At 38.2% G+C, this 576,716-nt stretch overlaps 4 protein-coding genes and 1 long non-coding RNA gene across 5 annotated transcripts; 3 read left to right on the forward strand and 2 right to left on the reverse strand.

Annotated features, from left to right (window-relative positions):
- Window positions 1–134,694: 134,694 nt before the first annotated feature.
- ITGA1 (integrin subunit alpha 1) lies at window positions 134,695–307,193 on the forward strand. Its single transcript, XM_068535329.1, has 29 exons — window positions 134,695–135,425; window positions 192,854–192,971; window positions 204,880–204,992; window positions 207,782–207,870; window positions 207,987–208,098; window positions 208,711–208,838; window positions 223,380–223,528; window positions 227,301–227,451; window positions 235,230–235,395; window positions 238,209–238,282; window positions 238,984–239,128; window positions 251,581–251,723; window positions 255,739–255,882; window positions 257,070–257,327; window positions 259,781–259,911; window positions 263,972–264,138; window positions 265,549–265,685; window positions 267,659–267,769; window positions 269,595–269,804; window positions 272,002–272,082; window positions 282,280–282,356; window positions 284,794–284,883; window positions 286,235–286,337; window positions 289,699–289,812; window positions 291,621–291,725; window positions 291,887–291,991; window positions 293,016–293,108; window positions 295,275–295,391; window positions 300,450–307,193. Exons 1-29 carry the CDS (start codon window positions 135,365–135,367, stop codon window positions 300,492–300,494), a joined length of 3,537 nt encoding a protein of 1,178 aa, XP_068391430.1. The 5' UTR covers window positions 134,695–135,364; the 3' UTR covers window positions 300,495–307,193.
- Window positions 138,079–145,604, reverse strand: LOC137759281 (uncharacterized). Its single transcript, XR_011073068.1, has 4 exons — window positions 145,466–145,604; window positions 144,214–145,177; window positions 143,510–143,557; window positions 138,079–138,430 (listed from the first exon to the last, which is right to left on the reverse strand). It is a non-coding gene; the product is annotated as an uncharacterized lncRNA (long non-coding RNA).
- On the forward strand, window positions 145,150–146,816 carry PELO (pelota mRNA surveillance and ribosome rescue factor). Its single transcript, XM_068535330.1, has 2 exons — window positions 145,150–145,894; window positions 146,184–146,816. Exons 1-2 carry the CDS (start codon window positions 145,169–145,171, stop codon window positions 146,613–146,615), a joined length of 1,158 nt encoding a protein of 385 aa, XP_068391431.1. The 5' UTR covers window positions 145,150–145,168; the 3' UTR covers window positions 146,616–146,816.
- Window positions 307,194–323,551: 16,358 nt separating the features above from the next.
- Window positions 323,552–426,407, forward strand: ITGA2 (integrin subunit alpha 2). The gene is made up of 30 exons (XM_068532712.1): window positions 323,552–323,609; window positions 349,545–349,665; window positions 372,107–372,216; window positions 373,829–373,920; window positions 377,066–377,180; window positions 377,342–377,469; window positions 379,829–379,977; window positions 384,522–384,672; window positions 384,968–385,133; window positions 387,026–387,102; window positions 389,273–389,411; window positions 390,306–390,451; window positions 392,060–392,203; window positions 394,527–394,730; window positions 395,918–396,054; window positions 397,457–397,596; window positions 400,718–400,869; window positions 403,125–403,235; window positions 403,827–403,909; window positions 406,186–406,327; window positions 407,444–407,536; window positions 408,524–408,600; window positions 408,687–408,770; window positions 412,104–412,206; window positions 413,691–413,801; window positions 414,778–414,882; window positions 416,768–416,881; window positions 420,024–420,113; window positions 425,392–425,508; window positions 425,970–426,407. The coding sequence occupies exons 1-30, from the start codon at window positions 323,552–323,554 to the stop codon at window positions 426,048–426,050; spliced, it is 3,540 nt and encodes a 1,179-aa protein (XP_068388813.1). The 3' UTR covers window positions 426,051–426,407.
- A 12,607-nt stretch (window positions 426,408–439,014) lies between these two features.
- On the reverse strand, window positions 439,015–449,746 carry MOCS2 (molybdenum cofactor synthesis 2). Its single transcript, XM_068535331.1, has 7 exons — window positions 449,671–449,746; window positions 448,552–448,673; window positions 447,241–447,385; window positions 444,187–444,314; window positions 443,465–443,615; window positions 442,463–442,586; window positions 439,015–440,569 (listed from the first exon to the last, which is right to left on the reverse strand). The coding sequence occupies exons 3-7, from the start codon at window positions 447,336–447,338 to the stop codon at window positions 440,501–440,503; spliced, it is 570 nt and encodes a 189-aa protein (XP_068391432.1). The 5' UTR covers window positions 447,339–447,385; window positions 448,552–448,673; window positions 449,671–449,746; the 3' UTR covers window positions 439,015–440,500.
- Window positions 449,747–576,716: the final 126,970 nt, after the last annotated feature.

The raw sequence follows: 576,716 nt of genomic DNA on the forward strand, positions 1-576,716 counted from the left end.
TCTGCATTTCCTTGGACTAAGATAGATGCTTTCTCAGATCCCGGGCATCCAGGAAATCCAGCCTCTTTCCGCTGAGACTTTCTTGCTTTTTGCAGACTTTATGGAAGAGAATCCAAGTTGATCCCTTTCTGGCTACCTCTGCAGTGCGGTCCACATCTGCATGGGAAATACTCACGCATCCTTTGACACAACAAACTCTTGGACTGTTCTCAACACTACATCACTGACTGTCCTGGCTCTTCCAACAAAGCAGCTAAGTCAACCCTGCCCTTGCTTTTGGGTTTTTCAAGAAGATAGCATCCTCTCTGCCTCCCAATGGTCCCCAGGAGCCCTCTGAAAGCCCTTCTCACTGCAGTGGGAGTTAGTGTAACTCCACCCTACCCTTTCCCAAAGATGGGTCAGGAGACTCACAGTAGCACAACCACTCTCACCAAAAAAATCTACTTGTCAGTCTCCCTTTCAATCCTCTGTCTGACCCTCTTTTTAAATTTTTCTGATCTTGTAAAGAGGTTAAGAGTGATGGAACAGAGTCTCTCTCTGTTCCTCTTGTAAACTCTGCATATTTGGGCCAGCAGGGGTGGGGAGGAGATCTTGTCTCACAATACTTTGGTTTCTTGACAGCTGTCACACTGTCACCTCAAATGAAACTGAAGCTAGTCCATATTGTGAGTTACCGTAATAGCTTGATTACTCCATATATGGACAAATGGAAAAAAATAAGCAAGAAAATAATGAACTCTGATATCTGTATATAAATTGTTTTTACTCCTGAGCTTTTGTGCTATCTTAGTTTTTTAACACGAAATAAGTCTCCATGGTATTAACACCTCTGTACAGTCCATATAACATTGAATCAATTATTCAGCTCTTTCCTTAGTGATTTGCATTAGAAGGGAAAGGATATTAAGCTTTCTGACATCTAAGCTTTGGGGCTGCCACTGAGGTTATTTTCAATTATGTATCAAGTAACAGCAACAATGCTGGGTTGCCAATTAAATGGCTTTGATTCCCCATTTAGTGTGAATTCAAAGCTCAAATACAGATATAACCAGGCATGATAGAGCTGAAATCCAACAGGGGTCCTGCGAATCATGGGATTTAGTTTAAATAGCTATGTTTTGAACTCTTCCTTCATTCTATTCAGCAGTTAGTGACCATTAAAACCAAGAATCAAAATGTGCTAATACCAGGGAGTACAGGAAAATAAATGGAGATGTCACCAACATTTATTACAGCCTGGAATTATTTACTTATTTGATTAATTGTTTATTTCCTGGCTAGATCACCAAAATGTATATGCAAAGAGGGCAGACACCTTGTCTTTCTTATTTGTCATGTATTTCCAAGTAATTAGAAGAATAATGTCTAGCACAGAGTAGGCATTTGGTAAACATTTCATTTGATTGAAATGGGTTGAAGAATGAATAAATTAATGAAAAATAATTTTTGAGTGAATACTGCAGTTAATTCTAGAATGGAGATTTAATTTTTTATGTTTTCCAGTTAATGACCAACTCTAAATCATCTAGACACTGATTTTTTTTTTTTTACTATAACCATAGAACTTTAATTTTTAATTCATTCCCAGAGCTTAAAAAAATAGATTTTACTGTGAAGAAAAGAGGAAAGAGAAATGAAAGGTAATTAAAACAAATACTTCTTTCACATTAGCTGGAAAACAACATCTAGAGAATAATAATGTCAGAGGTCAGGCACGGTAGCTGTATTAATTACCTAGGGCTACTGTAACAAAATACTACAAATCATCTGGCTTAAAACAACAGATTCTTATTGTCTCACACTTCTGGAGACTAGAAATCCAAAATCGAGGTATTGGCAGGGTTGGTTCCCTCTGGAGGCTCTGAATCTGTTCCATGCCTCTCTCCTAGGTTCTGGTGTGTAAGTAGGTCCTGGTGTTACTTGGCTTGAAGCTACTTAACTCTAATCTCTGCCTGCATCTTCATGTGTCTTTCTTTTCTCTGTGTCTCAAATTTCCTTTCCTTTCTCTTATAAGGACATCAGTCATTAGATTTGGAGCCCACTCTAAATCCAGGATCGTCTTATTCGAGATCCTTAATTTAATAACATCTGCAAAAACCTTATTTCCAAATAAGGTCATAATCATAGTTACCGGGATTTAAGAAGAACATCTCTCTTGGGAAGACACAATTCAATCCTCTACAGTAACTTTCAGGTATTGGCCAATGGAAGCCAATACTAATCCTCTTCAGAACTATAAATCCAGTTAAGTTCACCTTTTTTCCCAGTCTTGGTCTCTGAACCAAGTGCTCTGATTTCTCCACGTATAGGTTCAGGTGCATTCCAAATCCCTGACTAATCGAGGCATGATTTGGTCCTTCCTGTGAGACCGAATCCTGCCTGTGAATGCCTGACACACTGGGACAATGACCACTTGCCTTTCCAGCCCCCGAGTGTCAATTCCTGCCCTCTGGGTGCCATATCACTTCCTTTAGCATCCTGTCTAAATCATGACAGAGGTACACTGAGCTTTGCTCACCTGTAGTTTTCTTCCCTGCTCACCATCCCAGCCTGTGGTTCAACATAGAGGACACATTTCCTATGAGGTATGCAAACCCCATCTGCCCTGTGTTGTCAGGAAAAACCATGACGTCTTGTATATTCAACTGCCCTTAAAGCAACACACTGCTCTGACGTTTCTTCTTCACTGAGCTAAGAAGTTGCCTGAAATTCAACATTAAAGTGTTTGAGCCTCAAATGTGTTCTTAGAGAATATGTCTGCCAGAAGAGAGAGAAGACTGCCGTGAGGAATCAGGGACAACACAAACCTGGGAACTAACTAGTGGGCTCTAGAGGAGGATCTGCCTTTCTCACATGTTTTCCTACACCTGACCCGCCTTCAGTCCAGCCATTATCACTAGTAATTTTTAATGCCTTTTCCCTCAGTTATCTCAATGTGATGGTGAGCATGGAAGAGGGAGAATGTCAGTTTCCCCAAAGTTCAATTAGTATTATTCTACTTCATGTATAATATTGCAGGCCCTCCCTATAGAAATTTTAGGATGATAAATTGATCTAGCACATGTTCTTTGAGGTTTGTGGAAAAAGAGCCTAACAGATGTGAAATTCAGCTGGACGTGGCTAGGCACCATGTTCTTCTGGTTAACACGCCGACCTGGGCAGGGAGACTGGTCACTCTGTTCCGAGTAAGCTACTGAACAGTTTTGTGAGTTCAGACTATTGGAAACTTAGCTTCCTCCATCAATATAAACCAGCACAGAGATTAGATTCCTCTGAACTCTAAAAGGTATAGTTATAATTGTTAGACAGGATTCAACACAACAGAAAGATTCATCACAAAAAGAAAAGAGAATTGACGTAGAGATCTGCTGACTCTACACAGTAGCAGTCATTAGTTACACTTCCCTATATGTTGACACTTGATGCTGGAATGGCCATTCTGTCACCAAACTGAAACTAGAACCTTGTATTCATTAAATTGAGAGCTGAGATCCCAAATGCTGGTAGTCTGTCAGATCTTAAAAATTAATAATTTCAAATCAAATTCCAGCTGTTCTTGAAAAATTAGGAACTCCCCGTTACTGAGCATGCAGTTTCATGAGGCATTAAACCACTGAAGCTGAACGCAGCTCTCCGCATTAGACAGAGCACAGGATTTCTAGTTTGCCACAGTCCTCACCACTCCCTCTTGTTTCCCTGAGGCTGTAGCTGAAAATCAATTGCTATGCCGGTGCTGTTTTTCCCACACTAGGCTTGTTTCAGGCATTTACAATACAAACCTGGCCCCTAGAAATCTGCAAATTTGAACTTTGCAGCTGTGGGGTAGCATCCCCAGAGTCCCCCTAAATGAAGGTATGTCCGTATTGGTCGTCAAGCATTTTCTGTGGAAGGATGGATCCTTTAGAACCTAGACTTCTGGAGGGAGGATAGGCCTTGATTGTAAGCCTCTGCTCACGGCCCTAGATACTGAATTGTGGACTTTCATTCAGCAAGCACTTGGCCCATGTATGGAGCACTTCCTAGGTGCCAGGAACTGTGTGAATCCAGAATTTCTGTGTCAAGATAGTCCATCCATGAAGACTTTGATAGTGCTCTGGAAACAACAGTATGGGGCTGGGTAACAACAGGAATTGAGGCTTACCTTCCTCATACAGCTTCCTCTTCAACCCGAGCCTCTCCCCGTCTTTTGCTCAAGACTGCCACAAGAGTAGAGGGCCTCTATAGCACTTTGGAAATACACTTGGTTGCATATACTTACTTTTGTCTCAAGATTGGATCTCTTCTTCTGTGTTGTAGACGACGAAGTCCATGTCCTTTGGGCAGACTGTGTAACAGGTCACTTAGGCTTTTGCAGACTTTGAAAGATCAGGCAGGATTGATTGGTTTGCAATGCAATACCCCAAGCTGACCAAGGATCAAGTTTCACCCATGAAACAAATAGCAAATCAATTTTTAGATGTTCCTTAGCTAAATCTTGCTCATAGCAGGCTTTTCATATTCTTTCAGCTCCCTCAGTTGCGTTTGAGATTTTTCCATACCAGGGCAGAAGAAAAGTAAAAACAATTCTAAAATCATGACTCAGAATGAACCAGTTCTGCCCCCACATGAGGGGAGGAAGAAGGGAGGGGGCAATGAAGATGCAACATGTTGGGATAACTGGATACAATATAATCAGTTTTTCAAGAATTTACCAAGTTATTATCCAAGGAATGATGTTCCCCTTCCCTTGTGTGAACATTCCCCTTCCCTCGTGGGATGTTTCCCTTCCCTTGTGTGTCTACCATTAGTAGACACTTAAAATGGTGTACATGTTGTATAAGTTATGAAGTGTTTGAGGTGGGAGCAATAGTTAGAACCACAAGACTTTGTTCGCACAGACAAATGATATGATGAAGTAAGACAGTTGTCTAAATGTACCATTTTAATGATTTGTATAGCTTGTTCAACTGATGGAGAGAATATTAGCTTCATAACCTGATAGAAGCATAGGTCAAAAAACTGAGAGTTTTAAAACAGCTGAAATGATCTCTGACTTCATCAATATTCCTTTAACCTTTGCTGGGAAAGCTATATGATTCATCACAATCTAGAGAGTTTCCATTAGAATCAGCCTTTACCTTGAGACCTCAGACTCCTGGAATGTATCTGACTTTCTCTCCTATTTATTCTAAATAAACTTTGCTGATAAGAGAGATTATAAAGAGGATCTCTATTTGCTATTGTAATCAAAATTTCATCTTGGTCTACAAATTCCTAACTCAGCTATCAACTGTTCACAGTAGCCTTCTATTGGTCAAGCTATCATTGTGTTAATCTTAATTACCCCACGTGTCAAACTCCAAATACAAAATATATATTCAGCCTAGGTCTTATTTAAAAAAAACAACAAACAAGCAGTAAACAAATATCAAACTCTAAATCAATGGTGCATGTGCAGAGGTGCTTAGGGGTGAAGTCTGAAACCTACTTTTAAGAACATTAATAAAAAAAAAAAAGATGGATTGATGGATGGCTAGAGGAATGATGGACATATGTGTGATAAAGCAAATATAGCAAAAGCTGAACTGCAGAATCTAGGTAGTGGGGATATGCAATGCACAATTCCTTCAACTTTTCCGTATGTTAAAAAATTATCATAAGAAAATGTGAAAGGAAAAATTCACTTGAGGTATGATATTAAAATATTGAATAACTGGATAATATGGGCACTGACCAACCAGAACAAATGTTGGCAGGAACAGGCCAGTTATCTGCATTGAATCACCCCTATTATTTGTGCTGAAATCTAGGAATTCTGGGGAATACAAGAGATATAATTATAAGATACTAGGCCCTGATCTCTGAGAACTGACACTTTTATGGGGGATAAAGGTGTATACAGTAGCACAGTCAAAAATAAAATTCACACAACATGAGTGCATTAGTCAGGGTTCTCCAGAGAAACAGAACCAATAGGATATATACAGACATATTTATGAGAGGAGATTTTTTTTACAGGAATTGGCTCACGTGGTTATGGAGGCCAGGAAGTCCCACAATCTGTCATCTGAAAGCTGGAGGACCAGGAAAGCTAGTGGTGTAATTCAGTCCGAGTTCAAAGGCCTGAGAATTGAGAAGCTGATGGTGTTAAGTCTGGTTTGAGTCCAAAAGCCAAGAATCAGGAACACTGATGTCCAAGAACAGGGAAAGATGGATGCCCCAGTTCAAGCAAAGAGAGCAAACTCACCCTTCCTCCACATTTTTGTTCTAATCAGGCCCTCAGCCAACTGGATGATGCCCACTCGCACTGGTGAGGGTGGATCTGCCTTACTCAGTCTACGGATTCCATTGCTAATCTCTTCCTGAGACATCCTCACAGACACACCCAGAAATATCTTATCCACTATCTGGGCATCCCGTAAACCAGTCAGGTGACACATCCATCATCATGAGAAAATGAAATTCTTTTGTTTTTAATTAATTTGTCTTTCCTCCTGAGCCCCTAAAATCGGCAGCAGAATAGAAACAACTTTCATCAGGTTTTTAACTTTATTGTCATCTGATTATCTTAATGCTTCCTTTATGATGGTAAAGCTCTTTCTTAGAAAAATAATAAGATAAGTTTTGTCCCAGACTTCTTGGTCTTCTCTCCATCTCTCTGGCTCCTCTCCAAAATTATGCTTGAATGTACGTGCCATTCCACCACCTCACAGTGGAGAGAATGAGCCAGTCTCTCTCTGGGCACTGCATCTCTGGCCCTCTGGTCTCCAAGGCAATGCCGTTATTTTACTGCTGCCTGCTTTATTTGCATTTACAACTGAATCCAACAACTATGACAGCTTAGAAAATCTGCTCTACTTAGGGCTCCAAAGAGTTCCCTGTGCCAGTGGACCCCACACTGGCTTTCAGCTTCCCCTCATACCCTGCGGTGGAGCCTGCAGTGACTACTTGGTTTCACCTATGCACAGTGGAACCAACTGCTGCCCAGGAAAATTCAACTTCAAGGCCTCCTCTCGCCTAAGCAAATGACACTGCCAAGTTGCCTTTACCAAGAGATAATGCACGGGCACCCAGGTAGGTAGAACATCCTGTGCAGAGACCTCCTTCGGGAGGCCCACCCTTTTCCAGCACGTGTCCCCGTCTGCCATCTGCAGCCTCTGAGGATCTGGAAGAGTGAGGAGACCAGGTATTGGAGCCACATGCTTTATTACCTCCCTCAAGCTTTTTTTTTCTCCTAGCAATGAGGGTGTATTAGTTTCCTATCACTGCTGTAACGAATTACCACAAACATAGTGGCTTTAAACAACATCCATTAATTATTTCATAGTTCTATAGATCAGAAGTCTGGGCACAGTGTGGCTTAGTGAAGACTTCCACTTAGAGTCTTACAAGGACTAAATACAGGTATCATCATACTGTGTTCTGTTCTGGAGGCTCTAGGGAAAAACCACCTTCCAAGCTCTTTCAGGTCATTGGTTAAGTGCAGTTCCTGCTGTTGTAGGACTGAGGTCCTGGCTGGCTGTCAGCAGCGATGGTTCTTTGCTTCCACAGGCTGCCTGCATTCCTTCTAACGGGTTCCACGTGACTTCCCTCCAGCAACAGCAGAGGGAGAGTTGCTCTCACACTTCAGATCTCTCCCCTTCTGCTGCATCTCTCTGCCTTCCTCTTCTGCTTCTAGCCAGGGAACAGTTCTCTGCTTTTACAGGCTCGTGTGATGAAACTGAACCACCTGGATAATCCTGGATAATCTCCCGATTTAAGATCTATAACATATTCACATTTCCAGGGATTAGTGTTTGGACATCTTCGGCAGGGGGAGGGTATTCTGCCTACTATGGTGGGGGGTTATTAATGATTTCCTCTTCCTGGATGAACCTCTGTTAGGTAGAACACTTTGATCTAATTACCTAGCCTATTATTGATATATTACATGAAAGCCAAAAAAAATATCGGTACAACAGTTTTGACCTATTGCACATATAAGAAAAATGAGGCTCACAGAATTTAACTGTCTTGCTCTCACAATCTGAATATTCAGTGTCTGTCTGTGATGAGTCACATAAACAATATTCAGACCATTTTTTTTTCCACATTCTTCCTCTTTTGGTATGTGGAGTCATTTTTTCAGTTCTGATAACATCCTGAAGACAGCCCCTAGGAAATAATGATGTCTATTTTTAACGCCATGGTACAAGATCAATCCAGTTAAGCAACATGGGCCTCTGGCAGGCACTGGCTTCTTAGGTTCCCACTTTACCTGTGGTGCTGACGTTCTTGGGGACCTGGAAGATCTCTATCTATGATGAACATAAACATCAAAAAGTAAAGAGAAGAAAGAGAAGTCATTTTAGCCAAGGCAGGAAAGTTTGTCACAAATCCAACTGTTTTCTTCCTGAGTTTCCTCTTACTTTAATAGAGAGGCATGCTATCCACAAGAGGCTGAATTCTAGAGCATGAGTCCTGGTTTACATAATTTATCTCCTAACCTATTTTATAATTTTAGAGGAGTCAGGCAATATACAGAAAAATGTGACCAATTTAGACAATATGGCAAAACATGCCATTTGGTCTCATTTATCATAATAGGACTTTAAAAGGATACTCATGAACCACTTAGAACCCATGAGTTAGCTAAGCAGAACAAGTGGTTTTGAATAAGATCTACCCTTAAATCATTTAGTGCCTTGCTGCATCATGAAAAGCAAATACTGAAAAAAAGAAAAACCTCTGAGAGTCATAACAATCAACTTCTCAGAAAAACAATTTCACCCCTGCTTAAAGGGCTTGCAAGGTCAAGAGGACCACCTTTATTCTAAGTTCCAATCCCTCTGCGATACGTAGGTGCATTTCTCCCCTGGCTCTATGACAGGGGAACGGAACCTGCTTGGCCACCTTCACCCTCCCGTGTAACAGTCTCCAGCTAGTGTGATAACTAACTCTGGGCACTCTGTCCAGCAGAAGAAAGAAGCTGTCCACAGCCAATTTTGAGGCAAGAACACTGAACACAGAGCAAGAGCAAAAGGTTTTGCTTTGGAAAAAAAATGGTCTGAATATTGTTTATGTGACTCATCACAGACAGACACTGAATATTCAGATTGTGAGCAAGAGGGTCAGGTTTGTGCAGTGGGCGGGTCTGCACGTTCGGACACGGTCAAGCCCGATCTAGCCTTCTGCCCACGGGCTTCAAGCCCCTTTCATGGAAGAATACAGTGGAAAGGGAGTCACATCCCCCAACACGCCCCTCACAGTAGATGATGGAACTACAGACTGGGATCTCTTAATGGTTTATGAATCATTGCTCTTCTGTGAACACAGGAGACTGAGACCTATAGTGAAGAGACTGTTTTGAACACCAAACGCAGCCGGCAGAACCTCTCCTAAGAGGCAGAGACTCTACTAATGGAATCTCTCAAAACCACTACAGACACCGCCAGCATCCAACTTCAGGATCCACGTGCTCACATTATGAACCAAGGGTACAGAAGGTATCAGTGGTACATGTGATTTCCACTGAACCACATCATCACAGCTACCATAACATCATTTTTGCTGACCACTGATACAGCTCTTGTCACAATACATCAAAATTATTCATTTAAATCATAATTATAATAAGTTAAACTTTATATATGTTATCTCAGTTAATCCATACAGTAACCTGAAGAAGTAGACACCATGATTGTCCTAGGTTATAGGTGAGGAAACTGAGCAGGGGTGAGGTTAAGCCATTCCCCTCAGATCACACAGTGTCTGCTAATCCAGATCCACCTCCAGAGCCCAGCCCTTGAATTCTGTGCTAATAATACCTGCAGTGGCCTGCTTTTCCTGCCAGGCAGCAAGCTCACTGAGGGCGTAGGCTGCTTACTACACACCTCTGCATCCTCCATGACTGACATATAATAGCTGCTTAGAAAATGATAAATGAATGTCACGTGAATAGTCCCACGTCTTGTCCAACACAGTCCACTGATCCTTCTGGCTAAAACATACTTTCTTTAAGGTCATGGACCAAGACTCATTCGTAGGAAGAACAGACTGAGGAGATGGTAAGTGGAATCTGGTCAAGTGGCCAATAACATTCCTTGAACTGGCTATATTACTGGTTACTTGCCCTTATAAGCTATTGGAGGTCAGGGTGACAAACTCATTTGGCAAAGTTTCCTTGACTCAGTATTGTTTTATTATATATAACATATGAGTTATTAATCAATCTATAATTTACTTACATTTATACTGAACCAGGTAAGACCTACATAATCATTGTCTAACAAGTATTACTGTTTTCTTCATTACTCAATTGGGAGATGAATTTTGGGGGGAAAAAATTCAAATATAGAAGTACACACAGGAAAAGATCAAATCCTCTACATTCTCTGTGTTTTCCTCCCAGAGGTAATGACTATAAACAAGTGACTATGTATCTTGCTTTGCATTTGTATACAACTTTTCTCTCAAATAAATGAGATTACATAAACTGTTGCACTGAAACTAGATTAAGTTCTGTAACAAAGTAAGAAAGAGGATGGAAGTATAACACTATGTCTCAGCAAAGGCTGCTTGTAGAGTAGGTGGGGCTCACACTCCCACCCTCCACTCCCACCTGTTCTGAGGAATTCCCCACTTCTCATAGACTTGGGGGACCTCCAAGCTTTGTGAGTCTCTGTAAGTCTCTATTAGGAAATTAGGAGCAGATTCGTTTGCTAATAAGCTCAAAATCTGGTGCATCCTTCATACTGATCAGTTATTGCTTAAGTAGTGAAAGTGAGAGTAATTTTAATTGAGTCCACACTTTCCGTTTTCAGACCAAGCCTTAAAGACTGGTCTTGCTTGGGATTGCTTGTTGATTTTTATTCAAAATAAATCTTGGACATCTTTCTATTCTTCTTAAAAATTGAGTAATATTCTCAAGTATGACTGTTCCATACCATAATTAGTATTTCCCTTTTGATGAAGGAGATTTAGGCTCTTGCAAGATTTTTGCTATTAGAAACACTACAGTGATACATTTCCTATAAAAGTTGTAGGACTTACTGTAGAAAAAAAGTTCAAAATGTGTATTAAAATACCTTAAAAAGGTAACTGTTATGTATGGATGGTGTGGTTGCATCCCCCCAAAATTCATATGTTGAAACACCTCAAATGAGATGGTGTGTTAGTAGGTGGAGCCTTTGGAGATAATTAGATTTAGATGAGGTTGGAAGGGTGAAGCCCCCACAAGGAATTAGTGTCCTTATTAGAAGAGAAAGACTAGAGCTCTCACGCTTTCTCTGCCATGTGAGAATACAGCAAGAAGGCATTGTCTGCAAACCAGGAAGAGTGACTTTACCGGGAACAGAATGAACTGGCACCTGGATCTTTGCCTTCCCAGTCTCTAGAACTGTGAGAAATAAATTTCTGTTGTTTAAGTCACCTAGTCAACGGGATTTTTGTTTTAGCAACCTGAAATAAGACAGAAATCCCATCTGAAAAATATAATTGCTGATACTATCTTAAAATATTTATTTATTTTGAATCATTTTCCCAAGTATATAAAATATTAGTTTATATGTTTGGCTAATGCTGTATATTTGATTGTGTATCGTGCTTTGTATTACACTTAACATTCTATCATAACATTATCTCAATCTATTATTTATTAAAAACATGATTTTTAAAGGTTGCCCACTGCATCACATGTATGTAACAAAATTTATTTACCCGTTCTTCTATTTTGGCCATTTACACTGTTTCCAATTTTCAGTTATAAACAACGGTCAAATGAATATTGTAGTAAGTCAACCTGTAAGGTAGGTAATGTTATAATGAACATTTTATAGATAGAGACCATGAGCCACAGGAAGGCTAAGAAGCTTGCTTAATAGAACAAGTATATGGAATAGAGAAAAAGAGGAAAGAATGATAACTGTTGTTTCACACTATTTACCCTCTCTGCCTCAATTATTTTACTACCTCACAACAGGATTATTAGGATCAAATGAAAAAATGTTGAAATTACTTTGAAAGAGAATATTATCATGGAGCACTTATAATGTCCAGATGTAATAGGGAATAACAAATCTGACTCCATATTAGATCTGCTTCTTTTACCTTAACCTTTGTTTTCTATTGCTTTCATTACAAGTTAATCACTAAAGGGATGTTGTCTATAGCTTAACGTACACATAAGCCTGTCTCCAACCCCCATGCCTGAATGTAAAACTAATATACCTTTGTTCAGCTCACAGGAAACATCCTGACCCAGCCCACCTGTGAATGGCTGCAGGAAAGGAGAAATTAACACATCCCCTCCTGGATGTGGGCTGAAACCAGATATTTGCAACAACTTATGGCCTTTTTACTTTACCTCCTCACCTTCCCCTTTCTTTGTTCTATAAAAGAAACTAGCATTCAGACCTCAGGAAGATGGTTCTCTAGGACATTAGTCCACCATCTTCTTGGACTCCCAGCTTTTCAAATAAAGTCATTATTCTTTGCTCCAACACCTCATCTCCTGATTTATTGGCCTGTCATGTAGCAAGCAGGATGAGCTTGGACTCAGTAACACAGATATTAAGTTAAAAATGAAGGTGAAGCTCTACTCGGGGAAAAGAGTCAAATATAATGTAACTATTACTTAACAAATTTCCATGCTGTGGGAGTTTACCTGAAGATGACAAAAATGTGTTACTGTGTGAAAATAAATAAATTTGCATTGGCTAGTTAGAAAATTGACTGTTCTTACTCTTATTTTATACTTCCTTGGTAATTCCTTTTTATATGTGAGTTGATTCCCTAGGGGGGAAAAATGTGTGCTAGAGTTCTTATCTGATTTATTAACAGTTTATTTTTAAAGTGGAATTCATATTTGTATAATTGTGAATGACCTTTATGAGTCTTAAATCTTTTTGCATCATTCATGAAAGATAAGTCTAAGGCTGCATATGGTTTTGGTGGCTTAGGTTCAATAAGGTGTTGAACCTCATGAAAGTGTTTCTTGTAAATAAAAAAAAAATCATGGAATTAATATAGAGTTCAATTTATTAACTATTAATACTAGGGGTAATACCAGGTAATACCTTTGGACTGCTACCTAGGGGCACTATTGTCTCGTAAATTCAAAGAAACAGAACAAAAGGGAAAGGGAAGGAGAAAAATATAAGTTGAATAGAAAAAAAAAAAAAATCAGAATGAACAGTAAGGAGGATTAAAGAGGTAGACATGAATAAGACATTGCCAAAAATTTGCAGCAAGTTACACTAAATGTAGCAAGGTTTATATGTTACCTATGTTTTTGAGTAAAGATTTCAAGAAAAATGTAAATTTGGGTTTGGAAATTATAAAGCAGTACACTCAATACAAGCTGTATATTATATCTCTTCAACAAGTAAATCATGATCAATAGAAGATCTTACACATGCTTTATAATCAATATTTCAGCCCCACCTACCATAGCCATGAAAGCTATCTTTTCTCAATTCTAAGGAGAGGATCTTTAGCAGAAAAGTGATTCTGTTTAGAAGTGGTAACTCCACCCATTCCCCCAAATGGTGCTAGAGTCAGTTCTTCTGAGGCTGAATATTCCACCTACCATAACTTGATTCTAACTCCTTATTCCAATTTCCACCCCCTTCCAACCATCATTCTCCTAATCAGAAATATCATAAGAAATCAAAGCATTGCTGATGCCTTCAGAAATCCTGACATATCAAGTGGATTTTCTTCAGTTCCAAGGTATAGAAATCCCTGCTCAAACTAGCTTAAAACTGTAAAAGAAATCATTGTCCCATATTACTGAAGATCCAAAGGAAGTTCTGAATTCAGGAGAGGCTTGATCCAGGAGTTCCAAGGAGGCCACAAAAACTCAGTTCTCTGCACCTTTGCTCTACTATCAACGGTACCCACTTCATCCCTGAACTCTCCAAAGAGGCCTAGCAGTTTCTCTGGGCTCTACTCTGGTGATAGCAAGTTTCCAGAGTTCCAAACCATGCATCCTCACATTATACCAACCATGGGGAGAGAAAAAACATCTACGTTCCGGAAATATCAGTAAACATCTCCTTGTGTCTCATGAACTCTGACTGGGTTGCTGCCAACTTCAGAACTGGCCAGAAGAATGAGATTTGTTGATTGCATTTAGTCACTTAGGACTCAAAGCCATAATTTGGAGTGGAGTGGACACTAGTCAAACACGTGACTGTTATTGGGAAGTATTCAGTATCCCAAACCAAAGTTGAGCTTTTCTTATATAAGGGGGGATTGGATACTAGGCAATAACAGCAACAACACTCCCACAATAGCTGCTGTACATAATGGTTTAGAAGAGGGAAGATAGTAAAGGGAAAAAGGGTAATGATATCATGATAGCACATAAGATCCAGAAGTTGTTCTAAGGTCTGTACAACAGAACAGATCGAGAAAGAGTTAAACCATACAACCTCACACATCAACAAATACAATCTTAGAAAAAGCACCCTAACTTTCACTTACCTGGGTTGCATATACCCATGAAAAATGTGTAATGCCATTTTCCTCATCCTTACTGAAGTTAATCAATTTTGAAAGAGCACTGATTAAAAGTTACAAAAATTGGAAGAAAGATATGATCTTCAGAAAACATTTCAAACATACATTAATATAGCAACAAACCTCCTAAAAAGCAGATAGTGATACATAATGCAGACGTTCTTAGTCCTATGAAACATGAGAGGAAAAAAATTCAGGCCCACTCTAAATGGAACACAAATTTATTGTAGGAGGCAGATTTTATTGCTACTTTGAGAGAGCTGTTATTGTCTAGCATGTCAGCTCTCCCATCTCCCACAACACATCTTTGTCACTGCACCATCACTCAAAATATGAAAAATCATAGACCTCAAAATATTTAGAAATCTGTAGTTTGTTGGCAGTGCATTAGAAGACAACATATTTAATAAGATCAGAAAATCCAACAAAAGTCAGTACTTCTCCAAATCAGAAAGTGGCAATGTTTTCTCTGCAGGTACTGAGAGGTTGGCATCACACCAATCAACCCTTAGGCTCAGGTGCCCCCAAGAGTTGACTTTCGACAATTCCAATCTATTACACTGCTCAGCTTCTTTCCTACCTTAGAAATCCGCCATCTAACCCAAGGGCCTGAAGGGTTCATGATACAAGTGCATAGGACTTAGCCTGTTGCCTCAGAGCACATTGACACAAGAAATTATGGACTAAAAAATATGTGACACTGACTGCAAAAGATATTTCAACTCATTTATTTATTTAATAGACAATTACTGAGTATATTTTTGTGCCAGATATTATGATATGCAATAGAAATATAAACCATGAGTAATAAAGTTTAGTGAAGGATAGTGACAAAACTACCGTGTGATACAGTCTAGATCTGTGATTGAGAATTGAGGCAGGAGCTAGGTTTATGGGATCAGAGAGAAAGAGAAGCCAATCCAGAATGGCCAGGTCTAGGGTCAAGGGAAGGAAGGAATGCAAAGAATGGGGGAGGCTGGAAAAATACATTTTGATGAGCACGAACTTAAGATGAGTACTTCAAGCAGGTGTATTCAAGGGTCTTTGCAGTGTGGGTGGGGGTGAGGGATAAGTTAGGAGTTCGGGATTAACACATCCACACTACTAGATAAAAAAATGGATAACCAACAAGGACCTACTGTATAGCACAGGGAACTCCACTCAGTACTCTGTAATGACCTATATGGGAAAAGAATCTGAAAAAGAATGGATATATGTATATGTAGAACTGAATCACTTTGCTGTACACCTGAAACTAACACAACATTGTAAATCAACTATACTCCAATATAGAATAAAAATTATAATAATTTTTTTTTAAAAAAGAGTCTTTGTAACTAGCTAATGTAAATAGGTATTTCCTAAAAGTGCACTTTCAAACCTTTATGCCAATAATCGGAAACTATTAAGTACTATACCTAGGGCAATCATTTGTCAGCACTGATATATACCTGCTGTTACAACAATATTTATTAATGGCACCCCCTTTCATCCTCAAAAGCATCCTGGTTTAGACGATAACTTGTATAGTTACCTTACTTTAACAAAATATCAGTGGGACCTTTTGTCACTCCACGATTTAAGTAAATTGGCCTAGAAGCCTCTCCCTTCCCTCACACTGTCTTGGCCTTTGGAAGCCCAAATCTCTCCCTGAGATTTTGACAAATTCCCAGGGTCTTACATTAACCCAGACTTCTGGGCTCCCATGACCCTGCATTCTCCCTGTGGGCTGCCCTCACGGCCCCAGGCAGAAAACGCATCCCTACACATTCCACAGGAAAATACACTCCCACAATTAGCATTGAAATTCTTTTTTAGTGACGACAAGTGGAAAACAGAGCAGAGGTGCGCAACACTCATCACCCAGAAAACTAATTTCATCTGTAAAGTATGTATCTGTCTTCTAATGGCAGTGGTTCAGCAGTTTCCGTCTTACCTCTTCTCCCAGGTCGTGTCCAGTCTCACGTTTGTTTTTTTTTAATAAATTTATTTATTTATTTTATTTTTGGCTGCCTTCGGTCTTCGTTGCTGCCCGTGGGCTTTCTTCAGTTGCGGAGAGCAGGAGCTACTCTTCTGGCGGTACGTGGGCTTATTGCGGTGGCTTCTCTTGTTGCAGAGCACGGGCTCTAGGCACGCAGGCTTCAGTAATTGTGGCTCGCGGGCTCTAGAGCGCTGGCTCAGTAGTTGTGGCACATGGGCTTAGTTGCTCCACAGCATGTGGGACCTTCCCAGACCAGGGCTCGAACCCATGTCCCCTGCATTGGCAGGCAGATTCTTTTCTTTTCTTTTCTTTTCTTTTTTTTCCTTCTCTTTTCTAATCTCGGCAGGCAGACTCTTAACCACTGCGCCACCAGACTCACATTTTTCCAAATCCTCTCTCTCCGCATTTTCTTTTCTCCCCCCTTCTTTATCTTCTTCCCTTATCTGAAGGAGTCAATTTAACCATTTCTCCCTTTATCTGATATACCTTCAACATGAGATCTTGGGATCTGCTAACATCTGTTCTAACCCCCTGTGAAGGGACAGAGGCAAGTTCTCTCCTAGTGCCAGTAGAAGCAGAGCTGGGAGTATGGGGGAAAAGGAATGGAGAATTAGAAGTAGTACGTCTTGGGGAAGAGTGGGAGAAGAAAGATCACAGAGATCCAGACAAATATGCAGGTGACTATTCTTATAGGTACTTTAAAAAAATAATTATCCTAAATACACCTAAAAGTCTCCTGCGCTTGATTTTCCTTTTATGGAAATTTATTATTCTGGGGGAAAAATCCATGACTTCTTCTCAAAATACAAACAGTAAGATAAAGTACATAGAAGGGAAATATAGAGGAAGGAGGAAAATTTGGTTAGTACATTTTTTAAAAACGCATTTCACGTGTGCTAGGAACAGGCTGCAAATTTGACTCAGTGCTTCCTAGAAATAAAAGCAAAGACTGAGAGAAAACCAGTAAAAAGATTCTTGATAGCTATAAGAATTAAAAAAAAAAAAAAAAAAAAACCTTAGAAAGAGATGACTTTCTTATTACTAAGACCTGAGAAGAACTTCTCCCATGAGTTTTCGTTAAAAGTGTACTCTGAGATGTAATGAACCTCTTCCTCAGCCATGTCCCCTTAAGAACTTCAAGTTTCCTTCACATGGCTGCTTCTTCTTCCATGCAAGTTAATGGCATATGCCCAATGTAACTGATTAAAAACATTTTTAGAAGAGGCTAAAACTACATGGTAAAAATTTGTAACATGGTAAAGATTTGTAACATTTTGATGGCTTGATATACATTTTTTTAAACCATCTACAGCATTTGAGGGTCTGCCTAGATTTCAGTCAATCCTCCTTGATAATAATTTCTCAAAGCCAAGATTTTGATAGGAATTGAAAAGCAAAGAGTTGAAAATTGTATTCTTTGGTGAGAACTTATAGTGTTGATACTGTGTGCTGCTGATTAAGGGCAAATCCATATTCCTTGACAATCAGCTGAGCAGGTTTCCTATAGCAATTAAACAGCCTAATCAAGACTTGCTGCTGAATAGATGGCTACCCCATCTACACATGAGGTGGGTCAAGAAACTCCTACTGGCAGAGTGAAGGATTCCTCAGAACATAGTTCTGGGTCTGCTCCAACACTTGGACAAATAAGCAATCAACACCCAAGAATTCTTCGCCATAGAGCATGGGCATAATACAGCACCAAGAGAAGTCTTACTTTGAGCAATATAAGTTCCCACTGCAATCCAGTTCTAGTTTGCAGAATGCACTATATGATATTTGATCTGCTAAATAGAATTTGGTGGTCTCAAGCTATTAAATATTGGGTGACATTTCCTGAAAATAGCAATTTAGGTTTTGAATCAGATTATCTTGAACCATTCTCTAAAATAATCATTAGCTGACAGAACTTGCTTTAAGCCATTCATTACTTAGGACAGAAGAATAAGTTCCTATTTTCTCATAATGCGATGAAAGAAAACAAGATGTTCTTCCATAGGCTGAAGAAGAAGTGGGAGAGCCATGCTTGAAACACAGAGAGGTAGTGGCCTAATTCCACTGGAGACAGTGCAAGGCCTGGTTGGGGAAGCACAGAGCCACAACCTGGAGGCCGGGATCTGGGTTCTAGTTGGAGTTCTACTATTTACATGGTGTGACCTGAGTCCATCACTTAACCTCTTTGGATCTTTGTCCTTCTTTTATAATGAGGAAAAGGGAAGGCCCAGAACAGATTATGGTTCTTAAGTATTTAAAGATATAGAATTTCTTCAAATAATAAAAAATTTGTTTCTACATTGTGTGGTATAGGTGATTGCACTGTTGACCTGAAACAAACAGACTGCCAGATATTTCTCCAGCAAAGACGAGTTTATTCAGGATCAGCAGAGAATTGCAATTTGAGGTCTGCAACCATGGCAAGCCACGTGCAAGTCCCTGCACGGCAAGGGAAGGAGAATTCTTTTATAGAGGGGAAAAGGAAATTGAGAGGGCTAGAGTAAACAAAGAGTTCATGGCTCTTCATTGGCTGAGTCCTTGCCAGGAAAGGAGAGGAATCTTTCTTCTTCCTGCTGGGCTCTACTATCATCAAAGGGTGTGAAAGTGTCCCCTCCTGGTTTTCCAACTCTATTTAACTGAGGTTTCTGTTTATCAAATGTTTTTGCAGCATCAATATGCCTTCATCAGAGTGTTAAAGCAATTTTTCTGCTCCAAAATTAATGTCTTCCAATTTAGAATAATATGCATAATATACCTTCATCAAAAGAGGGCAATGAAGAGCTATAGATAAAATATACAGTATCCTTACCTTTATACATGATACTCCAACAAAGGTATATGTTTTTCCTTTTCTTGTATATAGATTCTGTGGAATACAAATATGAGGAAAGCTACAACAATGGAGTTTCTAGGTTCTCAATAGGGGAAAATGTCAATCCAGAGTTTCTTCATTTATATATCCCTATTTTAATGAAAACCATTTTCTTTAATGTTGTCTATGAATAAACTTAATTGTAAAACATCTGCATTGTTTTAGTTCCACACAGATCAATTTATACAAATAGCCTTCACAGAAAACAAAAGTTGAGCTCATTTTTCCACCAAAGTGGACATCTGCTAACCAATAAGGCTATATACGCATGTGGCTTCCACATATTTCACTGGCAAATGTTTCCCTCTGAACCAAAGTGGATCCTTCAAATGCAAAGGAATCCGCCATAGATAAGGAGTCTATTTAAATAATGCAGGAATGAATGTGTGAGTTCCAATTCTTCGTAGTAAGACCGGACACTCCCATGTTAATATTCTTGAACAAAGTACGTCCAATATTCCAATATGCACAATGACAGGAAAAACACAATGATGATGATCATTTACAGATCTTAAATAACTTTAATCTTTTAAGTAGAGTTCCTCTTTCACAACTCTTTGAGTATATTTTCCAGCTAGTTAGCCTTCAATTCATAAAAAAAAGATAATTATTCAAAAAGTCAACCTAAGTCTTAGATTTGATCATATACAATTCAAATCATGCCCAGTATTTCACCAGCCAAAGTGCAAATTTTAAACTATAATTTCCTTCTTGCTTTTATCCTCATAGATAAATATGGAGACTGAAGAGGAAATCCATCACCTAGAGAAGCATCATGACCACACAGAAGAGGATCAAAACTGATTCTGAATTTTTCAGAAGAAAACATAGTTAAATTACAAATTCCCCAAGACATGTAACATTTAGCATCATTAAAACTGATGTGTATTAAACCAATATGTGGTAAAACCACTCTGGTTACAGGTGAACGCTTCTTATATGTCCTACAAGGAAGTAGCTAAGGCAAAATACCCAACTCCTTCAGCAGTGTAATTAGAAAAGAAAAAAGAAAAAACTTAGCTATGAAGGTAAATACTCCCATCTTGTGGCTGCTGTTGAAATAACATGTTTTAAATGAGGATTGTTTGCTGTAGAAAATTTAATTCAAGAAATCATCACAAACATCACTGCTATTTGTTGATCCTTCCTAAGTGCCAGGCACCATATTAGGTACTCTATGTACACCATCTTATTAAATGCTCACAGCAACACAAAATTTGAATGTGCCATTTACATTTTTCAGTAAGTCATGTCATTTTATATTATGAAAGTTACTTTTTGCTACTATAATTTCACTTTTTTATTTAGTTGTTGAGAACAACTGAAATCCTGGCTGGACTCATATTCATTGGTTAGTCATTTTTTCTGACAGAGCTTGGACCTCTTGGTTCTCAGTCTTGTGCTAAAATATCCCATTCCCTCTTGTAGTATATTATGCTCAGTCATATGTGAATGGCTCACATTCCATTCATACAGACCTCAAATTTAAAACTACAGTCATTATGATTGTCAAGTAGTTTTTTTTTAATCAAAATAAAGAATATTAATTTCTTTCTTTTTGGCAACTGAATACACTGTTACAATTGATCTCTTACAGGAAAGGGATTTTACTTTTAATGACCTAATGTTGGATCAGGTCAAAACACTACTTCTGATTGGTCAAAGGCCACCAAAAAACTTCCAGAAGAAAGAACAAGTACTATTAGTCTTCAAGTGCCAATTCACAAGAGAACATGACATGAAATTTCATGCCTAGAAATATATATTATTAACAAACTAATTTTATAAAAAGGAATTCTCAAACCTCCATGCCATGGAGCCCATTTTACGGTATCATCTAATTCTAGCAAAACTGATGAGAGGCAGAGAGAGAAACAAAGAGAGACACAGAAAGAGTTTCAGAGATAGAGACAAAAAGAGATACCCGTTACAGTCACATCTCTTTTCAAAATAAAGTAACATTTTTCTGGAATATTTGTTAAGTTTACTCTAAGGACTTCCTGGCAGATGCAGGAGACAGAAAACACAACATTACTGTACGAAGTTATCCACTTCAGAGACCCTAGTTGTTGGTTACTGGTTTCGAGGCCTCTGCAATTAGATCATGGCAGTGAGCTAAGCTTAAATAAAGATTTCCAGTTTTTAAAAGCTTGCTTAAGCTTGGAAAAGATAAGATTGGCCAGATAAAAGCTATCTTCTTAATCACTGCTGTTTGGTTATTTCCAGCCTGTTAACAATGTGTAAATTCTATTTTATGCCAGGAGTGGGAAACGATTGCTGCCTTACCCCCTGGCTCCACCCCACACTCTTTTATCATAAATTATTGCATCTATGGAAACTGAAGAGAACTTTCTTCCATAAACTTTTATAGGCAAGAAGGATGAAGTTTTCTGGTCTATTTTTATATTATTATTGGGAATATATACCTTTCCTTAGTTTAACTAATTTGAATAAGGTAAAACAAACATTTAAGTTAATTAAGAAACTAGTAGGACTACATGTTCTTACTCAAAAGAAAGCAAGAACTATACAAATGGCACATACTAAGTCTTAGGTGATAAAATTTGGTTTTTGAGTAAGAGTAGTGTTAAGAAAAAGTATACCTGAATCAAAGTTTTAAAATTACTTTAAAAAACTAATCTAAATAAAGTTTAATCTTTTTATATTAAAAAACTTTAAACATTAGGGCAGAGTTTCCAGTTCAGCAAAATATGGTTCCATTCTCCAAATACATGTAATACTATATACTATACCAAAATAAATAACCTGTTTTCATATTTTTTAAATAAGCCCAATTTTTAAAGTGAGCTCTCATTCTTGCATATTCCAAATGTGTAACTGAATCTCCAACTGTTCATACAATATGAACGTAGTTTTATCCCCATGTTATAGCCCCCCAAAGTGCCATCTTATGACTTCTGAAATAAGTTATATCCGGAGACTAGTACTGCAAGTTGAAAGCTTGCCTTAGAAATTGTGTGTATTCTGTCCGGTTGGCCAATAAGCAGAAGATCATGATTGCTGTATAAATTAGCTGCCTACTAGAGGGAGGAGCATATCAGTAACAAAGTACAGATGGTATAATGGTCTTCACAGCCTGAAGGAGCCCCTGAGGTCATGCTTCAACATCTGTATGCATGACTTAGCACTTGAGCTACTGTTAAAATTGAGATACCAAACTGGGATATGTACAGTGACCAAATTAGCGCACCACTGCTTCTTGCTAATGTCAAATTCCACAAGGCTTTCTTTCTCCTGAATTATGTCATTAACTCCTTCCAATAAGAACAGCAATCGAATAAAATGGAAACACAAGCAGATGGTATCAAATCCTAAAGTACCATTTATATAGAGTTCTCTAAAATAATAGGATGTCTATAGGACAGTTTGAAAACAATATGGAGAGTAGTCAGGATTAGACTTAGAAAGGGTATACCCATTAATAAAACCTGTGGATTCTTGCTCGCCTCAGGGGAGAGACAGAATTCCCCTATTTCTCCATTGCCCCTACACTTAGGAAGAAGAACGAAAGTAGCTAAGATATTAACAGCTCTTTTACTCATCCCTCAGGGCGCTTCCTCTGAGAAAAGAACCTTCTTCCCAGTGGAAATATAAACTCTACAACCTAGCCTCTGTAAACTTGAGGTGCTTGGGGCAAGCTGGAGGCAAAGAGAGAAGAGACATCACAGCATACACAGGACAAGAATGGTCTAGATAAAATATGTGGTCACACATATAATCTGATTCGAGGAACACCAAAGTGTCCTCAGAAGGAATATCCTTTCTCTTTGAAGACACTGAATTGCCAGCATTCTAGATTCATTTCTTTCATTTTAAAGCCAGAGAACTTTTTGACTTTCAGGAATTCTTTATTCAACGGCAATTATCCGTGTGCAGGGTAAAATCCCTCTGCAGTTAACATTTAAGTGAGGATTAGTTGACTTTTTGCTGAAAAGCAGTTGAAGGAGAAGATAGCTGCTGGTTACCTACCAGCACAGAAACAGCAAAAGAAGAAAGCATGAGTCTTATAAAAACATACTTTGTCTAGTATCTAACTTTTCCCAGGGCTGATACTCTGCTCAAAATATCTGCTTTTGGTGGCTCCTCTAAGCATAAATAGCTATGAATTGTGCCTCTCAAAATAAATACGAAGGCTGTGGGAACATCTCACAGCCTCTCTAATTCACAGGCATAGGTTGTATTTTGCATTTGGCAAACCTATATTCTGATTTCTATCACTGAGATGTCTACTAATCTGGTTCTCAAGAATATCACATAGGGACTTCCCTGGCGTTGCAGTGGTTAAGACTTTACCTTCTAATGCAGGGGGTGCGGGTTCTATCCCTGGTAGGGGAGCTAAGATCCCACATGCCTTGAGGCCAAAAAACCAAAACATAAAACAGAAGCAATATTGTAACAAATTCAATAAAAACTTAAAAAATGGTCTACATCAAAAAAAATCTCTAAAAAAAAAATCACACGGCTGAGTTGTTTTACTATAAAAGGGAAGTGCATCAAAAAGCAAGGGAGAAGTTACTGACAGGTCTGGATCTCTTGGTTCCTACTGTAAGCTCTTGTTTCCATTTTATCAATATATTTCTTAAATATGCATATTTTCATTCATCAGTAAACCTTTGTTCTCGAGGATTAATATGTAACATCGCCCAGTTGTCTGCATTCTAATTAACTTGTCTGTCTTCTACAAATGTGGGAAGAGACCATTTGAAGTAATAGAAGGAATGTCAAATCTGGAGAAATGCACATGAAAGGAGAAACTAAGCCATCACTGGAGACTCCCTGTCTCCAAGGCCCCAAGTCTTCTAGGTTTGCCCCAGTTTCCAGTGACAACATAGTGCCACTATCCTTAAAACCTTTCCCTCTAGGAAAAACCTGACACTGACTGAGCCAATTTCGAGGAGATAATCTACCAGACCTAACCAGGGCCCCAAAGTGAGAACAACCATTGGTGAAGCAAGTACTTTTTTTTTTTAATATAAATTTATTTACTTATTTATTTTTGGCTGTGTTGGGCCTTCATTGCTGCGTGTGGGCTTTCTCTAGCTGTGGCACGTGGGCTCGGTAGTTGTGGTGCACGGGCTTAGTTGCTCCGCGGCACGTGGGATCTTCCCGGACCAGGGCTCGAACCCGTGTCCCCTGCACTGGCAGGCAGATTCTTAACCACTGGGCCACCAGGGAAGTCCAAGCAAGTACTTTTAATAAAAAGAAGAACAACTGCTCTCATCTGATTGGAGTATAAATTTCTTTTCGTATTAGCACCTCTGTACCAAATTACCTTTAATATCTTACTGTTCTCTTTAGGGAGTAGGTGTCATTGAACAAGTTTCTCTCTTCTCATAAAACTCCTAAATTTGATTTTAACATATCAACTTCCTTCATCTAATCCAAGTAAGAAAAGAAAAAGGGAAAATATATATATATCTCTCTCTCAAACTCCTGAAATTCAGTTGATATTTCTTTCTCTTCCACTTTAGGTTAAAATATTTCCACTCTCTTTCAAACAGACTGAACCAGTTTCTTGCTGTGCCTTTTAGTGGCAGATAAATCCTGGACTGTATTCTTCAGGTTAAGAATGAAGGCCATACACATTAGTGTGCCATGTGTTAAATTTATAGAACTTTTTAAATACGATGCTATTCAGATTAAGGAAAAACGCTGGGCACTTCAAAGTTTGAAGTGTTTTGTAGATTCTTGCCGAAAGATAAACAAGAAAACAAGAAACAGATAGTGAACATTAGACTGAGTTGATAAACATTTCTTCAAATAATGTAAAACATATTTATCAAATTAATTTCACTCTGGCTGTGTGATGCTAAATTTGCAACGTTTTAAATTGTGGGTTCCTAGTTACAAAAGCACCCCACACACACCTTTGGTGCTCACTTTTGTTTACATTTGGCAAATGGTGTCTTCCTGCTTTTAGCAAAGGAAGGCTTAAGGAGGCTTATGACCACCTACACATCAAATAGTAGCTACAGACATCGTCCTTCTTAAACACAAGTTAGATATGTAGATAATAATTATAAAGTTGAACTAAAATGGTCAGAACAAAATGCAGGAGACCAGTTCAATAAACTCTTAGCTATTTGAAAGCTCTCTTGAAGTATTCATGAAATCAGAACTACAGCTGAATTCCCACTTCCTTCACATACAACCGTCTTGGCTATAAAAACTTGGCTTACCTCCAGGAGAGGATATTTAGTGGACCAACCCCAGAAATACATAGTGAACAAGCCCTGAACTTCATTCTCAAGGATTCTTGAAAGCCAGAGAGCATGCAAATGAGACTTCCTAAAACTTAAAATGATTTTAGTTGTTAAAAATGTATATACAAATCCATATAAACATTTAAATTATAATTATATGTACATATAAGCATTATATGGGAGTAATTTCTTATGAAGCTTGATAACAATTAACTCTATGCTTAAAATATGTTAAAACCTTTCATCTTTAACCCCCCTTTTTTTTTAAAGTCTTTATTGAATTTGTTACAATATTGCTTCTGTTTTATGTTTTAGTTTTTTGGCTGCGAGGCATGTGGGATTTTAGCTCCCCAACCAGGGATCGAACCCTCACCCCCTGCATTGGAAGGCAAAGTCTTAACCACTGGACCACCAGGGAATTCCCTCATCTTTAACCCTTTAATCTTCTGTCCTTCAGTTCAATATGCTTTTTAAACATCTCGCAACGTATAGGTGGTTTCTGAAGTAAAAAATCCAAGACCTAATACCTATTCACTTAGGTCCACTTGGCTTTCCACAGGCAAGTGTCCTATAAAAAGGAAAAAAAAAATTAAATCAGATACTGTTAAGAACCAATAAACCAACAAAGTCTCAGGAATAAGATTGTCACCTCTCCTACAGACAGTAAGATTGCCATCATTCAAACCCTGCCCCAAGATGCTTTTAAAAATTAAACCAGGGCTTCCCTGGTGGCTCAGTGGTTAAGAATCCACCTGTCAATGCAGGGGACACGGGTTCGAGCCCTGGTCCGGGAAGATCCCACATGCCACGGAGCAACTAAGCCCGTGCGCCACAACTACTGAGCCTGCATTCTAGAGCCCATGAGCCACAACTACTGAGCCCGAGCACCACAATTACTGAAGCCTGCACACCTAGAGCCCGTGCTCCGCAACAAGAGAAACCACTGCAGTGAGAAGCCCGCACACTGCAACAAAGACACAACACAGCCAAAAAAAAATTTTTTAATAAATAAAATTTAAAAAAATTAAACCAGGAAATTATGTCTGTGGGAATTGCAAACATTTCCATCAATCCCAACAGAAATGCAGAGGTCTGAGAAAATCTGAATAAATGAAAAACTTCAATCAAGCATGAGTTCAAGAAGCTCTGAGCATAGTGGGAGAGAAATTAATTCCAGGAAGGTCAATAGCAAAATCTAAAATCTCTCTATTCTCAACCAAAGAATTCATCCTACCTCAATGTAATGAATTCTAGAACCTACAGTCATCTGGATTCAGCCTTAAGATGAAAAACTACCATGCATCCAGAAAGGTGTTTTTCTCATTAATCTCATAACAGAACATCAAACACAGCAATCTAAAGTGGACCAGCTCCAATCCATCTGCAGCAATCAGACTGTGGGAAAGGTTTCCAATCATACAGTGAAAATCAGAAATGAAAGCTTTATCAAAAAATATAGTCATTTCACAAGAGGAAGGAAGCCTCCCTCCTCCCTCCCCGTCCCTTCCACCCACTACCTCACCCCAAGACTTCAAATAATCCCCAAATCTGGGAAACATTAGTAGAGTTGCTCCAGCTGATCCCTGCCACTGTCTGCAGTAGATGAAGGTAGTCTCTGCGGTAGCAAATGTTAAGGTTTAGTGTAAAGTGTGACGTTCATTTCAGTCACAGAGATACTCCATATGAAATAAAGAGGCCATTGATAGAGAACTGCATAAATGTCTTACAAGCATAGAACAATATCCTGGGTGAGGAAGTGATAAATAATAAGGCATTCCGACCACACCTGCTACTCGTTAAGAGACAGAAGCCTCTTAGACACCATTAATACTTTCAGCATCTGCCAGAGGAAATAGAGGGCTTTCTAAAGGACAAGACGTTTTTAAAAGGTGGTGTTAGGACTGAGCAGATGTGTTTCTATTCGCTGATTACACTATAGTGGGATTTACTGAATAAAGATTTAATAATTAAAGCTGAGGCATAAACAACATAGATCAAACAATTTATCTAAGGAAGTGAGGAGATTCAATTCAACTCAGAAAGACTTGGTTCCAGTACTGACTTTGCAGTTAACACTGTGTAACTTCTTAGAGATAGTTTTCAGATTTTTGGGTTAAGGAGGAAATGAAGACTATAAACAGAAGCCAATCCTCTCTTCACAAGATGAGAAGTAAGCTGCCTTAAGGATCAATCGTAGTGACCTGAAGTGGCCTCTGGCACTTGGGCAAGGCCCACTATCACTGGGGATGAAGGCAGCAGCTTGCAAACAAGTCCTTGCATTTTCTAAGCCCAAACATGGGCGCGACCCCAGGAACGGACTCACAGTGCTTAGGGATGGGGGTACAGGAACAAGCAGAACTACAGACCTCTGGAAACACTGAAAACTGTATTTTTTCTCTTACCTCCTCTCTCTTACTGGACCCAAAATAATGGAAGCTGCACTTGCAAATATCCACAAGGCTGGAGTTCTTCTATCCTTGGACACCTGCACCTAGAGAGTCTGCCTCTAACCCTGGCTTGAGTGTGAAAAGGAAAAGGAGATTTGGTAGACCTGCAGCAAGTTAATTTCTCTATTAGAAAAGCATTTGTTTTGAGTCCTCAGAACCTGAGTTTCTGGGAGAAAATTAGTAGGAGCTATAATTCTTTAGCACCACTAAGGGATAATTTAAACCATGACTGCTAAGCCGCTCCCTGGCCCTGAATCCATTTCTAGCAGCTTTGCAATGTGACTGACTTCTTCCCAGAGTCCACCTGGGCACTGAGGGAAAGTGATTTGATAACTATTGAAATTTTGATTAAGATCAAATGTTCTCTCAGGGGACTTAGCCCTCTCTCAGCCATCTGATTTTTTTTTTTTTTTTTCCTATCTCAATAGCTAAACTTGAAGTCTAACTCTTGAATGTAGCTTTTGCTATTTCAAGTTGCAACCACAAGATAGCAGAATAACTTAATTTGAGCTCCATCCGGTGAGGTAATGGATTCCAAAACTGATAAGAGCAACTCAGGAAACATGAGAAATATGATTATGATGTGGTACAGGACAATATAAAATTAGGTTAAATAAATGTAAAATTTTAAAATAATTTTAAGAATTTAATGTATAAATATATTTAATAATCAATCATAAAGGAATATTATAGAGAAGTTTACAAGTTGCACAATAAACCTAGTACTTAATATAATGATGGCCATTTATATTAGAACCCCACTTTCAAGTCATTACAGATTAAAATGATACATAGGAATATATATAAATCTGTGTGTTTCTAAATGATTCTCAGCCCTTATTATTTTGAATGTGTATCCATAAAATTCATAGATTAATTACAGAAAGAACATAAAAAGGAAAAGAATTTTGTATTAGCTTTTTTTAAACTACTACAGTAATAAAATATCCTCTAAGAATATTTAAATAGACTAAAATGTCTCATCTTAATAGTCATGGATGATTCTTCACAGAGCTAAACTATAAACATGTCTCAAAAATCTTCGCCAGTCTCCAGAGATTTCGCAGAGCTTCCTTCACATCTCTCCCCGAGGGCAGAGCCTGAGAAAACAGATGGGTATTCCTCTGTGGCCCTGAGGCCAGCAGTCTCAGCCTCTGGGAATGGTCAAGGGGAAGAGTTTCAGGGCCAAGTGCCCTTCTCAAAAAACATTCCCCTTCCTTTTCCCCAGAATCCAAAGTAAGACTGTAATTCATCATTGGATATGTTGCCTCTCAACAAATTACTAGATGTCACGCCAGATTCAGTATAAAAGAAGAAAAGGAAAAGATAAACAGATATTGGAGAGTAAGCAAACCAGTTACAGGATATGTTTGTTAGCAGAAGTAGTCAAATACTTTGTAAGATACAGTGGTGCTATATGCTGTAATTATGGAATGAAGTAAAATAAGTATAAATCAAGCAACTTAGCCTTCAGAGAGAAAGTACTAAACTTTAAGTATGCTTGTAAGAATGAATAGTTAGTACCACATTGAGGGCATAAGTATAAAAAATACACAACTCATGGGAAATGATGCAAAATATTTTCTCAGTCTAGGGATTTTTGAAAAGTACTTGTGAGGATAGGTAAATCTCAACACCTAAATTGGAAACAAAGTAGGAACTCAGAAAATCACTGCTGGAAACACTGTACCCATCTTAATTTCTGTCTCTGAAAAGACTTGATTTCCTAAAAATAAAACAAGAAAAGTTTGTGGCTATACAACATCTACACAACAGAATTACAGTCAAGAATAAGATGCCAAAAGATCTTATTCTGTTTCCATTAAAAATGTCCCAAAATTATCACTATTTTTTAATACATTAATCCCCAGATATACACTGACACAGATTGTCTTCAATTTTCAAATCATAATTAGAAAAGATTAGCATTTATTATGCTTACTCTAATAAATATTGCAATAACTGTCTTCCTTCAAAACTCTCCCTTCCTTTCCTATTTAGCCTAGAGCAGGAGAGATGAAATTAGTTTCTTTAAGCATGAATCTTTTTCTTCACAACATAGAAAAAAAATGACAAATCACTGAAAAGACCTGTTAGGCCTGTTTGTCCTTGCATTCTGTCCCAAAGAAGAGTCTGGAAAAATGTTTGTTTTCACCTAAAAGCTGATGAACTTCAAATTATATCTCTATCTCAGACAGCTCTCCTGACACCCATATTTCTGTGTTCAGCTGCCTTATGGACACGTCAGCCTGGATGGTCTAGAAATCCCATAAATTCAGCAAGTCCAAAACTTTAAGGGATGAATGAGTTCATACCCTTTCCTGCCAAAGGATTTCCTCTTTAGAACACCTTTTTTTCATTAATTCCATTACCATCCATCCACCAATCATTTATTGGATTCTTTATCCTCTCTGCCACTGCCTTAATTTAGGACTTTATCTCTCTTGCCTGAAATATTGCAACAAATTTTTGAACCACCTGCTGCCTCCAATACTGAATCCTTCCATTGTCCTACTAAAGAGAAATAGCTGAAAAGCAAATCTAAAAATGTTACCCTCTGCCCCCAATTAAAATTCTTAATGGCTCCCCTCCAGTAGAAAGCTGAAACTTCTCAGGATGACATACAAGGTCCTCCTTGTATGCTTGAAGTTAAGCCTTCATGTCTACATCTTCCTTTTCTACTCCCCTCACTTCTTTATGTATTAATCACCTTGTGTTCTAGACACTCAGAAATGCTTGTAATTTTCCAATAAATGTCATTCCATTTCACACTTCTCGGCCACTGCTCAAACTCTCCATGCTCCTTGGGTACTCTATCATCTTCACACTTTTGGGTAAACTCTTCCTTCAAGTACTTTAACATCCAGATGTCTCATGATATCTTGGCCTGCTAAAATTTCCTTAAGTCACCCACTCATTTGATTACTCCTTCCTTTGTGCCGGACTGTACCTAGAACATAAGAACATAATTCTAATACTATATGCATAACACTTTATTTTAAAATAACTTTCAGAATGTCTTTTCTACTAGACTTTGAAATCCTTATAAGAGAGAAGCGTGTCCTTTCTTACCTTGTGTTCACAAAGCCTTAAAGAGTATTTGGTATGAAAGAAGTAATAAAAATTGAATTAAAAAATAGCTAAGAACTGAATTAAAATTAAGTTCTATGATTTGGAAGTCATCATTCTAGGTATTGTGCGGGTTACAGCTACAAATAAAACAATGTTTTATACTTAAGGAGCTAATGGAAGTCGCAAGATGTGCATATAAATAAAAATATAGCAAGATAGAAAGCAATATTGCTGTGAGAAATTTAAAAAGAAGAGATTTTTTTTTTTAAACAAAAGGACTAGAAAGTTTTGATGGGGAAGAGAAAATGGATGTGAGACTTGAGAGTCATGAAACCAAAATTCAGACTGAAGTGCATGAGATTTAACTGGAATAAATCAGAAACCCTCAAAGTTTTGCAAGCATGAAAATGAATGTTCAGAGCAAGACTTCAAAATGATTAATTTGATAGCAGTATAGAGGATAAATTGAATCAATGAAGGCTAGATTCAGAGCGGTCATTTAGAGAATTATTATAATATTCCAGGGAAACCATTCTGAGAGACTTTAGACTTGAATCTCAGAAATGAAACTGCGGCTGGGAAAGTAAAGAGGTGGGAATAAACTTGGGATATTTGCAAGAAAGGATCAATGAAACTTAGCAAATGATTTCAGGGCCAAATAAAAAAGATACCCAGGAAGAATTAGAAGTTTTAAATCTGAAGGATTTGAAAAGATGGTGGTACCATTAACAGAAACAGGGAATATATTAAGAACAACTCTGAAAAGGAAGATTACTTCTGTTTTTGTCACATACTAGGAGACAGTGACACATCCAAGTAGGGATGTTTAGTACAAAACTGGAAAGTTGTCTAAAAAATCTGAGAAGGATTGTGACTGAAAGTAAAGATTTTGATCTTTCATCTAAAGAAGGTATTTAAAGATACAAGAATGAGTGTTAATGACAAGGGATAAAAATACAGGAAAAGAGGCTTGAGAAAGAAACTTGGGAACAACTTACATACAGGAAACTGGAGGAAGAAAAGAACCCAAAAAGAGAGTAGAAAACAACAAAACAATCATGAGATCACGATCATTGAAACTGAGGAAAAGCAAAGTGTAAATATGAAGAAGTTACTGACCAGATCTAATGACTTAAAGTATTGAAGTTGTGCTGTCCAAGAGGGTGGCCACCAGCTACATGTGCCTATTTAAATTTAAATAAATTTAAATAAAATTTAAATAAAATTTAAAATGTAGTTCCTTAGTTGCATTAGTCACGTTTCAAGTGCTTAACACCACATATGGCAAGTGGCTTCCATAAAAAATAGTGCAGATATAGAATTAATCCATCATGACAGAAAGTTCTTTTAGATGGTGTTAGATTGAAGGATATAAAGAGTGGAAGAAAAGTGAATAAATAAGAGTGGTCTTTCAAGGCATTCAAAGACATTGGTATTACAATTAGATCAGAGTTAATTCCTCCTTATTCCACTTGGTGTGTCCTTCCATAAATTAATCTCTTTATACCCAGTTTCTAGCGCTTACCCCTAGAGTTCTTTTCTAAGTGATTAAATGGTGACACATGGTATTTTACCACAATTCCTTGACCACTGTTAGTCCTAAATAAAGGAGAAATAGCAGCTGCACCAGCAGTACAGTGCAGAGGGATGGAAGTCAGACTGCTGATGATTAAGAAAATAAGTGGTTGCGGCTTCCCTGGTGGCGCAGTGGCTGAGAATCCGCCTGCCAATGCAGGGGACACGGCTTCGAGCCCTGGTCTGGGAAGATCCCACATGCCGCGGAGCAACTAGGCCCGTGAGCCACAATTACTGAGCCTGCGCGTCTGGAGCCTGTGCTCCGCAACAAGAGAGGCCGCAACAGTGAGAGGCCCGCGCAACGCGATGAAGAGTGGCCCCCACTTGTTGCAACTAGAGAAAGCCCTCGCACAGAAACGAAGACCAACACAGCTATAAATAAATAAATTAATTAATTAATAAACCCAAAGTTAAAAAAAAAAAAAGAAAATAGGTGGTCAATATGTGGATGCAGCAGGTCTGGATCAGAGCTTCAGGAGACAGAAAAATAGGAGGGCAGATTATGCAAGTAATAGTTTGGAGAGAAGTTATTTTAAAGTAAGTGCCCTAGAGGATGCATGAGCATAAGGGGATGACAGAATACTTGAAGAGGGAACAGATAGGAACAAAGCTGGAAGGATATGTAAGTATCAATATATACTTTCTAATGGTTGAGAAAATGATTGTGTTTCCTGTCAATGATAATATCACATATCTGTGCAGAGATTGGATAGGGGAATTTTATTGGGGAAGTGTAAGAGCAAATCAAAATAGGAGCAAGAGGTGTTTCCCATTGTCACTGAAATGACCTATTATTAGGTCAGGGATTGGTTTTATTTCTAAAGTCCAAGTCTGACTTCTTTGATAGTTACTGCCTCGAGTCCTAGGTTGAAAAAAGATTCTGAGGCTGTATTTGAATTCATTGGGAAAGAGAGCATGAATGAAGAGCACTTCTACAGGGACACAGAAGTCAACTCTGCACTTGACCCTGCTTCACATGGTTTCAGGTGATTAAATGGTCATAGTCATAAAGAACCACCCTGGGCTTTTCTTCCCCAGAAGGTCTCCTGCTTCTGGGACACATGGACTAGAAGGGCTTAGATTCTGCCCCTGGAGACTGTGCTCTAGGGTCCACATCCATGTAAACAAAAAGCCATGTCCTATTCCTTCCTTCACCAAACACAGGATAAATTCTCCAGGTCCTTCCTCATTCCCCACGCTTCCTGTGCTCCAAGACTTCCAGATGACCTCAACACAAAATTCATCTCCACTTGCTCTCCAAGATCCCCTGAGGCACAACTGGCCCCCACGCCTGGTGAATGTTGACATTCTTTCCGCATACCATTCACAGCCACTTGAACCTCGAAAGGCAGAGAGCAGTTACTTGAACTAGTTAAGGACACAGGTCATAAAAGATGAAGGCTGGGTGATACTGAGACAAACAAAAAGGGTGATACTGAGAACTTAACCTAGGTCCTTTTTTGTTTTGTCTTGTTTCCATGCAGGATTGAAGGTGATGAGGGCTGAACTGTTAGGAGGAAATGCATCACTAAACACGATGACACAAATTGCGAATCTAAAATGGAAGTAGTTTAAAGATTCTTTGTAACAGGCTCCAAACACTATTCATTTTTGTCTGAACTTTGCGTATCGACCAATCATTAGTCAGTGTATCTGACACTGGTGATAAAATAATGAACAAGATGCCACTCCTGACTTCAAGGCAATTAAGGGCTGGCAAATAGTAGGCACACAATTATTTCTGTTGTTTTTAAGTGAGTTGAGAAAGATATTGAGGTTTCTATTTGACTATTTGTAAGGGACATTAATTTCAGTCATTATGTGCTCTTTTGTATATATTGGGCCTAAAAGTTTCCTAGAACAACAGCGAATATGCTTATCATTAAATGTGTCAGAATAACTTAGAGATGTATTTGATTAGACAAATGAACGAATTTTTCAGATTCCCTTCATAATTTTTAATCATAGTCCAATACCATCCATACTTGAAAAAAAAAAGGAGAATATTACTCACACCCTAGTTTTCAATCAATTAAAATCCCAGCAAGGCTGCTTATATCCTACCCCTTCTCACCCTCCCCCAACAAAAAAAACCTAATTTGGGGAGAGAGGCAAATTCCTGGATTAGGTCAAGTTTTGCCAGAAATATAGTAGCCAGACATTACCACATGTTACTTGTTTTGCTTTAATATATTTTTCTTCGTTAAATTGAATCATTTATGACAGGTTTACGGAGAAATCAGAGAAAAATGGAAGCATCACTTTGAATGATCGTGTTCAGTGTGGCGGGGTGAGGAACAACTGTAATAAAGCCTTTTTCCCCTTTACCTGAAGTATGGCTAATCCTTAAGGTTTTATTCTCCATGATCAAAATGACTTTGAAAAATTAAAGAATTGGGGAAGTGAGACAAGGAGTGTTTAAGCTAAAACAGAGACCCCTCAGAAGTGTGTGGAGCCATACCAAAAATATAGGGCAACGTGAAACTGAAAGAAGGCTTGCTCTTCGAGTCTCAGTGCCATCATACAGGAGCTCTGTGGCTATTGGAGCCCCAAAGAGCCTTTCATTTCTCTCTGAGGCAAAACATTTCTATGTAGATACAAGAGCTCTGTAAATCAACCAAGCCCTCCATCAGTGTCTCAACTCTCTCTCTGTTTATATACACTAAGCATATGCTTCCTGTGACCACTTCAAAAGAAATATAACTTTCTTAAATATTATTTAAGTGCAGCTCTATGACTGTGAAAGAGAGAAAGTATAAATGACTGAATCTTTTACTACACGGGTGGAGAAAGAAGGAAGGAGTGATTGAAATGTTACGCTGACCAGTCTAGGAAATGGGTCATAACTTGTGATTAAATGCAGATGTTAACCTGAAAAATCCAGTTAATCACAGATATTCAACATGCCTGGAAGCTATAAAAAAAGCAGAATGTGAACCAATGAATAACCTTTCATTGAAATAGGGTAGTGACACACAATTCACACTGGAAAAAAAAATAATGGACTAAATTTAAATTACTTCAACTTTTCCATCTTGTATAAGTGTTTATGTACAAATGAACAGACCATTACACGGACTAGTAACCAGGGGACACTGGCAAATTGAATAAATCAAAATCAGAGTGGAAAGAGCCATGAATGACAGGTGTGTAAGTAGCACTTGGAAAGGAGCAAGCTGAAAAATATTCCATTTGAGTAAGCATAAACCTCACTAGAAACAGTACAAATGGGTTTTAAAATACAGAATGACTGTTATATCTAAAGATAATGCAATAATTTAGAAAGCAGATCATAATTTGCCGTAAGTGGTGCTTGGAGATCACAACTAAGCATTTCATAGCTAATGCTCCCAGCCTAGCACCGGGCTTGGCACTTAATTGACACTCCATAAATATTGGTTCTGATTTATTGTTAGCAGTGCTCCTCAAAATAAAATACCTGAACGTTATAGTAAGAAGAGGACTTCAAATAGAATTCAAATAAGTAAGTATAATTGCTACTATAATATATACATTCATACATTGGACCAGCAGCCACCACTCTTTGCCATGTCCAGTAACCAATATAACCTTGTTGATAAGCACCTATATTTCACTTTGAGCTACAATGAGTCTCTCATTCATCATTTTCAGCTGCTGATTTATCACTTTCAGCAGCTGGTTCTTCAAAGCTCAGTTGAAAATGCAGTCAAGAGTTTGGGGATCAAAGAGGAGAGCCACAGGTTACAGACTGGCTTTTTTGAAAACAAAACAAAACTATTTCTTACCATATTTGCTCTCCAAAGCAGCTTCCAAGATACATTTTCACAAAATGTGGGGATATGCCATATCTGTTCATCAAATAAACATAGTCCTGAGAGCTGTAATACTGGTCGAATCACATTAGGAAGATTGGAAGAGAATTCCAAATTTGCGAATAGTAGACAAGTGAAATGAAAGAGTTTGGTGTTGAGGAAACCACTGAAACCAAAAACTGTGAATTCCTAGTGCCATTGATCCAATTGTTTACATTTTTTTCTCCACCAGATTAAATAATTATGCAGTATTTTGGATCTATAGGGAGAGTTTCCTTGAAAGACAAAGGGAAAAGGATTTTGATGAAATTGGTTAAAAAAAAATTCAAACTGAACATGCAATCCAGTATAGAAAAAAAGGAAGCAGGCCCATTAGGAGGTTTGTAAATTGGAATAAAATGACAGAGTGGAGGGATAAGAGTCTCAAGGTCAAAGTCATGGCTGTGCAAGTTAGAGCAGGTCAACTCAGAGTCTCTTGCCATGAGACATATTCAGCATGAACTAGTCTACAGTTTCTGTGGCAGAAAGGGAGAGATGGAGAATATGAGAGCTGAGAAGACATCTCAAATCTCATACTTAACAGTCTTTAATAGTAATTAAGGAAGAAACTTCTAATGAATGAGGCTCATAGAGTTTCCATCAAATGTCATTTCTTGCCTTTTCTAGCATATGCAAAATCCCACATTTTCAATGGACCCATGTTTGCAAAGTTAGTAATCATTCTATTTCTACAGGTCGGTTTTCCTTATCACAGGAAAAATGCTCTACAGAACAGAGGCTGAAAAAACTGCAAAACAAATCCCAGCTCTTTTCCTATGTTAAATTGAGAAAATCGGAATATCAAAGAGCAAAGAGTCATTGTCACAACTGGAACTATACTATAACTTTTGAAGTTTTAGTTTCTCGTTCAGTGATACATGCCCACAAACATGGAAATACAAGTAAATTTGTTCAGTTAGAGAAAAGCTATTTTGACATTTTCCTTCCTTTTTACTCCCCCAAGCACACTACTGAAATAAAAATAGAATTAAACCTATCTTCCATGATCCAGTTTAAGTTTAACATATAGTTGGATATATCCAGGGATGAAATAGTGAGAGTATTTAAGGCTAGAGATAGAGTCAGCGATCTCTTATGAATTTACTGAAATCCCATTTCTTATCAGTTGTGGTTTAGCCAAGCAGTTTTGCTTGAAGATCTCCAGTCCATTTGATGAGATGAGTCACTTGGTTTATCACAGCCCTTTTTAAATGGAACATGTTTCCTGGTTCGTCAATACTCTGGTTCTATCACAAGATAGCTCACCATGTTCCTTCACCTTCTGAAATCTTTGTGGGTTTTGATACATATATATATATGTGTATATATATATATACACATATATTTTGGGGGGGGGGGCTGCTCTGCATCACTTGCGGGATCTTAATTCCCCAACCAGGGATTGAACCTGGGCCCCCTGCAGGGGAAACGCTGAGTCCTAACCACTGGACTGCCAGGGAATTCCCTTTGATATTTATTTTTAACCTTGAGATTTCTTTACCTGAAAACAATGACTTTTTTGAAAGAATTGGAGTCCACTTAGATGCATCATGGCAAAAAATAAGAAGATACCAATGAAGCAGCCTACAGATATGAGCCAACAGAAACTGTAAACTCAGCAGCTCTTAGTAAACCACAAATACTTTTCACTCAGGAAAATAAACTTCATTAAAGCCGGGAAAAATTTCATTGCTTGTAACTACAGTGCCTACAAGGGTGCCTAATTCATAATAGGTGTTTGATAAAGATTTATTGACTGGCAAAGTGAATGAATGAATGAGTGAAAATTAATTTAGGATTTATAAATGGATTTAGTTGAAGGATCCTAATGGATATAACATTTAATGTGCTGTACTCAAAAACTGGGTGACTATGCAGGTGCTGATGATTATTTGTGGTTTTGCCCAAGATTACTAACTTAGTAGAAGATACAAAGGGAAACTCAAAATACTCAATGATGTTTCTACTTAAATGTCTTTTTTTAAAAAACTTTTCATTTTAAAATAATTGTAGACACATGCAGTTGTGAGAAAAAATACAGAGAGATTCTGTGGACCTTTACCTAGTATCCTCCAATGGTAACATCTTGTATAACTGTAGCACAATAACACAACCAGGAAAGTTACAATGATACAGTCCATCAACCTTATAAATATAGGCACTTATATAATATGCACTTATAAAATATTGACTGATTTGCACATATATGTGTATTTAGTTCTATGCAATTTGATCACATATGTAACTCATGTGACCCACTTGGATGTCTCTTATTATTTTTTTAATTTATTGGAGTATAACTGCTTTACAATGTTGTTCTAGTTTCTGCCTCACAGCAAAGTGAATCAGCCATATGCATACACACATCCCCTCCCTCTTGGACCTCCGTTTCCCCCCGTCCCACCCAACTAGGCCATCACAGAGCACCGAGCTGAGCTCTTTTACAGCAGGTTCCCACTAGCTATCTATTTTACACATGGGTGTATTTATGTCAAACCTAATCTCCCAATTCATCCCACCCTCCCCTTCCCCCCATGTCCATGCCTATTCTCTACATCTGCCTTTCTATTCCTGCCCTGCAAATAGGTTCATCTGTACCATTTTTCTAGATTCCACATATATGCACTAATATATGATATTTGGTTTTTTTTTTTTCTGACTTACTTCACTCTGTATGATAGACTCTAGGTCCATCCACATCTCTACAAATGACCCAATTTTTTTTTCCAATTTTTTTTATGGCTGAGTAATATTCCATTGTATATATGTACCACATCTTCTTTATCCATTCATCTGTCGATGGACATTTAGGTTGCTTCCATGTCCTGGCTATTGTAAACAGTGCTGCAATGAACATTGGGGTACATGTGTCTTTTTGAATTATTGTTTTCTTTCTTTTTTTGTTTTTCAACATCTTTATTGCAGTATAATTGCTTTACATTGTTGTGTTAGTTGCTGCTGTATAACAAAGTGAATCAGCTATACATATACACATATCCCCATATCCCCTCCCTCTTGTGTCTCCCTCCCACCCTCCCTATCCCACCCCTCTAGGTGGTCACAAAGCGCCGAGCTGATCTCCCTGTGCTATGCGGCTGCTTCCCACTAGCTATCTATTTTACATTTGGTAGTGTATATATGTCAATGCCACTCTCTCACTTCATCTCAGCTTACCCTTCCCCCCACCCCGTGTCCTCAAGTCCATTCTCTACGTCTGCATCTTTATTCCTGTCCTGCCCCTAGGTTCTTCAGAACCATTTTTTTTTTTTAGATTCCATATATATGTGTTAGCATACGGTATTTGTTTTCTCTTTCTGACTTACTTCACTCTGTATGACAGACTCTAGGTCCATCCACCTCACTACAAATAACTCAATTTCGTTTCTTTCTATGGCTGAGTAATATTCCATTGTATATATGTGCCACATCTTCTTTATCCATTCATCTGTTGATGGACACTTAGGTTGCTTCCATGTTCTGGCTATTGTAAATAGAGCTGCTGTGAACATTGTGGTACATGACTCTTTTAGAATTATGGTTTTCTCAGGGTATATACCCAGTAGTGGGATTGCTGAGTCATGTGGTAGTTCTATTTTTAGTTTTTTAACGAACCTCCATACTGTTCTCCATAGTGGCTGTATCAATTTACATTCCCACCAACAGTGCAAGAGGGTTCCCTTTTCTCCACACCCTCTCCAGCATTTATTGTTTGTAGATATTTTGATGATGGCCATTCTGACCAGTGTGAGGTGATACCTCATGGTAGCTTTGATTTGCATTTCTCTAATGATTAGTGATGTTGAGCATCCTTTCATGTGTTTGTTGGCAATCTGTATATCTTCTTTGGAGAAATGTCTGTTTAGGTCTTCTGCCCATTTTTGGATTGGGTTTTTTTTTTTTTTTTTTGATATTGAACTGCATGAGCTGCTTGTATATTTTGGAGATTAATCCTTTATCAGTTGCTTCATTTGTAAATATTTTCTCCCATTCTGAGGGTAGTCTTTTCATCTTGTTTATGGTTTCCTTTGCTGTGCAAAAGCTTTTAAGTTGCATTAGGTCCCATTTGTTTATTTTTGTTTTTATTTCCATTTCTCTAGGAGGTGGGTCAAAAAGGATCTTGCTGTAATTTATGTCATAGAGTGTTCTGCCTATGTTTTCTTCTAAGAGTTTTATAGTGTCTGGCCTTACAAATTATGGTTTTCTAATTCCATTTTATTTCAAGGAATTTCTGCCAGAGAGTAGATGAAGTGGGCTTAAGAAAAAGGGAAATGACTGAAATCAGGGAGGCTACTACAGAATCTGGCTATGTGAGTAAACATAAAAGACAAAGTGTAAATTGAGAAAGATACAAACAAGAAGAAGATGAGATCTTCCTGGAGTTACCTAATAAATTAGTAAGGGACACTTGAAGGAATCAGGTAAATGGCAGAATACGAGAGGGTAAGCACTGGAAATCTGCTTACATGAAAAAGGTAGGACAGATAGGAACAAAATCCAGATGTTGGTCAACATGGGAAAATATCCAGTGAAAGAAGGCTATGCATTTTTTTTCTGTAATATACATGTGTAAATTTTTATTTCTGTTTTTCAAGGTTATCATCTTCCTTGTCTCTAATAGTCCTTACTAATTTCACACCACATTCATTACCTAGTTAGGAAAACCACTGGGCATATTAAAATGTTAAGAATAGCATTTTATAAACTATGCGAGATATGAGTTATGGGTTTTTTTTGTTTTCTTTCACATACACACATCTACAAACTTGGAATGACATCTACTCTTTCAGGTAGAAAATAAACACATCAGGTCAATGTCCTAAAGTTGACAAGTCTTATTAACATCTCTTTCCTTTATTTTCACATGCTTAAGAGGTAATAAGACAACTGCTATCACCCATAAAAAGGCTACAAGAACTGGAAGAGTGGTGTGTTTATAGAAAAACACTCTAAAACATACCTGTTCCCCATACTAAATTTGAAACTAAATAGTAGTGATGCCTCTTGAAATCTAAGCAAAAATAAACATTTATCCTTTTGAGCTATATTTTTCTTTTTCATGAAATTACAGATTTATCTCTAAAGATTTGCCTATATTGTTAATCACTTCAATTAAAGCTCTGAAACCATGCCATTCCTTACAGTTTTTGCAATGTTCAGACATGACTTCCCTTTTAATCTTGCTCACTTGCTGTGTAAGAACTTCTGATATCCTTTCCCAGGAAATCTACTGGATTTCTGCCGACCCACCATCCTCCATGGTAACTGATGTAAAGAATTTATTAACATTTCATCAATTTCTTCATTCTTTTCTTTAACTAATATTCTTTCCCTTTTTAAATAGCTCTATCACATACATACTTCTGATCTCCAACCATATTTATAATTAACTATTCACATTCTTGAGGGATTAGGCATACAGATTCTTTGGAAGCTAGTAAACAGTGCTCTCTTTATATTTCTGAGTTATGAATAAAGAATTCTTATGAAAATAAGATTTGGGACTGAATTCAGAAGAAACTAAGATAGACAAAATGACATTCCAGGAGTGGTCCCAACAAAAAATAGTATATTTGTGTCCTCTTGATAACTTTGGCTCTCCTGACTCTGTACACCAACAGATTGCACCTATGTATGCATAACAATACACACACACACGTATATATATGAAACCTATGTACGTATAACAGCTTTCAACACAAAAGAAAAAGGGAGGAAAGTTGGCACTAAAACAAGATGCCATTCAATTAATATAGGAAAATTTGAAATGAATCATAAACATTCGTTTCAAAAAATATATCAGACAAGTAAATGTCCTTATGATTCAAGACAGCTGAACATAGGATAAAGTGGCTTACAGCAGAGTTATATCAGTACATTAAACACTAAAACAGTACGATTAAACATAGAAGGAAGTGACAAAATTTTATACACCCTTTCCCAACTTTCATTAAACCCATGAAACAAAGATTAGTTAAAACTTTAAATGTTATACACTAGCCTGGAAAAGCAGTGAGAATGCCTGCTGAAACCCAGAGCAGTAAAGAGGGGGAAAGATTTTAACAAAAAGATATCAGAACCCCAGTCTTATTCTCTATGTGAGTTTAAAATCTAATTCACACCAAGCAGAAAATTTATTATAAAAACTGGCCCACAATCAGAGAAACTCATGGGGATCTAATGTAGATAAGTTTAAATCTACCCCTTAGAAATATTTCTATAGACCTGGGTACCAGTACCCATGGAATCAACTGGAGCTGAAGATGTAGCTAACTGTTAAATGCCTGCATTCTAGGCAAACATGGGGGAGCATCAACAAGAAGGAAATTTTTTTTAAGGATTTATTTATTTTTATTTATTTATTTTTTAACATCTTTATTGGAGTATAATTGTTTCACAATGGTGTGTTAGTTTCTGCTGTATAACAAAGTGAATCAGCTATACATATACATATATCCCCACATCTCCTCCCTCTTGTGTCTCCCTCCCACCCTCCCTATCCCACCCCTCTAGGTGGACACAAAGCACCTGAACAAGAGGGAAATTTTGCACCCAAACGACAAAAAGTACTTTTAAAAATCAGAAAGAAGCTTCAACTAAGTAAGTTTAAAATATTCTGGAAAATAAAGGAATATATACAATAAGGTTCCTCCATACTAATAGAAGAATGTGAAAAAAGAGACTATTTGAAAATTACTGAAATGGAATATTTGGAAAGAGAAGTACAGTTGACTCTTGAACAAGATGGATTTGTACTGTGCAATCTGCTTAGATGAGGATTTTTTTCAATGGTATCTGCAGTTATGTGAGTGCACCACATATGCAGAACCCTGGATACAGAAGAACTAGGAATAGAGAGGGTTGATTATAAGTTATATGTGGATTTTCAACTGCTCAGAGGGTCAGCCCCCCCCGTCCCATGTTGTTCAAGTGTCAACTGTATATTTTGTGTGTCAGGACTCCCCAAGACCACTCTCAGGCTCCATGTTTCACTTGGAGGATTCACAGGACTCAGAAAGCTTTTATATTCATAGTTACAGTTTGTTACGGCAAAAGGATACAAATTAGAGGAAAAGGCACTGGAGGTGAAGTCCAGGAGAAACTAGACTCAAGCCTCCATGTGTCCTCTCCCAGCAGAGTCAACACAGATGCACTTAATTATACCAACAATGATGTGTGATGACACACGTGACCTGTTGTCACCCAGGGAAGCTCACCTGAGCCTTGTGTTCAGGGTTTTTATTGGCGGTCAATCACGTAGGCATGCAGCACTACAGTAAGCATGCTACAGGACTTAGCTTATCAGACTCCAGCCCCACAGAGCAAAAACAGAGGTTTACCATAAATCACATTCATTAGCATAAACTATCTGATTAAATTGGTACTGTGTTGGCCTCAGGCACACAAAAATGTTCTTATCAGAAAGAATATTCTGGCCTTTCCCACCTTCTGAGGCGGTCCACTCTGTCTGTGGATTGTGTGTCTCTCTAAATAAATCCACTTCTTAACTAAAAAAAAAAAAAAAAAAAAAAAAGAATATTCCAAGGACTCAAAGAGCTCAACTTCCAGGAGCTGTCCAAGAGCTAGTTCTGAAAACAGGCCTTTCTTGGGAATGTAGAAGCTTTGAGCAACTCACACCTGAAGAGTTAACCCTTGCCTGTACATATTTATAAAATTAAAAGGAAAACAATCAGTGAGTGAGTAGTACACAATAACAGACACAAGGAAAACATAAATGAATAAGTTGAAAGACTGATCCAAGGACATCTCTTAGAATTCAATACAAATTGACAAAGATAAATATAGAGACATGAAGGATGGAATGGGAAGGTCCAGTGGCCCAGTAGGAGGAGTTACTGAAGGAGAAAATAGAATTAGAGAAGGGCTCTCATTGTTCACAGATATGTAGAAGAATGTGATCTCAATTTAAAGGAGCCCACCAAGTTACCAGCAGGATAAGAAGAACAAATACAGACCCACCAAAATGTATCCGCAGAATATCAAATAAAAATCTTTAAACTTACCTAAAAGAAGAGATACATTACCAAAGAAAACAAGATAATTAGACAATATATTTTGTGTCACTGGATGTCAGCTAAGGATAGAATTTTAGAGAAGCAGTTATTTTCCCCTCAATGTATATTGTTCCATTACCTCTGGCATTCACTGTTGGTAGCTCTTAAGAATTTTCCAGTCTGAGAAATGTATTTATCCAATCAGTGGCTCAGTTCATTTATGAAATGAAGATTAAAAATTATAGTGTTTACTTTATAAAATAAAGTCCAGACATTTTCAAATATACATAGATAAGGAGTTTATGATTTGGTAAGCCTTTGCTAAAAGATATACTAAAAGAGGTGATTCAACAAGAAAGAAATGGAAACCACAAAAAAAGAACACAGGAAATAAGACATTCTTAAGCTTGTTGGTAAGTATAAAAATAAGTATTGGCTATAAAATATGTTAATGATGAAATTGAGGGGCAATGTTAAAATAAGTTGGAATTAAAATGCCAGACAACAGTAACATGGGGTAAATCAGAGTTAATTTTTCTAAGATCCTTGCATTACATAGGTATTCTGTAGGAAGGGGGCATAAAGATGTCAAACAACACTAAACATCTTTCTGTTAATATACAAGTTAAAATTTAAGATAAATCATTATTTTAAAAGTCAGGTGAAATGTATACCCTCTGAACCAGAAACCAAGAGAAAAGAGAGAAATTCTGTCAAAATAAAAAAGCAAGAAAGGAGTAAAATCAGAAAATAAAATGGAAGAGAGGAAGAATAATTATACAGTTAAATAAATTATATTGAAAATACAAATTAAGTTGTAATAACTATTCAAATACGGCAGTAATTACAAAGAATGTGAATGAATTAAATCTACCCTCAAAGATAGAATATCAGATTTGACTATAAATAAAATCCAGTTACATTCTGTTTATATGTAAGTTCACATGCCCCAGTTTGCTCAGGACCATGCTGGATTCACCTATTGTCCTAGCTTAATTATTAATAGCATCACTTTTACTCTCTAAAGTTCTGGCTTGGATAGTAAATGACACATTAAAAGCAACAATATACAAGTAAATTGAAAACAAATGGGTGAAAGTATAGACTGAACAAATATTTACCAAAAGAATGTTGGTACAGAAATATCAATAACAAATAAAAAGGAATTTAAGATAAAAGTCATTAATAATGACAGAGGGGCATCTCATGAAACTAAAAGGAACAATCCACCAAGGAGATTAAACAATCATTAACTTGTAAGCCTTCTACATCATCCTAAAATATGTAAAGCAAAAAATGACATAAGTACAAGCAAGATGGAGAGGCTCATAATAATGGTGGGATCTTTTAATACAGTTATCTGAGAAACTAATTGATAAATTAGAAAAAATAGTAAATATGGAAAGAATTTGTACAACAAACTTAATCTTGGCTTCTACAGAAAATACACGTTGTTATCAAGTGACTATGAAACAGTTATAGAAATTACCCATGTACTAGACCATAAAGTCTGTGCTCCTCAATTCTGGGGCTACCTTGAGACTGCTTTTGGCTGCACTAACTAGCTCTGTCCATTCCAAGCCCCACCTGTCTGTGCCAAGAGCTGAAGAAATCAACTCATTGACATACCTATAATCTATTCATGGTTGACGCTCTATTCAACAAGTCCCGAAGAATCAGTATTATATTAATGTTCTCTGCCCAATATGCAATCCATACTCCTAAAAAATGGATTGGAGAGAAAACCACAATAAAAATTATGAAACATTTAAACTGAATGACAATAGAAATAACATTTTGAAATTTGTGTGATGGAACTAATGTGGTAACTAGAATGTTATTTCCTTGAATGCCTTTTTGAAAAAGTAAAACATTAAATAAATAAAAAAGATAGAAAAAGAAAATAGAATAAATAAAATGAGGAGAAAGATAATAATAAAGATGAGAGTAGAAATTAATAATATAAAAAAGCAGCCAAACAAAAAGAAAAATAATGATTATGAAACAATAGCTGGTCTTTGAAAAGACTAATAAAGTACAAAAACATGTAAAAGACTACTCCCGAAATGGAACACACAGACACACCCACATATATACACACACAAATGCATCTTTTACATATTTACTAAGGGGTGTGTGTGTGTGTGTGTGTGTGTGTGTCTGTGTCTGTGTTTGTGTCTGTGTATATGTGTATTAAGGATATTTATCCTTTAAAAGGTGAAGATTTGAAAAACTGTGGTAGATTGGTAGAAAGAAATAATGCACAGATGTTTGAATAAATGGAGTAAATCTGTAAATATCATGAGTAAATCTTCATAACATAATAGAATGGAAAGAGCAAATTGCAGAATGTTATCTAGAGCATGGTATTATTTAAGTAAATATGAAAATCACATGAAACTATTGTTTATGAATGATATATATATATAATAAAGTATAACCACTTGGGTTGACTACACACCTAATTTATGATAATACTTGCCTCTGGAGAAAGAAAGCAAGAAAGAGGAAAAGAAGATTTCAGAGAAAAAAAGAGAGCTTCCACTAATTTGTAGGTTCTGTTTCTGTTGTTTTAAAAATCTGAAGGAATATGACAATCCTTTTTTTTTTCCTTTTAAGTTACGGGTGGTGGCTCAGTTTGTAAGGTATTAATGTCCTTTTCTAGATTCAAATGCTTCTCTATCAGTTCTTCTGGTACAAGGGATATCATCAGAAATCTGGGATCCAGATATATTCTGAGGTCAATGTGGTGATCTAGGGTATCTCCAATATTCCCTACACTAACTTTATGGGTTGTCATGAATCTCCTACAACAGCAATTCTCAATCTCTCTATACCTAATACTCTACCATCTTCTAAACAAATAATTGTATAATATACTATCCTAAAATAAAATCATTAAATAACATAGCACGACTTCATGCAGTTTTTAAAAATCAGTGCAGGGCTTCCCTGGTGGCGCAGTGGTCAAGAACCCATCTGCCAATGCAGGGGACACGGGTTCGAGCCCTGGTCTGGGAAGATCCCACACGCCACGGAGCAACTAAGCCCATGTGCCACAACTACTGAAGCCTGTGCAGCTACAGCCCGTGCTCCACAATAAGAGAAGCCACCGCAGTGAGAAGCTCGCGCACCGCAACGAAGAGTAGCCCCTGCTCGCCACAACTAGAGAAAGCCCGCTTGCAGCAACTAAGACCCAATGCACCCAAAAATAAATAAAATAAAATAAATAAATTTATAAGAGAAAAAATCAATGTATACCTAACTATAAACTGAAGAAGAAATAAAAGTAATTTAAAATAAAACAATATATATTTAAATATGTAAATGTTCAGGCACTATTATATTTGAAATTGTAATAAAATATTCAGTTACTTAAGTCTATCAAGCTATCAAATAGGTGGATACAAAAGGAGACCAATATATGTGTGTTACATAATACAGCCTAACACCATAAACACTGTGATTTTCTAAAATGGTTAACATCTCTTGATAAAGACCTCAGCAAGGTATTGGACAATCTTCCCTCAACTTATACAGCATTGGCATCCTCAGGAAATTAGGTGTATACTATAAACTTTCAGCTCTAAGCTTACATCAGTGGTTCTCAGCATTAATGTGCAACAGAAGGCTCAATAAATCACGGATTTCTTGGTCTCACCCATGAGTTTTTGATTCAGTAGGTCTGGAGAGGAGCCCCAAAATCTGCATTTAAAACAATTTCTCAGATGATGATGGTGCTGTTGGTCTGGAGGCCGAACTTTTAAGAACCACAGTTTAAAAAATTTTAAATGTTCTTTTTACATATATGAATGCCTTACAGAACATTTGAAAGACATGTGTAACCATTTTTAGTTAGGCGTGACTGTCCCATTGTTGCAGGAGGTATAGCATCCCTGGTACCCACGCACTAAATGCCAAGGTAGTTCACCTTCTTGCATGGTAGTTCAGAGTTCCAAGCACAAGCATTCTAAGAGTAGGAATATGGAAGCTATCAATCTTTTACATCCTGAGCCAGAAACTGGCACTTCCATTGTATTCTATTATTCATGGAGTCAAAGACATTGCTCAAGGCCTAAGATCTTGTCACCTCCACCAGTTCCAGGTGCAGAAAAGGTTCCTCAGATACAGTATCCCAGGTACAGCTCCTCAAGTGCCATTCTTCTCTATCTGCCCCTCACACATCCACCATACAATGTTGGGACAGAGATAAGATAACTTCAGCAGATACTACCATTCAAACAGAAGATAATGGGAGGCACACAGCAGATTTTGGTCCACAGAAATTCTGAAATCAATTGGTCATATGCTGCCAGTTTACTAAAGATTGAATTGTGTCCCCCGCCCCCAAATTCATATGTTGAAGCCCTAACCGCCAAAGCAATGAAATTTGGAGATGGGGCCCTTGGGAAATAATTAGGCCATGAGGCAGGAGCCCTCATCATGGGATTAGATGTGATAGAATTTTCTCTCTCTCTCTCTGTGTCATGTGAAGTTACAGCAGGAAGACAGCCATCTGCCAGCCAGGAAGAGGCCTCTCACCAGGAACTCAATCTGCCTGTACCTTAATCTTCGACTTGCCAGGCTCTAGAACTGCTAGAACTGTGAGAAATCTTTGTTGTTTAAGCCACCCAGTTTATGATATTCTGTTACGGTAGCCCAAGGAAAGTAAGACACTGTTCCATGATTAGTGCCCAGCCCTGCCTGCAGATAAAGACTGTCTGCAGCTCTTGCTCCAGTTTTTTGAGTTCTTTATTTCAGTCATCCTTCCTTTTCCATAAAAAAATTAACTTATGTCTGCAGCCAGGTAACCCATGTTTCCAGCTAGGTTTGAGGTCTAAAGACCTCTTTCTATTTTGCATTGTTCTGTTCCTTCAGTCCAAGCTGATGCTATTTCTTTTAAAACATTGTGGGTTTTTTATATATCAGTTTATAATCAACTCCATTCAACAAAAGTCACACCCACATTTCTTTCCAAGACAAGTCTTTTTATACCTATTCCTAAGAAATCACTGTGGGATAATGCACTTAATATTCTCAAACATACTATCGTATAGTTGAGAAGGTCTAAAAAGTATGCCTTTAAAATAAGTAGCAGGTGTATGAGGTCCTGCCTTAAACCTTTCTGAGGCCTTAACAAATGGTCTTATAGCCACTTACATCTTAATTTGATTCTTGCCTTAAAGGAATTTCTTTGATTTTGCTTAGAGAAACTTGGATTAAAAACATCCCATTAGGGGCTTCCCTGGTGGCGCAGTGGTTGAGAATCTGCCTGCCAACGCAGGGGACACGGGTTCGAGTCCTGGTCTGGGAAGATCCCACATGCCGCGGAGCTACTGGGCCCGTGAGCCACAACTACTGAGCCTGCGCGTCTGGAGCCTGTGCTCCGCAACAAGAGAGGCCGCGATAGTGAGAGGCCCGCGCACCGCGATGAAGAGTGGCTCCCGCTTGCCGCAACTAGAGAAAGCCCTCGCGCAGAAACGAAGACCCAACACAGCCAAAAATTAAAAAAACAAAAAAAAAAAAACCCCATTAAAACATGCTTGTTTTAACTCAGCAAATCCTTAATTCTTTATATTTTCTCTAAATTTTGCTCAAAATGTGACCAGTTCTATTTAGCTTAGCTTAGCTTTCTCTTTTTCCTATTTTATCATATGCAGCTAAAATACACAAGTTGATGTTTTTGAGATTCCACTTAAAAACTTTATCTGATACACCAGTTTATTTGATACGTTTTCTATTTTCCACATGAATGCAGGCAACAGCTTCACTAAACTTCCTGCCACTACATAACAACAGACTGTTTCTCTAGCCTCTGGTAACATTTTTTTCATTTCCTTTAAGCCTCATCAACAGTCTCCTAAAGGCCCTTCCAACTTTAACTAATAGCCCCCTTGAGGCCCGTACAGCTTCTACTCACTGCCTCACCCTAGAGGCATGTGATTGAGACAGTCACTACCCCCAAATCTTGCATATAGCCTTAGCCAGGACGGCTAGAATGCTGAGCTTATGTGGGCACCTCTTCTCCATACATTCTGAGTCTTCTCACCTGGTCTCTCATGAAGTTTAGGCAGACTTCTTGTATGCTGGAGGAGGGCTCCACAAGTAAATACTCTTGAGAGAGAAAAAGGCAAAGCCACTAGTCTCCTAAGTCCAGGCCCCAGAGACAGGCACACCTGCTCTTCTGGCAAACACTTACAAAGCCCACCCAGGGGCATCCCTGGCGGTCCGGTGGTTAAGACTCCGCCTTCCAATGCGGGGGGTGTGGGCGATCCCTGGTTGGGGAATTAAGATCCCACATACTGTGGACTGCAGCCAAAAATTTTTAAAAAACAACAAAAAAAAAGCCCACCCAGATTCCAGGGGGAGGAAACAGACCTCACCTTTCAATGGACAGAGTAGCAAAGAATCTGTGTCTATCTTTAATGTACCACACCTCCTATCACTATAACAACCAAAAATGTCCTTTCCTTTTTCAAAAATTCTTCCCAGGGAAGAGGAGCACACTCTGTGAAATTTCTGTTGAGAAGACTTGAATTTTTCAACTTGACTTTAGGAGAACTGCTATTCCCAAGAACCTGAGTTGTAATGTTCAGTTTCAGTGAAGAAGCTGTTTTCTCTGGGGAAGTGATCACATCCACAGAGTTTCTTGATCATACTGGGGACACCTATGTGGGCCAGAAAGGACTTTACAAGACTAGCAAGTGCTCTTTTCCTTGGGATTAACTTTGACTGTTTTCGAGGTGTTGCAAGGCAATCACCAAGTGCCTCTATTTTGGCCAACAAATGCATCCCTGGTTTGTCTCCAGGGAATTCCCAATGTGAGTTTCCTATTTATAAGTGGAGAGTCTAGACTTAGAAATCTTTTTAGATTTCTTCTGGAAGAGGTAGGAACGAGATTCTCTGGGCTGTTACTGGCCTGGTCTGCTACTACAAACTTCCTTATACAGACTATGCTTAAGTCTTTATCACTCTGCTCAGCTGGAGCTGCCTGGACAGTGTTAGGACAGAAGAAAATAATTAAAAGGCTCAGAATTCAGACAAAAAGGTGCTGAGGGCCTAAACTTCTGCGAAGCCACAGCTAATGCCATGGCCCAGGACTGAAGAGGCCATCTATAACCTATGGGTGCAAAAACTCTTCAGAGGAAGGACTCTGTGGTATTCTTCTGTGCAGTCTTTCAAAACTTCTGCTAAAACACAGACTTTCTAAACTACAAAGTGTGACGACAGACATTTGTGTAAAGCCAGAATCTTCAGAACTGAGGGCTCTCCCCAATGCAATAGCATTTATAAATCACCTGTGACTAAACCCTTCCTTCCCTAGCAATGGGCTGGAAGGATTTTCGAAGCCTCTTGCCTTTGTGTAAGTGAATAATTTCTTTCAGCTTGGGGTTTGCACCTCTCCTACTGCTTAGAATTTCTTTACTCTGCTATTTTCAGTGAGCCATGAATAAACACCAAGGTCATCTACAGGGGCTCGGGTCGTGAAGTTAAATGCTGTCGACCTTGCAATTTCCACTCCAGTTACATATAGATGATGCTTGCGAATAGTAAGCACGAAATAAATTTTCTAAGTTGCTTATCAGTCAAGGATTCTATGCTATTTTGTAGATCTATTTCTCCTTTTTTTTTAAACATACTAATTTCACATTAGTGCCCTGGTTAATTTATTTCAAACCATCTCAAACCTATGTAGTCCCTCTGTATTCCTGATTTAGGAAATTGAGACACACAGAAACAACCCAAAGTATTAACATGTTGTCCGTTTTTGTCAGAGCTTTTTTTACATCCAGAAGAATTCAGCTGAATCACACATGTGGTCTACAAAAACAAACATAGGAAATCTATTCCTGATTTTAAATTAGTTAGAAGTGGAGAGAAGTTACTTTTTTCCTTTTATCAAAGAAAAACCTTTGGTTTCCTTTCGTAAACGCTTAATCATGTTCTAAGCAATTCCAAGCATGAATTTATCACTGATGAATACAAACTACAATGGCTAATTTTCTTAGATTTTTTTGGGGGTTTTACAAACTAATCGATAGATTAACTGCATGAAAAGTAGAATGTTAAGCTATTTCTACTTTTTTTGGTAAAAGATCAGATTAATTTTTTAAGCCAAACCCCAATGAGGAATTTTCCAGAAAGTCACAGACTATAATTGTAATTTTGTAACTCATGGGAATTTTATCTGTGCCAATTGGAACTTGGAAGGAAATAGTATACAGTTACTTGTCTCTTTCTGCAGGTCATGTTACAATGCTTCTCAAAGACTAAGCCAATATGCAGTGTGTGTTGTACAGTAACATCTACAGTGAGAGAAAGGGGGAAGAAAAGCTGAGCTGGTCAAATGCAATGTCCTCTTTCATGAGGTCAGCCAATAGGAATTGTAACAGCTAATATCCTAGACAGTGGGAATGCAGTAAAGGATTTTTTCCCTTCTTTCCCAAGAGAAAAAATAAATATCAAGGCAGTCATTTTGAAATCCAGAAAAATCACAGCTGGAAACCCAAAATAAACCATCTTCAACTCTCAGATTCTGACATTTGATCTGTTACCTCTTTGGGAGTCCAGCTAAAGTAGGGAAATTAACTTTACAAGGAGTTTCATCCTGATTTCTATTAGGGGATCCCAATTAGAGGTAACTTGCTACTCGGATTAAGGTTTACGTACACCTTTAAAGTTTAATACCATTTACAACTATTTAATATAAATGATTCCTATCCTTTTACACTCTCTTTCGGCAACCTGACTTTTGTCATCTTCTTCATCAAGTCAGATGAGCCTTTATGAAGTCTAACCTGGATGCTTTCCTGAACCACAGATTTCACTCCCTTACACGCCTTTACATACATGTCAGTCCCCATCCTTCCTACTTTGAAAGGTTCCATCCCAACTCTCATCCTCTTGCCTGATGAAGTGGGGATGGGATGTAGGATTCTTCAAAATCATTGCACAATCAACCAACTTCTCTCCACGAGCTGCATCTACTGCCCTTGCTGCCTTATTTCTATTTGGAAGCAAAAGGACAGCAAAACAAAACAAAACAAAAATGAGGGACCAAAGGATGGATATGTCCAGCCTTTTGTATTACTACTGGCTTCAGAGTAACTGATTGTGCATTTAATCCACATGGATCTTGGCCATATACTGTGTCCAGTGAGGTTGGCCTCAGTGTAAAATAGATAAGGTAAAGACCAAATGGTAAAACCAAATCATGTCCATTGCCCATCTCACACCTTTTCTCAGCAACACCTGAAAATCCTCTTTAGCATATTCCTGTAAATTCTGTTAGATTAACATTTGTTAAAACTCTTCCTCTTCTAAAGTACTGATGAAAGCTTATAGACAACATTACAAACTCATTTTAATAAAATATTCTCTCCATAAAAATAGTACACAATTACATGGCACTTTCCATGTAACATGGCACTGTTCTAATATCTCACATACACAGAGTCATCTAAGCCTCACCAGATCCCTGTGTGGTAGGTATGATTACATCCTCATATTACAGTATAGATGGGGAAACTGAGAGACACACAGGCTAAGTAACTTTCCTGAGGTTTCAGAGGCAGTAAACAGCAAGCAGGCCATAGGTTTGAACTCAGGAAGTCTTGATTCCATGCTCTTAACTATGATGGTATGCTGCCTCTCTGGCCGCCAGAGGTCAGCTTCCCTGAAGGAATCAAGATTGACTGAGGTGCGATGCTTTGCCAAGAGAAGCATAGAAGAGTCTGGGGATTCCCATCGTGTTTATAGCATGGGGTTTCTACACAAAAGAACGCTGGCAACAGATGAGAGATAACAAATATGCCTTGACTCAGAAATTTCCTGATGCAATTCTTCTGAGGCTTGTTTGAAAGAAACATAAAACACTTCTGGGAAAAATATAGATTTAGAGGCATTACAGGGTACCGAGAGTATAGAGGACCAGAGATGTACATATTTCATTTTTTTGCTGCTCATCAGGTTAATTCTCCAAACATTTATTAAGCATCTATTATTCATAAGACCGTAGATTAACAGGGCAATGCAAAGATGAATTCTGTTTGTTTGGAGTCTGGAAAGAATGATCCTTGTTATTAAACTCAACTTGTAGAGCAAATGTTCTTGAACTTTGCCACATATTAAAACCACCTGGGGAGTTCCAATTAAAAATCTCATGAGAAAAATTCCAAAGACCCCAGATCAATAAATTCAGAATCTCTAGGGTGGGACAAAGACATGAAGATCTTTTTAAAGCTCCTCAGTTATTCCATTATGAAGCCAAGGTTGACAATATTAAGAACCACCGCTTTAGGGTATCCTTTGTGTCAGAGCCTACTTGTCCTTAGCAACCACTATGCAAAACAGTATGGAGGTTCCTTATAAAACTAAAAATAGAAAAAGGATCTCTCTTGTCCTTGCATTTTCTTTTTTTTTCTTTTTTTTTCTTCCTGAACAGATAGGTAATAGGCTGTAGTTTCCTTATTGCATTTTATTTAACCCATTTACAGTGCCTTTATCTGGAGCATTCATTTGCTTCTAATTCAACAGTGGCATCAGGAGGTGTGGTGTAGGGTAGGGGTGGCCACTGCTATTTGCTTTCCATTTTGGACTATGGAAGATTCTATGGGCAGTTAGATGGGAAGCAATATAATGTTGTGAAAAGGTCTGAGCTCTAAAGATCTTGGCTCACATCTCAGTTTTTCTATTCCGTGTTATGACCTTGGGTGAGTAGCTTAACTCTTAAGTCTTGGTTTCCCTTTTTGTAAAATAGTGATAATAATGTCTGTTTGTGAGAACTAAACCAAATAACTAATGTAAAGTGACCGGTACAGACTATGTGCTCAATGAACAGCATCTTCTCTGCTATAATTATCTTGCTAATTAAAATGAACTCTGTCCCTTTTAGATGGCTTCTTTGCTAGATTCTTTTATAACTTCCATGCTGTGAGATGAAGCCAAGGGGCTACTCTCCCCCATTCAGACAAATGTCTTTGAAACTGTCCATTTCCTTTAGCAGCAATTTCCCACGCTGGACTGCTAAAGTCACATCTTGGCTTCGCCTTAACAGTTTTTGATTCTTCAGATTCTTTTGTCTCTTTCATTTTTTTCCCATATCCTCAGACTTCCGCTTTAAAAGTGGTCTTTGCTCTCAAGATCTTTCTGTATAGTTCCTCCCTGTTAGCTTTCTCCTCCCTGTGATGAATCCCATTTTATCCCCTCCCCATGCTTTTAGATATATAAAATAGACACTAAAACTCTTTTTATTCCAGCTTTTTACTTCAGCTTTTACTTTTAAGATTAAGGCTATAAAACCCAATGAATATTTCATGTGGAACACTTCTCAGCCTTCATTTGCTGAGGTAGATGTAATAACCAGCAAAAAAGCTGTAATAAAATAAACTCAATAAAGGTCACCAGACAGAACATATTAAGGGACCCAAATTTATGACCGTTTGATGAGTTGAATGTTCTAAAAGAAAATTTCCAAGTTCCCTTTTTATCTCACCTTCTTTAATCTCTTTTCTCAGTTTTCTCTGTTTAGCATCATCCTTTGCAATTAACCCCTACCCGCTTCCTTTTTAAATCCATGAGCACTTTTTATTCCCTATTCTAAGTACTTTGCTTTCACTTTTACCAATTGTGAAACAGACTGAAAGCAATGATCCACTATGTCCGTCTTAGACATCCCTGAATATCACAACACTGGCCCCATTTTATGCTCCGGATCTGCTTTCTTCTCGTTTCTCATCTTTCCCGCAAGTCTAGCCTAATGATAGATGGTTCTGTTCTATGCCTCCTTTCAATACATAGAGCAGAGTCTTCTGTGGAAGATTGACTTAATCCTGGTGCCTTCCTCTTTCCACCAACCCACCCATTGACTAAAGATGACAAACATGGATTTGTGAGGTGCCATGCGTGACAGGCAGCAATGAGCTCATATTCACTACTTTAAAGAAAGGTACATCATCAGCCTGCCTAATGCTAGTTGTTTTATCAATCTTCTCATTTCTAATTTAACAATTTTTTCCTACCTTCTGAACCTCTAAAAGTAGTTTGTCACCTTCCTCTGACCACTTATATCTGTGCCTTTTATCCACTGTTGTTCTGCTAAATTAGCTTTTCATCAAGGCTGTGAGGTAACATCTTCAATTCCATTTGTCATAAATAAAGATTAGAAGGGCTTTCTTTTGTAGATGATTATTTTTAAAGAATCTTTCTGTCTTATCCATACTATCACTTAATAATTCAATATCTTCTGAATTTTGCTGTATGCTTTTTGCCCTTTTTCTCTTTTTTTGGAGACTGAAATATGTATAAATATGACCTAAAAACAGACTTTCTTCAAGGTAATGCCTATTGCTCATTGATAACTGTGGGTCTTTCAAATAGGTACCAGTCCGTCAATGTTCTTTAAGCTTTTAAAGACTGTAAATCTTCCTAGTACAAAATCTGAATTATTTTTGAAACAGTTGCAATAATATTGACAAAATACAATCTCTAAAATCCAGAGATTAATTTACCCAAGGTTACTTGTTCTCTCCAAAAATTTTATAAATTGCACGGTTCCTTATATACCTAAGACTAAATATATTCTCCATATCTATGTGACACCAAAATTATGGGCTACAGAGAGGAACAATAAAAGGTCTCCGAACAAGAAATCCCAATGTATTCAAGGAAAAAAATTCCAGTTGGGAAATCATAGCATCAAATAGTTGAATGTAGAAAAAAAAAAAGCCATCTTCTTAATTTATCCTAAATACTATGTTATCAAGCACAGAGCTAGACACACAATAGAATCTGCAAAAATATGTAGTAAATTGTCAAATTTAGACAATAATATTTTAGCCTAAATGAATATTTATCATCTAATCAGTTAAGTTGTGATATTAATATAAATATAGAATCATAGGATTACTTACAAATAATACTTTTTTAAAAAATGACATTTGAAGTCATCAAGCTCAGTCATTGAAAAACTTAAGTAAACAAAACAAGAGAGCCCTTTCTCCTAAAAAAAATCTTAGGAGATAAGAACAGTTTCTGGCTTGAAAAATGGGTGGAGTCCCACTGTCTAGGCTCATCTCATCCTCCCCATCCCATGAAGACTTGTATGAAAATATCTGATCTAGTTCAATATGTTTATCTATAAGTGAGGACACTAAGGCCTAGGCAGGCTAAATATCTTATCCAAGGACATAGACCTCATTAGCAATACAGCATAAACAGAACTGAAGTCTCCCAATTTCTGGTCTAGAGGGTTCTGTGGTACGTCATGATGTCTCCTCCTCAAAGAAGTCCATTTTGAAAATCATACTATGACCAAAAAAGTTGTAATGGTGGAACATCTTGAGATTCTGCTCAAAATGGTGAAGTGCAGATTTGAAGAAAACAAGCACACAAGGCCCATCACTGTGTCTACATATGTCCTGTGCTTTCTGTACTCTTGCATTTATGTTTTTGAACTTATCATTAACAAATGGGTTGTACAGCAGCTTATAACTGAGAATTCTGATGTTTCACATAGTATATGGGAACCTGTGACTACAGCTATGACAACGAAGATAGAATTATATAAATATTTGTTATGGTCCCATTCAGCTGCGTTTAAATTTAGGCAACTTTTAATGAGTTTGAGTAAGAAATATTTTCAGATATCTTCTATACTGATCACTGCCCTATAGTTATGACTCAGCCAGTGACATAAATCAGCTAATGAACAAACAAATTTCTACAAACTGGATTTATCTTAGGAGTGAGATGTTATCACAAAGCCTCAGGGAAACATTAATGGGACAAATCATGCTTATAAAAGACTATGAAAACTTTTGTATATTCTTTATTCATAATGATTAAAAATAATCTAATTAATGAGGCCCACTGAATTCAGAACCTATGATATTTATAATCAATATGCATTTTCTCAGTCAACTTGAGCCATAATAAAATACCATAGACTGGGTGGTTTAAACAACAGAAATGTGTTTTCTCACAGTTCTGGAGGCTGGAAATCCAACATCAGTATGCCAGCATGATTGGGTTCAGGTGAAAGATTTCTTCCTGACTCTGTAGACACTGCCTTTTCACTGTGTCCTTACGTGGCAGAGAGAGGGAGAGACAGAGAGGGAGAAAACAACTCTCTGGTGTCTCTTCTTAAAAGGATGCTAATCCTATCAGATAAAGGCCCCACCCTTATGACCTCATTTAACCTTAATTCCTTCCATAAAGGTCCTATCTCCAAATACAGTCACATTGTTACGGCCTCAACATATAAATCTGGGGGAGACAAAATTCAGCTTATAGTATGCATAATTCTCATTTAATATAAAACTTGGAATACATACCATAACATGGGCCTTTGATATTTATAGCATATATTATAAAATATTTTCTGTATTACATAATTATATTGAAATCCATAATGTATCTATTAGTGTAGAGGGAAAACTATTTTTCAAACATCATGTGGGAATAAAATATTTAGTACATATGAATATTTAGTACATATGAATTTTCCAGATAAGTAAAAATTACCATTACACCATCTTTAGAAAAATCATTAAGTACCACTGTCAAGAGAAAAAAAAAAAAGGTAAAAATTACCACTATAAGCAATGAATCCCTAATATTATAACAATTTCATGGAATCATCTGCAGCATGTTCACAAGTCTCCCTCTTATAGACAGCATATTTTAAAGACAATTCAAAAATATTTTCTTGACAATGCAAGGTCATCATTTAGAAGATCAAGCTTTATACTCTAACAGTGAACAATACAAGATGTGCAAAACTGTTTCCTTCTACTATAAGAGACCCCAGATTTAACATCTCCATACTCAAAAAAAAACAAAGCCAGAAAAATCACAATCCCAAATATCTCAGATAAAGACCTTCTATTAGGCTGTTCTACACTGTTATTTATTGGATAAACTGGTATATTTAATTGCAAATCTTCCTTTTACATTTAATTCTGAATTAATAGGAGGTCGCCTAAGGGCCTGCAATTTCATCCCTAGGAAAAGAATATGAACTCTGTAAATTTTACGTTTGTTGCTACATGTTCCTTATTTATTTGTGTGTGTGTGTGTGTTTTAGTTTATCTTAAGAATCAAAGTTATTAAAAATCCAGTGATATGTAAAGACTCATTATTTGAAAGAAATCAAGTTGCATTTAATTTAAATATCCTATAATTCAGGCTTTTCACTAAATGTATTTAGAAGTATAAATTTGAATTAACTTAGCATTAAAGAAATGAATGGGAAATATTATACTGGCATGATGACTGTTACTGAAATATAATCATGTAAATACTTTTCAGCTCCATTGGGAGTAGCCTAAGTACTATTTTTAATGTATATACTTCCTTTTCTCATAGACTCTCCATTTTTAAATAATTTAAACTAAATAAAAACAAATGTTTTTGTACAGTCACAAGAATTAAACTCAGCTTTCTCATTACAATAATACCATTTTATATACTTTCAATCTTTATTTCAATTCTACTGAGCTGAATCATAATTTTGCTAACAATTTTTATAGTTATTTTGATAGATTTTTATTACTATTAGTGAAACTAAGCCCTAAATTTTATTTTGTATATACAATTTCATTTCTTTAAGTAACATTCAAGTATATATTAAACATATAGCATGTCCCTGCACATTTTGGTGTTTTAGAACATATTTGTTCTCTTTCAAAATTCAATATGTACAATTCCAGGGAGAAATAAAAGCTACTGGTTATTAATATTAATGAAGAGATCAGTTCTAGATAAGAATTTTTTTTTTAAAGAGAGGTTTTGCAAATACTCTATGTAGAGATTTGACTAAAACTTCTGATTTATTTTTTTCTTAAGATTACACTAGTGCTTCATTAAATGTTACTCTTGTTGAATAGAATTTGGACTTGGTTTTTTCTCTGCCAACCTAAGCATTCCAAGAAAATCACAAAGTAAGCTGTTACATAAACTTCATGGACAGTGATTTAAATAATAAAGTAGTTCTTTTAAAAGTCCTTCATTGTCACAATCACTGGCAAAAACAATGTGGTACAGTAGAAAATTTAAACTTAGACTGAGATGTTTTGTTGCAAAGGAATTTGGGAACATGTATCAAGAAACTAAAGTATTCATATCCTTTGACTTAGTATTTTTCTCTTGGGGACCAATTATTTATTTATTTATTTTTAAACATCTTTATTGGAGAATAATTGCTTTACAATGATGTGCTAGTTTCTGCTTTAAAACAAAGTGAATCAGCTATACATATACATATATCCCCATATCTCCTCCCTCCTGCGTCTCCCTCCCACCCCTCTAGGTGGTCACGAAGCACAGATCTGCTCTCCCCGTGCTATGCAGCTGCTTCCCACTATCTATTTTACATTTGGTAGTGTATATTAGTCCATGCCACTCTTTCACTTCGTCCCAGCTTACCCTTCCCCCTCCCCATGTCCTCAAGTCCATTCTGTACGTCTGCGTCTTTATTCCTGTCCTGCCCCTAGGTTCTTCAGAACCTTTTTTTTTTTTTTTTTTTAGATTCCATATATACGTGTTAGCATACAGTATTTGTTTTTCTCTTTCTGACTTACTGCACTCTGTATGACAGTCTCTAGGTCCATCCACCTCACTACAAATAACTCAATTTCGTTTCTTTTTATGGCTGAGTAATACTCCATTGTATATATGTGCCACTTCTTCTTTATCCATTCATCTGTCGATGGACACTTAGGTTGCTTCCATGTCCTGGCTATTACAAATAGTGCTGCAATGAACATTGTTGTACGTGACTCTTTTTGAATTATGGTCTTCTCAGGGAATATGCCCAGTAGTGGGATTGCTGGGTCGTATGGTAGTTCTATTTTTAGTTTTCTAAGGAACCTCCAGAGTGTTCTCCATAGTGGCTGTATCAATTTACATTCCAACCAACAGTGCAAGAGGGTTCCCTTTTCTCCACACCCTCTCCAGCATTTATTGTTTGTAGATTTTTTTTTATAATGGTTAGCTATTTCTTTTTTTTTTTTTAATTTTTTTATTTATTTAATTTAATTTATTTATTTATGGCTGAGTTGGGTCTTCGTTTCTCTGTGAGGGCTTTCTCTAGTTGCAGCAAGTGGGGGCCACTCTTCATCGCGGTGCGCAGGCCTCTCATTATCGCGGCCTCTCTTGTTGCGGAGCACAGGCTCCAGACGCGCAGGCTCAGTAATTGTGGCTCACGGGCCTAGTTGCTCTGCGGCATGTGGGATCTTCCCAGACCAGGGCTCGAACCCATGTACCCTGCATTGGCAGGCAGATTCTCAACCACTGCGCCACCAGGGAAGCCCTGTAGATTTTTTGATGATGGCCATTCTGACTGGTGTGAGGTGATACCTCATTGTAGTTTTGATTTGCATTTCTCTAATGATTAGTGATGTTGAGCATCCTTTCATGTGTTTGTTGGCAATCTGTATATCTTCTTTGGAGAAATGTCTATTTAGGTCTTCTGCCCATTTTGGGATTGGGTTGTTTGTTTTTTTGATATTGAGCTGCATGAGCTGCTTGTAAATTTTGGAGATTAATCCTTTGTCAATTGCTTCGTTTGCAAATATTTTCTCCCAGTCTGAGGGTTGTCTTTTCATCTTGTTTATGGTTTCCTTTGCTGTGCAAAAGCTTTTAAGTTTCATTAGGTCCCATTTGTTTATTTTTGTTTTTATTTCCATTTCTCTAGGAGGTGGGTCAAAAAGGATCTTGCTGTGATATGTGTCAAAGAGTATTCTGCTTATGTTTTCCTCTAAGAGTTTGATAGTGTCTGGCCTTACATTTAGGTCTTTAATCCATTTTGAGTTTATTTTTGTATATGGTGTTAGGGAGGGTTCTAATTTCATTCTTTTACATGTAGCTGTCCAGTTTTCCCAGCACCACTTATTGAAGAGGCTGTCTTTTCTCCATTGTATATTCTTGCCTCGAAAGGACTACTTTTAATGAGCTCTGGCCCAGCACTGCTATATTATTTGTCACAACTGCAAAACTCAGAAAATTGTGACTTCAGCCTCTACTCGCCACTCTTTGTTTCTGTTCTATTTCTCATCCACATAGATATCTATCTTATATCTGAGTCCAGTTGTGGTGTTTGTGTGCGTGTGTGTGTGTGTTTAACATTTTACCCATCATTGCTATGTTGGAAAGATTTTGAAGCATAAATTCTCAGCACCATGTTAGCCTGAAACCCTCCTTCTTTTTTCAAGCTTCTTGAAAAAGCAGTCCATTTTCAGCATCTCTATTCCTTCCTCACCAATTAAGTCCTTCACTTGTAATCAGGTATCTGCTCCCACAACATCAGTGAAATTGCTCTTGCCAAAGTCACAGAAGACACCCAGTATCTCTCCATATTATCTGTTTAATTGTTGTCAGAAATTTCCCTTGCTTTCCTGCTAGAGTTAACTAACTGCACAGAGACAATTTCCTGTCTTCTAGGCTCTGATAGCTCTGCAAAAATCCCCATAGTTAGCTGACTTCAGCATTTCACTCCTCTCCCCACTCCTCAGTGTTATCCACTGGATGTCCAGGGCCCCCAGACTGCTCTGAGACAAACCACAAAGAACCTCACTCCATGATGTGGTTTTGCCCTTCTCCCTCCTTCCCATCTTTTGTCAAAATAGACTGAATTGTTTTCAAGATTCTCTAGTTTCTCCTTTCTGCTTTTCATGATAATAATCAACAAACCAACTAAACCACCTCCATAATGGGTTAAAAATCTGTCAATGGCTTATCTATCCTGGGTAAGATGTGTGTATTTTAACAATGACTTCTTATAGCCTTAACCTAAAGAAGTAACTCAAATGGAAGTCATTTACTTTAGTCTAAAATTATCATTCTATTATGTCCCTGATTACATGATGACAGGGATTTATGGCGCCAAAGCTGATCAATGGGTCAAACAATTAAAGGTAGGAGGAACCTCCTATATGGCCTCTGCCCAACTATTACAAAGTCCCTCAAGGAGAAAGTGAGGATGGATGTGTGAAGAAAGGGTGTGTCCAGGATTAGGTCCACAACCTGCCTGAGACACTGTGAAGTAAGGGTTTAAAGTGGCCAAACTTCTAAAATTATTACTTAGTTTCCATTTTCCAGGTAAGTTTAGGCAAACATACTAGGGAAGGGAGTTTAAAAAAAAAAAAAAAAAAAGCTCTCTGTGAATTTAGTCACATACAAAAATGTACCCTTAGAAATGAATGTAATATATATTCTCATTTTCATTTTTACTTGTTATTTCTTCATCTGGATGGATGTCAGGGAAGCTGCAATTGCTTCAGAACTTGAGCATACACTGTGATTACATACTCCAGGGTCGACAGCTGAAACACTGAATGGCCCTTTCTAACTCTATCAGCAACACTGTTTCTCCCTTTGCACCTGGAATCCAGGTGCTTGTATTCTCCCGTACTTATTACTTGACATTTGGAATGGGCTGGGGGTTTGAACTATTTTTTTAAACTACTGATCATCAAAAGACTGCATCAATGCTCCGAACATCTTAGGAGGCCTGTTCCCATCTAAACTATTTGATCTTATGTAATTATAGGTTAATGCTCTATTTCAAAAGGCCTCGACAACTACCATTCGAGGCATTCAGAGATGTACATGATTCATCATGCAGCACAGACCGTGTAGTCCTGGAAAAGCAGGGCTAATGACGATAGATGGTGGACTGGAACATGGTTTGAGTGATAATAAGGTGCTGAGTGAAATTAAGTCAGTTGAGGAAAAAACAAACAAATAAACAAAAAACTTCCAGGACCTATTCTGCAGTAAGCTATCATTAAATTAATCATTTCCTTCACTTGAAAATAAAAAATAAATAAATAAATTTTAAAAAATGAAAAGGCATATCAGAACTGAGGGAAATACATGCCATCAGATATGACTTCTTTCTGATTGTCTCTCCTGAATGGGTGTTTGCTTTCATCCAGAGACTGTAAATTAGTTCCTGTCTGTCTTTATAGCTGTGGATTAGGGATAAAGAGTCTCTCTTCCCCACATACGCATCACCAATTATAACTTACATAGGCAAAGAGTCCAGCTATTTTTAAGAATATTTTGGCTGATTTTCTTTTGTAAAATATTAAGGAATGTATCTTAAAATCCACAGAAGCAATTCTGGAAGGCATGCAAATATTTAACTCTGACTTAAAAAGAGTTCTCAGGGATAGGGCCCAACTCGAGATGTCCTGCATAATATGATTAACAGGCGACAAGGCAGTCCTCTGAACTCTTCATTGTTTGGTTCAAAACAGCAAGCTCACCACTTAGCTTTCCAGGAAAAGGCTTTCTAGAGTCAAGTGCCCCTAATATTAGTGATATAAAGCTTTATCTGCAGATGCTTTGGGAAGAATTATAATATGTACCCTTGAGTAGGACTTTCAACTTACAGTAGAAGTTCAGGAGGAAGGAAAGAGTCCCTTGTAAGGAAAAGGATTGGGGGCCTAGGGGTGAAAGAGATTTACTGTATCATTTACTTTGCAAAAGTATCAATATCTTTTGTATAAGTTCACAAATAAAACTACACACACACACACACATACACAAATATTTTTGACATTAATTCAACAGATAGTTCCTCATCACTAAGACCATTCACTTCAACATCTAATTATAGACGCTCATTAGAATTCAGCTCTAGGCACAATATTATCAATATTAAGGCACAAAGAACTGTTAATCCTTTCCAGTCTCAGGAACTGGGACTAATGTTAAAATTTTATCACAGACAAAAATCAGTCAACTTTCAACTCATGCATTAAACAAACCAACCAATACATTTGAACAATTCTTTCCTTGTAATTTTCTTAGACCTGTCACAGCAATGAGATTTGGTTTTGCTTCCTTAGGTATGTGTAGGTGCAGCTAGCTAAATATTTCTTGAGGAAACTACCAATAGCATCCTTTTGCCATAACACGACTTGTTCAATATTCTTATAAAACTCATCAGTACTGCCATATATTTTGAGATAGACTAGCCCTAGAGAAGCTTTAAGTCTCTGTGTACATGAATTTACTAGTTTCCAATAAATTAACACTAAAGTCTAGAGGAGAAGCTCTCAGTGGATCTACATGAAAATCTGAGTATTAATGGCAAAGCCCAAAGTTTACACAAATCTCAAATCATACCTTCAGTGAATGCTCATTACGGAAATTCTACATTTTTCTCACACCTCTGTACTTCTATTTGTCTTTAAGACTGAACATGGAAGCGTTCAAATACCAAAGGCATTACTCTTTAAGGTTATTTGTGGCCTGACCAGGGCAGGAAGTATCACAAACCTCATGAGGATTCCCTCCCTTGCGTTATTTTCAGCATCATGTTTCATGTTTTTAAAGGTCTGCATAGTTCAGAGGGCCTTCTCAAAAGCAAATGAACCTGAAACTTTTTCCAAAGCAAGTCCAAAACATCCCCATAGTTGTATTCTCGAATTTTTGTAAGAGCTAGGAGAAATGTTTCCCAGACAGCTATTTCCTGACCTGTAAACTAGATTCCATAAAAAGCAAGAGGTTCATACATATATGTATATCCCATATCTACAAATAAGCCCAAGAACCCAGTTGGATACAGAGCATACAGTATACTTATCCCTATTGCTATTTGACTAATAGCAAGTTTCTTTGATTCCATTAAAAACACCAAGTCATAAAGTTTCCAGTGAAAGGAGCCTATGGGAGAGTGGAACCAGGTTTCACCACCAGAAATCAGAAAGGCACAACAGCAACTCAGCAAATGGATAATAAGGTGCAGTAATTCTAACCAAGACCACTGCTAGCATCTATCTCCCCCTCCGGAGAGATGTAACTGAAAAGGCACCTCCACCAGAAAAGACACATTGGAAAGAGGATTCCTTTCCTACCGGAAAAGGCATTTGCATCCCAGGGCACATGACATGGGGGGTGGAACACAGGCTGAAGAATTGCCCCCACCTCCCCCCCCATACAGCCTTTGTACCCAAATGCACAACCATAAAGCATGCTCTGCTTTGAATACACAGCCCTGACTACTGTCATAGTTTACAAGGCGCAAAGCCTAGAACAATCAGCAGGTGCTGGATTTAAATATTGCTCTCATTTAAGTCTTCCATTTTAAGTTCATTGGGAGATCAGGAACTCTAAAGGTATTTCCTACTGGTGGGATCTGTATTCTCATTCTTCTGAGGTAGGAAGCAATAGAAAGAAGAGAGTAAAGGAACAGAATAGCACTTGTTTGTATAGCATTAGTTGAGACTACGTGAATTTTGTGGAGCAAACGCCACTTTTTCAGGCATGTTGAATTTCATAAACGATTTACAAGGCTGACAAATGTTCAACACAAAAATCTCTCTTGACAAAAAGGCCTTTGTCAAAAAAAAGGAGACAGAAATATTTTTGTCACATACATTATCGATGACAGAATCACACTGAATTATGTAAGAATTTCACATCGTTGTAGCCCCACCGGAGTTATCATAATGTTTGTTCTGTTCTAATTCAGGTGGTTGATTGGTAGATAGTTAGACAACTATTGAATGTTGAAAGACAAGTAAACAATCATGTCAAACCTCTCCAAAAAACAGGTTGACAGATGACATGGTGTACTACGTTGGAGAATACATTATTTTGTGACCAGAATGCAAATTTAAAAGATTTAAGGCAACTCCTCTCATATGATATTCTTAGTTTGCCCATGGGGTGGACCACTGCCATTCATGTTCAGAGGGGAAGCACTGCCTAACACATTCAGGTTACAAGGCTCACTTGGTTTCAAGAGCACCTAATTTATAAACTCAGTGAACAGAGTTATGTTTACACTTCTAGTTCCATTCTTTACTCAATGTGTCTTTGTTTTGGCCTTACCATATCCTAGGTACTAGAGTTAATGCTGCTAGGTAAAATGTAGAAGAACATTCATTCTCTGTAGAGTTTATTAGTAACTTTGATATGATGTGATATGTGTTACAGGATGCTTTAGTGGCACAAGAAATGAATCCCAGTCTTGCGGAGTTGGGGGAGGTTGCCCAGAGGGTGTGACATCTAAGGAAGATCTGAAGAAGGCATGCACATTGGCCAGACAAGAAGAGGGGAGAATGAGGCATGGTGGGAGGGTTTCAGGAAATTGTAAGCATTTCAATGTGGTTGAAGTATAAAGAGATGAAGCTGACAGGTAAGCACAGCCAGATCATAATGAGGTTGATGTCACATATTTGATGTTTGGACATTATCCTAAGGACAGTTGGAACAACTGACAGGTATTAAAGACAGAGACATGATCTGGTGTGCACTTTGGCAAGATTATTCTTTAAAAGATAGGAAAAAAAATTAACATGGACGCTGGCAGATGAAGAGAAACTTTGTATACCCAAATAGGAGGCAGTTGCATGAAAGCTACTGAACAAAGAGTGTGACTTAGAGTAAGGTGGTGAAAGAGGGGGATGGAGATAAATAGGAGATTTGGGAGATACTTTGGAGGTTAAACGGACGTGAATTGATCATTGACTTTGATATAGTGAGTGGGGCCAGAATTCAAGGATGATGTCATTTTGTGGCTTAGGCAAGTGAGTAGAAGGAGGCACAGATAATGAGTATAATTTTGGACACATTTTGAAGTCACCGTGAGACAGTCTCCTTTGATAGGAGGTTAAATATGGGTTTCCCCCTGCTCCTCTCTGCCCTCAGCCTAAGTCCAGACTGATCCCTCTCCATTTAACATTTGACTCTAACTATTTGGAATAAGTAAGAAGTGGAAAAAGAGAATGGGCTAACGTACATAACTACAATGCATCATATTCAGTTTTTCTCTCACCACCTTTCATGCCTCATCCAGGAGGGTTTAGCTACACAGAACCAGGAGAAGAGGGAGTTATGCACTGGCTCAAGAAAAGCATCTGTTCTAACGGGAGCCCTTTTGTTAAGCAGGGAGAAAATTTATGCAAAGAAATGTTTTTATTATTTATATGTGAACGTGATATTTAATTGTAGGCAGCATATTATACAGCATTCCAGTGGCTGGTTAAGGAGTGCCATTTCAGCCCATATAATTTTAGAAAGTTCTGAGAATTATGTTTCTGGACAGTCCCCCCAAGAAAAAGTTAAATTCTGAGACTTGTGGCTCATTACTAGAGAACTTTCTCTGGACGGGTTGACATTAACCCACAAATGACTTTTTTATAAGGGGGGTGTTTAACCAGTTATGAATTCCCTAACAATAATACCAAGCAGTTCACACTTGTGCACAAGGATAGCATGATGTATTTTTAAAATCCTTCCTCCAAATCAAGAGATACAGTGGCAATGCCTTCCTCATCTTTGCCTGTCCTAGTGCCCTATCAAATAAAGGAAGTGACATTTATTTAGCATGACTTGGTTGTTTCTGAAACTATGGGGCTTATGATAATTAACATTTTGTTTTTAGAGTGTGTGCAGACCATTGGTTTATTGGTCCTGTCTAGAATTTTGTCTTGAACTATCTAGTTATTCCCTAACTTCCGGCAACCTCTGTTTTTCCCACTGGCAGATTATCTGCTAGTAACTCAGCATCATTTTCTCCTCCCGGGTGCCCTCAACTGAATCAGAAGGCTGGAAAACCTGGGAACTATTTCCCAGAATCCCTGCCAGAAGTTTCCACTCTAGACATGAGTCACTCAGGTGAAATTTAGAAGGGAAAAAAAAAGAGGCAAAAGCCTTATTTTTGGTCCTCTGAAGGCTAAGGTAGAAGACTCCCAGACTTCAGTAGACATGAAGTTATAGCAGCCTCTGCATATTTACCTGAAATGCACCTTTCTTAGTGCTGGAAGCAGCTGTGATCATTTGTCAGCCATTCAATTTCCTGACTTCCCCAAAGCAGCAAACCTGAGATCTAGTGGTAAGCTTTCCTCCTGCCTTTCCAAAAGTCTTATAAGCACCTAACTTCTGTCTCGGGTTCTTTAATGTCTGAAAAACATAGAGTGGCTTCTGTTTTCCTGACTGATAAATTTCCCATGGAAAACAATGGAAGAGGCAGTACTGAATGGTAACTAACAGTGTGGGCTTCTTTCTTTTAGCTTTTTCCATCAGAAACTTATTTTGCAGTGAATCAAGTAAAGCTATCTTTATCTACTATATTCCTACATAAAGCCTAAAGCTGGAAATATATCAGACATGGAAAAGGCACTCAGGACTGGTCAAGAGTGGATGAGAATAGCTATTTATATAAGAAAGGGGGGAAATGTCACAAACTAATTTTATTAGCAGTAATGGTGAAGATATTTAGTCTTTCAAAGGCAAAAAGAAACATGACATTTAAGAAAAGTCACTTTTTCTCAAAACATGGACATTTTTGACACAGACATAGATGAACTACTGCCAGTCTCTTCTTTTTTTTTTTAATTTTTTTTAATTAATTAATTTATTTATTTATTTTATTTTTGGTTGTGTTGGGTCTTCGTTTCTGTGTGCGGGCTTTCTCCAGTTGCGGCGAGCGGGGGCCACTCTTCATCGCGGTGCGCTGGCCTCACACTGTCGCGGCCTCTCCCGTTGCGGAGCACAGGCTCCAGACGCGCAGGCTCAGTAGTTGTGGCTCACGGGCTTAGTTGCTCCACGGCATGTGGGATCTTCCCAGACCAGGGCTCGAACCCGTGTCCCCTGCATTGGCAGGCAGATTCTTAACCACTGCGCCACCAGGGAAGCCCCAGTCTATTCTTAAAATGCCAAATTTGCCCAGAGAATTGTTAACTGGACATTTCCGTGTCACTCTAATGAAAGTAACATTCTTCTCTGGAGTGTCAGACTTATGTCTTCATTCAGTGCATGGAAAAACAAAAACGGGAAGTTTCAGAGGAAACAGGGCAGACAAAATGACGATTCTCTGCTCTTTAACTTTACTTTCCATTCTCATATTCCCATTTTAAAAAGCAAAACCTAAGGGAGACTTTTTCTTCCCAAACATTTATCTGCTTTTGCACATTAAGAAAAGAAAAACTGCAAAATATGAAGGCAAATGGCTTACTAAGATAGCTGAGCAAAATCACTTATTAAAAAAGCCCATAGTATGTGGTTTTGGTTAACTCTGTTAATTTCCTCCCTAACCATCATTTTCTACTACTCTTCTTGCACATTCTGTAAAGAAAATTTTTGTTCAGAAGAGAAAACGAATACTAAGAATCAAAGACACCAAGAAGTGAACTTTAATTCTTGCTATTTGGTTATTTTTATTCTACTCTCGAATTACATGAAAGATAATCTAGCATTTAGATTTGCTTGTTTATTTTAAAATAAAAGTTGTAGTTGTTGAACTTTATGTTTGTTTGGGCTAAGAGGCTTGATATCTTTGTGTGTCCATTATTCCTAAAATAGCCATGTGGAAGAATCACATGTACTCAACTTGTAACAGATATTTATTGCCCACCTTCAAGATTCAAGACATGGTTATGGGGATAGCTTCTGGGTTGGATAAAAATATGAATAAGCCATAATTTTTGCCCTCACATTGCTCAGAGTTCGTCAATCTAGGCAATAGATCTTACTGTCCCATGGTTCCTATGCCTTTTCTTCAGCAGCAAGGAGGGAGAGTAAAGCTAAGGGTGGGAAATTTTCTGGCCTAAAGTCACATATATGTAAAGAAAGGGAAGAAAAAAGCACTGGACTCTTCAAAGCTTTAGAGTTTTGTGGGGGAAACCTCTCAGGAGGTAGTTAACTGATGGAGGTAGTTAGCAAAACACCGGATATCCTGTCAGATCTTCCTTGCTGGCAAGGTTCACGACACACCTCACAAGAATGCATATGCTATTTGTTGGAGAGATGCCTGGCGTTTCCTCAGGAGCCACTGACTGGCCTGAAATGTCCACTTCCTCCTGCCACACTGGCCAGAAGCAGGTGGCCTATTCTTCCCACACTTAGTCCAGCTGGAAGCACGTAGCAGCCAAGGGCTTTGGCCTTTAGGACAGATGAACAATTCCAGGACTGCACGCTGCACTTATTTTTATTTTCACATTCTACTTAACCCGTTACTTCCATGCCCATTTAAGCTATGGGGGCTATGGGGTTAAAGTAGCAAATTGTACTGCTCTTTGGTGTTTCTCCAAGAGTCCCAGGAATCTCCATGCAGAGCTGATGGAAAATTCAACTTCACCTGGATCAAAGGAGGAACCCCCTCCCCACCTCTCAAATATTGCCTTTCAATGGGACTTCTCCTACCTCCCAATTTCAAGCTGCTTCCCCAGCGTTTCCTACCCCCTTTCCTACTATGTTTATAGTATTTACTGCTTTCTAACTGACTATAAAATGTCCTTCTTGTATATTAACTGTTTCTCTCCACTGGCATGTAAGTGGCATTTCTGTGTCTATTTTGCTCATTGCTATATCCCCAACCCTAGACTAATGCCTGGCCTATTAAGAGTGCTCTATCAGTATTGCTCAATGACTTATAAGTAATCTTTACTGAACATCATTGTGGACATATAACATATGGCCCATGAACCTGGAAAAGACTAAATAACACTGTGGACCTCTTTCAAGAACAAATTTGCTGGAGGTAGTGGCCTAGTGTAATTAACTGCATGGCCTATAGACTCAGACTATTGAGTTCAAGTTCCAGCTCTACTACTACTTGCCATATTACCTTATCCATACCTGTATTTTCCTTCTGTGAAATGAGGATGACGATGTCATCAGTGCCTCCGCTGTAGGGTTGTAGTGAAGATTAAATGAAATATGCATTGTGTGTATGACAATATTGCTACTTATTTCTGCTTATTTCCACTTAACGCAGTCTGTGTCTGGTCAGGCTATATTTACGATAGCTCCTTTCATTCTGTAGGGCAAATATTTTACTAGGGAATCTGTCAGTTTTCACAGTGAGTGACAACTGCCAGACTGACACTTACATTCTGGGATTAGTGACCAAGCAGGAGGCCTCTTTCATGTTGTCTTTATAACTTCAGAAAATACTATACTCTCTTTCTAGTAACCATTTCTCCTAAGTCACCTCTCCCACCCCAAAAATCTAGAGTTATAGAGTCTCAGGGACAAAAGAAACTTCCTTTAGATTTCATCAAGTCCTCTCTCTCACCAACCACTGTTCTCACTCCCACCCCCAAACTGGATCCCTTCCAAAATCTCCCTGGCAAGGTGGTCATGCAGCCTCTTCTTCATCTCTTGCCTTCTACTGCTTTACAAAAAAGTGCATCTCATATTTGCACACTGTTGTTAGAAAGCCCTTCCTCATGCTGAATTAAATCTAGCCAGTGGCTTAGTTCCAACCTCCAGAGTTACCCAGAGTAAGATGGCTCCACTTTCCATGTCCAGAAACCTAGGTTTCTCTTCCCTGATGACACAGTGATGAAATACTCCTTGTCTTTGTGACCATTCCTCATATGGCAAAGTTTCCAGATCCTTCTTCATCCTGCCCCCCTCCTTTAAATTTTTTTTCACTCCAACAATGACCCATTGAATTATGACGTGCCTCTAAATTGTAAATATATCATGTCCTGGGCCCTGGAATTTGACCATCCAGGATTTGAAAATTCAAGTTCCCTAAAGGCTACAGGGGCTGGTACAGACAATTTTGGAAACTATGTCACACTGTTGACTCAAAGTGAGGTTGTGGTCAAGTAAAATCCCCAAGTCTGTTCTGTGTGAGTTGCTATCAGGTCAGATTTTCTGGCTTCTTTGTAAACTTGGGTCAGTGCTCTGTTTTCTTCAGATGCTCCAGAGATGTGTGGACTCACACGTGATTTTCTCTTAGCAGGCTGTGCACTAAGCTCCAGCTGCAACATCCTTCTTAAGAAGCCCAAGCCACAGGTTTGGTGTCAGGAACAGACAAAGAACTCATTAATATGTTCTAATTATTAATAAGCACTCATGATCAAAAGGTGATTTGAGGAATCCTATCGTACAGAAATATAAAGTTCAAAACTTGTTCTGTCTAGCTATTCTTATGCTTAAATCCATCTATGTACTTCAGGAAGTCAATGACCTTCTTCAAAGGCGTACAAAATTTAGTGCCAATATGCATTCATGAATTTTTCTAAGGAGAGTATCTATAGACTTTATCAGTCTTATATAGGAGCTCATAACCAAAAGAGAGATTAAGAACCTCTGTCAACCCCCTTATTTTAGAAAGGGTGCATTTGAGCCCTGGAGGTGTTAAGAAAATTACCCAAGGTCACATAGCTAATAGGTAATAGAGTCTGAACTATAACCAAGATCCTTCAAATCCCAGCCCAAGCTCCTTCCATTGCCACATGTAATTGCAAGAAAGTGTTACTAAATAAAGGAAAAAAATATGTGTATGTATATTCATATATATGTAAATGAATATGTATATTCAATACATACTTGTCTTACATCTGAAAACATATATGGCTCTATTTTATATTAGTATATTCACATCTCTTATTGAGAAGGCTCTCAGGCATTGCTAAATTGACCGCAGATAAAGCTAAAAACGTGGCAACTGATACAGTTAGGAAATAATGTCTTCTCATGGATGCTATGCAATAGCCTTCTCTGTGCTTTGTAACTCATGCTTTGAACACTGTCAACTTCAAAGTAAAATCTGTACTTCAAAAAATCAAAGGAATTCATACCAAAAGAGTATTTAAAAATAATCAGCTTTGTTTCACTGTGTACATGGTACACAGTGTTGAAAACTATGAGAATAGATGTCACATTGTTTTAAGTCAAGGGTGGGTGCCTTTTCTACTAGGGAGGAGTGCATCACAATCGAGTAGTATTTGCAATTTATTACTTTAACAACTGTTGCTCTCCGAGAGGGTAAATTTTGTGTGTCCTGATTTTATTCTCATGCTGGTTTGAGTTTTTAAGTAATATATTAAGTTCCTTTGAAAACCTCATGTTTCTATTCCGCACTACTGATTCTGACTCCACTCCCCACTACACTTCTGTTCAGAGGAAACTGCCTTTCAACAGTCATCCTGGTTAGCATAAGAAAAGTACTAAATGCAGTTTTTCTGATACCCAGGCAAGTCAATACAAAGCCCTCTTCATTTTATGATTTCTCTAAATTGAATCTGAAATCTGGAATTTTGTGATCGTGCATACAACAGGAGGCTCCTCATAGTACAATTTTATCAGTGGTCAGACAGATGTATGTTCAACATACTGCTGATCACTCCTAGTTGAGAAAAAGTGCAGTGGAGGAGCCTATGTATCGGTGATGAGGTATTATTGGGAGAGAAGCAGCAAGCAGATGAGGACATCTGCATGCAGCAAATAACCCTAAATCATCCCCTTTTAAATGATGGAAATTTGATTGAAATTGGCAAAGTTAAAGGATCTACTCACAAATAAGTCGATCTAATAATCTTCAGGTAAAGTGCTTAATTTCCTAATGAATATGTTTATTCTGACGTTCAATTAAAATACACACACACCAAAATGTCTTGAGCATACATTGGTAGTATTACTTTCACTTATTCTGGACAAAAATGTGTCTTAATCTAACACAGGAATCAAAGTATCTGAGATGTTAGAGAGTCATCTTTTTAAAGCATTTTCTCTGATAAAAGTCCTGTGGCTAATATGTGGAAGCATGTTACATTTGATGCTTAGTTGAACAGGGCTCTTTTGATAATAATATGGTGACTACTTCCAATAAATTGTTGACCTTGTTTTATTTCTCTTCATGAGATATAAGAACAAAGCGAGATGTTTTTTCATAAAGAGTAGTAACCTTAACCCTTCTGGATACTCAACAGCAACTCTCCAGTCCTCCAACTAACATTTTTTGCTCTCAATGACAAGGCCCTGGACCCACTGGACAATTAATTAGTATTTGAGAACATATTTAGAAATGATCAATGTTTCTTCTTTTCCAACATCTTCTCTTGCAAACAGATCCATTAAGTTTTGGGAGATGAACTGGTTGAAATCCAGAGATAAATGTAAAGAACATTAAACTATTACTCCTTTTTCACTTAAGATAGAAAAGTAAAACACAGAATTGAAATATTTTCTCTTCCATTCATGGAATGAGTCAGGATTCTGAGGGTCCCAGACACAACAGTACACTGATGGAGACAAGATGTAGCTGACTGAAAACGCCAAGCATTTCAATCCTATTCAATATCAGTCCTTACAGACACATGTTTCTTCTGTGCGGGGAAGTCTCTTGTCCCTAAGTAAAATCACTGTCAATCGAAGCATTAAACTAGGAGGAAAGAGGCTGGTAATATAATCTGTAGGCATGAGAAGAAAAGGAATAGAATAAAGGTGGAGTCTGTGTAACAATATAAATATACAGCCTGGAACACTTTTAAACTTTAATGTAAGTCAGTGGAGCTTATCATCAACCTGCATAATATGAGTACTCAAATACTGCAAAAGGATAAGTAGAAAGCTTTAAGGTTAGTGCTTATTCAGGGTAGAAGTGTAAGCAAAGTGTCTGTCTTATGTACACATATGTTTGGGGCAGAGGGGTGGCTTATCAGAAGGAAATGGAATGCAAAGGCTAAAGAAAAGAGTACAAGCGTAGGCAACAGCCATTTAAAGAACTGGCTGAGTGTGACGGTTAATTTTATTTGTCCATCTGTCCACACTGTGCCCAAATATTTGGTTAAACATTATTCTAGGTGAAGGTGTTTCTGGGTGAGGTTAGCATCTGAACTGGTAGACTGAGTAAAGAGGTTGTCCTCCCCGAGGTGGGTGGACCCCATCTTTTCCTTTTTGGACCTAAATACAACAAAAAAGGAGTAAGGAAGAATTCGCTCTCTCTCTACCTCACTGTCTTTCAGCTGAGACATCAGTCTTCTCCTGCCCTCGGACTCAGACTTGGACTGGAAATTACACCATCAGCTCTCCTGCCTCTCAGGCCTTCGTACTGGGACTGGAACAATACCATTGGCTCTCCTGGGTCACACCTCCCTCATGGTGTGAACCACCAATTCCTTACAACAAATCTGCACATCTGCATCTGTAACCATATATCCATATATACAAATAGAACTGCTTGTATAAATATATATACATGCATATTGTAGTTGTATATGTATATGTAAATTTTATATATATATATATATATATATATATATATATATATATATATATATATATATATATACACACACACAATGTGTGTATATATGTCTCCTATTGGTTCTGTTTTTCTGGAGAATCCTGACATACATGAGGGGACAAGAAGAAGAGATAAACAGGTGATCCGGGATAGAGGGTCTGAAATACAAGAGATAGGGAACCTATTAGAATAAAAGCTAGTACACAAGAATCAGACCACAGGCTCCCCAGCAAACGGATCAGCTGGTGCACCTAAGCTCACAGGAGTGTAACCCTATTCAAACCCAAATCCACGTGGTCCAGGCCGAGAGAGGTGTTTTCTTTAAAATGCATGGGGAAAATGGGAATTCCAATCTTTATTTTTATCTCTCAAAAACATTTAAAGAGATGCTAGTGCACTGTACATTCACAGCAGTTTCTGTTAAATGTCTGGTCCTCACGTTTCTTTAGCCCCCAGAGACTCTCAGCTGCTTCACATCCTTCCCAGACAAAGTCAATGTATCTTACAATCATCTCTGAACCGCATCTTCACCCATAAAATATTCAGCCAACTTGTTCAACGCGAGGGGTTATTTTTCTTAAGAGAATCTACTGAGTTTTATTTGTCCTTTCTCTCCTCCAGGCCAGTTGTGTATGGGGGAGGGAGGGTGTTACGAATCTCCTAATCCCTATTAATGTCTCCTCGTACTAGTTTTGACCAAGGTTGGAGCGGGGGCTTTAGGAAGCTAGGACCTATTCCTTTTGAGAAACACTCATCAACCAGGGTCCGTTTAGCCATAATGGCTTTAGGCATGCATTGTAGGTGATGAATTAATTTATCTCCAATGCATCTGGAATGGTACCAACTACTTCCGTCCTTAGAAGAGTTGAGAAAAGAGTCACTCAAATCATTTTCTGTACAGCTTAATTCTCTTATGGAACTGCTTGAGAAAGGCCGCTTTAGATAGTAGATGAAGGTTAAAAGCAATAGATTCTCTACAAGATCCATGTCATCAGGAGTTACAACTATCAGATTCTCAGGGTCCTGAGTGCCCAGCACAGTGCACAGCATTCAATGAAGATTTGTTGAACTGAGGAATGAATGATTCAGTACTGGTGGATCTATCCAGATAAATCTAAGCCCTGAAAGTCAGGGTTCTAAAGTAAACTAGAACAGCAGAGAACACCTGACAAGGATTCAGTTGTACTTTAACTGAGCCTAGAAATTTATTAGTGATAACTTGCTTGTATTAAACTACACTGTAGCTACATTGTACTCCATCATTCCCTCTCTCTGTAGAAAGGTTTAGCTATACATCTGGACAGTATGAGCTGGAACATCGTGTACCATATCAGACAAGGGACGCTTCCCAGAGAACAAAACACTTCTCCAAAGCCAGTGGTTTGCTTTTGACATATACTCGTCTTATTTTTAACCTGTACCTCAACACACTGCAGTGGGGGCAAGGTCAGTGCTTGGTCTCATGATATTTATAAACCACTCGCTGCTTGCTGTGTAACCCCCAACCATCAACTTCTTCCAGCAAAATTTCCTGTTGATTCATTTGTCAGATGCAGCTTGATAAGAGCAAGGTGGGAAGTCAGGGTGGGCCTTGTTCTGCTTATCATCTCTGCTAGATAAGGATCTGTCTTCATACAGCAAACAGCATTATGTAAAACAAACCACAATCAAACTGCCAAGAAGCTGCTGTAATCTTTTAACCTTCTGTTTGTTGCAAAGTTCTCTCACCATATTTTTGAGTCAAGGCAATTAATATTTCCTTCCTTCTTCCTTTACTCCTCTTTTCCCGGTAGACTATGGATTCCTGAACCTTCAAGATGCCATGGATCTGCAAGAGGTGGCACACCTGGGTTCTTGATCAGATTCAGCAACATCAGTAATTACAGAAACAGAACATTCAATACAAGAAAGGGCATAAACAATGGGATCCTGGAAGGCAGCCAGTCCCTCAGCCTTGAATCAGTACTTATCACAGCATAACTCTAAGAGCTGGACACAGGTGGAGGACAAAAGGCCCAAGCTGCCCAGCAGGGTCCCCAGGCAGCTGTTATCGTATCAGTTCAAGTAGGGCAATGTGTTCAGACTTTCTGGAAAGTTCCAATTGTGTACGGGGAAAAAAAACATATCAGTCTTTTCAAAAAGTAGAATAGACTACAGCTTAACAAATGAGTCCCAGCTGTTTAAAATTAGACTGCTAAAGGGAATTCCATATAAAAATATTCCCTAGGACTGTAGTGTTTTCACTAAATTAGGACTTGAATGATTCATTCACTGAAGACACTGGCCTCTCCATATTGAAGCCTGAGATACTTAAGAAAGCGTTCCTAAGCATGCTGGTTGTAACCATGCTATCTCCATCACCTAAAGCGCTTACATCACTTACTTTTAAAGTTGTATATTTTTTAAAAACAAACTGCTTAAATCACCACCCAGAAGACACCGACCACACTGTTTGACTCATGGGAAAGCAAAAGAGTGTAAGCTGAAAGAACTCTGCACTAGCCACAGGAAACCTGGGTGATGATCTCTGTTTTACCACTGAGAACCACATGAACTTGGGCAACTGTCTTCACCTCAGTTGTCCAACTGTAATATGGAGATGATGTGAATGTTGATGGAACATCATGGTTGCTTGAAGTCCATTCTAGCTCTCAAATGGATAATTCCATGACTTTCCTGGTATGGATTGTATTTTTAATATATGTCTTTAAGTCAAACATGGGCACATAAAACTTGGCCCCTTAAATTGGCGTGGGTTTTCTCCAGGATGTGCCTTTTACTTCTTTCCAGGCCTTCTTCATGCCTCCTTAATGTGATAAAGATCCTAATGTGACGAGAGACTTTCTGGTTTCTCTTTCCCTGGTCTTAGAGTCTGCTCTTATGGCAATACTGGTCCCTTCAAATGACAAAACCTACCACTCTTATTTCATTCTTTGACATAGCAGTTCAGCTTATGATAATTCAGATTAACTCAGAGGATAATTCAAGCATGTTTAGTATTTTTGTAAGTTCTAATTATTTGTCAGATATTGTACAAAATTATGCAAATATTATTTGTTAAATACTTGTACTTAGATATTCAGTACATAAAATCTCCATAAAATATGTATAATGCACATGGCTCCTCCTGAACAGAGTGACTAAAACATACTTGTTCTACAAAAGATTTCCACGTCAAATGACTTGGGCCTACAAACCTAGACACCTGGGGTGAATCTAGAAACCACAAATAATTTCTTGTTACTCTTTTGCCCCTGTTTACCCTTAAAAAAAAAAAAAAAAAAAAAGCTCTCCCTCATCTAAGGCCATGTTTCTTAAACAGAAATAAACAGAAATGCATATAGGTACACATTGACAAAGGTGGTTCAAGCCAAATAGTAAGTCTGATACATCTCCTAGAACATCTATTTTAAGATTTTTTTAAGTTTATATGATTTTAAAAAATAAAACAGGAGACACAGAATAATTTTTAAATTTCCTATACACTGCTTGAGAATATGCTTCCAAACCCAACTTCCCTACAGATTGAAGATATCCATCTTACTCCTCTGCCACTTAGGGATATTTCAATGGACACTTCAGGTGAATAGTCCTAAGAAGATTTGAAAGTGTCTCTTCTTTGAAATACAAAAAGACCTATGTAATAGAAAATATACCTATCCATTTTCTTCAACTATATAGATAAATTACATTCAAGTTTATGTTTGAGTGTATATTTTGCAGTCCTTGGAGATTTCTTTGCCATCAACCTTTTTGCTGCCTACTCACTTGTGCTGTTTCTCACCCTTTGATACCTTCCCCAATGCACCACCTCAGAGCCTTACAGGGCACCCTGATCCTGGAAAGAGGCTAAATGTTTCTCATCCGATATTTTCCATCTTTGCCAAATCAATCATCCTTATTTTATGGAAAATGCTACCCAAGTTTTGCCCGGCACTATCAGCAACATCAATTAACACTATTTATAAAATGTATGTTTTACTTCAGGTTTAATTTTGTGAAAATGAAATAGGCAAAAATTTCAAACCTTTCTCTAGTTGTAACAATAAAAAAGAAAATGATATATCTCTTGCTCACACAAACACACATACACACTTCCACACACAAAATAATTCAACGGACGGGAGTAAGAAGACAGACATCACACTAGGAATTTAGCCCCTCCCTCACTGTCTACCTTTCATCATAAAAGAACTAGCTTCCTCTAAAATATGTTTTGTTCACAGAATGCTGGAAGAGGTCTGGTTTCCTTTTCACTCATCTGTCTTCCATATCAATAAAGCTTGGGTCACAGACTTTACATGGCCTGTTCTTTGTTTGGAAAACAACTCTAGCACACGAGGTATGGAGAGGAAAGAGGAGACCAGAAAACAGAGCCAGCTTCACTCTGAGTCAGAGACTGAGGAAAGGACTGTGGGAAAAAGAGCTGGCCCCCAGGGCCTTCCAATCCAACCACTCTTCCAAGCCTCTCCTTTATCCCGCAGGAAGGAGGGGGCAGAGCCCTGTTGCCACCAGAGAAGATCAATCAGGATCCCTTTGGGCAGGGACAGCCACATCCCCTGGCCTACTAAAGAGAAAGGATAGATTTCAAAGGGGTAGATATGGCAAGTCATCAACCAATCAATCCACATGTTGCTTTTTTACAGGGAAAATAGCTCAATTTTTTTACTAAAAAAATACCACATTTATCATATAAAACTCAGACAACACATAAAAGCACAAGGAAGAAGGAATGAGAAAACTCATCTGAAACAGACATAAAATTTCCTGAGAATCTACTATGTGCCCAGTATTGTGTATAGTACTGCTAGGAGTAATGAAGACACATAAAATGCTCTCGAGCAGTTTACAATCTGGTGGAACCCTGGTATTTGAAGCAGTCTCAAACAGGATGACAAAAGAGACCACGAGATTTCCATATTTAAGCCCTCAGGGTGTTTGTCCTGTCACAGAGAGTTGGCCAAACGCCAATGAAGAGAGGGCACTCTGGGCAGCTTCTCTTTCTCCTCTGAAGGAGGACAAAGACTTGTAAAGACCATGTTGCGGAGACAGGGCACACCAGGCCCTCCCCCATCTACCTATTTTATTCTAATGACATTGAGAAACACTGAAGTACTGACTCTGAGTTCAGATAATGACCCTGCCACACATAGCAGTGTGACTTTAGACAAATGTGTTAAAAGTGTCTGATTATTTAAAACAAACCTAATAATGTCCACCTCACAGGACTGTTGTAACATGTATTGGCTCATTTAATCCTCATAACAACTCTGTGAGGTAGCTAGTTTATCATCACCATTCTAGGTATGAGGAAACAAAGGCCCAGAAAAATCTGTGTAACTGGCCCAAGGCTACATACATAGTAAGTGGTGGAGCCAGGATTTGAACTCAGGCAGCCAAGCCCCAGAGTACATACTCTGTAGTCTGTAGCAGTAGTTGGTCACTACTGCCTCTGCATTTTACTGAATTTAGTAAAAGTCCAATCATGCCATTCGAATCAGAGTCTGGTGAAGACAGGAGGAGTGAATTTTTAGAGCCTGGGGACATGGCACCAAAGAACAGGCTTAATAAAATTTTAAACAGAGTAATAATAACAGTAACTGATGTGCTTATCAGGTGAAAGGCATTATACCAAGTAATGTGGGGGGCACACCTGTGTGTGTGTGTGTGTGTGTGTGTATGTAAATGATCTCATTTAATCCTCACAATAATTTGTCAGTTATGACTTACATCACTCTACAAATGTGGCAACTGGGGCCATGAGGGTTTCTGCAATTTCCTGAAGTCACAAAGCTAAAACATTACGATGCTCAAGTCAGGGTCGAGGTCTCTGTGACCAGATTCTCAACTCTTGGCATGAATTTGTTGAGTCAAAATGGTATGCAGGTACTGTGAAAATGAAAATAAATACAGAAAAGGGATGAAAAATCATAGATCACCTCCCCTACAGTGTGCAATAGTGACTGATAGTGAAACAGGACACCTGGGTGCTGATTCCAAGTCAGCCATTAATGAACCACATGGCAATGAGCAAATCACTCCGAGCCTGTGCTCTGGGTTTTCCATCTATCAAATGAGCAGGGTGTAATAGGTTTCTGATTCTCAATCCCTTGGTGATTATAAACCACTCTCATGAATTCAATGAACTCTCCCTCCAGAAAAATGCATACATGAACATAGGACATACATGTCTGCATTCAATTCAGCAGTGACATCATGTATTATGTATTAGTTGCTAGGCTTTCCCACTGAAATGTAATATCCATGAGGGCAAGGGACTTAGTCTTTCTCACATGCATATCCCCAGTTACCATGATAGTACCTGGCACATCATAAGCTTCCCCACGCTATCAGTTGAATTAATAAATGGATTAGGGCTACTGGTCTCCTTGAGGTCAGCCCATATTAACCCCAGGTTAAGAAAACTTGGATTAAAGTATATCCAAGGTCCTTTTTCGTTCTGAAAGATCTAAGGTTGATCACATGAAATAGCCAATACTCCACTGCTTCTGACCCAAAAATGGCAATTTCATGTGCATCAAGCTAATACGTTAATTTACAATTTCCCTGACTCACCTGGTAGTGACTCTGTGCATGTGCCCTTTGATACCTGGTGCTAATCTTGTAGTACTAATTGTGTTTATCTGTGACAGCTGTTACTCACCTTGCATTTACCACATGATGAAACCCAGGCAAGCAGATAATTGTGTAGTATTTCCTGCTTCTTGTAAATTGCCCATGAATGCAAGAAGAGCCCATTTCTGTTTAAAGTACAATTCAGTTGTAGTTTCTCCTTAAATTACATAATTTGAAATTTATCAGCACTTATATAATTCCAAATGCTTCCTTAATGAGGTAGCTACTAAATAAGTTAAGACTGGATTTAATATAAATAAGGCAGACTTCTGGAATAATTGTTCAAACAAGAAAACTGTTCAATCAGAAACTAAGCTTTTTAAAATGTGTGCCAAGTATAAACTTCAGGTTGGTTAAAATGTAGTATAGCTATTCCATTCTGTGACTTCCGTATTTGATCATAAAACATTGTGTTTAGCATTTATTCAGCATTCCAGGTAACCTATAACATCCAGTATCCACTATTCAAGCATTGTGCACTGTGAATTTTTAAGTCTGTAGATACTTACTTGTAGAAGGCTTTTGACATGAAACATTTTAAAAAGATTGCTGAAACAAATATTATAGAATACACTTTTATGAGTTAACTTGATGCAGTTTAACTACTGTGACAATGTTTCTGAAATACGCTACGGAATATGTTGCCTAATTTAGTCTTGCCAACTATCTACTAATGGCAATGGCAATTTATTTGGATTTGTGAGAAAAACAAAATGACAATATATGGTAGTTCTGTGTGTACTAAGACCACTCCGGCCTCTTCTTAACCATAAAGATTTAACAAGCGGTGTTTCAATGAAACCTCAACCAGCCTCTAGCTAAGCTGCCTTTTTTCTTCTCTAAAGAATGTTTCCATTAAGATGGGTTGAGGTCCAGTCAGGTAGAATTAAGATTAAAAGAATAAACCAGGGGCTTCCCTGGTGGCGCAGTGGTTTTGAATCCTCCTGCCAATGCAAGGGACACAGGTTCAATCCCTGGCCCGGGAAGATCCCACATGCCATGGAGCAACTAAGCCCGTGCACCACAATTACTGAGCTCGCACTCTAGAGCCCGGGTGCCACAACTACTGAAGCCTGCGCGCCTAGAGCCCGTGCTCTGCAACAAGAGAAGCCACGACAATGAGAAGCCCGCACACCACAACAAAGAGTAGCCCCTGCTCGCTGCAACTAGAGGAAGCCCACACACAGCAACGAAGACCCAACACAGCCAAAAATAAAACACACAAATAAATAAATAAATTTATATATATATAAAAAGAATAAACCAAAGAAATTTCCTGCCAAAAGGGCAAAAGCTAAGAGGAGTCGAGGGCATGGTAATGCCTGCCAAGTACCAAGGGAACAGAAATAATGTGATAGGGATATTATAACGTTTAGCATGTATTCCCCTAAAGCATTCCTACTGTCTGTTATATTCATTAGGAAATCCAAAGTCGGGAAACAACAAGTAAAAGGTTTTTTTGTCTTACGTTAATGGCTGCATTTTTTAAATATTTGACTTGCCCATTGCTAGTTGGAGGTGTCCAAAAAAATGATAGAATTGGATGAAAGAAATGAATATCTGAACCTTAATGTAATCCAAATTCCAGAATGGGGTGTGTGTGTGTGTGTGTGTGTGTGTGTGTGTGTGTGTGTGTATCGGAGGGGGTACTAAACTAAAAGCAACAAACATTGTAGGCAAAAAATTTAAAAATTAAATATATTGATTCTTCAATCGAACTAGTAAGTAGCAAATTTATCACTATTATGAAAAGGTACTAAATAAAAAGGAAACAGAAAAACAACGAGATTGGATCACCTAACCCAGAATTACCAAAAATTGTATCCTCCCTTATCATTCAGTCATAGGGAAGCAAACCTGAATCTATTTTCTAGAAAACGGATCTTATTGGCACACCACGTAACTCTTCATGGCTATCTCTTTCTAAAAACAATATTATCGCCCTATAGACTTAAGCGCTCATGTTCCAGAACTTTTAGAGGGAATTAAATTATCGAGGGGGGAAAGAAGATGTAAATCAGATCTACTTATAAAGTATACTTGTAAAACAAACAAACAAACAAACAAAAAAAAACAGTAGAGAGAAACTTGAAACTATTGGATACAATGAAGTTTGAGAATTCTTTGTTCATTTTAATTTATTAAATCTATATTTACCCCCTTTTATCCCTGATAAGGTAGTTGTCAAACCCAGTAAGGGTAAATGTAAGCATTATGTTCAGAGTGTAAAACTAAGGAAATGCCTTTCATAGTAGTGAGTAGAGTTCAGATTGTAAAATTATTAACTACTTTTATGGGTATGTGTTACCAAGTGTTTTGAAAACCAGTGGCCCAGAACTCCTTTCTAACCTCTATTCCTACTTTTCTCTGAACTCCTTAAGTCATCAAAAATTCTGGAAAAATACAGTAAAATTTATTATTTTCTTTTTGAGCATATCAACATTAAAATAAGTTTAAAAATAAAAAGAAGAAGAAGTAAGAGGAGAAAGAGAAAACTAGGAAAGAAAAGATTTTTTTTTTTCTTCCTGGAAAGGGCCACAAGAACCATGGAAGTTCTGCTTTTGTGAGGTCTTGTGTGAGAAAAGAAAGGGTGAGAAAATCCAGCATTTACAAAATCGGAAGCCAGAGCCAGAGCCCATCTGGGACAGTGATGGCCCTCCTCGTTATCTTATCTTTCAGCCTGAAAGGAAGCAGAAACAAGGCCAGGGTCCCTCCCTAATCAGTACCCAGAAAACCAGATGTAAAGGAGAAAAGACACAATTACCCTGAAGGAAGATTTTTTAAAAGATATTGCACTGAGAGAAAGGTTACTTAACATTAAAAAAAAAAAAAAAAAAAAAAGTCTCAAAGAAAACAAGGGAGAGAAAAGAGGGTACTAAAACATAAAAAGTAATCATCATAAGCAAAAAAGTAAAAATTAAGTATGCTTATTTCTCAGTTGAACAAATGTATAGTGAAATTACAAAGAGGTCCTGAATAAAAGGGGAAAGAAAACACAGAAATAAAAAAAATAAAAACAAAAAGCACATTAAGTCTTTTCCTCACAGTCGGATGGGAAAAGCTATAAAGTGGAAAACTGTAAAGTCTTAAAACAACAAAACAATCTTCCACTTGAAATTGCAAAACTCCATGAGAGAGAGCATCTCAGGTTACACTAGAAGGAGGCCTTCGCTGGTTGCCTGCAATTGTTCCAGGCTCAGATTGCCAGAAGGATTCGCAGGAAAAGGTTGCTCCTTGCCCCCAGATCCTGATAATCAAGGTAAGCAATAACACACCTTTGTATTTGTCCAAAGAATGAGCAAAAGAGCCACTAACAGGAGCTCTCTGATTTACAGTGCATTAGAATCACTTAGGGAGCTGGTTAGGAATTCTGATTCCCATAATTTCTCACCAGGGATCGTTATCTGAGAATGAGACCCAGGGATCCACACTTCTAACTAGCATCTACGGTGATTCCAAAACACATGGCCCTTGAATCTCACCTTGAGAAGCACTGCATTAGACATTGCTATAGGAATCCCTCTGCCCATATGCTGTCTATGTAGGTTGTGTTGGTGAAACATAAGACATCTTGTAGGCTCCCTCATAAAAAGGGACTAGCACAAGTCTAGTTGCTCTCATATTTGGGTATGAGATGAAATTCAAGATATTTTCCAGCAACCTGTAAAATTACGAGCAGGCCTTCTATTAAACCCAGAAATTTTGCTAAATTTATCAGACTACTGTCTTCATAGATACAAAGGCAGGCTGTGTTTGTAAGCCATTTTCAGATTATTTCTTAAGATTCTATAAAAACAACCTAAGTATATATTAAAGTACATTTTAGAGGGGAAATATATGCTACTTGCCCAGGTCACTAGATGGGGTTTTAAGTACAATTACTGACTTAATTTGAATGGAAATTTTTACAAATAGGATTTTAGAAGTTATCTCCAGATAATTAAGATCACAAAGAAAAAAAAATGGACAGTCCTGTATTTCATTTCTTATAATGCTCACTTTTCTAAAGTTTCTTACTGTTCAATGACACCAGACTTGGCTAGTAAAACACCCCTGCATCACAGTGGGTTGCCTACAAGTATTTATATTTGAGAGACTCTCAGTACATTATTGACTGCAAATCAAACCCCCCAGAAAGTCATCTTGCTTTACTGACTTCAAAGGAGCTTCGAATAGAATGTTCCTTTTCAAAAGGGGCCTCAGGAGTTACTTTGCTCCTCCAGCAGAGTTACGTTGTTTTATTTTGCCTCATACTAATCTACCTTTTTAAGGATCAAAAATGACTTTATTATCACTCTTCTATGTTTTTTCAATTGTGGAATCTTACAGGGTTTTTTTGTTTTTGCTGAAGTATAGTTGATGAACAATATTATGTTAGTTTCAGGTGTACAACATAGTGATTCAACATTTAAATACATTAGGAAATGATCACCCCAGTAATTCAAATAACTGTCTTCATACAAATTTATTGATATTACAGTATTATTGACCATATTCCTTATGCTGTATTTTATCAATACATCATTCTTCAGTACTCTATGATCCTTTGAGAACTCAATGATAGATATTTTCTATAAAATAAAATATAAAGCATTAGCAGATTAAAGTCTTTGTCTTTTACGACCACAGTGGCCTATCCAAGCATTTCAGTTTTAGTCTAATAGAAGATGCGTTACTTTTTTTTTATGTGGTCGTTGGAGCCATGAATCACGTTAGTCCCTCTTGTGGGGGACTGAGGCTTCTATTTGTAAGTTAATTCTTAATGCTACACAAAATCACTCTTCTTGTCTTTTTTTCCACGTCAGAGTAACCGCAGCAACTGTTTGGCCTGGATATTCTGAGAGAGTCCTAATATTAAATATTTTTCTCCTATTGTCAGACTCTATATCATAATATCAAGCCACCCATGACAAATTTTTCTTTGGAAAATATAATTACAAATTCAACACATGCCTTTAAAATGACTGACTTAACTTGAGCATCTCAGAAGGACCCTCTGCACCACTTACCCCCTCTCCTACTCTTGATATCTGTTAGGATGGTGACTTGTTGAGGATGGCATTGATCTTAACCCTCAAGGCCTTTGGATGCTTTTGGTCCTGCTTCAGCAGGAGATAGACTTGTGGGGTTGACTGAATTTAGTTTTAAAGCTCTCTTATTTCCTGTGTCTGCTGCTGCTCTCCTGGTAATTTTTCTAACTGCGACCTCATCTTGACCTCTAGTTTTCACTTATTCGCTTATCCTTCTTACTCAGTGACAATCTCCTGTTTTTGATCATCGGTTTCATCTATCCCCAGTACTCTGGCTCTTCTGGTCCAAGCTTTTAGTCTTAAATACCAACTATAGCATCCTTATCTGTGACTCTGCCTAACTCTACCATCTGCTTTCAAATTCTCCTCCCAGGCCTTCTCATGCCCTCTCTTTCCAGCTCGACAATATCTATTCCCTTCCCCATAGCTCCTGTTCTAAACTTTAGTCTCCTCTTCCCTGCCACTTTCCCAGTATTTCCCAGATAAATTTCTGACCATTGAAGCTACTAGTAACAGAAGCAGAGGTCCCGTAAGGAACAAGGGTCCCAGGAGGAATACATGTAAACCTGGGAGGAATACTGACATTGAACTTTGAGAGAAGTTAGAGTTCAACTTCCAAAAAAATGAAGGCTACACACATAGAGTTTTTTCATACACAAACCAGTTTAATTATTTTGATTTATTCTTTAGTAAAAAGAAATATCAAGTTAGTAAAAAAAAGAAAACAGTAAAATTAATTATTCACTGACTTGAGGGGTTTTTAAACCAATGTTTTACAGGCAATTCGATCAGAACAGGCAAACTTGTTTGTACATATAGCCCAGTCTCAAAAATACATAGATAGAATAACCAAGAGTCTAATAGAAGGGCGTTTTGTTTTTTTTTAAATAATTGTTTCTCTATTTTTTTAATATACCTTTATTTATTTATTTTTGGCTGCATTGGGTCTTCGGTGCGGCGTGCGGGCTTTCTCTAGCTGCGGTGAGCGGGGGCTACTCTTCGTTGTGGTGCATGGGCTTCTAATTGCCGTGGCTTCTCTTGTTGCGGAGCACGGGCTCTAGGCTTGCGGGCTCCAGTAGTTGTAGCATGCGGGCTCAGTAGTTGTGGCTCGTGGGCTCTAGAGCGCAGGCTCAGTAGTCGTGGCACACGGGCTTAGTTGCTCCGCAGCATGTGGGATCTTCCCGGACCAGGGCTCGAACCCGTATCCCCTGCATTGGCAGGCAGATTCTCAACCACTGCGCCACCAGGGAAGTCCAAGGGTGTTTTTTAAACTAGCAAATGTTAGGCAAAATTATCAGCCAGCAATAATAATACAGGTACTTTCCAACTTTTCTAATTATAAATGCATTCCTATGTGCATATCCTGCTTATTTTACTACTGTTTCATTCCCTAACAATATCTAGCCTTACCTGCAATTCATGCTAAAAATACTAATGCCAACCCCCATTACTTCACATACCACCATAGTTTTCTACAAGCCGTCTGCCAAAACAAAAAGTGACCATTGAAGTAAGACACATTACCAATGAGATAAACCACTCATAACAATGAGGAAGCAAATTGCACTCAGAACAGATGAAAAGGAATCAACCACCTTGCCTAATTAGCAGTCTGCTGAATATACTGGTTTCATTTGAAACACATGCTTTTGGACTTGAGCTTTCTCTGAAGAGCTAGAACTATTTGGCGGGGGGCAGTTACAATATTAAGGTGGTAGTTGAAGTCATGGGGTTTGGTAATATTTAAAGAGACACACAATATGGGGCATTAAAAGAAGAATCCATGTTGGATTAGTAGGACATACATTTGGAACAGGCAGGGCCTTTAATATTCTTCATGAAATCTGGGCCAACCTTTGAAGTCAAAGGGTCTGTCTCTAGTGCACACACACACACACCAATTACACCAACCACTTGAATTACTTATTCACATAAAAAAGTATGGCAGGTTTCCTCAAGACTGCGAGACTGTTGAGGAAAGGGGCAAAAGTCAAGCCATCATAAATATGGGTGGAGTTAGGAGTAAGCTCTTAAAATCCCCGTGGTGATCATGACTAAAATTTTTGAACAACATAAAAACCAAAAATAAATATTCTCGAATTTTATGGATCTTTTTATGTGCTCTGTTGGTACCACATATACACACACAAGACTATACAACTGTGTTCTTAGCTGTACATAGTTTTTTTTTTAACATCTTTATTGGAGTATAATTGCTTTACGTTGTTGTGTTAGTTGCTGCTGTATAACAAAGTGAATCAGCTATAGGTATCCATATAGCCCCATATCCCCTCCCCCTTGCGTCTCCCTCCTACCCTCCCTATCCCACCCCTCTAGGCCTTAGCCCTTAGTAAAATTGTAATGCGGTTAAAACACATCCCTGGTACTTTAGAAACATGGAACTAAAACTATTTGGAAGTCACTTAATCTAAAATATTAATTTTACAGATGAGGAAACTAAGAATCAGTAAGAGGAAAAAAATATCACATCAACTATACCTCAGTTAAAGAAAAGCACACAATATCTCAAATCTCTCACACAGACAATTGCTTCCTCAATCTCTGTGACATTTTCTTCTTCATGACAGGAAGTAGCTGTCTTTTGGGATTTTCCCCAGGGTGAAGGCCACATCTGCATGTGATTTGCATACGCTCCTCTAGCCTGGAGTGCTGGCTAATTTTAAAGTTCAGACTTGGTTTTCTAATGATAAGATGCCAAAGGTTGACATTTTTCTCACGAACGTAGCAGCATCTGCCATTTATTGAGCATTAAATGTGCCGGGCATTGTGCTAGGCATTTCATTCATATCCCCTCATTTCATCCTTACAAACAGTCTTGTATATTGGATAGTGTTACCCTGTTTTACAAGTGAGGACAATGAAGCTGAGAAAATAAATATTATGCCCTAGATATTTTACTGAGTACATAATAAAATCAAGATTGAAACCCAGGTCCATCTGATTACCAAGCATTTTCTGTGCTTCTTCCATCACTGGAACTCTATTACCAGGGCCCAGGGGAAATAGAGGGGAGACAGAGAGCCAAAGAAAGTCAGAGTAGTCACAAGCACTACTCTAGGAGGAAACACTGTAGGAGCCAGTCTGGCACTGATGCACGGCTGGTTTTCACCGTCAGGAGAACAACAGGCAATGCTGTTCCAGCACTAATAAATATGCGCTTGATGGGAAAGAGTGGGGAGACACTGCAACAAAGACTGTCACGATAATCACCAGGTTCAATTTTACCAGAGTAGACTTCAGAGGCCTCCTCCATCAACCTGATGGGTGGAACAAAATAGCCTGCCACAAAGTTCTGGTGATCTTGGAAAAGAATAAACATCAACTTGGGATATTGCCTTCGTGAAATGATATATCCTGATTTGAGTATTAAATCTAGTCCAGCTTGGGTTTCTGTAACAAACTCTCAAACCCCACAAGATTAGGAAATGTACTCTGTAAGGCGTTAGGGACAGCTGGAGAGAAATATTTGGGGCTTGAGCAAGTTCTTTGATATGGCCTGACTTCCAGGAGCCATGAGAAATAGATTCCACCTTAATAAATACCAGGTGTCAATTTTACACGGACTCTGGAAAGTAATTAAGACTAGGCAGGATCAGATCCAAGGAGTTATTTTAGTTTCAGTAGGAGTTATGAATTTTAGTTTGCCAATATTCAAAAATATACCCTGGAATATGGCCAAGGAAAGAGTGGATGTTTGCCCTTCAGCCTTTCCACTGAAGTTCAAGAATCCAAATCCCTGTGAGAACAGCATGCCAGCTGTCACGCAAGGTTCTGTCACTCCCTGGCTTAAAACCCTTCAATAGTTACCCATGGCATTTAGAATAAAACCCAAACTCTTAAATGCAGATTTTATGACTCTCCCCTATTGCCTCCTCTTTATTTTTAGACATCCACTCATTCTATTGTCCAGTTATAGTCAATTTCTTTCTAAATTCTGTCCCTTCTCCAAGCCTTGGCTCATGCTACTCCCTCTTGCTGGAACATTCCCTGCTGCAATGGTCCCCTCCTCCCACAGTCTCTCTATTACCCACCCAGCCACTGCTGGTTGGCTGAGCCCCACTCATCCTTCACTCCAACATCACTTTCTCCGGGAGCTCTTCACTGACTCCCCACTTTCCTCTGTACTTATCGTAGTTCATTATAATTTCTTATTACATGGTTTCTTTGCCAGCTGGACTGTAAATTCTATGATGGAAAAGACATGTTGCCAACTAGCAAATATTTGTTGAGTGGCCACTCTCTGCTAGACATTGGAGATAGTGTGGTCCACTAGATGTATAAGATCCTATGTCTGCCTCACCCAGTGTTACAACCTAACATGAAGCAGATCCTTTTCCTCTCAGGTAAGATGTATTTATGATATAGGTTGCCTGTAGGAATATCATGGATCTTTTTATTCCCTGCATATATATGAGGCAGGACAACTTCTAGATGATGGAATCTTGCTCTCCTAGAAAATGGAATCAGAGTGACCCAGAGGGTAGCCATTAGAGACTGCCTCCTGCCTGGGCTAAATCAGGAAGTGCCAATGGTGGAATACTTTGGAGGATCTTTGGAACACTGTGTGGCAAGCCCTATTCTAGAAACAAGAAAGATGCTGTCTTTGTCCTCCTAAAGCCAACATGTCTCAAAATACTCTGAGCAAGAATCCTGGTCATCTTGATTAATAATGAAATTATGAGCTAGCACTAACCCATCACAAAGTTACTTTGCTGTATGAGAGCTAATTTATTTACAGAACTCCTGGTATGTGACATGCCAAGCAATCAATAAAATTACAAATAAAGCAGTCTGGGAATATCAACTATAGAAGGCTGCCACTTCCACCCAGAAAGTTTAAATTTTGCTGAAGATTCCCAATTTAGACTCCGTCTCTCTGGTCTTTTAGCACCCAGACTAAAGTAGGCATCTCATTTAATTACTCAAATATATTGATATGTAAATTCAGGCCATCAGTGAGAATGAATTCAGATAATAAGTTAATCCCTCAGCATTCTGGACTTTGAAAGCTCTTTCTCTCCCTAGTATAATTTGTGCTGCTTTATCAATTCAGAAACTATTTCATTTATCATAGATGTACTGAGATGAGGGAAGTTATTAGAATTTAGGTTATTGGCTCTTTAGTTTTCTATTACAGTAAGTGCAATTCATATATGTAAGAATCTTCACCCACTGAGAAGATTATACCATTTTACATTTTTCCCTCAATCTAAGAACCACTTGTAAAATGGAAAAGGTTGGAAGAGAGGGAGAGATAGAAGCTGAAGAAAGAAAATTGTAAATTATTATATCACATGCTTGAGATGAGAATGAATGAGCCTACACTGGGGGTGGCTTGGACAGAGATGCCTCTTGGTCTTGAGTCCACTAGAGAGAAATGAATGATTTATTAAGAGAGGAATTTTGGACTTCTGAATACGCATATTAAATTTATTTTCTTTCCCAAATCTTTTTAAAATTCCAATGTAAGAAAAAAGTATGGATGCTATTAAATAGATATAAGTCTGGTTACTGACTGAGTAAAGCAGAGGAAGTGACAACTTAAGTATCTGCATGGGAGAAGCCCCCCCAAAGTGAGTCATTTCACTCAGCAGAAACCTTGAGGGGCTCTGAGGTAGGGCCACCAAGCATCAGGGCAGGCAAGGCTTTGGGGGAGACACCAGGTTGAAAACAGGGGGATTATTCAAAGTCTACACACTAAACAGAGGTATCTTTCAAACAGGCAATTATTAATCATAGGAGAAGCCAAAAGTTGTCTGAGAAAGAAACTTAGAATAGCAATGGTTATTATTTACATAACCATAACAATGTTGGCATGCCTGTTTAACCAAAATGTGCTGCAGAACTCTAAGGGCAGGCTGATGAGAAGGGATGTTGGAATGTGGTGATGACAAGGGGGTGCTGGGAAGGATGAAATTTTTAACTATGACAACAGGAACTCAATAAATTATATCTAAAATGGATATATCAAGAAATATCAGGAATATTATTTATAAATATGGAAGAAGCAGCAGGGGGAAAAAAGTTCTAAGAGTTGAAAGTTGTTGCCTCTGGAGCACGGGCTAGAGTAGGGTAGGAAAAGGGACAGTTTTCAACAAGAAAACTTAGTTTTCTATGATTTCTTATATTCTCTGCATGTATTACTTGGATAAAAATTTTTTTTAATAAGAGAAGGTCCTTTGCGTTGCTGGGATATTATGATTATTAGCCTGGAAGAAACCTTGATTCCATAATTTTACATACCCAGGATGTTGTGATCTCCTTGGTATGTATACAGGAGATACATAATCATGTCTGAATTGGTGCAGCATTAAAGCCACTATAATTATTTACAGTAAAAAGAAGATAGCACAAAAATTTAGGCCACAAAATGTTATACTGTGATTCTTTTGTAAACCTCAACACAGTGCCCGAGGGTTCTTTCCAAGGACCATTTTGTGTCTTGTGAACTGCTATATTTCCAGTGCCTAGCACAGTGCCTGCTTAACATGGATCCCTTAGAAGTAGCTGTTGAAAAAAATGTACAGAGATTGCAGCAATGGTAGTTAATAAACCACTGTTGAATTAACTGGAGTGGGTGGGAGGGAAGAGAGGAAGGAAGTTCTAAGGAAGACAACTTGCAAAAGGCCAAGTATAATTGGGAGCCACGCCAAATTTTCTCCCATTTCTAAGGAATCAAAACCAGGGTGAAGTCAAGGTCAAACCACTAATAAAGGGAGATGAGTAAAATAAGTTCAAGGTGGTATATTTGTGAATTTCATTTGCTTGGTAAGCACTTTGTGTATGAAGGGGGTGGAGCTTATGAACTGAGAGGGCAATTCCATATCCCATATATGCCATCCAGGTTGATATTTTAAAATATGGAAAAATAGTATTCATCATTCAACTTGGATGGTTAAGAAAATGTGTAAAAGGCTATGTCATACACGACAAGTTCAAAATATAATTCCAATCAAGTTCCAATCAAGTTCAAAATATAATTTTGAAAAAGAAGAGAGGTCGTCTAAGTAGAAAAACAAATTTTATGTTTAAGATCATGTATTAGTTTGCTAGGGTTGCCATAACAAACTGTCACAAATTGGTGGCTTAAACAACAGAAATTTATTGTCCCGGTTTTGGAGGCTTGAAGTCTGAGATCAAGGTCTTGGCAGGGCTGGTTCTTTCTGAGGACAGTGAGAAAGACTCTTCTAGGCCTCTCCCCTGGCTTCTGGTGGTTCCTTGGTTTGTAGATGCATCACCCTAATCTCTGCCTTCATATTCACATGGCAGTCTTTCTATACTCACTATGTGAGTGTCTGTGTCCAAATTTACCCTTTTTATAAGGATACCAGTCATATTAAATTAGGGGCCCACTATACTCCAGTATGACCTGATATTAATTATATCTGCAACAGCCCTATTTCCAAATAAGGTCACATTCTGAGGTACTGGGGTTAGGACTCCAACGTATGAATTTTGGGGGACACAATTCAATCTATAGTTTTTTCTAGTCTAGGTTTTCTAGAATAATAATCTTTTTTTCTCCCTACTACTTTGATTCTAAGTATAGCCTTTGTACATTTCATTATACCTCCCCAAATCTACGTTGCAAAGAGGCAGACTACACAGAAGGGTGGATGGCTGGTTAAACAGATGTATCTGATTGTGACTGTTAGGCCGGAGCCAGCTCAGAAGATGGTATGCATACTTGAGAACCAAAACTAATAGACCAAATGTCTCTTCTTGATGAAAGCTCCCCTAAGATGAAAGAGCAAAAAAGCCTATCTACTCCCTGGGAATTGGGGAGGAAAAAATATCCCTAGAATTAAGCACAAGTTAATATCTCAATATACTATCACTGTAATTTTCAACTTCCATTAAGAAAGTAACATTATTATATTATAATTACATTCACTTCTTTTAATAAAGTAGTAATGATCTTCAGAAAATACCACCACCATGAGAGCATTCCTTGCATGCAATTCTGAAACAAGAGGTTCAATAAATTATCTGAGCAATAGCAGTATTATCATTGAATTTAATTCTCAAGAGTGATTTTGTAAAAGACATACTTGTTGGTTCAAGAAAAAGTTAATTTCAAGTAGTTGATGTTGTCATGAATTATTTATTCATTAACTACTCCAGTCATTTTAATCATAAGTAGAATTCCTTTTCCTATCTGTTGGTTTTTATCTGAAATTTCCTTTTCCTTTCACCATTTCTCTGCTCAGCCCCTCAATGCCTGCACTTCTTCCAACACTACTTCTAGACCCGAAGACTGATTACTCCAATGAATGAATAATTATTACATTCCCAAAACAAGCAGCAGCAGGTTCCAAAGTTGGCCATACGGACAAAGGTAAAGAGGAATTATAGAAATAGAAACTACAAAACATTGTTGAAAGTAATGGAAGAAGATCTAAAAAATGGAAAGACAGCCCGTGTTGAAGACTTTATATTTCTAAGATGGCAGTACTTCCCAAATTGATCTATAAATTCAATAAATCTATATCAAAATTCCAACTGCTTTTCTTGCAGAAACGAGCAAGGTGATCCTAAAATTAATGTGGAAAGGCAAGGTCCAATATGTGACCTTGGATTAGCAGTTTCTTAGACATGACACCAAAAACCCAACAACCAAATGAAAATGGATAAATCAGTCTTCATCAAAATTACAAATTTTTGTGCCTCAAAAGACACTATCAAGAAAGTGAAAAGACAACTCACAGAATGGGAGAAAATAATTGAAAGTAATAATATATGATAAGGGTCTAATATCCAGAATATATAAAGAATTCTCACAACTCAACAGTAAAATGACAAATAACCCAATATAAAAATGGGCAAAAGATTTAAATAGACATTTCTCCAAAGAAGATATACAAGTGACCAATAAGCACAATATGTTCACCATCATTAGTCATTAGGAACTTGCAAATCAAAACTGCAATGAGGGCTTCCCTGGTGGCGCAGTGGTTGAGAATCTGCCTGCCAATGCAGGGGACACGGGTTCGAGCCCTGGTCTGGGAAGATCCCACGTGCCGCAGAGCAGCTGGGCCCGTGAGCCACAACTACTGAGCCTGCGCTTCTGGAGCATGTGCTCCGCAGCAAGAGAGGCCGCGATAGTGAGAGGCCCGCACACCGCGATGAAGAGTGGCCCCTGCTTGCCACAACTAGAGAGAGCCCTCGCACGGAAACGAAGACCCAACACAGCCATAAATAAATAAATAAACAAATACTTAAAAAAAAAAAAAAAAAACCTGCAATGAGATACTACTTTACACCCACTAGGATGGCTATAACCAAAACAGAAAATAACAATAATTAACCTCTTTGGGAGTTTATCAAGATCTTAAGGTGTCCAGGTAAAAACAAAGTCAGAGAATAATAAAGCGTCAGAGAAAACTCTTGGGACATCTTGAGGCCAGACATACCCAGACATGTAAATGTAGGCCATGCAAACTGTTAACCTGTCTGTGGTTGCTACAGGTCCCAGCACTGGATTTTACAGCCAGTGAAGCAGCTGCCTAAAGAAGCATTCAATAGAAGATCGCTAGGAAGGGAGCATGAGTCAAAACCCAGAGTACAACTTCTATCTTTAACCTAGTTTTCGAAAAGTGGCGGTGGGGGAGTTAGACCGTATGGGAACAGTCTTGGCTCTGTATGGACTCTGCTCAGTGTACTTAATTTCAGTGTGAAGAAGTGAATTAATATCAATGGAGAATCCATTCTCTGATCAGTTTTATGTGTTACAATATTTTAAAATATACAGGATCAGAAAATCATAGAAGACTTATTTAACACTTCCTCATCATTCTTGTTTGTTCCAGAAATGTTTGATATAGTTGTTCGGCTATTTTTGCTCTCCTCATTATAATATTTATTTCATCAAATAGATGTTCATTCCTTTCCATTCTCTGAAAGGCACTAGTGTAGTTTGTGCTCTTATGCTCTGACCTTTGAAATAATTCATAATTAGACTAGTGAATGCTTTTCCCTCATTTTCCAACCTCAAAGCTAGCAAGTAACTGCTAGAATAGTCTGTGACCTATAAGAAAGAATGCTAAAAAGCTTATAATTATTAGAGAATGGTACTGTTTTCTGCAAAGCAACTAAACACTGAATGTCTTGTTCTTGAGAGAGTAAATAATAGGAATAAAAAGTGATTTCTCTATAAATTTCCCTGTAATCCATGACTAAAGTTACACTTTAACTCAATCAGAAAATAGTTCCTCATTTTTCATATTTAATATATTCCTACTATCTGCCAGATAATCTGATTAAGACAGAGATACAGAAATGAGTAAGCACCTCACAGTTTAGGGGTGAAGACAGACATATAAACAAATAAAGTTAAAATCATTTTGATAATTTTAACAACAGAATCATGAACACAATATCAGAGAAAGGAGTGTTTAATTCTGTAGAAATGTCAAGGAAATCTCCTCCTCAACGTCAAATTTCCTAATTACAGGCTCAGATAGTACCACAACTTTACCTTTGATAGAAGTTCTATCACGAATGCAATTTTCCATTTATCCAGTGAGCATTTGATTAATCCCTCTCTCCTCCATTAATATGTTAAGTTTTAAATATTTGGGCATGGGGCATGTCTGTTCCTGCCCACTTTAAATTCTCAACACATAGATAATGTGTTGATACTATAAGTTAGTATCTCTTAAATGTTGTTGAATATATGTAGGGAAAGTATTCATAAAGGAATACATTAGGATTCTTTACCTGGCTGTTGGAATTAGATTAGGAGTTTGCCAGGAGAACTAGGCAAAAAGAGAAGGACATTGCAGGCAAGGGGTACAGCACTGTGTGCAAAGAGCTGAAGGCACGTGTGCTTGATGCTGGGGTATAAAATCGGCGATGGGATTTAGAGGAACATGTGATAGAGGGCAAAAGAAGACGGAGTGTGCAGAACATGAGACGTCGTGCTGAGCAATTTTAGCTTTATCTCAGAGACAGGGGTCACTGAAGCATTTTAGGCAAGTGAGAAACATGACTGGACTTTCTTTTAAATCTTAGGAAGACCAATTTTTACAGTTCTATGTTCATTAGGATATTTAGGTTGCAAAGAACAGAAGTTCCCTTGGGTTAGATAGGAGAGTTTATTATAAGAATAAGCAGGAAAGCAAGGGAAATTTCTGACAACAATTAAACAGATAATATGGAGAAATACTGGGTGTCTTCTGTGACTTTGGCAAGAGCAATTTCACTGATGTTGTGGGAGCAGATACCTGATTACAAGTGAAGGACTTAATTGGTGAGGAAGGAATAGAGATGCTGAAAATGGGCTGCTTTTTCAAGAAGCTTGAAAAAAGAAGGAGGCTTTCAGGCTAACATGATGCTGAGAATTTATGCTTCAAAATCTTTCCAACATAGCAATGATGGGTAAAATGTTAAACACACACACACACGCACACAAACACCACAACTGGACTCAGATATAAGATAGATATCTATGTGGATGAGAAATAGAACAGAAACAAAGAGTGGCGAGTAGAGGCTGAAGTCACAATTTTCTGAGTTTTGCAGTTGTGACAAATAATATAGCAGTGCTGGGCCAGAGCTCATTAAAAGTAGTCCTTTCGAGGCAAGAATATACAATGGAGAAAAGACAGCCTCTTCAATAAGTGGTGCTGGGAAAACTGGACAGCTACATGTAAAAGAATGAAATTAGAACCCTCCCTAACACCATATACAAAAATAAACTCAAAATGGATTAAAGACCTAAATGTAAGGCCAGACACTATCAAACTCTTAGAGGAAAACATAAGCAGAATACTCTTTGACACATATCACAGCAAGATCCTTTTTGACCCACCTCCTAGAGAAATGGAAATAAAAACAAAAATAAACAAATGGGACCTAATGAAACTTAAAAGCTTTTGCACAGCAAAGGAAACCATAAACAAGATGAAAAGACAACCCTCAGACTGGGAGAAAATATTTGCAAACGAAGCAATTGACAAAGGATTAATCTCCAAAATTTACAAGCAGCTCATGCAGCTCAATATCAAAAAAACAAACAACCCAATCCCAAAATGGGCAGAAGACCTAAATAGACATTTCTCCAAAGAAGATATACAGATTGCCAACAAACACATGAAAGGATGCTCAACATCACTAATCATTAGAGAAATGCAAATCAAAACTACGATGAGATATCACCTCACACCAGTCAGAATGGCCATCATCAAAATATCTACAAACAGTAAATGCTGGAGAGGGTGTGGAGAAAAGGGAACCCTCTTGCACTGCTGGTGGGAAAGTAAATTGTTACAGCCACTGTGGAGAACAGTATGGAGGTTCCTTAAAAAACTAAAAATAGAACTACCATACCACCCAGCAATCCCACTACTGGGCATATACCCTGAGAAAACCATAATTCAAAAAGAGTCATGTACCACAATGTTCATTGCAGCTCTGTTTACAATAGCCAGGACATGGAAGCAACCTAAGTGTCCATTGACAGATGAATGGATAAAGAAGATGTGGCACATATATACAATGGAATATTACTCAGCCATAAAAAGAAAGGAAATTGAGTTATTTGTAGTGAGGTGGATGGACCTAGAGTCTGTCATACAGAGTGAAGTAAGTCAGAAAAACAAATACCGTATGCTAACACATATATATGGTATCTAAAAACAATGATTCTGAAGAACCTAGGGGCAGGGCAGGAATAAAGATGCAGACATAGAGAATGGACTTGAGGACACGGGGAAGGGGAAGGGTAAGCTGGGACAAAGTGAGAGAGAGGCACTGACATATATACACTACCAAATGTAAAACAGGTAGCTAGTGGGAAGCAGCCGCATAGCACAGGGAGATCAGCTCCGTGCTTTGTGACCACCTAGAGGGGTGGGATAGGGAGGGTGGGAGGGAGACGCAAGAGGGAGGGGATATGGGGATATATGTATATGTATAGCTGATTCACTTTGTTATAAAGCAGAAACTAACACACCATTGTAAAGCAATTATACTGCAATAAAGATGTTTAAAAAAAAAACAAAGAAAAAAACAACAACAACAAAATGTAGTCCTTTCATCATGGGGGAGGACTTGAGTTTCACTTTCTGCTCAGAATCATGGATTTGGTGAACCTCCCCCACTTGCAAAAAGAAGTAGGGGAACTCTAAGATCTATCAGCTTGCTGATTAGAGCTAAGAATATACAGAAATTGTGGGTTCAAGAAGGCATTGGGGGAAAAAAACATTTTCATTCTCTAAAACTGAGTCAAGCTGCCTTCAAGCTTCAACCTAGATTTGTCATACTTCCAACCAGTCCACAGAGGCAGTAACTTCAAACTGTGATTATAAAATCTAGCCCTGTATTGGAGATTCAAAAGGTACAGAGGCAACTACAAAACCTAGACCAAGAGGGATGAGCAGTGTGTGTATACAGGGGCAGGGGAAGGAGTGCATGTATGTGTATGAGAGGTGTGTGTGTGTCTCTGTGTGTATGTGTGTGAGACAAAGACAGAGAGAGAATCAGAGAGACTGAGAGAAAGACAGAGAAATAGAGAGAGACAGAGATAGAGAGAGAAATAAAGTAGCATCAAAAATTCCAAAACATATGAAGAAAATCTAATACTAAAAAACATGATCAATAATAAAAACATGATCTAATACTAAAAAATAAAATCAGTAATCAGTTAGTGGAGCTTTTCCATATGATATTTATTTTATAAGATAGTCTGATAAAGACTTTCTTAAAACATCAAGGATGTGAAAGATACAACTGAAAACAATTTCCATTTAACTAGAATAGAAAAATTGTTGAGCAAAAACAAACACTAACACATCTAGACCAGAGATGATAGATAGATAGATAGATAGATAGATAGATAGATAGATAGATAGACAGTTAGATATGCCAGTTATAAATCTTGGAAATGTAAAATACAGTAATGAATTTGAAAATGCAATAGATGGGATAATCTCGAGACAAACCAACCCAAGAATGAATTAATGAGCTAAAACATAAAACTGACGAATTCCAGCATGAAGAAACAAAACAAATAGAAAAACATAGTTAAGAATCTAGACTGAAAGGCTCCAACATTTACAAAATAGGAGTTCTTAAGAAGAAAAGTGACTAGTGGAGATGCAGTATTTAAAGAAATAATTAATGAGAAGTTTCCAGACATACAGAAGGACTAGGTTCTCAGGTTTAAGGGATTCCAAGAATCAAGAGGATTAAATAAAAATGAATCTACACTTGAAAACATTATAATAATTGACAGAGAGAGAGAGATGATCTTAAAAGCCAGCAGAGAAAAAAGAGTGATTACTTACAGGTAATGACAGTAAATCTAAGAGTAGATTATTTATCAGCATTATAGAGGCCAGAGGAAACGAGGTAAAACCTTTAAGTAGGCAAGGCAAAATAAGTGCCAACCCATAATTTTATGCCCAGCCTAAAAGTCATGCAAGACTCAGAGCAAAATAAAGATATTTTCACATATACAAAGTCTACCCACACACCCACACATGCACACGCTTACACGCACAAAACCCCCTCACACAGCCATGCTCATATACACTCACACCCACTCGCAAACACACTTGTACTAACACTTACACATAATACACACAGTTCTTATTCAAGACATGTTTTAGCTGGCAGACAAATGAATCTGGAGGAAGGGCAAAAAAATATGAAAAACTGATAAAAATATGTTAATCAAATTAATTCACTATTGACTATGAAAAACATTTTAAATGTTTTTTAAAAAGCATAAAATTGAAAACAAATATAATGAGGTGACAGGGGTGGAGGGCTATTTAATGAGTAATTAAAACCTGTGAGAGATCTTATCATGATTGAGAGAGGATAGAAATATTGCATAGCAATAAAGTTTTTAGATAGTTTTACATTTAAATAAGCATCCTTAAATTGTAAGTATAATTACTAAAAGAAAAAAATAGAAATTCAATCATGACCCAGAAGAGATTTAGCTGAGATGGACCGTTATCACCCATCAGCAAGATTTCTCAAGGTGGGTGTGAGGTTTCCTAAGGGCACAGGGGTGGTTGGATTGTCCTCAACAAAACACTGGGTTACCTGCAGGGTGATGAGTAAATGTTTTTGTCAGAAGATAACAACCTTCAAGGGAGAGAATTTCTGTCTTCACCAGTGAATATATCCCTGGAACTTGGCCCTGGAGTGCTGTGATTGATACTGGATTCTTTGCAAAGACTGTTACTATAAGTGCTAGAGTGGAATCTTTTATAGAGGTTTTTCAGGAGATAGGAATTCCCCTCCAGGCCCAAAGTTCACAGCTCCTTGGGATGAGCTCTTGGCTTTTTTTTAAAGCTGTCTGTCAGTGCCCCTGACAGCCTCGGAACACTAGGTCAGGACAGGACCAACATCTGCCACTGCACTAAGAAAAATTGTTCCCTACCATTCACCTGAAAGTCCATTTTCTCAGTGGAGTCAGGCCAAAATGGGTCTTTCTACAGCTTTCCTATCCCCAGACCCTCACATCTCCTGTCCCTTTATTTCCCCTACTGGAGTCTACCCCGTGATTCCAGAGTGACATTCTGTCCCTGCCCATGCTGTGGTAGAGGGTCATACAGAGTGCTACAGAGGAGAGAAGAGCACAGCACGTCCCTAGCCAGGCTCAGGGAACCCCTCCCTGATGGCACTGCTGGATCCAGCTGGTCCCAGGCACTGCCAGGAGACTTAGAACATTTTGACAAATGCATGGGCTCCCTAAGGCACAGGGCCCCTGCTTTCCCAGGTCTAAGGTATGCAATGAGGACCCTGCTACAAGGATAATATTTAGGAATGAATTTGGTCCAAGTTCTGGATTCTGGTTGGGCTAAATGCCTCTAAGGCTCAGGCCTCAGGTTGGACAGGACAGTAGTAGATCTGTTCCTCCTTGAGCCCCAGAAGATAGGAGATGATAAACAAAGCTGAGGGTTCGTTATGAAAAAAGAAAGAGGACACTTCTCCATCAAACTCGTTGTCCTTATTTTGCATTATCAATGGATGTTGATTATTTCAGTATTCATGTCCAAGACTCTACTGAATATAAAATAATTATTACCACCTCAATAGCTGCTATTTGGTTTCAAGAAATTTACTGGAAGATTTAATTAAGTAAGAAGGCTTGACAAGGCAATGTATTTTGAGAAGCTGTAGCATGCTACAAATGGTGACATGAGGGAAAATGCCAATGGTTTTATCCTCAAATGAACTGTAATAACTTCCCTGAAATGCACTCTTTGGAATTTGCAATTGTTATAAAATGGAATTTATAATTAAACGAAGAAACTAACACGGTGTACTGGACTAGAATGGAAGTCTGGAAATTCCAACTTATTTTTAAGTATAAATAAACACAAAGAAGGGAATAGAAGAGAACCAACATTATCCTAAAGTCTGTTGAGAGCTTATTATAGATCAGATAGTATATTAGACAATTATACTTTCAGCATTTAAGTTAGCACTCCCAATGGCATAATGAAGAATGTTCATTAAACAGGTAGGAGATTTCAGTATTAAAGGCACAGCAGCACTGTTTGCCAGTGAATGGATTTATTAAAAGGGGATATGGGGATAAATAACAGCAAGTACTTTCAACAGCCTATGGCCAGACATTGGAAGATGTATCAAGGACACAGCTACTTATTTATAATCAGGCCTCAGGGATTACTATAACTCTTCCAGATACCCTGTCAGCTTGTCCACTTTTGCAGCAGGTTCTATTTGCTCTTCCATTATGATGACTCAGATGCACCTTGCCCGTTTCTAAGTCTCCTTTACTATAATCCAAATAACATTTTGTATGGGTTTTAAATTCAAAATCAAGGAAAAATTGGGGAACATTATAATCTATTAAAAAAGAGATCTGGTATCAAAATCAGAAAATTCCATGTGATCCTGCTTCTATGTATTATTTCTCATAAACCGAGCTTCAGTTTATGCAACTAAAAAATGAGTATATTACTATCTACCATGAAGAGTTGTTATACACATTAGGCAAAACTTTGTTAAATTTTTGCACAGTACTTGGTATAAGGCAAGATCACAATGCATGGTATCACTTATTTTTATTATTATTTTTTGGATCTGGTATTCTTGGCCAAATAACATCTAATTCAAGGGGTGAATGTATATGCCTGGATTATTGGCCAACTTTTGGGCCAGTGTAGGCCTATCAATGGTGACCAGAATAGTAGAGTCCTGGGATACACTACGCTAGCAATGACTATCTAGCTGCACTCCTCCACAAAGTTCTGGAAGGCTTCAGATGTTGTCCTAAAGTGAGTTGGCATGAGCTTGTAGTTTTGCCAGTTCACTGCAGCATCTCCAAAAGGACAACTGGTGGCAGGCTTGGCCAGCTACAGTTATTCCTTTGTAAAGAGTCTCAACAGTATATGTGGTCCCTAGTTAGCATAAAATTCACAATTAAATGTTTTACTGTAAATCTTTCAACACTGTCCTTTCTCTTTTGAAAAGAATTAATTAATGGACTAAGTTCCATGAATGAAAGAATACCCCTTGCCAAGTTTGATATCCTCTCCAAACCGAAAAATCTGAGGTTTGAAGGCTAACTAAAACATGCGGGGTTTTGTTATCATTTACCCATGACCAAAACTAACTTCCTATTTTGGAGGGGATAATTAATATAAACCCTCATTTGAAAATCCCCAAAGAGTTTTCAGATACCGCAAGACTTCTTCAAATCAAAAGCTGGATGAACAAGCATAAATAAACCAAAACATGTGGGATTTGTTTCCTTTAAAATGTACTTTTTTTTTTTTAAGTTCAGGCAAAGACCATTTGAAAAACTCTAAGAGTTGTACCAAGCCAAAGACATGTGAACCTCATGGGACCGTGGTGAGAGGGTCTTGATTTCTAGTGTGCACGTAAGTACACAATATTGTAATCGTACTCATTGTCTTTAAAAGATGCATTAAGGAATTAAGGTAATCAGAAAGCCCTTAGAGACCTAGGGTATGGTCATTAGTACAAGAAATCCCCATATATTTCCAAGTCAGTTAAGAAGGACAATTCACCTAGGGTGAAACCTAGGTCATCTGAATGGTATAATGACCTCCAACTTCTCACTTCCTCTCCTCTGGAATTAGTAATAAGATAGGAGACATTCTCTAGAGCTGTACTCTCCAATAGAACTGTCTGCAATAATGTACATATTCCCCATTCTGTGGTGTTCAATACAGTAGCCACTAGCCACACGTGGCTATTGAGTAATTAAAACATAGCTGAGTCTGAGGAACTGAATTTTTATTTTATTTAATTTTAATTAACTTTAAATTTACATAACTTCATGTCACTAGTGGCTATTATAATGAACAGTGCATCTCTACAGAACAGGAATATACTACTCTTTGAATAAATCTCTATAATAATAATAGTAATTAGTAATAAAAACAATAAATACCTAACATTTGTGAAACACCTAGAGTTTTACCTGTCTATTCCTCACAGAGCCAGTTTCCCACCATCATCCATGCCCTGGGTGTTTGTAGACTTACTCTTGATACGATCCTATCTTAATAGCTAGAAGCAATGACTCAGGTGATAACTATACTAAGCATTTGACTCAGGAGTATAGAGCACACCAGCTGGTAGAAATACTAGTGAATGAGCTCAGTAGACCAGATGGGGAATCCCATTCAAGGAGAGTACAAGGCAGAGATAATTTTATGGACCAAATGGGGATGGTGGGCTCATCCTAGTCAGTAGACTCCTTATGAGATAACAGGCTGTAGGTCATCTGGATGTGGCTCTCAGTCCTTGCTCTAATGATCTTTGTGTCCTCTAAAAGGGAAGGAAGAAAATGAGCAATTGACAATGAACTCCAAGGAGTAAATTATAATCACAGGTTCAACAAGCTGTTGGGATTGGTATAGGAATATTTGCAAGTGAGGAAGTGCTTGCCTTTGGTGATGCGGTGACTTTGGAGTCCTATCTGACTCCTCTCTTTCTCTCACACCACACATCTGATCTCGTCAGCAAATGCCACTGGCTTATCTTTAAAATACATCCAGACTCTAACCACCTCCCATCACCTTCATGTTTGTCTGAGCCACTATCATCTCACAATAAAGGATTATTGCAATTGCCTTCTCACTACTCATTTTGCTTCCACACTCCATTACAGTCTTATCTCAGAAAAGCATACAGAGTGATTCTTTAAAATAAGTCAGATAATGCCACCCTCTACCCAAAATCCTCCATTGGCTTCCATCTCTGTATAAAAGCCAAATCCTCTAAATAACCTGCAAGTCCCTACATGACTTGATCCCATCTTCTACCAATCTCAGCCTCGGTCAATCTACTCCAAACAGACTGGTTTCCTGAACATCCTAGGGATGCTCCTTCCTCAGGGCCCTTCTACTATAATTCTCTTACCTTGGATTCCAACATAGACCTTCTTCCCATCTTTGCTCAAAAGGCATCTTCGCAGTGAAGCCTTGTCTGATTACCCTATCTTAAATTCACCGCCCACAACCCCTATCACACACTTCCCCCTCTGTTCCTGCTTTATTTTTCTCCATAAAACTTATCACAATCTAACATACTATTTTTTTGTGTTTTATTTATTTTATATTTCTCTCCATTAATATAGCTTCATTATGATGGGGATTTTCTTCGGTTTTGTTCATTGCTGTATCCCCAGCGCATAGAGATTTCCTAACCAAGAGTAGCCACTGAAATAAATGAATATAATGAATTAATGAAGCTTTCTGGATGGAGATGTGATTAAACAGAAGTTTGATATAAAGTTTATTGCTGGGGAAAAAAATGTTCATTCATTTAAACTGTTTTACTTGTCCTCAAATGTCTGTTGTTTTTCCATTTCAATTAACAGAAAGTGACCCACAGCTATATTTCTTTTTTAAGAGAATTTCTCTGCAACTACAAGTTCATGGATCTTGCTTGACCACACTTGAAAAAGAGAGATGCATGGAATGTTACAGCTGGAAGGGGCCTTACGGAACCTACTCCAGTGGTCCTAAACTATGTTCCCACAATGGCTAAGCCAAGATTTCCCACTATAAAATTGAATAATGCAGTATTTTTTCTAATTTGCAGAAACAGAAAGTTAATAGAAAAACTTTTCTCAGTTAAATTGTTCCTTTCATAAATTTCTCTTAAGATGTTGGCACTGCAATCACTTAACAACTAACAAGTACAAACAGACATCAAAAATCAATAAGCTAGAAGCAAAGAGATGAAAAGAGAAAAACCCAGAAACATTTATTGCAACAACTTGATTTATCATGTATGCACGGAAGTGGTTGATTACATTTTGCCTCTATTTAACCATATTTTCTACTGGTACAATTTCTCCTAGTTCGTCTGAAAATGAAAGATCACATATACATGGTACTCAACTAAAAATGTATATCTGGAAACAGAATTCCAATTGCAGGTTCTAATGTCAAACAAGTTTCAGAATTTCTGACCTCACTCTGCCCCTTACTTCCACAGATTCAGCAACTTACACCCAAGAGAAATGACTTGTCCAAAGTCACATAGTTAGTGAAAAAAATATATACCTGACAAATACTTTCTGTTTACCTCTTTTTCCCTTATTTCAATTCTCAAGATTTCAATCCACTCTTTAAAAGTTCTTGGACTTCCCTGGTGGTGCAGTGGTTAAGAATCCGCCCGCCAATACAGGGGACACAGTTTCAGTCCGTGGTCTGGGAAGATCCCACACGCTGCGGAGCAACTAAGCCCATGCACCACAACTACTGAGCCTGTGCTCTAGGGCCCACGGTCCGCAACTACTGAGCCCGCATGCTGCAACTGCTGAAGCCTACACGCCCTAGAGCCCACGCACCACAACTACTGAAGCCCGCGCATTCTAGCGCCCGCGGGCTGCAACTGCTGAGCCTGTGTGCTGCAACTACTGAAGCCCGCGTGCCTAGAGCCCATGCTCCGCAACAGGAGAAGCCACCGCAATGAGAAGCCCCACGCACCGCAACGAAGAGTAGCCCCCGCTTGCCCCAGCTAGAGAAAGCCCGAGCGCAGCAAAGAAGACCCAACGCAGCCGAGAAAAAAAAAGTTCTCAACATTTACTTTATTATGTGGGAAATATTTACTCAAAAATCTGTCTATTGAGTAGGGTGGAGGTGTCCTTGCATCTAACTCCCTTTCCATCCTCCAAACAATCCCATTTTTTAATCATTACATAAGCAATAAATTTTTTTTAAAAGATAGAAAGTTACAAAACTACTCAAAAATATAAAAAGAAAGGGAAATTTTTAACTTATCTTCTGCCAGACATAGTCACAAACTAGAGACCTTTGGACTGTTTGCAGCCCCCAAATAGGTATTCCTGGAAGAATTTCCTTTGAAGAATTGGAAGAGAAGAGGAAAAAGTCAACATATAAAAGTTAGATGACTTCTAATTTTTAAACTTTCTAAATTTCTGACTTCTTTTAAAGCACTGGAAGATATCCCTACATGAAGCCCATATTCTTGAGTGGTAACAATTATCAGGATCTATGTAGTTGCTAATCACTTTATATAAGGCCTAGAACCTCCTGTTCACCCCAATTCTCTCCATCTTTTTAACCAACAAGTGTCAGTTCCATTTATTATCTAATTTGACCTGCATTTTTATTTTATTATAGTAAAATATTTCTCTGTCCCCATGTCACCATCAAACTTGGGGGAAAAAAACTGCGATGGTAATGAATCTAAGAAAACAGTAAGAATCACATTTCTTTTGTGGAAATGAAGAAGACTCCTATCTATTTTAATATGCATATGATGTGCATCTCTATGAAAACAACTGAAGATGGATTTTTTCATACTCCATGGCATGGCCTTATTTGAGTTTGTGATTTCTTACAGTCATGATTACTAACTCACATCATAGATAGTAATTAAAAGCCTCTAGCTTCCTGTTTGCTTTTTCTTCTGAAGAATATTTATTACTGAGACTGTTACCCCATAGTAGACGTGTGTGTCATGCCTGTCTCGGAAACTTCCTTGTTCACCACCTCACAAACACACAAACACGCACAAACACCCATAAACTACATGCTCAGTGAAATAGCTCTAAGCTGTCCATTGCAGAAGAGTAGTCATTCTTTGTGACATTCCTGGGCACTTAACTGAACGTCAATGCAACTTAGATTAGCCTGTGAGCCATAAAGTGGCCTGTGTTTTCACTAAGGCAACCAGACTTGCTCCCTTTTGAATTTTTGGTTTTATAAGATTTTCATTTTTATATTTGTAAAATTTTAATTTTTAATTTTATGAGATTGGCCAGATAATAATGAGAACAGAAGAGACAGCCTAGAGAGAAGCAGAGAAGTAAGATGAGACCACGTGGGCCATAAGAAAAGGGATTAGTGATCCTTAAAGCTGCCTCTGTGGCCAAGTGATTGTTCCCTTTCAGAATGTATTAGACTATGTTGTTATAATCAAAAGAGTCTTATTTACTTTTTTTACATCTTAGGGACATCTCAGTAACTGTCTTGTGCTGAACGGCTCCTACCTGGATCGGTGGCCCCTTAGTCCATATGTTTTTCTATTGTAAGTCATGTGACCAGAAATCCCCAAGAGTGGGCTGCATGACTCTTTTATTGATAACCTTGGTAAAATATAACCCAATAAATGGGCAAACATGCCAAAGTAATCCAAACATAGTTTCACCAATTTATTAAATATATATATATATTTAATTGACCAACTGCTACTAACTGATCAATTTTGATCAAGTAAAGAGAATGCAGTGTCAGCATATAAAGAAAGCCTAAAGAACTTTTTTTCAGGGCTCATCCTAATTTTTAATCTAGGTTAACAACATCAATAGTGACTTTCAGATATATTTTGGTAGGTTCTGCTAGGTGTTTGCCCAGTTTGGTCACAGAGCTGAATATTTCATTAGTTTTAAGATTTATATACACATCTCCAGAATACTAGGGTTCATATGTTAACTTGTTGAGAAAAGTTTACTTACAGCTTCATTAGTTTCTTTGGATATTGAGGCACGCAGGTATACCAGATTTGTGATTATCTAGAAAAATCTTGAAGTTTATCTTCCAAGGATTTCTGCCAAAACTTAAAGTGTGTTTCATATTTCTTGTAACTTGAGAATTTCCTCTGAAATTGGACCTTCATTTACACCAAAATATTTGTAAATATGGGCAATCTATGACTCTTTCCAGGCTCAGGGCAGATCAGAAAAAGGAAATGAATCTCCAATTACTCAACTCACAAGTCTGGTTTGAATCTGAATATTTCACTTCTTTAAAGAAAGAAGAGCTATCCTTATCTAGTTTGACTTTTCCTTATGATTAAGTTCAATCTGTGGTGCTATCTCCTAATATCTGTAAGGAAACACCATACCATGATCCCTGAGGGGTCTGACAAGTTGGTTCTTACAGATCTCCTTAACTCCAAACATTCCTTGATAGCAACTTGTAGTTCAAATTCTCTCCAACATCCTTTCACCTCCTATCCAGCTGGCAGCACAAAAATAAGCAAATTGTCCATATTTTGCTTGTAATTTCTGCATACACTGGTAAGGTATGGTCATGAGTATATAAACAATTTATAATGTTGATAATTTTCTTTGTCATGTCATGAAATGAACCCAACTTGGTAAGCTCACAGCAATACTTGCCTGATGAATTTGGACACTAGTTACACTAACATTCTTTTGGAACGTGAATAAACTGTTGAAAGCTTTCCTGGTCCTTTTCATCATAGTGCTCCATCCAAAGGAAGTAAAAACAATTTTCCAAAGTTCGTTCAAACCTCTCAGCTTTTTTCTGGCAAATATTTATTTCATTATCCTATTCTTAAAATATTGCTAAAAATTTCAAGACAGTCTGCACTGGGAGTCAGATGGCCACAGTTGATCTGCCTGAGAATATTTCTTTCCAACCTATTATTTATTTCTCCCAAGCTTTTGTGGAACAGTTTCTTGCAGGCTGCCAATCTTATGTGCCACAATATAATGTCACCCACCTACCTCACACAAAATAGAAGCAACAGACAAAAGTGATACCTCATATGCAAATAATTTCCTATAACCTACACAAACCAGTTCCTAGAATTCTAGGCAACATAAACAAACATTAATACAACTTTGCCCACAATCTCTATTTGACTCATGACTGAAGTGACAGTTGACAGAAACACTATTTTAAAATCAGCTCAGCTGGTATGTTGCTCTGTGTGATCTAGGAGTTCTAAGCTCTTTCTTTGTATTTTCTCTGGGTCATGGGTAGGACATGGGTCCTATCCACACTGTATTATGATGTGGAAATTTATCTCCTATGTTGGATCCTTACTTAATCTCTACTTTTTTTTCCTGTCTCTAGCTTAAATAATAATGTTTAATTCTCATTTCATGAGTTTCTTTACTTTATCTTCTGGTCTTTACTATTCTTGGGTTCTCCTAACCACTGGGCTCAACTCAAGGGGCATAGTTTTTAATTCCTATAATCCATGGTCACTTCTAGAGACTCTATGGAGAAGATGACATTGGAAATGGACCTTAAGGATGGTTAAGATTCTAATGAGCAAAGATGGAGTGAATGGAGGTTGACTTTTCTGTTTTCAAGATCCCCCAAATCTGCAGGGCTCCTGGGCTGCCAGGAAATGACCTTATTTATCACCTATAAAGTTTACCTTGTAAACCATAGAACAGATATCTGACCAGTTTCCTGGTAGGGCTTTGTAGGCATTGGTTCTACATATGAAGTACAATCCTTATTCATTAATGATGGACTTATTGTATGTGATTAAATGAGACTATGCACTCCAGAAAATACAAGCAATTTGGTTGTATAGTATTTGTTCAATTATATCATGAAAAAAGGAGGACAATTATTATACCTATACAAATAACTACATTGTTATTAATATGGCAAAAAAAGAGGGAGCAAAAGAAAGAAAAGAGTAAGAGGGTTTATTTCTGAATTCTGAGGGTCAGTGAGAACAAGAAAGCATTTAAAGAATGTTCTACTAAATTAATGATTAAAGATTAAGAATAAAGAAAAAGGATGTTAAACTTAGGTCGTATCTTTCTTCATTATTTACAGATGGGCTTCTCAGGTCTCAGCTTTTATGTGTCAGCTTAGAGGTTTAAGCTTCTGAGAAACTTTCACTGACCTGGACTGGGTAAGTGTCCATCACATGTGCTTTTATTGCACTGTTTACCCCTGATTAGGTCCATTAAAATATTGTTTCTAATAACAAAAATTGGAAGTTACTTAAGTGACCAACAGAAGAGGACATGGTAAATCTATGTAATAAAATGTAATAATTAAAAATGATGATGTCAGTGTATAATCAATGGCATAAAAATATGTTCATAATAAAAAACAGATTACATGGTGAAATTAGATAATGGAAAGATAGATTACAAGAATATAGTATGCATAGTATGATGACATTTTAATAAATATCCATGTATTCATATATGTATCAAAAAAGTTTTAAAGCCTCTAAATGTTAGTAACAAGTTGTCACTTGATAGCAAGACTATGTATTATTTTATTTTTATTTATTGTCTAATTTGTATTTGTATAGATTTCTTTTTCATGAGGGGAACAATAAGGATTATTAAAGTAAACATTTCCTGAGCAAATAATTGGTGATTTAAAAAACAAAACATGGGGCTTCCCTGGTGGCGCAGTGGTTGGGAATCTGCCTGCTAATGCAGGGGACGCGGGTTCGCGCCCTGGTCTGGGAAGATCCCACATGCCACGGAGCAAGTAGGCCCGTGAGCCACAACTACTGAGCCTGCGCGTCTGGAGCCTGTGCTCCGCAACAAAAGAGGCCACAATAGTGAGAGGCCCGCGCACCGCGATGAAGAGTAGCCCCCGCTTGCCGCAACTACAGGAAGCCCCAGCACAGAAACGAAGACCCAACATAGTAATCAATCAATCAATAAATAAATCTTAAAAAAAAAACAAAAAAAACAAAAAAAACATGATTTATTCAACAAAAGCACACAAAGATGCTTTACTATCCATCACTCTAGCTGTAGCACAGAGTTCTAAAATGGATTATTACAAGATTTATTTTTTTATGCCTAAGATAATGAAATGTCTTTCCCTTCCCCCTTTCTTCTGGAGTAGGCTAGAATAAAGGTAATCCTCATAAACAGACATTTTAAATTGAACCCACAGGTTCTCAAATTATTAATGAACTCTGCACTCCATTTCTGAAGGCCAGATATTTTTTTTCTGGACACTTCACATTAGTGTTCTGGATTCTGTCTGGAGGTGCTAAACTCAACTTCACTTGACTGATTTTTCTGTAACTTCAGTTTATGTACCACAAACAAGAAATTAGAAACCAGTTGGCTCATAGATTTTCTTACTTGAGTCTTAGGCATTCCGTTTAATGACCAAATTTGTTTATGCGATTTTATTTTCTCCAATTTTAAAGAGCCACTTAGACACAACTCTGAGATGGAAAGTGTATCCTGACAAGCCTTGGGGATCCACATTGAGATTTATCCAAAGGATAAAGAAGCCACAATTTGGAAGAGAAACTGGTATTTTCATACCAGTACACTAACATTCTCCCAAAAAAATCAGTTGTAAAGGAAAAGACTCAGGATGTATACAACTAGATTGTTACCCATTCTTGTGGTTTAAAGAATATTTAACTCTTAGATACATATACCTATTATGATCTTTTAAAGTTACTTTCTATAATGTAGAATATAGTGCCAAATTCTGAAAAAAATGATGCTACTAACTGTGGATGAAAGTGACTTGAATTTTTTAGCAGTTCCCTCCTATGCCTACAAATAGCCCTTGCTACTTGGCCAAACTATCCTCTTGTTAATCCTTTGCATCCACGCACCCAGTGAGTAGAGAGATGAGAAATAAAAGGGAATTGCTGTTTAATTTTCTTGTTTGTCTCATTTTCTTCTTCCTACAACTTCAATGTATTCATGCCATGGTTCACTCTTACTTTACATTCACCTCTGCAATAACTCACCTGCAATGCAACTTAACTCCTGGATTTATTTTTCCAATGTCACTTTTGTTACATATCTACACACAGTCATCAGTCTTCTTGGCCAAAGATGTACACATTTAAGTTAAAGTGTATTTTTGTCTTTTCATATAAACTTAGGTTTACACTATGCGAACTTCACAAGGTTGGCTTCTTGTCCTTCAAAAGACACATCAAATTTCATTTCCTCAGACAGGTTTTTTCTGACTACCCAAATGAAAGTAGTCACCACCCACTCTATTATAATTATCTGTGTAATATTTATTCCTATGTGACATATTTGCTCATTTATTCATTTACTGTTTATTGTTTATCTCCGCCCAACAAATGATATGCTTCATGAGGGCAGGGACCATGTCTACCCTATCTTCTACTTGAGAATGGCTTGGGATCTAGTAGGTGCTCAGTGAGTTCTGAAGATTAAATGAATGAATGAATTAATTAATTAATTAATTAATATGTGTACAAACCCTCCTACCTGAGAGCAGCAGTGACTTAACTAGCAGAATAGTCCTCAATGAATATAGCACATAAAGATAAATAATCTTAAATCTGTACCCAATCTTGCCCCACAATTATAGACTCAGTCAAGGACAACAAGAAAATAGGTAAGATTAATCACTCATATTAACTTATGATCCAAACAGCAAAACTCCATTGCAACATAGAATACAGTAGATAAAATCATGAACAGCATATAAAATCTTGGTTCTGAAAATAAAATTCAATGAAATAACAATACAATGTGACTTGAGGAAGCTATTAGGTTAAAATCTATTATTGCACTCCCACTGTCATCAACATCCTAAAGAAGTTCCTCTGTTAAATGGCAGCTCATTCTAGCAAAAATTATGTTAGGAGGCAATGATTAAGTGAGACAGGATCATGGTCTTAATTCCAAACCACAGAAAGTGATTAAATATGCACCTAAATTATGAATGCAGATTTCTAAGCATAAAACTATCCTTGGCATGTATGAAATATTTATCTCTATGTTTGAATAGTTTCATAACAAAACCTTAAATTGTTTTTTATTTGACATCAATACATTCTATCTAGTTAAGGTCATTTGATTTCCTGTAAATGCAGCTCTATAGAGTAATCCAAATAATAAGCAATGCATTCAGTGACTGCCAGTTATATAGTGTCACACTGCATTTCAACAAAAACCATTACATCCTGTGTGACAGGAAAATGGGTGGAGAACCTTGTATATCAAACTTCCAGAAGCCCTTGTTTACAAGGCTGATTTTTTGTGTTGGCTGTCCGAAACTTTTTCAGCAGGTCATGGCTTTTCTCTAGGGAAGTTATCTTTATAAAACACATTGATAATTCTTTCCTTTTGTATATAACAAAATACCTAAACACACACACAAACACACACACACACACACACACACACATACCCCAGCATGAAAGACTCTTATTCAATTAAAGGTTCTGAACTAGAGAAAAAATTGATACTAAATGATAAATATTTTTATAGCAGCTTATAATACTTGCCATAGAGTAGGCATTCCGTTGGGTGTTTATGAAACCACTGAATCAGAAAGTAAAGCACAAGCTTCCCATATACTCTGCTGTTTAAGTTCTGAAGACTTCTTGTAGGTTCTTGAATAACAAATATCTTTTTAACAGAAGAGGCAGATCCTACTGATAACCATAGTTAAAGGATATATATATATATATATATATATATATATATATATATATATATATATATATATATATTTAAACAAAGAAGTCCTTCTGCGCTCAGCTGCTCTGTGACCCTCTGACCTGTTCTGTGTTACTCCCCTGGTAGTTCAGCTCTTTATCAACTTCATCCAAATGAAATGAAAGCACTAATTTGTCTTCTCCTTGCCCTCTAGATTTTTCACAATTGCAATAAAAGCTCCAGATTCCTACTCCTGAATGTGAACATTTCATAACCCCTCTTGTTCAGATACTTAGAAAACATACTCATTGTTCCTTACTTGTGTTCTCACAGCAGGTTGTGGGACCTTTAGGCAGCACTGATCTCCATCTACTTCCTTGATTTGTCTGCTAAACAACCAGACCTCCCCTTAACATGCCCCTCCCCTTACTCTATATGTCCCTGTCCCTATTCCTACTCCAGAACTTAAAAGAGGGCCTCATAGTATCTGTTGATAAATGAACCAAAACAATTTGAATTTAAAGACAAGAGGGTTTCAGATATTTTGTGATCCTCCCCTATATAAATCTTGACAGACAAGATAATTTTGGGTACACTGAGCCATCAAGTACACCAAAATCTCAAGGGCAGCTCATTAAACAGCAGAACAATCTAATATCCTTATATCCTCTATTTGTAAGTTTCAAATTTTCTTTTTAAACATTCTCTTATTGTATTTTCTTCAACTTTAACACTATTTTTTGACATAAGAGGAAAACTGTGGAAGGACATTCTGCAGTAATAGCAGTCATAGTGCTGGTCATAATTTTCTCCATATTTTGAAAGTATTTAATTCCTAGAAGAACTGGATCTCATTGAATTAATGGTGTCATTCAGTAGAATGTAGCAGTTGATTCCCATGCATTGGCTACAGTTTTCTCCCTGACATCCTAGAGAGGTGAATTTAAGCAATCTTCAAAACATGAGAAAATAAGATTCATTAATAATGTTCAATAATATTTAATTATCTTCATATTAGTCCATGTTTATATGATACCAAACAGATGCATTTTTAAGGGCAATTTCAGTGCCTTTTGGCAGGTTTTCTTTCCTAAAATAAGAACCAGAGCTGCATGCAAATGTAACACAGGACACTTAATTCAAAGATATTTTTTCACCATACTGAGGAGTGTATATGGTCTGAACCTCCAGTGTTAATTAAGGTTGAATATTAAATTTGGGTTCAAAAGATTTTCACTAGGGGCGGGGCTTCCCTGGTGGCACAGTGGTTGAGAATCTGCCTGCCAATGCAGGGGACACGGGTTCGAGCCCTGGTCTGGGAGGATCCCACGTGCCGCGGAGCAACTGGGCCCGTGAGCCATAACTACTGAGCCTGCGCGTCTGGAGCCTGTGCCCCACAGCAAGAGGCCGCGATAGTGAGAGGCCCGCGCACCGTGATGAAGAGCGGCCCCCGCTTGCCGCAGCTAGAGAAAGCCCTCGCACGGAAACGAAGACCCAACACAGTCATAAATAAATAAATTAATTAATTAATTTAAAAAAAAAAAAGATTTTTACTTATAGAAACATAAAGTTTCAGAATTTTGGACAAGGGCCCTTCTAGGCTGGTAAATTATTTGTCTGACTGGAATATGCCTGCCAGCCCTTTGAGCACAACCAGAGTCCCTGGGCACCTCTGAGAAGCTACTATCAGCCTCAAGGTTTGGACCAATATGATAATCAAAGTCCTGATCTAATTGAAGTCAGCTGAGAGGGCTGTAGACTCCCAGAGCACATCAATACCAAGCTCTGTACAAGAACCCCCAGGATTCTCCTCCAAGATTATTGCCCAACTTTGATTCATCCTCATAATTAATTCAGGACATGGAAAGCCTAAAATCAGACGGACTTGTTAGAAAACACTCACAACCCTCAATCACCATCACCAATAATGTGGAGTCTAGGGGTTGAGAGCAGGGACAGAGAGAGGTCTTGTCTGCTTAAGTCAGGTGGTCCCACTGGTAATGCAGCATCCTCACCTTTTGGGAAGGAATGCTCACTTATGTAAGTACACAGTCAAAGCAGTGAGAGGTCTATTCACCTGGCAAGTTAGTAAGCCAGACAAAGAAAATGAAGCATTGGAGATGGAGGCTGGTTATTTTCCATTTGCTCCCCCTGTTCCCCAGATACATTTTCTGCCCTTTTCCACTCTGCTCTGTGTTCCAGGGAGACTAACCCCTATAGATGGCATCACCCAGGTCCCCTTGCCCTCTGAGGGTTAGGCCAACAGGAGCCTTTGGCAGGATACTGGAGAGCAGAAGAAGGGAGAAGGCAGATGTTTCCTGGTGCCCTCCCTGGTTCCTTCTCACCCTAGGCTCTATCTCCATCTTCACCCCACCCCACTGGCTGCCTCCTTCTATTGGACACCACCCCTTTCCAAGACTCCAGCTCTCACTGGTAATGCCATCTCCTTCATTTGTACCTGGAGGCCTAGGGGTGGGAATAAATTGTGATCAGACATGCCTTGCTGGTTTCCTCAGCCCTAACCACATATCTCTGCAAACTGCCCCTTTATTGATTTCTATTTGAGCTCCTAGCTAGTTGTAGCTTCTATTATCTGCTGGGTGATGGCTGACAGAGATAAATACATTCATATGTACATACAAACATACATATGTACACACACACACGTACGTTTATGTGTGTGACCAGAAAGACCTCATTCCTCGTGAGTGAGGGATCTTTGATTTCTACAGAAAGAACCAAAAATTTCAGAAAAATTCCCTTGAAGGAGGTGAGACAGGGAAGGAAGGGATAGAAAAGGAGATAGAGGCAATTTCTTCTTTGTCTTAGTACACTTTTTTTTTAGTTCTTGATGTTTGATGTGTGTTTAAATAATAAACAGATTCCCCTTCAAATAAGGTAGACGTTTTCTCATCAAAGGAATTCTAATTCTCAAATCCTTCATTTAGATTAAGATCTAAACTAAATTTCTTAATGCAGCAAATTAATATCAAAGGGCAAACCTCAATAAATTTTCTTCCAAGTCAAAAGTTTGTAACCTGCCCCAAATATAAGATTATTTAAAAGCTGTGCATCTATTTAGGTAGAACATGTGTTCTGGTGCTTCAACCACCTGTGTTACCCAAAAGGTAGAATAATATGTATTGCACACATACAGGCATCAATTTTTGACAGCATCATAAAATTAAAGAAACAACCTGGGCAAGTATTTAAGAAATGTTCATATTTTAAAAAATCACTGAGTTCTTTGTTGAAACTCTTATTTATTGCTATTGGAAACCATATAATGTCAAGGTTTATTTCCTATCTGAATATATTCTAAGGCTTGCTTTATTTTATAAAAGCTTTCAAGAAAAATAATCAGTTCCCACATTACCAGTGAGAACTGAAAAATATCATCACTGCTGCTCTTGTCATTTCTTGAGGTTTTCAAATGCCACTTTTCATTCCAAAAGCTTATAATCTGATGTGCACAATGAACAGGAAACAGATGTGTCCTAGAGATTTACTCTAAATTTTGTGTGTATTTACTACAAACAGACAAAAATTAAAATACCAACTTAAAGTATATTTTCTTTAAAAATTCTCTTTAAAATGTTCCCAGATTGTGAGTACACAGAATTAAAAATAAAACAAAACAAAACAGAGTTAGTTTTCAGTCTTGGCACGTCCATTTATTGTGTGGCTCCAAATTTCTGAAAACTAAAGTAAATTAGAGTTATCTAGTCAGCCTTCCTAATGGGAAAATTGTGAAATTCAAGTAGAAGACTAAATGGGAAAAAATGTAATAATAAATGGACAATTCTCAATAATTATAAAACCATACAAGTAATAATTATTAAGATTTCCTTCTGTGAATGTTTATGAAGTGTCATAACTCCTCTTAAATTTCAAAAGAAACTAAATCTTTGCAAACAATGATGAAAGACAGTTACCACTTAGAAGTCTGTGAAGCTGAAATGTAAAGGCAATAAAGGAGCAAAAGTATAAAATACTGCAAAGAGCCACATATATCAATAAGTAGGTAAGCATTCTTAACCTCAGCGTGTGTTTCTGCAGAGACCAGTGTCATATTTGGATGATGTGCTAGGATGTGTGGGTTTGCATGTGCGTGCATGTGTGATTGCACACATGCTTATGGTTATACATGTGTTTTATATGTTAGGACACAATCATTCTCACTTAATTTACTCATTATTAGTTTTTGACTGGAGAACAGTCGTCTTCCTTTTTTTTTTTAAACTGTAAGAAAATCTTGAGATTCCCCTAGATATAGTCATTTCGAGTGTCTCTCTTTTATTTTGTCAACTTTGAATACCATTTAATTGCTTTATAAATAAGGGTTGAAAAAATTATTAAAATAAGCAACTGGAGTTAATTACAGACTACAGTTGCTTATTTGTCGGAATTTTATTTCCAGTATTTCTTCCTGTTTTCAATTTTAGGACATCTGACTTCATTAAGATAGTTATAAGCACAGATTCAATGACAAGGCTGAGAGCAAATGGAGAGCATTTCCCTGTAATGCCTGCTTTGCCTATGGTTTCATGTTGATATCTAGAGCATTTTCTCACTGAATATGCTCTATACCTTTTGTTTTCTACTTCATGCAAGTGCCTTAAAATTTTGTGATCAACAGAAATATTCTGGGTGAATTTTATATTGCCTACCACTTTGTTCTAATGAGTAGACACTGTTGAATCAGTGCCTCAACCAAATAGGAAACAATCATTATCATTTAAACGAGCAAACAGTATTTATTTTGAAGAAGTCTGGTGGTTTTTCTGTTTTGTAATCATTGCCAGTATAGTACTTCACGTTGTTCTCTAGAACTCTTACATGCATCAAGTTGAGTACTGAAAAAGAACATAATATTTTTCACTTGTTCTTGCATCTATATGTATAGCAGCCAAATTGCTACAGAATATTTTGGACTACAATTTATAATCAAGCTTTTCTGCTATAAAATCTCTACACATTACCAAAAAGCGTAATAGACAGCAACTGTGAATCACTGATTATTCCTGATATGCCAGTGTAGATACCTGGCCTAATCAATTTTATCAAAAAGTAAAAAGAATCCATTTTTCATTAATCCTCCTACTGTGCACGTAGACTAGGCCTCTGGGTATCTCCTCACTCACTGTGGTTTATTAGCAGGGTATTATTTTTTAATAGCTTTATTGAGATAACATAGAATTAACCCTTTTAAAGCATACAATTCCAGTGGTTTCTAGTATATTCACAGAGTTGTGTAACCATCCTCACTATCTAATTTTAGAACATTTTTGTCAGCCTAAAAAAAGAATTCCCTTACTTATTAGCAGTCATTCCTGATTCTTTTCTCCCTCCAGCCCCTGGAAACCACTTTCTTTCTTTACGGATTTGTCTATTCTGGACATTTCATATAAATGGAATCACACAATATGTGGCATTTTGTGTCTGGCTTCTTTCACTTAGCATGTTTTCAAGGTTCACTCATGCTGAAGCATTTATTAGTACTTTATTCCTTTTTATGGCTGAGCAATATCATAATATTTATCCACATTTTATTTATCCATTAATCAACGCATGGACATTTGGGTTGTTACCACTGTTTGGTTATTCTGAATAATGTTACTATGAACATTTGTGTATAAGTTTTTGTGTGGATATATCTTTTCAATTCTCTTGGGTATTCTTAAACTGGCTGCACCACTTTGCAATCTATTGAGAGAGTTAATTTTTCCACATTCTTTTTTTTTTTTAATTTATTTATTTAGTTATTTATTTTTGGCGGTTTTGGGTCTTCGTTTCTGTGCGAGGGCTTTCTCTAGTTGCGGCGAGCAGGGGCCACTCTTCATCGCGGTGCGCCGGCCTCTCACTATCGCGGCCTCTCTTGTTGCGGAGGACAGGCTCCCGACGCGCAGGCTCAGTAGTTGTGGCTCACGGGCCCAGTTGCTCCGCGGCATGTGGGATCTTCCCAGACTAGGGCTCGAACCCGTGTCCCCTGCATTGGCAGGCAGACTCTCAACCACTGTGCCACCAGGGAAGCCCAATTTTTCCACATTCTTGCCAACACTTGTTATTGTCATAGCCATCTTAGTGGGTGTGAAGTACTATCTCACTGTGGTTTTGATTTGAATTTCCCAATAACTAATGATGCTTAGCATCTTTTCATGTGCTTATTGGTTATGTTTATCTCTTCTTTATACCAATGTGTATTTATAGCCTTTGTCCATTTTTAAATTGGGTTATTTGTGGTTTTTTTTAATTGTTGAGTTGTAAGAATTCTTTACGTATTCTGGGTACTAGACTCTTATCAGATTTATGATTTTCAAATATTTTCTCCCATCATGTAGGTTGTCTTTTTACATTCTTGATGGTGTCATTTGAAGCACTAAAGTTTTATGTTTTAATAAAGTCCAACTTATCTATTTTTTCTTTTATTACTTATGCTATTGGTGTTGTATCTAAGAAACCTTTGCCTAATTCAAGGTCATGAAGATTTGCTACTATATTTCTAAGAAGTGTTTTGTAGTTTTAGCTCTTACATTTAGGTTTCTGACACATTTTGAGTTAATTTTTGTGTATGGTGTAAGGAAACTTCCTTCATTCCCCCATGACTGTCTCCTGTTTCGTTAAATAGATATTTTTATAATATACCATGGTAATTCCCTTGTTATTTCTCTTACATATTTTTTAGTTATTTTCTTCATGTTATACGGGGATTACAATCAACATCTTAACTTAAAACAATCTAGTTGGGATTAATTTCAATAGTATACAAAAACTTTGCTCCAATATAGCTCCATTCCCTCTCTTCTTTTGTACTACAATTGTTATACAAATTACATCTTATTAATTGTAAGCTCATCAACACAGTTTTTATAATTATTGTTCTACTTTTAAATATGATAAAAGAAACGAAACAAAATGCATTTGTATTCTCTTTCACAGTTACAAATGTAATTACCTTTACTGGTGTTCTTTATTTCTTCAGGTGAATTTGAGTTACTGTCTAGTGTCTTCATGTAAAATGAAGGACTCCTTTAGTGTTTCTTGTAGGGCAGGTCTGCTAGCAATAACTCATCTCAGTATTTCTGTATTAGGGAATATCTAAATTTCTCTATCTTTTTTGAAGGATAGTTTTGCTGGACATGGTTAATAGCCTTTTTCTTGCAGAAATTTGAAAATGTCATCCTACTCTATTCTGGCCTTCATGATTTCTGAAAAGAAGTAAGTAATCTTATTAAGAATCCCTTGTATATGATGAATACAGTAAGTCCCCTACATATGAACCTTCAAGTTGTGAACTTTCAAAGATGTAAACGTGCATTTGCATGTCCAATCACGTAAGTTAGTTCAGGTGTCTGGCGTACATTGTCACGTGAGTGCATCCTCTACAAGTGGTTGTGTACTTTACTGTACAGTACTGTATAGAGTACAGTAATACAGTATCTTTATTTCAAGCCCAGGATGTCCAGAAGCAAGCATAAAAGCTGTGGTGATGTAGTTGGTACTACTTAAGAAGCACCAGGCAATAATGATGGAAACAAAAGTGAAAATAATTGAGAGAGTGGAGCGAGGCAAAAAGATGGTAGACATCGCTCTTCCTTATAACAGGAATCGTGCAACCGTTGGCACGACTCTAAAGAACAAGGACAAGATCATGGAACATGTGAAGCCTGCTATGCGGATGCTGTTGACAATAACATCAAAGAAGCGTGGAAAAGTGATGGAGGAGATGGAGAAACTTCTCAGTGTGTGGATGCAGGATCAGCATCAGCGTTGAGTTCCGCTCAGCTTAACGCTGATTCAAGAGAAAGCTAAAAGCCTTTATGAAGATGTGAAGAAGAAACACAGCAAAGAATCAGAGGACTCATCTTTTAATGCCAGCCATGGCTGGTTTCACCGGTTCAAGGCCAGAACCCTGAACCTTCACGATGAAAAAGTTAGTGGTGAGGCAGCGAGTGCAGATACACTGTCGGCCTGGGAATTTCCTGAAACACTTTGAGAAATTATTGATGAAGGCGTGTATTTACCCGAGCAGTTTTTAATGTGGATGAGACAGGACTGTACTAGAAGAGGATGCCAGACTGAAGTTACATCAGTAAGGAGGAAAAGTTGATGCCAGGCTATAAAGCAGCAAAGGATAGGCTAACTCTGTTGTTTGGTGGCAATGCTTCCAGCGATATGAAGCTGAAGCCTCTCTTAGTTTATCATTCAGAGAACCCAAGAGCCCTTAAAAACACAGCCAAGGGCTCTCTTCCTGTGTGTGGAAGATTAACCCCAAAGCCTGGGTTACATGGGCCATTTTCCAGGACTGGTTTTTCCACCACTTTATCCAGGAGATAGAGAAATATTGCTTGGAAAAGGACGTCCCATTCAACATTCTTCTGCTGCTCGACAATGCTCTGGGCCACCCCCCATTCATGGACGACTTTCATCCCAACGTCAAAGCAGTGCATCTGCCACTGAATACTATGTCACTCATCCAACCTATATACCAGGGAGTTATAGGGACTTTCAAGAAATGTTATTTATGTCACACTTTTCGTCAGGCAGTAAAGGCGAGTGATGACTCAGGAACCTTGTGACAATTCTGAAAGGACTATTACACCTACAAGGACATAAAAAACATTGACTTTGCTTGGCATGAGGTTACGGCCGTCACCATTAATGGGTTTGGAAGAACATTTGCCTGCAGTTTGTTCATGATTTTTGTGGATTTGAGGAGGTGGATGAGGAGTCCAAAGAGGTCTTCAGCAACTTAGTGACCCTCAGTGAGAAGCTGGAGCTAGATCTGCAAAAGGATGACTTCATTGAACTCCTTGCTGTACAACACAAGGAGCTTATTAATGAAGACCTGATGGAATTGGAAGCCCAGAGAAAGGACAAAGAGAGACAAGAGGAAGAAGAAGTAACTGAAGAACCAAAGAGATTCACAACACAGGAAATGGCAAGGGGATTTTCTTTATTTGAGGAGGCACTGCTAGTTTTTGAGGCACAGGACCTGAACGTAGAACAGTACACAAAGGTTACAGCAGCCATTCAGAATGCAATCCAATGCTACCGTGTCATCTATGACAAGAAAAAAAGAGCTACTACCCAGATATCACTGGATTGTTTTTTCAAGAGGGTAGATAGAATTGAATCCAGCAAGAAATCAGAATCTGGGCCATTAATGTCAGGTGTGAGTGAAATTGCAGCTTGCTCTCCATCTCCTATTGCTGATGATCCTTCAGCTCTGCCGTCTCCCACCTCCTCTCCCTCCTCCAGTCAGTAACTCTTCTTGTCTGTTCAGTTGATGCCAACCCCTGTATGTCAGCTGTTGTACTGTACTACTGTACTTTTCAAGGTACTGTACTGTAAGATTAAAAGTGTTTTCTTTATCTTTTGTGTTTATTATATATTATGTTTGAAAAGTATTATAAACCTATTACAGTACAGTACTATGTAGCCAATTGTGTTAGTTGGGTACCTTGGCTAACTTTGTTAGACTTACGAACACACTCTCAGAATGGAACTCATTCGTATGTAGGGGACTTACTGTACTTTTATCTTACTGCTTTCTTTATTCTCTCTTTTTCTTTGGCATTGAACAGTTTGACTATGATGAATCAAGGTGTAGATCTCTTTGGATTTTTTCCTAGTTTGACTCATCAAGCTTTTTGAATATGAATATTAATATTTTTCACCAAATGTTGAAAGTTTTCAGGCATTATTTCTTCAAATATGCTCTCTGGCCTCTCTTCTTGCTCTCCTCCTTCTGGGACTTCCATCATGAGTATGTTGGAACACTTGATGGTGTCCCACAGGTCTCTGAGGCTCTATTTATTTTTCTTTATATTTGTTGTTATTGTTCTGTTCCTCAGACTGGATAATCTCTTTAAGTTCACTGATTCTTTCTTCCACCAGTTCAAATCTGCTATTGAGCCCTTTTACTGAATGTTTTATTTCAGCTATTATATTTTTCAATTTCATAATTCCTAATGTTTAATAATACCTATCCTTTATTGATCCTCTATATTTAATGAGACATCATTCTCATACTTTCATTTAATTCTTTAGACACGGTTTCTTTGATTCTTTGAATACATTTTATAGCTGATTTAAAGGTTTTTTTCTAGTAAGTCCAACATTTAGGATTCCTAAGGGATGGTTTCTATTGTTGCTTTTTTCCTGTGTTTATGTGTCATTTTTGGTTGAAACTGGATATTTAAAATATTATAATATGGCGGTTCTGCAAACTACCTCACTTTCTAGGGTCTGTTGTTATTGTTGCTACTGCTGCTGTTGCTGCTACTGCTGCTGTATTTGCTGAGTGATTTTCCTAGACTAATTCTGTAAAGTCTTTGTTTTTTATGGCTACTGAAGTCTCTGGTTGGTTAGCTTAATAGTCACTTAATGATTAAATACAGATTTCTGTTTAATACCTTGAAACATCAAGTCTCCCAGCCTTTGCTGAAGGGCTCTCTCTGCATGTTAGGGTGCATCTTCAACGCTCCACTGGGCAGTTTACAATTCTGCCTTAGCCTTTACTTCCTGACTGCAGAGATTCAAGGTCAGCCCGAGGTGAGAGATGAGAGTCTTCTCAGGTGTTTCTGGAGCATACAAGTAGACCTGCACAAGCACATGTCCTATATTCTCAGAAATACGTAGAACTTTTTCAAAGTTCTCTATGAACATCTTATTCTCTAGTTTTTTCTTTTGTATTTTCATCAGCCTCTGTTAGCCCTGATTGGTATTGCTGCTTTAAGCCACCGTTGTGTGAAACAATGGCTAATGATTTTTTTTTTTAACAAATGCCTTTGGAATAGGTTTACTTTCACAGAGCTAGCTCTGAATCAAGGCAAATAAAGACAAATCTTGAGAATGGAACTTTTCAGGAAATTGCCATTCAGGTCAAGTAGTAATGATTCTCTTGGGTTAGGGATTTTGGGGAGGTCCAAACCTGTTCTGCCACATACAGTGGCTGCTAGACTGCCAATTTTCAGTTACTCTAGTTGTGAGGCCATTTGCTTTCAGGATACCACAGAGCTGGGAGGAAGGGGATGGAAATAGGGAAAATTAACATGCCACAGAGTTTGCCAGTTTTTTAAGGTTGTTTTTCCTAATTAAAAAAAAAAAAAAAAATTGAAACTCTTTGTTTAATTCCAGAGTGCGGAATAAGTTGATTTTGACAATTTTTGCCCAAGTTCTCATGGCCTTTATGGAGGAGCAGAATTTTTGAGATACTTACTCTATAATTCCAGAAATACTTCTCCCTTCTTGTTTGTTTTAATATTGCACAAGCATGCCTATTACTATAGTTCACACAAAATGAGTTTTTCATTAAGACATTTTCATGAAATAAAAATACCATTTTTACTCAGAAGAGTTAACTTTGATCACCACAAAGTAGAAAATTCTGATTCACTTTCCGTAACTTCTAGTGTTATAAAATACAACAATCTCAAAACTAAGTATTATGGAGATGATAAGGAAAATCTAAATATTGTTACTCTAGGTAGATTGAATTTATATCAAAAGATCTTATTCTATTTGTATTTGTATGTTTTTGGCAGGGTGGTTATTGTAAAAATGAGTTATAAGATCGTAAGAGATTAACATTCTTTGTAGTCGTTCTAGGCCCTGTTCCGCCACCTCAGGATCCACCAATTTCTCTGCATTCTTATATCCTTTACAACTCTTTTTTCATCCAAGGAGTTCAACAACTTTCTGTAGATCTTATGAAAGGAAAACTCATTCTTTTCGTCATATATTCTTCCTTTTTTTTTTTTCTCAGCAAGCATTAAATTTAAAAAAATTTAAAAAGTCATTCCCAGGAAAAAATAAAAGAGAAGAAAACATTGAATTACTTCTCTGTATATTAGGGGTTTGAGAGAGAAATTTAGTCTCATAAAAATAGTTTCCTCATTTCAGTGACTATGGAATTCTTCCCTGCAATATACACATATAATTGTTTAATTAACCTTATCATTTCTTTTCTAACCTTACTAATACACTTAATATTACAATTACTTGTCCTATTACTTTTTATGGCTCAGACACATTTAGCCATAAGTCCATAGTAGGTACTTTAAACTCTTCTCTTGTGCATTTGTAGCACACTTGGACCAAAATGAAAGAAAAATCAGGGCAGATCCTGGTATTTATGGCCTTAGTTTTGAATTTTCTAAGCCTTCTGGTTCCAACCTTGCTCCACAATGCTTCTGTCTTCATTGCCTACTCAGACTTGGCTGTTCCTTCTTGCTTTACCCTGGCAACTTTAGTGGCTTTTAACTCAAAATCTCTGGCTCCATCCTCTTGGCTGCCCACAGTTTCCTTTCCTGGAGGGGGATCAACTAGTCATGGCTATCTTTCATGAAAAGCCCCACACCTCCTCTTTCAGGGCAGGGCCTTTAAAAGCAGTCCTCACCCCACAGAACAAAGACTTGGATGATTAGCAGTTCATGGCTGCCTTCATTCCATTGATCTACTTTGGGACCAAAAAGATTAAAATGGCCAATATTGGCAGTATATCTTTACTAATATTTAAATACCTATTATATGGTGTCCGACTGGAGTATTTAAAATTTCTTTTAGGCATCATGATAAGTGGCTTCATTTTCATCTTCTTCAAACTTTAAAAGAACCACCGAATATTATTCTTCTAGGCTATCCATGTTGTTTTGTCAGACAAATGTCCAGTCTTCCACCTTTATCCTAGTAGCGCACGTAATTGTATTTATTGATAATAAATAACAATAAATTTCCTTAAGGAAGGCACTGCATAAAAATTTAGGGGATAAAAGTTTCACAGTGTGCTTCATGGCTTTAATATATTTCATCTCCTCTAATATATTTCAAAATTTGATCAAATGAAGCCACTTCAGGAAACAAATAAGAGAAGAAAATAAAAATAGAGTAAAAAACATGTTTGAATATGTCACTCAGAACTATGAAAATATTCTATGCTTATAAGAATTCCAAATTCCTTGGCATCCTTCCAAGATTCTTGCACATTTGGTCACAACTTCACTTGCCTTTTCTAACTTCTATTCCATTCTATTCATCCATTTCATGCTGCCTGTGTCTAGAACGCCCATTACCCTTCTTCCATCTATGAAACCTTTGCCCACTTCCTGCAAGGCTAAATTCCAGTGCTACCATCTCTTTGAAATTCTGTCTTTTTCTTCCTGTTGACTTTACCCTCTATTCTAGGGTTCATCAGATGCAATTAGAAATATCTTTCTATGCATATATTTAGGTAGCTTGTGAATTTTCTTGAGGGTAGGGCCACACAATTCAACATCTCTGAATCTGCAGGACCCAGAAGACTTCCTGCTGCACAGAAATAGTTCCATAAATGTTGGAATGAATGAATTACATGAGGGCAGATGTTTGCAGGCAATAAAAATGACTAACTGACTGTCTTGATATAGATTATAGTCTAGTAAAGCAGATGAAAAATAGCCACATAATTTGTAAAATAATTTATTTATTATTTCAGAGCCAAATAATAGACACTCTTTCTCTTGATGTATTTATTTTTATACATACATATCTAGTGACCCAGTCCTATTATAAGAAATACCGATCTTCCCGGTTTGATTACTAACTAATCATTTACTTGCTATAATCCTGGGATTTTAGAGTCCATCTATGATTTAACTTTTTAGAAATTGGCTAAAGGAAAATATTTAAATCAAGTTGCTCAAATAATTCTAGAATTGCCTAATATCTTAAAATATAATTAACTCACATTTCAAATTAAGGGATCCAGCAACACAGCTAAAATGTTACTGCTCCTGAGTACTGGTTATTCTGAGTCAGAGAGTGCCACAAAGTGAATATTCTTGAATATTCTTGCCAGGGCACCACCCTGGCGCTCCCTCCCGCACTGTAGTCTTACTGTCTCAGTCATGTTGAAGTCTGCCAAGAAGTTTTAGAGAAGTTTACTACAGTGTTAAGATCTGTCCCTCACCAGGATTCTGAAGTCAGACTTTTTTCATAAGTACCCATTGCCCAAACGTCTCTGGACCAGGTTTCTGGCACAGACTTGTCCAGGAAATAGAGCGGGAGGAAGACCTATTTTATATTTTAAGTGAAAAAACATTCACACAAGAACATTACACAATAACAACAAAAAAGATTGGTTGGTGATGAAGTTCAAGCCCCACATCATTGTCGTCATACATACGACTTTATTTGGGCCAGAGAAGAAGCAATCATGGGTTCTTAAGTTGAAGTAGCAACAACTAATGTGGTAATTTCACAAGACTGCTTAATTTAACAGGCTTAAAATGAAACACATCAATGTTAGAATTGAGAACAAAACTGCTTATTTTCTGTTCCTACCTACAAGTGAAAGAAATTAATGGACAGCAGATTTTCAGTAGAAAAACAACTGTTCTACCCATTTTTGCCTCTGCAGAACATAGCCCTGGAGTCCGATACATAGCAGGAACTCAAAAATTATTGAACTAGATTGAGCTGCCCATATGGGTTAGCACCGTGAGTTAGTATCACTGTCTTGGAGTGCATTACCCTGAATACATACATAGTAAATTTTAAAATCTGAATCATCATGAAATCTTTGTAAAAACAGAAGCAGCTCTAGACAATACCACCTACCCCAGAATCCTCAGAGTCAGAGGGAGAATGAAAGCACACTTTGAGGATACCTTAAAATGTATTTGAGACCTCACATTTAACTTTTCAAAACACATCATTTTGTATTTTTCTTATAAAAATATGTTATTTTAACATACAATAGTTTAAGAATTACTTATTATTGAGTAAAAGTGACACCATCCTCCTACCCAGATGGGGATATCTTATTTATGCTGTGGCCTTGAGAATCCATGATTGTACTACCAAAGAACCCTGGCTTACACCAGAAGCAGAACTCTAGACTCTCTTTTATTCGCAACCCCTTAATGAAATTTTTCTTCTCTTGTTAAAAAAATAATAAGAATAATCTTTTGACAGCCAGCTAATTTGAAAAGCAAATCCTTGCTAATGTCATAAGAGGTTCTGATGTCTTAACGTATACCCATTTTATAGGGGTATCTTCAAGATAATTTCCTAATCCAAAGTAAATATTCTAAAGGTGAGGATTCTAGAAACAATAATAGGAATTGATGGAAATGTTTTTAGCCAACCACTAAAGTTCCCTTTCTGATGCCCATCCAGTTACATCACTTCCTATAGAGCCCACCACACAGAGGCCCCACCCTATGTTTCCACTGTCAATCTAATACTAATTCTCCTACTACTGGGAAGAATGATTCATTTCTACTAAGCATTTACTGTACTTTAATCTAGGCACTGTGCTAAATGCTTTGTAGGCTTCTCTCATTTAATCTTCACAACAATCTTCAGAGAAAGGCAATATTTTCATCCTCATTTTCCTTCTGAGAAAACTGAGGCTTAGAGACACTAGATAATTCTTCCCGAATCACACAGCTACCACATGGTGGTTCCAGGACTTGAATCCATGCAGTCTAACTCCAGAACCTACCATAATCTTTCTCATTATATTAGATTAGCTCCAAGGAGAATACTTTGGAATGAAGTATCTGTTTCTCTTTTTGAGATTATTGGTCAGTAACCCCAATTACTTTTGCCTCATTTCATAGACTCTACTTTCCAAATTCTTAATCAGTTCAGCCTCTAACCTCTCTGTACTTTTTTCACCCATATTTCCAAACTCTAAAAGAGATCTGATCAGATTAGGTCTCACTTAAAATAGAAAAGTATACAGTATAAAGTCTAGAGCTTAGCATTAGCCATCAAGTGACCTCATTTAATTACTAGTTTGTGACCACAGCTTTTATCTTCTCTAAGTCTCAGTTCACTCAATGGCATGTCTTTCTGTTAGTCAGGATAAAACTGGTTAAGAAAATAGGTTTCCTGACACTGATTTGTGTTTAGATTTATTGAAATTCAGAAAATGAACACTTATTCTAAATTTACTTCTCCAGCAATACTTTCCTACATCTGCATTGATTTGACATGAAGAAGATCAATAAATATAGCCATAAGATTCATAACACATATGAAAATTAACTTCAACCATAGCACTGGTTATCACCATTAGTTTGTAAACCTTAGAGGAGATTTTTAAAATATTTAAATTCAAAGTATTTATTAACCCTCCCAAAGAAAGGTAAAGTTCCCAGTAACTACAGCCTTGATTATAAGTATGTTTTAATCCTACTTTACTTCAATAAGATATAATTTTACAATTTCTCTTTTCATTTTTTATAATTCAATATATTGCAATTTTCTATAATTCCATATACATACATGCATGTGTATATATGTGTACATATATGTATATGCACACATAGACACACACACATACACACATATATATACACTATTATCTGTCTTTGAAAACTCTGAGCAATTTGGAGAAATATTTTTAGGAAAATATTATGATTTTTTAATGTCTAAGCATAAGTCAATTAATCAGAATTTACTGATTATTGTGCAAAGCCCTTTGGGTCATACTGAGAAGCATAAGACATAAGTGAAACTACAGACAGAGAGGTGGGATATACACCGGAAAGGCATTCTGTGGCAGAGCTTTCCCAGAAAGGGGAGCAGCAGGAAGCAGGTTGATAATATCAAGTTAATGAAGATGGGAGAGACTGGAAAGCCATACTGGGGTAGTGAGAGCACTGAATGCAGGCACAGGAGCCCAAGTAAAGCCAAGTGGGACTGAACAGTGGCCCAACACAAGGCAATTTTTCTAGAGACTTATTTCTGCAATTTTGAAGATAGGACTAAGAAATGAAAATATGAGAGCTGGAAACAGGGGGAAACAGGGTTTTTAATATACTTACTAAGTAGTGAATCACTTCAAATTCATAAATTAGAAGAACAATTCTTTGGCGGATAGGTCCTTTTCTGAGATTTGATGGCCTTCAACCTTTCACCTCTGCCCACCCTACTTCTGATCTTCATTAAACTTTCAAAATTTTGTCTTCTCCAACTTTTAGTCCCTGCAATCTTCTACTTGGCAATCTATTCAATCATCCTTGTGGTTTTTCTCTCTGCCCTTCCCTTGGATTCTCTGTACTGTGTCACCTGTACTGTGTTCCAGGCAATGAGTCCTCCTTTGGGTGGCACTCTTGTCCTGCCTAGCCCTAGACCTGCTAGACAGAAACTTTCAGTTAGTAATTAGTTGAATTGAATTGAATTGAATCGAATGGAGCTGCATAGAATTGAGTCCCTCCACCACCTGTAAACACAAATCCACTCATCCACTCTTTCCCCTTCTTTGAAATTCTCAAAACCACTAAAACACAGCTGATTTAAAAATAGCAAGTATTCGGTGAAGCTAACATGTAGATGTGGCTCTTGACTCAAAGGATGTACAGCTCACCAGACAAGGGAAGCATTGCAAACTCCTAAGTGGCCTGGGTCTCCCAGGGAGGGGGGTCCAAGCCCCAGCGTTCTGACGGGCCAACTTACCTTCCCAATTCTCAGTTCCCTAGAGTAGTGGGAGCGAGGAAGGAGGGAGTAACATGCAACCGACTTAACGCACTCTTACTTATAAAAGTCTGTAGCAACAAGAAATAAAACAGTGCCCTAAATTCTTTATTAGATTCAACTTCCAGTGTACAAACATCCTAATTCAGATTAAACAAAATTGCCCACACACATTCCATTTCTAACGAGACTGTTTTCCTCCCTTCCTTCCCCTCCCGCTTCCCTCTTGCATTTCTTTCTTTCGTGTTTTCCCCCAGTCTTGGTTCTCCTTTCCCCCAGCTTATCACAGTCTTCCCAAAGAAAAGCCTCCCTGTGACCACGAATCGCCATAAAGGAAGGAAACCCTCCGTAAGTGAAAGCCAAGCCCTCAGCGGGGCGTGTCGGGGTGGACGCCCCCACCCACTTTTAGTGTGAGAAGGCTGGACAGCGAAGTTCAAGTGTCCACAGGAGAGGCACGGAGGTTACCAGATCTGCTCTCTTGCATAGATCCCTTCTGCGCAATCGGACCCCAGGAAAGCAGCCTCCCCTTAAGGGCCTAGGAGCCCGGCACTTTGAAAGTGCCCTCCGTGCCCAGACCCGGGGAGAAGTGAGGGGTGCGAAGGCGGAGCCACTGGGCTGGAGCCACCCTCCCGAAGGTCCGGCCCTCGGCTGCGTCCCTACTACCTTAGGGAGTTGGCGCGGGGAGCGGAATCACCCTCGCAATGAAAGGCAGATGTCCCTTTAAGGTTTGCTTCGCAGCTCGTGGACTTTAGCCTAAACAAGGACCCGCGAAGCTGGCTTTATTTGTCCATGTCTCGGACAGAGCCTGGGAGGCTGCCAGTGGGATTTCAGAGCCCGAGAGTGCGAACGGCGGGGAGATGTGGCAATCCCTCTGGGATGCGAAAAGCGTGAAGCGAACTTAGAGGGGCTGGTCGAAAACACAGGAAATCGCTGTGCTGCTCCCAGGCGCCAGTGCCAACGGGGCTAGCGACTGAGACCCACGGCGGCGGGCGGAGTGGCCCAGAGCAACGCGGCTCCAGCGCGTGGTTTCGCCGAGTCCTTCCCTCCGATCCAGCGCGTCCCAGGGCGCTGCGGCCGCTCCAACTATGGCCCCCCGGCGCCGCGCCAGCCCAGGGGTCGCTGTCGCCTGCTGCTGGCTCCTCACCGGTGAGTGACCCTGCTTATCTCTGAGCATCTCCTGCGCTCGAGACTCGAGACTAGGGGCTTAAAGTGGGGAGGGAGGCATGCAGAGCTTCGGCCCGGAGGGGAGAACGGAGCGCGGATCCACTTTCCGGCGCTCCAGGTAGTCTGGGCAGGTTGGAGTACAGAAAGCAGTTTCTGCGTTTGGGTTTTGTTATGAATTACTTTTGATGTCGTTTCAAAACCTTCCACCCCAATGTTAGGCGGGAGCGGAGCTGAAAACTTTACAAGGTGGAACTGACTTTTCAAATTAAAGTTGTTTTGACAATATACGTGGTATTTTAGGACTTTGCTAATAGCTTCTACCTTCCTTTTCTTTTCTTTTCTTTTTTTTTTTTTTTTTGAGGGCGGTAACTATCGGGCACCTGATTTATATGCAAAGTTCCTACCCTCAGGTTGCTCAAGAGTGGGTATTATTCATTTTCTTGCTGTCAAGTACTCAAGATATTTTCTGCTACAAAACGAGGAAAGGGAAGAATGCAAGGTAAAGTTGCCTCTTGTCTCGAAATGATGTTTCTGTGTTAACACCCAGGAGAAGGAACCTATTGAAATTGAGGAAGGAATAGTGAACATTTACTTTGTAAATATCACACAGCTGACTAAATTTTTAAATGCAAAATATAGTATTGTTACTTGTGCATAAATAGATATCTTTCAGGAGAGACTTAAACACAGTGGAGATGCAAAGTTACGTTCAATTTAGAAAACAGGTTGAATCGTAGCATTTTCTAAGATTTTCCAAATGATTAACCCGTGGTCAGATCTTTTTTACCAGTTACTGACTGAGAGGGAAAAGTTGCAAGGGTGAAAGAAAGAGAAAGCAGATAGGGTGAAGCTTTGTGTGAAAAGGGCCAATAATCCAAACAGTGGCAACTTCTGAACCACTTTACAGTGAATGGTTGACCTTATCAGCCACTGTCACTACCCTTTACATGTGTCTGACCTATGACTCCTCTCCAGCTCAAATTTTTTGGAGGTTGTTTGCATTTTTTTCTTGTTGTTGTGCAAAATATGAATGGTTTACTAACTACTCAAGTTGTACTTTTTTCATTTTACTAAATAAGCAGTCACTAATGCAGAAATGATCAAACGAGGTCTGCATATCCTCTAAAAAGACAAGAATGAAACTTGAAAAAACAGAAGCAAATTATAATTTCTTATACATATATATATATATATTTTAAATTCAACTACTTTATTTCCCCATGCCTAAAACAGCCACAAGTTGTATACTGTGGGTTTTCTGCAATTGTTGGGGGTAATAAACCTTGCTAAATCCAAGAAGGAACTTAAAGGAAAATAATGCATACACGTTTCTAAATTACATTTAATTCTCTTTTGTGTGTGTATATATGTATTATATCTATAGCTATACACATATATTATTCAATCATATTGAAATTTAGAGTTTAAAGTTATTATCTCAGAATCAACAGGTTCCTTATATGTGCTATATTTATGCCCATTTCACAACACAATAAGGATCTGAAATTTGACTTCTTCCTTTCCTTTGTTGGTTACCCTGTCAGTCATCATGTTGTCAGCTTCCTAACAAACTTCTCATCAATTCATAGAGTCCACAGCTAATCTGGGGTCTTATCACCATACCCACCCTTGCACAGTACTGCAGAACTCATCATCTTGTCTTCATTCTGAACTTAACCTCTAATTCATCTTCCTAATACATAATTTTCATCATTCCTTAGTCTTTAGTCAAAAACCTTTGGTGGTTCTTTGTTGTCTTTCAGATAAAATCCAAAATTCTCAACTGACCTTTCAGGGTCTGCCCTAATCCAGCACCCTCTGTCTCCTACTTTGCCTCTATCAGTTTCCTATTGCTGTTGTAACAAATTGCCACAGATTTACGGGCTTAAAACAAGACAAATTTACTATCTTACAGTTATGTGGGTCAGAAGCCTCACTAGGCTAAAATCAAGATGCACGCAGGACTGCATTTCTTCTGGAGGCTCTAGGGGAGAGCCCATTTCCATGCCTTTTCCAGATTCTAGAGGCAACCTGCATTCCTTGGCATGCAGCTCCACCTTTCATCTTCAAAGCCAGCAAAGTAGCATCTTCAAATCTTTTCCTGTGACTCTGCTTCATCATCACATCTCCTTCTCTGACTCTGACCTTATTTCCTTCCTCCTATTAAAATCCTAATTACTTTGGGCTCACCTGAATAATCCAGGATAATCTCCCCATATCAAGATTCTTAATATAATCATATCTGCCAAATCCCTTTTGCCATATAAGGTAATATATTTGCAGGTCCAGGGATTAGGAAATGAAGATATTTGAGAGACCACTGTTCTGCCTACCAAAGCCTCTGAACATAAACTGCCCATGATAGCCAGTCCCATTTCCTTATTTCCCCCTAATCCTCATGCTCATCTTACTACTGCGCACGGAATCTTGTTTTCTGCATCTAGAAGAGCACTCCACCCTTCTTTCTTACCACCCCCTGCCATCTAAACAAACTCTCCCCAGTCTTCAAAGCTGGGTTTACATCCCAACAACCACCTACCCAATAAACCGTCCCAGTAAACTTCCCATTATATTTAGAACTGCCTTGTATTAGCATTTCCCAACATTTAAAAATGATTCATCAAGAAAGATGCCCTTCTCTAAGTCCAAACAAAGTCTTTATTGTTATTTTTTTAAGCTTTTTTAAAAAAATTAACTTATTTTATTTATTTTTGGTTGTGTTGGGTCTTTGTTGCTGTGTACGGGCTTTCTCGAGTTGCGGCGAGCTGGGGCTACTCTTCGCTGCGGTGCACAGGCTTCTCATTGCGGTGGCTTCTCTTGTCGCAGAGCACGGGCTTTAGGTGTGTGGGCTTCAGTAGCTGTGGCTCGTGGGCTCAGTAGTTGTGGCTCACAGGCTCTAGAGCGCAGGCTCAGTAGTTGTGGTGCACGGGCTTAGTTGCTCCACAGCATGTGGGATCCTCCCGGACCAGGGCTCGAACCCATGTTCCCTGCATTGGCAGGTGGATTATTAACCACTGCGCCACCAGGGAAGCCCTTTATTGTTATTTTATATATGTCAAAGTCCCAGCAAAAAAACTAGTGGCATATATAAAGGATTTAACTGAAGAAAATTAAATCAAGGGACTGCTGGCAGAAGCATATAAAGGAACTGACAAAAGATGGCTGGAGCACGTAGAATGAGCAATAGTAGAAAGAAAGTACCTGAAGCAACATGAGAAGAAAAGCCATTGCCGTTCCTAGGCCTGAGAAGGCAGCAGTGTCAGCTTGACTGTGAACTGTGGCTATGGGAGGGGGACCACTGGACAGGAGCTGTGGCCATAAGAAGAAGAATACAGCTAGTGCCAAAGTTGAAGCATAGCAGGGAGAAAGCAGGGGATGAATACCCCTGCTTTTCCTTCTACCCCCTAATGCCTTGCCCGGCCATCCCAATGGCCATGTCCAAATGGCAGAATTCAAACTCCCAGGGGACAAGGGTCAAGACAAACAATAACAGAGAAAAACTAGCACAACTTATTGCTGAAAGGCACATATTTTCTGAGAATGTATTAGATAAGAGGCCCTGTGCCAAGAACTTTGCACATATTACATTTTAATCTCAAAAAAGGGAAAATTCTGGAACTATTATCCATATTTTAGAGATGAACAAACCAAAATACTAAGAGCCTAATTTGACCAAAGTCTCCCAATTAATAAACCGCAAAGCTTGTACTCAATTCAGATCTCTCATGCTCTGAAATAATATACCAGGCTGTCTAAATGTAAGTCCATTTCTCTCTTGCTCAGCCCTCTAAATGTTAAATCCAAGCATAATTGTCTAAAAGACTTTGATAAGGATCTAATTAATGGTGAAGTGAGTCTGTTATTTCCATGACTTTTAGGTATATAGTGAAATTAGATGATGTCTCTCCCTACATTAATTGTAACTCAGATAAGACTACTATCTCTGGTTATTAAGAATACAAATATAGAATTATCCCTAATTGAGTTATATATCTTTCCTCCCTAGAAACATTTTAGTTAGCCTGAAAGCAGGAGTCTTCTTTTGTGACATTTTTCACAGGCAAGATTTCCTATTCCAAAAGAAGTGAGCTAATGGCTGGATATGGAAGGAAGTCAGCCACTTACCCATAACAAAGAAATGACCTCCAATGACACACAATGGAAGACAGCGAAAATATTTAAGTCATTATGATGTCTGTAAAGGCAGCAATAAATTCATAGGACTTTTGTTTGTTTGTTTAATAAATAGGCAGTGACAGTAGCAATAAAATATATATGCCAAACTAGTTTGCCTATTTTTCTTCTCTGCTGTCATGATGCTATTTTGATGCATGAGCTCTTGGACCACAACTTATAACTGTGGATCTTACTTCCTTAGATGGATGTTCCTCTACCTGTGTTCCAGCACCTCAACCCAACAAACTTCCCACTAGATGTAAAACTTGCTGAATTTTAATATGCCCCTTAAGTATTTTATAAAATAAAGGAGCTCATGTTTTAAATATATTCAGAAAACTAGGCATCAAAATGCTATTTTTTACCTACACTGCTCTTCTGTGGTATGAAATACAAAATAGTGTATCTGAATTCATGTTAGGAAATTGAGATGAAAGATATTTGGAACTGTTGTCACAATGCTAGTCAGAATACGCTGCCTATTCAGAGTGGTCTGTGACTGGAGAATTGTATTCGCTCTCAAAGCAAGTACAGTAGAGTATCAACAGATGTAAATGAGCTGAATATATTCTCATCCTCATGATTATTGAGCTTCTTTCAGCTCCTCTGTTGTGCCAGCTCCTCTGAAGTCTCCAGGCATTTGCATAAGCAGTTACACTGCTACTGATCCTCAAGTCCCCATATGAATGTGATTTCCAAGAACCCACTGGAGTAGACTGGACCCCCTCCCCCAGAGATTTGTATGCCCTTAGCACTTTTGCTTCTATAATACACCACATATTAAAATTAAACATCTAATTGTCTGTTTTCCCAGCTCGCTGTATGCTCTGTGAGGATAGGGTCTTTGTTTATTATCTCTACCATCTTAGAAAAATAGTCACTTGAAAATTTGTTATTGAACAAGTCACAAAAGACTAGACTACAGACAAACTCATAATAATAACTTAAGGGGTCAGGTTGTCTCTTTTAATTATATCCCCACCTACCTATTTCCATCTACCCATATTTATATCTAACTGAATGGAAGACACCATCAATTGAATGATGCACCGTTATTTTATGCACTATTAAGAAAGAAAAGTACTGCCAATCCAATTATAATTGCTAAATGGTTAGATGCCTCCAAGTTTCAAGAGATGTTGAAATGTGGGAAAATATACATCTGAAAATTATAATAAATAACATGCAGTATACCTACATGCAATTTTCTATCACATTTCTTTGTACTTTTAAAACATGCATCATAAGATTTCAGACACACTCCTTCTAGGTACAAAGATGTGAACATTGTCCCCCTTCTCAGTTCTCTTCCAGAGCCAAATCTGTATCTAATTCAGGGGATAATTGCTCCTCTGGCACCAGCAACCTCACCAGATTCCAAGAGCAGAGCTTCCTCTGAATACTCTCCCTTTAAAAAGGAAGCTTCAGGAGGAGAAAGGTGACAATAAAGTAATAAAAAAATGTTTCAGGTCATAGGATCAATAATGCTAGTTTTGGCAAGCTCTAACATCTCTAATATTCTATCATATTGGTGGTTAGAGCTAGGGTCATGTATGTTTGAAGGGACCTAATTTTGATCTAACGTCTTCTATAACTTAAAAGGAAGATGAAAAAGTCAACTAAATCTTAAAAGGAGATTACAGTATAAGTACTGGTTAGTATTAAGAATTCATTTTATGTGCAAAAGCATTAATATTGTTTTATCCAAATGTAGAGCTCTATAAACAAATTAAATGAGAAATCTGATTTGAAAAATCATTATAATTCAAATATTAAAAGGAGTGAAGACATATGCTCTTTTCTATGAACTATCTGAGATCTGCTGAAATAAATGTAAATTCTTAAATTTAAATAGGACACTCAAATCAATCACATTAGAACCTCAGATGATTAAGATGAATGGTCTGCATATTTTATTATAAATCCTATACTATTAATACAAATTACAATGTACTTTCAAAATTTTCTTATTAACTATATACTTTTAGTTTGCCAAGTATTACAGTTTGAAAATGCATGGGTATGACCAGTTCCTAAAATTACATATTTTATTGCAATATTTTTAATAAAATGATCCTGTACTGTATAGAGATTCATACAAACAGGAACACCCACACACACACACTTTTGTTGATAAAATTATTTATTTGGTAGGAGCTTTGTATTGTTCTGTGATGATTGCAAGTAAGTATTTTTAATCACAGGAACTTAGATAGTAAGTGAGTACAGCAAGTTCCTTATAAAAAAAAAAAAAAACTTTCCCTTTTCCCTTTCACCATTTTGCCTGAATTAGCTGAATAATCCTCCCTGTTGACCACTAACTTTGCCTGTGGAGGTCACATAGGCATCTTTGTACAATCTAAGGTTAGCACATTCTCTCTAAATAAACTATTGCTATTATCACTAGATATTTATAATCAGAGTGCTGGCTAAACCAAGTATAATAAAACTAACTGTCATTTCCAAACCAAGTATAATTTTCCAAACCAAGTATAATAAAACTGTCATCATACATTATTTTTGAACATTTTAAGACCTTTTCCTCGTTAAGATGTGTTTAAAAATTAATCATTTTCTTATCTATGCGTGGATTATCTCAAAAAACTGAAATAGGTTTACAGAAACTTACTTTAAGAGTAATCTTCTTTTTAAATTGTTAGTAACATTATAAAACAGAATGTGACTTCTTAATTTTAAGATATCAGTGATAGACAAATCAAAAACTCTGAATTAAAGGAGAAATAAAGTTTGTAAAGCCATGTCTTGGAAGCCTTGAATGCCAGGGAATTTGGATTTTAATTAATAGGGAATGAGAACCCCAAATAACTCAAAAGTGTAACGACTGATCTAGAAAGACTAAGTTATAACACAAAGTCTAGGAGAAAAACACCTGATCATTCAACAACAAGCTCAAGTTACTAAAAAGAAAATTCTGTTACAGACGTTTCAAATTAAATAATAATTCTGTGAAAAGTTTTGTAGTATGTTCAATCACTGAAGCACATTTATACTTAAAAAGACAGCCCAAAGCAGTGTGCCTCATAATTAAAACAAACAAACAAACAAACAAAAGAACCACAGAATCAACAGTCTATGGGGGTCTCCCATAGATTTTCAATGTAGAAATATGTGTGTATTTTTCTAAAGTAGAATATTAGATCTTTCTCAAGAATTACAACGGTGACCTAGGCTGAGCAAAAGGAATATTACGTTGAAAAGAATATAAGGACTGTTTTAAAGTACTAAAAGAGCAAGGAAGGGACCTTCCTTTCAAATGCCCTAGGTTGGTTCCTAAGCTGTGAGTCTTTGTTTAACTGGCAAAGGTGAGAGTTAAGGGGAAATGCCAGTGGGTAATAGCACATAATCTTTGGGGTTGCAGAGATGATTTCAAGCATCCATAAATGTAGAATTGTGTCAGTGGAAAGAGAGAGTGTGGAATTAAGCAGGCCTGGATTTGAATGCTGGTTATGTGATCTTGAATACATTTCTTAACTTCTCTGTAATTCATTTTCTTCACCTATGTATGAGGATAACAAATATTTACCTTACAGGCAAGGCCTAGAAAAAGCATAGGAAAGTACCTGGTGAATATTCAGTAAGTGATAGCTCTTCCGTAAAAACCTAACATTTATCAAGGTCCCTGTGTGCCTCTCACTGTGATTCTGTGGTTTTCGATCCTTGGCAGATTTTTCAAGAGGGGGATGATTATACTTAGGTGATCAAGGAGTATCTCAAAGCATCTCCTCCTTTCCCTCTCTCCCTCTCTCTCCCTCTCTCTCTCACACACACACACACACACACACATTCACTCTACCAGTTAAGAATTATTCTAGCTTAACAAGCACCTTTTAAAAAGATACATGTCCTTTGGAGACACAAGCCATACTCACACTTCAGTGTGATCAGTTCCTTGCTCAGTGAAAAGCTGCTGGGTTCTCCTGGAAGTAGAAGAAGGCAGTCTGAGTTAGGAACTTTGGGAGGGCACTCAGTATGATAGGAAGGTGGGGAAGGAAGGAGGTACAGAAAGAGAAGGAGGGAGAAGAGAGGCCACAAAATATTGGTTCTAATTTGCACTAGAGCTTTGGAGGGGACCTATGTATCCCCTGACAATCTCTGAGGAAGTTAATTGAGATCTGAGTATCAAGACGTGTGCCAACATCAGATTGCTCCCTTTCATCCCTGTCTCACCAGTTCAGGATGGTAAGCTTCCCTTTAAATGCCATACGCAATAACATAGGAAGGCGAATGGGGAAGATTTGTGCCCTCTTCTCTCCAACCCATCTTAACTCTCAAGAAAACTTTGGTAGGCTTTTTCTATTCACTGGTCCTTTTAAGAGGCAATCCCCACTTCCCAAACTCCCCCGCCTCTCCTTCCCCACCCAAAATGTTAAGTGACGTAAGGTTTTTCTTACCAATGAATTCTGTAGCTATTCAATCAAGGTCGGTCATAGTAAACAGTCCTTCCCCACTTCCCCAATCCTCAGCTCTCAGCTCAGCTTTGACAGTGAAGATCCCGTCCTAAACTACTGAGACCCAATTCCCCCCCATAAACATTTCACAGGCTACTGAGCTGCGGAAAGCTGAGTCTGCCAACCTTGGATTCTGGGATTCTCAGGACATCAGATCAAGCAACTGAGAGGTCCATCCAGGGGTAAATTCCACAGATGGTTTCTTCTTTCTCTGGGATCAATGTTCTAACATCTGGGTTAATCAGATCATGCAGACTTGGTTAATTAAGCGCGGAAAACAGCTGGGCACGTTACTCAAGGCCCAGACGCACCATGACCAGTCGTTCTTAAGAAACAGCTTCTGGACAGACCAGCTCCAAAAAGCGTGTGGCGTCTGAGTGCGGATAAGGCAGGAACAAAGCGGGCCGTAGTTTGGACCTTGGGGCCAAGTCTGCACTTTTCAGAGTTCCTTTTACTTTTCCGTAAGTTTTGAAATTGCATTTACCCGGAGGGAGAAGGTGTAGCGTGGCAACCGCACACAGCTGACAAATATATATATATTTGCACTCACAAACTCCCCAGATTCTTCACAAACAGGGGTGGAAGAGAAAACTTAGGACGTCCAAGTTCAGCATTAATACGAAGGAGTCGCCACCAAACATTCCGTACACCTTCCTTGGGTGGTTTATTCTCCGAGAAACACCTCCCGGCTTAGTGCGCCTGCGCACGCGCAAGCTGCGGCCCCGCCTCCCCTTTGGGGACGTAAAACGTGCGCCGGGAGGCAGGACGTGGGTTGCGCATGCGCCCTCACTGCATCGGCCTCGGTCTGTACTGCCGCAGGAAACGCTGAGGAGGTGTTCGCCGGTATCTCTTGCGCCGGTTCGACGCGGCGCGCCCCGAGACCACGGAAAGGAAGGGCTAGAGTAAGTGTTCCCCCCGGCCGCTAGAGTCATATAGAAAGTGTTTCCTTCCCGCCAGGCAAGTGCCTGTAGGAACCGGACCCCGCCCCCTTCCCGGCCTAAACTTTCCCCTCCTTACCCCTTTCCTTGTGGGGATCCCCCTCGGTTCCTCTTGTTCTGGCAGTGAGCCCCTGCCAAGATCATGAAGCTCCTGAGGAAGGACATTGAGAAAGACAATGCGGGCCAGGTGACCCTGGTTCCCGAGGAACCTGAGGACATGTGGCACACCTACAATCTAGTGCAGGTGGGCGACAGCTTGCGCGCCTCCACCATCCGCAAGGTACAGACGGAGTCCTCCACGGGCAGCGTAGGGAGCAACCGGGTCCGCACTACCCTCACTCTCTGCGTGGAGGCCATCGACTTCGACTCTCAAGCCTGCCAGCTGCGGGTCAAGGGGACCAACATCCAGGAGAATGAGTATGTCAAGATGGGGGCTTACCACACCATCGAGCTGGAGCCCAATCGCCAGTTCACCCTGGCCAAGAAGCAGTGGGACAGTGTGGTTCTGGAGCGCATCGAGCAAGCCTGTGACCCAGCCTGGAGCGCCGATGTAGCGGCTGTGGTGATGCAGGAAGGCCTCGCCCATATCTGCTTAGTCACTCCCAGCATGACTCTCACTCGGGCCAAGGTGGAAGTGAACATCCCTAGGAAACGGAAAGGCAACTGCTCCCAGCACGACCGGGCCTTGGAGCGGTTCTATGAACAGGTGGTCCAGGCCATCCAGCGCCACATACACTTTGATGTTGTAAAGTGCGTCCTGGTGGCCAGCCCAGGATTTGTGAGGGAGCAGTTCTGCGACTACATGTTTCAACAAGCAGTGAAGACAGACAACAAACTGCTCCTGGAAAACCGGTCCAAATTCCTTCAGGTAAAACAGTCTTACCCAGGGATAATTAAGAATGGGCAGAGGGGTTTGTGTAAACGACTCCTAAAGTTTTAGAACTAGGAAAAGTACAAGAGGAGGAAGGTTTAACTTGACTGGGATTGTTAAGTGAGATCATGAAATGAAAAGAGACTAGCAAATTGATATAGTAAACTTGGCTTAAATTCTTAAACATATAAAGCCTTACCAGTGCTTTTGGCTTGAGGTCATTGTGGGCTGTTTAATGGGTACTCTATGAGATTCTTTTGTCTGACTTTTATAATTGTGATTCTAGGTACATGCCTCCTCTGGACACAAGTATTCTCTGAAAGAGGCCCTTTGTGACCCTACAGTAGCTAGCCGCCTTTCAGACACTAAAGCCGCTGGGGAAGTAAAAGCCTTGGATGACTTCTATAAAATGTTACAACATGAACCTGACCGAGCTTTTTATGGACTCAAGCAGGTGGAGAAGGCCAATGAGGCCATGGCAGTTGACACGTTGCTCATCAGCGATGAGCTCTTCAGGCACCAGGATGTAGCCACACGGAGCCGGTACGTGCGGCTGGTGGACAGTGTGAAGGAGAACGCAGGCTCTGTTAGGATCTTCTCCAGTCTTCATGTGTCTGGGGAGCAGCTCAGCCAGTTGACTGGGATAGCTGCCATTCTCCGCTTCCCTGTCCCTGAACTCTCTGACCAAGAGGATGAGTCCAGTTCTGAAGAAGATTAATGATTGGAACTAATAATCGAGACAACCTGTGTCTCACTCCTTCACTGTTACATTTTCTCAGCATCCTTGTGACAGAAAGCTGCAAAAATGGCACTTTGTGATTCTTACAGGGGTTTCTCATGTATTTGGTCACACTAGGTGATTTGTGGTTGGCAGGACATGTATTCAAATTGAACAATAAAAGGAAATAATCTCCATGTATTACCATCTTTATTAATTGGGATAATTTTATTTCATAATTATGAGTTATTTGCAGTACTTAGAAACATTTTGTGTATTAAAAACGAATGCCTGTATATTCTTTGGAATAGACTGTAAAATCCCATACTGCATGCTTTGAGGTAGTTTTCCTTAGGAAAAGCTTTTTAATATCTCATCTTCAGTTTACATTGTTTATTTTAATTCGGCATAGTGTTCTTACACTGGTTTTCTTAATGATCCTTTTCTCCCCATTTCCCCCACATTCCATTTTTTTTTAATTTTTAAATTTATTTGCTATTTTAAATGATAGCTAAATAATTAGAAGACTTTTCTTGAGGACAACTTTAAAATGTGTTTTTCTTAAGAGACTTGTTAAACTAATCATGTTAAAAGTAATAAGGTGGGGGTTTTTTTGCTTTAGAACTAATCATAATTGCTTCAGAGGAGCACTTAATTAGTTATCTTTAGGTCATAGAGCTTTGGTCTGCTAAGGATTCTCAGGATAATCTATTTAAGGTGCCTTTATTTTTAAAATGAGGCTGAGGTATGTGATTTGCTTATGGGCTATTAGTGGCAAACCTAGAAGTAGTCCCCAATCTGGACTTGAGTTCTTTGCACTGCTACACTATTTATGTATTTATTTTTTGGCTTATCATAGTTAAATACTTAATGCTACCTTGAATTTGTGTTTGCTTTTACATTCTTAATGGACTTTCTCTACGCCCTGTTTTAGGGGTGAGAAAGCCTGTTCAGAAAGTTTAAGTCACATCATTAGTATGTGGCAGTTGATTTGTACTCCAGCTCTTTACCATACTTAGGGAATTTCGGCAAATAGCTGAGAGTTTAAAATATTTTCATTATTTTTTCCAAGAGTTAGGGAGGGGGCCTTGAAATGTAATTGCATCTTGACCTTTTACACATCTCAACTTAGCAAAGTAATTAGGAAAGGCTTTATGAAGAAAGAGTGATAATTCAGTCTGTAACTCCAGGATCAGTGGTGCCTGCTTCAAATAAGGACACTAAGTAAACTTTTGCTTGTCCTGTCTGTGTCTGGGCCTTTCTCTTGGTGTAAGTGCCAGGTTTGGGGATTATTTTTTATAAACTTCCTAACTAATCTGAACCTTTTTATCTGTAGTTAGGGGTAGACACATCCATATACTTTAAAACCACATTTTTATATGTCTGCTGTACTTCCTAATCAAAATAATTCAGATTGTCATTTCATTATAATTCATGAATATTTAAGATATCATTAAAAATATGTTATTAATAATTTGGTAGGAGTGTAGATATGAAGTCACTAAAATTCTTAATGTTAGAGCCTGATTGATAATGCATCATATTCTCAGGAAGAATTTGGAGATTTAGGGCCTCGTGCTCATAATCTATGCAGAACTGGTTATTCCTAGCTGTTATCCTTGGTAATAAAAACCAGGGGAAATAAAAGCTTATGGTAAGTCTAACCAATACATTTTAGGACATAAGTTCTCAAATTTAGCTGCCTCTTAGCTTCACCTTGGGAGCTTTAAAAACTCTATACCCAGACTGGACCCCAGACTAAATAACCTTGCACCCCTAGAAATGCTGGGGTGTTTTTTAAAAATTATTATTAAAGCTCCCAGGTGATTCCAATAGGCATCAAGGCTGAGACCCTTGATTCAGGCCTTGCTCTTCAAAAGTGTGGTCCATGGACCAGCAGCATCGCCTGAGAGCTTGTTAGAAACTGGAGTCCAGGGCTCTACACTAAACCTATTGAATTGCAATCTGTATCTTAACATCTCCAGCTGATTGCTGTGTATAATCAAAGCTGATAAACATAAGCAATAGCTTATTCTCCCTGTGCTAGTTAATCTCTGCCTAGGGTTGCCAGCCATAGAGAAAAAGATTGGAGTTTTAAGATCTTTTAAGAGCTAAACTGCCAATATTCAATTACATTATCTATATAAACTGTCAATATTCAATTAAATTATCTATAAAACTCTAAATGAAAGCCTGTTTATATGTCTATAACATTTAAAATATCTTTAAGAATTTGTATTTTTAAAAAGTTACATATTATACCAATACCATTATCAAGAGTATAAATCTTCCTAGATGCATAGGTGTAAATATCAAAATAGTGATAGGAGCATGTAAAATACAAAATTAATTCAAATAATTATTTTTTACTATTCTATAGAAAACAAAATGAACCATAGGTCTCTGGAAATCATGCAGTAGTTTAATTCCAATTGCTATTCATTAATAAGGAATGACGATGGTAACAAATGGAAACACTGTCAGTAACATACCTCTCAAATTAATGCAGTGTTGTACTGTAAGTTTCCATTTACCATAAGGTGCTTGTTGTAAACAAAGATTGCTACCCTCACTAGGCTCAATAAATGAGAAGTTTGCAATTTGTTTCATTTTGTTCCAGATATGAATACATATAAAATTACGTTTTGCTATTCCTGGTCTATTATATGTTAAATATTTTGCTAATTTTACGTCTGGACTGTTGATGCTGGATTTCACTTTCATTACTCCCTTATATACAAGTTGGATTCCCCCCCACCCCCAGGTGCCACTAGAGTAGCTTTGTAAAGCTAATTTTCTTTTATCTCTAGTTACTTTCAATCATTAACTTTAGTTTCCTTCTTTAATCCCTGTAACCGGATCTCAAACTCACAGTATCTTTAACAGAAGTGACTCATAATTTTTGCAGTTCATATATTCTGGAACTGAAATTCTCTGTGTTGCTAAAAAAAAGTACACGGATGAAATGGTGTATATGTGAATTCCCCAAAGTAGAAGCTGTTTGTTGGGAAGGTACTATTTTGCTTTTAAATCAGATGGTTTTCCAAGTAAATAAAACTGGCAGTTGGTATTCAGTATCGGGATATGTTGAATTACATGTTGAAAAGGGTTTTCTAAGGTGTTTCTTAGAGTTTGAGGAGAGAGAAATTCTTTCGCCTGTGGCCAGAGCTTAGATATGAGGCATCCATATTTATATTACACCAGTCATCAAGGGCAGTACATTTAATTTTATCTGTTCATTTTTTTAGTACCTGTTTGAACCAAGTACTGAGCTGGGTTTAGGAAAGAAACATGTAAACAAATCACTGGATAAAAGTAACTTGTAGAAAGTATGAGAGGGCGCAATGTTGCAAGGGGTCGCTTTTAGAAGGAACTTTATAGAGCAAGAGCCAGTAGATGTACTTAAAATGATAAACCTGGAGAAGTTATCAGGAAGAAGAGGAGGGCAGGGCAAGTGTGCTAATCACATTAGACCCTCCATGCCACAATAAAGAGTAGGTTCGACCATTATGAGAAACCACTGAAAAGTTTAAACAGGAGAACGGCATGATAAACTTTGCATTTCGCAAATATCACTGTTTGGCAGCATCAAGGATGCATTGGAGGAGGCAAGGTTGGAGGCAAGGAGACAGATTAAGAGAACACTTATTAGAAAAATTTAAGAGGAAAATGATGACGGTCTAAACAAAGGCAGTAAGAATGAAAAGTCAAGAGGAGGTATTAGGAGATAGGCTCAGAGGGACGTGAGGTTTGTTCAGAGTTATGGAAGGAGTAGAGTCTAGGGGTAAATCTCAGATTTTTTTTCTTGACTGGTGGGAGACATGAGGGCATAATTCAGACACAAGAAAAACAGGAAGAGAAGCTGACTTGCAAGGAAGAACAATAAGTTCAGTTTGGAATCTTTGGTTTGAAGTGCCTGTGGGACATCTATAATGCTTTTCCACCAGACTGTTATATGCTTACTTACTCCCTTCAGGTTTTTGCTCAAAATATCACCTTCTCCATGAAGTCTTCCTAAACCAGCCTTTTTAAAAAATGTACCTTCTCCAAGATTCCCTTATCCTTCCTTGTCTTATTTTTCTCTGTAACGCTTAATTTCACTTAGTTGTTTTGCTTATCATCTATCTAGAATGTAAGCTCCAGGAAGGCAGAGATTATTGTCTATTAGGTCATTGCTATATCCCCAATGCTAAGAACAAACCCTGGTACAGAGTAGATGCGCCAAAAAAAAAAAAAAAAAAGACTAAATGAATGACCGAATGAATCAATCTCCGGAAGAAAGTCCCTTAGGCAATTGTGCATACAGTTCTGAAGTTCAGGAAAAAGCATTTGGCCGGGGATAATAATACAAGAAATGTTCAGCATATAAGCAGACCTGAAATCATGGAGAAAAAAAAAATGACCTAGGAAGTATTAGTAAAACTAGAAATAAAAGAGGGCCAGGCATCAAAGCATAGGGAAACAGCAATATTTAATCTCTTTAAATGCTGCTGCATTCTCTATATTATCACAAAGCACAGGTGTTTATAGATTTCAACACTTAATATAGTCAGATAATTATTTTTCCCCTACATATCTCTATAGTGTACTAGAGATATACAAGTAGAATAGCTAAAGTATTGATTTCATAAAAAGCTCAATTTTTAAAAGTTCTTAAGATAAAAATTTCTAAGTCGGGGGGCAAAAACCAAATTACTTTTGTTTATGTTTTTTAAGTGGATCTTAACATACATGTACATTTACTAATTTAGTGTATGAAAAGTTAGTTTTAAAAAAAGATATATTAGGGGGTGATGATTTAATTTATTAAAAGATTTTTCTCAGGATCCCCATAGTACAGGGATTATTAGCAAGCTCTGTTTCATTCAGGTCGAAGGGTTACTGCTATACGGCCCTTAGCCCTCATGTCTCCTACCCTAATGTGCATCTTTGATTCCCTCACCACTTCCTCTTTTACTCCCTGTGGGACCACAAGTGTCAGAGTTGTGACATAAACTTAGCAAAGTTATACCTGTTCTAAAAATTGATTTTGACCAGCCCATAATTTTGTTGATACACATTTTTCAGCAAATGAGTTCCCAGTTAGTGAAGAACAACTAAAATGGGGATGTAAAAGCAATTATAAAAAGAATAAACAATTTCAGATAAAGTTTTTAAAGCCCTAAATAAAAGTTTTCTTCATATTGATGTTAGCGTATTTAAACTTTGTGCTGTGATTCAGTTTACATATTTTAGAAGATTTAGTAGTTTAGAAAAGTGCTATTCAAGATTTTCATAATGCATTGTGTGTATTGCTGATGAATTCTCAATTTAGAAGTTTAGTGCAAAAGTGTTACAGAAAAGCCAAAATGGTTTCTAACGGAGTTGTGATGCAAGTATAATACTTCTGTGTATCAAGGATGCCTTACTTAGAAAAGATTCAAAGTCAGCATTGCAGCTAATTAAGATGTTGGAGAATAAAACCTCTAGTAATGGCCTAGAACAACTTGAGGAGTTACTTAACATCATCAAGTAGCAGGTAAACTTCACTAGAAATAAAAAAGAAATTGGCTAAGTTCAGGAAGGAGATAGTTAAATTAGAAAGACTATGAAAAAGCATTGGCAAAAGATATTTGTTAAGCTGAAGTGGAAATGATAAAATCCCATTCATCATGTTTCTTTACATGGCAAGAATTCTGCCTTTTTGGGAAGTGTTTGATACAGCATCACCATCTCTATTCTCATCCATATTTTAGAGTGTTCTTTGTAGATTTCCAAGTATACTAATTGAAAGATAGCCCATTTATTTTTCAGTATTTAACTTCTCTATCTTAAGAAACATGTTAGTGTATTCTGTTGTGGTAAAGAACACCGGGAAGGAAACTGGGATATTGTGAATTTATTCATTTAAATTTAGGAGAAGCTAATGTGTTTTCTCAAGGAAAATCCACTTTTGCGTGCAGCACTTTAGTTGTATGCAAGTCTGCTGACACTATCATTTTTGCTTTTGACAGTGAATATTTTAATTCTATAACATTTGACATCAATATGGGAACGTCTTATATTTCTAGATGCCAGTTGCTAAAGATTGTGACATTTATGACAAATTGTAGGGATTTGGATTACCGGTCTTCTTTTAAGTTCCCTTTCCTTCATCCCTTAACATTGCCCACATTCTTTAGAATGCCTGTTTTTCTATAACGTAGGAGACCTAGAGGACTTAGAGCTTATTTCAACTTAGGCTGCCACATTTGGTTCCAAAACACCCAGTACTGAGGCAGGGCAGTATCTGCCAGACAGCAAATACCAGAGAACAGTGTCTTTGCAGCCACACTGCCTGGCCATGCACAGAGTTGGCACCACTGTCCCAACTCCAGGAATGGACAGCCTGTTAAAATAAAAGGAACCACGTGCTTATTAAAGACCAGACCTGTGGGAAGTGCTTTAAAAGGAAATATTTAATTCTTTGAAGAGTCCTATGAGAAAGGTTTCATCAGTACTATTTTCAGGTAAGAAAACAAAAGAGGTTAAATAATTTGTCCAAAGTCACATCGCTGGTGGCTGTGATAAGGTACCCAATCACGCAACTCCCTAAAAATATAAGAATGCCAGTCCATTCCTCAATTTTCTGTTTGGAGTAGGTCAAATGCACCTAGAAATAGAAAAATTGTTTGGTAACATTAAATTTTATGTAATCGGCCAAAGTTTGTGGCAGTCATTTTGTATGTTTTTTTATTTACCTACCACTGTTATTTTTCATCTCTCATGAAAAATCAGGAACTCAATCATATGGCATTCTAGTCTGAAATATAGTTGAGGATTAGAAAGTGTACAGAGACTGTTGTAAGTCTATATATTAAACCAAGCCCCTCAAGCCTTTACTCAGCATGTTACTATTTCACATTTAGTTTTAGCAAGCTTGTTTTTAAAAAAAGTTTTAAGCCTACTGTCTTAATTCATGCATTATTCTAACATAGTAGCACCTTAAGTGGCAGAAACTATGCTACTTCGGTATGCAAAGATGAATTAAGATATGTGTCCGTGGTTTTAATCAGCAAATTAGATATCAAGGAGAGATGACCACAAATGGCCAAGCTGACAGGGAGGTGACTGCAGTGAGAAATGACAGCTCAGGTGGATCCTGAATCACCATCGGAAGAAAAAAGTCTAAGGCTTAGAGGCTTTCACTGGGGCCTGAGGACATTACTGTGTTATAATAGCTGGTGCTCATATTGAGGAAAGGATTGAATTACATTCAGTGCATTACATTCAGAAGTCAAGGAAATGTATTGTCTTTCAAAATTACTTTTCTCCAAAAATCATTAAAAGATAGTCGAACTTAAAGAAATCTTTAGCTATCTGCCATACCTAGAATGACAGTTCCAGATAGCCAGAGTTTTACCATACCTTAATAGTCTTAATAAAAAAACTTAAATAGTTGTTGAAAAATGAATACTTGTTAAAGAAAAACATCCCAATAGATTTTAGCTGTAAAATTTATTCAGAGGTAGGAGGTCCTCTGAGTTCAAGTCTAAGTTCCAGAAGTTTTATGTCTGGAATTTTTCGTCAAGTCCTAGTGTAAACATCAACTAGAAATTTTTGTTTGACACCAATGTGAAAAATTGCTCTGTGGATATAAAACATTTTAATCTTGTGTTTCAGCTCATTGATCCCGTGACCATAATTTAGAGTTTTGTCTTCCTCTCCAAGTATATTGTTGACAATGGTAGAAGTCACTTTTTTTTTTTTTTTTTTGTTGAGGTGGAGGAGAGGAAGATAGAAAATGCATTGTAGTACACGGCTCTGAATCATTTAGAATCATAAAAGGTTAATGCTGTATGGAAACTTTTATGTCATCTGACCTACTCACTTCATGATACGGGTGTCAACTGAGGCCCAGAGAGTGTTGGTAACTTGCTCAAAGTCGCTCAAACAAGAGTTTTTCATAGAGTCCACATTCCTGTGTGATCCATCCTATTCCAATTTCTTAACGCATTTTCTTGTCACCAGTGCACATTGGGAGGCAGTTGGGGTAAGTGAACAAAGACCAATATGGGATTCTAAAAATGCCCTAAACCCTCCTTTATCAAATAATTCTTCATCTTGGGGCAAGACAGTTTCTCTCTCAGAAGCATCACTGAGACTCAAACCCAGCTTTGAAGTCCATTTGTCCATTCTTTGAACAACTATTTGTCTTCTGCTAGAGAAAGACTCTGCCTCCTGCCTTTCTTCTTCTGAGAATCATTTCGTTCTTCTGACAACCACTTACTAAATACTATGTGCCAGGCACTCTGCCAGCCCCCAGAGATATGAGGTGAATAGAGAAGGTCACAGTCCCTTCCTTCAAGGGAAACCCAGTCTAGGATGGGGAAAGACAGAAAGAAAACAAGCAACCATAGCACTGCAATAGGTACAGGAATAAGAACAATGTGGGAAGCTGAGAGCTCAAAGGGTGCTCTTAGCTCAGCCTGGCTTCACTGAGGAGGTGCTATCAGAGCTTAAATTGGTAAATTCCAGAAGCTCACACTGATCTTGCATTAGTTTCTAGAGAAATGAGGCAAAGGAGACTGAAAGCATTCCTCTCAAATTTACTTGGTAAAATTTTTTTCTTCTAAATATTGGTCCCTGTAATCCCTAAGCTCTCTCTAAGCTCTGCAGTGAAGAGTCAACAAACCTGAGAAGAGACATCATGGAGAAAGGAGGTTATGTTGCTTCCTACTCTCAGAAAGAAGTGAAAAAGGCATCAGTGGAATCAGAAATACAAACAGGAGACCATGACTGAAAAGAAGAGAAAGATGCCAGAACCATTGTATTTTCCATATTTTTGTTATCTCCTGTTTCTCTCTGGTGACTTAACAGCAAACCAATTAAACCAGAAAAGAGAGCTTGTTGCTCAGTAAGCGGGGGAGCAGGACATCATGTCCTCTCCACAGCCATTCTTGGAAAAGAGGATGTCCAGGGTAGAGCGGGTGGTGGTGGCCTCCTCGGGGAAAGGGAAGCAGGCTTCTGGGCCTGCTGTCAAGCGGGAAGTGCCAGAGAGCTGACTTGGGCCTGGGGAAAGCCCAGAGGCTGACCAGCAGGAAGACCTGGGGTCTTTCCTATCTCTCTATTCACCATTTTATCCTTGGTATAAAATTCAGGAAAATAACCTTCATAAACAATAACAACTTCTCTCCTAAGTAGTACATTTTACTAAATGGCCAACATGGATTGGGTGTGGTGGAAGGAAAGGAAATTTTCTGAAGAAGGGAGAGAAGAACACAGTCTATTTTATGAGGAGGAATGAACTCTGGGAATAGTGCTCTGACCCTGTGTGTCTCAATGGTATTCTCAGCCTGGGTGAAAGGAAGTGGAAGAATGTGTGGAATGTGGGGAAGTGGGAAGAGCCGAGACACAATTAGTTCTCTTCCTCATTAAATGTAGGAATATATTTTTAAGAAAATGGGTCTGTTACCACTATAGTAAATTTGGGCCTAACTCCTTGCCTAGAACTTAACAGAGCTTAATAAGTGTTAGAATTTTTCCTGCCTTTCTGGGAATCATTTTCACCCTTATCTCTAGCTCTTCTACTCTCTCTGGGTCACAGTAAAATATAGTGGGAAATGGTGTGAGTAGACAGGAAATGTGGAGAAAGACCCGGCCTTTTTAATAATGGTTTGCTGTAGATTTTAAAGCTCTTAGATTTGCGTTTGATGCATGGGTTCCCATATGTCCTTCTAAATGAATTAGAAACTTTAATTGTCAGAGTCAAGAAAGTAATACAGCCAGATTTTATACTTGAGACTATAAAAAGGATGTTGCACACCAAAAATTACAGTGTAATTTACATGCTGTTTGCTACAGTTACAAAAAAGACTGTATATAAGCATTTGCAAAAGCATCGCCTTTCTGAGTAACTATGAATCACAGAAGAAGTCATCTATGCCATTCTCAGAGGACTCTGGCTGTGGTAGGGCAGACATGAGAACTGGCCTGTGAATCAGATCAGGATGTGCCCAGGCCCTTCCAGTTGGTTGTGTGACTTGAAATCATTTCATCCTTTTGAACCTCCATTTCTTCATCAGTAGATTGAGGAAAGATGGGTGACACTTGATTTCCTAGGCACCCTTGCAGATCCCTGATTCTACTTGGTGCAGTAACAATAATTGTTTGTTATCTTTAAAAGTGGTATCTCTCCAGCAAAATAAATCTTCAGTGACTCTCAGGTTAAAAAGAATCTATTTTGCACCATATTCCAAAAGCTGCCAAATTTGGGGTTTGGCTGCCTGCTAAAGAGAGCAGCCTGCTAGAAGGAGCAAATTCCAGAGCTGAGGGTCATTTTTTTACAATGCTTTGCCAATACTCCCATATTTTCAAAGTTGTTGGGGGCCTTTAAACTTGAGCATCAGGAGAGAAACAGTTGTTTAAAACACTTTGTCAATAGGTACACAAAAATTTTCAACTGTACAAATATTTTTGAATAGTTTGCCACATTCCAATGACATGCCAAGTTGCACAGTCCTGCCACTTTCCTCCTTGTTATTTTTCCTCCCCTATCAACTTTGCTTGCTGTCCCAAAGAACTAGGTAATGAGAAAACACAGGTCTTTATTTTTACCGGAATGTTCTTTCAGTTTGTTCTCAAACCAGGCAGCTAGGGGGTTTTAAAATCACATGGTGACTGGGCCCACCCCAGGCAATTAAGTCAGAATATTTGGGAAAAGGAATCCAAGCATCTGTACATTTAAAAAAAGCTCCCCAGGTTTTTCTTTCTTTTTTTTTTAACTTTTTATTTTTTATTTTTTTAACATCTTTATTGGAGTATAATTGCTTTACAATGGTGTGTTAGTTTCTGCTTTATAACAAAGTGAATCAGCTCTGCATATACATATATCCCCATATCTCCTCCCTCTTGCATCTCCCTACCACCCTCCCTATCCCACCCCTCTCGGTGGTCACAGAGCACCGAGCTGATCTCTCTGTGCTATGCGGCTGCTTCCCACTAGCTATCTATTTTACATTTGGTAGTGCGTGTATGCCCATGCCACTCTCTTACTTCGTCCCAGCTTACCCTTCCCCCTCCTCATGTCCTCAAGTCCATTCTCTACGTCTGTGTCTTTATTCCTATCCTGCCCCTAGGTTCTTCAGAACCTTTTTTTTTTTAGATTCCATATATATGTGTTAGTGTACGGTATTTGTTTTTCTCTTTCTGACTTACTTCACTCTCTATGACAGACTCTAGGTCCATCCACCTCACTACAAATAACTCAATTTCGTTTCTTTTTATGGCTGAGTAATATTCCATTGTATATATGCACCGCATCTTCTTTATCCATTCATCTGTCGATGGACACTTAGGTTGCTTCCATGTCCTGGCTATTGTAAATAGAGCTGCAGTGAACATTGTGGTACATGACTCTTTTTGAATTATGGTTTTCTCAGGGTATATGCCCAGTAGTGGGATTGCTGGGTCATATGGTAGTTCTATTTTTAGTTTTTTAAGGAACCTCCATACTGTTCTCCATAGTGGCTGTATCAATTTACATTCCCACCAACAGTGCAGGAGGGTTCCCTTTTCTCCACACCCTCTCCAGCATTTATTGTTTGTAGATTTTTTGATGATGTCCATTCTGTCCGGTGTGAGATGATATCTCATTGCAGTTTTGATTTGCGTTTCTCTAATGATTAATGATGTTGAGCATCCTTTCATGTGTCTGTTGGCAATCTGTATACCTTCTTTGGAGAAATGTCTATTTAGGTCTTCTGCCCATTTTTGGATTGGGTTGTTTGTTTTTTTGATATTGAGCTGCATGAGCTGCTTGTAAATTTTGGAGATTAATCCTTTGTCAGTTGTTTCATCTGCAAATATTTTCTCCCATTCTGAGGGTTGTCTTTTCGTCTTGTTTATGTTTTCCTTTGCTGTGCAAAAGCTTTTAAGTTTCATTAGGTCTCACTTGTTTGTTTTTGTTAACGCTCCCCAGGTGTTTCTTATCTGACACCAGGTTAAACCTTGGCCCTTCATCACCTACTAGGCCAGTTGGCCCTAAAGTGTTCTGTGGCCACAAAACCAGTCAGGGTCTGGCTACGAAAAACAGATGGAGCATAGAAAAAATTGTGAAATTGTAGATTAATTATCCCCACTACTGAAAAGGCAACTTTAAAAAGTTGATGAGGGGAGTGTATTTCTTTAGCTTTAATGCCTCATTGCAAGATTTGACTATACCTTATGTATTTTGCCTTGCTATAATAAATTCACAATTAGGATTGATAGTGACTATAATAAATTCACAATTAGGACTGATAGTGAATATTTATTGATGTACATATATTGCTCAATATAGTGAAGGGGATTACAAAAAAGTAGCTCCTTGAAGGATGGAGCTTATAAATCTTGGGATGCAAGAATTATGTAAGATGGAACAAGACGGCAAAATCATATATTTTACAGAGAGTGAAAGCTAAAATTGTTGGCAACAGGAAGATAACACAGTTGAGTGGAATCACCTAAGAAGGTGGTATTTGAGTCTGGGGCACCTGAATGTCTTCTTTCACTCAATCAGCAGGCAGCAGTGGTAAGAACATTGGCTCTTAGCTGGAAAATCTTAGCTCTACTACAGATGGGCTCTGTGACCTTGGGCAAGTCATGTTACCTTTATGATCCTCAAATTTAGATTTATGAGCTTTAATCTGTAAAATGGAAAAAAAAATGATAAAACTTTCCTCATAGAGTTGCAAAGAATAAATAATATGATTTAAGCAAAATACCTGGGAATTAATAAGAGCTCTATTTAACTGAGTTTTATTCCTCCTTCCTGTTGCATCTGTTTGCCATACATACCACTTGGGCACCAGATCAGCCATGGAGGTGTGAGGCAAAAGAAATGCCTGAAGTTTCTTCCTATCATAAATCCCTACCATCTGCCAAGGATGGTGTTATAACCAGAAAAAGTAGACCCACTCCGTCCAGTTACCCTCAGCAAGAGACGGGCTAGCCGATCGTTTTCAGTCTTTATCATATTTTTATTTCCTTATATTAGGATACATACTGCATGTCTCACCTCATTGCACAGAGGATGGAGGTGAAAACTGTACTTTTGTAAGTGATAACAAGCCAGTAAGGAAGAGGAACATAGAAAAGCATATTTCATTCTCTACCTCTGCATCTTTATTTAGAAATTAATTAATTAAAAAAGAAAAGCACATTTCACTTCATGCCAGGAACAGTAACCCCTTCAAGGACACCACTGTGTGCACACAGAGAACCATAACTACCCACCTAGGAGGTCCTGGCTCTGTGTACTGAACCACAGAAGCTCATGTGGCCCCATGGTGCTGAGGTTGGATTTATATCAGCCATAACCCACCATTACACTTCCAATCAAACAAAATTAATATTAATTCTTAGGTTGAACAATAGGTGCTGTCTTTTCTTCCATTTAGTCACCTTAATTCCTGTGGTACCTGTTAATGATTATTTGAATATCATTCTTCCACTGCTCAACTTTCCTTGTCTGGGTGTTTCAGCCATATGTAAGTCATAAAAAAATCACAATTCTCTTACTACTTCTGAGTCAGTTGCAAACAACAGAAAGCAACTCTGGTAATGGAAGCAACAAAAAAATATTTTAGGAGAAGTTGAGGAGGCCTCATATAGGAAGAGAAAGAGGAAGGCATAGTCAAATCTCTGCTGCAGAAATATCTGTGTAGGACAATGCAGCTGATGGAATCACCACCCCCAGACAACCACCACCAATCCACTGGACTTAAAACTCAACCAGAGATTCTGAGAGTAATATTTAATGTGCAGGAACATCAGGTTGGCCATCCAGAGGTCACATGTTCACCTTCCCTGGACCAGGAGGCAGGATGAAGGACTGTTCTGTACTCCTTTACTCCTCTGTATCCTGAAATTCCACCCCTTTCCCCAGCTAGGAAGAGTGTGGATGCTGGAGACCTAAAATAAAAGAAAATACCCACGATTTTAGAACAGTAGGAATAAGAGAACTAACATTTACCCAATCCCACACAAGGCAGACTCTATACCGTGTTAGAGGCACAGGCCTGCAGCCAGATTGGCGTTGTTCAGACCCCAGCTCAGCCATCTGCTGGAAGAAGCAAGGGTGATGCTGAGCCTGGAACCCATGTCCGCCCGACTCTAGGGCCTGGTGTCCCATCACTAGTTCATCCAGTCCGGTAGGTTTTAACTCTTACATTCTTCATCCGAGCAGAGATGCTAATTAGCTAGGAAAACCTTACCCTGAATCCCTTTCAGGCTTCATATCTGCTTGGGAAAAAAAAAAAAAAAAAATTACCTAACCATATAAAATAGTTGAATAATTGGCACATTTTTTTTCTTTTATGTGACTACTTCCCTTAAATCTTGACTTCAGTCTTGCTCTTGGGCTCCTGATATTCCGATGGATGTCTGATTCACCAGCAAGAACTTAAGAACCCGTCCTACTGATAGATTTAAAATGGTGGCTTATTTAAATAGGCAAAGTCAGTCAGCGGATCACTAAATTTTTAGACTGGGCAATTCTCAGTAGGAGATTCAGTGTTAGTCCCGAAGCACAGTGGAAGTTCAGGAGACTCAGGTAGCCCCTGGCTTCTACAGTCACAAGTCTTGAGGTCACCTCAGGCCACTTACATTTCTTATCACTGCTTTTCCCCAGCTGACATTTGGCTCTGGAAGACAATGGAAGCCAGGAAAGAGGAAGATGATATTGTACCTCCCCACTCCCAACACACACTTGTCCTTAGCCTCAGCATTGTTTTCCAATCCAGCTGTCAGACTTCACGCATGGAAGAGGAGGAACTAGCAAACATATCCAGATTTCCTCTTGGGCACCAAATGCTAAGCAGGGTAGGCCACAAAAATTTTAAAGAACAAAACCCACCAGCATTTTTACTCTCCTACAGTTAAGCCTCAATTTAGAGGTGAGCCAAAGTTAAAAATATAAAACATATAGCAAGTGCTTCTCTTCCATCTTCCTAAGGTTGTCAGATTTAGGGGCTGGGGGGAATAGTGAACACGAGAGACCTATTCTAAATGATTATTCATTGCTTACCTGAAATTCAAATTTAACTGGCTGTCTAGCAGCCCTACACCCCCATGTTCATGGCTTTGGCACCACTGGCCATGATTGGCTTTGGTTGGAGTGATCTTTGCTTGGATGGAAGTTGGGAGGAGGACTAATGAGTGTATTCCTGCCCAAGATTGGTCTTGGCTCTAGTTTTAGAGCCTTTGTTGGAAGAATGGAGAAGGGCTGATCTCTTCTGTGTGAAAAACACTGACCTAAGCCTTTCAACAATAGCATTAGATGTAAATAAATGTCTACTTAGCAGTCACCTTTTCCAGATGATCCTAATATCCTAAAATAAAAAAGTTATTACCTTTCTCAATCCAGTCATCTGAGACTGTTACTCCAGAGAGCTGCCTAATTGCAAGATGTCTTTACAGTAGTAGTAGTTAACGTTTATGATGCAATTTGATAGTGTGAGGTTATCTTACAAAATTAAATTGGTAATTACAAGTAGGCTTATACTCTTGATAAATTAAGGAAGATTAATTTTAAATGTATCGCCAAACATAAATTAAGTCACAAAAACTCCATAAAGGTAGGAACAACATACAACAGGGAGACACTATTAGGTGGTACTTAACAGAAAGGCTCTGGAGTTAGACCTCCTGAATTCAGTATCTCTAGTAAGGACTATTTCAGTGACTGACTTCGGTGTCCTCACTGGTAAACTAAGTGCCAACCTAATAGGGTTTTTTTGAACATTAAGTGAGGTTTTTGGCGTCTTTTATAATGATTGGTCCAGAGTAAATGTTCAACACATTTTACCTGCTTTAGATGGTATATTGAAAAATTTTCTCCTTGGGACTCAAAAAATATCCATGAACGCTGAGCACATTTTCAGTTCTGAAAGGAAACCAATGTGCCAGCAAAAATAGAAACAGATATCCTTGTTTTCAAATAAAGACAATTTCTTTATGGGAAAGATGAACATTAATGATACCTTACGGACAGTTGAACATAGCTACTCATAGTCAGGAGCTTAAACCATCAAGTTAGTGTTTATTTCTATTAACCTAAAATAATTTTTCTTGAGTCATGGCATAAACTTTTCATGTTTCCCACCCCCCGCCACCATAAACACACTAGAAACTATCATTCTTAGGCAGGGATAGGGAAGCTGGGGGGTATTGAAGGGACTGTTTTGTGAATTAGATAGTCAATTAAGAAAGGGCTCGCTCACAGACTGAAAGAGAGTTGAGGAGGCCTACCATCAGCTGCCCAGGCCAGCTCTCAGAGACCAGAGTCCTGGTTACAGAGGAAGGACCCTGAGGCCATGTCCAAGAGGAGCAGTCCTCAGAGCCTCGTCTTGCATATCTCCTCCTAGGGTCTTGGAGGCTGAACCCTCCCAGAGAGATGGCAAAGCTCTTTTTTCCAATACTCTGCATTTTTGGAAAGTGGTATGTTTACTCCCTCCCAGGCCTTTTCACTTTTATTCTGAATCACAGGAAAAATCATAATAGTAAAATCTGTCCGTATTATGACTGGTTACAGCAGATGGGGATTTTCTTCGAAGTTTTCAAGGAGTGTCACCTAGCAGCTGGGTTCCTTTGCCTGGATAGAATTGGCTCCCTAAAAGCAAAAAGAGATGGAAGCACTTGGGGTGATAAAATTCTGTCAGTTTGGAATCAGTCTAGAACAGTTTAAAACCTCTCAAATCCAACGCATTCTAAAGCTTTAAATGCTATCCACTAAGAAATCATATCTGAGGAATTTTTTCCGTTAAACATTTAGTCTGGTTCAGACATAATAAGATATTAATCTTTTCAAAACTTGTTTTCCCTTATTTGGCTTTCTTACTTTTTCTAAAAAGTAAGAGTTTAATGTACTAGAAGTGCTGAATACAAGGGGTGGAGTAGAAAGTACCCTGGGCTTGGTTTCAGGAGAACTAGGTCCAAACCTGGATTCCATAACTAAGTGATTTTATGACCTTGGGCATCACTAAGCCATTGTGAGCCTCATCTATAAAGTGGGGATAATGCCACCTGGAAATGTGGGGAACACTAAATTATGGAACTTTTATGTAAGCACTCAGCTCACATAGTAGGTGCTCAGTAAATTTAAATCTGTGGCCATAGGGGGATCTTATCACAAGCATCGTTAGAGCTTCTTCTTTAATTAAGTGTGAAATGAATGTAATTTTAAAGCTTTTATGTCCTGATCAAATAGAGATTATGATCTTCTTCTCGAAGAAACTAAAATAGTTTGAGAAGACAGACATCATTCTAGGGTAATAATAGAAATGCAGAAATGGACAATTGTGCTCTAATGCATCAAAGATTGAAAACAATGCAAAGTCAGAATAACATTTGTTTCGTCTGCCAGAATCTTACCCTATTTCTTACCTTCGATTTGTTTAAGTATAGGAGATTAGGATGGTACAGACTTTTGAAGATCTAAACTATTTGTAAATATGTATCTTTGCATATGCAAATTATAATATACATATTTTAAAAGGTTGTTCCAACTTTATTTGTAGCAGAGATCAGCAAACTTTTTTCTGTGAGATGATGTATATTTTTTAGTCTTTGCAGGCCTCAAAGACTCCTTAGTGATTACTTAACTCCCACAGTCTCCTTAGTGATTACTTAACTCTGCCATTGTAGTGCAAAAGCGGCCATAGACAATAGTAAACTAAAGGACATGGCTGTGTTACAATAAAACTTTATTTACAAAAACTGGTGTTGGGTGACATTTGCCCCATAGGACAGTTTGCTGACCTTTGGCCTAGAGCATGATATAGAGTCTACTTACAAATTAGGCATAAGTAAGATAATTTATCCAAGGAGAAAATGTGTATGACTATATATTCATAAGTTATTAATTCAGCACTTATATAAAAATTAACCTTATTATATACATTTATTTCTTTAGCATCATGGCTTGCTGAGTTTAAAAAAATAGTGTGGTTATCTAATATATTCAGTTGAGATGCTGGTATGTAAATCACGTTGGAATCAGCTTGCATTTCACCAGTACATTTTTTTTTAACATATTTATTGAAGTATAATTACTTTACAATGTTGTGTTAGTTTCTGCTGTATAACAAAGTGAATCCGCTATACATACACATATATCCCCATATCCCCTCCCTCTTGTGTCTCCCTCCCACCCCTCTAGGTGGTCACAAAGCACCGAGCTGATCTTCCTGTGCTATGTGGCTGCTTCCCATTAGCTGTTTATTTTACATTTAGTAGTGTATATATGTCCATGCCACTCTCTCACTTCATACCAGCTTACCCTTCCCCCTCCCCGTTTCCTCAAGTCCATTCTCTACGTCTGCGTCTTTATTCCTATCCTGCCCCTAGGTTCTTCAGAACCTTTTTTTTTTTTTTTTAGATTCCATATATATGTGTTAGCATACGGTATTTGTTTTTCTCTTTCTGACTTACTTCACTCTCTGTGACAGACTCTAGGTCCATCTACCTCACTACAAATAACTCAATTTCATTTCTTTTTATGGCTGAGTAATATTCCATTGTATATATGTGCCACATCTTCTTTATCCATTCATCTGTCGATGGACACTTAGGTTGCTTCCATGACCTGACTATTGTGAATAGTGCTGCAATGAACATTGTGCTACGTGACTCTTTTTGAATTACGGTTTTCTCAGGGTATATGCCCGGTAGTGGGATTGCTGGGTCGTATGGTAGTTCTATTTTCAGTTTTTTTAAGGAACCTCCCTACTGTTCTCCATAGTGGCTGTATCAATTTACATTCCCACGAACAGTGCAAGAGGGTTCCCTTTTCTCCACACCCTCTCCAGCATTTATTGTTTGTAGATTTTTTGATAAAGGTCATTCTGACTGGTGTGAGGTGATACCTCATTGTAGTTTTGATTTGCATTTCTCTAATGATTAGTGATGTTGAGCATCCTTTCATATGTTTGTTGGCAATCTGTATATCTTCTTTGGAGAAATGTCTATTTAGGTCTTCTGCCCATTTTTGGATTGGGTTGTTTGTTTTTTTGATATTGAGCTGCATGAGCTGCTTGTATATTTTGGAGATTAATCCTTTGTCAGTTGCTTCATTTGCAAATGTTTTTTCCCATTCTGAGGGTTGTCTTTTCATCTTGTTTATGGTTTCCTTTGCTGTGCAAAAGCTTTTGTTTCATTAGGTCCCATTTGTTTATTTTTGTTTTTATTTCCATTTCTCTAGGAGGTGTTCAAAAAGGATCTTGCTGTGATTTATGTCATAGAGTGTTCTGCCTATGTTTTCGTCTAGAGTTTTATAGTGTCTGGCCTTACATTTAGGTCTTTAATCCATTTTGAGTTTATTTTTGTGTATGCTGTTAGAGAGTGTTCTAACTTCATTCTTTTACATGTAGCTGTCCAGTTTTCCCAGCACCACTTATTGAAGAGGCTGTCTTTTCTCCACTGTATATTCTTGCCTCCTTTCTCAAAGATAAGGTGACCATATGTGCATGGGTTTATCTCTGCGCTTTCTATCCTATTCCATTGATCTATATTTCTGTTTTTGTGCCAGTACCATACTGTCTTTATTACTGTAGCTCTGTAGCATAGTCTGAAGTCAGGGAGCCTGATTCCTCCAGCTCCGTTTTTCTTTCTCAAGATTGCTTTGGCTATTCAGGATCTTTTGTGTTTCCATACAAATTGTGAAATTTTTTTGTTCTAGTTCTGTGAAAAATGCCCTTGGTAGTTTGAAAGGGATTGCACTGAATCTGTAGATTGCTTTGGGTAGTATAGTCATTTTCACAATGTTGATTCTTCCAATCCAAGAACATGGTATATCTCTCCATCTGTTTGTGTCATCTTTACTTTCTTTCATCAGTCAGTGTCTTATAGTTTTCTACATACAGGTCTTTTGTCTCCTTAGATAGGTTTATTCCTACGTATTTGATTCTTTTTGTTACAGTGGTAAATGGGAGTGTTTCCTTAATTTCTCTTACAGATTTTTCATCATTAGTGTATAGGAATGCAAGAGATTTCTGTGCATTAATTTTGTATCCTGCTACTTTACCAAATTCATTGATTAGCTCTAGTAGTTTTCTGGTAGCATCTTTAGGATTCTCTATGTATAGTATCATGTCATCTGCAAACAGTGACAGTTTTACTTCTTCTTTTCTCATTTGGATTCCTTTTCTTTCTTTTTCTTCTCTGATTGCTGTGGCTAAAACTTCCAGTACTGTGTTGAATAATAGTGGTGAGAGTGGACAACCTTGTCTTGTTCCTGATCTTAGTGGAAATGGTTTCAGTTTTTCACCATTGAGAATGAGGTTGGCTATGGGTTTTGTCATATATGGCCTTTCTTATGTTGAGGAAAGTTCCCTCTATGCCTGCTTTCTGGAGGGTTTTTATCATAAATGGGTGTTGAATTTTGTCGAAAGCTTTTTCTGCATCTATTGAGATGATCATATGGTTTTTCTTCTTCAATTTGGTAATATGGTGTATCACATTGTTTGATTTGCGTATATTGAAGAATCCTTGCATTCCTGGGATAAACCCCACTTGATCATGGTGTATGATCCTTTTAATGTGCTGTTTCACCAGTACTTTTTGAAGTACTGACCTGGAGCCATGCCTACTTGCACAATAGGCTTTACTGTTTCCCTGTGGTAGACAAATTTCAAAATTGGACTCAAACACATTACACAAATGTCCAGTACAGGATTTCCTTCTGCTGCACAAGAATATTTTGTGAATTTCCTGGGAAGTACATTCAAGGATAGCCTACCTGAGTGTAACTGAGCCATTGTGTTGTAAGGAATTTCCTGCAGGGATTAAACTGGTTAGCTTAGACCTCAGTTTTTTATATAACTATTTCCCTCATTCATCTTTAACAGTGCCTTTTAAGAATGTTTTTCTATGATTCCTTTCTCCAGGAAGAGATTGAAAGTAATGAAATACCTAGACCATCAGAGAACTTTGAGAATTAGAGAAGGCTAGAGCATATGCCCCTTTTGGCCAGAATAATGAGAAGCCAACTCAATCCTCAGTGCCTTAATAAATCATCCAACATTAACATGCACATCAGAAAGGCAGCCAGTCTCTCACCATTTCGAGTCTAATTCTAATTTTATAAATTATAATTCTATTGTATTTTGAGAGTATCTAGGAATCAGAAGTTTTATGCGAGAATAATAACAAGGTAAATATGGTTAGCTGTCAGAAGACCCCAAGATATCGGTGTCTTAACACTGACTTTATTTCTTTCACATTTCTCAGTCCAGTGTGGGTGGGGTGACCCCGCTCCATCTTGTACTGTGCCGTTGGGAACACATGCCTCTAAGATGACAGCAGAAGGGAAGAGAAAGGTGTTGGTAGGAAATGGCATACCTGCTCTTAACTGCCTTGGCTGGAGGTGACACATTCTCACTTCTGCTTATCATTCATTGACCGGAACCAGCCCATATGGCTCCCACCTCACTGCAAGGAGCACTGGGAAATATGGAGAAGCACATGGATGTTTGGTCATAATTGGTGAGGCCTGCCACAGAACAACACTTAAAGCACTTGGTTCTTGTGCTGAGTCGAAAAAGCAATCAGATAAGGACTAATAAGAAACTTATTATCTCAGTTTGTATTTAGTTGGTTTTGACAAAGATACAAGCTGATAGGATGTTTGCTGCATTCTCTGATTATTTTCCTATTTTAAAATAGTCTGCTGTGTTTACAGTTCTCTACCCCTTAACTTAGTGGACAGATAAAGCTCTTGTCTAATTATGTAATCCTTAATATCTGTGTCATTAAACTGATACTTGTCATATATTTCTTTGTAGTGATAGCCTACTTTCTAAGTGTGTGTGTGTGTGTGTGTGTGTGTGTGTGTGTGTATGTATCTTATTTCTCCAGTTGTAATCACTACAGGAAGACTATCAATGTGTACTCAATAAATGTTGGTTGATTAATAGGTAAAGACAATTTTATATACACCAGGGAATATGGAAACTTATATTTGGTAAACTTTGGTACCACCAACAGCATGAAGATTAAGGGTGACTGCCTTTAGTTTGCATTTCTAGACTGCTTAGGGATTTTAGTTTCTCAAAGTATGTCCAGTGAACTAAACTGGGAGGTCTGTTGTGGAGTCCAGGAACCTACACTAGTAAAAATAAATATGTTTTTAGGCTGCTTTTTCCCCTAGTCTGAGTGAAAGTGGTCCTTTTGAAATCCATAGAAAAGACTAGAGTATTCTATTCGGGTGCATGTTGCTGTAAACACATTACCTCATACATAATTGGTAAATGGGGCAATGATGTCACTCTAACCCTCTAGTGCAGTTTTCCCCAACACCTTAATGTTTATGCCACCAAGTACCAGCACCTGAATGCCAATTACATTAAGAGCTGGACACAGCACACATGGACTAACACAGTATGTACACAGTGCCCATTCTCCTTGCATTCGTCCTCTTGGCTTAGTATTTCCATGTACATGATTTCTTGGAAGAATTTATTACCTGGTTGGCCCCAACTCAGTTCATTTTCCCCTTGTTGCCATAACTTTGCAGCCTCAACATTTTCTTGCTCCCCTCCATGAAAGACCCATATTTTGTGTAGCATTTATTTGTTAGGAATTTAACATGCCTTTAGTATTTTTAGTATTTTTTTGTGTGTTGTTATTGGTGTTGTTGTGCTTTGGCCAAAAAAATTGTGTAGGTTTTGAGTAGGCTGCCCCAAACCTATTTTTACTGTAAGCTCTATTATTTTCACATTTGACTTTGTAGAAGACATGAGGTCGCTTGTAGGAATAACTGTATTACATTATAGTGAACAGACCTATATTCTTACAACTTCAACTGCATATATTTTATGGAATAAAGAATGTCAGTAACAAAATTGGCACTGCGCCCATTTGAGACGTCGCCATGTGGAGACAGGTTTCTGATCTTTTATCCTTTACGTGTTATAGTGCTTTAGAATTCCCAAATGGTGTTCACGTGCAGAATCTTACTTCAGTCTCAGAACAATACCACAGAATCACTATGAACATTAATACTTGAAGTCTTGGAAATTGTGGCTCAGAGGAGAGAAATAGTCTGCCTAAGGTAGATTGGTGACAAAGTTCTGGTTATAATTAGATATTCTACTCAAATAACTATATTTTTAAAAATTTTATTCTATTTATTTTTTGTACAGCAGGTTCTAATTAGTTACCTATTTAATGCGTATTAGTGTATACCTGTGAATCCCAACCTCCCAGTTCATCCCACCACCCCCACCCCCCACTGCTTTCCCCACTTGTCTCTATTTCTGCCCTGCAAACAGGTTCATCTGTACTATTTTTCTAGGTTCCACATATATGCATTAATATACGATATTTGTTTTTCTCTTTCTGACTTACTTCACTCTGTATGACAGTCTCTACGTCCATCCACGTCTCTGCAAATGACCCAATTTCGTTCCTTTTTATGGCTGAGTAATATTCCACTGTATATATGTACCACTTCTTCTTTATCCGTTCGTCTGTTGATGGGCATCTAGGTTGCTTCCGTGACCTGACTATTGTAAATAGTGTTGCAGTGAACATTGGGGTGCATGTGTCCTTTTGAATTATGGTTTTCTCTAGGTATATGCCCAGTAGTGGGATTGCTGGGTCATATGGTAATTCTATTTTTAGTTTTTTAAGGACCCTCCATACTGTTCTCCATAGTGGCTGTATCAATTTACATTCCCACCAACAGTGCAAGAGGTTTCCCTTTTCTCCACACCCTCTCCAGCATTTGTTGTTTGTAGATTTTCTGATGATGCCTATTCTAACTGGTATGAGGTGATACCTCATTGTAGTTTTGATTTGCATTTCTCTAATAATTAGTGATGTTGAGCAGCTTTTCATGTGCCTCTTGGCCATCTGTATGTCTTCTTTGGAGAAATGTCTGTTTAGGTCTTCTGCCCATTTTTGATTGGGTTGTTTGTTTTTTTAATATTGAGCTGCATGAGCTGTTTATATATTTTGGAGATTAATCCTTTGTCCATTGATTTGTTTGCAAATATTTTCTCCCATTTGGAGGGTTGTCTTTTCATCTTGCTTATAGTTTCCTTTTCAGTGCAAAAGCTTTTGAGTTTCATTAGGTCCCATTTGTTTATTTTTGTTTTTATTTCCATTACTCTAGGAGGTGGATCAAAAAAGACCTTGCTGGGATTAATGTCAAAGAGTGTTCTGCCTATGTTTTCCTCTAAGACTTTTATAGCGTCTGGCCTTACATTTAGGTCTTTAATCCATTTTGAGTTTATTTTTGTGTATGCTGTTAGGGAGTGTTCTAATTTCATTCTTCTACATGTAGCTGTCCAGTTTTCCGAGCACCACTTATTGAAGAAACTGTCTTTTCTCCATTGTATATCCTTGCCTCCTTTGTCATAGATTAGTTGACCGTAAGTGCGTGGGTTTATCTCTGGGCTTTCTATCCTATTCCATTGATCTATATTTCTGTTTTTGTGCCAGTACCATCTTGTCTTGATTACTGTAGCTTTGTAGTATAATCTGAAGTCAGGGAGTCTGATTCCTCCAGCTCCCTTTTTTTCCCTCACGATTGCTTTAGCTATTCGGGGTCTTTTGTGTCTCCATACAAATTTTAATATTTTTTTGTTCTAGTTCTGTAAAAAATGCCATTGGTAATTGGATAGGGATTGCATTGAATCTGTAGATTGCTTTGGGTAGTATAGTCATTTTCACAGTATTGATTCTTCCAATCCAAGAACATGGTATATCTGTCCGTTTGTGTCATCTTTGATTTCTTTCATCAGTGTCTTATAGTTTTTTGAGTACAGGTCTTTTACCTCCTTAGGTAGGTTTATTCCTAGGTATTTTATTCTTTTTGTTGCAATGGTGAATGGGATTGTTTCCTTAAGTTCTCTTTCTGACCTTTTGTTGTTAGTGTATAGGAATGCAAGAGATTTCTGTGCATTAATTTTTTCAAATAACCATATTTTGAGCATCTATTTTATGCAAGGCACTGGAGATACAGAGATAAATAAGATGAAACTCAGCTCTCCTCCAGCCCACTTCTTCCACTGATGTGGGGACTCTTCACCTTGGGCTGGGTGGGCCCCAGAGAATTGACTCAATCCCAGAGAGGCAACAGCATTATTAGTTTCTTAGAAGAGCTGGCAACTGAGTACGCTGGCTGCTTTGTGCAAGGCTGTGGGACACTTGGGTGTCTTCTGGCCAAGGGGCCTCAGCCTGTTGCCAACTGGAAGTCTGTCACGTGACTCTGCTTCCTCACCAGTCCCTATTCTAGCCTCTACCCGTGACTTTGATTTACCCAGTGGAAACACAGCTGCAAGACTGCAGAAGTCCTATTGCCTCTAATCTTTCTGCTTTGTATGAGCTGTAATTTCATCCATGGATGCATAGTGAAGATGGCTCATCATTGCTTCATGTGCTTCCTCGTCTGGGACAGTAGACAGGGAACTCAAATAAGAGCAAGGAAATTGTTTTCTCCTCCCAGTCGCATCAGTAAACTAGCCGTGGTATCTTAAGCAAGGTATTTCAACTGCTTGGGCCTCAGTGTCCTCATCATTTAAGGACACTCTCTATTTAGATAGTCTAAATAAGGCTTTTCCCAGATGTTGCCTTCTGAGATTCCTCAAGGGCACACTCGGGTTTACTCAGTGTGTGCTCAGAGGAGGGCTCCAAGGAGCCAGGTCCACAGAGCTTTATGGAGAGTGAGGTCTTGATGGTGCCCTGACTTTCCTGAGATCGTTCTGTATCTTAGAGAAGCCTCAGAGCTAGTTACAAACTGAACAATCACAATGGCAGCACCTTATGTGTATGGAGTATTTAAGCATTTTAAATGATCACGTATTTTTTAAAAACATTTAAAAAACCCATTATAGAAAGTACAGAACTGTTTAAGATACAGAGACATTAATAAAGAAGATAAATACGTTTGAGGGCAATTCAAATTATTTTTAATGAATAAAATATTGGAGAAAATCATTTTCAAAATTAATGAGAAAGATGCTACAATATTCATATTACTATCAAGTTCATTACTTGATTACAGATATTTAAATCCTAAATGAGCATTTAAATGTATGTACTTAGAGTGAGTGATATTTAAGCCCGTCTTATTCTCTCTGACACCCCAATCTTTTTCTGCTTTAGGAAAATGGAGGTCACCTAATTCCTGAGATCTCTTCTAATTGTAGTTTTGATTCCATGATCCTACTTAGGCAGAACCGACAACGTGTTAAATGTTTATTTACTTTGTCAATGCTTAGCCTGTGGTTGGGCATTTAAATATCCCAATGGAGACTGAGAAAGCAGAGCAGAGAATGGTGAAATACAGGCAAAGGAAGAGAAATAATTGGAAACCAAAAGAAAACAAGGAGAAAGAATTGAATGGTGCTTTTACCATATCTTTTAAATTTTTCCCACGTGCTTCAAAAATAGAATAGGTTTTTGTATGCTTGTGGTAGTCTTACAAATAAATTAAACATATCATCGGCACTTGCCAATTTATTTCACAAGTATACAAAATCTGGTTAACATGTTCTACACTCCCCAGATAGATGGTATGTCAGATGTTTGAAAAGTTATAGCTTGAAGTAAATGTACCCTACCTTAAGAGTGCTGTATTTGTTTTATATTCTCATACTTAATGATCTGTGACCTAATTTCTTTCAGCCCTGACCATGCTTTGTTCTATGGGTTTTTTAAGAAAGAAGAAAAATATATATGCACAATTATAGACCACTTATCAAAGGAATTAAATATGGAAATACATTTGAATATGTACATGGATCATCCATATTTTAATATCTATCCTTATTTGTGTTTCCTTTTGTCTCCCATTAAAGATAAAATAGCTTGGAAGGTTGTTTTCTCTTAATGGGCTGATAAGTAACCAAGTAAAACATATTGTACTTTTACCCAGTGCTCCTGGCAGGAAGCCCAATTTGCAGAATTCCCAATTACGCAATCCTATATAGCCACCAAAGAGAAGGTTTTTTTTTATTTTTTAAATAGGAAAAACAAGGACCTACGATTCTTTAAAAAGCAAACTGCGTAAAGGGTACATGGGACCCACTCTATGTATTATTTGGCACAAATGCATGTGAATCTACAGTTACCTCAAAATATAAAATTTAATTTAAAAAAGACATATCCTTGGGAATGCCCCGGTGGTCCAGTGGTTAGGACTCCGCACTTCCACTGCAAGGGGGCATAGGTTTGATCCCTGACCAGGGAACTAAGATCCTGCAAGCCGCAAGGTGCAGCCAAAAAAATTAAAAAGACATATTGTTGTATGATTATATTGGTGTGGACAAAAAATATTGCCTGCCGTATCTGTAAACAAAGGATGTTGCGGCCATCAGGCCATCAGCCACTGTAGCTGCCCCCGACTGTGCACCCTGAGGGGATCCAGGACGGAAACAAAACAGGATGCTGGCCCTAGATAGTTAAAGTGCGTATCAAAGGAAAGGTTTCAGTGAGCCCAGACTCTTGCATCTTCCCATATAAAGAAAAGCACTAAATTCATTAACTTGAGAGGTCTGGTTTTCTTTAATGAACAGTAATCTTTTGATGTTCAGACTACCTGGTTTTCGCTGCGAAAACTCCTGTATATCCTCCCTCACCTCTTCAGAGGAGTCCCTCACTCAGAGCTATCCGAGAGGCTGTGTCCCGGGCTGAAGTCCTCAGGAAGTCTGCCAAATAAAATATAATTCTCAACCTTTAGGTCGTGTATTTTGTTTCAGTCGACAGTGGCTAATTGAGCTGCTTTGATTTTTTTTATTTGTGGTAAACTATACATAAAATAAAATTTACCGTTTAACCATTTTAAAGTTACAATCCAATGGCATTAAGTACATTTACGATGTTGTGCAACCATAACCACTATCTAGTCCCAGAACTTTCCCACCACCCCAGAGAGAAACTCCATATTCATGATGCAATCACTCCCATACCTCCCTCCCCTCAGGCCCTGAAAACCGCAAATCTGCTGTTGCTATGACTATGCCAATTCTTTATATTTCGTATACATGGAATCATACAGTATGTGGCCTTTTGTATCAGACTTCTTTCGTTTTGCATGTTTCCAAGGTTTATTCATGATGTAGCGTGTATCATGTTTTCCTTTTTACAGCTGAATAATATTCCATTGTATGGATATATTATTTTTTGTTTAGCAGCTCATCAGTTGATGTAGTATTTGGGTTGTTTCCACCTTTTGGCTGTCATGAATAGTGTTGCTCTGAACAGTTGTGTACAAGCTTTGTGTGAACATATGTTTTCAATTCTTTGGGTATTAAACCTGGGGTTGGAATTATTAGGTCATATGGTAGCTCTACGTTTAACCTTTTAGAACCACCAAATTGTTTTCCTTATCAGTTATACCATTTTACATTCCCTTCAGCAATGTATGAGGGTTCCAATTACTCCAAATGCTTGCCAAAACTTATTTTCTGGTTTGTTTTAATGATCATCCTATTGGGTGAGAAGTGGTGTCTCATTGTGGTTTTGATTTACTTTTCCCTACTAATTAATGACGTTGAGCATTTTGTCATGTGCATATTGGCAATTTGTGTAGCTTATTTGGACAAATGTCTTTTAAAGTCCTTTGCCGATTTTCTAATTGGGTTGTTTGCCTCTTTGTTATTGAGATGCTTCTTATTTTAAAAGGAACTGGAGACTTCAGTTGTGGTGGAAATGTTCTTTTACTAGACTTGGGTGGTAGTTACATGGATGAATTCACTTTGTGATCATTTAAGCCCTTGTGTACATTTGTCAAAAATGAGGATATGTGCCATTTTCTGAATGTATTAGCTTCCTAGGGCTGCTGTAACAAATTCCCTAAACAACAGAATGTATTGTCTCATAGTTCTGGAGGCTCAAAATCCAAAATTAAGATGGTGGCAGAGCAATTCTCCCTCTGAAGACTCTAGGGGAGAATTCTTCCTTGCGTTTTCTAGTTTCTGGTGGCTCCTGGAATTCCTTGGCATTCCATGGCTTTTAGGCACACCTCTCCAGTCTTTACCTCTGTCTTCACATGGTCTTCTCTTTGTTTCTGGTTCTAAGTGTCTCACATCTCCCTCTCCTTTCTCTTATAAGGATAACAGTCATTAAATTTTGGACCCACTCTAAATATGGGATGATCTCATCTGAAGATCCTGAATTACATCTGCAGAGGTCCCATTTCCAAATAAAGTCACATTCACAGATACCAAGGGTTGGGACTTGGACACATTTGGGGGGAGGCACAATTCAACCCACTACACTGAATATATGTCATGCTTCAACTTTTTAAAAACAGGATTTTAAGAAAAAATATGGTAAACAATTTTAGAAAAATGTGGTAATCTGAGTTTCTGAATCAACAGATCTGTAGGTTTAGTGAAACAGGGAAATTTGTAGAAACTTACCACCTTATGAAGGAAAACTTCTTAATCAGTTTTTTAAAATGTTTTTACTAAATATGATGCCAAAAATAACGTTTTCAAATAAAGTTTTCAAAGGACATTGATGTGTTTTTTTTTTCCTTTTTTTAAAGAGAAGCTCATGAGAACAGTAACATATGCACATATAGAGAGAATATCTTTTAAGATACTAAAGATTTTGGGGGTTTTTATATTGTCAAATGCAGTACTCTATTAAAATGTCCAGAAAGAATATTTTTGTGTTCACCCTGTTACCCATAATGAACTCTTTTTTTTTTCTTTTGTCCTTTATAATGGACAATAATGTTGAGATTTGGGCCTTTTGACCATTGTGATCCTCAACTTTAGTCTGGTTTACAATTGGATAAGATTCAGGTTATAAAAGGAATATTATACCTGCCACTTAACCCCAGCACCATTGTATTTTAGTATGACATGTAGGTGGACATGACCGGCTTTGTCAGGGTCTCATTTCATGCCCAGTTAAATAAGTACATAAATGAAGTAATCCTTTCTTCTCAAGAATGAAATTTGATCCAATATATTAAAAGTTATTTGAGTTCCTAAATATAAAAAGCTGATAGAGTATAGTAGTTCTGTGAAAGGCTGTTTTAGTATGAGAACATACATACAAATTTAAGAATTCAGACAATGGCCTTATTCAGAAGACTGAAAGCTTAGAAGACCATTTTCTGGACCCCAGTGCATATTTGCAGTCTTTTTTTTTTCTTGGGTAGTGTTATCTGTTAAGAAATAAATGACAAGGCTTTAATTCACCACATTTGCAAATTGTCTATAAATAATAGACAATTGTCTATAAAATATGTCTTCAAAGAGAAATTTTGGAAACTTTCATATGTAGAATTGCCTGAAGATTTTGAATAAGTCCTATTTATTTCACCAAAGAATATGTCATAAAACAAAACAAAAACAAAAACAAAACTTGTCTTTACTTTATTTGACTGGTATTTTTTTAACTAACCTAACAGTCATTTTTAAGTTGATTGGAGTTCATCCAGAAAATCACTACTTGCTGGTAAAAGGTTAAAACTTAAATATTAAAAATTGGATTTCTTTTTCACAAAGCTCTTCTTATACTTTTAGAGTATTAAAAGGCAAGTATTTTATAGAAAGTGTCAACACAAATTACTGATCTTTCATCATAATATGGAACAGTAGTTGCACTCAAGAGATGAAGGAAAAATATGCTTCAGGGTTTGGCTGTGAAATAACCGACATACAACAGCATCACTCACCCCTGTAGTTTTTCACTCTAGATGCCAGGCAGGGGTGTCAGTTTGTGTATCATTCATCTCTGCCATCCTAATAAGACCAGCCTGACACAAAGCTGCAATTATTCGGTGGTGACATCACCACCATCCTGCCCTTTCGCTTGTATTTAAATAAATTGTTCTTATGTTGCATAATGGAATATTTCAACTTTAAATCTGACCTAGCAATGAAAGTCAGCGTGAGCTCTATGTCATGGTTTCATCCTGCTTTATTTTCACCTTCTGGCAATGCTTCTAACACAGACATAACATCCTGAAAGCAATTTCCAACTTGAAATGTAGAGTCCTCTTAGTAAATTTTTATATTTAATCACCTGTCTAAAAGAGGTGTTATACTTTTTCATAATATGTAGACGATCACCCCAATTAAATCCCAGTATATATCTATTACCAACTCTCTTTTAGATAGCACAGACCTTTTTAATGATTAGTTACGAAAGAAAAATAACTAAGATTGTTAGGATTTATAAAATTGGCATTAAAATTACAATAGTCACAATTACAGTAATCACTTATGGCCCTTGAGTTTTTCTCTTCTTTTTTTTAACTTCATAGATGAGTTATTTGATTATGCCTTATGTCTCACAGGTGACTAAAGGTCTTTGGAGGCAGGGTTAATGTTTATTTTCCCTTTAATCACTCATAGCTCTTCCCCATTACCTTGAACATGGTGGACCTTTATTAATGTTTGCTGAATGAATATCACATATTCATAATGTAGTCACATATATAGATTTATTTACATACTTGTGATCTACATATAGAGCAGGCTCAATAACTTTTCTCTCTTACTCTTAGTCTTTTTTAAAATTTTTAATAGCTTTAGGAGGGGTCTAGGGAAGTAAAGGAAATATTGATTGAATCAAGTCATTATAGCCTTTCTTAGCTACCCAGCCTCCTTCTTCTTCCCCATCCCTCCCCAAGTCACAGAGCAACAATAAAGCTGACAGGGGAACCACTTATTGAACTAGACGATCTCTCAGCTCCCTTCCATATTTTAGAACTCTCTCCCTCCCTCATCTCGACTTCACTCCCTCACACTATGAACCTGCTTCCTGGCAGAAATCAAGATCATGGCTGTTCCTGAGCCCCCTGTCCCATGATCGTCTCCAACAGAACTGGAGCCCACATAGGGTGCCAACCTGAGATCAGAGAGCTGAGTACTGTGATTGGCCCCCTTGGAATTGATCAACAGTGGCCAGGAGGGTGGGACACTAGATGGCTCTTTTTAGATCTGATGCTCATTCTTGAACCAGTCAGTTGTGGCCTGGGAGGTGGGATCACTTATAAACATGGCAGCACCTTCTGGAACCCCTGGTTGGAGTAAGATAGATGCCAAAAGTAGGTCGTTGCTGGCCTCTGATGAAATGGAAAGACCAAATTAGACAATAGCTAAGCATCTCATACCTTCCAATTACAAAGTTCTATGGTTTATCACTATAGCAGTCAAATATTAAGAAGGTATAATTAATTCCCTGCAGGTTCTCCTAAATTCAATAGTTTGACCTAGGATCAGTCAAATGGATTTCTTTTGCAGGAATTACAATATATAACCACATATTACCTACACTATGTTAAAATAGAGAATAAAAATTATCACTAGAAATCTGGAAGCAGATTAAATCCTGATAAATATTTTAGGTATTGAGAAAACTCTTTTTATTCTAACAGAAATATCTGTGTGTGTGTGTGTGTGTGTGTATATATAAATATATACACAGACATTTTTTTTTCTGGTGCCATTGCTTAAAAGAGTTTAGTTTTGTTTGGTTGTTTTTTCTTAAAAATTTTTATTTAGTTTTGGTAAGTTGTCAAAAGTTTTAAAATTAGAGTGTTTGTGTAGTATCACTAGACAGAAAAGGAAGACTTTGAAAAGACAGTCAAATGACCTTTCGCTGGGATAAACTACTACATAGCACCCTCAGGAACCTGACTGCTACCTCATAAAAGGGTGCATCCAGTCTAATACCACTTGATTATCCATACATTTTTATAAGATGCACTCTTTCTATAAATCTATAAGTCTTTTAAAAAAACTCTTTATAACACTATAGAATAATTATGGGCTCCATAATATGGCAATATATTTTCTGGAAAAATGTTTCCTGGTAAATGTGCATATCCCAGACATTTTACCTTTCTCTTAAATTATTTCATCTAACTTTACTACTCTGATCTTGGCCAGAGTTAAGAGTTTTCTGAAAGCTTACTCAATACACACTAATACTTCTTTTTCTGGGTTATTGTTGTAGGTATTGAAGTTTCTTTTTTATGTGATCATGAAGTTATGGTTTAGAATAAGGTTATTCTGTTGCAAAAATTTATTTTAAGAGTAATATTTTTAAAGTAAGTTGAAGTTGTTATGATAAATGTATATATAAATTAAAATATAACTTTAATCTGTTATTTGGCCATTGACTTAGTTTAGCTGAATTGTACCAATGAAGACCAAAAAAAGAAAAAAAAGGAAAAAACAACAATGGCTAGGCAAGGTAGCATAAAATTGCACATTTACATGAGATGATAATTAGACTCAACAAGAAACATTTTGTAAAGGATATTATTTATATTATATATTCATTCAGCCAACAAGTTTTATGGAACAGTTATTAGGTACCAATGAATTCGTTATTAGGTTTCCCTGTAACTAGCAGAACTGTGACTTTAAGTAATTTAAGTAACACAGAACAATGCAGAATAACATATAACATAAAAATGTCCATATGAGGGTAGTTCAGTGCTAGTGTGGGTGGCTCTACTATCATTATAATCTAGTTCTTCTATCACATAAGCTAGTTCTTCTATCACATCATTTCCATTCAAGTTCACATCATAGTCTCACATGACACTTGGAGCTTGTATTAGTCTGCTCAGGTTGCCATGACAGAATACCACAGATTGGGTGGCTTAAACAACAGAAGTTTATTTTCTCATAGCTCTGGAGACTAGAATTCCAAGATCAGGGTGCCCTCAGGGTTGGTTTCTGGTGACACCTCTCTTCCTGGCTTGTAGATAGCTGCCTTCTCACTGTGTCCTCACATGGCCTTTCCTCAGTGCGTGTGTGGAGAGAGAACGTCTGGTGTCTCTTCCTCTTCTTATCAGGACATCAGTCCTATTGGATCAGGGCCTCACCCTTATGACCTCATTTAACCTTAATCACCTCCTTAAAGTCCCTATCTCCAAATAGAGTCACACTGGGGTTAGGGCTTCAACAGATGAATTGGGAGGTGCACAATTCAGTCCATAACAGAGCTCTACCTGTTATGTAGGAATTTATAATTGAGGAAAGGAGATAGGAGAAGGACAAAAGAAGGAGGAAGCGGAAGGGTAAAAAAGGGCAAATCTTGTAGATGAGTCAGTTCTACTTAAGGAGCCCCCTGGATGTCTCCTGCAACACTTCCACTCACTGTTCATTGGTCAGTATTTAGTCACAGAACTACACACAGCTACAAGTTGTCTTTTAGCCATGTGGACTGCTACCCTGAGTAAAGTAAAGATTTTATTACTAAGAAAAAGGAAGAAATGGCTATTAGGATTCAACAAGCCATCTTTGTCATGTCTAGAAATCGTGCTAGGCATTGAGGATGAGAATATGAGTTCCTAACTTCAAGTAGTTTATGGTTCAACAGGGAAATAGAGCATGTAAACTAGTTACCTGAAATATAAAGTAATATGTCCTTTGGGATAAATGTGTAAATGTTCTATGGGAACATAGAGAAAGAATGAGTATCGGCGGGGGCGGTGACCTTGAGGTAGACTTTGAAAGATGGATGGAAGTTCATCAGGCTAAGAAGTGATTTAGACGAGAATACAAGATGTTTCAGGGAACTGCAAATATTAAAGGGTAGCCATAACTTGAAGTTCTTAGATAGACATGGTAATGAGATTGGAAAGGTGGAATGAAGCCTCATTTTAATGGGTCTAAAATGCTATGTAGGAAGTGGGACAGCATTTATCGGGCTCTGGAGAGCCAACCAAGAATTAGACAGTATTATAACCAGATATGTGTTTTTAACAATACACTTCTGGCAACAGAAAGGGAGATAAGTTGATGAATTTTTAGACAGGCATGTGTACATGTGTGTTTTATTACAAGAAACCCTTCCAAGGAAATGTGGTATTAGATTCCATTGATGTCACAGGACACAGTCTTTGTTGTCATTATTGATTCAGTTGAACTTCTGCCTCTTTAAAGATCCAAGTAATAACTTAAGATCAGAAAGTGGCAAGAATACATGGAGTGGTGAGAAATGATGAGGTCAGCAAGCTTTTTAACGTTGCAGTACTTGAGGAAAACTATCAAATACGCATTCACATTCATCTGCCATTAATCTTGTTATATCCTGTTTAAATTTGCTGATAATTGGAAAACTCCTTGGCACTTTTCCCTTCCATCTTTATATGTTTACATTTTCATAAGTAGATATTCAATCCGCCTCTAGCATGCCAGACAGTTCTAAATTGAGTGATAACCTGTTTCTTTTACATCTTCCCTGATTGCCTAGTGTTTGTGAAATATAGATGGCCAGTGGAAAGTCAGTAAGTGTTATTTGACTTACTTCCATATTTCTTAGTTAACCTTCTCCCAGAGAGAGTAAGGAATTATGAGTTCTGGAGCAGTAGATGTCTCTCTTTCTTAATGTAACTCTCAGTTCCGTGGTGAGAATTATCTGCAGTTCTCTGAAGAGGCAATAATCCATCCATATACATAGCACAGCCCTAGGATAGGAAATAAGAAACTAGACTGTGAACAACTACTGAGAAAACTGTGGAAAGAAACTAGTGAAAATTCTAGTAGTCAATACCTTTTCAGGCTAATATATTTGTTTAAGCAGTGAATGTTGGTTAATCATAGTGTTAATTCCATTTCCCAGATCTTTGGCTTTTTTGCCCTTGCAAGTTGACCCTCAGTGATGTTCACCAGAGTGCAAGCATGAGATGGCAGCTTCCTTAGCAAACCTTTGGCCATATCTCCACCACACTGTTGTTCACCTTGCCTGCCTCTGAAGTTATCCTTTTTCCCCCCTTATCCTAAGCATGACTCCTATATCTTCTTCTGCTGACCCTCACCCCTACTCTGAATGTAAGTCATGAGAATGTAGAAAGCAGGAAATGAGTAAAGATAATTAAACCCATCCATTCAAGTTCTTTTGTTTTGTGCCTCCTTGCAGCTCCAAGAAACAAAAATGGCTTTGTGTTTGTTCTAATATCTTTGTTTAAAATTATGAAAATAGAAAAAAGTTAATGAAATTTAAAAGAATTAGAGCAGTTGTATCTGTCAAAACATCTTCAAACATACAATGATAATTATACAGAGGAAATTCATAAGCTTTTTTAAATTATGAAATAGTGCAAGCAAACAAGAAAATTAAAGGAATAACATAACAAATACAAATGTACCCAATACCCAGCATTGTGAAATCTAAACATTTTCCCCAGTATTGTTTATTTTTCATAAGAAATAAAACACCATTGGGTTTTTTGAGAAAGCTCAATAATGAGCAAATCTCTATCACTTGAGGTCGGAACCAATTGGGAAATGAGAAAGAATCAGAATGGAACACAGCTGATAAATGAAATCCTCTCTATTGACCCCTAGATGAAGCTGACTTATCAGCACCAGCTCAGAGCCTGACCCTGGAGGAGTAGAACAGAGTACTTTTTGGTTTTTTGTTATGTTTTGTTTTGTTTTTTGTTCTTCTGTAGGCAGGCTCACTTCTAAGAGAAACCCAGACAGTTTCTCCTTCCAAACTCACCAATCAGTTACGTGTGAAATGTGGGGCAGGTACAGAAATAGACAAAAAATGTTACAGCTTGTGAAGCTCCCTCCACGTAGAAGGAAACATCAGGAACGGGAAGTAAGCATTTTCCTCTAAAACGTAAAGTTAAAGCCACATTTTTATCTCCTTTTGGATCCTATTCTCTTCCTTACCTTTCCTTCAGTCCAGAAGTAACCTCTACGTGAATTTTAAGATTCTTATGTATAACAAGTACTTAGTCACAAGAATTTTGGTCTGCTTCCATTTAAGGAAAATATTGGCTGCCAATTCTTAGGAATATTGACTATAACATCCGTATTTACTTCCATTTCAAGATACCCTAGTAGTCTCATGGAAAGAATGTAAAAGATGATGCTACTAGATAGGAATAGAGTTTGGATCCAAGGATGTTACTGCTCAACTAATGTTCTGAGTGCTGAAAGATCATCGTGGTCTTAGCAACAATATAGCTAAGAAAACAAAGTTTAGAGCTATCCCAAAACAGAAAAGAAAGCATCAAAAAGTTATCTCTTTCCCCTGAAAAGAAAACAAGCATTCTGCTGACCCTTACCTTCTACAATACTTCAACATTCCAGGCTACTGAGATTTTTCTTCATCTCTTATAAACAAGCCCCAGTGTCCTTTAAAATATTTTCGGATTTATTTTCCAAATTTTTCTGGGTGAATAACAAGTTATATTTGTTTAGTTTACATTATTTCCTCTTGATAAACTAGACAACTTTTAAATGGAACAGAGGTACCAAAAAGCTTCTGAATGAAAAGGATGTTTGGTAGTGAATGATATAATGGAAAATTGCTATAATAAGTAACTAAGAAGGGAAAAAATTATACAGAATAATTTTAGTTTAAGTGGTGGTATATTACTAGGGGCAGAGCTGAGCTGTCCGGAAAAATTAGCCTATTAAATGGAAGAGGAGAATCAATAATGGCATCTCTTAGTATCTGGAATTTGAAATTGCCAGTTAAAGCTACTAGGTAACTCTAGGATGAGCAATTATTTTCTTACAGATTTTGGGTTTAGTTGCAGTATACTGTTGGAGTTTGCACAGTATTTCATTTTGTTGGTTACCTTCATGAAGCCCTTAATTTATTAATATTAATAATTGACCACTTGTGTGTCAAACCAGAAAGTATTTAGATAATTGTATTCCAAAAAAGGAATATTACAAATATTCTTATATATATATATGTGTGTGTATATATATATATATATATATATATATATATATATATACTTTGCCTCCTGCTTCTGAGCAATATAACAAAGTTTTTAAAAAATGAGACATTAAGGCAAGCTAAGTCTAGTAACCCTTTGTGACACACAGCAAAATAAAATATAGGTAGACTTCATTTTATGTGTTGTGTTCTTAAGCCTTGCATAAAAATCACATTTTTAAAAGTCTAGGCATGCTCCCTCTTTGAAAGAACATTATAGCTGACTCACCATGCCAATAATTACTTTCCAATCTAAATAATCACAACCTAATTTAATTGATTTTTTTCACATGTTGGAATTTCACTAAGCAAAGAATGTCTGTTAGATTTTATAGGTGATACCATAATGCAGTATAAACAATCATATTTTTTAAAAAGCACTAAACTTTCACTCTTTAAATTTCAACAGTCTAAATAAATGTTTCAAGTAAGACATATATTTGAAGATTTTATGATTATTCTTTTACGTTTATTTCTAATTTATTTTTTGTTACACACAAGTGTGTTTTCAATTTGAAAATTTTAGTTCCAAACTCCAATTGTACAATTAAGAAAAAGAGAATGGTTTTTCACTCTTTTTGTATTACTTGTACATTAAATAACTGGACAATCCTTTTTTCACATTTTTGACATGCCATTGGCTCAATCTCAGAGTCCAGTCTTAGCCAGCTACCATATGCATTCTGTCCATCGATGCCTTAGAAGAAGGAACCTGAATAAAAAGTTGTACTTTTATTGACAGATTCTTTTCAGTGAATTTTATAACTCACATATAATTTCTTCTCAGTGAAACTTATGAGCCAGTAACACGTTGCTAGTCTTAAGGTTTTTTTTGCTAGTATGTACAACAGATAGTTTCATGGGTCAGGAAATCAAAGAAGTAGTATATGCAGTTATATGAATGATTTTCAATTTCCTAATTTTCATTGGAGCTATTAAACATATAAACAATCAAATAAGTAAAAAAAAGAAGTGGCATAAACTCATTGTCCCCAGAGAAGCAATGGAAGTATCTGATAGTAACCATGCTTCACAGACTTGGACGTGTATATGGCCTTCAATAGCCAACACTGAAGCCATCCAGAAAAATTGTCCCATTAAATGATATAGGAGAATCAATATGGAATCTCTTAGTGCCTGGAATTGGATATTGACAGTTAAAGCTACTAGGTAAATTGAAAATAATTTATTTTATATTATATACTACCTCTTTGCACTTCTGGCCCTGAAAAGTACTTGTTGTGCCTACTAACAAAAATAACCTTAAAACTGGCAATGTCTTACGGTCTCACTGAGAAGAAATTATTTATTAATTAATAAAGTTCATTGAAAAGTTTTCATTAACAAAAACACAACATTCCCTCAGATTCTTACACATCTAAAGACTTCATATGTCATATATCTGGGTAAACACTTAAATAGGGTGCAACCCTACTCTGTTTTGAATTGCAATACGCCTTTCCATGTGCAGCTCTCCATGCTGTGTAGTCACAGAAAGTAATGAGTTCAGCTCTCAGGACACCAGGGCAGCTGGAGAACAGAGTTCTGTGCTCATGTTGCTTGCACAAACATACAAGCTGTGTTTCCCACAGTGGGATCCAGGGACCCCTAAGGTTCTGCATCTTTTTTATCCTGTAAAACACAGAGCCAGAAGATGATGGTTATAGGGTGGAGGCACTGGGTTCTGAGACTGTTTAAGAATTTCAGGAGAAGGCACAGTCTGAGAGGAGCCGGCAAAGCAGGCAATTATTTGTGGTGGGAAGATATGGGAAAAAAACAGATGTCTGTAGATACTACAAAAATTGATAAGGATTTTTAACAAAGGGTGTTTGGGAAACACTCCATTGGAGTTTAATATTCTGGGCAGCACTTATGGAAGGAGACAAGTTCTTACAGCCAGAATGACCTTTATACTAAAAACTTCATTTCTCTGTTTATTCCATCCTGTTCCATTTAACAAACTTGTATTACACACCTACTGTGTGCCAAGAATTAGACCTCCTTGCCTCTTTCCTACCAGTCATATACAGATATGCACATATACACACACTCACTTTGAAGTTCAAATACCATTTGTAGTAACTGGAGGCCCACAGGACATTAGTACTGAAAGTCAAAACAATTCCCTCACTACAGCAAGCCGAAGTTAAAAAGCAGCTTCCCAGGATGAAACCTGGAAAATGCTTGATCATCGAGGTATTTATTTGGATTGGCTTTTCTGGGCTTGCTGATGGAGGTTGATATCTTGCTGACATATTACATCATTTCTGTTGAAAGGACTTTGAATGGTGAGATTGAGCCAGATTTTCTTCTTACATAACTGTATAGGGAAGCTCCGCTTGTTTGAAGGAGACAGTGAGTTAGCTATGGTGTTTTTTCCAGAAAATATAGGTTTTCTGTATTTGAGATTATGACGTCATTTCCAAACATTTGTGTCGATTCTATACTCTGTGCTCAAGGCTTTAATATTGTCTTATTTTCATTCTATTTTTACTTCCTGTGTCTTCACCACTGGAGTTCTTTGGCTCCTCCTTCTCAAGATTGCAATGCTATAAAAGTAATCATCTCAGATTTCAACTAGAATTGTATAGTGCTATCACTTTTGTGGACAGATTCACTTATACTCTTGATCAAATTTTATCTTTTAAGGCAACATGTACACAAAATTGAGTTCCAACTCACTTAAACTAATTAAGATTTCAGATCCACAGTACGAATACTTTAAAGATGTTTTGTTATATATTTCAAGGTGAGGAAGGGCCTTCCATCTTTCACCAACTTTTATCATTAAAATGTTTTTCTTCCAACTCCTGGAGTGCCTCAAAGTTGAATATATTTTATTTGAATTTAAGGAGGAAAAAAATTAAATTTGGAGTAATGTAAAATACCTAATGTATCACAGAATTAGTTATAGTGAGTGTATATGATTTGGGGAGTTTATATCCATTCGAGCAGGGGTGGATGAACTCTCTTCATCTGAAGGCTTTGGTACAACAAGAGATAAGGATGTACCAGTGCTCAGGTTTGGGGAGTACAGAGGAGTCTTGCGCCCTGCAACACAAAGCTTGCATTCCTAGGTGTGCTCCCTCATTCTCAGGTGGCTGAAGACGGTGACTCAGTGTGGCCTAAATGTATGAGAAGAGTCACTGCAGGCTCATCCTGTTCTTAGAATAGACTTAAAATGTTTGAAGTCAGTTGGAGGGGAGTAGGTTGTCATTGGAGTGAGAGAAGCCTCAACTTGCTGTTGGCTCAGAGCCTGGGTGACATCAGCAATATGCATCACCACTTGGGGGACTGAGATGAGAATCCAAGGGATCTAACTGAGAGGACAGGATCACCTGCCCTCCTCCTCAGCTAGCCCTTCCACTTGGAAGGCCTGACACCCTCATCTTAGATTTTCTTTACAAATGTCATTGCAGCTAGGTTTAGAAACAGGAAATTTGCTACTGAAATGAGTCAATGAACCCACTGTCCTGCCCGCAATAATAGAACACATCTGTATCACTTTTCAATATACAATCTGGTCATCAGAATGGAGGGAAATCCACTTCTAAAAGAAAACTCAAATGCCAGATGGTAAACTGACTCTTTGGAGTCTACCTATGAAAGCAGTTAACTCACTTATTGAGCATTCTTTATTGCTACATGAATAATTTGTATATCTCACAGCAGCCAATACCTGGAAGATATTTATAAGCTTCTTTTAAATATGATAAACTGGGGTTCACTTGCCATTTTTTTTCTCAGCTAGGCTATAAGATCTGTGAAAACAGGAACACCATCTTTTTATGTCTGTATCTCCAGGGCCCAACATGTATCCAACCCAAAATAACGACTTGATTAAAATTTGTGGAGTAGTTTAATAAATATGAATAATTGAATAAATAATATAAGTGAAAGTGTTAGGTTTAAGCCCAGGCTCATATGTCTCTAAAGATCACCATCTTTCTACACTGTCAAGGAATTTGTTCTAAAAACCATTAATTAACTATAATAACACAATTACTATGATTTCCGACCTCATTAGTGTATCATCGTTTCACTCTTTATATTAAAAATAATAAAATAATGTTAATTGCATGATTTCTATTATTTCTAGATTGGATAAACATGTGTAGGAAGTTGTTGAAAGAAAGCAATAGCATTTTAACATACATTCCTAGTCACCAATTATTTGATACCCTCTTGCCTTGGGCTTGGAGTTTAAAATATTCAGAATTCCATTGGCTATTAAATACTCCAGTCTGGATATTACCAGGTCAAAATTTCTGGACTACCCTATGAAAGACAGACTTTTTTCATTAAGAAGCAAACAATCAAACAGGCTTCAATGACTTTTTTTGGAACTCAGAGGATGTGTGAAGGAGGGGGACCTTCCTTCCACATGAAAGTCAATACCCACTAGAGATGCCCAGACTTTTCCCTCTTCATTCAGCTTTTCCTGCCAATCTTACACTCAAATGCTTCAAAGCTACAAGATGATTCAGAGCTCTCATGGGCCATTTGAGGGTTTTGTTGAGCTGGGTTGTTATTTTCTTATTTTTATTAATCTTACTAACTTAATAGCACTCTGGTCATAGCGAGTCTATGATTTGACCTCAGAAGACCAATGTTGATGTCTTATCTCTGCCACTAGCACAGCCTGACCTTGGACAAATCACTTAACCCCTCTGAGCTCCAGTTTCCAGCACACAAAAAGAGAGTAAGGACTGCTATCCTCCTAGCCTCTGCAGTTTACTGACTAGCTCAATACCTTTGTTTATATGAAAATATTTGTAAGCAGAAAACATTGCACAACAGTAGGTTACTTCTCCGCCTCCCTCTCTCTTTCTCTCATTTAGTTGTCTTACACATCATATTCCATCCTAGAGTAAAGAAATTGCACAAAATGATCTCTTTCACAAGAGCTATCCTTCAATACCAACGACCTCATCATCCTCTTCAGCTTTTAGCCCTTAGATATATAACTCATATAACCATATTTGAAGGGGAGCAAGGCTTTCCACTTCTTTTCTACCTAAACATGTGTGTTTTAGCTGAAGTCCCAGTACAGCTTTATCTAGCTGGGTAGCCATGACTTATCTCCTTATGACAACCTTCCCCTCACTCCCAGCATCCTCCCAGCCATGGCCACTGTGGAAGAGCCTCCTCCCCAAATTACTTCTCAGAAGATGGAATTACATGGACTCATAGTAGCCTCTCTTCTAAACTCATCCCCATGTCACCTTCTACTAACTCTTCCCAGTTTTAGTGCTAAGGTATACAAATTGGATTAATGTAAATGATTTGGGAGTCCTGAAGAAATGTAGGCAAATTTCTCTATCATCTTAAGCCTCCTTCTCCTATTCTGTCCAATGGTAATAATAATGGTATTTGATTGTAGGCTTGTTAGCAAATTAAATGAGATGGAGCATGTGAGATGTAACACATAGTAAGTATACTATATAGCTGTTAATATTATTAAAGGAAAAACTCTCTCTTTTGCTGGTACATGTGAAATCAGGATTTAATTTTGACATCTGATTATTGTCTATGTTTCCCATCATTTTCACCCTATGTTGCCCCCTAAAGCCACCTCGGTCTGTTTGCTCTTTTTTTTAACTTTGATTAAGAACAAGTATGACAAAAAAAAGAATAAGTATGATTTTGCTTTACTTCCGGTACATAAAGTTCCAAGACAACTTAATATAGCAACATGAACATTGAACTAAAAGTTATGAGAAGCTGCTTTTACTGTTTATGTACTCCTTTAAATCAAAAGAACAAGATGTAAACCATTTTTTTTTAATGTCACCTCCTGTGCTTCAGGCTCCTTGGTGCCTTAGAAAACATGAAAGAGGCTGATTTACAATCACTTTGGGCAAATTGCCTGTGGAATTCTGAGGACAGGAAATGAAAAAAAGTGCAGCACACACCCCCGGACATTCCACACAACATGTAGAATAAACAAACAGGCCCCAAAAAGGAAACCAAAAGCTCTTGGTCTTATGTTGAGGAGCACCATGAATGCCCTTTGAGAAAGCATATATTAAAGATGATGAAGTTCTGGGAAAACCCTTCAGGAGTGGTGAAGTTGACCCTGATTAAAGAAAATCCTTTTCCCCTTATGTCTAAAGTATGGTGAGTAGTTTTAATTTAGGTAAATTCTGTTACCTGCATCAACATTATGAGAGAGGAGTACCATATTACAGACCTGTACTTCTCAGACCTTAACAGGAGTCTGGTTTTCTGGGGAACTTGTTGCAATGTAGATACTGATTCAGGAAATCTGGGGAAGGCCTGAGATTCTGGATCCCTCACAAGCTCCCAGGTGATGCAGTTGCTGCTGGTCTGCAGGCCACAGTTGGTTTTCAGGCACCTTCTTCAACAAAATCATTGGTGGTGGTTTCCTGCTCTTTATCTATAATACAGTGGTTTTCAACTCTGGGTGATTTTAGCCCTAGGGTAAATTGGCAGTGTCTGGAGACATTTTTGATCTTCACAACTCAGGGGGGCTGCTAACATCACATGGCTAGGGCCACAGATGTTGTCAAACACCCTACAGTGCAAAGGGTAGCCCCTCGTAACAAAGAATTTCCTGACCCAAAATGTCAGTAGTGCCAAAGTTGAGAAATCCTGCTGTAGAAGTACTGTTCTGTGTACCTCTCATATCAAAAATAATCTGTTGAAAGTGTTCCAAAAAAACTGTGAGGAAAGAGTAGGAACATGTACTATTTAGTTTGGAGTAGAGAGTGAACAGTGTTTAAAACTGTCTTCAATATATGAAAGGCCATTATGCAGAAGATGGTAACCAGCTGTTCTCCATCATCCTTGAAGAATGAACAGGAAATGTACATAAATGGACTTGTGCTACCCATCCATTCTTTTTCTGCATCTTCCACGCCAGCCAGGCAAATCTCTCTATGATCTTGCAACCATATTTGTACCGTTCTGTATCTTATTACTTGCAGAGACCCTCCCAAATCCTTGGGACATATTTTCCTCTCACTGCCAAGTTGTATCTCTCCCTCTCCTTAAAAATCTAACTTAAAATTTCCATCTCCATAAAGTCTTCTTTAACTAAGATGAAATAGTTTCCAGTTCGCTTCTACCACTGGCCCACTTTCTCCTTCAATGTATTATCTTTCATTCTATGAATATGTTATTGCCCATCTATGTACAAGGAGCTGTGCTAGATTTTGAGAAAGGATAAGCAAGATGAGTAAGAGAGTCCCTGCCTTTAAGAATTTTCCGATCTAGGGGAAAAAAAATCTCACACAGGTAACTACAACATAGATAGTATTTAATAATTATTTCTCTGAGGGATTTTTTTTAAAAAATAAAAGAAGAGGGCTTAGTAGTTAAAAGATTATTTCCAGGTGGGGAGATCAAAGGAAGACTTTATAAGTAGGTATACAGAAGTATCTTCTTATGAAAAATAATTTTCTCTAAGTTATGTACAATTTTGTGCATCAAATAAGCATTTAATATTGTTACCAAAATTTGAAGGTTATTAATTAGAGCATGGAATGAATTGAAGTCTGAATTTAGACTGTACTTATGGCAGAGTTTACAGTGAATAAGGAAAGAAATTTTTTCTGTTTACATGTAGCTGTATATCATGGTTTTAACAGAGGAGAGTGAATTTAATCACCTCTGAATATACCTTATGATGCTGTGTGATTTTATAAGGGCGTACTCTTTGGGAAGAATTTTTAGTTACATCCAGGAGGGGAATACTTTGGAACTTCACAAGTACACTTTAAAAACCAGTACCAGAGATGGAATTTGGCACCATCCAGAACCCTTTCAGGAGAGAGTCTCACCTATAAAAGATTTCCATTACCTGAACTACAAAGAAGTTGAAGAGATTTAACCCTCATTGAATATGTAGTGTGTGCCAGACATTGAGTAAATTCTTTAGATATATCATCTAATTTAATCTCAACAGATTAGCCTCTCAACCTGTGAGGCCATCACCACCAACACTAGAAGGAGATGTCAGTATTAAGTATAAGTTTTCACCCACTGCTTGATTCAGAGAGGGAAGCAGAGCAAATCTCGAGCCTGCATAAGCCAGCTCTGGGTGGAAACAGTCAGCTTGCCTTCCTTTTCGTAGCAACAAGGAGAAAGCTACCTCTCTCGAGGCTTAAATGGTGATGCTTGTATCCTCTGTAGTTAAAACAGGAAAATGAAGCTGTTTACGTTTCATAGTGGCCATGGTTTGCTGTAGGGATCACTACTGGAAAATTATCTGTGACTGCATTAGTCATGTGTGAGCATGAGTTTCTGCCAGCTCCTTCCCACACATTCTGAAATCTTTAGTTCTGGGAAGGGTACAGATACTGAATTACTATGGGATTTTGTTTGAATGTTAATACTTATGTTCTTTAAAGTCATTATGTTGATTTCCAGTCAGTAATACAGTTAACATTGCAGACCTTTATTGTCGTTCCCATTCTTTGAGCGTCATTGCTCTTTTTAATAAACGCTCAGCTTTGAATGGTAACCTCAAGAATGCCTTCATAATTCAAAACATAGTGGAATCTTAGTTAACTCTACGTAACTGGACTTTGTTTTCCCTCTTAAAGTTCTAGGCTTCTGCATATCATTCAATGTTGATGTGAAAAACTCATTGACTTTCAGCGGCCCAGTGGAGGACATGTTTGGATATACTGTTCAACAATATGAAAATGAAGAAGGAAAATGGTAAGTTAATGGGTTTTGTTGTTGTTGTTTAGTTTTCTTACAAGGTAATGGAAAATATTATTTGGTTACAGTTCGTTTTATGAATGAGACTTAGAATGAATCGTTTATGGTAGGAAATGCAGTCTGATCATTTGGTAATGGAAACTGACAAAGTGAAAAAGGAAAAATTCCTTGGCAATATTAAAAGACATGGTTAATGATTCTGTTGAAACCTGGGTTGACCTCAAGGAAACTCCTTATCCAAAATAGTCATTGTTTTGTAATTATGTTATTCTGGCAAGAGTTCTTTAATTGTTCTCATTTTAGCATGGCTGAAATTCAGCAGGAGGTATTGGTAGGCAGATGAGATCACTTCCATAATATAATATTGGGCTTATATTTTTGGTGCTTTACTGACCTACTGAGTTTGGTCTATTACTTATAATGAACCTTACTGAATTTCTTTTATACACTTTAAAACCCTTTAATATTGGTTAAGTTCAATTTAGTATGTTTTTTTAAATCACATTTAACTTTTGAAAATTATACAAAATTATTGGAGTTCTTTTGCTTTATATTTAACATAATTTTTAGTGAGTCTTTTTTTTTTAAATTGGACCTTGTAGAAAAAGAGAACAGGAGTTAAACTTTGCTTCAGTTTAGTAACAAACTAAACAAGCCCATTTTTCTAGTAACTACAGTAATACAAACAAAAATGGATCTATATCTGTTTGGAAAACAGTGAGCTATCTCTCTACTATATTTCACAGATGAAAAGATGTGACTTTTCGATATTTCATTTTATCTTCTAGACTTGCTTAATTTGACAATAATCCTCTAAATAGTATCAAAGTAAGAATTTGAGCTCTCACATTTTTCAAGTACAGATATTGTATCCTGGTATAAACTAAAATTTGTGGAGGTGCTTCACTCTTCTTCTCTCCCGATAAATATCTCAGATAAGACATCTAATAATAGAATATGAGTTTTTATATCCTCTGTCCTTCAATCCTATACTCTCACTTTACCACCCACCTCCTTTTTTAAGGTTAAACAGATAAAGTCATCCCTCTAGACACCAATTTTATTCTTTTAGGCATTATGTCTGCAATTCAGGGAGTTCTACCTCTGGGAGAATAATGTGAGTGGGCCAACTGGTCAAGCTTCTCTTCGTGCATAAGCTAGAATAAACTGAAACTCAGTGCATGTTTTTCTTAAAAAGCTTAACTTTTACGTAAAACACATGTTACACTGAATTTTTCACTTATTACTAATAGTTACATAAATTTTAAAGAGGAATAGCAAAACTTAAAGTCTTAAACCACCTACTTAAAATGAACTGTCTTTTTAAAGAATAGTCAAATAACAGTCAGCCCTTCCTATTCACGGGTTTCGCATTCGCTAATTAAACCAACTATGGTACCAGAGTTGCGGTGGGCGGACTGTACCAGGCCGTTTTATATAAGGGACTTGAGCACATGCGAAGTTTTGTAGCCACTGGGGTCCTGGAACCAATCCCCCACGGATGCCTAGGGATGACTGTATTGTTAGCAGATTTTACGAAAGTCTGGTTTTCATCCTCTGATAATGAGGAAAGCCTGTAAGTTTCCTCCCTCATCCAGTCCTGTCTGTCTGATTTTAGGGCAGTCTGCTATCAGAAGCCCTGAGTTATCTGAATCTTAATAGAGTAAGAATCTTAATAATCTTAATAGAGTAAGAAGGCATTCATGTTTCCTCTTGGAACTTTAGTGCACCCATATGATCTCTTCAATTCAAGAAGGAGGAAGTGATGCTTGATTCTTAAGCTGAATCTTGAAAGATGACTTACCTTTCAATAACAGAAGAGATGTCACTCCAAGCTGGGAAGCTACATAAACAAGGGCATAGACCTGAGAATAAGTGAGAGTGTTGGTAAGCAAACAGGTCTGACGTTGGGATGATAGAGGGGAAAGACCTTAAAAGCCAGACAAAGGAGCTTGTACCTAAGTAGAGGGTACTGAGACGCCATTATAGGTTGTTTTATGAAACTTAGTTTAGGAAATTATGTATAGATTGGATTGGAGAAAGGAGTGCCTGAAATCGGGGAAATCCATAGGCAAGCAAGAACAGCAATCTGCTTAAACAATGAGGCCTGGACAAGGAGGGTGAACTGCAATGAAAGAATAGTGTACCCAAGATAAATGTTGGTGAATAATTAAGTCTTAGTGGATGTCTGGGAATGGCAAATGAAGGTGTAGGAGGTGTCAAACATATTCCAAAATGTCTACACTGGATTACCGGGAAGTGGGTAGTCATTCAGAGACAAATGTACAGGAAAGGAAAATCAGTTTTATCAGGAAGTTGATGAGTATGGTTTTAAACAGCTTGAGTTCAAGGTAATGTCTAGGTACTTGGAAACTTCAAAATGGAAAACAGAAAGAGGGAGAAGTTCGTGTATTAGGGGAAATGTTTAGAAAGCAAGAACTGGTTTTGGTTCCCGCCTGCAACCCTGTGCATTGCCCAGCATCTGGCACAGGACCTTAAGCATAATATGTACTCAATAATGCACTCAACTCAGTTGGCTGAACAACTGAATCTAGTTTAACTTCCTGTCCTTGTTGATGAAAAAACAAAACACATAAAAAAGTAAGGTTAAAAGTGACTCTCTCATGACTATTATCAAAACAAACAAAGTGGTGGCAAGTATGTGGAGAAAAGGGAACATTTGTACACGTTAGTGGGACAGTAAATTGGTGCAGCCACTATGGAGAACAATATAGAGGTTCCTCAAAAAAATTGAAAATAGAGCTACCCAGTTCTGGGTAAATATCCAAAGGAATTGAAATCAAGATCTCAAAGAGATATCTGCATTATTCACATGTTCATTGCAGCATTATTCACAATAACCAAGACTTGAAAGCAATCTAAATGTCCATTGTCAGATGAATAGATTTTAAAAATATGTTATATACATACAGTAGAATATTATTCTGCCTTAAAAGAAGAGGAAAAATTTTCCATTTGAGACAACATGGATGAACCTGGGGGACGTCTTGCTAAGTGAGATTAGCCTGGTGCAGGACAAATACCACATGACTCCAGTTATATGAGGAACCTAAAATAGTCAGACTCGTAAAAGCAGAGCATAGAATGGTGGTTACCAGGGGTTCAGAGGAGGGGAAAACAAGGAAACATTAGTCAAAGGGTACAAAGTTTCAGTTAAACAAGATGAATAAATCCTAGAGGTTTACTATACAGTACAGTGCCTATAGTTAGCAACACTGTGTTGTACACTTAAAATTTGTTAAGAAGGTAGCTCTTAAGTTGTGTTCTTATCACAAAATAACCACTACTAAAGAAAGCAGGAGGAAACTTTTGGAGGTGATGGATATGTTTATGGCATAGATTGTGATGATGGTTTTAAGGATGTATACTTCTCTCCAAACTCATCAAGTTGTATACATTAAATCGGTACAGCTTTGTGTATGTCTTTCATGCTTCAATAAAGTGTTTGTTGTTTTTTTTTTAAAGTGACTCCCCTAGGGAAATATAACTACTTGGGAACAGAGCAGAAAATAGGACTCAAGTCTCTCCACTCCAGTCTAGGACTGTTGTCCTTAGTAGAACTATATTAAAAAGTAAATGTTGATAATAACTGTATCTGGCGTATAATACTTTACATTTTAATATGTGTGTGAGAGTTTGTGAGCATTTGAATGTATATATGGATATCAGATACTTTGATTCCATTCTGACATTCCATAGTGACAATGATTTTATGGAAAAGGTGTGAAAAATCAGGGAAACAAAAACAGTGTGGCCAATTGAATTTAAAAGTAAGTAAATACAAAAATCTAAATGTCCAAATCTTTAAGGATGGCATGGCAGCAACGTACCATTCTAAAGAGATCCAGGCACTGGTCATGCAAAATAGATTTTAGTAATATGTTTGGATATTCTGTAAGTGTTTATAAAATCAGGATGCAGACTTACTTTAGGAAATGGACTATGAAATAATTGACATATTTGGGAGAGCATGAATTTTGTTATTTAATTTTCTCCAGAGGTGGGCATCTGCGTAAATCATATTTACAGGTCATGTTTGGAAGCTCAGCAACCTCACATTTTTAAAAAAAATCATCCTGACCCGTCTTACATCTTGCTGAAGTATGCGTAAAGGAGTACTTGTTGACCCATAACAAGTGCAGTCTGTGTATTTGAAAAGCATTAGTTTAAATCTTTGGAAAGAATAAACAGTTAACAGAAAAGGCGGCCTATGCCCCGTTTATGTTTCAGAAGTTTCCTGTGGAGTATAACCTACTTTATATCTTTGGCTCAGAAGCCACATGTTTTTTCAGTAGCAGAACCATTATACCTCTGATTAAATTCAGCTGTTGTTCATTATGATTAGCATGAGCTGGAGCATCCAAGTCACTGCAATGTGGTTCAGAAGAATCACAAAGAATACAATTGGTTTAATAATTTTGCTTTGAAGAGAAGAAACTCAAATGTGCTCAGCATTGCGCAGCCTTCCAGAGTTAGTGGTAATCACCAGTATAGCAGGGCTCTGCCAGATGGGAAAAAAATGAGATGCTGGTGTGGGACTTTCCACTCTTTGTTGTTCTTTGCTTCCTTCCTTCCAGCATGTGCACCCACCCCTCTGAGTGCTATCTAAGCATCCATTCTTAGGGGCTTCGGTGACTTCAGTGGGCCTGTCTTTTCAAAATAGATTCTCATGATGCAAATACTTCCCTAGCCAATCCTCAACCCAATATATATCAAAATGTACTGGCTTCATGCCTTTACCCTAGAGGACCCTGCTTTGTGCCAGGTAAGGTTTACTAGTGGGCTCAAGTGACTGATGCCCTGTTTCCAACGTATGTGTGTTTTAAATAAAGCCTATTCAAGCTTGGGGTGAAAGGACTTTTTAAAAGTTTTATCAAATTTTCTCTCACAGATTTTAATATGAAGTTTATTTTAAATTGCTTACAGTATCTTTTGAAGTTGAAATTTCCTCTTTGCCAAACGTCAGTTCTTTGGTTCATCTTATTTCTAGCCCTCTACCTTTCATGACTGAAAAGCACAGCAGCTCATGGGGCCACTGTATAACTTCATTCTCTAAGACGACCAAACACTTACTCTGTTGGTTTTTGGTTTTTGTTTTTTAATGCCTGGCAGGAGGTACTTGGCACTCTGATACAGACTTTGGCTTGGAGATCAGGAAAGAGTTAAGTGAAAAGAAATAATGTAAATATGAGACAACAATCTCCAGGAAACTATCTTTTACAGAAGAAAAAAATATAAATATGAAACAGAGCAGTCAGAGGCCAGCTACCCTTCAAAAAAATATAATAGCAGTCATATTGACAAAAATAACTATTATGAATAGGAAGCATTTCTCAGTTTATTAAATTTTATTATATTTGGAGCTTTTTCATGGAGAAGAAGTGTTTCTCTCACTTTGATGGTCTTTGAGTTCATCAGGTGTTTCTCTAGTGATCAGTAATGAGACCCAGAACATTCTTTAATCCTCAATCTGCATATAAATCATTGCAATAATATCATATAAAAAGCAGAAATTTAATATAAATAAAGTTTAATGAGTTAAAGCAAACATGCATTAAAGTTTAAGGTAACAATATCCATCGTTCATGAAACAGTGTGCTTTGGGTCTTCACCTTGACCCTGTGTGTTTGAGTGAATATGACTGTTATCGTCCTCGTTTTCTAGACAGGAAACTGGGACTCAGAGAATGAATTGCCAAAGGTTTAACACAGCGAGTGTGACAGGGCCAGGATGTGGAACCCCAGCCTTAACGCCATCAGCCAGTTTGCTCCTATAACAGCAAGGATTCTCTGCAACCTTGACCTGTGGAAATGCCTGCTGTGTCACCCAAAGGCATATATGGCATTCTGCTTAAGCAAAATATCCAGCCTCTAAAGTGAAAAAAAAAAAAGACTTCACAATTAGGACCTCTTAGCTGGTCACATGAATGACCAGGTATTCCTTATTCAGATTCTTAGAGCATTTGATGCAGTCATAATTTATTCATTCAATAAATATTTATCGAATGCTGATTTTTATATCTGGCTCTGTTATAGTCACTCAGGATATATGAGTGAATGAATAGGTGAAAATTCCTGCTATTGTGGAGCTTATATTCTATTGGGGATGGACAAACAAAAAACAAATAATAAACTTAATAAACAGGTAGGTTATATGTCAGAATGTAATAAGTGCTGTGAGAAAAAATAGAGCAAGATAGTGGGGCTTGAGAATACTGAAGATTCCTAAAATTCCATAAACTCTGTGCTGATATTTTTCTAGGATCTTGTCATTTTTATGCAGCTTGGGAAAAGTGAGGCTTTCTTAGGATTAAGGGGTGGGATATATTCCAGAGTTGCATGTTTGGTGTCAGAAATACACAAATTTGTTTTATATCCTATGTCCTGTGTCCTGCTTACCCATTCTTTATCACTGATCCCAACTCTCAAACTCTCTGTCTCAGTCCTAGCCTACTACACTCTACCATTTTCTGAGTTCTCACACCCCAGGCTTTACTTATCCAGAATATACAATAGGCCATGGCTCCAGTTGCTATATCAGGTTATTTCCAATTATCATCATACGCTAGAGGTTTCTACTGCCCTAGAGTTCAAATATAAATTCCAGAACCTTTCCTTCAAAGTCTACTGCTTGCCAGTCTCAACCTTCCTGCTCCAGGTTATACAGAAGCTTTATGCTGTGCTCCAGTCACCCATACTTCCTCATTACCTTCCATTTTCAGGCCTCATGCTCCTGTTTCCACATTTTTGCCTGGGCTATCTGTGATCTCTCTTCTCTCCTGCCTTATAACCTAATAACTTTATTATTAACATGCTGTTCAGAACTCACTTTTTTATAGATTGTTCTAGATTTTCCCCAGTTAATGGTTCATGTTTTCCAGCTAATTAGTACTCCTCCTTACACTTATAATTTGTTCTATTCAGATGATGGAATCTTAGAATTGGAAGGGTCTTTGGAGGCCTGTCTTATATCTATAGAAGAAACGCCTTCCAAAACATCCCTGATGAACTGTTACCTACTTCATCTTAACCTGATGGGTTGCATGACTGGCCTATGTATGCCTTGTCCGTTTAAATTTTTATTACTCTCCATAAGCCCACCACACTACTACCTCTACCCCTAAATCTCACTAGATGACTATAGCTACTATTTTCCAAAGAAGGAAGGAATGGAGGGAGGGAGGGAGGGAGGGAGGAAGGGGCTACTAGATCAAAACTTTACCCTCGCTTCCTGTTTGAGCTATCTGTTGCTGTGTAGCAAATCACCCCAAAACTTATTGGATTAAAACAACAATAATTGATTGTTTCTCAGGATTTTAAGGATTGAATAGGTGTTCCCCTGCTGCCTGGGGAACCCATGAATGCTCATTTATGCAGGTGCAGTCATCAGGTACCTCAGTTAGGGCTGGAGGGTCCACGATGGTTTAACTCCCGTGTCTGAAGTTCGTGCTACCTCCTCAAACATTGCTTCTCTTCCGTGTGACCTCTCATCCTCCATTAGGTGAGACTGTGCCTCTTCACAGCATGGTGGTCTCAGATTTCCAAAAAAAGGTCAAATGTAACGTGCAATGCTTTTTAAGGCCTAGCATCCGAAGTCACAGTGTCATATCTGCTGCATTCTATTTATCAAGCAAATCTCAGTTTCAACAGGAGGAAAAATAGATTCTGCCTCAATGAAGGAGAAAGAGGGACAATGTCACATCACAAAGGTGCATAAACCTCCAAACCATACACCACACTTACAAACCTCTGGATACCATTATTTTACCATATCCAGGTTTCCTCCATAATAAATTTAAACTTGCCTCAAACCCTGAATGGTTTGCTTGAAAAAAAGAAGCCCAAGTTTATTAATATGGCCCATCTTCCTCATTTTTAGCCAGGTTACTTAAAATGAAGTCTGCTCGACACTCACGGCTCCCATTCTTGATATTCTTTCCTTCTTTGGCTTCTGTGACATCACTGTTTTCTGATTCTCTCTTTCCCTTTCTGATCACTCCTACCAATTTTCTTCCTCCACTCATTAAAATCTTGTGTTATTTTCCCCTAGATGTCAGCCTTCAGATGTCTTCTTGCTCTGTCTTCTCTTGAGTTGGTAGCATTTACTCTTAGGGCCTCAACCATGCACATGGCATGCTCATATATGTTCCATGTGGTTTCTGAGATGTTCCCCAGCAAGACTGAGCCTAGATGCCTACAGAAGTAACACTTATCAGTGCACTCTTTATTGGCCCTTCTTCCTTCCCTCTATCATTTCCCCCACCTCCACATTTGTGCCTACTTGGAATTGCCTCCTCAAAATCTATATATAGCAGTCTGCTTTTTGGGGAACCCAAACTAATACAGCTTATATTATAAATATTTCTAGAATTGGTTATCCCCTTCCTCTCTACTTCCGTAATTCAGATCCTCCTTTCTTATCTGGATTACTTTAGGAGCTCTTGCCTTCACTCTCTGAGTCTAATTTGCCCCGTTTTGCAATTTATTCATGACACTACAAGTAAAAAATCTTTATAAATCAGGGCTGATCATGTCACATCCCTCTTTATTTTTTTTTAAGATTTATTTATTATTTATTTATTTTATTTTTGGCTGCGTCGGGTCTTTGTTGTGGCACGCGGCATCTTCTTTGAGGCATGCGGGATTTTTCATTGCAGCCCACGGGCTCTCCGTTGTGGTGCGTGGGCTTCTCTCTAGTTGTGGTGTGTGGGTTTCCTCTTCTCTGGTTGTGGCATGCAGGCTCCAGGGCGCGTGGGCTCTGTAGTTTGCGGCATGTGGGCTCCAGTTAGGTGCACAAGCTCAGTAGTTGCAGTGCGTGGGCTTAGTTGCCTGGCGGCATGTAGGATCTTAGTTCCCCGACCAGGGATCGAACCTGTGTCCCCTGCATTGGAAGGTGGATTCTTTACCACTGGACCACCAGGAAGTCCCACATCCCTCTTTAAAGGCTTCAGTAGTTCCCAACTCTCCCCTGCATACAATAAATCCAAAGTTCTTAAAGTGCACTGTAAGAACATATGTGATCTGGACCCTATTTACCTTGCCAGACTCAAGTTCCACTCCAGCTACACTGAGTTACTTGAACTTACCGAAAGAGCCGTGTGCATCCCTTCTTGCTTCTAAGACTTTGCTGAAACTGCACCAAGTTCAGACCTATTCAATATGGTAGTAGTACATTTATATTTTTGCTTCTCCCCTAAGTTTTAAGCAACCTTAAAAAATTGTGTTTTATCCATTTTATATTCCCAGGGTCTGGCATTAATGCTGAGCATGCAGGATTTTCTTAATAAACATTAATCAATCTGTCCAGTCTCAACTTAAATACTTTCATGACATATCCACTACTTTTCTCCAAACTGTTTTAACTATAAACCTAGTTTAATCAATCACATTACAAAAGGTTTTGAAAAATTGGGAAATAGAACTTAAAGCCTAACCGTAATTTCCTTAATAGAATTTGTTTTCTGGTGTACTCCCTTTTAATCTATGTTTTACATAGATAGAGTTGTCCATCATCTGAAAATATGTATATAATAATAAAAAGAACCAACACGTAGATAGCACATGTTATAAGCCAAATACTGTACTAAGCATTCTATATACATTAGCTCATTTAATGTTCATGGTGATCGTGTCAGGTAGCTACTCTTATTATTTCCATTTTACAGATGAAGGAACTAAAGCACAGAGGATTACTGGCTTGTCCTAAACCATACAGCTAAGTAAAGGGTAAAACCATGATTTGAACTCATGAAGTCTGGCACCAAAGTTCATGCTATATTTTATGGAGAGGATTAAATTACTTAGGACATGGAAAACACTTAGAACAGTGTTCTGCGCATGGTATAAATTCAATAAATGCTGGCTGTTTTTATCATTGCTATTATAATAAGTACATTGAATATAATTTGGTATCTTTCACTTCAAATTGTCATAGGTTTTCAATAAATTAGGTAGGTTTTTACTTTAAATTAGGTCATAAATAATTTTTTATCCTACCATGCAGTCTTATTAACGATTGCTTTTTTATGACTGCACAATATTCTATGGAATGAACCTACAATAATTAATTAGTCTGGCTGTTGATCACACTTCTTTTAAACTTTCATGATTATATATACCACTATAAGCATTATATCTTTATGCATTAAGCTTGTTTCCTTTAATTTAGGTCATTTTTTTAGGATAGATTCCCAGAAGTAAGAATTATGTGTTAAGGGGTTTGAACATTTTTATGGTTATTTATGTATATCAGAAATGGCTTTGCAAAGGCATTATATCACAACTATGTTTTAGGGAGTCTGTTCAACAGCTCAGTATTTGCAATTGTTGTAAAACTTATTTCCATAATACTAGCTTTGTCCAAAGGACTTACACAAAATAAATCCCATCCCTTTTCAATATGACAAACTTTCAAATTTTGAAAATTTTAAGAAGGCATGCCCAATCCACCTGCACTCCTTCACAACCTTTCAACTCTCCTTCAGACATTTTTTTCTCCATGCTAAACGTCCTCAACTTTCCCTCAAGCATCTCTGGTCTGACAAAATTACCAGGATCTTAACTATCTGAGTCATAGTCTCCTAAATACATTCCATTGTGCCTATGTCCCTCTTAATTTGGAGATTCCAGACATGGCCCGACAGTGCAGAGCACAGAGGGGCTATCACTTTCCTTGACCAGGGCATCTATTTCTAGCAATGATGCCTAAGGTCACATTACCATTTTTGGCACTAAAATACACTGTTGGCTCATGTTTTCTTGCTGTCGACTAAATCCTCCATGACTTTTTCACACGAACTTCTATTAAGTCAGGTTTCCCACATTCTGTACTGATGTAGATAATAGTACACAGTTAAGTGAAGTTATTTACATAGGTTCTTATTAAACTTTACTAGTTCAAGTTTCTCGTTCCAGAGTGTTGACACTTCTGAACGCCCAAATAAGTATTTTGATTTACTTGATGAGTACCTTTATGCTTTCTGTGTCTTCACTTAAGTCATTAACAAAGATATAGGCTAAGTCAATCCCAAGTGCAGTCTTATGGTACATAGCTAGAGTCCTTTGGTTGCTAGTAATCAGTGTCTTTGTTTTTTTTCTTTGTTTTTTTTTTAAATTTTATTTATTTTTTTATACAGCAGGTGCCTATTATTTATCCATTTTATACTTATTAGTAACCAGTGTCTTTGGATATAGCTGTTTAGCCAGCAATGAATCAGCAGCTGTGGATCCCAACAAGTACCTTAACATTCAACCACATTCACCCATCCTATTCCTGAAGATATCATAGGAAACCTTGTTAAATGGCTTGCTAGGACTAAAATAAATCATGATTATATTTTTTCCATTAATTATTATTAGAGTGATTTCATACTTCTGTCTAAAAAAACAATAAGTGATTTTGAACCTGAGTCTCATAACTATCCTTATTTTAAGTGCTTACAAACTAGCATATACTAATATTAAATCTTATGATATAATGTTTATATTTCCTGACCTCTCTATAACATTATCAATTCCTCGTGGGAAAAAGTCATTTATACTTCCATGTGTGTTTTGTAAATTAACACAGCAGCAGGCTTAACCAATAATTATGATTTCAGCCCCCAAATTAAAAAAAAAATATGTTAAAGTAACATATAATACAAGAAAATAAAATATTCTCAAGTCTCTCTCCTATATATTTTACTGTTTTTTAATTTAAATCAATCTGCAATTTGAAGAAGACGCTCTGCTTATTTTAGATAACATTAAGTTATTAACTGAGGATGGCTATCTAATTATGTCTACGGGAACTACTGTCAGTCGTCTTAGAACTAGTCATACAGTAACAAAAATAAAATGTTTCTCATTATTCAAAAATGTTAATTGAGTTATTTAATTTCCAGGGTGCTTATTGGTTCTCCTTTAGTTGGACAACCCAAGAACAGAACTGGAGATGTCTATAAGTGTCCAGTTGGGAGAGGTGAATCATTACCTTGCATAAAGTTGGATCTTCCAGGTATGTAAAGTCAAAATGTTAAAGCCTGATCCTAATTTATGCCCAGCATTCTCACTGAAAGTGAATTTCAACCAACTCAGGAAAAGATTAGAAGGAATCTATAAACATTCTTCCATTTTTATTATTCAGATTACATAAAATGGCATTCTGATGCCTTCTGCCCTTCATTTGCTCTAGAAATTCATCATAGAATGTCATCACAGATATAGAAGGTCTTACTAGTTTTGTAACTTGTAACCACCTCCATTGTTCAGAATCCTTTGTAAAACCAGTGGTAACATAAAAAGAACTCTTCTAAATAAACCTATCCATCACATTTCCTCCACAAAATTTAACTTAGTGTTTGTTTTTTTAAAGAAAATAACACGAGAAATAGAAATTTAATTTTTAAAGAGAGAATTGCAAAAGGTAAATTTATATTGAAATGTATGTATTTGATAGAAGTATCAGCATAGTTAGAACATGACTAGAAAATTCCTACAAGAACTATCCAGGAACTGGAAACCTGTCAGTGTTCTGTGCAATATTAAGTACCATGGAAATTACTCATCCTCTTCAGGTTTATTTAAGATATTGTATTTTTCAGTTCTCCTTTTTTTCAATTTCCTACTTGTTTATTATGAGCATTTTTTCCTTTACATTCAAGAGCATAGCTACTTTAATATGTCTTGCCTGATAATTCCAACATCTGGAATATCTCAACATTGCTTTCCATTTATTACCTTTCTCTTGAGGTTAGGTCACATTTTCCTGTTTCTTCTTATGTTTAGTAATTTTTTATTGTATCCTGGATTAAACTTTTGAGTTTTAAGTGTGGAGATTCTAGATCTGTTATGTGCCTTTGAAAAGTCTTTACTTTTAGTTTTAGCAGGCAATTTACTTGGCTGAACTCAGTTTCCAAACAACAGTGGGAAGCAGTTAAAATCTCTATTCAATTCTTCTAATTTTTTAGCTGGGCTGTGTGAAGTTTACCCTGCACATGTACAGTTCAGGTCATTCAGATGTTTGGAAAGAATATCTGTATATATTCCAACTCTCCTTTTGTGGCTCTACTTTCCAAGATACCCCCTCTTCACTTGGCACTGCTGTCATTGCCCCATTCTCTGTCCTCTGTTTCTTCTAGACAGGAAGACTGTGAGGTCTATCTGAGGTTTAGCCACTGACTCAGGCCTTCCCTTAGGGGAAAACAAACAAACACAAAAACAGGAAACTCATCCGGTGCTAATCTCTTCTTACAAGTATAGACTCTCTTCCAGTTTCTGCCTGCTCTTGGTTGCTTTCCAGTGCCTTCAGACGGTTGTTTCATACATTTTTTTTTCTTTTTCCTAGAGTTTATAGTTGTTATTTGCAGAAGAGTTGTTCTGATAAGAGCAACTCCTCCATTACTGGAAACTGGAATAGAGTTTTAACATTAGAGTGAGGATGTTGGCTACACCAAGAACAGTACGGAAGTTTCTGCTGTAGTCCCTAATGTCCCAGGAATGCTCATCCTGGGTCAACGGTAGTATAAAAAATTCTAATCTAGATTATTCAAGACCAGTTCCAGATGCTTTCAAAGCAAACCAGACTGGATTCTGGGACAAAGACCAATGCTCAGATTAGGAGGTCATTGTGACCTTTCAGGAATCTCTGCTTCCATTCCATTAAATCTACATGTAATCTGAAGGTAAGAAAAAATTCTAGGCATGAACAGTGAGACAAACCTTTCTTTTCTTTTCTTTCTTTATATATATTACAGGAATTGTTTTTTTTTAAAATTTATTTTGTAATTTAAACAAGCTGCCAGATTTTTTTTATGAAAGACATCTTCATATTCCAGATTGATTTTTTTTTTAATTAATTAATTTATTTATTTATGGCTGTGTTGGGTCTTTGTTTCTATGTGAGGGCTTTCTCTAGTTGTGGCAAGCGGGGGCCACTCTTCATTGCGGCGCGCGGGCCTCTCACTATCACGGCCTCTCTTGTTGCGGAGCATAGGCTCCAGACGCGCAGGCTCAGTAGTTGTGGCTCACGGGCCCAGTCGCTCCGTGGCATGTGGTATCTTCCCAGACCAGGGCTCGAACGCGTGTCCCCTGCATTGGCAGGCAGATTCTCAACCACTGCGCCACCCGGGAAGCCCGACAAATCTTTCTTGAACTTGAGTTTTGCCACTTTCAATTATTTTAGCGCTCTGCTAAGCAGGGTTTAGAAGCTTTTGCGTTTCCTGTCCAATCTTTTTTTTCTTCTTCTTCTTTTTTATTGTGAGTGAGTGGAACTTCTTTTTGCCAGGTTGGCATGCTTTAGGGCTCAACATTCTTACTTGTTCTGTCAAATGTAGTCCCTTCATTGTGTCTTTACCCAAACTTCCTGACCACTGCTCTAATCTTGCCCCAGTTTTCTTTGTAACCCTCCTGATGTCCCTGTGATGGTGAAACTAATGGTCAAAATCTTGTGTCTGAGTTTTCTTTTCTGGCCGTCTACCCATTTTCCTTCTTCTTGCCAGAAATCATGTTTCATCATTGGTCATATGTAACATGTAGATGTAACATGTTGGATGACTGTATAAGTTTACTCTGCATCTACAATATTATGAGACTAAATATTTTATTTATTTTAATTAGCAAAAATATGTGAAAAGCTATCCCATGTTCTCATTGCCCTGATAGTTGTGCATTCTTTTACAGTTCAGCAAAAGTATGTGAGACAGTGATCCAGACAAAGTTTCTGAGACAAAAGCCAGAATGTTTTAATGAGAAGACACTTAATTTTACTTTGTTTTCCACCGTCATAAAAGTTTCTTCTATTTTTAGTTAATACATCAATTCCCAATGTCACAGAAGTAAAGGAGAATATGACATTTGGATCAACTTTAGTCACCAACCCAAATGGAGGGTTTCTGGTAAGAAAAGGAAGAGTAAAGATAGTTAATGAACCAAGAATTATATTATAAATCTTAATAAAATCTGTTATATAATTTTTAATCTTATGACTTTAATTTTTTAAATTTTTTAAAAGGCATGCGGGCCCTTATATGCCTATAGATGTGGACATTTGCATTACACAACGGGAATCTGTTCTGATGTCAGCCCCACATTTCAAGTCGTGAACTCCATTGCCCCTGTACAAGGTACAGATTTTATGCAATGTTTGTGCAGTGTTTGAAAAGAGTAAGCAATGAATGAGACATATATATACACAGGAGCATACCAAAAAGCTTGAAGTATTTTCTCAGCTACCAGCATTACCAATTTAGGTAAATGTTTGCTTTGCCAATATATAACCAAACCTCACTGCTATTTTGGAATTGATATTAGTGTAAATAACCTTTACAGAGTCATGTCTAAACATCAGAGCTAAAGCTGTCACATTGTTTTTATTTAAAGGGTGAGTTTCTTTGAGAAAAGTAACCTCATTTGAAATATACACAGAATGAGAACTGTATAGAGAATTCATATTGAGAACATTTCCAAAGATAACTCATACAGTGTTAACTAAAATTAAGTAGGTATGGGTTTTACTTGATGTGAATCCCAAACCAATTGTTACTGAATGCAATGAGTATTTCTTATCACTCTTCTTCTGATTTAAAAAACTCTTTTTTTCTGATTTTAAAAGTAATGTGTCCACTTTGTAGGATATCAGTTCATCTTTTAAAATGAGTTCCTCTTAGCTGTGAAAACATTTCATATACCTCTGAAGATAGACACCAAATTTGCACGATTGAATCTTTTTCTTGCAGAATGCAGCACTCAGCTGGACATAGTCATAGTGCTGGATGGTTCCAACAGTATTTACCCCTGGGAAAGTGTTACAGCTTTTTTAAATGACCTTCTTGAAAGAATGGATATTGGTCCTAAACAGACACAGGTATGACTTCATGTTTTGATTTCTGTTGTCCTAAAGATACAAAGGCATGGAGTTTTAATGACGAATTATTCTGAAAATAAATTAATCAATAAAGCTAAAATTTAGGATGAGCTTTGTATTCCATACCCCTGTTCTTATTCCTGCACATTACTGGCAGGCTGTTTATTTTCTAAGCAGAAAGTATTATGAAAGCTGCATTTTCAATGCTCTGAGAAAATATCCCCTATAGATATCTATAAAATCATAATTTAATTCTTAATTATAAAATAAGCATAGCCACCTTTGGTAATATCAGAGCAGGGTTTCAGAATTTGTAGAAACTATTCTGATATGCCATCATAGTGTCTTTTCTCCTGTTGTACAGATAAATTAGGGATTGGCCACAGGATACTGCTGTAAGTCTATTTTCCCCCATATTTAATAATTTCTTTTCTTAAGTAAAAAGCAAATGCTCCAGGCTTTAGCTGCAGTAAGTTGAATAATTGGGTGTTTTTCTCCCCGTGAGTCTCTGTTTCTAAACACATCCCCCTTTATTGCCACTAAATAAAGTGGAACTTCTCACATGGCTCTTCCACTTTAGACAGTGAGTTTGGGTTTAATCAGTCTAATGTTCATTAATGTTATATGGTCACATGGCTTAAAATATGGATAAGACGCAACGGATAATAGGAAAATTAAATGTCAAAGTGAGGACAGTGCCTTGAGGGTAGGAATTAACACTAGAATCAGAGTCAAAAATGGCTGTTGCAAAGTGTGGGGACCTCAGGAGAGCACAGGAGACAGCTGGGCTGCACACGCAGTCCAGTGTTCTTTACTTTTTCTCTGAGAGCTCTACTCTTGGAAAGATTTCTGGGGCACTGAAAAAGTTGTATGACCGCATTAATATTTGTCACACCTGCATTAAAATTGGGATATAAATAGACACACACATCTATATACACATATATGTATGTGTGTGTATACCTATGTATACACACACATACATATATGTACATTCTTGCATATATATATATACATACATGTATCTGTGTATATATATTTTATATTTTTGTATCTGTGTGTATACATATTTTTATCCTTTTATATTTATTTTAAATATATAACATAATTTTATTTTAGAATATATATTTATATAATGCATATTTAAAACATATATTATATATTTTATGATATATACATATCATACATTTTCCCAAAAGGATGGTAGTTGAAAATTGCAAATTAGAACTCAAACTTCAAAGTGAAATGTCATATGGCTGTATTCCAAGGTTGAATGGATCTCTTTAGAGAGCCAGGTGAGGGGTAATGTGTATATCCCAGTGGACAATAGGGAACTTCTTGAAATCAGAGTAAAATTATTATAGGAAGATGTACTTTTCTTATAATCATATCACAAAATGTAATTTTCCCTCGATGCAAGCTTCTTATCTGCAGTTATCTTCCCAAGTGGATTGCTGGAAGTTTGGAGAAGATATTCTCTTTCTTCTTGCTACAGGGCATCAGGTGGCCTGCATCCTTTAGAAGACCACTCAGAATGGTGACCTGCTTCTCCTTTTCGTACAATACATGTTCCACATGGACCCCTTTTTTTCCCTTCTGAGAACTTCTCTCCCTTCTTCCTTTCCTCTCTTCCCTTATCCTTTCTCTCCTTGGTCAATAAGATTTCATAGAGCCATAAAGTTATAGCTGGAAGGGGTCTTAGAGGTCATTTAGCCCCAAATCTCAATTGATGGAGGGGACCTGAGAAGCTAAGTGACTTGTGCAGGGTCTCTTGCTTGTTGATGGCAGATTTGAACACGCAGCTCTCCAACTGCAGTGCAGCCGTCTTTCCTTTCTGAGACCTCTACTTCTAGAGAAGTTTCAGAGCAGGTGGCCTCTGATGTCCCTAGACAGTGGTCTCTAGTCCTTTGTCCCTGTGCCTCCTTGGCCAGCCCCCTGGTTGGAAGCAGGCCAGGACTCTTGGTGCTCCGTTGCCTGCACTGACATACCTAGATTCAAACTCCTGATCACAGGTCTCCCCTCTCTCAACACGTTCCCCACAATGAGTTTTCCTCCCTTCCACCTGTTTTATCCACCCCATTTTACCTTCTTATCCAATCCTTTCTTTCCAAAGCTAATGACAGTCTTGGAAAATTTTAAAATCTGTATTCTTTTTTTAGTCATCTGAATATTTGATTTTACTTTTAAAGTTATCTATTACACTATAAAAATTAATGTGTTTGTAGCTATTTGTGGAAATTAGTGCAGCTGTGACATGTTTGAAGTTTCTCCACAGCTTCAGGAAGCAAACCTACAAGGCTGTTTTAGAGGAATAATCACTGCTTCAGTGGAGATCTATGCCCGTGGCTCAGTTTTGTAAAGAAATAGCTAACAATCAATTGCTTATATACTCAACCCATTCTCTGCAGTTTTGATGTTTCCATCTATGAGAACTAGAATTAATTTTACATTTCAATAGTGAGAGTCCCAATAGAGGAGCTATTCTGTCCAGCACCAGTGGAATTCCAGCCTTCCAGAGTGGGCTTCGTGGAGTTTTATGTCTTTCTGGGAGGAAACAGTGGCTCTATTCAGAGGAATGGGGACGATCCCTGGGGTCTAGATGCTGCCAGTGAATGGAAGGGACACAAACTTACTCTGAGAAGAGTCAGGCCACATTTCCTTGGTTCCATGACCCCATTCCTCAAAGAGGAAGATTTCAGAATGCAACCCTGTGCGCTGAGTCATTTGGTGCATCTGCAGAGGAGCTGCTTAAATTGCTGAGTTTTTATGTCACATTTTGCTTGTGTCATTCATTATGAAGCTTAGCCAGACTCATTCATTCATTTATTCACTTGTTTTTCCTGAGGATTTACTATGTACCAGGCTCTGTGTGAGGGCTTGGATAATTGTGGAGAGTAAGACAGATGCGGCCACTGCTTTCATGGAGCCTCTGTAAAAAGCAGTGTTTCTCCAGATATGGCTCGTGGAATTCCTGCTTCTGAATCCCAGAGGTACTTGGACTGTACCCCAGACTTTAAGAATCAGAATCTCTGAGGGTGGGGCTACAGAGCCTGCATTTTAAGTAAGCAACCCACATGATTTTTAAATAGGTTAAATTTGAGAAACAGTGGATTAAATGCATTATTAAACTGATGTGTGTGGTGTGTGTGTGTGTCTGTGCTTGCTGCACCCTCCAGATTACAGGGACCTCAAGACTGAAGCCTTTATATCTCTTTTTATCGTTGTCAGTGGCCAGCCTAGTGCTTTGCTGTGACATAGTGGCCCTTTAATGAGCGCCTGTTGAATAAATGTGTGTATCGTAATGAATGTATTTTTGTATTTTTCTCTGATAGGTGAACATTTAATGAGACTTTTTCTATAAGTGGCATTTTAGTATTCTTTAAGTATATTATTTATATGTTAGGCTTTAGTGTTTATACTTTAGTAATTTCAAATCTTTTTCTATGTTGGTTTAAGTTGTATTAATGACTAGTTTCATAAGTAACTCTCTAAACAAAAGGGATTGAGAAGGACATTTACTAAGCCATCACTTTTGCCAAACTGTATTTAATAGTGTTTTAAGTACAACACATTTAAATACCCTTTAAATTTGACCTTCCTTCAGTGGAGTCAGGCAACAAACTCATTCACAGAAATTCGGAAAGATACTTTCACTTCAAAGAAATGCGTACTAAAATGTATGCTTTTCTTTCATGTGGTCTTATAGTAATTCTCTCGAAAAACATAGACAATTTGTTTTAACAATCATTTTCTTTCCTGATTTATTGATAACATAGTTTAAATAAGGTTTTTTTTTGTCTTTTGTTTTTGTTTGTTTTCAATTGAAGCACCCAATCCTGCCCTAAGATTGGCAGAATTAACTTCTGGAATTTTTCCTTCCCCTACTTAAATATAAAAATGAATTTCAAGAGATACTGCCCAGAAGAAGATGCAAAGATGGAAAGTTACGAGCTAGATACAGGACTCTTTAAACTCCTCACCCATATCAAGGATATAAAGGCATTAAGAATGAAGTTGACAGATTTGTGAAGTGGATTTCTCTGTAGAAAGAGCCTAGTGAGAAAGGCTTCAGTGAGATCATACAGTGAGCTTGGTGTGTGTCTATGAAAGTTGGGACATGCAATTGATGAGTGTCTGACTCCTGCCTGAAATATCTAAAGGGCAAGATAGCTGTCTGGCTGCTGACGGGTGAGCTAAGGCAGTGGGATTGGCCTCACACCCAGAGTTGTCGGTACAAAGAATGTGTTTCCCATGGATCATTATGGAATCATGTTAGCTCCTGTCCACAGAATCTCCTGGAAGTAAGTGGAGGCCTCTGCACAGAACAGCCGAAGCTTTCCCTGATTCCTAGGGACCACAGTAGTGAGATGCATTCACTCAGGCAAGGATGCAGGTGAAGGGAGATCTCCAAAGAGCCCACCAGAAAGATAACACCTGTTGGCACCTACTCTATCTTAGGACAGCACCAGTCAAGTAAGAATTTCTGTACCCTGTATTTATCTTCCCTCCCTCCATCGGTGGAGATGTCAGATATTAGAGTTAGCAATCTGAGAGAAGAGGAGCAGAGAAACAAAGAAAGAGCCAGTCACGCCCCTTCCTCAACTACAGCCTTCTCAGCTCCCATAAGCCTTAGTAGGGGGAGGAGAGAAGATTTAACTATAAGTCAACTTTGATATTTTGTCTTATTGATTTTGTTTTAGTTTAGGTTGAACCGTATGAAATTGTTGCTATTTGATCCTTTTTTGACCTACAAATACAGCACTTTCATGTGGTACAACCTAAATTAAAATATAGCGCTTTTTTTAAACAGACATTTTAAAACTAAAAATAATAAAAGTCATAAGACATTTATCTTTCCATCCAGTGAGAGTAGAAGAATTTCACCCTAAATAAGTTTTAAAGGGATCATGGGCCAAAAAAAGAATTTACATTCTAATTATACCTCATGAGTTCTTGTTTGTTATATCGATATTAATTACAATTATTCACTTGATACAAAAGGTAAAGATCAAATATTATGGCCTACTCTCTGCAGTCATAGATTTTTCATTTAGTAACTGCAATTATTGGAAAGGAGTCTCAAAGATATGGAATGTTTCTGGAAGTAATTTTCACCTCCACAGAAAAAAAAAAGGAAGGAAGGAAGGAAGGAAAATAAATTTTAAAACTTTCATTAAAGTTTCCATATGACAATTAGTATACATTAGAAAAATGCAATGCAAGTGACAAAAACATTCACCCTAAATAGTTACTCAGAGTTTCTCCCATGTTTCTGTGTGGTCCCATTAACACTTTTTGCAAACATAGTCAAGGAACTTTTGCAAACCAGTTTTTTACCCAAGACAGAGTAAAGGCTGTAAAATTGTTTTGTAAAAAACCACCTATAAAAACAAACCTGAAACATTCTGAGCTTGCCATAAAAGATATGATGGTATAAACATTATGGAGGTCTTATTGATCCTCAATACCTAAACATAACATTGCTTTTAATAATAAATGAGAATGATATAAATATGCCATATACAAGTGCATTACCCTAAATAAAAGCAGTAAATTGTGAGGCTTGATGTAAAAGTGAAATATACTAATGGAACAATGTCTAGACTGTTCCTATCAAGAGTATAGCATAATATTAAACCAGGCAAAATGAAAGAGGGAAATTAATTAAATTTTAGGAATATTATTTATCTTTCTTTTTACTACACATTTTATGGCCATTTCCCGAGGAGCCTCAACTATGAGGGCTGATTCACTGTTGTGAGGTCTGCGAAGAAACCTGTCTGAGCCGTGCAGCCATGTCCTCGTCAGTCAGGCTGTCGTTTCCGAAAGTGGTGCTGGGAAGGAGGTGAACCTCCCTGCTCACTAGCGTCCTGGTCTCCGTTGTCCTCTACCTCCATTCGTCACTCATCTGAGTTATTTTACCCATGTAAAGTCTGGATCATGGAATTTCCCTGAATAAAAATCTCCTGTCCTTGCCTGTGGAATAATACCCAAGCTCTCCAGTGATTTATAAGACGTTCGTCACCTAGTGGCTTGTCATTCCACTGTCTCCTGCCTCTTTCCCTTCTTGCCCTGTAGCCACTCCTACCCTGGCCTTCCCTGAACACGTTGCTCTATGCTCACGTGATTCTCTCTGCCCGGAAAGCCCTTCTCCACCCCAGGCCCCATGTGCGAGGTAAACTTCTGAGACTCAGTTCAAATGTCACTTTCTCTGTCCTTTTCTGTGGTTATTCCCCCCACCCTTCCCAAGAAAAATCCCTTCCCCTCCATATTCCCACAGCATTTACACACCCTTCATCCACTGCTCGCTCACTCAGTGGCATCGCTTTTTGTTTCGTGAGTGCGTCTCTCCTGGTGGAATGTGAATTCCACAACGACATCATTGTGCCTTAATCCTTTTACTTATGGAATACAGCAGAGTTTCCTGCATTGCCTAGCACGTAGGAGGCAAGTCATTTATGTTGGAAAAATGTAATTTCTGGAATTTTTAATTTCTCCTTGTGTTAAAAATCATTATTGTACTGACCACCATCTCTCACTCTGCTTCATGAAGTCATTGAGCTAGAAGGGACTTGTTTGTGGGGGACACCCCAGACTCCCCTTTACATTGTGTTTCAGGCTTTTCTTTGGAGGTGTTCAACACATCTAGCCCCATTCACCTCTGGTCCTGATTTTTCCCATAGTCTTCCCCATTTTAACATCTTCTAGCCTTACATTTTTGAGCATGGGTCAATTTCATTGCAGCATCTTCCATCAAGCAAGAGACCAGCTAAAGACATCCTTTTCTTAGGACCTACATTTTTTTAAAAAATAAATTTATTTATTTTATTTATTTATTTTTGGCTGAATTGGGTCTCCGTTGCTGCGCAGTGGCTTTCTCTAATTGTGGTGAGCAGGGGCTACTTTTCATTGCGGTGCGCGGGCTTCTCATTGAGGTGGCTTCTCTTGTTGCAGAGCACGGGCTCTAGGCACACGGACTTCAGTGGTTGTGGCACGCGGGCTTAGTTGCTCCGCGGCATGTGGGATCTTCCCGGACCAGGGTTCAAACCCATGTCCCCTGCATTGGCAGGTGGATTCTTAACCACTGCGCCACCGGGGAAGCCCAGGACCAACATCTTTAATTTACCGACTTTATTTGTGTTTCTGAGGAGTCATTTCATCTACCTGTGAACCAGTCCTGTTCTTCCCTCTCCATAGTGACAAAGGTTAAGCCAGGTTTCAGCTAACACAGCCTTGAATGGTTTGTATTGGCAGTTAATTTGGATTGCAGCCTGTATTACCACCACATCCATACTCTCACTTAATTGCAGTAGAAGCATGTTGTAGGGCAGGGCTTTTGCACCTTACCTTGGGGAAAGGAAACATAAAATGACCAGACGCAAAGTCTGAGCTCTTATCAGATTAAGCAATTGTGCATCCTACAGAAACACAGAAAGCTTTACTGGGCTTCCCTGTCATTACACCCCTAAAGAAGCTATTGCTTGGATAATGTTAATTGTTGAATGAAAACCCAGAAACTTAGCTCATTTTGGGCATTAAAATTTAGGCGCTGGTGTTATAACTCTAACTTAAGAATACAAGGTAATCGTATAATTCTAAATGAGGAAATAATTCCATTCCTTCATGATTCTTTGACTCACTATACTTAATAGCTATTTTAAACACTTCTCTTTTTTTAAAACTCCCTTGTCATTCTGTTGTGACTTTAAGTTTTATGAGAAAAAATTAGTGATTTTTGTGATTTCTAACAGCATCATTCCTTCCATATTCCTCACACTCACTTTCCTCCTTGTTCTTTTCTAACCCCAAAAGAGAAAAGGCCGTTTGGATAATTAATTCATTTTAATTTAGCAGATATTTATGAAGTATCTTATTGGTCAAGTATTATGCTAGACGTGATAGCAATATAAATAACAAACTCTAATACTTTGTCCCTAATCCTGAAAAATCTTCCAACTTAGAAATGAAGTAAAGTCTTGTATTTGGATAATTGCAATGCATGACAGTGTGACATAAATATAACAAGGGTGAATAAAGCAGAAAAATTCATTGATCTTTACGAGTAGATAACTCAATATTAGAATAAAGCAATGTTTTCCAAGCTATGTTGTTTGAGGTGTTGAATGTGTTCCTTACAAAAAAATATTCTCTTAAATAAAAATAAAATAGATCAGGTCTTCCAATTCGTGATTCACAATGCATGTTTTCATATTAAAGATTCCGGGAGCACTTTCAAAAGAATCCACTTATGAGTCAGAGTAGAGCAATTCAGGAGTGAGAGAAAGCCTTGCTCTTTTGCTCCATTTGAAATGTGTGGCATTTTTTTTACTTAACATAAATAGCAGAGGGAGGCAGACAGAGACAGAGAAACTGTTATACTTTGTATTAACAATTGCTTTCCAAGATTATTTGATCATGGACTCTTTTTAAAAAATCATACCTAGCAGCTAAGAGAGTTAGTATTCCCTGGAAAAGGGGTAAGGGAATATTAGTTTGGGGCTTATCTGAAACATGATTGCAAATTTTATGTTTAAGTGGAAAGTTCTAAGTGTTACAAACCTCTTGTTCACGTAACAGAATCCTCAGCCAGTTGTGTGCCTGGTTTATGCTATAATGTGAATCACTTCTTACTTCTCTTTGGACTTAGATTGTAATTACAACTGCTTAATCAGGAAGTTCAAACTGCATCTCCCCAGGAGCTAAATGTGTCCCTTACAGTTGTCTCTGAAAAGTAACTTTTCTTTCTACTGTGGTCTATCCCCCCTTTATAAGAATCTACTGTTACTATCTTCATCTACCCTTTTACTGATGCCATAAGCTGCTCTACCCATTCTCCCTTAAAGAAAGCCCACATTTAACCCAGTTTCTCCTTTTAGCTGCCATCTCTGCCTACTTTCTTGCATTTAGCAAAAATGACTAGAATCTTTCCATCTTTACTACTCCTCACCAGCTCTCTACTTAACTCCACCTTCTGGGTCTTGTACCATTCCAATGCATTTGGCCCCTTCAAGTCAAATATGATGATTATTGATTGTTTATCTTTCCGCAAATTCTGGAATGATTTAAATGTCTTTACTGATCATCCTTGACAGATTTTCCAGGCTCAAGCCTGCTTTGCTTCCTCCCATTCTACTATCATACTCTGCTGTCTGTTCTTACCTGCTCATTCAGAAAGCTGGATCCTCCTTCCTCCATGAGGGCCTTACAAGTGAGACAATAAATGTGCTTGCGATTCTCTCTCCTCCTGTTTCCTCACCAGGTGTGTTCATCACTTTTTATCTCATTATTTAATTCTCATACTTATTTGACTCGGTTGTAGATGCATGTATACCCATTATGCTAGTACAAATCTGTTTCACCTGCCTTAAATTATAAACTAAGCTGGGACTGAAACTATTTCTACTGAAGTGGGTCTCACCAGTACTCAGCAAAGCATTACATATGTTTTGTGATTTGAGCAGTCTCCTGTGATGAAAATTAGTAAATGGCACCCTTTTCTGGGGAAGACACAGCTGACCTTATTCTATCTGGTTCCTAAGGAAATAAGAACCCCTGTGTCAGCCGGAGACCTACACTGAATGTCATTTTCCTGAGATGTGAGTTCCCACTGCCCACTCTTCTAATTTCCCACACTTCTTTATATCTCTCTATTTCTGTTTATCATTATTTCCCTACTATCTCAGTTTTCTACTTGCCTATGTGAAATGTTATAGTCATCTAGTAAGAATGTATGAGAGTCAACTGTGAGCAAAGCAAAACAGTGGTACAGGATAAGAGAATACCAAAAGCTATGATGCAGTCCATGCTCTTTACCCCTGTTTGCCCCTTCCGAGCTTATAATGGAGTTGGGAGATAAAGCAGGCGTACAAAAGTTGAGAAGAATGCAGGGCTCACAGGAGCAGCACAGACAAGTTTGCTTCACAGTTTGAAGAAGGGGAAGATCAATATGGACTCTTGGCAACGAGGTGGACAAAGCTGCAGAGAAAGTGAACCTTGAATTGAATCTTACCGAATGGGTAGACTTAGCTTAGTTGGAGGGAAAAGGAAGGGCATTTGGTCTGGATAGAGTTCATCCTGAGGAGTCCTAAAGATGAGGATGAATAAAGAAGGTAGGGCCAGACTGTTGAGTGGCTGAAAGTCAGGAGGAAAAAACTGAATTTTAACCTATAGGCCTAGTATTTCAAGAAGCAGCTTGAAGCTTTATCTATTCTCTATTTTAATTACAAGTACAATTCTCTTTTAAAGTATATTTCAAAATCCTTGATGTAGGCAATGAAGAGTTATTGGAGCTTTTGAACAAGGAAGACACATGATAAAAGCAGAATTTAAAGACAGTAAATCTACTATTAATATGTAGAAAGATTTGAGGAAGTGGAAATGGAGGGAGGGAGATCAGCAGTGGAAAGACCCGTGACTGCCGTGGTCCAGGTTCAAGGCAATGATGTCTGGCCTGGGCTGAAGAAGGAATGCAGAAACATAGATAATAGCTGCCTTAGATCCAGTTCCCCAGAAGCAGACTCTGAGAGGAGGAGTCCAGTGATAGCAATTCATGAAGGGAGTGCTTCCAAAAGAAAATAGGAAGGGATTTGGGGGAACAAAACAGAGCAGCCACAGAGGACAAGCAAGCACGTGAGTTCAGGTGAAGTCAAGGCCTCAGCCTGATCTGGAAGGGGCTCCAAGTTAAGTCGATGGGCTGGTCTTGCATTTTCCTGCACTCAGGCATTACCTATGGATCAGGGCAAGGGGTGAAGAGGGAGAAAACTCCCAGGCACTTCTGACTCTTTGAACCTTTGGGGCAAAGCAGCTCTAGCAGTCCAAGGACAATCATCTGAGGAAAGTCTCAGGTGGAGCTGTTAGAAGCAAAGTGTACAGAAAGGGTAAGGGAACAGGCAGTTATAAGTTCTCTTATATCCTAACGTTTACAAAAAATAAACTTATAAAAGTGAGATATATGTTAAGTAGTAAGAGAGATAGATGATAGATGATAGATAGATAGAAGATATAAAGCACTGATCTCTGACATACCAAGGTGTTACATCTTCTGCTATTCCTGGTGTGAAGATAATTTTTCCAGATAATCCAATTCATAGTAATCAGTTCATAGTATGTTCTATAAGATATGGAAAGTGCGTTGTAAATGTAAAATGTTACATCACAAAGCAGCCTTATTTAGTTGGCATGACTTCCATCTCTTCTCATGTGAACTCCTCCCCATGTATAAATGAGATGCTATTTTTTTCCTGAGGAGTTAATAGCTTATCACTAGAATTTGATCGAAGGGAACAGTACACTCATTAGTAAAAAGTAGTAGGATTGTTGGGCAGTGCTATGTGCAACCACATTTGAGATTCATGAGCAAGACTTCAAAGTGAGACCAGTCTACAAGGTATGTGATTTTTGTCTAACAAAATTCAGTGTCATAGGATCACACACAGAGAAGGAGATATTTGGACTTAACCGGAGTTGGAAGTTAGCCAAGTTAGTTAATGGAGGGAAAAAAAGGTTAAAGTAGTTAAATGTTTACAAGTAAATGATTATGGTGATGGATCATGGAATCTAGGCTGGGTACCAAAAAAAAAAAGATAAGATCTGTGAATTAATTAGAGGTCTTAATGTGGTCAAGGAATTGATGAATTGGATATACTAGGTAAATGAGCCGAAGTTAATGATCAGAGAGAAGAACACTTGACATTGAGATTGAGGTGCTGCAATTTTTCCAGATGACAAGGTGAAGGCTAAGACCTTAGAAGTGGATGACATAGGCAAACTAGAGGAAAATATTAGTTATGCCAAGGAAGTCAAAGAAATGAGAGACTAGGGTGTTCAGTAGATTCATCCAGGTAGTAAAATGTCCAAGAATAATGACAGGAGTGACAGTTTTCAAAGTTCTTTAGTCTCCTGCTTAGTCAAATCTAAACAAAGAGAAATAAAAACAAAACCAACTCTGTAAGACACCCTGAATGGATGAGCAATTAACTTCCACAGCAGCATTTATTCACCTTGGTACCATAAATTAGGTATAATGATTATCTAAGTAACAAAATCATTTTACTTTTATTTACCCTGAGCATTTACATACACAAAGACAATGTCAAACCTACATGGTTTCCCTTGATAATTTTTCAGTGTCTCCCTGGATTACTAATTAAAAGCTGTTAGGGTCATTGGGAAAAGAATTTTAAATCTATTCAGAAAGTAATAGATAACTGTACATAACATTTAATTGTCAAGGAAATAACCTGAATTGGAGTCATGGGAGACTAATAATTGTCTTTTTCCAATTATAATAGCACATAGTCTTGGAACAGATGGTGACAGATATTAGGTGAAATATACAGTCAAAGAGCAAACCTAACCTGGACGTGGATTGAGCAGATTTTGTGTTTATTCAGCTTATGGTGTACCTTCTCTTATACTCGCATATGTTCTCTGATTATTTCTTATTTATCTTATACCTGACTCAGCAATTCTAAGGAAGGATTCGTATATTCCATTTCTTTTTAAAAAATGTGATCTATTTACTTGTTTGTTTGTCTGTTTTATTGTATTTTCTAATGTATCTCAGTTGGCTAGCTAGCTACCAGAACTCATTGAGTAGCCATGAAGTGGCAGCAGCATTTAGCAAAAGCTGAGGTGATTAGAAAATGGGGGGAAGTCAGCTATATGCCAATTTTTAAAAAAAGAAAAAATTTTTAATTTAAAAATAAAAGAGGAGACTTAAGTGGGAACATAATTCTATGTGCTGTAACAAGTGAGTTTACACCTATAAAGTTTTAACACAAGCACCTAAAAAGCAAAATATGACTAGAAAAAAAAAAAAAGAAAATGAGGGGATTTGGGCGAGGTAAGTTTTTACTGAGACAAAATAGAGAGATGAAGGATACACATCCTAGACTAGGCCTCCTTCTGCCCCTTCATTATGGAAAGTGAGTTTTTTTTAACTCAGCTTCTTCATTTATAAAATGTGATACTAATTTCTGTTACTATAATTTGAATAAGTTAGGAAAGAAAGCTAAAAAAAGCAGTAAAAAATATAGGATAGTATTAAGGCATGGTGGCATAATTGCTCCAGGTTGTCTAGTATACTCCAGAAGGTAGCGCAGAGACGATAAAGATTATGTTTAATTGGGAGTTCTCTTATTTGTTTCTGCAAGTGCCAGGGTATGCTTTTGGTTTCCAAAAGAACCAAGCTGTAGAAATGTATCTATAAATCAGACAAATAATTAAGCCTAAAGATTTCTGACAACAGTGACATCAAGGGAAGTACAAGGTAGATGCTGATCATTTATGCCATTTGGAAATAGGATCAGACTTGGAAATAAGACTGGCTGAACAATGGGCAAACTAGAAAACTGCCTGGAAAGAAAGCAGCCCTTTCTCAAGTTACTTCCCCTACCTAAGAAATGAAGTCCCCAGAACTCCTACATTAAAAAGACATTCCTTTAGGTAAAGAATTCTCTGAGTCCCTAATTTTGGGGTAGGAAGGTTAAACAAAAAGTAACTTCAGGCACAATTCTTGATATAGATTAGCTTATTGTTCACATAAACCTTCAAAGGAGGGTGTAGAAAAAGGATAAGGAAAATGGGCAAGGGGTGGGGGAGGGTATGGAGCAAGGGAAATCGAAGCAGTGGCACTTAACCTTCTAAGTCATTTTACTTCATGATGGCTCTGCTGTTAGCTGCCTGCATTATCCAACCTGTAGGAAAGAAAGAATGAAAGGAGAATGGAAGTAAGAGAGGGAAGACAGAGAACAAGAAAAGAGAGGGAAGGGCTGATTTAGGAGATGTGGTGCTACAGCTGAGCTACGTAAAGCAGGAAGCACATGTGTGTCTTTGCCAGATACATCCCCTGCTTATTCTTCCAACTTCATCTTGCCCCACTCTCCCCTCCTAGCTTGGTCCAGACTCACTGACTTTCTTTCTGTTCTTAGAGCCCCTACCTCTTTCCCATCTCAGCTTCTCCACTTGCACAGTTCCCTTTGTGTGGACCCCATCCTCCCTCTCAGCCACCATCTGAACAGGTCTCCACCCTTCTAGCACATGTCTTTTAAGTCTCAAATATCACTTCTGAAAGGCCTTCCCTGAGCCTTCACTTTAAATTAGGCTCCTAGGTTATACTTGCCAATAATAGCTTTTCTGTTACAGCCCTTTTCACAGTTTACGATTGAACCTGTATTTAAATAACTCTTGTGTTTAATCTCTCTCTCCCTCTAGTTTAGAAGCTCCATGAAGGCAGAGGCCATGTCAGTTTCATGTTCTACCCCCTCCCCAAGCTTACCAGAGTCATTCAGTAAACACTGTTGAAGAGATAAGCCAGTCCTTTGAGAGGTTTAATAACAACACTTTCATTTGTGTTCTTTGGCATCCACAAATGGCAATGATCATTACTGTCAAAGTAGAAAGATTTGTATACTGATAGAGTTTTAAACTCATCTGAAGGACTAAAATGTATTATTACATCTGATGCATATGTTTAAACGCAAAAAAATTGAAACAGGGAAGTCTGCTAGATGGATAACTCACAGTGGCTTGGTATTTCAGGTTGGAATTGTACAATATGGAGAAAATGTAACCCATGAGTTCAACCTCAATAAGTACTCATCAACGGAAGAGGTGCTTGTTGCAGCAAATAAAATAGTCCAGAGAGGTGGCCGCCAGACGATGACAGCCCTTGGAATAGACACAGCAAGGTATATGGATAAAAAAATAAGTCAAAGTAAAAGACTGTGCAAAAATAACTGCTTACGATCTAGCCCTTTGGAGTATTAATTGAACAGTTGCCTTAGCAATATTTAAAGCCATCTTGTTGAAAAGAGATTCAACTGATTAACTAATAGTTATAGGATCAAATTTTTCTGTATTACAATCTCATCACTCTTCTTATCTTTCCTCTTATTCCAAGGCTTTGACTGATGGAGAATCAGTCCAAAAAATCACTGTAGTTTACAGCATCACATTCTTGGGTACTAAGACATAATATTAGATAATATCTTTTCCTTTTATTCTTTGTTTTCAGCTTCTAGGAATCTCAATCTAAAAAAATGGATTAATATCAGTCTGCTTCTACTCAATATATATCTATACCCTAATATGTCTATAATTTTACAGCATTTTACAGATTTAAATTTTACGGATTTAGGGTTATTGAAGCTCTCAAATAAGAGTTTTTAAGAGGGCAAATTAAATGTTGTCTTATTTGAAATCATTTTCAGTGAAAAGATTGAAAAGAAGTGGAGGGACTTCCCTGGTGGTCCAACGGTTGGGACTTTGTCTTCCAATGCAGGGGGTGTGGGTTCCCACATGCCTCACGGCCAAAAAAGAACCAAAGCATAAAACAGAAGCAGTATTGTAGCAGGTTCAATGAAGACTTTATAAATGGTCCACATCAAAAAAAAAATCTTAAAAAAAAAAAAAGAAAAGAAGTGGAAAGCATTTCATGATTTGTGCTCTCTCTCTTTCTTCTTTACTTTCTCCAAATTCCCTCTAATTCACATCCCTCCCTTCCTCCCTTCTGCAGTTTCCTTCAGGGAGCACACATAACCCACGCTGTGGTTGAATTTCATTCTATAAGAACCTATAGAACTGTCCTTTTCTTACAATGTTCAGCTCCTCTTCTCTGTATTTTTTCTGATCTCACTCAGCTCTTGTCTTTTGCTGTTTCTCCCCTTAATCATCATGAAAGCTTCTGAACAAAAACTAAACACCAAAATCACAGGAAATCTAATGGTCAGTTTGACTAATGTTAAGGATCCTTCTCTTAAGTGCCTTCAACTTCTGGACACTCAGCTGATTCTAAAGAGTTGATTACCCATGCCCTCACTTCACCTGCCTGCTAAGATCAGTGTTTTAAGGGGGCTGAAACAGTTAATATGGATACTCCAAAGAATGGGTTGGATTTTCAAAAATTTAAAATTTCATGTGCAGCTTTAGACTCATAAATGTTAGAAAAGCATGTGGTTCTAGTTATATGGGGCCCATGAGAAAAATAACCACAAACAGATGGGGTAATTTTACATTTACCTGCCCGTAGATCACCAATTTGCATGCACAAAAGTGCACACATTTAGGTGTGCTGAGTGTGCACTCTTAAATAATTGACTAAATGTGACCGCACATTCAAAGTAAATCAAAGTGTTCTTTGAAAGCTCTGAGCCTGTAGGGAACTTTGTTTTCCAAAGGCAACCGCTTAAGATGAATATTCATCTTTGAAAACTAACTGAAGAAATATTCTGGCTGCTTTTGCTCCTGCATAAATACCACTCTAAATACCATGTCCCTATATGGTTTTTGCCTATGTGTTTCACAGAGGGTCTAGCTGTAGGACACAGAGTTTATTGAGTTTTGTATATAAATAAGACTCCATAATGATATTACTAAGTACTCTTCTTATATCAGTTTTTCATGTTTAAGTTTATTTTTAATTGCTCTTGATTCCTTTCAGGCAGGACCAGTTGCAAATAATATTTCTAAATTTTTAGAATCCTTTACCTCCATTTTCAGTGTCTCCCAGTTCAAAATATTTTTGTGTCCCCTTATCCCTATCCCAAATTTTCTTTCTTTTCATTGCTTCACATGTTTTATCATAAGGCCTGGATTCTCCTGTCCCAAAGAAAGGGATTCTCCTGGGATATGTTAATGTTTAAAAACATGCAGGGAAGTCAATGCTTATTTTAAAGAAAGAATACTGGATGGTGGTAATTGGGGGTCAAGGGCAATTTGCTGAAGATATTTGAAACAGAAAGGGTATACTCAAGAGCTCTGCCATAGAAAGCCAGCCCTGGTTTCAGAGCTACCAGATTTTCTTTAAGGAAGGTCGTTTAATTGTCTCCTTCAGCTGATGTTCATTTAGTTATGACCTTGATCTTCAAGAGAATTAGGAAGTTTTGGTGATCCTCTAAGGAATTAGAACTGTAAAAAGGATTAAATCTTATCATATCCATGTCCAAACTTCATTTAAAGACTAGCCTTTAACATCTATTTTTCACCTTTGTCTGTACATAGAAAGAACTCAGAGAACCTGTTTGTGTAGTGTAGAGGGCAGAGACACACATTTTGCCAGTGATCAATATATTTTTTTAAATAGCTTCTTTTTCTCTTGAAAATTTTAGGAAAAGTTGAAAATGTAAAAAACAGTACAACAAAATCCTATGTACACATCAAACAGAATCAACAGTTGTTAACATCTTGTCATATTTGCTGTTAGTCCTTTTAAAGGAAAAATAAACACAGATAAAATCTCTTTGCTCACATCACAAGGATTCTCTCTCCCTGCTCACAAAATACCCACTACTGTGCATTTACTATATATCTACAGTAGAGCTAATGTGTACTGTGGCAAACTGTTGGAAGGTGAAGGACAGGTGTTTCTTTGGTATATCTCAACGGCAGCTGTTTGTCCTTATGACCAAAGTAAAATATTTAAAATGACTATTCAGCACAATGATTGCTGCATTTTACACCAATATCTAAAAAATATTATATGAAATCCATTCATTGTTTCAGTCCTAAGTAAAATGTACTCTTCTTTTCCAAGGCTCCAGAGGGGAAAGTAGTTGAGTAAAAGAAAGTAATGGAGGGAAAGTGTGCCTGAGTGAGTGTGTGTGTGTGTGTGTGTGTGTGTGTGTGTGTATGTAGAAGGTACAAAACAAACAGAAGTTGTCAGTTTCCCATATCTTCCATCTCCTTCCATAAATGCTTGTTGAATTAAATCAAAATTCCTTTCTTTGAAGTTAGGTTATAGCATTTTTCCTTTCTCTCCATGCCACCTCCTCCCACCTCACCCCCAGCAGCTTGTGTCCTAAAACCTAGTTCAGACTTTCATAGATATGCCAAACCCTCCTTGCCCCCCAGAACCCTACTCTGTCACTGACTCAGACCACTGCCATCTGCAGTCTTTAATTCCTATGTCTGAATTTTTACCCCATATCCAAGCGCACTCTCAAGCACTCACAGCCATACAAATACTGTTTTCTCCCATGCCCCCTCCATAGCTTACAGGATGTCCAAGCTGTTCTGTGAATGTCAGAGTAGGTGGGGGAAGTGAGGACTTAAGCAAAAGCTCTGCCAAAAGCAGAAGGAAAGAGGCCTGTCAAGCAAGAGAAAGAGTGTTTACAGAAAAAGGAGTGACTGGGAAAGTATTTAAAATCTGACCTTCTCTAAATCTGCTGTATGCTTGTCACACTCTCCCTTTGAAGTTTCCAAAGAATGAAAGACTGCTGCCTTTTGTTAATGGGGTCTATGGTGATTGGCAAAATGGTAACCTCTCCATCATCTGGAATAAGTCTTAAACTATTACAAACAATGAGCATCATGCCTCCCAGCTTGAACAGTGGGCAACAATGTTGATCTTGGAGGGAAAGCACTGGGCTACCTGGAGTTGGCAGTGTTTTCATTTTGTTTATCACTTTGCCTAACCTTGGGCTGGTGTTTTATTTGCTGCTCTTTTGTCTGTGATTATTTCAGGAAAGAGGCTTTCACTGAAGCCCGGGGTGCCCGAAGAGGGGTTAAAAAAGTCATGGTAATTGTGACTGATGGAGAGTCCCATGACAACCACCAACTGAATAAGGTCATCCAGGACTGTGAGGAGGAAAGCATTCAGCGGTTTTCCATAGCTGTAAGTACAGGGCTAGAGATGACTTTCAGGCTGCGGTGTGAAGACAAAAGCTGTGTGCATATCATGGTTATGTTATGAGAGTTACACAAACAAGGTCGAAAAACAGAAACTTCTCCATTTGGAAGTAAACTCTAGGGGGGCAGGATTGGGTCTTGCCCCTTCTGTGTCTTCAGCACCCGACACAGTGCCAGGCAAATGGAGACTCAGCAAACAATCACTACAAGAAAGGAAGGAAGAAAATAAGGAAAGATAAAAGGAGGAAGAAGGGAGAAAATACATAAGAAGAAGGAAGGAAGGGTGAGAGAAAGAAAGGGACAGAAATAGGGAGGGGAAAAGAGGAAGGGGAAGGGGGAAAAGATGGAGGGATGGAGGGAGGAAAGCTATATGCCTTCAGCCTAGGGGGAGGGGAGTTTCTTAAAGTGATTTTTAAAAATAAGTCAGAGAACAAAAGATTTCAGAACTCTAAAAGTTCAACCAAAATTGTTTTTCAACAAAATCCCTTTCATTTATAGTAACAACAGATAGTACCCACAATTGTTTTTCAGCATTTAATCAGTGATATTTCCTTTTTCCCTTTCAAAAGTGTGATCAGTGAAAGACACTCCACCCAATAGTATGTAGGGAAGAAAAAGAGATTCGTCCCTGATAAAGTCCCAGAACACACAATTGATTCACTTCTTCCCTGGGGCAAGGTGACTGTACTTCTTATTTTATAACCAAGATAACTAGGTTGTAAACATTCGCAACATTTTCTTTCTCATTTGGGGTACAAGATGTAAAAAAAAAAAAAAAATTAAAACATCTCATTATTTCTCTTTCCCTTTGTTGTTACTTCAGTAAGTTATCTTTTGCCAACTGTTATTCAATCGATTATTACCTCTCCTGTTACTATAGCTATTTTGATCTTTTCGGTGGTTGAGAATAATTCCATATGGCTCAGCCTTCACTCAGAGATACTGTCCACAATTAAAGTCTATGCTCGGTGTCTTTAGTATGCAAAGCCAGCGCATGCCCAGTTTGTCCCACACAACCGGGTACCAGAGGTGCCATCATTTGCTCACCTTCTTCCCAGAGGATATAGTCTAGCATTCCAGGTACCATAGATGCAGGCCATGAGCTGAATTAACCATCAGCAGCATTAACAACGTTCGGGAAACTTCAGTGGAAAGAAAGTATCTATCAATGGATTGCTTCTTAATTTTAAGTGAATCTTATATCACTTTTGCATTGTATCTGGCTACATAATCAGTATTTCTTGCCCTTAAATCTCTGTTTCCCTTTGTTGTATCCCTGGTTGATAATTCATACTTTGCCTCTTATCTGGTCAAAAAGAGGTCTCATGATTGCATTAATCTTCCTGGAGAACCATAAACTCATGAGTTCCTTTCCCATTTTAATCAGTGAATTAGCATCAAATTGATCTTTGAAATGGTATAAAAAAAAGTGTAGGAAACTTTCACTTTAGCAATAATTATTTATTTTCCTAATTCATATTTTTTCCTCAGTGAACCTTATATTTTTTTTAGTTTGTGCCAAACTAGGAAATAAGACATTTATTTTACTTTCTCTCTTTGTTTATTCACACAGAAAGGTTTCAGACATTTCTCCACATCTATTCATGATGCATGAGAGCAAATGTTCATGGGGGTCTGGCCCTATTATTTCCTGGACTGTTCTGCCTACTCCATCTTTTTTTTCCCCCACCATTTGATCCTGAACACCAGAGAAATATGTTTTGGGGGGAGACAACACTCAAAAAAGATTGATTACTGAAAGTATAAGCACTCTGTGATAAAACTGCACACATTTCCTGTGAAACATTCAGATTTGGTGAGGGCTGAGCTGGTTTGAGGACCCTATGACATGGTCTCTATTCTGTCACTTGAGGATATTAGACATTGCTAGCAGGAGACCGTTTTATATTCAGATTCTAATCTTAGATGATAATGGCGGGGGATTATAATGGCTGTGAAAGTGTATCACCTACAGCATTCAAATGAAAATAAGCAACTTAGAAAGTATCTTAGAATTTCATTCATTTGCACACAAAAGACACTGTGCTACATGTAAATGAGCCTTACACTTTACATTTGACATATTTGCCTCAAGGGAGTTTCAATTCTGAATGTCTATTCCAGGTAAATATTAGCAGAACACCAAATGCCTGGGCTTGACGTATTTGTATTAAGCGAAACGGAAGTAATTTTTAAGTATTATTTTGTATCTCTTTTGATTCATGGAAAATAATGTTTTTACCAGCTACCAGACCCTTGGGTGAAGGATCAAAATACATTTCTCCCTGTTTTCATTTTTATTCTGTGATGCAAAATAGTTCAAACTGGATGCAAGTCATAGTAATTCCAGGGAATTCTTTTCTCTTATAGTTTCTTCTAAATATATGCTCCCATATTACATTTATACATTTTACTTTTATTAAGTGTGTCACTTGGACATCTTCCCCATTGAACATTACTCATTTGTCTCTGTCCTGTGACCTAGAGCACTAAATATCTGACAACGTTTACATCACAGTTAAGAACCTAAATTACGCGTAGTCCAGGAGTCTTTACAATTTTTGTGTATTTTCAACTACATCAACTTGTAAGTGAAATGGAAGTTAACATGTCAAATCAATAGTGAAGCTAGAATATGGTTAACAGGAACCAAGGAGGAAAAATAGTGACTTTTCAGCCCAGGATGTCATATATATAACTTACAAAATAAATTAGGTAAATCAATGGGGACTCAGAAGGCTTCACACCATACAGAATTTGTATAAATCTAAAAGAAATCCATGCATAGCAAAACTGCTGGCAAAAGAGGCGTCTGCCAGTGTGTCCAGAGGAGAAGACCAAGCAGAGAGTGAGGTGTTGAGCAAGGCCCCAGTGATCCTAAAACCCACACCGTGGATGGAATGGAGACTCCAGAGCTCAGAGTCTTAGTCTAGGGCATGTACATCCAGCTATGGTGAGATACCCAACTATACGAAGAGCATCTTAATTGTTTTTAAATAAGAGAGAGGATTTGTTCAATGTAATAAGAGCAAGTGGTCCTTGGGTTTTCCCTCTCTATTTGGACAATTCTCTACTACCATTCCATTAATTCTCTTACCCCTCAAGCAGCTAAAGTGGGAAAAGCACTAGTGGCCTCTGTTCAAATATAAACCACTTCTGATGTTCGGCATTTGCTTTTCAGCCAGATAAACAAGAGCTAAGTTTTTGTGTTCTGAATCGATTTGTAAGCTGCTGGTATAGATCTTCCTACATAAATCTGGACGTAGTAGTTGAGAGTAATTTCAAAAATCAAAAAAGCTCCCCAAACAGTGTGCCAATTGTCTTAGAGCCACCTCTAGTTTTCCTAAATCGTGCACTTTCTTCAAAGCAGCTCAAAGTTAGTCACATACAGTGAGGCATTTTGCCTCTAAGAACGTTTTACAGATGTAGGAGCTACGAAACTGACAAGGGCACTGGAGTGACTCCGCTGTGGTCCTGGAGCTTAGGAGGGGGTTCAGATGCTGCAGTACTTCCTCTGGGCTCCTCCAACAAGGGGAAGGAGCCAGGAATAAATCCCCCACCCCCTTCTCACTAGGAAGGAAAATTTAAGAACCAATGCACTTGCTGCTTGACTACTTGGCGCCCAGCTCCTTTTGTCACATTAACATTTAGCGTACATTACAGCGATTCAGTTGTTGATCTTAAACCATTATGTGTTATGATACAAATAAACAAGTATGTTGTAGGTCATAAACAACAACACTGAAAACAATAATTTTAGTTATTGTCTTTCTGCAAGTGAAAATCTGTACCCATCTTAATAAAAATGTCAGTTTTTAAATCTACCATTCTAAATCTAACATTAAAAAATACGTGTAGAAGCTGAGAGCAGGCGGCCGAGGGGAGGTGGGGGGACCCATGTGCTCAGAGGAAGGGGGACAGGGCTGGGCGGCCAGAAGACCCAGAGGACCAGCACTGACGCCTCTGCCTGCGCCCACCTGCCCACGTGTCCAAGATCCAGCCAGCCCTCCATGCAGAACTGTGTTTGGGGACTCTTTCAGTTCTTCTTTGCCAACAGGACTTTGAAAGCACCATAGAGGTCTCTGTTGTTAATGATGCCAGACAAATCTATGACTATTATTTAAAAATGGAAAGTAGAGCTAGAAAAGTCTAGTATCTTTGTGGTCATTGGAGGTCATGATTCTTCTCCCCAAGAAGTCAGATATTCTAAAAAATCAAGCAATAGCACAGAGTTCACGGTCTTACCTTTGCTTTTTGGATTCCAGGAGCACAGAATTGAATTAATCATGATCCTTGGTTCAGGAGAGTTTCTTATCATTGTTGAAGCATGGCCCACTTTGTTTGTTTCTGTGTTTATCATCGTACCTGCATACTTATCGTAATAGCATTATAAGCATCCATGGATGTACTACCCAAAATGAGAGCTAGCTTGGTCCTCTGACAACTTACATCTGACCACATTCACCACCTGCCTTCCTCCACCTGGTAACCATCAGCCCAAATCCTATATTCATCATGTCTTGTTCTCCTTTTCTAAATAGTCCTTTGGTAGCTGTACATATCTGAAAAAATTAATTTTAAAAGGTTTACTTGTTTTTAACTTTATAAAAAGGGTTTCATGCTGTATACAATATTTCAAAACTTTTAAAACTTACTATTATATTGTAAAGATTCATCCATATTGTTGCATAGCATTATAGTTTATTCAATTTTTCAAAATTGATGAAACACAAACAGTGCAAAATTTCGGTGTGAACACTGTGCACAAAGTGAACAATCTGATGAGTTTTGACACTTGTATACATCCACATAACTGACACCGTAATTAAGGTATAGAACATTTCCATAAAACACAGAAATTTCCCTTGTACTTTCTTTCACTTTTAATATTCACCTTCCATAGCAACCACTGATGTAACTTATACCATCATAGCTTAAGTTGCCTATTCTATTTTATATAAATGAAATCATCCAGTATGTATTCTTTTGTGTTTAGCTTGTCACTCAACATAATGATTATACATGATATTTTCTGTATTGGTGATTCATTCTCTTATTATCATTATTATCTATTGTATGAATATACCACAATTTGTTCTATACTGATTATGGACATTTGGGTTGTTTCCAGTTTGTGTTGTTATAAATAATGGCGCTATAAGTGCCGATTAAAAAAAATGTAAAAACCCAGGTAATAATCTTCAGGTAACACTTGCAATGAGGTAGAGGCTAAATTTTTCTGTCTTATTACAAAAGTAATGTTTTCATTGTAAAAAAAAACTTATAAAATACATTAAAGCAAAAATAAGAAGGAAACACAATCTAATAGAGATGAAAAATAGTAAATTATGGTACAAATTCTTCCAAATTTTTTCTTAAAAATTCTTCCCATTTTTTCTTAATGTCCATAATGCCATTTTCTTAATACCATTTTTATACAATTAAAACAATAGAAATGTCCTATCTACACATTGGGTTGGGTTTTTTAATTTTTTGCATTTTTAATTTATATATTATTTTTATTATTTATTTATTTATTTAACTTCTTTTTGGCTGTGTTGTGTCTTCATTGCTGCACGTGGGCTTTCTTTAGTTGCGGTGAGCGGGGGCTACTCTTCATTGCAGTGCGCGGGCTTCTCATTGCACTGGCTTCTCTTGTTGCGGAGCATGGGCTCTAGGCACGCAGGCTTCAGTAGTTGTGGCTCGCGGGCTCTAGAGCGCAGGCTCAGTAGTTGTGGCACTCAAGCTTAGTTTCTCTGCGGCATGTGAGATCTTCCCAGACCAGGGCTCGAACCCGTGTCCCCTGAATTGACAGGTGGATTCTTAACGACTGTGCCACCAGGGAAGCCCTACATATTATTTTTAAAAGATTTTTTCATTTACTTTAACTTGAACATTTTCATATTTATATATATTTCTAAATATTAAGAAATATTTACATTAACAACTAAATTTTTCAGAAGAAAAAATGCAACATAAAAAAAAATTAGTTGGACTTCATCAAAATTAAAAACTTCTACTCTTCAAATGATCCTGTAACAAAAGGAAAAGCCAATATATAGACTGGGAGAAAATATTTACAAAACACATAAAGGATTTGTATCCAGAATATTGGGCTGGCCAAAAAGTTCGTTCAGTTAGTGACTACATCGTTCAGTAAAATTTTTGGTGAAAATGAAAAATTTGTCTTTTATTTTTACTTAAAACTGAACAAACTTTATGGCCAACCCAATATACACAAAATCTCACAACTAAATAACAAGAAAACAAACAATCCATTTTCTTAAAAATTGGCAAAAGATCTGAACAGACACCACACGAAAAAGAAATACTATGGCAAATAAGCAGGTCTCAATACCATTAGTCATTAGGGAAATGTAAATTAAATGAGATACCACTACACACCAATAGAATTGCTAAAACTGAAAGAAAGAAAAAAACTGATAATACCAAGTGCTGTCAAGGATGCAAAGCAACTGGGTCTCTCACACATCGCTGGTCGGAAAGGTAAAATGGCAAAATGGAACAGTTATTCTGATAAACATTTTGGCAGTTTCTTATTAAGTTAAACATACGCTTACTATAGAACCCAGCACTCTCATTCCTAGGTCTTTACTCAAGAAAAAATAAAACATAAACCTAAGTGCAAAAACTTACAGCAGCTTTATTCATAATCACTTGAAACTGAAAACAACCCAAATGTCCTCAACAAACGAATTGTGCTTCTATATAATAGAGTCCTACTCAACAATAAAAAAGACTGAATTTCTGATACATGTGACAGCACGGATAACTCTTGAAGGCATTATGCAAAGTGAAAGAAGCCAGACACAAAAGACGACATGCTATTTGATTCCTTAAATTTAACGTTCTAGAAAAAGCAAAGCTATAAAGACAGAAAGTAGATCAGTGTTTGCAAGGAGTTAGAGGGAAGAAGAGACTGACTACAAAGGGGCAAGAGGGAACTCTTTGGGGTCATGGAAATAGTCTAATCTCGATGTGTTAGTAACACAACTGTGTAGGTTTGTCAAAATTCATAGAATTGTACATCTAAAGAGGGTGAATTTTATTGTATATAGATTATATCTCAATAAACCTTACTTTAAAAAATTTAAAACTGAATGTTTGAGAAAACCCGCTAGAAAATCTAAATAATTATGGTTAACTATAGTAGATAATTCCTGCCTCTCTCTCTTCTCTATTTAAAAGAATGCCCCTGTCTTGAGCATTTTGTTTCAGACAGGAATGTCCCAATTGTTTATTTTCTAAATTGCCAAGTTAGATTACTACTTAGTCCAACATCTGTTTAAAAAATATACGTGTCTGACTTCCCCTTGGTAAGAGTTTCAGGAAGTACTGCCTATTTGAGATCAAGCAATTCACTGGCTAATTGCTTTTGCCAGCAAATGGTGATGTCACTGACTGGAATAATATCAGAAACACTCAGAAACTGTAACGTTACTTTTGAACTATCAGACTTTAAAGATACAGCTGTTGATAAACAGGGACACAGGAATGCCAGAGAAGAAACTTTTGCAAACATACAAGATGCCCTTTATATTTTCCTACAGCAATTATAGAATATAACAGTTAATATTAGAGAATCCACAGATTCTGAAAATTACCCTTCTAAGAATGTGGAAGTACATAAAAATTTCATTATGCCACAGTACTATACACTCTCTTGCTTATTGACAAAATGCTTGAGATTCTTGTTTAACATATAGAATTTAAAAGATATTCTTGCTGTTTTTGTCGTCTTAGATTCTTGGCAGCTATAATCGAGGAAATTTAAGCACTGAAAAATTTGTGGAGGAAATAAAATCAATTGCAAGTGAACCCACTGAAAAGCATTTCTTCAATGTCTCTGATGAATTGGCACTAGTCACTATTGTTGAAGCTCTGGGAGAAAGAATCTTTGCCCTGGAAGGTATGACTCGTTCTCATAAGCCTGAATATTCTCTCTACAATTCAAACTCAATGTAATTGGTTTTGGTATTTATTTCTACCACGTGGCTAATGCATTTTTACTGTGTACAATAGCCACCATGGAACAATGTCCTTTTATATAAATCTGTCATTGAGATGGCTATTTCATATAGCACTGTGTCTTCTGGCAGCTCTCTTTGTAAGGGCCCAGCAGTACTGATGTGAGGGCCAGATGAAGACAATGGTCAATGTAGACACGCAAGAACAAAAATGTGCCCATGTGTTTTATTCCTTTTCTGTGACACAGGTTTAGAAAATGGAGACACTAACTCAAGTTTTGTTTTGGTTTTTGTCTTTGTTTTTCATTTTGGGCTTCTGTGGGACAGTTCCTGTATAATAACTTCTTTGTTCATTCATTTTCTCCTAGTTTGCTCCTTGTCCATTTTAAAGGTCTACATGGAACTCTGCCTCAAGACCCATGGCAGTGAAACATTGGTTCACTATATTTGTCTGAGTCATGTTGCTTCTTTGTAAATGTTTTCCTTGATTTTTCAACGGCAGCTGGCCATTGGGGATAATGAGTCGTGGCGTTCCCTCCTCTGCCTTAGGTAGACAATGTCAAGGAACAATGTACTTTGGAACTAGATCTTCCCTGATGAAAAAAGAAGTCTTCAGAATTGTTATGCCAGGCAAACGGAAAAAGCCTCTTCCTTCACCTTCTCTGATAATCTGGAGACTCAGAGAACATGCCTTTTTTTCTCAACCTAGGATGAGAAACCACGAGACAGTTCTGCTCTTCTGCTCTGTCAGAATCCTGTTGACTCTGTCCTTGTGAGGACGGGACACACTGAGGACAGTTGTTTTTCATCTTAAACATAGAAATGTACAAACACCTTCTCAGTCTCCCCTTGGTGTCCATACATTTGTTGCTTACATCTGTGTCTCTATTTCATTTCTAAATCTCATCTTAAGTAAGCAAGTATATATAACCTAAGACTTGTAGAAATGAATCCTGTAACAGCTATCAGGTGGAGGAGGGATCAATTTGCCTTAAATGACATTTTCAGATTCTTTCTAACCTAACTACACCATGAGTTAAAGGTTATACATTGAAGCGCCTACATACCCAAGAAATGTCTCCATATTTAAAAACAGAATCATTTTATGAGGAACTCCACAGATTAAAAATGTCTCCCATATCGTCATTGCTGCACTTTCAGGGCTAACCAAAAGCAGTGTTTTTACTAGCCTATTTCTGACTGTTTTCACAATAAGATCCAAAAGGGCTTCACTTCCTTGTTACTTTGGAAATCTCCATTTCCTATCAACATTTATCTTTAGATGACAACTAGCAGCAATTGTGAAAACCATGCTTGCCGAAGGACAGTGCCACCTAGTGAGGAGAGAGTACCAGCTATTTGCCCATAAAATCAGGAAACTAATGTCTCCCTTTCCATCCAGCACTGGGAAAAATGCTGAACTTCCTAACCAGAAGCTGCACAGTGGTCAGAGTAGTTATCGCAACACCCATGAACAAGTCCAGGGAGGAGCCGACATTAAGAAGTTCTGGCATGTACAGTGTGCTTTGCCAGGATGCCAGTTCAGCAGGCAGAGTTTCACAGAGCTTCCTTCTCTCTGTTCTCAGCTGTTCTCTCTGTTCTCAGAACAGCGGCAGGGGAAGGTGCTGGAACTATGTAGGTCTCCACTACTGCATTCTTATAACTGATCTTGCAGAGATAAATGAGAAAGCACCTTACAGCATTGTGGACCTAAAATAAAGCTTCAAATTAAATTTAAAGTGCATCTCAGTCATTTAAATTAGAGGGCAATTTGTATTGAGATTAAAATGATATAGTTGAATTCTTGATTGATTTCCCCATTTAATCTAGTCCTATAAAAAGGCAATTACTGATGTATTTGTTAACAAATTTATGCAGGTAAATAACTAGTAAATAAGTTTGGTTTCACAAATTTGATTGTTCTCATGCCTCAGTGGAAGAGTAGTTTGACTTTTAAAAAATTTTGTGCTATTTTTAACTTATCAGCAAGGCCAAATAAATCAGTAACTCCCTCCTGAAAGCAAATTAATCAACATTCCCTTAATCCCCTTAGGAGGCTGTGGCTTTGGCTTGGTGAATATTCTGAGAGCAGCACACTCCCATAGAATGCTCTGGATTATTTCTGTGTTTCAGTAAAGAGCTTCAAAATGGGCACAGGATCTTTAAAAAAAAAAAGTGTGATTGAGCGGCATGTGGCCTGGAGCCCTCCTGATCTGTGAGTGACACCCACTGCCAGAAATTAGAGCAAAAACCAACCCAGAATCCCTAAACCCTTTATCACACAATGGAATTCTGAGATGATACAGGGCAGGAAATGCAGATGAGGCTGGTAGAATCAAGAAACCTCTTTAAATATGTGAATCAAATGTTATTATCCCTGTGACATATCAGGTACGTTTAGCCTAATCTCAGGAGGATTCCCAGGGCATGAGGGTGAGACGCAGAGCTTTCAGCCACATTGATCCAAAGCTCCGTAGGATCTGTAAGAGCGCTTGAGTATAAGAACAGAAGGATGAATTCAACTCCACCAGCCAGGGTGGGGAAACTAACAGTCAGGAATGTGAGACACAGCCCTTCTGCTAACCCTCTCCGTCCTCCACCCAGCCCTACCTAGGAATTTTGAGTTGAGAAATGTGTGCCTGAAAATGCCCTAAAGATGCTAGAAGTTCTGGTTGGTCAAACCACAGACTGTACTAGGTCTCTCTCTTCTGCAAATCAGCAGTGTGCTAAAGGCAATTCTTCTCCTCTGTTACAGCTACAGCTGACCAGTCGGCAGCTTCTTTTGAGATGGAAATGTCTCAGACTGGCTTCAGTGCTCATTACTCACAGGTACATTGACCACTTGGTAGAAATTTTTTTTTTTTTTCTGAGGTTTCCTTTCCCAAAGCCAACACCCAGACATCAGCATTACAGGTGCAACTTGCAGCTCATGGCATGAGCAGTTATTCAGACCATGTTGTTTCTAATCCAAATAGGAAACAGCATTTCACAGACTCCTTATTAGGAAAGCATGTTATCGTACACAGCTCACTACATTGTACTAATAATTGTGAATCAGACAGTTTGAGGTCTGCCTTCTATAATTATACATCTAGCTAAATAAAATATTTAACATATTTGCTAAAGGTATGGAATGTATCTTTTTCTTGGTGTCAAGGTATTCAAGGGTCTTGCTAGAATTCCATGTTCAAGACCCAGGTTTCTTAGCAGCCATAAAGCAGAAAGGCAAGATCAGAAAATATATCCTTTGTAGTTGATGGAAGAAATGGTACCGTGGTCCCTGCACAAGAATATTGACATTTCAGTGTGTAATTGTATTGTATGACCTAGGGAAATTTACTTATTCTGCCTCAGTTTCTTCTGTAAAAGAAGTGGTAATAATGGCATCTAGCCCAATGGATTATTGTGCCAATTTTATGATTTAATATATGTAAAGCACTTTGAACAGTACTTAACATATTGTTAATGCTCTTGCTATTTGCTCTTACTATTTTTGTTAAATATCATTGTTTTCTCTATTTGGATATAAGGACTGGGTCATGCTTGGAGCAGTCGGAGCCTATGATTGGAATGGAACAGTCGTCATGCAGAAGGCTAATCAAATCATAATTCCCCAAAACACGACCTTTAATGTTGAGTCTACCAAAAAGAATGAACCTCTTGCTTCTTATTTAGGTAAAGTTTGTATGTAATTGAGAGAAAGTTGTTTTTTTTTTTAATTTTTGTGTTTTTTATTTTTAGTATTATTTGCTTATATTTATATAAGCAAATTTTATATATAAAATTTAAATATATAAGCGTAAATATATAAGCATAAATATATACACTTAAATATATAAGCGTATTTTGTAAGAGAGATCACGTCTAAGAGTTAGATATTTTAGATGTTAGAGACCCATGATGGCCTCTGAGTAGCCTTAGCAAAAATAACAGAACGTGGAGGAGCCTTTCTCAGAAGGGCTGCCTACACAGGAAATGATTTGGGCTGAAACGCACATTTTTTGAGGTCTCTCTGTGTCTGGTATTCGTGTTAATGTCAAGAAGTGCTTCAGACCCAGTGGACAGGAAACAAAGGTAGAAAAAGAGGACTTGACTTGGCCTATCCTGCAGATCAGACTCCCATATTCTCTTAAATATCCTCTATCATTAGTTTCTCTCTATGGGTCCTAATTTTGGAAAGTAAACTTTTAACTTGTTTTGTCATATGACTTCTTTAATACCTCTGTTCACAATCAGATACATATTGAAGTGAAACCCAGTAATGTAACGATTTTCCAAAGACTTGCCTAGAACGAGGAGGTGTGTGCCTGGTGTCACTTTATTCTGAATCTGTGTCAGGCTGGGAGCTGCCTGGGGGATGCCTGGGGACTCTTCTGTCACTGGTCAGGCTCAGTAAACACTTGGGAGGGACTAGGATGGAAAGGACCCTCAGGGTATGGTTTTTCAGCTCTCTCTCTTCACTCTACAAATATTTTAGGAGCATCTCTCTTGCCCCAGGCATTGTTCTTGGTGCTGGGGATACAGTGGTAAAGAAAACAAATACGTGCTGTGTTCATATTTTAGCATGTTAGCAGTCCTGTCTGGGATCTTTATGTCCTGGAAGTCTTTTTCTCTCTCTATCCCAGTTTCTTTCTATTTTATAGGAAGGTGGCAGGTCTTTTACTGGCACAGCCATACATCTTATTCAAGGGCACGTATTAAAGCTGTAGAGGCAACAGGATTTAAGAAGAATAAAGAGTCTAAGCAGTTTTGATAATTAAAAATATAGTGGTAAGCAGCAGGTATAATGGGAGCGCTAAACCCCCATAAGACATGTTAAACTGCACTAATGGAAGTCTAGTCTATTTCTCATAAAAGTCCTATTTCATTCTGCCCTAGTCGGACGGAGAGCAGCTAAAGTATTCTAAGCATTGTCCTAAGCATCACACATTACAAAAGAAAATGCCAAACTAGAATTGCCAGTAAAAAACTATCTGAAGGATACAGATCTAAAAACAATCCCCATCTACCCATCCCTCTCCCCACCAAACCTGAAAAAATTGGTGGTTAGAAAACAAAGTATACACTGCATGTCTTTTAAATATTTGGAGGATTGTGATATAAAATCAAGGGGTTGGCATTAAAATTCATATTGAGTTTTAGCACTAAAAGAGATCTTAGAAAGCGAATGGTACACATCTGATTTGCCAAATTAAGAAATTGAGGAGTAGAAATATTATGTCGCAGCTAACTGTGGCAAATCTGAAAGTAGAATCTAGGTTTTTTGATTCTTATTCCAGTGTTTGTTTCACCATACTAAAATGCCTGATTCTGGGTTGATCAAGAAAGCACTTATAAATAATGAGTACCTGCAGTGTGCCAAACATTCAGTTATAAATTGAGGATAACAAGATAAATAAGGGATATTATCCCTGCATTGACAAAGCTTACCTTTCTGGATAAGAGACAATAACAGAACCAACCAAATCCTGTCAGTATGATATGAGCTGTGACATAGGATACCTAAAAAAGAGGACAGGAGGTTAGGTTAGATAATTTCCTTTTTAATTTTTATTTTATTTTTATATACGGCAGGTTCTTATTCATTATCCATTTTATACATATTAGTGTATATATGTCAGTCCCAATATCCCAATTCATCACACCACCGCCCTCCCCCCGCCAGCCACTTTTCTCCCTTGGTGTCCATACATTTGTTCTCTACATCTGTGTCTCCATTTCAGCCCTGCAAACCGGTTCATCTGTACCATTTTTCTAGGTTCCACGTATATGCGTTAATATACGATATTTGTTTTTCTCTTTCTGCCTTACTTCACTCTATATGACTGTCTCTAGATCCATCCATATCTCTACAAATGACCAAATTTCGTTCCTTTTTATAGCTCAGTAGTATTCCATTGTATATATGTGCCACATCTTCTTTATCCATTCATCTGTGGATGGACACTTAGGCTGCTTCCATGACCTGGCTATTGTAAATAGAGCTGCAATGAACATTGTGGTACATGACTCTTTTTGAATTATGGTTTTCTCAGGGTATATGCCAAGTAGTGGAATTGCTGGATCATATGGTAATTCTGTTTTTAGTTTTTTAAGGAACTTCCATACTGTTCTCCATAGTGGCTATATCAATTTACATTCCCACCAACAGTGCAAGAGGGTTCCCTTTTCTCCACACCCTCTCCAGCATTTGTTGTTTCTAGATTTTCTGATGATGCCCATTCTAACGGGTGTGAGGTGATACCTCACTGCAGTTTTGATTTGCATTTCTCTAATAATTAGTGATGTTGAGCAGCTTTTCATGTACTTCTTGGCCATCTGTATGTCTTCTTTGGAGAAATGTCTATTTAGGTCTTCTGCCCATTTTTGGATTGTGTTGTTTGTTTTTTTAATATTGAGCTGCATGAGCTGTTTATATATTTTGGAGATTAATCCTTTGTCCGTTGATTCGTTTGCACATATTTTCTCCCATTCTGAGGGTTGTCTTTGCATCTTGATTGTAGTTTCCTTTGCTGTGCAAAAGCTTTTAAGTTTCATTAGGTCCCATTTGTTTATTTATGTTTTTATTTCCATTTGTCTAGGAGGTGGGTCAAAAAACATCTTGCTGTGATTTATGTCAAAGAGTGTTCTTCCTATGTTTCCTCTAAGACTTTTATAGTGTCCAGTCTTACATTTAGGCCTCTAATCCATTTTGAGTTTATTTTTGTGTATGGTGTTAGGGAGTGTTCTAATTTCATTCTTTTACATGTAGCTGTCCAGTTTTCCCAGCACAACTTATTGAAGACAATGTCTTTTCTCCATTGTATATCCTTGCCTCCTTTGTCATAGATTAGTTGACCATAGGTGCGTGGGTTTATCTCTGGGCTTTCTATCCTGTTCCATTGATCTATATTTCTGTTTTTGTGCCAGTACCATACTGTCTTGATTACCGTAGCTTTGTGGTATAGTCTGAAGTCAGGGAGTCTGATTCCTCCAGCTCTGTTTTTTTCCCTCAAGACTGCTTTGCCTATTCGGGGTCTTTTGTATCTCCATACAAATTTTAAGGTTTTTTGTTCTAGTTCTGTAAAAAATGCCATTGGTAATTTGATAGGGATTGCATTGAATCTGTAGATTGCTTTGGGTAGTATAGTCATTTTCACAATATTAATTCTTCCAATCCAAGAACATGGTATATCTCTCCATCTGTTGGTATCTTTAATTTCTTTCATCAGTGTCTTATAGTTTTCTGCCTACAGGTCTTTTGTCTCCATAGGTAGGTTTATTCCTAGGTATTTTATTCTTTTTGTTGCAATGGCAAATGGGAGTGTTTCCATAATTTCTCTTTCAGATTTTTCATCATTAGTATATAGGAATACAAGAGATTTCTGTGCATTAATTTTGTATCCTGCAACTTTACCAAATTCATTGATTAGCTCTAGTAGTTTTCTGGTGGCATTTTTAGGATTCTCTATGTATAGTATCACATCATCTGCAGACAGTGACAGTTTTACTTCTTCTTTTCCAATTTGTATTCCTTTTATTTCTTCTTCTTCTCTGATTGCCATGGCTAGGACTTCCAAAACTATGTCGAATAATAGTGGTGAGAGTGGACATCCTTGTCTCATTCCTGATCTTAGAGGAAATGCTTTCAGCGTTTCACCATTGAGAATGATGTTTGCTGTGGGTTTGTCATATATGGCCTTTATTATGTTGAGGTAGGTTCCCTCTATGCCCACTTTCTGGAGAGTTTTTATCATAAATGGATGTTGAATTTTGTCAAAAGCTTTTTCTGCATCTATTGAGATGATCATATGGTTTCTCTTCTTCAATTTGTTAGTGTGGTGTATCACATTGATTGATTTGCGTATATTGAAGAATCCTTGCATCCCTGGGATAAATCCGACTTGATCATGGTGCATGATCCTTTTAATGTGTTGTTGGATTCTGTTTGCTAGTATCTGGTTGAGGATTTTTGCATCTATATTCATCAGTGATATTGGCCTGTAATTTTCTTTTTTTGTAGTATCTTTGTCTGGTTTTGGTATCAGGGTGATGGTGGCCTAATAGAAAGAGTTTGGGAGTGTTCCTTCCTCTGCAATTTTTTGGAAGAGTTTGAGAAGGATGGGTGTTAGCTCTTCTCTAAATGTTTGGTAGAATTCACCTGTGAAGGCTTCTCGTCCTGGACTTTTGTTTGTTGGAAGATTTTTAATCACAGTTTCAGTTTCATTCCTTGTGAACTGTCTGTTCATATTTTCTATTTCTTTCTGGTTCAGTCTTGGAGGGTTATACCTTTCTAAGAATTTGTCCATTTCTTCCAGGTTGTCCATTTTATTGGCATAGAGTTGCTTGTAGTAGTCTCTTAGGATGCTTTATTTCTGTGGTGTCTGTTGTAACTTCTTCTTTTTCATTTCTAATTTCATTGATTTGAGTCCTCTCCCTCTTTTTCTTGATGAGTCTGGCTAATGGTTTATCAATTTTGTTTATCTTCTCAAAGAACCAGCTTTTAGTTTTATTTATCTTTGCTATTGTTTTCTTTTTTTCTATTTCATTTATTTCTGCTCTGATCTTTATGATTTCTTTCCTTCTGCTAACTTTGGGTTTTGTTTTTTCTTCTTTCTCTAGTTCCTTTAGGTGTAAGGTTAGATTATTTATTTGAGATTTTTCTTGTTTCTTGAGGTAGGATTGTATTGCTATAAACTTCCCTCTTAGAACTGCTTTTGCTCCATCTCATAGGTTTTGGATTGTCGTGTTTTCATTGACATTTGTCTCTAGGTATTTTCTGATTTCCTCTTTGATTTCTTCAGTGATCTCTTGGTTATTTAGTAACGTATTGTTTAGCCTCCATGTGTTTGTGTTTTTTACATATTTTTCCCTGTAATTGATTTCTAATCTCATAGCGTTGTGGTCAGAAAAGATGCTTGATATGATTTCAATTTTCTTAAATTTACTGAGGCTTAATTTGTGACCCAAGATATGATCTACCCTGGAGAATGTTCTGTGCACACTTGAGAAGAAAGTGTGATCTGCTGTTTTTGGATGGAATGTCCTATAAATATCAATTAAATCTATCTGGTCTATTGTGTTATTTAAAGCTTGTGTTTCCTTATTAATTTTCTGCTTGGATGATCTGTCCATTGGTGTAAGTGAGATGTTAAAGTCCCCCACTATTATTGTGTTACTGTCGATTTCCTCTTTTATAGCTGTTAGCAGTTGCCTTATGTATTGAGGTGCTCCTATGTTGGGTGCATATGTATTTATAATTGTTATATCTTCTTCTTGAATTGATCCCTTGATCATTATGTAGTGTCCTTCCTTGTCTCTTGTAACATTCTTTATTTTAAAGTCTATATTATCTGATATGAGTATTGCTACTCCAGCTTTCTTTTGATTTCCATTTGTAAGGAATATCTTTTTCCATCTCCTCACTTTCAATCTGTATGTGTCCCTAGGTCTGATGTAGGCCTCTTGTAGACAGCATATATATGGGTCTTGTTTTTGTATCCATTCAGTGAGCCTGTGTCTTTTGGTTGGAGCATTTAATCCATTCACATTGAAGGTAATTATCGATATGTATGTTCCTATTACCATTTTCTTAATTGTTATGGGTTTGTTTTTGTAGGTCCTTTTCTTCTCTTGTGTTTCCCACTTAGAGAAGTTCCTTTAGAGCTGGTTTGGTGGTGCTGAATTCTCTTAGGTTTTGCTTGTCTGCAAAGCTTTTGATTTCTCCATCGAATCTGAATGAGATCCTTGCCGGCTAGAGTAATCTTGGTTGTAGGTTCTTCCCTTTCATCACTTTAAGTATATCATGCCACTCCCTTCTGGCTTGTAGAGTTTCTGCTGAGAAATCAGCTGTTAACCTTATGGGAGTTCCCTTGTATGTTAATTGTCATTTTTCCCTTGTTGCCTTCAATAATTTTTCTTTGTCTTTAATTTTTGCCAATTTGATTACTATGTGTCTCGGCATGTTTCTCCTTAGGTTTATCCTTCCTGGGACTCTGCGCTTCCTGGACTTGGGTGGCTATTTCCTTTCCCATGTTAGGGAAGTTCTCAACTATATTCTCTTGAAATATTTTCTTGGGTCCTTTCTCTCTCTCTTCTCCTTCTGAGACCCCTATGATGCGAATGTTGTTGCATCTAATGTTGTCCCAGAAGTCTCTTAGGCTGTCTTCATTTCTTTTCATTATTTTTTCTTTATTCTGTTCTGCAGCAGTGAATTCCACTATTCTGTCTTCCAGGTCACTTACCCGTTCTTCTGCCTCAGTTATTCTGCTATTGATTCCTTCTAGTGTAGTTTTCATTTCAGTTATTGTATTGTTGATCTCTGTTTGTTTGTTCTTTAATTCTTCTAGGTCTTTGTTAAACATTTCTTGCATCTTCTCGATCTTTGCCTCCATTCTTTTTCCGAGGTCCTGGATCATCTTCACTATCATTGTTCTGAATTCTTTTTCTGGAAGGTTGTCTATCTCCACTTCATTTAGTTGTTTTTCTGGGGTTTTATCTTGTTCCTTCATCTGGTACATAGCCCTCTGCCTTTTCATCTTGTCTATTTTTCTGTGAATGTGGTTTTTGTTCCACAGGCTGCAGGATTGTAGTTCTTCTTGCTTCTGCTGTCTGCCCTCTGGTGTATGAGGCTAAGAGGCTTGTGCAAGTTTCCTGATGGGAGGGACTGGTGGTGGGTAGAGCTGACTGTTGCACTAGTGGGCAGAGCTCAGTAAATCTTTAATCCGCTTGACTGCTGATGGATGAGGCTGGGTTCCCTCCCTGTTGGTTGTTTGGCCTGAAGTGACCCAACACTGGAGCCTACCCGGGCTCTTTGGTGGGGCTAATGGCAGACTCTGGGAGGGCTCACACCAAGGAGTACTTCCCAGAACTTCTGCTGCCAGTGTCCTTGTGCTCATGGTGAGACACAGCCACCTCCCGCCTCTGCAGGAGACCCTCCAACACTAGTAGGTAGGTCTGGTTCAGTCTCCTATGGGGTTACTGCTCCTTCCTCTGGGTCCCGATGCGCACACTACTTTGTGTGTGCCCTCCAAGTGTAGAGTCTCTGTTTTCCCCAGTCCTGTCAAAGTCCTGCAGTCAAATCCCACTAGCCTTCAAAGTCTGATTCTCTAGGAATTCCTCCTCCCATTGCTGGACCCCCAGGTTGGGAAGCCTGACATGGAGCTCAGAGCCTTCACTCCAGTAGGTGGACTTCTGTGGTATAAGTGCTCTCCAGTTTGTGAATCACCCACCCAGCAGTTATGGGATTTGATTTTATTGTGATTGCACCCCTCCCACCATCTCATTGTGGCTTCTCCTTTGTCTTTGGATGTGGGGTATCTTTTTTGGTGAGTTCCAGTGTCTTCCTGTCGATGATTGTTCAGCAGTTAGATGTGATTCCGGTGTTCTTGTAAGAGGGAGTTAGAGCATGTCCTTCTACTCCACCATCTTGAACCAATCTCAGGTTAGATAATTTCTAAAGGTTCTTCATGTTCTAAGATTCTATGAGACTGTTCTATGTGAAATACCTAGAAATCAAGAACCAGTTTAACCTGAGGTTTCTTTCCATCCTAGATAGAAGAATCTGAGAACATTTGCCCTCATATGTAACAGTGGCATATAAAGTAATATAACTTTTTAGGAAAGTCGTTTGACGATGTGTATCCAGAGCCATAAAAATGTTTACACCACCTTGACCTCGAAATTCCATTTCTGAGTATCTAACCTAAAGAAAAAATCCAATAATTTAAGAATGCCAAGGGAACAATTGTTTTCATAGTATTTTATTGAGGTAAATGGCACATCCTTAATGTTCAAAAATATGGGAATAGTTAAGTAAATGGTAAATAGTAAATCCACTTAATGCAACATCATGCACCCATAAAAATAAAAATTATAAAGCTGCTGATCCCATCATACTTGAAGTGACTTGAAGTGGTTATGGCACTGGGTATACAGTCAGACAGTACAGAGATACTCTTGGGTTGTAGAATCTTGAGTTTGTTTTCTGACTCTGCCCCTGGTTATGGCTTTAGACAAATTGCCTCATTCCTCAAAGCCTCAATTTGCTTATTTATTTAAAAATATATATAAAATTTGGGTTTTTATGAAAATGAGATTAAATAATACCTGTAAGGTGCTTAGTGTTGTGCTTGACAGACAGCTGACCCTCAGTAGGTATTGTCTATTGTTGTATATTATGTAATATTATATAGAAAACATTCCTCTTATTATTAGTATTATGATAGGCAGAACAGCGCCCTAAAGATGTCCATGTCCTAATCCCCAGATCCAGATCTTATATGGCAAAAGGGACATTGCAGATGTGATTAAGTTAAAGATCTTGACATGAGGAGATTATCCTGAGATACCTGGCTGGGCCCAATCTCATCACATGGGTTTTTAAAATCAGAGAAGCTTTCCTGGATGTGGACAGGGGATGATAGAACTATAGAAAAGTGGTCAGAGATATGCAATATTGGCTTTTAAGATGGAGAAGGGGGGCCACAGCTAAGGAATGTGGGTGGTCTCTAGAAGCCACAGTGGGCAAGGAAATGGATTCTCCTCTACAGCATCCAGAAGGAACCCAGCCCTGCCAACACCGTGATTTTAGCCCAGGGAGACCTAGGTCTGATTTCTAACTTTAAAAGATAATATATTTGTGATGTGTTACCATCAAGTTTATGGTAATTTGTTACAACAGCAATAGAAAACTAATATAGGTATATTATATACCTACTAAGAGTAGCTGACATTAATACTACTACTAATTAGTATTGAATAGTTACAACCTTAAAGACATTGTCCACAAAGACACTGAAGTCCACAAAGATGTGAGTGACATTGTCACTTCTCTAAGGAAGTTCACACACTTTAACACGATATTTAATAATATATTAAATAATAATGTTATTTTATAAATAACACTACAGTAATTTTGGTATTCTGAGTGATTGTCATTGAATTCCTTAAAAACAAATAACCCTAAAGAACCCTAAATCTATTATTCTCAAAAACCTTGGGTTAATGATTTGCTTAGAGCAGACTTAGAGAATTCAAGACTGAAAGATACTGCTGTAAGCAAAAAAAATTAAGAGAACCTTCATTTCTGACCACAGTATTTATAATACATGACTCCTGTCTGCCCAGAAAAGGAAATTTGGGGGTATGTTGTCTACAGTGTGCTCAGATGATGTGTTTTTTTGGTTTGTTTCAGAAATCCTTTCATTATCTTAGGCACAGGTTGGTGCTTTAGACATTTTGCCAACATAAAGTCTATTATATGTAAGATTTCTTTCAAAATAGAAAAGCACTCAGAAAGAGGTCAGGGGAGAAAAATAGCTTTTTTTCCCCCAAATATTATTCTAAATCTAAAATTAAGCTTTCAAAATGTTTCCTTGTATGGGTTACACATTAAGAAGAGTTTGAATGTGTTCTCCCAATCCATGTGGATTGAAAGTTGTTAGACTATGGAAATTCTTACTGAAGAAGAAAAGTGAGAGGTAGACAGTTTATTAAAAAATCCCATAGTAACCAATAATAATCAGAAAGAAGCAGGAACTGAAGCTGTGCAACCTCCCTCAGGATGGAATCATCCACCTGTCTTTCTGTAGCCCAGTAATTGCCTTTTGCCGACATGCACTCAGCAAGTAGGTTTGCTGGTGAGAATACAGTCGAGATCCTGTTCCCTACCTCCCCCACCCACAGTTTGCTGATTTCTAATCACGCTAGACTGATTCACGAGGAAAAGTAAAGATGTGGGGCAAACGTGCGACATCAAGTCAGATCCTACCTGTTTCCCATTACCTCACCAGATGCTAGCACTTTCCCCAAGAAGTGAATCGTGAGAGCTGGCAGGATTTACTCTTTATAAATCTACACACAGAACTATGCCATCAATTTTCCTTTCTCTTCAATGGTGTGCCTTTCCTTTTCAGAAAGTGACATTAAGCTTTTAAATCTTTCTAATGATTATCCTTCTATTGCGACTAGACTTTACTGGGCCCTTGTTCTCACTTTCTCTTTATTGTCTTTAGATGCCTGAGCTTCAACCAGGGCTGCCTGGCTGGTTGTTACTGTCCCCGTGAAGAGTTCAGCTAAAGGCTTAGTAATCAATTGCGCGTCATCAAAGTCAGCTAGATAATCGCACAACTCCAAGCCTCAAACATAATTTTCAACTTATTTTTTAAAGGTTCTTTTATCAGTTTGCATTCATAGCTCTGAAAATTGCAACAACAACAACAACAAATCACTGTGTCCCAGCACTCTCACCCCACTCTCTTCTTAATATTTCTAGTAGAGCTGCATGAAATAACACAACCTTTCTTTTGCACATTCTTCTTTTATATTTTATTTATGTATAAACATGACCCTGAAGTTTTTATTTTTTAAGCAATATTGTGGTTAGTAACCTAAAAATATAACACATTACACGTTAGAAAAAGAATATTTTACAGTCTATTATGTATAGTAAATTTTTTAAAAAGCTCTAAGGTGAAGAAATGAAAATGTGAGAAAAATATTCATGAAGGGGAATATGGCTGAGGTATTGTGTTCCTTTAGGACTTGTAAGAATAGACATATTTCAGTACAAAACTTCTGTTCCTCTTTTAAAGTTTTGGAAGAAAGTGGAACTATTATATTATGGTAAAATACTTGGTAAGTAAGTTATCAATATAATCTTTTTCTCAGTAAAAAATGCTATTCTGTGGCATTTGGAAAAATAATCTGCCTTCTACTCCAATGATGGACAGTTCTGGTTATTAGAACATTTCTTCCTTCTGTAGAGTTGACATCTCCACGTGGTAATTTTTATCTATTGATTTAGCTCTGTTCTCTAGAGATACAAAGAATAAATCTAATTCTTCACTCAAAAATTAATAATAATCTGCTTTAAAGACACAGTTTAAAATTTTAAAGGTCATGAAGGCCCAATTAAAAAGAGGAATAATTGTGAAAAACTGTTCAAGCTCACTTTTAATCAAACAAATGAAAATTTAAATCACAACAAGGTGATATTGTTTAACATTTATTAGAACATCCACAATTTTAAATAATAGTAATGTACCTAATATTTGTAAGAATTTGGTTAAACTACTTTCTCCAGTGGCTGTTCATGGAATGAATTAGCACAAATATTCTGGAAACAATTCGTCAGACATTATAAGAACCATTAAAAATTTGCTCCAGTAATCTATTCCTTGAAATTTGTCATCAAAAAAATCCAAAAGAAAGAAGAAGATTAAATACTCAAAGATGTCTTTGCAGGCTTAAGTGTAATGCCAAAAAATTAAAAACCACCTAAATTCCACCATTCCAACAGGGAATGGTCCTATGGTATAAACGCAAGGCATTTATACCTTAACTGAGAAAGAAGCTTCAACCATTTAAAATTACAATTAAAAACCTAGGCAGCAATACAGAAAAGGTTTACATTTACTATGATTACAACTGTATAAAATTATCAATTTCTTTTTTTTTAAATTAATTTATTTATTTTTGGGTGTGTTGGGTCTTCATTTCTGGGCGAGGGCTTTCTCTAGTTGTGGCAAGCGGGGGCCACTCTTCATCGCGGTGCGCGGGCCTCTCACTATCGCGGCCTCTCTCGTTGCGGAGCACAGGCTCCAGACGCGCAGGCTCAGTAATCGTGGCTCACGGGCCTAGTTGCTCCGCGGCATGTGGGATCTTCCCAGACCAGGGCTCGAACCCGTGTCCCCTGCATTGGCAGGCAGATTCTCAACCACTGCGCCACCAGCGAAGCCCAAATTATCAATTTCTATAGCACAGACACATGCATCCAAATGAAATACGATTGATTTACTTCAAAGGGGTAAATTGAGATTGCGAGAGTTTTGTGTGTGTGTGTGTGTGTATGTTTTCTTTTTCTGTCAATGTTATATCATTTGTGCTTTTAAACAATGAAAAACTGAGGTTTGGGGAAAAATACCTTTTCAGAATGAAGCAGTTGTGGTAGATAATCAGGGAGCACACTAAAAGCTTCTACCTAAACAAACTTACCTGCATTAAAGTATATATATTTATTTTCAAAAAAAGAGAAGTCCATATAAACATATAACAATGATTCTCCCAACCGTTTAAAATGGATCTTAATTTATTCCATGCAAACTCCAAGGGGCCAGTGAGTATATCCAGCATCTCTCTTTCGTCAGGTTACACAGTAAACTCCGCCACTGTTTCTGGAGATGTGCTCTACATTGCCGGACAGCCACGGTACAATCATACAGGCCAGGTGGTCATCTACAGGATGGAGGATGGAGACATCAGGATTCTCCAGACACTCCATGGAGAACAGGTAAACTTCAAAATCGTTGTTTTAAATTAATCCATTCACACTCTATCTATGTAGATTGAACTGTCTGCTGTCCTAAACTTTTTAAAAAACAGTACCCCCATATTCAACATGCACTGTGAACAGGGCCCCATGTTAAGTTCCTCGGAGGAATGTAAAGTGTCTGTGTCTTTAGCATCAGTAATATTTCAGCTGGATGGAGGTAGGTGTAGGATGTGTAGATAATGATGTAGATACAGATGTACAAACATATACACAAGCAAAGAAATCTAAAACATTAATAAGCATGAAAGTGCCAGGGCCACAGACAGTAAATTCAGAACATAGAAAGATTCTTTTAAGCTAGGATGGTACAGAAAGTCTTAATAAGAGATAAAATGTGGGCTAGTCTAGAAGAAAGACAGAATGTAGATAGGTAGAAGGCACAGTGAAAGAGCCAGTGGGGCCCAACTGTGTGAGGTTTTGAATGGTAGACTAAGGAATCTGGATTTTCCCCTGGAGGTGATGGGAAATAATTTGTAATGTGTAAAGTCAGAGAATTCTCATTAGATAATATTGAATATTAAAAGTAGTTTAAGAAATTATATATGCAATATACTAACATAAGTATATATAAATCTTTCCTAAACTGAAAGAAACATCTATGCTATTGTTGGTTATTGTTAAATGGTGATAATTTGGGTAATTTTTATTCCTTTCTTCATAGTTTTCTGCATTTTCCAGGTATTCTAGAATGAGATGTTATTCTACATTCCTCATAGGATGGGGGCGTTCTTGGGCTTCACTAAATATTCCAACTCACTAGACTACCCACCCCACACACACACTCACACAAACTACTCAGAAGGGCAGGGCAGCACCAGCCTCCCTCCCCTGTAGGAGCTCTGGAAGCAGCCCAGCTCAACAGCACAGCTGAGGTGCCAAGAGACAGACACTTAAAGCAGGTGCAGGAGCTGCCCTGGCTTTAAAGCCCTACAGGAGCCAACATCTTTTATAACAGCACCATAGACATAGCTTCCCCGGGTCCTGCTAAAGGCAAGCAGTTAGAAGAGTGACTGCAATCTAGGAAGCCCAAAATATGTTATCTCCATCGGGTGTTTGTAGTTCCACCCAGCCTAAATGCAATGTTCCAATCAGAGGTTTTTTTCACCACACTCAATGTTGCTAAGTGTTACAGATGAATATGATGATCATATTTCCAGGGGGACAGAGTTAGAATAATCCAAAGGTCAGATTCTCTTTTACCAGCTGAGAGGGTGTTATTAGCCCTTTGACAACATTTATAATCAGAAAATGCATAAACAATAAAAAACAAGGCTTTTGTTGGAGCTGAAGGATGAGGCGAGAAGAACCTGAAATGATAGATCAACAATAAAAATAGAAAAGGAAGGGATGTGGCAGACATAAATAAGGAAGAATTGACAAGATTGTAAAAGAAACCATTTGGATGACATCTTAGCCCCATTATCACCCTATTGATTGTCTCTAAGACAGGAAGTGTAAAATTTTGTGAAAAAGATTGCTTATGAATGCTTGAGGAGAGTATCACGAATAATGTAAATCATGAGTGATTTGAGTTTCAAGCCTGGGAGTTTGGGAGAAAGATGGCACCATGATTAGAATGTCAGCAACTCATAAAAACAAAAATAAACAAATGGGACCTAATTAAACTTAAAAGCTTTTGCAAAGCAAAGGAAACTACAATCAAGATGAAAAGACAACCCTCAGAATGGGAGAAAATATGTGCAAACGAATCAACGGACAAAGGATTAATCTCCAAAATATATAAACAGCTCATGCACCTCAATATTAAAGAAACAAACAACACAATCCAAAAATGGGCAGAAGACCTAAATAAACATTTCTCCAAAGAAGACATACAAATGGCCAAGAAGTACATGAAAAGCTGCTCAACATCACTAATTATTAGAGAAATGCAAATCAAAACTACAATGAGGTATCACCTCACACCAGTTAGAATGGGCATCATCAGAAAATCTAGAAACAACAAATGCTGGAGAGGGTGTGGAGAAAAGGGAACCCTCTTGCACTGTTGGTGGGAATGTAAATTGATACAGCCACTATGGAGAACAGTATGGAGGTTCCTTAAAAAACTAAAAATAGAATTACCATATGACCCAGCAATCCCACTACTGGGCATGTACGCAGAGAAAATCATAATTCAAAAAGACACATGCACCCCAATGTTCATTGCAGCACTATTTATAATAGCCAGGTCATGGAAGCAACCTAAATGCCCATCGACAGACGAATGGATAAAGAAGATGTGGTATATATATATACAGTGGAATATTACTCAGCCATAAAAAGGAACAAAATTGGGTCATTTGTAGAGACATGGATGGATATAGAGACTGTCATACAGAGTGAAGTAAGTCAGAAAGAGAAAAACAAATATTGTATATTATTATATTATTGTATATTAACACATATACGTGGAACCTAGAAAAATGGTACAGATGAACCGGTTTGCCAGGCAGAAATAGAGACACAGATGTAGAGAACAAAAGTACGGACACTAAGGAGGGAAAGTGGCGGGGGGCGGGGTGGGGAGGATGAATTGGGAGATTGGGATTGACATGTATACACTAATATGTATAAAATAGATAACTAATAAGAACCTGCTGTATAAAAACTAAATGAAGTAAAATTCAAAAATTCAAAAAAAATAAAAAGAATGTCAGCAACTCAAGCAGTTTAGATATTTTTTAAATGGTATTCGGTTTTAGACATGTTTTCTGTAACAGTGAGCACAGATCTAAATGGTTGCAGGTGGCAGGGAGGTAAGCAAATAAAAAAGCTGCTGGACAGAAGACAATAGGAAGTGGGAGCCATGGGCTGGGCAGCTTGTGAACCATCTACGGGCTTAGCCCCTGCTCAGCTTCAGACGGCTATTGCCATGTGGGAATGAAGACCCAATATTGCCAGATCTTACAACATTTTATTAAACATTTGTAATTAATTCAACCTAAAAGCAAAGACCTTTTAAACCTTTCATAAGCCTGTGAGAAAAGGACATTCAAAAAATCAATGTCTAGCAGCTGTCTAGCAATGTGTAGAAATGTAGAACTGGGAGTCTTGAGAAGGAGGATGGAGTGAAATTTGCCATTTGAGGTAGTGGGAATTGGTAGGGAAGGATTGGTCATCTAAGGGAAGGGAATAGTTACAGGTCTGAACTCAGGGGAGGCCAAAATCTAGGGGATGGAAGGGGAGAAAGGAGCCAGCAAAATGGGAAGAAAGAATGGTCTGTGATACAGTGGCAGAATCAGAAGAGCAAAAGTAAAGTCATGGAAGACGACAGGAAATTTCAAGGAGAAAATTATACAGCACATCGAATATCAAACACAGGTCAACATTTGGGAAAGTTATTGCACTTGGATAATGAAGCACAAGTACCCTGGATTTCCCTAAAATTCATCCCTGTCATTAAAGAGAAAATACAGTCCTGCTAGAGGATGGTCCCCCAGCAATCCTTTTATATTTCTCTATCTCTCATAGCTGCTGGGACAAGACTTAGCGATTTTGTTGAGTAGACAGTCTTCTAAGACTCTAAGGTGAAATATGTTGCCCCAGTGTTCCAAGATAATTCAGTTCCTCATGGTGTATTTAAACATATACTGAAGCCATTCAGGAATGCCTTCTATTGTTTATTTCATTTATTTCCTTAAAAAATCGTTGTATTATTACTGATCTTTTCTGATTTGTGGAGAAGAGAGGTTAGGGTGAAAGACAAAGGAAATCCTTTCTCTTATTCTCAAGCTACAGAATCTATGACAGCTGCTCATCCCCCAGGAGGGACCTAATATTCATTAGCTTCATGCAAGAGCCAATAAAGAGGTCTCAGGTAGCATTGGTTTCTATATTTCGTTTCCTTTGTCATCTGACTCCCAAATACTCTTCTCAATTTTTGTAAGTAAGAGAAATGCAAGTTTTTAGTTTCCTTGAGAATTTCTGATGTTCATCAGACTGTTTTGTTCTGTTTTGTCTTGTGTCCTAGATCGGTTCCTACTTTGGAAGTGTTTTAACGACAATTGACATTGATAAAGATTCTAATACTGACATTCTTCTAGTCGGGGCTCCCATGTTCATGGGAACAGAGAAGGAGGAACAAGGAAAAGTGTACATCTATGCTCTGAATCAGGTAATGGTAACTGTAACCTGATAACTTTGGTAGAAATCTGGGAGAATCTTTCTTTCTTAAAATTTCAATTAATAATGTTGGTCTAATCTTTCACTCGCTTCAGCAAAAGGAGCAAAGGAGCTTTCAGGGCCATTCTACCTCACTAAATCCTCAGTCTGTAAACGAACATTTAGAATTCTGATAAAGTAGTTCAAACCATTAGATATTTTCTGCTTGTAAATGTGAACTTTTTTAAGAGTATATAGAATAAAGATAAATAAATCTCACTAAATTGCTAAATTCACAGGGCAACCATTCATGAGCTCTGGTCTAGAGGTGGGTCACATTAACAGTTCAAGCTCTATGTGTGTGTGAGTGTGTGTGTGCGCGTGTGTGTGTGCGTGTGTGTGCGTGTGTGTGTGTGTGTGTAAATGGGGGAAGGGAGAGAGACTGTGGAGAAGCGGTGAATTTTAAGGCAGTGGCACCAAAGACTTTGAGCAAACTGCTATGGTCTTTGGAATACTTCACTCTGCTACAGTGAGATTTTGTTTTTCTGATCCTAACTTTAGACATCATTTGCTAAGCAAAATAATTCTTGATTTCTTCATTAGAAGCATTTTTTGCTGTTTACAGCAAAGTTGGGATGTATCTATTTAGCTTGTTAAATTATTAGAGTCTTTCCCATATTAATTATTTGAAATCATAAATTACATCTCTTTCTTCCTATCATCTTTTTGATTCCTCCTGTCAACATTTTTTGGTCCTGTGCTGTTTTTCCCTTTTTTCCCAAGAAAATGTGTTCCTGTTCATCATTGGTAGCACTTTCCGTCCTTTATAGGGGAGAACAGAGAGAAACTTTTCCAAAAAGCACAATAATGGGTGAAGAAAGGATAGTGACACGAATTGAGGATTTTAAAATTCAGCTCTTCAGCTTTAAAAAGCTGCTGTGAGTTATGTACTCACTTGATTACATTAAAAGGAGAATCCATTAAAATCCTCAATACATCATCTTTCCCACACTTCTACAATCTGTTCTTTGAAATCTCTAACTTTGCTCTCAGATAGACACACTTTTTAAGAAATTTTACAAACTTTACCATTGAGGTACAAATGGTTTTTAGTAGCGCTGATTTAGTACGCACTTAGAAACTTCGCTCTGCTGTAGTAATGACAGAAATCCATAAGTATCCTGTTTATCTTTCTTCCAGACAAGGTTTGAATATCAAATGAGCCTGGAACCCATGAAGCAGACTTGCTGTTCATCTCTGAAGCACAATTCATGCACAAAGGAAAACAAAAATGAACCATGTGGGGCTCGTTTTGGAACAGCTATTTCTGCTGTGAAAGACCTCAATCTTGATGGATTTAATGACATCGTGATAGGAGCACCCCTGGAAGATGATCATGGGGGAGCCGTGTACATTTATCATGGAAGTGGCAAGACTATAAGGGAAGAGTATGCACAAGTAAGAAGTTAAACCTACAGATTCTTTTATTTAATGATAATTTAGTGTAGCAGGAGTGGATGTTACTGCAATACAACAGTGGTGTGTTGTCATACAATCAGCAGTATATGGGTTTTTTAGTTTTATTATTCATTGAGATAACATTGGTTTATTATATTACACATATATTTCTGATTCTGTGATTCTTGCCCTTAAGTGATAAGTGGGTTCAATACCAGGTGTCATCTGTCTTGCTTCATGAGTTATTTAATTTTTTTCTTCTGTCTCTTGGGAAACTAGATTTCTAATTCTAAGTTTTCTTTATAGAAGAATTACTTGTAATTTTATTCTTTTATCTAGTTTTTTTTTTTTCTGTTGTTATTTGCCTTGTCTCCATGACCTGATCTTTTGAAATGGTAAAAAAAGCAAAACAAAAGAACACTTTTTAACAATGCTATGTAACATCTACAGTGTGCCTGATCCTAAACAGAGGGTACCACTTTCTGAGTAAGAGAACAATAATTACATGATTTAGCCAATAAAGGAGATGAACTTGTTTTTATATTCAATACCCATGTTTTTATAATAAAATCATGTTAAGTTTATATTTATGAATTAAATTGGTATATTCTCATCAAATATATTTGGGCTTCTGAAGGTTTATAATTTTCTCCCAAGTAATCCCTCTTGGAAAAAAAAATCTGAATAATTAAACTTAACCTGCAGGGGATTTCTTTTGTTTTTGTTTTAAATTTATTGTCAGTTAATGGCTCTAATACATAAATGTAATTTTTTCCTACATGAGAAAGATGTCCATTTACAGAAGTGTTTCATGCATTATAAAAGTAAAAGAGTTTAAAGGAATTCTTCTAATGTAGTTGTCTGTTTTTAAGTAACCATAGTTAATTAGGCATTGAACAACTACTTGTAAATAAAATAGAATTCACTACTTTTCTAGCTTATATAACATGAAAAGAAAATCAGAACATCAATTATTTCTCTTTACAGTTGACTGTTCTTCGGTTCTGTAGTCAACAGAATTCTCAAAATATATTCATGTCTTGCGAAGTTGTGCTTTATTTTTCATAAAGTCATAATGACCTTAATAGTGAAACAACAAAATAAAGGGCATATTTCCATAATGACACTCCTATCCATTTAATAAGTGATTTGCTTCTGTTAAAAATCTTCATGGTATTTTGTAACTGGAAATAGGCTGTATTAACTATTGGGGCATGATGGAACCAGGAACTGAAGGAAGGAGTTTCTTTCTTGTGTTCTACCCCTTTATTCATTCAGTTTCAATCCCTCACATTTAATGGAGTGGCATTTGCAGTAGAAAAAAGAAAGATTTTTAAGTCATTAGTAAGTAGACTAGATTGCTATAAGCAATTAATTTTGTAAAATGGTGGTAAATCAAGGTGCAGCTTTAAGCAACAGAAACAATAAAGAATATTAGAGTTGAGTTTGTTTAATTATTGGCAAAATGCTTTCCCAAGGATAGGTGAGGATGTGCTCATTCATTTCTATGGTAACTAGAGGTGCTGCTTGTGTATGGAATGATCCAGAATCAGACTGAATCAAGTCCTCCAGAAACAGTGGGGCCGATAACTCCTGATTTTTTTGCTGAAAAAATAAGGAAATAATTTCCACTGAGCCACAAACATTTAAGCATGAAAAATGTTTCCGTCTGGTTGGCCTTATTTTGCTTCTTATTTTATGATATTTAAGTGGAAAAACAGGAGGATAAGGAGATCCCGAGTTTAGGGAGTGTCTGTCAGTCGGGTCTCCCTGCCATCAGGTTCTATTAAAATTTTATCAGCTTGAACCCAAGCTAAGTCAGGAAGTACAGATGTCAAACATATTATGTATGGTAATGTGCACAGATCAGTCTTCGAGAACTCCATATTCATTGTGCCTTCCCAACATTGTGGATACATATGAACAAAATTGAGTCTATAATGCTTTTGACTTTCAGAACCACTTTTGACAGACAGCAAAGGCTGCATATTGACAAATGTATTTGATAGCATGTATTATTTAGACCCAGCCTCAAAGTTCAGTGAACCCCAAACTGACCCTAGGATAATTTTGTACTCCCCCTCTTGCTTGTATGATGTGTTTACAGCACCTTTAAATATCTTTGTGTAATGGAATTGAACAGGAGCTAGAAAGTAGAGCCAGTTACTCATAATGTTTTCCTTGAGGATTGGACAAGATGACGTTATATAATATTTTCCCTTCTCTCTGGTGTCAGTAACCCTGAAATGATTTTGTCTGCACTATAAAAAGAATATCCTTTGGGAATATCTGAGTAATTCCTCTTGTCTCCACATGAGGGGCCTCTTGGGCAGGTTTCCAAAAGATCTCTAATTTTAATTTTTTGTTAACCAATCCAAGTTCTCAGATTTATTTGAAACTGTTTTTGAAGAGACTCTTCTGACATTAAAAACTCTCTGCTGGGATTTTCACAGCGTATTCCATCAGGGGGAGATGGCGAGACACTGAAATTTTTTGGCCAGTCTATCCACGGAGAAATGGATTTAAATGGTGACGGTCTGACTGATGTCACTATTGGGGGCCTTGGTGGTGCTGCCCTCTTCTGGTATGTATTTGAATAACATCCAATTAAAATGATAATATTTTCCAAATAGTTCCAGAGCTCAGAGTATGATTAGAATTTATATATCAAATGTCTGTTTCTTTTTGTGCTCCATTGTTCAGATAAAAATTATGCAGTTTGGGAATCTGAGAAGTTGATAAATCTTAAAAATAGAGAAACCATATTAAAGGAACAAATAGAATCAACTCTTAATTGTGGTATCTATTATGTAATTGTCACCAAGATAAGTATTCTGCTTGGAGGGAAGCATAGGGGAAAAGTGAGCCTCATACAGGATGTATATAAACAAGAAACTTTCCCTAAATTTAAGTTACTTACAAGCTTTTAGCTCTTCATTCATTTACCTAACACATAGAACTAGACATTTGTGGACCATTGTCTGATTATGTTTACATTGTTGGTCAAGCATAGAAGCATCTACAGTAATATCTTTTCTCAGCCTTTAAAATGCCTGCATCCCCAAATTAATTTCAGTTAACTGTAAAATCCTCATCAATCGTCAGATATATTCATTAATACCATTTTATTAATTAATTAACTTATTAATAAAATAATTTATTAATTAATAGCATTAATAACTAGCTTTAACTAGTTAATAAGACACGATTTCAAAAGGGTTCTATTTGAAAAAAATGTGACTAAAAAATGTCAATAACAACGAGAAATTTGTGTGATAATTTTGAAAAATGTTGCAAACTTTGTTAAGACATATAAAGGAAGGATTTAATAAATAAAAAAATATTTATGCCATGTGCCTCAATGGAAAGTCCACATGTTGATTCTTTCAAATTAATCATTAGTTTAGTGCAATTCAGATAGTCTTTTGCCAAACTTTATATAGAAAGATAGTAAAGAAAATTGTGAAAGAGGTGAAGATAGAGACTGGAAAATATGACTTTGTCATAATTTAAGATAATCCTTAAGAACTAATGGTCAAATAAAAGTTGTACACTAAACTATACAGAGTAACCATTATGTTTTTTTAAAAAGAATTTTAACTGTACAGTAGAGGGAAAGGAAAACTGCAAGGTGATGTCTAGGAGGGGAGAATGCTGGGCAACGATGGCTGTGACTTTCGGGGGAGCCCACCCAAAACCAAGGCTCCAGACCAGAAGTCACCAGTTCCGGGAACGAAGACAACATTTAGTTTTTGTTCGAACTGTTAATACTGGATTAATTCATTAGGATAATCTTTACCCAGAAATATTTATTGTATTCACCCTTGTACATTAAAAAATATACATACATTTTAAGGACGATTTTTATTCTCCAGTTTTGTCTCAAGGGCTTCTTACAAAGCCCTGAAAACTTGTTTCTGGCCTCTCCTGCCCACAGTCAAGGCTTTATCATCGAAGGGCCAGAATGACAGACTTGGGTCCCTGTCGTCGCCCAGCAAAATGGACTAAACCAGTATACTGCAACGTGAAGACCAAGATTTTCAATTCTGAAGGAGGGATTGAGAGTGGATATGGATGGCAGGTGATAAACATAGGCCCACCCAGCAGTCAGGGACATCCAGGAGCAGATGGGAGAACCCCATCCTGTGGGTAGACTGAGCCACAGATGCTGTAAAGATCTGCGTGGGGTAGAGAGGAGATGTGGGTTGGGGAGTGGTCAAGGCAGCCTCATGCCCAGAGGATCCAAACTTCCAAGCAGGAAACTAGACACGCTCATTCACTCATTCGTTGCTGGTGAAACAGTAAACTGGTTAAAACCCATTAGCAGGCATTTGTCACTGAAGTGTTAAAAAGCCTTAAAATGTTCATACTTTTTAATTTTACCTCCTAATAATTTTTTAAAGATATAATCTATGGTTAAAGATGTATGGTCTTTAGAGTAATCACAGTGCTGTAGGTTATGGATATTTTTTTAAAGAAGGTAAGATAAATATCCAGTAAGAGAGGTTTGAGTAACTAGATTATGGTTCATGCATATGTTGGGATCGTATACTGCCACTAACAATAATGTTCTCAGAAAAATAGAAATACTGGAAGGTTGTTTATTATATTATGTTTTTAAAGTACTTATGCTTGTATAGGTATATGGGCCAGTGTGTGTGTGTGTGTGTGTGTGTGTGTGTGTGTATACTTATGCATGTATGTGTGTGTATGCGTCTCTCTCTATACAGACATACATATATATGTATATGAATGGTGATTATTGTTGAATGATAGAATTACAACTGATTTGTATTTTCTTTGTTTCCTTTACTATATTTTCATATTTTCTATGTGTAAATTGTTTTAAAAGAAAAATAACTATAATTTTTCTTTTAAAACGCAGAAGCATAAGCAGGGACCTATGTGTTCACAAGATACCTAGCTCTAAAGAGCCAGTCTGGTTACAAGGCAGAAACCAGATAACGGTGTTCAACAATTATGCTGGCTTTATTCTAAGGCATTAGCGTCAAGCTCCATATACTCTGCCTAATTTTGTATTACTCTGCTCTCACTTCAGATTACTGGAAATCACTGGGCTTTGGAATTAAAAAGACTGGGTTTAAAATCCCAGTTTTGCCCTCTGAACAGCTTTTGACCTTGGATAAAATATACTTGATCTCTCAGAGCCTCAGTTATCTCACATATAAAAGATAATAACATGTCTTGTTATGAAAGTTAATTTAAAATTTAAATGAATAATAAATAGCATGTGGGGCTTCCCTGGTGGCGCAGTGGTTGAGAATCTGCCTGCCAATGCAGGGGACACGGGTTCGAGCCCTGGTCTGGGAAGATCCCACGTGCCGCGGAGCAACTAGGCCCGTGGGCCACAGCTACTGAGCCTGCGCGTCTGGAGCCTGTGCTCCGCAACAAGAGAGGCCGCGATAGTGAGAGGCCCGCGCACCACGATGAAGGGTGGCCCCCGCTTGCCGCAGCTAGAGAAAGCCCTCGCACAGAAACGAAGACCCAACACAGCCAAAAATAAAACAAAATAATAAAATAAAATAAATTAATTATTTTAAATACATAAATAAATAAATAGCATGTGTGCCTAGCACAGCGCTTCAAATGCTATTCTGCTTCTCCTTCTCAGAAACAGGGACAAGGCTGAACCTACAAGAAGAACAGACAAGTATTATAGTGCAGAAACGATGTCCACAGGCCTCTGGACTCTTTCCAGATTGGGAACAAACTCAAAAGTGCCAAAAATATGGTTTTGGTTCTGAGGTTGCACCTGGTTGCTTGGTTTTATCTCTTTTCTATCATGGGCAATATGGGTCTTTGGCTTATAAATTGTAGGGGATGAAAAATAATTTTGCCTTTACCCTTCTGAGTTCTTGGCTGAGACAACTGTAGTAAAAGAAGACAAATAAGAAAAAAAAAAAAAAACCCAGAAGTTTATTAACACGTATACCTCATGTATACATGGGAGATCCCAGGGAAAAATGAATAGCTTCCCCAGGTAGCTTAGCATTCACACTTAAAAATCATCTTAATAGGGTAAGGGGAGGGGGCTGTAGGCCTCAGGGGAGAGTAAATGATTTTTTTAGGAAAGATGAATAGGCCCTTAGGAGAATAGATGGGAGGTAAGACGGTTTGCAACAGTTTGTCTGGATGTGGTGTCCACTGCAACCTCCTGTCTTGTAATGAGTCAATTTTCCCTGGTTGATGAAACTCCTGGGTAGAGATTTATGACAACTGAGTTTCTTTTGGAGGGTCTGTCTTTAAGCAGGTAAGTAGAGTTCAGAGAAAGCCTCTCCCTGCATTTTTTGTGTTTTAAGTGCCTGCAGCTCAAAATCAATATACCAAAGCGGCATATTTGGGGGTGGCCTGTCCTAAACTCCTATAGCCATATTTTAGGGTCGCATATTCTGCTACCCTTCCGAAACCAAAGCCTAACATGGTTCCAGAATAACCTGGGTGGCTTCAGAACATCAATTACAATTTCTTCTATATCAAAGATTCAAGAGAGAAAGGAGTACTGAGAGCCCATACTGTATACAAAGAAGAATCCTCTTGGATGCACTCACTTTGCACTCCCAAAATGATGGCATGCATTAAATGTAAAAATGTGTGAGTCATCACCATGGCTTATGTGTTTGCAGGTCCCGAGATGTGGCTGTAGTTAAAGTGACCATGAATTTTGAACCCAATAAAGTGAATATTCAAAAGAAAAACTGCCGCATGGAGGGAAAGGAAACAGTATGCATAAATGCCACAGTGTGTTTTGATGTGAAATTGAAGTCCAAAGAAGACAGGGTTTACGAAGCTGGTAAGTGTCATATATACAGAAGCACTTTGGGGCAGGAGGACAATGTATTTGCTCCCACATGATGAAATCCAGTCAGATATTTTTTTTATTTCCCTCGATGATAGGAATCTGCACATCACATTTGCCCCTGCAAACATGTTGAACCTTGAAAAAAATTCTATTGCAGAAGGAATAGGTTATGGAATCCAGTAAATTCTGGAGCAGAAACTACATGCTTATATTTGGTGGCCTTCCACAGCTGGATTCCATATTTCCCCTCTGGCTCTCCTATTGACTCTGAACAGTCAAGTGCTAAAGAGAGAGAGAAAGACAGAGACACCAGTTGAGAGGCAGAGTTGGAAACTGGGCTCTCTCCAGTAAGACTGGTACTGCAGAGGACCTGACTGCCCAGCCACCCTACCTTCCTGAGATTCCTTTGCTCCAGTCAAGAGGTGACCCTGGTTTTTGAGTGTCAGACAGATTCCATGTGTGTTCTCAGGCACATCACGTCAGTCTGGGTATCCCCCTTTTTCCTGCACTCTACAATTTCTAAAGCGGTTTTTAATGATATTGAAACATGTTGGAGTCAAAACTATGAAGGCCATTGGCTGCCTAAGAGTAAGTTACTCTGCAAACCAAATACAAATAGAATGAGAAAACCCCCTAATCCTTAAAATCTATTTTTCTAAATTTGTTCTACATGTGCATATTTATGATCTGCAGTGGACCTCTGACTGGAAGATAAATGAGGTATAGGAATGTAAAATAACGATTAACATTTTCATATGCAACATTATTTGTCTTATTTTTATATAGTAATTAAGCAATCAAGTAAGAAAGATTGTTGCCTTCATAGAAAGCAAAAGGTTTAACTTGTTTTGCTCATTGTGGTATGCTTATTTTGTTAAACTTATTTATTAAGCTTATATTATTATATCCTTTGAACATAGTCTAAAATGACATTTTTTATAAAATAGGTTAAAATGTCACTAATGTATTTTTTTCTCTATTGAAATACAACATAACGAATATTCTAATCAGGGCTCCAACATTTCTACACTAAAAAAAAAAAAATTTAAGTGAAAACCCAGTAAACATAGGCATGGACAAGAAATTAGGTGGTATGTAGGGGTGTGTGTGTGTGTGTGTGTGTGTGTGTGTAAGTAAACATACATATACATTTTAAAATAAGTGTAATTAAACATTAAAAGCCTTGTGAACTCAGAAAGCAGTTCTGTAGAGTTCCTCAAGGTTATCTTCATGACTGCAAATACATTGTATTACAGTAGTGTGGATGTGCTGAATAACAGAGAACTTTTGTCGACTGATTTCCCAAGAGATTTTTCTGTAATGTTAATTTAATGAACTGGATCATATGAAAATTACCTGAAATGAACATGTCTGTCAATTATTCTTTTTTCATTTTCATAGATATGCAGTACCGTATCACACTAGATTCTCTAAGACAGATATCACGGAGTTTTTTCTCTGGAACTCAAGAGAGGAAGATTCAAAGAAACATCACAGTTCGAGAATCAGAATGCACTAAGCATTCCTTCTACATGTTGGCAAGTAAATCATATATAATAGCTGCCTTGTTCCAAATCAAAAATAAAATATAGATGTCTTATTTCAAGTCAGTCAATCTTACTTTTATTTCAAAGTGCAAATCATGAATTAAACTTTGTTCACTTTTGTCAGAAAATCACAGGTCTGATTTTCTAATTTCCAAATACATTTCATAAAACTATCTTTCATCTTCCCTGTGTATGCTATCAAATATCCATATATTATGGAACAGTAAAAGGCACAGTACACCAGTTGATAGAGACCTTGTATTTCATTCATTCATTTCATTCATTAATTCATTCATTCATTCTTTCAACTTGAAAGCATCGTTGAACTTTTGTGGGCCTTGTCCATCAGAAGTGCTTAAATGCCCTGAGGGGAAACTGTTGGTCCATATGCATTCCAGGGTCTGTTCTTATCCACTGAACTATGTGTTTCACCCTTTGACTTTAGATTAAAGGAAAAAGATCCGGTATTTTCTATCATCTGTAGACTTTGTGCTACCTGTTCCTGTTTTGGTGGATGAGGGAGCCTTGGAAAGCAAATGATTAACCTCTAGAGATGGCTGATAAGCCAGTTTGAACCATTTTAAATGTATTTTACTGGTTCACTGTATATGTGGGACAGGAGTTTCTTAAACATTTTCTTAAAATGTACATGAAACTAAAGAAGAAGAAAAGCAGAATGGATGTACTGAGAAAACACTGATTTTGTTAACGGAGATTGAGACTTAGAGACTTGAACATGATCTTGGAATTTTAAATGAAATAGGCCTATTTGCCCCACCTCTGACTTATTTCTATATTCTTGATGTATTCATCTTCCATATTTTGAAAATATTGTAGTCAGGGGCAGGAAAGTGACAGAAGACATGTATGCTGGTGTGCCATGTTTACTCTTCCTCAGTGATTTTCAAGTCAATGTTCCCCATGACATATGTCAAAATAAGCTTATTTGGTCAACATTGAAGTCAATTTATGATTAGAAAAATAAAAATGGAGGGTTTTTTAAATTTGTTTCATCAGAATTGAACATTTAGGGGTTAGAACTTGGATAAGATTTGAAAAGTCATGAAACCAGATTTGGCAGTGCCTCCAACCTGCTAAAAAAATCACTGTAGTATATGTTTCTCCAAAAATTTAGTATCTAGCTATATCTAGGCACTGGGATTAAAAGGAATGCACTAGTTTCAAAATTTCCAAAATTCTTCTGGATTTTAATGGATATTTTAACATTTGTTCTGGAGTCAGCCAGAATGGAATTTGTATCCCAGCTTCCTCACTTTCTGAGTAATTTTGACAAAGTGGTTTAGTCTCTTAGAGGCTCAGTTTTCTATCTGTAAAATAAAGACTGTAATTAGTATGCATCTTGGAGGATTGTTGAAATAATTCTCAATAATGTATATAAATCTCATAATTCTGGACATGTCATGAATGATGGCTGCCACTGATGATAGTATAAACAATGTTGATCACATCCATGTTATTTTCATATCATTTCACATATAAAATTCTTACAACTCAAGGTATATATTATATTAATGAAATGCAACTCAATTTAAAGAAGGGTTGCTCTCTTGAAGTTGAAAGACTTTCCTATAAGTATTACACAGTGATTTTTAGCTCGAGGTCTCAAGAGAAAGCATATTATTATGTAAGTAGCTTTGAGGGGTACATCCTGACATGGCCAAGTACGACCTATCCATCATTCCAGCAGGCCTATCTGAGAAGCTGGACGTGAGTCAACTGGTCGCAATAGGAAGCCTCTGCGTTTGTTCTAGCAGCGTCCCTTGTTAAGGCAGAAGAGCGGTCTCTCTCCAGTGAAGCAAAAGCCTGATCAGGTCATATGTCAGATCAGGTACACAAGAATGTCCAGTGAGCCTGGCCCACAGGGCAGAAGAAGGAAGCCATGACAAAGTCAGAACATCCAATAAATATGATGCCGATAACATATTTTATATTTTTACCTCTAGGACAAGCATGACTTTCGGGACTCTGTGAGAATAACTTTGGATTTTAATCTTACCGATCCAGAAAATGGGCCCGTTCTTGATGATTCTCTACCAAATTCAGTACATGAATATGTAAGTCAGATTTTTTTAAATTCAGAATACCTATTTGTGGATATATTGGGGGAAAAAAACTGAAACACATAAACAGATGTACACACAGAAGCCTAAATCAATTATATTATTAAAAAACAAAAAGAATTAGACTCTTCTAGACTTTTCCCAATTCTTCTAACTTCCTACTGTTGGAGTTTAAGGGAACTTATAAATGACACCTATTTTTATCACTCCTAATTTAGGACCAATCGAAAGAAAGACATGGGTTGGCCAATTGGAACTCCCCTTTATTACTAATGAACACTGGGTTGCAGGGCATGGTTTGGGTATAATGGGTGTCCTCCTACGGAGCCAGGCGTAGACCACAGGTAACCAAATAGGTCATCAGCAGTGCTCAGCAACCTCAGGCCAGCAATCTCAGGCCTTCCTGGGGCCCACCTTGTAAAACTTGCAGAATGGAAATGTAGATATATGCTTCCCATGGGCTCACCACCGGCCCAAGAGCAGAAGAGACAGGAAGGGACTGAGCTGTGTTCACCTAGTTTTTGCTTCCAAATTCAGAGTCTACTGTCCCACCCCTGAGAAAGAGTGAGTGAGTGGGTAAAAGGATGGGATCACAAGTGTGGCACCAATGGAGGGATCACTAGTGGTGGAGAATTAGCTTTCCCCTGCACCTATCTTCTGTTTTCCCTTCTCCCTTCCAAATATATTTATTGAGTGTCTTATATGTACCAGACAACAGAGCTTACAGTCTAACCTAGGAAATAGGTATTAGGTAGTAATTAAAGCACATGCTCTGGAGAACTTCCAGAGCTCAACGGGAACTTCTGCTAGACTGAAGTGTTAAGGGGTGCTCCCTGGAACTTATGACATTGCATTTGAGACCTAAAGCCTAGGAAGTGGAAGAGCAGTGGTCCAAGCAGAGGGATATGTGCAAAGGTTCTGAGGCATAAAAGGAACTAAACTAAAATCACTAGCACGGCTGAGGCTGAAGAGCAAGGGCGGAAGGTCATGTGGAATGAGGCAGGAGGCATGGGCAGGAGCCAGATCACCAGGACTTTGTGCCACTGCACAGGTTTTAAATGTTTTTGAGGAGACATGGAATGCCATTGATGGTTTTACTTGTTTCACTGATAGCTCTGGATTTTTTTTTTTTTTTAAAGATTACTTCAGCTGCGCAGTGGAGAATGATTGGAGGGAATCAAGAGTGGGTGTGGGAAACCAGTCAGGAAGCTGTTACTTTAGTCTAGGGAGGAAATAAGATGGGTTGGACTAGGAGTGGTGGTGGAAATGGAGAGGCAAGGAGAGCTGTGGGAAATATTTAGAACAGCCATAGATGGATGGATTGGTGATGGATTGGATAAGGGGAAGGGCTTAATGAAGAAGAGGAGTCAAGGCAAGCTCCCAGTTATGTGGCTTGCTCATTTTCTACCCTCTCGACTGAGGCTATTATGATCCTAAGTATTTGATTCTTTTAAATAGAAAGTCTCATAATCAGAGGTGAGTGTTACAGTGTTCTCTCATAACTTTGGATCGTAGAGTACTTGACTTATTTCTTTGAAACTGTTTTACTCTGGCAGACGAAAGCCACTGAAAAACATCTGTGAAAACTGTGCATTCCTTAAAGGAATGGAAGAATTTATAACCAAAAGTAAAGGTTATGATTTTCCCCTATCAATTACAGGAACAACTGTAAAAATTCCTTATGATTTCTGCAGTGAAATCTATTCTCTGTATGATTTTCTTCTTTTGGCAGTATGTCATTTCTTTTATGCAAGTTCATAGGTAATTTTCAATAATGCCTAGCTAAAGTTTGAAAAATGTTTTTCTGTGAATATTTCAGATTCCCTTTGCCAAAGATTGTGGAAACAAGGAAAAATGTATCTCGGACCTCGTCCTGGATGTCTCCACCACAGAAAAGGGCCAGCTTATTGTCAGGTCCCACAATGATAAGTTCAATGTTAGCCTCACAGTCAAAAATAAAGAGGACAGTGCCTATAACACCAGAACCATAGTGAATTATTCTCCAAATCTAATTTTTTCAGGAATTGAGGTAAACTTTTAGTTTTACATTTATTTATTCTTGTAATACTCACACGTTGAACCTACTTTTCATACTACTGAGGTAAATTTTTATTACATTGATTTTAGAATAGAAAGCATTTTGTACAAAATTAGTACTCACTGATCGTGAAAGGACCAAGATTTTTTTAAAAGCTTTTTTTGGATATATTTCTTTAGAGCTCTACGACTCTTCTTGGATTCAGTATGAGGAAAGGATCTCTGATATACCAAAACTTTATGCTTCACAGAAGCCTTATACCACTGAAATTGAGACTGAGTCAAGAAAAAAAATAAACATAACACTCAAAGTCAAAACAGTTTAACAGAAGGGCAGAGAAGGAGTAATAACACGTGTTGAACAATAAAAAAATTTACATGCAAAAAAATCGATACCATTCCCTACTTTTTCTATGCACAATCCTTACACTGGCAAGAGAGTTGTATTAAATGATTATGTCTCATTGTCATGACAGAAGGTTGTTTTGGTTTTTGTTTTGTTTTGTTTTTTTTGGCCATGCCACACAGCTTGCAGGATCTTACTTCCCTGACCAGTGATCGAACCCAGGCCCCTGGCAGAGGAAGTGCCGGGTCCTAACCACTGGACCACCAGGGAATTCCCCAGATGTTTTTTATTATTTTGGCAATAACATACAGCTGCATAAGATGCTCTATCAGGATTAATTAATACTTCCAAATTTGAACTTTGCTTTTAAATCTGATCTCTGAATGAATTCCCCTGAATTAAAATTCAGTATATATGAGTTAGTAATATATATAATTCATATTAAAAGCAAATACACTTATTATAAACAATATTAAACACTTTAATTGTCTAGTTTCTATAAATTCAGATTTTCACTGACATTTCTCTCCATTTATTAGGATATCACTTAGGGACATGATACTAAGATAGGCTTTAAAAATGTCCTATATTACTACCACCTATTTTATTTTATAATAATAAACATTTATTACTGATATGTACTATTCTAAGTTCTTTATAGTTTTTTTATTTTATTGAAGTATTGTTGATTTACAATATTGTGTTAATTTCTTCTGTACAGCAAAGTGACTCAGTTATACACATATATATACATATTCTTTTTCATATTCTTTTCCATTATAGTTTCTCACAGGATATTGAATACCCTGTGCTATACAGTTGGACCTTGTTTATCCATCCTATAGTACCACCTATTTTAGATTCAGGAAAGAATGTTAATTAAAAATCCAAATGTGCAAATTGATACTGGGAAAATATTACCACTGAATTCTTCTCAGAAAAGAGGACTATATTAAATATCATTGTATCTTCTTCAAATGACTTCATGGCCTTGGCAGAGAGGCAGAGCTATGAAATCAACAAGGCCTCTCTTCTCCTTCTATTAATAACAACAATAGTAATAATAATAATGGCAGTCTTTTCTTGAGTCATATTATGTGTCAGAAACTGTTCTACAAGTTCTACTTATTCATAGTTATTTAACTCTCATTAATTCCTTTGTACGTAGGTATTATTATACTACAGAGATTCTAAGATAAACCCCTTTTTTCACAATTTAACATTTCTGTAATTGCATCTTACAATTGCTATGTTAATTTAACAGGCAGCGTTATTGTTTCCTTCTTATTGGTATGTAAAATACTGGTGAGTCTCATACGCAAGGTCATTTTCAATTTGATGAGATAGAGTTCGACTAACCCCACTTGACAGAAAATCAGGCCCAGAGAAGTGAGGAGTCCCGACATGGATAAAGCTAACAGTGGTAGAGTCAGAGTTTAAATCCTGGTGTTTCCAGGTCAGAACTCAAGCTCTTACCCACTCCTCCAGTGACGACCATTCACTGTGGGCTTCCATGTGTCAGTCCAGTATGTGTGGGTTATTTTGTGCAGCCACCTATTCACCCTGTGAGGTAGATGCTGTTAGTACTCCCATTTTTCAGTGGAAGATCTAGACAGGCTGGTGTGATGCTCTTCATCCTACAGCCATCCTTAACCGAAGTGATGTTTTCACATTTCGATGGGCTGTGGGACAAGTGATCCCAGAATGCTGTGACTCTCACAACCATACTGAGAAACAAATCCTAGCAAAGCAGTCTAAGGCTCAGCTGGGAAAATTCTAGACCATCAAGCTCAAGTATTTCACCTGCGTGTCTGCTCTAATTCTGTTTACTTTCTCTTCCTAGGCTATCCAAAAAGACAGTTGTGAATCCAATCGTAATATCACATGTAAAGTTGGATATCCTTTCCTAAGAAGAGGAGAAATGGTAAGCAGATTATAGAAAATACATGTGGCAATTGGATATGAAAAATAACCTGCTCAAAGCCAAATATATAAATCCTTCTAGTGGTAGTTTAGGATGACATAGATGAACAAGATTGAATTCAAAATTGTGAGATCTTGAAATCAAAAGGCAATTGTGGCATGGGTCAAACTCAAACACCAGGACAAAATTAAGAATTTTTACTCTACAGCTTATATGATAAATGGAGCTCGGAAATTCTGGTATTAGTGTCACCGATGTAGTAGGCTTTTCTACTGTAGGAAAAAGAATCTTTCAAACCAGTTGGTTTAGAACTTTGTATAGAAACTCTACTTCCATTTCTCTTTTTTTAAAATAATAACCTCACTGAGATATAATTCACATACCACAAAATTCACTCATTTAAAGTTCAGTGGGTTTTAGTATATTCACCAAATTGTGAATTGTGTACCATCACCACAATGGATCCTAGAACATTTTCACACCCCGCAAAGATACCCTGTATGCATCACTAGTTACTGCTGTTTTTTTCCTCGATAACCCCTCCATCAATCCCAGGCAACCACTAATCTACTTTCTTTCTCTATGGATTTGCCTATTCTGACATTTCATATAAATGGAATTATACGATATGTGGTCTTTTGTGACGGGCTGACTGGCTTCTTTCACTTAGCATAATGTTTTCAGGGTTCATCTATTTATCAGTAATTCTTTTTTTTTAATTTCCAAACAATATTCCATTGTATGAATATATCAAATTTTATTTATTCATTTATCAATTGATGGACATTTGGGTTGTTTCCACTTTTTTGCTGCTATAAATAATATTTCTATGGACATTTGTGTATAGGTTTGGTATGGGCACATGTTTTCAATTCTCTTGGATATAAACCTAGGGGTGGAATTGCTGAGTTATATGGCAACTCATGTAACATTTTGGGGAACTGCAAAACTGTTTTCCAAAGTGGCTGTACCATTTTACATTCCTGCCGACAATGTATGAGGATTCCAATTTCTCCACAATGTTGCTACCTGTCTTTTTATTATAGCCATCCTGGTGGGTGTGAAGTAGTATCTCATTGATGTTTTGATTTGCATTTCCCTAATGGCTAATGAAGTTACATCTTTTCATGTGCTTATTGGCCACGTGTATTTTTTTTTTTTTTGAGTAATGTCTATTCAGATCCTTTACCTATTTTTTAATTGGGATATCTTTTTGATTATTCGGTTGTAAGAGATCTTTGTATAATCTACATGCAAGTCTCTTATCAGAAATGATTTGTAAATATTTTCTTCCATTCTGTAAGTTGTCTTTTCATTTTCTTGATGGTGTTCTTTGGAGCACAAAAGTGTTTACTTTGATGAAGTCCAATTTATTTATTTATTCTTTTGTCATTCATACTTTTGGTATCATATATAGGAAGACTTTGCCTAATCCAAAGTCACAGTTACTCCTGTTTTTTCCAAGAGCTTTACAGTTTTAGCCCTTATATTTAGATCTATGATCCATTTTGATGGACTTTTGTGTATGGTGTAATTAAAGAGTCCAACTTCATTCTTTGTGGATATTCCCACACCATTTATTGAAAAGACTATTCATTCCCCCATTGAATTGTCTTGGCACTCTTGTTGAAAATCAGTGGACCATAAACGCATGGGTTTATTTCTTGTATCTTTGTTGTATTTCATTGATCTATATGTCTATCTTCATGACAGTACGACGTTGTTTTGATTACCATAGCTTTGTTGTAAGTTTTGAAATCAGGAATTGTAAGTCTTCTAACTATGCTTTCGTTTTCAAAATTGTTTGGCTATTCCACATCCCTTGCATTTCCATTTGTATTTTAGAATCAGCTTGTCAGTTTCTGCAGAAAAAAAAAAAAGCCAGCTGGGAGTTTGATGGGTATTACATTGAATCTGTAGATCTATTTGGGGAGTGTTACCATCTTTTTTTTTTTTTTTTTTATGTGATGTTGAGCATCTTTTCATGTGCCTCTTGGCCATCTGTATGTCTTCCTTGGTGAAATGTCTATTTAGGTCTTCCGTCCATTTTTTAATTGGATTGTTTGTTTTTTTGATATTGAGCTCCATGAGCTGTTTGTATTTTTTGGAGATTAATCTTTTGTCTGTTGTCTCATTTGCAAATATTTTCTCCCATTCTGAGGGTTGCCTTTTTGTCTTGTTTATGGTTTCCTTTGCTGTGCAAAAACTTTTAAGTTTAATTAAGTCCCATTTGTTTATTTTTGTTTTTATTTCTGTTACTCTAGAAGGTGGGTCAAAAAAGATCTTGCTGTGGTTTATGTCAAAGAGTGTTTTACCTATGTTTTCCTCTAAAAGTTTTATACTGTCTGGTCTTATATTTAAGTCTTTAATCCATTTGGAGTTTATTTTTCTGTATGGTGTTAGGTAGTGTTCTAATTTCATTTTTTTACATGTAGCTGTCCAGTTTTCCCAGCACCACTTATTGAAGAGGCTGTCTTTTCTCCATTGTATGTTCTTGCCTCCTTTGTCGTAAATTAGGTGCCCAAATGTGCATGGGTTTATCTCTGGGCTTTCTATCCTGTACCATTTACCTATATTTCTGTTTTTGTGCCAGTACCATACTGTCTTGATTACTGTAGCTTTGTGGTATAGTTTGAAGTTGGGGAGCCTGATTCCTCCAACTCTGTTTTTCTTTCTCAAGATTGCTTTGGCTACTTGGGGTCTTCCATGTTTCCATATGAATTATAAGATTTTTTGTTCTAATTCTGTGATGAATGCCATTGGTAGTTTGATAGGGATTGCATTGAATCTGTAGATTGCTTTGGGTAGTATAATCATTTTCACAATATTGATTCTTCCGATCCAAGATCACGGTATATTTCTTCATCTGTTTATGTCATCTTTGATTTCTTTCATCAGTGTCTTATAGTTTTCTGAGTAGAGGTCTTTTGCCTCCTTAGGCAGCTTTATTCCTAGGTATTTTATTCTTTTTGTTGCAATGGTAAATGGGAGTATTTCCTTAATTTCTCTTTCTGATTTTTCATTGTTGGTGTATAGGAATGTCAGATATTTCTGTGCATTAATTTTGGATCCTGCAACCTTACCAAATTCATTGATTAGCTCTAGTAGTTTTCTGGTGGCATCTTTAGGATTTTCTATGTATAGTATCATGTCATCGGCAAATAGTGACAGTTTTACTTCTTCTTTTCCAACTTGTATTCCTTTTATTTCTTTTTCTTCTCTGTTTGCCGTGGCTAGGACTTCCAAAACTATGTTGAATAATAGTGGTGAGAGTGGACATCCTTGGCATGTTCCTGATCTTAGAGGAAATGCTTTCAGTTTTTCACCATTGAGAATGATGTTTTCTGTGGGTTTGTCATATATGGCCTTTATCATGTTGAGGTAGGTTCCCTCTATGCCCACTTTCTGTAGAGTTTTTATCATAAATGGGTGTTGAATTTTGTCAAAATCTTTCTCTGCATCTATTGAGATGATCATATGGTTTTTATTCTTCAATTTGTTAACATGGTGTATCACATTGATTGATTTGTGTATATTGAAGAATCCTTGCATCCCTGGGATAAATCCCACTTGATCATGGTGTATGATCCTTTTAAGTGCTGTTGGGTCCTGTTTGCTAGTATTTTGTTCAAGATTTTTGCATCTATGTTCATCAGTGATATTGGTCTATAATTTTCTTTTTTTTTTAATAATTATCTTTTTTTGGTTTTGGTATCAGGGTGATGGTGGCTTTGTAGAATGAATTTGGGAGTGTTTCTCCCTCTGCAATTTTTTGGAAGAGTTTGAGAAAGATCAGTGTTAGCCCTTCTCTAAATGTTTGATAGAATTCACCTGTGAAGCCGTCTGGTCCTGGGCTTTTGTTTGTTGGAAGATTTTTAATTACAGTTTCAATTTCATCCCTTGTGATAAGTCTGTTTATATTTTCTAATTCTTCCTGGTTCAGTCTTGGAAAATTGTAACTTTTCAAGAATTCGTCCATTTCTTCGTGGTGGTCCATTTTGTTGGCATATAGTTGTTTGTAGTAGTCTCTTATAATCCTTTTTATTTCTGCAGTGTCAGTTGTGATTTCTCCTTTTTCATTTCTAATTTTATTGATTTGCATCCTCTCCCTTTTTTTCTTGATAAGTCTGGCTAAGGGTTTATCAATTTTGTTTATCTTCTCAAAGAACCAGCTTTTAGTTTTATTGATCTTTGCTATTGTTTTCTTCATTTCTATTTCATTTATTTCTGCTCTGATCTTTATGATTTCTTTCCTTCTACTGACTTTGGGTTTTCTTTGTTCTTCTTTCTCTAGTTGTTTTAAGTGTAGGGTTAGATTGTTTATTTGAGTTTTTTTTTGTTTCTTGAGGTGAGATTGAATTGCTATAAACTCCCTCTTAGAACTGCTTTGGCTGTGTCGCATAGGTTTTGGGTTGTCGTGTTTTCATTGTCATTTGTTTCTATGTATTTTTTTATTTCTTCTTTGATTTCTTCAGTGACCTCTTGGTTATTTAGAGGCACACTGTTTAGCCTCCATGTATTTGTGTTTTTTACAGTTTTTTTCCTGTAATTGATTTCCAATCTCATAGCGTTGTGGTCAGAAAAGATGCTTGATATGATTTCAATTTTCTTAAATTTTCCGAGGCTTGATTTGTGACCCAAGATGTGGTCTATCCTGGAGAATATTCCATGTGCACTTGAGAAGAAAGTGTATTCTGCCACTTTTGGGTGGAATGTTCTATAAATATCAATTAGATCTATCTGGTCTACTGTGTCATTTAAAGCTTGTGTTTCCTTATTTATTTTCTGTTTGGATGATCTGTCCATTGGTGTAAGTGGGGTGTTAAAGTCCCCTACTATTATTGTGTTACTGTCAATTTCTCCTTTCATGGTTGTTAGCATTTGCCTTATGTATTGAGGTGCTCCTATGTTGGGTGCATAAACATTTACAATTGTTATATCCTTTTCTTGGATTGATCCTTTGATCATTATGTAGTGTCCCTCCTTATCTCTTGTAACAGTCTTTATTTTAAAGTCTATTTTATCTGGTATGAGTATCTCTACTCCAGCTTTCTTTTGATTTCCATTTGCATGAAATATCTTTTTCCATCCTTTCACTTTCAATCTGTAAGTTTCCCTAGGTCTGAAGTGGGTCTCTTGTAGACAGCATATATATGGGTCTGGTTTCTGTATCCATTCAGCCAGTCTGTGTGTTTTGGTTGAGGCATTTAATCCATTTACATTCAAGGTTATTATTGATATATATGTTCCTATTACCATTTTCTTAATTGTTTTGGGTTTGTCTTTGTGGGTCTTTTTCTTCACTTGTGTTTCCCACTTAGAGAAGTTTCTTTAGCATTTGTTGTAAAGCCGGTTTGGTGGTGCTGAATTCTCTTAGCTTTGTTTGTCTGAAAAGCTTTTGACTTCTCCATCGAAACTGAATGAGGTCCTTGCTGGGTAGAGTAATCTTGGTTGTAGGTTTTTCTCTTTCATCACTTTAAGTATATCCTGCCACTCCCTTCTGGCCTGCAGAGTTTCCACTGAAAAATCAGCTGATAACCTTATGGGGATTCCTTTGTACATTATTTTTTGTTTTTCCCTTGCTGCTTTTAACATTTTTTCTTTGAATTTAATTTTTGTTAGTTTGATTAATATGTATCTTGGTGTGTTTTTCCTAGGATTTATCCTGTATGGGATTCTCTGTGCTTCCTGGACTTGGGTGACTATTTCCTTTCCCACGTTAGGGAAGTTTTAAACTATAAGCTCTTCAAATATTTTCTCAGACCCTTTCTTTTTCTCTTCTTCTTCTGGGACCCCTAAAATTCGAATGTTGGTGTGTTTAGTGTTGTCCCAGAGGTCTCTAAGATTGTCTTCAATTCTTTTCATTCTTTTTTCTTTACTCTGCTCCTCAGCAGTTATTTCCACCATTTTGTCTTCCAGCTCACTTATTCATTCTTCTGCCTCTGTTATTCTGTTATTGATTCCTTCTAGTGTATTTTTCATTTCAGTTATTGTGTTGTTCATCTCTGCTTGTTCTTTAGTTCTTCTAGATCTTTGTTAAACATTTCTTGTATTTTCTCAATCCGTGCTTCCATTCTATTTCTGAGATTCTAGATCATCTTTACTATCATTACTCTGAATTATTTTTCAGGTGGATTGCCTATTTCCTCTTCATTTATTTGGTCTTGTAGGTTTTTACCTTGCTCCTTCATCTGCGACATATTTTTTTGCCATCTCTTTTTTTTTTTTTAGTGGGATTGTGTTCCTGTTTTACTGGTTGTTTGGCCTGAGGCTTCCAACACTGGAATTTGTAAGCTATTGGATAGAGATGGGTCTTGGTGTTGAGATGAGGAACTCTGTGAGACCTCACTCCAATGAATATTCCCTGGGGTTTGAGGTTCTCTGTTAGTCCAGTGGTTCGGACTCGGAGCTCCCACCGCAGGAGCTTCCGCCTGACCCCAGGCTCCCGAATCAAAATCCCGCAAGCCGCATGGGGTGGCAAAAAAAAAAAAAAACAGAGAGAACAATAACAAAATAAAAAGTAAAATTAGACTAGGAAAGTAACAGGTATGTTAGAAAGAATGTAAAAATAAAAATATAGATGAATCAACAACTGGAAGGTACATCAGTACCACAATAGTAAACAAGAGGAGGAGGGAAAAGACAAAAAAAAAGAGCTGGGGGGGAAGGCCTTGGCTGTGGAAAGCAGGGCCTAAGCAGGGGCGAGGTTTGGGCGGTGGGCGGGGCCAATTCTCAGGACCCACAGGGCTGGAAAAGGCCCTGGGGGCTGTGGGAGGTGGGGCTTAGGCTCAAGGAACAGAAGGGGCCCAGGTGTGCCCCCCCAGCCATGGTCTCAGAGGGCAGGGACCTCACCTGGGAGCCCAGTAGGCTTCCCGGGCCCCTACCATCTTAAAAATATTAAGTCTTCTGACCCATGAGCATGGGATGTCTTTCCATTTATTTAGATCTCCTTTAATTACCTTCAAAACTGTTTTGTAGTTTTCAGAATACAAGTTTGCATCTCCTTTGTTAAATATATTTCTAAATATTTTATTCCTTTTGATGCTGTTTTAATGGAAATCTTCTTTTAATTCATTTTCAGATTGTTTATTGCTAATGCATAGAGATACAATTTTTTTTTTCATACTGATCTTTTACCCTGCAATCTTGCTGGAATTATTTATTAGTTCTAATAGTTTTTTTAGAGGATTCCTTAGGATATTCTATATATAAGATCATGCCATCTGCAAATAGAGGCATCCTTTCCAATCCAATGCCTTCTATTCCTTTTTCTTACCTAATTGCCCTGCCTAGAACCATACTAATTGAATAGAAGAGAGAAGAGTTCTTTCATCTCTTTTTAAAGAAATATTTATGGGCTTCCCTGGTGGCACAGTGGTTGAGAATCCACCTGCTAGTGCAGGGGACATGGGTTCCATCCCTGGTCTGGGAAGATCCCACATGCCGAGGAGCAAATAAGCCTGTGCGCCACAACTACTGAGCCTATACTCTAGAGCCTGTGAGCCACAGCTACTGAACCCACGTGCCACAGCTACTGAACCCGCGTGCCGCAACTACTAAAGCCCGCGCACCTAGAGCCCGTGCTCCGCAACAAGAGAAGCCACCACAATGAGAAGCCCACGCACTGCAATGAAGAGTAGCCCCCGCTTGCCGCAACTAGAGAGAGCCCATGCACAGCAACGAAGACCCAACACAGCCAAAAATAAATTAATTAAATAAATAAATTTAAAAATAAAATAAAAAATAAAGAAATATTTGTTTCCATGAACAGCAGAGAATAATTATCTCATTTAATGATAAACATGGTATTTGCATGTATTTTCAGTGAAGGTTGCTTTTCAATATGAATATTTGCTCCTTATTCACTATTGAGTTAAGGAGGGAAATCTTTAATTAATCAAAATGATTAAAATAAGAAGGTATTTTATTTACTTGACATAGACTTAAACAAAAAAAGAGAAATACTATCCCAATATTTATTTCAACTTTCTTAGATTATAATATTTTTATAAGACTTCAAAATAGATCCCTGACATCTTTAACACACATCCTAAAAAGTTGACAAACATTGGTTTGGACATCTGGAAATGGCAGGTGTCTATCTATAGTGAAATCCTTAATGACAAATTATCTATAATGAAATCTTTTAGCTCTTCTTTTTGCAAATGAGAATTCAAAACGGCCTTTCCCCTTAACACATGTGGCATGGTTACTAGTGATTTAGGATACCAACCACAAATCATAATAATTATCATTAAATTCAATAAATATTTTCTATGTCCATTTTAGCTTATAGAACTAACTAGATGTACCAATTTACTTTCGGAACCCCATCATAAAGTCTGTTTCTTGACTATCTCAAATGAAATATACTGTGAATTTGCATTCCTTCCGTATAAATCTATAAAATACACATCACTTCTGAAAAAAAAAACACTCCTAATTCCTCTAATTTGACATGGAAATAAGGAATGTCAACTCATGTCTACTCCTTCCTTTGACCACTTCAATTAACCTTGGAATTATCTCTATTTCCTAAAGAATAATGATATACCCTCTGTTATATCCCAATCATTGGAGACATTAATTGAAATCTTAATAATTTCTTTTTTTTTTAAATTTATTTATTTATTTTATTTATGGCTGTGTTGAGTCTTCGTTTCTGTGCGAGGGCTTTCTCTAGTTGTGGCAAGCGGGGGCCACTCTTCATTGCGGTGCGCGGGCCTTTCACTATCGCGGCCTCTCTTGTTGCGGAGCACAGGCTCCAGACGCGCAGGCTCAGTAATTGTGGCTCACGGGCCCAGTTGCTCCGCGGCATGTGGGATCTTCCCAGACCAGGGCTCGAACCCGTGTCCCCTGCATTGGCAGGCAGATTCTCAACCACCGCGCCACCAGGGAAGCCCCTTAATAATTTCTTAACCATCTCTTCCTTTCTTTAGCAATTCTTTGGTGCTTAGGGCAAAAGCTTTACTCAGAGTGTTTCATTGTCATCAGTAGAGAGATGGAAAGATAACGTGCAAGTAATTTTTACATGGGCTTTACACTTAGAATATATTTTTAGATTTGCAGTGTAAGCATTTCAGAATCAGGTCAATATGCATAGGCAGCTTCTTCAGCCCCGCTTCTCTGTTAGTCTCTTCCTTCCATCTGAAGACTCATCGGGAATGCCAAGACAAATGCCCAGGCCAGTCAGAGGGCTAAGGACAGTCAGGGAAAAAGGAGCTCACTGAGAGACTCTGGCAATTTGACCCACCCAATAAAGCTTCTACTGGAATTGTGATTACTATTTCAAAGCAAGAAGAAAACTATAGAGCTTCAGATTCTTAGAAGAACTGTTTTTCTAAAAACTAACTCAGAAAAATATGTGGGAGAAGAAAATTCCACACATTAGAGTGTACGACCATGCAAATGTCAAGATCCCTGAATTCTAGTCACCCCTTCTATAAATGGTGCCTAAATTGAATAAAAGAGCTTTAAGTATCAAATCTTGTCCAGTCACAAAGATAAAATTTTAGGTAGCGTTTATTAATTGTACATTTTGAACTATCAATTTTGCTGGCCCAAATTCCAAAATACCTCAGTTAGCACATTATTGGGTTTGTAAGCGTTATTATGAGGCCTCTTGGACTAGAATTCTGCTGATGACATATTTCTTCAACGAGTAATCTAGTTTTTGTTCTGCCTGTTGGTGTTTATAAAGAGCCATGAATTACATAATTCATGTGCTCAGGCATAGTTTCTCAAAAGTAAGTTACTCCCTGTATTTGAGTGTCAGTAAAACAAAAACACTTAGCAGCTTTTCTTGGATATTGTTTTAATTCTGCAATTTATAAACAAAACTCACTGCTTTTTTAAGTTATGATTCTTATAGTTTACTTTAAATAGCCAAGCCTTTTATTTTGTTTTATATTGTTTTTGCTATTCCTTAAAGGTCCACAACTTTTTTATACTATCAAATCAATGGAATTCAGTATGTGTTCCCCTATTTTATAATGGATAGATATAGATGGTTGCTGGTACTTGAAGTTTCCATTTTAAAGAGGCTTTAATTATGACCATTTCATAATAACATTGTTTATGATTGTGATCTGGTAGACAATGGTAATATGATAAAATATCATTTATATAATTTAATGTTTTAATCAAAGCAAACATTCTACTTCTTTATCTGTTACTAAAGATATTTTTATTTTATAGGTAACATTCAAAATATTATTTCAGTTTAACTCATCTTATCTCATGGAAAATGTGATCATTCATTTAAGTACAACAAGGTTGGTTCCTATGTGTGCATGAGTGTATGTGTATGCATGCATATAATTTCTTTCATGTATTTAAAATATTTTGTTTTATAGACTGACTAGAACTTCTTACAGCTTTTATGGGATCAGTAGAAGGCAGTGAACCCCTTTGCTTCACAAAAACATCCTTATGAATAATCAGCAAAATAAAGAAATTTTCATTTAATAGACATAATACACCTAACTGGATTAAATCATTGATTCTATGAGCTATAAAACATGTTGTAATCACACGTCACTTATATCTGCCAAGTTGCATTTAAATCTGTTTAAAATTTTACAGGCTTTTCTGATTTAAAAACTTTTACTGACTGCCCATCAAGGTCACCTGAATCATTAGAGGGACTTAAAGTTTTATGATACCCTTTTGTAGTTTAATAAATTTTATTCAAATCAGTCAAAGCTTCTGAAATGGCATAGAATACACAAACTAAAAATAACAAAAGTCTAATAAGGAAATTGAAATAGTGCTTACCTTTCTTCTAAGTATAACTATCCACTGGACCATAAGCAACTTGAGATAAACTTTTATCATTTGTTATTTTATTCCCCAGTAAAAAAAAAAATCTAATAATCACTAAATAAATGTAGAGTGAGAATGAATGAATTAGTGAGTGGTGAATAAGTGAGAAAATGAATTAACAGATTAGTTACTTCTGTATGCTCAATTCAGTTCAATTCAACAAATATTTATTTGAGATCTATTATGGACAAAATATTGAATTTGTCACGTAGGGAATATAAAATTAAATAAGGGCATGAACCTCTTCATGGGGTGAATATTACAGTAGGGGACTGAGACTAGTATTTGAATTATTATAATACAGGATAGAACAAGGAAAATTCATTAGAGAAATATAAGCCACGTGTCAGAGACTTCGTGGAGGGTGAAATTACATCTGCTTGGCAATGAGAATCCAAGAAAGCTTTATCAAGGAGGTTATAATTGAGAAGGACCTTAAAGGGTGGGTAGCAATTCAGAGAGGTTGGTCGGTAGTTAGATGGAACATTTCAGGCAAAATTTACAGCTTGAGCAAAAACTCAAAGGTAGACCACTAGATCTATTTGGGGGAATATTGGCTGATCCGTTTTAGTGCAAATATAGAGAATACATAAAGGAGTAATGGAAGATAAACACGGAGTGTACATCTTACCATGTTACAGTAAGTGTACATCTTACCATGTTACAGTAAGTATTGAATTTCAAAATGAGGCATCTTTTCTTAGTTGAACAGGCCACGAGGATCCAGAGAAGTTTTTGAGGGGTGAAGTCATAAATACAGAGCTGTTTCTTTGGAATATTAACTTAGCTGCAGTGTGGAACGGGACCGTTCACAGCAAAAGCCCAATCACACATACATCTATAACCCAGGGCAGGGAGCTGCCTTCACTGCCCCATCACGCATACCAAGCCACTAATACACTTGGGAATCAGCAGAGCCATTAATGGGTACTCTTTGCCCATTCTGTGAGACAAAGTGCTAGGTGCTTAGTCACTTGGTAGAGAGGTGTGTGTGATAATAATAATGAAATCTAATATTTATTGAGTATTTCCTATGTCCTAGGCACAATGTTAAGTATTTTACACTTGGTACTCACCATTTATTACTATTTAATGGTAAACCCCCCATTTTATAGATGAAGAAACCAAGGCACAGAGAGATTAAATAACTTTCCCGAAGTGTGTCTATGTCCAAGAGCAATCTCATGCACTCTGGCCCCAGAGCCAGTGTTGGTTACTATTATATTATTTGGACGTACTCTTCTTTAAGACAGAAGAGTATGAGATACGTGTGTGTATATGTACGTATAAAATATATGCATGCATTTACATAATATATAATTGAAACGATAACTAAAATCAGGGGAATAAGTAAGTGCTCAACAAATAATACAATCATCAAGTACAAGGTATAGAAAGACTATTAAACACAAAAATTTTCAGATTTACTCTCAGCTGTGTGATCCTAGGCATGTCTCTTCACAAGGGCCTCATCTGTGATAAATAAGAATCACCTGTGTGATTTTTATTAAAAAACACAAATTCATGAGTCCTAACTCGGACCTACTAAATCCGTATTTTTCTAGGAGAGAAGCCCCAAAATCTGTGTATTTAACCATTGACCCAAGGATACTTATCATTATTCTCATAGAAGTTTGAGAAACCTCATACTAAATCAGTGTGGTTTTCAACCCTCGCTGCACTTCAGAATCACCTCGACAACTTTTAACAATACCTATCTCTGATCTCCCTCTCCACACTGAATTTTTTTTAAAAAAATCAAGGATCCCACACATGTGCATGTGCTTTATTTAGTTGCCAAAATAAGCTTCTCATTCAAATGCTTAGAAAGGTCTGTAAATAGTCAATGGTTTAATGATTTGTCCAACTGTGCTGTATGTTTTCTAGTGACAGTGAAGAGCCACCTGAAGCCCTTTTTGATAATGAAGTAAACGTTTCTATCCCTGTAAAATATGAAGTTGGACTACAGTTTTACAGGTAGGAGAACACCGCACTTTCATGTTGATGCTTCCTATAGCCCAGTGGATCTCAGCTTGTGGTCCCTGGCCAAGGGCATCAGAATCACCTGGGAGCTTGTTAGGCAGATTCTCTGCGCCACCCCAGACCTACTGAATCAGAAATTCTGGGGAGGAGGGGGGGGGTCAGAAATCTGTGTTAAACACTCCAGGTGATTCTGGTGCACTCTAAAAATTGAGAATCAGCATCCCAAATAATCTAAAGTGTGAGGTGCTAATGATACCGGATTGCATTAGCAGTCCCGTCTTAACTCCTAAATGCAAGGTGAAGACTCAGAAATCCTTCACAAAAGGCGATGTTCTTAGAGGTCAGCAACATATTTCTTGGCTCTTGTTTTCATTGTATGGGATCTGATTAGCCTGCCCATTCTGGACATTCAAGATTAAACTATTGCTCATTGACAAGAGCTACTTATTTCTCCCATTATTCATAAACCATCCTTTTTCCTAAGAACTTCTGATCTATCCAAACACCACTCATGTTGGCAAATTTGTGTACGCAGGACTCTAGGCTTTTGCTGCATAAATGTGCACAATGCACAAAAAGCACAAGAATCTGTGGCAAGTTTAGTCTAAGAGTCTTGTCATATTATTAATTTATTTTCTATGGCACTTGCCTTTTACTGATAACAGACAACAAAAATGAAAGGATTGTATGATATACATGTAGATTTTGCTTCCATTTCTTAGCCTTTAATTCTATTGGCTGTTTTCTATTTTTCTGCTTCCATTTCTCTTGGTACATTGACTTTTCCCAAGAATTTTTCATTTATTTAAACTAATAAATATTTCTTATTTGTCTTCTCTAAACTGAAGTACTGCTTTTAAATATGTTTATATTACATTTCATTCTACCAAGTTCATCCAAAGAACATGGAGAAGTTGTATGAAAAAGACTGAACTTTTAAATTTAGCAGTAAATATAGAACTTTAAATTGTGAAAAGGTAACACATTTTTTAAATCTATTTAAATTCAGCACTATTAAAAATACCAAGTTTTAGCCTGATTATTCACTAAATGTATATGATATTAGCAAATTACTGAAAACTTTTCACTTGGTAACAATGAAACTTTTACTTTAAAAACTGTACATATTTTAGCATCAGTAACTATGGAATTAAATTATAATCTTTCTCACCCTCCTCAAAGATTTAACTTTAGATTTCAGGGTAAAAGAATTTGCCTTTGATTTGAAATCTCTATAAGTACTTTTTGTGGGATTACCCGGTATAAAGAAAGAAAAAGAGTGAGGTCAAGTAAAAATTAAACTTTGTTGTGTTTTACTTTTCTTTTTCCAATTAATTCTTTTAAGCTCTGCAAGTGAATACCATATTTCAATTGCGGCCAACGAGACAGTCCCTGAAGTTATTAGTTCTACTGAGGACATTGGAAATGAAATTAATATCTTCTACTTGGTAAGAAATTACCTCTAAATTAGTGTTGTAAAAGAGTTATTTGTAAGTTTATAAGTTAAATAATAAAAGTATTAACAGACACATACAGACATGTTTGTTCAACAGTTAATCTCTATGTTCCAGCATATTTTTCTTTATAATTTCACTAATTTAAAATAATTTTATTTAAATTGATGATAATTATACTTTTAAGCTAAAGACTCAAGTCCCTAATTTCCTTATGACACAATTAATTATAATAAATTCCTAGAAAAAATAGGGAACCAAGTAGACACTACCTATAAACATGTAGACTTTATTTGCATTTTTTAGTATAACTGAGAAAAGCACTTTTTAAAAAATATCATGACTATTTCAGAAATTGATTATTTCAAATTGTCTTGGTAATAATTTCCCTACCCAACAAATAAATTTGTATCTTATTCTGCTCCTTGCTACCTTTCATATGTATTATACCATAACTTAGTGGTGTTCCTACTATTGCCTCCTTAAATGATATTTTCTATTACAACCTCTATTTTTATTTTTGAACTCTTCATAACAGACTTTTCCTAACCATTGTAATAAGTAATTATGGAGCTGAGCCAGGCTGTCATTTTAGGTACTGCCTACTTAAAGACACAGACTCAAGTTAATATTATGCAAGTAAAAGAGCATCCGATTCAAATAATGGATTTAAAACTGTATTCAGAAGTATGAAATAATGCAGCATTATTAGAGATGAAGATGGTCTCAATCTCTTTGGGAATTGGCAACGATGAAAAAAGGGAATTCTCTTACAAAGTGGAAATAAATGAATACTATCAAGAACATTTCATTGTTTTTATTTGTGCCCTTTGCTGAAATACCTATGACAACTTATACCCAGGAAGTTAGTATGAATGCCAATCACTCTACTACTGGGGTAAATTTTTGAAATGTAGGCTACCCAGTTTTTCAAGTCCCATTTGCTTTTCCTGGATTAGAGAATTCAGCAAACAACAAGGAAGAAAGGAAGGAAAGAAAAAAAGGAAGGAAAGAAGAAAGGGAGGAAGGGAGGGAAAGACTTTGAATGTTGTAGATCTTCATGAATTGTCACTTTTTAGGGTCCAGACTTGAAACAGGTACTCTCAAACTATTATAAATAATATTGATATAAAAAATATTGTTAAGAATATCCCTGAGCATAAATCTTTTGTATCTCTGATTATTTTGCCAGGGTAAAATCTAAAATTGGAGTAATGGAAATAAAAAAAAAAAAAAAGAACATTTTTTAGGTGAGACCCAGTAACTAACTCTACTGCTAGAAATTTCCCATAGGAAATTATTGGTGGTACAAACAGATTTATACCCGGAGATACTCTTTTTTTTAAAAAATTATTTATTTATTTATTTATTTATTTATTTATTTATTTATTTATGGCTGTGTTGGGTCTTCGTTTCTGTGCGAGGGCTTTGTCTAGTTGTGGCAAGTGGGGGCCACTCTTCATCACGGTGCGTGGGCCTCTCACTATCGCGGCCTCTCTTGTTGCAAAGCACAGGCTCCAGACGCGCAGGCTCAGTAGTTGTGGCTCACGGGCCCAGTAGCTCCGCGGCATGTGGAATCTTCCCAGACCAGGGCTCGAACCCGTGTCCCCTGCATTGGCAGGCAGATTCTCAACCACTGCGCCACCAGGGAAGCACCCCCGGAGATACTCTTAACAATGTTATTTATATTAGTTTAAAAATTAAAACCTGGGCATGGGGAGACAGCTATTATAATGGTTGAGGGGGCACATTTTGGAGTTGAAAAAGAAAAACCTAACTCTGCTCTTTACCAGTTCAGTGACCTTGGAAGTCTTTATTCTCATTCTAACCTTATTTCCTCATAGATAAAACAGGGGTAATAGAATCTACCTCATAGGGCTGTTAACAGGATTAAAGGGAATAATGCAAGTGAGAAAATTAGCACAGTGTCTGGAACAGTCAACAATAAATATTGATGTTGTGGTTGTCATTAAGCAGCTAATAAACATCATATTCTCAAAGAATCTCTAAATTTATGGGAAGATGCCATGACATAATAAATTTTACAAATGGGACACCAAATTTCATATTTTATATGATACAAATTTTATAAGATACATAATACGCAAATATAAAAGGTAATTTGTGCCCTAAAATGTTACCAATATAGAATTGTAGGAAACTTACTGTTTTCAATATTTTCCAATGTATCTATAATGAACATTGTTTTTAATCAGAAAGAATAAGTGTGCATTACAGAATACCCAATTTCTGACTAAATATCGAAAAACAATTGGAATTAGACTGGGAGGCCATGCCAGGCAAGCCCAGGGCATATTACAATAAGATAAGAGTCAGGGAGCATGGTTAAGAGACCAGGCACAGGTGGTCAGGAATCTCCAGAATTCCAGGATTAAGGGATGCATTTAATCTTCAGCAACCACAGAAAACAGCTCCAGATCTGAATAGCTCTCAGTCTAGAAGGCTCAGGTAGGGAGGTCAGTTGGACTTCCTGGCATCTGTCTCTGTAGATTAAGGTGCACCCTGCTGGCCTAAGAATTCAGTGCAGAAAGACCAAGGAGAAGGCTGAGGGCCTGGAGAAGAGGGGGTGGAGATTGCACCTGGTTGGCCCAGTTCAATGCACCTCTCCTAAGCAGGCGAGGACTTCTGGACAGTGAGTCCAGCTTCCTGCTGAACTTCATCCCGCCCAGACTTCCTCCCCTATGCACTTCATCGCCATTGGTGGCAGGATGTGATGTGAAGTGATAATTTTAGGTTACTGGATAAAAGAGATAGGGATTGAAATGAGAGTCAGTCTGACTCTCATCGGACTGGATTACCAACAGCCAGAGACACAACAACCCTAGCTGGGGACAGGACTGTGAAGGGAAGCAGATGGCTGTCTGGTTTGCCTGTACCGTAGTGGCAGATACCGTCTAGCTGGGGATGAGAAGTGACTTTGTGGGCTCAGAGAATTATAGCAAGCTGGCTTGAGGCAAACAAAAATATGCTCACCTGTTCTGAGTGAATCAGGTAAGTGTTCTCCCTCTTTTCCACCTCCAAAAAGACTGGTGTGTTGGAAAGTACAATGAGCATGGTAAATTGACACAAAAAAAATTAACTCATTTTGGGAAGATGAAGGACCAATATATGATTTTAGCCGATGCATATGACCACTGACCATGAAACATCTTTATTTTTTGCTTGTTTAATTATGCCAATTCTCTGTACAGTGCCATAAACCCTCTGCATTCATTTTGGCATTCAAAATATTTCATACCTTAATTCATCAATTAAGAACCAAAATCCTATGTAAGACAGAAAAACTGCTGTTGAAAGAGGAAGAAAGGATTACATTTCTTTTTTTCCCCTGTAGATTAGAAAAAGTGGGCATTTTCCAATGCCAGAACTCAAGCTGTCAATTTCATTCCCCAACATGACATCAGATGGTTTTCCTGTACTGTACTCAAATGGGTGGTCATCTTCTGAGGTAAGTCATGTGTGCCTCGGAGTTATGTCATTATGTTATCTTCTTCAATTTGTATCTAAAGCCTTTTATTCTCTGTGATAAATAGATTTTATCAAAGTAACATGGAGAGGCATTTAGAAAATTACACTACTACTACTACTAGTAATAATAATAATGACTTCCAGTAGTTATTTAGTAGAGGCATTAGTTCCTTACCGCTGCTGTGGTAACAAATTACCCAAAACAGCGTGGCTGAAAACAACAGAAATTTATTCTCTCACAGTTCTGAAGGCCAGAGTCTAAAATTAAGGTGTCAACAATGTTGGTTCCCTCTGGAGGCTCTGAGGGACCCTTCGTTCCATGCCTGTCTCCTAATGTCTGGTGGCTTGTGGCAGCATAACTCCAATCTCTGTCTTCACAGGGCCATCTTCCCTGTGTTTCAGTGTCTTCTCCTTTTCTGTCTCTTAAAGCACACTCTTCAGTGGATATAGAGCCTGCCCTAACTTTAGAAGGATCTCATCTGGAAATTCTTAATTTAGTTACATCTGCAAAGGGCCCTATTTTCCAATAAGGTAATATTCACGGGTTTCAGGTATTAGGACTTGGGCATATCTTTTGGGGCTCACTATTCAATCCACTAGAGCAGATTTTAGATAACTAATTGTTGACTTATGCCTGAAGAGTTTGTTGCACCTTTAATTTGCTTGAAGTGATCAAACCACCCTATAAAAAGACTTCTTCACTGCTCCTAAGCACACACAGCTGCACCCAAAACAGTACAATACAGTTACTCATCCCAAGAATTAGCAATATCATGCCCCCTTTGTACCTACAGCATTGAATGAGTCGATACGGCAGTTTATTTTTATGGTTTAGGTATCTAAAACATAGAAAATCACAATAAGTATTGAATTAATGCGTGCATTATTTCAGCATTTGACAGTCTCTTCTTTGCAGAGATTTTAAGTTAAGGTATTCTCAGAAATCAAGAAATAGCAACAGAAGTGGTTGACTTGTAATATTTAAATGTTTTCCTAAAGGCAAGGAAAACATAAACCTCTAGCATTTACCTCTAATCCAAAAAAGCAGGTTTGTGGGAACCTAGAAAGAATAAAATTAGACTTGTCCTACTACTTATGAACCTTCATCCTTATTACCTTTTATCAAGGATGTAGAGAGTCCTAGGGAAGCAGAAGGTTTATTAGATTAAGTTTAGAAAAACCATCCAAATATCAGCTAACTTATAAACATGGCATTTTAACATCTATAGGGCCGCTTTCTTACATCTCCCTGCCACACACACTGTGTCTTACCCTGGTGTATAGGGACTCCAAAAATATTATTGGATGAATACATAAATACAGACAAAAGCCCCTCTCTGGATTTTTTGGTTTGTTTATTTTATAAACCATTATATGAGCCAACATATTGACTAACAGATGCTAACCTTTTTGTTTCCTCAGTAGAGTTAAATTTTTTTCTCTCTCTATTTTATGGGACTCTACAAACTAATGTTTGATGAAAACAAATTAATGAATGTATTACTTATGTAATAGTGAGTTCTACTAGCATCCTTCCTTTTCCATAACAACCTCACTACTATCTATTACAATTGAAAATGGCATGGTAACAATAATTATTATCGGGGGGGGGGGGTGTATGTATATGGCTGGTGCAGAATAGCTTCTTCCATATTGCACACTTACGAAGGTGGATCTTTAAGGTATGGCAATGGCTGTCATTCACAGATTCTTCACATTATTGCACCAAGTCATTTTTCCCTCTGACATCAGACGTTGTCTAATAAAAGACATATTTTTATTTCTTAGAATGTCAACTGCAGACCCAGTAGCCTCCAGGATCCTTTTGGTATCAACTCTGGGAAGAAAATGATAATATCCAAATCTGAAGATATCAAACGAGGCACCATTCTGGTAAATTCAAATTACCAAGACAAGTACTAATTTTACCTCATGCTTTCCAAGTGAATAAATTCAATATCAACCTAAAAATAACTATGTTTTAGAATATTTTAATATACTATCTTTTATCAAAAGGCAAGAATACTAATTTATACTTCTGGGCATTTAAACAGGACTGCAGTGCATGTAAATTTGCCACCATCACGTGTAATCTGATTCCTTCTGACATGAGCCAAGTGAATGTTTCACTTATCTTATGGAAACCAACTTTTATAAAAGTAAGTGATTGTATAGTTCTCTGCAATAATTGAATAATATAAACAAATATTTGTTCAACACTTAATAAAAGCAAAGCAGAGTGCTTCTCTAGAAGGAACACAAGACTGGAAGTCTGGAAAAATGTGGTCCAAGCCCAACTCTACTAAACCAGCTATTTGGGTGTCATTTTCCTTGTCTGTTAGTAACTAAGTTATCTCCAAGGTCCCCTTTCATGTATATACTTCTTTTTAGTCTCTCTTGTTCTTTCCTTTACACTTCAAGAGATAAACACCTATACAATAGCAAAGTTTGCACTTATCTTAATACTTTAGAACTCAGTTAAGAGACAAAGAATTATAGAGAGACAATCCTTGACAGCATTAACAAAGAGTAGAGCTAACATATATTATAGACTCATTGTATTAGATCAGACTGTCTATCTAGCTATCTGTCTATCTATCTATATATCTATCTATCTATCTATTTTGGAGGACATTTTTAACCCCTAATAAAGTCAAATCCATCTGACAACTAGCTCTTTAAAACTTAATCCATTGTATTTTATATTATTTGTTTCTCTATTAGAAGTGTTTTGTTAATTATATGAAATTTCCATTTTTAGATTTAATCATATTAAGCTGCTATTTTCGTAAGTCACAAACTGTTATATATTGGTAATTTCATGCTTAATCCTAAACAAGCTCCTATGTAAACCTCATTACCAGAGAGTAGCTATTCCATATCCAGCTACATGAAAGGAGGGCAGGGTTTGGAGTTTGTTTTGCGAAGGATAAATCTGAATAGAAACTGTGTTATTCAGAAAAATTCCCCATTCTATAACAAGGATCTAAGTGAGAATTTGAGTGCAGAGAGGAATGGTGGATACACAGGCATCATTTCATACCATCAGTTCCATCTGGATGTTAAACCAGTGTTTCAGTGTCTCAGAAAAATTTTAGTTTGAAAAATTGCACGAAAACATGACTAGTTCTCAATGTGATTAGCTCAATATATTGAAGGTAGTAAATCCTGTTTGCTTTTCAGGCACATTTTTCCACCTTAAATCTTACTGTAAGGGCAGAACTTCAGAGTGGAAATACATCACTAGTTTTAAGTGCTGGCAATCAAAAAAGAGAGGTAAGTGCGACTCCAAGTTTTGAAAACATTATACATTTCACTCTGTTTGTAACATGTGTTTTATATTTACTTATAGTCCCTAAAGCAGTGACTAGCACTGCTCTCAATAAGTGACAGACACTTTCTGCTTCAAATTACACTTGATTAGCTTCAAGTGTGATTTCAATCTCATTCTTCTTTGTAAGAAACTGGGAAAAACCATGATATTTACAATTAACATGCCGTGTTTAACTTGATTACTTATAATTATCACAGTAAATTGATGTTTTTACTCTCACCTTGATAACAAATGATGCATTAGTAATTTTCCTCCTTAAAAACCAAAATTATAAAATGTAGTTGACATCTAAAGAACAGACTAGAAAAAACAATTTCTTTACAGAAAGTGTCTTTATACTGTATAGGAATACATGTAAAATTTTAAAAGTTTTCTTCATTTAGTCATTGGGAAATTTGAAACAAAAATGAAGTACTATTCCCCAATACAAATTCACGCTGGAGTCCTGGGTAAAAATAAAATGGTGTGCGTTTTTTTCTCGTCCTGTTATACAGTAAGGCCAGAATACCTGTTATAGATGTGAGCATTTCAGCATAATTCCCCCTTTTATCATGAGAGTTTAAATATTTCATGTGGATATCATGAGTCATAAAATTCTATTTGGAAGCTGCCTAACACTGATGTTTTAATTTTTTTATTTCAAATTAGTACCTATTTTAAATAATTCCAGTGACCTCTGATATTTACCTTTAAAGAATAGATACATAGAATATCTGGATATAATGTTTACTTACTTTATAAAGAGCACTTAGCCCAATAAATGAAAAGTTGTTCCACATGTAGAGAAGCTAAAATTTCGCCAGTAAGCATCAAAAAATATGAGTATATATTATATTGGAAAAGAGTATATTTGATTCCTAAATATGCGTTGTTAAAATATTACAGTTAGCTTTATTTCCCCTAAATGTTAGTTTAAAATTCCACATGGAGCTCTTTGTTTTACATTTTATCCTAAAGAAAAATTATACTTAAATTGTTAAAGTCACTAAAAATGATCATTTTGTAGTTCTATGATCTTGGGGAAGTCACTGATCCCATCCAGACTTCCCTTTCTGCACCTCTAAGTTCAAGGAAATGTTTTAGATGTGTTTAAAGTCTATCTTCAAAGGTCTGATTCTCTGTACATCTATACTCCTGCCAGCTCTATCTTCCGGATGCATGAGCAGTGACCTACCCGGAGCCATTTGAGGGGTTTGGATCAATATCCACTGTATGCAAATATCTCCCCTGTTAGTTTCTTTTTTTTTTTAACCCCTACTCTTCCCCTCTAGGTTAAGGAATTGAGATGTTCCCCATTAAACAGAGATGCAGAACCCTGAGCTATTATTGGTCATTGATAGCCACCCTGAATTAGTTTTTTTTCTCAGAAACCTAAGGGATGGGATGCAGGGCAGACAAGTTTCATTGAGGTCTGGGTGCCACACTGAGAGAGCTTGAGTAGCTGGAACTCTAAAAGCTGTCTCCTTCAAGATTTACTTCAGTTAAGACCTAATTTGAAGATGCTAAGAGTATGTCAACTGGAATAGACAGTGTGGTGTAATTAAAAAACACACTGGGGCGATGTATGCACGAATCCATCTATCTGTACATTTGAGACTTGTGCATCTCACTATATGAAAATTATACCTCAATTTGTAGACAAAAAATAAAGCACATTAGAATTAGAATTAAAGTTACAGTTAGAATTAGAAGACGTACTCAGGTTTATATGTCAATAACCTGTGACAACGTTCCAGCCCAAACTTATGCTATTGTGATGATGCAGTGAAGACTACTAATAAATCTTTAAAGCATATAATACTGTTGGTTCTCCCTGAGTAAATTCACCTCTACCATTGAGAATTCTGATTCATAGATAGTTTACTCTTTACGTATAAATTTCTGAAGGATAAAATTATAAAATTGTTTTGGTAATAATGAATATGACATGGTTAGAGATTTAGAATAGATGCAGGGCATTTTAAAATATGAACTCATTGTTTTCTCTGTATGTAGTAATGAGATTAAGTACACTGTTTGGTAGAAAATTATAGCCTGAAAGGACTCAGTGTACTGGGAGTTCTAATAGGTGTTTATCAACGTTAACGATCTTGTTTAATAACTTTCAGCTTGCTATTCAAATATCCAAAGATGGGCTACCAGGCCGAGTGCCGTTATGGGTTATCCTGTTGAGTGCTTTTGCTGGATTATTGCTATTAATGCTGCTCATATTAGCACTGTGGAAGGTAAGAACCAAAGTTCCTTTGACTTTTCTACTTCAATTGTCAACAGCATATTGGTGAAACAAACTGTGATTTATCCATGCTGTGAAATATAGTATCACACAGCAATCGAAATGATAACCAAGACAAAATTAAAAAGAAAAATGTATATCTCATACATTGTGCACAGCTTGATCCCATTTTTGTACAAGCAAAAAAACAGACATATCCAAAAATTATGGAAGATCTCTCTAGAGGTTAGGATTATAGGGGATCTTCATTTGTCTATAACACTGGAAATTTTAAATTAAGTATGCATTACTTTTATAAACAGAGAAGAATGAAAACTCTCTTTTATAGAAGAAAAAAAGAATGAATTCCTATGTCAATTTAAGAATATATAGCAACAAAATTATGGTTAAGATAAGCCCTATCCTAATCACGTATCTCTATGTATCTTAAAAAGTAAATGCTTCTTTACTATATAAAAATACCACATTTTATGCAATAGTTGCATGCCTGAGTGAGAAATGAGAGATTTATTCAATTAGTCGATGAAACGGAAATCTTATAGTTGCATAGATTCCTGTTTCAAATCCTCCTGTAAAACTGAGTAACCATCTATTTTCTGTCGGGTCAATCTCTATATTTACATAGATGTTTTGCTTAAACTGAGATATGCAAAATTTTTCAAACACTTAGCTGTATCTTTTTTCAAATTAAGCAGAACAGAAATGATAGCTTTTAGGATAAATTTAATAGAGCATAAAATCTCATAAAAAGTTGAATTTAATATTTTTCTAGTTAAATATCAAATTGGCATTTATTCTACCATATATCACCCTATATTTTACTTATTGTTTTGTTTAAAAGCTAAACTGTGTTAAAACTACAGATTGTGGTTACCTATTCATTTTTCTGATGCCTGAGCAACAGAATTATCTTTTAATCAAATAGTTTAAATAGCAAATTTCTCTCCCACCAAATTACCAACTGTTCCTATCCTTTCTGACTAACGTTAGTTATAATGACTTAACTTCCTCTTTGGGGGGGTTACTCTCAGAGAAGATGAACAAAGCCATGTACATCAGGAGCATTTATTTCAGTAAGTAGAATCCATTGTTTTTCTCCAGCAAAGTCTCCAGGACAGAATTCTCCACCACCTCAAACCTCCAGCTCTTCCTCCTACTTTACAGGGTGTCCGTGCTCTGTCTGTAATACCTGGCTTTGCCACACTGTGGTACCCAAGGCCCGGCTTAGTGGTGTCAAGGTTGTGCTTGAAATGTAGAATTTGGTTTCTTTGTTCATATGCACCTGTAATAGGAGATTTTACTGTTGATTTCTTTCAGTACGGTCTTCTAAGCACAGCACTTGCTCCTATAGTTTTAGGACACCACTGCCAAGAGAAGAGGAAAGCTAGAGCTGACTATTTGGATAGAATCTCTAGTTGTATACCTCTTTTTAAAACTAACAAATAAGTTTCAGCCACCTGTTTTTTGGTCATCAGTCTGAAAAAGCATAAGTATAAAAACAAACACATTCTTCCATCCAGGAGATGTTTCGATGACACATTCTGATTGCTTCTTAGATCTTCTTTTTAAGCCCAAAGAAAGATCATTTAACAGCCTTGGCCTGTCCTGACCAGTAGGTATAGTTAGTCAGCAGACACATCAGTGGGAGCTCCAGCAATGAGAACAGTGATTCCACAGTAGAAGGGAAGGGAACTAGCACTTACTGAGTGTTTACTACATACCAGGAACTGTTTTAAGCTTTTCCACTTAGATACTAACATCAGCCCTGTGAGGAAGACACTCTTATGGACCTCATTTTGTAAACGAGGAAGCTGAGGCATAGAAACGTTAAATATGTTTCCCAAGGCCACATGGTTTGTCAGTTTCAAAGTAAAGATCTGAATCTGGGCATTTCACTTTTGTGTCAACACTATGAGCCCCCTCGCTCTATGTTCTCTCTTGCTTCTATTCACTCTGTTTTCCTTACAACCTTTTCAACTGAGTATTTTAACTACATTTTACCCTTGGGGACACTGAAGCAAACAGAGAGTAACTCTCCCAAGAGTTACCAGCTAGTAAGGGACTGGGTTCAAGCAATGCTCTATCTGCAAAGCCCACCCCTTATCCAATATGTCCCACCGCTGCAGGCTATGAGGCAAGGCTCTTCACTCTGGAGCTCCAGGAATTGGGTTTTTTTTAAGAGGGTCATAAACTCTCTGAAATGTATAAAAATATTTGGTACTGGAGTGAGAACCCCCGGTTGGATTCACACTTTCAGCAGCTCCGTTATACTGAAAAGATTAACTGGCCCTCCTCCTGCTCGAACCTCCCTGAAGAATTTGGTCTGCCGTAGGCTCAGAAGAGCTACTCTCATCCCCAGGCATCTTTTTAGACTAACTAGATATGCAGCAGAAACCTCAGGACTATCCTTTCTTCCTTCTTCTTCCAAATCCCACCAGTCTGGAAGTTCATCAAAATTCTCAGTCTGAGACTTTGTGCAGGGAACAGGCCAAAGATTCCTCCTAGAGGTGGAATTCCATTTCAAAAGGCACAGTCTTTATAGCTTTACCTTTGTAGCATGCATAGCAGAGATTGAAGCTTGACAGAATCTTAGTAGGTGCTTAATATACTTGATGTTGAAGGGAGAAGGCTTGTAGAGGACACAGGTTTAAATAGGTTGGGAAACATGTCCTGAAATACGGTACCACACACTAAAGGAGATGCCCAGTCAAGTCAATATGACCAATAGGGTAGAATGAGACTCGGTCCTCAGAGGATCCCCGAGAAATCAGATCGTTACTCTCTTAACTTGATCTCATACTGATGTCTGATCCACCCTTGATGATTTACTTACTAATCCCAAAGCTTTGTTCCTCATCCAACATGCATATCCTTAGGGAATGTGGATGGGGAATAGCACTGCCATCTAGTCTTTTATATGTTAATATAAATGTTTCATTCAACATTTATTCTATATTAAAGTCATTGAGCGTGTATTTCTGCCAAGGACTGTTTAATCAGACCTTTGCCACAGGGTTTTGAACTAGGGAGACACAAATAAGATCATTAAGTAAATACAAAAAGAAAAAGAAGGAAAGCAAAAGCTACCAAGAAGGTCTGGGTGCTCAAAACACACTTAACTTGTCACAAATGTTGACTAGTATTGGCCCTGTTCAGTTTGAAGCTATAAACTGTATTTTCCTAATCTCCACTCTAATCACCCAACTTCCACTGAAAACCCAATGTTAATAGAATCAGTTGGGTGGAAAAGTTTAGATAACAGAAATTAAGCTTTAAAATAAAGCATTTAACATGTGAAAGCAAAGGAAGGTTGAAAAGAAGCAAAAAGACTTGAGAAAGAAAAAGAAAAGATCAGGAACTGGGTGAGGCAGGAAAGAGAAAAGTCATGATTCACCACTTGCTTTTGTAAAAGCCTTGTCTGATTTATTTTCAGAACATGCAGGTACAAGTTAAAGGGCTTAATGGTTTGTGAATCCAGAACTTTTATAGTTGGCTCAAAGGAAAAGGCCTGATACATGCAAGAGAACTGGCATTCTAAGGGAGACACATTTATTGTTTCTTCATGTTCATTTGTTCTGTTGTCACCTTTTCTGTGACGTCTACCACCAACTAGATTCTGGCATGGAGAAAGACATAAACCCCTGAGTAAAATTCCTCTAATTTAAAACTGCATATGTTTGAGCATTTATGCCCTCGAAGCTCTCAATTGTTCAATAATTATTTTTTTAATATATAATTCCCTTGCATAATTTACCATAACTTCATGATTAAAATGACATGAAAGTACCACACTTTCAAAGAGTTAACTCACTGTCTTTGCTTGAACTATTATAATCCACTCTCAAATTAAAAAAAAAAACAAAACACAAATTTAAAAAAAGAACACTTCTCCAGGACCCTTTTTTAAATTTCTTTTTTTTAAATATCCATTTTAGATTAGAATATTGCAAAGGTACCTTCTAGCTCCTATCCTTATTATTATTATTATTATTATTTTAAACATAGGTGTAGAGGATCCTGCCCTAGACTGCACCTTTGCTCCGGGAAGGTTTTTTTTTTTTTTTAATTTATTTATTTTTGGCTGTGTTGTGTCTTCGTTTCTGTGCAAGGGCTTTCTCTAGTTGCGGCAAGCGGGGGCCACTCTTCATCGCGGTGCGCGGGCCTCTCACTGTCGCGGCCTTTCTCGTTGCGGAGCACAGGCTCCAGACGCGCAGGCTCAGTAGTTGTGGCTCACGGGCCCGGTTGCTCCGCGGCATGTGGGGTCTTCCCAGACCAGGGCTCGAACGCGTGTCCCCTGCATTGGCAGGCAGATTCTCAACCACTGCGCCGCCAGGGAAGCCCTCCTATCCTTATTTTTATTAAACTCTTTAATTGGAAATAATAAAGCACTTGTAATTTTTATGATGCCCCATATCACAAAGCATAATGAAAAGGGACCCACATTCACCACTACGTGAAATTTTTCATATGTTCAATGACTTCATTTTCATATCCAAATGATACAGGGTGTTTTCAAGAGACTCTTTATGTCAAGCCTATATAGACAGATGTGCTAACACATTTAAAGTTAATCCAGACAACTCAGAAATCCTCCCCAGCCCCTTAGCCATAGTGTACCTACGAGATTCACCATCAGCAATAATTACCTCAATTTATGACCATCAGTTACTTGATGGAAATTTCTCTGCCACATCCCTGAAAAAGAAAGGTGATGGCAAAGTAGAGACAGTGCCAGCTAACTGCAGTTTGTATGTCTCCCAAAATATTTTTCCAATACCCTTTAAGTTATTTTGCTACATATACTAGTTTTTACTAGGAGACGTGATATATTTAATTTACAAAAAAGTTAAAAATGAAATAACAATTTGATAAATGTCATTTCTTGACATTCAGTATTACTTAATAGATCAATGAAAAAAATACCTCTTGATTATATTATTTGTATGCCCACACTTGCTAACATTTTACTAAACTAAATTTTATCTGAGATTAGTATTTATTACCTAAATTCAAATAACTAATTGTATTATGTTTGGTATTTTCTCAACAGATTGGATTCTTCAAAAGACCACTAAAGAAGAAAATGGAGAAATGAAATATTTTAGAAGAGAAGAAATAATTATTCAATGATCTATCCTCAGGTTTGCCTCAAATATGTGACAAGAAATTTATAAATACAATTAAAGACATAGTCACATAACTCTGTGTAATCCATCAGGGATTAATCACTTAGAAAATGACAGATCAAGCAAGATCCAAAAACAATACATTAAAGATTTATTTTATAAGATGTTGAAAAATATTTTTAAATAATTACTCATTTTTGTTGAGTAAGCAAAATTACAAAGTGTTTTGAAGATGAAAAATAACCTGTACAAATATGTTTATATATTAAATCACCATTCAAAGTATTTAAGGAACACATAAAAAGATTTTTATGATCATTGAAACATTTACTTTCAAACTAATATAAATTAAGCTTTTTCCATTGATTCCTGATGGATAGCCACATCTAGCATGATGGTCAATATTTGTAAATGCCAAGAAAGGAATTTTACCTGAAAAAGATCACTTCCCCCCATTTAAATGAGAAAAATTTCCCAGGTGGAGTCTATATACAATATGGACTGAAAATAGAATTAAATCACAGAGACTATATTCAGCATCTTTGTGTTGGGTTCTATACTTGGAAAGTTTTCTTTCCAAAGTGTTTGGAAAATAGTGCAATTGAGCTGAAATTCTATCTAGGATAGAAAATCAAGATAGACTTGTTTAAAAGCAAGTGCACTGAATGGATTAATTTAAGCTTTTACAGAACACGCCTAATTTTGGTATTGAACTCTAAAACTCAAAACTCTTTTATACTGAAAAAGCACAGCAGTTTTATGTGGCATAACAGTGATTTGTCATGAAAAGTCACGTTGTGTGTGAGATATGCTAAAATGGTTTCTGAATGGAACTGACAATGTAGATGGATGCCGCAGAAGTGCTGGTCATCTTTTGAACGTGAGGGGGTCCCAGGATGTAACCCAAAGTAGGAATTGTCTCAACTCCTTGGTACACGGTTCATTCAAACCCTCAAGCTGTGAGAGTATGTTTATTTTTAATATTTTTAAAGATATTTAATTTTCCAAATGTGGCTCTTCTTTTTATGAAAAAGCAGTATTCCATTTCAGTATTGCATTTTACCAACAAGCCACTGCTTTTTGAGTGTGGCATATCAATGTTTAAATAGATCTCCGGAAACGTATTTTAAAGAATTTCAAGTTTGAAACCTCGCACCAACAGAAAGACATCACACCTTCGTATGAGCTTCTTTGTTCTTGAAGTAATCACCGTGGTGCATCGGACTCTACTGTAGCATAAGCACCTAGGTTGCTCCATTTCTTAGGGGAAAAAACAATGAATGAATGTACATGTGAACTACTGCTGTAAAATTTTCTGATACTTCTGCAACAACTCCATCTCTCTACCCGATTGACCATCACAAGATCAGAACCTGTACTTAATCTGGAAAGTCCTGGGCTCTACTTTTCTCAAAAAGCAGCAAATCAATGGAGAAATTAAATGCCATACATTTAATTTTTAAAAACTAATTTCCAGGGGATTATCTGTGGACTCAGAGGCAGCCTACCTCGTGGCTCTCTACATCTACATCTGAGATCCTGATGGTCAAAGACATGCACCTGGGGAGTGCTGAGGTCCTCAGTAGCTAGAAGAAAGGCTAAGTTTTTCCAGAGATTTGGTATCCTCTTCCTGGCCTGTAATTGCTCAGAAGCGTCCAGTTTTAGAATTTTCTTCATTCCTGCTATCTATCTCCAGGTTCCGAAATCATTCTTTCCACCTGTCCTTTCTTTGCCCAACAAAACTCAGGTCTCTCATATTCAGTCACCATGGTACACAACTCCAGTGCACAACCTGCTCTGATCCAAGCTCAGCACATTCTTAGAAATAAATCTAATAGATAAAATTTTTAAAAATTCACACTTGTCCTCTGACTCCTAGGCAAAGTATTTACTGAACCAGGAGTATGCACATTTCAACTAAACATGTTGTTAACCTAAAGGGGAAAAATAGAAAAGATGGCGTTTTTAACATTTTAGAAAAGAGAGGAAGAGCTGTTTGGCCAAATCAAAGAGCTACTTATAAGCTCAGCACAGTTTTTAACATAATTCATTCCTGGTTTCTAAGTAGAATATTAAATGAGCCAGATACCCTATTTCCTTAACATTGTGATCTGTTGAGGTTTATGTATGTATGTGTCTGTGCATCTGTGCGTGTGTGTGTATAAACACACATGCACACACGCACGCATGCATGCATGGACACAAATTGGGGAAAAAAATACCTCAACACCAAATAACAGAGTTTACAAGAAATAAACACACAAAAGCTACACCACAAGAAAAGTTTGATTCATCCACTTTGCATATAGTTTTCACTTTCATTAATATTTAACTTTAGCATACATTTATGCAACTATCTAAAAATCATAAATGTAGAATTATTATTTTGACTAAATTAATAAGTCAAGAGATGTCCTAAGTTACCTTTGTACAGATGTCCTAAAACAGAGACAATGATTAAGAAATATACTAAACTCTATTATTTTATTTTAAAACATTTAATAAGAAAAGTGATATTTAAGACAATTTATGAGCTTATTCATTAAATTAAATTGCAAAATAGTTTCTTTTTTTAACTTTGGTATTTTTTTAAATTAATTATTTCTTCCACTGTGGACTGAACTATGTATGAAGTCCCTTTCCATACCAAGCCTACAATGGTATATTGGTAAATTATTGAACAACTGGCTCTCCAGGAGGAAAAAAATCCCTGATTTGTGTCATTTACCAGTTTTCATGGTCTAACTAGTTTTGTCACGGCCATTTTCAAGCTACCAACATAGCCCTAACCAGCTTGCAGAATTCCTGAAAATGTATTTGTCGGTTCTCATGAACCAGTATGAGCTAGCTTCAGTGCACCATTGAGATAGATTAGATGACAATGATAGATAGAAGATAGATGACAGATGATAGATAGATAGATATAGATGATAGATGGATAGATATAGATGATAGATAGATAGATATAGATGATAGATAAATAGAAATGTAACATGTATATATATATACACACACAAACATGCACAATACAATCATATTTCAAATTATTCTGAAAACGTTGATCTCAAACCCAGCAAAGTGCTACATAGTTTCCAATTCTTCAATTTCAATTTCTAAAATTATAGTCTTCCTTTAATGTTAATAAAATGATATGAACTTGCAGGAAAAGGAGTTAAAAGCAATATATATGTATATATAAAGGGTAACACAGTGAAAATCAGAACTACACAACCACAAAGAAGCTGTTTCACTTTCTCTCGGAATCCAGAGCCCTGCAGCCATACTGTGAAAGGTCATCCTTTGTAAATATTTGTAATTTCTATGACCCTATGACCCAGTTTGAATTTCAGTGATCCAATTTGTTCAATTATTTTCTCCGAGCACTAGATTCATGGGCAATTTAATCTCTGAATATTTTTTATGCCATAACTGTGCTTGAAATGAGGCTTGTGGGAGGACATATTTTACAAAATTTGATGTTTACTCAACCACAATAATTTATAATTTTACCTCTTATAAAACCAATATCTAGGCTCAATTAGAAAACAAATATTTGCACCAAAGCAAAAGGTGGTTGCATAGTGCTTGAGTAAACCTGGGTGGAAGGAGAAGCTGAGAGAAGGGCTGGCATGTTCTCTCCAGGCGGCCCCCCAAAGGGCCACGGCTTGCACTGTGTGAGAGCTGCCCACCGCGTCTATGCACTGCGCTTTCCTACAGGATATCCTCTCTGTCAAACATGTTGTAATCTGCTCAGTGTGAATTAACTGTCTTGCTCTGCACAACAGTGAGAAAACTAAGAAAGACCCAGGCTCAGAGCATGGTCCGTGTGCCCAGTACAGTCACAGTATTGTTCAAATAAAGAGGCTTCTGGCAAATCAGCCTTTTAAAAATAATAGTATCCTATGTATCCTTCATTGATTTTCAACACTTCTCAAGTCTCCCTCCGTTAGATTAGTCTTCTCACCCAAGGGAGATTTTCAAGAAGACTACTAGAGAAAAATCTGTTTAAAACGTGTGCTCTGTTTGCTATGAATACCAGCTTCTGTGATTTGATCATTTACACAGGATGTCAGTCCTCCGTTCAGTGGCAATCTAAAGGGTTGGTATGGTAAATGTAATAGGGACAAAATGAAAGGCTTGAAGAGGTGAAACAGCTTGAAGAAATTTACAAACTGTTATTGGGACGCTATCAGCAGCTATGCCAGTGGGGAGCTGGCAGGATTTAGCCCTTTGGTGGGTCCCCATCAGCACTCCCCTAATCCCCATCCTCACCCATGGAAATTATAATCTAAAAAATGAAAAGAAGAGCTTTAAAATCCTGGAAATGATGCTACTTTCTAACTAAAATTTCCAATTTAACTGTAAACAGCAGGCATTTTAATGCAAACACAACTTCCAGGTGAATCCACTAGACAGCCCTTCCAATCAGACTGCTGTCTCTAAATACCTCCTACCCAGAAGTTCTGAAACCGCCACTGGAAGTGAACTTTGCAGTGCATTACTAAAGGCTAAAGGCTGCCGTTTCAATGGGAGCACTGTTGTCAACATCTTAAGTAGAACAATAAAAAGAGAGTTAAAATCTAACATTGTAATCTGGTGAACGAGTATTTTTGATCCTCATATTAAAATTTAACCTTGAATTTAGCAATTCCAAGTAACAGCCTTTAACCATCAACCTTGAGGAAAAGTAAAGAAGCATGTGCCAGCTCTTCAGCCCCAGGTGCATTGTCCCCTACAACATGTGGTGCCCAGGAGGTCCAGTTCTTAACTGATGAGAATGGATCCTCTGCTGCTATAAATGGCCTGAGCTCCCAAATCCACTACATCCCAGGATCAGCTCTCCCACATCAGACACACACGTAAGCACGTGCTGGAATTTTACCATAGTGAAAAATATACAAGGATAAGTTCTCATTTCTAATGTTGGACTCCTTGCTTTGAGATCAGCTTTTTTTTTTTTTTTTTCCCTTTTAAAATATATTAAAGGCTTTCTCCCATAGCTAATGAGTTCAGAACTTTACACAAGACTTCCTTACATTTTCCTCCCATCACAGGCTAGAGAATTTCAATACCATGAAGACTGGGCAGTAGGACCCAGGGCCCATTTGCAGGATCTCTCTGCTTTCTGCCTCCCAGTTGGCTGCTTCTCTTCTCAACTGTACAGTGGGGATGTTTGGTTTTAATTTGGGTCTTCTTGGCAAGGCCATTCTAAGCCTGGTACTCCTTGCAGGGCCTTGAGATCTAGATGTTCTTTACTGGTGAGTTGAGGCTTGGAAATCCTTTAATTATCTGACACACCATGGAAATCACGGCAATATACTAGGCAGATACCAGTGACACTCATAACTGTGATTATGTTTGATCTTACCATATTTGAAGTCACATCTTGATGAAAAAAGACTAAGTCTGGAATTTCAGGAGCTTTCCTGCAAGAGACTGAGACTCAGTGTTTAACCTTTTATTTCAGTTTGATCTATGCATAGAGATTGGGGACAAAACTTTCAAAAGAAATCTTCCAAATGACAGAATGAAAGGCAGGATTCAACAGTCTCCTACAGACAGTCCCTGTCTCCAGTCCTGTTTTTCAAGAAGTGGAAAGAGGGCTTCCCTGGTGGCGCAGTGGTTGAGAATCTGCCTGCCAATGCAGGGGACACGGGTTCGATCCCTGGTCTGGGAGGATCCCACATGCCGCGGAGCTGCTGGGCCCGTGGGCCACAACTGCTGAGCCTGCACGTCTGGAGCCTGTGCCCCGCAACGGGAGAGGCCGCGATGGTGAGAGGCCCGCGCATCGCGGTGAAGAGTGGCCCCCGCTTGCCGCAACTGGAGAAAGCCTTCACGCAGAAACTGGGACCCAACACAGCCAAAAATAAAAAAATAATAAATAAATAATAAATAAATTTTTTAAAAAAAGCGGAAAGAGGATTAGATGGGGAAAAGTGAGTATCATAATTGTTTCTTTCTGCTACAGAGTAGCCAAGCGGAAGGAAGTCACCACACGTCACACTAATTGTGGCTTTCTGAGAGATCTTAGCATCATAGGTCCAATGACAGGTGACAGTCTTCCTGCCATGCCCCCGAGGCATCTTGCATTTTGAGAGACAGAAAAAAAAAATGTGGGGAGAGGGAGAGGGAGGGGATGAAGCTATTCGTCTTTTATGTACACACCATTACTCCTCAAAAATACTGTAAGCTTCCTTAGCCCACATCATACCTGGCTACAATACTAACACATGTATTTCACACAAGTAAATTGTTGATTAAATAAGAGTAAAAGTATATTCTTAACCTGTCTATTAACTAGGGCTAATTTCCTGAAGTTTAACGTGCTTTGGCTCAAGTAAAAGCAATCATTTGAAGTAACAACAGCTCAGATCTTCTTCGTTCCAGAAGCATTTCACACAGTACATCCCGATACTTAGTGTTTGAGAGACACCACTGCCTTTATTCAGGTTACAAGAGCCCCCCTGTGCGTTCCTTATCAGGAGCACCAGCCTGAAAGGAGATTGGTGTACTGTGTGTTACTACTATTAGGTTGTAAAATTGTTAACAGACAGTGTAAAAAATTGTGTGCATTTTATTAAAAAGTAAAACACAGCATATAATAACTACTGCCCTGAAGCGTGAATCATACTCACTCCAATAAACTTATCTGCATGGTCTAACATAAAGTATATTCATTGCTTTTTTTTTTTTAATTTACCTCAGAATAAACTCATTAAAATGAATAGTTTAAGGGTGTGTGCATTTCTACAAGACTTTTATTGGACCAACTCGTTAGAAGAAAATATTTTGATTGCATTCAAGAACAAAGAAGCACGAACTTTGTTGATTCTAGTAATCTATTAAGTGCCTAATTTCAACCCATTTAAAAAAAGAAATTGGTTATCAGATTACAGTGATTTAAGTTGATATAATTAGAAATAGCTGAGAGAGTAAAAGAGTGTTTTGAATGTCCTATGTATGGTGCATCCTGTATACTGATTTGAGGTCAGAGGTTTGGTATTTTTGTATAATTCTGTCTTATCTTGTGCATCCGCTGTGTATTTTACGTCAAGGTAAATGAGCATCCTGTGTTATGTGTTAAATTTAAAAAGATGACTCTTTCAAAGAAGAATGTGACTGCTGTGATTTTAAATACACAAATTTTATCCAAGATTAATATTTCTTCCAATGCACCAACTTTTTTTTTTTTTTTTTAGCTCCTTGGTAGGTTTTCACTTTGATGCTCTAAAGGGAAAAAACAGAAAGCAAATTAAGTCTGTCTGTGGTGTTTCCTGTATACAATATAGCAATGTGATTAGTCTTTTGCAAACTTGAGACAAAAACCACAGAATCCATTATTACTACATATCTTCTTCTAATGAGATGTTTTATTAATAAATTGTCTGCAATACAATAATAGATTGGACCACATAGTATAAAACAAAAAAATACTAAGAAGTAAAAAAAAAAAACTTATTTTCTCTATTCAGCTTATAGTTTAAAGAAATAAAATTATTTCATATATAAAGGCTAGAAGAAAATGCAGGAAGAAGTTTGAGTAGTAATAACACGTTCATCTTGGTTTTTTAATATTTATTTATTTATTTAATTATTTTTGGCTGCGTCAGGTCTTAGTTGAGGCATGTGGGCTTCACTCTAGTTGTGGCGTGGGCTCCAGAGTGTGTGGGCTCTGTAGTTGTGGCACACAGATTCTCTAGTTGTGGCATGTGGGCTCAGTAGTCGCAGCACGCAGGCTTAGTTGCCCCGCAGCATGTGGGATCTTAGTTTCCCGACCAGGTATCAAACCCGCATCTCCTGCATTGGAAGGCGGATTCTTAACCGCTGGACCACCAGGGAAGTCCCGACATGTTCATCTTGTAAAAGGTTTTATCCTCAAACTATGCAGTATGGTGAGTGAGGGAGGTATTTTTATGGAAGAGAAAGACTGAGTTTTGAAGAGGTTATTTGTAAGGTCCTGTACCAAATTTGTGTCAGTACGTGGCCCCAGTGTGCTGTCTCTTCTCTCTTACTGTGAGGTAAGTAGTTCTTCTCCCACTTCACCTTTTGCCCAGGAGGAAAATGCAGTGCAGGTACTAGAAGGAATCTGGATATATTCTCTGTAAAATAAATGACATATATAGAAGTTTATTCCTTATAAGTCTGGAGCATAGACACAACATTTGCTTTTCTTTCCCTTTGTGATGTCTGATTATAAAATTAATGTGATAATCATAAGCAGATTTCAGAAACAATGTTCACCAAATACAAGTGAACATTAAAAGGGATGGAGGTGATTTCTGTTTTCTTCTTTAGAATAGCTATATTATTTGAATTATTTTTAAATAAATATCAATTTTTAGGTCAGAAAAAATCATTTAGGGTTAAAGGGAATATATTCACATTGTAAAAAGTTTGGAATTCAGAAAAATGATTGTAAAACAGTCATTACACCAGCACCAGAAATTACTAACATTAAGTTGTCTTGTTTCTGAGCAAACATGTTTATTTTTTCCATATTTCTATTTTGATATACTTGAAATCACAGAGAATATGGTTCCCTGTACTTTAAAAAATTTTAACATTACATTTCTTTTTTTTTTTTTTTTAATTTATTTATTTATTTATTTATTTATGGCTGTGTTGGGTCTTCGTTTCTGTGAGAGGGCTTTCTCCAGTTGTGGCGAGCAGGGGCCACTCTTCATCGCGGTGCACGGGCCTCTCACTATCGTGGCCTCTCTTGTTGCGGAGCACGGGCTCCAGACGCGCAGGCTCAGTAATTGTGGCTCACGGGCCCAGCTGCTCCGCGGCATGTGGGATCTTCCCAGACCAGGGCTCGAACCCGTGTCCCCTGTATTGGCAGGCAGACTCTCAACCACTGCGCCACCAGGGAAGCCCAACATTACATTTCTTAATTTTTTTTCACATTAAAAGGGTGATAGCCATCAAATTCTTTCCTTCATTCTGGAGTTGACAACAGGGAGGAAAATTACTCCCACATTCTCTCAAGTTAATAACTATTATACACATATACACATGCCATACTAGAATTCTCCATAGTCCAAGTGTCAAATAATTACTTCTTTAACTACTTCTTCAAGCAGCAGTGGGGCAGGGTAGAGAGCAAGGAGTAGATAGGGAAAGACGGGAAAGGTAATCTCACTAAGAATAATAGCAAATGTGGCCCCATTTATCATGCAAAACCAACTGGGTTATTTTTTAAACAATCCTAGAAAAAGAAAGAATTTTTGCCAAAAACAAGGCCTGGCATCAGTATCTTACAAGCTTAACAAAAAGAAGTCAGTGAAGGGGGAACAGAGGCACAAATGAGCTAGGAGACAGATAGAAAACAAATAGTAATATGGCAAATGTAACTCTGAACATATCAATAATTACATTAAAGGTAAATGGTCTGAACACTCAAAAGTCAGAGATTGTCAGATTGATCAAAGAATAAGGTCCATCTGCGTGTCCTCTAAAAGAGACAGATTCAAAGGCACAAATAAATTGAAAGGAAAATTATGGGGAAAAGATATACCATGCAAACAGTAACCATAAAAAAGCTGGGGGTGGCTATCTTAATATCAAATAAAATGAACTTCAAGATGAGTGCAATTCCAGACTTGGGAAGATTCTATCCTTATGAGGGAGAAGGAGACCCCTGGAATTCCTCTAAGTATATAGAAATCCTAGATTTACACTTGAGGTGACTTTGTTGTCTTGCAGGTTTTCAAGGACTCATTGGTGCCTGAAATTAAACCTCTGTGTGGATTAGAGCCGAATCATGGATTCATCTCACTCTGAGACTTGAGTCTTAAAAGTGTGCAGCATTCCTGACCTGCACAGAGTTTAGTTACAATGATCCAATTCCTTCCTGATTTCAGAAATAATAGGGCAAGCACCCAGGCTGCCAGGCACTTCACAGATGAATGCTGTTTGGTCATGTGCCAGAGTTCTAGTTAGTACTTGACTGGCAAGTACTGGCTTGAATTAATAAAAGCAGCATTGAAACATCTGCAGGTTTGGTCTTTAGCTGCCATTTCACCCAGATATTTTTGTTGTTGTTGTTGTTGTTGTAGTATCTTTCAACTGAGTATGTGCGGCATGAATTCATTGAGATGTCAGAATCTCAAATGGCATTCCAAAGGCAAGAGTGGAAAAGCCCCAACCTGGAAAATAAAGAATAGCATCCAGAATTGACCATTAGATGGTAATTAGTGGAGCTGGAAATTAGCCATGCCAAAGACTCTAACCGTCCTTGATGAAAGGCCCAGGGCTTTTTAGTTTTACATGCTGAGTCTCTCATTTTCTATTTTCATCCTTTACTCTCAGACTTTTCTATTCTATTTGCACCCAAGTACCATCTGTTATTCCTTTTCACACACTTTTCAAACCTTTCTTTCACTCCTGCCCATTCTGCGTACCTCACCATTATAAGGTGGGTAATTGTGCAAAGATTCCAATTAGTGTATTGTTTGACAGCACCTCAGTTTTCTACCATCTAAGATGGACCACATCCTCATGAATGAAGACTGTATATTTAAATGGAGTCATTTGTATTCTGCAAGAGGTTTACAGTTGGGACTTGCAATCAGGTAGTTTTATTTTGTTTTGTTTCCTAATAATTTTTTTATCGAAGTATTGTTGATTTACAATATTATATTAGTTTCAAGAGCATAGTGATTCAGTATTTTTACAGATTATACTTATTAGAGCATAGTGATTCAGTATTTTTACAGATTATACTTCATTATAGGTTATTACAAGGTAATGGCTATAATTCCCTGTGATATACAATATACCCTTGTTGCTTATCTATTTTATACATAGTAGTTTGTATCTCTAAATCCCATACCCTTAATTTGCCCCTCCTCTCTTCCCTCTCCCTATTGGTAACCAGTAGTTTGTTTTCTATATTTGTGAGTCTGTTTCTGTTTTACATATACATTCATTTGTATTATCTTTTAGATTTCACATATAAATTATACAGTATTTGTCTTTCTCTGTCTGACTTATTACACTAAGCATAATATTCTTGACGTCTATCCACTTTGCTGCAAATGGCAGAATTTCTTCCTCTTCTTCTTCTTTTTTTTTATTTTTGATGTGATATATATCACATCTTCCTTATCCATTCTTCTGTTGATGGGCATTTGGGTTGGCTATTGTAAATAGTGCTGCTATGAACACTGACGTCCATATATCTTTTCAAATTAGTGTTTTCATTTTGCCCAGATGTATACCCACGAGTGGAATTGCAGGATGTGAAGCAGGTAGTTTTGCATGAAGCTGATGAGGCTTGGTGAAGTATCCCATTTTACTAAGAGGAAAGGGGAAAAAGGGAGGACACTAACATTTATTGCCTATATCTCACATGCCAGGCATTGGGCTAAGGAATTTGTCAACATTATGCTTTTTAATTCTGTCAGTAATACTAAGTGGAGATTGACAGCAAAGGGCCATGAGAGAAATTCTTTAGCGCGAAGGAAGAGTTCCCCATTGTGTTTGTGGTGATAGTTACATGACTGTATAAATTTGTCCTAACTTTTCAAATTGCACACTTAAAATTAGTACATTTTATTTTAAGGACATTATGTCACAACAAAGGTAAGAAAAATAAGGAGAAAAGATTTTTAAATGGAAATTATAAATATCTAGACTGATGGAAAATCAGCAACTCATATGATGAAGCTGGGTGACAGAAGCAGAGAGCGTTCTTGGGAACAGCAACAACAAAAATACTGAAAAGGAAAAGACCCACCATGCATATAATATTTAGAGAGATGGAAAGGTAGAGATGAAAGTAGAAGCAATAATCAAGGAAATAACAGAAGGAAATTTCCCTGAACTGAAAAAAATTTAGAATTTTCAGATGAAAGAGGCTCACCAAGTTCCAGTCAAGATTGTTTTAAAAAGGCACAACCTTAAATATGATCTGAAGAGAAATTCTTATAAGGTTCTCAAGAGATGAAGACATTAGGTACAAATAACCCATCTCCAGCTCTTTCTGGAATTCCCCAAAAGGCTATCTCATGCTCAAGAATACAGCTTCTTTGTTATCAAGGGGCATCTGCCATTTTCTTCCTCTAGTTCTTGCTCCTGGCATGTCCTGCCGCTGGCATCCTCAGTACAAAGGTGCTGTGTTGTCTTTACTTCTGAAATGAGGATGAAGGGTGGGAGGGAGGCTCCAGAGGGAGGGGATATGGGGATATATGTATACGTATAGCTGATTCACTTTGTTGTACAGCAGAAACTAACACAACATTGTAAAGCAGTTATACTCCAATAAAGATAGTTTTTAAAAAACACATAAAAAAAGAAAAGAAAATATAAGTCTATAGAAAAGGAGATTGCAGGGGTGTGTGGGGGTTAAATTCTAGGCTCCAGAAATGACATCTGGGGAAGGAGCTGTGGTGGACGTGGACTTTAGGATGCAATTTAAGGAAACTAAATGCCAATATTAATGCCACAATGTCTAGGAAAGGAAAAAAGAGAGACTAATTATTCATATTTAATCACATCTTTAAAAGGTATTTTCAATCTAGGCCCATATGGCTTCCTTGACTAGAAACTGATGAAACAGAACGGATATTTCTCTTACATATTTATTTGTACTGACCAGGCTGAAATGCTCAGATTCTAAATGCTGGAAAAACGACCTAATACATGTATGTGATTCTTTTCCCTATAATGCAGTTTTGAAGAGTGTAAGCTGGGATTTTGTATCTCAAAGTGTAATTTGGTCCTGCAATATAGTGGAAGGAGAATGGATTTTGGAGTCTGGGGGACTTGGGTCCACATCTCCGTTCTGCTGTTTACTAGCTGTGCATTCTTGGGCCCTGTTTCCTGACCTTGGCCCTCTAAGAATAAGCTTCTTCACTCACACAGTGGACATCATAACAATAGCTCATAAAGTTGTTATGAGAAGCCAAAAGAAAATAAACTTAAAATAATAATACATGTGGCATGTCGTACATTCTCAGCACATGGTAGACAGTCAGATAATTATCTCACTGCCCTCTTCTTAGTGAGATATATAGATTTTAAATTTCTGTAATAACTTAGGACAACAAGAAAATTGTTTTTCCTTTATATTCCAAGTAACTTATTTAAACTATTTCAAATGTAATTCACACTGTAGTTGACATTAACAAATATTTTTTTAGTCAAAAATAGACACATTTGCTTTTTGCCACAGTTTATAGAACATACATCTATAATTTTAAGCATATAGAAATGGCAACAGTTAGTTTTGCTTTTGGTTCAAATTAAACTGTGTGTCAATGGATAGAAAGTGATTCAGCAACCGGTTGATCTAATCTTTTCTAATCAGCACTGATGCTTGTCACCGACCTTCCCCTCCATCCATATGTTCATCTCCGCAGCCTACAACTCAAAGAGAAATGCAGGAAGTTCTGTTGCTTTGCTGCAATTACCGAGAGCCAGTAAGAGGAGCATATAAGGAAACCCTACTTTGGGGGCTGGGGGTGGAAATAGACTATAAACAAAAACAAAAGGCAACTTACATGCAACAGTGCATACAGGCGTACATCAGAGATACTGCTGGCTCAGTTCCAGACCACCACAATAAAGCAATAATGCAAGAAAGCAAGTCACACAAATTTTTTGGTTTCCCAGTACATACACAAGGCATGTTTCCACTCTACTATAGTTTATTAAGTGTGTAATGCAATTATGTCTCAAAACCCCTCATGTACATACCTTAATTAAAAAATACTTTATTGCTAAATAATGCTACCCATCATCTGAGCCTTCAGCAAGTCATAGGAGTAACATCAAAGATCACTGATCACAGATCACAACAAACATAATAATAAGGAAAAGTGTGAAATATTGTGGGAATTACCAAGATGTGACACAGAGGCATGAAGTGAGCAAACGCTGTTGGAAAAATAGCGTCGATAGACTCACTCGGCACAGGGTTGCCACAACCTTCAATTTGTGAAAAACGCAAACCTGTGAAGTGCAGTGAAGAGAAACGTGATGAAATGAGATCTGCCTGTAATATACCAAGCATTTGTGTGTAACCCTTGGGTTCTCAGGCATGAGAGCAGTTATAGAGGCATACAGTAAATGGATTGGAGTTTTACAATAAGATTTCTCTGAATCAAGTCCTGTTTAGAGATGTGTAGGACCCCCAGACCTAAATCTTTCCTCTGATCTTCTGTGGGTCACTAGAATGTAGATCTCACAGATATCAATCAGCAGCAAGACTGTCCTCTTTTTCCTTTGCTCCTCTTACTACCAAGATGGTCCAGACTGCATAGTATGGTGCCCAGGTCATAGTTGGCTTCTTCTGCTTTTGATATTGATCATTTGGATATGCTTGGTGGTGTTAGGGGGGAGGAGGGTGCTTTTCCCCTCTACCCTCTTAGGGTTCACAGCCTGGGCCCCTGTGAATTTGACTATCAAAAGATAGAATAACAAGAAAAAAAAAAAGCCGAAGTTTATTAACATGTGCATGGAGCATATATATGGGAAACTCAGTGATGAGTAATTCAAAGGTGTTGGTTTGCAAACTGGTCCCTTGCCATTTAGGAAGGCAAGGAGAGACCAAAGGAAGAGGCAGGCCACTTCAGATTGGTAGGTGGCACTTTTAAAAAGCAAGGGAACTTCCATTCAAGGCTTGTCTTGGGGCCCCTGCAAGATGAGTAGAAATCCACACTCACCTGCCAGAATCATAAAAGTTTATATAGAGGCCTTAAAGAGGTTCAGTCACATACACAGTCCAGTTGGTCTCAACAGCACATTAGTCTCTCAAGGCTGCATCCCTGAAGGGGCTCCTAGTGTGGGATAAGTGGGTGGAACACACATTCCAAGGACAGGGGATGAGGTGGGGAGCCTCCAGTTGCCTGTCCAGCTTGAGGGTCAACCACTGGTCACATCTGCTAGATGACCTTCTCCAACAGGAGGGGTGGTTAGAACTTGGGGTTTATATAGCATCTTAACAAAGCACAATAATTTTGTAGAGAAATGACAAGACAAAGGAAAAGTAGTTTAGGCTTTTATGGGTTGCAAACCGTGGAAAGGTAAATGTACAGGGAAACGAAAGAAAAGGGCTAGTTAATAAGCCTTGTCATATAGGTTTCTCTGGTGCCCTCTTTTGGTTGGAAAGTCTAGAGCTGTCTCTGGTGATTAAGAATTGTCCTGCACTTCCTGGTAGAGAGGAGAAAGCAGAGTCTTTCTTGAGTCTGTTTATTCTCAATTGCTTTGGGCTCAAAATAACCTTTACGTCAAAGTGGCATGCTCTGTGGTGGCACACTCTGAACCACTTCTGTGGCTTCTAATTTGTAGTCAGTCCCTCCTCTTGGTTCATAATCCAGTCTGTGTTTGCTGAAATGAGGAAGCTATCTACCACGCCACTTGTGGTATAACTTAGCCAAAATATAGCACTATCTTTTACTCTATTCCTAGTATGATACTACCGTTTACCATTCTCTCTGTAATCCTTTTAATATGTTCCCCCCACCCCCTGCTCTGGGATTTAGAGCTGACACCTTGCTTTACTCAAATTAATATCTGCCCCTGAAAAACCCCTTGTTTCTTGGATTAATATTTCACACCTGATTTATGCCCTGGGGATAGTTCCTCCCCTGGATGTGTGGGTCTGTAAGATTAGCCCTCCAGACTCTGGATCCTCCAGTTAGCTTGCCTCCTGTGAGTACATCCTCCTTGCCCTCCAACCCCACACACAAACATGCACACATATGGGAGCACACACTCACACGCATACACACACACTCCTACACAAGAGTGTTGGTACTTTAAAATTTTTTTTAATATTATTTAAAAGTTTATTCAAAATATAAATATGTAATGCCAAGACTCATCAAATCATATAACTTAAGTATGTACAGTTCATATGTCAATTCTACCTCAATGCAATTATTAAAGAAAAAACAAATATAATTACTATTATAATTTTCTGCTTAAAAAAATATATATACATATATATAAGTATATGGCAGGGGTTTGTGCTCGGGTTGGAGCTGAGATTTAGTCATATGTGTCATGTGGAATTAGGTAGTTGGGGAAGGAGAAGGCGGAGAATGGAAAAGAACAGAAGCCAAGATTCAAGGAAGTATGATGGAAAAAATGCTGAGCCAGACTCAGAAACAAAGCCAAGGGTCAGGAGGAAATAGTGTTTCTGGATATAATGTGGTAATTTGTCTGAATGCTTTGAAACTCAGCCTCCCAGTATGCAGATATGCACCCTGGGGGAGGGGGAAGGAAGTATGGTCACAGGTAAATCTCACTGGCTCTGGGTATCACACTGGAGCAAAAGAAAGCCTTTTGGGGAATCCCTCTAAGAAAATGTCAGATTGAGAGGAGGTTGCAGCCTCCTCATTTTTAGGCAGATTCATAAGCCAATGTGGCAGCATGAAGTCTGAAGATATCACAAGAGCGAAAGACAAATACGGACAATCTAAAATGTGTAGGTATATTGATAAGTGCAGAGAACTGAGAAACATAGAAGTATTTTACTTTTGCTTATTTGTTTTGTTTGTTTTTTAGTTGAAATGTCTCTTACTTTTGGACATTATGCAACTCAACCAGCACCTGGACACCCATGGTGAGTCAAACTCAGTGGATCCTGAATGTCACTCAGACTTGTCATGGATTTACTGGGTGACATTTGAGGAGTCACTGGTTACTTCATTTCAAAATTTTCAGGACTTAGATAGAATTTCACATTCATTACCTTTTTCAGGTCTAGGGAGAGGAATATCAAACTGTTAGGGAATTCATTTCAATTTAGTAACTATTTTTAGGAACTTATTTGCTAGATCTCTTGTGATATAAACATATATTTAAGAGATCTAGCATTTAAGTGAGAAGGAGTATACACATGTAACTAAATTCAAGTCACACCATAATACATACAAAAGACAGATTTTTTTTTTAACTATGGGAGATGGGAGCCAAGAAAGAATAATTCATTATGAATAAAGGGGATGGAAAGGCTGGGCAGCTAATACACAATTCTATTGGAGCCTTGAAGTAGAATTTTAAGAAATGCAGAAAAGGGAGAAAACTATTCCAGGCAGAAAAAATAGCTAAGGAATTAGCAAAGAAGGGAGAGGTCAGCCAGTGAATGGGTGAATTTGCCCTAAGTGTAGGGAGGAACCATGAGATATGGCAGAGGCAGGTTGGGGTTCAAGTGGGAGCTTAAACGCTAAGGTACTTGAACTTTTTCTGGTAGACGTCCAAAGATTTTCAGCAGACCAATCCTGCATTTTAAAAAGAAAACTGTGATGATGGTATAAAAAGTGGTTTGGAAACAGGGATGGAGAAAGCACAGAGAGATGATTTAAGAGACTGTCTCGTGGTACAAGATCAAAAGGGCTTTAAAGAGAGTAGCAATGGAACAGAAGGTAGGAGATGACATCGATAACCAGGGTAGAGGGTAAAGAGAGAACTGATACAGTGCGGTGGCCGGGGGGCCTGGTGGTAGCTCTGAGGACAAAAAGCAGAGGTTTCTGGTTTAAGTGAATGTATACATGGAAGTGAGATAAGCAGAGAAGAGCCTGATATGAAGATAAAAAGAGATCAGAAGGGAATACCGGGAAAAACTCATCTGAACCTCCTCCCCCAAAACTCCTGCCTAGAGCTGAAAGAAGGAATAGAGTTCTTAGCCGTTCTCAGAATGTGGTCCCTGGAAGTCTAAAGACCCTTTTAAGTGATCAGTAGGTCAAAACTACTTTTATAATAATACTGAGACATTAGTCGCATTTTTCACTGTTTTCATGTTTGCCCTGATGGTGCAATGTGATGGTGCCCTGATCTTGCATTGCAAGAACAATGATTAGTAAGAGTACTCATTGCATTCTTCAACACTGAGCGCCAGCAGAGAGAGAGAAAGAGGGCGAGAGGGAAAAGAGAGAGTGGGGAAGGTAGAGGGAGGGAGGGAGGAAGAGGAAGACAGAGAAGGGAAGGGGAGGAGGGAGGAGAGAAGAAGGAAGGAAGGAGGGAAGGAAGGAAGGAAGAATGGAAGGAGAAGGAAGGAAGGAAGGAAGGAACGGAGGGAGGGAGGGAGGGAGGGAAGGAAGGCAGGCTAGTTTTACTTGAGAATGTCCTTGACAAACCCATAAAAATTATTACTTTTATTAAATCTTGACTCTTGAGTACATGTCTTATATTTTGCATGAGGAAATCCAGGTAGTACATACAAAGCACCTCTGCTGCACACTGAAGTTGAACGGTTGTCTCAGGAATGAACATGGAACACCAGTTTCACCTGAAAGAACAACTGATAGACAAACTATGATTATCCAGACTTGAGTATTTCACAGACATTTCTCAAAAATGAACAAAGTGGGCCTTTCATTTCAAGTGAAACAACCGATAGTCTATTTTGCCAATGATAAAATTCAAGCTTTCAAATGAAAATTAGAAGTTTGGAAAATGTGTATCTGCCAGCATGAGCTTGACAGCTTTCCGATATGTAATGACTTTTCTGATGAGATAGGTGGCGATATGATTTTTTTGATATCGTATAATGAAATGTATCAACAAAGAGCTGCATCACTCCATGAACTAGTGTTTTCCGAATGAACAATGCAAGCACAATGGGACAAAATCTTGCATGAGATCTAGTCAAAATACTCAACGGACCAATGAAGTTTAATGCACCAGGTGCTGGAGGAGGTCACCGAGAGGATAACGGTGAGCTGGACCACGGCAATTTCACAGGCTTTCCCCGCCCCCAGTACACTCTACCCACTGTTCCCACAGCAGGAGTCACTCCAAGCCTTGAGAGATTAATGTTACTGAGACCATCTGAACTGTACATGTGACTGAATGCTATTAAGGCCTCTATGTAAACTCATCATCTTGCAGGAGGGCACAGAGATCCACTCATCTTACCCAAGTCAAGCCTATTATGCAAGTTCCCTTGCTTATTAAAACTGCCGCCTACCAATCTGTAGTGGCCTGCCTCTTTCTGGGGTCTCACCTTGCCCTCCGTGTGCTGACTGTACGTGCATGCCCAGCTGAAGGATCAATGGTCCTATCCAGTCTTAACCAGCTCAGCTTGAACTAGATGCAGCTGACTCCACGCGGAGTCCTTCTAAATTTAGCATGTGTTCCTTATACAAGAAAGTCTTCCAAGATCCTCCAGGTCTGAGTCAGATGGCCCCCTTTGTGACCCTAAGCTACTCTCTGCCTGTATCTATTGGAAGTTATCCTGTGGCTGGTGGTTTATTCCCCCATCTCCCCCCACTAGATTATACTCTGTGAAGGGCCAATTTCGAATTTCACCCAGGGTACTTCCCAGGTTGTCAAACCAGCACTAGGGTAGGAAAAGTTCATTGATATGGCTTCCGGTTTCACACTGCAACTGTTACCAAACCAGGTGCATCTTGTCCGACCCGTGGCAAGCCAAAAGGCTGAGGCACAGAGGTTTGCAGCACAGTGAGGGTTTATTTGCAAGGCAGCCAAGTGAGGAGATGGGAGAACAAATCGCAAGTCCACATCCCTGAAGGCAAGGGGCTGGGGCTATTTATGGGATCATGAATAAAGAAGCAGGGTGGTCTGAAGCATGGGGAGTTGGGGAGCATGGGGAAATGCGATTGGAAAAAGGTGCGGTAATCGTTGTTCTGCACAAGCATAAAGAAGCTACAGGCCTCTGCACCTTCCAAAGGTCACCCAGGACACTTGCCCAGTTGAAGGACCAGTGGTCCTATCCAGTCTCAACCAGCTCAGCTCAGACTGGACACAGCAGATGCTAAGTTTCTAGAAAACAACTCACTGGGGCAAACATCTTATGGTTTAGGCTACGTGCAGCTTGGAGGGCATGCAAGTCTTAAAAAGACTTTGCTGAGTGAAGGCAGGTGAAATGGATTTAACCCCCAGTTTCACAACTAGTCTTTTAAAAACACCACTTGTTGAATTATGGTGCAATATCAGAGGAATAGGCACAAGTATGTTCTATTTTTCCAGCTATAAATCTGTGCGATGACAGATTAATTCATACAATTTCACCAAAACTACGTATCTACAATGGATTGACTGCAGAAGCAGTTAAGAGAATCCAAGTGTTTATTTTTTAAGCCAGATATTAAAAAGTTTGGCAAAAATGTAAAACAATGTCCTTTTCTCGTGAATTCTTTTATTTTGGGAAATAGAGTTATTTTTCATAAAATGTATTATTTATGTTAACATGCAATAGTTTTATTGTTATTTTAAGATGAATTAACACATAAATATTGAAAAATTTATCCATTTCAATTTCTTCCGTGGTAAACATTGATAGAAACAATTCACATATACAAAAGTTCTTTGGGATCCTCAATATTTTTTTCCAGCTCTATTGAGGGCTAATTGACAGTTAAAATATGTACATATTTAAAATGGACAAATTAAGTTTTGATACACATATACATTGTGAAATGATAACCGCAACCAAGCTCATTAACATATTCATCACCTCATAATATTTACTTTTCCTGTGTGTGTGGTAAGAACACTTAAGATCTATTCTCTTAGCAAATTTCAAGCATATGAGACAGTATTATTAACTATAGGCACCATGAGGTACGTTAGATCTCCAGGACTTGGTCATGTTCTAACTGAAAGTTTGTACCATTTGACCAACATCACCCCAAATTCCCCACACCCTAGCTCCTGGTAACCACCATTCTGCTCTCTGTACAATAAGTTGACTTTTTTAGATTTCACATGTGAGATCATACAGTATTTGTCTTTATCTGGCTCATTTCACTTAGCATAATGTCTTTTGGATTCATCTATGTCACTGCAAAGGGCAGAATTTCCTTCCTTTTTATGGCTGAATAATATTCCATCATATATATAATCACATTTTTTTTTAATTTTTTTTTTTTAGCTGTGTTGGGTCTTCACAGCATGTGGGATCTTCCCGGACCAGGGCTCAAACCCATGTCCCCTGCATTGGCAGGCAGACTCCCAATCACTGAGCCATCAGGGAAGCCCCCACATTTTTTATATTCATTCATCCGAGGGATCCTGAGACCAAAGAGCTTGAGAAGCCCTCCCTTAATCTTATTTCCAGCTCAGAATATGGTGTCCAGAAAAATTACACCTAGGCAGGATATTTCCTAGGAAGTTTAAGGCAGAAGTTCTCAAACTGTTCTGTGTCAGGAACCCTTTACACTCTTTAAAAAAAAAGTTAATGCGGGGCAGGAGTTGGCTCTTTGTTTCTTGAAATTTGAAATTGTTGCCTGCTCTGGAAAAATATAGCTCCTGATTTATCCTGTACCTCATGCCAGGATGTTAATTTGTCTGGTTCTGAGCACAAAAGCAAAGAAGGGTGCATTTTCCTCTCCAGCGCTCTGAGACAAAGCACAGATTCCTGTCTCACACGAAGGGAACTCTCCTGCCTCCCAAACAAGGGTCTGTTCCAAACACTTACTCACATTTCAGTGAGTCAGAAGGAAACAGACAGATATTCATCTCCCTGAAACCTGGCTGACTTCCTGCAAGAAGTCTGTGAGGAGAGCCACGATTGGGTGTCAGGGTTAGCGAGCGGCCACCTACAAATTCTCAGGTGCTATGCGGAGTCTTAGTAAGCAGGTGAGTACCATCGACAGCGCAGAAAAAAAATGCCTTCAAGTGTCTATCAGGATTAGCAAGTAGTAAGTGACATAAGAAAACAGGAAACAACCAGGGGCCATAGATTTTGGTTTCAAATGTATTGAGTTTATAGTCATGATTTATAAGCAGTAGCATCTGATGAATACCAATTTAATACTTTAACAATTCGAGACTCCAGCCCTAGCTATGGTAAAGGGGAGCATTTGATTTTTACCAGTTAAGTCCTTCCCATCTTGAACCACTTTGCTTCCTAGTGGCAGTATGCCATTATGCCAGTATCCCATTCTCCTCATAGTACCTGCTCCATAAAGATTTGGAATGGTGATAATAACAATGATTAGACCAGCAAATCCTTAAGTTTAGTTTATTAAAACTTTTGATTACTTCATAGAAGTCACCGGAAGGATTCTGGTTTCAACAATGTGCTGGGAATTTGTGGGTGAACTTTCGGAGGAAAAATCAGATTTAGAGAAAAGTGAATATTCTGTTTCTTAGGTTGGGAAGTAAAAATCTCAGAAGTGGTTATGGAATGTTCTCTTTCCAGATCTGAGCCTGAAATAATGGAAGAAAATGCTCACGATGTAATGTAGACAAACAGAAAGAATCACGAGTTCATACGGGGGTTCTCACTCTTTTCTGTGTCTTGAAGTAAATCGCTTAAAGTTGGCAATCAAATCAGCTCCTTATTTGGAGAGGAAGGTATGAGGATTTATAACACACACACACACACACACACACACACACACAAACACACACACACGGCGCTCTTGCAGCAGCTCTTGCTTAAATATCACTTCGGGATAATCATAACTTGTGGGCAGATCTTCTTTCCTGTCGAGTTAGTTTCTAACCTGGTCCTTCTGCGCTTATTTTTGTCCGTTTTTCCACCCACTTGGGAAAGGCAGAGAAGGCATGCACCGCGCAGCCCCTGAGAACTGTGGCTGAGGCTCACGGCTCCCCCCGGCCCTCCCACCCCTGCCGGGAGCCGGGAGCCGGAAGGCCTGCACGACGGCCGGGGCCGCTCGGGGACCACGGGTCTCCCGCGGGCCGGCGTCAGGCTGTCAGGGGTGGGGTAGTGACCGGCTAGCTTTCGCCCGTCTGATGCGCCCGGCAGGAAAAGCCCCCAGGGGCGAGGTTCCCACCCCCCGCCACTTCCTGGATCCCCGGGCTGGGAGGGCATGCGGGGGTGGAGGTGAGGCCTGCGGGGGTGTGGAGGGGCCCAGGTGCAGCTCGCCGGGCGGCGGGGCGGGGCTGGGGCGGGGCCGGGGCAGGTCGGGTGTTTGCTGAGGCGAAGGGGCGGGCCTTGGCGCCCCGGGAGCTGCCCGGCAACTTTTCCCGGCTCACACCCGGGAGCGGGAGAGAAGACCTCGGGACGGCTCCTGGGGAGTCTCCGGGTCCTTGGGTCCCCGTGCAAACCCAGAGCAGCTCCAGTGCCCGGGGCGGCGGGCTCAGGATGCGGCCAGGACGGACAGGCGGCACACTGCTGCGGCTGGTGTTAGTGCTCAATCAAGGTAAGCCACGGGTTCGCTCCGCGTGGGTTGCAGGAGGAACTTGCGTGGGTCCCGGGGGCAAAAGCGAGGAGTTCTGCGCCAGCGAGGCGCAGGTGGCGCGCGTCTCTTCTCTGATTCCACGTGGACCCAGGCGCCTAGCCATCCCAGCAGGATGGAGAGGGACTCCCCATTCCCGCTCTCCCTCGCCTGGTGTCCCCATAAGGCACGGCTCACCCTGTCTGTAAAGCACCCTTCAAAGTCAACTCGATGCGCGCTTCGCTCTTAGGCACACACGCACGCGCACACATGCATGGGGGAGTAAAGATTAGTGGAGCGCCTGGAGATCCAGAATCCTGCTGCCGGGCTCGGACAGGTGCCCCTCCAGAGCCGGACCCGGAGGTTCTGTGCGTCCCGGGAATCCGGTCCTGTGAGACAGCCTGCCCCTCAGGGCGATGCCTGGTGGCTTTGCAGGAGCCTGGGAGCCCAATATGCTTATTTTTCAACCCCAGGGTGTGAATAATGTCCCTGTTTCTTCAGGACGCAGCACTGATGTTTCTTCCCTTAGGGGACGTAGGAAAACCAAGCGCCTCTTCAATACTTGGCAGAGGGGAATTCTTCACGCCCTTCTGCCTGCTTCTTACTGTTGTAACGTCGTCTGTTCGACGGATGTAAACTTAGGTCAGGAAGAGTTCTTTTCCGCTTTCTGGATCTTAGGCGCCGCCGCAACGAGAGATTTACCCGCAGCTGCAGCTCCAACGGCAGGGCGTTGAGAGCCGGGCCCACCCGTCGCCTGACTCCTTTTGCACTAAGTGGGGAGATGAGGCTGGGGGTACCCAGCTGCGGCGCAACCACAGTCCCTCAAGAGTACTTTCTCCAGGGGACTTCCCTGGCGGTCCAGTGGTGAAGAATCCGCGCTTGCAGTGGAGGGAGCGCGGGTTCGATCCCTAGTCGAGGAGTTAAGATCCCGCGTGCCGCCAGGTGTGGCAAAAAAAAAAAAAAAAAAAAAAGGCTACTTTCTCCAGACCATTATCCAGAGCCTCATGTGTGCTTACTTCAAGAACTTTAGTTTACTTTTGGGGTGGGGTGGGGTGGGGTGGGGTGGGGTGGGGTGGGGTGGGGGGAGTCGCATTTGTATATCATAGTTTGAATAGCTATCAAAGCAAAACAAACAAAAAAGTGGTCTCTGATTTTCAGGTGTTTTTACAAAGAGGGTAAATCTTTCTTAAACTGCCCTCCTTTGAGGCATTTAACCAGTTGTTATCATGAAAGAATTCTAATGCAGAAGACCCTGTAGCATTTTCTCCAGGTTAGAGAAAGAGAAATAACACGACCCCAGCGGAGAATAGGCATCATTAGTTTTCCTGTCTAACCCTGGGTCTGGTGCTTCACAGATATTCTCTCCTGGGACCCCAAGAGTGTTTTGAGGGGCCATCAACCCTAACTTAGGGGTTTCAGAGAAAGTTGGATGCACCTTGAGAATCAGCTCCTGGACACCACCACCTTCCCAAGAGCTAATGGACATTTCAGTGCAAGCCTTTCATCTCTCTTTAATTACCCATTATTAACAGAAGCTATGGAAATATAACATCGTTTTCTTATCTTTGAAGTGTTGAGGCTTGTTCTTTAAAAAGCAGTGAGAAATACTTCAGAGGAATGTAGTGCCGCAAGGCATGAAGTCAGGTACAGAGACTTCACCTGGAGTTGGTTAACAAGCTCAACTCGCTGCAAGCCAGCAGAGGTGATTTAAAATGACATCTGTCCGAATAGTTTGTATATTTCCTCCTTCCTCCTGCTCCAGGTGTTTACATACTCATGGAACAGGTTTTCTCTTAATTCAGGGTAATCATAATAAAACTTTGTCATCTGTTATCTGAACCCAAGTTCCCAGGGAAACAGCATCAGTTTTTGATACCATGAACATCCAAGATTAAAATGAATAATTGAAAGCTCTCGGTTTGTGACAGCTGCAGTGTTTTATGGCATGACCCTATCTGTATAAAATTTTGAGTACTCGTCATTACTGTACAGACACACATGTAGTTGCTTATAAGTTATATCCATGTATATTTGTGTAATATAAATACCAAAAATTAAAACGTAAAAGGCGCATATGTGTATGCGTTTATACATCTAGCACACACCAACCACTGTAGAAACTTAAAACCATCAAATCTCACTTTAACACGTAGATTCAAATTCGCTTTCTATAAACATTCTCACAGGTATTTAAGAAAAAGCAGTGCTCATAGTTTGGTTTCATATTTATCACTTTTCATTGATCATTCCTTGGTTTAAGTGCTTGCAATCCTTGAAATGGTAGCCGGCAGGTTGAGGATGAAAGAGAAAGACCATAAGAGGCCTGGATAATCCATAAACTAAGTAATAGGTCCATAGGGAAAAGGGAAATGTGATTTTAAAATGCACGACGTCACTTACACTGTCTAGTGTGTTGCTTGGCTAAGGATAATCCTTCCCTAGCCTCATCTCTTGCTCTCTCTGGTACCCTGCCCGAATCACCCCCTATTTTCAGATCCCTAATTTCCCCTCAGGCGGTAAATATTCTAATTTCCCTCTTAGTAAGCAAGTCCTCCTTTAGTATGTAATTTGGCAGCTCTTTCCTCCTGAAGCACCCTCCACCCCTGGCTTCTGTTCTCCCTGTTTGTCTCCTATTTTCCTGGCTGTTCTTTCTTAGTCTCCTTCCCAGGCTCGGCTGTTTGGCCCAGTCCTTGCTGGTGTTTGCAGAGTTCCATGCTGGATCCTCCTCTTCATTTTACCAGTTCTCTCTGGGCCTGCGCCCCGCTCAAGTCAGCATCTCCAGCCAGACTTCCCTCCTGAGTTCCAGATCAGTGTTTCCATCTGTTAGCAGATATCTCCACCTAGATGCCCTATATGCACTGCACGTCCAACTCCACACGTCCCCAACTGAAGCAGATATCTGTCCTCTGAAATTTTTTCCTGCATTGTCTATTATTGTTTAATGGCAGCATTATCCTGCAAACGTGGAAACCAGGGATCTCTTGCCTGGTCTGCAACCTCACAAACTGTCTCTAAGTTCTGTCTGCTCTCCCCAACTCATGTGCCTTCTTCTACTGCCCAGTTCAGGCCCTCACTTTTTTGTGTCTGGACTCCCACTGTCTTTAAGCTGGTTCTCCTGTGTTTGTCTCTTATCCCTCCGGTCCATTCTCTGCTTTGTCACCGATGTCATCTTTCTAAACACTTATCTGTGTCCAATCACCCCTTTGCATCAAATGTTTGGTGGCTTCCCATCTCACGTAGTGCACAGTCCAAATTCTGTGGCACGTCAGAAAAAGTCCTTCGCCGTCTGGCCGCAGCCTGCCTGTTCAGCTTCTTCTCTAAGACACTCCCCCTGTGCACACCTACACACAAGCATACACACTGCACATATGCACACTCACAGTACACACACCCCAGAGCCATGTATACGCACCTATACACACCCTTCTGTGTTCTGACTGCACCTGATCATACCATATTTGGTGTTAGAATATTTTCCAGACTATTTTCTTGGCTTTCACTGCCTTGACGCTATTTCCCTTTTTTTTTTCTCATCCCTTTGCAACTCACCGTTGTCCTATGTTAAAAGAGACAACCCCAAGTAAAATTATAAAGTAGGGAAGTTTTTATAACAAAAAGGGAAGTGTGAAGTAATCTCTCATTTCTGGGACCCACCCTCAACGACCTCTCTCATCTCAGCCCCAGCCCCTCAACCACCTTAGACCACCAGCTGATATGGTAACTCCCCTCCCCCATGGCTCTCCAGCTACACCGGCCCAACCTCGACTAAGCTTTGCTTTCCTAAATACTGGTTCACAAGCCACTGTTTTGATTCACATTCATGGATTGGGGCTCTGGATTCAGTATTTAAAAACAATTACTCATACGTTTCTGATGTTCAGCCAGGTTTGGAAGTAATTGCTTAAATATTAGCACTGCACTTTCTCTTTCCTAACAAATTAAAATTCCAGAATTGCCTGTACCACCTTGTTTTGTGATGACCACCAAGTCAGGTGTATTTCACCACCAAGAGTCAGAGAATGCATCAGTTCAAGTGAATTCCCTCTAAAGTATGTGATGACTGCTCCTGTCTTAGTGTGCTGAAAGCCTTGGATGTATAAAAAGGGAAAAGCCTGTTAATGCAGAGAGATGAGCTTCTAATGGTGGAATTTTAGACATTCAGCAAAATAAAGGCCATTCAGTCTGTGTGTTGAAAATAAAAGAATTTCAGGAAGAATAGGAAAGATATTTGGGACCGAAAGTGTCATCTTGACATCATGTAAATGTTACCACTAAAATCACTATCAGCCCTGCTTAACTTGGGACATTACAGAAAGATCCGGCACAGCATAAGAGAAAGAACTATGGAAAGCTGTTACTCCAATCAACAAGTCAAAGATGTGGAGGGTGTGTGTATGCGTGTGTGCTTTTGTATCGTATGGTAACTAATGATTTACCTGGAGGAACACACAGAATAATGACTCTTTTTTTTAACATCTTCATTGGAGTATAATTGCTTTACAATGATGTGTTAGTTTCTGCTTTATAACAAAGTGAATCAGTTATACATATACATAAGTTCCCATATCTCTTCCCTCTTGCATCTCCCTCCCTCCCACCCTCCCTATCCCACCCGTCTAGGTGGTCACAAAGCACCGAGCTGATCTCCCTGTGCTATGCAGCTGCTTCCCACTAGCTATCTATTTTACATTTGGTAGTGTATATATGTCCATGCCACTCTCTCACTTTGTCACATCTTACCCTTCCCCCTCCCCATATCCTCAAGTCCATTCTCTAGTAGGTCTGTGTCTTTATTCCCGTCTTGCCACTAGGTTCTTCATGACCTTTTTTTTTTTCCCCTTAGATTCCATATATATGTGTTAGCATACGGTATTTGTTTTTCTCTTTCTGACTTACAGAATAATGACTCTTAAAGAGAAGAACCTTGATACCACAAATCCCGAGACAACAGTAGGTCCTCTGTGTGAAAGTGACCCCTATGATTCTCCCTTCTGATGATACACAGGTGCTTTGTTGCTCTGGATGCAGTGAATTCCATAAAGCTAGGTTTTGATCATATCTTTATGCAACACTTGCTTTGTGTAAGGCAACGTGCTGGATCCAGTGTGGAACCACTGGAAACTTGAAATGTGGTCCAGAGAGGTTGCAGTCTATTTGGAAACAAGTCCACGCATGGGGGAAAGACATTGTCTCAGTCCCTGGGGGGTGCCTAACCAATTTCATACCCTGCCATCCACCTTTCTGACAGAAGCCCAAGTACTGGGTTAACCCCTCCTCTGCTCCTCTGCACAGCTAGGAGATCCAGGGAAAGTTGAAGGGTACTTGGACTGAGCCAGTGCTGGCGGTCCCAGATCTCTCGCCAGTGTATGATTTGGACATGGACATATAATGGAATTTTGACCAATGAGATATGGATGGAGTGAGATCCGCTCAGGGACTTTGGGGAAAGAATTTTTCATTCCTAAGGGAGATGCTAGTTAATAAACATACTGTCAGGTCTAGATGTAAATCTTGGAACAGCTATAGCCATCTTGCAACCATGATGTCAGGACGAGCTTGGAGATAAAGCCAGTACACTGGCCTAGTGGAAAGAGAGAAAGAAGAGGGTCCCTGATATTGTCTTTTATTGATAGTTACTGAAATTTCGAGCCGTCATACCTCCTGGTGTCTTAAAAAGTTTCTGTGTAATTTAAAACTTGCTATGTTGTTCTTGTTATGTTGTTGTGTTGTCTATGCCTATAACATAAAGATGTAATGTAAGTTTCTATAACATAATAGGTGTCATATGGTCTCATGCAGTTAATTGCTGAATGAATGATACAGAACTAGATGTTGAGTTCAGAGGATGGAGAAATATCACGGTGACACGTTTAAGTATCAAGCCTCTAGAGAGGCCATCCTGGGGGCAGGAAATAATTGTTACCATTCAGATCTACTGTGAAGGGCCTTAGAGATCAAAGTTCAGTTCTTTGTAAATGACTGTAAGTGGTAATACGGTAACGTAATCACTAATGGGCCCCAAGTCTCCTAGTTCCTGGGGCCAGATGTTTTAGATACTTAAATAGGAAAGGAGAAGGCCATTATGCCCGGAACACATTACTCAAGGTATTCACAGAAAGTGAGAGCTGGGAGGCGAGTGGGTGCCCAACCATGAAAGGCCTTGTAAACCCTGGAAAGGAGCATGGAGTTTATCTGGAAGACAGTGGGAAGGCTCTGAAGGTTGTTAAGGGACAGTGACACGCTCAGATTGGCCCCTTGACAGATCACTCTGGCAGCAGGGGGGATGGTGGAGTGAATGGAAGCCGGACTGAAGGCACCAAGACCACTTAGGAAAGAACTGGGTCTACGTTCGGTGTTAGAGATGGCGGTGGTTCAACTATACTCCAATATAAGATAAAATTAAAAAAAAAAAAAAAAGAAATGGCAGTGGTAAAAACCCAGATAGTGGCAGTAGGGAAAGATAGCTGGGGACAGATGTGAAAGGTATTAAGGAAGAATGGACAGGATTTGGTGATTGATTTATGAGGGTGGCAGGGAGAGAGGGAGAAGGTTAAGACTGAGACCTGGGTTTCTGATGTAAACAACTCGGGGGGTGCCATTCACCAAGACAGGAGCGCTGAAGGACAGCAAGGTTAGAGGAAAAAGAGAGCAGTTCAGCTTGACAGGTTGAGTTTGAGACATCCACGTGAGTACGTGTAGCTACTAGATGGTTATGTGTAGCGGTGTTAGGAACAGGAGCGAGAGCAACGTGGGGATAGAGATTTAGGAGTCGTGGGCATCTGGAGAGGGATTGAAGACATGATGTTGATGAGTCAGACGAAGAGAGACTAGAAGATGACTTTGGCGACAACCTGAGGAGCTACTTTAGAAGGTCAGGTGAGGAAGCGGAGCTGCCAAGGGAGACAGAAGGCGCAGCTGGAGGAGGAGAGAGAGGACTGCGCAGACTGGGGCACCGCAGAAGTGTTTCGAGAAGGAAGAGTCGGTCCGCAGGATCAACGTCTTCACAGAAGTCAGGCAGGTCTGACCCCCTGGGTGAGGGCAGTCTCTGCCGAGGGGAAAAAACAGAACCAGAGTGGGGTCAGCTGAGGAGTCAATGGAAGGTGAGGGATGGGGACAGTGTCAGGAACTTTGGCAGGAAGAGAGGAGCGAGGAGCTAGAGGGACGAGGTGGGAGGGGCTGCTTAAAAACAGACAAGCAAACATTGGAGAAACTTGCATAAACATTATCGTTGTGTTTACTTCTGTCACAGTACTGCACGGTACACTTGTAAGTTTTGAAATTTACATTGAGGCATCCGTAGGTGGCAGGAGTCCGTGACACGAGAGAAGCGAAGAGGAGAAAAGGGGCACGCATGTCCGTGGAAAGGCTGCTGTCAGGGAGAAAGAAGAGGGAGGGGGGAAACTGGATGACCCGCAAGGGCAGCAGCTCCGGACAGGTTAGAAACCACAGGTGATCACGTGAAGGAAGTCGGAGCAGGTTCTGGGCTATGAAATGGAGAGGATATTAATTGATGAGAGAAAGGTGAAGCCGACCAAGGCACACAGAGAGAAAACTCAAAACAATCTTTTCAGAAATCATAGTTCCATATAGCACAGAGAATTAGTGTTGTCTTTGAAAGGTTCTGGTCATAAAATATTAAAGCCTTTTATTCTGCATAACAGTGGTTTTTGTTCAAGGCGTTTTAAACATTTCTATTTAATATAAATTAGAAAAGAAATGAATGTCTACTCTTAATTTTGTTAAAGTTAAAATTAGTTCAAGGTACTATTCAAGTGTTTTATCCAGTCTATGCCTGCTGACTCTTGTACACGTAAATTACATTTACTAACCAGTATAAACTCGAACTGCATATTTTCGTAATGTTTTCAGGTCCATTGAATATTGGGACTGTTCATAATTTTCAAATACATTTTTCCTCCTTGGAGAGAATTGTCTGTTCTGTTGACCAAACAGTTCATAGAAACTGGGCAACTTTGTCAATGAAGATTCCTGCATTATTATTGCATGTTCTGAAAGGGTAACTGCAATTCTTCCTTTTATTAATTTAAAGGGACTAGAGCAGTTTTTACTGCAGAAACCGTACATAACTCCTGATCATTGAAAGGCTTTCTGTATAAAAATGAGGTTAATGTTTAAATGAGCAAAGGGGAAAAAAAAGAGTGATGGACACTGTATTGTCAGTGTAAGAGATTATTTCATTGTGTTCTGAAGAGCGTGTACAAAGCTATTGTGCCCCTGCATGCCTTGAACATTGGCAGTTGTCATTCTCCTGATTCATTCGAAGGTGGCCTTTGTTTGTCTTTGTGTAGGCCTGATCTCATTTCCATGGATACCATGTAGAAATGCAGACTGAATGCAAGCTGGTTCCTGGCCAGTTCAGTAAGATAACTCTATTCCAAATTGTTTACCAGTTTCCTTCAGGTCCTTTAACCAAATAGTTTCTTGGACGCTTGTTAGAATATGGACAATGAACCTTCTGAATTGTATAACCTTTTTGTAACCATATTCTGAATACTAGTGCATAAAATAGATATTTCAGAGAAATTGACTTAGTTTTCTGTGTACTTATTGTTTGGGGGGGAGGGGAGGGAGGACATAGCCTTGGTAATTGGGATACTTTTATGTGATCTTTATTTTCCTTTCAGTATAAAAATGTAATAGCCCAGATAAAAAAATCTTAATGCAAAATGGAAAGATGGTTAAATAATTTATGTGAATGTCATAGTGTCTTAGTTCTTTCAGGCTGCTATAACAAAATACCACAGACTGGATGGCTTATAAACAACAGAAGTTTATTTCTCACAGTTCTGGAGGCTGGGGAGTCTTAAGATCAAGGTGCCAGCGTGGTCGCATTGTGGTGAGAGCCCTCTTCCTGGTTCATAGCTGGTGCCTTTTTGCTATGTCCTCATATGGTGGAAGGGGCTAGGGGTCTCTCTGGAGCCTGTTTTATGAGGCATTAATCCAATTCATGAGGGCAAAGCCTAAGCACCTCCCAAAGGCTCCCACCTCCTAATACCATCATCTTTGGGGGTTAGAATTTCAACATATGAAGTTTGACGGAACACAAACATTCAGACCATAGTATGTAGTAATTAAGAAGTCCCTTTTATTATTACAGTATTTAATTTTTGCCCCCAAGGAATCAGACTTTAACATATTAGTATCATTTTTGTTTTTTTGGCTACGGTTCCAGTGAAATATGACCTTAGCCCTTTATAACAGTATAGTCCCTTAGTCTCTTACCTTAATCTGTGTTCTCTCTTTTTAAAATACAATTTAGCCCCCAACCCGTATTCTATACATCCTTTAAGTAAGTCTCAATTTCACTGAGGCTCATGCACCCCAGGAAGCCTTCCCAACCCCTAATCCAATTTAGTTGTCCTCCTCACGTGGACCCTTTCATAGCAGTTGTCACATTCTACCTCAATGATATGTTTACTTGGCTCTAAATCCTATAGATCGCAAACTCTGAGAAGACGGGGGCCATGTCTTCTTCACTTGTGCCAAGTTGAGTTTTGTTGAATGAATGAAACATGTATGACAGCTATCGTAACACGGGTTAAAGGCACACTTTCCGAATGAATGCCAAGCCGAAAACCTTCTAGCTCTTTCCAACTCGTATATGCCAAAACGCTTCTATTTGCAGGTTTATCCAAATTTGCTAAAATATTCCTTTAGTTGATCAATTGTTTGTTTGTTTTTTTACTTCCTTGAGAGAGTTTGTTTGCTTTTGGAATATTTCTCCTTTGTCTTGAAATGTCTAACTAGGATAGCGCTATTGACAAGTAACAAGATGAATAAAAGCATTAGGACAGTGCAGACATCTTTTTTTCCTTAAAAAACCCCTTCTTGTTCCCCTCTTCTGTCCTCATAAAGCAGCACCATAATTTATCTTCAGCTTGACTCTCTCTCCCACTGAATACATTTTTAAGATCACCTTTCATCCTATTTATCATTGTATTCTCAGGACCCAGCATATAGTAAGCACCCAGAAAATGGTTGGTAAAAAATTTTTAAAATAAAAATAGAATTTTGATAATATGAGGTAAATATGTCCATCAAAGTACTAAACTTGATTAATACTTTCAGTTGACAGCTTTTCTTTATAAAGCAGAATATTTCAATATCCTTATAGAAAATGACATATATTAACATATTCTCCTTAACAGAAAAAATATTTATATTTCTTCCTTTTGATGTTCGTAAGTGTGAATGTAAATTTTCATAGATATACTTGCCATTTATATGAAAATGACTCATTTACTTTTTTCGCTTGGTATCTTTTGTATATACTTTTCCCTGTGGCCCTCATATTTATAACTTTACATTAATACATCCTGCCATGTCATGGTTAACAATTGTCCCATTGTTGTATATTTAGGTTGTTTCCTGTGGGTTTTTTTTCCCCCTACTGCAAGTAATGTGGCTATAAATATCATTGTGCAAGAAGCTTTTTCTTTCTTTTTTCCTTTTGGGCAATTTCCAAAAGCAACTTTACTGGATCAAAGATTATCTGTATTTTTAGCTCCTGTCACATACTGAACACTGTGGTCATCAGTAATGTGTGATTTTTACCAATTTTACCAACATTAGATTTTAATTTACTTTTTGTAGGTTTTTTTTTTTTTTTTTTAAATAAATTTATTTATTTATTTATTTTAGCTGTGTTGGGTCTTCATTTCTGTGCGAGGGCTTTCTCTAGTTGCGGCAAGCGGGGGTCACTCTTCATCGCGGTGCGCGGGCCTCTCACTATCGCGGCCTCTCTTGTTGCGGAGCACAGGCTCCAGACGCGCAGGCTCAGTAGTTGTGGCTCACGGGCCCAGTTGCTCCCCGGCATGTGGGATCTTCCCAGACCAGGGCTCGAACCCGTGTCCCCTGCATTGGCAGGCAGATTCTCAACCACTGCGCCACCAGGGAAGCCCATGTAGGTTTTTTTTTTTTAACTTCTTATAGGTTGATGAGTGTAACCTGGTGCTTCATATTTATTTTAATTCTCATGCTTTATATTCATCAGAGTTCATTTCTAAGTTACAATTTTAAAATGCCTATCTTTTGAAAAATATATGTAGAGTAGGATATTCTAGAATTTAGGCCTAGAAGAAACCTCAAGAGACCATCTAGTAAATGCCTCATTTTTACAGTAACCAGCTTTTGAAATGACTAAAGCCCAGGTCCATCATTTCAAGATAGCCTTCAGAATTTCCTCTGAAAATCTCTTTGACAGACTTCTCCTTGTCAGCTATTTCCCACAGATTGATTACAATCCATTTTCATTTGAGGAGTGGCAGTCCTCTGGTTAAGATTTCCATACTTCCGTGGGTCAGAACCTTTTAGGGGGAAAGAGAAGACATTCTGTTTGCCAGAGCACTTGACTTTGAGTCTCCAAATCTGGAGATTGTTCTGGTTAACTATTGCCATGTAACCAATCACCCTAAAACTTAGTGGCTTAAAATGATGACCATCATTTGTTATCTCTCATGGTTTCTTGCATAGGACTTTGACAAGAGCTTGGCTGGGCAGTCCTGGCTTGAGATCTCTCATGTAGTTACCTTCAGAGGGTAGGCAGCTCTCTCTCTTCACGTAGTCCCATCAAGGGGTTTCTTCAGCATGGCACGCTCTGGGTGGCCTGATTTCTTGCAAGGTGACTCAGGGATTTAAAGACAAGTGTCCCCCTCAAAACTGGCAGAAACTGCGTGGTCTTTTCTAACCTTGACTCAAAAATCATACAACTACATCTATTCATCAAAGAAATTACCAAGCCATACCTAGATTCTAGGGGAGGAGACTTACTCAGCGTCTTGATGAGAAGAATGTCAAGTAAGTCCCAGACATGTTTTAAAACCACCAGAGTGACTTAGTCAACTTAATGGTGTTTACAAGACTGTTGCTTGTTTATATCATAGTTGTTCAACTTCGACATTATTGACATTTGGGGACTAGATAATTCTTTTGGAGGATGGAGCAGTTGCAGTGGCACGAGGGGCTGTTCTTTGCACTTTAGGATGATGAGTGACTTCACTGGCCTCCACCCACTAAATGCCAGTAGACACTCCCCTTCCCCGCAACAGTGTGACAATGAAAAATTTGTCCAGACATTACCAAAAGCCCCCTGAGGGACAAAGTTGCTCCCAGTTGAGAAGCACTACATTAAACAAACATGTATTCATGTTCATGGCATCATGAAAGGAACTCTAGCTCTGAAGAGTAAATTTTAATTTTAATGCCATTTTTCTGGCTGACTTTGGATAAGTCACAGGCAAACTCTTCCCCACCTTGCTGGGTCATTGGGATGATCAAATGGAATTATGAATGGAAAAGTATTTTGTGCACTGTAAAAGCATATATAATGTTACTTTTCAAAATTCATATCCTTGGTATTCATCCATTTTTATCATTCATTTTTTTTTTTTTTTTTTTTTTTTATGGCTGTGTTGGGTCTTCGTTTCTGTGCGAGGGCTTTCTCCAGTTGCGGCGAGCGGGGGCCACTCTTCATCGCGGTGCGCGGGCCTCTCACTATCGCGGCCTCTCTTGTTGCGGAGCCCAGGCTCCAGACGCGCAGGCTCAGTAATTGTGGCTCACGGGCCCAGCTGCTCCGCGGCATGTGGGATCCTCCCAGACCAGGGCTCGAACCTATGCCCCCTGCATTGGCAGGCAGATTCTCAACCACTGCGCCACCAGGGAAGCCCCCATCATTCGTTATTTTAAGGGACCTCAGTGGAGTGTCTATCATAGGGTAGTAGAGTGTCAGACACGGGAAGAATTGGAGGATTCAAGGCAGTCCCTCCAGGAGCTCTGCTTTCCATGTCTAATGTTACCTGTGGAGGAGAATCTAGATCCTTACTGAATGTAAAACTTAACACTCAAAACAAAGACTTTTAAGGAAAAGTTGCATTTTTCTTTCTTAATGAAAGCAGGAGAATGTTACGCTGCTACATTCCAAACGCAGTTTTATGCTTTTGGCTTTTGCACTACTTTTATTTTTTCTTTTAAGCACTATAGCTATAAGCCAGACACCCTAGAGCTTAAATCTGTATATACAGTCAATGTGTGGTTCTTTTCAAAGGGCCTACAATTTCTAAGTTTAGTTGCTTTATTCTTTTTTGAGAGGAGGGGGGACAGGCTTTCTAAATTATTTCTGCAGTATTGTCCTTTCAGCATGAAGACAATGCTGTTGAGAATGATTTCCTGTAATTTTGTACATGTTCAAAGGATCTAATGTGACCTATGACCATTTTCTGTTGTACATATTCTAGGTAATGATTAGCTACACTTGAGAGTTTGAAGTCTGTTTTCTTTTTTTTTTCCTAATATACTGTTATTTATTTATTTATTTATTTTTGGCTGCGTTGGGTCTTCGTTGCTGTGCGCGGGGGCTTCTCATTGCAGTGACTTCTCCTGTTGCGGAGCACGGGCTCCAGTAGTTGTGGCATGTGGGCTCAGTAGTTGTGGCTTGCGGGCTCTAGAGCGCAGGCTCAGTAGTTGTGGCTCACGGGCTTAGTTGCTCCACGGCATGTGGGATCTTCCCAGACCAGGGCTCGAACCCGCGTCCCCTGCATTGGCAGGTGGATCCTCAACCACTGTGCCACCAGGGAAGTCCCATGAAGTCTGTTTTCGTAGTTTCAAAGTCAGGGTCTGAGTAACCCCATTTCCTGTGTTTGTGGTTTCCTGGAGGGTCCATGGACTGATAATGTTTTCTTGGCTCTCATGGTGAGTGTGTCTCAGCAAAATGTAGACACGCTGTCCTCCTATCCATTGCACAGCAGTTCTCAGAAACTTAAATGGAAACTTATTCAGGATATGTTTTTTTATGTGAGAGGTGAAAGTAGGATCACAAATTAACATGCCTTTTACAATTTCTCAAAAAGTATGCTATTATCAGTAATATATAATGATATTAGTAGTAAAAAAAAAAAAAGACAAAAACAAGCTGTCTTTACTGAGTGCTCATCATTTGCTGGACACTGGGTTAGAGTTTTATATATACTGTCTGATCACAATAAGGTAGGCTCATAGATTAGGTCTATTTCACGGGTGAAAAAGCAGCGGCTTATATAGGATGAGGAGCTTGTCCAAGGTCACAGAGCTATTCCAACCTCAGAGGCCAAGCTTTTAGGCTCTACGAGGTACTGTTGGTCTTGCCCAGTATGTGGATTTTTCAGTTAAAAAAAAAAAAAAACCTTGTACTTCCAGCACTGGCATAATTCTGCCACTACATCACCCCAAAATATAAGGTTCTCCTAAAACTAGATAAAAAGCAAAGTTAAATGTTCTCTAAAATTCTAAATAGAAAATAAAATGTGTGTATATTTGTATATACATAAGTATGTACACATTTATTAATCTTTTAATCTACCTCTATATGTATCTTCTCAGTAACCTGCATTCAAGCATCTTCCTTTGAATCAGTCCAGAACTTATATTTATTGATAAACCTGGTCTTTACTGATCTCCCATTATATGTATAACTTATTATTATGTGGAAAGGCGAAACAATCAGTAGTCCATCTGTTAATTCAATTGATTATTGATCTACAATCATGTAGATACTCTGAGTACGGGGGAATATAGCAGTAAACAAAACAGATAAAGTCCCTACTTTTCGGGACAAAGGCAGATTTACCATAAAACGAGGGAAGCTTAAGCTTCAGGCACCCTCACTCTGCAGGCCTCTTCCCATGTATTCACACGCCTGATATTTTTATTAAATATGTAAGAGTTCAGATCATTGTCTCTTGTATACCCTAACGTAACATATTTCAACAAAGACATCAACAACAAACTGGTTGATAAATGTCATCAGTTCAAAAGGTTTCTGGATTAATCCCTTTAAAAGAAAATTTGAGGTACCTTAAAATATTATAGCTCCTGTATGATGCTGGAAAACAGTCCTAAACATTTACATGACATTACAAATAAGGTGTTATGAAAATGAAAGAAACTTCCCTTAACTGTAAATAATAATAATTTTAAACATTCAATTTACCATGTCAAAAAAATTACTTTTTAGAGAGTATGATTTTATAAAGTTATCAAGTAAAGAGGTGATCAAAAGATGTAGAGCCAAGGCAAAATGTATTACAGAGGTATGTCAGGCAATCAGTAAAAGGTATGTTTTTTTAAAAATATATTTTTCAGCTTTTAAAACTATTTATTTGCTAGGATTACTTTTCTCATTCTAAACAAAAAGTTAATTTTATACCTGAATTTGTTTCACAATTTTATAATTTTTTCCTTAAAGAGACATTCTGTCCCAAATTGTAGAAATGTCAATCCCTACAAAACTTAACTCTTCTAATACAGATTCTAACGAGGGTGGAAGACAAATTAAAAAGATAAATACATAACATAAGAGGTAGCAATGCACAGTAAGGGGGACAGAGAATGCTGGGCAGGGAGTGGGAAGCAGGAAGATATTTTTTTGCTTGGTGTTATATCTATCGCTATATAACAAATTACCACACATGGGGTAACTTAAAATAATATACATTTATTATCTTACAGTTTCTGTGGGTCAGGAATTTGGGCATGGCTTCACTGAGGTCCTCTGCTTCAGGATCTCTCATAAGGCTGCAACAAGGTGTTGGCCAGGGCAGGGGTCTCATCTGAATTCTTAACTGAGGAAGGATCCACTTCTGCTCATTTTAATTGTTGGCAGAATTAATTTTCTCCAGGGCTATTAGACTGAGGGCCTCAGTTCCCCACTGGTTCTCAGTGGAAGGCTGCCTTCAGTTCCTTGCCCTGTGGGCCTCTTTGCTTCATCAAAGCCAACAAGAGAAGGCATCTACTAGCAAGATGGAAGTTACAATCTTATGTAATATAATTACAGAAGTGATACTCTGTGATATTTGATTCTGCATTTTGAATCTTCATTTCCATTGGTTTGAAGTCACAGATCCTGCCCTCAAGGGGAGACGATCACCCAAAGGCATGAATAGCAGGAGAGGGGGATCACTGGGAGCCCCCTGACCACCACAGGTAGTGAGGATTGGCAGCTCTGATGGGTTGATGTTTAATGTAGAAACAGAACACTCTGGGAAGAGTGTTCCATGCAGAAGAAACAAATGCAAAAGGCCTAAGGTCAGAGTGAGTTTAAGGAAGAGCCAAGTGAGTGAGCTAAAAAGTTAGGATAGGAGGTGAGGTCAGACAGGGTGGGGAGGCAATGAGTATGCAACTATCAAGAGACAAAACGTACACAAGAGAACAGTAAGTAACATTTCGAGGTAGTACATCACAATAAGAGATATAGATGGTGAATTATAAGATGGGTGCATACAGGCTAAAATGATGGGGGAAGACCCAAACCAAAAGTTTATAGAGAAGTGGCCTGTGAACAGAGATATAACAGAAGAAATACTCCCTCAGTTACATCTATTGTTTCCATACATGGCCTCGAGATGTGTCAGGCATATCTTGTTAATGAGCAAGCTATTCAACAGGCGCTGACTTGCTAAATGCACAAAAATGCTATTCTGAGAGAGAGAGAGGGAGAGGAAGAGAGAGGAGTTTCTCCTTTCACATAAAAGGAATTTAGGGAGATACTGTTCAAATAGAAAGTGAATTGATGAGCTGGTATTCCAGTACTTTACCCCATCCTCTCGGCCATTGGGAGCCAGTGAGTCTGCCAGATGGCAACTCATCCTCCAACATCCACATGAAAAAAAGAGAATATATTGAGTTGTTAGGAAGCACTGTCATAATAAATGGACTTCAGAAGCAATTGCTATAGACTTTTGAAGATGTTCATTGCCTGCAAGACCAAAAATTGTGAAAGGGCATCAAAATCACCCAACAGTGTGTGCAATACTCTAATACTTGATGTAGTTATTGTCACAAAATAACGACTTGTATTTTTTTCATACAAAATGTGAACCTTAAATGATATAACTTGAATTAATATATATCTCTCCTGCATTTATATATGCACATCTGTATATTGACAGGCTTATCTTTGAAACGCAGCGTAGTAAATTGAAAATTTCTGATATAATCCAATTTCCCCCATCTTAGTCTGCTGGAGCTGTCGTAACAAGACACTGCTGAATGGGTGGCTTTAACAACAGAAATGTATTTTCTCACGGTTCTGGAGATAGTAGTCCAAGATCAAGAGGCCATTAAGGTTGGTTTCTGGTGATGCCTCTCTTCCTGGCCTGTAGACTGCTGCCTTCTGGCTGTGTCTTCATGTGCCCTTTCCTCTGTATGTACATGCAGAGAGAGAGATCTGGTGTTCTTCCTCTTCTTATATGAACACCAGTCCTATCAGATTAGGTTCCCACCTTTATGACCTCTTTTAGCCTAATTACCTCCTTAAAGGTCCTATCTTCATATATAGTCACATTAGAAATTAGTGTTTCAACATGGAAATTTGGGGAAGATGTAATTAATCCGTAACACCCCTTTAGGTTTAACTACATAGTAATGCGTTTATTTCTGCATGAAAGTGATGCACATATTTCCTTAATATGAATGCAGAGTAAATGTCAAATAAATGATACATGCACACATCATTAAAAAAAAAGTGGCCATAAATTACGAAGCAGAACAAATTATGAAATTATTACCCAGATATTAGCTGTAATCTCTTTGCTTCTTAAAATTGAAATATAATTCTTTTGAATCCCTATTCCACCCTTACAGGAAAATATAGTGCTCTCCCAAGATTTCTCTGAACCCCCAGGAGTTATCCATTTTCATTGTCATTCAGCCCTCAATATCCAGACTGAGGAGTTTTTGTTCTCCACTCTGACAAGTCTGATATTTGATTTTACGCTATGTAAAAGCTAATACATTAGCTCTTTACAGTTTCATGGATGCTGACAGATGACATGAGGTTCCTGAGTCAGAGACCAAGGACTTTATTACTCATAGCATGACAGGTAGCACGAGCATGTTTACATCAGTTTCCCTGTGCTTCCCCCAAAGTATCATGAGGGCAACGGCAAGGGCTCCAAATGGAAGCCTGCACACATTGAGTAGGTTGCATTATGAGAGAGGAAAACTGAGTTTGGTGACCTGATGTTTTACAGCAAGAATTCAGCAAACCCATTCTTTGTCCTGGAGAGTGAGATTACCTTACCCTCAAGGTTTCTTGCTGCAAACACAGCCCTGAAAAAATGGCCCAGGTAAACATCGGGCAGGATCTAACTCTACTGGCATACCCATCATATCGAATTGTATGGTGGTCCCCAAAAGATATTTCTATATCTCAGTCCTCAAAATCTGTGAATATTACCTTATTTAGATAGAGGGGCTTTGAAGATCGCCTCGTGGAAACTGTTGGGAGAAACATGAATGTTGAAGCCACTTTCAGTGAGGGCTCAGAAGGAAATGAGGAACACGTTGTTGGAAACTGAAGGAACGGTGACCCCTGTTATATAGTGGCAGAAAGTTTGGCCTAACTGTGTCCTACTGTTGTGTGGGAAGCTTTCAAGCAATTAACTTAGATATTGAGCTGAGGAGATTTCCAAGCAAATGTTGAAGGTGCAGGCTGCTTTTTTCCTTGCTGAATGTAGTAAAGTGCAAGAGGAAAGAGGTAAATTGAGGAAGGAAGCATTAAACAAAAAAAGAACAGTACTTAATGATTTGAGAAATTCTTAGTCTATCCAGATTCAAAAAAAAAAAAAAGAGCAAATATTAGGAGACTCATTGTTAGGAAAGTGTGCTCTGAAGAGAAGGCCAAGGGTGTGTCTGGAAAACATTTTGCTGAATGGATTAGGCGTGTGCTTCCTGGATCCTCTCAACCATCTCAGCAGAGGCCAGGAAGAGAGAGAGAGTTATCCAGGAAAGATCTGTGGAGAGCTCTCTTGTCAAATGGCACAGATCCCCATGACATACACAGGAGACCTACAAGGTTTTTAGGAATGTTGTCTCAGCAGAAATGCTGCTCTTGGACTGAAGGGGACAAAGAAGCAGAGGCCAATAGAGCTGTTGCAGGCCCAGAGGACAGAGCCTTGAGCAACAGAGGATTATTTTCAGGCCTGAAAACCTAACGGAATTTGACCTGCTATGTTAAACTTTCTTGGTACCAGTGACTCCTTTATTCCTTCTAATCTCTCCCTTTTAAATGGAAATGTCTCTCACGTGCCTGTCACACCATCCTTTTTTAGAATCAGAGAAATTATTTTCCAGGTTCACAGACCCCCAGATGGGGAGAAATTTGCCCCAAGACAGATCATACCTGGAGCTTCACCCATCCCTGATTTAGGTGAGAGTGTTTCTCCTGGACTCTTAAGCACAGTTCTTCTGGGAACCTTTGCTGCCCCTAAGAGAGCTCCCCCGCGTCTTGGTGATAACTGGACCTTCCTGCTGCCCCTGCCTCTGCCGATACCTCTGCAGCTTCTGAGGACCTGTCCCCACCAGCCATGGGATAGAGATTTGCTCCACATCCTTAAAACAGTGGCACCCTGTGCTTGCACTTTCATAGAGATCCAGACCTTAGAGTTCGTAATTATGAGTAATTTGGATTTTATTTTATTTTTTATTGAGATATAATTGACATATAATATTATATTAGCTTCAAGTGTACAGCACAATTAACTTATAAAATTTTTATTGGAGTATATTTGACTTAATGTCATGTTAGTTTCTGGTGTACAGCAAAGTGAATCAGTTATGTATATACATGTATCGCCATCCTTTTTCAGATTCTTTTCCCATGTAGGTTATTACAGAATACTGAGTAGAGTTCCCTGTGCTAATCAGTGGGTCCCTATTAGTTATCTATTTTACATATAGTAATGTGTATATGTCAATCCCAATCTTCTAATTTATCACTTCCCCCACATTTCCCCTCTGGTAACCATATGTTTGATTTCGAGATCTGTGAGTCAGTTTCTGTTTCATAAATAAGTTTATTTGTATCATTTTTTATTAGATTCCACATGTAAGTGATATGATATGATATCTGTCTTTCTGTCTGACATTATTTAGTATGATAATCTCTGGGTTCATCCATGTTGCTGCAAATGGCATTATTTTGTTCTTTTTTATGGCTGAGTAATATTCCATTCTATATATGTACCACATCTTTTTTATCCATTCCTCTGTTGATGGACATTTAGATTGTTTACATGTCTTTCCTATTGTAAATAGTGCTGCAGTGAACATCAGGGTGCATGTATCTTTTCAAATTATGATTTTCTCTGGATATATGCCCAGTTGTGGGATTGCTGGATCATATGGTAATTTTATATTTAGTTTGGTTTTTATTTTTGTTTTTTTATGCCTGTGTTGGTTCTTTGTTGCTATGTGCGGGCTTTCTCTAGTTGCAGCAAGGGGGGGCTACTCTTCGTTGCGGTGCACGGGCTACTCATTGTGGTGGCTTCTCTCATTGTGGAGCACGAGCTCTAGGCACACGGGCTTCAGTAGTTGTGGCACACAGGCTCAGTAGTTGTGGCTTGCGGGCTCTAGAGCACAGGCTCAGTAGTTGTAGCACACGGGCTTAGCTGCTCCATGGCATGTGGGATCTTCCCGGACCAGGGCTCGAACCCATGTCCCCTGCATTGGCAGGCGGATTCTTAACCACTGCGCCACCAGGGAAGCCCTATATTTGGTTTTCTAAGGAACCTCCATACTGTTCTCCATAGTGGTTGTATCAATTTACATTCCCAGCAACAGTGTAGGAGGGTTCCCTTTTCTTCACACCCTCTCCAGCATTTATTGCTTGTAGATTTTTTTGATGATGGCCATTCTGATTTGTGTGAGGTGATACCTCGTTGTAGTTTTGATTTGCATTTCTCTAATAATTAGTGATGTTGAGCAGCTTTTCCTGTGCTTCTTGGCCATCTGTATGTCTTCTTTGGAGAAATGTCTATTTAGATCTTCTGCCCATTTTTGATTGGGTTGTTTATTTTCAACACAATGATTTGATACATGTATATATTGCAAAATGATCGCCACAGTAAGTCTAGTTAACATCTATTACCACACATAATTACAAATTTTTTTCTTGTGATGAGAGCTTTTAAGATCTATTCTCTTAGCAACATTCAAACATACAATACAGTATTATTAACTATAGTCACCATGCTGTACCTTACATCCCCCTGACTTATTTTATAACTAAAAGAGTTCTTATATTTTTGTTTACTCCTTAACAGAGACATTTCCTCCCGAAAATGCCAGCATACATCTGCAGGAATGGGCCAGAATGCAATAAGAGAGTCCTAGTTAAAAATACTCCTCTTTTCCCAATTCTACCTCTTGCTTTTGGCCTGAATTCTCTTCTCTTAACATGAATTTTTTCCCCCTTTAACTCTCTGGATCTTTTTGCAAATGAACCCCTTCCATGAGAAGCCAGCCCCACCTGCCCTTCAATGTATGTAGATATGCTTAAGTTTTGCATTAGCCACACAGATTAGACTTTCCTACCATCTTCTACTACAAATATGTGTCATTGAGCTCCGACAACGATATCATAGAAATCAAGATACTTCCTGACAAAATTTTGTGTTGAATATAGAATGATATATTTTGTTTAATACATTTATTTCTGCCCTTGTTTTCCGAAGATTTTGTTCCTTTCTGAGCTTCACTACATTTTGAGAACAAAACTGGGTTAACTATATCTCATTACCAAACATATATTTATTTCTCTTTTGAATTATCTTATAACTTAAAATCAGGTTCCAGAATAAAGTGGGAGAATGAACTCCATATTTGCTTAAACTAATTCTTAATTATTAAAGTTTCCCAGAAATCTGTTTCAGAGATGAGCAGGAACTCTTAGGGCAGGAGGTGCTATAAAATTTTTAAATGAGTGGAAGAAAAAAGAAGTTTGCATTAATCAATGTGTGCTTAACTATCTGGTTTGCCTGTGGATATAAAAATGACAACAAGCCAGGTTATAATCAAGGATGAAACACGACACCCTTTTAATTGCAGACAGAGAGGAAATTAGTTAACCCTCCAGGACATACATTGCTTATTTTTGCAGTAAGGTTTTGTGAGATTCACTGAATACTTGGGCTCGGTTACTATCAACAAATATACAGCAAGGTCACCTTGGATAAGTACTTTGCTGCACTATTACTGCATTCACAGGCATCCGCATGAGGACAGGAGGGAAGAGTTACACTCTGACATGATCCTGACAGGGCAAGGCTGAAGTCACCTTGAAACTCACTGCAGCTAATATAGACCTGGAATGTATAAATTAGTAATCTATGACTTGCTGGGCCAGTTTCTCACCGTCCCCATACTCTGCTCTTTCACTTCTCCATAATGCTGAGCAGGATGTTCCTTGGGCCTGGAATGACCTTGACCTTCCTCTTTATGCAGTGAATTCCAGCTCATCCTCCAAGGTCCATGGATTGCCACCTCTTCTATGAAGCCTTCAAACTCAGATGTACCCTCTTCTCAACTTTTGGATCAGGGTTCTTTTAGCTTTCTGAAATTTAATACTTATCCCATGATGATATAATTGTTCGTTATTTTATTCCAATTACAAGAAAGGAAACTCAAAGACAGCAGAGATCTTGTCTGTTTTGTTCATTGCTGTATCTCCAGGACCTAGGAAAATGCCTCACACAAAGGAGTTGGATAAATATTTTTTGAATGATTCATTTCTTAGTGTGTGGGCATGTTTGGGGGGTAAGGAAACACAGTGAACCAAATAGGGTTGTTATTTTCCATATGATTAAGTTAATTTATGAGAACAGACATAGGAACACATTACTATGACCAGTGGGATTGTAAAAAGGAAATAGACATTGAATTAGACAGAATACTTACATTAAATTTATAGAAGCTAATTAGCTATCATAGGCAAAGTGTGAAATGGTGACATAGTGAGTTTTAAATATATATTTGAGAAAAATAAGTATAGTGAACTGAGATTGTCCAGATTTATCAAAAGTGGCAGGCTCTTGAGGGAAGGATTGAAGTACAGGAAAGAAGAGATTTAGTATCAATGGAATGAAGGAATGGTGATGGAGAAGGACATGTTTTGTGAGAAAAATGAGCAGACCATTTATGAATGGAAATTCTGGACAATAAGTTTGAGAAGATGAGCCAGACCAAGACTCAGATATCAACTACCAATTGTGTGACACTGAGCAAGAAAGACATCTAATCTCCATGAGTTGCAGTTTCCATATTTATACATTGGTAATAATAGCTAGGTTTTGCTGTTTCACAAGGTTGGTGGGGATCAAATGAATCAAGATGATTCTGACATAGACGGACAAACATAAGCATTAAGAAATAGGCTACAAATTGGAATACACATTATGGTTTAAATATTGGAAAAAATACTGGAAGGAAATTAACTGCACTTGCATGAGAATGATATGATTATGAGTGATCTTTCTCCCCCTAATTTTGTCTATATTCCAAATCATCATCAAAGAACACATATTCATTAAAAATTCATTTCATTCAACAAATATTACCCTAGGTGCTGGGAAAATATGAGTGAATAAAAGAAATAAGATCTGAGCTCTCAAGTCGCTTAGATTTTAGTAGGCAGAGAGACACAAAACAATGCAGATACATAAGATCACTTCAGATGACAAGCGCTGCGATACTGGGGTAATGATGGAGAAGGATGTTGCTGGTAGAGGAGTGAGGGGAGGTCTCTACAAGAACAGCAGAGACTTGAGCAAAGACTTAAATGGTGAATAGGTGGCAGGACACAAATACCGAGTGGGGAAGAGGGCTGTAGGCAGTGGGTCAAGCCACTGCAAAGGCCATAAGCAGAATGAACTGGATGTGTTCAAGGGACAGAAGGAGAGCCAGTGTGGCTGGAACACAGTGAGCAAGGACAGTGGTGGAAAGTGAAAGTCACCAGATACACAAGGGCCAGATCATGAAGGGCTTTTGAAACTGTGGTAAGGAAATTGGATTTTATTCTCAGACATTGGGGTATTTTAAGCAGAGAGATGAAATGATATGATTTACATTTTTAACTAATAGTTTATATATGTATGTATATACATAGTATATACATATAAGTATGTATACACACATTTGTGCATATATATAATAAAATTTAACTGCTACGTGATAAAATGGACTCCATCGTGATTTCATGTCATGCCATGATCTGCCAAGGTCTAATTAATAGGGGAAAAAATGAGGTCATTATATATATGACCATATGTGGTCTTTCGAGCAAAAGATATTTTAAAAGAGGAGACAGTTTGATATCACCTCCCCAAGCTTTTACTAGTTTGTTAGATAATTGGTAACGTATTTAAATAGGATTTATTGAGTTCTGCACTATGGGGTAAAGTTAAACTGTTGATTGGAAACACCAACATTCTGAATGTCAGTTCTGGTTCTCTGCTTACTTTGCTACATTATTTTCGTTTGCATTTTATTTCCTGAAAAGTATAAAGAAGCAGCGGTGCATATCAAAAATAGATATTAAGGAGAAAATTTGCAAATGTGAAGCTGTGTAGATTTTGCTACAGAGTATTTGAAAATTATGATTTGTCCTTCTCTTCCTGGCAGCACATTTATTTCTAAAAAATAATAGTGAGCTGAGCACTCTTGAGTGAACAAATCCGCGGTAGAATGATTTTGGCAGGTAAAGAGGCACGTCAACTACTTTAAGTCCCCAAAGCTTCATCACTGACCTCATTATTCCTTTGGAGCACATTTCAGAATCTGTCCCCAGAAGTACACGGGCATAATGGAAGAGCCAGCCCTTTTCCTCCATCCTTTCAATGCCTGAAACAATAGATTTATGAAATCCTGTGCACTTTCAATGTGGCCCAGAAAGTGGGTTATTCCTTTGTGAAAACACATATTAATGGAACTTTGATGTCAGTTTTGAAAAGTCCACTCTGCCTTCAGTGTCTGCTAAGGTAACTACTGATCTCAAACAGCTTGAAGCCTGTTCCCATCTCCATAGAGAACATTAATATCCACACAACCTTCTTTCTCTAGAATGTAGGATGACCAGCATTAACGCTATCAGTGTCAGAGGGGGAGACTTCATCAACCTTACTCTTTCCCCTCTTTCCCTTTCCATCACAAACAAGGTTTTTTAAAAAGGTCTATCCAGGCTTTATCCTATCAAGGCTTTATCCTATCAAGGCCTTTGTTGTTTTTGAAAATGAATATCATTTCTCGAACACTCAGAAAGAAGCATCAAAAAACAAAACCACTTTTGCAGTTCCTGCTGGAATAAAAGATATGACCCCTTTCCCTTACATTTTCATTCTCAGAAATGATCCTTTCTGAAAAACATGATACAATTTTCAAGCAGCTGTGATTTTTTTTTTTTTACCTCCGTTGATGTAGTCAGCAATGCTTTTTCAACAGACATTTCATATAGAGTTCATGTCAAGATCTTCAGGGAGATTCAGAAGAAATAGAAGATAACCTTCCAACCCTGCCCTTGGGTGGTTTAGAGTCTTGTATTAGGAAGGACAAATAGAACTGAAGTTACTTAATCCCTAGAGGTAATATGTTGTTTAAGAGTTCAAGCTCTTCAGTCAGACAGCCCCATGTTCAAATCCTGCCCTTCCCTTATCACTTTCTACCTGTGAGACACACTTATCTCCAGGAACCTCAGAAATTTCTGCAAAACAAATATAATATTAGCAATCAGGGAATTCCCTGGCTGTCCAGTGCTTAGGACTCCACGCTTCCGTTGCAGCAGACACAGGTTTGATCCCAGGTTGGGGAACTGAGATCCTGCAAGCCGTGCTGTGTGGCCAAAAAAAAAACCATCATATTTTAGGATTGCTATGAAGATGAATGAAATAATGAATCATAGAAGTAAAGTACTTAACAGGGTGTCAGGGCCCCAAATTAGTACTTAAAAATCAGTAGCCACTATTTCTTGGTAAACATTGATAAAGAGAATAATTGTTACTTCAAACACTTTATTTTTAAGTGGCCTTTGATAATTATATTACAAACTTATATTCACAAATTGTAAATATGGACTACATTTTTATTTTTCCTTCGTAGGCATTTTAAACTGCTGTGTGGCGTACAATGTTGGTCTCCCGGAAGCAAAGATATTTTCCGGTCCTTCAAGTGAACAGTTTGGCTATGCAGTGCAGCAGTTCATAAATCCAGAAGGCAACTGGTAAGAATAGTCTCTTCTTTATGACTTCAGTAAAAACACTAAATAAATTTAATATTTGACTACAATTGCTTGTTCAAATTGGTGCATGTATATGTAATTAACGGGTAGTCCTCAAATATCCTTAAATGAAGGATTTTTCTTTGGGAGTCGGTAACTCTCCGATTGATAATTAATGGGATGGCATAAAGGTACTTTTTTAAAACCTAGATAGAAAATTTTCTATAAATATTCCATAATAAATTCATAATACCAGATTTTGACCATTTGATGTTAGATAGATAGATAGATAGATAGATAGATAGATAGATAGATAGATAGATAGGTAGATAGATAGATTTGTCTTCCTTTCTTACTCTGTAAACTGGTACCCATTAGGCTTTGTAAGTGCTCAGCTGGCTAGTGCTGCCCCTGGACCATTTCTAGGTGGTAGAATTGTTCCCTAAATTTTCTCCTTCAGCAAAGCTTTGTCTACTGGCTTCATTCTAAGTCAGCGTTCCCTACTCCAGGTGACAAAGGCTCCTCGCAAGCATTCATGCTCCCTTTTGCAGCAGAAGGCTCCAGACAGATCCCAGCTCATCTAGAGCTCTTTCCAATGAATAAATGGGCTGTTGTTGGCTTATCCAATAAGGGCTATAATTTATACCTGTCAACTAAAAAAATTATTCACAACCTAAAAGTTGAGAGTTATGTTTTATCCGGTGGGAAATTTTAGGACTTCAAGCCCTGGAGGCCGCGCATCTCAAGTAACCCTGAGAGAACTGCTCCCAGGAGGCGAGGGGGGAGCCAGGATATATAAGAGTTTTGCAACAAAGGGCAGGTAGTCTGAACGTCAAAAGATTACTGTTAATTAAAGAAAACCAGATATGTCAAGTTAAATAATTTAGCGCTTTTCTATGTATGGGAAGATGCAAGAATCTGAACTCACTGAAATCATTCCTTTGATGTGCACCTCAGCTATCTGGGGTCAGTATCCTGTGTTTTCATACCCTGAGTTTCCTCAGGGCTCACCGAAGGGAGTGGCTGCATTCTGTTGGCTGCTAGACGGCAGGTATTCTTCCCTTCCTGTGCCCTCAGGGCTCACCAGCTCACCATGGGCAGTGTCTGCAGTGCTGATGACTGTGGCATCCTTTGTTTACTGATACGGACAGTATTCCATCTGTCATACCCTTTTTCCTGTGTGACCTTATGTCTGGTGCTCTAAAAAATGGAATTCAAAGAAACACTCAGAATCCAAATTATCCACATTTAGAAGCGTGCCTGTCTGTATGATGGGGAAACAAAATGAAATGATCACTCATACGGGTAGCGTGTCACAGAAGGCATCCTGGAGGAGGTGAATCATGAGGTGGGTCTTAAGAGTGGAGATGAACAGGTGGGAGAATGTTGTTAACTCATTCCTGCTTCAGAGCTTCGGTGCACACGCTTTTCTCCTGGAAGGGACAGTCTTGCCAAGACTTTGGCTGTGATTTCTCAGTTTTGCTCAAATGCCTCCTGCTCAGAGAGACCTTTCAGAGCCAGCCTGTCTGAATTAGCACCTCACAACACCTCCCAGTCCCTCTCTAGCCTTTTGTGTTGGTTTATTTTCTAAATAGCAGTTATTGCTATCTGAAATTATCTTTTTATGTTTCTATGCTCATTATGCATCTTCTGCTCTGTCTCCGAGGATAAGGACATTGCTTTGTGCACTGGTACGTGCTCAGAACCCAGAGTGGCACCTGGCGTCGAGTAGAGGGGTCACTAATTACTTGTTGAATTACTGAATGAAAGTCCTAGTCCCCACTGATTCACCCGAGGTAGTCTACCAAGTGACCTCTAGCAGACAGACTTACGTAGGCGCTGAACAAGACCTTCAGACGCACTCTGATGGTCCACTTCATAAGTGTGGCCTTGCTGAGGACAACCTGGCATTAAACTTGAGGTTATTCTTTTTAAGTAACAGCTTTTCTGGGACAGAGAAAGAGGCACCATTAGCAATAGATGCTGTTAGGGATGATAAGCCTGTCGAGGACTGTAGGCAACTCAAGCACTGGCCGCACTGCAGGTTGGAAGTCAAGACCGAAAGGGACCAAGTTGACAGGAACCTAGCAGGCAGAGTCCTGGCAAAGTGAGCCACATCTCCTTTCTCTTTCCAGGACTCCCTCTAAGCATACAAAGCATTGCTAAAAGACAAATATGTTAACAGTTTATGGTGAGATTCTGGTGCTGATAGGGTTATGTCAAGACCGGGGGACACCAGGCATTTCTAAATCCTGCCTTGACCTTCTCATGACATCCTGGAAAGATACATAAACACAAGACAATGGTTAGTGGCCACCAAGGTAGCACTCTACTATTGGCTGGGCTGGTGCTTTTAGCTCCAGTATAGAGCTTTCTGGTTAGATGTAGTATGAGGCTTATTGAGGCCTTCCTTCCCTCAAGCCTATGTATAACCACCAGCGGGTATGTGCATGCCCCACCCCCAGGAAGAAGAGAAGGGAGCGTCTTACCTGAGGGCTACAGCCTGTGAAGGTGTAAAGCAGGAAGGAAAGAGAAGAGAAGTTGGCCCGGCATGCCAGCCTGGGTCCCTCACTGATCTGGCCTTGTAACATCCAAGTCATGGACATGATTTTCTAATGCACCACAGGCTGGATGCTATGTGAGGTGCAGGAAGTACAAAATACAGACCTTGACTTCAAGGCGCGTGGAGTCGAGTCAGTGAGGAAGATGGACGTGCAGAGCAGACAGTCGTGAATAGTGCCAGAGGCGTAAGTGCCAACCCCATAGTTAACAGCATTTGTGTTCCTTTAGTGTCACTTGCTATATTAACTTACTATTAAAAGCTCATTTTCTGAAAATGAAGCTAAATTTTCTGAAAATTTAGCTTTCTAAAGAAGCTAAATTCTTTAACTTGGCATATCTGGTTTTCTTTAATTAACAGTAATCTTTTGACGTTCAGACTACCTGCCCTTTGTTGCAAAACTCTTATACATCCTGGCTCCCCCCTCGCCTCCTGGGAGCAGTTCTCTCAGGGTTACTTGAGATGCGCGGCCTCCAGGGCTTGAAGTCCTAAAATTTCCCACTGGATAAAACATAACTCTCAACTTTTAGGTTGTGAATAATTTTTTTAGTTGACAGGTATAAATTATAGCCCTTATTGGATAAGCCAACAACAGCCCATTTATTCATTGGAAAGAGCTCTAGATGAGCTGGGATCTGTCTGGAGCCTTCTGCTGCAAAAGGGAACATGAATGCTTGCGAGGAGCCTTTGTCATCTGGAGTAGGGAACGCTGACTTAGAATGAAGCCAGTAGACAGAAACCAAGGCCTGGGGCACTAAAGGGACAGGGTTCCATCCTGACCTCTCTCACTAGCTGTCCCTGCCAAGGTGCCTTGCTCAGAGGGCACGGATGAGCAAGATCCAGGTGAGTGGGCTTTCCTGCCCCAGTGCTGGGGTGGCCGTGGGTAGGACCAGCAGCGTTCACAGCCCTCCGGCTCAAGGAACATAATACGAAACTTGGAATCCAGAATTGCCTGTTTGCTTTGACAATTGGCACTGTGCCCTTCCCCACTCCTAATTTATGACAATTGCACAGACATTATGGGAGTAGCAGATGTGGGAAAGACTGTTTAAGCATTAACTTTTCTTCTGATACTAATCAAGTTAACTTCGGGCACAGAAAGTGATATTACTGTGAATTTCTTTAATAAACTGTGAATTTTTTCCCTTTAGACTTTATATATGTAATACACACTCACACACACATCCCTTTATTTTTTTTTACTCCCTACTGCCTGTTGTGAAGCTGCTGTCTTGGCAGTGTTTTCCTCTGCTCACTTGGACTTTCTTTACAATCTGTCTTGTGGAGCCCTGACTCTATCTTTCAGCCCTTTCCTGCCTTCTGACTACTCACTTAGAGCTCTAGTCTGAGTTTTCTTAAATCACACTCCACTATTTTTAAAGTACAACTTTAGCTGTTCCATATGTCCCATTTTTCTAAGAATTTATAGGCATATTTTGCACTGGGATCTACAAGATTTTAACAAAATAATCTTGACTCCTTTGCTAGTTTTATTTATTATACTTTTATTACACTGTGGACTTTTATTCTAAAAACAGTAGTAATACAGCTTTGCAAATTCTTGAAACTTTCTCATGGTCTCACATGAGCTGGATGACTTTGAAAGCAAGATTACCTCACAAACAGAGTACCAGAGCATTCTACCTGTACGGAAATCTGTGGTCTCTTCTCCCCTGAGTGAGACCCACAAAGGGTCATCCCACTTTGGAGCCCTCACTTTATACACAGGATGTTCGAATGTAGGTGATGCAATCCTTATCACAAACAATTACACAAAGGATTGTGATATGTTTAAACTCACTTCCTGGAAGCTTGTGGTGATATGCACTCTTTCTGTTTGTCTCATCTGAGGGCCTGTCCCAAGAACCGTCTGAGCTCATTATATGACTCAAAAACCTTAGGACACTGCAATCACTTGTGTGACGAGGACTGTCTGGGAATTGAGGGTATTTCCAGTTGTAGAAATGTATTTTCTTGTTCTAGTGAGGACCAGTGCATGCTTGTTCTTTAAGAGGAGAAATATAATGAACAAGTGCCATAGCCAAAAAAAAAAAAAACCTTCCATCTTTATATAGTATAGCTTTTACTTTTTATAAATTTATTTATTTATTTATTTGTTTGTTTGTTTATTTATTTATTTTATTTTGGCTGCATTGGGTCTTCATTGCTGCACATGGGCTTCCTCTAGATGCATCGAGCGGGGGCTACTCTTTGTTGAGGTACGTGGGCTTCTCATTGTGGTGACTTCTCTTGTTGCGGAGCACCAGCTCTAGGTGCATGGGCTCAGTGGTTGTGGCTCGTGGGCTCAGTAGTTGTGGCTCCTGGGCTCTAGAGCGCAGGCTCAGTAGTTGTGGCTCACGGGCTTAGTTGCTCCGTGACATGTGGGATCTTCCTGGACCAGGGCTCGAACCCATGTCCCCTGCATTGGCAGGTGGATTCTTAACCACTGAGCCACCAGGGAAGTCCCCGTTTTTACTTTTTAATTAGGAAAAATTGTAGTAAAGCATTATGTGTGTTACAAATATAACAGATTGTACAAAATATCTCTTGTAGAGAATTTTAGATAAATAATGAAGAAGTAACATTCAATTCTGCAACAGACATCAAAGATTATGTCATATAGTACATTGGTAATACCAATACTGGTAAATTCTTTGCCAAACACATAATACTCATGATGACTCTTTAAGAGCTTTGTCAAATAATTACCTATTTTACAAATGAGAGGAGAGGAGCGAGACTTAGAAAGCTTTATTAGTTTGCCTAAGTTTACAGAGCTAAGAAGTAATAAGCGTAGGGTAGGTTAATGCAAACAGAGGTAAGGTGTTCCAAGTGGACATATTTTTATAAGTAACCAAGGAAGAAAGTGGCAGAATGTAATTGGCATTTATAAATAATATTTAAATATAATTTTCATATAAACTTTATAAAGTAAGATAAACTTCATTTAGCATTTTGAATTAAAAATTGTTACAGAAAAGGGTTGCCTGGGATGACAGTTCCCATTTGTCTTTTCATTCTCTCATAGACAGGGATTTGTCATATAAGTCAAGAGCCAGAACAGAAGGGTTTTACCCTCAGCTTCCCCACCACTAGCTGGGTGACTTTGGGAAAGTCACACCAACCTCTCTAGAGCACAAAGAAAATGCCATCCTGACCAAACCAGAAGTTTTTAGCACCTTGTGAGAGAATAAGAGTAAAACACTTCAAAAACTAAACTACTGTGCACATATGAGGTACTCTCATTAGCTCCTTGTAAAAATATACAGGAGGAAAATCAGGATTTTAAATAACGAGTTCCTCCCCAGCTCCCTCCACTGCCTCATCCTCAGCCATTTCTCATCTGTCACGCATTAGCTTTGGTCCATTTCTTCTTTTTCTTGGCCAAGGATGCTATTCTGATCCCTTTTCCAAAATAATCATGTCTTCATCTTTCATTATACAACCTTTAAATATTAGCCAATATCCTCCTTTATGTCTCTTTCCAAAGGTAAAATTCTCTTGACATTAAGGTTTTCCTGGTAGTGCCATTTAACATGCTTACTTTGCTTATTCACAAGGTTTGCTTTTATTTTAAATCCATGACATATGTATTCCTTTTTGTTCTTCCATTACATTTTAGTTATTTTCACCAACTTCTAACTTAGTCATATTTTTGATTCTGCAAAGGCATTAGAAGTCTGACGGTAATATATTCTTGCACTTTTAAGTTTAAAAAACTTACTGTTAACATTTTTATAACTAATTATTATGCTTGCTATTGTCATGTACTTAAACCAACACTGTTAATATAGGTATACAAAGTGGCGTGTTTCCTATCAACAATGACTTTCGCTTGGCTGGCAGTAGGGGCAGGGTAAGTAGGGAACCAAGTACCTTTTAGACCCCCATGGACCACTCTAGTGTTGATTCACCTACCTTTGTCACACCATAGTCGTTAATTTTTTTCCACTAAGTTAAAGTTATCTTTATGGCTAAATTTTTTAAATGGTTTGCATTATAGTAGAAAGGGCACTTGAAATGTTCCCTGCTCTGGACACAGATTTGTATGTGTGCCCACAAACATAGGGACACACATACATGCCCATCTTTTGTGACTTGCATGTGGAATATATCTGCTGCTCCGGAGTATCTGGAGACCTTCAGTGATCTGTGAGAATCCTCTGTGCCTCACCAGCTAGTCTTATCATTTTAAGCTTTCCTCTGTGTTAATGCCTGAATGTCTGTTTTTAGAATGAGTTCATTCACGATGGTGCTGGGACTCACGCACACACACACACCTTCCCGGTGGCTACTTGTCTGAAACTTTTCCATCCATCAACTCTGTCTGAAGAAGGATCTGGTAAATGCTAAGTGGCACAGGTGGAACCTATTTGTTAATTTGCTTAGGGCCCAGGTGACAGGACAACAGTGAGTAGCTCTCCTGGAAGAGTTCTAAGTCAGCTTAATACGACAGAAAGAATTGGAGGTTTGGAGTGAAAGGGCGTAGGTGCAGATCTAGACTTTGCTGCCAATCAGACAGAGTCAGTTTCCTTATATGAAAACAGGAGTAGTTATAATAACTGATCTCACAGAGTATTTATAAGGATCAAAGAAGATCCTTATAATAAAATAAAGGATAAAATGTGCTTTATAAAATGTAAAGTAGTTTACAAATATGGTTGCTTTTCCAGTTCTTAGCATTGATAGCCATCTGCCAAAGCACCTATTTAAAAGGTACTGTCTCATGGGCTTTGATTTATAAAAATGTGTGACCTTAAAAGCATTCCTTTCCTCCCCGCCGGGGCACAAGAATTGGAATTTATACCATCACAAGGCTTTAAATTGACTATTTTGGCTTTTGAGTTTAACTTCAGGAAAACTGCATGTTGGATGAGTCAGCGTAACAGGATCAGTTTTTATTGATTCAATTGCTTCCAGTGCAAAAGCTAATTTCCAGGATTTTTGTGAGACAGAACAGTAGGCTTAAGATGTTCTAGCAATAATGAAGTCGGTGGACTTTGCATTTGGGGGACTGAAAGACCCTGAGGGTGTAGCCATCCCACTATTTGAGGAAGTGATCTGGCAGCCACAGAAGCCTGAGGCAGCATAATGAGGCCAGGAGACTAAAATCGCCCTTCAACATATGCCAAAGAGTTTAGCTATTAAATTTGTAATCGCAGTGTTTCCCAGCCAAGAGCTAAAAATGAACTCTCTTACCCGTCTTCTCCCTTCCTAGAGATGTGGAGTCTTACAGGTGAATTCTTCCCATCACCAGCTCCTTTTATGTTCCAAGCAGGTAGCCATATGGAACTCACCGGACTCCTTGTGTTGTCAATGGCCTGGAACTAAACAATATAAGGAACAGTATTTATATTTATAAGCTGTAGGCTTTGAAATTTGTCATCTTCATGTGGGTATTATATATAGTAAGCTTCTAATGCCAAACAAAATACCGCATGGAGGACATCTCCAACTGAAAACACCTGCTGCTGAACTCCTGAGATTCCCTTACCTCAGAATCTTGCTCTACTGACCGTATCCCCCTTATCTGATGATGGCCACTCAGTTGCTTTTAGTTCTAGCTGAAAACCTTGGGGTCATCCTTTGGTTTTTTTTTTATTATTATTATTCAAAAACTAACCTCTCAAGAAATCCTGCTGGCCCTACCTTCAAAACATATCTAAAATAAGGATACTTGTCACCACCGTCCCTTCTGCCAGCCCCGTAGGAGCCTGGCATCACCTCTTGCCTGTATTATCCCAGGTGCCTTCTAAGCACTTCACCTGTTCAGCCTTTACCCCCATGCAATCATTCTCAACAGAGAAGCCTTCAAAATCCTTCTAAAATATGTCAGATCATACCACTGCTGTGCTCAAAACACTCCAATGACTTTCTTTCTCATATTTCACTCAGAGGGAAAGCTGAGTCCTTATGATTTCATACAAGGCTCTACATGATCTGGGCCCATTACCAACATGACCTCATCTCCTACAATTTCCCCCTTGTGCATTCTGGTCCAGCCACAGGGCTTTTGCACTTGCTGTTCCCATAGCCAGGACTACCCTTCCACCAGAGTCTTACGGTTTTACTCCTTTCCCTCCATCTACTCTTTACTTAAATGTCACCTCCGTGAGGGCTTCCCTGGCCCTGCTAATAAAGATTATAACACCCTCCACCTCACGCTCCTAACTTTATCCTCCTCACTTGTCCCACAAAGCACTGATCACTATCACCGTATGTTTTAGTTACTTATTACACTTATTGTCTGTCTTTTTCCACTAGAATGTAGCCTCTGCGAGGCCATAAATTTTTGACTTACTCTCTAATATCTCCCCAGCGCCTAGAATTGAGTCTGGCACACAGTTGGCCTGGCCACCAGGTACAGCGTCACAGGTTGTATAATGCACAAGGCCAGGGCACACCATGCATGTGGGAATGGTACCCGCTAGAGCTGTGCAACATGTCAGCCCCCTAAGATCTTAAGAAACATTTATTGAATCAAATAAAACATGCTTTGCCCTAGTGTCAATATTTTTAAGCGCACCTCTGTCCATAATCTCTGGAAAAGTCTCTAGTATCGAAGGAACGCTTGGAGAGTTTAGAAAATCACAGACCAAAGGAAGATATTTATAACAGCCCCTGGATTGTGGGTTTAAAACTACCTACACCACCATAAATACTGTTTACTAACTAAACAAAGTATTTTGAATTCCACTGGAGGTGGGCAGATTGGCTATGTTTTGGAACTCTATATAATCACTATTTTCCCACAAGATAATTGAACAGTAAGTGTTATTTTAAGTAGTCTTGGAAGAATTCCCAGTTTCACTGTAGGAAAAGAGGAGTTTATATCTTGGGATTTTGTTTTGTTTTGAGAATCAGCACACACGACTGTTCACGCAGCTCTTTGTCTGGTTGTGATTAAATTCAATCCGTAACTTCAAAGAGGCTTTGCCACATTTCAGCAGGGTTTACCTACCAACGTATCATATTCCCCACCTTTATAACATTCTCTCCTGGCATGTTTCTTCCTGCTACAGCTGATTACATAAAATTTTATAGATAAATATATCTGCCTCCCTCATCTTTCTGTCTGATTAATTTGAGAATGTCACAGTTCCCTCGGAGTAACCATGGGTGATGTCATAGCCTTTCCTTGTGAGGGTGAGTTGTCAGGAACAAGGATTTCACTAGGTGCAAGGGAGGAGGAGAATCTACTGGAAACACTGCCAATAAAGGAGGTGAGCCATGGTTTTACAAACATTCTCTGTAGTCACTAGTATGACCTGTGACTTCCTACTTACTAATGTGGTTCACAGTATTTAAAGAATGAATCATACACAATGAGGGCATCCTTGCTGTTCTTCAGCAGTCACCAAAATGGTCTGGTTTGCCACTGTCTTCCATTGTTTTGTGTTAAGAGTTCAATATGGCATAATGCTGCCAGAGATTTATGTGTTCTGTGCGAGAATCTCAGGTCCTTTCACAAATGTCTTGTTAAGGGGCGCACAGCTGCACAGATGCTTGCCTTCTCTTCTTCCTGTCTGATGAATGGGGTGGGGGGCGGGTAACTATCACCGCGGTGGTGGAGATGTCATCATCTCCCTGAGCCTCGAGGTTATCAAATCATGAATTCTGGGAGGAGACAGGAGGAGGTGGGAGGAGAGTGTCCAGGGAATGCTTAGTCGATAGGAAACAGCAAGTGGCCCTTTGAGCTTTCTGACAGAGAAAACAGGTAGCTGGTGATGGCAGCTTTACTGCTGGAGGCTCTGAGGAACAAAATAGTTAAATTTTAGGTGAGAAACACTAAACTTTTGTTTCTCAGTGTGTTTCTCTGGAATATGCTGAGGGTGGATGGGAAAGGTGCACAGTAGAAGCCACGCAAATGACCACACTTGGGACCATCTGAACATACGCTGTTCTTCCCTGTCTGTAAACAGTACACCCCCCATCTCAGTAGGTGTGGCCTGACCCTCAGGTTCCAGTTCCTACTCCTTGATGATTCTGGAGCCCAGCCCATCTGTTCAGACAGTTTTCCCAACCTGGGCCCTTTGCCAGGCCTTCTTGCCACTAATAGGAAAGAGAATAAATAGCCTAAGGGTCAAGAGCTTGGGCGTCAGAATCAGTTATGCTTGGCTCTCACGACCTAGGTGAATATGAATAAGTTGCTCATCTCCCTGTGTCTTAGCAATTCCATATGGAAAATGGAGATAACATAATCTCAGACTCGTTCTGCACAGGAGTTTAATAATGTTCGGAAAGCCTCTCATTCGGTACCAGCTGTTGTAAGATTTGCTGTAATTAATATCAATTCCCAGCATGTAAAGGGGCAAAGCCACACTTCCTATTATAGTTTCTTGCTATCAGGTGCTATGTTGTTCCCTACAGACTCCTCAGTCAGCTTTTGTTTAAAAAAATAAAGACACAAGTTAGACGCATCATGGATATGTGGAGACTGAATCAGGCACAGCAGACAGAACAGTAACCGTATAATGCTTTCCTCTCAACTTGGTGGAGTTTTTTCACCTCTTCTTGTTTGTCTGTTTTTTCTTCAATTTGGACAAAAAGAAATGCTCCTTAATAAAAACAGAACTAAAAATTTTCTACTCAACTTTTCCTCAAGGAAGAGAATTCTCTTAGGTAGTAATGTAGAATCAACACAACATTGTAAATCAACTATACGCCAATAAAAATTTTTAAAAAATAATGTAGAATCATCCATTCATTTGTTTGTTCACTTGTGTTTTCATTCATTTGTTCAACACCTAGTCACTCAGTGCTATAGTCTCAATTCCTGGTCCCCATGGACTTTTCCTCTCTAGGGGGGATTTAGTCAGGAGGCAAGCACTTCCAGGGTAACGTGATGAAAACTGGGACAGGGAAAGCTCAGAGGCTATGAAAGTCTTCAGGAAATCCACCTTGCTCAAATGTGGAAGAACCAGGTGACTTCCTGGAGGAAGTGGTTGTCTAATGGGAGACATAACTAATGAGCAGAATTTCCCAGGCAGGGAACAGCATGTGTGAAGGTTTAGAAGCAAGAAGAACTCAGCTCCTCCACCAGATCAGAGTCTAATGACTAAAATACAGAATTTCAGGAATGTACCAGGAGAAAACAGGGCTGGAAAAGTAAGCAAGGGCCAGATTATCTCTTTCTTTCTTTATTAAAGAAATTTTTATTGACGTGTAGTTAATTTATAATGTTAGTTTCAGGTGTACAGCAAAGTGATTAAATATATATATGTGTGTGTGTGTGTGTGTGTGTATATATATATATATATATATATATATGTATACTCTTTTTCAGTCTCTTTCTTTCTTTCTTAAATTTTAAGATGTATCCTGCACACAAAGATCAGAGGTAATACTGTGTAGTTCCACTATGGAATGAAGACCAGAGATTTGTACAAATGGAGAAAAATCGAGCTGCTGGAAGATAGTTTTTACAATACAGAGTCTTCATAAGTTTCCTAACTTCCTCTGAGTTGTCATGAATTTGAAGAACATCAGATATGTTCAAGCATGCACTTCGAATCCTGCTCTATGATTCTCTCCCTCCATTAAAGTGAATATTGGGACTTACTAATAGCCAATATGTCAATTCCTATTTCTATTTGTATTTCAGGTATACAGATAGTGGTTCACAATTTTTAAAGGTTATGTTCCATTTATAGTTATTATAAAATATTGACTATATTCCCTGTGTTGTACTATATATCCTTATAGCTTATTTATTTATACATAGTAATTTGTGCCTCTTAATCCTCTACCGCTATATTGCCCCTCCTCCCTTCCCTCTCTGCACTGGTAACCACTAGTTTGTTCTCTGTATCTGTGAGTCTGTTTCTTTTTTGTTCTATTCACAAGTGTGTTTTATTTTTTAGAGTCCACATAGAAGTGATATCATACAGTATTTGTCTTTCTCTGTCTCACTTATTTCACTAAGCATAATACCCTCCAAGTTCATTCATGTTGTTGCAAATGGCAAAATTTCATTCATTTTTTATGGCTAAATAGTATTCCAGTGTGTGTGTGTGTGTGTGTGTGTGTGTGTGTGTGTGTGTGTACCACATCTTCTTTATCCATTCATCTGTTGATGGACACTTAGGTTGCTTTCATATCTTGGAAATTGTAAAAAATGCTGCTTTGAACATTGGGGTACACATATCTTTTCAAATTAGTGGGTTTTTTTGTTTTTGTTTTTTTCCCCAGATAAATACCCAGAAGTAGAATTGCTGGGTCATATGGTAGTTCTATTTTTAGTTTTTTAAGAAACCTCCATACTGTTTTCCATCATGGCTGCACCAATTTACATTCCCACCAAGAGTGTACGAGGGTTCTCTTTTCTCCACATCCTCACCAACATTTGTTATTTGTGGTCTTTTTGATGATAGCGATTCTGACAGGTATGAAGTGCTATTTCATTGTGGTTTTAATTTGCATTTCTCTGATGATTGATGATGTTAAGGATCTTTCCATGTGCCTATTGGCCATCTGTATGTCTTCTTCGGAAAAATGTTTCTTCAGGTCTTCTGCCCTTTTTTTTCTTTTAAAACATCTTTATTGGAGTATAATTGCTTTACAGTGGTGTGTTAGGTGCTGCTGTATAACAAAGTGAATCAGCTATACATATACATATATCCTCATATCCCCTCCCTCTTGCGTCTCCCTACCACCCTCCCTATCCCACCCCTCTAGGTGGTCACAAAGCACCGAGCTGATCTCCCTGTGCTATGTGGATGCTTCCCACTAGCTATCTATTTTACATTTGGTAGTGTATATATGTCCATGCCACTCTCTCACTTCATCCCAGCTTACCTTTCCCCCTCCCCATGTCCTCAAGTCCATTCTCTATGTCTGCATCTTTATTCCTGTCCTGCCCCTAGGTTCTTCAGAACCTTTTTTTTTTTTTTTTTTTTAGATTCCATAAATATGTGTTAGCTTACAGTATTTGTTTTTCTCTTTCTGACTTACTTCACTCTGTATGACAGACTCCAGGTCCAACCACCTCACTACAAATAACTCAATTATTTCGTTTCTTTTTATAGCTGAGTAATATTCCATTGTATATATGTGCCACACCTTCTTTATGCATTCATCTGTCAGTGGAAACGTAGGTGGTTTCCATGACCTGGCTATTGTAAATAGTGCTGCAGTGAACATTGTGGTACATGACTCTTTGTGAATTATGCTTTTCTCCGGATATATGCCCAGTAGTGGGATTGCTGGGTCATATTGGTAATTCTATTTTTAGTTTTTTAAGGAACCTCCATAGTGTTCTCCATAGTGGCTGTATCAATTTACATTCCTCCAACAGTGCAAGAGGGTTCCCTTTTCTCCACACCCTCTCCAGCATTTATTGTTTGTAGATTTTTTTGATGATGGCCATTCTGACTGGTGTGAGGTGATACCTCATTGTAGTTTTGATTTACATTTCTCTAATGATTAGTGATGTTGAGCATCATTTCATGTATTTGTTGGCAATCTGTATATCTTCTTTGGAGAAATGTCTATTTAGCTCTTCTGCCCATTTTTGGACTGGGTTGTTTGATGTTGAACTTCCAGAGCTGCTTGTATATTTTGGAGATTAATGCTTTGTCAGTTGCTTCGTTTGCAAATATTTTCTCCCATTCTGAGGGTTGTCTTTTGGTCTTGTTTATGGTTTCCTTTGCTGTGCAAAAGCTTGTAAGTTTCATTAGGTCCCATTTGTTTATTTTTGTTTTTATTTCCATTTCTCCAGGAGGTGGGTCAAAAAGGATCTTGATGTGATTTATGTCATACAGTGTTCTGCCTACGTTTTCCTCTAAGAGTTTTATAGTGTCTTACATTTAGGTCTCTAATCCATTTTGAGTTTATTTTTGTGTATGGTGTTAGGGAGTATTCTAATTTCATTCTATAACATGTAGCTGTCCTGTTTTCCCAACACCACTTATTGAAGAGGCTTTCTTTTCTCCATTGTATATCCTTGCCTCCTTTGTCAAAGATAAGGTGACCATACGTGCATGGGTTTATCTCTGGTCTTTCTATCCTGTTCCATTGATCTACATTTCTGTTTTTGTGCCAGTACCATACTGTCTTGATTACTGTAGCTTTGTATTATAGTCTGAAGTCTGGGAGCCTGATTCCTTGAGCTCCGTTTTTCTTTCTCAAGATTGCTTTGGCTATTCGGGATCTTTTGTGTTTCCATGCAAATTGTGCAATGTTTTGTTCTAGTTCTGTGAAAAATGCCGTTGGTAGTTTGATAGGGATTGCACTGAATCCTATAGTATAGTCATTTTCACAATATTGATTCTTCCAATCCAAGAATATGGTATATCTCTCCATCTGTATCGTCTTTAGTTTCTTTCATCAGTGTCTTATAGTCTTCTGCATACAGGTCTACCTAGGTAGGTTTATTCCTAGGTATTTTATTCTTTTTGTTGCAGTGGTAAATGGGAGTGTTTCCTTAATTTCTCTTTCAGATTTTTCATCATTAGTGTGTAGGAATGCAAGAGATTTCTGTACATTAATTTTGTATCCTGCTACTTTACCAAATTCATTGATTAGCTCTAGGAGTTTTCTGGTAACATCTTTAGAATTCTCTGTATAGTATCATGTCATCTGCAAAGAGTGACAGTTTTACTTCTTCTTTTCCGATTTGGATTCCTTTAATTTCTTTTTCTTCCCTGATTACCGTTGCTAGGACTTCCAAAACTATGTTGAATAGTAGTGGTGAGAGTGGGCAACCTTATCTTGTTCCTGGTCTTAGTGGAAATGGTTTCAGTTTTTCACCACTGAGAACGATGTTGGCTGTGGGTTTGTCATATGTGGCCTTTATTATGTTGAGGTAAGTTCCCTCTATGCCTACTTTCTGGTGGGTTTTCATCATAAATGGGTGTTGAATTTTGTCAAAAGCTTTTTCTGCATCTATTGATATGATCATATGGTGTTTATTCTTCACTTTGTTAATATGGTGTATCACATTGATTGATTTGCATATATTGAAGAATTCTTGCATTCCTGGGATAAACCCCACTTGATCATGGTGTATGATCCTTATAATGTGCTGTTGGATTCTGTTTGCTAGTATTTTGTTGAGGATTTTTGCATCTGTGTTCATCAGTGCTATGGGCCTGTAGTTGTCTTTTTTTTGTGACATCTTTGTCTGGTTTTCGTATCAGGATGATGGTGGCCTCGTAGAATGAGTTTGGGAGTGCTCCTCGCTCTGCTCTATTTTGGAAGAGTTTGAGAAGGATAGGTGTTAGCTCTTCTCTAAATGTTTGATAAAATTGGCCTGTGAAGCCATCTGTTCCTGGGCTTTTGTTTGCTGGAAGATTTTTTCATAGTTTCAATTTCAGTGCTTGTGATTGGTCTGTTTATATTTTCTCTTTCTTCCTGGCTCAGTCTCGGAAGGTTGTGCTTTTCTAAGTATTTGTCCATTTCTTCCAGGTTGTCCATTTTATTGGCATATAGTTGCTTGTAGTAATCTCTCATGATCCTTTGTATTTCTGCAGTGTCAGTTGTTACTTCTCCTTATTCATTTCTAATTCTGTTGATTTGAGTCTTTTCCCTTTTTTTCTTGATGAGTCTGGCTAATGGTTTATCAATTTTGTTTATCTTCTCAAAGAACCAGCTTTTAGTTTTATTGATCTTTGCTATCATTTCCTTCATTTAGTTTTCATTTATTTCTGATGTGATCTTTATGACTTCTTTCCTTGTGCTAACTTTGGGTTTTTTTTGTTCTTCTTTCTCTAATTGTTTTAGGTGTAAGTTTAGGTTGTTTATTTGAGATTTTTTTGTTCCTTGAGGTAGGATTGTATTGCTATATACATCCCTCTTAGAACTGCTTTTGCTGCATCCCATAGATTTTGGGTCATCGTGTTTTCATTGTCATTTGTTTCTAGATATTTTTTGATTTCCTCAGTGACCTCTTGGTTATTTAGTAATGTATGGTTTAGCCACAATGTGTTTGTATTTTTACAGTTTTTTTCCTGTAATTGATATCTAGTCTTATGGCGTTGTGGTCAGAAAAGATACTTAATATGTTTTCAATTTTCTTAAATTTACCAATGCTTGATTTGTGACCCAAGATATGGTCTATCCTGGAGAATGTTCCATGAGCATTTGAGAAGTAAGTGTATTCTGTTGTTTTTGGATGGAATGTCCTATAAATATCAATTAATTCCATCTTGTTTAATGTGTCATTTAAAGCTTGTGTTTCCTTATTTATTTTCATCTTGGATGATCTGTCCATTGGTGAAAGTGGGGTGTTAAAGTCCCCTAATATTATTGTGTTACTGTCGATTTCCCCTTTTATGGCTGTTAGCATTTGCTTTATGTATTGAGGTGCTCCTATGTTGGGTGCATATATATTTACAATTGTTATATCTTCTTCCTGGATTGATCCCTTGATCATTATGTAGTTTCCTTCTTTGTTTCTCATAATAGTCTTTATTTTAAAGTCTATTTTGTCTGATATGAGAATTGCTACTCCAGCTTTCTTTTGATTTCCATTTGCATGGAATATCTTTTTCCATCCCCTCACTTTCAGTCTGTATGTGTCCCTAGGTCTGAAGTGGGTCTCTTGTAGACAGCATATATACGGGTCTTGTTTTTGTGTCCATTCAGCCAGTCTGTGTCTTTTGGGTGGAGCATTTGAAACATTTACATTTAAGGTAATTATCGATATGTATGTTTCTATTACCATTTTCTTAATTGTTTTGGGTTTGTTTTTATAGGTCTTTTCCTTCTCTTGTGTTTCCTGCCTAGAGAAGTTCCTTTAGCATTTGTTGTAAAGCTGGTTTGATGGTGCTGAATTCTCTTAGCTTTTGCTTGTCTGTAAAAGTTTTAATTTCTCCATCAAATCTGAATGAGATCCTTGCCAGGTAGAGTAATCTTGGTTGTAAGTTTTTCCCTTTCATCACTTTAAATATGTCCTGCCACTCCCTTCTGGCTTGCAGAGTTTCTGCTGAAAGATCAGCTGTTAACCTTTTGGGAATTCCCTTGTATGTTAATTTTTGCTTTTCCCTTGCTGTTTTTAATATTTTTTCTTTGTATTTAATTTTTGATAGTTTGATTAATATGTGTCTTGGCGTGTTTCTCCTTGGATTTATCCTGTATGGGGCTCTGCACTTCCTGGACTTGAGTGACTATTTCCTTTCCCATATTAGGGAACTTTTCAACTATAATCTCTTCAAATATTTTCTCAGTCCTTTTCTTTTTCAATTCATCTTCTGGGACCCCTATAATTTGAACGTTGGTGCATTTAATGTTGTCCCAGTTGTCTCTGAGACTGTCCTAAATTCTTTTCATTCTTTTTCTTTATTCTGCTCTGCAGTAGTTATTTCCACAATTTTATCATCCAGGTCACTTATCCAGTCTTCTGCCTCAGTTATTCTGCTATTGATTCCTTCTAGAGAATTTATAATTTCATTTATATTGTTGTTCATCATTTTTTGTTTGCTCTTTAGTTCTTCTAGGTCCCTGTTAAAACGTTTCTTGTATTTTCTCCATTCTATTTCCAAGATTTTGGATCATCTTTACTATCATTACTCTGAATTCTTTTTCAGGTAGACTGCATATTTCCTCTTCATTTGTTTGGTCTGGTGGGTTTTTACCTTGCTCCTTCATCTGCTATGTATTTCTCTGTCTTCTCAGTTTGCTTTACTTACTGTGTTTGGGGTCTCCTTTTAACCGGCTACAGGTTCATAGTTCCCATTGTTTTTGGTGTCTGCCCCCAGTAGGTAAGTTTGGTTCAGTGGGCTGTGTAGGCTTCCTGGTAGCGGGGCCTGGTGCCTGTGTTCTGATGGGTGAGTCTGGATCTTGTCTTTCTGGTGGGCAGGACCACGTCCAGTGGTGTGTTTTGGGGTGTCTGTGACCTTATTATGATTTTAGGCAACCTCTCTGCTAATGGGTGGTGTTGTGTTCCTGTCTTGCTAGTTGTTTAGCATGGGGTGTCCAGCACTGGAGCTTACTGATTGTTGAGTGGAGCTGGGTCTTAGCATTGAGATGGAGCTCTCTGGGAGAGCTCTCACCGATTGATGTTATGAGGGTCCAGTAGGTCTCTGGTGGACCAATGTCCTGAACTTGGCTCTCCCACCTCAGAGGCTCAGGCCTGACACCTGGCTGGAGCACCAAGACCCTGTCAGCCACATGGCTCAGAAGAAAAGGGAGAAAAGAAATTAAAAAGAAAGAAAGAAAAAATAAAAATAAAGTTATTAAAATAAAAAATAAAAAAATTATTAAAATAAATAAATAAAAAGTTTAAAAAAAAAAAAAGAGAGCAACCAAACCAACAAACAAATCCACCAATGATAACAAGCACTAAAAACTATACTAAAAAAACCCAGAAAGAACCCTAGGACAGATGGTAAAAGCAAACCTATGCAGACAAAATCACACAAGGAAGCATACACATACAGAATCACAAAAAGAGAAAAAGAAAAATATATATACATATATATGTAAAAAGAGGAAGAGAGCAAACAAATCAATAAACAAATCTCTCAATGATAATAAGCTCTAAATACTAAACTAAGATAAACATAAAAGTAGAAACAAATTAGACACAGAAAGCAAACCCCAAGTCTACAGTTGCCCCCAAAGTCCACCGCCTCAGTTTGGGGATGATTCGTTGTCTATTCAGGTATTCCACAGATGCAGGTACATCAAGTTGATTGTGGAGATTTAATCTGCTGCTTCTGAGGCTTCATGGAGAGATCTCCCTTTCTCTTCTTTGTTCGCACAGCTCCTGGGGTTCAGCTTTGGATTTGCCCCTGCCTCTGCAGGTAGGTCGCCCTTTGGCATCTGTTCTTCACCCAGACAGGAGGGTGTTAAAGGAGCGATGATTCCAGGGCTCTGGCTCACTCAGGCTGGGGGAAGGGAGGGGTACGGTAGTTATACTGGAATGCGGGGTGAGCCTGCGGTGGCAGAGGCCGGCGTGACGTTGCAGCAGCCTGAGGCGCACCGTGCATTCTCCCTGGGAAGTTGTCCCTGGATCACGGGACCCTGGCAATCGAGGGCTGCACAGGCTCCCAGGACGGGAGGTGTGGATAGTGACCCGTGCTTGCACATAGGCTTCTTGGTGGCTGCAGCAGCAGTGTTAGTGTTTCATGCCCGTCTCTGGTGTCCACGCTGATAGCCGCGGCTCATGCCTGTCTCTGGAGCTCGTTTAGGCGGTGCTCTGAATCCCCTCTCCTTGCGCACTCCGAAACAGTGGTCTCTTGCCTCTTAGGCAAGTCCAGACTTTTTCCCAGACTCCCTCCCAGCTAGCTGTGGTGCACTAGCCCCCTTCAGGCTGTGTTCATGCAGCCACCCCCAGTCCTGTCCCTGGGATCTGACCTCTGAAGCCCGAGCCTCAGCTCCCAGCCCCCACCCGACTCAGAGGTTGAGCAGACAAGCCTCTCAGGTTGGTGAGTGCTGGTCGGCACTGATCCTCTGTGTGGGAATCTCTCTGCTTTGCCCTCTGCACCCCTGTTGCTGCACTCTCCTCCATGACTCCGAAGCTTTCCCCCTGCCCACCCTCCATCCCCACTAGTGAAGGGGCTCCCTAGTGTGTGGAAACCTTTCCTCCTTCACAGCTCCCTCCCAGAGGTGCAGTTTGTCCCTACTCTTTTGTCTCTGTTTTTTCTTTTTTCTTTTGCCCTACCCAGGTACGTGGGAAGTTTCTTGCCTTTTGGGAAGTCTGAGGTCTTCTGCAAGCATTCAGTAGGTGTTCTGTAGGAGTTGTTCCACATGTAGGTGTATTTTTGTTGTATTTATGGGGAGGAAGGTGATCTCCACGTCTTACTCCTCCGCCATCTTGAAGTTCCTCCCTCCCCCTTTTTTTTTTTGATTGTTTTTTTTTCTTTGATGTTGAGTTGTATGAGCTGTTTATATACTGTGTATATTAACCCCTTATCAGTCTTACAATTTGCAAATATTTTCTCCCATTCAGTAGGTTGTCTTTTTGTTTTGTCGATGATTTCTATAGGCAATATTTTAACAGGTAAATTAGGTAAAGTATCTACTCAGAAGACAAAAAATTTCAACTCTAACCTTAATCAAAGTTAGCTGTTTTAAAGTATTCTAGGAACTTCCCTGGTGGTCCAGTGGTAAAGAATCTGCATTCCAATGCAGGGGACGCACGTTCAGTCCCTGGTTGGGGAACTAAGATCCCATATGCAGCCGGGCAACTAAGCCCTTGCGCCACAACTACTGAGCTTGTTTACCTCAACAAGAGAGCCTGTGTGCCGCAAACCACAGAGCCCATGCACTCTGGAGCCTGCACACCACAACTAGAGAGAGAAAACCCGCACGACACAACTAGAGAGAAGCCCGCGCACTGCAATGAAGAGCCCATGCGCTGTAATGAAAGATCCTGCATGCCTCAGCAAAGATCTCGTGTGCCAGAACTAAGAACTGACACAGCCAAAAAAATAAAGAAAATAAATAAACAAAACGAATATTCAAAAAATAAAGTATTCTAGAATGCTCTACAAAATATTAGTTTGAAAATAATTGTATAAGATGAATAAGGGGAGAAGACTATTACTGAATCATTAACTCTCTTTCAAAATAATTTGTATTTTCCTCTTTCCATGATTGTTCGTGATGTTCCCTCTGTTAAAAATGCTGACTACCAGCCTCATCCTTTGATGTCCATTTTTGCTTCCTTAGACCATTTTACTTTTTTTCAGGAAGGGGAACTTATTCATATCTTTCCACTCATTTGTATGATTATTATTATACTTGTTACGTATTTTAAACAGTTTTACTAAGTTAGTAGACAGAAATGTACCTTTGACTTTTTTATCCACTGTAGCACTTAATTGGGCACATGTTGTTTAATCAATAATGTTAAAATATTTAGACAGAAGCCTCATGAAATAATTTAAGTTTCATAGATCAATAATCTAATCCTTCCCAACTTTGACAAGGAAAAAATGTTGAGTCAAACATGCTTCCTTAGTCACTGGATGCTGCTGAGTAATTAACCTACAGGAGTTTCTAAAGATCAGGCTGTTACATGGACTCTTTCTGTCCATTCTTCTGTGGCCAGAAATGTCGAGTGAGTGGTTCTACAGGGAAATGCATAGTCTCTTACTGGAAAAACTCTGTAGGAAGTGAACTAACCAAAGGAAGATGTTAGCACCCATCTCTGACCTCAGTGTTCTGTATTTCGGCTATAAACATGATACACATAAGGAGAGCCCCACAGTACACTCGCTCTGTATTTTTGCTGAGGATTCCCTTATATAGACAATAAGCATAAAGCCACTTAGATAGCTCATCTGCTCCCTAAATAACATATGAAAGTGCTTAGGGCATAGAAAGCACTAGACAAATGTTAGTTTTCACTTTAGCTTTTAATATCATTTCATTCTTTAGAGCTATGCTGACCAAAGAGCCACTGGCCACCCATGGCTACTGAACACTTGAAATATTACTTGTCCACATTGATATGTGCTCAAAATATACACACTGAATTCCAAACACTTAGTATGGAAAAAAGGATGTCAAATAGCTCATTAATAATTTTAATACTGATTGCACGCTAGTGTGGACATATTGAGTTAAATAAAATATATTATTTAAGTTAATTTCACCTGTTGCTTTTTTGTTTTATTAATGTGGCCACTAGAAAACTTAAAATTACATATGTGCCCACATTTGTGGCTTGCATTATATTTCTGTTGGACAGAACTTCTTTGGAGAGACCTCCCAGGTGTGTGGCAAGACAGCTGTACTGTAGATGCTCATCAAGGATCTTGATCAGCTAAAAGGAAAAGAAGGAGAACAAATTATAGCTGAGCAAATAGAAACTGTTCACTTATTAAAAATTGAAATTAAATTTGTTTTTTTTTTACTGTTTTGTGGTCAGCTTTATCTTTAAGAAACTATAGCTAACATTTTATGTCTAATGGGAAATAAAATCCCTATTTCTAGGTTACTGGTTGGTTCACCATGGAGTGGCTTTCCTGAGAACCGAATGGGAGATGTGTATAAATGTCCTGTTGATCTATCCACCACTACATGTGAAAAACTGAATTTGCAAAGTAAGTTATAATTAGCAATGTGATTTTTTTACACGTAACAAAATCTCATTTGTTATATACCCAGTTGAAAAATAACAACAAAACCAATCATAGTTTTGTCTTTAAGGAATATAGATAGCTTTTGTTGCCTTTATCTCTGTAGTCATATGGGGCCCAACTGTATTCAAATTTCCAACACAGTTTAATGACCTGATTAAGTAAGATGGATGCATGGGAAACGTGCTGCCTCCTGGGCCATCTACCCCCAGACTGCGGACCAGTTTCCACCGACATGTAGGATTATTTTGCTGGTTACTTATAGAAATCTGAGACTATCCATACTTCTCTCCCTCCTCAAAACAAACCATTAAGTATAGAAACATCAGTACTAGGGCTGATTTTGGGGGTGCTGAGGAACACTCTGTATTTCTGGTCATGTCTAAATGATTTCATTCTACTAAAAAAAATTCACAATTTGGAATTCTTTGTAATTGTTTGGAATTGCTGTTTTAATTATCCACAAAAGTAGACCTCCGTTTCCAGAAGTTAAGTAGTGAAGGAGAATTGGGAAAATAGTTTGATAAGGTAGCAGGGTTAAGAGACAATTTTTCTAATAAAAAAGAGATGATCCTATTTGTAGGGAGAGTGGAAGGAGGCAATAAAAAGGGAGTGACTACTGGTCAAGAATAAAGTTAACTGGATGGAATTAATGCCTCTGGTACCTGGGAAAATGAGTCTTAGGAAGAATGCTCTCTTCTCTGAAACACAAAGGAAAGAGAGAAGTCAGAATTCTAGAAGGACCTTTAGGTAAAGATGAGAGAAGTTGAGATTATCCTTCAAGTGTGATTATCTTCTTTGCAGTAGAGATTGATGGGATCTGGGTTGAGTTTGGAGGCTTGAGAAGAAGGGTGAAGTTTTAAAACAGGTATCCTGGGAAATGGGGGATAAACTATATAATAAAACTTTTGAATACTCACCCCTAATATATATTTTTTTATTATTTTAGAAATGTTATGCATATGTATATATACATATGAGCAGATGACTTAGCATAATTTATGTGTATACACATATACATAAACAGCGTAATTTTATGTATATGTATACCTGTATGTGTATATATATGTATACACCTTGGCAGAGATTAGAGGATATGAGAAAATAATGATATTATTGAGAAGAATTTCAATGTTCAGTAGCTCAAGAATGGATACAGCAGATGATGCCCTATTTGAGTGGGAGAGAGAAGGTTGGAGAGATTTATCTATTATTCTACATGCTAGTGTCATGATTTCCTTTTAAAGTTCATTCACTATTGCTTTGAGCCAGATTCTACCATACGGCATTCTTCGATAACACTTTAAGGATATTTTTTTCCGATCCAGAATAAAGCTTTAGCTGGAGCCACCATGACCTTTGCAGACTCCACCCCCTAGGATCACATTCTGCGGATGTGATCACATATTTAAATGAGCTGCCAGATCACTGAAGGCATCTCATTTGCATACACCTCATTATATAACACGAGCACTAAATTCAATGCTTCATGTAAACCTGAGTGTACATTGAAAAAGAAATGGCTTTAAATAAATGATGATTTAACCACTCTTAAAAATCTTCTCCCCTTTGAAAGCTTCCACGAGCATTTCCAATGTTACTGAGATGAAAACCAACATGAGCCTTGGCTTGACACTGACAAGGAATGTGGGAACAGGAGGATTTCTTGTGAGTGTTTACTTTTCAAATCCTTATTCCTTTCAAGAAAGTATGAAGTCAGTGTCTTCTCACCATCCCTCCTAGCAAACCAAATCTTGAGGTTTAAATGTTTGAGCTTGATTTTGGATAAGACATGCTAGATGGAGAGCCAACATGAAAGGACAATGTGTTGATATGTAGACGTCTTAAGATATTTAGTAAAACCATTGCCGCAGAATGTTCTGGAAAAAGGGAACAGAAGGAACACCGATTCTTTACCCTTAGAAAATGTGCTTTGTATTTGTTGATAACAGCAGAATTCTAGCTCTCATTTCTCCTTCCTGTAGGAACATTCAGGATAGGTACTGCAAATTCAGAAAGTAGGTTTCAAAGCTACAAAGTACTTTTGTTTCTAATCATTTCTGATAATCATTGACCAATCTGATATTATTTAAGGCATGGCTTGATCTCATCTTATTTCATGTTAATGTGTACTCTCATTTAGTTTCTAGAAAGCTGTGAAAACACCACCACAAATCAGTAAAACAGAATGCCTTATTTAACAAGAGGTCTGGGGACAATTAATTGGTGAATAACTTGCATATCCAAATATACTTCTGAGTGAATTAAAAAGTTAATATAAAAAACCAGAAGAAAATGGAAGTTTTCTGAAACAGAGAATAATTTCTGAGCTTGGGACTAACAAAAAAATAACATAGAAAATTGTTGAAAAGATGTGACTGTAAAAAAATGAAAACCATCACACACCAAAAAAAAAAAAAAAAAAGAGTTTAAAGGCAAACAAAAACCCAGTCTCATTTGACACTTCTGCCACTCCATGTAGGTGTAACCTAGTTGTATAGCCCTGTTAAAATAGTCTTAGAAAGCTTACTTTAACTTTACATTAGTTATGACATGCTACATTGATATGCTAACTTAAAAGCCTGGGTGTATAACCAGATTACTCTAAAAATGTAATCAATTTGGAACAATATCATTCTATTTTTACTGAGAGATATTAGAGAGACCTTGGTACCACTAACTGAATTAAGTGTTGCTTATAATATGTGTTAGATCAATGCATAAATGAATATTGCAGTGAATCTTCCTGGTTTATGATCTTCTGAAGTCTTTACCATAAGGTTGCTTTTGTCTTTTTTGTTTGTTTTTTTTTTCAAGTTGAATAAATTAAGAAAGAAAAACATATTGAGATACAGGGATTACAGAATGTGTTTCAAAGTTTTTAGTCTGTAACTTCAGGTTTTAATCTGTAACTTCAGATTTTTAATCTGTAACTTTATAGATTTTTATATGAAAAATAAAACATTTTGTAAATCTTATTTATAAAATAAAATTGCAAGAGAATTTGAGAGATTAACAGTCAATGTAGCGAGTAGAAAGAAGGAGGGAGGGAGGGAAAGAGGGAAAAAAAAAAAAAGGAAAAAGAAAAAAGCCAAAGTCTTCTTTCCATACCTAAAAGGTCAAAATCTTAAGATACTCTTAAGAATTCTGTGGAAAAGACTGACAATCATCACATTTTTTTTTTGTTTGAAACTTCTTAAGTTCCGGGCTTAAAGCAGGAATGTTGTTCTGGCATTAACAATTGGCATATTCTAATTTCAACTCCTTAATGCTGTTTTCCATTGCTTTTAAAACAAAAAAATCTTTTTTAATACTTCATGAGTTAGTATTTTCAAGGGTGATTAAGGTAAACCACCTTGGGGGTGGGGATATAGGAATCAGTAGTTGGTATCTTATTCGGTATACTAACCCAAGGCATCAATAGTGATGTCCCCCTAACTAATTGGCAAAATGAACCAGTTTTATAAGGGAAAAACTATGCCTTGTTCATTGAGCATGAAATATGACCACAGCTGCTTCTCCTTTGAGCTACCAACAATTAAAGTGGGTCAAATAAGTTCCCTTTCATTCTTCCAATCACTTTTTGCAAGTCCACACTTTTCAGTTAAGTTTTAATAATTGGTCCACAGCTTTACATAAGGTTAAACTATGTAGTTTTTTTTTAAGATCATCACTAGACTTCTCTTCCCCATTTTTTCTCCTTTCACATCTAACGATTTGAATATTATTGAATCTAATGTTTCCCACGTGATTTAATCATGATTTATTCAGGAGTTCTTGGCATTCAAGGGCTGCTGAAAGGGAGAGCTTTGGGGTCAGGTCAGTGGAGATATTAATAGTTGGAGTATGATGTGCTCAAGAAGACAAACGCCAGCTTTGATAACTGAAGGTTCTAGGGGCCAGAAGTATGGGGTTCTGAAGTCCTCAAAGAAATACTTTGTTAACTACAAAGTTAAAAACTGGCAGTTCATGAACCTCCTGTGTGTTTGTGTAGCATGTAGAGTGTTTCAGGTTTTTGTTAACTATAAATTTTCACACAAAATTCTCTCTTTGACTCTCCTTGAGTATTTGGGAGGTCTGGCCACACAGGGCCTGTTTCACACCAGCCCGCGGGCAGGAGCCACAGTGGTCTGCCCTGCACAGAAAGCGTGGGCTCTTCATTCACCATGGTGTCTACACCTGGCTGGAGCTGTCTTCCAGGCTGCCTGCCTGGCCCATGGGGACATGAGGACTTATGGTTTCCGCTGAATAGTATAAATGGAAGGGACAGGAGGAGACCTATGTTCAAGGAATAACAATGATAATGATGCTGGCTAACAATTATATATCCCTTGCTATTTACCCAGCACTGTTCTAAGTGTTTTATAGCTATAGACTCATTCCGTCTTCACAGCAGCCTTAAGTTAGGAGGTCTGATCATCTTCATTTTACAGATGAAGCAGCTGAGACCCAGGTATCTGAGAGACAGAAAATGAACTTTGCACGCATTTTTCTCCTGGGTGTTCTCTGGAAGGACAGCACCCCTCTTGTCGAGCTTGGTGGGTGACCTGATGGGCTCCTCCCTACACTGAAAGTCCCAGTGCCCCGGTCCCCAAGACGCCTGCCACCGGGCACAGCACATCTGCCACCCTCTCCCCCCCTTCTGTGGGCTCCAGTGCACTTTCTCTCAAAGGCACTGTTGACTCGTTAGTTCCAAGAGTTGACGATTCCTAGAGTCTTATAAGAGAATAGAAATAGTCCTGAGTTTCACAAATGGCGAGGTGGAGGGTTAACATTTTCCATGTGTTTTGTCACTGTTTTCATTTCTTTTAAGACCTGTGGTCCCCTGTGGGCACAGCAGTGTGGAAGTCAGTTTTACACAACCGGGTTATGCTCTGATGTCAGTCCCAATTTTCAGCTCCTGACCAGCTTTTCACCTGCAGTTCAGAGTAAGTTATGACTGTGCAGAGGGTCTGAGCAACGCCTTACATTAAAGGAGGGGAAAAACTGTATCAACAAGTGCCATCCTTTTTTACTTTGTCTCACTTGTGTGTGGATGTGATTTTGCCTTACCTATGGATATGTGTTTCTTTCATCGTTTCCTGTGTAGCCTGCCCTTCCCTCATAGATGTTGTGGTTGTATGTGATGAATCAAACAGTATTTATCCCTGGGATGCAGTAAAGAACTTTTTGGAAAAATTTGTGCAAGGCCTGGATATAGGCCCCACAAAGACACAGGTATGGACATCCATTATATATACATTAACCCACGGCTTTCGTTCTGAGAAAATATTATTAGAGATGAGGTCTTTATCTTTGCATTTGTCAAATCCCCATATTAAAGGCATTTAATGGTAATCTTGAAAGTTAATTGAAATTTGTGCTACACTGAGTTATTCTATCTCTGACTTCCCCTAATGCTAGTCTTTAAGCTTGGGTTTCTATTCCTGATTCAGGCATCAGATATGTGTATAGCATCTTAATCCTCTTTAGTTGCTTATTTTTTCCTCCACTAACTCATGAACTAATCAATACATTTAGAAATCCAATATGTATTTTTTTACACACGCTTGGACTAATGATGACTTTCTTTCACTTACTCTTTACTGGTGAAAAAATTATCTTTGAATTTTTGTAAGTAAGTTCATAGACAGCATAATTCTACCATTTATTATTTTATAGTCTTTTGTCATATTCTAGTCTAGCCTTCCATTTTTCACGTAGAACAAGTCTTTTCAATACTTTTGTATAACTTTTTATGTTTTAAAGAGTCTTTAATTTGGTTTTCTGTCTTCCTGAGGTAGGCAAGCAAAACTCAGGAGCAGAAACGTCATGCTTTTATAATGCTGAATAGCATTTTTAAAGTTTCGGGTTTTTTTTTTTTTTCTTTCTTTCTTGTTGAATCTGCTATTTCGTGGGCCATCCTGGTTGTAGCAGCACATTGATCCAATATCAACAGGAATCAATTCACAGAGTTACTAGTTCCTGGGTTGCATCTGATGCTCCAGGGCCCAACAATTGTTGGACCACTTTTCTAAAATGCTTTCCAGTTATCTATATTGAAATTTGCTTTTCTGCTTCCCTATACAGTATTATAAAATATTGTTATATATTTTCCCCATTGACATTGCTTTTCAATACCAAGAGGACATTAGTGTCTGTCAAAACTTTGGAGGTTTCACTGAGGGCTTTCACCAGAAAATAAAATAAAATTTCTGTTAAATAAGACTAGGTATAGTACTGGTTTCTGGAGAGCATCACTGTTAAGGCCCCTCATAAGAGAAGTTTTCATCTGTATCTGCTTATTTTCTCTGTTTCTGAGTGGGTTTCCCCCATAATGTGACTTATTGTATTTAATAGTCTCTTGTGTGGAATTCCTGGCCTTCCTCTTCTATCTTCCAATCCCAATGCATCTTCTTCGTCTCTAGAGGTGGTTTTACTCAGTATCTTCTCATCCGTTCTAAATGTGACCTTTCTATAAGCCCTACTATACCACATTTCTTTAAATCTTCTCTTCCACCTTTATCTCTTGCACACAGAAGTTACGGGGCTGTGTCAGGGGGTCACCATTCTCTTCCTATCACCTGAGATTTTGAAATCCTTAGAGTTATTTTTGATCCTTTCCTCTCTCTCAAATCTTACATCCTATCCTAAAGAGGAGGGTTCAGTAATATATTTTTTGTCATTTTTCCAGTGCCTAGTTAACTGCCTTCCTAGAGAAAGTAGCTGATTGAACTCAGAAATCCAGGCCTTGCCCTTCCCACCTTCCTTACACACTGACCTCTATTTCAGAGACCCTTTTACCACTGATCCCTCATCACCATTCCTATTCTGGAAGCCCCAAATCCTAGGCACAGAGGGTGATCTCAGTGCTGAGAACAAGGACATTAACAGAAGTGTCTGACCTCCTTGATCTGAAGGATTAGGGTATGTGTCCAAACATCTTGGTCAGAAGTTGTTCTGCCTCTCGGCCCTCTCGAATAAGACTCTCTCCAATGGCATTTTCCCTGAAGACCAGAAACTTCCTGCCCTAAATGCACATATAGCAGCTTTCTTTCTAACGTCTGTGATTAGAGGAAATCCAGCACAACAAAAACATTCATGTTGACCACATTGATTAGCACATCACTTTTCCTTGTATTCAACTATAGTTCTTTGTTTATTATATAGTTATCCTCACTTGACGAGATGTTCTGTTCCATCCATGACTGCTTATAATTGTTTACATGTTTATATCCATTGGTAACTAGAAAATCTATTTATATCATTTGAATCTTCCTGTTATGAACTTAATTCTCCTATTCATCCATATGGCAGTGCTTAAAAATCTACAACTATTACTCTTGAGAACCCAGTGGTCCACAAATGGCACATTATCTTGCTTGTCAGTAAGTACGGCTGCTCTGCACTGATGGCCTCTGACCAGGAAGTTATTCCACTGGAAGAAAAATAACTATTCTTAAGAAAAAAGTTGGAAATGATTCCCTTAAGCTATCAGCCCATGTCTAAATGTACTTTCGATTTTTATTATATTGGTTAAATAGGAATGATTTATAACTTAATGACAAACCTGTAATAAACTTCTTTTCTCTTGAAGGTGGGGTTAATTCAATATGCCAATTATCCAAGAGTTGTGTTTAACCTGAACACTTTTAAAACCAAAGATGAAATGATTAAAGCAACATCCCAGACATCCCAGTATGGTGGAGACCTCACAAATACATTCAAAGCAATTCAATACGCAAGGTAAGTTATGATGCTAATAGGCCAATATTTTGATAAAATAGAAGTGCTCATAAGTAATAAAAAGGAAAGACAAAGAAAAATAAATATGTGGTACCTACACTTAAATCAGAACTAGTAGAGAAGAAAAGTCTGAACATTCTGTTACTTGACTACTTTGAGAAGGGAGTAGGGAATGAAATTTTTAAATCTTTGATCTCTAGAACTTTTATAAGATATTACATAATTTTTTAAGATTTTACATGAAGTAAGTACAGTGAAATTAAAAGACCTTAGTTTAAGTTGGCAATGGAGCAATCTGCATTTATTTGTTAATATTTATCAAGGCCACAGACAACTTGAGCTAGTGGAGCACTTCATGCAAATTTAGAAGGGCCATAGACTCCTAAGTGTTAATGACCTAGAAGTCTGAATTGAATTGAAGGGCTCATTCTACTTATAACAGGCTGGGGCAGTGTGAATTTCACAGCTATATAACATTCTCCTAATTCTTTGCTCAGTGTCTCTTATTTTCTCAGCACTGTTGACCTTCATCTTCACTCTGCTTTAATCAGATACCTTTACAAAAAATGCTAAATATTCTCCTAGTGTTAAAAAAGAAATGAGAACTGTAGGTTCACCTTCCCTTAAACCTACTTCCTGCCCTTTTTCATCGAGTTGTGAGTTCCTTCCTTCCACTGCCATAACTCCTTGGAAGAAGTGTCTATACTCCCTTCTCCACATCCTTGAAACATATGGCTCTGCCATCAGGTAAACATGGTCCTGCCTCAAGCCTCATCCTCTTTAGCTTCCCTGAACATTTGACAATAATGAGCACGCACTGCTATTTCTACTCCAGTTGCCATGACACCACACACTTCTAGAAAACCTGCCAACTTTTTGTCAACAAGTTTGCATCTTCACTGGCTCCTTTCCCTATTTTTTCTTCACCAAACAGAGCCCACTCTTTTATACCCCTGTTCTCTTAGGCTTTGTATCCATTGTATACACATGAGCCATCAGCCCTGCCTGGGTTACCCCATTGCTTTGTCATTAGCCCTGACCTCTCTCCTACAATTCACACAGGCATCCAGCTGATGCTGAAAATCCTTATTTGGAGTGTTGGCTCACTAATCAAATTCAGTACATTCTAAACTGGCCTTACTCTTTTCCCTACCCCTCCTCATGACTCTGCCATTTTGATTCATGTGTCCACCTTTTCCCCTAGTCATTCAGACTAAACACTTGATGGTTCACTTTATTCTTTCTGCTCCTCCTTAGGTCACATATCTGGTCAGTCACCACATCCTGTCCTTTCTTTTTCTGAATTTCCTATTTTATCTGTCCCTTCTTTTTTCAGTATATTATGTGTTCTAGTTGCTGCTTCTGTCAACTGCCCACTCTCCCTATATATCTCAAAAGTAGATGCCCTACAAGAGAAGATATGATTGGTTTGGTTAATCTTTTTTGTCCCGATTAAGATGTCTTTTGGAGCCAAGCCATCTCAGAGGCTGCTGGCCAATTGCCATTATGCGAAGTACCCTTCCTGTTCCAGTAAAGTAGACTTAGGGGAAGACTAAGATGACATAGAAAAATGGCCTCGTAGGAGTTAGAAACAGCAGAGGGCCTGTGTTTTTCCCAGGGAATGTGGGTGTGGCATTTTTCCCTGGGAAGAGCCCGGGGGCCTGGCAAGCTTCCTTCGCAAGGAGAATGGCCACTCTCTGTTAAAATGGGACTCATATGGCTTTCATGATCTTTTCAAAATTTGGTTTTTCTCCCCAGCGTCCCTGTCTCACCACAGTTTCCCAAGCTAACAGGATTCTTTCCATTGTTAGGAGAGTCACCTAACTTCTCACACCTTCTGGAATTTAATTACTTCTATTTCTTTCTCTTTTTCTTCTTCTTCCTCCTCCTCCTCCTTCTTCATCGGTTTCTTTACAACACCAAATAGAATTCCGATACTCTTTTAGTAAATATTGCCATTTTCCATTGATCTTATCTGAGTGCCTACACTTACAATTTACTGTTCCAAGCCCTGCAGGCAATCAAAACTAAATGAGGCATGGTTTCTACCCACAGCAAGCTTATAATCCTACATGAGCTCTACTGTATGTCATAAAGAGTATAATTCACTCAAAAATTATTTGATGTGAGTAGGAGAATTCAACTTTGGCTGAGAAATATGAAATATTTTTCCATATTTCTATATTCTGCTATATAGAATACAAAAAAAGCTTTAGGAAATAAAATGATAGTCTCAGTTTTACATATGTTGAATTTAAAGAGCTCCTTACACTTTCAGGTGAAAATATTCAATGCATTGAATACAAAAACTTGAAGATAGGAGGGATGAATGGAAGCAAATATAGACTTTGAATTGTCATCATGTAGGTGGTGGTGGTGAACCTATATGATGACACCAGAAATCATGTGCAACAAGAGAATCCAACAGACAGAAAAAAAGTTGTTGGACAACTTGTTAACCATCTAGAAACAAAATAAAGCTGAATCCCTGCCTCACTCCTTGAATCAAAATAAATTTCAGCTGGACCACCAATTTAAATCTAAGAAAATGAAACCATTAAAAGACTATGAGAAAACTTGGGTGATGAAAGAGAAAAGTCTTAGAGATAAGTCCTTTTAAAATACCATGTCAAATATAAAAGATACACACGCAAAAGTTAATGGATTTGATTATATCAAAATATAAAATTTCTGTACAGAATTAATATCACTAAAATTCAAAAAGTGATTAATGAACTGACAATTATTTACAGTATATATGACAAAGGATAATTTTCTTTATTAACAAAAGTCTTACTTGCCAGGGAAGTGATGAAAAACAAAGAAAAATGGGCAAAGATAAAGAAAAATCAAGAGTTCACGAAGGAAGAAATATCAATGGCTAATAAACATATTAAAAATACTCATCATCCTTCATAGTGAACAAGTACATATTAAAATAACAATTATATATTATTTCTCACTTATAAGAGTATCCCAGATTAAAAAGTTAATAATGCTCATTGTTATGGAAAGGAGGTGGAGAAAATTGCATTCTTGTACACTGATGGCAGTATAAATTGGTGGAATTTTTTTTATAAATTTATTTATTTATTTGTTTGTTTTTTACTTTTGGCTGCATTGGGTCTTCATTGCTGCGTGGGGGCTTTCTCTAGTTGCAGTGAGCAGGGGCTACCCTTTGTTGCGGTGCGCAGGCTTCTCATTGTTGTGGCTTCTCTTGTTGTAGAGCACGGGCTCTAGGCACATGGGCTTCAGTAGTTGTGGCATGCAGGCTCAGTAGTTGTGGCTCGCAGGCTCTAGAGCGCAGGCTTAGTGGTTGTGGCACATGGGCTTAGTTGCTCCGCGGCATGTGGGATCTTCCCAGACCAGGGATCGAACCCGTGTCCCCTGCATTGGCAGGCGGATTCTTAACCACTGCACCACCAGGGAAGCCCTAAATTGGTGGAATTTTTGAAGAGCAATTTAGTATTTTATTTATCAAAATTTGAAATGTGTAAATACTTTGTCTAAGTAATTTCTCTGCTAAGATTTTACCTACTGACACATTTGAAAAAGTATGCCAAGATAGATACACAAGGACATTCATTATAGCATTATTTGTAAAACTCAAAACAGCCTAAATGCATAATAATGGGAATTGGTTAAATAAACTATGGTTCCTCAAAATAATGAAATATTATGTAGCCATTAAAAAAGGAGAAGTCTAAACTAGTGGTTACCAGTGGTGGGGGAGGGGCAACATAAGGGTGGAGGACTGGGAGGCACAAACTACTGGGTGTAAGATGGGCTCAAGGATGCACAACGCGGGGAATAGAGCCAATATTTTGTAATAACTGTAAATGGAAATTAACCTTTAAAAATTGTATAGAAATAAAATCAGAAAATCAAAATCAAACACAAAAAGGAGAGTTCTATATGTGCTGATATGGAAAGGTCTCTATCAAAATGAAAAACAACTGCATAGAATAGGTTCCCATTTTTATAGAAGTCTAAGGAGTAACTTTTGCATATATTTCTCTAGATGAAACATTTTCTAGAAGGAAACATAAGCTGATAATAGTGATTACCTTTGGAATAGTGGCTTGGTGTGAAATTTTTGTTTTACACCTTTCCGAATGCTTTGGATTTCTTTTACCACGTATATTTATTACTTTTTAAAAAACAATTTACTGTTGAAAAAAATAAATGCAGATCCAATGAGTAATATTTATGACAGGAATGAATATCTTTACCCTGTTGATTAGTTTTAATGCGTTTAATCTTATTAGCAGAAGGTAATTCTAAGGATTCCTGATGTAAATACACACACACCCACACACCATGGAAACCATGGAAGTTATTTTTAATGCCAAGCAAGATTTATATTTTTATATGTTTCTCTACAAGCTACGAATAGAATGTAGTTCAGAAGTCACCAGCACTGATAGAGAAATTCTAAATCACAATAGATTATGCTCAAGTCAGTTTCATATTTATATTTCTAACCAGAGGTCCACGTGTTTAGTTTATTTTTTGATAGTGAGTTTTTATTTTATCTGCCACAGAGATTCTGCTTATTCAGCAGCTGCTGGTGGACGACCAGGTGCTACCAAAGTCATGGTGGTTGTAACTGATGGTGAATCCCATGATGGTTCAATGTTGAAAGCCGTAATTGATCAATGTAACAATGACAATATACTGAGGTTTGGCATAGCAGTAAGTGGCTTTTCTTTTTACTTGTCTTTCAGTTGATGGGTAAATATTCCTTTATAACATCACTTCTGAAGACTGCACTTTCTTATTGGCTGTTCATAGCTTAATATAAAAGAATATTTTTACTCTATCTCTGCTTCTTGCTGATTTGCAGTCCTGTCAACAAAGAGGATATGGAAGTGTTACTTGATTTACTTCTCCAGAGGGCCTATTGTGTTCAGAAATAGCCTAGAAAATACTAATAGGAAAATTGAAGTACAACACTAATGGCCTTCTCCCCTCTTCCTCTATTTTCAAGGTTCTTGGGTACTTAAACAGAAATGCCCTTGATACTAAAAATTTAATAAAAGAAATTAAAGCAATTGCCAGTATTCCAACAGAAAGATACTTTTTCAATGTTTCTGATGAAGCAGCTCTACTAGAAAAGGCTGGGACATTAGGAGAACAAATTTTCAGCATTGAAGGTAAAAGAACTCCTTCTTTCCAGAATTTTCTTTCAAATTTTTTTCAAGAAAACAAACTTATGTTTACCAGGTTGTAAGGGGGGAAGGGATAAACTGGGAGATTGGGATTGACATATACACACTACTGTATATAAAATAGATAACTAATAAGGACTTACTGTATAGCACAGGGAACTCTACTCAATACTCTGTAATGGCCTATATGGGAAAAGAATCTAAAAAAGAGTGGATATATGTATTTGTATAACTGACTCACTTTGCTTTATACCTGAAACTAACACAACATTGTAAATCAACTATACTCCAATAAAAATTAAAAATAAAATAAAATGTTCTTCAGAAACTTAAAAAAAAAAAGAATTCTTTATTACCACATACTTGTTCTATTAATGTTAACTTATATACCTTATGTAAAGAGAACTCCTAAATAGCATCAGTAAGAAAAATAGACAAAGAATGATGAATAAGTAGTTTATAAAAGATAAAATACAAATGGCCAATAAACATAAGAAAATATTCCCAATTTTAGTAATTATTTTAAAATATAAATGAAATCAATGTTACTTTGTGTCTAAAAGATAACAAAGATTAGTAATGTTTAATCTTGGAGAGATTATGGGGAAGCAAAAAAGCTCATACACTATAAGATTATAAACTGTATAACCTTTTGGGGTGGCAACTTAGTAATATCTATTATAATCATAAATAGTTTTACCTTTCCATACTGTAAACAGTTTTTGTAATCATAAAAAATTTTACCTTTTTACACTGTTACATAATTTCTGAAATTCTTGAATTTGTTTGCAACAAACACGTATACTTTTAAAATTAGAAAAATACAGTGAAGATTTTTAATAGTTCAAATTTTGAGGAAACATTTTACTTACCACATCTACAATAATTTACTTCTATGGCCTTGGAAGGTCTAGTCTCTATAGAAATATCATGTGTTCAAGAGCTCATTATAAGGAGGACTAGAACAAAATTCCCAGTTGGTAAAAAGTCCCACATGACCCAAATCCTGGTTCCTGATGGTTAACCCAAATAACTCTCATATTTTATTGAGCACCTACTATGATCAAGTACTGCTTCAGAAGCTGGATCCAAGGGGATTGTGTAAATTAAGTATTAATCCCTATAGTCAGATCTTTATCTCCTGATTATCCACTGGAAGGGTCTATCTAAAAACTTTTATTCTTCTCTACATTAATGTGGCAGTCCAGAAATTTAGCTTCCTTTTTGCAAAGATTAGTGAAATGTAACCGCTTTGGCCACATGTATGGAAAATGAGTTCTAATTGAGTCTTATGGTGCTAGTGTCAGAGGCAAGCACATATGTAGAACTTGGACCAACTTCCCAATTGGTAAAATTCCTACTCAGTCTTGAATCCTAGTTCCTGAAGCCTAATCCAAATATCTCTCAGCACAGTCTTCACTACAGAGCAATTGCCTGGCTCCTCCAACTGCATCTGAGATATATGTGCATTTATTACTACAAATATTTAAAAGCTAAAAATTCAGTTAGGTTCTTAGCAAGTAATGATAATTTTTTTTAAAAAAGATAATCATGTCAGTTTTCATCTTACCTCATCCCCTATGCTGAGTATGCCAATAAATATATTAATGTATGATCAAGATTAATGCCAACTTCAAACACTACCTCAGAAGCACTGTGGATTTCTACATCTGTTAGAACACTTTCTTAGATACTCCTCCCTCTTAGAATCTGACAGCTCTATATTTTTGAGTAGACATCAGAACACTTTGTGTGTGTGTGTGTGTGTGTGTGTTTGTGTGTGTGTGTGTTTGTGTGTGTGTGTGCACGTGCACATGTGTTTGAAAATTTTATTTAAGACTGATAACAGTGATATGATTTCTGAAACTGTTTCCTAGGTACTGTTCAAGGAGGAGACAACTTCCAAATGGAAATGTCACAAGTGGGATTCAGCGCAGATTACTCTCCTCAAAATGTGTGTATATCAGATAACATTTGCCTTAATACTTCCGGGTGCAGTAACCCCATACTAAAGTGGGAAAAACAGCCATCTAGTTAGTGATCAACAGTTTTTTTATGGGAAAAAAATGATAATATACAAGAAAGCTTTTGAGTGCTCCAGGGAACAGGCACTATATTAATTCAAGGTATTATCACTGCAGGAATTTTCTTTATATCAATTAACTACCGGAAAAATTTGTTAAAAACACACACTCTTTTCATCACTGTCGTCGAATTCTGAGTTGCCGGCGTATCTTTTTTCTAAGAGCAGAGACAGAAAAAAATAGTTGAAAAAGTAAGGAGTTAGGAAAAGAGTGAGATGGGACATCTTCTTAGCTTAGGGAAGTCCATTCTTTCTTAGAAACATCCATCTCACAGTCCTCTGATTCTAATTCTACTCAGGATATGAGTTCAGTAGTAATAATAGTAAAAGAGGCAAAGAGACAGGTGACACTGGGAAATGCTCAGGGAACAGTATGAACTCAGGGGATTTGATTGGCAGAATAAAGGACCAGGATCACCTTATTTCTCTCTATAGTAAAAGGTGCTAACCTTTTCTGGATCAACAGTTGTTACAGATGAAAGTTATGGGTCTTTCCCTCAGAAAAAATCTAAGTGAACCCACACAGAGAGAATTTTTCACACAATTTCCTGAGGTTTTATACACTCCCTGAAGCCCCTTCCTGCACCCAGATTCAGAGTCCTGGATTTATAACAATCATTCACATAATTTCATGGTCTCTTATCCTCAAAATGGGACACATTATTTCCCTGTTTGCTATTTTTTTAATGGCTTTGTATTTTTCATTCCAAAATCATATCTTGATAAACCATAATGGAAAAGAAAATGAAAAAGAACTTTGCTGTACAGTAGAAATTAATTCAACATTGTAAATACTTCGATAAAATAAGTTTAAAAAAATTAACAAAAAAAAACCCCAAATCGTATCTTTGATGTTTTCTAAGATCTAAGATCAAAAACTTAAAAATAAGAAGTCCCATCCTGACCAACCCTACCTTCTGCGATGACTTGTACCTTTGAATATTCAGATTGGGTTTTGAGTCAATCCCGAGTGGCCTGTCCTCTTTGGCCCTTCCCCACTGGTGCTGACCAATGGCAGTCTTTCTTCTCATATCGAGTGTCACAGCTTCAGGTTCCTTTTGTAGCTGTGCCGTATTCAAATAGATGGGATAGGATAGAGAGGATTAGAGGCACATTTGAGAAGGAGTAAAGAAGAAAGAGAAAGAAGTTGAAGACAGACCAGGTCAGAAGAGGGCCGGCACGACAGGTCCGGGCTAGCAGCGCCCACCTCTCCTCCTCTGGCAGCAGCACTTCCTGCTTCTGGAGCATGCGTCATATCCTGAGCTCTTCTTAGGAATGTGTGAGGCTGGAGGCTCACTTCTGACTCCTTTCTAAAGGCTCACAACTGTTTGTCATTTGCAAACATGTGCCTTTGCATGGAAATTTGAAGATGGCTATGTGCCCCTCCTGTGCTGTGGTACAGATTTATCTTTAAAATGTGTTGTACTAAACAGAGCCCAAGGTAACATAGCCCGTGGGAAGGCTCTTTTTCCGGCACAAAATATATCAAAACAATTCAGAGATACATCAACACACAGCCTGTTAAAAAAAAAACAAAATTCAGCTGAGTGAATTTGAAGATCTAAGCAGCTTTATTTAATGATTCATGAATCAGGCAGCATCCCATCTAACAAACAGAAAGGAGCTCCAAGGAGCTGTAGAAAATGGAAGGCTTTTACAGGCAGAAGGGGAAACAGTTGTATTGGGTCAGGCAAGGTCACCTTCCTGTAGGGGACAGAAGGGCTCTATCAGGTGGATTACCTCACCAGTGCTGACCAGGAAATTCCAAACTGACCAGTTAAGATCACATTCCTGGGAGGGGGGCGTTTGAAACTGCAATTAGGTTCGGTATTAAGTCTGGGTTTGGTGACGTGGACTTGGCACAAGTGTTTCCATTTTTGGCCTGTTGTCTCTTTTCTTTTTAGCAATTCGTATACATTTTACTTCATCACACTTAGTTTTTTTTCTTTAAATTTAGACCATTTGTTTCAGTGTTTGGCACACACTACACTCTTATGCTTTACAGGTGATGTTAATGCTTTTCATTTTTCAATTATTTTAGGATATTCTGATGCTGGGTGCAGTAGGAGCTTATGACTGGAGTGGGACTGTTGTCCAGCAGACACCTCATGGACATTTGATCTTTCCTAAACAAGCCTTTGACCAAATTCTGCAAGACAGAAATCACAGTTCATATTTAGGTAAGGCCTAGCAGCATTTGGCTCAGCAAATTTAAATCCCATCCTTTAAACTAGCGTCTTGTTGGATCTCAGGGTCAGTTCAGCAAAGTGCTTGAGCTATCCTCTAATTGTTATATTTGTTGCACATATTTCTGTTGCCTCTTTGCCAGTCAGGCCTTAGCCCGTAACTACTTAATGAAATGCCGTATATTTGGCTCATTAATCTCTTCTGGCTGTTCCAGCAGTTGTTATTCCTGGGGCATGATTGTGTTTCTCCAAAATAGAAATAGTTCCTAAACGTCAATACCGTAAGTGGTGGTCTTATATCAATTTGGAGTTCCTAGTCTTTTTGTTCGTGAAATAAGCAGCCACCAATTTCAAGCACCTACTATGGGACAGCTCCTGAGCTGGCTCTTCTATCTACGTAACATTTAATCCCTCCAACTACCCTTTGAAGGAAATATCATTATCCTCATTTTACCTTTGAAAGCCAAAGAGGTTAATTACTTGCCTAAAGATAAAAAACTTACTAAAAGTGGCAAGTCCAAAATTTGAACCTGGGACTGTCTGACTCCAAAGCTTATGTTCTTTCCACTGTGCAAATTTCCACCTTTTAAATTCATTTAGTTATTCATTCAAGAAATATTGGTTGAGTGTCAGATTCATGAGTGGCTGATGGGGACAACCCAGAATCTAGGGCCAGCTTCATAGGGAGATGCCCCACCTCCACTGGGCAGTGCTGGTGGCCAAGGGGCAGAAGCAGTTTATCTTAGAAAAAGGAGGATGTGTACTCAGGAGCTCTAGCGACTGTGCGTCACACTAACGAAGGGGACCTCTGATCACCTCCGCTAAATTCACAAGCCCATCTGGCCAAGATATTCAGTAGTACCTACTCTGTAACCCCTTCTCTCCTAGGTTACTCTGTGGCTTCAATTTCTACTGGAAAAAGTGTCCACTTTGTTGCTGGAGCTCCTCGGGCAAATTATACCGGCCAGATAGTGCTGTACAGTGTTAATGAGAGCGGCAATATCACAGTTATTCAGTCTCACAGAGGTGACCAGGTAAATTCCATTGTTTAAGAAGATGAAATTAATTTCAGGGACAACAGGACAGATGGGGAGTTAGTAGAAATGGAAACTAACATTTATTGAGTGCCTCTCCTGGAGCTGGCTCTGTAATCTGTGTTTACTTGAATATTCCTTAAATCTTCACAACAGGACTGAGATCTACCATCCCCTTTTGACAGGTTACTGAGGGTTTAACTACCTTTCTAAGGCCACATAGCTTTCATGGGGTGAAGCTGTCATTAAAGCCCAGTGATGCCAGGCACCTAACCAGTGCTTTGTAGGCAAGCCCCTACGAGGAGCCAAGGATCTGGAGGAGAAATAAGGAGAAGAAGGGAGCAGGATAGCATTATAAAGACTGAGCTACTACATCTGGGCTTGTCAAGGTGTCCTGTGGCTTTGACATTTCTAAAAGTAAAACAACTCCCTTCTCTGCCACTTTCTTCTGATGCGTGACGGTTTGGTAGTCAGAACCTGTGACGCCCCCCAGTCATGGCCCACGAGAGCAAAGGCCAGCTGATAGATTCCTATTTCCTTGCGAAGTAGTTTTGACTCATGGACTTTGCACATATTTGAAATGAGCATCACTGAACTCTAACAGCCAACAGAAAATTTTCTTCCTTAAACCAGAGAAACCGACTATCCACAGATTTCCCTTCTCTGGGATTAAATCTGATCCACTGTCTCTATGGACTTTCCAGGAGTAAGAAGATCTGAGTCTTTGACTTCCTTGACCACAAACCAGCTATGGTCACATACTTTTCCCTCCTCTTTAATATTTTAAAGAAGGGTGCTTTTATTCTGAGAAAAGTAATGCAAGTGTTATGGAAGGAATCATTTCTTATTCATTTCTGAATCCTCAAGAGGCATTCACGTAGGCATACGTTGAACCTTGGTTGAATGGAATGATGATCATTCAGATTCCCAGCCTCTCATTTCCTTTTATCAGCAACTAGTTCTCCAGCGCAATCTATCTGGGAACGACTCTACTGTCCCAGATCATGCCATGGACACTTACATCACTCGTGCTTTCCCACTCCACTCCACCTAGCAAATTCCTTGCCGTCTTCTAAGATGTAATTCAAATAATACTTAATCTTTCTAAGCCTTTCTGACTCCTGGGCACTCTGATCACACAGCATTTGTTACTTGCCTCTATTATAATATATTTTACCACGGAAGCACAATTATTTGTTCTGCCTCCCTCTTCCCCTCCTGCCTTTCTGTACAACATCTCACAAAGTTTCTAAGTGTTTCTTAAATGTGGTCTTTTACCCACCAGCATCAGAAGCACCTGGAGTGCTTACTTAAAATACTGTTTTCTTGATCACCCCATGGACATGGTATCAGAATCTCTGGAAATGGGTCTCAGGAATCTGTATTTTACAGATACTTTTTTGGTGATTTTTGTGCACCCTAAGGTCTAAGAACCAAATGTTAGATTGTGATACAGCCGGAGAGGAGGGGCTATGTTATCCATCTTTAGGTACCTAGCACCTTACAGGCAACGAATGCTCAATTTTTGCTTGTTGAATGAGTAAATAGAAGTTCAGCATAATACTAGGAGTATAGGAATCCTAAGGTTGATATGCTTTATTACTCCAGATTGGCTCCTATTTTGGTAGTGTGCTGTGTGCAGTCGATGTGGACAAAGACACCATTACAGATGTGCTCTTGGTAGGTGCGCCAATGTACATGAATGACCTAAAGAAAGAGGAAGGAAGAGTCTACCTGTTTACTATCACAAAGGTAAAAAAAAAAAAAAATTATTAAACTGACTTCGTTTGATTTGCTTTAGTATTGGTAAATAAAAGTTAATCTGCATTTTTGCAGAATTAAGAAAATTTATTATTGAATGGTAATTTTCATATAGAGTATGGTTTATTTATTTATAAATTTATTTATTTATTTTTGGCTGTGTTGGTTGCTGCTCACGGGTTTTCTTTAGTTGCGGCGAGTGGGGGCTACTCTTCGTTGCGGTGCACGGGCTTCTCATTGCGGTGCCTTCTCTTGTTGCGGAGTACGGGCTCTAGGTGCGTGGGCTTCAGTAGTTGCAGCATGTGGGCTCAGTAGTTGTGGCTCACGGGCTCTAGAGCACAGGCTCAGTAGTTCTGGCGCACGGGCTTGGTTGCTCCGAGGCATGTGGGATCTTCCCGGACCAGGGCTTGAACGCGTGTCCCCTGCATTGGCAGGCGGATTCTTAATCGCTGAGCCACCAGGGAAGTCCTAGAGTATGGTTTATATTTCATCATTTTGAGGATGTCACCATTAAGTTATAGTTTTAAAAATCACATTGACAGGCATAACTTAGAGCTTAACGTATAGTGCCCTGCCGTTTTCCACGAGGTCTTTAAATACATATTCTCTTTACAAATAAAGTCATTATAAATGCACATTGCTTTTTGAAATACACACACACACACACACACACACGCACAAACATCTGTGTATTTCTCAAGTATCTCATTCAATGATTCTTCTTTGCTATAAAGGTATAACAATAACAGGGCAAAACTACCTTGTTAATATTTTACAGTGGTAAGTACAAATTTTACCAGGCACTTTAGAAACCTCCATATATTCCTGGATGCTTTCTACAGTAGTTTGTCAGGAAATTCCATTGCTTAGTGTAACATTTAGGTATATATCCAAGTCTTGGAAATTCCAGTTCTTGCACATAAAATTAAGCATACTCTAACATGGAAAAGCCCAGTTTTTCCAACTTGCAGACTGAAGTCTCTCAATCCATGCACATAAGTATAGAGAACTTAGTGAAACCTGAAAGAAAACCAAAATTAAAGGCACAGGTTGACATAGAAAATTAGATGACCAGATACAGAAAGGATGGAAAAAGAGAAGCTAATATTAATATAGTAAATATTATATTTATCTGTTGTGATATTTTGTCCTACCTTATTTATTTAAATTAATGTAAGAGTTAGCCCTTTATCAGAAGCAGTTAAAACAATTTTAAAGCATATAAAGAACGTGCAATTGAGTATTTAATAAGGGAAGAGCGTATCTACTAGTTCGGAAATTTAACAGATCCCCGGTTTCTTAAATGTTTCTTGCTAGTCAGTCTGAATTATCATTAATTGTTGAAGATGAGAAGATCTTCCAGTATTTTACCAGACTCAGCAACAAATTGATTTCCATAAGGTTATTATAGAGGAGAAGGAATCAACACTGACCCAGTTTCATGGGTGAGAAGCATTGCTTTCTTATGAAGTCATGAAATATTTCCATTCTTGATTTCAAAATCTGAAGAAGAAAAAAAAAACACACGACTGTGTCTTTCACAAGAAAATGTCTTTTCTTTGGCAGAATTATTCAGTGTTTCTTATAATGGGATATTAACAATCTCATTTTTCACTTTCTGTGCCATTACAATTATGCCACTGTTGTTCAGTAGTTTTTAACTAAAGGACTAAATTAAGATATTGTGTTTTATTTTGTCTCTACCTTAATTTTATTGAAGAGATTAGTAGATTTTTACCAGAAAATTTTTAAATCAAAAAATTTGGAAACAGATGAGGGAGGATTCTAATATTCTGAAAGGGGGGGAAAAAAGACAAAGAAATGGACATTTTTATGTAGGTTGTGCAGCCACAGTAAAGAGAATTGCTTCCTTTCACCTTGGTTTATGAGCAGATTGATTGCCTATGACCTTACTTGCTAAAAAAATTTTTTGTAAGTCTCATCATAAATAGAGAATTTTGAATTCTAGGTTTAAAATCCTATCCATTTTTAACAGTTTGCAAATTGGTTTGGGCATCATTTGCTGTGAATTTTAATTATAAAAATTGTAAGTTTTTCTCTTTTTTTAATTGAAGTATAGTTGATTTACAATGTCATGTTAGTTTCAGTTCAGCACAGTGATTCAGTTATACATATACAAACAGATATAGATATATTCTTTTTCAGATGCTTTTCCCTTTTAGGTTATTACAAAATATTGAGTATAATTCCCTATGCCATATAGTAGGTCCTTGTTGGTTATCTATTTTATATATAGTATTGTGTATATGTTAACGTAAGGTTTGCTTTAATTGTCCCTTTTCCCCTTTGCAAGGGCGTTTTGAATTGGCACCAATTTCTGGAAGGCCCCGAGGGTGTTGAAAATGCTCGGTTTGGTTCAGCGATTGCAGCTCTTTCAGACATCAATATGGATGGCTTTAATGATGTGATCGTTGGTTCACCTTTGGAAAATCAGAACTCTGGAGCTGTGTACATCTACAATGGTCATGAGGGCACCATTCGCCTGAGGTATTCCCAGGTAATCCAGTTTCGTGGTGATTATTTACATGTGAGTATCCTTCCTTTAGAGCTAGAGAGTATCATGCGGACCATCCAATCCACCCCTCTTGTTTTATAACTTCATTCACTCATTCATCAGATGCTTGGTGAACCTCTACTGTGTGTCAAGCGCTGATAAGTCTCTGGGAATGCTGTAAAGTACCGGACAGACAAAACTGTGCTCTTTGTGGATCTTCCATTCTTGTGGAGGAGACAGGGGAAAAATGAAATAAATAAGATAAAATAATCCAGATAATAATAAATAATAAGGAATTTAAAAAAACTAAAATAGGGAATAAATTTTCAGGGCTGAGAGATATCAGGTATTTGAGTGGGTGACCAAGAAAGCCTCACTGAGAAGGCAACTTTTGAATAAAGACCTGAAGGAAGTGAGCTAGGAGAAGAATCAGGACCCAAACTTGCATCAACTCCTTCCCAGTCCACTGATCTTTCACTGCTTTGTTATTTTATGTGAGAGATTCATGCTGTTTCTTTGATGAAAATGTGGCTGCAAGAATGATAATCAGATGAGATAAGATGTGACTGAAAAATCAATGGAATTCTGTGGAGAATAAAACAACCTGGGAAACGGCCATATAAAGAACATACCAAATACCATATGCTAACACATATATATGGAATCTAAAAAAAATGGTTCTGAAGAACCTAGGGGCAGGACAGGAATAAAGACACAGACGTAGAGAATGGACTTGAGGACACAGGGAGGGGGAAGGGTAAGCTGGGACGAAGTGAGAGAGTGGCATGGACATATAAACACTACCAAAAGTAAAATAGCTAGCTAGTGGGAAGCAGCCGCATAGCACAGGGAGATCAGCTCGGTGCTTTGTGACCACCTAGAGGGGTGGGGTAGGGAGGGTGGGAGGGAGACGCAAGAGGGAGGAGATATGGGGATATATGTATATGTATAGCTGATTCACTTTGTTATAAAGCACAAACTAACACACCATTGTAAAGCAATTATACTCCAATAAAGATGTTAAAAATAAGTAAATAAACAAATTTAAAAAGTATGATTATTAATTCTTGTAATAAATAATTCTAAAGTATTTTTTAAAAAAAAAGAACATACCAGGGCAATGTAGATGCTGCCTTTTTTCTGTTTCAGTTGTCATGCAGTATAATTTCATCTCAAACTTGCTCTTTTAGAAAATCTTGGGGTCTGATGGAGCCTTCAGGAGCCACCTCCAGTACTTTGGGAGATCCCTGGATGGCTATGGAGATTTAAATGGGGATTCCATCACTGATGTGTCTGTTGGTGCCTTTGGCCAGGTCATTCTGCTCTGGTGAGTCAGTGAGAGCCAGACACAAACTAGCTAACGAACAAATGGGCTGCTAGCTAAGTAGAGCAGATTGCTGTGCCAGTATTACTGAAATGTCACATGCGTTATATAAGACTCTACGACATTTATATGTCATAGTTTGCATAGAGGAAGTAATATGTTTTTCCTGGTGGGAGGAAAAAAATATTTGCTTAACATTAGAATCAAGTTTCTCTTCTCTATATAGTGAGCAGAAAAAGTACATTGAAAAGACAAAGCTCTTGAAATGGTATTCAGGATATTTCTGATTATTATCTTCCAAATAGCCTTACCTCAGCTTGCAGAAAAGAATTCTCATGAGAATGCTCTAAAAATACTGAACACTGAGACCACACAAGTAAAGTGCAACTTCTTATGTGGTTAAAAGGTATCTTTTACAATTATTGGTCATAAACAAGAAGCCATTATTTAGGTTTAGCTGACCTCTCGTTGACCTCAGGAGGAGTTGAAGAGCAGGGGGGAACAATAAGGGATTCAAGAGCCACGTGAGTCAAGGACAAAAATAAATATATTGGGCTGGTGAAGGACTGAAATCAAAAAGAAATAGAGAATTTGATCAAGAGTCCCCAAGAAAATATAGTTCAGTTATCCATTCATGTCTGCTGAAAAGTGTGCTTTTTTAAATGTCCAAATACATCAAGAACAGAAAATAAAATTACCTATTGAGTAAATTACATTGAGTTCAATGAAGCTATTTACAGTGTCTCACTTGTGCTTTTAAAGGCTGAAGTGCATTGTTTTTAGTGCAGCATTGGTTTTTTTTTGGCTGCGCTGTGCGCGGCATGTGGGATCTTAGTTCCCCAACCAGGGATCAAACCCGTGCCCCCTGCAGTGAAGGTGCGGAGTCTTAACCACCGGACCACCAGGGAAGTCCCTTAGTGCATCATTTTAATGAAACCTTCATATGGAAAAAATAAAACTCAAGGATAATATTTAAGACTTTGAAAAAAAGAAAATATATTTACTGAATAAAATCAGTTAAAATCAGTTAAAAGTAGCATTAAAATAATACAAGGTATGATTACACATAATTATAAGGCTGATTTGTAAACAGTTTTGTAAGAAATCATACCTTTCAGTGAACATCACCCTGTAGCCACCTTGGTTGGCCTCATGCTTGGTAGGCTATATACTTACTATATTATGACATTCTCTTTTAAGATAGTCCATGGTAGCCAAGCTTTTTTCTTTGAAGGTGAATTTGATTCTTCTAAAAAGTCAAGACACATGGAGTCAAATCAATTTATTGAGGGGATCAGTTAAGCTAGGTTAATGCCGTTTTGTGGTCGCATTCCTATAGGGTGCTAAGACTGGTTTTTCTGGGTAACTTCCTGAGAATAATTTTTTTAACATTTATGTCTTTCAGGTCACAGAGTATTGCTGATGTATCTGTAGTTGCTTCATTCACACCAGAAAAAATCACTTTGCTCAACAAGAATGCTGAGATAAACCTTAAACTCTGTTTCAGTGCCAAGTTTAGACCTGCTAAGCAAAACAATCAAGTGGGTGAGTAAACCTGAAATAATCTATACAACAGATAGGTTTGCATATAGAGTTTTAGTCCTGAACGTAACCCATACTTTGGATTTGGAAACCAAAAGAAGTAAGGGTCTTGCAGACATTTGAATTGCCACATATTTGAGGTGCCTGAGAATGGTTAATTCGGTGTGGAAGGTTTGTTTAGACCTTCATCCGTCATCTCTGGAACGTAACATTCTGCTGCTGAAGGTCATATTTTCAATGACATAATCATAGGCTCTCCCAATCTGTCCTTTAAGTCTCTCTTACCCACACCTTCCTAACTGAAAACCATGGGCACGCGCAGATTACACTGAACTCAAGCCCGTATTAAATGAGTACACTGTAGGTTGGCTTTGCCATGATCTCGATAGTGTGTGTTCAGTACAAGGATCAAATGTTCCTATTCTTAAAAATTTAATAAGCATGAAATAATGAGAAAGTATAAAACAATATATAATTTGTGCCCAGTGTTTCACATTTTCTAAATAATCCAAAGAAGTGAGTGAAAGTCTGAGGCATGTCCTATCAGCAGGAGAGAGTAGGGAAGTCTGTGAGCAGATGTCAGCAGAAGCTGTTGTCGTCTCTCCCTGGATGGGTCCAGTCATCTTCCAGGGCCTGGGTGAGGTCCCACAAGCTCTCTGAAGTCTTTCTAACCACGCGGCCCACCTCCATCTCTCCTGCTCCAATTGTCTCAGTTCCCTCAATATGTAGCCGTTGATTTAGCACTTGATCCAACACTACCTTCTTTCATTTGCTGCTGTTTCATGGGTCCTAATCCCCCTTCATCAGATTTTGGCTCTAAAATTTAGAAACCTGTAGTTCCTACAGCTATTTCATTAGGTGGTGAACAAATAAACTAGCTTAAAGGGTAAAAACATAGAGGCAGGTTATTTGTCACGATTCATACCAAGAAATAAGTAGCTTACGAACACAAAAAGTTCGATTCACATCTTGGCACGCTTTCCATATTTCCTGCTTTTCATATTCATCTGGCATTTTTCCTTTCAGGTGTTCAAACACTGACCCAACTCTGAGTAGCACATCTCACAGACCTGCCTTGTAGCACGTCCATCTCAGTAGCCGCGATAGTTGAGTCGAAAACCATGACTGTATAAACATGAAGTGGCTAGATGGAACGTAGAGCATGGTGATTTTCATTAACAATACTGTATTGTATATTTGAAAGTTGCTGAGTTTAAAAGTTCTCGCCACACACACAAAAATTGTAACTTTGTGAAGTGATGCGTATGTTAACTCACTTTATTGTGGTAATTATTTTGCAATATATAAAATCGCTATGTTGTATACCTTAAACTTACACAATGTTCTATGTCAATGATATTTCAATGAATCTGGGGGAATAAAACATTAAATATAAAAGATTAATTTGGAAAATCTGTTAGTTGGCAGAAATGACTGGTAGGTCACCTCTCCTGGCCCTGAAGCATGGATTTGTCTCATGTATCTTCCAATTTTTGACTGTACTTCACCTCTTCTGTTGCCACACACTCAAAAAGGGCGTTCTGCTTTGAGAATTTCATTCCCTTCCACTCACTGTCTAGGGTCTCCTGCTATTGGTCATCTTTCCCTTTGAATCCTTCTTAATGCCTTAGGTCTACACAGTCATGATCATTTGTCACTTAATTACCTGGCAATAATAGTATGTAAGACAGGAATCCCATCTCCATGACTTTGAAAAGTGAATTTATAAAGCATATGGCTTCTATTATTTATTGCATCAGGTGCACACTCCAGTTTAAAGTTAATAACATAAAAAGGATTATTATATTGCCTATGTGACTATGTATCATTTTTACCAAACTGTTGGAAAAAAATAAAACAGTATAATTACCACACCTACTAACTTTGTCCTAGCTACAATCACTTCCCCAGCATAACTTTTCCTTTGTTTTATTTTCACCATTTATTTTTAGTTCTTGATTCCTTTGTATTTTATCTTTGTTAACCTCATTAAGTCATCGGAGCAAGAAAAATTATACATCACTTCTAATAGATATTTGAAAGGTAGCACATAGAATGCTTTTGGAAGTATATTCAACCTTTAAAATATTGGAAGTAATAAGACAGAGTAGTCCCAAATAAGGCAGTTGATGCTATTAATAGTATGAGATCTTCTCTCTCAGTTTTGGACATGTAGCCAGCAGACTTTATTGAAGGTTCTGATAGTTTGGACATTGGCTACTGACATCAATTTTTATCACATTTGTTTCTCATTTCCATTTCCCTAGGTTAGTATTATATAATACTAGTTAGTATTATACTTCCCTAGGTTAGTATATAAAACAGTATCTCTGTTTTATAGATGAGGAAATGGAGGTTCAAAGAGGTTAAGCAAATTGCCTAAAGCTCGTAAATGGGTGGGATTAGGATTCAAAGCATCTGTCTGATTCAAAACTTGTTACTGCAGTGTTACATGCCTTTCCCCAAGTAAGCATCTAGAATATGCCAGGCACTATACATGTCCCCTTAGAGTATCTAACTTAATCCCCAAATAACAGTGAATCCTCAAAACTGCATAGAAACAGCAGGAACATGGGATCTGATTTCAAAATTACCCAAACTTTATTTCTGACCATGCCCTAGCTGTATGAACTGAGGTGAATTATTTTGAAAAATAGGATAATATTCTGCTCATAATCTGAAAAATAGGATAATAATATCCACATTCCAGGTTTATTGTAAAACTTGTATAACATATAAGAATGTGTTCAATTGTAGGCACTCAACAATTCCTTTCCTTTTCATGTCACCACGTTATGGACAATGAAACCGATATTTGAGGAAGTAATTTGACCAACTTCATTCAGTAGATTTCCTGGTGGCGAATCTACTTTTCCTTCCACTGCATCAAGCCATGTTTCTTTGAATCACATTTCTTTGCATCCACAGTCACGTACTGACACATCATACCAGAGCTAGAATTACAAATATCATAGGCCATCCATGGTTCACAGTCCCTCAATAGAAAGACTGGTTTTTGTTCTCTTGAAGTCAAAGACTTTACCCAATAAGACACGATAAAACAGGGATGCTTTTTCCTTAAAAGTTTATTTGTAATAACATTTCTTTTTGACTTTTATTATAGCCATTGTATATAACATCACAATTGATGCAGACCAATATTCATCCAGAGTAACCTCCAGGGGATTATTTAAAGAAAATAATGAAAGGTGCTTGCAGAAGACCATGATAGTAAATCAAGCGCAGAGTTGCTCTGAGTACATCATCCACATACAGGTGAGGCCTCAGTGTCATCCCTTTCATCTCACTTCTTCATAAAGACTAATGAATGGCGAAAGCCTAAAATGGAAGCTTATGAGTTAGATAAATCCTTGTTCTTCTAGTTAATGCTTTTCTCATCTATGAACAGGAGTGTATTTCCTTTATACTAGTATATATGGTCACATTCTATTATTGTGTAAGTTAGTTGCATTAAATTTTATTTGGGATTGCAAGTAAAAGGGCTGAAAATAAGATTCTTAAAGAAATCAAGGACAGTGCTTTCTTAAATGTTTAACAGGAAGAACTTTTAGTTGACCATAAATTTTATTTTGACATTTTCATATGAGAAATTTTATTTATTTTTAAACGACTGAAAAGGACAATTCTAATTGTCCTTTCCATTATTGGATTAAATTGATATAGGTGAAGGATGGTAGATTATCAGGTAAAAATTATTGGCTATAATCTTATGCCATAATTACTACAGTTCACATGGATTTTGAAACTCTCCCAAGTAGGAAAAGTGCTTCTCAGGAGAAAACTAAAAGAAAATCTATTTTATAAATTACATGAATATTTCCCCCTAGAAACCATGTAATGGTATTTGAAAGTGTAATTTACTCAGGAAACTATTTTTAAAAGAGTTGTTTAAGAACTTTCCTAGAATGTGGTTCTCAGAGTTTAAGATGCATAAGAATTGCCAAGGAAACTTTTATAAAATGGATATTCTGGAACCCCACCACCAGAAATTTGGGTTTGAAGGTCCAAGGAATGCGCAGGTCTAAGGGGCATGCCCAAATACTTCTGATGGAGATGGATGGTACAGAGATAACATCTCAAGAAATGCTAAGTATAAGAGTTGGAAAAACAAAGTTAATGGTCAGATGAACTAAAATCAGTTGAGTTATTTATATTCAAGTTGAAGGTTTCTTCTTTGTGAAGGCCTGGACTTTTTTGTTGTTAATGTGCCAATTATACAGCTTCTTTAAAGGAATAAAAGCCAGATTCCATTCTCTCTTACCCTTGTGCTAAGTGGTGGATCAAATTAAATGTGTAATCCATTGTGGGGGAATGAAGACAGCCAGGCTGTGGTGTATGTATGTATGTGTGTATATAGATATATCTCCTGTTCTCTGACATGTATACTTGTGAAGTTTTTACGAGGTGTGTGTTATTGTGGTCAGCTAAGACCACAGGTGTTCCAGGTAACACACCACATTTGCTATCAATACCAAAGTCCATCCTATGTGCCAACCCTGCAGCCAGCCGAGGACACATTTCCTTGTAGTCAGGAAGCCATTGTAGTGGTCAGGCCCCTCCAAAAGGGCTCAAGATAGGAGTAAGTCCTGCCTGTGAATGAACTAAGAGATACTAAAGATATCACTACCAGGAAAATGCAGATTTCATTTTTAGTGCTTACCATTGTACAGACATTGTTCTTTCTTGAAGAAGAATGCTAGATGGCATTTGCAACCCTGTTTTGGCATTATTTTCATTTTTCAATAGACAGGAAACCTCAAAAACCGGAAGCGGCCCAGGCCTCCTGGAACACTGCAAATCCACTCCACTGTTTTTACGAAAGACAAAGAGGAAATGTCGTACTTGTAGCTGGACAGTGTTGGTTTTAATGTCTGGAGAGTGATATGTGCATCACCTTCTATGTGCAAAGAGCAGTTCAGCCACTAACAGTCAGCTAGGCCAGAAGTTGGGGAGCTTGGTTTGAAGTGTGGGAAACACTTTTATCTGGTTTTGTAGACTAAAGTTAGGTTCTAAGGAAGGGAGTCCTCTTGTCCATTCCTGACAGCCAACCCTGGGCACTTTCCCTTGTAGGTCCTAATATTCTCTTCCAGAGATTTGGTCAGGACACCTAAGGACTCCACAAGTCTTGGCAATAGGAATTGGAAGAACATGGCCAACAGCCCCAGAGCTTGGTACTGACAGAGGGGTCTTCTGAGCATTTAAAACTGGACAGCTCATCTAAATATTGATAATTACTTGTGTATAAATAATGAGATTACTGATGAGCTTAACTAAGAATTACTGCTTCAAATTTTTACTGAGCCCAGGTTTTTAAGTCTCTTAGAAGCAGAGAGGCTAAGAGCAGACTTAGGACAGAAGTGAAGAAGCAAGAGCCTTGAAAATTCAAAACAGAGCTATTCTGCATGATTGAGAGTAGACTGTGTCCTTAATCATGAACACATTTGTGGTTGTTTTCTTGTTTTGAAGCTGCCGTGCCCTAATCAACTGACTCTGTGCATGTGTGTGTTTAGGAGCCCTCTGATGTTGTCAGCTCTCTGGACCTGTGTGTGAACATCAGTCTGGAAAACCCTGGCACTAACCCTGCCCTCGAAGCCTACTCTGAGACAGTCAAGGTCTTCAGTGTAAGTGTGGTTTGCCCTTCTTGGAATTCAGACTAGCTGCCAAAGTTTCACAGTCACTGCCTTAGTGTTTGAAGGATACTTAGGACATAGCCTTTAAGTTGTTAATTTTCTAATTGAAATACAGTTACTTATATGTAAAGTTTACCAGCATGTAATTTCCATGAAGGCAGGGATTTTTGTTTTCCTTGTTCCCTGCTCTATTCCCAGCACCTTGAGCAGTGTTTGGCCCACCACAGGTGCTCAATAAATGTTTGTTGAAGAAATAAATAACAATAAAGTGAACACCTTGTGCTCACCACCCACTTAAAAAAAATAAAATGGTACCAATACCTCTGAAATTCTCTGTATCACTCCCCACCCCATCATACCCACTTTTATCTTGTTCCCCCAAAGCAAATCATCATCTTGAATTTTGCATTTATCAATGCTTTTCTTTCTGATGTTGCTAAACATGTATATATTCCTAAAACATTGTTTAGTTTTGCATGGTTTTGAACTTTATGTAAATGGAGTAATACTATATGTGTTCTTCCACAATTTGCTTTCTTAACTCAAGAGCAAATTTCTGGGATTATTTTTCCTTTTTTGTAGATCCCTTTCTATAAAGATTGTGGTGATGATGGAGTCTGCATCTCTGATCTAGTTCTAGATGTTCAACAGCTGCCAGCAGCTCAGTAAGTTTTGCTTGAAAGTTCAGTGAAAACTGTAGAAATAAAAGACACATTAGATTACTTCATTTGGGTGAATGTTTATGGAGATTTTTTTCTATAAAAGAAACATCTATAACTCTTAAAAACCTTTAAAATCTAAATTTCAAAGTATCTAGGAATAAACTTAACCAAGGAGGTGAAAGACCTATACTCTGAAAACTATAAAACATTGATGAAGGAATCTGAAAATGATCCAAAGAAATGGAAAGATATCCTGTGCTCTTGGATTGGAAGAATTAATTTTGTTAAAATGTCCATACTGCCCAGAGCAAACTACAGATTTAATGCAATCTCTATCAAAATGTCCATGACATTTTTCACAGAACTAGAACAAATAATTCTAAAATTTATATGGAACCACAGAAGACCCCAAATTGTCAAAGCAATCTTCAGAAAAAAGAACAAAGTTAGAAGTGTCTTCAGACTATGCTACCAAGCTACAGTAATTAAAAGAGCATGGTACTGGCACAAAAACAGATATATAGATCATTGGAACATAATAGAGAGTCCTGAAATAAACCCATGTATTTATGATCAATTAGTCTATGACACAGGCAAGAATATACAATGGAGAAAAGACAATCCAATCCCTTCAATAAGTGGTGCTGAGAAGGCTGGACAGCTACATGTAAAAGAATAAAATTAGAACATTTTCTCACATCATATACAAAAATAAACACAAAATGGAGTAAGGACCTGAAACCATAAAACTCCTAGAAGAGTACATAGGCAGAACACTCTTTGACATAAATTGTAGCAGTATTTTTTCTGTCCCTGTCTCCTAAGACAAAAGAAATAAAAGCAAAAATAAATAAATGGGATCTAATTAAACTTAAGGGCTTATGCACAGCAAAGGAAACCATTGACAAAACAAAAAGACAACCCACTGAATGGGAGAAAATATTTGTAAATGATATGACCAATAAGGGGTTAATATCCAAAATATATAAACAACTCATACAACTCAAAAAACCAAACAACCCTATTAAAAAATGGGTAGAAGACCTGAATAGACCTTTTTCCAAGGAAGACATACATATGGCCAACAAGCATATAAAAACATGCTCAACATCGCTAATTATCAGAGAAATGCAAATCAAAACCACAATGAGATGTCACCTCATACCTAGCAGGATGGCTATCATCAAAAAGAACACAACGAATGTTAGTGAGGATGTGGAGAAAAGGGAACGCTTGTACACTGTTGGTGGGAATGTAAATTGGTGCAGCCACTATGGAAAGCAGTATGGAGGTTTCTCGAAAAACTAAATATAGAACTACCATATGATCTAGCAATTCCACTTCTGGATATGAACCCAAAGAAAACAAAAACACTAATTCAAAAAGATAGATGCACCCCAATGTTCATAGCAGCATTATATACAATAGCCAAGATACAGAAGTAACCTAAGCGTCCATCAACAGATGAATGGATAAAGAAGATGTGACACACACACATATATATGTACATACACACACATTTATACATACAATGGAATATTACTCAGCCATAAAAAGGATAAAATTCTGCCATTTGCAATAAACATAGATGGACCTAGAGCATACTATGCTTCATGAAATAAGTCAGAGAAAGACAAATACTTTGTTATCACTTATATAGAGAATCTAAAAAATAAAACAAACATATATAGCAAGACAGAAACAGACTCACAGTTAAAAATAATAAACTAGTGGTTACCAGTGGGCAGAGGGAAGGAGGAAGGGGAAAGACAGAGGTAGGGGATTAAGCGATACAAACTACCATGTATAAAATAGATAGGTAATAAGCATATATTGTACAGCACAGCAAAATATAGCCATTATTTTGTAATAACTTTAAATGGAGTATAATCTCTGAAAAGATTGAATCACTATGTTGTACACCTGAAACTAATCTTGTAAATCAACTATATGTCAATAAAAAAATAAAAACATAAATTTCAACTTCTCTCATCCATATAGAAGTAAAACACCAAGAAACATAAAACCGCTTGTATTTGGATCGTGCTTTTTTCTGCAATGTAATTAAAAGCAACAAAAAAGAAAATCCAGTAGCATTTAGTCTTTCATTGTCAATATTATTTTACTATGAAGATAATTTATTATTAAGCAATTTTCTGTCTTCTAAATAGTAAATCTAAAGAGTTTTTTTTAATGAGTAAAGTATTTGAATACTAGCTTTTTAAAAAAAAAAAAACTGTAATGACTTTTTTTCTTTTTCTCCTTTTTACTTCTAACAGACAACAGCCCTTCATTGTCAGCAACCAAAACAAAAGGTTAACATTTTCAGTAACACTGAAAAACAAAAAGGAAAGTGCATACAACAGTGGGATTGTTGTTGATTTTTCAGAAAATCTGTTTTTTGCTTCCTGGTCCATGCCGGTATGTGAAGGCACCCTGTGTTAACTGCTGATCTGTTTCCTACTTGTTGTCAATTACCGTCTCCCTTATACGCAAATCTCCATGTCCTCTGTGTTTTCTGAAGAAACACCTTAACCCTGAGCATGATCAATCCTGACTTGTGGCTCCCAACTAGTTAAACCACTTGAGAACACAGCCTGGCTGTGTATCTAGACCAATTCTGCTTCACAGCTTGGGTCAGTTTTCCTTTGCCCTGACACTTGGCAGTAGTAGCCAGACTCTACAATAAACTCTCCTCAAGCCATCTGTGTGATGAGGCTTCCTCGGTGCCGCACAGATGCTGGGAGCTGCACTTGCTCTGAGAAATTAGAGTCCCACAGCTCAGCCCGAGCTTAGTAACCACAGGTCTTGCTGCTGCCAAGATGCTGCATTCCAATGAGGTCAGTTAATCATGTTGACTTGATCGCTATACCAGGAACACACTTGCCCATGAATGTCCCCCTGGTCCCTCCTCTGCCACCAAGCAGTGAAAAGGAGAGAAGGAAAAAGCTGAGATTTTCCAAATTCACTATTTGATGAAAGGATTAAAAAATGGTTTCATCCAGTTTAAAGTCAATGTGAACTTAATAGATTTAGTGTTCTAAACCTATTCTGACTTCAGTGTTTAAATTTCTTGTGCCAAATGACAACTGCTTATTTTAAAGAGAAAAAAACCTGAGGAAAACTATAATGATTCTTTAAATTATTTAAGGTATAAACAAAAACTATATTTTATTTGTCTTTCTCTTGAAACTACAACTTTGAAATATACTGAGAGAAAAGTATGTATTAAAGACAGCATTTCTAAATAGTGGATTGAAGTTATTTTGTGCTTCTGAAATATAAGAAATATGATTTATTTCTGGGTAAAATTCCAGTATTTGACCTCTCCTTTGTCTTGTTGGGTGTCCTGCTTAGCAATAAAAAAAGAGTATGTTAGCCACTTGGACAACTCATACAAGACTTTCAAGTCTTGGTGTGAACCAACTTTACTGCTAGAATTTCCAGGTGGTTTATACATCCTTCAGCACGTATGTGCGTGTGCATGCACACATACACACATTGCATACTAATCATTGTTTCCTTGGTCTCATTCAGGTTGATGGGACAGAAGTGACATGCCAGATTGCTTCATCTCAGAAGTCTGTTACCTGCAATGTGGGCTACCCTGCTTTAAAAAGGGAACAGCAGGTACACCTTGCATTTAATCCTTAAATCCATGCTGGCTCCTCCTTGCCATTGGTGTTAACCAATGAACCATCTTTATTAGGTATCGTCATTTGATAGGCACCACAAAATAACTGCCTGCATGTGTTTTAAAAAAATTTTTTTTTTATACAGCAGGTTCTTATTAGTTACCTATTTTATACACATCAGTATATATATGTCAATCCCAATCTCCCAATTCATCCCACCACCACCACCACCGCCCCGCCACTTTCCCCCCTTGGTGTCCATACGTTTGTTCTCTACATCTGTGTCTCAATTTCTGCCCTGCAAACCGGTTCATCTGTACCATTTTTCTAGGTTCCACATATATGCGTTAATATACGATATTTGTTTTTCTTTCTGACTTACTTCACTCTGTATGACAGTCTCTGTGTCCATCCACATCTCTACAAATGACCCAATTTCGTTCCTTTTTATGGCTGAGTAATATTCCATTGTATATATGTACCACATCTTCTTTATCCATTTGACTATCAACGTTGCCTGCATATTTAGAGGAAGTTTTTAAATATCTGCATGTTTTCTTTAAGTTATTAATAAAAGTGGGATTTTCCCCTGTGCAGTTCATTCCCAAAGGCACATACAAACAGTATAGAAAGTTCTTTATTTCTGAACACATTGACCAACACTGGTCAAAGTGCTTTACAGAGTCATGGATATCATTTTCAACCCCTCGTAAGCAAATTTTACATCAGCACAAAGCCTTCAAATTCAGATAAGTGTAAGTGCCTGTGATGTGCTGTATGTATATGTCAGGTGAATTCAGTTCTATTCTGAAGGCAAGGCAAGGTGGACAAATACATAGATATTCTACAAATTATAAAGCTTAAGGTTTATAAAATTCAGAATCAAATGGGAGTGAGTTTACTTTTATGGGACACTTTTTTTTTCATGTTGGTCCCGGAGCACAAAGTGTCATAGATTGATGAATTTTCATTTTGTGTATAGGTGACTTTCACTATTAACTTCGACTTCAATCTTCAAAACCTTCAGAATCAGGCCTCTGTCAGTTTCCAAGCCTTAAGGTAAAACATGATGAAGTCATGAATTAATGATGGGTGGCTTTTCTAATATTTCTCTTTCAGTAATTTCCTCATGTTCCTTTCAATAGTGAAAGCTACGAGGAAAACAAGGCAGATAATTCAGTCAACTTCAAACTCTCTCTGCTGTATGATGCCGAAATTCACGTAACAAGGTAGGTGAAACAGTGGGCAGCCTGTGACCATGGACATCACTCCGGCTCATAACATATTTGGTTCATGACTGAACAAGTCCTCTATATGCTCATTCTTAACTGGGGAATTTGAATTAAAATATTTCCTCCTTGTCAACTAAAACAGAAGTCCAGGGACAAACTGGTCCCTAGGGGAATCTTGAGGGACTCTTTAGGTTTATTGACTAAGGGCAACACCAGAAAGACAAAGGAATAATCCTCTGTCACACGCCAAGGGAAACTCCCCCGCAGGCCCTCGGACGGGCTATCAAAGCAGAACTCGCAGGGCCCCGAGGAGTTGCCGCCACTTCCTTCTCCACGCCTGTGTCCTACTATCCACATGAGATCTCAAGCAATGTCCCCACTCCTGGACGCTGAAGCCCCAAACACAAATACTGAATCTAGTTACAGAAAATTAGTTTCTGGGTAGAAAATTCCTGACATAGCAGATTAGGGGTTTCTTCCAACCAGGAGAAAATGAGGCATTTTTCAAAAGAGGTCATCCAGAAGGACATGAGTTATTCCATTTTCTTGCCCGCCCAAAGCAAGTAAACCTGAGAGCACCAGGCAAAATGGTACTAGTTGATACCAGTTATCTTGAATTGTTCAGAGAGACATGTGTCTTGAGAGGTGAATAACATGTAGACCCCACAGGGGCTAATAGGATCACCTTCAAGAAGGGAAGTGGGTTCATGGGCACAGACACATTGGGGCACAGCTATGCAGGTACACAGGCTGCAGGTGACACCCATTTCCAAGCCTGGGAACCAGAGTTCTCTACCTGCTGAAACACTAAGGCAGCCTTCGCAGCACAGATCAGTGACCCCTGGAAAACACGCAGCAGTGTATCCCCAAGGAGCCACGCTTCAAAGCGTCCAGTGACTGCAGATTTCTCTAACATCGCTCCAGCCCCTAAAGCATGGAATATGTAGATCATCCAACAGATCCCTGAGCAAAAACAAAAAGGAAAATATGTCATTATGTCTAGAGCTAGAGACACATGAGCAAAGATGAAAAGAATGCTTCCTTATCGAGTGAGTTGCAAACAGCAAAAGCAGAAACAGAGTATAGCCCAAGTCATCCATCCCTGAAAAATTATTCAGTAACTGCAGATTTCAAAGGGCCCTCAGCTGCTAAAATAAGTAACTGAAAACAGATGCAGCCCAAGAGATTGACAGCACCACATTACCTGATTTTTTTTCTTCCTACCTTTAATGCTTCTTTCTCATCCTGAATGCTTTTTGTTAATAGAGCCTTTTTCTAATTCCATTCTCCCACCATGGCCAATTTTTTAAGATATTTTAAGATGAAATAAATACAATACTGAAGTGGGACTTCACTTTTACTAACATCTTAGCTATGTATTTTTTGTGATGGTAAATTGGATTCTCAGACATTCTCATATTCTTTTAAGTATATCATGCAGTTAAAAAAAATATGGAGAATTATGAAGAATAAAGCTAAAGTGGCTCCTAATCCTACCTCTCAGATAATTTCTCTTAATGTCTCTTCTAAAAAAAGATATTAAATGTACATGGATAGAAAATCCAAACATTACAGAAACATACACAACAGAAAGTGAAATCATCCCTCCGCATCTCCTCTGGTCATTTTGTAGATGACTAACTTGACTGTTTTCAGAATACCTTCCAGATACAGGGTTTATTTACCTACCAGGATATATGCATCACACACACACACACACACACACACACTTTACTTTTTTTGAAAAAAAGTCCTACCCAATTATTGAGTATATCCCTTAGGAATCACTTTGATACTGTATAAGTGTGTAATTATTTTGTGCAAATATGATGGATGGAAATAGATGACAGTAGAATTACTTCTAAAACAAGATCCGCCTGAGTACAGCTAACTGCTAATATAAATATATTGATCAATAGTTAAGTAACTGAAGGAACACTTAAGTAACATGGAAAAATACTGGATCTCTTTAAAATGCAAAAACAGAGCATATTAATCAATTTAAAAACTGGCCATACTTAGGGGCTCGCACAAAGATCTTCTGGAAGGCAAAGGGAATAATTCATGGACATACAGCCAGACTTTCTGTTTTATCTTCTTTTATTGTAATTAATTTTTATTGGGGTCAGGCTTTCTGTTTCAAATCCTAGTCAGTTTTCCCATTTTCCATGTAAGGCTGACAAATCATTGTTTCCTCTCATAGACATAACCTTGACAAATACTACATCTATTTTAAGTCCCTATGGCATATTTTCCTTTTGAGAATTTGGGAAAAAATTCTAAGGCATAAAAAAAGAAAAAGGCAAGATTTTCAGTAAAGAAACCAAAAAACTCTTATCTCAGAAAATATCCAATTTTTTTTTTTTTTTTTCAGAAATAGAATCAACATCCTGTAGTTAGGATAAATTGTCTGTTGGGAATAAATATTGCTTCTCAGACTCCCATCCCTGCTATCTACCCTCCACCCCTCAATGAAGCTACCCTAGTTGAAATCCATCCTCAGATTCCCAGAAATGAGTGAAGAGAGGGAATGGTATTCAGTTACCTTCCAGTCTGAGTGGTCCTGTGGGGTTCCCTCTGGCCTGGTCATCACTTCACTTGCAAACCCTACTCAGCAGCCCCAAGCACAGAAGTCCAATTAGGCCAGTGCCTCTAGGCCTAGTCTAGTAAAACTCCTGGGTCAGCCACCTTAGAGATGGTCTGTATGGTCAGTGGTGGAAACAGACTGACCAACCCCAATTCAGACCAAAGCGTCAGAGCTGGTTTGGAACTAGGGAAGAATAGGGAGAAGGAATAATAAATAAAATGTACACCCCGTTTCACAGGCATCCAGTGATGAGTAGTGCAGGAGCTAATGCCCGATATCTTATCATGGTATTTCAGCCATCATACCAAGTGGAGAATCCTCTGCCTTATAAATCCATTCACCCAATCAATAAGGACCAAGTGGCCACTGTATTAACACACCTGTCAATATATCTTGACACACCTGTCAAGATATAATATCTTGAGAAGAGTTTCACTACAAATTCTTAAGTAATACATTTGTATTTATTTTAGAAACTTTACAACTGATACACATATAAGACAAAGAATCTCAGCAGAATGATCATTAAGGGATATGTTTTGAAAGGAACTTGTTTTAGCCTTAGAAATGTATACTGGATCATAAGTCCATAATAAGCATTTGTTTTCATTCAATGTTTTGTACCTAAATGTAAACTCTTTCACTTGTAAAATAAGCTAGAAGATATTTAGATAAAAGAAATATTAAACTTCAAGAACAACAGCATAACTAAAATATTCGGCTTTGCAAACATCACCCAACAGATCTACCAACATAAATTTTTATGAAGTCTCCTCGGATGGGAATATTCCTTCTATTGTGAACAATTTTGAAGATATTGGTCCAAAATTCGTCTTCTCCATTAAGGTTGGTAAGCCTGACATAAGAATGGAAAATCAAGAGAAAGGGGGAAAAAAATGAGGGCAGGAGGAGAAGAAGAGAGTAAAAAGAAGTTGAAATACACCAGTGGTTCTCAAACTTGAGCACGCATTAGAATCACCTGGAGTCTTGTTAAAACACATGTCACTGGGCTCCATCTCCAGTGTTTCTGATTCAGAAGGTCTGGGGTGGACCTAACAATGTGCAGTTCTAACAAGTTCCCAGGTGATGCTGGTGCTTCTGGGCCGGGTGCCATACTTTGAGAACTACTAAGGTAGACCATTGATAAGTAAACAGGTGGGCCTTGTACATAGCTATGTGTCCTGGGTAAGGGATAATCAATGTATTTTGAAAGCAAATGTTGCACATTAATCAACAGAGCAGTAATATAATGATACTGCTATGGACAAAAGTCTCTGAAATATAATCAGTATGCCAATTTATCCTTGGAAACCACTTCTATTTGAGAAGCTCACCATTTGTATACAAATATTTATTTTGTACAGTCATGCTAAGTAGTGTATAAAAATATTTTAAAATCAGTTTCTATTGGCTATTACTTAGTAATTATTAAAGTTTGTTTTCAGTTATATAAAGAGAAATGAATTTATGAGAGAATGATATTTTATAATAACATTGCATAAACTTTGGAAAATAAAAAGGGAAGAATCCATCCACCGCCCTTAATCATTACCATCTTATTTTTGTACATTTCCTATAAGTCTTCCACATGGTTGCAACTCTATAATTCAGTGATTTAAAAAGTCCTTAAAGGAGTCTTGATTTGTGATCCAGATACTGGAATATATAAAAGGTACATGGTATTTGGCAACTACTTTTTTAATAAAACATTTAGTCAGTTAGTAGTAAATATTATAAAATAATATTCAAAGAGCATGTAGTAAGTATCAGCCTTTGTATGAAGTGCTTTATGTATGTTAACCCATTTAATTCCCAGATCAGTTATGAGATTGATAGGATTATTATTCCTACGAGTGTTCTTTAAAATGTTTAACAACCAGTAGGGCATGAGCCCTGGACAATTAGGACAGACTTTCCACCAGCGAGAACAGAGGCTGTATCTGTGCATACCTACTGATTTGCCCATTATCTTTATTTTACAAATGAGAAAACTGAAGCATAAAGAGGTCAAGTACCTTGCCCAAGCCACACTGCTAGTCAGGGGCAGAGTGGGACTCTATGCCCTAGCAGACCAAACCCACAGATGGTATGTGTTTTTAATCACCTCCTAAGTCACAAATTATTTACCAGTTAAAATTGTAGATGTTGAGATTCTTCCAAGAGGTAAAACACAGCGAGCCAAAGAGTGACCATGAAGTAATGACTCACTTTCATATGGACTCACTCTTACCACTTAATAGTTGCCCCTCATCAACACTGAGGTTATTGATCACGTTCCTTCCAACATGTGTATGATGTAGCGGCAATCAGAACGTTTTCTTACTACATAGGTAACAACAGGAAGTGTTCCTGTCAGCATGGCATCTGTAATCATCCATATCCCTCAATACACCAAAGGCAAGAACCCGCTGATGTACCTGACTGGGGTGCACACGGACCAGGTAAGTGCAGCCAAATTGCCTATAAAAACGTGTACCTTCCATACGGAAATGTTCCATGAGGTGGGGGTGATCATGTCTGCATCATATAGACAAGAAATTGAAAAGATAACCCCTATGCACCCTGAGTGCCAGGTAACTAGCAGTTAATTTCATATTAGAAGCAGGATATCGTTATAAGAAATGTCTGAGTCTAGGGATGTACAGATGGCAGAAGTTATTAAAACCTCCTTCTGACCAGCTGAAGATCTGACTTTGTCAGAGCCCTGTTTATAGAGAAGTTAGTTGGCTGGGAAGTGAGAGGTTGAACCCATAGTGGGAGAGTAGTTGGTCTACACAGCTGCAGTCAGTAGCTGGTCTTCAAGCTGCCAGCCTGGATTTTCAACTGGTAGTTGTCAACCTTGGTTGCTCATTTAATCACCTGGGTCGCTTTTTAAATGTGTGATGCCCAGACCTACCCCAGGCAATTAAATCAGAATCTCCAGGGCTAAGGCTCTAGCACCAGTGTTTTTCTTTAAAAGCCCTCTGGGTATTTCTCTAAAAGCCCCCCGGCTACAGAGGTGCTGTAGCCAAACCCCTGACAGTGGCTCAGCCATAGTCTAGCACTTAGCTAATGCTACAGCAGTGTTACTTCCGTGCTGTTTATAGGTGACTACAGGAAAGCAAAATCCTAAACTGTTCCACAGAAAAGAACCCTGAATTAAATAAATCACTCACAGACGATTGTTATTACAAATTTGTGTCATCACATGTGGGCTGCAAGAACCAGCGCCATGCCATCGACTCACATCAGGAGGATTTGAATACTTCAGGGTTTGCATTAGTGATGAACAGAAGTGTGGCCAGGTCAGCACAGTGAAGAGAATCCGGGGAGCCCCTCCCCTGCCCCAACATGTGACAATAGGATTTCCTAACAAGTCGAAAATAACATCATAAACCATCTTGCTTCCTAAGACTGATTTGATGTCCTTCTTTGTAGGCTGGTGACATCAGTTGCAAAGCCGAAATAAATCCACTGAAAATAGGACAAACATCATCTTCTGTATCTTTCAAGAGTGAAAATTTCCGTCATGTAAAAGAATTGGTGAGGACAGGTTAATGGGGTGAAAACTTCCTTTAGTGATTCATTGTTTGTTTTACCTGGAAATTGAGGCACTTCTTTTTTCCTGCCACCTCAGGTGGTAGAACTTTCCTATTTTGCCTTTGATGATCTGTGTGAATCAAGAAAATACACGCTGAAATCTAGGTTATTGGAATTATTATTTATGCCATTATTATAAAATACATGTTCCAAATTTCATGATATTAAAAGGACTCCATGTCAAACTGTGTCGTGCACATTGGAAACGTTGCAAAGAGCTGAGCGGGAGCTGGGCGTGTTTGGGAGGTGAAGCCCCCTCACCTCCTCCACATAATCACTGATGTCTTCTATTGAGCTGTTAAATTTGACTCTCTGACCACCCTTCTCTGTTTTCAATATTTTGTCATCTCCTGCTCGAGAGTTATGCCACTTTTTTGGGAAAGACACTTGTGTAGCATCTAGCATGGTGCTTGGCACATATGAAGTATTCAAATAAGCAAACATTTAGTAAACAGTAAAAGCTAAACCAACCTCAGTTCTCCCCTATGAACAACATTGAAATTCTCCTGTTTTTCTTTTATTGCAATTATTTTATTTCACGAAGGATGGGAAAATAGGAGAATGAACAGTTTCTTATTTAAGTAACTATAGTGTAATTACAGTGTAAATGTGGTCTAAATCTGAACAGAGGTATGTAAAAATGCTCAGGAGAAACTCATCTCAGGGTATGAGATGAGTTATACCTCTCAGCATTTTCCTTATTTTTGTGAAAACGTTTTGATTTTGTAAAAAAGGCAACTTCTGTGAACAATATAGAGGAGACATAACACGAAAAACAAAGAAGAAACTAAAGTTCTCCAGAAATCTAACAGCTGACCACTTAACATTTAATGAACATTCTTCTTTACCTCTAATCATTAACCTACATATAAGCACATGTACACTGTTACATAAATGAACCAAGCTACCTTTTTTCATTGGCCGGTATGTCACAGATCTTTTAATAGGCTTTATTTTTAGAGCAATTTTAGGTTCACAGCAAAATTGAGTCTAAATTACAGAAATTTCCCATATACTTCTTGCCCCACTTACCCACAGCCTCCTACACTATGAACCCGCCGCCCCCCGCCCCCCGCCCAGAGTGGTACATTTGTTTCAATTGATGAACCTACACTGACACATCATAATTACCCAAAGTCCATGGTTTACACTAGGTTACCCTTGATGTACGTTCTATCGGTTTGGACGAACGTATAATGACATGGATCCACAGTTACGGTGTGCAGAATGGTTCACCGCCCAGAAACTCCTCTGCGCTCCACCTATTCATCCCTCCTTCCCCCCTAACCCTTGGCAGCCACCGATTCTTTTACTGACAACTTTTTTAAAATTCAAGGAGTGCATCTGTATCATGAGGTTACTGACTGAATTGTACTACATTTTGTGTATGTATATTCAATAATTAACTAGTGCACTGTTGATAAACACGGATTGTTTAGTCTTTTGGGTTTTTTAAAATTTTTATTTTACACTGGAGTATAGTTGATTAACAGTCTTGTGCGGGCTGTTGTTTCTCTTTAACTCTGAGAAACAGTAGTTCAGTAAACAGGCCTGCTGTACTCTTCTGCACACACTTATGATTATCTCCTGAGGCCTTCCGCACAGATGGGAAGCGGCAGGGGCAAAGGACATGCACTTTTTACATTTTGAAGCAAAGTGCTAAAAATCTCCAGAAGAAGGGTTGTAACTAGTAATAGTTCATGAGATTGCTGATTTCCTTAGATCCTTCCCAGTACTGGGTTTTACCTGTCTTTGTAAAATTTGGGTGTTTATTTTTTAAAGCCCGTACTAACTCTCTCTTCTTTTACCCTTGACTCCAACCTGAAAGAACTGCAGAACCGCTTCGTGTAGTAACGTCACCTGCTGGCTGAAAGACCTTCAGGTGAAAGGAGAATACTTCCTTAATGTGTCTACCAGAATTTGGAACGGGACTTTTGCAGTAGTAAGTATCAGCTTTGTTTATTCGGCTCATTGATAGCAATGAAACATAAGCCTTCACTGTCAATAAGGTCGCGCCCTCTGACAAAATTAGCATTCTGACTGACGTCAGCCGTGCCCAGTGACCCAGAGCAATCTTACCTTGGAAGGCAGTATGCTTCCATCCCTTTCCAAAGCTTGCCCAACCTGGCTGGGCCTCAGAATCACCTGGGCTGCTTGTAAAGCATCTGCTTCATAGATTCCATGCCAACCTACGACAGCAGAATCTCTGGAAATGGTGTCAGGAGCCCCTCGGCTGCCTGGGGTGCGGTGGGCCACCTGCTCTGTCTTCCTCCTCCTCCTCTTGACTTTTCTGACTTCTGGTCTCCTCCACCACACCCAAATCAAAGTGCCTCAATTCCTTGTGCTCCCAGGTGACTGTTGATTGATCTCAAACTACCTGGTAGATGAATCTAACCTACGAATCCATCGTCCTATATTAGAGCCAGGTGTAACCACTCTGCTCTCCTGTTTTTAATCCCTTCTCTGGTGGAAGCCCCGGTGTGCTTACAGTTTTTTTTAAGTCATTTCAATCTCACAACGAGTTTGAGGAATGTGCCAGAATGATGTCAGAGTGTTTTTCCAGTTGGCAGGTGTGACTTGGCAGTAGTGATATCTGCTTTCAGCAGAGATTTCGGTAGCCAGAATTTCAATCTGGCACGAAGTGTAAGGATGGACAGAGCTCCTTACATCTGACTACATAAGCGGCGAGCTGTTCATTTTACTAACACTGGCTCTGATTGAGGCGGCAAAATAGAAATTAGTTTGAAACCTCCAGGGGGCCTTGTGGCTCTCAGTGAATTTTTTTTAAACGAATAAATCAGTCTTCAAGGTGCTCACCAACCATACCCTATTCCCTATTTTCTAACCACTTCATGATCTCTCCAACAAACCCCTCCCTGCTGTGGAGTTTTATGTCACATCAGAGAACTTGGCTCCCTCCGAACTTGGCCCCGGAACCAAAATATAAGCAATATTCTTCGATAAAGACATAATAGAAAGAGGAATTGTGAAAGGCAGGTGAAAAACTAGAGAAGTGGAGGAGTGATGAGTTGGGTTGTCTCCTTGTTTGCCTTTATTTGGTTTTCTTGTTAGTTGCATTTGCTTTCAAGCCTTCAGGATGCCTCTAAATCCTGTAAGATGCAAAGCAGGCAGTTATACCATCATCCCAGCTGCTGCAGTTTGGTGCTCAGTTTTACCCATTGGATCTTGGCTCCTTGGATTTGAGGAACAAATGTTTTCATAGTAACCTTTGCCAGCTGGGAAGGAAAACGGACTGTTGCAAATCAAAAGGCAATCACCCCGGCTCTGTAAAAAGCATTTGGTTTTTCTTGAGTTCGTTTAAAGCTACATCATTTTAACTGTAAGACTTTTTATAGTACCTTCCCCAAGGTTTTCAGAAGCAGCAGTTTCATTTCTGGAAGCAAAATTCTGAAGAAGTGTATTATTTATGCTTTTTCAACATGGTTATGATAGTTAAGCTGAAAAACACCCCTGAGAGTTACTGCATATCAAGTCCTACACATCTTCCTCCTTCATGAAAGGTCAAATGTTTATCCCCACCTTGTTTTGAACCATTTCAACAGTGGATGTTCTCAGACCATCTAGGAGATCCAGTCTGAAATATGAATCCTACTTCCTGTATTAGAGCCCATGAATATACTAACTTTTGCCCTTTTTCTGAGGCAGTGCAAGTCAACTTAACATTTCAAGTAATTTCATCACAAATTGATTGCTCAGGTTGCCAAATCAGTGGCACTGTTGGTTGCTGTTTGTAAGAAAAAGGCTTGTTGAATGCTAGCAGGTGTGTGACTTCACTCTCCTGGGTGTGCATGGTACGCCTACCACTACTTGTTAACCCTGCAGGATACTATGTACCCATGCAAAGGGCCAGACTTAGGAGGGCAGATATATCAGTGTTGTAAGGAAATTCTTTCATCTTTAGTCTGCAGGAACTATTAAATAAGAACATTCACTTAACTGTTACTCCTTTTTAAATTTACACCATTATCAATACTCCTAATGTTCCCCAAATAATGTATGTTTGAGAGACCAGTGATCAGGGTTAACTTCTACTGCAATCTTCCATCTTGAGAAAATTAAGGCTAATCAGAGACTGAGCCAGTGGAAAGGAAATAAATTGCTCACTTTTTGGATATGCATTCTCTCTTTCTGGCTCCCAGATATAGTTTAGCAAATTACCTCATGGAGTATATTGAATCATGTGCCCTAGTAACCACAAAAACTAAATCCCAGTAGCCAGATCATGTGAAGGCAGTTCTCAAATCTGGGCATTGTATTACATCTTGAAATAAGCGTCAGTCCCGATACTTGATTATATACACATCAGTAATATACACATCAGTAATATATCCATTGAAAAATAGATTATTTTTCTGTAACTAGATTCAGGAAGGCATGTAAAGTTATTTCATTTTTGGAGGTTACTAATAACATCAGCATAAAATGTATGCCCCTCCTATATGCCTGCCCCAAATCCAGTTATTTTTTATAAAAATGCTTAGATTAGGAAATCTGAAATTATTACTCATGTTATATAGCACTGACACAAGGTTTAGGATGTCTGCCACTGACATGCATGGTCTTTAAACAGTATTATTTTACACATGTGTACCCAGAAGAGAAATTCTCTTCCTTTTGAATCTGATTTCACATTCTGTTTTGTGATTTATTCAGGTAAATATTTAAAAATACCAAGTTTTCAATGTTCTCTCATGTCACAAACTTCATTGTTTTTAAAAACCTAAACTATGATATTTCCCAATTAAAAACTTCATTTCTAAACCCTTGTTTTTCACCCCTGTTTACAAGTTAGAGTTACCAGGAGAGAAGCTTTAACCAGCTGGTATCTAGACCCCACCCCCCAGAGACTTAATTTGCTATGGCAGGGTCCAGTCACCCGCAGGGTTTAAGTTCCCACATGGGGTCCCAGCATATCGGCGATTTAAGCACACACAGATGCTTGTCTTCAGAGTTGGCATTTGCACTTGTCACTTTCCACAAGGAAATAAATAAGGAGCATGCTGAGTTGTATACATTAACTTCTGCTAGGATAAAATATACTCTTTATTCTTCTTATGTTCCAGTCGACTTTTCAGACAGTACAGCTGACAGCAGCGGCAGAAATCGACACCTATAACCCTCAGATATATGTGATCGAAGAAAACACCGTCACGGTGAGTGCTTCGCATCCCTCCCTGTGGGCGCTGCAGTCTCTGACAGGCATTCCATTTCTGACCATTTACAATAGTCACTTTCGCATCTACATGTATATAGAAGTATCTTACTGAAACTCTGAAAGTCTAATGTTTATCATGCTGAGCTTTTGATAAGGGTGTTTGCTACTCCAAAAAGCCCCTTGGTGTACTTGCCCTCCCCCTCGTCCCCACGCTGGCAAAGCTGGATCTTCTAGAAGTGATGATCTGACAGGAGGCACAAGGGAAGGGGCCCCATCGTGCTGTGGCTCCCTCCTCCCTGCGCCAGGCCTCAACCAGCACCATGGCTCCTCCTTTCTGCTCACGCTTACACAAAGCAGTTTACATCCTAGGCCATGAAATCTAAGTCATGCTCCTTTGAATCATACATAGTATTTTAGAGTATTTTTGAAAGAGAAGTGCTGAAGTATGCTTAATAAATAAGGCATTTACTAGAGGGCTTTTTCTTTCTTTTTAGCAGTACTCCTTAAAACTAGACACTGACACTGTGTGAAACATCCATTCATTAGATCTTCAGTCTAGAAAACTATAAATGCTTCTCTTGATTTTAAAAAAAAAAGGGTTTGGCAAAGAAATGTACGTTCACAGAAGACAAAGGCTCACTGTTCCAAGCGCTGGCACGGGACAACTTTCCTTCGCGCTGGAACTCTGGTTAGAATATGCCATATTTAGATATAGCAGGATTTCCATGCTCAGCTAATCTGCTGGCAGAGCCCTGGTCATCTTCCTCCCAACGCTTTTGTTAGGAATTGGAAGCCAGTTCAAGACTCTGCCCCGAGGCCAGCCTGGCAGCTGGCCCCAGTCCACTAGAGTCCACTGCTGCAGTCTATGGACTTGGCCAAAAAGCCAATGGCCTTGTGAACTCTGGACCTCTCTCAATGCCTGAGAGTGGAGCCCACAGCCCTGCTGTCCCACTATTGTCCCAGCAAAAATGATTCCACACAGAGGATGGTGCTCTGCTTCTGGTTTAAGACTATCAGTGAAGGCCCGCACCCTCTCTTCAGAGGCTGGGGTGTGGAAAGTCAGAAACGGAGGCAAAGGAAACGTGGGCTTCAAATTCAAAGTGCTATGAACTAAGCCTCGGGAGGGGGGAAGTACTATAGATATTTTAAAAGTTCATTTCAGAAAAATGTAGTATTCAGACAATACCTGGACCTCTGCTGAAATCTGGGTTTTTTTTTAGAAAGCAGTATTAAATAAATGCATTAATTAAAAATTCAAATTAACAATTTCAATGAACCTTTTGGGAGATTTTTCTTTTCATGGTTTTCTCTGAGCAATACTGATAAATAATAGAGGCCAACTATTACTTGTGTCTATAAAAATATTTTTTGAATCCAAATAACTATTTTAAATAAATTTTAAAATTATATTTTGGAATCCAAATAATAAATTGACCTATCCCTATAGGTAGACAAGTGATTCTTTTTTTTTTTTTTTTTTTTTTTTTTTATCCTTTTAATGTGTTGTTGGATTCTGTTTGCTAATATTTTGTTGAGGATTTTTGCATCTATATTCATCAGTGATATTAGTCTGTAATTTTCTTTTTTTGTAGTGTCTTTGTCTGGTTTTGGTATCAGGGTGATGGTGGCCTCACAGAATGAGTTTGGGAGTATTCCTTCCTCTGCAATTTTTTGGAAGAGTTTGAGAAGGATGGGTGTTAGCTCTTCTCTAAATGTTTGATAGAATTCACCTGTGAAGCCATCTGGTCCTGGACTTTTGTTTGTTGGAAGATTTTTAATCACAGTTTCAATTTCATTACTTGTGATTGGTCTGTTCATATTTTCTATTTCTTCCTGATTCAGTCTTGGAAGGTTATACCTTTCTAAGAATTTGTCCATTTCTTCCAGGTTGTCCATTTTATTGGCATAGAGTTGCTTGTAGTAGTCTCTTAGGATGCTTTGTATTTCTGCGGTGTCTGTTGTAACTTCTCCTTTTTCATTTCTAATTTTCTTGATTTGAGTCCTCTCCCTCTTTTTCTTGATGAGTCTGGCTAAAGTTCTATCCATTTTGTTTATCTTCTCCAAGAACCAGCTTTTAGTTTTATTGATCTTTGCTATGGTTTTCTTTGTTTCTATTTCATTTATTTCTGCTCTGACCTTTATGATTTCTTTCCTTCTGCTAACTTTGGGTTTTGTTTGTTCTTCTTTCTCTAGTTTCTTTAGGTGTAAGGTTAGATTGTTTACTTGAGATTTTTCTTGTTTCTTGAGGTAGGCTTGTATAGCTATAAACTTCCCTCTTAGATCCGCTTTTGCTGCATCCCATAGGTTTTGGATCGTCGTGTTTTCATTGTCATTTGTCTCTAGGTATTTTTTTATTTCCTCTTTGATTTCTTCAGTGATCTCTTGGTTATTTAGTAACGTATTGTTTAGCCTCCATGTGTTTGTCTTTTTTACGTTTTTTTCCCTGTAATTCATTTCTAATCTCATCGCGTTGTGGTCAGAAAAGATGCTTGATATGATTTCAATTTTCTTAAATTTACTGAGGCTTGATTTGTGACCCAAGATGTGATCTATCCTGGAGAATGTTCCGTGTGCACTTGAGAAGAACGTGTAGTCTGCTGTTTTTGGATGGAATGTCCTATAAATATCAATTAAATCTATCTGGTCTATTGTGTCATTTAAAGCTTCTGTTTCCTTATTTATTTTCATTTTGGATGATCTGTCCATTGGTGTAAGTGAAGTGTTAAAGTCCCCCACTATTATTGTGTTACTGTCGATTTCCTCTTTTATAGCTGCTAGCAGTTGCCTTATGTATTGAGGTGCTCCTATGTTGGGTGCATATATATTTATAATTGTTATATCTTCTTCTTGGATTGATCCCTGGATCATTATGTAGTGTCCTTCCTTGTCTCTTGTAACATTCTTTATTTTAAAGTCTATTTTATCTGATATGAGTATAGCTATTCCAGCTTTCTTTTGATTTCCATTTGCATGGAATATCTTTTTCCATCCCCTCACTTTCAGTCTGTATGTGTCCCTAGGTCTAAAGTGGGTCTCTTGTAGACAGCATATATATGGGTCTTGTTTTTGTATCCATTCAGCCAGTCTATGTCTTTTGGTTGGGGCATTTAATCCATTCACGTTTAAGGTAATTATCGATATGTATGTTCCTATGACCATTTTCTTAATTGTTTTGGGTTTGTTTTTGTAGGTCCTTTTCTTCTCTTGTGTTTCCCACTCAGAGAAGTTCCTTTAGCATTTGTTGTAGAGCTGGTTTGGTGGTGCTGAATTCTCTTAGCTTTTGCTTGTCTGTAAAGCTTTTGATTTCTCCATCAAATCTAAATGAGATCCTTGCCGGGTAGAGTAATCTTGGTTGTAGGTTCTTCCCTTTCATCACTTTAAGTATATCATGCCACTCCCTTCTGGCTTGCAGAGTTTCTGCTGAGAAATCAGCTGTTAACCTTATGGGAGTTCCCTTGTATGTTATTTGTCGTTTTTCCCTTGCTGCTTTCAATAATTTTTCTTTGTCTTTAATTTTTGCGACTTTGATTACTATGTGTCTCGGCGTGTTTCTCCTTGGGTTTATTCTGTATGGGACTCTCTGCGCTTCCTGGACTTGGGTGGCTATTTCCTTTCCCATGTTAGCGAAGTTTTCGACTATAATCTCTTCAAATATTTTCTCTGGTCCTTTCTCTCTCTCTTCTCTTTCTGGGACCCCTATAATGCGAATGTTGTTGCGTTTAATGTTGTCCCAGAGGTCTCTTAGGCTGTCTTCATTTCTTTTCATTCTTTTATCTTTAGTCTGTTCCGCAGCAGTGAATTCCACCATTCTGTCTTCCAGGTCACTTATCCGTTCTTCTGCCTCAGTTATTCTGCTATTGATTCCTTCTAGTGTAGTTTTCATTTCAGTTATTGTATTGGTCATCTCTGTTTGTTTGTTCTTTAATTCTTCTAGGCCTTTGTTAATCATTTCTTGCATCTTCTCAATCTTTGCCTCCATTCTTATTCCGAGGTCCTGGATCATCTTCACTATCATTATTCTGAATTCTTTTTCTGGAAGGTTGCCTATCTCCACTTCATTTAGTTGTTTTTCTGGGGTTTTTTCTTGTTCCTTCATCTGGTACATAGCCCTCTGCCTTTTCATCTTCTCTATCTTTCTGTAACTTTGGTTTTTGGTCCACAGGCTGCAGGATTGTAGTTTTTCTTGCTTCTGTTGTCTGCCCTTTGGTGGTTGAGGCTATCTAAGAGGCTTGATGGGAGGCTCTCGACAAGTGATTCTTAAATTTATTTGAATTCCAGGCCCACTTAAAAAGCCGATACAAAAATCATGTACTCATAGTTCCCTAAAGATACATGGAGCCTGGATTAGGAAGTTCTAGAATAGAGAGAAGTAGGGACATGACTGCCACTAAACAGTGAACTACATGAATCGAGTTATTTTATTCCTAAATTTCTAAAGCCTTAGTTTAGCTCTTAAAAATCCAAATGGGAAGAAATATAGTCACCAAAAGGCCAGACTCAAGTTTAGCCCAACTCATAAATTCTGTGGTGAAAAGGAGCTTATCTGCCACTGTAATTCAGTGTTAAGTCAAGTAAATAAATTAGGTTTTCTCCCCTCATTTGGCTCCAAAATTAACTCTTTGAAAATGGTTGTGATTCTTTCCCCAATTAAAAAAAAAGAATATACAGTTTTACTGTTAGAACTCTTACGGCAGCCATGCTATTACAAAGCCACAAAGACTGACAGGAAGTAGACGTTAAGAATCATGTGTAACCTCAAGGGCAATTTATCACTGAAAAGGTCAACTTGAGCCCTGAGATATTACTTCTACTTGTTAACAATCCATATCAAATAAATCAACATTTTAGGAGCCCAATTCAAAGTTGTTGTTGTTGTTATTGTTTGATCACAAGGGATTTGGGTTGTTAATTTTTTGACTCTCCTCCCCAAGACTGGGTTCCAAATGCTTTCACTTGATGATGAGACTGGATGCCAGAAACTAAAGTTCCAAATTTTGTAAGTGATTAAAGCATCTGAGACTGTCAGAGATGACATATCCACTAAATACTGATGCAGTTAAAGGAAGGAAATGGGAAGACTTGCATGCCTTGCCTGTATCTGCAGGAGCATTTTCTCTCGAGATTGTACTGTACAATATTTAACTGAGGAATGTGATCGTGAGGAAGTCACATCCCCTTTCCAGACCATCACTTATAAAATTAGAGGATTTGACTCGACCATCTCACTTTTTTTCAGTGCTAAAATTAACGCAATGGTTTTGTATATACACTTACAGATTCCCATTACCATAATGAAACCCCACGAGAAAGCTGAAGTACCAACCGGAGTTATAGTAGGAAGTGCAATCGCTGGAATCCTTTTGTTATTAGCTCTGGTTGCAATTTTATGGAAGGTAAGAAATGTTTCATATTTAAAAATACAGGGGTCCTGAAGACCTCTGTCTTGAATTTCCTAATCACATGAGCAACCCTAAGTTTTGTATGGTACCTCCTCGTCTATCATAAGAAAAAAGGAAATGCAAGTTTATTTGCAAATTCTCACTCATGTTTTTGAAAACAATCAGTAAGGATTTTATCTCCTTGGTCTTGGTCCCTTTTCTCCAACCCTCCTTTCATCCAGACCCTGAATGTTTTGTTCAGCTGCAAGTAAGTAGACCCTGAAAAATTTAACTTTATGCAATTCATTTCAACTCTGGGTATTAATCTCCTCACTGAAGGGCTGATGCCAGGTCAATCACTCTGCACACTGACCTGTCCAGAGCCCCACGATTCCCAGAGGTGCAAGGAGAGGGGAGTCTGGGTCCCATACAAAATAAGCCAGAAGCGGTAATGTTTTTACATCATCATCTTACAGCTTGGATTCTTCAAAAGAAAATATGAAAAAATGGCCAAAAATCCAGATGAAATTGATGAGACCACAGAACTCAACAGCTGAATCACCCAGCAGTTCCCACTGCAGTGGGAAGGGGAAGCATCACAGCCAGGGTTTACTATTTGCAGGAGCGGATTTCTTAAAAATCCCAGTGCAACTTAATAATGTAATAGCTAAACTAGAACTGCAGGTCAGTTTGGAAAGAAACTGTGAGGGATTTGGGAGGGCAGGAGTATAAAGGGTAAAAGACTATTTTATGTTGGGGGGAAAGTGATCTTTACGTTGGCTGGTCCACAGTTTACAGGAAATGCTTCCAAACAGGAGAACTCTTAAAGAAAAAGATAACCTTTCTCAGAATTTTTTTGGGGGAAAAACCCAATCATTTAAAATATGATTGTTTTTAAACAACGAAAGTGGAAGTACTCGGTATAGGTATATAATTAGCTTGGATATATTGATGCTGATGGGCAGAAAAAACAACACAGGTCTTCAACTTAACGCTGCTCATCCAAAGTTGCCACAGAGGATATTGTCAGTGATAATTTTGTTTATACACTAGGTAAAATTTGCTGTTGTCAGCCCACAGCCGCTTCCTTAGAGTCCCTTTCTTGCGATGATGTACTTATCAAAACATGCTTGCTGACTGGTAGAGCCTCCTGCAGAGGAAATCTCCATTTCACTGGGGGAGGGTTAGGGGCCGAAACGATTTAGTGGCCAAAGCACAAACTTTTGTTTAAAATCTGTAACATCATTTATGGTAAAATCTTGTCTGCTGGAGGCCCCGCCTGGAAGAAGGAGGAAATTTTTCTCCTTTAGGATGCATAACTGGCTGACCTGACTGGCTGACTGGCTGGCTGGCAGGGGGACCTTGTGAATTTTTGAAAGATGAGTAACTTCTTTGGCATCCTTCCTCCTTCCAAAATGAACCTCTCCCACCTCCTGGTGCCCCCATATTCTCCATGCCTGCTGCTGCCCGCCTTCCTCTCCAGGAGTCCAGAGTTTTCCACCCTCCTGTAACCCCCTGTCCAAATCTCCCATTCCCAGGGCAGCTGCTCTTCTCCAGGTGTGAGAAGGAAGTCATCTGTTTCACTTCCACACTTGTGTGAATTACTGTATAATCCCCTTAACTTCAGGGAGCTATTTTCATTTATTGCTAAATATGCAAGAAAAGCCCAAGTGGATTTCTAATTGTTGAGATTTCAGGCAGGGTAAACAAGGTAAAGTATAAACATCTCAGGAATTTTCAAGAAGTTACAAGGAGACATTAGAAACCACCCAATCAGCATGTGCACCTGCTGTGCTTGTCTGTTTCTGGAGGACTTACTTACACTTCCAGAAGAAGGACTTTCACCTGGGAGTTTGCTCACCAGGTAGAGTCTCACGCCCCAATTCCTGAGAGTCTTATTTAGTCGTCAGATCGGGATGAAGCCTGGTGACCTGTATTTTACAAGCATCCCGGTCCTTATGATGTAAATGGGCCACTGTGAGGACCACCACCCATTTCTCCTCCTGCACCTTCTTTTCTCTACTTCTGCGCCCACCTATCCTCTAGGAGGGACCGGGAGAAAAGGGGCAGAGCTGAAGGCCGTGGGGACTATTTTATGTCAGAAAGTACATACCCAAAGTTTCAGATAGACAAGTCACTTAGCCTCTGTAAACTTCAGTGTCCTTGTTATAAAATGGGGAGACTGGGGCGGAGTTCAGCAGCGACGCTTTTAACTTTAAAAACCTATCATCTATCTGGGTTTCTTACGACACAAATAGACAGACAATCCTCCAAGAATCTGACACTGAAAAGAATTCGGAGGAAAACAGATATTTGCCCATGTGTGCCTGTGACGGCAGTGCGGGGCTGTCTGCACAGTTACAGAATTTATTTTGCATCTGACAAAACGGGGGAAAAAAAAACAATTAGAAATAAAACATCAGAGGTTTACAGCAAAAACAGCATGGTATTCTCTAGTTACATGTGCTAGAGCCCAATTCTTTTAACAGCTGGATTCAAACACTGTTTCATTCCAAGAAAAATTGTTTTAAAAAAAGAGTGGAGGGGAAACTGGTCATTACGTTGATAAAGACTATTTAATAAACTGGGTAACTGCTGTATATATTTACTAGTTTTCTGATGTAATATACTGAGAACAATGGAAGTCATCCTTTTATTTTACTCTGCCGCCCCTTCCTTAGATGATAAAACACTAATCTGAGGTCACATACTCACAGTGAGCTTGCGAGCTCTGGCAAGCCTTGCCTTGGATGTGCCGCCCTGACGGCACTGTGTCCATGAAGGAGTTGGATTACTATAAACTAAAAAATTAGCCATTTGTCTCTGCACCATTTATCACACTGGGGCAGGGTTTCTCAGCCTGGGCACTGCTGACATTTGGAGCCAGGTAATTCTTTCTTGCGGGGGGCCTGACCTGTGCATTGTGGGATGTTTAGCAGCAGCCCTGGCCTCTGGCTATGGCCTCTACCTACGAATACCAGACGCTCCCTCTCCCCCTCATCGTGGTGATCAAAAAATGTCTCCAGACGTTGGCTAACGCCTCCTGGAAGGCAAAAATCACCCCGACTGAGAACCAACCACTGCACTAAGCAAGTGGCCTAAATATACAACTTCTGTTACCAGATCACAGATTTGAGGCAGAGGCTCTAGTGAGGAGTATTTCTCAAGCACTTTTAAGCAAAGGCTGAGTATTCATCCAAGAAATTAAAAAAGTATTTGAGAAAAAAAGCTCTGTATTCCTATTCAGCCATACTTTTATTTTAAAAGTAAGTAGAATATGGGGCTTAAAAAGATGTCATCTTCAAAGTTTCCATTTCATAAATGGTGTATAGACAATATGTATAGAATGTGATAAGAATTGAGTTGCTTCATGCCTTGTGTGCTTCATGCCACACAAGCCTTACAAAATAGTAAAGTAAAACAGTCTGTGAAAAAATTGCATTGAGATTTGAATTTGTGCATTGTCCATTTTAGCAGCAAAATGAGAACCGGACAGATTCCTAGCTGGCTGTGCTATTTTTATAAAATAGTAAAAGTTATTAACTGTGAAAAGAAAACTAAAACCAATTTATCATAATCACACAAGTGATTATACTACAAGTTATAGAAGGTATAATTTTATAATGTATCTATTCTGATATACAGCTATAACATAATATGACAGTCCCATAAATTAAGCCATCATTAAGCAGAAAGCATTAAACAGGATTCCTCAAACTGAGCTCCCTGGTCCATCATTAATACAATTTGCACACAGAAAATAATTATATACACAGCTCTTAGGACTATGCCCTCATTAACGCATACTCATTTCAATCAATTGGAAAGACTAGACCTCTAGAGGTAAAAGGTATACATGGCGGTAAAGTTTGAAACAAAAATGTTAACTATTTCTTTGAACCTTAAAGAATGAAAATGTAGCCATTATGTAAATATAAAAAGCTGGTTTCATTCGTAACTGATTTAGTTTGGCAGATAAAGTCAAAATGTAAATGTATATATTGCACAACTATGTTAAATTGTATATTTTTTTAAAGACAAATTGTCTAGGATAGTTTCCTTCACACATAATGTATAAATCTTTGTTAAGTCTATTTGCTTTTTTGATAAACTGGTTTTTGTCTTTTTTTCTCTCCACCAAAAATATAAAAATGAATATGCATGTTTGTATATGAAGTTTCACAATTCGTTTGATTTTTGAGAAGCAAAAGATCAAATTGGAGCAGTAATCAACATAAACTAGTTAAGAGCTTTTCTCCTATTAAAGTATGAGAATCAAACAAACAGAAAAGTATTATTTAATTGTAAACCCCTCTTTAAATACCACATTACTGAATACAATTAAAATCATTTTGAAAATAAAGCTATTTACTTTGGAATTTGAATTTTACGACTTAACGTATTTCACTGTATTTATCTCATGCACTCACTGTGCTTCAGAACACATTCAAGACTCAGCAGAAGAAGAGTGAGGACGTACCTAACCTCTTACGTTAGTAGCAGTGGCCACAAGGATGCCTTTGCAGGAACCTTAAACTGCCTTCATAGCTTAGAGACTAGGTGTAAAGCCTTGCTCCGCACAATGTGGTCGACGGGTAGGCAGCGCCGCATCACCTGGAGGCTGTTACAAAATGCAGATCTCAGGTGCCACACAGAACTGAATTCCAACTGGAAGTTTAACAAGATCACCAGATGATTCATATTATGTTAAAGCTTGAGAAGCACTACTCTAAAGCACAACTTACCTCTAGATATAAATATGTGCTTGACTTAGAAAAATAATCGGTCAAACCGCTGCAGCCTATATGAGTAGTCATCTGCATAGTGTTTTTAAAAATTTTAATAGTAAGCAAGAGGGTTTACATCTTAAGGATTAAATATGCTGAAATGAACGTGCTGAAATTATAAAACAAGATACATATCAGGCTCATAGACTGGCCCTCATTCTATAGCTGGCGCATCAATGCAAAGGTTGCTGGGTGTGTGTTGCCTTTCACACCTATGCACAAACATCTCCAGTTCCTACCAGGTGAACCTCCACGTGCCTTCCTCAATTAGGCCCATCTCAATTCTGGTGAAGCACATCATAAGGGCAGCTGATTGCAGAACCACTACCAGTAAGCGTATCTGGTATGCTTCGTACATTAAAATACAACTTTGGAGAAAAAGAACATTCATTTTTCTTTGGATTGTCACAGAGTAGGTTAAAGACCTGTATCAAATCTACCATTCTGTCCCAAATCGGAAAAGCTTTATACTTATGTATTTTTAAAAAGTAATTCCTTTTATTCATTCTATATCACCTTTTAAAAACTACATAGAACATTTTTTAAAAATTCCTCATCCTACCATAACCCTTTAATATTTTAAACTAAGATACCAATTAAAGATTGGAAATAATCTTATTCAAAAAGAGGGACTGATTTTCATCTTAGGACCACTCCAACCTAACTAAAAGAAAAAGGCTACTAACTAAACTGAACTTCTTGATTCTGTGCAAAATAAAAAGTAAAAAGCTAACTCAAGTTGTTCTTACTATAGCCCTAGCTCTACTGCCCTCTGCTGGGTGAGCTACCTAACTACACCACACAAATCGTTACTGCCTTAAGAGAGGCCTTTACTACAACTAGGCGCTCAGGAACTATGTAGGAGAGACATTGCAGAATGGGAGTGAGGAAGAGAGTGCAGAAGAAAAGCTGCACGTATCCACTCATTCATCTAGCCAGATACTTTTACGCATCTGTAAGCACTAGAACTACACATCGTGTCACGTGTGTTTAATTTGGGGGCACAATACTTAACACCAACAGAACTTCTGAGCACTCTTGAGTGCATGTTATGGTTAGACACTGTGGTGACAGAGACAAAAAATTCCTGGCCTCAGGAAGCTGACAGTCTAGTGATGGAGATAAACGAACAGATGCAGTACATGAGGTAGTGGTTAAGTGCCACTGCAAGATATTAAGTAGAGCAAGGGAAGGGAACAGGAATCCAGTTTTAAATAGGGTAGTCAGAGAAGGCTCTCTGAGGAGGTGACATTTAATTAGGGAGGAAGTGAGGAAATAAAGTGAGGAAGCAAACTATAAGAATTCCTGGAGGAAGGGCATTCTAGACAAAGAGACCGGCAAGGACTCTTAGGGAGAATAAGCCTGCCACAAAGCACCATAGCAAAGCAGGGAGCCTGGTGCAAGAGAGGAGGTGAGAGGGGCAGGCAGGAGCCCGATCATGTAGGCTGTAGGTCATGATGAGAACGCTGAAGTTCCAGGATGTGATTACCTATCAGAAGGTTCAAGTAGGATGACGAAGTGACCTAAGTGGGAGAAGGAAGGGGGACTGTCACCAGGCCACAGCAACAGTCCAGGAGAAATGGAGTCGTGGCTTGGATGACAAATGTAGCAGCAGAAAAAAGAAATGAGTGGATTCAAAAGATATCCAGGAGTTGTTTTCTAAGATTCAAACTTCTGGCTCCTTAATCACTATTTCTCAAAACATGCTGAAAATACAGTGGCTCAACATCATATCTAAAGGACAAAAATACCCACAAAATCACAAAACACTTCATTTGTTGACCATCCGCTATTACTTTCATTCAAAGATAAAATTCTTTAAATTTTGCTACCTGTTAAAATACTTGAAACGAGTAATCTGAGTTTCCTACTTCTTGGGTGAATTTACATAGGCTGTCATACAAAGCCACAGTTCCAAAGCAACTTTAAACATTACAATCCACTTAAAGGCCGATTTTTTTAGGTTACTCTTCTAATTAGTTAAGCAACTAAGTTACGGGTATAGAAAGGCTGTATCAGAGTGATGCTAGCCCCTTATTACCTCACCACCAATTAACACTGCCACACCTAAGAAACTGGGGATCAAAGACCCTATTTAAATCCAGTGCAATGCACTAAAAACTGTCAGGGATGTTCCATCCCAATTTTAGCATGCCCCAGATTAACCCCTTAACCTCTGTATTGGAGACTTAAAAGCATAATAGTCTGTGTTCCTGACTTAGAACAAAACCTACTCAAAATTAAGACATGATTCTTTAATAAAACATGCTTAGAGAATACTTTATGTTCTTTAAATATTTAATTACCATCAATAAAGATCCTCTAAAGAAATATTTGAGTAGAAAAATCCTGAAATCCACATATACCTCATACGGACATATATGACATAATAAACAACATATGAACAATATGGGTGCAAAATCCCGGGAATATCTGGCGGCCCAGTAATCTCATGATACTGTGCTTTCACACAGAATGTAACTGACTCTTGTCCAACTACCAGCCCCTGTTCTCAAATAGGAGCAGGACAAAGTCTGGTGGGAGGGAGGCAGGCAATGAATTCACAGAGGGTAAGGTTGAGACCAGACAGGCAACCCCATCTCGGTAAGGGAACAGTTGGTGGAGGATTTGTCAGCCTTCCCAGGATTCTTCTGGTCCAATCTCTGAATAGGTGAAGGAATAAACACCAAATAAGCAGGAGATTCCTAATGTCCATATGGCTGTTCCATAGGTCCCAGCCAAAGACAGGATACAGGATATTCCCCATGGTATCTAATATTGGCAGACAAAGACCACTGGTGGGTGCCTGGCACAGAACAGGCATTCAGTATTTGTCGAATAAATGAATTCCTCAGGTAAAAAATGCTTCGCTAGATGTAACTAGTGATATTACTGAAAAAAAAATCTTTGGGTATGAAAGGATAAGTCTTTGTTCCCAAAATGCATAATGAAAATTTTATGATGATGTCAACTGCCCCAAATTATGCCAATATATTATTACTTTAAAAACTATATGGAGGTCAGATCAAGATGCCAAAGTAGGAGGACATGGAGCTCACCTCCCCTGACAAACATATCAAAATACATCTACACGTGGAACAATTCACACAGAAAACCAACCGGAAACTTGGCAAAAGAACTCCTATACAACTGAAATGGCAAGAGAGATTTCCACATAACTGGGTAGGATGGAAAAGAGGCATCAAGTTGGGACCTCCGCCCCTGGAAGGGATCTGAAAGGAAGAGAAGGTCCGCACAGGTGAACCCTCCTCCTGGGGTGTGAGCAGGCCGAGCCACAGACGGGGCATCCCAGTCCCGGGGTCCTACGCCGAGGAGACAAGCCTGGTTGGTTGCTGGGAAAACTGCTGGGGCAGACAGAGGGGCTGGAGAAGCCTAAACTCTGTTCTTGAGGAGTGCACGCGTGCCGGCTTGCCAACGATCAGGGTGGAGAGGGCCTTGCACTGCTGGCTGCCACCTCGCTGCACTCCCCAATCCAAGCAGGGTGAACACCCTGGGCCCTGCCCACTCCACATCACATCTCGGCACAAGAGCTCAGCCAGCCGGACCCTGGGAAAAGACTCATTCTTGCTATGCAGAGACAGTCCGGGGGGCCAGGGGTGATCCAGGTGGGGCAGCAACGGCCACTGTAAACACACGCACAGGCAGTGCCACTGGAACAGGCTGCGGTCAGTCTCCCGGCCAAGCAAGCACCCTGGCCCCACCCACTCCACAGCCTGGCACTGGATCCGGGGCAGACAGGTCCTGGGAAGACTGCCACAGAGGCAGCCCAGACCTCTGGTGGCAGAACAGCCACCTCAATTCCTGCAGCCACACGCCCCAACCTCCAGCCCCAGCTTAGCAAACGCTCCGGCCCCAGCCACTCCAAGCCACAGCCCTGCACTAGATCTGGGACAAACACAATAGGGGAAGAGACAGGACCTTGGGCTGTGTGTGAGCAGAGCCATAGACACCTACGCAGGCACCACCTCGGTCCTCTGTGAGCTCACGGGCCTCACTTGCTTCAGCACTCCCCTCCTTTGGGGCAGAGCACACACTCAAGGGGAAGGGAGCCTGATTGAGCCTGACCCTCAGAGCTTCTATTCCAGCAACTGGGGATCAGACTCCACCCTTATCAGTGTGGTGACAGCCACAGGGCAGAGAGGAAGTCCTGCCTCACACCCTGCACAGGCTTTAGATCCTCCAACGCCAAACACAACCCCTATCAATGTGATAGTGGCCAGCACACTCTGAGGGAAGACGTGGCTGGCATCCATATCAAAACCAGCCCCTGCACCCAAGACTTTGGACACACACAGTCTACATAGGGATGCTCCCACATAAAAACACCCCTTCAAGACCAAAATAGATAACTTTCTCCTAAGTTCATAGAGACAGAGAAAGTTAAGTAAAATGAAAAGGCAGAGGAACTAGCACCAATTAAAAGAGTAAGAGGAATTCCCTGAAAGAATAACGACACAGAGTTCATCAGTCTACCACACCATGAGTCTAAAAAGTTGGTAATAAAAATACTAACTGAATTAAGAAAGATTATCGCTATAAATGCAGATACATTAAGAAGGAACTAGAAACCCTAAAGATGAACCAATCAAAAAAAGATAATTCAACTTCGCAGATAAACAATCCAGAAGCAATGAATAGCCAACTAAATGGCACAGGAGAACGAATAAGTGATGTGGAAGAGATGGAATAATGGAAATCACCCAATCAGAACAGTAGACAGAATGAAAAATTTAAAAACATGAAAGCAACATGAGATCTATGGGATAATATAAAACAGGCCAACCTACACATAACAGGGGTTCCAGAAGGAGAAAAAAGAGAGAAGGGGATCGAAAATGTAATTAAAGAAATTATGGCTGAAAACTTCCCAAACCTGAAGAAGGAAACAGATATCCAGGTACAGGAAGCACGGAGGCTCCCAAACAAGATGAACCCAAAGAGACCCACACCAAGACATGTCATAGTTAAAATGGCAAAGGTTAAAGAGAGGATTCTAAAGGTAATGAGAGAAAAACAGAGTCAGTTACGAGGGAACCCCCCTAAGGTTATAAGCTGATTTCTCTGCAGAAACTTTGCAGGCCAGAAGGGAGTGGCATGATATATGCAAATTCCTGAAAGGGTAAAACCTGCAACCTATGATACTCTACCCAGCAAGACTATCACTTAGGATAGAGAGAGCGACAGAATTTCTCAGACAAGCAAAAACTAAAAAAATTCAGCAATACTAAACCTACACTATAAGAAATACTGAAGGGTCTTCTCTAAATGGAAAAAAAGAATCTATAGGAAAGGGAAAATCCCAATAGGAAAGGCAAATATAAAGTAAGGATTGAAGATCACTTAAATAAATCAGTACATAGATTGAAAAACAAACAGAAAATGTAAAAGCGATTATAACTACAATAAGCAGTAAAAGAACAAGCATGAGGATGTAAAATAGTACACCAAAATCACAAAATGTGGAGGAGGGGAGTAAAAAATGTAGATCTTTTAGAATGTGTTTGGACTTGAATAACTTAGTTTAAAGCAAGTAGATATAGTTATGGATCAACATACATGAACCCCATGGTAACCACAAATCAAAAACATACAACAGATTCACAAAAAAACAAAAAGAAAGGAATTCAAGCATACTACAAAAGAAACTCACCAAACCACAAAATGAAAAACAATAAACAAAGTAGAACTGGAAAACAAGGAATAAAATGGCAATAAGTACATACCTATCAATAATTATCTTAAATGTCAATGGACTAAATGCTCTAATCAAAAGACACAGAGTGGCTATTGTATAAAAAACGAGAACCTGCAATATGCTGCCTACAAGAGACTCACTTCAGGGCAAAAGACATACCAGACTGAAAGTGAAAGGATGGAAAGAGATATTTCATACAAAAGTAAATGACAAGAAGCCGGGGGTAGCAATACTCATATCAGACAAAATAGACTTTAAAACAAAGGCCAGGGGCTTCCCTGGTGGTGCAGTGGTTGGGAATATGCCTGCCAATGCAGGGGACATGGGTTCAAGCCCTGGTCCGGGAAGATCCCACATGCCGCAGAGCAACTAAGCCCGTGTGCCACAACTACTAAGCCTGCGCTCTAGAGCCTGCAAGCCACAACCACTGAAGCCCACGTGCCTAGAGCCTGTGCTCTGCAACAAGAGAAGCCACTGCAATGAGAAGCCTGCCCGCTGCAACTAGAGAAAGCCCACCCACAGCAACAAAGATCCAACGCAGCCAAAAATAAATAAAATAAATAAATTAAAACAAACAAGCAAAGGCCATAGGAAAGACAAAGGAGGGTGTTATATAATAATAAAGGGATCAATACAAGAAAAGGATATTACACTTGTAAACATATACACACCCAATACAGGAGCACCTAAATATATAAAGCAAATACTAACAGACATAAAGGGAGCAATTGACAGGAACACAGTAACAGTAGGAGACTTTAGCACCCTGCTGACATCAAAGGACTGATCATCCAGACAGAAAATAAATAAGGCAACAGAGGTTCTAAATGACACAAATGACCTGCTGGACTTAACTGCTATGTATAGGACACTACAACCAAAAAAAAGCAGAAAGCACATTCTTTTAAAGCATGCATGGAATGTTCTCTAGGCTGGACCACATACCAGGACACAAAACAGCCTCAAAAAATTTAAGGCGGTAGAAATTACATCAAGCATGTTTTATGAACATAATGGTATAAAACTAGAAATCAGCTACAGAAAGAAAACGAGAAAAACACAAAGATATGGAGACTAAACAACATGCTTTTAAAAAAACCAGTGAGTCAATGACAAAATCAAAGAAGAAATAAGCAAATACTTGTAGACAAATGACAATGAAATCAACCTTACAAGATTTATGGGATGCAGTAAAAGCAGTTCTAAGAGGGAAGTTCATAGTGATACAAGCCTTCCTCAAGAAACAAGGAGGGCTTCCCTGGTGGCACAGTGGTTGAGAATCTGCCTGCCAATGCAGGGGACACGGGTTCGAGCCCTGGTCTGGGAAGATCCCACATGCCACGGAGCAACTAGGCCCGTGAGCCACAACTACTGAGCCTGCGCGTCTGGAGCCTGTGCTCCGCAACAAAAGAGGCTGCGATAGTGAGAGGCCCGCACACGGCAATGAAGAGTGGTCCCCACTTGCCGCAACTAGAGAAAGCCCTCACACAGAAATGAAGACCCAACACAGCCAAAAATAAAAAATATAAAAAAATAAATTCATTAAAATAAGATTTAAAAAAAAAAAAAGAGAAACAAGGAAAATCTCAAATAAAAACTTATCACCTAAAAGAATTAAAAGAAAAACAAACAAAGCTCAAAGTCAACATAAGGAAGGAAATAATAAAGATCAGAGAGGGAATAAATAAAATAGAGATCAAAAAACAATAGAAAAGATCAATAAAACCAAGAGCTGGTTTATTTTAAAAGATAAACGAAAGTGACAAACCTCTAGGCAGGCTCACCAGGAAGAAATGAGAGAGGACTCAAATAAACAAAATAAGAAATGAGAGAGGAGAATTAACAACTGATACCACAGAAATACAAAAAAAAAAAAAAAAAAAAAACATTCAAAGCAATCTACAGATTTAGTGCGATCCCTATCAAAATACCCATAACATTTTTCACAGAATTAGAACAAAAAAATCCTAAAATTTATAAGGAACCACAAAAGACCCAGAACTGCTAAAGCAATCCTGAGAAAAAAGAACAAAGCTGGAGGCATAACCCTTCCACCAGACTTCAGACTATACTACAAAGCTACCATAACCAAAGCAGCATGGTACTGGCGCAAATACACACACATAGATCAATGGAACAAAACAGAGAGTGCAGAAATAGACCCACACACCTATGGTCAGTTAATCCACAACAAAGGAGGCAAGAATGTACAATAGAGAAAAGACAATCTCTTCAACAAGTGGTGTTGCAAAAGCTGGACAGCTATATGTAAAACAATTAAATTAGAATATTCCCTCACACCATATACAAAAATAAACTCAAAATGGTTTAAAGACCTAAATATACAACATGACACCATAAAACTCCTAAAAGAGAACATAGGCAAAATATTTTTTGACATAAATCTCAGCAATTACTTTCTTAGGTCAGTCTCCCAAGGCAAAAGAAATAAAAATAAAAATAAACAAATGGGACCTAACGAAAGTTAAAAGCTCTTGCACAACAAAGGAAACCATCAACAAAATGAAAACCTACGGAATGGGAGAAAATACTTGCAATGATGCAACTGACAAGGGGTTAATATCAAAAATATATTTATAAACAGCTCATATAATATCGAAAAAACAAATGACCCAATCAGAAATTGGGCAGAAGACCCAAATAGACATTTTTCCAAAGAAGACATACAGATGACTAACAAGCACATGAAACACCACTAATTATTAAAGAAATGCAAATCAAAAACACAATGAGGTATCACCTCACTGAGTTATCACAGTCAGAATGGCTATCATCGAACAGTCTACAAATAATAAATACTGGAGAGGATGTGGAGAAAAAGGAACGTTTGAACACTGTTGGTGGTAATGTAAACTGGTGCAGCCACTATGGAAAACAGTATGGAGGTTCCTTAAAAAACTAAAAATAGAACTGCCACATGAATGAGCAATTCCACTCCTGGGTATATATCCAGAAAACATGAAAACTCTAATTCGAAAAGATACACGCACCACAATGTTCACAGCAGCACTCTTTATTACATAATAGCCAAGACAGGGAAGCAACCCAACAGATGACTGGCTTAAGAAGATGTGACATATACACACATACACATACAATGGAATATTACTCACCACACACACAAAACAAAATCACCATTTGCAGCAACATGGATGGATTTATGGAATCTTATGCTTAGTGAAATAAGTCAGACAGAGAAAGACAAATGCTATATGATATCACTTATATGTGGAATCTAAAGAAATAACACAAATGAATCTATATACAAAACAGAAACACTCACAGACATAGAGAACAAACTTACGTTTACCAAAGGGGAGAGGACGAAGGGGAAGGACAAATTACGAGTATGGGATTAACAGATACAAACTACTATACATAAAACAGATAAGCAACAAGGATTTACTGTACAGCATAGGGAATTATACCAACATCTTGTAATAACCTATAATGGAATATAATATGCAAAACCCCCCAAATCACTATGCTGTACACCTAAAACTAACAAAATATTATAAGTCAATAATACTTCAATTTAAAAAAAAAAAGAACTATATGGAACTTATATACTAAGATCTACCAAGATGGTATATAGGTCGACCAAGCAAAAACTGGACCATTATTTAGTATAAAGATTTTGCAGAAAACGTTATTAATGATAATGTTGCTTAAGCTAAAAAAAACTATCTGAAAATACTTTACCAAATAATCATATAACTTTCCTTTTTAATTGGTTGTGGGTACAATTTTATAACTAACATTATAACACAAAGCACCCTTGTTGCTAGTTTGCCTTGTTTTACAACAATTTTATGCTAATTTATATATTGATACAATACTAAATAACTAATAAAATATAATAAGTATTACGGTAAGATTATTGATTCTGAAACACTAGAAAGCTTCATATGATGAAATATCTTAGGTATTATCACTGAATTTTTAAAAACAGGAAAATATTGCTTTTAAACTTTTAAAATCACGTTTATTTAGCTTATTTTGAAAATACATAAATTCTAAAAATATATCATACCAAGAGTAACTGATAAGGACTTTTTACACCTTCCAGTTCCACCTACATTCCCAAAACACATCCCTGACACCAATGATATCACTGGGCATAGAGGTAGGGGGTTGGGGGCAGCCTCTGAGACAGTCACTGAGGAGGGCCCACACCTCAATGTGAGTCAAGTTACAGTTAGAGCTTAGTCATAGAATAATATGTCTACCACAGGCATCTTTCCTTACATTTAAATTATTCTTCCATTTTTTCCCTAAAGCCTTTCTTTCCTCTATCTCTAGTTCCCAAATAAGCCCTCATCCTAAACACTCATTTATTTTGCTTTTTTTTCTCTCTTGTTCCTCTGGTGTAACGTAAGAGTTTATGTTCAGTAAACTATCTCCTGGAGAAGAAAAATCAAAACATGATCAAAGATAAGAATTTACCAAGTTTAAATTTTAAGACTCTAAAAACCTAAGTGGTTTAATCATCGGTTGCCCAAAAGCATTCTTTGTTTCTTTTCCAAGATGATGATGATTCTTCATACATTTCCTAAAAAGCAGAACCATAATAAGAATTTAAAGGAGAGCATTTTAATAAATGCAAATATATCTGAATAAATCAGGCAAATGAATATCACAACTATTTATATCTGCTCCTCTTTTAACAATCCAATGGCCATTTGCATAAGGCAATGAGAGCAAACAAACGAATAAACATGCTCCCTACACTCAAGGACTCAGTCGAGTAGGAGAAACGACAGACAAGAAGCCTTAACAAGACAAGGGGCAAACACAGAAAGGAATAAACAATTAATTCCACTTGGGATCATGACAGGAGACACCCTGGGCAAGGTTATGTAGGGAAGATGGAAGGTCTTTAAACATTTTTTTCTTTCCAGACACACCTACTACTTCCACGTTTCTAAATACGCGTTTCCAAAGGCCGAAGGGATGTTTCCCTTAGCTTTGAAATTAAGAGACCACCACAAAGGTTCCTAAACAGGTCTGAGCTGCGTGGTGGTGGCAACCACTCTGTAAGTGCGTGCCCAACCCACCTGCCCATTCCTTGCCTGTATCACAGATGATCTCAAAGCACGGGCTGAAACCAGAACCAGACTAGAATTCAGGTAATTTTTGGACAGAAGGGGAATAAGAATATATCACTTTCTCTTCTCACTCTCTAGTCAGATTCTATTTCTGCAGGGGTAGAAATCCAAATTCAATTATCCTCTGAACACCTGTACACCCTCCCACCCTCTACAGACAGAGAAGTAAATAGAAAGCCCAGCCAGTTCTCGAAGCATCACAATGAGAGTATACCCCCAACTCCTACCCACTCCCTTATTTGGGGGGCCTACCATCTCATCTACTTTGTCAGCTGGCTGTCCATTCTTAGCTCCAAGGCAAAGAATCTCTTCCAGCCAGGCTCACAATTCATTCTGGAATACTTTTCCTACCTTGCTCTCTCCAGGGTCTCATGGTCTATCAAAATTGTGGCAGCCTTGTTCACAGCAAAGCAACCAGATATCTGAGCTTCACTAAGACAGATTCCTTTCACATATCCTATCCTCTAATCCCTAAGTATCCCCTTATAACAATGGGTTTCAGTTTTTATCCAGAAAATATGGTCACTAAATTTCACAGGTGCTGGTTCAGAGTCCAATTTGCTCATCTCACCACTGGTCCTTCACCCTGGCCTTCTGCTCTACTGGGCAGTGGATCCATTCCTCAGCTTTGCTATCAGCCACAATGCTGTGGGCAATTTGAGGCTCTTAAGTGCAATTACACATTTCTGAGAATACAGAGTGATCCCACTGTTGAGGTTACTACACCAGGGGAGAAACCAGGGAGCTGGGCCTTTTCATATCTTCAGAATGCTCTCTTTAAGCAGGGACTTGTTTGCTTTTATTGATGGGTTTGATGTATGGACAGACAACAAGCTAGAATTTCCTAGTTAGGTTTTTAAATCCACTTACTATGCATTTTCTCCAAGGAGGCAATATCCCACTTTTCTTTTCCTAAAATGAAGGAGTTCTAGGAGAAGGCTCTTTTGCCTTGAGAAGTCTCCATTTTAGCCACTGACTAAATAGCCATGCATTATTCCTGTTCTCCAAAGGAAAGACCCTCTAACTCAAGGGAATTCTAGTATAAGGGATAATACTTCATATATGAGCCACTGGAACATTCTAGACTAGGAATTCTAACTGTTACCACTTGTTGAGGTCTTCTCCAGGCCATGCATTCTTTGGGGCACATATTTTTCATGCTTAATAAACCTTGGAAAGGAGATTATTACATAAACACCCCATTTCCTAGAAAAAGAAAACAAGATTCTATAAAGTCAGGGAAGTACATACTCTGCATGTACTCTTCTTCCTTGTTCTTTAAAAATTCCTGAGAAAAATCATGTCCAAAGACAAAATTAGATATTTTCCTAACTTACCTTTTTCCATATGGGCACCTTGGCTTTTAAAGTATCAATGGCATAGCTCACAGCTTCGAGGGATGCAGTCCTATGGGCTGAGGACACAGCAATGATAATGCTTGCTTCTGACACTGGAACTAAGCTTTAACAAAATGAAGAAAAAAATTCATCATCTCCTCTGAAGCTACATGTTAAAAAATCTACTAGACATGTGAAAAAAAAAAATTCCAGTGAAGCATTCCTAGAACTAAATATCCAGTTCTGTTTTACCTAAACATCCCATTTAGTTAGAAAACAGTAATTCATCCCAGTTGCATTTAGCAGGAGATGCCAAGCTTGTGACTAATCTGTTAGCATGTATCCACTAAATTTACTGAATGGGCAACAAGATGAAAAGTACCTCACTGATTCAACAAATATCTGATCAAACAAACAAGGCACAGTGCCAGGTAATGCCTAGAAATACAAACTAATCGCATGATGAATATAAGGTAGAATTTAAAGTATTAAATAGTAATGAATAGTAAATAACAGAATTGATAACATTAATAAAATTATAGTTACCAATAACAAAGTAATAACTAATAGATGATAGATTTAGTCCCATTGCTGGGTTCTTTTCAAAGCCTGGAACTCCACTCTTCTTGGTGATACAAAGCAGCAAACTAATCTAATGACCTTAAAAGGCTTTTACATCAAAAAAATCTCAGACTGTCATATAAACAGGGTACAGACTACAAAACAGTTCTGAAAAGGTCTCATGGCCTTTAGCACATATCAGCACAGACTGTTGGGCACAGGGCCAAAGAATCTTGCACATTTGGACTTTGTTACAGCATCAGCCATTCTCCAAATGTTACAATGTAACAAGCAGCCTTAAAGCCACTGTCTGCCAGAATGATAAACAAACCTCCCTTTCAGGGTAACACAGGATGCCAATGAAAGATTCCAGAATCAGAATTAGTACAAAGGCGGAAAACGACTACACTTAAACTTTTAAACTGATAAAGGAAATCATACCCAAGCCGATGGAACACTGCTATGTGTTTGACTGGCCATTTCTGCCTAATGTCACTACAAATTTTTCTGACTTCATTTTCTGCCATTGGTAGATATGCTTCATACTCTAAGCTAATGACTTTTTTCCCTTCGAAGTTATTCCTTGTAGTTCCTAAAATAAAAAAAAAAATAAAAACAATACAAAATAAGCTTTCTCCCTACAGTAGAAATAGCACACTAATAGAATAAAAAAGGATTATTTTTGCATAGACGAGTAGCATACCAATTTGTCTAAAAATTACTTTGAAATTTTCTAAACACAAAAACTTGATTAGAAAATCAAGATAATCATCACAAAGATGAGGAAATAAAATGACACTGATAAGCCAGGTTTACTGAAAACATTCAGATGACAAACCAGTATATATTCCCTTTGTAACAATTAGAATTTGACACTTAAAAGGAAAATATTATGTTCCCAGGATTATCAGAATTCTCTCTGCTAATAATGACTTTTAGTCTACTTTTCTTTTTTTTTTTTTTTTTTGCCTTTAACATAGGTTAATTTGAAGATTATTAAAACAAAACAAGAATTTAAAAAATTTCTACTGACCACCATGGGTAATCCTGGCTAACTGCTCCATATCTTAAAATCCTCTTACTATTAACACTGAACATGAGAAACACTTGCTAATTTCTACTGTCTTGTATAGTCAATAGATGCTATGAAAATTACAACTCACCTACAAATAGGGATATTGCACCACAGAGTGGAGAAATCACCAGCTGTGAGACTTCATCTACTGAAAGTTGCTCAGATGTGAATTTTATTATATCTTCCGATTTCTCTTCAACTTCATTTATATCTTCCCTGGAAATAAAATATTACCAAACCTTAACATTGGTACTAGAGTAAAAACACCCAGCTTATAGGCTATGTTTCAATTTATATATTTTTTTCTACATTAGATGTGTTAGGAGGCATGATTTGATCCGAATGATAAAAATAAGCAAGTGTAAAATTTTAGCAAAACTCAGTAATTTTACAAATATCCCTAACGAATCAAGCATGATATAAAAAGGAACTTACCATTAACATGATCACTTAAAATGTAATCTATTTCATTTGCCAACGTATTCCAAACTCTCTCCTGCGTCCACACACACATCACCTCTAACCACTGGATTACCAAGCACCACACCCAGAACTGCCTTTTTCTCTACCCAAAAAGGAGGGCAAGCAGAATGATGACTCCACAGGAACTGGGTTCATTTCATAATCAGGCACAACCTCAGTTAAGTAACTGAGGAAATAAAGGAATTGACTGCACGCCTATTCACCAGATGCTGTAAAAGTCCTTCGCCATGCATTTCTCATTTCATTCATCAAGCGTTTATTTCGTACTCACTAAGGGTCAGAGACTAAGCCCACACACTGGATACAGACCAGGGAACAAAAGACCTGGCTCCAGCACTCAGGGCACTTATGCTAGTGGAGGAACAAAGCAATAAGTAGGAATTACAAATAGGGATAACTAATGGAAACAAGCAGCGTTCTGAGAGAGAGCATGGGGGCTGGGGAAGGTGTGTTTAAGATAAGAGGACCATGCTACTGAAAAAAAACCATTCAGATGCTACTGGATTCCAAGATGCTTCAACCTCCTGTACATGTCACCTGAGCTTCTTCCACTTCATCTTGCAATACGATATAGGTAACCCAAACATCGTCTATGAACTTCAGACCACACTGAGTTCCCACAACTTGATTCTATAATAACATAGATTCTAAAACTGCATGTTACAAATCCTGTCAAACACACTCAAATCATACACAATGCTGCTGAGTATCTTCCTAGTCTTCCCAAAGAACAGCTCTAACCATCACACACAAACACACACCTATGGCAGCCCACTGTTTGCTGAATAAATTACAAACTCAAAAAAAAAAATAGCATTTTTCTATATCATGGTGGTGATATGGTGACCACAGTTTCCAAATAAAACTGAGATACATATCTAACAGAGAATTCTATTATTTCCAAATAATAGGACTAAGAAAATCCAATCTCTATCAACATGCCAGGCAATTGGCTTTACAATATTTATTCTTCACTTTTGGGACACTACCCTCCAGAAAAGTGGGGAAGAAATGGGTGAAAAAAATAAATAAGCATCCTTGGCTTGTTCTTTTCTTTAATAAAACCAAAGTTTTGCCATCCAATATGATATTTACTTGATTTTGGAGAAAAACACTATCAAATTAAGAAAGTTTTCTTTCATTCCTAACTTATAAGAGTTTTCAGTTAGGAATGATTATTAATTTCGACATTATTTCTCAGTTGACAAATTAAGCCTCATTCTGTCTGCCTCTCCAGACTATACTAAGAAGTGTTCTTCAGTATGGAGGAGCTTTAAAAAACTAAAAATAGAACTACCATACAACCCAGCAATCCCACTACTGGGCATATACCCTTAGAAAACCATAATTCAAAAAGAGTCATGTACCACAATGTTCATTGCAGCTCTATTTACAATAGTCAGGACATGGAAGCAACCTAAGTGTCCACTGACAGATGAATGGATAAAGAAGATGTGGCACATATACACAATGGAATATTACTCAGCCATAAAAATAACGAAATTGAGTTATTTGTAGTGAGGTGGATGGACCTAGAGTCTGTCTGTCATACAGAGTGAAGTAAGTCAGAAAGAGAAAAACAAATACCGTATGCTAACACATACATATGGAATCTAAAAAAAAATGGTTCTGAAGAACCTAAGGGCAGGGCAGGAATAAAGACGGAGACATAGAGAATGGACTTGAGGATACGGGGAGGGGGAAGGGTAAGCTGGGACAAAGTGAGAGAGTGGCATGGACATAAATACACTACCAAATGTAAAACAGATAGCTAGTGGGAAGCAGCCGCATAGCACAGGGAGATCAGCTCGGTGCTTTGTGACCACCTAGAGGGGTGGGGTAGGGAGGGTGGGAGGGAGATGCAAGAGGGAGGAGATATGGGGATATATGTATACGTAGAGCTGATTCACTTTGTTATAAAGCAGAAACTAACCCACCATTGTAAAGCAATTATACTCCAATAAAGATGTTAAAAAAATAAATAATAAAAATAATAATGGGTTAAATTTTAAAAAAAACCAAATGTGCTTACACATTATCCTACTCAGACATGGCTTACTTTATTTGGAAAGATGGAAAGATGACATGGGTCCTAGAGCCACTAGCAATATAACTATAATAATAAAGCTGTTTTTATACCTGGAAAGTGGTAAGCGTTTTTCAGGAAGAGTGATCTTTTTACTTTCCAGCTATGCAATTTTTCTACATTTCTCTGTGCCCAGGAGAGCTATTATCCAGTATTAATAAGCATATTGGTGGAAAAGTACACAGAGAGTCCAATAATAATCTGAGTTCAAATGTTGGCTCTGCCACTTATTAGCTCTGTGATCTTAGACAAGTTTTTTAACTTCTCCCTCCTGCAAAATAGGGAGTATTAAAACTCCAGTGTCTAGCGCTGTGCCTGACACAAAATCTTAATAAACCATGTTAAATCAATAGAATGAACAAATCAAGATGACATTAAACTGCTTACAACACAACTGATGCAGAGATGATAGGTATTGAGAAGTCCATCTGCACCAATGAAGAGTTGCTGCTTTACCAAGAGTTGGTGCAGACAGCCTTACAAAGAGTATACAGTTAAAGGAAACCGTATATAAGTTATTATCTGTATGATCCTTCTCCACAAGACTGGCTAAGAAAAACCTATCTCACATACCCAGGTGGCTCAAAAGCACTATCCTCCACTAATGGGGGGGATAATGGCAATTTCGTCTCCTGATTGAAGCAGGAGGAGCTGATCTCCAAGCTCGACATATTCTTGACGAACAGCAAATATCACCTGATTTCTGACGTCGGCCAATCTGAAGGGAAGAAAGTATAATTAGATGTATCAATGCTGTTAGACCCCAAATCTCCCCAGCTGCAATCAAAATTACATAAATATTACTTTATGAAGCATCATCTGCAAAATCGCTAATTAAACTCATATTTTGCAGAGAAAGGATATATCCACTGAAGAACATACGTATTCACCACAAAGAATGCAGTAAACTGCTAACAACTCTTTTACTGGATGTTGGGTGTCTTGGGGAATTAAAGAAACAAACAAAAAAACACTAGACTGGAGACAACATTCAGACCAGGTCAAAAAAAAAAAAAGGACAATTTCCTATCAGTACATGCCCTTCCCAGGAGCTTTCCATCTAAGCATACAAGTATACTAAGTATACCCTGAAAGGTTCCAAAACACCAGGTGCCTCTCAGCGGGTATAACGTTAAAGGTAAAGTAGGAAGAGGCCCCACTACGTTTCATTGATTATCAGGGCATTTTAAGAACTTAAAAAGATATGAAATCAAGAAGGAATAATTTTCTTTTTGAACATACATTGTGGGCTGTCTTTTACACAGCACTAAGACTTCCAAGTTAAACATTCACACAATTTAAGTGACACTACTAACATACCTGGAACACGTTCAAACAGGCCACTTTTATATTTTGTTCCAAAAAAGACTCATTGAGGTACGAACAACAGCAGTAAAATGATACATTTTCAAGAACCAGAAAAAAAATCAAATATTGTAAAAACTCAAATTCAGCAGCAGTTAATGGTTATCTTTCATTTTTCTTTCAATCTTAGAAATTTCTATTTTGAGTTCTCTAAAGAAGGGCAGGACATAAAAGTTTAAAGCACAGATTTTTAACAGAATATGTAACAATTTCATTTAACGTTACAAAAATGCAGAATCTACATTTTCAGTATTTTGTAGATTATAAAAGCAAATATAATCATGTCCCTTTGGGAGTATCACAGCTCACTGTGTTTTTTAAGTAAAATATCTTTAACCTTTATTAAGGAATTTTGCATTTTTAAATACTAGAACTTAAGTTTTCAGAAAAAATACAACTAATGATCCTTTTGACATTAAACATGGAAATCTAAATTAACTTTTTACTTTTATCATTTACTCACACATTTTTAAATATTAAAAAGTGTTAATCATATACATTCTGCAAATTTTTAACTACCCAGGATGGCGCGTTTCTATCTCATTCCACAGCTGCAATGCTTTTATTTCTTGTGGCACAGAAATGGTCTCTGAGCGAATTCCTGTTATTTCAGCACTTTCTGCAAAATACAACACTTCCACCTGAAAAGAAAGAAAATGTTTTTAACAATAACAACCCATGGTCCTTTTCTGACTGTCCACGCTGGGTTTTGTTGTTCAAATGTATTAATTTAATCAAAGACACTTTTTATAAATTAGAAAAAATTAAAAGTGCCCATAAAAATTTCAGCATACCTACAAGTTCAAATTTTGAAAAATTTTTATGTTTTAAGTACAAGTCAGACTAATTTCCAGATGCTTTTTAGTTTTATAAATGTTATGTGTGCCACAACTAAAATCCTAACAATATCTTCTTAGAAACCATGAGGTTGGCCTTTAACTGACATAAAATTATAGCACCTTTTATACTTAAGCAGTGAACAAATGTGTGAGTCAAGAGACGAATTACACAAATAAATGACCAAATAAGTTAAAGACACATCTTTCACGGTTGTCATATGACCTTTGATTCCAGTCTACATTACATTGAACCCAGCTGTCCAGGAGTAAGTTATGCAACATACAAACCCTGATATTTACAAAAGCAGATGGGTCTGAAATACAGGATAAACTGCTATTTCCTAGGACAAACCTATGCAGACAGCCTGGTATCTAAGCGATCCGACCAAGTAAAATAACCCACCTGTGACTGAGAGCAAATCATTCTCTACGAAATAATCAGAGGCCTGCAAATATCAAGGGTTCGCAAATGCACAGATGGAGCACATTTCATCAAAGAATTCTTAGTTAAGGACATTTCTTTTAAAGTTGAAAACTTGTCTTCTTAGAAACGAACAATCTGAGAAGCAAGGGCAAATATCGCGGGTGCCTTTAGAAACCAGCTGGTCTTCCAGGCCATCACCTGCAGAACAACAGTTCGCGGAATGGACTTGACTTTCGCTGGGGAGACCAGAGCAAAGCCTCCGAAGTCGGAGGGCCCACCGCGGCGGTGGCGGTCGCCGGGGTCTGGCCGAGCAGGACCGGGTCTGTGGAGGGAAAGGGAGAACAGACACATCCCGGAGGGTTTCCCCATTCTTACCTGGCACCGCGGCACCATCCCGCCAGGGAACCCTAACCGGGTATCCTGGCGCGGAAGCCGAGGCGTCTGGTCGACGCAGCGCGCAGGCGCAACCTGCCGGCCCCCTCCGCCCACATCGAGCATGCGCAGAGCTACCTCCTCCCCGCTGTTCTCCCCGCTTCGTTGGTGCAGCAGGCGCCTGCAAATTGGTGTTCACTCGCGGATGGGTCGCGGTGGTGGGCGAGAGCTGTAGGTGTAGCTAAATGGGGAAAGGGCTGGCCACGTCTGTCTTTAGCCTCAGCTGAGAGGCTGAAGTGTGGGAGAGCTAACCCCGGACTCTCCTGGACATCTGCCACCTCCGTTATAGAAGCTCGACCGTTTCCGCCGCTTAACTGCAGGGTTCTCTTTAACACTTTTTATTTACCCAACCTTCTGCTTTATGATTACTGTTCCCTAAAGACTTAAAGCATTCAACGTATCTGAGCACTCGAACTGTATCACATTTACACTTTTCCTGTTTGCTGCCTGCTTAGTAATTTGTCCACACGCCATCTAAAACAGCGGTCCCCAACCTTTCTGGGACCAGTTTTGTGGAAGACAATTTTTCCATGGGGGGGGGGGGGCGGTGGTTTCAGGATGATTCAAGTGCATTGCATTCATTGTGCACTTTATTTCTATTATTATTACATTGTAATGTATAATGAAATAATTATACAACTCACCATAATGCAGAATCAGTGGGAGTCCTGAGCTTGTTTTCCTGCAACTAGATGGTCCCATCTGGGGGCGATGGGAGACAGTGACACCCCAAGTGTGTTGCTAATGTCCAGTCTCCTCCGTGATCTCGTTTTGGTTGCTGTCACTGCAGAAAACCCTGCTTCACAAAGACAGGATGTTGGAAATGCAAGCAGGCTTTTCAGTGCTTTTGTGGCAATCTCAGGATATTCCGCCTTGACTTTAATCCAGAACGTATGGAGATTTGAAGTTGTCTCAAACATAATTTTAAGGGCACCGTCATTTGCGATCTCAAGCAGCTGATCCTCTTCTAGCACGGACAAAGTTGATTCACCTGGCTTATTCACAAATGGGTCTCAGATCCATTCCTTCCCAGTTCAGGGGTCTTTTGTGGTTGGGAAGTAATGCTCAAACTCTTTTGAAAGCTGAGAAAAGTGATCATGCACCAGCTAGAAGAAAGAAGGCCCTGGTTCAGTCTCCCAAAATCTCTGCTAATGTTTGAAACATGCCAAAAATCCCAATGTTCACCTTTCTCCCCCATAATTCCAGTTTGGCTTTGAATGCAGCCACTTTATCTGCTGACTTGAACACAGCTGTTGTTCTCCCCTGAAGTGACAGGTTGAGTTTGTTGAGCAGGTTGAATGTGTCACACAAGTAAGCAAGTTTTGCGACCCATCTGTGTCACTGAAATGTGCCGCCAGGGGTGACTGTTTTTCTAAAAGAAATCTCTGGAGCAGCTCTCATAACTCAAAAACTCTGGCCAGTGATCTACCTTTGGAAAGCCATCTCACTTCTGTGTATAGAAGAAGACGTGTGCTCTGCGTCCATCTCCTCACAGAGCTGCACGAACAGACCTGAGTTAAGGGCATGTACTTTAATGTGGTTGATAATTTTAATCACATCCTGCAAAACGTTGTTAAGTTCAGGTGACATTTTCCAGCTAGCCAGCATTTCTCTATGGATGACACAGTGCATAGACTCACATTCAGAAGTGACCTCTTTGACCCGAGTAGTGAAACCAGAAGGCCATGAAGTCATGGCAGCAGCTCCATCCATGTATATACTGACACAAAATGACCAATTCAGTTTTCCTGATAAGTAATCATTCAAAGACTTGAATAGTTCTGCAGCTGTGGTGTTGGTTGGCAACAAAAGTGCACATAACATATCCTCACGCACATCCTCCTGAAAAATATATCACACAAAAACAAGCATTGTTGCCTTGTTGTCAACATCAGTAGACTTGTCAACCTGGATCGTGTACCATGGTGACTCATTAATCCTCTAACAATTGTGCCTCAATAACCCCTGCTATTTCATCAATTCGTCTAGTTATGGTGCTAGCCGAAAGAGGAACACCTGCCACCTTTTGAACTGCAGCCTCTCCTAAAAGTTCATGACAAATGTCTTTAGCAGCAGGAAGGAACCACACTTCACCAACAGTAAAGGGCTTCTTAGCTTTAGCAAGCGGTTAGCTGCTAAGAATGATGCTCTCAATGTGACACATTTGATGAAGTGGTGGCCTTCAATAACTGCTTCTGCTCTTCGTGTTGACGTTATTTTCTTTTGAAAAACTCCAAAGGCTTGTCTTTTAATGCAGGGTGCTTGGTCTCCATGTGGTGAAGCAGCTTTGAAGGTTTCACGGCTTTCTTGGATAGCCGGTCTCCACATATTATACAAAGCTGGCTTGGAGAATGTGAATCACCTGTTGCAATGAACCTGTAATTTAAGTAGGACTTGGTATTTTCTTTTAAATGCAGCTTTCTTTTTGTTGTCAGTCTTAGAGTCTTCTGCTGTCTCATCATTGCATCTTTCCCCCTTTTCAAAGAAGCTCTCCAGTGATGTTTGTTTTTTACACATTTTGGGTAGGGTTAGCTTGTGGGCTTACCAAAACTGTGACTGAGACAAGTGTGCAGTGCGGGAAAGAGGTGCAGATGGAAGTGGTAAATAAAATAATGGGTGGGCCAAGCGCAGGCTAAAATAAGTGTCGGATTCTGACTTAAAGCCTGCCACCAGATGCAGCTTAATTGTCATCACTTGCCACTCACTGATAGGGTTTTGATACGAGTCTGCAAGCAATTGATTTATTATGGTCTCTGTGCGGTCAAACCTCTCTGCTGATGATAATCTGTATTTGCAGCCACTCCCCAGCGCTAGCATCACCGCCTCAGCTCCACCTCAGATCACCAGGCATTAGATTCTCATAAGGAGCGTGCAACCTAGATCCCTCACATGCGCAGTTCACAGTAGGGTTCACACTCCTATGAGAATCTAATGCCGCCACTGATCTGACAGGAGGCGGAGCTCAGGCAGTAATGCGAGTGATGGGGAGCAGCTGTAAATACAGATGAAGCTTTGCTCGCTCAGCTTGCCCGCTGCTCACCTCCTGCTGTGCGGCCCGGTTCCTAACAGGCCACGGACCAGTACCGGCCCATGGTCCAGGGGTTGGGGACTTCCGATCTAAAATCTCCAACATTTTACCAACATAAACTCTTTTAAATTGCATAGTTATGTGGGTATAAACTAGGCGGCCCTCCCCTTGGAGCTCACAGTCCTGGATGTGAGACAGTCATAAACCAGTGATGCTAGATCAGTGCACCAAATGTAATACTAGGGGTACATGTTACATTCCATAGGGGTGGAAGGGGAGAGTGGCCGGTCACCTGAGGAGTGTGCTCTGGAAGTCCTCACGGAGGAGAGAGATGCTTGAGCTAAATGTGTTGGAAAGAGCGGCAGCAAACAGCAGGGTGGAGGGTAGGGATGAGGGAATTTTACTAGCCTGTGCCAAGCCAGATATTAAAGCAGCATAATGAGGTCACAGAAGGGCAAAAAGTTGGCAAGGTGGGCATGCCCCCTGCAAGGAAGTAGTGGGAAATGAGGCTGGAGATATCAAGTAGGAGCCCACGGCAGAAGAAATTGACAAGGACTAACACCAATGTATATTCTGGCAAAGTTGCTAAACATCAAGGATAAAGAATTTTATTCCCATCCAGATAGAAAAACAGGGGAACGATGACAACGAACGTAGACTTGTCTGAAACATGTGATGCCAGAAGATGGTGGTGTGCAATATCTTAAAAAGGCTGAGAGCAAAAGCATGACCCAAATTATTACATACAGCCAAGCTGGTGTTGACAAAGGGCAAACTAACACTCCTAAACCCACAAAAACTCAAAAATACAATAACCAAGAGCTCTTTTTAAAAAATCTACTTCAGCAAAAATCCAGTCTATCAAGAGGGTAATCAAATTTTAAAACTCAGTGATAAGGAAGTTAATGGTAAAACAAACAAACAAACAAAAAAACTGGAGGTGAGATTTTAATCCCTTTAAATATAAAACAAAAACAATTGTGGGATTATGGTTATGGAATAAAATGTGACATCACAATATTAAAAAAATAATAATAGAAACTGCCCCAAATTGGAACATGTAGTTAACAAAACATTGGTTCAAGCCTCTTAATAGTTCTCACAGTCTTGTTAAGTTTAGAAGGGTATTTTAGGGGTGACTATGTCTTGTGAGTAAATAATCTGATGATTATTAATTCCTTCAGTTTCACTTCAGTTATTTTGTTGTAAATAAAATAAACTAAAAGTAAAAATAAAAGTGAAATTAGAGTAAAATTTAAAAAGAAGAATAGTATATGGTATAATTGCATTACATTTTTATTATATATATATAACCTTAACGCCCAAAGAAAAGGGATGGAATAACATTCACCAAATAACAACAGTTACTGTATCTGGGCAGTAGAATTGTGGATAATATAAAAAATTCTTTTGCTTCTTCTTGTAAATTTCTGTGTTGCTTGATTTTTTAAATATATTGAGGCCACCATTACCCTGACACCAAAACCAGACAAAGATGTCACAAAAAAAGAAAACTACAGGCCAACATCACTGATGAACATAGATGCAAAAATCCTCAACAAAATACTAGCAAACAGAATCCAACAGCACATTAAAAGGATCAAATACCATGATCAAGTGGGGTTTAACCCAGGAATGCAAGGACTCTTCAATATACGCAAATCAATCAATGTGATATACCATATTAACAAATTGAAGGATAAAAAACATACTATAATCTCAATAGATGCAGAAAAAGCTTTCAACAAAATTCAACACCGATTTATGACAAAAACTCTCCAAAAAGTAGGCATAGAGGGAACCTACCTCGACATAAAAAAGGCCATTATATGACAAACCCAAAGCCAACATTGTTCCCAATGGTGAAAAACTGAAACCATTTCCACTAAGATCAGGAATGAGACAAGGTTGCCCACTCTCACCACTACTATTCAACATAGTTTTGGAAGTTTTAGCCACAGCAATCAGAGAAGAAAAAGAAATTAAAGGAATCCAAATCGGAAATGAAGAAGTAAAACTGTCACTCTTTGCAGATGACATGATACTATACATAGAGAATCCTAAAGATGTTACCAGAAAACTACTAGAGCTAACCAATGAATCTGGTAAAGTAGCAGGATACAAAATTAATGCACAGAAATCTCTTGCATTCCTATATACTAATGATGAAAAATCTGAAAGAGAAATTACGGAAACACTCCCATTTACCATTACAACAAAAAGAATAAAATACCTAGGAATAAACCTACCTAAGGAGATAAAAGACCTGTATGCAGAAAACTATAAAACACTGATGAAAGAAATTAAAGACGATACAAACAGATGGAGAGATGTACCATGTCCTTGGATTGGAAGAATCAACATTGTGAAAATGACTATACTACCTAAAGCAATCTACAGATTCAATGCAATCCCTATCAAACTACCAATGGCATTTTTCACAGAACTAGAACAAAAAAATTCTCAATTTGTATGGAAACACAAAAGGCCTGGAATAGCCAAAGCAATCTTGAGAAAGAAAAATGGAGCTGGAGGAATCAGGCTCCCTGACTTCAGACTATACTACAAAGCTACAGTAATCAAGACAGTACAGTACTGGCACAAAAACAGAAATATATATCAATGGAACAGGATAGAAAGCCCAGAGATAAACCCACACACATATGGTCACCTTATCTTTGATAAAGGAGGCAAGAATATACAGTGGAGAAAAGACAGCCTCTTCAATAAGTGGTGCTGGGAAAACTGGACAGCTACATGTAAAAGAATGAAATTAGAACACTCCCTAACACCATACACAAAAATAAACTCAAAATGGGTTAGAGACCTAAAAGTAAGGCCAGACGCTATAAAACTCTTAGAGGAAAACATAGGCAGAACACTCTTTGACATAAATCACAGCAAGATCCTTTTTGACCCACCTCCTAGACAAATGGAAATAAAAACATAAATAAACAAACGGGACCTAATGAAACTTCAAAGCTTTTGCACAGCAAAGGAAACAATAAACAAGACAAAAAGACAACCCTCAGAATGGGAGAAAATATTTGCAAATGAAGCAACTGACAAAGGATTAATCTCCAAAATATACATGCAGCTCAATATCAAAAAAACAAACAACCCAATTCAAAAATGGGCAGAAGACCTAAATAGACATTTCTACAAAGAAGATATACAGATTGCCAACAAACGCAGGAAAGGATGCTCAACATCACTAATCATTAGAGAAATGCAAATCAAAACTACAATGAGGTATCACCTCACACCAGTCAGAATGGCCATCATCAAGAAATCTACAAACAATAAATGCTGGAGAGGGTGTGGAGAAAAGGGAACCCTCTTGCACCGTTGGTGGGAATCTAAATTGATACAGCCACTATGGAGAACACTATGGAGGTTCCTTAAAAAACTAAAAACAGAACTACTATACGACCCAGCAATCCCACTACTGGGCATATACCCTGAGAAAACCATAATTCAAAGAGTCATGTACCACAATGTTCATTGCAGCTCTATTTACAATAGCCAGGACATGGAAATAACCTAAGTGTCCATTGAAAGATGAATGGATAAAGAAGGTGTGGCACATATATGCAATGGAATATTACTCAGCCATAAAAAGAAATGAAATTGAGTTATTTGTAATGAGGTGGATGGACCTAGAGTCTGTCATACAGAGTGAAGTCAGAAAGAGAAAACCAAATACCGTATGCTAACAAATATATATGGAATCTAAAAGAAAAAACAAAATGGTTCTGACGAACCTAGGGGCAGGACAGAAATAAAGATGCAGACATGGAGGATGGAGTTGAGGACACGGGGAGGGGGAAGGGTAAGCTGGGACGAAGTGAGAGAGTGGCATGGACATATATACACTACCAAATGTAAAATAGATAGCTAGTGGGAAGCATCCGCATAGCAGAGGGAGATCCGCTCAGTGCTTTGTGACCACCTAGAGGGGTGGGATAGGGAGGGTGGAAGGGAGACACAAGAGGGTGGGGATACGGGCATATATGTTTACGTATAGCTGACTCACTTTGTTATACAGCAGAAACTAACACAACATTTTAAAGCAATTATACTCCAATAAAGATGTTTAAAAAAAAAGTAATATATTTATTCTATAAATATTTATTGAGTGTTTATTGTTATTTAAGCACTGGGGATACATCTGTGAACTATAAACATTAAGGTCCTTGCATCACGGAGCTTACTTTCTAGTTAGGAAGACAGACTATATGTAAGAAAACAAATAAGGGTAGTTTATGATGAGTGATATGAAGGAAATGAGGAAGGGAGGAGCAGGGTGCACATTCGTTAGGATCAGGAGTGAATGAACACTGAGCTGAGCTGAGACCTGAAGGAGCAGAGGAGCCAGCCTGTGCAGTGCTGGGGGAAGAGCATTCTGGACAGAGGCAACCTGGCTTCGGGGTAGGAAAAGACTCAGCACATTTGAAGAACAGAAGAGAGGCTAGTGTGTCTGAAATATAAGGGAGAGAGCCTGGTGGGATGATTTTTAAGAGATTAAAGGGAATCTGAACATATAGATCCTGGGAGGTCCTGAAAGCCAGTTTGGATTTTATTCCACTTTCATTAGCAAGACACACACACACACACACACACACACACACACACACACACACTTTTTCAGATATGACTGCATCTGCTTGGAGCCATTTTTGAGGAACCTGAGCTCAAACAGTTCTGAAAAGGAAGCCAACAAGGCCTCATCCCTGGACACTGCACTTACGCAAGATAATAAATTCCTTATTTTGCTCAAATATTTTCTGTCATCATTTTCAGCTATTAAATGGTATCTAGTCCCAGGTACCTTGTCATATGTTTGGGCCCATTATCGGGAACTCTCCATGAAATGCTACTTAGCTTCAGTGACTTTGAGCAAGTTGAAGCCTGTATGCTATATTAAAAAATAGAGGAAATAGATTTTCAAATCTCAGTCCACATTTACCTTTTTATTAAGCGTAGCAGAATTTATGGAAAGTGAAAATATCTCTGTATGAGGAAGTTTGAACTGTGTGGTTGGAGATCTGTAGACATTTGACTCATATCTTTAAGATATTTTTGGTGGTATTTGAATTTCTCATTAAAAATAGATGATGCAGTAGTTATTGTGTAAATTATTAGTTCAACATAAACCCATCTGGAATTGCTCATTTTAACAAATCACGCAGTATTTCAAGCTCCTTTCTATATATCTGGCTTGTAAAGACAGATTGTAGCATCTACTAACAGCCTAGCAGAGAGCCTTGCACGTTGTAGGTGTACAAAAAAATTGTTGATTAGGCTTTGTGATTGGATAGAATTATTTACAAAATATCACATTCTACTCGTGTAATTTTATTCATTGGTCACAAACATAAAACCCAGCATAAACTATATGTATTTGTTAGTTTTATTGAAGGAAATGAAAATCAAAAGAAACACTCCCCCTTGTGGTTAATTATTCCAATTGCAAATCCTTCACCTTACAAGCGGAAAGAATTTAGATACAAAAGAGCTTTTTGCAAATATCTTCTTTACCGACCATATTCTAAAACCAATATAGAATCTCCCAGTTTCAGATGGTAGAGGAAAACCAGATCTCAAAGTTTCATTACTGTAAAATCTAAGACATACACAACAAATTGGTTAAAAAACAGAGAAAAATGCCCCCAACAAAGGTTGATAACCAATGAAAAGCAAAGCTCTCTTAAGGAGTGCAGTATGGGCTCTAGGAAAGCTCCTAGAACTCACTTTCTGGAGTCATTAAGAGAGGGGGCTGAGGGAAACAAAAACCTGAAAAACATTACCAAAGGGGATTTGGTGAAGCAGAAACCTATAGAATTGGAAGACCCACACCCTCAGAAATAAAAAAGAGATCTGAGGCAGTTGCAGGTGCAGGGAGAGGCTGAGCCCAGAGTCCTTGGTGGACAGGCCAGGAAAAGTCCTCCTCGTCCTAAAGTTGCTCAAGAAGGGAGCCAATTCACTTTTCACACACCTGTCAGCAGTATGAGAGTAGAAATGACTGACACCTGAATACCGGGCAAGAGCAGAAGTGGGGCTGCGTTTCCTTAAAAGTAACAAAAGTTCCAGAGGCCCCAATCCAGCTAGAGGTTGAGGATGATCTGAAGCCCAAGTTTACCCCTAGATGTAAAGAGGACACCCCTGGCATTATGAAGTAAACCCGGCCGAAGACCTTTAATAAAGCCCCAGAAGAGAGAACAGAGCCTGTTCTGGCCAATGAAGGCTGCAGGCAGGCCTAGCTGAGAAAAATCTCTTCCAACCCTAACTGACACCCCACCCCATGCCCTCAGGCTACACATAATTTTTCCTTCTCTGTACCTCAGGGGTTGACAAACTTTTTCTGTAAAGAGCCAGATAGGAAATATTTAGACATCCCAACCATATGATCTCCATCACAGCTGCTCAACTCTGCTGTCGTGCCATGAAAGCAGCCGGTGATAATATGTAAGTGAATGAGTAGGGCTTTGTTTCAATAAAATGATTTGTAAAAACTGGAGATGGGCCACTTTGTCCCTCAGGCCATATCTGCTGATCCTTGCAGGGTCACTTATAAAGTAAGGAAAAAAGAATCGAGTGAAAGAGAATTCAGCCACATCAGACAGCTCTCTACAGGCACTGGATAGAAAGGGCTAAGGTCCTTGAGGAAAGGAAAGCACATGTGGTGAGCCTCACTTTCATTCCAGCTTTCTCTTTGAGGGTGTTTTCCAAACCCTGGCACAAGGAAATAGAGCTCAAGAAGACAGCAGGCAGATCGAAAGTAAAACACTAACTAGAAGACTGGTGTGACTATATTCACATAGAACAAAATATAAAGCAAGAAGTGTAAGAGCTGAAGGATAATACATCCTAATAAAAAGGTCAATTCAAGAAGAAGGTACAACAGCCCTAAATTAGTATATATCATATAACATGATTTCAAAATACATAAAACAAATATTGACAGAATTAAAGCAAAGGTAGATAAATCCACAGTCATAGTTGAGGATATTAACCCACGTCTATGAACACAAGTCTATCAACTGATAGACAAACAAGCAGACAAAAATCAGTAAGCATATAGAAGATTTGGATACAAGTTAATCAACTTGATCTCATTAACATATAGAACACTATATCCAACCTAATTCTAGGTTGATAGTTTTTTTTTCTTTAGGTACTTTAAAGACATTTCTCTACAGCGTCTTGTTTTTATTTTTGCTTCTTACTTTACCTTTCTTCCTCTTTACCTAATGTTTTGGGGGGTTTTTTTTGCCTCTGTCTGCTTTTTAGTTTTCTCTGCTTTAGTGTCCTGAGAACTGTTGTTTCATATGTTTTGTCCTGTTTTTTAGCTGTTTCAATTGGAAGGATAAATCTTGCCCATGTTTATCTTAACCAGAAGAAGAGGGTTTTTCCATAGCATTTTGGAATAAAAGCCAGAGAGGTATCAATACATTCCAGTTTGTTTCTTGGGGCATGAGAGTCTGGCTGCCTGGAGTTCTGTGCATACAGAGGGTGTGGTGGCTGGGAATTCAGGGGTCAACTTTCTAAGTATATATTTTAATTTAAAACTCTAGTTTTTCTCTATGTTCTCATTCCCACACACCATTTTCTCCAGCTGCAGGTTTCTGACGCCTAATCTAAACCTCCTCAGCTGTATCTTTCTCATTTTTCTTTACATTTGCATGCACTCAGCCTGCCATATTGACAAGACCTTGCCTTTATATTTTTAATGCTGGTCAATTCTTTTAGCACTCTATTTATTTTTACTCAGGGAATCAATCAAATTATTTAACAGAGTTCTAAAAAAAGCAAAGCAATCTAATGCTTCGTTAACATTATCCAAGTCCAGACTTCATCACGTTTCACTTAGCTTCAGGAGTCCATTTAATCATTTTACATATCTTATGCACTTTTATACACATTTTATGCACATTTGAATTACATGCATTTGAAGTCATCCAACTAAAAGACAGCAATAAAGTTTCACTCTGTAAAATATTTGAAATAACAATAATGTAAATGAAAATAAATTAATGAAAATCAATTAATTCAATTACCAAAATGAATTAATTAAAATCAGTCCAAGATTGCTACTCTTAGAATTGGCTCTGAGTGCGTGCAATTTTTGCTTTTGCCACATGATGGCATCACTTTAGCTAATAATTACAAATATCATTCTCCAAAAGAATTTTGTCTTAAATTATGCATCTTCTGAATGCTACTATCTTCGTAAATAATCCTTTTGTATATATAAACTGTGATCGCCCAGTTTGTAGGCCTGACCAATCCAACAGTTTGACTTTGAACTATGGAATAGTCAGGGCTAATCTATCAAGGTTCTCCACAGATCCTTCAGTGTGGGGACATGAAGCTGTTGTTTCCTAAAAGTCTTTGCTGTCAAGTTTAGAGATGTCTTTATGAAAAGCCCAGTGAGTTATACAGATTACAGTGCCCTGCTCTTATCGATATATAATTAAGTCAGATAAGAGTGCTTACTGTGTGAATCCAAATGCTGAGAGATTAAAATGTGTCCCAATCAATACTCAAAGATAAAATATTAGGGAAGATGGAGATAGTCCCCTGATTCATAAGGTAAGCTTATCAGGGATAATCAATGAACACAATTTAATTATATACAGGAAACACTTTAGTGTGCTTTCTCCATGCTTATGGGGCCTTAAACATCAAGGACCCTTTCTGGCTATGGCTCCACCTTTTGTATTGTTTCTGTCCCTTAATGAGAATACCTAGCATTTTTTGAGAGCCTTCTACATACCATGCTCTGTGCTTCACATTTTCTTATGCCATTTAATTCTTACTGCAACCCTGTGAGGTAAGCATAATAATTCTTATATCAATAGATAAAGGCAGGTCAGACATTTATCTGGGGTCATTCATCTAGTAAATAACAGAACCAGGGTTTGAATCCGGCTCCTTTGTGCTCCCAAACCCACACATTACCTTCGCTCAGGATGCTTAACGTTTCCCTTGAATATGTGACCCTACACCTTCTACCATTTCCCTGTCTTAACTGGCATCCACCAGTTATTATGCTTGACAATTTTCTGCTAAAGATAACTTATATATTCTACAATTATTTACGACTGTTTAAAAATAATGGTGAAAGGGCATCATATGTCTATTATGCTCCAGTGCCCTGATTAATGTGCACTTTGAATGGTCCTGTGGAGGTTCCGAGAGTTTACTTGATAGAGTAATTCCAGAGGGACATATAGACCTGCAATGAGTGGGTTCAAATCTGCAGGTTAGTTCATTCAGCAGGGCTGGACATCACATGACACAGAGGAGCTTTAGAATCTCAGAGTTGGAAGGGATGACGAAGATCACCGAGTCCAAATAACTGACCTTGAATGCACTCTGCCGTGCGCCTACCAAGCACTTGGCCACCCGCTCCTTGAATACCAGAGAATTCTGTAGCCCAAGAATTACTTTCAGTCTTGGACCAGTGTGACTGTTCTTCTTTATATTCTGACATATAGCAGGGATAGCCAGTTGCTAAGGAGATGGAGGTGGCCATGGCGGCTAAAGCTGGTAGAGGATTTCCCACTTGATCGAAACTGGTTCAGGTGCTGGGTCAAAACCTATCTCTGGAGGAGGGCCATCAAGAGAAGTTTTGGCAGGGCAGATGCTGGAGAGAAGTTTAAAGCTTGTGAAAAGTAGTTTTATTTTAATGTACCTATCTGGTTCAACTTTTTGAAGTGAAATATAAATGTACATAAACCAGGTCTGATTAAGGTTCTTAGAACAGCTGAATCAGATGACAGATCAAAATCTACTTAAGAAAAAAACAGTCATAATGTAAATCTGCAAAGACCATCATTATGCTACATATTAAAATCTCCTCCTGGACTTCGTGTATAAAGAAAACTATATGATTAAGTTGAAGTCATCAAAAGTGCCTGGAAAAAACACATCTATGACAGGTATGCCTTAATAACTGTGTCGATTTTCCTTTCTAACTAAATACCTAAAATAATAATAGCTAAAATAATCATTTCCACAAGAGGGCGCCAATAGCTATCTTAATCTCAACAAACTGGAGCTCAGTTTTGGAATACAAAATGGGCTGTCACATTTTATATTTACGTAGTCACACCATATATTTCAACATAATTCGCATATTTTACTTGGGAAATTACCTCCACTGTTGCTGTCTCTCAAAAAAATAACATTTTACTTTTCAGAAAGGTGCAGTTCCTAGTTGATATTAAAAAAATGTTCTCTCACGTTTAATTCCAGTATTGTTTAATTATTTAAGATAAATACAAAATGCATTTTACAATTGAATTCATGTTATTAATATTTTTACAATTTCCTTAAAATATGAAATTTGGGCAAGATTGCTTTGCTTTAAATGACAAAACAAAAATGCCTCAATTTTCCCCATTGGACAAATCTAAGAGAAGGTCTGGGCAATGTCTAGGGGTGTTGCTAAATTCATAGGTGACTCAAAATTTGGCAGATTCTCCAAAGCGCCCTATGTTGCTCTTTGGAAATGATTAATGAATCTCTGGCAGTTACTCCTAGCATAAGCTTCCTAGTTCACTCACACACAGACACACACACACACACACGCACACACTCACACCGATGCTTAAGACATTCCATATACTTAGTTTGCCCCCACCCTCCATCTTTCACATTGAGTCACCAACTTGCTGCATGCAAAGAATAACAGGAAAATTGACAGGAAAATCCGCTTACCCCCTGGGACAACAGTGTCAAATTGGTCCCTTCTAGGAAATGCAAGGAGAATCTTCATAATTTAGTATGTTTTCCATAGTGTTGGTCTCTGTCCACAAAGGAGGAAGTTCTTAGCAATAAAAATAGTATTTATTGAGCACCTAACTGTGTCAGGCATTACAGAATAATAATCACACCAGGCACAATTTATTTTATCCTCTTAACAACCCAATGACTTAGGTATTATTAACACTCCCATTTTACAGCTGGGAAAACTGAGAAACTGAGTCTCAGAGAATTTAAGTACTTGGTCACGTTCCCTTGCTCTGGTAGAGCCAGGATTTGGATCCAGTTCTATCCTATTCCAAGGTCCTAAACTTTAAACCATTATTCTTCATACCCCTCTGAAATGTTTGAACAAGGATAGATCTGGGAAATCTATGACCTCCTTTGATGGATGTCGTAGGATGTGGGAGAGATGGAGGAAAGTCATTTCCAAACTTCAAGTGGAACTCAGAGTGGCATCAGCCACCTCCAAACACTGTTACTGGGTCAGGAATGGGCACGTGACCTAAGTCACATTCCAGGATTTTTGTTTGAGCACCTGGGAAAGTGAATTCTCCTCTGCTGGCGTCTGATGAGGTGAGCCTTGAGTGAGCCTCCAGAAAGACCCCAAGACTCCTCCACCTACCATTTCTCACCCAGAGAAAACGCAGTGGAGCTGGGGAACCTAAGGACACCACGTGAACCAGGAATCAATACGATCTGAAGTTAAGTGACACAATATACTTCCTCACTGGCAGAGCCGTCTTGGGTTGAGCTTTCTGTCTCTCATACCTAGATGTGCTCGAGCTGATTCAACCAGCTGAAATACAACAGTGCAGCAGATACTGAGCAGACTTTCCCAAGCTTGGCACCAAGAACAGAAAACACCACATGTGAAATCATGAAGTGCCTGCATTCTGAAGAGAGTGGCCAACAATGGACCAGACAGTTCCCTCAGGGCTTACAAAGAGTCCGCAGAACTGACCCACCCACACGTGACTGTCCCCGGTCCTCCAGTCTGGAGGGCAGAGGACTGGGCAGAGGAAAGGGTGAGAGTCAATGGATTCCTTGTCCTCAGGGAAACTGTAGGGTTTAAATGAAAGATGATTCTTCCCCTTCCCCAGGGAGAAGGGGAGGGTACTCCTGTCACCAAGACAAGTGAGAGTGAGGCTGCAAGAGAACTGCTCAGACGGGGGCCTGCATGACTCACACTCTCAGCAGAATGGATGGATGCCCTGGTCAGATGTCTGCCTAGGCAGTGAACTGGCTGATTTGTCCCTGTGCCTATCTGGGTGGGGGACCTAAAGAGAGACAGCAGAAGGGAGAGAAGGGGCGGTCTCCTCTTCCACTGTTTGGTGGCAAAGACGAGCGAGTTGACTGTGGGTCAGGTGGGTACCACAGAAAGTAGCCAAGTTTTAGGCATCTTGCTCTGCCCACAGTGGTGGCCTCCTGGCAAGGGGAGTCCAGTAATGAGAAGCTGTGGGGTGTTGGCACCAGAAAATGGGAGGTGGAAGAAGTGGAGTGAGAGCTGGATCTCCTGGTCAGGGAACTGTGGAGTGGACAGGTCCTACAGGACCCTCTGAAGGACTCATCCATGGACCACACAAGAAAGATTGCAAGGAAGGGATGGGATTTAAATCAAATTTGAGATTGATATTTTAAAATAAATGAGTTTTAATGACTCGAAGTGACTGGAAATTTATGTGATCTATCCCAGATGGTATTAAGTGACCAGAAATGGAGAATGAATGAGGCATAGTTCAAGGCAGTGACTGGAAGAAATAAACCCTTTATAAATTTCCACTCCACAGAGTTGAGACTGCTCAGAAACTCTAATGGGATATTGGAGAATTCCTCCCTCACCATACAGACATCTGAAAATGGACCAAGAGGCAACAGAAACTTTGGCGTTAGGTCAGAAGTGGCCATGCCAAATGTGGCACCAATATCTCTGTCCACGGTTGCACTGCACTGTTGGTCTTCCTATAAATCCTATTTCAGAAGACTTTGCTAAACAGATTTGGGGTGGGGAAGGCTAGGCCAAGGGGAAGGTTAAGGTGTATATCCAGTGGCTACCCAGGTTGCATTAAACTGGATAACTAATCTATTTAGACTCATTTTGAGAAGCCATAAGAAATCAGCTGCTCTTTCCTATGTGAAAGTTGTCTCATTTTCAATATGTTGGGAGGTGTTGTTGCTTTTGTATAATTTTAAAAGATTACTCTCATCCTTAAAAATTCTGCGTGGGCAATGGGAACCTCTAGAATAATTTTAAAGGTTAGTGGGATATGGGAGAATGAGAGCACTGTCCAAGGTTTTGCACTCAGATATCTAGAGGAACCACCAAGCAGGGGACGTGGCAGTGAAAGGGGCTGGGAGGGGCGCGGTGCTCATGCCTCATCCTATGACGCAGCTGCTGCTGAACTGCAATGTGGTGTTGCCAGGTGAGTGTGCCGTACCCAGTTTGGCCCAGTCTAACAATTTTTCAAGAGAAATGAAAAATTCAGGTTATTATATAAATCTCATCATTTTTAAGTATTGGCAATTATTCAAAAAATTTTAAACAGAGCTGTATGGGCCAAACGAAACATATCTATGAGCTGATATGGCTGGTGGGCTGCTAGCAACCTAGGCCATAGGTTACGTGAGAAGGTGGTCGGAACTGAAAAAGGAACGAAGGCTCAGGGCCTATCAATCATTATTGCTCCTAAAATGAGTTCTGGACCAGAGGCATCTCTCAGACTGGAAATAGGAATTTTGTAGGAGGTCTGAGGGGTACAGGAAGCAGGACAAATTCTGCTAATGCTAAGAATGAGGCACTAGTGCCCCTAGGACAATGTCACTTGCTGCAAATCAGCTACTGACTAATTTCAGGCACCACTCAGAACAGGTGAGGAGACTGAGATCCAGCTAAAGCTAGAACCTGCTTTGGTAACATATAATTGAATGGGCTGCAGATAAGACCAAGAAGATTTTTTTTTACATGGACCAAGGGATGTAAGAGAATCTCTTAAAGATAGAGGTATCAGAGACACCCTGGATGGTACAAATGAACTTATTTACAAAACAGAAATAGAGTCGCAGATGTAGAAAACAAACTTATGGTTACCAGGGGGGAAAGGGGAGAGGGATAAATTGGGAGACAGGGATTGACATACACACACCAGTAATATATGAAATAGATAACTAATAAGGACCTACTGTATAGCACAGGGAACTCTACTCAATACTCTGTAATGGCCTATTTGGGGAAAGAATCTAAAAAAAGAGTGGATATATGTATATGTATAACTGATTCACTTTTCTGTATAGCAGAAACTAACACAACATTGTAAATCAACTATACTCCAATAAAAATTTTAAAAAAACCAAAAAACACATTACCCAGAAAAAGAGGGAGAGAGAGAGACACCTTGGAAGAGGAGAAATATACAAATGCAAAGTTCCTGCAAAAACATCTGAAGCACAGAGGAAGAATCTTTGAAAGCCCAAAGGCCAGATGTCTTCCTCCCCCAGGAGAGTGTCCCAGAAGCTGAGTGTGGTGTAGGTGGATAGGGGATATGTACAGCAGTGAAATCAGAGCAGGTTATGAACTGTTCTGAGAAAATGCTATGCCCAGACGCTGGTCGTGAGGTGAGCATCTTGGTTAAACATCTAACCCAGGCAAGGCTGGATTCATAAATTTCTAAGACAAAAGCTCATCTAGCATTTGAATTATTGTAATAGCCTCCTAACTGGTCTCCCTACTTATGAACTTGGCCCTCTACAGTCTGTTCTCAACATAGCAAGCCGAAGTGATTTTTTAAGACTTAAATCTGATCTCACTCTTCGAAAAAATCTTCCATTGCTTCCCAGTCACTTGGAATAAATGCCAGAACACTCAAAATGGACAACAAGGCCTTGATCTGGCCTCAGCTCTCTCTTATCTAATGTCATTTCCTCCAGCCCCACACACCTTGCCCGTTCTGCTCCAGCCACGCTGACCCCCAGTCATTCCCTGAACACACCAACACACTCAGGACCTTTGCACGTCCTGTTTCCTCTGCCCGAAGGGCTCTTCTCCCAGATATCTAAACTGTGCACCCCCTCACTTCCTGCTCAGCGTACACTCTCAGAGCAGCCTTCACTGACCACCCAAGGCAAAACAGCAGCCCTCCCACCTAGCATTCTCTTTCCCCACATATCTGCTTATTTTTCTTGTATCACTTATCACTACCTGGTATATTGTCTTTCATTTATTTGTTTATAATCATCTCTTCCCACTAGAATGCAAACTCCATTAGGATTTTGTCCACTGATGTAACCTCAGAGTCCAGAACACTGCCTGGCACATAGTAGGTGCTTGATAAGAAGTCATTGCATGAAGAAGTGAATGAGTGAATGAACAAAGCAGGGAAACTTCCAATAACATCTGACAAGATTGACAGTCATAGACGAGGAAATGACTTAATTTTGAAAGAAATTTGGAACCTTTGGGCTGTTTCCAAAATTTTAAAAAACATGATTACCCTTGTCTATTCCTCCACTGTGATGACTAATGTTAGTGACACGAAGTTGAAAGAATGGGTGGTTCCTTTCTGGAAAGAAGGAGGGCTGACTCCTTGAAAACTGTTGAGAGATCTGAAAGGAGCAGATAGAGTTCCAGGCTTGCATGAAGAAATTGGCTCTGAAAGGACCCATATGTGGGTTTACAACTCAGAGGACATTATGTCTAAAAACTGTTAGTGAGATTGCGCCAGAATCTGTAATCAGGACCTGTGACTTTTCTGGATTTCTTAACTTTAAAAAAAAAGTCCATGATTTAGATATATTTCTTCAGAATGCTGGCTGTCATCAAGACCTAGTAGTGACAGCGGTCTTTAGGGAGTGCTAGTGGGCTTTCCTTATTTGCTAAGCATTCTTTCATCTGTAATACATATTTATAAAACATGATGGGGAGAGAGAGGCAAATATTTGAAATATTTTCTCCCAAAGCTTTTTTTGTCTTCTCTCTCTCTCTCTTTAAGGCCATAGATATGTCTGTCTGTACATATGTGTAAGTATATTTATTTCCCCTCATGGAATTGTTTATCCTCATCCACACTTTGCTTCTAGAAGTGGGTGGGAAGGGGCTATGCACAGGATGAGTAACTTAGTTCATTACCCAATATTAGGCATTTAACATCACATTAATCAAATGGCCTCAACTAGAAAAGACCAAGGGACAAAAATGACTCTCATGTTGCTATAATAAACGTCTATATTTGATATGGGAAAGGCCTTATCAATTTTAAGATTTATATTTGCTTAATGTTTTGAATTTTAACTTTATTTAGTTTCAAAAGTTTTTCAAGCTGCAGTGTAGAAAACAGCTTTGTTTTTAGAATAATTTCTTTTAATTCAAGTTTAATAAACTCAAGATGGGGAAATCAAAAACAATAAAATGTGTTTTTCTAAGCAAGCATATTAGGTTATAACATGAAGAAAACATGTGAATAAAACCTCAAAGAGTATAATTTTTTATTAGAATATTTTGTGGGCCCAGTATTCCTTGTAGTATATATAGAATTATGTGCCCAATTCTCATTACATGTAACAAAAACAATGTACGAAAGCACAACCACTCAACAGTCAAAATGGGCCTTGAGACACAAGAGTTGCTTCATTCCTTGCAATTGACAAAAACCTCATTAGGTTGTCCTGAAATTGATGGAACTTTTCATGGCCTCTTCACAGTGAGCGAATATTCTACTCTTTGACTCTATCTATGGAGTCCTCTCTATGTCACCACTTCTGAATTTCTGTTGCTCCCAACCTACTTTACATTGTAGACACCTAGAATCCATTTCCTTTATTCACTGATCTACTCATTTAGAAAAATAAATAAATAAATAAACACCTAAGTTCAACCCATTCCCACAGAGAAATAATGACATATAAGTCAAATTTTAGTCAAGGATTACAATTTAGAACATAAATAATTATATTCTGGGGCTTGGTGTGATCTTTGTTATACAGAGCCAAGTTTCAGAGGAATTCAAGAAGGAAGTTATCACCTCCAGGAAGAGCAGGAAAGTTTTCATGGAGGAGGTGACATGTAAGCTGGATATCCAAGACAATACAGCAAGACTAGAGACAAAGAAAGGAGGGCAGTGTTGGTAGAAGAATCCAAAAAAGTGAATTCCACGTGGAAGAAATAACATGAGCTAAGTCACTGAAGCACGAAAGGCCAGAGAGTGTTCTAGAAATGGGAACAGTGAAGATTCTTCTGAAACATGGTGACCAAGTAACCAAGAAAACACAGATGTGTATGGAAGGACAACTTCAAATCAGATAGTGTAAGTGTTTGAATGCAAAGCTGAATTAGGAATAATGTCATCTGCAAGAAACAGAAAGTCTGGTTAAAACATAAAGACAATTTATTGTTTTCTTAACAATAAATCCAGAAGTAGGCAGCCTCAGGGTTGTGTCAGCAGTTCAACAGAGTTCTCACAGACCACAGTCTTTCTACCACTCTGCCATCTGCAGGGACTTTTTATCCTTATATCTGTCTCCTCATGGCGACAAAATGGATGCATAATCTATATGCATTATAACTATATTCAATACAGGAAGCAGGGAGAAAGAACAGCAACAACCACATATGTTCTTTTTATCAGAAAAGCAAAGTCTTTCCAAGAATCTCTGGTAGTCATATCTCATTGTCTAAAAATGAGTCAATGGCCACTTGCAAGGGAAACAGAGGCAGAGTAAAAAAAGTATCTGCTTTCCAGCTTTTGTAGTGGGGTGGCAAAGAAGAAAAGTGTTGGGAATGGCTGTTGTCTTAGCAAGCCAACCTGCCCAAGCAAGGAAGGATTCCGTGGGTCTTACTGGCAATAGACAGTCATTAAAGATTTCAGAAGAAAAACAACACACAGGCTTTAATATGATGGATCTGGTGGTGGTACGAAGAATGGATAGAAAGCTGAGAGACTAGGCAAAAAGAAAAATTCAGAGCACACCCCATTTTAAACATGTTGAATTTGAGGTCTTTTTGTACACACATACATACGCGCACACATATGTACCTGTATATCCATTCCCAAGTAGAACAGTTTGATGATGGGAGTGGATTTGTGTCAGTTTGTGTCTCCTGCCTTTGACTGGGTTTGCAATCACACTTTGCCCACCACACTGTGCTGTAGGTGGGCATCACTGGACCAAAGTTACAGATGCTTACCTGCTTGTCTGCAGGCATCTCCACTTGAATATCCCACCAACCATATCCAATTTATTATTTCCAACAATGAATTTAAATGGCCACTATGACTAAAATAATTCGTGGCCAAAGGCATATTTTTGTATTGTGTTGTAGCATTTTATATTATTAGAAAGAATACGAAGTCTGTTTGTATTATTTTAGAGAAACATGAAATAGACACAAATGACTCTAAGGCTAAATTTGAATTGGAATAAACTGTATTCATTCGTTGTGCTATCCACAATTATAATGTGTTTATAATTCAAAGATAATATTTCGATTATGTACAGTGCAAAAAGTTCAACATGCTGTTTATACTTAAATGACATAGGAAATTTACCATTCGTTGTATTAAAAAAATAGACAATTATGAAGAGTCTCTCAAAATTTGCATATTACCTTCTGAATCTGGTTGGCAAGCAAATTTTGAGGCAATAAAATTTATAATTTCTTTACCACGACTATGCCAGGTATTAGAATGGCTGATGGAAGCAAGATGTCTTCCCCATCACATCACTTATTCTTTATGTGATTATGCTGTATAATTTGTATAAGCTGCTTCAAATTGGTTTTAGATTGAAATGGAGATAATTAAGTAAATATATAAGAACAAGGTATGCTAGAAGAATGGTTACGGGATCAGAAGCCTGGTTTTCATAAAAAAGGATGATGGAATCTGATGCCTAAAATGTAATCTGTTGAACCTCGGCACTACGACAGCACTTGTCCTGCTCCCTGCGTGTCAGTATAGCAGAGTGGTGAGCAGAAAGGCTATGGAATCAGAAGGGCTGGGTTTGAACTCTGGACCCATTACATTATGGCTGTGTGACTCTGGAAAAGTTAGTTAACTTTTCTGTGACCTAATTTCCTCATCCATAAAGAAAATGATTACTGTGAGGATGCAATGAGATTATCCACATGGAGCCCGAGGAACAGTGCCTGGAGCAGGGTGCTGCTGCTGCTGCTACTACTACACGACTACCACAACTACCACGACCACTACTACTAAGATACTACTGCTACTAACATGGCGCTGCTACTACTACACGACTACCACAACTACCACGACCACTACTACTAAGATACTACTGCTACTAACATGGCGCTGCTACTACTACACGACTACCACAACTACCACGACCACTACTACTAAGATACTACTGCTACTAACATGGCGCTGCTACTACTACACGACTACCACAACTACCACGACCACTACTACTAAGATACTACTGCTACTAACATGGCGCTGCTACTACTACACGACTACCACAACTACCACTATCACTACTGCTGCTACCACACTACGACCCCAAAACCACCACCACCACCAGCACTGCTACTACCACTGTCACTACACTGCTACTGCTATTACATTACTATTATTAACACCACCACTACTGCTACTATTACTACACCACCACCACTACTACTATTGCTACTACTGCTGCTCCTGCTGCTGCTGCTACTACTACCACCACTACAACCACTGTTATATTACTACCACCACCACCACTGCAACTACTACCACCACTGCCACTCCTGTGACAGCCGAGGTGAAAACATTTCTTGATAGAAAAAATAACAAGAGAATAAATACCAAGACAATCCCGAAGCTTTTTTAAAAAAAAAATCCTCAGATGATCTGGCTGGCAATGACCTCAGGTGACCCGTCAGCAGCATCCAGCATAGTCCTTTCCTACTCCTCAAATCACTGTCTTCTCTTGGCTTCCAGGACACTGCACTCTTTTGGTCTGTTTTTTCCCCCATATCACTGGCTATTCCTTCTCAGCCTCCATTATTGGTTCTTCTTCTTCTTCCTGAGCTCCTAATACACTACAGTATTAGTATTAGTATTTGTATTAGTTCTGGGGCTCAATAATTGGTTCTTTCCTTTTATCTGTAGTCATTCCTGAAGATATATTGTTCAGTCCCATGGTTTTAAATATCAGCTATTTGCTGAGGACTCTGGCCCAAACCTCTCTCTCATATGTTAGCCCTTTAAAAAAATTTTTTTTTAATTGAAGTATAGTTAATTCACAATGTTGTTAGTTTCCTATGTACAGCAAAGTGATTCAGTTATACATATATAGATTCTTTTCCATATTCTTTTCCATTATAGTTTATTACAAATATTGAATATAGTTCCCTATGCTATACAGTAGGACCTTGATGTTTATATATTTTATATATAGTAGTTTGTATCTGCTAATCCCAAACTCCTAATTTATCCCTCCCCGCCTCCTTTCCCCTTTGGTAACCATAAGTTTGTTTTCTATGCCTGTGTGTCTGTTTCTGTTTTGTAAATAAGTTCATTTGTATCATATTTTAGATTCCACATATAAGTGATACCATATGATATTTGTCTTTGTCTGTCTTACTTCTCGTAGTATGTATGATATCTCTAGGTCCATCCATGTTGCTGCAAATGGCATTATTTCATTCTTTTATATGGCTGAGTAGTATTCCATTGTGTGTGTGTGTATAGGTATATATATACGTGTATATATATATATATATATATATATATATATATACGTGTATATATATATATATATATATATATATATACACACGTATATATATAAATATAAATACTACATCTTCTTTATCTATTCACCTGTCAATGGACATTTAGGTCGCTTCCATGTCTTGGCTATTGTAAATAGTGCTGCTATGAACATTGGGGTGCACGTATCTTTTCAAATTAAGAGTTTTCTCCAGATATATGCCCAGGAGTGGGATTGCTGGAGCAAATGGCAACTCTATTTTTAGTTTTTTAAGGAACTTCCATACTGTTCTCCATGGTGGCTGCACCACTTTACATTCCTACCAACAGTATAGGAGGGTTCCCTTTTCTCTCCAGCATTTATTATTTGTAGACTTTTGGATGATGGCCATTCTGACTGGTGTGAGGTGGTACTTCATGGTAGTTTTCATTTGCATTTCTCTAACAATTAGCGATGTTGAGCATCTTTTCATGTGCTTATTGGCCATCTGTATGTCTTCTTTGGAGAAAAGTCTATTTAGGTCTTCTGCCCATTTTTTGATTGGGTTGTTTGGTTTTTTATTATTAAGTTGTGTGAGCTATCAAACATTAGTCTTGATTTCAAACTGCTTATTTCACATTTCAACTTTGATGTCTAACAGACATTTGAAATAATATGACTCAAATGAAATTCCTGATCTCCTCTCAAGAAATCTGCTCCACACACAATCTTCCCTATTTCTGTGTATGGCAACTCCATCATTCTAGTCATTCAAGCCAAAAACCTTAGGCTGATCCTTGACTCTTCTCCTTTCCTCTTCTCCACCCTATACCTGTTCATCAAGAAATCCTGTTGCCCCAACATTGAAAGTAGATGTGGGCTCTGACCAAGTCACACCACCTCCATGCTACTACCTTGGTCCAAGCAACAATCATCTCTCACCTGGACATCCAAAATAGCCCCTATGGCAGATTGTTTGCCAAAAGGCAGCAATTATTTCCCTCACTATATCATACTCCTTCATAATCTGTCTTTGTAGCTTTTCCTATCAAGATGTGTAATCTGCTCCTTCTAATCCTTCAATCTGTGAACACCCCATGACTTGCTTCAACTAATATAATATATCCCAAGTGATGGTATGTCAGTTTTGAGCCTAGACCCCAAAAGCCCTTGAACACTTCTGCTCCTTCTCTTGAAATCCTGCTGCCATCATGTGAATAAGCACATGGCCCAGTCACCCTCATTGTCCAAGCCAATAGCGAGGCAGCTCCCTGAAGCACAGCCACTTAGCTGACCTGTAGCTGACTGCAGACAAGACTAGGAGACTGCCCATTTGAGCCCTGTCTAATTTGCCAATCCAAGGAATTGTGAGCTAAATAATGGTTCTTGTTTTCAGCAACTAAAAAATAGGATGGTTTGTTACTCAGCAATAGCTGATGGATACACTTTCCTAACACATGTCCCTGCTACTACCCTTGGGCTCTAAAGTCTATTCTCAGTAGAGCAGACAGAAATAACTTTTTTAAAAACATAAATTAGAATCTCGGGGTTTCCCTGGTGGCGCAGTGGTTAAGAATCTGCCTGCCAGTGCAGGGGACACGGGTTCGATCCCTGGTCCAGGAAGATCCCACATGCCACGGAGCAACTAAGCCTGTGCACCATAACTACTGAGCCTGCACTCTAGAGCCCATGAGCCACAACTACTGAGCCCGTGTTCCACAACTACTGAAGCCCGCGTGCCTACAGCCCATGCTCTGCAACAAGAGAAGCCACCGCAATGAGAAGCCCGTGCACTGCAATGAAGAGTAGCCCCCGCTCGCCGCAACTAAAGAAAGCCTGCGCGCAGCAACGAAGACCCAACATAGCCAAAAAAAAAAAAGAAAAAAGAAAAAAAAATCAGAATCACATCTCGCTTTGGCTCAACACTCTACAATGAGCCTGTAAGGCTCTACTTCATCTGGCTTCCTGTTACCATGCTGCTCACATCCTACTACTCAACCCTTTGTGCTCTCCATTCCAGCTACACCAGCTTCCTTGCTGTTTCTTGAACACACCATACACACTCCTGCATTAGGATCTTTACTCCAGTTGGTTGTTCTGTCTGAAATGCTATTTCTCCAGAGAGCCACTTGGCTAACCCTCCCAGTATCTTCCAATATTCTCTCAAATCTCATCTTCTCAATGAGGCCTCCTCTATTTAATAAAACAGTCTTCTTCCCATTCCCAACATTCCCAGTCCCCCTTATCCTACTCTACTTTCCCCACCTTTCCTTTCACACTTACTATCTTCTAATATAGCATATAATTTACATCTATCTATCTATATATAAGGAGTGAGATAGAGAGGAAGATTTATTTTAAGAAATTTGTTCATGTGAGGTAGGGACTAGCAAATTTGAATTCTGCAGGGTAGGTTGGAGACCCAGGGAAAATTTGATGTTGCAGCTCAAATCCAAAGGCAGTCTGGAGACAAAAATGCCTTCTTCCTCAGTCTTTTCCTCTTAAGGCCTTCATTTATTGGATGGGGCCACCCAAATTACAGAGGGTAATCTGCTTTACTCAAAGTTTGTCAATCTCATCTTAAAAATACCTTCACAGCAATGTCCGGACTGGTGTTTGGCCAAATATCTGGATGCCATGACCTAGCCAAAGTAACATAAAATTAACCATCACACTCTTTTTACTGAAATATAGCCTCCTTGAGGAAAGAAATCTTTATTTTGTTCACTAATATATCTCAAGTGCCTACAACTAGGCCTAGCATAAAGTTGGTGCACATGTTAGATGACTCAATGAATGAATGTCTGAGTCTTGAAAAGTAAAGCCCAACAGGAATATTGTGAGAGTCACTGAAGCTTCGTGGGGTTAGTCCAGAAAGCTCCCCAAAGGATGTGTGTTTTACGCATAGTTTTGAAAGGAGACTGGGATGTAATTTGGCAGAAGGAGGAGTGAAGAAACTCCAGGAAATCAGAGTGATGTGTATGCTGGCTCCAAGTAGGAAGAAAGCAAACAAAGTGTGCCTCTAAGATAACCACATCTTATGTAAAGAAGAGGGACATTTTTCAATTATCCCTGAAAAACTAAACACTTCCTTATTATCTCTTGAAGTTCCAGAGCATCATTTGTCTGTCTATAATAATCAAAAATTGTGGTCTCTCGAACATTTGAACTTTTTCCAAGTGAAATAGAGCATTTATACAAAGCAGATGCACGCAACATAACCTTCGATCGTGATTTTCCTGTAGCCACATTAAGATCACTACAAATAGGAGAAGCCATGCCTTAGGTCAAACCAGCACTTAAAAGTAAAGTACAATTTGATGACAGTATTACAGGTACCAGCCAAACCTGGGCAGTTTTCTGTAGAGACTAACAGAATTCCTGGTGCAGAACTGCTGCCAAATTCACTCAGGTGCAAAAGTCTCCTAACATCTGATACCAGTGAGGGCATGGGAAAGTCCCAGGCACCTAGTATTTCTACTAAATACCAGAAACTACAGATTGGCTGGAGAAGGTGTTCTTAAAAATAATTTTTTTCTCCTTGTGGTGAATTTAATTGATATCACAAAAATAAATTCTGGTGATCTCTGTCCATTTATGACCCTCTCTACCTACCTATCCACCCATCTTTCTCTATTAACTCTACCATGTTCGATGGTTTGCACACTAAATCCATCCATGGGCATCCAAATTCTAATATAAATGCAAGTCACCCTTCTGCTCTTTGAGTCAAGGTCAGAATGGGCTGCCTGCTGGAATCAGAGTACAGAGAGCCTGCTAATCAATGGCACATCAATTCAAACTGCCCTTCAGACTTGAGTGGTTGCAAATCTCTCTGTGACCACAGTTTAGAAAGTGGTCTTTATTTTGTTTGTTTTTGAGAGACTGCAGAGGCCTTAACCTTCTCATGGGATAAACTTCCAGAATTGTATATAACCTTTGAGAATAAAAATCTCCAAAAGTCAGGCTGTCCAGGGAAGGCAATGGCCATCTCCGAATATTTGTTGTTTTCTTTCGATAGTAGCACACAATACTGGAGCAGATTATAAGACTACAACACATCTTTTTTAAATAAGATATATATAGCCATTCATTCAGCCTTTCTTTCATCCATTCACGAGATGCTTTAATTTAAATTATTTATAGATTTTTCTTTAAAAATTTAAACATTAACCCATAAGCATATACTTAAACATTAATTCCCAACTTAGGTAGTTACACTTTGCATGGAAGGGAGCAACTCAGGACATACTGATTTCCATATGATACTCAAATGGATGTAAAACATATTTTACAGAGTTGATTAGTATCATCTACCAGTGATTAGCAACTATTTTATTGCTAATTGTGGGGAGCAACAATAAGTGTGCTAGAGCAAGCAGATACCTAAGGGGCTATCTGGAGATTTTTCTATAACTCAGTAAAGATGTCAGCATATAGCAGTAATGTATGCAGAGTGTTAGTTACCTACTGGTAGCAGCGCATAATCCAAGTTTATTCCAGAAACCCTAGAAACCCAAGATATATTTTCTGATCCTCTGGATAGTCTAAGCTTTTAAAATAAATTCCTGTCTGACTTCTGCAATTCATCTCCATCTTTAGAGCACATGACATTGTTGATCACATATCACCAGAGTCAGAAAAATGATTCCCAGGGACAAAAAAAGTAAAAGAAATCACATTTAAATTATCCATCTTAAAAAGAAGGGGGAAATGGTGAGTATTTTATTGGCACTTACAATAAGTTTTCTGTGTTTTTTCTTTTCATCTTGCTTGATATCAGATATCAACTCTGGTAATTCTCTTGCTGGAAATTTGTTTTGTATAACAGAAGAATATCACCATCAATCCTTTAGAAATAATTTACAGGCCCACAAACTCTTATAGTGTAATTTGTAGCTCGGACGCCTCCCCACCCAACACCCTTCTGAAATACAGCAACCACTTTCACAGACTTTAGGAGTTCACTGTGACAGGGTTTAATTTCTTTCCAAGTTAACTTGTGTTTGGATTAGTTTATGTTTTCATCTAAAGTCAGGTTCATGCTGGGTATTTCTTTTCCTTATTGGGCAGTTTTAGCAGGCTAAAAAATTTTTTTATAGTCAGGGTAGCTTGAATATCAGTGGGAGTAGTGATATTTCTGAAAGGCTTTACGCCATTAGTGAAATGATATTCCAGAAAGAATCCATGCTTCCTGCCCTAGGCCTACACTAAGTGGTTGAAGAAGAAAGAACATTTATGATACTACCAAAAACATCTTAATATAATTTGCCCTGAATTTGGCCTTTTCTCTGAAAAGCAGAAAATATATAAAGCTAGATTCTAAACTCATCTACCCCATAAAAATACATATAACTTGACTCTCCTAGTGGAAAATCAGAGGCAATGAACTAACTATGCTCCACAGTTGATCAGAGGATGCTAAAGTTTCAACGGTCCTTATATATTGTTTGCTTTATTCTCTTCATTTTTCATTTTTTTAAAACTGAAACTGGAGGGGTGATATAACTTGTCCAAAGTCAACAGCAAGTGAGTTGCAGAACTAGGGCTTCAGAGGATAGTTATGATGATCAATCTCTTAATCCATCACTATTTATTATTTACTATGTACCCTGCACTGTCACAGATAATAGAGCTTTAAATATATATAATGTAGTATTGTATTTTAATTTCCATTTTAACTAGAGCATTCAAATTGTGCAAGTGAAAAAATAATACAAGAATAAGGTAAAACCAAAGTCTTTGAAGTGCCCTTTTTATTTCCTCAAAATATAAATAAGATCTGCCAACAAATGAAAAAATAAAAGGAATACAGGCAGAAGGCAACCACTAACACCCACAAACTTGTAGATAGATAAAAGCACAACCTATGGATAAAAACAGCCCATGTGCTTTCAGGGCACCTGCCTCTTTTGTCCCCTGATAAAAGAGAAGAAATAATATCTATTACTGTATAAGGGTACGGTGATGACAGTTGCTGGCCCAGGAAAATATTTACAAAGTGACAGATTTTTAAATGTAGAAATGTTTTTCATTCAACATGTTATTGATATTAAAAGACTCAAAAGTGTCATCTACTAATCCATAAAGAGTACTGATTTTTGAACTTGAATCATTCCATCTGGCCTTGACTCTAAACTATCCTACTTCATTTGGGAGACACTCAGCACAGTTCTTTTCTACACAAGTCCCTCATTGTACACTCCACATGTCAGGCCATCTCAGCAGGAATGAATTCAACAAATGTTTGTGACTTACCACATCAAGAACTGCTGGGTACTGCTGGAGAAACAAAGATGGCTAGAACAGTCTCTGGCCCCAAGGATTGGACAATGTAGTTTGGAGAGATGAAGAAGTATATAAACACTTAGCTAACTCTGGTTCATGGCACCTGAAATACTTTCTAGAACAAGATGAGTTATAAATTATTTTTAACTCCATAAGTCAATTTAATTTCATATCTTTAACTCTATAAGTTAAATATAATTTAAAATAAAATAAAAGCATAAATAACATACCATGAGGTTGTCTAAACAATGCTAAACAGACATCACAGCCTTTGTTTTCTGACCCTATGTCTGTCTTCTACATCATTGTATTGTCACCCAAGTCCTAAATGAACCTAGAAAATAACATTCTACGGAATAAGAACCACATTAAGAAGATGACATTTTCATATAATAAATCTTACTTAAAGAAAGATAATCTTGAAAAATTAAATACCAATGCAGAGATTTCAATTTGTGGTTGGGGGAGTTGGATCTCTGGAGGGGGTAATGTAAGATAGTCAGGCTTTGAAGCCAGACCCAAGTTCAAGCCCAACTCTCTTCCTATTATATGTGTGATTTGAGCAAATCTCTTAATATATTAACTTTCCAGAGGTTTAGTTTCCTTATCTATAAAATCCGGATAAGACCCCTTCAGATGTTGCTGTAAAAGGAAGTATATATTAGGTATTCAATAAATGGAACCTATTCCATTCAATTTACTTCCATAAAACTCTCAAAACAGGGGACTTCCTGGTGGCACAGTGATTAAGACTCTGCACTCCCAATGCAGGGGGCACGGGTTCCACCCCTGGTCAGGGAACTAGATCCCACATGCATGCCACAACTAAGAGTTTACATGCCACAACTAGGGAGCCAACTAAGAGTTCGCATGCCAAAACTAAGGAGCCCACGAGCCACAACTAAGGAGCCTGCCTGCCTCAACTAAGACCCGGCTCAACCAAATAAATAAACAAGTAAATATTTTTTTAAAAACTCTCAAAACAATACCAAGTGGCAAAAAGGTTCCTGTGTAGAAAGAAAAAACTGCATATATATATATATATATATATATATATATATGTATTTATATATATATATATACATATATATGCATATATATACTGTGATATATCACATTTCCTTTATTCATTCATCTGTAGATGGACACTTAGCTTGTTTCCATGTCTTGGCTATGATAAATAATGCTGCGATCAACATGGAAGTACAGATATCTCTTGGAGATACTGACAATTTCCTTTAAATATATACCCAGAAGTAGGATTGCTAGATCGTATGGTAATTCTATTTTTAATTTTTTTAGGAACCTCCATACTGTTTTCCATAATGGCTGCAAACCATATATACCATAATGGCTGTATCAATTTATGTTCCCACCAACAGTGTGTAAGAGTTCCTTTTCCACCACATCCTCACCAACACTTGTTATCTTTTGATTTTTTGATAATAGCCATCCTAATAGGTGTGAGGTGATATCTCATTGTGGTTTTGATTTTCATTTCCCTGATGATTAGTGATGTTGAGCATCTTTACATATATCTTGTTTGCCGTTTGTATATCTTCTTTGGAGAAAAGTTTATTCAGGTATTTTGCCCATTTTTAAATAAGGTTGTGTGGATGTTTTCGATTTTTGGTTTTGGTTTTGGTTTTTGGGTTTGGGTTATTTTTTTTTTGCTATTGTGCTGTATGAGTGACTTATACATGTTGCATATTAACCCCTTATCAGATATGTGGTTTGCAAATATTTTCTACCAATAAAAAGGTTGCCTTTTTATTTTGTTGATGGTTTCCTTCCATTATTGTTGTTATTATTATTATTATTATTATTATTATTATTATTATTATTATTAAATGGCTCCCCACCCCTCTTTTTTATCCTACCACCTGGATTTATCTTCTTCTTTCTCTTCCTTTTCCCTTCTTCCTATGGACCTTCCAATAACACATACTCATGAACATTTCCATGAACATTTTCCCAGTTAATCAGCTGGGATTAAAAAGTTTTCTGACCTTGGTGAAATCTCAAGACTCTTCTTTCTAAGTCCACAATAAATACCCTTGAACATTATGTTAATCAGTTATTGGAGCAGGATTATCATTTATTAGGATTTATTTCTGATCCCCTTTGGCCTCTGGTTACTGTTCCTGGGTCAGAAGAGGCCGACCCATCCCTCAGCTAGCCCTGCAGCTTTGCTGAGAGTACTCCTAATGAGACAGAAGGCATTATGACAATTTCATAGACTGTACTTTTTGGCTTCCTTTAGTCATAGTTTTTCCCTTTTTTTAAAGGAAAGGAAAATAAAATAGGAAAAAAAAATTTGAAATAAAGTCCTGTTGAATATAATTCCCCAGGATCCATAAGATATTCAAAAGTGATTTGTACCCCAGTGCTCGTATTTCAGAACTAGAAAGAGATGAGCTCATTTCCTGTTCTCTCACATAGCATGTGCTACAACACTTTGGCACACATGTCCCTGATTCACTTGAAGCGAGAAGCATTTGTCTTTAATTTGTCTCTAAGCTGGCTTTTCATGACACTTTAATGTCATCCTTGTGTTTTTATATGTATTAATATTTATAAATACTGGGTTGGACAAAAAGTTCTTTCGGGATTTTCTGTAAGATGTTACGGAAAAACCCGGATGAACTTTTTGGCCAGCCCAATACAGAGGCTTATTTATGAGGCCCTTTGTTTTCCTATTAGCTGGAAGAGAGGATCTGAGTAATTTGGGAAGGAGAGGTTTGTTTAGCTGGAATAAGAAGGTAAATGGTCAAAGATGAAATTGTTTAATTCTTTCTTGCCGAGTAACTGCAGAATTACAGATGTCTCTTGAATACAATAAATTAATTTCAGTCATGCTTGCTTATTTGTAACATGTTGCCAAAGTAAAGACATAATCCAAAAACTAATGATTTGAGAATCCATTGGGTATTCTTTTGGACTCAGTTCCATTAATTTTCACGTGAACACGTAGCCAAACTCTTCTACAGTACAATATGTAGCCCCCTGAGTGACTGATTAGGCAGCTAATACATATCAAGGCACAGTTAAACTCACATCTTCAAGCTAAGGCAGAGTTCAGCTACTTAACTCAAGTCATCTTTTAATATAATTAAGTTTACTGGGCTCCAGTTATGTGGAACCAGAAACTAGAAAAGTTGGGTTATTCAATGGAAATAACAACTGGTTATAATCTACAGACAAAAGTAATAAAAGTATTCAAGGGAACAAACTGTTTGTTAAAAAGAATCAGATGCTGTGTTATTGACATTTTTAGAAGTATAACAAACTGTTTCATAATTTGCCAAATAATATCCACCTACGTAAGTTAAGAGAAGTACCACTGGTTAGTTTGGGGGAATATGATTAGGGAAAGGGTTGAAAGTAATATGCACTTGGTAACAGGAGATTTTCTCTTCATCACACTACCTTTTATATGGTTATCTATCCTGATACATAGGAGGGGACACCACCATTTTCTATGTGTGGAATGTGGGGAATCATTAATTAGTAAATTAAAAAAAAATTTTTGGAGTACGGTTTCCTGCCCTGTAAATTGTGTCAAGAAGGTCATTCCTGTTATAGAACTGAAAGAATAAACTTGTGACAACTCATTTGCCCCTTGCCAATTCCTATAACGATAATAGCTATAATTACTTTATACAGTGAAGTTTTCTTGCCCCTATAGAAATTTTTTATTATGCCCACACACAGCACCCTCAGTCCACCCCTCTCCCATTTACTTAGGCTAGACAGTCAAAGTAACAGGTTTGTAAATTGCCCTCTTACTGACAAAATGATATACATGTATGCTTTCAATCAATAAGAACAAAATTCTTACTCACAAAGAAGGAAGTTCCTTTGCATTACCAAGTGAATAAAGAAACTGTTGACACCTAAGTGTAAGACCAGAAACCACAAAACTCCTAGAGGAAAACACAGGCAGAACACTTTTGACATAAATCATAGCAATTTTTTTTGGATCTGTCTCCTAAAGCAAGGGAAATAAAGCAAAATTAAACAAATGGGGCCTAATTAAACTTAAAAGCTTTTGCGCAGCAAAAGAAACCATTTATAAAATGAAAAGACAACCTACTGAATGGGAGAAAATATTTGCAACTGATATGACCAATAAGGGGTTAATATCCAAAATATATAAACAGCTCATACAACTCAACATCAAACAAACAAACAACCTGATTAAAAAGTGGGCAGGGCCCTGAACCAAGATGGCAGAGTAGAAGGACGTGCTCTCACTCCCTCTTGCAAGAACATCAGAATCACAACTAGCTGCTGGACAATCATCGACAGGAAGACACTGGAACTCACAAAAAAAGATACCCCACATCCAAAGACAAAGGAGAAGCCACAATGAGACAGTAGGAGGGGTGCGATCACAGTAAAATCAAATCCCATAACTGCTGGGTGGGTGACTCACAGACTGGAGAACACTTATACCACAGAAGTCCACCTATTGGAGTGAAGGTTCTGAAACCCACGTCAGGCTTCTGAACCTCGGGGTCCGGCAACGGGAGGAGGAATTCCTAGAGAATCAGACTTTGAAGGCTAGCGGGATTTGATTACAAGACTTCGACAGGACTGGGGGAAACAGAGACTCCACACTTGGAGGGCACACACAAAGTAGTGTGCACATCAGGACCTAAGGGAAGGAGCAGTGACCCCAGGGGAGATTGAACCAGACCTACCTGCTAGTGTTGGAGGGTCTCCTGCAGAGGCAGGGGGTGGCTGTGGCTCACTGTGAGGACAAGGACACTGGCAGCAGAGGTTCTGGGAAGTACTCCTTGGCATGAGTCCTCCCAGAGTCTGTCATTAGCCCCACCAAAGAGCCCAGGTAGGCTCCAGTGTTGTGTTGCCTCAGGCCAAACAACCAACAGGGAGGGAACCCAGCCCCACCCATCAGCAGTCAAGCGGATTAAAGTTTTACTGAGCTCTGCCCACCAGAGTAACAGCCATCTCTACCTACCACCAGTCCCACCCATCAGGAAACTTTCACAAGCCTCTTAGATAGCCTCATCCACCAGAGGGCAGAGAGCAGAAGCAAGAAGAACTACAATCCTGCAGCCTGTGGAACAAAAACCACATTCACAGAAAGATAGACAAGATGAAAAGGCAGAGGGCTATGTACCAGATGAAGGAACAAGATAAAACCCCAGAAAAACAAATAAATGAAGTGGAGATAGGCAACCTTGCAGAAAAAGAATTCAGAACAATGATAGTGAAGATGATCCAGGACCTCGGAAAAAGAATGGAGGCAAAGATCGAGAAGATGCAAGAAATGTTTAACAAAGACCTAGAAGAATTGAAGAACAAACAAACAGAGATCAACAATACAATAACTGAAATGAAAACTACACTAGAAGGAATCAATAGCAGAATAACTGAGGCAGAAGAACGGGTAAGTGACCTGGAAGACAGAATGGTGGAATTCACTGCTGCAGAACAGAATAAAGAAAAAAGAATGAAAAGAAATGAAGACAGCCTAAGAGACCTCTGGGGCAACATTAAACGTAACAACATTCGCATTATAGGGGTCCCAGAAGGAGAACAGAGAGAGAAAGGACCCAAGAAAGTATTTGAAGAGATTAGAGTCGAAAACTTCCCTAACATGGGAAAGGAAATAGCCACCCAAGTCCAGGAAGCACACAGAGTCCCAGGAAGGATAATCCTAAGGAGAAACATGCCAAGACACATAGTCATCAAATTGGCAAAAATTAAAGACAAAGAAAAATTATTGAAAGCAGCAAGGGAAAAACGACAAATACCATACAAGGGAACTCCCATAAGGTTAACAGCTGATTTCTCAGCAGAAACTCTACAAGCCAGAAGGGAGTGGCATGATATACTTAAAGTGATGAAAGGGAAGAAACTACAACCAATATTCCTCTACCCAGCAAGGATCTCATTCAGATTCGATGGAGCAATCAAAAGCTTTACAGACAAGCAAAAGCTAAGAGAATTCAGCACCACCAAACCAGCTCTACAACAAATGCTAAAGGAACTTCTCTAAGTGGGAAACACAAGAGAAGAAAAGGATCTACAAAAACAAGCCCAAAACAATCAAGAAAATGGTCATAGGAACATACATATCGATAATTACCTTAAACATGAATGGATTAAATGCTCTAACCAAAAGACACAGGCTTGCTGAATGGATACAAAAACAAGACCCATATATATGCTGTCTACAAGAGACCCACTTCAGACCTAGGGACACATACAGACTGAAAGTGAGGGGATGGAAAAAGATATTCCATGCAAATGGAAATCAAAAGAAAGCTGGAGTAGCTATACTCATATCAGATAAAATAGGCTTTAAAATAAAGAATGTTAGAAGAGACAAGGAAGGACACTACATAATGATCAAGGGGTCAATCCAAGAAGAAGATATAACAATTATAAATATACATGCACCCAACATAGGAGCACCTCAACACATAAGGCAACTGTTAACAGCCATAAAAGAGGAAATCGACAGTAACACAATAATAGTGGAGAATTTTAACACCTCACTTACACCAATGGACAGATCATCCAAACAGAAAATTAATAAGGAAACAGAAGCTTTAAATGACACAATAGACCAGATAGATTTAATTGATATTTATAGGACATTCCATCCAAAAACAGCAGATTACACTTCCTTCTCAAGTGTGCACAGAACATTCTCCAGGATAGATCACATCTTGGGTCACAAATCAAGCCTCAGTAAATTTAAGAAAACTGAAATTATATCAAGCACCTATTCTGACCACAACGCTATGAGATTAGAAATGAATTACAGGGAAAAAAATGAAAAAAACACAAACACATGGAGGTTAAACAATACGTTACTAAATAACCAAGAGATCACTGAAGAAATCAAAGAGGAAATAAAAAGATACCTAGAGACAAATGACAATGAAAACACAATGATCCAAAACCTATGGGATGCAGCAAAAGCAGTTCTAAGAGGGAAGTTTACAGCTATACAAGCCTACCTCAAGAAACAAGAAAAATCTCAAATAAACAATCTAACCTTACATGTAAAGGAACTAGAGAAAGAAGAACAAACAAAACCCAAAGTTAGCAGAGGAAAGAAATCATAAAGATCACAGCAGAAATAAATGAAATAGAAACAAAGAAAACAATTGCAAAGATCAATAAAACTAAAAGCTGGTTCTTTGAGAAGATAAACAAAATTGATAAACCTTTAGCCAGACTCATCAAGAAAAAGAGGGAGAGGACTCAAATCAATAAAATTAGAAATGAAAAAGGAGAAGTTACAACAGACATCTCAGAAAACAAAGCATCCTAAGAGACTACTACAAGCAACTCTATGCCAATAAAATGGACAATCTGGAAGAAATGGACAAATTCTTAGAAAGGTATAACCTTCCAAGTACTGAACCAGGAAGAAATAGAAAATATGAACAGACAAATCACAAGTAATGAAATTGAAACTGTGATTAAAAATCTTCCAACAAACAAAAGTCCAGGAACAGATGGCTTCACAGGTGAATTCTATCAAACATTTAGAGAACAGCTAACACCCATCTTTCACAAACTCTTCCAAAAAATTGCAGAGGAAGGAACACTCCCAAACTCATTCTATGAGGCCACCATCACCCTGATACCAAAACCAGACAAAGATAGTACAAAAAAAGAAAATTACAGACCAATATCACTGATGAATATAGATGCAAACATCCTCAACAAAATACTAGCAAACAGAATCCAACAACACATTAAAAGGATCATACACCATGATCAAGTGGGATTTATCCCAGGGATGCAAGGATTAGTCAATATATGCAAATCAATCAATGAGATACATCATATTAACAAATTGAAGAATAAAAACCATATGATCATCTCAATACATGCAGAAAAAGCTTTTGACATAATTCAACACCCATTTATGATAAAAACTCTCCAGAAAGTGGGCACAGAGGGAACCTATCTCAACATAATAAAGGCCATATACGACAAACCCACAGCAAACATCATTCTCAACGGTGAAAAACTGAAAGCATTTCCTCTAAGATCAGGAAAAAGACAAGGATGTCCACTCTCGCCACTATTACTAAACAGAGTTTTGGAAGTCCTAGTTATTCAACAGCAATCAGAGAAGAAAAAGAAATAAGAGGAATCCAAATTGGAAAAGAAGAAGTAAAACTGTCACGGTTTGCAGATGACATGATACTATACATAGAGAATCCTAAAGATGCCACCAGAAAACTACTAGCGCTAATCAATGAATTTGGTAAAGCTGCAGGATACAAGATTAATGCACAGAAATCTCTTGCATTCCTATACACTAATGATAAAAAATCTGAAAGAGAAATTATGGAAACACTCCCATTTACCATTGCAACTAAAAGAATAAAATACCTAGGAATAAACCTACCTAGGGAGACAAAAGACCTGTATGCAGAAAACTATAAGACACTGATCAAAGAAATTAAAGACGATATCAACAGATGGAGAGATATACCATGTTCTTGGATTGGAAGAATCAACATTGTGAAAATGACTATACTACCCAAAGCAATGTACAGATTCAATGCAATCCCTATCAAATTACCAATGGCATTTTTTACGGAACTAGAACAAAAAATTTTAAAATTTGTATGGAGACACAAGAGGCCATGAATAGCCAAAGCAGTCTTGAAAGAAAAAAACGGAGCTGGAGGAATCAGACTCCCTGACTTCAGACTATACTACAGAGCTACAGTAATCAAGACAATATGGTACTGGCACAAAAACAGAAATATAGATCTATGGAACAAGATAGAAAGCCCAGAGATAAACCCACACACCTATGGTCAACTAATCTATGACAAAGGAGGCAAGGATATACAATGGAGAAAAGACAGTCTCTTCAATAAGTGGTGCTGGGAATACTGGACAGCTACATGTAAAAGAATGAAATTAGAACACTCCCTAACACCACACACAAAAATAAACTCAAAATGGATTAGAGACCTAAATGTAAGACCGGACACTATAAAAGTCTTAGAGGAAAACATAGGCAGAACACTCTTGGACATAAATCACAGTAAGATCTTTTTTGACCCACCTCCTAGAGTAATGAAAATAAAAACAAAAATAAACAAATGGGACCTAATGAAACTTAAAAGCTTTTGCACAGGAAAAGAAACTACAAACCAGACGAAAAGACAACCCTCAGAATGGGAGAAAATATTTGCAAACGAATCAACAGACAAAGGATTAATCTCCAAAATATATAAACAGCTCATGCACCTCAATATTAAAAAAAACAAACCACCCAATCAAAAAATGGGCAGAAGACGTAAATAGACATTTCTCCAAAGAAGACATACAGATGGCCCAGAGACACTTGAAAAGCTGCTCAACATCACTAATTATTAGAGAAATAGAAATCAAAAGTACAATGAGGTATCACCTCACACCAGTTAGAACGGGCATCATCAGAAAATCTACAAACAACATATGCTGGAGAGGGTGTGGAGAAAAGGGAACCCTCTTGCACTGTTGGTGGGAATGTAAATTGATATAGCCACTATGGAGAACAGTATGGAAGTTCCTTAAAAAACTAAAAACAGAATTACCATATGATCCAGCAATTCCACTACTTGGCATATACCCTGAGAAAACCATAATTCAAAAAGAGTCATGTACCACAATGTTCATTGCAGCTCTATTTACAATAGCCAGGTCATGGAAGCAGCCTAAGTGTCCATCCACAGATGAATGGATAAAGAAGATGTGGCACATATATACAATGGAATATTACTCAGCCATAAAAAGGAACGAAATTGGGTCATTTGTTGAGATGTGGACGGATCTAGAGGCTGTCATACAGAGTGAAGTAAGTCAGAAAGAGAAAAACAAATATCGTATATTAATGCATATATGTGGAACCTAGAAAAATTGTACAGATGAACAGGTTTGCAGGGCAGAAATTGAGACACAGATGTAGAGAACAAGCATATGGACACCGAGGGGGGAAAGCGCCGGGGCGGGGAGGGGGTGGTAGGTGGGATGAACTGGGCGATTGGGATTTATATGTATACACTGATATGTATAAAATTGATGACTAATAAGAACCTGCTGTATAAAAAAAATAAATAAAATTCAAAAATTCAAAAAGAAAAACAAAAAACCAAAAACACATGCTAATAGAAAAAAAAAAATAGTGGGCAGAAGACCTGAATAGACATTTTTCCAAAGAGAACATGCAGATGGCCAACAAGCACATGAAAAGATGCTCAACATCGCTAATCATCAGGGAAATGCAAATCAAAACCACAATCAGATATCACCTCACACCAGTCAGAATGGTTATCATCAAAAAGAACACAAAAAACCAATGTAGCAAGGATGTGGAGAAAAGGGAACCCTCCTATACTATTGGTGGGAATGTAAATTGGTGGAGTCACTGTGGAAAACAGAATAGAGGTTTCTCAGAAAACTAAAAATAGAACTACTGTATGACCCAGCAATTCCACTCCTGGGTATATATCTTAAAACAAACAAACACTAATTTGAAAAAACACATGCACCCTAATGTTCATGGCAGCATTATTTATAATTGCCAAGATATGAAAGCAACCTGTGTCCATCAACAGATGAATGGATAAAGATGATGTGGTATATATATACAATGGAATACTACTCATCCATGATAAGGATTGAAATTTTGCCATATGCAACAACATGGACAGACTTGGAGGGTATTATGTTAAGTGAAATAAGTCAAACAGAGTAAGACAAATACTGTATGATATCACTTATATGTAGAATCTAAAAAATACAACAAACTAGTGAATATAACAAAAAAAGAATAGAGAACAAACTAGTGGTTACCAGTGGGGAGAGGGAAGGAGGAGGGGCAATATGGGGGTAGGGGATTAAGAGGTACAAACTACTATGTATAAAATAAGCTACAAGGATATATTGTACAACACGGGGAATATAGCCAATATTTTATAGTAACTATAAATAAAGTATAACCTTTAAAAATTGTGAATCACGATACTGTACACTTGTAACTTATATAATATTGTACATCAACTATACTTCAATAAAAAAAATTTAAAAAATAAAAAAAGAAAGAAACGATTGACAAAGTTGGATATCATCACAGCTATGATGAAGTTTTAGAGTTTAGAAACATGATATTTTAGAGTTGACAAAATAAAGTTTTGTTTAGGCCATGGCTTGGTTGTCTTGGAAAGGCATTCTATGTGCTATCTCTTGGTTTTCTATCCATTATTTGACTTAAGTTATAAGTTTTGACTCCTAAGAAAGAGTGATTAATTTGAGTAATTTCTTTGTGGTCTCTTAATAGTGAAAACTGCAGAAAGGACTGAATTTCATTTGGGGGTCATTATGGTGTAGGATAAAGGTGATGAATGAAAAATCTAAGAGTTAAGGGAGGTTTAGGAAACAAACCACCTGTGGATTAGCAGACACTCTTGGGAACGCTTTGAATTCCCACAGATCATGGAATTTGAAAGGTTCAAGCAGCAGGGAGGCTCTTGATGACATCTGACTCACATGACTGACACCTCATCTGCACACCTCTACTGTTGTCTTTGGAGGATTCACAGAAAAATGACAATTTTACACTTTGAATATTTAGGGAAAAAAAGATCAGTGTACTCCTAGTTGCTGGGCATGGTGGGGGTAGCAGTGGTACTGTCCTGGTCTGTTGCAGAGCTCAGGAGCTGCTCCTGGAACAATTTCATGAGCTTCATCTGAGTCATGCTGAAAGTTATCTACCCAATGCATTCTTTCTAGAATTCAGTATCTTTTCAGATCAATACGATACTTTTTAAAATAAGATAAGAGCTAAATAACCTGATGGACTCTCCACTGTGCCTTAGGTGCTGGGATGCTCAGAGCTCAATTAGTGGGTGTCATCAGCATCTGTATTGAAGACTTATTCAACCTCTATTGACTTCCTCACTTTTAATAGTTTTTGAATTTGTTGTACTTCAGTCACTGACTACCAGGGCTGGTGATCCATAAAGGCTCTTCTTCACAGGATACTTGTACCTCAGGTAGGCATTACCATCAGTTGGAAGTGAATGACCTATGAAAGCATGAACTCTGGTGTATCAGTATCTGCCCATAACCTCTCATCTCTCCATCTCTTTCACTCCCTAGCTTCCAGAGCTCTTGGTCTTAGACATCTGGGCCCTCCCTCTTCTTCTTAGACTGTCACGTCCTCGTGATTTCCTGTCCTTCCCACCACAGTGAGTCACACTATAATCTCACTTGCCAGCACCCTGAACATTTTTGGCCCCATTTTTTCCACTACACTCACAGTGAAAACCTTTACCTTTATATCAATTCTTAGGCCAATCCAACCATATACATTCCAGACCTGATGTGACATTCTGCAGGGTGTCTAGTAAGCCCAGGTCTCTTTAGATTATATTATGATAAAGGCCAGGAGAACTGATATAGTCCTGAAGCAAGACTGAAGATGTATATTGTGGTTTGTTCCAAATAAATGCAAAATGATTCTGAACTTCTTTTCTGATAGGGATGAAAAAATAATGCATTCACAAAATCAATGGCAAATTATCATGTTCCTGGATTTGTTTATCTGCTCTAGCAAAGATAATAATACATCCAGCACAGTAGCTTCAATAGGGGCAACTATTTGGTAGATTCCATAGTACTCTACTGTTATCCTCTAGGATCTATCTGATTTCTGCAGGAGCCAGGCTCCTGAATTAAAGAGATATGATGGGGACCACTACCCCTGCAACTTTTTTAAAAAATTTTATTTCATATTGGAATATAGTTGATTAGCAATGTTGTGTTAGTTTCGGGGGTACAGCAAAGTGATTCAGTATTACATATACATGTATCTGTTCTTTTTCAAATTGTTTTCCCATTTTGGTTATTATAGAATATTGAGCAGAGTTTCCTGTGCTATACAGTGGGTCCTTGTTGGTTATCTATTTTAAATATAGCAGCGTTTATGTTCTTAAGGGTGGCATTGGTTTCTGCTACAACCCCCAGATGTATTATTTTTGATTGACTCTCTTGGCTTAAGCCAAGGTAGTTTCAGAGGCTCCACTTGGCTTTTCCTACTATGACTGCTCTTACCCCAGAGGCCCAGGAACCGATATGGGTTGTATCAACTACCAATTTGATTATTTCAGTTATGCCCTTGAGACCAGGTAAATGGCCACGGATAGTCCATGGACCCTAAGTAGACCCACTGGGAACCAGATGTGGAGCAGGTCTCCATTTATCACCTGCCCCTTACATGCCCTGACTTTAATCAGGGCCCATAAAGCCACTTCAGATATCAATGTCAGCTCAGACCCTGTAACCAAAAGTCCTCAAAATAAATGTGTATTACTCTTTCCCCAGAATATATTTACCTCAGTAAATGGCTGTAGGTTCCTTTGGGAAAGACTAGGGAATTATTATTGTTTACATCTGTTTGCAAAGCCTTCCTCCTGGGTACCTGATCTCTTCTTCAGTCAATGGATTCTAGTTCTGAGAACAGCCCCAGATGTGAAAACTGGGAAACTGCCCAGTTTCTTGATTACCCATCCCGGATTTCATCTGTCATGAGGGATACCATGTTCCTTTAACCATATCCATAACTCTCTGTGGGTTAGCACCCTCCGTGCCCCTCATGACAGTCATTTCAACTACTAGGATTCTGTTGGTAAAGTGATCTATCTGGCCTATATTGTTTCAGAGTCCTGTCATCCGCATTACTATTTTGGGTCTAATTCTGTAATGCATTACCCACCATCCCCCCAGGCTACAAAGGGGTGCTATTGATGGAGCTTTCGAGTGATGCTGGTGCTCCTTTCACCAGTCATGCTTTACCGCTTGAGTAAATGGTGTATCCTCTGGATGTTCCAGTGCAACACAGTCTTGGTGGGTTTTTTGCCATATGGTATATGCACTCCAGCATGCCCACTTCTCTGAGCCTTTCAATCTCTTCTCTCCCCACAAGCCATGGCATTTTGACATTTCTGCCTCACTTACTGTGGGCCATCATTTTCCCCAAACTCTTAAGGATTGTCCTAGTAACTAGTGTGCACCATCTCCTGGATGTTAAATGCTGTATCTTAGGAACACGATCCCAAATTGATAACCTCTCTCTTTTCTAAACCTATGCTCCTCCTCCCTTGATCAATGGCCTCAGAATCCAGCCCAATGCATATGCTCCTGGCTCAGGACCATGGTGGGTGACCCAGCTCCAAAAATCACATCTCAGCATCTGCTTTCTCAGAGCCCTCCTAGCACCAACTACTGAAGTTTGTGTTCTTTGGGAAGCAGACCCTGAGACTAAGATTGGCAAATAGGATATTATTAGGTAGTGCTCTTGGGACCAAGACCTGTGGAAAGGAGCAAGATAGGTCAGACAGAGAAGCTGAACTGGGATATAGTCTCAAGAGAAGCCTCAGCTGATCCTCTAGGTAACTCTGAAGATGGGATCCTCCCTTAGCAATGCCAAGTTGGGGAGAAAGGGCGAGGCCCTTATCTCTTCGCCACATTGAATGTTGACCACCCTAGGAAGGGCATATGGCACTGAGTGAGGCTGCTTTCTTCAGCTGAGGCAAACTTGAAGGAGGCTAACAGCCAAAGAGTATTTTTGATAGCACACCCAGCAGCTAGGGTAATAAATCCTTCATTTCTGAAGGGGAATCTGGGTGGGGCACCACAGCCTCCACACATACTGTTAGAGTGTACTCATACTAGACAAGGCATGTCTGCAAGACCTTCCATTTATCACCGTTCCAAAATTAGATGAGGTTGAAAAATCTCTGGAGGGCATCCCAAGATCTGATCCAAGAGCTTAGGAATCAGGGAAATTGATACCAGTTAAAAGAGTATGACCATGTTTAGGCCATGGTCTATTTCCAGAAGCAGAGCTGCAAAAACTTTTTCTTCAAACAGAATACTATGTTTCTCCCAAAAGTGGTTGGGAGCTCAATGAAACTCTGTTAAATTTGTGTCAATGCACTTGTGAAGTCTAAAAGAGTTTGTATATCTTCTTGCCTTGAAGATGGACCCTAAGTCAATCACACAGTTTCATTCATGATGAAAATAAGGGCAAGGAGACCAGCATTGGGGAATATGCTTCCTCATAATTGGCATGTTTGTTCACAACCTATGGAACAGGGGTTGCATGGGGCTTTGTGGGAGAACCTAGTCCATGCTAGCAGAAGTCTGAAAAGAAGCAGAAGGGGTAGCTCATTTACAAGAAGGTCAAATCACGGACCTCTAGCCAAGCAGGTGAAGACTGAAGTATGGTGTAGTGCGCACGTGATCAATGGTCCTAGCATCTCAGGATTTTCCTCGCACCTCTCTAAATGGATGTGGTCTCCTGGGTCACTAACCCAACCATTAGTGAAGTATATCCCAAATGCTAGAGCCTTGATGTAGACAGTCAGCCTGGACTAGCAATCAAAGTTCAGCCCATGCCAATGTTTCTATTGTCATAATCTGGAGCAAACCCCAATCTCCTGGAAATCCACTGGAACTGTAACTCCCCCTTCAGGGAGTTGAGGCCTAGCATGCAGCACAAGTGACTCCAGCTGCAGAATCTGGTGAGAGGGGAGGGGGTGGTGGGCCAGAATCCCCAGCATCAAAGCATCTTCTTCCTCTTGGTATGGATGGAAGAGGTGGTGAGCAAAATGTGATCCTTCTGCCAGTCTCATATCTGACATCAAGGCAAAGTTCATCAGCCCGTAGAAGTGGGGTTTTCAGAGCTTTACCATGTCCCTGCATGGACAGTTCTAAGTCTTTCCTAGAGCAGCAGTCACAGAGCTATATTTGGGCAAAGAAGCTGAATTATGCAATGTGGTTGGGAGCTGACCTCAATAGGACCCTCAGGTAGTATTGGTATCCAACTCACAGAGCTGTTGCTGTGTGACTTAGTGTGGCTGAAAGACACCCTGATCCTTATTACCCTTGCCAAGCACAAAGCCACATATCCTTCTGGCTCCCACGAGCCCAGAACTTGCTTCATCCTGAAATAAGTACATCTTCAGAAGGGACAGAAGCTTCTTCAGGTTACCACAGTCCCTCTGAGGTTGACAGTAGCGGGAAGCAGGGTTTTGAAGAGGCTGGCTGACACACTATTGAAATGGGTGGTGGCCTCTCCCTAGGTTAGTACTGAAATGGGTGGTGTTCTCTCCCTAGGTTTGGTCTATGGCACTATAGTCAAGCCCAAGGCCTTAATCCAGTGACTTCCAAAGTGGGAGCTTGGACAGATTTCCCATGGCAACAGTACCCTGGGGTGGGAGGGAGGTAGGAAGAGGGACTTTTATGTCTTGTCCACCTCTGAACCCCTTGGGGAGAGAGGAGAAAGTTAAGGGCTCTGAATAGATTAAGATACACCAAAAAAAAAAAAAAAGCTACATCATTGTCTTAAAATTCTTCACAAGGTCCCAATCTTCCTCAGCAGTTCTTAATCCTCCCATTTTTATAACAAATATTTTGCAATGTCCTTTTCATTACCCTGAAATAAAATTTATAGACAAGTAGAACCTTCCTGTACCTATTTAAAACAAAACAATGCAAAAACCTAGAATTTTTTCTAACAGTATTATGAAATAGAAACATAAAGTACTTATAACAAATTAATATACATTTCAATAGTCAATGCCCAGACACGAAACACTAAAAGACATAATAAAGCAGACAAATGTTTACATCTATGTGTTCAGCCATCACATGTGACAATTATATATGCCGACTGATACAGGCATACATATTGGAATCATGAACACCAAGAGTCGTTTTATTGTAGCAACATGATTTTCTGAAATTCTGAATAATGTTTAGACATTTAAAAAATATTTTTTTTCAATTTACAGGTAGTGACATTCCTGAAAAGTTCAATGTATATTAAATTATATAAAAACACTAGGTATTTCTGAGTAAAATGTAGATTGGTTCTGGACCCAGAAAGGATAAACATGTTTTTCACCTACATAAATGTCTGGTAGATGTGGGACATTTCTTCACTGCATGGGAATGCTCCATGAAACAGAAAACACCTAACACCATTGGCCCCTACCCAGTAAATGTCAATAGCACCTGGCAATCACTGTAACAGTAAAAAAAAAACAACAACAACAACAACAAAAAACCCTATCTCAAATTTCCAAAATGCCCCTGGCAGCAGTACTTCCCTGCGAAGAATCCCGGGTCTGCAGGATGAAGCCCAGACTCCCTTACTGCTTTAGTCAGCTTGGGCTGCCATAACAAAATCTCAGAGATTGGGTGGCTTAAACGACAGAAATTTATTTTCTCACAGTCCTGGAGACTAGAAGTCTAAGATCAGGGTGTCAGCAGTTCTATGAGTACATTCTTCCTGGCTTACAAAAGGTTGCCTTCTCACTGAGCCCTCACATAGTGGAAAGAAAGAGAGGGCAAGCCCTCTAGTGTCTCTTTTATAAGGTCACTAATCCTATTGGATGAAGGCCCTACGCTTATGATTTCATTTAACCTTAATTACTTCCATAAAGGTCCTATCCCCAAGTACAGTCACATTGTGGGTAAGGGCTTCAACATATGAATTTTGGAGGAGACACAATTCGGCCCATAGCACTAGCACATCACATAAGGCCCTCCACTGTCTGCCCTCTGTGGGCATCCCTGCCTTCCAGGCTCATCAACACCATGCTGCTGATAGCTCCTGCTGCATTTTTTGTGAGTTCCTTGAAGATACTGTGTCTTCTTGGGGATTGAATCTTCATCACCAAGCACAATGCCTGGCACCCAGTGGCTCTCACTTTCCATGTGGTGGAATCTTGAGCAGTTAGACTCATGGAAGTGTATGGATTTACAAAAGAAGTGAGTGATGAGCAGGAGAAAAAAATAGCTCATTTCAGTGGTAGCATGGAGAAGGAATGTTCACATAGGATGAAGGAGAAAGAGAAAATTTCAGTGTCATTGAAAATTATGGGAAGAGATATTCAAGGAATATATAGCCAGTTGGTTTCTGGCTATATGTAGAAAACTGAGAGAATTAAGATAAAAGAACATCAGGTCTTTAAAAAGGACAAATCATTGGTGAGATTCAAAAGAGAGTTCCATCAGAGTGGGGTTGAAAAGGAACAGAAAAAGAAAAGATTGATGACATAAATCACAGCAAGATCCTTTTTGACCCATCTCCTAGAGAAATGGAAATAAAAACAAAAATAAACAAATGGGACCTAATGAAACTTCAAAGCTTTTGCACAGCAAAGGAAACCATAAACAAGACGAAAAGACAACCCTCAGAATGGTAGAAAATACTTGCAAACGAAGCAACTGACAAAGGATCAATCTCCAAAATATACAAGCAGCTCATGCAGCTCAATATCAAAAAAACAAAAACCCAATTCAAAAATGGGCAGAAGACCTAAATAGACATTTCTACAAAGAAGATATACAGATAGCCAACAAACGCATGAAAGGATGCTCAACATCACTAATCATTAGAGAAATGCAAATCAAAACTACAATGAGGTATCACCTCACACCAGTCAGAATGGCCATCATCAAGAAATCTACAAACAATAAATGCTGGAGAGGGTGTGGAGAAAAGGGAACCCTCTTGCACCGTTGGTGGGAATCTAAATTGATACAGCCACTATGGAGAACAATATGGAGGTTCCTTAGAAAACTAAAAATAGAACTACCTTATGACCCAGCAATCCCACTACTGGGCATATACCCTGAGAAAACCATAATTCAAAAAGAGTCATGTACCACAATGTTCACTGCAGCACTATTTACAATAGCCAGGACATGGAAGCAACCTAAGTGTCTACTGACAGATGAATGGGTAAAGAAGATGTGGCACATATATACAATGGAATATTACTCAGCCATAAAAAGAAACGAAATTGAGTTATTTGTAGTGAGGTGGACGGACCTAGAGTCTGTCATACAGAGTGAAGTAAGTCAGAAAGAGAAAAACAAATACTGTATGCTAACACATATATATGGAATCTAAAAAAAAAAAAAAGGTTCTGAAGAACCTAGGGGCAGGACAGGAATAAAGATGCAGACATAGAGAAGGGACTTGAGGACATGGGGAGGGGGAAGGGTAAGCTGGGACGAAGTGACAGAGTGGCACTGACATATGTACACTACCAAATGTAAAATAGATAGCTAGTGGGAAGCAGCCACATAGCCCAGGGAGATCAGCTCGGTGCTTTGTGACCACCTAGAGGGGTGGGATAGGGAGGGTGGGAGGGAGACGCAAGAGGGAGGAGATATGGGGATATATGTATACGTATAGCTGATTCACTTTGTTATACAGCAGCAACTAACACAACAATGTAAAGCAATTATACTCCAATAAAGGTGTTAAAAAAAATAAAGAAAAGAAAAGAAGAGATTGAATTGATGAGAAATGGAAGTACATGCCACAAACAGCAAGCTCAGGTGTTCTATAGATACTCGAAAGTTAGCTCTACATTAACATTTCTCAAAATACAAGTTTGTCTTTTTAGAGTACAAAAGAATTTTTTACTTAAACTGTTTAAGCCAAACATGAAAAGTTTAAAAAGAAAGAACAAAATCATCCAAAATCTTACAACCTTGAGGTAAACACCTTATTTTTTGGTAAGCATTCTCCTAGTCACCTTTCCATGCAATTATATATTTTTACGAAAATAGGAGATTATTTCTCTTTTCTAGTTTGCACACTTGACAGTTTATGGAACTGTTTTCAGGATCCAGTGATCGTGAAGTATTTGTATAATTTTTGAAACATTCAGCATCTCATCACTTCATGTGTTGCGGATCACTTAATTAAAGGATAGAGATATTTCACTGGTAATAGAAATTGACATAATTTACTCTGGGAAACTTGGCTTTAAATGACATGCATTTGATTAAATAAAGTACGGACTTTTCTTTGGTTTTAGCGCTTTTGTGAATAAACAGCTCTGCAACTCTCTTATGCTTTGGGGGGGACATGTCCCTTCAGTGTTTGCCTCATCTGTATTTTCACTGAACTATAAGCTCTGAGAGATGAACCAGGGTGGGAGGTCACGGCCACTTGTCTTACCTTCAAATTGTGAATTAAAACCTGATGAAAATCCAAGGACAAAGTCTTCTCCTCTGGCTTTGGAGGTGGGTTGGTTGGCCTTGTCTTCCCTACCCACTCCCCAGAAGTGTGGAGGTTGTCTGACGCATTTCTTTGTGCCTCTTGCTTACCCATTTGTGGGAGGCAGGCCCCGGCTCCTGCTCAAGTGGAATTTAAAGGCAGGACCACCTCTGTGCTATGAACTTTTGCCTCTCCCTCTCTTGCATGCAGAGGAAAGTTAAGGGCAGTTAGCTGTCCTAAAATGAGGGACTGGATAGTTGACCTTCAAATATCCTCCCTGTCTAAAATTCTGTGCATCTCTAAGGCAGAAGCTCTGCAGAAGCAAGGAAGTTTCCATTTTATTGTCAGGAACCTTTAGGAGCAAACTTAAGGTTGAATCTTCCAGCCCAGGGTATGCGATGTAACTCCTCTGTTCTGCAAATAACAGTATTGGCAATTCCTCCACTTATTCCCTATAGTTTGGTTCCAGAATCAAATATTTTCTGCTTATGTACCAAGAAAGCCTGAATCCCCTAATCTAGTGCTGCAGAAAAAAGACACAGAGTCATACAATATAAAGTTTGCTCAGGCTATCTCAAAGGAATGTTGTTTGTTCTGATATAAAAACTGAAGATTAAAAGAAAAAAAACACACATTTAGATGCCACATTGGACATTAGGAATAATTTTGACCCACCTAGATACTTCATTTATGAAGAAACTGAGACTTTATACGATCAGTTATTTTAAATCGGGTCAAACGGTGTCAGAGCCTGGCGTAGAAGAGACATCTCGCGACAAACTGTTCAGTGCTTTCTCTCTTTTGTGGTTCCTCTTCACACACCACCATATGCTCTCTCAGACAAGCATACCTATGAATATATATAGAGAGATTCACATATATATGTCATCAACCATTTCCAGCATTTATGCACAAAATGGGGTGCCTGGAAATATTTTACTTTTCTCTTCCGAAGTGCCCACATCTGCTTATTCTAAACATCTGGAACAATGGAACTCTAAACAAAATACAGTGTGCATAATGCCAGGCACACTTAATCCCTCTTTTGAATGAATTACCAAAATTAGTGTAAAGGAAAGAATTCAGTAGACCTAATAGAACCGATCTTTAATATCACAGCTAATATACTGCAGCACAAAAATCTCCCTTGAAGTAGATTTATTCGTATGGAAGCCCTGTCTCACGGGCTGGAAACAAGCCATAGTATCGCATCCAAAAACAGTGATAAATGGCCATCCCCAGACAGGGGAAGGTGTCCAGTAAGGCCTTTATAGTACTGGAGTAGAACCAGGTTAATTTAATATCTTTATTTGTTTTTGGTAGAGGGTGGGGGTAAAGTGTATCCCCTGCTAGTTTGATAAATGTGTTAAGTTGGCAGCTGTTTGAACTTGTAACAATAGACGATATAATGCACCATGGAAAAAAGAGGTTAGAAATATGGCAGAAAGTCATGAAATGAGATTCAACTTGGAAATATGAATGCCCATACAATTGGGAATTATAATATGAAACAGGGAAGCTGTCCAAAATCTGGCCTGAAGGGAAAAAAAAGAGCACGTAACAAAAATCACAGTACTTTGCATTCCCGAATAGGATCTGCCACTTTACATATTTGCAAATATTATATGAGCCAGAGTGTAGCTGAGAGCGTTGTAGCAAGACCACAGAAGGGCACATCAGGTCAAGAACCATGTGCGGCCACTCTAATAGCAACACAGAATGAGCTGGTAGTACTTCCAGAAAAGCCAGGAAAATTGCATTAGCAAATCTATTCGATAGCCTCAGCCTTTCCACACACAGTAGAAAGGTTTTCAGACTCCGGGAACATGGAATACGTGGCAAGTGACAGGCATTTTAATGGTCTGCCTATGACAATCAACCTGTGTGCAATTAAGACTCAAAGCATTAAAATGGATAATACAATCCCTTAAATAGAAGGTAAAAATAACATGCTAATGCCACAACTGCTTAACTATGACCAATAGGCAGAATCCGGTCGAATAAGTATTTTTTTTTATGATACAAATGGTGCTGCTCATGGGAAAAAGTGCTGTGGAGGTCTCAAGTGTGAAGCCTGAGATGAAAGGACTTGCAGGAGAATGAAGGAGTTCTTTTGAAATCTCCTCTTCAGAAATTTTAAGTTATTTGGGGGGCATTATTTATTTTTCAGATTATTTCCCATAAGCATCAACTCTGAATGAATCAGATTTAGGTTCAAATCCTAGTTCTACTACTTTCTATCAAGGCATCACTGAAAGTCTTTTATCCTTGATTTCTTCATCTGTAAAAGGTGAATTATAGTATTACCTCTTTGGATTGATTTGAGGACTCAATACATTATGAGTAAACAAGTCTTTGCCTAATACCTACTCATAGGAAGCACTTACAATTGAAGCCATAAAAATCTATCAGAAGGGGTAAAGTACAGTAGAGAAGAAATACCTAGTTCAACCCTCAGTTCTTCCCAGATCTCTGATTTGGAGCAAGCATCCTGTGCCTCTGTTTTCAATTATTTTAAGTGCAAAAAAGCAGTAGTACCTGCAACCTGGGTGGGGGGATAGTGGCTGGAAGAGAGAAAGAGGGGTCTCCTTGGATGATGGTCATGTTCATTTTTTGACTTGGATAGTGCTTTCAATTTGTAAAAATTTATTGAATTGTACATCTATGATTCTGTACATTTTTCCATATGTGTTATTTCAGTAGAATATTTATTAAAAAAATAATAGTAGTACCTGTCTTTCTACATCATGTTTGTGAGAGTCAAATGAGAAAATATATGTAAAGTTCTAGTGTCTAGCGCATATCTACTCAAAAATATTAGCTACCATAAATTCATATATTAATGCAAGAGGCTCTAAAGTCCAAACATAAAACATAATTGATTAGGTCATTTGTATTAAATTTCATTAGTTTTAGCTGGTAAACCCAAATGTCATAGGTGCTGTTTACATGATAGGGTATCTGGCCTGTAGTGATTAAGAGCATGATACCCAGTGTCAGGTTCAAATGCTGGCTCTGATTCTTACTAGCTGTGCCAGTGTGGGCCTGTGATTTAACCTCCTGAGATCTGTTTCCTTATCTATAAAAGGATTATCTACTTTATGGGGTTGTTGTGAAGATTCAAGGGACTAATGCCCATAATAAGAATGGAAGGGCATTGCTGGAAGTTGATGCCCTCCACTGCCTACCACCACAGCCCCGGGTCCACAGAGTTGGAGAGAGCTGAGGAAATCTCTCTTCTATTCCTCTCATTTTGTTGGTCAGCGTCTTCTGACTAGTTCCTAAAACTGGGACTAGTTCCAGGGACAAGCTGCAGCTGAGGACAGAGAACAGAACTGAGAACAGAAATCAGGGACAGTTGAGAGACATAGCTGTGGGCAAACTCAGATCCTTGTGGATGGAAGTTTGCTGGATCTGGTGTCATTGGGCAATGACCATAGGAAAGAACAGACAAACAAGAAACATTGCATGGTCTTAAAGATACAGAAAAAGCCTCAGAATCAAAAGAAAAGACAAGGTGATTTCTGTGAGTGGGTCCGTGGAGAGTAAACGATGAGGGTGGATCTGGAGAAATCACAAATACTCAAAATGTTGTTTTCATTTTGTCACTAAGGGCATATATGAAGTATGACATGGTTTTTGAACCACTGCTATTCCTTAATTAACTAGTTGAGGGGTTTACCCATTCATAAAGCACTGATTTATCATAAATGAAATCAATCCAAAGACATTCTTTTTATTTTCCAAAGTAATCAAGTTTTATTGTATACTGTCCAAATTAGAAAATCCAGATGAGGTCGTAGAATAGAAATCTTTTCACATTAAATATTTCTCCCCCACAGAACAGTTTGTTTCCTCAGTCCACTTGAAGGGAGAAGAACAGATATAAATTTTGTCAAAAGAAAACAAAATATCTCCCTTAAAAGGAGTTAGAAAACTAAAAGGATAACAGAGGGTTCTACAAACAGTGGATGTGTAGTTGATTTTATTAATGATGGATGACAAAGTTAGATATAACGGAATAAAATTAGGCAAATTAAAGTAACTCTAACACTGTAAATCAAGATGCAAAATATGAACAGTCTATGAAGATATTTATTCATCCATTCATCTTCTGATCTATAGAGTGGGCCCACACACAGATCAAAACCAGTAACTTCCTGTTCATAAATTATTCCCTGGGAGTCAGTTGGGCAACTTTAGAAAGTTTTCAACTGCAAGGTCATTTGAGAGCTATTAGTGAAAGAGTGAATTTGCTAACTGGTACCCTGAGGAGCTTGTAAGAATTAAGATGCAAGTGACTTCTGTACTTGGAGAATTTGGCCAAGAGTAAGACAAATAGGGGGTAAGACAGATCCTTCTGTGACTCATGCAAGTCAAAAGTAGGGTCATGATTTACATGCACTTCTCTAGTGATTCCCAATCTCAATGAATTACAAGTGAGACAGAAGAGCCTTTCTCTTGACTAGGCCTGTAGATTCCCCTGTAGCCCTCTAGCAACTTCCTTTGAGACAAATTTATTCATGAGGACCCAGCAGAGCAATTGTACTCCCATGTGTTTAGTTTGTCATTAGAGTATCACTATGTACCTGACATACATACAACATTTATAACTTTTTTAGTAGAGTACTTTATCATTATTAAAGTAATCTGGTTTGATCACAGAAACTTTCTGTTGGCTACAAGCTGCTATCCTTGGTACAATTTTTGTTAAAAATTTAATAGGTATTTTTTAATGGAACAGAGTAGCTCCTAATTATAGCAATACTGTACTAATTTGCATGATGATCAATTAATGTAATGTCCCATCTCTCTTCCATTCAGTAGCTGGGATTCATATTTTGAACTAACTTCTGTCTTGGACCATCAGTCAGCGCATGCTGGCCAAGCCGTGGTAGTGCTCCACCCTGACTGGGCAAAGATTCTGTCTTGTTACTTATCTTTATATCTACAGGTACAGCAAGATATCTACATAGAGCACATAGTAAGTGTGCAACTGATGTTTGTCGAATGATCGAATGACTAAATGATGTTTATCACTTCTGACGCCTCGATAAACAGGAAAACCCTGCAAAGCCCCCACGAAGCCTAGCTTTAATCACCTATTCAGGAAATCCATACAAGAAATTTACCATAACATTCTAACATTCCTCATTAAGCCAACTTAATCTCTCTTGTCACATTTCATAATATAACTTGAATAGTCACATGTTACATTGTTAGGTAATTATTCCCTTTGGAGACTGGGGTGTTAAGGTAATCAAATGAAAAATTCAGTAAGGTAATTGCCACCTTGGAAAAATTTTCAGCATGCCCATCAGGATATTACTATGCTCACACCTTCTTAACAGCTAAAGTTAAAAAGGGAGCTCTGGGGGCTTCCCTGGTGGCGCAGTGGTTAAGAATCCACCGGCCAGTGCAGGGGACACGGGTTCAATCCCTGGTCCAGGAAGATCCCACATGCTGTGGAGCATCTAAGCCCGTGCGCCGCAACTACTGAGCCTGTGCTCTAGAGCCCACGAGCCACAACTACTGAAGCCCGTGCACCAAGAGCCCGTGCTCCGCAACAAGAGAAACCACCTCAATGAGAAGCCTGCCCACGACAACGAAGAGTAGCCCCTGCTAGTCGCAACTAGAGAAAGCCCGCATGCAGCAACTAAGACCCAACACAGCCAAAAATAAATAAATAAATAAAATCTATTTTTAAAAAAAGGGAGCTCTGGTTCCTATGCATTGGGGTCCCATCCAATTTCCTCTGTTACTTCCTATGGGAAAAGCAGAAGTGGTGTTTTGGACATAAAGAGCCTTCACAGCAACATTCTCACTGAACTGGAAATTACTTTAACTCTTCCTGAATGATGAATTCCCTTAACAAAGCAAGCCTCTCACACCAAACTATCTTATTTAAAAACTCGCCATGGGACAATATACTGGTTATCTCAATTTCTTCCTTTTGTTTTTTTTAACATCTTTATTGCAGTATAATTGCCTTACAATGGTGTGGTAGTTTCTGCTTTACAACAAAGTGAATCAGCTATACATATACATATATCCCCATATCTCCTCCCTCTTGCATCTCCCTCCCACCCTCCCTATCCCACCCCTCTAGCTGGTCACAAAGCACCGAGCTGATCTCCCTATGCTATGTGGCTGCGTCCCAATAGCTATCTATTTTACATTTGGTAGTATATATAAGTCCACGCACTCTCTCACTTCGTCCCAGCTTACCCTTCCCCCTCCCCGTGTCCTCAAGTCCATTCTCTACGTCTGCGTCTTTATTCCTGACCTGCCCCTAGGTTCTTCAGAACCATTTTTTTGTTTGTTTGTTTTTTTAGATTCCATATATATGTGTTAGCATATGGTATTTGTTTTTCTCTTTCTGACTTACTTCACTCTGTATGACAGACTCTAGGTCCATCCACCTCACTACAAATAACTCAATTTTGTTTCTTTTTATGGCTGAGTAATATTCCATTGCATATATGTGCCACATCTTCTTTATCCATTCATCTGTTGATAGACACTTAGGTTGCTTCCATGTCCTGACTATTGTAAATAGTGCTGCAATGAACATTGTGGTACGTGACTCTTCTTGAATTACGGTTTTCTCAGGGTATATGCCCAGTAGTGGGATTGCTGGGTCATATGGTAGTTCTATTTTTAGTTTCTTAAGGAACCTTCATACTGTTCTCCATAGTGGCTGTATCAATTTACATTCCCACCAACAGTGCAAGAGGGTTCCCTTTTCTCCACACCCTCTCCAGCATTTATTATTTGTAGATTTCTTGATGATGGCCATTCTGACTGGTGTGATACCTAATTGTAGTTTTGATTTGCATTCCTCTAATGATTAGTGATGTTGAGCATTCTTTCATGTGTTTGTTGGCAATCTGTATATCTTCTTGGTAGAAATGTCTGTTTAGGTCTTCTGCCCATTTTTGGATTGGGTTGTTTGTTTTTTTGATATTGAGCTGCAGGAGTTGCTTGTAAATTTTGGAGATTAATCCTTTGTCAGTTGCTTCGTTTACAAGTATTTTCTCCCATTCTGAGGGTTGTCTTGTCGTCTTGTTTATGGTTTCCTTTGCTGTGCAAAAGCTTTGAAGTTTCATTAGGTCCCATTTGTTTATTTTTGTTTTTATTTCCATTTCTCCAGGAGGTGGGTCAAAAAGGATCTTGCTGTGATTTATGTCATAGAGTGTTCTGCCTATGTTTTCCTCTAAGAGTTTGATAGTGTCTGGCCTTACATTTAGGTCTTTAATCCATTTTGGGTTTATTCTTGTGTACGGTGTTAGGGAGTGTTCTAATTTCATTCTTTTACATGTAGCTGTCCAGTTTTCCCAGCACCACTTATTGAAGAGGCTGTCTTTTCTCCACTGTATATTCTTGCCTCTTTTATCAAAAATAAGGTGACCATATGTGTGTGGGTTTATCTCTGGGCTTTCTATCCTGTCCATTGATCTATATTTCTGTTTTTGTGCCAGTACCATACTATCTTGATTACTGTAGCTTTGTAGTATAGTCTGAAGTCTGGGAGCCTGATTCCTCTAGCTCCGTTTTTCTTTTTCAAGATTGCTTTGGCTATTCGGGGTCTTTTGTGTTTCCATACATATTGTGAAATTTTTTGTTCTAGTTCTGTGAAAAATGCCATTGGTAATTTGATAGGAATTGCACTGAATCTGTAGATTGCTTGGGGTAGTATAGTCTATCTCATTTTCTTGATCAATAAAAATATGAAAATGCCCATTCAACATCTTTTTAAAAGCACCTCACATACAAGTGATTTTAAGAACTTTTGAGGTAAGTTACAAATTCCCTCCCTTTAAATACTTTTTATCAGAGGTTTGAACAATGACATTGATAATGTAATCACAAGTGTGGAAGGGACACTGAGGAACATTCTAGTCCATTCCTCCTCTTGAGCACTCAGGACTCCTAACAAACTGCCCTTGATACATAAGAATCAGGGTAAGTCCACAAAAATAAAACAAAACAAAACAGGAATAAGGCTGAAAACTTAGAGTCCTGCAGACCATAAAAACTGTGGTCTATTCTGTTGTTTATTTCCAGCCTCAATTCATGATACAATTTTTACATAATGTGGAAAGGTTATCTGTAGCATGTTAGTAATGTTTCTATGAAAGGTTACTGTTACTTGATATCACTCAAGATATTCATAGGCAATTTCACTATTTCACTATAGTCACCTCAGATCAGATTTTGAATGAAGCTTTTTTTTGCTGGGTTTAGAGAGGAAAACATTTTTAGCTAAAGTTCCACACCCGACCCCTCTCTCCCAGGACAATCCAGTTCATTCTGGGTAAAGCATCCACCACACTGAATGATTTGCACAATGGTATCCAGAAGGATGTATGGTCTCCAAACCTACAAACTGGTGCCATTGGGGCACATCTCCATTGGGTGGCAGTACATGTTCAGAACAACCTAACACTGCTAGTTTAACATATTATTTTTTAGATGGAATTTGTATTTCATTTTCTTAAATTCTAATAACAATCTCTTTATAAAGGCCATTCATTGGTCATGTAACTGATAAAAGATGATCAGGAATGAAACTATCTTTCAATGTTTTCATGTATTTAATTAATGATTGCAGAGACCATATATAGTTTATTTATGGATATCTAGTTCAGTGCCTGGCAAGTAGTGGGCATTCAAAATGTTTTTTAAAAACACAACTTTCTGCCAATATAAAAATCTAAAGATAAATTCTGAGTTCAGAAAAATTATTATTCCTGTCTATTCAACCAACTGTCCAGGGTTTCAGCCTAAACCATCTAAACTGTAGTAAATTCAGTGATCATTTTTATCTGACACTGTTTAGAGAGATGTGCAAGATCCTGTTTTTAAAACAGCACAGGTGGCAGCCATTCAAGTGACCATGTCCCATTAAATCATGTATACAGTCACACAATCAATTTTCTATTTTTTATATGTTTGTATTCTACATTAGATTTTTTTTAAAAAAACTAGGACTAGTGATGTGGAAAAGGCCATTTATGATACTCTTAGGGGTTTTGATTCTTGTTAATCTCTGTTTATTTTATTAAAGATGCTTTTTAAACTAGTTTATTAAGCTAGGGTGCATTTTGGAAAGTGTTTTTGGCTATAGACAAATACCATCTGTAATAAAGTAAACTTGGAATTATTTGTAAGAAGAAAAGATTATTAGTACAAACCAAAAACAGAAAAAGATCCCAAAATTGGTCCTTCGAGAAAAGCAAGAATATTTAGGTTTTGTTGACAACCTTTACAGCAAGTGGATTTTTCAACTAAATAACTGTCATTTACAATTGATCAATCCACAGTAGTAGTTTTAGGGTAATGTAACTCACTAAATAATTGCTTAAATGATTCTTAATGATTTTAATAGAAAGAAAAATTATAGTCCATTAAAAAGAAGCTGAATTTAAATAAATGTATATAACATACATACTCAAGTTTTAAAGGTTCATGTTCATGTGTAAGTAAATATTTTTATATATCTCTTGATGGAAAATGTAAGATTCTGTTTGATTGTAATACTTACGATTGAACAGATTTTCAGAAGTATTCTTAAAAGTCTCTTCCAATTTGCCAGTAAAGATCAAATTAAACCACAGAAAACTAGATAAGCAATTATTCTATTTATCATTTGTATAAGTACAAAATGCAATGTAAAGAAACTTAAATTTTAATTTTCCTCAGCCATTACTTGAAGAAACCAACCCGTTTCCTGGATATCAAAGGAGTATGACTTATAGAATCTATCAAACAAGAATACAACTTACCCATTGGTAACAGAACATATAGTGTGCATTATATTTGTATATTTCTTTTTTTTTCTATTGAAGTATGTTGATTTAAAATATTGTGTTAGTTTCAGGTGTATAGCAAAGTAGTTTCAGGTGTATAGCAAAGTGATTCAGTTATATATATATATATATATGTATTTTTTAAGATAATTTTCCATTATAGGTTATTACAAGATATTGAATATAGTTCCCTGTACTATACTGTATATTTCTTTTTAATAAACAACAGAATCCCATGCACTGTAAAGATATTTAAGATAATTTTTTTAAGATACAGTTCTTGATTAGAGGATTGCTAAAAAGTAATACCGCAAGGTTACATGAAGAGTCTGAGTGAATTAAGCTAAGACTTCAAGCCTTTAAAGGCCTGTCTTCAAAGGAACACTTCCTCGGGCCTGAACTCAGCAAGATGCTCATTTATAGTGCCCTGATGTTACTGTTGATAATTATGCCATCAGAGGGAGGAAAGAATGAATCAAGCACAAACCGTGCCTACTGTTGTACTTAGTAGTTCTCTCTGTTCACCTCCCTGTGTGGAGATAATAAAAATGGGGTGTGGTTGAATAGATGTGGAAGGATTTCAGTGTTTCACATTCCCCATTCCTGCCTGGAGCACGTCTCAACCATAATCTGCTGGGCACTGATGCTTGGTAAACAGCGGGAAACTACAGCTAAAAGCTTCAGCCGGTGCCCATAAGAAGTCTTCGCCGACATGTGATGTCAAATATTTTTCAGTTGACTTAGAAAGACTGAGATTAAAAATCTGTGTAAACATTAGCCAATGAGACCTTTAGAGCTTTCTGAGGCATCTTCCTTCACAGTGGAATTGGGTAATGCTTTAAAATCACCATCAATGGAGCAGGCATATAGCCACTGAAGACTTATTGAGACATCCCAAGAAGTCATCCTTCACTGAGGTGACTTTTAAGTGAACCGGTTTCAGTGAGTGGTAATGTTGGTTTGGGATTGGAAATAAAGCTGCAATTCCCATCTGCCCACAATTAGTCTCTGTATTCTTCCTGACCTTGTCCGAATGCCAGTTTCAAATGCTGGTGCAGTGACTTTTGAATAGAAATCTGAAGACGAGAGGTTTGACTGTAAAGTCTCACCTCTGACAGGCTAGAAATAGCTGGATTTATTTTTTTCTCCTGATAACCCCAAACTCTAATACTTGAAGGTGTCCTATGTCCATAGTTACCCCCACCCACGATGTTCTTTTCCTCATTCTTCATGGTTGGCTCCACCTCAAACCTCAGATCCTTAGATGCCACCTCTACAAAGTGCCCTTCCTAATCCTTGATATGGACTGAATCGTGCCCCCCTCCCCAATTTCATATGTTGAAGCCTTAACGTTAAATGTTTAGTAAAATTCACCAATGAAAGAGTTTTTAAAAATATGAATCGAATTTATTTAATAAGTACAGGTCTATTCAGATTGCATATTTTTTTCTTGAAAGAGCTTTGAGAATTTGTGCCTTTAAGTGGATTTATACTTTTCTTCTAAGGTGTCAGATTTATGTACATGAAGTAGTAGAAATGGAGAAGGTAGAAAATAGTCCCATATCATCCTTTAAATGTCTGTAGGATCTACACCAATGAATTCTCTTTCATTCTTGAGATTCATAATTTGTAATTTGTAAGTTCTTGCCATTAACTCTTTTAATATTTCTTCCACCCATTCTCTCTCTTTTCTCCTTCTAAGACGCCAGTTACTCATGTCAGCCCACTTAATGGTGGGCACTGTTCTACCTTTTCTCCTGGTTTTTTTTCCCCCCTTTGTATTTCAATTTGGATAATTTCTATTGACTATCCCTGTCTTCTTTTTCTTCAACCATGTCTGCTCTGCTAATTAACCTGTCAAAGGAATTATTCAACTCTAATAATCCAACTATTCCTAGGATTTCCATTTGACTTTTTAAAATAGTTTCCATCTCTCTACTGTAATATCTTATATGTTTGTGTGTTTTGTCTATCTTTTCCACCAAGACTTTAACATGTGAATTATAATTATTTTAAAGCCTTCATTAGATAATTCTAACATGTAAGTCATCTCTTCATCTGGTTCTATTGACTACTTTTTCTCTTGACAGTAGGTCGGGTTTTCTTTTCCTTGCTTCTTCTTAAATGTCTGACAATTTTTTTGCAGTACAATATGTTGGTTATTTTGTGGGGGAAAAAAAGCAGTAGAGACTGAGGTCAATAGTATTTATACCTGGAAAAGGAAACATTTCTTCTTCTGAAAGGCTGTTAGTATAGGGAGTTGAGTCAATCTACTCAATACCTGAGCTGAGTTTGGATTTGCTATTGATTTAGTTCCTTTCAATGCACACAGACTTCTACCTCTTCATCAGTGGGAAGACTAGGGGAGCAGGAGAGTTTCCTACCTCTCCATACTGTCCTGTGGGTTTTACTCCTATCCATCCCCCATAGGTGTTAGATCTTTTCCTGGCCTAGTGTGTAGAAGGATTTCCTTGCACTTCTATGGTGGCTTGCAGCTTTTGTTTCATATGAGAGAAAGTTCTGGGGACGAGGAAGTGGTTTTATGTCTGTGCACTGCCAAGGAACTCTCAGCTCTCCTGTCCTGCCCCCAACCTTTCTCATGAGAACATGGTAGAGACCTGGCATGGAAAAGAGCTGGCAAGTAAGTGCAACTTCCCTGTGTCTTGGGTTTACAGGGCTCTAAATTAGGGGTCAAAAAACATTTTTTGTAAGGGGCCACACAGTAAATATTTTAGGCTCTGCAGGCCATACGGTCTATTGCAACTACTCAACTCTGCCATTGTGCAAAAGCAGACACAGACAAAGCATAAACAATAAGTGTGACTATGTTCCCAAAAACTTTATTTAGAGACACTGCAATTTGAATTTCTCATAATTTCCATGTGTCACAAAATATTATTTTTTGAGTTTTTCCCAATAATATAAAATATTTTTAAATGCAGAAAGCTGGATTTAGCTCATAGGTTGAAGTTTGCTAACCCTTGCTCTATACTGTCACGTTAGCCTGGACTCTACCATTGAGAATTTGTTGAATTTTCAGCTGTTTCCGTCTTACTCTCTTTTATGGTTCCTGACTCTTCCTGCAATGCTCTGTCAAAGGTGAAATAGTTCCTGTGTCCATCTTTTATAAGAGGAGCTTGTCACCCATTGGAATTCAGTCCACCTGGTTGCCTTGCAATCTCACTCCTTGATAGGCCCCAGAAAAGTTGTGAGTATGTAGATTGTATAGATTTTACCTGTTGTTAGGTTGAGATCAATGTTCTCCTGCATCTTCCTACATCCTAAGTGGAAGCAGAACTTCCACTCACGTATTTTTGTAGAAGTTGCAGAATTAAGACATTTTAATCAAAATCAATTAAGATCACTGACTCTTGCCACTTTACTTTCCCCACAGTCTTACTTAGTTTGCTAGGGCTGCTATGACAAAATACCACTGACTGAGTGGCTTAAACAACACAAATTTATTCTCTCACAGTCTAGAATCTGGTAATCCATGATCAAGGTGTCGGCAGCCTGGCTTCTCCTGAGTCATCACTTCCTGACTTTCAGAGCAGATGGCCACTTTCTCGTCATGTCTTCACATAGTCTTTCCTCAGTATGCACACGAGTATCCCTGCTGTCTCTTCCTCTTCTTATAAGGGCATTAGTTCTATCGAATTAGGGCACAACCCTTAGGACCTCATTTAAGCTTAATTACCTCTTTACAGGCCTTATTTTCAAATACAGTCATGTTGGATGTTAGGGCTTCAAGATATGAATTTGGGGGAGACACAATTCAGTCCATGACACCCTCTGTCACATTTACCCTTGTGTTACATGGAGCAGGGGTAGTCCTGGGCATACCTGAGATCTAGGTGAAGTGAACCCAATCTGGGGATATATTTAGTTAGGGTTTAGTGATATATATTTAGGAAGTTCATAGTCACTTCGTGAGTACTATTCACGGGAAGGTCAATTTCACATACTTCCAACAGCAGTTGGAAGTATATGGACAATTCAAGAGAACCCAGAAGCTAGTCTGTGGAAAATTTGTCTGATCATCATACATGTAAATTGGAAGTAGAAGATTTGGTTCTCTTTGATGCTTCATCAAAAGGGAAGTTCTTTCCTTTAGGAATATATTAAATAAAACAGTGAATACAATGACAAATGCACCGTACTTTTGAAAGTTTTCTGATGGAAATCATGCAAAACAAAATTTATCAGAATTCCTGAGTCTACAGGGCGCAACAGCAGCAATGCAACAAAAATCAAGTATATCTGTAACACTTCACACGTGAAAGAAACTTGATAGGTATTTTCCCAAAGTTGACCATGGTCTTAAACACTTGCACTGCATAACCAATAAGTTTTGAAGCTAGAAATTTTCTAAACTCTCAATAATAAAAAATAATTTCAATCTATCAAATTTCTAGACAATTTCTGCTAAAAACAATCACAGAATCACAGAATATTTGAACAACCAGGAAGTTTAGAAATCACTTCCTAGTCTTATTTTACAGATAGAGAAACTCAGAGGTTAAGTAATTTGCCATAGGTCATCCTGCTAGTTAATGGCAGAGGTAAGCCTATCTTGGGGTTTTAAAGGGTCAATATTACTACCCTTCCCTTATCCACTTAAGTTTAGAACCAAGTGAGAAATAGACTTAGGAGTTATGCAGATAAAATGTTAACTTTATTAATGATGAGAATGTTTGGGGAAAACAAATCTTAAGCATAAGACCAAATGGGCAGGCTAATACTTTTGTTCCTGAATTACGAATCTCACCTAGTTACTGGGTGAGCAACTTCAGGCCTCCTCCTCTAGGTGAAAGTCCCTAATAGGGACTTCCACCTAGAGGTGAAAGAGTAGACCATAAAACATTGTCTCTGCCAGTAGGCTGACCCCAAATGGAAGAAGACATTGCATTAGATATGCCTGACTTTTTCTTCCAAATTTATAAATCAGATTACAACCTCATCACCTGGGGTAGGCACTTCTTCCTCATCCTCCTCACTCAATACTCTATACCCATCGCTTAACATAGTGCCTGGCACATAATAGGTGCTTACTAAATACACATTGAATACATGAATGGGTTGTAAATCCTTAACTAGTAATCTGCACACTAAATGGTGAGTCAATGTGGTACCTAGCCTTAAGAAATTCATAAATTTTTGAGAAACCTATAAACAAAAAAGTAAAATTGGTCAATCATCTAAAAATTTCAATTCCTAAATTTACTCTTCCATATATTTACTACTTAGATAGCATATTATTTCTAGCTTGGAAATATTATGTTGAAAAAAGATGCTTTTGTCTGCTCTACTTCCCACATAAATAGATGTGTTTGCAAAGACTGGTGTGTGACCAGTGCCCCGGTTGTAGTCACAGCTCTCATTTGACTCCTACTTACATTTGCCCATGAGTCTGTGGTGATTTGCAGACCTTTCTTTCTTGTAAGCAAAAAGAACAAATTTGGCTCAAACTGGGTCACCGACTGTAATGTTAATCATGTGTATCCACTGCTGCTCTGCAAGTAAAGTTACAAAAGTAAAAGTTATATAGTCATGCTTTGGTATTATTTTTGAAAAGCTAACTTTTAAAACTAGAAAAAGTTACCAAAGAAGAGAAAATTTGTGCCAGTCTTGAAAGGAAAAGGCATAATCTTACTTTTGGCTATCATAAAGAAAAACACATTAAACAAACCATTCATTTGAAGATAAGGGTAGGATTCCATATCTATCATCATTCAAACACTCCTATATCCTTTCTCTGTAAAATATGCTGAGATTATCTGAGGCAATGTCTCAGGCTCATTTTTTTAAACTCCAAAAACTCCTCTTTTTTTAAAAAAATTTAACTCTATTTGCGGGTGTCAAGGGTTGGTGGGGAAAAAACTATGGAGAAATGTACCTTTATACATTTTGAAGAAAGAAATACTTTTAATTTTAACCAGTAAATTTTACCCCTGTACCAAAGTAGCTTAATTTGCTAGAAAGACAAACTTTATTATTTCAGCCAGCTTAAAATAGCCCTCCTTGAAATCTGAAAATAAAAGCTTACTGCAGTATTTGTTTTTCCTCCTACCATGAAGGTAAAGCTTCAGGGGTAGGAACTTGGATGGGCATTATTTTGATGATGTACAGAGGTGAGCAGATGGAATCCAGGTCACTTTTGTATGGACTCCAAGGCTAACAGTAGAACAACTTGTGTTTGGGGTCAACATGTACTGTCAGAACATGCACGCAACCCTCATTGATGTTGTGTGTGAGTGAATGAGGACATTGGTTGGACCACTGTCAGTAAACAGATGTGATCCAGAGACACATGGGGAGCTGCAGATATGGTTCAGTAGGAAGGTGACATCTTCTACAGAGTCGTTTTTCTAACTCTAATCATGTTCTCAGGTTAATGTGGCCAAACGTGGGACTTAGAAGTTTAACAAAATCAAGCTTGTCTCAGATGTAGTGAAATCTCCCATCAGAACGGATTAAAGTCATTCAGTGAGCAATTTTAATTACCCAAATCATCTTCAAAATGATTCCCATGTTAACATGGTATTTCTGAGATCCTAAATTAAGCCAAAATAATCCCAAATATTTTTGTTTAACCAAGCTACCTCCTCATTGGTTCAGGGCAATGATTCTTTGCTCTTTTAGAAGGAAGCATGCTATTTGATTTTGTGACCTTCTATTTTTAATCCCAAATATTGTATGGCATTCCTTTTTTAAAAATGAAATTTTACTCTGTTTCAGAAATCATTTTTAGGACTTTCTTGCTTCATATTGGAATAATTGGAAACATATTAGATGACACTATGTCAGGTTTGAGGATTGACAATATTGTCTCTAAAATATCTTTTTTTTTTAATGTGATTTTAAGATCAAACAGAAACAAAATGTTGTGTGTTACAACAGACACATAGATCAATGGAACAGAATAGAGAGCCCAGAAATAAACCCACACAGTTAGGGTCAATCAATCTATGACAAAGGAGGCAAGAATCTACAATGGAGAAAAAAAAAAAAAGTCTCTTCAATCAGCAGTGCTGGGAAAACTAGATAGCTACATGTAAAAGAATAAAATTAGAACATTCTCTCACACCATATTCAAAAATAAACTCAAAACGGATTAAAGACCAGAAACCATGTAAGACCAGAAACCATAAAACTCCTAGAGGAAAACATAGGCAGAACACTCTTTGACATAGATCACAGCAATATTTTTTTGGACCTGTCTCCTAAAGCAAAGGAAATAAAAGCAAAAATAAACAAATGGGACCTAATTAAACTTACAAGCTTTTGCACAGCAAAGGAAACCATATACAAAACAAAAAGACAACCTACAGAATGGGAAAAAAGATATGTTAATGATATGATCGATAAGGGGTTAATATCCAAAATATATAAACAGCTCATACAACTCAACATCAAGAAAACAAACAACCCGATTAAAAAATGGGCAGAAGACCTGAATAGACATTTTTTCCAAAAAGGACATGCAGATGGCCAACAGGCACATGAAAAGATGCTCAACATTGCTAATCATCAGGGAAATGCAAATTAAAACCACAATCAGATATCACCTCACACTGGTCAGAATGGCCACCATCAAAAAGATCACAAATAACAAATGTTGGCAAGGATGTGGAGAAAAGGGAACCCTCCTACACTGTTGGTGGGAATGTAAATTGGTTCAGCCACTGTGGAAAAGAGTATGGATGTTCCCCAAAAGACTAAAAATAAAACTACAATATGACCCAGCAATTCCACTCCTGGTTATATACACCAAAAATAATCCCAAGACAAAAACATTAATTTGAAAAGATACATGTACCCCAATGTTCAAAGCAGCATTATTTACAATTGTCAAGATATGGAAGCAACCTAAGTGTCCATCAACAGATGAATGGATAAAGACGATGTAGTGTATGTATATATATATATATATATATATATATATATATATATATACACACACACACACACACACACACAAAGGAATACTACTCAGCCATAAGAAAGAATGAAATTTTGCCATTTAAACGACATAGATGGACTTAAAGAGTATTATGCTAAGTGAAATAACTTGAGAAGACAAATACTGTGTTATATCACTTATGTATGGAATCTAAAAAATACAACACAGGGCTTCCCTGGTGGCGCAGTGGTTGAGAGTCTGCCTGCCAATGCAGGGGACACGGGTTCGAGCCCTGGCCTGGGAGGATCCCACATGCCGCGGAGCAACTAGGCCCGTGAGCCACAACTACTGAGCCTGCGCGTCTGGAGCCTGTGCTCCGCAACAAGAGAGGCCTCGATAGTGAGAGGCCCGCGCACCGCGATGAAGAGTGGCCCCTGCTTGCCACAACTAGAGAAAGCCCTCGCACAGAAACGATGACCCAACACAGCCATAAATAAATAAATAAATAAATAAATAAATAAATAAATAAATAAAATTAAAAAAAAAAAAAAACAACACACTAGTGAATATAACAAAAGAGACACAGATTCACAGATACAGAGAACAAACTAGTGGTTACCAGTGGGGAGAGGGAAGGGGGGAGGGGAAAATAGGGGTAGGGGATTCAGAGGTACAAACTATTAGGTATAAAAGAAGCTACAAAGATATATTGTACAACACTGGGAATATAGCCAATATTTTATAATGACTATAAATGGAGCATAACCTTTAAAACTGTGAATCACCATATTGTACACCTATAACTTATATAATATTGTACATCAACTATAGTTCAATAAAAAACAATGTTGCGTGTCATTCAAGGCTTGAACACAATATCAATTTCTACTACTGAAAGAAGGTTCACATTTTATATCACTAGTTTACTTGAGAAATATATATTAAGCTCTAAGTATGTGCAAAGATCTGGTGGGTAAAGAAAAGATGGACAGACCTTGATTTGGACAGTTTAAACTTTCAAACCAGAGACTGTAGATCCAAGATAACAGCCCCAATCTTCTAGTTTAACTTTTACTCTGTAGATATTTACATGTAATATTCCTGCTTTGAATATGACTTTGGGCAAAAATAATGACCATACCACATATGTTTTCCATAAGACAAAGGCTATAAATGTGATCAGCACAAATGGCTGCTCATGTGATTTCACTCGTTTATAATATATTAAGAGCAAAGTGTGTTATAGAGGCCGAAGGCCAGGATTATGTAGACTGGCCATGGCTTATTAAGTGTTTAGATAACTCTGATGAAAAAATAATGTCTGAATACAAAAGCAGCTGCATTTCCAGTTCATGTTAAGAATCTGAAATTACAGCAAAGGTGAGGTTGACCAGGCTGCCTTCCAATTAGCATCTTAAGCTAAGGAATGTTAACAAATCAGCATTGTCATTGCAAGTTTCCTTCCTGAAGCCTCTGGCTCTGCTTGGCTTTATTTGAAATGTTGTTTGCATCCTGAATTTACTTTTTATGTGTACTATAGACTGTGAGTTATAATGTCAGACATGGACGTTCAACCTTTTAGATTTTTGATACACAACTGTGCCTACAAGCTAGTAAGTGATGGCAAATCCAATAAATATGATAAATAAGTAATAAACCTCTCATTGTCTAGAATGTCTAGCCTGGCATGCAGGCTAAATTTTCTTTTCTGAAAATTCATCTTCACGTTTCTTGTGTCCTACTTGGAACCATAGCTCCTTCAGAGACAGTCTGGTTTAGACTTTTGGTCAATACTGTAACCTTCACGGTTTTCAAATAAAGCCAACAACAAATTTATAAGGTCAGTGCACATGGAGCAAGGTAGTATAGTCTTACTGTATTTATCGTCTACATGATAAAGCTACAAGATAATTTACTAATATCACACACACACAGGCCTACCTACTGTATTTATACAATCAAACTTTCAAGTCACACTTTACTACCCCTACCCTATTTTGATTCTTTGTGTTTACATTCTCCTCTCTTTATTCATTCTCCAGTGAAAAAGTTAGGGAGGAAAACACTGGCATCATTAGAAGTAAAGTAAGAAAAATTGAATAAGTTATAGAGAAGACAAAATTGCCTAAAAGTTACCTAAGTTATAAGATCTGTTGCTGCTTTTGTTGTTGGAGGCAACTGAAAACCCCTTTGAACCTGGCTTAAACATTAAAGGGAAATTATTTGTTCATAGACTTGAGAAGTCCAGAGGAACTTCTGGCTTCAAATAGTGCTTGATGCCAGGGCTCAAACATCGTCTCTATGTCTTAGTTCCTCTCTCTCCATTTCTCAACTTCACCTCCTCAGGCAGCCTCACACCTTGAAGGAGCAGGATAACTTTAACAAGTCTACACTTTGCATCCTTTTTGCTTTCAAATAAGAGCAAGCCCAGTAATTTCAGCAAAAGTCTCATTTCATTGTAACAGCTCTCACCGGGTCACATGCCAATACCAGTGGCCAGGAAGCACCATGCTCCGATTTTCATAGGCTCAAGTCACATGCTCCACCCCTGAGCTGGAGGAAGCTGAAGCACCAAGGCTGAGGGGAGAGAAGTCATTCTTGAGAGGGATTTTGATTTGGTTCTCAGAAAAAGGGCAAATGGACGCAGAGCGGCAGACACAATTGATGTCCACTATATTACCCCTCCTTCAAGTCCTAGATTGAAACCCATCCTTTCCAGTTAAGCTTTTCTGAACATCCAGGCCTGAAGGATTCTACAATGAACCCCCAAATATACTTACTGTCTCTATCACTCCTTTGGCAATAACTTCTGCACAGCCTGTGATACCCTAGCTGTCATAAATTACTGTTCATACTTTGTGCTCTTAGCTTCACATGTGAGTATTGGATATTGTGCCCAGCTTCATGTTCTCATGGCTTACCTTTTCAGACCAGGCACTGGTGCAGCCATCAGCTATGGCCAGTATAACCTGGCGGCACCTCATCCATCTCAGCTAAATGGACTAACTCACTTTCAGCCCCACGGCCCCTTTGCCATGATCACTCTGGATCCTTGCAGCAGGGACCCACTCAGCCATCCTGATGTCAACATGGAAAGTGCAAGGGATCCTTGACCAACAGGGGACAGCAGCCAACAGATAAATATTCCCCTTTACTGTCTCCTGAGCCAAAAATTCCAATGCACATTCTACATGAATTCTCAGCTGGTTCTAAAGAGGATTGAGCCCCAATTGCCCACAGTAGTAACCAGCTGATCACAACTCTTGGACTGACTTTCCCTCAGTTCCTGTTTTAACTTCTCAATGCCTCATTCCTGCTCCTTGAGATCAGCTGCCCAAATAAACCACTTGTCCTCAAGCCCTTGCCTCAGCTTCTATTTTCAGGGGAAAATCAGGTTAAGACTAACTGTTCTTCAGAGGCAGGCTCAACATCTCTAGTACGTGAGGGTACCCAAGATACATCTATTGTTATAATCTGAGTGAAAGGAAAAAGTGACCAATAAAGATGACTACCAAAGTGGGACAAGTATATGGGCAGACAAACGTGTTAGATGGTACAGTTCTGAGTAAACAGATGACTATTAAAGCGCTAATGTGGTGAGTTAGGCCCACTGGCCAAAGTAAAAGAATTTCAAGTCAGCCAACCATTGGAACCTAGAATGGATCACATCCTTGACATATATATTCTTTTAGCCATTATTCATTCCAGATACCCAATTGTTTTTTATTCCATTAACAGTAATTTTGTAAGTGAATTCAAATTTTTACTTTTTCAGGGCAATGAATATTTTATTTCAAATCCTTGAGATTTTCCCTCTTGACTTAGGATTGGTGAGTTATGAAAATATTTGTCTCTTTGTCAAAATAAATGTAAGAGTTGATGAGTCTATAAAGTTGAGCAATACCCCAAAGTTCATAGCCAAGGGCTATGACTCTTAACTTGCTCCTAAGTGCTACTTGACCTCTGCAGTGATTATTCTTCCCATACACTGATAGGCAAAGGAGAAATGAGTAATGCTTAGAGAAAAAAAGATCAATATACAACTACTCTAAATTGTACACAAAGCCCATTGCCATACCCGGCAAAATGAAGCCTGGAAGAGAAGCCCTCTCTGAAATGTATCACTGGGTCCTCAACACAATAATCTTAATAGTTTAGACTTCATTAGCAAAATAAACAAAATTATTTCTTGCATTAACATTAAGTTATTCATCTTTGTGTTCTTTTTATTTGTATAGTGACCAGACTTGTCTAGAAGACCAAGCTGTCTATCCCTTGCTTAGAAAGAGAAAGGCCAGCAGATGTAAAGTCTGACCATTGAGATTAAGGCCCATCAGTGGCCTAGCGGACGCATAACAGTGGGACAGTAGGAATTTGAATGTATGGAGGACCTCTGATTTGCCAATATCCTTTACATATTGGAGTAGGCTGAATATTGGCTCCCTAAAGAATCAGATCCTAATCCCTGGAACCTGTAAATGTTACCTTATATGGAAAGAGGTCTTTGCCCATGGAACTAAGTTAAGGATCTTGAGATGGTAAGGTTATCCTGGATTATCGAGGTGGGCCCTAAATGCAGTCATAAGTGTCCTCATGAGAGAGAGGCAGAGGGAGATCATACCAAAGATGAGAAGAAAATGTGGCCACGGAAGCAGAGATTGGAGTGATGCAGCCACAAGCCAAGGAATGCCGGCATCCCCAGGAGCCAGAAGAGAAGAAGGAATGGATTCCCTCCAGAACCTCTAGAGGGAGTGCAGCTCTGCTGACACCTTGATTTCAGCCCAGCGATAGTGATGTCAGACTGCTGGCCTCCCGAACTGTAAGAGGATAAATTTCTGTTGTTCTAAGCCACCAAATTTGTGGTAACTTTTTATAACAGCTACAGGACACAAATACACATATGCTATTGCACTTATCCTCATGACCTTTTGTGGTAGCTACTACCCCTATTTTATAGATGAGCAAACTGAGGGTCAGAATAAGTATCTGAAGTCACCTGACACATAAGTGGTAGCAAAGTCAAGTTTAGTTGAATTCCAAAGCTGAAGCTCTTTTCTCACACTCTATATGCCAGCCCCACAGACTTATTCAAATGCATTTTCCCATCTCCCCACTGTCCGTGTTTTGCTCCCTGCACCAGATGCCCTCTCATACGTGACCTTAAAGACGTATGTCACTTCACCCTCTTTCCTGACCCCCACCCCTGGTTTGAAGGTCCCATTTACATGCTCTTTTACTCTGGTCTCACTCATGCACTTGTCTTTTGACTCGTCTTTCTCCTCGCTAGACTATAAGCTCTCCTGTGGCAGGGTCTGTGCCTTTATCTTTGATCTCCAGCTCTACCTAGTGTCTGGTAAGTGCCTGTGCTTAAAAATATTTGTAGAATGAATGAATGATGTCACATTAACTCCTAAATAAACACAAGGATAAATAAGCTTACATTAGTGAGAGTGAGGGTCTTTGGAGTTCCATGTTCAAGCAAGGTAAGATGCAAGATGGGGAGTCATCACTTTTCCATTTCTTTATACTGCCTCAGTTTCCTCATAGGTAAATGGGTATAATAACAGTATCTACTTTATAGGGTTAGTGTGACTATTAAATGGGTTCATATATGTAAAAGGCTTAGAACTGACACAGAATCAGAACTATGTATTCTCTATTTATAATTTTTCTCAACTCCTTTTTGTTAGTAAAGAGAGAAGGCTTTTTTTGGAAAGTAAACGAATAAATTATCTAAGAAGCTTTAAAGCTACAATTAATTTTTATAATTTTGTGATTTGTTAGAACTAATCTCAAGATGACAAATTTAACTCTGAAATAAATACTTAACACAACGTTAGCAGTAAGATAAAACTGGAAAGGTCAGTGCCTTTACAGTCTCTCACTTAAACCTAAAGTGGGAAAAATATCATTTCAGAAATACTAATATACATCATTATGGAAAATCTCAAGTGAAATTCCCAGGAAAGGAATCTTATTGACTCTGAGTCCTAATGTTGTATTATTCTTTCAGTACTTTGATATTCCTAGATTAGCCTCTGCCAGGAACTCAGTCTACTGCTTTATTTCTCACCGATTGAACAAACTGGACTAATTTGAAACATGTGGAGAAGAAAGAACGATTCTTCTGTTTACATGTGTGAGACCTGATGTTGTTTTTAATTGATTCACAAGTTTTTATATAATAAGTGAAAAACAAGGCCTTTCAGAAGACATACAGATGAAAGAATAAACACAATACAAAGTTTTGAGGCTGATTTTGTTTTATCTTCATTTGCTGCTCATCTCACAGAGTAAACACAAGATTTTTTTACAACGAACACTTATTTCAGGGCACAAAGATGCATGGCTTAAAACGGAAGATGTAGAAAGCATTGCCTGAACTTAAGTAACCAAAACCCCCATTGTAACTCATGGACATTAGGAACTTGGAAACAAGTGATACTAGTGTAGTTTTGTAGCTTTGCTGCTATCCCATAATTGTTGTCCTTGGTTGTAGGTAAGATGTTGGTTGCACTACAGGAAACGTACCAGCCCATTTCTTCCCTCAATAGGTTCACTACAACACCAAATCCCCTGGACCAGGGCCTCAAAGATGCCTCTGTATTTTATTTAAGGGAATATTTTTTGGTTGGCTGAAATATATCACGACTGCAGACTCTGAGGCAGATGGTCACATCAGAAAGGACCAAAATACCTGGCCCTTCCCTTTGGCAGTGCCAGGTTGTGTACAGCACTGCCAAAGGGAAGGGCCCAGGAACATCTACAGATCCTCTCTCATAATGAGCCATAACTGGTATAGAGGTAATATACTGTTGATAGATTGGAAGAAGAAAAAAAATGATCAGGATCTGAACAGGGCAGAAGACTAGCACCATTCTAAATGGAATGGTGGGGTGGATTCAAGAGGCATTTTAGAGGAAGAATCAACAAGATGTGTAAACTGATTGGATGAAGCAAGTATGAAGATTCAGTACAGACATGTGTTAGAGATGACCCCAAGGCTCCCAGCTGAGAAAAATGGTCAAGAACTAATAGAGGAAATGCAGGATGCAGAGGACAAGGTGAAGGGAAGCCCCATGGGAAGGGAAGATAGAATTTGCTTCTGAAAATGTTGAATTTGAATTGCCTGGAATACAATGGTGTGGAGATAAGTGTCCAGCAAGTAGGTAAAAATTCAGAATTGATGGTGAGGGGAGTAGTTGGGACTATAGCTTTAGATCTGTTTTCCTTGGTAATATTTAGAGTGATGTTTTTAATAGTTCTGTACATCAAACAAAGTACATCCTCACCATTTTCACATTTTACCCACGCTACAGTTCTACAAGAGTAAGCAGAACAAATTTTATTTCCATTTTACATGAAAAGAAACCAACACTCAGAGATGTTAACTAATTTGCCCCAAGGTCACATTGGAAGATAATGCTAAGACCAGAAACAGACTTACACCTTCTGAATTACGCTGATATCTGCTAGACACTGAGCACTGGGAAACTGGAATTTTTCATTTATTGTTTGCAAATATATAGATTGGATCTACTGCACAAAGGTGACACGTAAAACTATGCAAGCTGATAAAATTCCCCTGGGGACTATATTAACCGTGCAGCTGGAGGAAGAGGAGCTAGGGAAGAAAAAAGAGGGAAAATGGCTAGAGACATAAGAGGAGAAACAGGAAGAAGGAGAGTCAGGAAGAAAAAAGAGGAAAAAATTTGAAGATCAAGGGGTAAGGGGCTGTCAACAGTATCAAAAATTGTTTCTTCCACAATTCCTTCCATTTCCCATGCCAGTGCCATGCAGAGTGTGCATAGATGTGGTCCTCTCACAGTTAGATGCACCAGAAGTCCTGCCCCCCACATGAAATACCTCTGCCCATGTGTAAAGAACAAGTACGTGTTTCTATCTCCAGCTCTTTGCCTGCTATCTCTAAGATTCAGCTTGAGGGTTACTTGAATAGATTTTACTCTCTACCTCCCAGTCATAAAGCCATCAGTAAATTTTACAAGATTCCACATGTAACCTTTAGTCATAGATCAATATGTAATAACATACTTTTAAATGTAGATCACATTGGAGAGGCCATGTCTACACAACAGCAAACAGATGTTTTGGCAAAGAGAGGAGTCTCCATATGTTTATTACTGGCAGTATCTCATGGTAAGAACCAATTCCCACCCTTTCCTCATTTTTGTTTTCAGTTTTATTTTAAAGCATTCATTTCTGATATACAGAGGTAAGTTTTCCAGACATAAACCTGACTTTCAATATGTCAGGTTTCCTCTTAATGTAGGCAAATAATATACAAAGGAAAGCAAGGCAAGGCAAACTACTTAACACATTTAAGGTGACAAATAATTATTGACTGTTTTCCATGTATACAGCACTATGCTTGGCACTGTGGGGATATAAATATACAATAAGAGAGCCCTCAAGGATCTTTTCTGTAACAGAGAAAATGGTGTGCACCCTATATTTGATCTGCTCTGCTGCATTTATCAGCCTCCCTGGAGTTAGGCAAGACCATGTGGTCAGCTCTGCCAAAGATCTGTGAGTGGAAGGAAAGCCAAAGCATAGGAGAGCTGGCTCATTACTTTCCCTGTCTCTCTTCCCCTTCCTTGACAACCAAGAAGGCTGTTCTAGATAGTGCAGTTCCACAATAGAGCCTTTATCAGCTGGAATTTCGAGTAACTGGATAGATGGGCTCTTCCCACTGCCACATGCTGGACATATAGTGTGATAAGTAATCTTTCTTTCTTTTTTTTCAGTTAAGCCACTGAAATTTTGGAGTAGTTTGTTACTGAAGCATAAACCTGACCTATCTTGACCAACATACTTGCATTTCTGGAGCTCACATAATAGCGAGAGCAAATAGTCACACATCTAAAAAATTGCAATTGGTTGATGACACATCTCACTTTTTTCAAACTTGTTATATATTCATTCACACCTGTTAATTATTTTTAGCACATCCTTTCACTTTCAGAAGTATATTGGTTTGGATGATAAATTACACGGTTACTCTACAGAGAGAAGGTATGATAAATAGTATAGGAGATACATATGGCATTGGGGAGATATAAATAATCCTACTAACAGGATTTGATCATTGGAACTAGAACTGAAAATATAGTGTTCTGCTAGGGAGATAGTGGGGCAGGTGAGATTTGGGGTGAAGTGCATTCCAGTTCTGAATCTGAGCAAAGATCCAAGGTAGAAGTGAGTATGACGTTTTGGAGATTAGTAGGCAGATTAAGGTAAGTGTGGTAGGGGTTGGGGGGCGGAGCAGTGGAGAGAGCAGAGAAGCAGAAGGAAGACTGACAGGATACATTACTGAGGGCTTTGAAGACCCACCTGGGGAGTATCCATTTAAGGAGTTCACTTGGAGGAACAGTGCACTTGACTTCCCTGATTAGCTCTTCCTCTCACCTTTGACTTTCTAGCCCAAATCTTGGATAACTCAATTCATAAAACAGACAAATATACATATGGGTGAGATAGAGAATTCTTGATAAGCTTCAAATAAAAATATTTTTTAAAAAAGAATATCCCAGGAAGAATATAATAGCTGTTCAGTTGAGCATCAACCATCAATGGTGGTTGATGATTATTACATTCCATATATGGAAACAGATACCTTGCCAAACTCTAAAATATTGTACAAAGGAAAACAACTATAGATATGGCAGATGTGAGCTGCACTTCCCAGTGTGCCTGGGACCAACATAGCTCATGCCTATAGAATCCCCTTTTACCCTCAAAAGGATCTCAGCTTGGATGATAAATTCTGTGGTCTCCCTTCCTATGACATTCACGATGGAGGTAATTTCACCTTCTTTCATTTTCCTTCTTCTCTCAGATTTAATTAAAACCAACTTGAATGTGATTCTGACAAAAAAGTGATGTGAAGTCCAGGATCAGTCATGTGAGAGCCCTTCTCCTCTCACCTTGGACAGAATGAGAACTTCATGGGTTCATGTGTCAGAGCCCCCTCAAGCTCTCCATGCAGGCCAGCAACACCCTTCAGCCTGGCTGAGCATCACCTCTCATTGGCTCTTGTACAGGTTCCCCAGGCTTCAGAATTAATATATAATTCTTGCCCATACCCCTACACCCATGCTTTATTCCCGCTCGGTAATAGAGGTATGAATGGAAAATATATGTGGGAAAACAATACGTTACAAATAACCAAGGGATCACTGAAGAAATCAAAGAGGAAATCAGAAAATATCTAGAGACAAATGACAATGAAAACACGACAATCCAAAACCTATGGGATGCAGCAAAAGCAGTTCTAAGAGGGAAGTTTCTAGCTATACAAGCCTACCTCAAGAAACAAGAAAAATCTCAAATAAACAATCTAACCTTACACCTAAGGAACTAGAGAAAGAAGAACAAACAAAACCCAAAAACAGTAGAAGGAAAGAAATCATAAAGATCAGAGAAGAAATAATGAAATAGAAACAAAGAAAACCATAGCAAAGATCAATAAAACTAAAAGCTGATTCTTGGAGAAGATAAACAAAATGGATAGAACTTTAGCCAGACTCATCAAGAAAAAGAGGGAGAGGACTCAAATCAAGAAAATTAGAAATGAAAAAGGAGAAGTTACAACAGACACCGCAGAAATACAAAGCATCCTAAGAGACTACAACAAGCAACTCTATGCCAAAAAAATGGACAACCTGGAGGAAATGAACAAATTCTTAGAAAGGTATAACCTTCCAAGAGTGAACCAGTAAGAAACAGAAAATATGAACAGACCAATCACAAGTAATGAAATTGAAACTCTGATTAAAAATCTTCCAACAAACAGAAGTCCAGGAACAGATGGCTTCACAGGTGAATTCTATCAAACATTTAGAGAAGAGCTAACACCCATCCTTCTCAAACTTTTCCGAAAATTGGGGAGGAAGGAACACTCCCAAACTCATTGTACAAGGCCACCATCACCTTGATGCCAAATCCAGACAGAGATACTACAAAAAAAGAAAATTACAGACCAATATCACTGATGAATATAGATGCAAAAATCCTCAACAAAATACTAGCAAACAGAATCCAACAACACATTGAAAGGTCATACATCATGATCAAGTGGGATATATCCCAGGGATGCAAGGATTCTTCAATATATGCAACTCAATCAATGTGATACACCATATTAACAAACTGAAGAATAAAAACCATATGATCATCTCAATACCTGCAGAAAAAGCTTTTGACAAAATTCAACACCGATTTATGACAAAAACTCTCCAGAAAAAGAGCACAGAGGGAACCTACGTCAACATAATAAAGGCCATATATGACAAACCCACAGCAAACATCATTCTCAATGGTGAAAAACTGAAACCATTTCCTCTAAGATCAGGAACAAGACAAGGATGTCCACTCTCACCACTATTATTCAACATAGTTCTGGAAGTCCTAGCCATGACAATCAGAGAAGAAAAAGAAATAAAAGGAACACAAATTGGAAAAGAAGAAGTAAAACTGTCACTGTTTGCAGATGACATGATACTATACATAGTATAGTATAGATGCCACCAGAAAACTACTAGAGCTAATCAATGAATTTGGTAAAGTTGCAGGATACAAAATTAATGCACAGAAATCTCTTGCATTCTTATACACTAACAATGAAAGATCAGAAAGAGAAATTAAGGAAATAATCCCATTCACCATTGCAACAAAAAGAATAAAATATCTAGGAATAAAACTACCTAAGGGGGGTCTGGGCAAGATGGTGGAAGAGTAAGATGCAGAGATCACCTTCCTTCCCACAGATACATTAGAAATACATCTAACGTGGAACTGCTCCTACAGAACACCTACTGAACGCTGGCAGAAGACGTCAGACCTCCCAAAAGGCAAGAAACTCCCCCCGTACTTGGGTAGGGCAAAAGAAAAAAGAAATAACAGAAACAAAAGAATAGGGACGGGACCTGCACCAGTGGGAGGGAGCCGTGAAAGAGGAAAGGTTTCCACACACTAGGAAGCCCCTTCACTGGTGGAGACGGGGGGTGGTTGGGGGGAAACTTCAGAGCCACGGAGGAGAGCGCAGCAACAGGGGTGCGGAGGGCAAAGCGGAGAGATTTCCGCACAGAGGATTGGTGCCAACCAGCACTCACCAGCCCGAGAGGCTTGTCTGCTCACCCACCGGGGCGGGAGGGGGCTGGGAGCTGAGGCTCGGGATTGCAGGGAGAGGACTGGGGTTGGCGGCGTGAACAGAGCCTGAAGGGGTTAGTGCACCACAGCTAGCCGGGAGGGAGTCCGGGAAAAAGTCTGGACCTGCCGAAGAGGCAAGAGCTTATTCTTGCCTCTTTGTTTCCTGGTGCACGAGGAGAGGGGATTCAGAGAGCCGCTTAAAGGAGCTCGAGAGACAGGCGCGAGCCGCGGTTATCAGCGCGGACCCCAGAGACGGGCATGAGGCGCTAAGGCTGCTGCTGCCGCCACCAAGAAGCCTGTGTGCGAGCACAGGTCACTATCCACACCTCCCCTCCCGGGAGCCTGTGCAGCCCGCCACTGCCAGGCTCCTGTGATCCAGGGACAACTTCCCCGGGAGATCGCACAGCACGCCTCAGGCTGCTGCAACGTCATGCCAGCCTCTGCCGCCGCAGGCTCGCCCCGCATCCGTACCCCTCCCTCCCCCCGGCCTGAGTGAGCCAGAGCCCCCGAAGCAGCTGCTCCTTTAACCCCGTCCTGTCTGAGCGAAGAACAGATGCCCTCAGGCGACCTACACGCAGAGGCAGGTCCAAATCCAGAGCTGAACCCCGGGAGCTGTGCGAACAAAGAAGAGAAAGGGAAATTTCTCCAAGAAGCCTCAGAAGCAGCGGATTAAAGCTCCACAAACAACTTGATGTACCTGCATCTGTTGAATACCTGAATAGACAACAAATCATCCCAAATTCAGGAGGTGGACTTTGGGAGCAGGATATATTAATTTTTCCCCTTTTCCTTTTTTTGTGAGTGTATATGTGTATGCTTTTGGGTGAGATTTTGTCTGTATAGCTTTGCTTTCACCATTTGTCCTAGGGTTCGGTCTGTCCGTTTTTTCTTTTTTTTACTTAAAAAAATTTTTTTTCTTAATAAATTTTTTCTTAATAACTTTTTCCTTATTTTTTATTTTAAAAAATTAAAAAAATTTTTCTTAATAATTTTTTTATTTATTTTTAAAAATTAAAAAAAAAATTTTTCTTAATAATTTTTTTCCTATTTTTTATTATAAAAAATTTAAAAAAACTTTTTTACTGGTAACTGACTGTACTGCTGAACTGAATGAATAAGCATTTTCAGAACTCTAATGAAAAACTGATGAACTCATAAAAGTGCTAACAAAAGATCAAGATGAAAAAAAAAATTAATTACATGGGACTGAGTGAACTGATGACGATGAGTATAATTTTTGTGACTTTCTGTCTGAATTAAAAAAAAAAAAATCCCACAAGGACTCAGAGGCAAAGGATATACAAATCAATTTTCACTGCAAAGTAAAGGAGCTGTTACAGTGGAGGATTACTGGACTGAATGTCAATATTATGACATAGTATGAGTGTGTTTCATGTTTGGTAATTGTAATCATTGCTGCTTTTGTTGTGGTCATCCATGTACAATGCCTGGTGTCAGTCTATTTATGTCTTGTAAAAATAAAATACAGTGTGTGTGTGTGAAAAAAAAAAAAACTTTTTTACTTTAATAAATTTTTTCTTAATTTTTTTATTCTTTATTTTAAAAAATTAAAAATTTTTTTTCTTAATGAATTTTTTAAATAATTTTTTTCTTATTTTATTATAAAAAATTAATAAATTTATATTAAAAATTAAAAAAAATTTCTTAATAATTTTTTCTTATTTTTTATTATAATAGCTTTATTTTATTTTACTTTATTTTATCCTCTTTCTTTCTATCTTTCTTTCTATTTTTTCTCCCTTTTATTCTGAGCCGTGTGGATGAAAGGCTCTTGGTGCTCCATCCAGTCCTCAGGACTATGCCTCTGAGGTGGGAGAGCCAACTTCAGGACACTGGTCCACAAGAGACCTCCCAGCTCCACATAATACCAAACGGCAAAAATCTCTCAGAGATCTCCATCTCAACATCAAGACCCAGCTTCACTCAACGACCAGCAAGCTACAGTGCTGGACACCCTACGCCAAACAACTAGCAAGACAGGAACACAGCCCCATCCATTAGCAGAGAGGCTGCCTAAAATCATAATAAGGCCACAGACACCCCAAAACACACCACCAGACGTGGACGTGCCCATCAGAAAGACAAGATCCAGCCTCATCCACCAGAACACAGGCACTAGTCCCCTCCACCAGGAAGCCTACACAACCCACTGAACCAACCTTAGCCACTGGGGACAGATACCAAAAACAACGGGAACTACGAACCTGCAGCCTGTGAAAAGGAGACCCCAAACACAGTAAGATAAGCAAAATGAGAAGACAGAAAACCACACAGCAGGTGAAGGAGCAGGGTCAAAACACAACAGACCTAACAAATGAAGAGGAAATAGGCAGTCTACCTGAAAAAGAATTCAGAATAATGACAGTAAAGATGATCCAAAATCTTGGAAATACAGTAGACAAATTGCAAGAAACATTTAACAAGGACGTAGAAGAACTAAAGAGGAACCAAGCAACGATGAAAAACACAATAAATGAAATTAAAAATACTCTAGACGGGATCAATAGCAGAATAACTGAGGCAGAAGAACGGGTAAGTGACCTGGAAGATAAAATAGTGGAAATAACTACTGCAGAGCAGAATAAAGAAACAAGAATGAAAAGAACTGAGGACAGTCTCAGAGACCTCTGGGACAACATTAAATGCACCAACATTCGAATTATAGGGGTCCCAGAAGAAGAAGAGAAAAAGAAAGGGACTAAGAAAATATTTGAAGAGATTATAGTTGAAAACTTCCCTAATATGGGAAAGGAAATAAGTTAATCAAGTCCTGGAAGCACAGAGAGTCCCATACAGGATAAATCCAAGGACAAACACGCCAAGATGCATATTAATCAAACTATCAAAAATTAAATATAAAGAAAACATATTAAAAGCAGCAAGGGAAAAACAACAAATAACACACAAGGGAATCCCCATAAGGTTAACAGCCGATCTTTCAGCAGAAACTCTGCAAGCCAGAAGGGAGTGGCAGGATATACTTAAAGTGATGAAGGAGAAAAACCTACAACCAAGATTACTCTACCCAGCAAGGATCTCATTCAGATTTGATGGACAAATTAAAACCTTTACAGACAAGCAAAAGCTGAGAGAGTTCAGCACCACCAAACCAGCTTTACAACAAATGCTAAAGGAACTTCTCTAGGCAAGAAACACAAGAGAAGGAAAACACCTACAATAACAAACCCAAAACAATTAAGAAAATGGTAATAGGAACATACATATGGATAATTACCTTAAATGCAAATGGATTAAATGCTCCCACCAAAAGACACAGACTGGCTGAATGGATACAAAAACAAGACCCGTATATATGCTGTCTACAAGAGACCCACTTCAGACCTAGGGACACATACAGACTGAAAGTGAGGGGATGGAAAAAGATATTCCATGTAAATGGAAATCAAAAGAAAGCTGGAGTAGCAATTCTCATATCAGACAAAATAGACTTTAAAGTAAAGACTATTACAAGAGAAAAGAAGGACACTATACAATGATCAAGGGATTGATCCAAGAAGAAGGTATAACAATTGTAAATATTTATGCACCCAACATAGGAGCACCTCAATACATAAGGCAAATACTAACAGCCATAAAAGGGGAAATCGACAGTAACACAATCATAGTAGGGGACTTTAACACCCCACTTTCACCAATGGACAGATCATCCAAAATGAAAATAAATAAGGAAACACAAGCTTTAAATGACACATTAAACAAGCTGGACTTAATTGATGTTTATAGGACATTCCACCCAAAAACAACAGAATACACATTTTTCTCAAGTGCTCATGGAACATTCTCCAGGATACATCATATCATGGGTCACAAATCAAGCCTTGGTAAATTTAAGAAAATTGAAATCGTATCAAGCATCTTTTCCGACCACAACGCTATGAGACTAGATATCAATTACAGGAAAAGATCTGTAAAAAATACAGACACATGGAGGCTACACAATATACTACTTAATAACGAAATGATCACTGAAGAAATCAAAGGGGAAATCAAAAAATACCTAGAAACAAATGACAATGGAGACACGATGACCCAAAACCTATGGGATGCAGCAAAAGCAGTTCTAAGAGGGAAGTTTATAGCAATACAAGCCTCCATCAAGAAACAGGAAACATCTCGAATAAACAACCTAACCTTGCACCTAAAGAAATTAGAGAAAGAAGAACAAAGAAACCCCAAAGCTAGCAGAAGGAAAGAAATCATAAAGATCAGAGCAGAAATAAATGAAAAAGAAATGAAGGAGACAATAGCAAAGATTAATAAAACTAAACGCTGGTTCTTTGAGAAGATAAACAAAATTGATAAACCATTAGCCAGACTCATCAAGAGAAAAAGGGAGAAGCCTCAAATCAATAGAATTAGAAATGAAAAAGGAGAAGTAACAACTGACACTGCAGAAATACAAACGATCATGAGAGATTACTACAAGCAACTATATGCCAATAAAATGGACAACTTGGAAGAAATGGACAAATTCTTAGAAATGCACAACCTGCCGACACTGAACCAGGAAGAAATAGAAAATATGAACAGACCAATCACAAGCACTGAAATTGAAACTGTGATTAAAAACCTTCCAACAAACAAAAGCCCAGGACCAGATGGTTTCACAGGCAAATTCTATCAAACATTTAGAGAAGAGCTAACACCTATCCTTCTCAAACTCTTCCAAAATATTGCAGAGGGAGGAACACTCTCCAACTCATTCTACCAGGCCACCATCACCCTGATACCAAAACCAGACAAAGATGTCACAAAGAAAGAAAACTACAGGCCAATATCACTGATGAACATAGATGCAAAAATCCTCAACAAAATACTAGCAAACAGAATCCAACAGCACATTAAAAGGATCATACACCATGATCAAGTGGGGTTTATCCCAGGAATGCAAGGATTCTTCAATATACGCAAATCAATCAACGTGATACACCATATTAACAAATTGAAGGAGAAAAACCATATGATCATCTCAATAGGTGGAGAGAAAACTTTTGACAAAATTCAACCCCCATTTATGATAAAAGCCCTGCGGAAAGTAGGCATAGAGGGAACTTTCCTCAACATAATAAAGGCCATATATGACAAACCCACAGCCAACATTGTCCTCAATGGTGAAAAACTGAAACCATTTCCACTAAGACCAGGAACAAGACAAGGTTGCCCACTCTCACCACTATTATTCAACATAGTTTTGGAAGTGGTAGCCACAGCAATCAGAGAAGAAAAAGAAATAAAAGGAATCCAAATTGGAAAAGAAGTAAAGCTGTCACTGTTTGCAGATGACATGATACTATACATAGAGAATCATAAAGATGTTACCAGAAAACTACTAGAGCTAACCAATGAATTTGGTAAAGTAGCAGGATACAAAATTAATGCACAGAAATCTCTTGCATTCCTATACACTAATGATGAAAAATCTGAAAGTGAAATTAAGAAAACACTCCCGTTTACCACTGCAACAAAAAGAATAAAATATCTAGGAATAAACCTACCTAAGGAGACAAAAGACCTGTATGCAGAAAATTATAAGACACTGATGAAAGAAATTAAAGATGATACAAACAGATGGAGAGATATACCATGTTCTTGGATTGGAAGAATCAACATTGTGAAAATGACTCTACTACCCAAAGCAATCTACAGATTCAACGCAATCCCTATCAAACTACCACTGGCATTTTCCACAGAACTAGAACAAAAAATTTCACAATTTGTATGGAAAGACCAAAGGCCCGGAATAGCCAAAGCAATCTTGAGAAAGAAAAATGGAGCTGGAGGAATCAGGCTCCCTGACTTCAGACTATATTACAACGCTACAGTAATCAAGACAGTTTGGTACTGGCACAAAAACAGAAACATAGATCAATGGAACAGGATAGAAAGCCCAGAGATAAACCCACGCACATATGGTCACCTTATCTTTGATCAAGGAGGCAAGAATATACAGTGGAGAAAAGACAGCCTCTTCAATAAGTGGTGCTGGGAAAACTGGACAGGTACATGTAAAAGTATGAAATTAGAACACTCCCTAACACCATACACAAAAATAAACTCAAAATGGATTAAAGACCTAAATGTAAGGCCAGACACTATCAAACTCTTAGAGGAAAACATAGGCAGAACACTCTATGACATAAATCACAGCAAGATCCTTTTTGACCCACCTCCTAGAGAAATGGAAATAAAAACACAAATAAACAAATGGGACCTAATGAAACTTAAAAGCTTTTGCACAGCCAAGGAAACCATAAACAGGACGAAAAGACAACCCTCAGAATGGGAGAAAATATTTGCAAATGAAGCAACTGACAAAGGATTAATCTCCAAAATTTACAAGCAACTCATGCAGCTCAATAACAAAAAAACAAACAACCCAATCCAAAAATGGGCAGAAGACCTAAATAGACATTTCTCCAAAGAAGATATACAGATTGCCAGCAGACACATGAAAGAATGCTCAACATCATTAATCATGAGAGAAATGCAAATCAAAACTACAATGAGATATCATCTCACACCGGTCAGAATGGCCATCATCAAAAAATCTACAAACAATAAATGCTGGAGAGGGTGTGGAGAAAAGGGAACACTCTTGCACTGTTGGTGGGAATGTAAATTGATACAGCCACTATGGAGAACAGTATGGAGGTTCCTTAAAAAACTAAAAATAGAACTACCATACGACCCAGCACTCCCACTACTGGGCATATACCCTGAGAAAACCATAATTCAAGAAGAGTCATGTACCAAAATGTTCATTGCAGCTCTATGTACAATAGCCAGGACATGGAAGCAACCTAAGTGTCCATCATTGGATGAATGGATAAAGAAGATGTGGCACATGTATACAATGGAATATTACTCAGCCATAAAAAGAAACGAAATGGAGGTATTTGTAGTGAGGTGGATGGAGTCAGAGTCTGTCATACAGAGTGAAGTAAGTCAGAAAGAGAAAAACAAATACAGTATGCTAACACATGTATATGGAATCTAAGGAAAAAAAAAAAAGGTCATGAAGAACCTAATGGCAAGACGGGAATAAAGACACTGACCTACTAGAGAATGGACTTGAGGATATGGGGAGGGGGAAGGGTAAGATGTGACAGGGTGAGAGAGTGGCATGGACATATATACACTACCAAATGTAAAATAGATAGCTAGTGGGAAGCAGCCTCATAGCACAGGGAGATCAGCTCAGTGCTTTGTGACCACCTAGAGGGGTGGGATAGGGAGGGTGGGAGGGAGGGAGACGCAAGAGGGAAGAGATAAGGGAACATATGTATATGTATAACTGATTCACTTTGTTACAAAGCAGAAACTAACACACCATTGTAAAGCAATTATACTCCAATAAAGATGTTAAAAAAAAAAAAAAAGTACCTAAGGAGGTAAAAGACCTGTACTCAGAAAACGATAGACACTGATGAAAGAAATCAAAGATGACACAAACAGATGGAGAGATATACCATGTTCTTGGAAAATGACTATACTACCCAAAGCCATCTACAGATTCAATGTAATCCCTATCAAATTACCAGTGGCATTTTTTACAGAACTAGAACAAAAAATCTTAAAATTTGTATGGAGACACAAAAAGACCCCAAATAGCCAAAGCAGTCTTGAGGGAAAAAAAAAAAAAACAGAGCTGGAGGAATCAGACTCCCTGACTTCAGACTATACTACAACGCTACAGTAATCAAGACAATATGGTACTGGCACAAAAACAGAAATATAGATCAATGGAACAGGATAGAAAGCCCAGAGATAAACCCACACACATATGGTCACCTTATATTTGATCAAGGAGGCAAGAATATACAATGGAGAAAAGACAGTCTCTTCAATAAGTGGTGCTGGGAAAACTGGACAGCTACATGTAAAAGAATGAAATTAGAACACTCCCTAACACCATACACAAAAATAAACTCAAAATGGATTAAAGACCTAAATGTAAGACCGGACACTATAAAAGTCTTAGAGGAAAACATAGGCAGAACACTCTTGGACATAAATCACAGTAAGATCTTTTTTGACCCACCTCCTAGAGTAATGGAAATAAAAACAAAAATAAACAAATGGGACCTAATGAAACTTGAAAGCTTTTGCACAGCAAAGGAAACTACAAGCAAGACGAAAAGACAACCCTCAGAATGGGAGAAAATATTTGCAAACGAGTTATCGGACAAAGGATTAATCTCCAAAATATATACACAGCTCCATGTAGCTCAATATTAAAAAAACAAACAACCCAATCAAAAAATGGGCAGAAGATCTAAATAGACATCTCTCCAAAGAAGACATACAGATGGCCAAGAAGCACATGAAAAGCTGCTCAACATCACTAATTATTAGAGAAATGCAAATCAAAACTAAAATGAGGTATCACCTCACACCAGTTAGAATGGGCATCATCAAAAAATCTACAAACAACAAATGCTGGAGAGGGTGTGGAGAAAAGGGAACCCTCTTGCACTGTTGGTGGGAATGTAAATTGATACAGCCACTATGGAGAACAGTATGGAGTTTCCTTAAAAAACTAAAAATAAAATTACCATATGACCCAGCAATCCCACTACTGGGCATATACCCAGAGAAAACCATAATTCAAAAAGACACATGCACCCCAATGTTCATTGCAGCACTCTTTACTATAGCCAGGTCATAGAAGCAACCTAAATGCCCATCGACAGACGAATGGATAAAGAAGTTGTGGTATATACATACAATGGAATATTACTCAGCCATAAAAAGGAATGAAATTGGGTCATTTGTAGAGACGTGGATGGACATAAAGACTGTCATACAGAGTGAAGTAAGTCAGAAAGAGAAAAACAAATATCGTATATTAACGCATATATGTGGTATTTAGAAAAGTGGTACAGATGAACCAGTTGGCAGGGCAGATATAGAGACACAGATGTAGAGAACAAACATATGGATACCAAGGGGGGAAAGTGGCGGTGGGGGGAGGTGGTGGTGGTGGGATGAATTGGGAGATTGGGATTGACATATATATACTAATACGTATAAAATGGATAACTAATAAGAACCTGCTGTATAAAAAATAAATAAATAAAATTAACTTTAAAAATTAGAAAAAGAAAAGAAAATATATGTTGGAAAGATATAAAATAAATGTTAACTCAAAAGATCACCAGTTAACAAACAGGATCCAGGAAGCCTTTAAGGGCTTTGAAAAACATTTGAGCTGTTTTTATGTATGTCATCATTAGCATGTGTAGATGACATGCTCCACATCTGTCATATGTACACAGGCTTATCTTGTATTATATGCCATAACTACACCCAGTTTAGTCTCTGTTGACCTCAAGGAATAACAAGCACATGACCGATATGGATATCAGTCATGTGTTATTGCTATTTTTCCTCTATTCACAATACCAATATTTTAACATAAGTCCTTCAGTTTGTGCCAGAACTACTAGTTCATAAAGTTGCTTGCTGAGCCTGTAGGCCTGCTGTGAAGTGTAAGATTTGTGGAATCAGCCCTGGTGAGTCCAGGCAGTGTGGCCACGTGGTGATACCTGTGGGTGCTGCCCCAGTTTGAATTCAGGATCTGCCATTTACCAGCTGGTGACCCTCAACAAGTTACTTAACTCTTTTAAACTTCAGTTTTCTCACCTGTAAAATGCAGATGACACGAAAAGCAGTTTCCTCATAAGGGTGTTTTGAGGATCACGTGTATGTTCAATACTTAGCATAATGCCTGGAACATTTCTTGATTTTCTCAGATTTCATTAGAACCAGCTTGAACCTCCATCTGCCAAAACGTGGTGGAAAATCCAGTATCAGTCATTTGGAAAGCCCCTTCCTTCTCCCTTGGAGAGTGCATGAACCTCAGGAGCTCCTACGCTTTAGAAAGGGGCCTTTGCTTCTCAACAAGTGGTAGCCAGGGTAATCTTGAACCATGCTTAGCAAGACCCAAATGGACTTCCACGTTTTGAAATGAAATCAAAAGCTCTTACTCAGAGTAGAAACCCACTCTTCCTCTCCACTGTTTTTATTTTCTCCAGGTATCCACTCCAAGTTCATACCACATTATCCCACATTTAGTTACACACCACAGGGTATTCTAGCTGTTGCCTATCTATCATTCTCCCCAACTGCAGTGAAGACTCCTGAAGGGAAGACAGGAACAAGGCCCTGTGTGTTCCTGGTCAGGTCGTCCCATGCAGGCACCCAGATGAGAGCTGAGTGGAGGCTGAAATCTAGCTGGTGCTCTGCCCTCCAGCCTTGGGCCCTGGTGCGGGGCTGTGGCTGCCAGGGGAAAGGGCACCTTTTTCAAATTTACACAAAGAATTTTTATAGGCTGTGGGCAGCCCCAATAGGAAACACATGTTTTAATTCTACTACATTTTTCACAGCATCTAACACAGTTCCAAACAAACTGGAGAGGGGTGGATCTACAGAGAGTACCTCAAAAACAACAATCTTTATTTTTTGAAATATTTTCTGGTGAAGAGAAAAAAAAAAGTAGATGTATAGGAGACTACTGTAGAATAAATGCTTGTGTGTCCCCTCCACCCTCAAATTCACATGTTGAGAACTAATCTCCAATGTGGTATTTGGAAGTAGAGCCTATGGGAGGTGATTAGGTCATGAGGCTGAAGTTCTCATGAACAGGATTAGTGCTCTTATAAAAGAGACCCCAGAGAGCTCCCTTGTGAGGACATGGCAAGAAGACAGCCATCTGTGAACCAAAAAGGGGCCTCTCACCAAACAAGGAATATGCTGGCATCCTGATCTTGGGCTGCCCAGACTACAGAATAAATGTTTCTTGTTTAAGGCACCCAGTTTATGGTATTTTTGTTATAGCAGCCTGAACGGACTAAGGCAGGGACTGAAGACACAGTACTACAAAAACGGATTTTTGTACTCAACTCTAATGCGCAGAAGACAGAGAAAAGCATTCGGGTTTTTATGAAAAAAGCAAACTAAAAATGTGCAATAATATGAAATGTGTTTTTATGCACCTCACATCTGCAACATATAAGCTGACCACTGGAATTGTAAATTATTAAGGGCAATTAAATGATTTGCTACCTAACATGACATTACCATATGATTCACTGTTAGAAAAGCCTTTGTAGGCTTTCCTGTCAACACTGAGTCATCAGCAGTACATGAGCTTGCTCTCTTTTTATGTCAGTGTTCTTGGAAATGAAATATTTTCTCACTGATTAAGTCAATCTTTTCTTTCCTCTTCCCTCCATGATCACTGATTATGGAGAGTAGGAGGTTCATTTCCCTCAACTTAATCTGGAATTTCCCTGCATGCAAAAAAGGGATAGGCAGAGATATGGTACCATGACATCGAGTAGAGAAATGTTATTCTAACTTAGCAGATGTAATAAAAGTCATATATATATATATATATTTTTTTTTTTTTTTTAATTTATTTTGGCTGCACCGGGTCTTAGTTTCGGCACACGGACTCTTAGTTGCAGCATGCATGCAGGATCTAGTTTTCCGACCAGGGATAGAAAGAACCCAGGCCCCCTGCATGGGGAGTGCAGAGTCTTACCCACTGGACCACCAGGGAAGTCCCAAAAGTCATATATTTTTAAATGTTGCCTTTTGCACATGAAAAAAACTTAATAGGTGAGTGATTTCTATTTGTCATTCAATTTCTCCATTCTCAAACTAGTCTCTAACAATCTTTCCATGCCCTTTAAGGTACATGCTCCCATTACAATTCAGCCCACTAACAAATCCAAGTAAAATACTTAAGTAAAAATCATCTTCAAATGTCCTATGGCAAGCAAGTGTTCATTGGCACTTTTGATCTGTATTTAATCAATATTACCTTTTTATTCTCTCTGTCCTGATACATTTATGACTATCACAACTACATGTATTGTAATTAGATGAATAAGTTTATAGTAGACAAAACTGTCTTTAAGTTCTATTTTGTCAATATTTAGGAAAGTTTCAAGCACAAAGAGGAATGTACACTCTAAACTGATTTATTATTTTTAAATTTTGAAATATTTTAACTGAGAACAGACTGCTGGTTAATGAAAGTTTACAAGTAGTCTGGAATGCAACAGTAATGGCTATACAAAGGAACTAGTTGGTGCAAAATGTAAATTGGGGGAAAATATAAGAGTTTTTCCTGTTGAAGATGATTTCTTGTTAAATAGAGGCATTTGAGCTAAAAACAAAGACACATGAAGTCCACACCTAAAGAAATAAAGTGAAAAAAAATGATTCAGAGCAAAATCTGCTGCAAAGAAGGTGTAAAAAGCCTATTATCTGGCTTAAATTTATATTCCATACTGTAAGTCCATACTGTGATTTTGGCAGTCTTGAATTTGAAAATAAATCTGTTTTAGGGGCTATTTTAAATGACTGTGTGCATACTGAACCTACTAATGTCCAGAGTATGTTTGAAATAAAGTTTTAGAAAGCTTAATAATACTTCAAAATGTAATATGAAGATTTTATTTATGCATGCATATTTGGTGTTTAATAAAATAAGGAAAAGCCTATGTAAAAGACTTGACATTTGCAAAGACACAAAGCATGGTTATAAAGAAAGATTGTGAGACTATTTTGAAACCAAAACAAGTATCTCACTCTTTGAAACATGAAGATTACCACTGAAGAAGATTCTGTGTAAATCATTTCAAATGAAGCACAGAAGGAAAAAAAAATTATAAATAATAATTTGTGAGTAATTGCTTGAGTTTTCCAAACGCAACAAGAACATCAAAACATATTGTTGGAATGAATGAGAAGAGGGAGGAAGGGATAAAAAGAGCACAGAAGTAAATGGTCCTCACTTAGTCAGCTCACCAAGCCTCTTGCGCATCAGTGAGGAGGTGCTGCTGCCTGTCACAGTATCACTCAAATTCGCAAGGAGTCAGTTACTGAAGACGTAAAGCAGATGTGTCATGACTGAGACACATCCTGAGGAGCTCATGCTTCCGGAGATCAGGGATGTGCTCAGAGCAGCTTTTATTGGCTTCATTTTGCTTTTCTTTCCAGTCCTATTAAAGGTATTGGTATTTAGGTGAGAGGATTCCTGGACTGGCTCATTATGATTTCAAAAGAGTTGACGTGTAGGTTGTTGGCATTTCTGTCTACACTGGTTTGCACATTCCACTCCCAGCTTAAAAATGAAAAAGAGAAAGAAAGAGACAGAGACAGAGAGAGAAACAGACTTAAAATTCAATCACCAAGTGATTGAAAGCAAAATAAAGTCCATTCTCTTAAATACCTACTATGTGCATAAACCATCTATTAATTGATTCGTTGATTGCTTGAAACTGATACTCTATGTGTGAATTGTGGTGGTGACCGTAATGCATCACCCAGATGCCCCTTCAGTGAGGGACCTATTGCCCCAGCTGCTGGGGATTCTGTCAGCAGATGCTTATTGCCGTCAGTCTCTTCAGGGACTGTCTTAGCTGCAGTGACCCCACCCAAGGTCACCTTTTCCCAGGACAACTGACATCTAATAATTTATTGATGTGGGAGTATAAGGGATTGGCCATCCTGGCTTAATGGGGAACAACTCTGAAAGGCCATTCTAGCTCCAGAGCTCCAGTAGGGTCAACCATGACTGTCCCTGTGCTGCATCACAGCTTGACTTCTCCCTTCCATGAGTGTTGATCCCAAGGCACTCATCCGTAAATACACCACACACCAAACTCTGTCTCAGAGTCTCCCTCCAGAAAGACCAAACATGTGACCATGTTAGATTCACATTTAAGTGTCCTGTATGTTACTAAACCAAATAATGTGGAAAATGTAAGTAAAGCACATTGCATCTTTCCCTATAAAAATTGTCCAATATTCTTAAACTCATTGGCCACTCCAAGCTCCCAATGCCTCTGCTTTGTGTTTCTGTTTGGATAATGTAACAGAGAAAGTCATTACTGTGACTGATTTAGTTAAAGTGGGAGAGAAAATGGCGATGCCTTTATCACTACCATTATAATAAAAGTTGTAATTTAATATAATACAGAAAGGGATGAATCACCCTGATCTATATGGAAACCTACACTGGGGAGTTTCTGTATATATGGCCTCACTCAAGTTGAGCTATGCTGACCGAAAAATAAAGGAATTAATGAACCTAAATCCAATCTCTGAATTTGAGCTAATTAGGTGACAAGCACAAATCTGCATGCACAAGAAAGAGGGAGAGAGGAGGGAAGGAAGAAAGGAAGGGAGGGAGGGGAGGAGAGGGGAGAGGAGGAGAGAAGGAGAGGAGGGGAGGAGAGAGGGAGAAGAAGGAAGGAGGGAAGAAAGAAAAAATAGAAGGGAGAAAAAGAAAAGAACTAAAAATTCTGATAAACTCAAATTTTCAAGAAAGTCATAAATTCAAATGCATATAGAATCAGAGAATTGCTGTAAATGTATGACATGTGGGGGAATGTGAGATGCAATAGGGAATGGCAGGGACTGTGACAAAATAGAGACTGAAGGCCCCATCCAAAGGAAGCAGCCACCTCTTAGCTCCAGTCTACTGTTTCCTTGGAGAAAAATGAAGTCGGCAATGCCAAGCCTTCTAATTTTTTTTTGAGAAACTAGAAATTCAAAATTTTTATGAAGATTTTTCATTTACAAAATGTTCTGCAAATCCAAACCAAACACCTTTGCAGGCCAGATATTATTGCTCAGAAGCTGCCAGTTTGCAACTCCTTTTAGAAGACCAATTATAGGGACTTCCCTGGTGGTCCAGTGGTAAAGAATCTGCCTTCCAATGCAGGGGACGTGGGTTCGATCCCTGGTCAGGGAACTAAGATTCCACATGCCGCAGGGCAACTAAGCCCGTGCCCCACAACTACTGAGCTCGCACGCCTCAGTGAGAGAGCCCACGCGCTGCAATGAAAGATCCCTCATGCCTCAATGAAGGTCCTACGTGCCACAACTAAGACCTGACATGGCAAAAAAAAAAAAAAAAAAGAAAAAAAAGAAGATCAATTATCATATAGTGGTGATCTTTTTGTCACATGTCTTAAGGTACATCCAAATAAATTTTTGTGAATATCATTATATTTTAAATCACAATAATCTCACTGTTTACTGGAAACATTATGAGAAATGAATGACAATAATTAATCTTAAAGATTTACCTATTTTATAAGCATTTTTTTAAAGGAAAAAGTCATGTTATAGTGGGATTACTTGGATAGACTAATCTGAAAAGAAGAAATTAAATTACATGTGATGGAAGTATAATATAAAATCTGCACAGTGTGTGTGTGTGCATGTGTATGGGGGGGGTGGGGGCAGGGTAAGGGAATATTTAACAAACCAAAGTTTACCTTCTGCAGAGCATTTCCCGCATTCTCTCATTCTAGGTTTAACATCATCTCCAAATATTCACTAACAACAACTCACCAATCTTGAACTAAAGCCAGATTATCTAATGACTTGAAGCAGCACAATATATTTCTTAAATTGAGATATATTTCACATATCATAAAATTCACCCTTTTAAAGTATAGAAGTCAGTGGTTTTTTGTATTTACAAAGTCGTGCAACCATCACCACTATCCAATTCTGGAATATTTCATCACTCCCCAAAATTCATGCTTATTAGCAGCCACTCCCCATGTCCTCTGCTCCCAGCCCCTGTAAACAATCTACTTTCTGTCTCTATAGATTTGCCTATTCTGGACATTTCATGTAAATGAATTCATACAATATTTGTCCTTCTGTGTCTGGCTTCTTTCACTTAGCACAATGTTTTCAGGGTTCATACATGTTGTAGCATTAATCAATACTTCGCTCTTATTTATGACAGAATAATATTCCATTTTACGGACATACCACATTTTATTTATCCACTCATCAGCTGACAGATATTTGGATTGTTCCCACATTTTGGCTATTATTAATAACTTGCTATGGACATTTGTATAACTTTTTTTATGTACCTAAATTTTCATCTCTTGGTGTAGATTTTTTTAGGTCATATGGTAACCCTAAATTTAAATTTTTGAGAAACTGCCAAACTATTTTCTAAACTGACTGCACCATTTTACAATCTCACCAGCAGTATACGAGGGTTCTAATTTATTCACATCCTTACCAACACTTGTTATTGTTTTTTTTAATTATTATTATTATAGTCATGCTAATGGGTAGTGAGTAGTATCTCACGGTGGTTTTGATTTGCATTTCTCTAATGACTAATTATGTTGAACATCTTTTCTTGTGCTTAATGGCTATTTGTACATCTTTGGAGAAATGTTTATTCAAACCCTTTGCCAATATTTTAATGGGGTTATTTGTCTTTTTATTGTTGAGTAATGTATTGTTTTAAATGAGAAAAACTGACCTTTTATTAACCTGTGAAGGGTCACACGCGTGGATGGCCCTCTTGGTTACTTCTCTTGAGAGCAAGAAGATGCCCACTGCCCCATGATTAGCTATTACAGAATCTTTTTGAACTCCATCAAACCTGGTACATTGCGTGAGAGAGCTGGTGTGAGAAGTTAGTCATGGGGGATGTGGTAGATCCATTTCCAGAATGAGTCCAGAGGCTTTTAGGGTAGAGACTCCAAACCTGGTTTTGAAGGTAGAGAGAATTTTTAAGAATTTTATGTTTACACCTCAATTTCCCTGATCTTGGGATCATGACTATTCATTTTACCTAATTCTCCTTGCATAATTCAATTTTCCTAACTAATGAGATTTGCTGTCAACCATTCTGTTTTCCTCTGATTTAAGAATAGCATTTAAGTGAACAAGGGAAGGTATTCATGAGTCCTACATCCTGCAAAGGAGGTGCTGCTAATTATACTCCTCTATCTTTTAGTTATAATCTGTTATAGGAAAAGTGCTACCATAGCCAAAGTACCAATCATCACAATTTTATCAAGTATGACACATAGATTACAATGGTCCCTCTTTGTTAAGAATGCTGTACATTCTCTATAGCCTTTCACACTTCACTGGTAAATATCTCAGGTGTATAGATAAAGGGAATAGAAAGCAAGATGAAACACTGCCAGTGCTAGATTGACAAGGCTGATGTGTGCTTAGCGAGAGCAGAACTCCCCTGAAGTATTAAGATATGCCCACAGCTTTGGGATGAACTTATCCAAAGGTCACATTAATTTGCCTTTTTTTCAGTGACGAAGTGGGGCACTAATTGCTTTCTGTTAGCCCCTTAAATTCACCTTCCTTGCTGAAATTGATTTTAGGCATCCATTTGCTGCTGACACTCACAGGTTCAATGGATACAATCTAGGCCACATGTTCCCAGAAAATGAGCCTGAGTATGTCTAACACCCAAAGATTTCAGGAAGAAAGTGATGAGCCTCCAAGTTGGTGAACTCAGAGATCTCACCACTTATTTAATAGACTCCAGGACAGTAATGATTTTCTAAAGGTTTGGTTGAACATTCCGAACCTTCCAAAAATATCAATAATAGACAGTGTATCAGGATGTTTCACAGCTTTACCAAAATTCCCATATATTAGTATTCCAGTGAACCTAGTGAAACATTTCAGGATATTTCTACTTATGCACAGAAGAACCCAGCTCATGGAGATGACCCCAGTGCAAGCAAAACCAAAGCTCTCTGTCAAACCTGGTGAGTGGTTCTCCAGTGAGCACCAACTACCTTGGGAATCATCAAAATCTGCGTTTAAACAGGGATCATTGTTATGATTTTCCAAGCAGTAGTTTGGGCATATAACAAACACAGAAGTTCAAGAAAGGGTCATGCTTGGCTGTTTGTGGTTTCAAGATCAGTAGAAGACTAGCACTCTTCACTGGTGACGTAGGAGGTAACACAGTACAATCTCTCTGCTTTGGACTGTCTAGCACATTTCCATGTGATGGGGCCTGATCTCACAGGTGGTTAGGTATAGGACTAAGCAATTAGCATGAACCAATTCTGCTCTAATTCCTTCAGGATGCACCAAATTTCCCCCTTTTTACTGTTTTTGAATGGGGGAGGATAGTTATTAAGAATTAGCCTTTGCCTACCTTTGGGTACCTCACTGGTATATGACACAAATTAGCACATGCCCACTGTTTTAAAAGTAAACTCACTCAGCTCCTCTGAATGGTATTTTTCACACCTAAGTTTTGTATAACAACACAGACCTTGAAATATAACTCAGTGTACAGCAGCGGTCCCAACACTGTGGGCTCTTCACACAATCCCAGTTGTTTATATTTGTGCTCCATTCATAGACAACTTTTTTCAGACTTGCACATTTCTCTTGCAATGGAGCCAGGTCTTCCATTTCACTGGTGCTCTGCTCAATCTGGATATTCTGTTTTTGAAGGCAAACATGCCTCCAAACTCTGGAGACTTGGAATCTACTACCTGCTGGGATCCATGGTGTTACTTTCTGATGTTACTGTTTAGTAGTGGTTCTTGATTAAACCATACTCAGAGGGTCCTAGTCTTGAAGGGATTGAGCATATATATGAGACTGGACATCCCAAACACGTCTCCTTGAGGTTGTCTATTATTCCCATATACCCATATGCCGTGGATGCCACAAAGGACATTAATATAGGTTACCACATCCTAAGTTGAATACAGCAATATTCCAGAAATAAGCAAAGCTTCAAGGTAGTGTCCTCAGTGTGCTGTGGCTGGAACCTCAGATACAGTGACTTACAGGGTCACTGCTTTAGTGTCTATCATAATAAAATGAGGACTTCTGGTGAATCCTACAGTTTTGATTCCACCTCCTTCTTCTGTAGGGGAGTATTAAGTGTTTCAGTTTGTTCTCTAAACTTTACTTGGGACATTCATATGCTATTGCTCATGGTGTAACAAAATGTATGGTTTGCATCAGAAAAAAGAATATGAGCATTTGGGCTGTTTCAGACTAGGCTTAAACCTTTGTAAGGGATGATTCTCTTGCGCTTGCCTTCTGCACATTCAAAGGTGGCGTGTCACAGTGGAGACCAGAGAAGGTAGCCCAGTTTGAGCTGTTGTTATTGTTGTTTTAATACAAAACCTTCTCTTGGCTCTTTTTCCTCTTTAAATAACTTTTTATTTCTAATTTTAAAAATACTATATACATATCAAATATTAGAAAATGTAAAAGAGAAAAATTGAAATAATACTCAGAATTTCACATGCCAAGAGAAATACTTTAAACACTTTAAAGTATATTCTTCTGGACACTTTCCTAACATATTTAATGGCTGGATAGAATTCTATTTTATGAACATACCAGCATTAAGCATATTGGTTAAAAAGGGAGGCAGGCTCTCTGGAATCAAATCTTGATCCTACCCTTTACCTAAATCTTTGGCCAGATACTTCACTTATCGATGTGGCAGTTTCCTCATCCACAAAATAGGGTTATAATAGTTCTTACCACTATTGTTAGAACTGTAGGATTGCTGCATGTATTAAATGCATTAATATATGTAAAGTATTTAGAATATTGCTGACACATAATAAATATAACTCTCATTATCTTTGTTATTACTATTATTGTTTTACATTCAAATTTATAGTTTTCCTCTCCTATAAACATTACTAAAATAAACTTCCTAGAAGTTAAATCTTGAGCACATCATTTTTAGGGGGAGGGGACATGGGAGTTCCAGTGGGAAATAAACATAATTGACATTGGTTCAAAGATAATTTAGTCCAAAATTTGCAATTTCAAAAGCCTATAGGGACCAGGCGAGTACATAAATGTTTGAATCAGACTTAAGACAATAAGGAATTGTGGGGCCAGTGTCTGAACTGGCCATCTTAAAGGAATTGAAATTTAATACAACCCACCACCCCCAAAAACCAAACCAAACCAAAACATGCAGCCTGTGGGCTTCAAGTGTTCCTCAGGCCACCAATATGCAATTTCTGATCTGTTCTACAGTCTCATTTTTTTAAATTTCATTGAGATATAATTGCCATATTGTACTAGTTTTACGTGTATAACACCTAAATGATCTATGCATATGTTACAAAATGATCACCACAATAAGTTTAGTGAACATCCATCACCACATATAGTTACAATTTTTTTCCCTGTGATGAGAACTTTTAAGATCTACTCTCTTAGCAACTTTTAAATGGACAATACAGTTGAGTGCATCCTTATGTCCTTAGGATAGATTCCTAGGAGTTGAACTGCTGGCTTTACAGCATATTTTTAATGCTTTAGATACATATTACCAACATTCTTTCCCTAAAGTTGGTACCTCTTGATGTTTCCAAGACTGGTAATCTGAGTGTCCATTATGATTTTTTAAAGTTATAATTTCAAAATTTTTGACAGAGACCAAAAAAATATATCTTATTGTAAATTTAATATATATTTTTTATTACTGTTTAGCACTGTACTCTTGGCACTCAGAATGTCTGACACAATGTAGATTATTGATAAGGCACAAAAATGTATGTTTGGACTTATTGAATATATGCATGTATATATATGCTCATGTTTACATACACCTCCCCACACACACACATACACAGAGTACATGAATTGTCTATTTTCATGACTCTTTTTAGCAGTGGACCTGCCAGAACTTTAGAGCACCAGCTGAGCAGCTCTAGCTTCAGCAGAGGAAACAACTTACTCAGAATTATTCATAAATAGCTGCCATTAACCTACTTACTGTCTTTATGTATGTAGCTTTGTATAAATGTTTGTGTCTTGCCCTGGGGTTCATAACAACATCTGTGTCCATTACCACTGGAGTTCCACACTGAAAAAGATGTTACCTTGTCTATATCTAAGTCCCACACAGAACTTACTTCTTGTATAATCTTAGGCAAGTAAAGTATTTCCTTGGAATTTCAGTTTTCCTATCTGTAAATGAGGAAAACAACATTTGACCCACCTACGTCACAGGGTTGCTGTGAAATGAAAGAGTCTTGGGAAAGTGTGAACTGCTTTAGAAATGTAGAAGAGCATCCCTAGGGTCACTAACTGTTTTTGCATATTGCTTCATTTAAGGGCAGCGACAAAGTCAGATACCTTCTCTTCCAAATTGCCTATCGCTGGCCAGGCATCAAGTGTTAAAAAAAATAATAACATTGAATTGGGGACTTCCCTGGTGGTCCAATGGGTAAGACTTTGTGCTCTCAATGCAGGGGGCCCAGGTTCCATCCCTGGTCGGGGAATTAGATCCCACATGCTGCAGCTGGGAGTTCACATGCCGGAACTAAAAATCCCGCGTGCCGCAACAAAGATCCCACGTGCCGCAACTAAGACCCAGCGCAGCCAAAAAGATAATAAATAAATAAATAAATAAATATTAAGAAAAAAAGAAGAAGAGGAAAAAATATTAACATTGTACTGAGTTAAATGATTCTAAAGGTTTGGCATTTTATATAAGAACTCCAGGACTTTGACCTAAGCTATTTCTAAGACTTAATTTTTGTTACAGTCTAATCAATAAACTTGTAGCCAGATATTCACATTTCAGTCTTTTTTTTAACCTATATGCATTTGACCATTTCTGTGTTCCTAAGATTTCAAAAATGAAATACAGAGGAACTAAGCAGTATAATTCTGGGGATAGAGGGATGGGAAATTACAGGGGAAATAATATATTGTCCAAGTTTCTACTATGAACTTTTTTTTAAAAAAATCATGCTGTAGCTTGTCATATCACCATAGAATGTTAGGAATTAATTTCATTTTCCTCTTATATATATATTTTAAATATTCCTCTCTAAGAAATACTCAAATCTGGGGCCATGAAAGAATAAGATAAAAAATCTGAGCCAATTCCAAACTGATCTAGTTTGCCCATTCCTTATGTAATTATATTTTGACCTTTCAGTTATTGAATTTTAGGCCTTTTAGCTATTGAATTTTAGCCAGCTCCACAGTGAATTACAATTAAAGTTAACAAGGAGTCTTAAAACTACAAAACCTGGTAGTTTTGAGAGGTACATTCCAAGTAAATAGGTTTCCAGGGACCCCAAACTCCCTGGTGTAGAAACATTTTCCATCAGGTCTTTGTTCTGTGGCAGGTCTTAGGTAGAAAAAGGGGTTTTGTTCATGAAAAAAAGAACAAGCAAGATTTTTCATGAAGTGAGTAGCCCTGTTGTATTCGCACATAGGCTCCTTACTCAGGCAAACAAGACACATCATCTTATCATTTGTTCTCCACCTGAACGGAATGTCCTACTATCACTGAGCTGGACAGTAGGGGCAATACTATTGACAGCTGCCATGCGGCTGCACACTACAATGGCAACCTCAGAACATGGGATTACGGAAAATCTTCTTCCCCTTGCCTCCTCTTCCCCGCTCAATTTCCCTATTGCTAGGCTCCTCTTGAAAATCTATCTAAAAGAGAGGAAAAAATTAGCAATACACTGTGTTCTAAGATTAGATTTCCTTCAGTTTGGCTGACATCCTAATACCTCAAGCCATGGGCTGTTCAGAATGGATCAACTACGAAAGGTCAGTTCTGGCCAATATTGAAATGAGACTCATCCAACAACAATAGAAATGTGGCCTGGGGAATTGAGTATTCTCGAGATCTAGTCCATATTGCAGTGTCTGGGGGCACTGTATTATGGAAGGTACTGTCTTTCCAATGGGAGTAAAGAGCAAAGTCATGGTCACTGGAGGGCTTTAAAAATTACAAACATTTTTTCTCAAATAGGGGTAAGCCCTAGATATTTAGAAATGATACAATTTCCCTTTTTGTGCCAGATAAGATTCTTAATCAATCTTTCCTGAACAGCAAACTAGGTTTTTTTGTTTGCTATTGTTCTTGCGGCGGGAGCAGGGCTGGGGGTGGGCAGAGTCCGCTTTCCAAAAGCATAATGCCAAAACTTTGTGGTTTCATCAGGAATGACTTATAATAAGACAACCCCAAAAAAGTAGAAAATAATTATCATCATATTTACAGAAGAAAAATGCTGTTTTTCTGTGATTTTTCAGTTTTTGAGTACCAGGAATTCTTCAAACCTTCCAATAAAATTGAGGTTCTCCCATACCAGATCTAGTTTATGACCTTGCCCAGATCTGCTTGGTTCACCCTGCCCTCTGGGCATCAACTCCTTGCTCAGTGAAGCACCTCAGCTGTTGCTGCCTTGGTTTCATGTACCAATGCTATGTCTCAGGATCCCCTGGGGTGAGAACTGGGTGTCAGCACCACCTTCAGTCAACCTGCTGTGTCAGAACCCATAGCAGATATAGTCCAGGAGACCGAACCCATGATGGGCTCTGGCTTCCACAAGTTCCAAACTCGGATGACAAGAGGGAGATCTGCCCACAGAGACCAGAAAAATTAACCTGGAAAGAAATAGCTTTGACCAGTGAGAGTCAAAAAATAGGAAGGAACCAGTGGATGAACTCCTTTGCCTTCGTGTTTCTGAAAGACTGTACTGGTAGAGTGTGCAGAAGAAGATGCCCTGTATGCCTGAGTAGCCAGCTGTGTGTGTGTGTGTGTGTGTGTGTGTGTGTGTGTGTGTGTGTTTTAAGCTGTGGCCAGCTCAAAAATTTACAATCTTGTATTCGCTTTTCTTTCTTCCCTGCTTCCCTTCTTTTTTTCCCTTCCTCTTGTTGTTCTGAGGTTTCACCTCTCAGTAATGCCAAAGAACTTAATCTCTGTCTCCAGCTCTATTTTCTAGGAAACCCAGGCTAAGATATCCTCCATATGACAGTATTTTCGACTTCTGCATTATAAGAAAACACATATTGCTAAAATATATATTAGATTCAATTATGTGTTTAAGTGAATTAGTGCTTTATATAAGCTAATAGTTAAAAATTAATAAGGCTGAATCCTGAAATTGCTAATATTTGCAGGTTCTCAACCTCAGCGTAAACAAACGGCAGTTTCTTATGGTTCAACCTAATAATATTTATACTGGAAGTAAAGGAGTATGGTAGTTAAGACCTCGGGAGTCATACTGACAGTTCTACCACTTACTACCTGTTTGATACTGAACAAGTTACTAAATCATTCTAAATCCCAGATATCTCATTCATAACATGGGGATAATATCTAGGTTTGTTGTGAGAATTAAATTATATAATCCATGTAACTATTTAATAAGTATTAGTTATTTTAATACAAATTAATGTATTTATCACATCTATGGATAATGTCTGGTGTATATATGAACTTAAGGATCATTTTCTCTAAATCTCTCTGCAACCCCACACCTTCAGACCAGGCATCCTCGGCCCTCAGGTCAGAAACCACTGACAAAAATACATATTTACATGTCCCAGAGAAAAATAAAAGAATATTTGTTAATAATTACTATTATACTTCCATTTCTCAATCACTAATTTCAGTTCTATTGCTTGATCTGTTTTTATATATGAAGATTCAGGATCTCCACTAATTCTCTTAGGTTATTATGTTACTGGATTTTTGTAAGTCACTTTCAAAAATATTTAGAGGACAAAAATTATTTGGCTTAAAAATGTTGAATTAGTCCATTCTCAAATTTTTCAGGGTGACTTTCCTCCACATTTAGGCCAAATTTATTTCTACTTCTCATGTTATCACTTGATTAAAAGCAAAACTGACCAGAGGTAGTAGAGTAATACCCATCTACATAGCATATTAAAGAGGTTCTAACTAAGGATCCTATCTGCTCCCAAGTACCTCCTACACTGTCCTATCTAATATTCAGCTGAGGATTGAAATATTGCAGGGGTACCGATTATGAGAGCAAACTGCCTTTCAGAGGCTTGTACCCTAAGACTGGTTAAAAGAATGCAACTGAGCAAAAATAAATGCTTTCACAGCAAGATGCTTCTTGGTACTATTGAACATGTCTGAATTCAGCACATAAGGATTAGTGACGAAATTTAAAAGGGCAGTATTATTTTGAGAATCCAAAAATTTCTCCTTTTTTAGATAAAAAAGACTTGGTTTTAAAAATTGAGTCACAAATGTGTGATATATTATGGCATACTTATTGTTGTTTAATTTATAAATTGAACAGTTAATAATCTTATGCTTGCCTGCCCCCCGTACAGTTGTTTTTATAATCAAGTCTACCGAGTGGATGCCTAAGGTTATACAGCTGATTCTACTAGCAATACTATGTAGAGTCTTTGCTTTTAGAATTTTCTCCTAATTATATAAATAGATAGGATTGCACACAAAGACAACACAATGTTAGTTATGAGTAAAAAACCACAATATAAAAGAATGTTTTTCATTTAAGTTGTTTCCCCTTTTAGACAGCTTGACTTACTCAAAAGCAATAGAAGACCCTTGACTTCATTTCTATTTCAAAGCACAATCCCCACTTAACATCTGTTTTTCTGGGCAGTTGAAACTGTCTTGCTGACTGCATGACTTCAGATGAATGTTTTAAAAACTACCCAGTAATGCGCAATTTCATTTGAGACCGGTACTATCATGTCAGTTTGAAGCAACTGTGAATAGTCCTTCCTAACTATTTCTAATGCCATTTGATAGGTGTCATTGAATTTTATGAAAACTACTGAGCCACTTCCTTTTTTGACCATGTTTGGAATTACTGTACAGATCTCGTTCCTGGCCTTTGGCAGAGACTTGTGATATAAATAAGTTCATATGGCTGGCTGCAAAGGAAGAAGGTGTGTATTACTAGACCCAGTACATCAAAGGAGTGTGCATGGTTTCAACAAAAATTAAGAACAGGAGTGCCTTAGAGAGATACCTCTGAGAGATTTCCGCAGATCATGGCCTGCCTTGAAGAGTGCTTTCTCCCCTGGATAATACACTCCTTCCTGTCTCCACCTCCACCCCCATTCTCAAAATGTAGTGAAACTAATGTTAACTATGAAAATAGTTATGAGAAAGTTTCGAATAACCAGGAAAGGAGATCTGAGTAAAGGGGAGGTTGGCACATCCATATCACAAACACAATTCTAACAAACTTTATTTACATAGAAGCCTCCATATGTCACCATTACATAAATTCTCTCATATGGACAACTTTATGCCTTAAAATCTTGCCTTTGACAGTTTCCTTCACTATGAGATACAACAGATTTTCAGTACCTTTCAATCAGTATCTTGCAGAATTGACATGGTGTATGGTCTGATGCAGGTCTGTGCAAAATTGAAGTCTGATGTTCATAGAAGCAGTTATTTAATTCTCAAAATACTATTATTACAGAAATACTTAACATAGAAGATGAAAACCCCCTAATCCTTCCACCCAAAAGAGAACCACTCTCAACATTCACTGCATATCACTATTTCTCACCCAAAATATGTTACACTAACATATATTATAGTCTCTACAAAATTATTCTTTGACTACAATTTTTATGAAGAAGCCAGAGCACAAGACTATTTTCACCCTTCCCCATTCAATTTTCAAACAGGGAGAGAACTTCCACATTCTTTCTCTTGTGCTTTTGTCCCTTCTTGATCTGACTCCTTTGTTTGATGGAGCAGAGTCTTTGGTGATGGAGTTCATAGAAATCTCTTAACATTCTCCAAAAGTGCCATTCAATTTTAAACTATAGCATTCATAACTGGCATTTCATTTTTCATTTGGGAAATTTTAATGAATATGTTCTAACAAAAGTTTGCTATAAAGAAAATTGTTGGTAAGTGATACAAGATCTCTCTCTCCTGATTTTCATTTAAAATTAAACATGCATAGCAAGAGATTAGCATTTTGTGAAACCTTTAAAATTATATTAAAAAGAAAAAGATTGATTTTGTAATTAACAAAATTGAAAAATACTCAATATCACATCATGAAAAAATTATATATTGACTAGTTTGCTTCTGTTGGGATTTTTAAGTAAGAAATGCTACTGCAGTTCTCTACCTAATAATGCTTCCAAAAGCATGTCATAGATAGATATTTACTAAGTGTGCCCTTTAGAATTTATCACCAACAAAGTAGAAAGTGAGCTGGACTAAAGGACAGGCTCTCTGGTTCTGCTACCAGCTATTTACACTTATGTGAGAAAATAAGTTAACTTCCAAGACCTTGATTTCCTCACCTGTAAAATTAGAAGCATAGATGCAATTTTTTTAAAAGTTACTTGAAAGACTTAAGTCAGTCTGTTTTGGATTTTGGTGAGAGCTACTAGAGTAGGCTAGTTGTTACAAGGAAATTTCCCAAATTCAGAGGCTTAACGCCAGAGAAGTTTATTTCGTATTTACTACATGACCAGGTTTAATGGGCATGTTCCAGGTAGCTTTCTTCCACGTGTCAATTGGGGAACTGAAGTTTCCTCCATCTTGTGGCTTTACCATTCTCTAAGCCTTGGATTCCTCTGCAACTGACCCACAAAGCATAAAGAAGAATCAAGGAAAGGACACCCACTTCTTAAACACATTTGTCTAGAAATGACACGTATTTTCACTCGTTTGTCTTCCATTGGCCAGAATGATCCCACTCAGATGCAAGGGGATTGGGAAAGGTAGTCCCTGGCTGGGCTGACACTGGAAGCGGGAACACAAGTTTTGGTAGAAAATCCAACAGATACCATCCTAAAAGGAGACAGTGGCTCTATGTAAAGAAGTAAAGATCTTGGGAAAATTCAGTAAATATCAATATAAGCAAATGGTCCCTATACTCAAGCAATGCCCCATGCTGCAACTGAGGAAATGGTTCATTTCCCAAAAAATATGAAGTTCTTTAAATACGCCGTAGGAAGTCATAGTTTGAGATAAAATCTGCCATACTATAGAATCCTAGAGAGATTCTGAGTTCTGCAGCACTTTATCCACCCAAAGTAATTCCATCATTTCTAGTGGTAAAGCATGTTGAGTCTATCTATAGCTTAAGCCTGAATCAGTTTTAGCTCTCCCTCCTTCTAGCAATGACGTCTTACAAACTTCCCTCCTGGAAGCTGGCTATGTAATTTGTGAGTCCCAGTGAAAGATGAAAAACCAGGGCCCCTTGCTCAAAAATCAGGGGGGAAATGCTATTGAAGGTACTAAAATATAAAGCTTTGTCCTTTCTTCCAAATGATCTCTCTCAACTTGCTATGTTGTTTTTTATTTGCTATTTAATGTCATCCTAAGTAAAAGAAAAAAAAAATTTTTAATTACTGGCATGAATACTACCATCCATTTATATTGTGCAGTGCCAGTATTACATGGAAATATTAACAGTATTTAACTGGTATGGGGAATCACCAGAATTATCCAATTTGTATTCAGTGGTGCCTCCCCAGTGGCCCTCTGAGCTGACCAGAAGAAACAAACACAAGTCAGACTCAGGAAGGCTGGAAGTAGGAAGAGTATGCCCAAAAGCACAGAGCTGGTCAAGGGAGTACTCCAGGCCACAAAGATACCTGCCAGGAGACAGCAGACCCCAGCTTAGTCCCACCCCCAACCCCAGGCCCTGGGGATCCGGCCCTGCGACATGGAGCACAGCGTGCACTCCCCTGGATCTCACGCTGCCAGATTCTCCCTCCTACCAGCTATCCTGGAGGAAGTCAGGTCAGGCATTTCCCCTTCCCACCGGCCCAACTCTGGGCAGACCCCGAGGATCTTTAAACTTCTGCACCAGGAATCACTCAGTTTCTAGATCACGGTGGGCAAGTGGTTAAACTCTGCTGTGCCCCCTAGTGGCTCTAGATCTCAGGCACTGGGACCAAGACACCATGCCCCGCTCCCAGAAGCTGCCTGACTGCCACCAGCCCTCTTTTCTCTACACCCATGCTCCAATGTCCCATCAGACTTCACTCGCAAGACACAAATTCATAAATCATAAATTTATCAAGAATTTCACACTACAGTTGGCAAACATGGTGTCCTCTGAGCACAGGAACCTATGTCGCTGCACTGACCACATGCCCATGAAGACAGCCCTAACCCTACTTCAAATGAATGTCTTCAGGAACAAAGTGTCTCCTCCAACTGTGATCCAAAAAACCCCAGGGGTCCAAGTGATCCATTCTTGCCAAGGGGTCTCGCTCAAAGAAACAGTCCAGTAAAATAACCAAGAGTAATTAAGAATAATTCCACTCTTTGCTTGCATTATGCAAAGACTAATAAGGAGAATCTAATTCATAATTCAAAGCAAGAATTTTTAAGCTCCTGGTTTCTGTTCTCCAGTCCTCTCTCATAGAAGCTGATGTAGAGTCTTATTCTTTGTTTCTCACTTGCCATTTTGCAACAAAAAAATGTTCTCCCTGACACCAAGCCCATAAAGCTTTTTCCTCGCTCCCCCTACTTCTCCCCCAGCTCTTGCATAAATCAGTTCAGCCTCTTGGATTTCTGTTCCTTTTTTCCTCTGCTTTGCGCATTACTAGGTTCTCTACCCCAAAGGGGAGCCCAGAAGCTGATGCAGAGGGTAAGAATTTTTTCCTCTCATGAGAGTGAGAGGAGGGACAGACTATAAAAACAATGCTTTGTGTCCCAATTATACATTAATAATTTTATTCCTCTTATAAATCAAGGCCTACTCACTTGTGTTGATTTCATTTATCCCCCAGAATAGCTCTTGATGCTGCAGCCTCTCTTAGTTAACTAACAGTGGCTCTCCCTCTGTTGTGTAGAAGCTAAAAGCACTGGCACCTGTTATCTGTGGGACACTGGATGAGTCATTTAATCTCAGCCGTCCATTTCCTCTGTAGTGTATATAAACTATGATTTGGGGGTAATCCAGAGTCTGAGGAATGAACTCTTTCTCAGTCCCATGAATTGATGACCTGATTACGTATAAACGAGTAATATAATTGATCTTAAGAAAATATGTATCAAGGAAAAGAGGGTGGCCTGCACTGGAAAATCCTTGGAAGAAACATTGGGGTAGTAATAGTTCATCAAGGTTTTCTGAATTTACGTAAAATATCTCCAAACAACTTTTCTTTCTATTTTCCAATTACATATTTCTGATTAATAGCTTGATCCCCAAATATATTTATTCCAGGAGGGAGAAAATAGTTTCCAAGGATGAAATACACAAAGGTATGGTCATTGGGAATAGATGTGTCCTATTATAAATTAAAATTTTGGCATTCTGGATTATTTATCAGCCTTTTATGGATTTAGGTGGTGTAATCCTGATCATTTCAGAGTATATGAAATTGTATAGATTATTAATTTGTTAAACTGAGTACACATCCTGAAATGTAGTGACCCATTATTCAACACCTCCAACTACAGGACACTCAATATCTTAGCAATATGTGAAATTAGACGACTAAAAACTATCTACCAGGGTGTTATAAAAATTAAAGCGAAATGTATGTATATGTAAATGTATGCAAATGTAAATGCACGTGAAAGTCTTGAGCACAAGGTCTGACTTATATAGTTTCTTAATTAAAGTTTTGTTTGTTTATTTTACAGTAGGTCCTTGTTGGTTATATATTTTAAATATAGCAGTGTGTGTATGTCAACCCCAAACTCCCAATCTATCCCTCTCCCCACACTTCCCCCACTGGTAACCATAAATTCATTCTCTAAGTCTGTGAGTCTGCTTCTGTTTTGTAAATAAGTTCATTTGTATCATTTTATTTTAGATTCCACATACTAGCGGTATCATATGATATTTGTCTTTCTCTGTCTGCCTTACTTCACTTAGTATGATAATCTCCAGGTCCATCCACGTTGCTGTAAATGGCATTATTTTATTCTTTTGAATGGTTGAGTAATATTCCGTTGTATGTATGTATCACATCTTCTTTATCCATTCATCTGTCGATAGACATTTAGGTTGCTTCCATGTCTTAGCTATTGTTAACAGTGCTGTAATGCACATTGGGGTGCATGTATCCTTTCAAACCATGTTTTTCTCCAGATATATGCCCAGGAGTGGGATTGCTGGATCATATGGTAGCTCTATTTTTAGTTTTTAAGGAAACCTCCAAACTGTTCTCCATAGTAGCTGTACCAATTTACATTCCCACCAACAGTGCAAGAGGGTTCCCTTTTTTCCACACCCTCTCCAGCATTTATTGTTTGTAGATTTTTTGATGATGGCCATTCTGACTGGTGTGAGGTGATATCTCACTGTAGTTTTGACTTGCATTTCTCTAATAATTAGCTATGTTGAGCATCTTTTCATGTGCCTCTTGGTTATCTGTATGTCTTCTTTGGAGAAATGTCTATTTAGGTCTTCTGCCCATTCTTTGATTGGGTTGCTTGCTTTTTGGATATTGAGCTGCATGAGCTGTCTGCAAATTTTTGAGACTAATCCCTTGTCAGTTGCTTTGTTTGCAAATATTTTCCCCCATTCTGAGGGTTGTCTTTTCATTTTGTTTATGGTTTCCTTTGCTGTGCAAAAGCTTTCGAGTTTAATTAGGTCCCATTTGTTTATTTTTGTTTTTATTTCCATTATTCTGGGAGACAGATCAAAAAAGATATTGCTGCAATTTACATCCAAGAGTGTTCTGCCTATGTTTTCCTCTAAGAGTTTTATAGTATCTGGTCTTACATTTAGGTCTTTAATCCATTTTGAGTTTATTTTTGTGTATGGTGTCAAAGAATGTTCTAGTACCATTTTTTTTACATGTAGCTGTTCCGTTTTCCCAGCACCATTTACTGAAAAGACTGTCTTTTCTCCACTGTATATTCTTACCTCCTTTGTCGCAGATTAATTGACCATAGGTGTGTAGGTTTATTTCTGGGCTTTCTATCCTGTTCCATTGGTCTATATTTCTATATTTTTTGTGCCAGTACCATACTGTTTTGATGACTGTAGCTTTGTAGTATAGTCTGAAGTTAGGGTACCTGATTCCTCCAGCTCTGTTTTTCTTTCTCAAGATTGCTTTGGCTATTCAGGGTCTTTTGTGTCTCCATACAAATTTTAAGATTTTTTGACCTAGTTCTGTGAAAAAATGCCATTGGTAATTTGATAGGGATTGCATTGAATCTGTAGATTGCCTTGGGTAGTATAATCATTTTCACAGTACTGATTCTTCCAGTCCAAGAACATGGTATATCTCTCCATCTTTTTGTGTCATATTTGATTTCTTTCATCAATATTCTATAGTTTCCTGCATACAGGTCTTCTGCCTCCTTAGGTAGGTTTATTCTTAAGTATTTTATTCTTTTTGTTGCAATGGTAAATGGGATTGTTTCCTTAATTTCTGTTTCTGATCTTTTGTTGCTAGTGTATAGGAATGCAAGAGAGTTCTGTGTATTAATGTTGTATCCTGTGACTTTACTAAATTCATTGATTAGCACTGGTAGTTTTCTGGTGGCATCGTTAGGATTTTCTATATATAAATTCATTGATTAGCACTGGTAGTTTTCTGGTGGCATCTTTAGGATTTTCTATATATTAGTATCATGTCATCTGCAAACAGTGACAGTTTTACTTCTTCTTTTCCAATTTGGATTTCTTCTGTTTCTTTTTCTTCTCTGATTGCCAGGTCTAGGACTTCCAAAACTACATTGAATAAAGATGGTCAGAGTGGACAACCTTGTCTTAATCTTAGAGGAAATGCTTTCAGCTTTCACCACTGAGTATGATGTTAGCTGTAGGTTTGTCATATATGGCCTTTATTATGTTGAGGTAGGTTCCCTCTATGCCCATTTTCTGGAGAGTTTTTATCATAAATGGGTGTTGAATTTTGTCAAAAGCTTTTTCTGCATCTATTGAGATGATCATATGGCTTTTATTCTTCAATCTGTTATGTGGTGTATCACACTGATTGATTTGCAGATATCGAAAAATCTTTGCATCCCTGGGATAAATCCCACTTGATCATGGTGTATGATCTTTTTAATGTATTGTTGGATTCTGTTTGCTAGTATTTTGTTGAGGATTTTTGCATCTATGTTCATCAGTGATATTGGCCTGTAATTTTTTTGGTGGTATCTTTGGTTTTGGTAGTAGGGTAATGGTGGCCTCACAGAATGATTTTGGGAGTATTCCTTCCTCTGCAATTTTTTGGAATAGTTTCAGAAGAATAGGTGTTAACTCTTCTCTAAATGTTTGATAGTTAAAGTTTTTTGTATGAATAGACTTTTCTATTTACTCAATTTACACTGAATTGTCTCAGTTTGTAATCATTAAGACTACAAGCATCACTTGTATTTAATCTGTGCTTCTAAAAGAAGAACAAAATATTCCATGTCTGTGCTCTAACCAGAAAGATGGAATCTTGTCTAAGCTTTTGATCATGTTAAAAGAAAAAAGTGAAATTTCAGAGATTCTGCTAGTTTTTTGTTTATCTGTTTGTTTGTTTGCACTGTTAAATTTTAGACACCCACAATAGAAAGTCTTTTAGGTTAGCAGAGCTCCTTAAAGCTTTGTGCTGTGAAATGGTAGTCATGCACAACAGAATGTCTTTTATATTAAAATGTGCTCAATCATATGCTTAGCTTAGAGTAGGGGCAGAAAGCTAAATTATATTTCATAAAAAATTAATGGGATTTTGGGGGCTGGAGGCTAGCAGGTACAGTGGGACCAGAGACAAAAAGATGAAGGCAGTCAAAACTTAAGGAGGGCATATGGATAGGAAAAAAATGTGGAAGGGTAGGAAATTGCTAATGAATGTTAGAGCAGTGATGATTAATATTCTATTTCTTGTTTTGTCTCCACAATTATACAGTGTAATCAACTCCATTAATCCATTACTGTCTTAGTTTGGGCTGCTATAACAAATTACCATAGAGTGGGTGGCTTAAACAAATATTTATTTCTCATTCTTCTGGAGATCAGGGTGCCAACATGGTTGGGTTCCTGGTAAGGGCCCTCTCTTCCTGGTTATGTTCTCACATGGCCTTTCTTTGGTGCATGCATACAGAGAGGAAGCAAACTCTCTTGGGTCTTTTCTTAAAAGGGCACTAATCCCATCATGAGGGCTCCACCCTCATGACCTAATTACATCTTCAAGGCCCCACCTCCCAAATACCATCACATTGGGAATTAAAATTTCAAATTATGAATTTCATGGGACACAAATATCAGTCCATATCAATTACCCACAAAGCAAAAGTCTGCCACACACTCAGCTTTGTGTTATTGGCATTTTGGGGAACTGAAATAATCAAGGCCATGTCCAGAATGGGGCAAAGTGGTATGGAGAAGAGAGAGAGCAGCAGTCACATATGGCAAGATTCAGAGCAGAGGTAGTACTAATGAGAAGAAATAGCACCTCCCAGAATCATTACAGATTTTGGAGATAAGGAATGTAGTCGAGGATGTTGGTTTCCTGGTTGACATCAAGACTGGACAGGGTGACCTCAGTATTCTGGGAGAACTGGAAACATCCAAGCAGCTGATATTTGTACCACACTTGTGGGGCTCAACATCCCAAAATGTACAGTGTCCTTATTGCCCGATGATGATGATGGTGATAATGAGAAAGGCTGAAGAGCCACCAACCCAGCTGTATGCTCTTCCCTGTGGGCACCTTGGTTTTAAAATGACAAACCTATATATGCTTATCTATATGAAACTGGGACAGATACTCCTGGCCTATTCAAACCAACACACATTTTAATCAATCATCTTTCTGATATGCAAAACTGTAAAAATTATTCGTGGGCTTTATTTTCCAAGAAGATACCTGCACAGACACACTTCAGTGTGACATAACAACATTCTGTAGGATGCATCTATGTTGAATTTTTTTATCTCTGTGAAACAGCTCACTTCATAACTTGGATCTGCAAATGTTGCTTTGAAGGTGACAATGCTCATTTTATCATAATGCTTGTAACCAAAACACAATAGTCCCAATGTATCTGACTTTACCTCTTTTCTCCTGCCTAAACCTGTAGGTTTATAATCTCGTCTCCATTTTTATCTTATTAAATTGTTATCAAGGCCTCTGTCGGCTCTTTCAAAATCTATTCCTTCCTCCTTTTACCAAACATAATTCTAGACAGCTTAGGCAAGAACCAATCCTCTTAAAATAAATGGAAACAAAAGAAAAAGCAATGTTACTCTTCTTTTATGAATGGTACGGCATTTGGGTTGACTGCTTCTTTTAAATTTTTTTTTATTTTTATTTTAGGTGATGAAGTGCAGGAGAGCTCAGTTTTAAAGAGGGATGATATTGGATGAAGGGGAAACTCCTATAATAAAAAAAAAAGAATTGCTCACATAATGTAGTAAAAACATCTTTAAAGACAATCTATTGATATATGCCAACAGCTTCAAAAAACATCTTAGAAGAGAATGGAAATTTTTGGTATTCCAGTGCTCAACTCTGACATTTAAATTGCTTCCTAAAAAAAAAAAATCCTTGATGAAAGGACAAAAGGCTGTTGTTGTTAACTTGCCGAAGAAACTAATTAGAATACAAAACATAGTTACTATATTACTGTACATATGGTAATTTCATTACTTTTAGTTTCTTGTTATCTTTATCCTTATCTATCCTAAATTTCTGTCGCTAAATACAGATCTTTATCAGCACCAAATCCCTACCTTCACTTACGCTTACCAGTTCCCTCCAATAATCCAGTCACTGGAGTTTACTAAAATATACTTATTGCCAACTCAAAGCAAAGCAATTAATAACGAAATGTCTATCTGTCCCTAGCTGAAATGGTGTGTGCACATTTACACACACACACACACACACACACACATTCACATTCCTTTGCATCATATTCTCTGCCCCCTCCCCTCAAGGCTTGCTCCATATTACAGGCAATGAGAAGCAAAAATAGTCTGTGACAATGTACACGTAAAGTTATTTAACAAATCATAATCTGTGGTTCTTTGTGCTATGGACTTTGCTAGACTAAACTAATCAGTGCAAATTAATACAACTTTGCAGTGTCTTGGCAAAATGGAAACAGTTATAAGGTGTAAATTTGTATTAAATTCTCACTACAATAACACATCCTAAATTAAAACATATAACCTCCCCAAAACACGTGTATGTACATGGTCTTCTGGGATTCACAGTGTAGCACTCAGTATATGCTCATTGCTTTCTTTTTTTTTAAACATGATCACATTGTATGAGATATTATTGTATTGTAGTTATTTATTTATAAGGTTTTTTTCTCAAACAAGCCTCAGAGGCAGGACAAGCTACATAATTTGCAAGGCCCAGTTCAAATGAAAACGCAGGGCCCCTTGTTCACAAATTTTTAAGAATGTCAGGACAGTGACACCTGAGCATCAAGCCAAGCACTGGGCCCCCTAAGAGTGGGGCCCTATGTCACTGCAAAGGACGCATACCCAGGCAGCCAGCCCTGCTCTGAGGGCAAGCATCTATGGCTTATTCACATTTGTAGCCCCAAAGCTTATTGCAGTGTCTGAGAATAAACACTCAGGAAATGAATGCTGAAAGACTGAACCAATAAACCATTAGACCCTACCATTTTCCAGTACCTTATAGAGAAAAGTAGAATTCATTTGCAATGAAAAATAAGAATGTGCCATTTTGTATAGTTATTTTACTTGGAATTTCCAGTAGACGAAATGAGGGGTTAATTAAATCAATTAGAGGATGCTTGCTACCTTCACATCTACAGTCCTCTTTTCTATTTGGTTCAGAGGCTTTTCTTTTTTTATATAAATTTATTTATTTATTTTTGGCTGCGTTGGGTCATCGTTGCTGCGCGCGGGCTTTCTCTAGTTGCGGCGAGTGGGGGCTACTCTTCGCTATGGTGCACGGGCTTCTCTTGTTGCGGAGCACGGGCTCTAGGTGCATGGGCTTCAGTAGTTGCAGCAAGCGGGCTCAGTAGTTGTGACGCACGGGCTTAGTTGCTCCGCGGCATGTGGGATCTTCCCAGACCAGGGCTCGAACCCGTGTCCCCTGCATTGGCGGGTAGATTCTTAACCACTGCGCAACCAGGGAAGCCCTGTTCCAGAGGCTTTTAAAAAGTTAAAATTCATATGCAAAAGAGGATCCCGATAGATGTCAATCTCCAAGAGACTGGATTCTGATATGTTGTTAGGGAATTAGGAGGCTTACAGCAAAGGTATACTTCTTTCCACACTCAGGTCCCTCTTCGCCACCACAGTCTCCCTTTTCCCACACCCATCACTCTTTGGGGAGTCATCTGTACCCAAAGGGTCCCATCTATACCCTTCGCAGTACAATGTTCCACCTTCACAATCTGGCCTTGTCTTTTTATTCCTGTATGTTCCAAAACTGCAAGCCCAGTTGTTCTTCACATTTCAGAAGACAACTTAAATCTTCAGCTGGAGTGTGTTTCTTGGCTGTTTACTCATGACTAAGGATTTACAAGTCTAAGTACATGTGCCAGTTGAGATTCTTCTATTAGAGTTCCAACACGGCTCACTTGAAACAGTCGCTCCTCAGCAGAGGGATGACTCTGGTAGAGGCCCTCAGCTAGATGCCTGTCATAACCACCACCTGTACACATCCCTTCCTTTGCTAGAGGGATGAGGCAACCAGCTTACAAAAGTTAAGAATGCCCCCCAGCATCTCCTAGATCTGAACGTGCACAAAATTCTCTGGGCTCTTCCAAAATGGTCAATTACTTTCTTTTCTTCCAATGTCTCTCCCTTCTGAGTGTTTGGCTCTCGGCCAAGACCTAAGCTGGCACTGGATAAACTTAAATATAGCAAGAAAAGCTGTTCTCATGACATTTATGACCTGAGAGGAAACAAAGGACCAGAAATTTCATGGGAAATCATCCTATTGTAAGATTTCCAGTCCAGATTTGCTGGCTATCAAGAGCATTTTGGGTTCAGAGAATTGTCCATCCTCTTAGGTGCTTCCATAGACCTGAGCACCAAGTCTTTTGATGTCAGCTTATCACTTGCTTAGATCATTTCCTGTCCAGATTCCAAACCTCCAACCCATGCTGGATGACTCAGGACAGGGTTTGTGTTATCTGAGTCGTTCTGCAATAGAAAGGAAAGCCTGCCACAGTGATCTTCCTGAGTTATATTTTCTTGGTCAAGTTTGTGAGAAACAGTCAAGCAGGAAGGAATAACAGGGCAACCACATACAGCTGAACTTGGAGGAAATGCTATCAAGAAACAGGATTTCAAAGATATGAAAGAAATTCCATCAGGCCCTTAGTGAGTAGAATCTATAAAGACTGCAACCCATAACTCCTTTTTTGTGCTGCAAATTTTCACCCTTCTAGAGCAAATGTTCAGACATTGTTCTCCCGGCTCCCTTCTCGTACCTATGGAGCCTTCTGATTCATGCTCTACACCAGCCATTCTTTGACATTCTTTTCATCTGTTCTTCTCATCCTAAGTAACTTGGTTGGTAAATCCCCCAAGGGATTTGAAGAAGCTCTGCCTTCACAGAAAAGGACCTGAGCAATTTTCATTTATTATTAGATAAAATCAATTGTCTAAGTTTTCTTTTGGTATTCTTGGCATATGAGAGATTGCTGACAGGGCCAACTTCAAAATTAAATAGTTAATGAAACTAAACTAAATGTACTAAAATGTTGGGCCAGATTCATGTTGACATTTATCAAATATTTCAATAACCACACATGTGGCTTCAGTAAAGCTTCTAGCATGCAAATAAAGCAGTTTTTTATTTGGGACAGTTTTCAGATTCAGATCTTCTGATTTATCTTGTTTATTCCTGCTGAGATGTCGACTTTTGCAAGTCATTGAGTATCTTCTCTTATCATAACTTTTAAGGTATACATGTATCTGTGTTGACAGGGCACATGATCTTATCATTCTTTTCACTTCAGCTATTTTAAAAAGTATTGTATTAATGTAATATCTCTAATTTCAAACATTCACTTATATCCAAGTCCAAAGAATTAGATCCAGGCCTAGTTTAATGGTCACGATTATTGCCTAACATAAAATCTTCCCAAAGTACATTTATAAATCAAAACTACTTCACCTGTGCTCTACTCAGCAGGCCATGTGCTTACTGGTTCTTTTCCAAGACATGCGATTGAGTCATGCATTCATCCCAGGCACTCCCATGCAGGCATACAGCCTACATTCCTTTCTAAGAAGAAGATAGAAGTGCCCACAAGTCACTAAAACAAGGATGCCCACCACTCAAGATTTGAACCTTTACTTTTCCTGGATGCTAAAAGGTAAAGGTTCCCAAGCCATTTGGGTGAGGAGGAGTTTGGCTTATTCACCCACTGAAACATACAAAATATCTGTGATTTATACACACATATTTATGCATGTGTGTGTGTGTATACAACTCTCTGGGATAGCTGCTGGATCAAACCTTCCTTTACGGAGAAATCCTTCTGTTATAACTGTGCTTGAAATTAGTAACCAGCAAGATTCTTGGAAGTTTGCTTTACACCTAATCCTAGGTCAGGTTCCCTAGAAAGAGAGCCTGTGATGTGGATTCTTATGCAACAATTTATTGAGAAAGTGATATCAGGAGACAGAGAATAAGGCATGCACTGTAGGGCAGATGATCTTACCTCTCCTTTTCATTTCAGTTCTTCACAAATTATTATATCAATGTAATAGCTCTGATAGCAAAATTCAGGGGGTGAGGGGAGGGCTAAGTGGTTTGCTTGGTGGGTCCTCATCCCTAAGAACAGAAGTTCCTAGTGACCATGTCCTTATCAGGCCAGGAATGCTGTGGTTGCATTTACACTTAGAACTGGACATGGGAAAACCCAAAATGCCAAAATTGATTAACTTAGGACAAAAGTATCTTCATGCTCCCATTATGTAGCTGCAGTCCTACCTCCTCATGACTATAGTCAATTATCCTACCATTATGTAACTATTTCCTTAGCCTGATGATCTACTGGCATTAGAAGCCCCAAAATGACCATATAACAAATGATTATTGGGATTCTTATTGTGTCTTCTGGAGGAAGAGTCCTTCCTCTGGGAAGCAGGACCTCCAGACCGACAGAGCTTATACTTTCAGGAATAAGAAGCACAAGTTCCCCAAATGGGTCAATGGAAGTGATGGTAAGTATAGCCATCAGTACATATGAATATTTTTATATATATATATATATATATATATATATATATATATATATATATATATATATATATATATACACACATATATATACATATACATGTATATATAATACACACACATACATGTATATATAATACACACACACTCACACAGAGGACAGCCATCTCAATGCTTCTTAAAGATACTGGTTCTCCCTCACCAGCACATTCCCTATTGTTTTTTTTTTTTTTCCACACACACACACTGTATTTTATTTTTACAAGAGATAAATAGACTGACACCAAGCATTGTACATGGATGACCACAACAAAAGCAACAATGATTGCAATTACCAAACATGAAACACACTCATACTATGTCATAATATTGACATTCAGTCCAGTAATCCTCCACTGTAACAGCTCCTTTACTTTGCAGTGAAAATTGATTTGTATATTCTTTGCCTCTGAGTCCTTGTGGGATTTTTTTTTCCCTATTGTTTTAATAAATAAAGTCTCCTTTAAGACCTCCCAAGGAATAGAGTCAGATGGTGGCTTTTCCATTCTTATGTGATAGGTCCATTCTAGCATGCCTACTTCCTGAACCTTTTAATATATTCCTTCATCGTCTGCCACAGAAGTGTTGGCACCTCTATTTCATTAACTGTAGAGCAGCAGTTGGCAAACTATGGCCCTTGAGCCAGATCCACTGCCCTTCCTTTTTCTGTAAATAAAGTTTTATTGAAACACCCAATTTGTTGGCCACACTTATTTGTTTATATATTGGCCATATGACTCTCAAAGTGTAAAGTGTTTACCATCTGGCCCATTGCAGAAAAAGTTTGCTGACATTTGACATAAGGCATTGCTTTTTCTAATCTTTTACGAGCCATACGCATAAAGTATTAAAACTGCTTCTTGGGTCCCTTGCCAGAGTGTCTCCATACCAATACATTGTCCCTCATCCAGCTGTGATTACTTCCTGTTAGCTGCAGGATCTACTCCCAGGCACTATCTTTTTGATCTTGCCAGCACATGTTAACTAGATCCAGTAGCTCTTTTGGTATTTAACACCTCTTCTCCCTGAGGAGTCTGACACTTCCCCAATCTAATTTTCCCAAAATTTGACCCAAGTTATGGGTCTGGTAGGCAAAGGGAGAACAGCTCATGAGGAAGATTTTCCTAAAGATGCTTGTCTCCTTTGAGACCTCTACATGGTTTTTTAACAGGGAAGAGGAAATTTTATCTTCCAATAGAAGGTAATAGTCAAGTCCGAAGACCAAAAAGGTTCAGGGAAATCTGGAGTTTCAGGTACTCAAGTGCATCTACCCAGATATCCCCATCTCAGTCTCCCACTCCCTTCCTATCAGAGCTTTAACTTTGGCTTAGGAGACTTACTTAGGCTGAGAATTCAACTTTCTCTAAAGTTTTCTGCCACTTACAATTAAGTCCTATTCCAAGCCATCAGCTTTGTCTGCCCTCCATCTATGGAAATTAGGAAATTAGAAATTAGCGTTTCTACAAATGCTATCAAGGAGGATCTCTGACTCATAATTTCCTTTAAAGATCTTTTTTAAAAATATTTATTTATTTATTTATTTATTTATTTATTTATATAGGCTGCACCAGGTCTTGCAGCATGAGGGCTCATAGTTGCGGCATGCGGACTTCTTAGTTGCAGCATGCATGCGGGATCTAGTTCCCTGACCAGTGGTCGAACCTGAGCCCCCTGCACTGGGAGTGTGGCGTCTTACCCACTGGACCACCAGGGAAGTCCCAATTTCCTTTAAACTTGATTAATAGACTGAAGGTTATCATGAACTCTCCTCAACACATAAATGCCATTTAGCAAAAGCAAACCACTCTACAGTCCATAGAGTTACTCTTTTCCTTGTACCTTTCAAATGCCGGACACAGAATCAGTTACTGCACCTGCTTTCATCTGTATCCCATGCCAGTTTACCATTGGTAAACATTTTATCAAGTGTACTTCTACAGCATTCCAGGAACTATCGGGGCTTCACCTAGCCAGGATGGGGTTTTCACTGCCACCTGGCCAGAGATCCAATTTTAGAATCCCATCTGTAGCATTTGCTTCTTAGAACTATTCCTAGTACCAAATAACCTAGATGCAGAGCCTGAGATGAAAATTCTTATAAGAATGATTTATTGAGGGATTACTTTCAGGAGAAGAGGAGTAAAGGAAGCAGGAAATGCCATGGTAAAACTAAACAAAGATGTAGTCTCAGTTGCAGACCAACTTCGCCTGATTTATAAGGAATTCTGGAGCATGAATATATCACAGATTTTTTCCTACCTCCAGGCAAAGGGTCTGTGGGCTGCCTTCTTCAACACCCCCCCTCCCTCTAGGGGTATAACATCCAAGGTGAAACAGCTCCCATTAGGTTGAGAGCAATTCTCTAGAGAAGAAGCCTGCTGTGAGTTGCTACGGGCTAACACTCATAGTAGCTGAGGGATGGGTATACACTAGCATGGTAAATGGGATCTGGGTGGGTACCAAGAGTCTACTACATATCTGAATATGCTGGAGAAATAATGCTAGTTAAACTGAGCAGCAGTCTCCTAGGGGCCCTGATTCATGCCTTTTAGATCCTGTGTCCTATTAAACACTGGGTTGTCCTTAATTGCCATTTGGGACAAGGATCACCTTTAAATGTAGGAGAAATGGAGGTTTGGTTTGGATTTTAGGAGTGCTAACTAGTCTCTTGATTATTCTAACATAAGTATTCATTTGTTTTGGCTAAATCAAAGGGCCCTAAAATGTAAACTTTCTAGACAGGATCAAAGTCATTAACATTTTATTGTGAATTCTGTTATCAGGTATTTCTAACTGGACCAGTATTCGAACAGATATTCAAGGAGAAATGAGGGGGAAGGAGGGAGATTTGAGACACAGACAATAACTTTAGGATGGCAGGCCCTTGAGGACGACTTAGAAAAGCAAAACGTAATATGAGGAAACCACATCTTTGAAAAAGGTTCATCATTAGATATATCCTTGTGGGAAGGCAAAAGGGAGTCAAAAGTAAACCTCACCAGCTTTTCAACAATAATTCACTTGTTTTTTACTTTGGTAGGCTGGACTCAGAAGGAACCTCAGTTCACTCTGGAGGTTAAGAATTATTCCCGATCTCTGATAATTATTCTTAGTTTTCCTGTAATATTGTTACCAGGAAAGAAAACAGGTTATTCCAGGTTACAGTGCCACCAAGAAAAAAATGAAAAATGTCTTTATATAGCTTTTATTTCAAATCCAGGGAACTAATGCATCCACTCTATCCCCAAAAATGAAACAAAATAGCAGTGCTGATAAAACTGAGCCCAGATAACAGTAAAGTGTTGTAGGTACTCAGGGAAAAGAGGTTTTTCTTTTTTCTTTTCAAATGGGCAGATGAAAAAAATCATTGGGCTCTAAGTTACAAAAATGTGTTGCATTCAATACTGCGTAAGCTCAGAGGAGCTGTAGCCATTCTGAGGGTCCCATCAGGTCTCAAAGTAAATAATCCTGAGGGCTCTTGGTGAATTAGGAAATCCTGTGGTCCTGTGATTGATTTTGAGAGGGGATATGACGCAGAGGCAAATAAGCAGAGTGTCCAAACAGTCTCAGTGCTGGAGCCAGTACCAGATTCTGAACTTCCTTACTGTGTGGCCAGCACTGTTTCTACTCACACCCTTCCCCTATTCCCGCATTCCCTGACATATAACTGCCCTCTCTTCACAGTTACAATGATTCTGCATGGAACCTAGTCCTACTTGTTAACTCGTTAGGAATACAAACAAAGTCAAAGCCATTCTCCCAAATGTTCTCCCTGACTACCTATCATTATGTCTATGAATAATTTACTAAAGCAACTTCAGAGAAAGAGACTAAAGAGAAGCTGTCTCTCCACATAAAGATGTTTTAGGCTAATGGTCTGACCACCTCATTTAAGGAGATACAAATGTCAATTAATCACTGATCTCACTTTTCTCAAAGGTTGTCAATACTCAAGGCTTATGCATTTAAATCCACTAAGCAAATACACTTTTAAATAGGACCCATACAACTACTTGTAACTGAAATTGTCTGTCTACTTGCTATTTCAACTTCCACTACATCCAGTGCTTTTTTTGTCAAGGAGCTATGCCATACAGAGATGAGGAAGAATTAGAGATACTTTCTGCAGTCCTATATTTGTTTCTTTCTGTAACTTCCTAGAGGACAAAGTGAACATTTGAATTGAGTCTTCGAGCATATTGATGATTCCAGGAGTCAGAGAAAGGATTAAGGATGGTCTTCCAGACTGAGAAAATAACATGATCATAAAAGTGGAGAAGGAGAAACACAGAACATGTACGATGGTCAAAAAGTTTCTGTAACCCAGATGTCATCTAGTTCTTTCTACTGCTTTGGATAGATTCAACACCTGAGTCCACATCATCTAGAAGTCCAATGCTCTACTCCAATAAATCTTTGAATTTCCAAGATAGTTACAGTATCATGGATGATCTGAGTCTGAGTTCCTATTTCTTTTAAAGTAGCTGAGTTTAGGGATTTTTCTTTCCTGTGCAGGTTACTCCCCAGTCCACATGATATCATCCAAGAGTGGTATTTAGCCCCTTCCCATAAATTCTACCAAAAACAACAACAAACACTTACATCAAACCTCTATGTATATTTATATGCATGCATGTATGTGTTAGGTCCTTGCTATGTGAAGTGTGAGCCACAGATGAATAAAATCAGCCTTGCCTGGGAGTTTGTTAAAAATGCAGAATCTCAGGCACCAACTCTAGCCTACAGAATTAGAATTCGATTTATATGCACATTAAAATTTGAGAAGCATGAAGGGTACGTGGCGGCAAGAATATATATATATATATATATATATATATATATATATATATATATATATATATGTATATATAGCAAAAGAGAGAGAGAGAGAGAGGTGTGCACGTCCAAAAAGGTGGGAAGATTTGGATGACCTCTGGGTTACAGAGATCTTTTTGAATATTACTCATGTTCTATGTTTCTTTTCCTTCACTTTTATGATCATACTATTTTTTTCAATCTGGAAGATCATCCTTAATCCTTTCTCTGACTCCTAGAATCATCCATATGCTTGGTGACTCAATTCAAGTGTTCATTTTGCTCTCTAGGAATTTACAAAAAGAAATAGCAGATATAGGACTCCAGAAAGCATTTCTAATTCTTCCTCATCTCTGTATGTCATGACTCATTGACAAAAGAGCACCAGATGTAGTGTGAGTTGAAACAGCAAGTAGATAGACCATTTCAGTTACAGGTAGTTGGGAAAAGATGTGCAGTAGCACACCATAATATAGTATTTCCACCGTACAGATATATTAAATATAAATAACCTGAAGAGTGCAGATCATGGTAAAATGTAGTTAAATAATTAGGAAATGATTATTCTTGAGTATTTTTACCTTTGTGTTTTTTTTTGTTTTTTTTTTTTTATAAATTTATTTATTTATTTTTGGCTGTGTTGGGTCTTTGTTTCTGTGCGAGGGCTTTCTCTAGTTGCGGCAAGCGGGGGCCACTCTTCATCGCGGTGCGCAGGCCTCTCACTATCGCGGCCTCTCTTGTTGCAGAGCACAGGCTCCAGATGCGCAGGCTCAGTAGTTGTGGCTCACGGGCCTAGTTGCTCCGCGGCATGTGGGATCTTCCCAGACCAGGGCTCGAACCCGTGTCCCCTGCATTGGCAGGCAGACTCCCAACCACTGCGCCACCAGGGAAGCCCTTACCTTTGTTTTTAATATAATTTATTTATATTATAAATAAGCTTACATAATTTAATTTTTAATAATGGCTGTATTTAACAACCAGTTCGCAGAATTCACGAAAGTTTAACACTGGGCTCTTATGAGCCCATACAAGCCAGTTCCAGTATGCCGCTGCCTCCGTTTTGTTTTTTGTTTTTTGTTTTTTTTAATATCTTTATTGGAGTATAATTGCTTTACAATGGTGTGTTAGTTTCTGCTTTATAACAAAGTGAGATGTGACAAAGTGAGAGAGTGGCATGGACATATATACACTGCCTCAGTTTTAAATCATGTCAGTTATTTTATTACCAAGGGCTGAGCTAATTAGTTTTTCGTAGTGTCTGAATGTCCTCCTTCAAGTTTAAAAATGTAAAACCATTTCCTACATTTGCATATTTCCATATTAAATAACTTGCTCATAAACGCTATAGTCACTGAAAGTTCACCGGAGGAAATGAAGTGAATAAGCCTTCAGTTCCAAGGACAATTTGACAAGAAAACCAATAAACACGCTTCCATTTCAGTCTGTAAAACAAACACTTGCACAGTGTATTGATGGGTTTTCAGAGGCTCATTTGAGATTGTCTTCATTTGTGACGCTTATCCCCATTGTGTCTGGCACCTGGATTCTCCATAGATTAAGTGGTCTGGGCTGTCAGATTTCATTCTACCTGAGCCACTCACGAACCTTGTGAGGATGACAGAAGAAGTCCTGTGACCTCTTGGCGTTTTCTGAAGTGTAATAAGATAAATAATGCAGAGTAAAACTCACATGATTGTGTAAGGATTTCTTATATGATTGCCTAGAATTTTTGCAATGGGACATATATCACTTGCCCTTTGAGATAATAAAAACACGTTATAATGTGGGTTTGTTTCTTTTTATTAAAAGGTAAAAATTATGATTATATTATATGTAGTGTTCTAGAATAGCACTGATCTATGATTGAAAATGTTCCATATCTGCACTGCCCAACATGGTAGACTCTAAACATACGGGGTGGTAAATGTGACCAATGAACTAAATTTTTAATTGTATTTAATTTTAATTAAGTTATATTCAATAAGCCACAGATAACTAGTGGTTACTGCTTTGGACAGTACATCACTGCAAGGCAATGGATGTAGGCTCCAACCTTCGCTGCCTGATATTTGTATTTTGGAATCTGCAGTAGTTGCACAAAGATCTACTTGATTAATATAAATGTACATAAGGAAAGTGGTTTTTAATCTGGATCCATATATAAATAGGTTTTATGGACTATAGCCAACCCCTGAACAATTCTAAGACTAATGAGTAACCAAACTGTGATATGTAGGACATGATTTACCTCCTTTGGCAAGTGAAACATTGTATGAAGGTTGTTCTCTGGTGGTTTTTAGAGAGAGATAGAGAATGGCCTAATGCCCTGAATATTTAGTGATTAAATTGGAAGTTTGAAAGTACAAATAAGAAAAATAAAAGCAGAGTAACTATCCAAAGGAGTCATACTAAGTGCTATGGGAAGAAGAAAATTCTAATTTCAACTGAACAGGTTGGTAAGAAGCAATGTGCGCCCAGCAGAATCTCCATGATAAGATTTTTATTGGCAAAAAATAGACAAACCCTTAGGACAAAAGCTGCTATTCCCCTGCTGTCTTTTGAGAGCTGTCAAGGGTCTGTTTAAAAAGCCTCTGGTACTAAAATAAAGGACTTTGGGTGTTGAATTTGCATCTTTGA

Source organism: Eschrichtius robustus, chromosome 2 (genome assembly GCF_028021215.1).
Source record: "Eschrichtius robustus isolate mEscRob2 chromosome 2, mEscRob2.pri, whole genome shotgun sequence".
Taxonomy (NCBI): Eukaryota; Metazoa; Chordata; class Mammalia; order Artiodactyla; family Eschrichtiidae; genus Eschrichtius; species Eschrichtius robustus.

Excerpts from the sequence above, each read along its gene's own strand:
- MOCS2 (XM_068535331.1), bottom strand. The coding sequence starts at position 447,338 with ATGTCGAGCTTGGAGATCAGCTCCTCCTGCTTCAATCAGGAGACGAAA. Across the intron at positions 444,315-447,240 it reads AGTGCTTTTGAGCCACCTGG|GGAAGATATAAATGAAGTTG; the intron begins GTATGTGAGATA and ends TTTTATTTCCAG. Across the intron at positions 443,616-444,186 it reads TGCAATATCCCTATTTGTAG|GAACTACAAGGAATAACTTC; the intron begins GTGAGTTGTAAT and ends TTTTTATTTTAG.
- ITGA2 (XM_068532712.1), top strand. The coding sequence starts at position 323,552 with ATGCGGCCAGGACGGACAGGCGGCACACTGCTGCGGCTGGTGTTAGTG. Across the intron at positions 377,181-377,341 it reads CTTTTCACCTGCAGTTCAGA|CCTGCCCTTCCCTCATAGAT; the intron begins GTAAGTTATGAC and ends TTTCCTGTGTAG. Across the intron at positions 385,134-387,025 it reads ACAAATTTTCAGCATTGAAG|GTACTGTTCAAGGAGGAGAC; the intron begins GTAAAAGAACTC and ends ACTGTTTCCTAG.
- PELO (XM_068535330.1), top strand. The coding sequence starts at position 145,169 with ATGAAGCTCCTGAGGAAGGACATTGAGAAAGACAATGCGGGCCAGGTG. Across the intron at positions 145,895-146,183 it reads ACCGGTCCAAATTCCTTCAG|GTACATGCCTCCTCTGGACA; the intron begins GTAAAACAGTCT and ends TTGTGATTCTAG.
- ITGA1 (XM_068535329.1), top strand. The coding sequence starts at position 135,365 with ATGGCCCCCCGGCGCCGCGCCAGCCCAGGGGTCGCTGTCGCCTGCTGC. Across the intron at positions 286,338-289,698 it reads AAATTAATATCTTCTACTTG|ATTAGAAAAAGTGGGCATTT; the intron begins GTAAGAAATTAC and ends TTTCCCCTGTAG. Across the intron at positions 293,109-295,274 it reads CTGGCAATCAAAAAAGAGAG|CTTGCTATTCAAATATCCAA; the intron begins GTAAGTGCGACT and ends AATAACTTTCAG.